The sequence below is a fragment of the Triturus cristatus genome, chromosome 10, assembly GCF_964204655.1.
Source record: "Triturus cristatus chromosome 10, aTriCri1.1, whole genome shotgun sequence".
NCBI classification, from domain to species: domain Eukaryota; kingdom Metazoa; phylum Chordata; class Amphibia; order Caudata; family Salamandridae; genus Triturus; species Triturus cristatus.
Genome location: NC_140593.1, coordinates 554,184,514 through 554,758,801, shown reverse-complemented (window position 1 = coordinate 554,758,801; position 574,288 = coordinate 554,184,514). Strand labels below are relative to the sequence as shown.

At 47.0% G+C, this 574,288-nt stretch overlaps 2 protein-coding genes across 2 annotated transcripts; both read right to left on the bottom strand.

The window, feature by feature from the left end:
- Nucleotides 1–96,641: 96,641 nt before the first annotated feature.
- LOC146789712 (tetratricopeptide repeat protein 21B-like) lies at nt 96,642–556,185 on the bottom strand. Its single transcript, XM_085631181.1, has 24 exons — nt 555,914–556,185; nt 453,979–454,077; nt 451,167–451,359; nt 434,719–434,816; nt 416,043–416,243; nt 415,763–415,892; nt 392,030–392,187; nt 383,270–383,485; nt 383,154–383,188; nt 382,336–382,500; nt 353,090–353,162; nt 352,845–352,955; nt 345,779–345,917; nt 345,229–345,287; nt 320,346–320,534; nt 309,603–309,713; nt 301,501–301,582; nt 280,308–280,458; nt 266,966–267,127; nt 237,651–237,846; nt 221,276–221,500; nt 185,353–185,473; nt 101,643–101,710; nt 96,642–97,335 (listed from the first exon to the last, which is right to left on the bottom strand). The coding sequence occupies exons 2-24, from the start codon at nt 454,033–454,035 to the stop codon at nt 97,258–97,260; spliced, it is 3,018 nt and encodes a 1,005-aa protein (XP_085487307.1). The 5' UTR covers nt 454,036–454,077; nt 555,914–556,185; the 3' UTR covers nt 96,642–97,257.
- On the bottom strand, nt 224,100–228,997 carry LOC146789713 (zinc finger MYM-type protein 1-like). Its single transcript, XM_085630055.1, has 2 exons — nt 226,844–228,997; nt 224,100–224,717 (listed from the first exon to the last, which is right to left on the bottom strand). The coding sequence occupies exon 1, from the start codon at nt 228,995–228,997 to the stop codon at nt 227,597–227,599; it is 1,401 nt and encodes a 466-aa protein (XP_085486181.1). The 3' UTR covers nt 224,100–224,717; nt 226,844–227,596.
- Nucleotides 556,186–574,288: the final 18,103 nt, after the last annotated feature.

The window sequence follows — 574,288 nt, the reverse complement described above, 5'->3', positions numbered from 1 at the left end:
GCCTGTATTGCAAATACATTAGGTAACACTGTAGGAAGCTGTGTTAGGGGCGTTGGCATTCGATATGGAGGAATGAAGTATGCAGGAGTTGGAACAGTATATTGTGAGTCAGTGTTTTGCTTCGGGGGTTTCAGCAAGAACATTCATACAAAGCGGAACATGGCCAAAAAAGCGTCCTATGGTGAATGTACCTGATTTACTGAAAAATCTTTGGGATTACGAGGGGTGTGTGCCATGGCCTGTAAGTCAAGTACTGCTAGTGGGCCTCTACCGCAAACGTTGCCACCCGCCGGGGTACCCCCTTTTGGTGGGTCTGCTCACACAGTTGGTAAATTGCCATGTTGGGCCAAAATCTTCATTTCTTTACATATAAGTTACCTCTACGCTAGGCTACACGATTCCACATTGGGCGACATTACTTGCGTAGTGAGTTATGCTTAGCATATTAAGCACTTTTCTTTACATGGTTGTGAGGTCAGGCCCACTAGGCACTGGCCTCAGGTGAGGGTCATTTAAGTATAATCTCAACATGTATGACGTCAAAAACATTACATTGCAAGGCTGTTTGTCATTCCGTCAAGGGTATCCGTGTGTGCGATGGTGGTACATAGGAAGTAGGGGTCTGGGTGAAGAAGCCCTAGGCACCATGTGCAGGGGAAGTGAGCTGTAGGAGGGTGTTATGTCCGCTTATACACGTAGGCGCTGGATTCCGCTGTCTGCTCAGTGTCTATACACCCTCATGCGCATACATGTAGGCACAATGATGTATTGTATCGCACGGTATCTCGGCACCCATGTGCCTGTGCACTTGTACCTTGAATGGCTGTGTGGCATCACACGGTACCGTCGCTCCCCTGGTGCGTGTACAATGCGGCATTATATGCCTGGGGTTTGTCATGTTGTACCTATGCACCATTGTGCCTGTGCACTTACACAGTGAGATGTATGTGTGGGGTCGCACATTATTGACGTCCTTGGGCCTGTAAAATAGGCAGGTTATTCCTGGGTTGTGTTGTGCAGGACCAACTCCCTGGGGCTGGTTCACATTTGGGGTATTTGGGGGCCTATGTTGTTAGACCCACGCAGTATCAATGCATCCGTCGGCCGGCAGATTATGGGGCCTGGTGGTGTCACACCTAGAGACAGGTGTAGTATCGGCAGTATCAACGCACCCCTTGGCGTACAAATGATGGGTCCGGTGAGCGTCAAAACAGTACCTATACACTTTAAAGCCTGGGGTGTGTGGGAAAAAGGGGTACAGTCTCACGAAGCAACGCTGACTTGAGAATCGTTTTGGGCATCTGAAAACATAAGGCACTAATCATTGATCTTTGATTTTCATTTATGTATGACTGGATCCACGCCTGGTGCCTGGGAAGTGCGACATACCGCAATGGCTAAAAGAAGGGGACAATCAAGGGGACCGGTGGATCCGGAACGTGAGTGGCAAGCGACGGCATCAAGTGGGATGGGTGATCAACCCAAGCGGTGCTAGCATGAGGCAGCGCTCTCTATGCATTATAGTTGAAGTGTATAGTTGTCACCCATTTGTTGTTGCCATTTGTGGTAAGTCGGCAGTATGTTGCCTTGCAGGTGTATACCTTGCCAGCTGCCCATGCATTATAGATTATAGTTGAAGGGTATAGTTGGCACCCATTTGTTGCCATTTGTGTTATGGTAGCAGTACGCTGCCTTACGGGTGTATTCCTTGACCTCTTGTCCGGAACACAGGTATTAAGGGCAGAAGCGACACATCAATTCCCGTGTCATGGAATGGTTAGCTGCCATTACGGCGCCTGTGCACGCAGGCGCCTTCGGGGCGGACATTCCGCAGTGTTAGTGTTGGGATGCTCCGTGTAGGAGGATAGGCGGACACAGAGCCTACCCCAGAACATAGCGGTCGGGTGCAGGTGGTCCACGGTTTACAGGATGTGCTTAAGGGTGAAGCGTGGGACCTGTGGGGCACTCCTTGGGTAGCCTTCCAATAGCATAGTTTCACCGCCAATGAGTAGCATTGTCTGGGGGCGATGTGATTACCCGCAGCACCGCGAGGAAATGAAGTCAGGCCGGGTAGGGGCTCCAAAACGGTATGTTAAGTCCCTATGAGTAAGCCAGCCCTAGCATTATTATCCTGCACCTGGGGTGTGACCGGGTACAAAACAATTCCTAAACACCCCTGCTCATTAAAATTGGTTTTGGCCATTAAGGTGCCTGTGCTTGCAGGTGCCATCACAGCGGTCACTGTGCGTTGTTGGGATGCTCCGTAGTAGGGGCAGCAGCCAACACAGAACCTATCCTAGAACATATTGGTTCGGTTTCGGTGGTTTGAGTACCATGGTATGCTTATGGGAGATTTTGGGGAGCCTGTGGGGCACTACTTGGTTAGTATTCTAAGGGTATAGTTACATCGGCGATGAGTAGCAGGTCTGTGAGTGGCCAGTTAACTCAGATGGTTAGAGCGTGGTGCTCATAACGCCAAGGGCACGGGTTGAAACGTGTTACATCGCGATGCGATCAATCGAGACCATTTAGTGGCTCCAAGACGGTATGTCAGGGACGGCGTTGTACGGCTCCGCGATGACGTCTACTCCGGTCAAGACGTTAGTGGAGCCATATAAGTCCCATACGGCGCGCAGATGTCTGTTTCTTCTTTTCCGCTCTGTAACACAGATCTGGAGAAACTGTTCCTAGGGTCGATTTTTCTTTTTTCTTTTTCCTTTTTTGACACTGTCGGTGGAACAGTGTGCCTTTGTTTAATGTCTACAGGTTTCAAACCTTGTCGGTCTTGTAGCATACCATTTTTCTGTGGTATCTGAAAGAAACAGTTAGTTATAGAGTCCTTACCTTAGAATTACCCCAAGGCATCAGACTAGATCCGGATAGTTTGTCAGCAGTACCCCTGCGTGTTGGAAGGTGGCGTCAGTCGAGTCAGTCGTCGGCGTCGTGGTCCTTGGGATGACGTCGCGGTAGCTACATAGACGCCACCCTTGCACGCTGCTGTCAGTTCTTTCTTTTTCCTCGCCAGCAAGTGCAGATCCGGAGAGAGCGATACCCCCAGTCACTTTTTGACCTAGTGTTTTGCGACTTTTGTCGACTGAGTTCTTGAGTCTTCAACCGACTCCTGGTGCACCAGGGATGCCCAGTTTCAAGGCATGCGGTTCCTGTACCTGACTGATGTCGGTGACGGATCCGCACCACATGAGCCTCTTCTGCCTGGAGTGCGACCATGACCCCAAATCGTGCTCCGACAGTCGAACCATGGCCCCGAAGTCCTTGCAGGAGCGGTCCCTAAAGCTCCTCGAGGCCCGGCAGTCTGCTTCGCATCGCGCAAGGTCCCAGTCACATGGGAGGTCTAGGGACCGATCACAGAGTCATCATCACTCCTCTTCTAAGTCTTCGCACTCTGGGTCAGGTAAGTCGAAGCATAAGAAGTTGAAGCATTGTCGCTCTTCGACTTCCGCTCGTCCATCGGCCGATGCGACGCAGGGTGCGGGTGGTGCCCATCCCGGGCTCCGCATGCGGAGCCTTCAGGGTCGACTCTGGCCTTCCCTCCCAGCCCGGGACAGGGAGCGACCCCTGCCCAGCTTCCTCAATTTTACAAAGCGCTGCACGCCATCTTTGGGCAGCCAGACTCCGCCGATGCGCCTTCCGGCCCTGCGAACTCAATTGGGTGCCCTAGGCCTTCGACGCCGGCGGCTCCAGCCTTGGCACTGCAGGGCCCCCTTTGATCCAGGCCTGAATCCGGATTGACGCAGGTAGATCTCGTGACCCCTCCACTGGCGCAAACTCCACCAGCACCATGTTCGCAGCCGATGCTGGTGTCGGCCCCGGCTTCCAACCTGACATAGACACGGAGCCGGACCGGAGTCGGCCGCATCCGGTGCCGATGAGTACTTTTGTCCCTGTGTTCCACCCTGGCCGTTTTCAGCCAGTTTGGCAGCCAGAGGGAGGGCGAGGAAGACTGGGAGGGGTCTGGGGATCGTGTGACAGACCAGTTGGAGTACGATCCAGACTGGAGAGAGGAACTGGGGGATGCCAGTGGTCTGGATACCTCCCCAGGCCTAGGCATGTTGTCTCCTTCTACTGTCATACGCAGTGGTGTTGTGTAGGGCAGTCAGGACTAACCACCTGACAATATCCTTCAACCGGCAGCGAGCTCTTCAAAGCCCCTGCTGCCGTTTAATGAAGCCCTCAAGGAACTCCTTTTGGGCACGTGGTCCAGGTCCAACACAGGGGCTCCTGTGGACAGAATGATTGCCCAACGCCACCGCCCGGCCCCGTGCGACCCCACTTTCCTCTCCGAAGACCCCACCCCTGAGAGCTTGGTGGTTCAAGCCTTTACTTCTGAAGGGGCCTTCCCTACCACACCACCGGAAAGGGAATCCAAAAAGCTGACCCACCTTGGGAAGAAAATGTTTTCTTCTGCCAGCTTGAGACTGCGGTCGGTAAACACTGCGTGTCTGTTGGGCCGTTAAACCCACTCTGTGTGGGATACGGTGGCTCAGGTGCTGCCTCAGTGCCTGGGCAAGGCCCGGGCCATACCCTCGCCAGCAGTTGCCAAGGGGAGAGACGCAGCAAAGTTTACTGTCCTCTGTGGGCTGGATACCACCGATGCACGGGGCAGAACGATTTCAACATCAGTAGCCCTTCGAAGTTACGCCTGGTTGCGTTCGACTGGTTTTTCTGGGAATGCCCTTTCCACCCTTATGGACATGCCCTTTGATGGTCGCTGCCTGTTCGGCGACAAGGCAGACAACGCGCTGGAACGCTTTAAGGGCTCTCGGGCTACGGCCAGGTTCTTGGGCCTCTCCACTACCCGCCCTGCGCAGTCTGCCTTTCGCCCCTTTCGTGGCTACGGAAGGGGTGCCCCACTATTTCCCACCCAAAGCCACAGGCATTTTGACCAGAGAACTGGAGGCGTAAACGACTATCGCAAGAGATTCAATCCTTTACTGTGAGGGATGTTATGACCCACAAGCTTAATTCCAGATGTCTGCGCATGCACTGTTGGCCGCACAGTCTTTCCGTTCATAGAGCTCGTTTGAGCCCAATTTCTTCAACTACACAGCCTGAATCACTAAGCTGTGATTTTAAGTGCTCTTACCAAGTCCTGATGAAGACCCCAATCTAAGGATCTAATCACCTTGAACACACAAAGGGGGTTGAAACGTTAACTATCACCATTACCATACAAGCCCCGATGACTGTAATTTATCAACAGTGTCCCTAAGTGCTATGTATATCTATTAGAACAATTGACCTTTAACAGGACGGATAGGTCTTGCTATATGAATCTGATGTATATATGTCACTATACCTCTCCTTTGTCCTTTACCTTTACCCACTCACTAAGAACCCAACACTCCTACCCATCCTTCCCTTACACTAGAGCACTTTTGATTACGTGTGTATCTATGATGCTAGAGCAACTTGATTGCCTAAGCAAATGTGTTTAATGCTTTAAAAAAAAAATGCATGAAATGCATAGTATGCTTAATTGAAGTTGTGAATGTCATTTATTCCTTTTCTAAAGGTGTTGCTCCTGTGACCATTTGTTTACTATACTGCAAAGCCACAGGCCGGTGCAAGCTGTTCAGCCCCAGCACGGCCGGGGACGTTGGGACCACCGGCGTGGTTCTGGGAGCCAGCAAGCGGGCCAGTCCACCACAGCCCCCTCTGCAGCATCTTCCAAACCTTCCTAGTCTGACCTTTCAAGGCCAGCAAACGCCAGTGGGTGACAGGATCCGCCATCACCTCCCCCACTGGCGCACCATGACGTCGGACAGGTGGGTTTTGCAAATAGTCCGATGGGGCTACTCCCTCCCCTTCAAGACTACCCCTCCCTCCATGCCACCTCAGTATCCTCGCATGTCGGGGGATCACCTGGCCCTTCTCCAACAGGAAGTTTCGGCACTCTTGGCCAAGGGTGCCATAGAGCACGTTCCTGCCCCAGAAGTAGGTTGTGGTTGCTATTCCCACGACTTTCTGGTTCCTAAGAAGGACAAAGGCCTGCGTCCTATCTTGGATCTCAGGAACGTCAACCGCTTCCTCCGGAAGGAGAAGTTCAAGATGTTGACGCTCGCTCAGGTCTTGCCTGCCCTAGACACTGGAGACTGGATGGTAGCGTTAGACTTGCAGGACCCTTACTTTCACATCCCCGCCTTCCGGCCCACTGGCGTTACCTGCAGTTCACGGTAGGCCACGAGCAGTTTGTTTACCATGCTCCCCTTTGGCCTTCCGAGCACCCCTCGGGTGTTTACGAAAGTGGCGGTGGTCGCAGCTCATCTGCGCAGATCAGGGGTTCCAGTCTTCCCCTATCTCGACGACTGGCTGTTGAAGGAGGGCTCGCACCAGGCTGTCGTCTCCCACCTCCAGACTACGGCAGACCTCCTGCATTCGCTGGGGTTCTCCAACGTGCCGAAGTCACACCTGACCCCCTCTCAGAAGCTCCTCTTCATCGGAGCGGTTCTGGACACGACGCAGTTTCGAGTTTATCCTCCCGAACAGCGAGTCTGGGATATTCGGGCTATGATTGCGATCTTTCAGCCTCTATCCCAGGTTTCGGTCAGGATGACCCTGAGGCTGCTTGGCCTCATGGCCTCCTGCATCCTGCTGGTCAATCATGCCAGGTGGCATATGCTGGCTCTGCAGTAGGACCTGAAGTTCCAGTGGGCACAGCATCAGGGGTATCTATCCGAATGCGTCCAGATCTCGGAGGGCACTGCACAACAATTGCAGTGGTGGCTCACGAACCAGCGTTGGCTCAACGGCAGATCCCTCTCCGTTCCCCAACCAGACCACACAGTGATGACAGACGCATCCCTTCTGGGATAGGTCAGCCACATGGGAGAGGCAGCGATCAGAGGCCTCTGGTCTCTGGCGGAGTCCGAGCTCCACATGGAGCTTCGGGCGATCCGTCTTGCACTCAAAGCCTTCCTTCCCTCGGTCCGGGGGAAGAGTTGTTCACGGACAACACCACCGCCATGTGGTACTGCAACAAACAAGGCAGGGTTGTGGATCATATGTCAGGAGGCCCTCTGCCTCTGGACATGGATGAAACATCAGGGCATATCCCTGGTGGTTCCACACCTGGCAGGTTCACTGAACGCCAGGGCCGACGAACTCAGCCGCCGGTGCATTATGGATCACAAATGGTGTCTTCACTCTGAGGTGGTGCAAGGTCTCTTTCAGCAGTGGGGAGAGCCTTTGTTAGATTTATTTGCCACCGAAGAGAACGCGCAATGTTAGCAGTTCTGCGCGTAAGAATTTCCAAGTCGGCACTCGCTGGGCAATGCTTTTCGTCGCGAGTGGAGTTGCAGTCTTCTATACGCCTTTCCGCCTACACCACTTCTGCCCAGAGTGCTGAAGAAGATCAAGCGCGACCGGGCCAAAGTCATTCTTGTGGCTCCGGATTGAGCACGAAGAGTCTGGTGTCCCGAGCTGCTCAACATGGCCACCAATCCTCCGATCAGACTGCCTCTTCGGGAGGATCTTCTGTTGCAGCAGTAGGGGACGGTCCTCCATCCGAACCTGTCCAGCCTCCCCCTCCTTGCGTGGAGATTGAACGGAAGCAGTTGACGTCGTTTGACCTGCCTCCCGAAGTCTGTGATGTTATCTTGGCAGCCAGGCGTCCCTCCACTAAAATGGTATACGCCTGCAGATGGAATACATTTGTGGCATGGTGCACAGCAAAGGCTGTGGACCCCTTTCTGCCTCTTTCTGAGGTTCTCTTGTTTATCCTTTTTTTAGCCCAGCAGGGCTCTGCTCTGGGCACTCTTAAGGGCTACCTCTCGGCCATTTCAGCCATTCTCAGGCTCCCTGATCAGATCCGGAGAGAGCAGTACCCCCAGTCAATTTTTTACTGAGTTTTTAGCGCCTTTTGTCGACTTTGTTTTTGAGTCTTCAACCGACTCCTGGTGCACGAGGGATGCCCGGTTTCAAGGCATGCGTGTCCTGGACCCGACTGATGTCGGTGACGGATCCGCACCGCATGTGCCTCTTCTGCCTGGAGTGCGACCATGACCCCAAGGTGTGCTCCAACTGTCGAACCATGGCCCCGAAGTCTTTGCGGGAGCGGTCCCAAAAGCTCATCAAGGCCCGGTAGTCGGCTCCGCGTCGCGCAAGGTCCCAGACGCGTGGAAGGTCGAGGGACCGATCGCGGAGTCGCCATCACTCCACTTCTAAGTCTTCGCACTCTGGGTCAGGTAAGTCGAAGCATAAGAAGTTGAAGTATCGTCGCTCTTCGACTTCCCCTCGTCCATCGGTCGATGCAACACAGGGTGCCCATCCCGGGCTCCACGTGCGGAGCCTTCAGGGTCGACTCTGGCCTTCTCTTCCTGCCCGGGACAGGAAGCGACCCCTGCCCAGCTTCCTCAATTTTACGAAGCGATGCGCGCCATCTTTGGGCAGCCCAACTCCGCTAGCGCGCCTTCTGACCCCGCGGACTCGACTAGGGGCCCTAGGCCTTCGATGCCCGTGGCTCCAGCCTTGGCACCGCAGGGCCCCTTTGGATCCAGGCCTGGTGCAGGTAGATCTCGTGACACCTCCACTGTCGCAGACTCCACCAGCACCATGTCCGCAGCCGATGCTGGCTGGACCCACAGCCGGCGTCTACCCCGGCTTCCAACCAGACGTGGACACTGAGCCGGACCGGCATCGGCCGATGCTGGATCTGACGCCCATGAGTACTTTTGTCCCTATGTTCCACCCTGGCCATTTTCAGCCAGTTTGGCAGCCAGAGGAGGGTGAGGATGACTGGGAGAGGTCTGGGGACCCTTTGACAGACCAGTTGGAGTATGATCCGGACTGGAGAGAGGAACTGGGGGATGCCAGTGGTCTGGATACCTCCTCAGACCTAGGCATGCTGTCTCCTCTTACCGTGGCTACGGAGGAGGGAGCGTCGTACATAGTGGTGTTGTGTAGGGCGGCCGAGGCTCTCCACCTCGAGCTACCTACGGTGGCAGTCAGGACTAACCTCCTGACAGAGGTCCTTCAACCGGTAGCGAGCTCTTCGGAGCCCCTGCTGTCGTTTTAAAGAAGCCTTCACAGACATCCTTTTGGGCACGTGGTCCAGGCCCAACACAGGGGCTCCTGTGGACAGGATGATTGCCCGACACCACCGCCTGGCCCAGTGCGACCACACTTTGCTCTCCCAAGACCCCACCCCTGAGAGCTTGGTGGTTCAAGCCTCTACTTCTAAAGGTGCTTCCCTTCCGCACCACCGGAAAGGGAACCCGAAAGGCTGGCCCACCTTGGGAAGAAAATGTTTTCTTCCGCCAGCTTGGGGCTGCGGTCGGTAAACACTGCATGTCTGTTGGGCCGTTACACCCACTCTGTGTGGGATACGGTGGCGCAGGTGCTGCCTCAGTGCCCGGACAAGTCCCGGGCCATACTCTCCCGTGCAGTTGCGAGGGGAGAGACGCAGCAAAGTTTACTATCCGCTGTGGGCTGGATACGGCCGACGCACTTGGCAGGACGATTAAAACGGACGCGGAGTAGACAGACGCCACCTTCTGACGTGCAGCGGTACTTCTGATGAAAAACGTTCCGATCCAGTCTGATGGCTTGGGGTAATTCGAAGGTGAGGAATCTATAACTAACCTATGTTTCTTACAGATATATCATTACCGAAGGTAAGTAACTTGTTTGTTTTAGGCGAGCACCACGATGCCGAGGATTGTGGCTTCTGCCAGGAACTAAAGCTGATGTTGTTAAAGGAGCAGCGTTTGAAGTTGATGGCGGTGTGTGTGTGTTTCAATGCCTCAGAGGCTTTCGAGCCTCGGTCTTCATCTCGGTAAGAGCATTTGCGGGGTCGATCTAGGAGCCAAAGCTGTTCTGGAGGGCGTCATTCTCGGGGGAAGTCAAAAGGTAAGCGGGTGTGAAGTTGTTGCATTCTCTGACTTCACTGCATGGAGACTCCTTCTCCCATGGCTCCTCCTGTTCGACGGTTGAGGAGGCCGTATGCGACTCTGCACCGCCTCTCCTCGTGTTTCCGGGAGTTGGGGCATCGATGGCTCAGATGAGGTAATATTCTAGTTCCTTGCACCTCATCTTTGGTCCCCTATCTCCCTCTGGAGTTCCCGTAGGCCCCAAGGAGGTGGGTGGGGCACTATCTGAGGGTTTGCCCTTGGTGACGGTTAAGCCGTTGAAGTCGAGGGGTCAGCGCTGGTTGAAGTAGGCTACCGACGCTTTGGCACAGGTCCGCATTCCTTCGGGATCATGACCTATTATGACTGACTTCCATCAGCTGACTCCGACACTGACCGCGGTGTCGACGAAGTTGCTTCTCCTTCGTGTAGGCGTCGTACGATGTCTGATATACAAAGTCGACTATTCAGATTGAGGGGACTATGCAAGTTTTGATTCCTTCTCAGGAAGAGGTTTTGTAAAGACAGCATGTGTCGATTGAGACAGGGCCCTTTCAGTCCATTTCTGACATTAATGTGCTTCAGATGGAGGAGAGCTGATTTTCTGCTCTGGGAGAGGCTAGTGACCTGGATTTATCACCAGCATCAGGGTTGCTTTTTCTCCCCCCTGGCCTTGCTACGGAGGCAAGTTCCTCCTTTGTAGATATGCTAAGAAAAGTGACTAGTTTTAAACTTGTCACTCCTGTGGTGCAAAGGTCCACAGACCCTTTGATTGAGGTCCTTATTCAGGGATATACCGGGGTAGAACCTGTTCTTCAGTTTGGGGAGGCCCTTGTTCATATTTTATTAGGTACTTGGACCAAGCTGGAGTCGGGAGTCTCAGTGGATGGAGATATTGCACGTACCCACCTGCGTTCACCTGGGGACCCAGGTTGTCTTCGTAGACACCCTTCTACCTGTAGCTTGGTGACTAAAGTTGCGACTACTTCACGGGATGTAGATTCTGTTCCTAAAACTCCAGTGGGTTAGGAGTCATAAGCATGTGGTAAACACATCTTTGCTTCGGCAAGCTCTGCCTTAAGATCCATAAATACATCTTGTGTGCTGGGGTGATATTCCCATGCTTTATGGGATTCACTACAGAATGTGTTGCCATCTCTTCTGGGTAACCTCAGCTCAGAGATTGGTGATTTCATTAAAGATGGTCAGCAGGCTGCTAGGCTTACCATAAGGTGTGGTATGGACTCTATGGTCTCTGTGGGTCGCGCTATGGCATCGGCAGTGGCATTAAGGAGTCAGTCTTGCTTGGTAACTTTGGGTGGCCATCTTTTTAGGAGTCGAGCTGAAGCAGCATTAAGACGCTTCTGTGACAGACGGAGGTCTTCAGAATCAGTGCTTTTCATTGTTTGTTACTGGGTAACTTGTCTTTATACTTGAGATGCAGCCCATTGCTTTATAAGTGAGTAAGCTTTGTTAGGGCATTTTACATGTCCATTGTTGATTTGACCACTTGGTGTCCTGCAAGAGCAGATGTTCTATTTTCAGTATCATTTTTTTGCTTGTTTAGGATTGGTTTAGATGATCGAGGGAGGTTTCCCTTTGTCCCTTGCTCTCTGAGGATGAGCTTTGTGCCCAAGAGGTTATTGTCAAGAGACGTGCCTTCTTGTATGTAAGATTTTCTGAAGCAAGCTTTTTTGAAGCAGTTCAGTATTCTAAAATGTGTATGGCTTCGACCTTTTGTTGTCTCCCATAGGGACATGTTGGTATGCCAGTGGTAAGTCTGGTACATAGACAATTAAGGTTTTGGACGGTCAAAAAAAAAAAGTTTGGTACATAGGGATGTTCTGGTCTTTACTCGTTAGAGTAATCAGCGCAGTATGTCCTCACTACTCGTGTGGTGTGCATTTTTAGGTCTCGCCTGGCGTTAGCAGCGCACAGCGCTGTCTCACCATGCGAGGGCTTATTGTAATCAATTCAACATGTGCACGCGTATGAAGGGACAAAGATGCCATCTTTGTCCCTCCGTACGCGTGCACATGTAAAAAGCCCTCGCATGGCGAGAGCAGCGCTGTGCGCTGCTAACGCCGTTGGGCTGTCAACATGCGCGCACGCGCATGTGGACAGCCCGCCGCCATCTTTGTTTTACCTGAGAGAGAGGGGGCTTGGTAGTTCACGCTGCTCCTTCAGCGAAGCAGCTTCCTCCATCTTTGTTTTACCTGCGAGAGAGGGGGCGGCGCTCTCCTGTCCTGGGCGCACTCTGATTTTCTTTGCCAGGCGTAGGGAAGACACGGTCATTAGAAGGTACCGGGCGCTTCCCTATTTTAGCAGTTGATTCTGGATTTGTGTTTTTCTACATTTCCATCTCCTTGTTCTCTTCTCTCGTCATCTAGGAACACCACATCACTAGGCCTCTCATTGTGTATGTTTACAACGTCCATTAGCAACAGAGTAGGCAGAGTTATTGGGTTATTTTGTGGCAGACTGATTCCTGAAGTACCGTGAGAAAAAAAATCAGAGGGGTAACAAGTGAACACAGACAGGCTTGAATATCCCAAAGACGTTATGCTGCATAACCAGTAAATAAAAAATGACGCTGGGCGGTGTATGAGTCAGTCCACGAGACAGCCGTCGCCGTTGCTGAATTGTCGGCATATGTTCAACTGCTGCTGTGGAGAGTTCAGTAAATATGTGTCTGGCGGTAAGAGGGTCTACATGCCTCGCTGGCTGAGATTAAATTGGCTTTTGTCCGAGTCAGTAACGAAATTTCCAACTGGCTGAGGGTAAGTGTCTGTCTGCGTGCCTCACTTTGTGGAAACAATTGTCTGGGAGAGGGAAGGAATTAATAACCTTTAAGGGGAGATTGAGAAAGCGCAGCCTCTCTTGGAGACGAGACAGCGAGTTGGTGGGGTCCAGTAAAATCTATCATGGCCTTTGGTGGGTGACCGAAGCATTAGTCAGTGTGTGTGAGACGTCAGTTTAAAGAAAACAAACCAGCGTGTCTCATTGGTTGAGGGGGAGCTATTTCCGGTTGGGTAAGACTGAGATTAAATTGGTAGGTAAAACCCAGTGAATTTGCATGTCATTGCATAGATTGCCCATTGCATTGAGCGAGCTCAAGAAGCAATATATAAAGACAATTACAACCTAGCTGAGCTGGAGTTGTTTTCAGTGCATAGGTATGGTGTCACTTCTGGGTTAAAAGTTGGGGCGCCAGGCTGCAAGTCTGAATGTATGGAAGAGGCTGAATATCTTCCTATTCAAGTGTGACAGAGGGTTTCAGGTTGCTGAGGGAACGTCAAAGGACGTCCGCTCCTATAAACCCTGAGCAATGGAGCAAGAGCTGGGCAGTGCAGAGAGGCCACCATTGGCCCTTTATTCATAAAGTCACAGTTCAAATGAAGACAGCACGAGCTGGCATCTGAGCCATCGCAGGGGGCCTTGTGAGGCATTGCCACCTTTGGAGGATGAAGCAGTCAGCACAGGGTTCATGGCATGCAGGCGCTTTTGGGAACGGCTAGTCATGTGTATGGACCAGTGCTTCCATTGCACGTGACCTGGGAAGTGCTGTGGCTCCAGAGCGCTTGGTTTCTTGCCTTGAGCATTCCTTGCCCCGGCAGTGCCTGGTCACCCATCCATCAGTGCCTGTCATATCTAGAGCATACAGGAGGTGCAGTGGTGGCATGCCCCTGCTCTCTCTCAGGGGCTCAAAGGTACAATCCTGTCTCAATGGCCTCAGCTACCATTCATCCAGCAGGTGCAGTTGCCCAGGGCTCATGGGTACCAGGAGCCCACCAGTGCAACCCAATTACAGCTGGCCTGTATTATCCATCACTGAGTTGGTGGCGGTAGTTTTCTTGCTTGCATTAGAATTAAGGTTACCAGATGACCCCACTGTTACCAAGGACACAGTGCACAACACATGTGATTTAGTTTAACAACATATTGCATTCGGGGATTTGTAGTCCCGGTTCGCTTCTTTTTATCTAGTTCAACTAAATGAATGAGGTATTTGTATAGTGAGACAGCTGCCCTAACAAGCAGTAAAAATGCAATCAGTCTTGGCTTTGATTAAGTTAAAGCCATTTGCTTTGCTAATGGTATTGTATAGCAAAGCAAATGGCTTTAACTTAATGAAAGGCGAGACCTATTGCATTTTTAATGCTTGTTATTATAGTGCTGATGGATTCAGGGCCTGCGCTTTGTATTCTTTTGAATACATATTCTTGTTCACCTTACATTAAAGTCCTCTTGGACTATGTGTTTTATGGTGCAGGTTGTTTTCTCCTCCTGAATGGACTGCATATCTACATTTATATTATGTGTGCTTCACTTTTTGGAGAATTGTGTGAGTAAACTCAGTTTATGGTGTATTCCTTGGAAGACTCGAGTTAGTTGCATTCTCATCTGTGGAGGGGATAGGTGATTAATTTTTTCATTCTTAGAACACAATGAGGTGAACTCAGCATCTTATGCTGTGTAATAGGTAGTGTTGGAAACAATCTGATGAAGACTTCTAGCTGCAGTTTCCTTACCTGTTTTCGGTAATACAATTTATGTTTGGAGTTTTTTAGGCTTTATAGGAAGTTCTTCTTGTTGTTCTCCCACAATGCTTTTTTCATCTGTCTGAAGGATATATATTACCAGTCTTTTTAGGTATACATCTATATCTGTGTTTTGAAAGTCTTTGGGAAATTATGGCTGTGACTTCTTGAGGTGGTCTTGTGATCAAATTGTTTCGTATGAACAGTGTTGTTGCATTCGCTTGTTGCTAACAATGACTCAGTTTATATATTATTTCCTTTCAATGTTTTGTTTTTTCCTTATTTAATATTTTGATACTGCACTGATAGACGCGTTTTCTTCTTTCTCTTGCCTTGGTATTTTGAGTGTGCCCACGGCTCAGTCATGTTCAGACTTACGGGCCATGACAAAGGGCATGCAGGCGCAGGCTTTGTAGATACCTGCCGTCCTGCTGTAAATGTGGGCCAGTGATGCCCTGTGTTGTCAGACCACTTGAACTCTATTGTGACACAAATGTATATATATTATGCATATGTCCAGGTGATACACCTTTGTGGCAAAACCTTTTTACAACGGGCATAATTGATGAACATCAATATTAAATTCAAACCTCTCGTCACAGCTAGAGGGTTGAGGCCGGACCAGTCCGCACCTATCAATGTAAGTAATGTATGGGAAATAAGTACTGGTGCAAGGAACCAAGGAGTACACCCTTCTCTACTCCATATTTTGAAGAAACCTCCAAATCAACAAAAAATTCAAAGCGGTTCAGGACACAATGATCAACAAAAGGCACAAAGTGGTACAACACACAATGATAGTATAAGTAGAGTTCACGTGGAGGACAGTCTTTGTGCTTTAAGAAGATGCTAAAGACCTGGCTCTTCTCACAGCCACGCTAGGTCTTCCATCTCCGCCCCAGGTCTTCTATGGTTCTTCTAGCGCCGGGACACCTCCTCGCGAGGTAGCTGTTCGCGCTTTATAAAATCCAGTATTATTATTATTATTATCCAAGAACTTCCAAGTCAATATATTTTTTTTCCCTAAAAAGTTCTTTATTAGGCTTTTCCTCAATCAAATAAAATCCAGTAGCTGAAGCGTTTCGGCCCAAGGGGGACTTCTTCAGGGCTCCACAATGTAAAAAGGTTTGTCAGAGTCCCAAGCTTTCTCTTGGTATGGTTTACATCCTGAGATCACACATTTTGTATAGTGTGTATATCTATTAGCACAGCTTGGTAACCAGAGGTCCGTCAATGTGTCTGCTTCAAAGACTTAATAAAGAACGTTTTTGAAAAAAGAAAAATATTGAAATGGAAGTTCTTGGATGTGCACATAAAGACTGTCCTCCCCGTGAACTCTACTTATATTATAGTTGTGTTTTTAACCACTTTGTGCATTGTTTTTTTTTTTTCTTTTCATAGTGCATGATAATTATTTATTGAGTCTCCGAGGCAACATTAGTAAGGCTTTCCAGGTAACTGCATGACATTGTGCACAAAGCTGCAATTGGTATTTTGTGTTTCCATGTGTAATCTTTGTGCTGCATCCATAAATAGGCAGACACCACATGGCCAGTATGTCCTGCTTAAGAAATTAACTATCTTAAACTTTCTGGTGAGTTCCTTTCAATTCCATGCAGGAATCAAGTCAGTTTCACTGAGGACAAAACTTATATTGATTCAAAAGAAGAACCAGTCCTGAAAGAGGTCATCAGCATCATGACAGCCATGAACGAACAACACCACTCTGAGAGAGGATAAGGATTCTTCCCCTGTAGTTCAAGACACCGTAATACTTTGTGCCTTTTGTTGATCATTGTGTGCTGAACCGCTTTGTGTTCTTTATTAAATTCAAACCTATTAGTGTAATTTTATTCTCTTTACAGTGCATTATGTAATCTTGGAGTGGTCATTTTGTTCTAACAAAATTCTCTATACCATGGAGGTATTATTCTTCATCTTTCTTTTGGTGTTCTTTCATCTTGGTGTAATGGAATGTGTTCTGAGTCCTCCTTTTGGTTTTTATCAGGACAGTTCTTTCTGATATTTCTTTAAGAAGAATGCGGATTACATGACTTTTGTCTTGCACTCTGCTCTTTTGGTCAACGAGTTCTCTTTTCCTGTGGGGGGATGAGGAGAATGTCTGTTAACTGACAGGTGGTTCTTTTTTTCCTGTTTCCTTCAAGGGCCGATTCTCTCAGGCCTGTAGTGGTGTAGGTTTTTTTTTGTTTAATATATGCTCTGCGACAGTGATTATGGATTCTATTAACAGCCAAGCTCTTGTTCTGCTATTCCTACGTACATTTGGTCGGTTATTAGTTCTGACCATCTGGTTCTCCTTAAGAACTTTTGTAGGATTAGTTCGTAGACTATGGTGTATAGCTATGGTATTTAATTCCAAAGTTAAGGAATCTGCAGCTAGATGTCTCTATCAGATTTAAAAGTTACTTACCTTCGTTAAAGTATTTCCTGGTAGAGACCCAGTCTACCCGCAGATTCAGTAACTCCCTACCCATCCTCCTCACTCCGCGAATAGCCTATGAGGTAAGGGCTCTACCTTTTTTCAGTACTGGTTTTATGTTCCAGTGATCACTATGTCAGCCTATGTTAGGACTAAACAGACTGCTTAGGCTGGCCACATTGGTTTTGTTTAAGTGTGGCCATACCATCCATTTCCAAATGTGTGTGGTCGGTAGAGTGGGGGGTGTTTTCTCTTTCACACTGGATTGCACACCAGTGGGTAGCATGGATTTATTTGTTCTTTCTTTGAAAGTCCTTGTTTGGTATCGTCACATCTTGTTATGGCACTATCAATATGTCACATAATGGTGTGATTCAACAAGCAGTTTGGTGTTGTCTTTATAGGTTTAGTTTGCTGTTACCATGCCATTCATTACCATTGATGAATGGTCTATGGAGTGTAAGGTTTTCTTCCTTCACATGATGGTAATTCAACAGGGTGCAGGGTTTCAAGTAGCCCTGTACTTTATTGATTCTTTTGGGGTTTTCTTTAAAATACATGTCTGGTATTAAGATACCATTTGATGTTTCTTCTTTATAAATGTTTCAAATTGTTTTTTATCTTTTTGGCACACTGTTTCTGCAAGCATTTTCTATAGTGCCTCTGCGTTCTGGCGCGGAGAGTTTCACAGAAGAAACTGATGTCTGTGCTCCAGAGAGGAATTATATGGCTCCACTGACATCATGCCCGGAGTCGACGTTATTGCAGAGCCCTACATCGCTGTCTCCGGTGCGCAGAGGTTCTACTGAAAAATGTCCGGATCCACACTAGCACCTGGGGAGAATTCAAAAGTTAATGAATCTGCGGCTAGACTGTGTCTCTACCAGATGTTATGTTACTGAAGGCAAGTAACTTTTACATCAAGGGTACTTACCTCTAGGATTGAAAGAAAGTACAGGCCTTCACCTTCTGACATTATACATCAGAGGACACCCAACTGCAGACTCCTTAGTTATTACTACACCTCGTAAAAGAGCAGCATCCCAAACCACCGAGGAAGCTCCACCTCCTGATAAGGAGAGTAAGCTCATTGACGCAGCAGCGAAAAGGGTTGCAACTGGTCATGCAGACACTGGAGAGTTGCCAATTCAGTCAGCCTTCCATCGCGTTATACTAGAGATACATGGGATGAGATGGAAGAACTGTTGTAACATCTCCCAGAGCAATATAAGAACAAGCATTGGCATAGCCAATAGGTCTCGCTTTTGGGACCTTATAAGTATTTAGTTATGCAGCACAATATCTTTGGTGCAACAGCATCAACTGTTGCATGGCTGAACACTTATAAGGTCCCAAAGGCGAGACCTATTGGCTATGCCAATGCTTGGATGCAAGGCGGAGGGGAGAAGGGTGCAAGGGGTAGAAGGGTGGAGGGGGAGAGGGTGCAAGGGGGAGGGCGAGAAAGGTGCAAGGGGGAGGGCGAGAAAGGTGCAAGGCAGAGGGGAGAAGGGTGCAAGGGGGAGAAGGGTGCAAGGCGGAGGGGGAGAAGGGTGCAACGGAGAGGGGTAGAGGGGTGCAAGGCAGAGAAGGGTGCAAGGCAAAGGGGGATATGGGTTGAAGGTGGAGAAGGGTGCAAGGCGGAGGGGGAGAAGGGTGCGAGGCAGAGGGGGAGAAGGGTACAAGGCAGAGGGGGAGAAGGGTGCAAGGTGGAAGGGGAGAAGAGTGCAAGGCAGAGCATGAGGATCGTCTAGCATCACCAGGCCTGTCATCAGTTTTTACGGACCCCTATACAAACAACTACTGCTTAGGCCTGATGTGTATGAAAAGAAAATCCCTTTTTAACAAATAAGTATGGCGCATTCCTACCAAGCGGAATCTGTCCATGTTGCCTGTTCACCTTGCCAAGACCAGCATTACCAGGTTACCAATGACAGCAACAACAATACCACCAACAGTCTGGAAAAGGATATTATAGAGGTGGATTCAAATCAAGAAGTTAAAGGTAGAGGAACGTCCACAAAGGGAGCATTAACCACAAAACAGTGTCTCACCAATCATTCCCCCTGATCGCACATCACCTGTCAGGAGAAGGCTACTACAATTCCACCAGCTGTAGCCGGAAGTCAAATCAAACCAATGTGTGTTAGACATCCTCAGGCAGGGATATGGTCCAGAGCTCAAACCTCAACCACCAAATATCTCACCAGGAAAACACACCCTCAATTCTCATCATCTACACCTGCTAAAGGAAGAGGTTAAAGTGTTATTACAAAAAAGAGCCTTAGAACCGGACTCATTCAAACATCAAGGGAAATGAGTATACTCCCTATACTTCTTAATACCCAAAAAGGATGGGACACTTCGCTCCATACTGGACTTACGCCTACTCAATCAACACATCCTGTCTGAATACTTTCACAATGATGATACTGCAGGATGTGATACCATTTCTGCAGGAAGGCGACTTTGTGACAGCATTAGATCTGAAGGATGCATATTTTCATGTACCAATCCATCCGGCACATTGCCGTTACCTCCGGTTTGTGAAAATGTACATCATTATCTGGTCAAAGTACTACCATCCGGTGTAATACCTCATGGTTGTTCATCAAATGTCTAGCTGTACAGCAAGTCTAAGAAGGGAAAACATCCATGTCTTACCATACCTGGACGATTGGCTGATCAAGAGTTCCAGCAAACAAAAATGTCTACAGGACACCCAAACCACTATTGACCTCTTACTCAAATTGGGATTTAGAACAAATGCAACAAAATCCTATTTATTCCTACTCCAAATACCACCTTACCTTGGAGCCATACTTTGTTCGATCACAGCAAAATTTTACCCCAATCCGCAAAGGGTTCTCAGTCTCCAGAACCAACTGGCTCTTTTTCAGCCACATCGTTGCCTATTAGTCAAAATGGTGTTGCGACTTCTAGGTATGATGGCTTCATGCATAGCGATAATTCTCCATGCAGGACTACATATGAGACCCCTACAGGAGTGCTAAGCACCACAATGGTCGGACCCAATTCCGCTAGTGTCAATTACCACGGATGCGCCACTCATGGGTTGGGGTGCTCATATGGAGGACATTACAGTACAGGGCCACTAGTCTGCACAACAACAGACATTTCACATCATTGTTCTAGAACTACTAGCCATACAAAGCATTTCTACCCAACATAACAGGGAAGAATGTTCTTCTACGCGCATACAATATGACTGCGATGTACTAGATCCAGACACAGGGAGGGACCCATTCCTTACAGCTATATCAACTAGCACAACTCATATGGAAATGGACAATCGGGCATGAGATCCACCTCCTGTCACAATACTTACCAGGAGTGGACAACCCGCTAGCAGACCTACTAAGCAGGACGGAGCAACAAGTCCATGATTGGGAAGTCCACACTCCAGTCCTACAAAAAATACTTCCAACGGTGGGGGACTCCAACAATAGATTTTTGCCACTGCAGAAAATGCAAAGTGATAGTCTTGCATTCAGGTGCCCATTTCCACAGACCAAATGCAATGGTCTATGGGTAAACTAATCGGGGATATTTTCATACGCTTTTCCACCTCGCCCACTCATTCCTCATCTGCTCGGGAAACTGAGACAAACATCCCTAAAAATGATACTCATAGCACCAACGTGAACACGCCAACCATGGTACACAGCACTAGTGCAATGAATGAATGAATAAATGTATTGGTTTCAATTAATAAAAATTGTTACAAAACAGTTACATGTTCACACTAAAATTATCCCATTATTAATTACCACATTTCATTACAATCAGTGCATTTCAATATGCGACTAAAAGGAGTTCATAAGACCACCCTTAAAACAAAGGTTTGTGTTCTGGCGTGAAGTCACGTTTATTCAGTGTTCGGGAATATGCGCATGGCATCCCGTTAATAGGATTTGAAGCTGCCGTGCAAATTTGGCTAGCCTTGCCAATTCAATGGCGTTTAGAATTTGAAACAGAAGTTCCATTGCCTGTTTGCAAGAATGGTTGCCATATTTTTAAAACGGGAGATCTGAAAGAGACGGTTAGTTATAGATTCCTTACCTTAGAATAGATTCCTTACCTTAGAATTACCCCTAGGTGTCAGACTGGATCCGAAGAATTTTTTCTTAGCAGTACCCCCCTGCGTGTCGGTAGGTGGTGTCTGTTGACTCTGTGTCCGGCGTCGTGTTTGTCGGGATGACGTCTAGGTGTCTATTTAGACGCCGCCTCTGATTGCTGACATCAGGTCTTTCTTTTTCCGCGCCAGTCTAGTGCAGATCCGGAGAGAGCTTGCCCTTTATTCACTTTTTAACTAGCCTTTTTCGACCTTTTGTCCACGTCTTTTTTGATTCTTCGACTCCTGGTGCACAAGAGATGTCCCATCGCCGAACCAGATTCAAGCCTTGTAACTCTTGTCCCAAGCTGATGTCCATTACGGATCCGCACCTCGTGTGCCTCTGGTGCCTGGAGCACAACCACGACCTGAAGTTGTCCTCAGACTGTTGGGCCATGAACCCAAAGTCTTTGCAGGAACAGTCCTGAAAGCTTTTGGAGGCCCCGCAGTTGGCTCGAGGTCCCGGGTGAGAGGAAGGTCTCCAGACCTGTCGCGGAGCCACCATCATCACTCGTCTTCGTATTCGGGTAAGTCGAACCACAAGAAAAAGGTGAAGAAGCACCATCGCTCTTCGCCCTGTCCGTCAGCCTACGCGACGCGGGACCCCAGAAAATTGTTGCTCTCCAGCGGAGCCTGCTTCTAGGATGACTCCGCGCTTCCCTCCCTTTCCGGGAACAGGAGTGTCACCTGCCCAGCTTCGTGCCTTTTACTAAGCGCTTCATAGCATCTTTGAGGGCCCCCGAGGATCCAGACCCTGGACCAGATCGGCGCCGGTCGACCTCACAGTACCTTCCCCGGTGCCAATTCCAATGACTATGCCCCCAACGTCGGTTGTGTCCCCGACCGGCGTCGACCCCCAGTCTTGCCCCCGACTTGGACACGACGGCGGACAAACGTCGCTCGACGTTGGTACCGGCGCAGGAGGGTACTTTTGTACCCCTGTTTGTTCTGGGTGTTCCTTTTCGCCCTGAGTGGCGACCAGAGGAGGGTGAGGAGGACTGGGAGGGGTCTCTGGTTTGGATACCTCCCCAGGCCTTGGCATGCTTTCTCCCCTACTGTGGCTACGGAGGAGGGAGCTTCCTATACAGTGGTGTTGCTTAGGGCAGCTGAGGCCTTGAACTTCCTACGGTGGCAGTCGGGACTAACCTGACGGAGGGGCTTCAACCGGCAGCAACCTCTTTGGAGCCCCTTCTGCCTTTTAATGAGGCCCTCACCAACGTCCTTCTGGCCACTTGGTCCAAGCCCAGCACAGAGGCTCCTGTGGACAAGATGATTGCTCGACGCCACCGCCAGGCCCCGGGTGACCCACTTTTCCTCTCCCAACACCAGTGAGCTTGGTGGTCCAAGCCTCGTCCTCTAACGGCACATTCCCTACTGCTCCCCCAGATAGGGAATCCAAGAAACTGGGCCATCTTGGGGAGATGTTTTCTTCCACCAGCTTAGCGCTGCGGTCGGTGAACACTGCATGCCTCTTGGGCTGTTATACCCATGTGTGTGGGATACGGTTGCGCAGGTGCTGCCACAGTGCCTGGAGGAGGCCAAGGCCGTTCTCACCCGCGCAGTGGCAGAGGGTAGAGACGCAGCTAAGTTCACCATCCGATTTGAGCTGGATACCGCCCACTTGCTGGGCAGAACTGTTTCCACGTCAGTAGCCTTGAGGAGCCACACCTGGTTGAGGCGGTCTGGTTTCTCTGGGGATGTACAATCCACCCTATTGGACATGTCCTTTGATGGGCGTTGCCTTTTTGGTGGCAAGGCGTACTCAGCAGTCGAGCGCTTCAGGGATTCTAGGGCTACGCCAAGGTCCTTGGGCCTCACATCCACTTCTCGCCCCACGCAGTCTGCCTGTCGCCCCTTTCGTGACTACGGAGGGGTGCCCCGCCACATTCAACACCGTCCAGCCACTGGCCTACACAAGCTCACCAGCCTCTGTGTGGCCACGGACGTGGGACCTAGCAATGCCGGTCTGGGTCAGCGGGTGGACCAGTCCACCCATAACCCCCCTGCAGCCTACAAGCCCTCCTAGTCCGATCTTTCAGAGCCATCAGAGGCCAGTGGGCGGCAGGATTCGCCATCACCTCCCCCACTCGCAAACCATCATGTTGGACAGGTGGGTTTTTCAGATAGTCCAAAGGGGCTACTCCCTCTCCTTCAAGACTATTCCTCCCTCCATGCCACTGTCCTTCCATTGCATGTTGGAGGATCTCTTGGCCCTTCTCCGCCAGGAAGTTGCACCTGTCTTAGCCAAGGGAGCTATCAAATGGGTCCCTGTGCCAGAAGTAGGTTGTGGTTGCTACTCCCACTACTTTCTGGTGCCCCAGAAGGACAAAGGCCTGCGTCCTTAGACCTCAGGGCCCTCAACCGCTTCCTCCGGAAGGAGAAGTTCAAGATGCTCACGTTGGCTCAGGTCCTGTCTGCCCTCGACCCCGGAGATTGGATGGTAGCATTGGACTTGCAGGACACATACTTCCATATCCCATTCCTGCCAGCCTACAGGCTAGTAGCCTATGGTTCACGGTAGGCTACTAGCATTTTCAGTTTACCTGCTCCCCTTTGGCCTTACCAGCGCCCCTCGGGTGTTCACGAAAGTGATGGTGGTGGTTGTGAGAAGTTGGCCTGATGTATGATGTCACTAGTTCTAGTGTACACCTTATATCAGTCCAAATACCCTTATGGTGATTGGTTGTAAAGTCAACCTTATAGACCAGCTATCCTAGTGGTAGCATGGACAAGAGCAGTCTTAGGCTAAACTCTGAATGGCATGTGAAGCCAGCTGTGATACCATATATAATCCCTTGAATACCAAATGAAAGGACACCACAACAGATATATATATAAAATAAAGTGTATTTATTCTAAACAAACCCTCAGCACTCTTTATGAGTTTAGAGGTAAGTACAACACAGTCTTATTAATGCATACAGTAAGTCACACAGGTAAGTAATACAGTTAGGCCCTAGGGGCCACGCAAACCATATACTAAAGAAGTGGTATAAGAACCACTGTCACGGAATTAGAATAGGCCTAGGCCTAGGGAATCGCTGGGGCTACACTACACTAGCGTTAGTTAGGAAGTGGGAGGCCCACGGGATTCGTGTGCAGAGTGGAAACACTCACGCGTAATGCGTAAAAGTCAATAGCAATGTTACAGTTTAGAAATAGATAGATTTAGGACACTTCCGGAGTAGCTAGGAAGTTGAGACTTGAAAACTAGACACTAGGATAGTCACTATCCTGATGAGCACCGGAGTACCCAAGTTACCTAGCCCACAGGCTGCGGGTGCATAGGGGTGAAGATGCGTCGTTTTCGTCGTCGACTCCTATGGATGCCTGAAGAAAGATGCTGACAGGCAGTCAGGAGAGAGTGTCCGGTGGATCCCAAGCCTGGGATCAAGAAGAGAAGAAACCTGCAAGCAGAAGGGACAGAGTCAAGGTCACTAGCCAGTGACCACGTGGAACCAGGAAGGAACCAGGCGATGTCGTGAAGAGTTGCAGGTGAAGGTGAAGCTTGTCGCTGCAGCCAGGAGGACCAGGAGGCGTCGAGGACGACCAGGACCAGGAGGCGAGCTGTCCCACAAAGGCTCTTGCTGTCGGCGGCGTCGAAGTTGGACTAGGACTCACCAAGCCTTGGCAAGCGGAACCCACGAAGAACAAGGGACTTGCTTCTGGTGCAGACCAGGAAGGTCTGGGGTGCTCCTTCTTTGCAGAGAAGCGGGAGCCAGTCTGGAGGAGCCAAACCAGCGCAGAAGATTTCAGGGAGCGTCGTCACAAAGGCCACTAGCCAGCGGGCAAGCAACCGGACAGACGCGGCAAGCAGGAAAATGCTGAAGGGCCCCACGCAGGACTCGTGGAGTGTGGGGGGCTGGTCTTCGGTGCAGATGGTGCTTGGGGTTGGGGCTTCTCAATCCCCGGTGCACAACTTCGAGGGTACCTCAGAAGCTGCGCTGTAAGTTACTAGCCACTTTTCCCAGGTAGCCGGTCCCACGTCGCTCGTCGCCTCCACGGATCTCAGCTCTGCTGCAGATGTGGATGAGGGTCGGGGAAGTCTGGAAATCAAGGCTCTGGTCGGGCTCTGCAATCGGTTCCTCGTCGAACGTTTCACAAAGCAAAGGGTAGTCGCTTGATGGTGCCTGTTTGCACAGGGTAGCCACTCCTTGGCTACAAGGGAGATTCTTCAGTCTTCTTCTTTCGTCGAATGTCGAAGGTCCAGAGTTTCTGTTCAGTTTTGCAGGTTCAGGATAATCTAAAGTCTTGAGGCCCAACTCCCACTCTTATACTAATCTGGGGGGCTGGGATACCTGCTAGGTCACGCCTTATGGGTGGGACCTGGGAGGGGGTGGTTACACCCACTTCCCTTTGTCCAGTTTCGCGCCAGAGCTGGGGCTGGAGTGCCCCCGCGCCGGTTTGAACTGGACTATGCAAGGAACACCTTGTGTGCCCCAGGCATGTCTCATTCCTTTCAGCCCACCCTGCCCCAATACACTAAAGGCTGTCTGGGGAGGTGCTAGCACCTCCCCAAGCAGGAAACCTATTGTCCAGGCCTCCCTGGCTGGGATCACTCCCAGCAGCAGGAGGTCAGACTTGTGTCTGTGGCAGCAGCATCCATTTTGTGATGCTGAGGCTTTGGTTAGAGATAAACAGCAAAGTAGGATTTTAACATGTCTCTCCCTCTAGAAGGGAGGGATAGTATCCTCATCCCCAGAAATGGGATGGGGGTATTATTCCAAAGTGTTAGACACCTTACACGACATGTTTTGATAAAGCCAAACCATAGTTACCATAACCGTTTAAGATTATAAGGCACTTTAAGAGCATATGGTAGGCTATATCATAGAACAGCTATGAGGACATGGTTCCGAAAGCTGCAGACAGGCTCAGCTCATGCTAGAGCACCATCTCACATGTTACCAAGCACTCTGCCTCCAGGATTGTTAAGGCCTGCCATAGGAGTGACTGATAGGTACACATGTGTCTATATATAAGGGCAGATATAGGCATACTATATCTAAGCAAGGGGTGATTACACGACCTTGCCCCAGCTGAGTGATCAGCCAGTTGTGTCTGATTGGAAGGCCAGACCAGGGGTGGCATAATACATGCTGCAGCCCCTGGGAGGCCTAGGGTACACCTATGCCCTGGGTACCTAGGGTACACTGTACAGGGTCCAATAAGGTGATCCTTACCAATTGATTATGTACCTAGGGTACATTGAGTCCATTTTACAGAGAGAGCAGACAGCCTGAGACCCTGAATGGCAGGATCTCAGGCCAACTAAGTCGAAAAACCAGCTAGACACTAGGCAAAAAGTTGGGGGTAACCATAGTCAGATATCCACCTTCCTACAGTGGTTGCAGCTCATCTGTGCAGATCAGGGGTTCCAGTCTTCCCCTATCTCAATGACTGGCTTTTAAAGGCGGGATCGCCCTGGGCTGTCGTCTCCCACCTCCAGACTATGGTGGACCTCCTGCACTCGCTGGGGTTCACTATCAACGTGCCTAAGTCACACCTGACCCCCTCTCAGTAGCTCCTTTTCAGCGGAGCAGTTCTGGATACAGCGCAGGTTCAGGCTTATCCTCCACAGCAGCGAGTTTGGGATATTTGGGCTATGACACTGATGTTTCAGCCTCTATCCCAGATTTCAGTGAGAATGACCCTGAGGCTGCTGGGCCTCATGGCCTCCTGTATCCTGCTGGGGGATCATGCCAGATGGCATATGCCGGCTCTGCAGTAGGACCTGACGTTCCACTGGGCGCAGCATCAGGGCAATCTTTCCGACTATGTCCAGATCTCGGGGTGGGGGAGGGGAGAAGGGACTGAAAGTCAAATGCAGTGGTGGCTAACAAACTAGGATTGGGTCAGAGGCAGATCCCTCTCCCTTCCCCAACCAGACCTCACAGTGGTGACAGAGGCGTCACTCCTGGGATGGGGCGGTCATCTGGGAGAGGCGGAGATCAGAGGACTTGGGTCTCCGGTGGAGTCCGGGCTCCATATCAACCTGATGGAGCACTGGGCGATTCGTCTGGCACTGAAGGCATTCCTTCCCTCTCTCAAACGAAAGGTGGTGCAGGTGTTCAGACAACACAACCGCCATGTGGTACTGCAACAAACAAGGTGGGATGAGGTCATGGACGCTATGTCATGAGGCTGTTCGTCTCTGTGCATGCCTGGAACATCAGGGCATGTCCCTGGTGGTTCAACACCTGGCAGGTTCTCTGAACGCCAGGGCGGACAAACTCTGCCATCGGTTCATGATGGATCCCGAATGGCGTCTTCACTCGGAGGTGGTGGAAAGTCTCTTTCAGCAGTCGGGAGAGCCTTGGTTAGATCTGTTTGCCACCGAAGAGAACGTGCAATGTCAGCAATTCTGCGGGTTGGAATTTTCAAGGCGGCACTCACTCGGCAACGCTTTTCGTTGCGAGTGAAACTGGGGCCTCCTGTACGCCTTTCCACCTGTACCACTTCTACTCAGAGTGCTGAAGATCAAGCGTGACCGGGCCCAAGTCATTCTTGTGGCTCCGGACTGGGCACGACGAGTTTGGTACCGCGAGCTCAAAATGCCGTGGTGGGGCTTGAACCTGGTCTTAACCGATCTTATGTGCGCTCCCTTCGAGCCTCTTCAGAACTGTCCTCTTAGGCTCCTCACGCTAAGAAACGCTTACCTGGTTGCCATCACCTCTGCATGCAGGGTGAGTGAGCTTCAGGCTTTGTCTTCAAAACCTCCTTTTCTGGCTGTCCATCTAGACAAAGTAGTCCTTCGCACAAGGCCCTCTTTTCTTCCCAAAGTGGTTACCTCTTTCCATATAGGACAGACCATCACTTTGTCCACATTCTCCCCGCTTCCGCACCCTTCCAAGGAGGAGGAAAGACTCCACCATCTGGACCTCAAACGTGCGCGGTCTTTCTACCTCGACCGCACAAAAGATTTCTGGGTGGACGATCAACTCTTTGTTGGATATGTGGGGGCCAAGAAAGGTCAGGCTGTACAAAAACGCACCATCTCTCGATGGGTTGTCCTATGCATTAAAATCTTCTACTCCTTGGTGAAGGAACCTCTAGTGGGACTGTGTGCCCACTCCATCGGGGCAATGGCAGCAACTACTGCCTTGAGGCGTGGAGTTCCGCTCCTTGTTATCTGTCGGGCGGCTACGTGGGCCTCTGCACACGTTCACCAAACATTACTGCCTGGACAGCCAAGTCCGGAGAGACGGCTACCTTGGCCGCTCTGTTCTCCATGACTTTCTGGTGTGAACTGGGTTTGCAGACCCACCTCCGGGGCTGGCATTGCTGGGGTATCTATTCTTAGGTAAGGAATCTATAACTAAGAGTCTCTTTCAGATAAACAAGTTAATTACCTACGGTAACGAAGTATCTGTAAGAGACATGTTATTTAAAGATTCCTTACCGCCCTACCTATCCTCCCCGTTCTGCAAACTGACTTCTAGGGATAGGGACTACCTTCCAAGGCCCTGGTTATATGCACCAGTGATCAGTTTCTTGCATGACTCTGCGCTTCTGGCGTGGAAAGTCATGTCAAAACGGATGTCAGTACACAGGGGCGGTATCTAGACACCGCTACGTCATCCCGGCGAACATGACGACGGACATGGAGTCCACCGACACCACCTACTGATGCGCAAGGGTACTGCTAAGAAAAAATTCTCTGGATCTATTATGATGCCTAGGGGTAATTTTAAGGTAAGGAATCTATTCTAAGGTAAGGAATCTATAACTAACATATGTCTCCTACAGATACATCGTTACCGAAGGTAAGTAACTTGTGCTTTTAGTAAAGTGCAGCGTGCTTTCATCATACTAAGACAGATGCAAAGGAAGCAAGCCAGAGATTAGTAGTTTAATTTATACATTCTGCCGATAATGACTGTCCCCAGGGCTTTCCAGTGGTTGTTTATATCTTTTATTGGGAGCGACATAAGCCAAATTATTAAAATTTGCTTTAAAATGTGTTTGTTTAGCCTGCTATATAAGTACGGCTGGCATGTTTTGTTCCTGTAGGAATTAACTAATACCTGAATATTACTTTCAGAACTTTCAATGAGTTGCGTGTCTTCATGCCTGGATAAATGACTGACTTGATCCCTCTGCACTTTATTTAGTATCCCAGGTTGATGGACAAAAGTGCTCCAGTTTGTCATACCTAGGTGTATTTTACTGCAGGCGATCCACAGGTACACTGACCTGGGGTTATTCTCTTCTATAAAAATTTCCTTCTAGGCTTCCTTCATTGTATTTAGGGCCGCTGCACAGATTCTGCGGTAGTATTGCATAATAGAAGGCCAGTTTTGATATGTTTGTTTAGTCTGAACTCCAGTCTTATCCATGCGTTCCGAGTGTGGTGGGGGATTTGAAAGACCCTTTTGAAAGCCTGACAATGTGCGGGTTCCAAAGTTTTTACCAGAGCCCCTGGAAAGGCCAGTTGACCATATGCAATTGAAGGGAGTTGCTTGCCTTTTAGCATTTTTTGTATTGCCGTGGTAGATGGACTACATTTTTGCATTTAATTTACACATGGTGTAGGTCTGCGCCGTGGCCTTTGTTTCTATGGTGGCAATATGCTGGTTGGGCCTACCCTTGCTAGTAACACACGTGCCCATATAGTTGTACTTGGGAGCGGTGCTGATTTTCAGGTTGCACCAACCTCCAGTATCGCTTAAGTTTATTGGCAAAGGCTCCAAAATAACCACCTTTGTTATATTGGCATTGGCCACTAACTCGTTAGCGGTGTACTTGCTTTGCGCATCTAGGGCTTTCTGCAGTCCCATACGTTTGTGGTCTATAAGGACCATGTCATCTGCCTACTGCATTAAAAACAGAGACCGCCTGATTGTTGGAATAAACAAGTTGGCCGCTGTTAAAAAACTGCCTAGATCCGCAGGGTACAGGTTAAAAAGTAGAGGTGCTAGCACACAACCTTGCTTGAGCCCCTGGTCCGTGAACACCTTTTTTGTTGCGGTGCTTGAGTTTTACCCGTACTCAGGTTTTTGTGTAAAGGGCAATAATGGCATTCAGCAACATATTCAGGATCCACCGGTTTTGTAACTTTGCCCGTAGTAAATTCCTATTAACATAGTCAAATGTTGCAGTATAATCCACGAAACAGGCAAAAAGTGGGCGTTGTCTTTCATATGCAGCTTGATCAATGAGATAGGCTAGGGCTATCACATTTGCCAGTGTTTTATGCACTGGCCCTGAAGCCTGCCTGAAATGCTGGGAGTATGTCCTCATCCCTGACCCAGTTTTGTAGTTCCTGTAAAAGGCGTGTGTATAATCCTTGCCTCAATATTCAGAAGCGCTATCCTACTGTTATTTATAGGGTCTGATGTATCGCCTTTTTATGGATTGGTTGTAATAGAGATCTTCTCCAGCTTTCTCGGATGGTGGCATTGGGCATGCAATAAACGAATAACGGGGTGAGTAAAGATGCCCAGAAATCGTAGTCCTCTTTAAATAACTGGCCAGGTAGCTTGTTCGGACCCACTGCTCCGTTGCCCCTGATGTTCTTTTAATATTGTGATCACGCGCTTATGCGCATCCAAGACTTTATATGCACCATTGCTTGCTGTTCCCTTTGTTCCAGTTTTTGGACCCGAGATGTTGTCCTGGGCAGTTATTTCTGAGCTTCTACTGTTCGATTTGCAGTATAGTGAGTTCATATGCTTGATCCATGTGAGGCTTGGACTCCGTTTCGACTGTCATGACCGTGCCCGTTTTAAAAGACTGTGTGCGTATATCCATTGAGATTCTTGTTGTAGTTTCTTTAAGTTCCAAATGTTTTTCTTGTGCATTTTGTGGGTTAGGAACCACTTGCGTTGGACTGCTCACCACCCAACCCCCTCCCCCCCCCCTTCCAGTTGCTTGTAGCGACGTTTTGCCTGACTTTTGCTTTAAGTTATTGTTGTACAATTTGTTTGACCTTGCTGGTCCCGACATTATACCTTGTTCAACTTCCACGTTGGTTGCAGTTGCCAAGGCTTGTTGGTGCTCCTGCCAGACACCGACCCCTCAACTCTCGACATCCAATGTGGGACAGCTCGTGTACAGCTCCTGGTCTTCCACAGCGTCACCTGGTCCACACAGCTACAGTTTCAAGGTCACCCTCAGTTCGCCTGCAACACTACATCGGTGGGCATTTGCCTTCCGTGCTCCTTGGTTACTCCTGAGTGGCATAGACTCTGTCCCCTCTGCTTGCAAGTTCTTCCTTTGGTTTCCACCTGACACTTTCACCTTGTCCAGCAGTGGATTCCTGAAGTCCTCCATTGGGGTAGACAGCAGTTTCCGACGCCACTCCACACCTATGCATCCGGCTTCCCTGGTGCAGGTATTCTGGTTCCTAAGTTACCCCACAGGTGGGTGGCTCTCCAGCCTTCTGTCTTCCACTGGGTTTCTTCTGGGTCCACTGGGAAGGGCCCAATTGCAACCGCGACCTACCTATTGACTTGCATTGATCCCGCGTTTGTGTTCCCACTTTGCACACAGCCTCCGTGGGGCTCCTGGTTACTTACCTTGGGTGGTTCCTTCGGTCCCCGGCACACCTGCGTCTTCTGGGTATAGTCTTGACTTGAGTCGTCATTCACATACCACTATTTTAGTATATGGTTTGGTCTTTCCCTGGTGACCACTGTGTATTTCGTGCTACTTAGCTGTTTCTATTGCAAAGTATTGTGTGCATTGTGATATCTCCGGCTAGGAGATATCTGTATGTGTTAGTGAGTGTCTTATAATAAATGCATATATTTATAAATACACTGTGTGGTTCTTTTTCACTTAATCTATTCCTACAAGATTGTTTTGATAAAACATGCTGCTTTACACTCCTTCTGGACTAAGCCTGAAGGCTGCTCTCCACAGCTACATCTTAGAGAGCTTTCTAAGGTTGTCCAAGACCACTGAAATCACCATAGAGATTGTATGGATTGGTGCAAGGTGCCCACTTACATAAGTGTACACCATATATCAAGCCAGATTCTCTCTAGGGGTTTGTGTTCAAGATGGCTCATGGGGGCTGCCACCTAGACCTTGAAGCGATTCATTGTTTTTTCACCTTTGATGTTAGAGTTAACTTGTGGGGAGGCCAGGTCCAATGATATTTCAATAAACTGTAGTTCTTCATGTGCCTGCTCAGCTTCCTGATGTAATCCTGGATATGCCTCCTGCTTATCTGTGTTCTTTCGGGGCAGGGTTGAATTGGCTTGCATCTGGCCCTTCGTTAAAATTTGCCACAAAGTAGGGACTGGAGTAAAGTACTTGGTAATTGTCGCAACATAAGGGGATGGGAGAGTGGTAGGTGTTTACTCACTGCGGGCATAAGAGGCTTTGATGGATCCTTGTGATGGGTGGACATAGCTCATGGTTTCCCCTTTTTCCTCATGTTTCTTTTTTGTCAGTGTTTGCCTCTGTTGTGTTCCTACTTGTTTATGCTTTTTATTGCGTTTCTTGTCTTGTAACTTGACCGGTAATCTGTTATTCAATTTCCAGCTGTGGAAAAGACCCTTGCTTTTTTTTTATGCCCCAAAATGTTTTGCTCCATGTTCTTTCTGTACTTTATCCTTCCGGGGTGAAGTTGATATCATTTGTGTCATTGGCATACTGGTTCCTGTGTAGTGCCACGTGGCTTTGTTCTTGTGGAGGGATGCAGGATGGGTTGTCGGCAGCAGAGGCAGGGAGCTCACCCAGGCCACAAGCCGCACCCAGGCCTAGCTGGGACGCCTCCGTCATCTTGGGCTCACCCTGGTCAATGCCCATACTGCAGTGTCTAACCCTGCACCTACCTTGCTGAGGCCCCTATCCACCCAGAGTTCTGCCAAGAATCTGACCAGGCTCTAATGGGTTTTGTTTGTGCTTTTCCCTGCTCGGATATTGACCCCACGTGAGTTGGGGATGACAATCTTACTCCTTTGATATTAAGACTCTTCCTTGCTTGATCCAGTTCGTACGAAGAATGGCCCGCCCTGCATTCAGTCACTTGTTCCTCGGGCTTGGGTGGCCCGTGTGCCAGCACACAACACTTTTGTGTGACAATACTTGAACTGCAGTTCCCTGCACTGCACTTCCCTGTCGAGACTTGGCTATCAAGAGGGAAGGAGAAGAGCATGGGGACAGCCCCCCCTCCCCCCGTGGTGCATGCCACTCGGATGCGCAATCAGCAGTTGCCCCTTCAGGGACCTTACCGGAGGTCACGATCCTCCCTTCCCCTTCTAATCTGGGCGGAACCAGGAACTGGTCAGTGGTCCAAGCCAGTGGTCAGGGGCCGTGCCTGCCCTTCTTGCGCTCTATGGCCCCTCCTGGTCTGGCTTTGGTTCGCCGCCTCCCCCCCCTGTGGATGCTTCCCACTGGTCGTGGCTCCACTCTCCATGCCACGCCGTAGCGAGAGATGGTGCGGCGGACTGTGCTCTCCGACTCGCTCACTCCGGTTTCTCTTCACCTCACTCAGTACCTTTCATGTAAATACCAGTTGCTCCCTCGCCTTAATCCCTTTAACGGAAAGGCCTCTGCGCCAGGTGCGGCTTGGGCCAAGCGTGAACAGGTTCTGGACACACTACTGGAGCTGTCCCTAGTACATCATGAGAAGCTTCCCACCATTCCAAATCTTCCTCATTTATTTCGAATTTGATAAAACGTGATAAAAAGCCTGTCAAAAAGCACCAAAGGGGTAGCTCTTCCAGGATCCGCGCTTAACTGGCGCAGAAATAAAAGAACCTCGCGCGGAGCTGGATGGAGGCACCGTATTGGTAAGGAATCTAAGTTTCTATCAGAGAAGGAGCTACCAAAGGTAAGTACCTAGTCCATCTGATAGAGACATGATCTAGCCGCAGATACCTTACCGACCCACCCTTCCTCCCCTGCACTGGGGATTCGTTTTTAGTGTCAGGGTTGTTCCCCCTTCAGGACCCTAGTTATTTTTTTTAACACACTATGGTCAGTTACTTCATGGCTCCGTGCTTCTGGCGTGGAAAGTACAGATGTCACTGTGCCAAGGTGGCGCCATTATAGACCATGCGGATGTCATGACTATTGCGAACAAGGAGCCGATGATGTCAGGCAGTCAACCGTTGCCACCTATCGCACGCTGGGATACTGCTATCAAAAATCTTCCGGAACCAGCCTGTGAGTTCTGAGGTAAGGAATCTGCGACTAGATTATGTCTCTACCAGATAAGGTATTACCAAAGGTAAGTAACTTGTCCATCGATGCATATCTGCAGAACAGAAGACGACAATCTCTTTTTCGCATACCAGTGATAAAAGCATTCATGAAGGGACTCGTAAGAGTAATTCCACCAAGAATACCTCTTGTGCCGTCATGATATTTATACCTTGTATTAACATGATTAATGTCTACACCCTTTGAATCAGTGCATAAATGTAAAATTCAGTTTCTAAAATGGAAAGTGGTTTTGCTGGTTGAAATTACGTAGCTAAGAAGAGTAAGCGAAATACATGCACTAACTATTGAGGAACATTATTTCCAATTATTCCAAGACAAAGTTAGACTACGCACAAACCCAAGATTTCTGCCAAAGTGATATCCCCATTCCACTTAAATCAAACAGACTTACTGGTTTACTTCCCAAAACCAGCAACAGTTGCAGAAAGAGTGTTACGTACAGTAGATGTTAAAGAAGCCCATATGTACTATGAGGAAAGAACAAACTGATTTAGAAAATCACAACTCTTTGTAGCTTTTTCAAATCCAAGGAATGGTAACCCCATCTCAAAGGCAGGAATTGCTAGATGGATTGTAAATTGTATACAGATTTGCTACATTAAAGCAAAACAAACACTACCCACAACGCCAAGGCCTCATTCCACAAGGAAAAAGGGAACATCAATAGCCTTCTTGGGAAATATCTCGCTAACAGACATTTGTAAAGCGGCAACATGGACACACCCACACACTTTTACCAAACCCTATTGTGTTCATATACAAGCTAGACAGCAAGCTCTAGTGAGACAGTTCTACGTGCATTATTTCAAGCAAATACACCATCTGATTCCTAAAGCCACTGCAAGAGGAGTACTGCTTTACAGTTGATGCATAGCGTGTATCTGCAGCCAACATTTGCTATGAATGGAGTATGTTACTTACCCTGTAAGCATTAAACCGTAGCTTTTAATGCTGCAGATTCACATGCACCTTACTGCCTCCCCGGCAGGTATTAGATGGTGGGACATACCCACAACCACTTTAACACGTTCAACTGCAAATGCTAACTTAGCAGATTATATCCTCAATTCCCGTGTGGCAGGGAAAATCCTTTACAGTCTAACGAAGAAGCCGTTGAGCATGCATATTGCCTCGAGGAGGTGATACGACGCACAATGTCGACCATAAAAGACTTTCTTGAGAAAAACAAATTGCAGAGTCCTGGCCCAACTCTAGATGGCAGGAGTGTGCATAGCATGTGACTCTGCACCGCTACACTCTATGAATAGATGCTTACAGGGTAAGACACATACTCCTGATGCATGATGACCTACAAAGTTTTTGACTGAAGCTGCTGGTTTTTCGATCAGAGTGTACTGAGGCCTATTAAGCAGATCCCAGTGCCAGTGTTCTTATCTCTTACAAAATGTATGTTGATTTGGCTAACCCTGGTTGGCATACGCTGACTCAGATATAAGTACCTGTTTTTATGGTAGCCAGGGCATGTGAGACAGTGTCCGTCCAGGGCTGCAGCACTGATTCTATGTCAGGACCGGAGGCGAGGATTATGCTTTTATCTTCCTTCGCTTTATTTTTTGATAGCAGCCAGATTTTCAAAACATATGCAACAAAACTACCATTCCCATGAAGCTCTGGGAATGAGAAAAACATCAACAAACTCCCATCAAGATCCAGTCAGGTCCACATAATTCACAATATAGTATTTCAACTGTGTGCCTTCTTCCTCTTTCTTCACAGCTCGCAGGCGTAAGATAAGTGCCTCCTAATTGCCTGCTTGTTTTCTGTGATCTTCATTGTCCTATCTAGAGTTTATAATTGAGCATTGCATTGCTTTTATGCTACGTTGCTTGTTAATGCCTGCTTACTTTCTGTTTGTTTTCCTTGATCACGGGAACGCTCTGCTCTCCTTCGCGATTGGATTTATTGGTGCGGCTCTGAAGTGCTGTGGGGACTGCCCACTGCGAGAGGGCACGCGTGCTCCAGCCCAGCGCCGTCGCACAGCTCGGTTTCCCCTCACAGCGGGAACATAGCCACGTGCCTGAGCCGTGAAGCCTACGCCTGGAGAGTGATGCCCCCACAGCTTGTCTGTACAGCCCGATTGGGCTTTAATTGCAATAGTTTTGTTGATGCCCTTGCAGGATTCTGTAAAATCATTTCCCTGACGCCCCAGGGGTCTGTACCACTGTCAGGCACTGACACCACCCAGGATGACACGCTGCCAGGCGGCCCCGCTCCCAACATTATCTCCTGCACCAGAGGTTTTGTGTCCTCTGCCTTTGACCCATTTGAAGTGCGGCACCACACACCCATATTTTTTGGGCTGTAACCCCACATTGTAAGTAGTTACCTGCTAGCCTGAGTTCCCTGCAGGTTTCTGTGAGCGATTGTTCTATAATCACTCTAGCAGCGTTGTGTCCCTACCTTAATGTTTTTGCACCCACGCCTAGTCTGCCTTTTGCTCCAGGGTTACTACCTTTTGCACCAGCTTCTGCGCAGTGCCCCTTATGGTGGGCATGGTGAAGCTGGGAGACGTGGATCAAGGGGAAGTAGACCCCTTAGGAATGCTCCTCTGGGATGATGATTTTTACGATGTAGTTGATCAATCAATTTGCAGAGCAGTGTCTGAGGCTATGTCCCCATTAGAAGATCGCCTCTCACAAAAGATTGCACGCGAATGTGCAAAAATTGCAGGGTTGCTTCAGACCCTCCCGGCGAACTTTGCTGGCTAAACGCCGCCGGGAGGCCGGTGTAGATTATGACGCATTTGACAGGCTAAAGCAAGCATTTTTGGCACAATCCACTGCCCCCACCCCGGCGAACTGGGACCCAGCTGGTCTATTTACAGAACCCTGGCCCCAGACCCCCAGGGTGACGACCCCCAAGGAAACTCCGATGAGGAACCGGGTCCATCTAGACCATGGCTCCCCTGTTCCCTGCCCCTCCCTCCCCAAACCAGAGTAGTACTGACCCTACTTCGGACATGCTTGACCCAGATGAGACCCTTCACCCGCGTTCTTCCAAATGGGCCCCTTCGGAAAAGGTAGTAAGTTATGTAGCAGGCCGCATTCGCAAGCTGCTGGAGAAGGAATTTTGCAGTTACCGTCCCATCCTTCTCTCGAGGGCAAGGTGGGCCTCACCCCAAGCTGGATCCTCGAATGTCCACCTTCCTCCAAAAGTTCATGAAGGATCCAAAAAAAGAGGATAGATAGGTCCTGGCGGGCATGCCAGGACAAACTCGTGGATGTCCTTGGTTCATTAACAAAAATTCTTGACATGAGGATGTTTTGTCTGGTTGGGTGCAACACGCCGTCATATTTTTATGTAATGCAAACTGCGCCCTATCAACTCAGGGTTGCCCCTCTTTGTTAAGCAAGGTTGACCACAAGCTGGGGGAACTGGCCGGCTCCGAGGCAAAGGCGTTTGCTGAGGGGGTCTCTTAGGGGAGCCCTTTATCAAAGAGCTGGGCAAATTTGTAAATACTTTCACCTCACTGGACCAAACCCAGTCCTCCAGTAAGAGAGTTTTTCATGCCCGAGTTTTCCAAGGGGCTGGACGAGGCAGGGGCCTCTCGTCCAGCAATGCTCAAGCACACAATACCTCTAAAGGGCAAGGCCTCCGGCTAGGCCAATATCGAGACCAAGGCTGCTTCGCCAATTTCTACCCGAGAAGACTTTAAGAAGCAGGGGTGGCAGAGGAGCCTCGACAACCAATTCTTCCGTTGAGTGTTCTCCCTTCTTCCTTGCTAAGAGTAGAGGGCCTGCTGGTAAATTTCACCCAGGCTTGAGAGTCCATTACAGGGGACGCATGGGTGCTTCAAACGATCAGGAGGTTCCACATAGAGTTCCACAGCTCTCCCAGACAGGATTCCCGTCCTCGTTCCATTCAGTTTTCAGGCTTCCAGGCAGGGTTGGTGGATGCAGAGGTTGCAGCCCTCCTCTCCAAAGGGGCTGTTGCTGTAGCAACTCCTCACATGTGGGGTTTTATCAGCAATATCTTTCTAGTCCTCAAGATGGATTGGGGCCAGAGACTGGTCATCAACCTCTGGGATTTCAACAAGTGGCTGGTATATCACCACTTCAAAATAGGAGGGATCTCCCTCCCTGCTGTAACTACTCTCCTAAGGTCCTTTGAAGACGCCGCGGGACACCGGAATAATCTTGCTAAATCTCATGCCCTTAATCTTACTCTTAAGACCTCAGAAGTCTGGGAATTACAAGATCTGATTCCGGTACAGTGGACTGAGGTATCGATTTGGTACTTTGGCCTACACTTGACCCCCACACTCTCGACATGGACCTCATCCAATTGGCCTAGATCTAGGAAATATAATCAAACAACAAGAGAGTGAGGGTAAAAAAAAACACACTCTTCGTCCCCCTAAAGTAATATTACTAAACAACAAAAGAGTATGAACAACTAACTTTACAAAGGGGAAGGGGAATTACCGAAAAAAGCACACAGTGTTTTAAAACACTTTGTGTGCTTTTTTCGGTAATTCCCCTTCCCCTTTGTAAAGTTAGTTGTTCATACTCTTTTGTTGTTTAGTACTAGATCTAGGAAAGCCATCCGTGAGGAACTACATAGATGGACGGGCCTTCCTCTTGCATGGTTAGGTCGCATCAATACTATTAAAATGTCTCTTCTTCCTAAAATCTTATATCTTTTTCAAACCCTTCCCACTCCTATACCACAGTCTGATATTCTTGCCCTACAGCGTGCCCCCCACCTTCTGGAATACTATTGGGCCTGTCACCTCCGTTATATATATCGGAGTGGGAGGTTGGCGAGAGCGAGAAACATTGGTTCCACCTGGACCGAGCGGTCTACTTTCGACCTTTGGGGGACTTGGCATGGCTACCACGAGGGGCCTGCCCCCACAGCACCTACATAGCCACCCCTACGTGAAAAGTACTAGAGGTCTGGGATAAGTTGGCGATATCCCGAGGCCTAACAACATTTCCCTCCCCTAACCCCATGTTCCCTCCTGCTCTGCAAACCCAGGTGTTTAGTGCATCAACCGAGGGGGAGTGCCGGGTTATCCATGACCTCTTTCAGGGCAATGACTTCCTTACGTTTGAACAATGTAGGCAAACTTTTCATCTCACTGAGGGGACACAAATGCAATATTATCAGCTACGTTATTGGCTTACACCCAGGGAGCCACCAGACGGCTTTCCACCTTTGAATCCTTGGTTCGCAAATTTGAGGGTTCGAAAGGTCTGATCTCTAATACATACACCGTTTTTCAACATTCTCAGCGACCCATACCACATGGATACCAGACGCGATGGGCTGTAGACTTGGAAGAGTATATACCTCCAGAGGGGTGGGCTTGACTGTGGCAGGATATCCCAAGGGTATACTGGAGCATGCCCCAACGCAAGTCAGCATATAAATTAATGACGCAGTGGTATTACACCCCAACCCGCTTGCTCCAGATGTTCCCAAACTCCCCCCGACCTGTTGGAGGTGCCAGAGTGATAGAGGCGACTTAATTCACATTTGGTGGTCCTGCCTGAGTCTCACGATGTTTTGGAAGGAGGTCCTCAGTCATATCAAAGAGGTGGCGAGCTTCCCTATTCCTTTCTCGCTGCTAGTCACGCTCTTTAGCATCAAACCCCCAACTCTAACTGCTATGACAGACACGGATTGGCACTTGATTCTCCACTCACTAGGAGCTGCTCGACAGTCAATAGCTTTATTTTGGGAAAAAGCCACACACCCCCTCCCCCATAGCCACCTGGTTTCTTTGATTGTGGAATGTTTTAGCCCTTGAATTACTTACAGCACGCATCAACCACGCCGGTGCAAGATTTGACCGCATTTGGTAGCCACTTGTACACTATTTCCCCATGTCTAGGCACTCCCACTGGTTCCCCCCAGATTACTGGCCTTAGTTGTTTGAAGACTCCCTTGAACCATTCTTTAGGGGTTAGAAACTGGGCTCCCCCAGAACAGCCCACCTAAATCAGAAGGCCTGCCCTCTTGCCCCCTGATGACCCTTTAGCTCCCAATTTGGGGTCTGAATTCTCCCAGCGCATCCTCCTTTTTCTCTCCCCTTTCCTGAAGGAATTTCTCTCTCGTTTTTTCTTTTGTATCATTTTTTTATATAATTGCCGACAGGTCTCTGTTGCTTTCTTAGTCTAAAGGGCTCTCTTGGACAGCGAGAAGAACTTGTATATCATGAGGTCATGCATAACACGGCCCCAAAGATTTCATCGATGTGTCCATGATAACACATTGGGCATTCGGAGTACGGGGAGCCTCTTGTTTTATAGTTTTATCCCTTTACTGTCCCCTGGAAGTGGGTATATTGTTAGGATAGTTGGGGATGGGGCTTAAGCATGTACGGTTCTCCTCCACTATGGCATACTTTACAATAGAAATTTTGGTGATATCCTGCATGGGTTCAACTAAGCTCTGTATGATCTTATTATGTTGTTTCACCACGTATATAGAATGTGGACTTATTAGATGTTCTTCTTACAGGGACATGTGTCCTCAATTTGTTTGAACTTTTGCTTCTGTTCTTTATTCAATAAACCGAATTTACAAAAAAAAGTAATTTAAATAATTGTATATTCTTCAAGCTACCTCTAATGTATTATACAAGGTATTCAAAATCCAAAAGTTAAAATTCAGTGCAGGTTCTCAGCGAAAATATTTATTTACAAAACATGTTGTGTTTTTGAGTGATTGTTATAAAGCACATATTTCAATTAAAGGAAAAGTAATCCAGGGGAAAAAAAAATAGGAGGGATCCATCTCCTTCGTCTTTTGTCCGGAGGACTGGCTGGTCTACCTCGACCTCAAGGATGTGTATCTGGCGATCCCAATATTCCCACCACACAGGCATTTTCTGCATTTCCTTTGGCAGCACCAAAACTTTCAGTTTACCACTCTAACCTTTTGGACTCTCCTCCGCCCCTTGGTGCTTCACCAAGGTCCTCAAACCAGTCATGGAGCACCTCTGGGCACAGGGAATCAGTCTTATCGTTTTGTAAGGCACTAATTTAACGCTAGATACTGAAGTAACTCAGTCGTGCTTTTCTCAGAGACCCCTACTCATAAATACTCCATAAGACGTCTGGAGTGGGTAGGGATAATATCCGCCATGGCTGAGTAGGATGAAAATCCCATGTATTAGCTGCTTGGTTTGTTCAACGTTGAAGGATACAGTGTTCCAAAATATTGTGCACCTTATCTTTGTTCCCTTGAAACTTGTTCTACATTTTTTATTAAACAAAAATGTCTGATACAGAGACCAAGTCGTAGCAGCTCTCAATACTACAGGTTTAAATTAAACCGATGAGGGTGTCATAAACATCCATCCAAATTTTAGGAGAGCCATCACTCTAAAACATGGCCTAACACCAAGAGGTGGTAGAGCAGTTTTTGTGATAGAGGCACATGAATCTTTTCAGACAGAGGTATTCTATTCATGGATTACATTCCCAGAATCAAATCCAGTAACAAAAATGTTTCACTTCTTCAAAGAAGATGAACCACCTGAGGAATACATTCCTTCGAGGATGTTGAAATTCGACTCACATACCAGGAGCATCAGCTCTGGTTTAAAGGCACCCTAAAACATTACAATCACATCACCAGGCTTGATCCACTAGATAGACCAGAAGCAACATGGCCGATTCTAGCTGGCTACATACCTCATCATGACATTGAGGCAATGTCAGATAAGGAATTACTTAATCAAATACAAGAATTAATAGAATTACACAGTTAAACCACAACTGTCTGAGGGTCCTGAAAAAGATTCTATTAAACACAATCCTACATCTTCTAAAAAGAAGTGGGAAAACAAAAAACAACATTCAAAAGAGAAACGTTCTCAATCCCGAGGTAGGTCTCCTCAAAAGGAGCACTCTGACAGGAAGTATAACCTCAGGAATAGGGATAATTTGAAAAAAACTGACCGGTATCAAGATACTGATACACGTTCCTCTCGTACCTTTCAGACCTCTTCACAGACATCCAAAAGAAGAGGACGGTCAGATCACAAAGAAGAACGCGTTAAGTCCAGAGACGATCAACACGTTCAGAAAAACAAACCAAAACCTCAATTGAACAAGAAAAAGGTAGCCGGTCTGAAGATCAGACATGCCGAAAATCCTGAGTACGCAACTCAAGAACGGAGAATGGGCTCAGACAATGCTGGAGTAACAATAGCTCGCTAGAACCTGAAGGAACTTCTGGAGACAGTGGACTTGAATGAGTACATAACAGTTGAAACTGTAGACCTCAGGGTTAGTTCTCCACAAAAGTTATATGAGATAACACTCCGGATGGAGGGAGACATACCAAGAAAAGTGAAAGCACTCTTTTGGGAAAAACATTCAAGGGGTTATGACATACTTCTAGCAGAAAAAGACTGGCCACCAGAATTTGTCAGGGAGTGCCCACATGGCGAAGACATCATTATGCCAGCCTTCTCCAACCATGTTCCTATACTTTTAAAATATACTTATGCCAGGAAATGGGCAGTAGCCCAGGCCCCAGCATTATACAAAAATCATGTAGGATGAGATGAGGACTCACCTCACCATAGAATCCAATTAAAATGTCAACCTACTGCACAAAGGCAGTACCCGATTAAGCAAGAAGCTAAAAAACAGGTCAGGTTGATCTTAGATCAACTTGAATACCAAGGGTTGATTGAAACATGCACCTCATCGATGAACAATCCTTTGTTTCCTGTCTCCAAACCAGACAACACATATCGTCTAGTTTTGGATTACAGACACTTGAACACTTGTTCTAAAACTTTTACAGTACAAAATGCACACAGTACAGCACTAATGAATAACATTGTGCGTAAAAACTATAAAACCACATTGATATTTCAAATGGTTTCTTTTGTCAAAATATAGCACCGGAAAGTAGGTACTTGACAACTTTCTCAATAATGGGAACCCAGCATCACTTCTGTCGACTCCCACAAGGGTTCAAGAACAGCCCAGGGTTATTCTCAGCAAGAGTAACAGAGTTACTACAAATTTATGATGACGAGGCATTGTCATATGTCGATGATATCTATCTGACAGACGATGACCTGGATAGGCACTTGAACAGGGTGAACATCATTATACTGGGCTTCGCCTCTGAGGGCTATAAATTCAACTTTAAGAAATCAAGAATTGCCCATCTCAATGTCCTTTTCCTAGGATATGAACTTTCAAGTGAAGGCAAAAGCCTGGCAGCGAACTTTTTAGAAAAGTGTGCGCTGCTCCAACCTCCGAAAACGCTGAAAAACTTAGTCAATTCTGGGTTTCCTGAATTTTGGAAGAACTTACATTTCTAAATTATGCAGAAAGGGTTAAACCTCTCTGCAAACTAATCAAACCTGATTTCAAAATCAAAGATTGGACACAGGAACACACAGAAATCCTGCGTTCACTTCAAGCTGACATGTTAGCAACAAATCACTTATAAACACGCAATTTAGTGATCCAAATAATTTCGGGTCAATGCGGATTCACCTATTTAACTTTTAACGAAGGTGAAAAAGTACCAATTGCATACAAATCACATTTGTATACACAAGCGGAAATGCGCTTCACTTCAACAGAAAAAATTCTGACAGCAGTTCAAACCGCTGTAGCAAAAGACAGAGCCCTAGCTCAGGGGAAACGCAATATTGTCGTAACTCCAGTACCAGCCTTAGAGGCAGTTACAAAAGCGAGCATTCCAAAAGCTTTACATCCAAGATGGATACAATGGGTTAATTCTATTGCTGCAACAGATGTTGAATATGTATTTGATCCTTATTTAAAAACACAAGCATTCCTGCAATACGAACACGAATGTCCTCTGCCTATTGAGATTCTCCCTCGTGACCAGTATGAATTCATAATTTATACTGACGGATCAGCATAACCCGCTAGGGAAAGTAAGCAAGCTCACAGTGCAGCCTGCACGATCGTTAAAGGTCATATGCGCAATGGTAAATTCCGACCGATGGTCACTAAAACACAATCTCTACGAGATTGTACAGCTCAGCGAGCTGAAATGCAAGCATTCAAATTGGCACTTGAAAATACGGATCGCAAATTCCCCACATTAATAGTGTGCGATTCTTTTACTGTGTTCAATCATACAATGAATATTTACAGAACTGGCTTCAAAATGGTTTCAAAGATGCAAAAGGTGGCACAATCAAGTATAAAACGCTTTGGGAACAAGTAGTTCAGTTGTGAAACGGACTACAAAACACTCATGTGATACACACGCTGAGTCATCAATGTGATGGCGTTCACGTTGCAGGGAATTCATTGGCTGACGAAGCCGCAAAACGGGGCTGTGCAAACGGCTTCCGTAGCTGCGATCACTCGTTCAAAAACGAAAATAGACAGTGAGATATTGTTGGCTGTCAATGCTTCAAGCCAAGGCAATGGTGCAGCGTTACCTAAAAGGTTTCCACTCAAATACTCGTATATAATTGATGTGAACAACGTTCCGTTTGCTCGAATCCCTGGAGTTGGGGATAGGGTCATTCCAAACTTGGAACGTAAATTAGGACTAATCCTAGCAGCACATGAAGGGATAACCTCTGCCCATGCAGGTGTTTCTCCCACAGTATCATTATTAAAACGGAGATATTGGTGGCCCGGCATTAGAAGACAGACAAAAAACTATGTTTTGGAATGTGAAATATACCAGAAGATGAAAGTCTCTACAGTGAAACTTCCTGCGCAGACACCCCTGTTAATTTCAGATAAACCATTAGCTTGTGTTTACCTGGATTACTGCGGTCCCTTGCAAAGGGATGGTAACTATAAATATATCATGGTCGCAGTGGATTCGTGCTCAAGGTTCCTATGGATGTCGCCTCAGCGCTCGGCTGACGCTCAAACTGTTATAAAAGATTTGCTAGTCTTTATCAGCACATACACAATTGGCACACTACATTCTGACCAGGGCCCTGCGTTTAGCTCTCGGGCTTACGAAGAAGCCATGGCCAGTTTGGGCGTTGCATTGCGGTACTCCTCTCCATTCCATCCTGAGGAAAATTCGGTTGTGGAAAGGAAAAACCGGGACATAAAGCGGTCTATAACAGCTAGGATATTAGGTTTGGGTGATGGGTGGGTTAAACATCTTTATGGGGTCCAACGCTCATTAAACAATTTGCCAAGACATTCTCTAGGGGGTCACTCCATATGAGGTCCTATTTGGGACAAGAATGTGGGTTCCTGATCTCGAATGTAAAGGCACAGTTGTGGAAAATAAGCCATTTGTTATCGAAGATCGTTTGGCTGTTTTAGAGGACTTATATGAACTAAGATAGAAACAAAGCAACGTGTTCCTGAAGCCAAACACCACTGGGGATAATCCAGCCATCCCAGCAAGGCCTGTCTGGATCCCAAAGCTCGGGGGATCTACACAGAGAGAAGATCGCAGACTAGAAGGAATTTGGGCCTTCTTACAGACAACCAGTACTTGTCCTAGCAATCCACAGATCAAGAACTGTACTTCTGCCGCCCCTTGCTGGTAAAAAGGAGAAAAGATTTGTGTCCATCGACCTCATCAAACCACACTATGTGGCCGAAACTAAGCAGTAGGTCATGTGGACTCCGACCAAGTAGCAGACGCACTCCTCTAGCTACTATCCAAGAGGTTCAAACTGAAAGACTCATCACCATTGAGAATCCAACAGTAAGAAATGAAGGACTAAGCAACAATGCTATGGAACTTGTTCCCCTTGAAACCCAAATAACAGTTCGTCCTGAAACACCGGTCTACACCAACGTTGCAAGTGATCCACTGGTTCCAGCGATTTCAAAGAATCCTGATGCAATTTCAACCATTGACAGAACTGCTTCTGGCTATTTAATTAACTTTGATACATTTTCGGAGGATCCCAGCGAGCCTGAAACGACGCCAGCGAAAAGAACTTTCAAAGAACAAGCAACACCTAGAAATGTATTTATGTATAACCAAAGGGAACATTGTCCTACACCACCAAGGGGTAGCTCAAAAACTTTTGAAATTAAGTTTCCATATTTTTCAGGGTACAATATATCCAATCCAGAAACGTTTTCCTTTAAAAATGTGAACAAAACAGGAACAAAAAATATGTTAACTAATACGAAATAGATTACAGGGTTACGACTTTTGGAAAAAGACAATTGACACAAAATCTGTCTGGGGTACAAAAGATTGGCAAGTGCAAGGGATAGAAGCTTTGTTTAGAGCCTGCACCATCCCACAGCAGATAATGTTTTTGAATGACACTGTCCAACAAATGTCTTGCCTTGGGTTAGCCAAGATCAAAGACATGAACAAACTGTCCATACCTACACCTGCAAGTAATAGCACTACACAGAGGCTAGTCGACGTACATACTAACTTACAAGACAACAGATCAGATTCCGAATGGAAAAAACTGGTTGCTCTGGCCCACAGACACAAACATATCAAGAAAGATTCCTGAACAAAAGACAAGGTTTAACAATCAATAGGCCAGACCCATGCTATGTTCAAAGACAGCATCTAGGGGTAGTAACAACGTACAGTGTAGGAAAATGATGCCTTGATTGGCTACAGACATCTACACTAGAGGATGTGAAACAACACTTATCTTTACTTAAAGAAGATGCAGACCTTAGGGAATGCTTGCTAGGTCCAAGAAAACCATGTCAAAACGTTTCGTATATGCCGGCATCTATGCTGCTTATAATGAAATATGGAAGGTTACCCAAGCAGACGCTGCAGAAATAATACGAGAAATTGATTGTATTAATTTAGAGAAATCTCTCGCTATGGTCGACAATGGGTTAACGACTCTGCCATCCAGGATATATTCATTGGGCAACATTGTATCCTCTACTATAGACATTGTGGAACAAGATTTGGTCCTGCTGCGTCAAGGCCAGTCTCAATTAAGTTCTATTCTGTCATTAGGCTGGACGCTACAAAACTTGCGTGCAGGCTATGTGCCTTGGCGTTTCATCAACACGTCTTCTCTGTTTTCTGATTACAATCTCACTGACAAACAGATCGAGCTGGCACAAACGGGAGCGAAGTATACAATGCTGAGCATTGAAAAACTGGAAAAATTGCCATTTACGGTAGCGGAAAAACCAGCTACAGAATGGATCATACATGGAAAAATAACTCTGCCTGTTACAACTTTCCATTTTCAGTATTGCCTTAAACACATGCCAGTAGGCAAATATGAAAGGTTGGGTTAAGAATACATCAGGACTTCCTGGGATTTACCTTACACACACAGATGTTTGAGTGGGGGGCGTGAAGTGTTTATTATGTTATGTTATTTAAATTTATTGAGCGCACAGATACTCGGGAGTGTCCTGGCGCTAACAACAGAAAAAAGGCAACCATCCCACGAAATTCATCAAAACAGCAAGGTCTTCAGGGATTTCCTGAACAAGAGAGGATCACGAATGGCCCTCAAAGACAGGGGAAGAGCGTTCCAGGCAAGGCAAGCTCTACGGGCGAAGGAATTGCCCCCCAAGCGGGCCCGCTCAAATTTAGGGGTCTGCATAAGCAGCAGTGAGGAAGACCTCAGCTGTCTCCTAGGGATGTAAAAGGAGAATCTGACCTGAAGATATTTGGGGCCAAGACCATAAAGGGCTTTTTGTACAATTGACAGCATTTTAAATTTAAGACGAGACTGAACGGGGAGCCAGTGAAGTGCCCGCAGTTGGTCCCGGGCACTTTGCCGGGAGGGCAGTCCGCCCAGAAGTCTAGCTGCTGAATTCTGGACCACCTGTAATTTCGATACAAGGTAACCAGGGCTCCCTACCAGGAGGGCATTGGCATAGTCTAAACGGGATAAAAGCAAAGCGCGCACCACCGTTTCTCTAGCCCTGTCTGGGAGCAAGGGGAGAAACTTCCTAAGACTCCGCAAAAGCCCAAAGCATGTGCCGGTAAGTTTTCTTATATGCAAGGCAAAGTTCAAGTTATCATCAAACCAAATACCGAGGTTTTATTAGCGATACATACTGTGAAAATGCACTAAGCGGTTCACTCATATGTCGGGATATTAGTTTACACGGGGCTTGTAGCGGTTCCACTGCAAATTTATCCTGCCACCTGCAAGGTACACCAGCCGCTGTAATTAATCCAACGTTTAGACAACTTTCAAATGGGAGTTACCTCATGTTGAATGATCAGAGCTGTTGTGGCATGTTGCCAGGTATCCCATATCCAGTAACGGTTACTTCCAGGGTCACTTGCTGTATGCAAGTCTTGTTCCCCCAAATAGACAGTCAGGGAGTCGCCTTTATGGCCTTCACTGAACATCTCTTCTATACGAATTGATACTTTAAGCAGAATAAAAGCCATTCTTTTACAACAAACCGTGCCTTTGACCTCGACCAAAGAAACCTATGATCTACAAGTCGCAAGGACTTCGGCTGCGATACAGGCTCTGTTAAGGACAAATTGCCCTACACATTTCACAGAAATGTTGGGACGTATCTTACACATGATTGATACGAGCGGTATTGTGCATGTATTTAAGACCGTATGTTCAGGACTGTTAACACCTGTTCAAGCAGTCCTCGGAATCATTCCAAACTTCATGCACTCGGTGTTTGGTGGTCTGCCACTATTTCTAGCACTCGTTGCAGGAATCCTGTTTTTATTCCTTCTGCTACGCTATGGCAAGCCAATCCACCAGCGTCACTCCCAGCACCTTGGAGAGTGCTCTCCTGGAAAGGAAGTGTCGTTAGCGCATAATACAGCTATTAGGTTTACCTCGTCTATGAGAACTAAATACCACATGGTTTCTGTCGTTCAGACCAATCTGGCAAGATTGCATTTTACCTGTTCTACGCTGCCTGCTTTGTGGTGAAGAATGTGTGCTAGACATCTGTCTTACAATCCCATCAGTCGTGCCAACGGATATCGATACTCTGCTGGACCCGATAATGGCCCATGCTCTCTGTTGTCCCCAGAAGCTACCAATCCTGATGACGGAATTCATTGAGATCTCACAGATGCAACATGCTACTGCTGAGGTACGAGATGGATCAACAGGCCCACAGGTATCAACGAACAGTGCTACTGACGATGCATCACATCTATGTGCAATTAGTCTTCTAAACGAGGTAATCGACCTATCACCGACAACAATACACAACTTTTTGTCTACACGATTAGAAGATTTCATGTTTTCCCCAGCATCTTCAAATAACTTGATTTGTCTCACAATGTACCATATAATCTATGAATTTGGCCTTCATTTTTTCAAAACAAAAAGACTAAATTTGGAACTTTCCTAAGATTGCACTTTTGTGAATATTGACTATTTTCTTTTATGGCTAAAAGCTCTGCTTACAGTAGAACTATTCATAGAGAACAGACTTTTTTGAAACACTTCCAGGGACACATTGTCACCTTTTTCCACATTTATGTAATCATGACGTGAAATGGCTCCGGAATGTTTTTTTCCTTTCTGTAAAACTGGTCCATTTCATTACATATGTGTAGGCTTTCCTGTTTTCAGTTTCTATTTTTGGGAAATTCTGGTGGTGTTTTTTCAGTGTTTTCCAGTGATTTCAATACCTCAAAAAAACAGTGCTTTTCAGTGGTTACTCCTTTTCGTGCCACAAAAAACAACTGAAACAGTGTTTTACCGGTTTTTATGGAACGCTTTGCTTTTATTATTGCTTTTGCCATTTTTCTTCAGAAAATGTATACTGCTCTACATTTCAGAAGCTTAATACATTCATGAAATACTTTCCATTGTCCTTTGATTCTGCAGCTCAGATTTAACAAGCATTTGCAATGCAATAGGTCTCGCATTTATGCGAGTTTAAGCTATTCGCATTGTAAATGACAAAGCCTTTTATTTATGTTTTAAAAACGAAAACAAAAATACAAGGCATTGTAATTTGCAATGTCAATAGCTCAAACTCGTGTAAATGTGACACCTATTGCATTACAAATGCAGTTTGAGAATAGGCTTCTCTGTGTTGAGTGCAGATAGTTTTCAACTAATTCCCTGCCAAATAGGCAGTCAAAGCAGATTGGCTGGGAGAGCAGGAATTTGTGCAAACCTTTTGGTACCAGAAGTCAATCTAGCTACAAGCAGGCCGCAAACCTCCGCAGCTGGGAGGACAGATGGGGACTAGCAGACATCTGGAGAACTCGCCATCCTCTCACGAAACTATACTCCTTTCATTCGATCCCACACGATTTGAGGGTCCGCCTCGATAGATTCCTCTGCTCAGCGTCGCTCCTACCCTTAGTACAAGAGTCGGACTACCTAGGCAGGATAGTGTCGGATCATGATGCACATACAGCGGTTCTCCGGTGGGGACCCCCTCACCCCCCAATCCCCACGTGGAGGATGCCCCGGGAATGCCTCACAGACCCGGTCTTCCACCAAAATCTTGAAGACTATATGCAGGGCCACTTTAGACAGAACGACGGCACAGCATCCACGCGATCCACTGAATGGGACGCATTTAAGGTGAGCGCTAGAGGCCACTGCATTCAGCAAGTAATCGGGGTCAGGAAAGTATTGGACAGGACATTGCAGGGGGCGGAGACCCAGCTCGCGGAGCTCTCCAAGAGGGCAGATCAGGGGGACACCACTGCGGCGCAACTAGCGGCGGCCAAATCTTCCCACGCAACAGCGCTGCGAGACCTGCGCAAATATAACTTTCGGGCATACGCGACGCGAACACACAAAGAGGGTAACAGGGCAGGATCTCTTCTGGCCTGGATAGCCAGACAGGACGCAGCACCACGCCCAATCACAGAACTCCGGGCTCCGGACGGGCAACTCAAAAGTTCACAGACGGATATCCTACATATCTTCCGCGAGTACTACGCGGCCCTGTACCGGTCCCCGCGTGTTAGACCCTTGGGAGACCTTATCGGTTTCCTAGGCGGATCATCCCTGCCCACGATCCCCCCCGCGGTCGGGAAGGACCTAGACAAAAAACTCGCACCGACGGACGTAAAACAAGCGATTAGAGCCCTAGCGCGCGGGAAGGCTCCCGGCACGGATGGCTTCCCGATTGAATACTACCACACGTTCGTGACACCGCTGGTGCCACGACTGGTCTCCATATACGAAGAGGCAGTAGCCCGCAAAATACTCCCGGAATCGATGCGAACGTCGATAGTGGTGACCTTCTTGAAGCCGCACAGAGATCCCGAGCTCCCGGCTTCCTACCGACCGATAACGCTCCTGAACACGGACTGCAAGATCCTAGGGAAGGTCTTGGCTGACCGCTATAGTCAAATACTCCCCACACTGGTGCATACGGACCAGTGCGGATTCGTTCCCCGGCGTAACACCTCACACAATTTGCGCCGCCTTTTTCACATCCAGGATCAGGCGAAAGAACGATATCCACGGGCGGCATGTCTGGTCCTGGATCTGGAGAAGGCGTTTGACACCCTACTGTGGCCCTACCTATTCGAGGTCCTGAGGCACGTGGGCGTCGGGCCTACGCTGCTGGCCTACACTCAGCTGCTCTACGAGGGCCTCACCTCCAGAGTGCGACTCGGCAGACTGGTATCGGCGCCATTCGCGGTGACTCGTGGGACCAGGCAGGGATGCCCTCTCTCCCCTCTCCTCTTCGCCCTGGCGATGGAACCCCTGGCCGTAAGGCTACGGCGGGAGGGAGAGGCGTGGGGGATACCCATAGCGGACGTCACTCACTGTGTGTCATTATACGCAGACGACCTACTGATATACGTCCGCGATATATCAGCCGACCTCATGCCAATCTGGACGACACTACAGGAATACGAGGAAATATCGGGACTCAAAGTCAACTGGGAAAAATCATCCATTTTCCCTTTGGGTGCCCACGCGGAACCCCTGGAAATTACGCTGGGCGATCGGAGGCTGGGATGGGATGGGACGGCCCACAGATACCTGGGGGTACGCCTATACCACTACCCCAGAGACCTCTTCGAGGGAAACCACCGAGGGGCACTGACGAGCCTGCGTTCAGCGGTGGGGTTTTGGAAGACGCTACCACTAGCACCTATAGGGCGAGTTGCTCTAGCAAAAATGATCATGGTCCCCAGAATGCTCTACTACTTTGCAAACCTCCCAGTCATCCCGCCACGTTCTTTCTTTCGGGAACTCGACACGCTGTTGGCAGCCCTGATATGGGGAGGCGGCCGACACAGAGTAGCGCTGCGCACACTGTACCTCCCCACGACGGCCGGAGGCCTGGGAGCGCCGTCCTTTGAGTCGTACTTCCTCGCGGCGCAGCTCCAGTGGCTGTCCCACTGGACGGCGGAACGACACGTAGGGGAGATGATCACGGAGGGAGGCAGATTGCCTCTGCCGACGATCCGCAGATTGCTCATGCCGGGATCTAAACCGACGCGCACGCACCCGCTTCAGGTTGCTATAGCGCGCAAATGCATGATGAGGATCCACCGTATGTCAAAGGACCAGCCACTTTATTCCCCTCTACTCCCCCTTGTGGGATTCCCCCAACGGGACGGATACCACACCGCGAGAGCCCTCCAAGTGTGGACGGACCATGGGATCACAGAGGTGGAAGCGCTGTTCCAAGAGGGACAACTGAGGACGTACGCGCAACTGATGGAGTGGTATGACCTCCCCCAGGGGCAATTCCTGAAACATAGACAATTGCTGGAAAGTGGCGGCCGCTTCTGGCACCCGCAAGACAGGGAACCCCCGACGCATCCGGTGTTACACACAGTGCTGCGTATGGGAGCAGGCAGCCACCTCATCAACTGGCTTTATAAAGCGATTCGGGAGCTAACAGACGTGTCCCTGGACAAACTCCGGGAAACGTGGGAAGACGACGCAGGCAGAGTATTTAACGATGCAGAATGGCATAAGGCCCTAGAGTCCCCAAAAAAGGTGTCCAGGAACGCGCGATTCTAAAATATTCAATTCAATATCCTACACCGGGCATACCTCACCCCAGACAAACTCCACCGGTTTTACCCCGATACGCGCTTCGAATGTCCCCGCTGCCGTCAAGTGAATGCCGATTTCAAACATATGTTTTGGGCCTGTCCTTCCATACAACGGTTTTGGGGAGGAGTACACCGAGCCGTTCGGGCTACGACTGACATACAGACCGCCTCCACCTGGGAGGAATGTGCGCTGGGAATAACCCCAAGAAGAAAGTCCGCGAAGACACAAAGGAAGTTTATCTCCTTGGCCATTCTCCTCGCGAAGAGGAACATAGCAATACATTGGAGGGCCCCAGAGGGACCATCCGGTCCGGCATGGGTGGGAGCGGTGCTTAAATGGGGAGCAGCAGAGGAGGAGCTGCTACGAGAAGAGGAGGCGAAGGGAGCCCGCAAACGCCCGATTTCCATGGAGTGGGCGCAACTCCTCATCCTTTTTAAGCAAACATGCGCGACGGGGGAAGCCCCGGACATGACACAACCCATCCCCCAGGACTCGCAGGCCTCCCCCGACCGCCACGGATCGGCGGGGGACGCAGGCAACCCATAAGACAAGCGGCCTACCTTGACACGCGAGTGGCCACGGACCCAGCCCCCCCCTACATGGCGAACAGAGAGCCCGCCCCCCCCCTCGCCTGATAACGAACCCCAGAGCACACCGCACATGAGTACCACCAGTCCATACACGATCTACCACGGCACCTTCTCGCTTGCCGATCCCGCACCCCTTCTCCCCCTGCAACCCTTCACACACTACCTCCGTAGGCGGCAATAACCCCAGTTGGCGGTTTACACGCCGAGGTCCTAGTTATATGACATGATAGGGACTCAAAGACGGAAGGGACCACTGCATTGACCTAGCTAGGGAGGTAGGGTTGACCCTGCGCGAGACGACAGTTGCAGGCACTACCAGGAGGATACGCAGGGGAGTCAGATAAGACCGACCTATGGGGGGCAGACCCTTTGAGCCATCTCAGAAGATCTCAACAATCAATGGACTGCAGCATCCACACACAATAAATTACGAAAAGGTCCATGAAGTTCCGGCAGAATAATTCACGCTTCTACCAGAGAATGTTTCTTGTGATGCAATGTAACGTATGCAAAACCCTAATAAAAACATGTCAATTAAAAAAAAAAAAAAAGTTAACTCAGCATATGCCTCTTTGGCAAGGCACATGGCTCTGGGAGGTCAGTGGGTTGCAGGGATTTAGAGCGTGGGACCTTATAATGATCTCCCAGCTCGGGTATGTGTGGGCGAGCGGCCACATGCGCTCCTTCCAAGACCTTCGGTCCAGATACTCCCTACACCCAACTCAATTTTACAAATATCTGCAACTGCGACATGCCCTCCATGTACACATATCGGAAGATACAACGATCCCAGAGTACAGTGCATCCGAAGCACAGACTCTGTTGGGCGACCTGGGAAAGGGGAATATTTACCGAACACCGGTTAATAACACCCCAACCTCACTGGACCGGCTTCGAGGCCAATGGGAGGAGTGGGTGGGTCCACTGGATGAGGCGGACTGGCGAGATGCTCTCATGGCACCCAAGACAATTACTGCAACACCTAAGCTCCGCTTGATCCAACTATACTATTTACATGCCGCCTATTTAACCCCAGAATGACTTCATCAGGCAGGCTTTTACCAGACTGCTTCCTGCACACGGTGCGGCCAAGACCCGGCTGATTTTTTCTATATGGTATGGGCATGTCCCCTTTTGGCAAGGTTCTGATGAGACATCGAGAAAGCTCACAGAAATCCTGGGGTGGGAAGTCCCCCATGACCCACGGCACTCACTCCTCGGGATTACGGATGGGCTGGATGGGTCTAGGAACGAGAAGCTATTTTTCAACACAGCTATGGTCGTGGCCAAGCGAGGCATAGCCGCTTCTTGGAAGCTTCTAGCTCTGCCTTGCTCTGGTAGGTGGCGGAAGGGGGTGGACTGGTATGCGACACAAGATAAGCCTATGTACGAAGCACGGGGTTGTCCAAGGAAGTACCATAGGGTGTGGGGCCCACAGTTTCCCACCGCACACTCGCAGCCAGACTTCACGACGCGGGGATACAAGGAACTGCCCTCATCTGGATCCAATCCTCTCTCGCCGGCAGAACCCAGAGGATCAGACTCCCTCCCTTCATCTCCAAACCCACCGATATCAACTGCGGTGTACCCCAGGGTTCCTCACTCAGCCCCACAATCTTCAACATCTACATGGCCCCCCTCGCCGCCATCGTAGGACAACATGGGCTCAGTATTGTATCCTATACCGATGACACCCAGCCCATCCTCTCACTCACGAAGAAACCCAAAGACACCAGACTGTTTCCAGGAAGGAATGAAGAACATGGCAGCCTGGATGAAAGACAGCTGTCTGAAGCTCAACTCAGAGAAGACCAAGGTCCTCATCCTCAGACCCTGCACGTCCACCTGGGACAACACCTGATGGCCCTCCGCCCTCGGGAATCTACTCACCCCTACTGACCACACACGAAACCTCTGCATCCTCGACTCCTCCCTCTCCATGAATCACCAGATCAACACTGTCGCTTCCACCAGTCGCTTCCACCAGTTTCAACTGCCTGCGCATCCTCCGCAAGACCCTCATATGGATCCCACCCGACTGCAGAAAGACCGTCACCCGTGCACTCAACTAGCAGATTGGACTACGGCAACGCCTTGTATGCCGGAATTAACAGAACTCTACTACAGACTCCAGACGATCCAGAATGCTGCCGCCAGACTCATCCTCGGGACTCCGCACCACGAACACATGACCCAACACCTGCAAGACCTCCACTGGCTCCCCATCGAGAACAGGGTCACCTTCAAACACCTCACCCACGCCTACAAATCCATCAACAACATAAGACCAAAGTACCTCAACGAGAAAGTTTTCTTCCACGTACCCAAAAGGAACCTCCGCACCGCAGACCTCGTGCTGGCTGAGGTCCCCCGCATCCGCAGAACAAGAACAGGCGGGAGAGCCTTCTACATCGCAGCCAAAACCTGGAACGAGCTCCCCATGCACATCAGACGCTCCCCAACCCTGCTAACCTTCAGGAAGGACCTCAAGACCTGGCTCTTCGACTGAACCGAAACTGTGACTGATCCGGAGCTGCTTCCCCCCACCCATAGCGCCTTGAGACCTTCACGGGTGAGTAGTGCGCTTTACCAACCCTTGATTGATTGGGGCAAATGGCTGGGTACCATGGAGTAGTCAAAATTGTGTGCACATTGTTTATATCCAACTGAATCTTATGGGGTCGAGCGTTCTGGGATTGTTCATTTATTCGACTGGGAATTGTTATCCTCTGTCCACTGCTGATTTGCTGGCGTTTTACTGTCAACAACAAAATTGTTAAAAAAAAAAAAAAAAGAAATATTGCAAAACATACAAATAATGTTGGCATAGTGCTGGTGAGACGAGCTAAAGGTAAAGATGTTTTTGGCTACATTAATTGTAATAAATCTGTTTTATTGAGAACAGTGTGACAACCTCTGATGTTCATTGGGATTCTTTAAGGATATCTGAAAGTACACTCACTGCTTTCATCTGGGTACAGACACTGCCTTTTTGCCTCTCTTTTATTCAGATTCTTTTTTCCATTCAAGTTTTCAGTCCGTAAAGTAGTTGTTCAGCTACTATCAATGTTTTTGGGGGTTTTCTACCCTGGGTGAAGGTACTGCAGCCGTCAAATTCCACTACCAACTTATTCCCATTAATGAAACATTCCAACCGCATCCTTAAAATTCCATGTAGTAGAAGGAATGCCACCCAAGTATCCCTGAAGCTGGTCAATGGACTACCCTGAGGTTTACCTGGGAAGTGAGAGAATAAGCATATAAGAACATGCATTGGAAAAGCCAATAGGTCTCACCTATTCAGGAGCATTTGGCTTTGGTAATGTCTTTTAGCCATGTTATATAGATCAGTGTAGCTGCTGTTTAGCAGGGCTAAATGCTAGTAGACTGGAGTAGATTGGAATGAGAGAGTTAGGTAGATTAGCGGGGTAAATAAAGTGGGGTAGATTATGGTTGGGTGAAGTGGTGTATATTGGAGTGGGGAAGAGTGGGGTCGATTGGGGGAGAGGGATAGATTAGAGTGATGTGGGGTAGGCTCTCTGGAATGCACTACCCCCAACCCCAAATCAGGAACATCCAGAACCAACTATCTTTCAGGAAGACTCTAAGGACCTGGCTTTTTTCCTGTTAAGATTGTTCTCTTGGGTTCTTCTTGGGCCATTGCTGCAGCTAGTTTTTCTTCTGGACTTGCACTGGGAAGCCCATTCTTTGGGGCATTTATGCACTGTATGAATTTAACATAACATTTAACATATTTTAATACAAACCTGGCTAACGGAACATCACATCCTAGAGGACTGCCAGGCAGGGTTCAGGGTTGGGATTTAAACCATGGACCAGGTGTTCAGCTTCAGTGCGCTATGCTGGAAATACGTAGCTCTGAAGCAAGCCCATCATTATGTTGCCTTCATTGATTTGAGGGCAGCATGTGATCTGGTTTCCAGGGAGAACCTTTGGCCGGCCCTGGAGGCATATGGTATTTCACAAAATATTCTCAGAATTTTAAAAATTCAACATTTACACTCATATGCTCAGGTCAGGTGGAATGAGGGGAGCCGGGGGAGGAGACCTTACATCCAAGAGAAGTATCAAGCGTGGGGTGAGGCAAGGTTGTGTGCTTGCTTCAACACTTTGGTTTGTATATAAAATGGTGCAGTACAGTGGCTGGCAAATTGCCTGCCCGATGCACCAAAACTAGCAGGCAAGAGTCACCCCATTGTAATGTCTGCAGAGGATGCGTTGTGAATATCCCGTACATCTCGTGGACTACAGTTGTTGATTGACCACTTCATCCTTTTGCCGCTCAAGGTGTCTTGAGATACACTTGGTAAAAACAAAATGTATGGCCCTAAACATCCATCATTCTTTTAGGGGTAAAATAGAGATCGAGGGGGTTCCACTGGAGCAGGTAAAGTCTTTTGATTATTTAGGAGTAAGACTATCAGATAACATGGCTTGGGTATAGCAAATAAGAAAAAGCAAACTATTTTACTTCAGAGAGCCATGGCCATAGGGAAGAAATGTAAGGCCACCTCTAGCGGAGCTGTAACCCCAGTGCTGGAAGTGTACAGGGCTACGGCTGTGTCGGGGGCAACCTATGGTGCTGAGCTTCGGGGATATACAGATAACTGACCTCACTCTTGTGGAAAATAGATGTATTAGGTTTCTTTTTTACCTTCCCATACGTACTCCCCTTACCCCACTTCGTTTTGATCTAGGTTTAGGAAGGATTGATCATATGATCACCCTAAAACCCTTAATGTATTGACTCCGTATTTAGAACACCCCGGAACTGAGAACATATAGGGAAGGCCTGGCGGAGATTATTAGGTTAGACAAGGAACTCCGTCTCCCCTGGTTAAAAAAGATAAAGTCTTTCTAGCAGGATCGAGTGACCGTATCGAATGCTGCTGAAAGGCCGAGGAGCACTAGTATGGCCGATAAACCTCCAGACACTACTCCGAACAGTGCAGTTTCAGTGCTGTACCCTGTGTGGAAGCCAGATTGCGAATCATGTAGCAGCTCATTGGCTTCCACAAAGTTAGCTAGTTGAAGATGGGCCAGTTTCTCTAGTTTTTTGGCTGGAGCCAATAGTTGGGATATAGGCTGGAAGTTGCTGGGTACTTCCGCGTCGGCATTGGCCTTCAGGATAGGTAATAGGTAGGCATGTTTCCATGCAGAAGGGAAGATCCCAGACCTAAGTGAGATGTTCCAGATGTGATAAAGGACCGGGTTAAGCCAGTTGGCTACTAGCCCAAACTGCAGAGATGGGCAAGGGTGCCCAGGCGACCCAGATTTGCATTTCCGCAGTTCAGCCAGAGAAACCTCCGAGGGAATCCTGGAAAAGGAAGATCAAACTAGCTGGTTCTTGGGGGCTGTGGATGTCACCTGAACCTCTAGGATCCGGAGCCAGGGGGAACAAGGCAAAGATCTGCATAATTTTTTCTTTGAAGAAATTTGAGAGGCTGCTGCACAGGTCCTGAGGCTGTCAGGCTTCGTGCTCTAGTACTGTGGGATTAGGGAAAGATTTCACTATCCTGAAAACTTCCCTAGATGAACTTTTTGCACTGGCGATGCGATCAGCCAGGAAATCCCTTCTTTTGGAGAAATTTGTGGTCTTCTTTTAAGACATTTTTAGATAGGTGTTTGGCATCTTGTGAGTAGCACTTTCTCCATTCACGTTCCAATCTGTACTCTTGTTTTTTTTGCATCTGATTTCCTCTGTGAACCAAGGGGCAGATGGTGTAGCTCTAGAGAAGCTAACGGATCTCAGAGGGGCAAGTTTATCAAGCGCAGCCGTCAACCAAGTATTCAGACTCGCAGTGTCGTGGTCGGCATTGCCCATGAGGAGAGGTCTCGAGTCATCCAGTGTAGAACCTAGGGCCTCAGGTGTGGCCCTGTGCCAGTTCCTTTTGACTACCTTGGGTCAGGTAGGTACCCTTGGTGTGGTCTTCATGGGGAACCAGAAAGGGACAAGGCAGTGGTGCGACCAGATAATATGTATGGGCTTGTCGACCCTCATCTCCTGCATATTCGTGCAGATGAGGTCAAGCATGTGTCCGGCTTTATGGGTAGGAGAAGAGACCAGTTGGACAAAGATTAAAGCCAGCAAGGGTCAATATGAAATTTGCACTATGGGTGCAATGGGGGTCGTCTACATGGAGGTTGAGTTCACCTAGGACTGTAAAATTTGTGTACCGGGTGGATGCTCGAGTGATCTGGTCTGCCAGAATCGTCGTGGCACTATGACAGCAATCCGGTGGCCTGTATAGCAGAAGCCCCAAGAAGGAGAAGGTGGGGGATAGTTTAATACAGGAATGCTACCAATTTGATCAAGGTTGAGGGTGGAAGTCTCCCATGTGTCTATATACACAATAGCCACCCTGCCCCAGTGTCTTTAGCCCCCCTATTGGAGCAGACTATGCGACATCCCAGAGGAATTGCCAGGGGAACCGAAAGGTTCATGTATTCCCTTAGCGGAGTCTGTGAGAAACATATCATCCCATTTGTTATCTTCGAGGGATTGGTTAGCTCTCAAGTGCGTGCTTGAGTAAGGATCTACAGTTGATTAGGCAGGTTTTCATTTTGCTGGGACTGGAATTCTGAGGTGCGACGCGACCAACCTCAGAGTCCTGATTGGAAAATTCGAAGTTAAGGGTGAAATTGCATGCTGGGCAGCAATAGGTCTTGCGTATCCCCCCCCCCCAGAGTGGCACGAGGAGGGTCAGCACATTTATTAGGCCTAAGTGCCAGCAACTCATTTCTCCCCATCTTACCATTTTGCTGCTATTGATTTGGGCAGCATGGCTGGCGCTGGTTGCGATCCGGGCACGGACGGGCTTGCCTTTGGCATCCGCGTAGCCGTGGTGATTAAATAGCAGCCAGACGAGAGAACTGGTCTGCTAATCTGGGGAAAATGGTGGCAGAATGTCACCGCAGGAGCGAGAAAAATTGCGCTCAAGCAGGACTTCACCACGCCGGTCAATGGCCGTTCAAGTACTCCGCTCCGGGGGAGCGGCGAGACCACGTTGAGCAGGGGATCAGAAAGGATATTAAAATCCCCTTTGGGGCAGTGTGAATCATAAGTTTAAAATCAAGCAAAAACATACAAATGAGCAGTAAAAATATTAAATTAAAACTCCTTTAAAACCAGCAAATATAAAAAATAAGGTTAAAGAGAGGGGCTGTGCACCCTGCAACATGCAGCAGTGCACAGCGCAGCAAAGACAGAAGATTCTGGAGCAGGAGAAACGCTTACGAAGCCACTGGCGGGCACGGGCAACAGTACGGGCTTCTAACACTGAAGTCCGCATCAGTCTATAAAAGTCCATAGCCTCATTTGGGTGCGAAATATGCAGCAGTTGGGGTTTAGAATACTTGGTTTGCAGCATTGGTGCAGAACCTACTGTATATACATAGATATTTCTGCAACATATTCCCTGAAAACAAAAAAGCGGAATAAGCAAGGCTCAGTTCACAATTGTTTTCCTAACTCTTTATACCTACCATACAGTTTCAAGGTTTTTTTCCCTTGCTATTAAAGGCTGTGACCCAGCCATCTGTGCCACGTCATTGATTTCATGGACCTCTTAGTTAACTCATCTCAGTTAACTTCCTTTATTCACCTGCTCTCATTTACCTAAAAACAGGCTCCAACAGTTCAGTTTACGGCCAACTATTTACTTTCACTCCATTCAGTTTCATTTATAATACCCATTGTTTGTAAGCAGCATTTATGTTCTTGGATCACTAAACATTTATTACTAATGTGAACTAAGCCTTTCTCATTCCCTTTATGATATATTTTACCTCTCACCAAAGTCTCTGCTACATCTCTAGTGTCTGTTTGCAGACTTGTTTCCAAATACTCTAGTGCCTGGCGACAATGTAGCAACAATCAGAGGGGTACTTCCGGACAGAGTTCTACCTCCTCAAATGGATGCACCCTCCTCAAATGGGTCACGTTCTTACAGCGCCTTAAACCGACCCAGAGCCTGCTTCATAAACCTGTCCTGCCAAGAAGTGCAAGGTCAATGGAGATGGTCTTTTCAGGCTCAGAAGAGGTTCGAGCATCTGCTTTAAACTAACTTCTCGTCCAGAAAACAGGCAGACCTTGGAGATGGTTCCTTCTTTGAAACCCACAGTTTAAGATGTTTTTGCCACGCGCTCCTCCCCTGTAGGCTAACATAATATTGAATAGGAATGCATCCTTAATGAAGATTAATTTTGTACAGATCAACAAAGTTGCGACTCAATCAATCAATCAATAGTTCTTTATTCGGATGTTAAAAACACCATAAAAGCACATGTACACAATACAGGATCTTTTTAAAAAGTAATTAAATCAATCAAGTAAGAACATTTGATGAGAATAAAAACAGTCGTATCACCTAACAGGTACACAACTTCTTGACGGACGCAGTTTAAACCTGACCTTTGGTTGATCTTAGTCAGTGCTACTTTGATGAAATTCAGAATACAGCACAAAGTCAGTGGGTCAGCTGCCCTTTGTAGAAACAATAATGCTGAGTTTGCCTGAGTCAAATTAGCCCTTTTCAGGATATCAATTAAAAAACTTCGCCTGGGTATGGAATAATAAGAACAAAAGAATACAAAATGAAGGGTGTCCTACGGAGACAGATTGTCGCAGCCGCAGGCACCCTTCTGCTCAATCGGTACAATGTAACCTTGTGGGTCCGCCAATAAATAAGGTAAAAGATTGAGCCTAAAACGGGATATTAAAAATCTATCCTGTGCATTATGCATTAAACAGAGATAGGGTTCCATTCCCACAGTGGTCTTGATGTGACTGTGCAAGTTCACTGATCTTATAGTCCCTTCTTCCAACATTCTAGTTGTATTTCTTTGGGCCATGAACAAGCTTTTTACCATTGGTTTATCCTGGGCTCTAATCACTGATGGGTTGGTAAAAAATTCTATGTGACCCAACTTCTCTAAGGTAGCCATAACATATTTAAACCAGGGTATCTTCATACATTTCTCTCTTCCTAGACAATCGCTCAGTATTAGTCTACTTAACTTGGCTTCTGTGTTTAACCAAATATTGAGCCACGCCAGGATCGGTCTAAGCTTAACCGTGTCTTCAATGTATGGCCTCCCTAGCTCTCTATGAGCGATGATGGCTGGGGTACTCTGAGGGATTTTTAGTATGGACCGGAATATTTTATTTTCCTCCCGCTGTAGTTGTGTTATATTTACAAAACCCCATACTTCAGCTCCATACAGAACTTTAGAACAGCTGATGGAATTATACAAATGCAATACTTGTTCTGGGGACCATCTACCTAGTCTACGCCCATAACTGATCACTGCACCATTTGAGGATATTAATTTCCTGCATCTCTCTTCTACCAGGGATGTGAATTTTAATCTCTCATGAAACAATATCCCTAGGTAGGAGAAGAGTTGCACTCTTTCCAGTGTGTGAGACCCGATTCTATGTGTAAACGTGGGCCGTGATTTTTTCCCTGCCATCATCACGAATGATTTACCCAAGTTTACAGAGAGATCTAGGGTTCCCATGAACTTCACAAAGCCATCAATTAGAGTCTGTAAGCTTTTCGGGGTACAGGCTAACAGTACGGCGTCGTCAGCATATAGTAAAACTGGGATTTGACGCGTACCAATTCTCGGGCAATCAGTATTTAAAGCAATCAGGGTCTGCTCTAAGTTGTTAATGTAAAGGGAAAATAATAAAGGGCGCAAGGATGCACCTTGTCTTACCCCACTAGAGCACACAAAAGCTTCAGTGAGGCCCCCTTCATTATTATAGCGTACCCTGGCTGTAGTATCTCTATGTAACTCCCTGAGAATGGTAATCCGTCCCTGGTCAATACCAAGTTAGGTCATCATTAGCCACAATTTCTCCCTATTTACATGATCAAAGGCAGCCGTCAAGTCCATGAATCCTAAATAAATGGATTCGTTACTTGTTATGGTGTACTTGGCGACTAGCATGTATAAATTAAGACATTGATCACTAGTTGACCTCCCAGATCTAAATCCGTATTGGATGTCCGAGACGATATTATTGTCCTCGGTCCATTCAATTAGTCTGTTAAGGATTACCCTTCCCAGGATCTTAGCAGAGACGTCGATCAGAGAAATGGGCCGGTAGCACTGGGGGTTATCCCTATTACCCTTCTTAAAAATAGTGATAATGGTGGCAGTTGACCATGATCGCGGCAGGCCAAACATGATTGCTACATTTATTACCCTGGTCATTAAAGGGGCCCACAACTCCACGTTGCTAATAAACAGGTCAGGGGGGACCCCATCGGGGCCTGGTGCCTTATTTGATTCTGCGAGGTGACATCTTCCTCGATGACAGTGATCGTCTTCTCGTGATTGTACAAACTCTTAAAGTGTGCGACCCACTGCTCCGGGAGGATATTTGCACTGATTTCTGGTGTATGGCTATCGTGAAAGCAGGGTTTATTAATTATACTTCAAAATTTTGAGAGATCCCTACTTTCAGCCGCTTCCCTTAGGTCAGCCCACACTTTCCCCTGTAGGACTAATTTCCTTCTTTTGGTTACAGCCTTGTATTTTGCTCTACACTGGGTAACCCTATCTATGTTCCTGGGCTTCTGTTTTAAACAGCTTTTTAGCTCTCTGAGGGCCCGAGAGCAATCACTATCGAACCATTTAGGCTTTTTACAGATCGTGTTGTCAAAAGCTTATCAACCAAGCTGGTGATCTTCCCAAATGCGCTCAATAGAGGTCCCTCAGTTGCTAAATCAAGGCATTCTTCAATTGATTGTTTCCCTTGCTCGATCAGGTCTCTATAGAATGCTACACCCTCAATCTTGGCCCACCTGGGCCGCCTTCCTTGGTCTGTCGCCCTCTCAAAGACCCCGTCCACTATGCCTATCCTGACTGATGCCTGCAATTTCATTATTAAAGGGTTGTGATCACTGAATGGATTCCACTCTATTCCAACCACTATAATCAGGCGCTTAAGGGATCTAGAGACCAAAAAATAGTCGATGATTGACGAGCACCCTCTACCTTTAAAGGTCGGGGGAAGAGAGCCGTCACTTTCCATAGCCATCATGTCCATAGTATGTTCCATGTTATGACTAATCAGGAGTTTACTCAGTTCTCTGCCTGCTGTTGTATGGGCAAAATGAGGCCCCTTATCCGAAGGACAGCGCGACCAGTCTGAGCTTGTTGGAAGCAAGAAGGAGCATAGGTGGGTATTTAAATCACCCATAATTATGTAGTGTGGATACATTGCTCCATTTACATGTGAGTGGTCCTTACTCAATAAGGCGTCTAATGTTCCCACAATATCATCTTCCTCATTGACTTCACCCGGATTATACATGTTGAATAATATCAGGCCAAGTCCCTGCCCCTCAAACCTTACGGCCTGTACATTACGAGATGGGCTTGGTATATTTATCCACTTGCCTTTTACCCTTAAGTCCACGTATATGGATAAACCCCCCATAGCTCTGCCAAAGCTTGGTTTTAGGGCTGGGATAAACAAACATTTAAAGCCCTGTATGTGAAAGGGGCTATTTTCAGTTACCCAGGTTTCCTGGAGGCCTATTACCTCAAATTTGGTGATGTATTCTCTCCACTCCTGATTATGGAACTTGCTTGCCAGGCCAGCCGTGTTCCAGGAGATGACGTTTAAACCACCCTCTAGCTTCCTTGCCTGGTCCATTTTTTGGAAAGTGGCTTGTATCCTATCTGAACCTCCTGTCGCCCTTAACTCCTCTCTTATACCCTCCAGACCCTGAGGTATCCCGCCTTCATCTAACTCCCTTTCCACTCTGTTGGTGCGTGACATGTCGCCACTGGGAGCAATTAACTGATCAGCTGACTCAGCCTCTCTAGTTTCTGGAGGCAATACTAGCTGATCTAAGTTGTTCGTTTGGCATTTACCTACTAAGGGGGCAACCTGTGCAATGGTCAGTTCGTCTGCCTTATCTCCCGGATTATTGACCTTCCCGTCCTTGCATTGGTGTAACATTGTCCACGCGGAATGGGTTAGTCAATCATTATCCTCTAGGGACATGAGGGGGGTGAACCTATTTTCCCACCTAGCCAGGTTGGCTTCCCGCAGCCTCAGCCTCTCCCTGGCATCCCTGTATTTCGTGAGGGTTTATACGGGTTAACTCCCATTGACCGCCCTCATGATGTCTTCCCGTATGTGGGGCATTTTGGCGGGGATAGAAGTAGTCCAAGGGTAACGGTTTTATAATCCTACTGTGTACCACTGTATCCTCTCTGAGAATGTGTTTAACTACACTGCTGTCCCTGAAATTAATTATGCAGTTTCCTGGGATGTCTTTATACCTGTTTCCAAGCCAATTCACCCTTCTCACTAGAAGAATCTCTCCGTCTTTCCCATGTGGCAAGGGTTTATGACAGCCCAACCAGTGAATAACCTTGTTTTTTAATTCCTGATGGGACTCCTTTGATCATCTTTAAGTTCTGGAGCCCCTGCCAGAATAACAACTAGTGGACATGCCTCTGGCGGTAAATTTAGCGTTGGAAGGGAAACTGTAACAGCTGGCCTGGGTACACTCGTTGATTGTTGAGTGACATGATTCGTTTGAGCTGTACTTAGGGGGTTTGGATAGTTCCTTAATGTCACGTTTGAAGCTTGCCCTGGCACTTCCTTTTGCTGAACCTTCCCCTTTGAGTTTATAAGCTTGGTCTGCAGCATTATATGGGTCTCACGTGCTAGAGTCTGCGTAACTTGTGCTTGGTTCACCTCTAAGTTACTGAATTGTCCCTCATTCACAGAGGCACAATTGAGGCCACTTGCGCTAGGGGTAGGGACTGTGTCTGAAGCTGACTTATGTACCCTCTCCCTACTTTTTATTTCATTAATTATCTTGTCCAATCTACTGGCAAGTGGTTTGATCTGGTTAACTATAAAGGTTTCCAATTGAGATTGGAGATCTGCCACTATTTGAGACAGCCAAAGTGGTGGGATTGAGTATTGTTTAGGCTCATCTTCCCTCCCTGTCCCTATTTTGGTTTTAGTTGTAAGCGGGGCATTACAGCTTTTTAATTTTTTCGGCCTGCCTTTCGTTGGGCCGGCTTTGCGTTTCCTGCTTGCCTCTGGTGGTATGCCCATGGTGTGGACCCCCCTGTCCCTCTCCGAATTCTGCTGGGCACATGGGAGATCCAAAACACCCCTCTCTAAGGTTAGGAGAGGGGGAGAATCCAATTTATCGCTAACTATCACTTGGGTGGGGGTCGATGTATCTAGTAGTGGTGTGAGGGATAATCGTCTCTCCGTGCGTTCAATTTCGCTAGAAACCACCCCTATGGCTTTTTGCAACATTCGGTCAATTGCCGTCGGATGAATCTGTGTTGGCAATAAACCCTCTTCCGTGGGGGGCGGTTTTAGCTGAGTGGGTTGCCTCAATTTTAATTTAGTTGAGCGGGTTCTTGCTGTACCTGCCATGCTGCCGCTGTCTTATGCTTAGACCACCAGGCAATCAGCTGGTACACCCACCGCTTACTCAGCAGTATTCCCTACCACTTGCCTGCACCGCCCATAGAGGCCTTCTACACCCCTAATAGTCACCGACTCCTTTACTTAGTATCTGTGACCCTTCCAGGGCACTCCCACAGTGCACGAAAAACAGTTAAGGCCTCAGGGGCTAAATGCGTCCGTGGTATCAGTCCAGCCACCTTGCCACTGGATCACACTGCAACCACGTTGACCCAGGTAAGCAGTATTAAGTCTCCAATCTGGGGTACTCACAGCTGGGTCTGTTCTGCCACCACAGTACTTACAGTTCGCAGCTTACTCACAGTGAGATGAACAGGCTTTGGTTATTATTCTTCCCAATCACGTAGTCAATGTTAGGGGGGGCGGCCCAGCCCTGCCTCTTCCTGGCGATGACGGGCAAGGACGGGCAAGGACGGGCAAGGACGGGCAAGGACGGGCAAGGACGGACCCGCCCTTGGCCCGGGCTTCGCCCGGGCGCTGCCCACACGCGTCCCGCGCTGCGGGAGGCGTGCAGCGAAGATGTAGGCAGGTGACGCCTGCCACTGACGTCACCTGCTGCGCCGCTCCGGGGGACCTGGGAGGTGTAGTTTTTAGCCGAGCCGTTGCCCTCACGGCAGACCTGGAGGTCTGTTAGCAGGTAAGTGTCCCTGCGTTCATAGCCCAGCTGGTAGCTGCCGTTGCCCTCATGGCGTCGGGGAGAAAGCCAGACTCGCGCCCCCTTCAACTGCGTCCCGCGCTGCGGGAGGCGTGCAGCGAAGATGTAGGCAGGTGACGCCTGCCACTGACGTCACCTGCTGCGCCGCTCCAGGGGACCTGGGAGGTGTAGTTTTTAGCCGAGCCGTTGCCCTCACGGCGGACCTGGAGGTCTGTTAGCAGGTAAGTGTCCCTGCGTTCGGGGAGAAAGCCAGACTCGCGCCCCCTTCAACTGCGTCCCATTAAACTTGATGTGGCGTGAATGGTTATGTCTTCATGGTGTTACCTACTTCGATCAGATATCCAGACCTGCTATCCAATATAAAATATTCAATCTATTCATCTACTAAGGAATAGTTGGGCAACGGCAGCCAAAGTAACCATATCACTCATTGACAAAATGTCCACCTTCTCTAAACAGTACTTTACAAAAAGTCACAAGCTTTTAAAGTCTAAACAGATGTAAAAAAAAAAAAAAAAGAACTCGTTACTTACCTGTACACTATGGTTCTCCAGTATTATCTTTCATAGATTCACATGCTTGTATCTTCCCCGTCATGGGGGAGTCTCACGGTAACAGAACGACCATAGCAGTACTAGAAAAAACTGCATAGAAAAATCCCATAGGGAATCACATTAGGTAACCAAACCTCATTATTTGGTCCAAAACTCAGCCAATTAGCTGCTAGCCCTGACATCATACTCCCCAGCAGAGCCATCATACCTCAGGTTTCCAGCCCCAAGTGAGAGACAAGGATATATCTATAGATAAAAAGGTTCTACCTGCGAAACGGGGAGGTGGGCGGGCAGCATGTGAATCTATGAAAGATAATACTGGAGAACCATAGTGTACAGGTAAGCAACTAGTTTTTTCTCCAGTATTAAATCTTAAATAGATTCACATGCTTGTATTAGAATAGCGAGCAGTACTTGTACCAAACTGCGTTTCCAGGATAGAACCCCATATTCTCTGTGGGCTCTGCTCCTATTTCTAGAATATTAACAATCTTATAAGTATACTAATGCCAAGACAGTACTCAAGACATGCAAAAAAATAAATAGTTATACATATTGCTAATATATCTATGTCTACCAGAACATATAAATATCTTGAGAAATACCTTATTGAAATAGATGGCATAGAACTGCTTGTCCCACTGCTGCATCCTTTTTCCATTCTGCGTCTAGACGATAGTGTCTAGTGAAGCTGTGCGCATTTTTCCATGTCGCTGCCCTGCAAATGTCTGGCAAAGACACTCCTGCAAACAGAGCCGTGGAAGTTGCAATCTTTCTCGTAGAATGCACGTGCACCTTGGGTTGTAGAGGTTTTCCAACTTTGACATGACACAAGGAAATGGCCGAAGTTAGCCACCTCGAAATACTAGATCGGGACAGCGCCAAACCTTTTCTGGGACCAGAAAAAGCCACAAAAAGTTGGTTTATTTTCCTGAAAGATTTCGTTTTATCAATGTAGAATTTTAAACACCGTTTAATGTCTAAAGAGTGTAGGGCTCTCTCCGCAGATGACGAAAGATCTTTAAAGAATGTAGGTAACACTACAGGCTCATTCAGATGAAAGTTGGATGGGACCATAGGAATGAACTTTGGATTAGTTCTAAGGATAACTCCATCCAGTCGGAATTGGAGAAAAGGTTCTGCATTTGAGAAGGCTTGAATTTCGCTGACACTTCTTGCTGACGTGAGAGCTAATAGTAAAGCTGTTTTCCATGAAATGAACTGTAAATCCGCTTTATGTACTGGTTCAAACAGTGGTTTCATGAGCTGCGTAAGAACCGTATTAAGCTGCCAAGAGACTATTGGGCGTTGCACCGGGGGAACACTCTGAAGAGCCCTTTGAGAAATTCTTTTATCACTCTTTGTGACCAAAGAGATGGATGGTTAGGAACTCATCTTGAGATAGTGGCCAAATGCACTTTTATAGACGTATGTGAAAGTCCTGATTTAGCCAAATGTAAAAGATACGGAAGAATTTGTTCTGAGTAGGCGTTAAAAGGATGTAGATTTTTAGATGCGCACCATTGACAAAATCTCTTCCATTTTGTTGTATATGTTTTATTCGTAGAGATTGCCCGAGATCGTGAAAGAATCTCGGCATTCCTGAGAAATATCGAAAGATTGGAATTCATGTTCGTGAGGTTCCATACTGACAAGTTCCGCGATTTCAAATTTGGATGGAGAATTTGACCTTCGTTCATAGTGATCAGATCCTGCACTAATGGAAACTGTATCCTGGGTGCCACTGATAATTTGAGAAGTTCGGAGAACCAAGCTTGTCTCGGCCATGCCGGGGCTATAAGAATCAAATGGCACAGTTCCGATTTCATCATCCGCAACACTTTCGATATCCGAGGAAAAGGAGGGAATGCATACGCGAACATCCCTGTCCAGCGCATTTGTAGTGCATTGCCCCACGATCCCTTTTGCGGAAACCTGCTTGCAAAGTATTTGCATTTTGAGTTGTGGTGGTTCGCGAACAGATCCAGCGATGGGGTGCCCCATAGATGAAATACTCAGAGAAGTTGGCTTTGGTCCAATTCCCACTCGTGAGAAACACTGGACGATCTGCTCAGAACATCTTCTCGTGTTGTTCACTCCTGGAACGTGCTGGACCTGAAGTGATATGTTGTGAAGCAGTAACCACCTCCAAATCTCCTGTGCTTGTTTCAACAGGAGTTTTGACTTTGTACCCCCTTGTTTTAATAGGTAAAACATCGTTGTTGGGCTGTCTGTTTTGACAAGTACTGTTGAATCGTAAATTCTGGGGAGAAACGCCTGTAATCCCAAGAAGACCACTTTTAGCTCTAGCAGGTTGATGTGAAGCTGAGCTTCGCGGTTTGACCAGTGACCCTGTATTTCGAGGTCCTGGAGATGCGCTCCCAAACCTTGTAGCGATGTATCTGTCATCATAACATAACTGTGATGCTGAGGTTCAAAAAGTAGACCTTCTGTCAAATGTTCCCTGATCTTCCACCATGACAGGGCCTTTTGGATCTGAGGAGTGATAACAATCCGATCTTCGAAGGATCCTTGAGATTGAATCCATTGTTTGTCTAGGAGCTCTTGAAGAGGCCTCATGTGTAGTCTGCAATTGGGAAGTAAGGGGATACAAGATGACATCATCCCCAATAGGATTTGTAGATTCTCACTGAAACGCACTTTATTTGTAGATGCGACGCCAGGCTTATGATTTTTTGAGTACGCTCTTCTGAATGATAAGCTTTTGCTTCCTTTGTGCGAAGCATGGCTCCCAGAAATTTAAGGGCCTGAGATGGCATGAGGTGCGACTTTTCTAGATTGATCCTTAGACACAGACGACTGAAGAGATCCATGCTACATTGCAGAGAGCGCTGGGTTTCCTGGAACAAAGTACCCTTTATTAGCCAATTGTCTAGATATGGGAACATTTGGTGATCTTGAAGTCTCAGGTGTGCTGCTACTGGCGCCATACATTTCGTAAAGACCCGTGGCACAGACTTCAGGCCGAATGGCAAGACTTTGAACTGGTAATGGCGCCACGCCACCATGAAACGTAGAAACTTTGTGATTTAAATGAATCGGGATGTGAAAATAAGCATCTAAAAGGTCCAGGGATGCCATGTAATCTACCTTGCAGAGAAGTAGGAATATTTCTTGCAGGGATAACATTCGAAAAGATATCTTTTTGATGAATTTGTTCAAACCTCTCAGGTCCATTACCTGCCTCCATTTCGAGGCGTCTTTTCTTTCTCAAAAAGAAATGCGAATAAAAGCCTTTTCCTCGTTGAAGACGCGGAACCTCTTCTATTGCTTCTTTTTGTAAAAGGGATATAATTTCCGCCTTGAGAGCTGATAGGTGTTCTTGCTTCCTGTGAATAGGAGGATGATTTGGAGGCTTCTGTATGAATTCCAGGGTATGGCCTTGTTGTATAACGTCCAGTACCCATCTGTCTTATCGACAGCCAAGCCTGATGAGAGAGAAAGGTAATGATCCTTGACGTCTGAGCATGTGGCGGGTGCTTTGACGGAGTCACTGTCTATTAGATTGTTGCGATTTACCTCTTGCAGAAGACTACCCTCTGCTGCTGATACGGGATGTTAGAGGATCGAAATTGTTGGTTACTTGAAAATGGACGATACCCCTGCTGACTGTATGGCTGGTATTTGTTGGACTGGTACGAAGATCTTTGATTATATTGTCCGATCTTGCGAAAGGACTGGAACCTGCCCTGCTGAAGAGATCCCAACGCTCGCGCAGTGTCTGTGTCAGCTTTGATACTTTGGAGGGCATCATCTATATGTTTTCCAAAGAGATTTTCTCAGTCGAACAGCATGTCAACTATTTTTGCTTGGACTTCCGGTCTAAAAGATGTGGCTTTAAGCCATCCTTGCCTTCGGAGGGCCACTGCACCAGCCATTTGCCTGAATGCTACAGAAGACGTATCCATTGCAATAACTAGGGATTCAGATGCCGCCCTAGCCATCTTGTAAAATGGCGGCCGCTTCTTCCTTCTTATCCTCTGGTAAATGGGCAAACAAAGGTGTTATATCTGACCACATCTGCCTATTATATCTACTGATAAGAGCTCAAGCATTTGCAGCTTTAATGGAGGCTGCTGCCATTACAGCAATACACTTTCCCGCACCATCCATTAGTCTTCCTTCCTTATCAGGAGGGGCTGCAGAAGTGGAAACTGGGTTTTTCGATTGTCTTTGAGCGGCTTGCATCACTACAGACTCTGATGTCCAATTAAACAAGCTGGAGAGGATTCTGGGGCTCGATATTTTTTCTCTATTCTGGGTACCGAGACAGCAACCAAAGCCAGATTCTTCATTATTTTCAATCCCTCGTCCCAAATGTGATCAATAATTGGAATCGATCTAATGGATTTTCTTGATTCCTCTTTAAAATCTTAGAGAAAACACTCAGCTTCTTGTACCGGAAGTGGGAGTTCAAATCTCCTTGAGGCTTTTTCCATATTGTCATGGAATCCTCCAATATCTTGTGGAGGAGAGTTTGCCGGCGACGGTGATGGAGACGGCGTAGTAGGTAGAATGTACTGATCCCATTCTATCCCAGCTGGATTGTCCTGAAGAAGTTCCCCTTCTTCTGGTTGTTCTGCATCACTCCCCTCTAAATCATCCCGGATTGTAACAATTGGAGGAGATTGAACCTTTTGAGATGACAAAATGGGAGGAGGTTGAGTTAGTTGAATTTGAGTAGGACCAGATGAAGACTTCGAGGCTTGGACGTTAGCTTCAGGAAAACGTCGTTAATAGTCGTTGATCATGAGACATAAGTCAGTCACTAGAGAAATTGGCATTAAGATAGATTCTTCTCTCACATCAGGCTGTGCTTCTTCCTCATCCTCATAATCATATGATTGCTAAAAAGACTCATATCTTTTTGACTTATGCACTGGACGATCTTGGAATGAGAATACCTCCTGAACCTCCTGATATTCTTCATCATCCGTTTCCTGACTCTTTATCGGAAGTTGGAAAGGACTATATGCCACTCTTGATGACTTCATCCTCTGACTGCAATTCTAGAAATTTTTGTCCAGCCTGTAAAATCTGAAGATTACTTCATAGTCGACGAGCCCGTCGACGGTGGAATAGACTTCAATGATATCTTTGTCTTTGCTTTTGGAGATTTAAAAGACGTAGCCAACGGAGCTCCCATCGACGGAGTTCTCGTCGACGAGGAAATACGCATTATCGTTGATGGGTTGGTCGTCGACGAGGTCATAGTCGACGGAGTCGTCCTCAAGGTTGCTGGCGAAGGAGTCGTCGACGAGGTAGTCACCGGTCTTCCCGTCGACGGGGTCGTCAACGAACCTTTCGACGACTATATTTAAGTAGTCTACGTCGACACAGCTATCGTCGAGATTGTAGTAGTCGACGGAGTAGTCGTCGACGGAGCTGTCGACGTTTTCATGGAAATCAGTGCCGGCGACGCCCCAGTCTTCGTAGACGGAGCTGAAGACACCCCTCTTGACTGAGGATTTTTTCAGAGGAGTGTGAGGAAGAGAAGACTAAGAAGCCTCTTTGTCTTTGGTTTTCTGCTTTACGTTCTACTTTTTCCTCAGAAGCAGAAGATTTCCTCTTTTTAGAAGACTGAGGATTAACTTCCTCTTCAGAATCAGATTCTGAAGTGACTTTTTTTGAAGCCACAACAGTAAACGTGCCTCCCTGTCTGAGTTTTTGCCGAAAAGGTTCTGCAGTGTTTGAAGTCTTTAGGCACATGTTTAGGATGAAGACAGTACAAAGCGTCCTTGTGGGGATCTTCAGAATACAGTCTAGGTTTCCACAGGATCTGCAGGGCCTGAAGAGACTCTTTTTAGAGCTTTCAGCCATAGTAGGTAAAATATAAAAACAGTACCTCAAATCCAGAAGAAAAAACTTTCAGTTGAAAAGGTCAAAAGTTCACTCAGGAACAAAACTGAGCAAGGCTCAGGGAGACTCCTCACACGAAGGCGGTTGGAAATCTGAGGTTATGATGGCTCTGCTGGGGAGTGTGATGTCAAGGCTAGCAGCTGATTGGCTGAGTTTTGGACCAAATAATGATGAGGTTTGGTTACCAAATATTGTGATTCCCTATTGGATTTTTCTATGTAGTTTTTTCTAGTACTGCTATGGTCATTCTGTTACCGTGAGACTCCCACCATGACGACGGGGAAGATACGAGCATGTGAATCTATGAAATATTCAATACTGGAGAATGAATCCGCCCCTTTTCCAACAAATGTGTTTTGTACCAATTACACATCCAATAAAGCAAGTACAGCTGTGAGCAGGATCAAAAGGCTGACCTGCTTTCACTCATAGGCTGTGGATTTGTCATGTTTCTCCCCATTAAGTTGCATGCCCACTGAAAATAAAGACTGTTCTTTCCAAAACACATATCCATGGCTTTTGAAGGCATTTTCCTCCCTCTTTCTCCTACAGCTCCTGAATTTCTGTTAACATTTCAAAATGCAGTGCATACATCAAATATCTTCTTACCACCATAGAGTTGACCTAGAAAATGTAGATGCCTGTGGTGTTTAACTTCTGACCCTGCACCCCTGAGACTCCATAGGATAGTTGCATGTTTTTGTTGATCTGTACTAATCTTTTGCACATGCAGAGAGTGGACAAGGGCCAACATGTGGCAAGTTTTGCGGGTGGATGACATGTGGATTGTCTTCATGTCCAGACACTTGTATTAAGGAACGCCATCAATACCTGGCCTTTGCTCGAAGTATTCTTACAAATTGAAGACTGGTGGGCCCGTCACTGAAATTTGTTAGCAGTCCACTGTAGTATCTGGCGAACACACATTGCCAAAAAGCTGCAGCTGAGTCCAATGAATCCGCAAGGTATTTTTTTCTCCCATGTGAAGCTAATAATTTGAAATTCTGAATAGTGATCAAGTGGTAGTTAAAAACTAGTTACCCATTTTGGAATACCGAATCAAGTGATTAGTTCAATTATCCAGAGGAGAGGGATTGATTTAGTCCACCAATCTTTTAGCATGACTACTAGTCTATTGCATGCTTCTCATTACTGCTGTGCCGAATTCAAGTCCATCTGCATGCATCCATACCCTAAATGCATCCAGCATCCATCTACGCTGCCCATTTCTCAATCCAGTTATTCTTTTATGGCAAATCTGGTTTAATCCTCATTACAGTTACCAGCTTTTGAACATGGTAATTAGGTTTTAGAGCAAAGACCTACCAGATTTTTATCTAAACTGGACATACGACAACTAATCAATTCTCTATGCACTGCGCTCTCGGCAGTTGCCCATAGACATTAAATGTCTGATCTATTAAATCATACTAGTTTTAACTGCGACTGGTGACAGTTTATTGATCAGTTTGTATGAAACCGAAATGCAGATTAAGACAAAAAGGTTGCACAAAGCAAGCGGCCCCCCCGCTCTTACTTTTGACACGTGGGACAGTGGCTAGATAAAGGTCGGCTACCTAACACTAAATGACCTCCACCAAGCCAAAGCATCATGCGCCCTCAGACACAAAAGACATTATCACAACTATAAGTTTCCCTAACTCAGCTTGATTAATCTTCCGACTATCAATTTTAAGTGTGTTTTGGCATTGCAACCTTTTGTCTTCGTGTGCATTTTGGTTTCTGAAAATACACATTTTTTCTATTAAATACCACTTTTAATCTTGGGCAAAAAACCAAAGGAAACCTTTTGTAAAAAAACTATTTTTGCCATGAAAATATCAGTTTTCCGTTTTAAGAAACTGTACCCAAACAGCTTGTAACCATCAAGTGCTCACATGTCCAAATGTCTCACATGGACAGATTCTGCCTCAAATGAACGGGTATTACAGTCATAGGCCATGATTTTTCACCATAACATCAAGGGTGCCTGTAATATGCCAATAATGTCCACCATTGTGTCAAGATTGGACACCATAATGGCAAGGATGCCCATGATATATCAGTCATGGCATGAGTGGCTGAAAGTATGCAAATCATGATCTTAATAGGTCAATGATGGTTTCCAGTATGCCACAACTAGACCAAGAATGCCTCACATATTTAAGGATTACATTAGTTTGCCACTGGCACCGTTATTCCATGAACAGAAAACTGCGACAGATTAACCCCTTATGATGGGGAGTAGCATATAATTGTGATGGCCCTTGGCAACAGTCATAGCTTCCAGGGAGCAAACTTCTTTGGGCTGATTCACAAAGGTGACTTACACTTTTGAATCAGTTTATTTCTTTTAGTATTCACAAACTAAAATGTAATAGTAACTTTATCACCGGTCCTTTCTAAGCGCAAAGTGTTCAGTCCCGCCTGTGGGGCCTCTGCAGTTGGAAATTTGCTGTTAACTGATAGAGCATACCAAAAACAATACCTTACATACCACTAAGTTTACTTTTGAGAATCCGGACCCCCCAGCATGCAGGGACACAGTGTCAAACAGACACATATGCGTGCACACAGACAGACGAATGGACAGGACATTTTTACCCGTTTCACCTCATGATCCATAACTTTCTCCTCGGCTCTTGGGCTGAATATGCAGCCAACTAAAGCATTTTGACAATGGCTCCTGTAGTGCCACACTTCAGTGGGTCAGCAATAGTTACTGCTCACGCTATTGCTGGCATTCATATTTCATGGTTCATTGTTCACACAATGCCACTGATCGAACAGGGCCTAAAATATGGCCATCTCCATGTAACTTAGCTAGATGGAGAGGGGAGCCGGATGTTCATGTGGTGGAATCATAGGCAGGCACAGTATGTTTTTTTCATGAGTCCCTGCCATTGATTTGGCTGGCTGTCACACTACAGGTCTTGAGAAAAGCAGTGCTGCCTCCTTTAATATGCACAGACTCTCCAAATGAGATACTAGCCTTGGCTTCACCTCCGAGAGCTACTTTGAGGGGGTGCCTGTGAGCTATCAGTAGCTTATGAGCTACTCATTGGAGACCCGTGGCTTAAAGATTGTTTGGAATTGTAGACTCCGCAGCTATCTCCACTGTGGTACCTTCAAGCTAGTGAGAAGTTAGTCGGGACTATAGCTGGTTCATGGTTTTGCAACCTAAAACATTCCACCAAGAGGTTTTTGTACATTTTTGAATTCAGATGTTGCAAGGACCACAGACTGGAAGGAGAACCAAGAACCTCATACTGCTACCACAGGGCATTTGCCAATGAGGACTGCAGCAATGCCAAATCTCTCTCAATGTACAAGAGATTGCGTCCTGCAATCAAGTCAATGTCCTTCTTTAGTAGTGGTTCAAAGTTAAGACTGCCCATTTTTCATTTCTGAATTCCAGCTACATTTCAAGTCAGACTTTTTGTAATGCAGCCTGGCTGGATAACATACAAAGTGGGCATGACATTTTGGCTGGCCAGAGACGGTCGGCCAAAATGTCATCCGCACTTAAGTGCCTCCCACTTCTCCCCTAGGCTCTAAACAACCCAGCCCCGCCCCACAAATCAATTGAGCCAGTACGCTTAAATAAAATAACTAAATTATTTTATGTTTCCTTTTTTAATTGCTCCGTGGGGAGACACTCTTCTGCCTTAGAGGGGGAGGTGCCCCTGATATATCCCTCAAAAAAATTTATTTGATCGCATATAGTTGGGTCAAGGTGGTTTCAGTCTGGTATGGTGATGTGTAAGCTGGATTCACTCTGAATTTTGTCATGCCCTCACCGACAACACACTCCTCTCCGCCTTAAAACTTGATTAGTTGAAAACGATTGTGTTTGAAGTACCCCAAACAATCTGCACTCCTCTCCCTTTCCACTGACCCTTAGGCCCCCCTCGTGTCCTTCTCACCACATTTTAACAAGATCCGCCAACGTGTAGGGAAATCTGAAGCTTGCATTCCTGGCTTACGGACCACGCTACACCCCTGTAAACTAACTCTTGCCTATAGCGTAAGGCAGTCTCGTAAATCCAAATATCACAAACCTCTTTCCACTCCAAGATATTGTCTTTCCTAGGAAAACCCAGCCTTCTGTAACACCCTACTTAAAACAACCAGGTCAGGAAATTGAATGAAGGCCAACAAGTGAACGGATGAAATTGCATTCTAGCATTATTTGTTGTTATCCATGCAATGACTGTGGCAAGGCATGCTCTAGTTTAGGGAATATCAGCACCAACCAAGAGTGAAAATTCTAATTTCCAGATAAGACACTTGAATGTTAACTGGTTGCACTTCACATGATTATCATTGTGCAAGGTATTGTTACATACACCTGTGGTGGAATTTCGTTGCATTTTGATGCATCTTTGACAAAACAATGAATCTTAAAACTTTAACAAATGACTCCACAAATGTTTTAGTGTCAACTTCACTCATGTTTATTGAGCAGAGTATTAAAGTGTCTCAAGCAGTTTGTAAACAATTTCATAAAATTAGCTTACACAGCCATCCCAGTGACTCTAAAATTACAAATGTTTTCGCACCAGTCCCGCAAGTAATTATCAAAAATATTTTTTTAACCAAGTTAATAAAATGCTACGTGGTGCACCTTCATAATCTTGTACCTCAAATGTGCACCGTTAATTTAAAAACTGCACAATTAAAAAACATTCAGATGAACCCATAGCAAACAATTTTCACCTCACATTTAATAGTCGATGTATTTAAATCATTTGTTAATCCAAAGATGAGGCTTTCAATTAACTTCAGCCTTCAAAAAATGTTTTTAAACTCCTAGCTGGAACTGAAAAAATACAGTAAGATTCAAACAAAGCAATGCTCCATATCGGCTCTTCAGATTGTTAATTTTCATTTTTTCTTTTTTTTTTTTACTTTATCCAAATTGTGATAGTAATTTGACCTTTAGGCATACATAATATACACAATTACAAGGAACAATGACCAAGATAACGAGCAATTATTCGAAAGGAAGATGAAGTGGATAGGAGCTGTTCAGTTCAAAAGTCACATTAACATTAAACAGAGTTTGAAGTGCAACTCAGCAGAGCCTTCACATAACGTAGAAAGTGTAACTGTTGATAAAGCCACATAAACTCCTTATTTTATGTAGTATAATGCTGCGTTTTTATTAGCAGTGAGGTGTTAAATCTCCAAATTACTTTCCAGCATAATCAAAATGACTCCACATTTTATGCGTATCAACTTGCACTGCTAACCAAACGGCTGTTTTAAAAAATGACCAATCAGTGTGCAACTGGGGTGGTAGTTTACGTCTCATATGGTCAAACGTGTTGCACAAGCTGGCAGAAAAACCCTCAGTGCGTTCCCTTACCTGACCACCAAAAGGCTGGAAGGGCATACGCGCATTACCATCTGGTCGACAATTCTAAAAACTAACACTAGTGTTTCAAGAATCTGTAACCTGCTCCCAAAGAAAAAGTAAAAAAAAAAAAACAAAAAAAACACCAAGTTACTCATTTGTTTTGTTTCTAAAAAATGTGGCATGTGTAGTCAAACACGGTGCAACTGTTTGCTAATCTTGCTTCGTCTCTTCTGCCTGCAGATTTGAATCTTCAATTGGCCGTACATCATCTGCTAAAGAAAGATCAGTCTGGTTTAGTACTCCATCTTGAGCAGTGTTATCCACTTCAAAATCTGGTTTGGAATCTGTGATGTTCAGATGAGTTAAAGGAAGCGTTGTGTTTGGAACTGGATAAGGGGACTCTTCGGGAAGAGTAGACGTGGAGTGATCTGAAAAACATACATAGACCAAACAAATTTAGCAGATTTAAAGAAAGTTAGTCATGGTCGCACCTTCGTAAGCTGCCACAATTTTGCGTATAAACTGAAAGTATTTGAAGAAGCACAATATTAAATGGGCTATCGATGTCTCAACCCAGCTCTCACCCCAGACTGAGAAATAAACATTCTATAAGGGATAAAGCACCCCCTGCTGTATATTAGGATATTGCAAGTCACAGAGGAATCCCATAACCGTATAGAGGAACGGCCCAAAGGCAGAGTGCCTTTATAAGGTTCGGGAACTCAAAGGTCACTAGAAATATCCTTATGTGCCCCAGAGTGTTCTTTATCCCATATAAACACAATCACCTTTCCTACAAACCACTTAAAACCTTGGTGCATGGATCGTTCAAATGAAAGCTCATGTTTGCAAACATGAATACAAATCAAACCTCTAGTGCAAAATTAAACCCATCAAAAACCAGTGAGATTTGTTGCAAATAGATTAGAAACAGTTCAATACAAGTCAGGTGAAAATATAAAAGCTGCAGTAAGCTCTGAATGTCTAGAAACACGCACAAGGATTCTAGCTTTAACCTTTCTATAATTATCTATGGAGTACAAAAAACAAACATGTTCTCTCTGCTGGTCACTGAAACAGGGCAAAAGAAAGAAAAGCAAGGCTTCCTTTTCCTTGCTTTGAACAGCTGCTTCAATTATGCTCCGAGACCTGACCTGCCTTTCACCTCTGCTGCTGGCTCTGGCAGCAGGCATGGTGATGTCTCAACTCGAGTGAAAACATTTATTGTTGAGTTCTGACACTTCTCTGTGATCTGGGACTGGGTGCGTCACAAGTAGCTGATTATAAAGAAATTAGACAAGGTGTTTATACATGGATTACAGAACCCCATGTATTACAGAATCTTTGTTAGAGATGCAGGACTGAGCAAGTAACGTTTTATTCTTCTACACTTGATGGCCCTTTAACCCATGACGTGGACACATTCATAAGCATGATGTATAGTTTACGAGGGAAAAAAAAGGTTTTGCTGCAAGCAGGATGCAGCTGTACTGATCAGTCTGGGGCAAGATCATTGGGAGTTTGTCAATTCCTTTGCTATACTTCAAAGACGTGCACTTTGTATCCAGGATTCACACAAAAGTGGCGGCTTGTGAATTTAGAAAGGGATTGACTGAGCAAGATAGCGAAGAGAACGAGCTACATTTCTTCATGTGGGTTCGGGATCAGGTGGTTCTCCACTCCCACAAAAGGAGTCAACTGGAGCATTTTACATCACATTTCATACATTGACCTAAACATCTAGATGGAGGGTGAGCGACTGCAAGTATGACCCAGATGCCTGGCTCAGCTCGATATCTTTGACCCTCGATACCCAAAACAAAGTGAGCTTTCATATGGCTTCTGCTTGCCACCCACACTCTAACCTCATGTGTCAAGAATGACAGGCAAATTTATTAACCTATGATGTATAACAGGAGTAAGAGATACCCATCTAGGGGCTGAATTGCACAATGTGAAACTAGAAAACCTGGGATCAATCTCAGCTTTCCAGCTTGAACACGTTCTGTGCTCCTATCAAAATATATTTCAGTGAGCCACCTTATTTCATTATCACATATGAGAGCCTTTAAATACATACATTCAGGACATGCACTGTACAAAAATCTCATGTTTGATTTCATAGACTATAATGTTGCTTCATGTATAACAAGAATGCAAGCTACCTCTAGGTACACAGGGTGTATACTACCACAGGGCGGCGTATGTTTCTAAATACATGTTTAAAAATACTGCAGACGTTGTGTCCTACTGGCTACAGGTGCCAACTATGCAATATGGAGAAGCAGTTTTGTATCCTGACAATTCTCTCTGCTGAACAATTGGAACATTATACAAGTCTTTGGTAAAGTGCCCTTATGTCCTTGGGCAAAGTTATTTTAATGTAAAACTGCCAAAAATGAAATGTGAATATTGACTCACCTATGCTCTAATCATCCTCCAAGAATTGAGAGCAAAACATTACACATTTGACTAAATTGACTAAATTGCAGTGTGAAACTAGAAAATCTGGCATCAATCTTGGCTTCCTGCTTGACCGAATTGTGTGATCCTAGGCAAATAATTTCAATGAGCCACCGTTTTGTTCATTATTATACATAAGAGCACCTCCAAACTCATGAGTTCATGGTGTGTGTGCTGTACAAAAATAGGTCTTATTTTAAGAGTCTATAAATCTGTTCCATGCATAATAAGCATCCAGCCCACATACAAGTTACGGTCTGGTCTTAGTTCACTTACAACGTTATTACATTGGGGCAAATAATGAACAAGTTACTTACCTTTGTTAATGATATATGTAAGACATTAGTTGTAGATTCCTTACCTTAGAATTACCCACAGGCGTCAGACTAGATCCGGAGAAATCTTTTCATAGCAGTACCCTTGCGCGTCTTTAGGTAGCATCGGTCGACCCCCCATTCGTAGTCTGCATCATGGTCGCCGGAATGACATCGCGGTATCTACTTAGATGCCGCCCTAGCGCGCTGACATCAGTTCTTTACAAGACATTCCACGCCAGAAGCGCAGAGCCATGCAAGACATGGTACACAAAACTAGGGCCTTGAAAGGAAGTCCTTAATCCAAGAAGTCAATTTGCAGAACAGGGAGGATGGGTGGGGCGGTAAGTAATCTTTAACTAATATAGGTCTCTTACAGATATATTGTTACTGGAGGCAAGTAACTTGTTCATCTGAAAGAACATTAGTTATATAGATTCCTTACCTTAGAATAGATACCCCAGTAATACCAACCCAGGAGGTGGGTCTGCGAACTAAGTTCACACCAGGAAGACCTGGAGAACAGAACGGCCAAAAAAGCAGTCTCTCCGGACTTGAGATTTCAGACAGTAATGTTTGGTAAACATGTGCAGGGATGCCCACTTGGCTGCCTGGCAGATGTCATGAAGAGGGACTCCACGTCCCAAAGCAGTAGTGGCTGCTGTCGCCCTGGTGGAATGGGCACGCAGTCCTGCCGGAGGCTCCTTCTTTGCCAAAGAGTAACAACGTTTTATGCAAAGAACGACCCACCGAGAGATGGTTAATTTTTTCATGGCTCGACCTTTCTTGGCACCCACATAGCCAACAAAGAGTTGGTCATCTACCCGGAATTGTCTTGTGCGATCTAGATCGAAAGATAGTGCACGTTTTGGATCCAGACAGTGGATCCTCTTCCTCTTTTGAAGGATGTGGTGGCAGAAAGAAAGTGGGCAAAGTGATTGTTTGACCAATGTGGAAAGAAGTAACCACTTTGGAAAGAAAAGAAGGTCTGGTTTTTAAGATTATCTTGTCCGGATGCACAGCAAGAAAAGGAGGGCAGAGCCTGAAGCTCACTCACCCTGCGAGCAGAGGTGATCACCACTAGCAAGGCAGTCTTTAAAGTGAAGTCTGAGAGGACAGTTATGTAATGGCTCAAAAGGAGGGCACATAAAATATGTTAGAACCAAGTTCAAGTCCCACTGAGGCATTACGAAAGGAATAGGAGGAAAGAGGCGTAATGCCCTTAAGAAACCTATTTAAAATAGGGGACTTGAAAAGAGAAGGTTGATCAGGCAGCCGAAGAAAGGCTGAGATGGCTGAGAGATAGCCCCTTTAGCCCAAAGCTCTGCTGGGCCAATTAAAGGAGGAATAAAAGAACCTCAGAAAGAGAGGATCCACAGCCTTTGCTGTGCACCATGCCACAAACTTGTTCCATCTACAGGCGTATACTGTCTTAGGGGAGGGATGCCTGGCTGCCAAGATAACATTGCAGACTTCAGGAGGAAGGGCAAAGGCTGTCAACTGTCGCCGCTCAATCTCCACGCAAGGAGGTGGGGGCTCAACAGGTTCGGGTGGAGGACCGTCCCCTGCTGCTGAGACAGAAGATCCTCCCGAAGAGGCAGTCGGATCGATGGCCAGTTCTAACAGCTCGGGATACTAGACTCTTCGTGCCCAATCTGGAGCGAGAAGGATGACTTTGGCCGGTCGCGCTTGATCTTCAGCACTCTGGGCAGAAGTGGTATAGGCAGAAAGGCGTATAGAAGACTGCAACGCCACTCGCGATGAAAAGCGCCGCCTAGCGAGTGCCGCCTTAGAAATTCCAACGTGCAGAACTGCTGACATTGCACGTTCTCTTTGGTGGCAAATAGATATAACCAAGGCTCTCCCCACTGCTGAAAGAGACCTTGCACGACCTCCAAGTGAAGACGCCATTTGTGATCCATCATGCACCTGCGGCTGAGTTAGTCCGTCCTGACGTTCAGTGAACCTGCCAAGTGTTGAACCACCAGGGAAATTCGCTGATGTTCCAGCCATGTCCAGAGGCTAAGAGCCTCTTGACATAGGGTCCACGACCCCACTCAGCCCAGTGTGTTGCAGTACCACATAGCAGTGGTGTGGTCTGAACACCTGCACTACTCTTCCCCAGACAGAGGGAAGGAATGCCTTCAGTGCAAGACAAATCGCCTGGAGCTCCAGAAGGTTAATGTGGAGCCCGGACTCCGCGGGAGACCAGAGGCCTCTGATCTCTGCCTCTTCCATGTGGCCGCCCCATCCCAGAAGGGATGAGTGTCTCACCACCTTGAACTCTGGTTGGGGAAGGGAGAGGGACCTGCTGTTGACCCAACCCTGGTTCGTGAGTCACCACTGCAAGTGGTGTGCAGAGCGCTCTGAGATCTGGACGCAGTCTGAAAGATTCCCCTGATGCTGTGCCCACTGGAACTTCAGGCCCCACTGCAGAGCCCGCATATGCCACCTGGCATGATCCACCAGCAGGATGCAGGAGGCCATGAGGCCCAGCAGCCTCAGGTTCATTCTGACAAACCTGGGATAGAGACATAAAGATCTTAATCATAGCCTGAATATCCCAGACTCTGTGCTCGGGAGGATATGCCTGAAACTGCGTCGTATCCAGAACCGCTCCGATGAAGAGGAGCTTCTGAGAGGGACTCCGGTGTGACTTCGCCACGTTGATAGAGAACCCCAGAGAATGCAGGAGGTCCACCATAGTCTGGAGGTGGGAGACGACAGCCGGGGGCGAGCCCACCTTCAACAGCCAGTCGTTGAGATCGGAGAAGACTGGAACACCTGACCTGCACGCATGAGCTGCAACCACCATCAGTTTCGTGAACACCCATGGGGTGCTGGTAAGGCCAAAGGGGAGCATGGTGAACTGAAAGTGCTTGTGGCCTACCATGAACCATAGGTAATGACGATGGGTCGGCAGGACAGGGATGGAGAAATAAGCGTCCTTCATGTCCAATGCTACCATCCAGTCTCCAAGGTCGAGGGCAGACAGGACATTTTGAACTTCTCCTTCCGGAGGAAGCGATTGACGTTCCTGAGATCCAAGATAGGATGCAGGCCCTTGTCCTTCTTGGGCACCAGAAAGTAGTGGGAACAACCATGGCCTACTTCTGGAACAGGAACTCGCTCGATGGCTCCCTTGGCCAAGAGCTATAACTTCCTGTTGAAGGACCAAGTGATCCTCCGGCATGCAATGGAATTGAGGTGGCATGGATGGAGGGGTAGTCTCAAAGGGGAGGGAGTAGCCCTTTCGGACTATCTGCAAAACCCACCTGTTTAACGTAATGTCCTGCCAGTGGGGGGGGGGGGGGGGGGGGGGAGGTGATGTTGGCCCTGGAGGGTTGAACTAGGAGGGTTTGGAGGCTGCTGCAGAGGGCATTGGTGGACTGGGCCGCCCACTGGTCCTCTGACCCATGATGCTGGGTCCACGTCACCAGCTGCGCAGCGGCTGAACAGTTTGAGCAGGCCTGTGGCTCTGGGCAGAACGTGGTGGGGCACCCTTCCGTACCCACGAAAGGGGCAAAAAGCAGACTGCATAGGGCAGGTGGAAGCGAGGCCTAAGGATCTGGCCGTAGCCCCAGAATTCTTAAAGCGCTCGAGGCGTTGTCAGCTTTGTCGACAAACAAGCGACGGTCATCAAAGGGCATGTCCAAAAGAGTCAATTGGACATACCCAGAAAATCCACTGGACCTCAGCAAGGCGTAGCGTCCCAGGGCTACCGTCGTGGAAATCGTTCTGCCCAGCGATTGAATGGTGAACTTGGCTACATCTCAACCCTCTGCAACGGCATGAGAGTGTGGCATGGGCCTCCTCCGGGCACTGTGGCAGCACCTGGGCAACCATATCCCACACGGAGTGGGTGTAACGGCCCAACAGACATGCGGTGTTCGCCGACCGCAGTCCCAAGCCGGCGAAAGAAAACATCTTCTCAAGATGATTCAGCTTTTTTGTTTCCCTATCTGGGGGGGACCGGTAAGGAATCCACCCTTGGAAGTAGAAGCTTGGACCATCAAGTAGGGTGTTGGGAGAGGAAAATGGGGTTGCCCGAGGCGGTGGCAATCATGCTATCCACAGGAGCCCCTGTGCTGTGCCTGGACCAGGTGCCCAGAAGGATGTCTGAGGGCCTCATTGAACAGCAGCAGGGGCTCCGAAGAGGCTGCTGCTGGTTGAAGCACCTCAGTCAGGAGGTTAGTCCTAACTGCGACCGTAGGAAGCTCAAGGTTTAAGGCCTCAGCCGCCCAACGCAACACCATTACCTAAGATGCCCCTTCCTCCGTAGCCACGGTAGGGGGAGAAAGCATGCCAAGGTCTGGTGAGGGGTCCAGACCACTGGCATCGCACAGCTCTACTCTCCAGTCTGGTTCTTCCAACTGCCCTGCAAGAGGGTAAACAGACACCTTCCAGTCCTCAGCCTCACCTGGTTGCTACTCAGGGCGATGGAGAACACCAGGGTAGAACAGGGGTACAAAAGTAACCATCGGCAACATCGGTCCGGCTCAGTGTCCACATCGAGGTGGAGGCCGGGGTCGCTGCCGGCTGGGGATACAACTGGCATCGTAGTTGGCGGAGGGGTCGACATCGGGAGTGGCGCCGGGGGAGGTGTCGTAAGGTCGACTGGCACCGATCCTGATCCAGGCCTAGATCTTTGGGGGCCATTTGGGCCAGAGCCAGCTGGTTTGAAGGCCTAGGGCCCCCAACCGAATACGCGGGGCCCAAAGGCGCGCCGGCAGAATCGGGCTGCCCAAAAATGGAGTGGAGAGCTTCGTAAAAACTACGAAGTTGGGCAGGGTTCGCTCCGTGTCCCGGAAAGGGAAGAAGCTCAGAGCCGACCCAGCAGGCTCCGCAGACGGAGCCACAGGACGAGCACCATCCGCATCCTGTGTCGTGTCGGCCAACGGATGGGGAGAATGTGAAGAGCGACGATGCTTCTTCGCTTTCATCTTGTGCTTCGACTTACCCGAAGACTAAGACTTCGATGACTAGTGGTGATGGCAGCTACACGACCAGTCCCGCGACCTCCCTCTTGACCGGGACCTCGAGCGGAGTGGATTGCCGAGCCTCGAGAAGCTTTCGGGACCGCTCCCGCAAAGACTTCGGTTCATGGCCCAGCCGTCAGGGCACAACTTTGGGTCGTGGTCGTGCTCCAGGCACCAAAGGCACACAAGGTGGGGGTCCATGACCGACATCAGTTTGCGACAGGAGTCACAAGCCTTGAAGCCAGTCTGATGTGGCATTCTTAGTGCACTAGGAGTTAACATGACAAAAAAGACGTCAACTAAAGTCGAAAAATGTCAGTCAGAAAGTGACTGAGGTACTGCTCTCTCCGGATCTGGGCTGGCTGACGCGGAAAAAGAAAACTGACCACAGCGTGCGAGGGCGACGTCTAATTAGATACCGTGACGTCATCCCGGCGACCACGACACCGACTAAACGCGGAGTTGACCGATGCCAACTAATAACGCGCAGGGGTACTGCTACGAAAAATGTTCTCCGGATACAATCTGACGCCTGGGGGCAATTCTATGGTAAGGAATCTATAACTAATGGTCTCCTTCAGATGTTTTAATTTGTGTTTAAAAGCTGACTTTTTAGAATTACTTTTCAGTGCTGGGATATAATCTGATATGTTAAAGAATCTCTTGGTTTCATGATTTGCAAGCCAGAGTGATAGCGTTTAAAAAAAAAAAAAAAAAAAAAAAAAGATCATGTTAAATACTTTTACTGCTCATATCATCTCTCCCTTTTTTGATGGCTCGCCCACCTCAGTTTGCTACTCTTTTGCCGATAAAATTCTAAACAATCTACCTGCCTCTTAGAGGACCCATGTTACCTCGTAGAAACTACCAGTAAAGTGTGAGGTACAGCGTGCACCCCTGTCATTTCTTACAGAATTCATGCAGAGGAAGATGGAAAGAAACCCACAACTAGCCTCAAGAGTTCATGCAGTGGGGCAGTAAGCAACTCTAATTACTATCTCCATATTAAACATTTGTGGGCTGCTTTTAATTCACAGATCATCCCTGCTCCATGCCACTTAGGGCCAGATGACAAGTTGGGCAGTTAGTTCTGTCCCGTGGTTAAAACCCGACAAATAATGTACAACATGGAATCTTTATTTTTCAGAGGTGATAAATTATGCCTTAGCTTGTAATCAGGCCCTTAGAGAATACATGCAGGGAGCAGGAAGCCAAGCTTTGTTGTGCTGCTCTTAACACTTCTTACACCGGAGCCCGAGGGGGCAGGAAGTTTCTCTTCAGCTGCCCTATTCCTCACTTCATACAGTGCAGCTTCATGGAGCAGTAAAAAAAAAAAAAAAACACTTTCTGGTGCTGTTAATACCGCAAGGTGCACCTTCAGGGGCATTAAGCATACCATGAGCTGCCCTGCTTGCCAATTATTACTGGATCTAGCCTAACCTGCAGTGGCGGCTCCTCCGCTATGGCAGAGGAGCATTGCCCCACTGCTTTCAAGCAATGCAGGAAACAAAAACATAAAATGATTTGTTATTATCATTTTATGTTTGTGCTGTTTGTGGGCGGGACTGCTCTGCACTCTGAGCAGGGCTGGAGAGGAGGGGTTTGCCCACTCCTATGTGCGCAATGACTGTTTGGGCGGCCAGAGTCGTGCGCACTTTCCCCGTTCTCCATGCAGGCTGCATTACAGCCTGCATGGAGAACATGCCCACCCCTCCAGACCCTGGCTGAGTGCTGTGTCACAGCGCTCAGACCAATCAACGCTGCAGTGCAGCATTGTGATTGGCTTAGGGGAGGGAGTCTGGCTGCCTGCTTCCTGTTCCTGAAGTCGGAGGGAGGAGAGCAGGAGCAGAGACGTGGGACCCGGCGGCAAGGTAAGACTTTTTTATTCTGCTCACTCCCTCCAGCAATTGCAGCCTCGTCCCGCGTGACCTTCACTCTGCAAGCCATGTCAGCAGCCACTGCTAGCCTGCCAGCATGGAGCTGCCGCCGATGGTCTTACAATGGTGAGGGAGGCCGCGAGGCTTTACGGGCACATGCTGGCACATAACCTTATGCCCAATCAAACTCAGACAAGCTTCTGAAGGGACCTAAGGGCGCATGACAGACAAGCCCCAAATTACTATTATCGGACATGCTGAATTGCCCAACGATAGTACAGCATGTCGGGAATGTATTGAGTCTGTGTAAAGACTGGCTGTAAGCCCACACCTGGCATGCACAATACAGTCCAGTGACACCCTCTTCTTGCACTATGTGATCTTGTAGCTTTTACGTGTAAACTATCAGAGCATTGCTGTCATGTAACAGTTCTAATATGTAATAAGTAAGATACAGTAGGGCTTGGTGGCTAGTGAGCAGATGATACAGAAGACGGATGCCATTTTTAAAACTGTTTCGACAACTAAAACCTCTTGGTGGGCTTGACTGTACACTCAAAACTTTTGGGTAAACTTGGTGTTGACCAGGTAGCAGCTTTATTCAGGTCTCCCATGGGAATGTTCCCTAAGAACACCATAGTAGACACCTTCTTTAGAGTGGAATATGCTTGTGGCATTATATGTACTACAAGTTTATTTTTTGCATTGCATGTTTGTAAACGTGTATTGATTCTGAGGATTCATCCTTTAGGAGATAGGATTACCTGTATGAAGTTTTGCAAATGTAGCAGTACCTTCAGCATACATGCAGATCTATATCGGTCAATTTAGTACATCAGTGCTCTCTTGACAAGTGTCTCCAAAGCCCTTTCAGCCAGTCTATGGGCGGAGGAAGAAAACTGGCAAATCAACTGCCTAACTTCTATGAAAAGGAGACAACTTTATGAAGACATTTTTTTCTAAAACTACTCTAACTTTATGTACCTCAATAAAAGGTTCCCCCACCATTGGGGCTTGCAACTCAGATTCTCCGGAGTCAAGTTAACGCAACAAGAGGGGCTACCTTCGAGGACAAGAATCACACTTCACAACAATGTAGTGGCTACAGATGAAAAGCAACTAGAGCTGTTCAGATTATGTTCCAGACATATGTTGTAGGAATACTTGGTTGAATCACTTAAGGTGCTCCATAAAGGCCATAACCACCTGAATTTTAAAGGGAGACATTCTGCTTTGCTGTGGGCTTCTACTGCAAATAAGCGTAAGTGAATGGTAGTTTGTCACTCTGAGTTATGTAGATGTAAAAATAGCAGATGCTGCCCTGTAGCAATGGATTATTGGGGGGGCGGATGGAGAGGAGGAGGTGGGGGTCTATTTGTATACTCAAGCAGAAATGGAAAAATCTCTTCCACTTTGCTGTATAGTGCGCACACAGTGGAATTACACAACTCATGCAGAATTTGAATACACTTCTCAGGAAGTTTGGGGTAACCCAACTCTAAGACCTTGCTCGTCACAGCTAGATTTAGCAGCAGGAGGTTGGATGTAAGAACTGGCCTTGATGCTGAGCTGAAGCTTCTTGTGAGGGTTTACCGACATTTCCAGCAGCATAGAGTATTCGTTATGTCTTGCGCCCAAGTCTGTGCTGTCAGAAATGAGTGAACTGGATATTGGCCTCATTTTTCCTTATGTATATGCTATCTCTAGTATTTGGTCGGCATGTTTCGAGGTATCCCCTAAACCTCTTCCTCAGGACCACATGGGGAACAGCCCCATGCGTACCACTCCGTGATAAAAAAAAAAACAAGTCTCTAATATGGAATACGCTAAGAAAAACACAAATGCACACCTAATGTGTGAGCCTCAAATTAAAATACATACGGTTTAAATGACTCGTAGTATCTATTCAGGGAGATAAAGCAACATGGGCATTAGTATACACTGCCTGCCCACCTCTCACGTGGGCAGGTCCATATCATATGCAGTTCCAAGATCAATGCGCTCCTCTATAATTGGTGTCAGTGCCCTTACAAATTAAAACTTTAATTAGTGCTTGTATCCAATGTGAATCTATAAACCACATCAGACAGCTCTGTTGTGAGAAAGCATGGTTAAACATTAAAAACATTTGTAGAAAGGAAAAGAAACTCGTGAAGAAACATCACAAGACTAACATACAAATATGCTGCTCATAATTCTAAGAACATACTTCTGTTTTGGCAATACTGTGCTTCACAGATTGCCAGGGTGGAGGGGCTTGTAGTAACCCTAGAGGAATGTGTATAAGGCATTAGAGTCACGCACTGAAAAAGGAAAATTCTGATTAGTTATTTCCCATAGTGTGAGCAGAAAAAATGAAAAACTAGCGTTTCTCAGGGATCCTGGGTTCCTAAAAGGGAAAAAGGGCCTTGCTTTCTTCAACACTCTTCCGTCAATGACACCTACTCATACTCTGGCCGACCGCATATTGGCATGTCTATCGCTAGATGCTGCTTAAGTACTGGCAGGAGAAGCCCAGTCATGCTCCTGTGCGAGCAAAAATTGGACCGCGGTTGTTGAGGAAAATGGCCGCCCATTCTTGGAACAATGTGCCCACTATTTTGGATCATTTTTTAGTATTGACAAAAGAAAACCCTTTCATGGTTGTATACAAGTGAAGACTGGACCGCGGGTCTGAGGAAAAATGGCCGCCCAGCCTTGGAAACAAATCGAGGACAGTCTTGGATCAATTATTTCTAGTGACGATGATCGTCACGTAAAGTTTTAACTGGGTTTATAAAACCATTGAAAATAACATGGGGTGTAAAGTGAGTTTAGAAAAAATTAGTTTTCATGGAGTCACAAAAGCAATTTAATTTTTACATATAGATATATATATCTTAGCCAGGGCGTGTTAAGGCAGTTGCCACAATTAGGAAAAGACTGCTTTTTTCATGATGAAGTCAGAGTGTCATATTGGAAGGAAGACCACTCCCAATTTTTTTCAAATGGGGTGGAGTTATAACATCATTACGGTGTCTTTTGAGCAGAAAAAAACTATAGTCATTACTTGGCAGTGAAAACATGGGACTCAAAACGTGGCTGTGTTACTGCTATAGACAGGTCGTTGTGTGTTGGCATGTTCATCGCGCCATTACTGTAGAGTTGTATAAGCAAAAAGGGGTCTTACGTAGGGGTCTGTGCATGGCACCTTTGTTTGGAGAGGTGATGTGAGCACCAGCCGGTCTTCACAGCCGTGATTCCAGTTGTTTTGTTAAAAACAAATTATCCCAGGATGGTATTGTGGTTATTTTTGTCTGTATCTCCTATGTGCCCATGATGTGCTTCACCTTGTGAACGGCCCCCATAGGATATTATCATTGAGGCCTGTCGTATCTGTGTGCAATTTGAACACCCATCTTTGTTCCTTTTCCAGTAGTTTTTGTTCCAAACTGTCACAGTATGTTATATGTTCCAACACCACCCGTCGCATGTCATTAGGGGTGTGTTTCTTTTCGTTGAAGTGGGCTGTCATCCTAGTGCTTGCCCTGTGGCATCTGATGTTGCTATGGTGCTCACATATTTCTGTGCTGACTTTCCTAGTCGTCATGCCTACATAGTGTAGGTTGCAACAGCATGTAGTCAAGTAGATCACCCCTGAGCTATTACTTCCTTAAGTCCCAAGTTGTTCCTGTTTTAAAGGTCCTGTATTAAAGGTCACCTATTTCGTAGTTGATGTTAGGTGGCAGACACTACAGTTGCCACATGTGTGATGGCCTGTGGGCAACGTGCTGAGTAGCTGTTGGTTATTTTATAGTTGGGGTTTTTGGCGAGTGTTTACTAGGATGTCTCTGAGTTTCTTCCCCCTCCTGTGTCAGAACATGGGTAGTGGAATGTCCAATTTTCCGCTGTTGAGGATGCATCAGTAATTTTTTACTATTTTAGAGACTTTGTCTGATGTTATATTAAATGTAGTAATACAAATTGGTCTTTTGTTCTTTCCTCTATCCTCTTTTTCATATGTCTCAAGGAGTGCATCCCTGTGATTGTTGGCTGCTCTTTTCTTAGCTTTGCTAATGGTCTTAGCAGGGTATTTTCTCCTCCAGAGTTTTTCCGATAGGTCTTTTGCCTTTGTTTCATAATCCTTTATTCCTGAACAGTTCCTTCTGAGCCGGAGAAACTGGGCGAATGGAAGGTTTTCTTTCAGGTGTGGAGGATGAAAACTGTCAAAGTAGTAGATAGTTCTTGGCTGTGGGTTTAAAGTGAATCGTCTTGAGAACTCATTCTGCTGCGTAGATGTTGAGGCCTAGGAACACCAATTCTGTTCTGCTCATGGTGTCGGTGAATTTTAGAAAAGGGTCCTGTTGATTGAGCCATTCCAGGAAAACATTAGCTTCAGATTGGTCACCTTTCCATATCATAAGCACATCGTCAATGTACCTCTTCCATTCCAGTATTTTTTATCTGTGTGGGTTGTTGTCTGACAAAATCTTTTGTTCTTCTAAGTGATGCACATACAATCCTGCCACACTTGGAGCAAAGGTACTCCCCATGCTGGTCCCATGCTGTTGTTGGAACAGGATGTCCTCAAAACGGAAAAAATTCTCAGTCAGTGCCCATTTGCAACAGTCAAGGACTAGATGATGTGGTGTGCGGTAGGGCCATTCTGCTCCATATAAGGTCTCTTCTTGGATGTCCAAGGTTTCTTTTTGTGATAAGTTTGTGTAAAGGCACATCCAAATCAATGAGGTCGTTCTGTGTAGGGTTAAAGTTAAGGTCCTTAAGTAGGCAAAGTACTGCTTTTGTATCCTTCAGATACGTGTTTTTTTTGTATCAGAGGATGGAGAAATGCATCTGGATAGTGTAGAAATAGGGCACGATTGTTTGGGTAGTGATCATAAGTTCACCTTCTTTCTTAGTGACCCAATCGTGTGTTAGTGCTTCTTCAATCATGCTGGTAATCCCAATTCGTAATCGTTCTGTGGGGTCTTCTTTGAAGCGCTTGTAATTTCTTTCATCTGATAGGAGTCTGTGGCATTCTTTTCAGTATCCCTCAGTGCTTTGTAGGACGATACCTCCGCCTTTATCTGCTGGTTTTATTGTACTATCACAGTTGTTGGCCAGTTCATTGATGGCTTCTTGTTCTTTCTTTGTGGTGTTATGGAATGTTTTTAGCTTCTTGAATCAATTTCTCTCACTTCTTTTAGAACCGCCTTCTCAAAGGCAAATAGTTCTACCGGTAGCGTGACTTGTGGCGGTGTGAAAGTGGATTTAGGATATAAGCTAGTGTCTCCTCTTTGATTATCCATAGTTGTTTTGTTTCCAAAAAATACCTGTAGCTTTATTTTTCTTATGAACTCATTAAGCTCACAGCTGAGTAGGAACTTATCTAGAGTTGGTGTAGGTACAAAACCTAATCCTTTTTCTAGGACCGTTAGTTGTGTCCTTGATAGGGTATTTCCTGATAAGTTTACCACTAGACTGGATTGTTGCTGGTTATCGGATAGTTCGGTGGACCCATGCTTGCATGCAATGGGGTGTCATCCACAGAAACACGTTGATGAAGCCGCCATCAACACCATAGTTAGGTGGAGCGGACGACGTCAAGGCGTCCTTGAAGTCATAGTCGACGCATATGTAGACATCATTGGCATCTATGAGGCAGTAAAAATGTATGCCTTGCTGTCAAATGGATTGAGGTGCATTTAGGTAGAGTGAACTCCAGGAAAACAACCAGAGCTGTAGGCACCGACAGCGAAGTTCATGAGGAGAGGTATTTGCATTTCTCCTGTGAACTATCCTTCTGTGACCCGAAAAGAGTCTAAGAAGGACCTTAAAGCGCATCTGGAGTACCGTACTCCTTTGCTGTCCTCATTTGACATGTATTCGGTTAGACACCATAGGAATATCCTTCTCTCTTACCTTACAAGGGTGGATACAATAAATAAATCCATAAGTGGAGTATCTGAAAGAAAAACCATTAACTCAACCACAGTCACAGGGTCTAGAGTGCCCCCCCCCCTTTTTATTTTTTTAAACTGCTTCTGTGGTAATAATAAAGATGAAATGTAAGAAATATGAGTTGGTATAGCTGAGCAGAGCTCAGGAGACTCCCTGCATACGACGTGCAGTAAAAAATCTGAGGGATCCAGCCTCTGTTGGACGTGTTCTAAGAGAGTGCTGTCACCCGATTGGTTATAGTTCAAGTTTGGTCCATTTTTTTTTTAAAAGAACAAAGATAGGCTATTAAAATGTCTTTGCATTACCATTATAGCCTTGTATAATATTAGATACTGCTTTACTATAGTACCTTGGGACTCCCACCTCAACGAAGGGGAATGATCAAGCATGTGAATCTATGAAAGATCCAATACTAGATGAACATTGTTCAGCTCTTACATTCCATCGATGATCCAATTTCTATTACACTGCACCTCAATGAGCTAGGGGTGCAGGTGGACACCTGCAAAATCTACTTTGCTCTTATAGGGGCTCTGGACTAGGGCTAGTGAGTCCTTCACAGCCAATGAGAGCATTAAGAGGCATCGGATGCATTTAAATCCTCTGGTACTATGTCCTGTCAACTCTATGGACCATGATTTGCTACTCACCAGGATGATGCACAACGCTTTCAAATCAATGGCATTATGCAACTTAAGACTACTTTAATGGAAGGCAGCCTTTTAGTGCCCGTAAAATCAGTGAGGTGCATAAGAGAGCTTAAAGCCCTTTGTGTCTTAGAGCCCTTTACAATGTTTTACAGTGTCATTCTTCAAGTTCATCCTTCCTTCTTCTCTAAAATGTTGTCAGATTGTGACCTAGATTGGAATTTGGTTATTCCCACTTTCTTCCCACCGCACAAGCCTCTTTGCTGAGGAGTCTAAGCATAACTAGACTTATCTAGATTAAACCAGGCATATGTGTTTGCCAGACCTGCTTTTTGTGAACCTTGAGGGTAATAGTGCTGGCACAGTATGTCCTAAGGCCACCATGTCTAACTGGATAACATCATGCATCACCCATCCTTGTTCCTGCTTGTACACAGCCCCAAGGAATTATTTTCCTTAATGACTGAAAAATTCAGAATAAATGGCAGGCATTAGTCTCCGCATCAAATTTTATAAGCTAGATTTTGTCAATGATACTAACCTATTTCTTACCTATAATCTTACTCCCACATGGAGAAGTATGTTAGTGCATGAGGCTTCTTAATAATTATTTGATCAGCAGAGTCAAATAGATTCTCACTGGGTCACTGGAAATTGATCAAAATGGGATAGGTGATTCTATCGCAAAGAAACAGGGATTGTAAATGACTCTCCAACACTTAATTCAAATAATATCATAAATCGTGCCTTGAAAATGTATTTTTATATGTGACATCGGTTGCATGAATTACACAAACATAACTGATTCAAATTATAGATATATTTATTATAACAATATAAAAATATAACTTTGTACAATATATGAAAGGCATTAGAATTCATAAATAGCACTATGAACACTATCCAGATAGTTATAAGATTGCTACAGAATAACTCTTCCGGTATAGACGAATAGTTCATTTTCTAATATGATGTTCAGATGTGCTTTGACCATTTATATTGTTCATTAAATAGTTCCCTTTGATAAAAAAAAAAAGGTCTGTCCAATGGGTCTAAAATTATATTGTGAATATTTCAGCATTTTGGCACTACAATATAATTTTTTCATAGTAATATTAGATTAGATGAAACCTTTATTATATCTTTGGCAATTTTATTATGCTTTCAATGTATCAATTAAACAACCACAGTCGAAATAGGTGGAGTCTTCACAATGGGAAAGATTTGAGCAGATATGTAAAATTGGTGGGGTGAACAGAGAATTGTAACTTTTAGCATATTGGCTAATTCAAGGGCCACAAGATGCAAACATCTTTGGAGTATTACCCATAGTTTTTGTCACCATTGAAAACTGAATAGACATTATGAAACCAAAAATCTCATTCAACTGGCAACTTTAAGCAAATTGGATACTTTTATTCTTAAGGTTTAAGAGCTGCTTGAGCCTTTTCCAGAATTTCTTCTCGAATCCTCGGGTAACTGGGATGAGTTTTAAGAACCTGAAAGCAAGAACAACAGTCTGTAAGGTGAGTGCATTTCCAAACATAATAGACAAACCAGTAGAGCACTGGAATCAGGGGAGCAACACTGAAGATAGTGGAGAGGCATGGAGCCAATAATTAATCTTTATAGCCTGACAGTGGGCAATCCCAGCCATTAAAGACCCAAACTGAACGCAAGGGCCTTTAACAAGGGAGCGGGCTTTTGATGGACAGGATATCTCAGCTACGGCAGGCTATAAAGCTATCAGAAATAGAACAAAGGAAGGTGCCAATGCTGCACTACACTTTCAGACCAATTTAAACAAATGAATTGACTTAAACAAATCCATTTTGTCCATTTTATGGTTGATTTTAATCAAAAATATTTTATGCAATTTTTCTTATTATTTTGCACGGTTGTATTTAGAATGGTTCAGTAATATACACAAAAATTCAAAAGAAACACATACAAAAATACATTTCAAATATTTACATTACATAAACACGTAAGATGTCCACACAACTAGCATACCTCAAGCAATCAGACAATAGACAACATTCAATTGGCAATTTACATTTATATACAAAAAGCAAAACATCAAATGAGTAACACTTGTACTGTTTGAAAAACCTATTTTAAAGAGTTTTTTATGTTGAAGGCGAAGACAAGTCAGAGATAGGTCTACGCGTTTCGAATCCCTTCACCGGGGATTCTCGTCAGGACCAAAACTTTCTACACTTTACGGTAGCACACCCACGAGTTCAAAAGAATGGTGGTTAGCCTTCGAAAGAACGCATCTATAAGCGGCAGAATAGGTGGTTGTCTGGGGTCTCTCATATAAACGTCCGTGGTTCCTCACTCGGCCTGAGCGAAAACGGCTGGTTCTGTCTTGGGGCAGTCAACTTTTGAAAGATCTTCAAACCCTGCTGTTAGACCTGTCAGCCCTTTGGCAGTTCCCTCCTCATTTTATTATTTTTTTTATGTCCCTTTTCACCTTCTCATTTTTTTGTCTACTAAACTTTTTGGGTGTGGACGTAGAGGCTCTGGGCGCCCCATTCTCACTAATTGAGGGTGAGGAGCAAGGTGTCTCACTAAAATGGAAGAGGGGATTTAGTGTTGTCACAAAATGGTGGATTAAACTGTCACCCTAGGACCTGGGCCATAGACTATCATGAGGGGTTCCGGAACCTTCTGGACCACTCTGGTCAGTCAGGGCCCAGGTTATAAATAGGGGTGAGGTAGGTCGGCCATTTTAGGTTGATAGGTGGGCTGTGAGGTAGACAGGAGTAAGGCATCTGAGTGGGGAGGTGGCTGCGCTAGAGAGGGAAATTGATAGTTCTGAGGTTCTGCGATCCTTCCCTCCTCAGCCGATACCACCCTCGACCTTTTGACCTGTCCCTGTCCCCGGCCACTGTCTGAGGTCACCTTTACCCAGGACGCTCCTACTTAATCAGGACCTCTGAAGAGAGTCAGGGAAGCGAGACCCCCTCCTGGACTATCACTCCTACATCCTGGTAGACCCCTGGGATACTGGACTCCAGAACTGTCGACTGATCATCCTCCTGACAGAGAGGAAGGAGACTTGGCTGTAGTCCCCAGGAGTTGGCTTATCAATGTGACCGCCTCGGTGTGCAGATCGCCTGTTTAACTTTAACCCCCCCCCCCGTCTGGAACCTTAGTTGGGAACACTCACTGCCGCGGACCCGGATCTAGAAGCGTCCCTGAAGTCTCTTGGGGCCTTGTGGGGAGATCTGGGGCTCTAGTGTGCCAGTTGCCGGTCAGCGACGCAGCCGGGGGTGTGAGGAGGCTGCGCTGAGGAAACGGGGGCTGTGTCGAGCTCTGAAGCGGCCTGACTAGTGTCACGTGACGGGGGTGGATTTTGGAGCGCCGCCCCCGCCGCTCCTGGGTGAGTGAGGAAGCCGCGCCCCCCGAGAGCCGCGCTGCTCCTGGCGGCGTCGGGTGCGCCTCTAATCGAAGCGGAGGCTCGAAGTACTGGTGTCGGGGGTGTGAGGACAACGAAGAGCTGAGGATGACCTCCCCCCGGCGTTGAACTCCTCCAGAGACCGTTACTGAGGTGAGGCCGACGGACTGGGAGGGGAAGCGCTGTGGAGCGGGGCCTCCACTCACTTGGGAGCCTGCAAGTCGCAAAGATCCCGGGGAGGCGGGCGGAAGAAAAAGGTCCCTGGTTTCGCCCTCCCCGAGGAGAACCCCCTTGAATGTCAAGATTCAGTAGAAATTAGCCAGAAACTCGGCCCCTGTCTCCGTGAAGCACCCCGTGAGGAGGAAGCCAGGCATAGTGTAAGCTGGGCCTCCTGGGGGTAAACTTTCAACAAGAGGACAAGAACTGACAGCCTGCATAAGACTATCCCTGGTACATCAGAGTATAGAGCGTAGTGCATCCAACTGTTTCCGAGCGCATTGTGGGATGTGAGAATAGCGCTGGGGGTGCCCTTATCGTGTATACCCTGGAGGAAACTTGCTAGAGTAACAATCTGGTCCCAAAGACCTTGTAGGATCTTGAAATAGCTGTAATGTACTCATCTGCCTTGAAGATTGTACAGAATATATAACCATTCGATTGCCAGTGGGATGTACATGTTATACGTGGTACTGTAATGGGGGCTGGAATTTAAGGCGCTGGGTTACATTATCCTGTGTTGATGAATTATCTGCCAATCTGATGTTGACTAGTATTACCATTTAGAACATAATGCAATGTTGTGAAACTGGAATGTAGAGGATAAAAACCAAATTGATTCATTTGGAAAGGGAAGATAAACTTTTCTACCTTTTTTCTAAAAAAGTACAGTGTAGTGTCCTTTCTTTTGGGTGGTGCTGCGCAAGATTGTGAGCTGAGTAGGATGCAAGCATGAAAGGCCAAGTGGAGATGTTAGCCTGTTGACCTGGGCCAAGCTACCCCTAGGACATAGGTCCAACAAGGATGCAGATCTGAGGAGGCTCCATCTTGCAGTTCTGTAGAGTTCGTTGCACTCGTCATGGTCGGCCGGGGCTGCCTGCGGGGCACTTAATTAACTAATGCAGTTAAGTGTAGAAAGTTTTAGTCCTGACGAGAATCCCCGGTGAAGGGATTCGAAACGCGTAGACCTATCTCTGACTTGTCTTCGCCTTCAACATAAAAAACTCTTTAAAATAGGTTTTTCAAACAGTACAAGTGTTACTCATTTGATGTTTTGCTTTTTGTATATAAATGTAAATTGCCAATTGAATGTTGTCTATTGTCTGATTGCTTGAGGTATGCTAGTTGTGTGGACATCTTACGTGTTTATGTAATGTAAATATTTGAAATGTATTTTTGTATGTGTTTCTTTTGAATTTTTGTGTATATTACTGAACCATTCTAAATACAACCGTGCAAAATAATAAGAAAAATTGCATAAAATATTTTTGATTAAAATCAACCATAAAATGGACAAAATGGATTTGTTTAAGTCAATTCATTTGTTTAAATTGGTCTGAAAGTGTAGTGCAGCATTGGCACCTTCCTTTGTTCTATTTTTGATTACTTTGACTTGGCCTTGCTGCTTTTTGAGTCAAAACCCAAGCTTGTCATAAAGCTATCAGAGCATTCTGCTCCATCAGGACAGAATATTCTAATTAGTAAAACAAAGGCCTCATGGAGCCTGAAGGGGTCAAAATCCTCTCGGGCTCCATGAGGCTTTTGTTCTCAGCTGTCGCTGTGAATGTTCTACAGCTAACAGCCACGCGCAGGGCCTATGCTGTTAGCTTTTGAACATTCACAGTAAGAGTACTTAAAAAGGGGCTGAAATCAGCCCCTGGTGCTCCCCAGCTTGGCTGAAGTGCTTTTTGCATTTCAGACAAGCAAAGGAGACACAGGAGCTGAGCAGCATTTCCCCAACCTCCTTCTGATGCTCAAGTGACTCTGAGCTAGGGAGGGGGAAGGCTCCGGTGTGCCCTGCAGCACAGCCTCTGCCTTTTGCTTTCCCCTGCCCACTCCATGTATTTTGGAGAGGCAGGGAAAGAAAAAGGCAGAGGCGGTCTATTAGAGCTTTGAAATGTTGTGAGGCAGGAATATACCAGTTCCTATAGGCCGCTGTTGCTCCGTTATCTTCAATGGAGCACTCAACATTCCATTGTTCTAATTGGTAACATACGTCTTCTCCAACATTTCAATGTTTGTCATTCTGTCTCTCCCTATTTAATTCATAACAGTAGATGAAATGTTTTAATAGCCATGTACCCCTCATGCCTGAAGCTTTATCAATATTTAAAGGTCTGCACTCGGTTTATAGACCCCTGCCTGTGGCTCAGGCCTTTAACTCGGGAAATAAAAAGCAAGACTTACCTTGTGACAAACGTCTATTGCATTCAGATATTTCTTCCCCTTCAAATAATTGAATGCCAGTTTAAAACCTAGAAAATTAAGGTGGAACAAGAGTAAAAATAAAATATATAATATTTACCAACCCACCTGAACACAATCCAACGTTAACATGTTTCTCGTTCGAGTGTAATCATTGTAACAAAACTACACAAGTCTACTTAGAGAGTAAGCTTGAGTGCAAAAGTTGCAAGAGCTCACAAGAATGGCTATCAGGCAGATGCTCTATGAAAAACCACAGTTTTATTGTAAGGCTGCACGGATGACATGGCCGAGTGCTCCCCTTGTTGATAAAGAATGTGGTTGTTGCTTGTGTTGATCAACACTGAAAAGGAAGGAAAGAAATATTGTGGAGCTAGAAAAACTACCTTAACTCCAGCATGTTGATATGTATGAGGGATTTTAAAAAAGGATTATAAGTTGCAATCTTGGAAAGTCCCATGGCTGTACTCAAATCATACTCCGAGGGCTCAGTAGTGACCATCGGCTGATGGCTGGAGGAAATTAAATGACTCCTTGAGACCACTATTGAAGGCCATACAGGAGATCCTGGAAAACTGTCAACAATGGAAAATTAACCATGCCCTGCTCAAACGACTGGAAGAAAATCATCTGTGAGTGAGAAACTTCTTTCAATACTAGGTAGGTCAAGTTGGAAGAGTATAACTACTAATCCAATGTTATAGTAGGCGACAGGATGATCCTGTCGATCCTGAACACGCCCATAGAGTGCCCTTTTTCAAATCTAATAACATGTCCACCCCAGGGACACCGATTTTCCAACCTTTGTGCTACGAGCATACAGAACCTATCCTATCACATATGAAGAAGACCAGGTCACTTCTCTGCCAAGGCGCAAAGATCAACATTTCCCAGGACTACGCCAGAGATACAGTTATCAGGAGAAAAGGGTTTTTAGACCTCAAATGAACACTGCTGTACAGAGCAATCCAACACTCTCATTGATCCAGCCAAATTTAAGATGGTTTACCATGAAAGAGCCATGTGTTCTTTAACCCAGTGATTTGTGAGTGTTCTTAGACAACGCTATAGAGTCTCACATGGAAGACTCTGAGTGGTCCTGGTTGATGACAATACTCACTCCACACCTCAGATTCACAGATCACTGCTGAGGAAGTATTGTCGCCGGAGGGAGTAACAGTCGACTGAGGGCCCTATGGGTGGAGGTTGGATTATACTACCTGTGTTCTTACATACAAGTTAGCCCCCCAACAAGGCATTGGTCAGCGGTGTGAAGATCTGTAACCGCAGGGGATATTGCGCTTACCGTTGATATAATTGTATACATGATACCCCTCTTATACCAGATTTATGCCTTTGAGTACAAATGTATTTGTGTGCTGTTGTGATTGGATATATTGAACTACCTGTCTATGCCACAATCGCGTTTTTGAGTTGTCTGCATTTGGGTTTATGCTGAAAACAATAAAAAACAAATATACACTCACTCCACATTTGGTCAGCCCACCTAAACGATATCCTTTACAATCTATCACGATGCTTTATAAAACCAAGTACTGTTCTAGTGTTCATATTGCTTGTAACATTTTGATTGTTTTGCTTTTCAGATGTAACCTTATACCACATGCTCCCACATATTATTCATTTTCCATGATTGATCCACACATGATACACACATGATCTATATACCATAATCTCTACCTACCCTGCATCACTGCACCATGTTCATATAGCCATATACACAATACACGCACTCTACTTTTCTCCCCAGTATGTCTTCTCCTAACATGACATATTACCACTGATGTGTGTAACTATCTTCCACATGGTCTCTGCCTATGCAGGCTATGTGACTTTGACCTGTCTCATGCTTCACTCATCACCTCCTACGACATGTTCTACTATTATGATCATAGGTCCTGCACTCCATGGTAAGTCCCACATTCCCCTGATGTGTTTTCCAATGATCCGTCATACGGTCTTGCACGGAACCAGACACATGACACATCAGGTATCATATATATTCTAGCCTTGTGTGACCTCTCAAAATGGACCTTCGCTCATTGTTCCCTGTCTAGTAAGCAGCTGTCCTGCCCACAAACTATTTGAGCGCCTGGGTCATGACCCCCTCACCTTCCCATTCATAATATGCTAGGCACAAAGTTTCCCATCATAAAGTTCTATTACCTATGCAATGCCCCACTACAGCTACAGTGTTTATCCATGACACTTTATCACACTTCAAGCTACATCCATCTGCTCGCATACAGCAAGTCCATATTATAACGTCCCTTAACACCTCACAATGTCTCCACACACTTGTTACTGTTTATGTGCATGTATATGCTCATGTATTATTATCCTGGTTATTGATGTTGACAATGATTGTAATACCGTGCATTAAGCCATGTGTTTTACTCGCTAGCATTTATTGCCGGTCAGGGTCCTACTGGTTATATACTGTTTACACCTTGTTGCTCCACATGCGTTGTTGCGGGCTCGTGCCCTCCTTTTTGCGCTTATTGGTTATATCTTATTGCTTATATCCTGCAGCTGACATCCACTGCCCCACACTCTACACTTCGCCTTTTCAGACTTTTTTCCCAGTTGGAGAACGATTGCTCTCCCCATGACACCCTGACTCAAACACCACTATGCTTAAAGTGATTTCACCTAAAGCCAAAGGACTCAACCACCCGGTAAAGCACAGAAAGATTTATGATACTGCCACTCTATAAAAGGCAGTTTTGTTTTCTTGCAGGAGACCAAAATTACACATACAGCTGCACTTTCCTTCCGTACGTGTTAGGTATTAGACATTGCTTGCTTGCCCGCTATCACCCAAAAAACTGAGTTCTTACACTGATCTCCAAAATTTCAGAGCTCTCAATTATTTCATCGGAACCAGATAACAATGGTAGATGGTTAATTACACAACTACAAAACCCCACCACAGAAATCTATGCAGTGAAAGTATACGGCCCCAACATAGACAACCCTAAATTCTGGGATGCACTTTCTGCCAAACTTGCTCTTTCCCCGGATGCAAGGATTATACTTGGAGGCGATTTCAACCTTCTATTGGACCCTCTCTTTTAGATACAGAATCCCTACATCTCATAAAGCGCTTCACGCCCTATGTTCGGCTCACAAACTGGCTGATGTCTGGAGACTCCACAACCCCACTGGCTGCGAATTTACCTTTTTCTCACCTCCTTATAACACTTTCTTCAGAATCAACCACCTCATGGTGATTCCACTCTCCTTCCACAAGCCGCCTCTACCTCTATACAACTGATCCTTATTTCGGATCATGCAGCCATCTCATTGCAACTCCAGCTCCTTCCCCCTCCCCGAAATCAAAGTCCTGGCGTATGAATTTAGAGATCCTGGAGGACTCATATGCGGTGAAGGAACTCCACGATGAACTATCCCAATTTGTTCAGATAAATTATAACTCTATCCTCTATGGGACTCCCTGACATGCTATTGTAGAAGTAAAATAACAGGTTGAGTATCGTGGGAAAACAGACATAAAATCATCCCTAGACCTATTGTCCTCAAAAATTAAATCGAAAGAACTGAGTTACCGGCAAAATAATGACCCAGCTACATTAAGACAACTTAAATGTGAATTTAAATCCATAGTCAGTAAACGCATGCATCACTGGGTCCATACACAAAAAGGCAAAAAGTTGTGCTACCTTAAAAAGGCTGGCAAGTCCCTGGTGGCCTATCTGTAGTTTAAGTGTAACTCTAATCTCATCCAAAAGATCAAAGATGGACACTACAAACTTCAACTGAAATGATACAAAAAGTCAACATTTCTACACCAAATTATACACTCCTTCGACAAACAGGCCTTTTAACGATTGCTCAAACTTCCTGAAGTCCTTACAAATCAAGCAAATCTCCAACTCTGATAGAATCTCGCTTGCCAATCCAATCACAAGTGAGGAGATCATTCACGCGATAAAAAGTATTCCAGGGGGGAGGAGCCAAGATGGCGACCGGGACGGCAGCGTAGACTCCCGGCTCCGTGAACCTCCGCATCCCGCACGGATATCCTGCATGAGATCCTCAGCCTGCGCTACGCGCTCGTATTTGTGAATGAGAGTGGCAACCGACCGTGTGCCTCCGAAGTTTCTGGCGGCGGTACCGCCGGAGAAATGTGCCTTTGAAATTTGCGGCCCGTGCAGCCCTGGAGCCGGGACCTCGAGTGGGCGCCTTGGCCGGGTGGCAGTTCAACAACAGCGGCCTGTGGTGACTGGGTGGAGTCGGACCACCGGAGCGGTGCATACCTCGGCCTACATTTCGCCGTGGTCGTTCCTACCGCTAAGCGTAGCGGACCGAGTGCATGCCCGGGGTGGCAATTCTGAGATTCTCCGGTGATTGCCCCTGCCTTTGACGGTGAGCTGCCCGGACGCTGCCCGTAACTCGCCCTGATTCTTGCGGGCTGCTCCCGGATTTTCGCGGGCGCTGGTCCGTGGTGGGGACGACTGTTGCCCGTGACCACACAACGGATAATTTTTGCCTGCCCCCGGAACCCTGTTTCCAGCGACGTGGACCTTGAGGCGCTTGTCCCTGGGTCCCGGTCCCTATACGGGTCGGGCCTACCCGGCGGCCATCTTGGTATGATGAAGCCTACCATCCTGTCCACCGGGTCACAGTAGGATTGGGAGTGTGTGACTTTTGGGAGTGTGGCGGAGCGATCGCAGAGAGCTGTGCTGGGGTACGGCGACCTCCTCGAGGCTCTCGGTGCCCTTCATTCCACCTTGGTTCATGGCATCGGGGTCTTGGGGAGTAAGCTCGATGGTGTGGCATCAGCGTCGGGACAGTTGCGGCCTGCCTGTCCTCAGGTACACAGGGACTTCCCACACTGCACACAGGAGGATAATGTCGCGGCCACCCCTGAGATTAGTGAACAACTGGAAACTCCGGACAGTATGCTTCCGTGTGATCGGCTGGCTGTGGGTCTGATCTGTTCCGGAGGTATTGGACCTGAGTGGGAGGTGGTGGCCTCGTCCCGTGCACGGCCTCCGGCGACCCAGGGAAAATTCAAGCAACAGTTGTCTACTTTGGCTGATTCCTCCTTCCTGGACCTTGTGTGCAGTGCAGATCCTGGGGCAACACTGGGAAAGACGTCCCTCCATGATGCGGACTGTGTTGGTACTCAGAGACTTCCACCCCACCTGTGTGCGTCGCTTCCCGGTCGTTTTTGGACACTCCTTTACCTTGTAACATTGGACATGGCGCTGGGTCGAGGGGTATGCATGGGCAGATTTGCAAAGAGTGGTCAAGGATAAGGCTGATCCTTCAGGGGTGGTCATCTAGTAGACGGGCGGGCTCAGGGGTTGCGTGCTCTCATGGCATAGCTATTAGTATAATTGGTGCATAATGCTCCCCATCTTTCTTTGACATGGTCGATTTTGTGCTGCTTACTGTTTGCCTTGGGGAAAACTTACCGTGCGGGAGGGAGAAGCCGGGGGCATGTTTTGAAGGCCCTCCTCCAGTTTATTAATACTCTCTCTACCCCCCCATCTGGTGGGGTTCTTTTCTTACTCCCTTTTCTCTGTTCTTCTATATTTCGGGTCTGGTTCCAGGGCGACAGGCACACTGCTGGGGGGGGGGGGGCGTACTCATCTGCAGAGGTGCAGGGTGGGGGGTTGGGGAAGGGGATTCTTTAGTCTTTACCCTTTTTTTCCATGGCCTCCTTTTTCTTCTCTGATTCTTCTTTGTTTTTCTTTTCTGGGATCAGCGTGGTACAACTCCTTGGTTGTGAATCACTGCTTTTTCATGTGTGCCACAATTTCCGGGGTGTTTTCTGGGCTTTAGGGCATGGGACTGCAGGCGCAACTGGTCATGATACTTCTCTACATCCTGCACTTCCTGTTTTAGCGCCATTGACTCGATAGATTGCCGTTTATTGTTTACGTTTGTTATTCTGCCTGCCATTTTTCGCTGCTGGGAAATTGTTTGGCACCTGATCCTTTCATCTTTCCCTATTATAAAATGAAAGCCTTCTTAATCCTGGTGTCCTACTTGCGCCATTCACTGGCCGAGAATATATTAGCACGGAGATTCTGCTCCCCGAGGTTCTGCCTGTGTCAACATTGGATCTCTGTTGCTTTGACTGCTTAGCGGCCGGCCCCGGGGGGTTGTAGGCCCATACTTGTTATTGGTTGAAATGCTAATAAAGGTTTTTCAAAAAAAAAAAAAAAAAAAAAAAAAAGTATTCCATCTGGTAAGGCACCGGACTGATTCTAGATCACATTTTTTAAAACCATTCTCCCGCTCCAATATCACCACATTAGAATTGACTCTCTCTCACTGTGCTACTGCTGGCTCAGAATCAGGACCCGCGTCCAAAGCCACCATAGTGGTGTTCCCAAAGATGGTAAGGACCAATCTGACCCCAACGATTTTAAGCCTATTTTCCTCATCAATATGGAAGCTAAAATCTATGCAAAAATTCTTGCAAACCGTCTCACCGCCCTGATTCTCAAACTAGTCCACCCTACTCAATCTGGTTTTATCAAAGGACGCCTAGTTAGTGACAACATCCATCTCTTCTTGCATATTACTGAAAAAGCCTCCAACCCGCTTTCCCCACCAGTGGCGTCCACAGCCCTGGACGTGGAGAAGGTTTTCGACAAGGTGTCCTGGCCATACCTCAAAGCTGTTCTTTCGAGACATGCTTTAAGAAAAGAATTCACAACAATGTATAAAGCGGGTTAGCCCTGTTAATCCAACCGCATCTGGGCAAACAAGCATACATAAATACAAGTAATGCGTTGGAACCAATCTATCCTAAACAATAAATAGATGGACAACATCAATTATTCCTTCGAAACAAGGTTCACTCTCTGGATTAATCATATCAATCAATATCATTGACAGAAGGCAGTTTTAGAAAAAAACTTTTTATGTATCTATATGCAAAGAAATAAAGACACTTTTTATGTTCAACTATACATGCGAATATAACATTGTTTTAAGCAAACTAAAGGAAATTAAATCCCCAAAAAATTAAATTAAAAAACTCAATCAAAAAAACAAGGAATATATCCTCTATTCCCTATTCCCCTATTAGTGAATATGGATGCTCTCACTTTTTAATAAGAGCATTCCATTGTCTCAGATAGCCCTACTACACAGTACTATGAGGAAAAAACAAGATTCTCAGAACAATTTTCTTAGTACTTTTTTAAAATTATTTTATAAACACTTTTGATTTGTCAAGGGCTTCTTCAATTCATAAAGTCGACGAGTTTCAGCCCAACTTGCTTTGGGCCTCATCAGGACTAGGGTGTATAAGGATATCTTTCGATAAAGACATCAGTCTCATTGAATAGTCCCGGCTCATCAATATAGTAAAGTCTGGAATGAATATCCGCCGGATAAACGGAGATGTCTCAAGAGTTCAGTTCGTAGTGTTGCAAGTGCAACGTATTATTCGCGTCACATAATTCGTCTCGCAGGGTTTAACTTCCTTAATCCTTTATTCATGCATTCATTCAGTGTGCTGTGCACGCGTTCTCATCCGACTCTCAACTTAATTCCAAGTTTGTGGTAAATGTCACGAAAATGTCGAAGAAAAGAATTCATCACAATGACTATGGCCCTATACTCCAACCCTTCAGCAATAATAGAATCAATGGAACCCCGTCCCAGCCCTTTATGCTACAACAGAGAACCCGTCAAGAATGCCACCTACCCTGCTACTGTTCTTACTTACCATTGACCTTTTGCTCCTGATGCTAAATGAATTGCCAGACATCCCAGGCGTCTCCTTTAACAACATCCGATACAAAACAGCTACATATACAGACAACATCTTGATATTTACAGAATCTCCGGATCTCGCGATTACTGCAATCCTATCGTGTATTGATCGTTTTTCTAACTCGTCAGGTTACTCCCTGAATAGAGACAGCACTGAAATCCTTTAGCTGAATATCCACTGCCATCCCTCAATGGCAGTGAAATCTACTATCAAATATATTGGGATATGGTTTTGTAAAGACCTCGCCGAATCCATTTCCGTCAATTAGAATAAAACCCTGAATAAAATAAAAGACCTACTATTAACGTGGTCAACGAAGAGCATATCCTGGTGGGGTAGATACAAAACCATCAAAATTATGGTTTCATCCTTGATTAACTTCTTATTAAATATGTTACCGACTCAACTCTACGCCAGACTTTTTTCTTAAAATTGACAAAGCTGTTTCACACTTCCTGTGGGAGTATAGAAGACCCAGAATTAGTCTTAAAAAACTGAGGACAACCACAAAAGTGGGTGATTGAGATTTCCCTAATTGGATATCCTACCAAACTGCCTACCTGGCATCCCAGGGTTTACAGTGGTTTGAAACTGACCCGGTAACAAAAAAAACCTATATGGATCGACATGGAGTCTTCTATCTGCCACCCCTTTCCACACTGACTATGTCACAACATCCTTATACCCAGTCCCGTACCATCTTGAAAGACACTGTGTACACCACACTTTCCTTAGATGCAACACTGGAAACCAATATTTGTAAAGCAAACTTGATATCACTACGGCACAATAAGAAAATACATATTCCTAACTCCCTTACCATCGGACCGATCTGGGCAACTAAAGGGATTGCAACGAAACCAGACCTCTACGATAAAGCTGATCTGATCTCCTTTAACTCCCTACAACAAATACAATCTCTCAAACATGGACTTCCATGACTTCCTTCATATTAAGGCCAAAATATGTAAGCTTGGTCCCTTTCATAGCTCACCCATACAACAGAAACTTCGACTGATACTATCAAGTGATCATGCTGCTTCATAATTCTACAAAATCCTTACCACCTCTAAAACCCCACGCCATCCACCTTTAACACAGAAATGGGCTTAAGTGGGTTTACACCTACTTCAGCACAAACTGATTCCTTCTCTAACCCAGACCAAATGTTTTGCAGCACACTTCATGTACTGGACTCAAGGATGCCAACACTTGCTGGGCATGCAACTCATTCCCAGGCGACGAGTAACACATGTTCTTCTCTTGTCCTTTCCTGCAATCCTACTGGGAAGATGTTTCCCTACAGCTACAAAAAAAATTCAAATCGACCAATTCAATTCAATTTATCTTTATTCGGATAAAGTAATAATCCATAAAAGTACAACATCACTATTGATACCTATAGCATACAATATTCTCTCGAACAAGAAAAATTATTAAAATAAGCATGTGTTAAATTTGTAAAATCCATATCATAGGCCTATATATAGCTTAAAAGTCCAATTTAAAATAAGAGTGGGTTTGACCGATTGTTCATACAGTGGTCAACAATCTTACATGTGGAAAAACACAAAAATTTAAACTTTAGAGCACTGTGCAAAATAAGCAATTTGTAAACATCAGACTGTGTAAATAACAAGTTGGTCATAAGTTACAAACTGTTCGGTACTAGAAAAGCCCTGTATGTGCAAATATTAATAAATTGTAAATGGTCAGTAATGTGTCTTAAGTAGACCATGAGAGTGACCTCGACATTGCTATACAGAGAGTTGGCAGACATCTAGACATAATCATAATGCAGATAAGCAATTTGTGGCAACCAGCTTTAAACAAAATAGACATGTCTTGGCTATCCATGATCAAACGAGTTTTGCAGATTATGGCGTTTTTTCAGGGGGTGAGCATAGAAGCTCGAGATTTAACGGCTGCTAGTAAAAAAGAGCTAACACGATAAATCATATTCTCGCTACCCAGTTGCAATATTTCTTCATATGCAGAATTGTGACTGGTCGTCCCATTTGCCTTAAAACGGGGGATTAGATATTGTTTAGTGTACCTTACATAAAATCTACAGGAGAACAAAAAATGTGGTAAGGTTTGTTTACAGCCATCACCGCATGGGCAAACCGTCTCCTCCAGATTTTTATTAAAACCAATCGGGAAGCAGAGCAGATATTTTACGCTATTGTCCCTAAGACGGAAGAGCAGACACCTGTTCCATCTCCCAATGTTTTTTCTTAGGTACTCCTGTGATTGTGAATGGTTGGAACCTACTGTCCTCGGGATGGACATATATCTAATAATGAATGGCTTACTGCACTGAGCCTTTAGTCTGTCAATACGATATAGATCATATAATGCATCCCTTGCTGATTTTAAGATTATATTCTCAGCAGCAGAGGGAAGAAAAAAAGTATGTTCTAGGTGTATACTGGCTAAGCTTTTATGTACAGCATTGAGTGAGGGTATGAATTTACCCCTATCGCATCTCTGGCAGTCTGTTATAATTTGTTGGGTTAAAATGGCTGCAGGGTTGCGCCATATCTTTAGCCAGAATAAGGCGGGACGAGATTTAATAAAGTCTTCTACATAATGTAGATTCAATTCTTTGTGGCATAGGAAGGTGGGTGATGAAATTTGTGCCCTAAGTAACCTTCTGCAAAATCTGTTTTCTTCCATTTGTATCCCGCTGCAGTCCACGAACCCCCAAACTTCAGAGCCGTAGGTCGCTGTAGGCAGACACTGAGTTCTGTAGATCTGCAGTAATGGGGTCACTACATCTGCCTTTTTAGGTTGTCGCAGGCTGATTATGGAATTAATTGCCATACCTAGTTTGTTTCTGCCTCTAGCTACATGCGATTTCCATGAGCCCGTGTCAGAAAAAACTAGGCCTAGATAAGGAAAAGTGCTCGTGCTTTTTAAGAGATCAGTTCCGATCCTTATGTTCTTTATACAATATTTTTTGGGTCCACATGACATGATAAAAGATTTATTAAAATTGGTGCGTAATCCCAACTCTCCCATAAAAGATACAAAACCAGAGATTAAAATACGTAATGTTTTAGGTGTGCGACCCATAAGGACCGCATCGTCTGCGTATAAAAGTGAAGGGTACAGTTGACCGTTGATTTTTGGTACGTCACTGGTTAATTCGATCAGGGAATTGTTCAATTCATTGATATAAAGGATAAAAAGCAGGGGGGCCAAGACACACCCTTGTCTGACCCCTCTGCCAATTAAAATATCCCTGGAGACCTCCCCTTCATTGTTAATCCTTACTCGTGCTTTCAGGTCTCTGTGCAAATATGCCAAAAAGTGTACAAGTGCATCATCCAACCCATAATTTAAAAGAATCTCCCATAGGCGTGAACGGTTGACAAAATCGAACGCTGAAGTTAAGTCCATAAAACCCAAATATAAGGGTACTTTTTTTGCTACTGTATATTTCCCCACTATAAGATTTAGATTTAAACACTGTTCGACAGTACCAACGTGGCTCCTGAAGCCCAATTGGCATCAGTTTAAAATTTGTTCCTCTTCTGCCCAATTCCTGATTTTATTAAAAACAACCCGGCCCAAGATCTTCAGGGTGTTATCTATCAAGGATATTGGGCGATAACAGCAAGAGTTGGATCTATCCCCTTTCTTAAAAATGGGTACGATTATGCTTGTGGACCAAGTTTCTGGGATGGGAGTATTAGTCAAATTATTAAAAACATTACATAAGAGAGGGGACCAAAGATCGGGTTCAGATTTAATGAGATCGATTGACAAACCATCTGGGCCTGGGGCTTTATTCCCTGCACTTTCGTGTATGGCATCTTCGACTTCAGACAGTAGTATGGTTAAATTGGAGGGTGAGGGGAGACTGTCAATGCTTGCTGTATCAGCTAAATACATTTTTGAGAAATGCTCCTCCCATACGTTGCTCAGTATATTACAGCTTATGGGAGTGATATTTGATCCTATGGATCTAAAAGCTTTCACCTCTCTCCAAAACCCCGTTACGTCTTTGAGAGCTGCAGCGCAGGCAAGGGAATCCCACCGTTCTTTTAACACCGCCTCTGCGCGTATTTTAGTTGCATTCTTATAGCGCTCTCTCAAAAGCTTAACTAATGCCGTATCCCTAGGTTCAGCTTTTAATGCGTCACGTAGGGCCCTATTTGCCCTAGAACAAGTGCCATCAAACCATCTAGGGTTCTTGCCCTGGGTCGTGACTGGTTTCGAGATTTCTAGTTTTATTCGGGCGCACAACATAGTAAAAGCCTGGATAATATCGATTCCTGGGCAAGTGCTAGACAGACACGTCTCTATAAGTGGACGGTGAGATTTTATGATACGAGCCAATAAAGCATTGTTATCTATCCCTCTCCATATCACTTTCAGCTTGTCAGTGGATGCTGTCAAATCTTTTGCCCCTATTTCTTTACGTTTCCTAAATTTATTTAAAAATCTAATAGTAGTGAGAGTTGGGTTATGATCGCTGTAACTAGTACCTAGAACTTCGGCCTTCACTAAAAAAATTTCGAGAGAAGCTGAAATGAAAATATAATCAATAGTAGATGAACAGCCACGGCCTATATAAGTAGGCAGTGGGGGGTTGTCTGGGTCATGACCGACTTTTACCATTACATCAACTAGGTCGTGGCTGGATAAATAATTATGCAGTTCATCGCCTCTGCTACAGGGAATTTTCCCAGCATTACTCATAGCAGATGTATCCATGCTATTATATAAGTGGGCGTTAAAGTCTCCCCCCAGACAAATACCGTCTAGTTTTCCATATTTTTCTTCGTGCACTAAATTATCAATGAATTCAAATAGCCTAATAAAATTTTTGTTGGGCAATGATGTAAAATGGTTATTATAGAAGTTTATTAGACAAACCGCGATTCCGTGCGTATAAATCAAAGCCTGGACATTGTCGTTATTAGTCTCTATGGGTTTAATGCTATTGCCTTCAATAATTTTTATCCAAATGGATAAACCCCCGCTTGGTCTACCAAAATCAGGGGTGGGTGCGATTTTATTGTGGCATGCAAATCCCTCAAGTAATAGACCGCTAGTGCACCAGGTTTCTTGGAACATCAAAATATCAAAGCGACTGACCATATTAATCCATTCATTTGAGGCCAGTTTAGCTTTTAGGCCTGCGATGTTCCAACTAAGTATATTCAGGTTTTGTTAATGGGGTTTTAAAGCAGTAGTCACGGGCAGATTGACTAATGCTAATTCTACCTGCCGTGATCCCTGGAGGTTATCAATAGGGCTACATTCAATTATGTCAGAATTGTCGTATGGGGGGCTCGATTGTGATGTTTCGATAGCGGTGGAACTATACATTGGTCAATCCTGGTTCTCCAGATCAAATAAGGTACTAAACCTATTGCATAGCTGGGGTGCCAGGGTGATGTTATTGTATGACCTTGCTCGAGGTCTATAAAAGAAGCCCAATGGTACGAGGATAATATTTGTAGGACTAGTGAACGGATCGAATGGGGCATTCAGCAGCCATTTTGCCAGTGAGGGAAACCTTAAGGATACGACTATGCAGTCGCCCATAATGTGTTTGGTAGAAGGTCCCACCCAGGCCACCCTGCGGACCATTAGAATGTCGTTTGCGATTTCCCACCCAACACCCTTATGTTTACATAGCCAGTCCATACATTTGTTTTTGAGCTCATCCCAGGACTCTGATTGTGTCTAAGGGGGGGTACGCCAGCTAGTGTTATTACGTAAGGACAGGCTTCTGGGGGCAACTGAAGAATGGCTTCCATGCATTTATTAACCTGAGGAGTTGCGATGGATCTATTGGTTGTCTCAGAGGCTTGTTTTGCAGGACCTAACGTAGATGTTACAGTTGGTGCTACGGGGGGGGTTACCAAGTTACCAGAAATATTATTAATAGTGTGTGCCTTTTGTGGTGGCAGTGTACTAGGCACAAAACTGTGTATGGGGTTGGTTGGTGATGGATTAGAATTAACCCCCCTAATGCATTCTTTACACGCGCTAGTTGGTCCAAACGGAACACTATTACTAATACCCTCTGTAATTCTTTTATGGAGGGCATCCAGATCTTTTAATAGCTTTTCGCCTCTAATATTTTCTATAGTCATGGACCCTTTTCTCTTTTTTTCCTCGTTTTTTATAATGCTTTCCAGTCTATCAAGTCTTTTGAAGATGACATTAAACTGGTTTACCATTAGATCCTTCAGTCGATTGAAAGTGGAGTCCACTATAGTATCGATTAGGTTTCCATTCGGGCTTCCGTGTAAACCATCCCTTGGTGCAGGCTCTGTTTGTGTGGGGGAGGAAATACGAGCCATTTCCGCTATTGTGGGGTCAGGAGTGCTGATTGCTGGATGCACAATACAGTCAATAGGTGCCCTACCAGGGTCGTCAGCACCTCGTGACCACATACTCATTGGCGTTGGTTGAAGTTTGTTACAAGGGGGCTGTTTCCTCTTGCTTCTAGTAGATTTACCAGGACCCCTCTTCCTTTTCTCCCCCACAGTCTTTTCTGGTGTTATAACAGAGTTTTTGTTACTTGCAGCATCAGGGCTTTGCTGGGAGTCAGGGATGGTAATTACAGCATCGGTGGACGTAAGAGCCTCAAGAGTGGTTTCAAGGTGTGCTGGCTTATTGATTATTACAGTAGGGAACAATGGAAATAGGGTCACAGTCCCGTTTTCACGTGGGCCCTCTGACGGTGGCTGCTGTGAGGGTATATAGCCCATGGACAGTCTTCTCTCAGTGTTTTCGATTTCTTTATTGACCCTATTTACAGCGCCCTCCAACATGTTCTCAAATGAGGAGGTGAGCGTGCTGAAGCTTCCAAATGCGGGGGCAGTGGGGGCGGTGATAGGTATGGAACTCACGCATTTACTCATTGTGTGCTAGATGACCACTTACCGGCGCTCGCCGCTTAGAGGGGGGCCCCAGCCCAGCCACGGACGGCCACAGACGGCCCGCCCTTTGCCCGGGCTTAGCCCGGCGCCGTCCGCGCGCGTCCCGCGACGCGGAGGGAGCCTCTCAAATTTTAGCGCCTCCGGGCGCGATGGTAGGCGGTACCAGGAAGTGCCGCCAAGGACTCTGGGGGCTGTAGTCCCCCCCAACAGCGGCCAGCGAAGGTAATGGCGGCGGGGGAGACCACAGCGTCACCGTCCCAGGAGAGATGCCAGGAGTTGAGCAAAGCGTCAGGTAAGTTCAGCAGGTTCAGCAAAATGGCCCCGCTCCACCGAGGGAGCCTCTCAAATTTAAGCGCCTCCGGGCGCACTGGTAGGCGGGACCAGGAAGTGCCGCCAAGGACTCTGGGGGCTGTAGTCCCCCCCCCCCACAGCGGCCAGCGAAGGTAATGGTGGCGGGGAAGACCACAGCGTCACCGTCCCAGGAGAGATGCCAGGAGTTGAGCAGAGCGTCAGGTAAGTTCAGCAGGTTCAGCAAAATGCCCCCGCTCCACCGAGGGAGGCGCTCAAATTTAAGCGCCTCCGGGCGCGCTGGTAGGCGGGACCAGGAAGTGCCGCCAAGGACTCTGGGGGCTGTAGTCCCCCCCCACAGCGGCCAGTGAAGGTAATGGCGGCGGGGGAGACCACAGCGTCACCGTCCCAGGAGCGATGCCAGGAGTTGAGCAGAGCGTGAGGTAAGTTCAGCAGGTTCAGCAAAATGCCCCCGCTACACCGAGGGAGCCTCTCAAATTTAAGCGCCTCCGGGCGCGCTGGTAGGCGGGACCAGGAAGTGCCGCCAAGGACTCTGGGGGCTGTAGTCCCCCCCCCCCCACAGCGGCCAGCGAAGGTAATGGCGGCGGGGGAGACCCCAGCGTCACCGTCCCAGGAGAGATGCCAGGAGTTGAGCAGAGCGTCAGGTAAGTTCAGCAGGTTCAGCAAAATGCCCCATTTCCTTATCCTTCCCATTACTAGGACCTCATCTGGCCAATACCCCAATTGATCTCTCTGACATAGATCTTCCCCTCCTTGATCTTTTACTCACCATTGGTATCAAAGTAATACTGATTGATTGGAAATCTATTAACAACGTATCTTATCATATCTGGTGGGCCCGAGTTACCCATCTAAGAAGCACACATATAACCCAATCTAGTAACAAAGGCTGGCCTGTAATCTCCCAATGTATTTAGGAAACGCTTGATCTCTTTATTCACAACACTCCCCCACCCCTAAAGGGAAATCTGCATCTCACCCCCTGGCCACAGGTTCTCCCTGAAACACCACAACTTAGGTTTTAACTCCTCTCCTACTGACTCACATGACTCCACCTCTCCCCCCTTCTGTATCCTCTCCCCCCTTCCCCCTAAGATATAGTACTGAACACAATCGTACAGATTTGTACAATATGCATATATTTCTGCTTGCATTTCCCAAGACTCATCATATTTCCTACAGCTACATACCTCTCCTATACATCAAAGCTCTATCCCTACACTAAAATCTGAGTATGATTTATAGTTAATGGTGTTCTAAGAATCCTGTCAATAACAAACGCAAGCATCACATGGATGTACATATCTTGAAATTAATTATTTTATTTAACCTTTTCTTCTCCCTTATTGTTTCCTTCTGTATTGTTTTTTATTCATTAAAATGACAAAAATATCTTTAACTAAAAAATGAATAAAAAGATAGGACAACTACTCTCTTTTTGGGTCCAGACGGAGTCTCTTCTCCTCTTTGGAGGGATGAGGCAGAGCAAAGAATGTAGGCAGGGTACAGCTCTGGCCTACACGGAAGGGAGTGACAACCTTCGGAAAGAATCAAGCCTCGAGAAGATCAAGGCTTGCACCAAAAGCTTCCTGGCAGAGAATGGCAAAAGTGGAAGAACCTTCCTAATCATTTTTAGAATGCCATAGCAGGTGCCTGCCACCCTGCGCACCTGTTCCTTAAAGTTCAGGCTGTCGTCCAGCCACACCCCGAGACTTTTTATTTGAGTTTTGGGGGTAGGCATCACCCCTAAACATTTAGGCCAAAGGGTGAGGAGCTCGGACTCCACTGGAGACCAGACCCTTCTGATCTTCAACTCTCCCAGATGGCCACCCCAGCCGATGAGTGACATCTCTCACTACTGTTATATCTGGTTGGGGAAGGGAGAGGGGGTTGCCACTGACCCAATCGACCCCCTACCCTTTCAAAAGGAATCCCAACAACTGGAAGGGGAATTAAGGGGGGCTTGGCTTGACAGGTAACACAGGAGTTACAGAACTCCTTTACTTTCTGGGACACGTTGGGCCAGTAGAAGTGTGTAACCAACTTACTCGAAGTTTTAGACTGGGCAAGTTGCCCAGCTAGGGGATGTCATGGGCCAAAGTGAGTAGAAACTCTGTCCATCTACCACTCTCTTAGGGGCACCAGGTTCAGCTTGCTGTCTCAGGCTTTTAAGCATGGGACAGGTTTTTGGTTCCTGGCATAGATCTTCCCTAGAGGGTCCCCCTGGACCTAGAAGCTCTGCCGTCTAAGGCCCAAGTTCCTGAGATTCAGTTCCCTCTAGTGCTGACTGGTCTTCTCCCCGGGGAGAGGGGACCTGAGCTCGGGTCTGTATGGAAGTTGGTTTCCCAGCCTTCCTGCCTTTTCTCTTGGAGGTTTTGTGGACCATAATTCCAGGCTCCAAGACCTCATTTCCACCCTGGGCTTTGCGCTGTTTAAAGGATATCAGTTTTTCAGTCATCACGGTGACAGTTGCACCTGTATCTCTCATGGTTTCTACCTCAATCGCATTGAGTGCTTCTGTCTCTATTTCTTCAGGTTACTGGGCTGGACAGCTACGGTAGCCATATCCACCCCACCCTCAGACTAAAATAGCTTCAGTGTGCAGTCTGCCTTGGGCAGGGCACACTAGGGGTCCCATCTGTAGTCAGGCAAACCTGAAGATTTCTTGTTGATGTCCCACCCCTTTCCCCAGGAAGGGAGAAGTAAGCCCTTTCTTTTGGTCACACTCACCCTGGGCTTTTCTGGACACCCTTGTTTTGACCCAATGGTCAGTCTTCTTCCATAACTCCTGAGGAGAGACTAACCCTAAGTCCACCAGGTACCGATGTAATTTCTTAGATGTACAATTACTCAACAGGTGCAACTTCATCAGCAAATTATAGAGCTCATCATAACCTTCACATTACTGCCCTTCAACCAGCCACTTAGTGTATTGACTGAATAGTCAACAAAGTCTATTCATGATGGACTCAAAGTTTTGTGAATCTCCCTGAACTTAACCCAGTACTGTTCAGTTCTGAGACCAATGCCTTCAATTAGGGTAACCTTCATGAGGTCATAGGACTCAGCTTCTTCCTCATCAAGCGTCAGGAGTCTATCCATGCACTTTTCTGAGAATCACTCCCACAGTACAGCTCTAGTGTCTCTGGTGTAACGGTCTCATTTGACAAGCCCTCTAAAAGTCTGTAAACCATTTTGAAATGTCATCACCATCAACATATTTAGGGATAATCCCTTCGGGGATTTTGGGATCAAACGTTTCCTCCTCCCTATTTATTTTGTTGCTGCAAACACTCAAGGATGCGAGACCCATCTCAGCCTTTCTTTTTCCAAAGCCAGGATTTTGGCTTCAAAGGCTACTCTCTTGGCTAGTCTAGAAAGATATACAGCTTCCTCGTCTATTTCATCTATTTCTCAGTCACATGAGTTGTCTGGCCTATCCACAGAAGGAGAAAGCACTCAAGGTACAGGGATAGGATAGAGGTTTTGGTCCTCATCCTCTCTGGTTAAGTTAGAGGGGCTGCCCCCTTGGGGACTGACTACAGTCTCATTTTCACTGTCATTCTCCTCTTCAGATGTGACAGGACCTTTTATCAACTGGGCTGCATCAAAATCTGCAAGGGCCTCCTGGAAGCTCGCCTTGGTAGGACTTGAGCCAGTAGCAATGTTAATGGCTTTACAGAGGCTCTTTAACTGCTGCATACTAAGCTTCAGATAAGGGGTCAGGCTGAGTTCCTGCACTTTATCCTCTGGGCCAACAATGTTTAGTACAGTTGGGACCTTTTCAGAAAATTGTGCAACATATTCTAAAATAATTTTAAAGACCTAACTAACTAGCCCTCTTTAACTTTCTAATGCAGTAGGACAGAGGACTTCACACAATGCACTAACAGTTGCAATTAGAAAATTTTGCAAAAATCAAAAAATAAACAAATTTACAAAATATTTTGAACTAGTGTCAATTGTGGATTTCTTAGTGGAATCACCATTGACCAAGTGGTATCAGCAAATACAAGTCTTGTATCCCATCGCTGAACCACCTAATGTAGGAAGCTGGCTTTTTATGTACTGATGCCTATGAAAGGGCACACCAAGCAAAAAGTCCAGACGACCCTTATTTCGTTTACAGGGCTTAGTTACATAATCCCTATGCTCTATTAAAGGTATTGTGGTCGAGCAGCTTAGCCTTATCAGAGGGGAGTGTGAAGCATCTGTTGTACATACAAGTCAATAAATGGTTCACACACTCATTAAGAAATCCGAGACCAATTTATAAAAATAAAGTATATATTTTTATAGGAATTTAGACACCAAGAGATTTAGAATAACTTTACTACATTCGGAGATATAGATTTTAGAAGAAAAATAGGAAAATGGTTTCAATAACCATTTTAAGGCACGCGTCTCGAACTCTACAATGCTAACCTATGGGAGGAAAAACTCATGTAGCAAAACGGTACTTGCAGTCCGAGTTCAGAGGTGCCTTTTGAGACTTATGTGCTAAGGGGCCAAGGTCCAAAGTATCACCCTCAGTTTCACTTTACCTGTCCTAGTGTTTGGGTGCAGAGGTGCTGGTCGGGATGGTAGCCTTGAACGCTACACCGGTAAAGTCAATGGGACTTAGAACAAAGGTTGCAATGGGGGAATTGGGGACAAGTCTGGCTGAATCCCAAAGGGGAGGTCAGGTCCTGGGGACCCCTATACCAAAGGGATGCAAACAGAAGTTGTGAACCCAGGCTGAGGGGTGGGGGGGGGGGGGGTCAGGTACAGAGGTGCTTGGCCGGCTGGCAACTTGCAAATGAGTCTCCCACCATTGTCGGTATGGAGGGGAAAAACAAGACCGCAGGGCCACTCTGGTCTTGGGTCTTGTTGGTCCTAAAGTCCCTCAACAAACAGGAGTATTTCCAAAGAGGTGGTGTCCACGCTGGACGAAGAACATGCCTTGGCTAGTGCCAGTGCCCCTGGTACTCGAGGTATTGTTGCAGGTGGGCTCCTGGATGGTCTAGTGTCTCGAAACTCGGCAGGGAGCTGGGGATGACCTGCCAGAGCCACAAAAACCTCCTCATGAAGTGTTGCTCCCTCGGGGAGATCATGGACCTGCAACACAGTGAACTGGGCAGATGCAGTCAGTCCCTGCTGATGCAGTAGTATGGCTCCTCCACCCCAAGGGAGATGATAGCTGGTTGTCAAAGTGCTGGGCAGTCCTCCAAGCTTTGGGAAAGATGCACAGATGCAGGACAAGTTGGCTTTTTGCAGTTTTTTAGGAGCAAGCAGCAAGGCAGGGTTTGGTGACAGTTTCGTTGCAGGTCCTTGGTTCTCACTGTATCATCTCTTTGTCCTTCTGTTCCCAGAAAGTCAACTCTGTGTCGGGTGACCCCTAAATACTCAATATAGGGTCATTTAGGGTACTATAAGGTAAGCTACCTATGACTAGGGTGACTACACCCCCTTTAGGACCACTTCCTGCTGGGAGTGGGCATAACCCTGACCCAGAAGTCTATATTTTCACCAAAAACAAGATGGTGAAAACCTTCTCTGGCTGTTCACTTCAGGCAGCCCACCTTTCAGGTGTGATTAGCTGTGAGTGAAACACGCTTCCTGAATATCTAAATTCCCGCCCGCTTTGGCTTCCAAATGGGCTCCAGGGCATGGGTGGCATTCCCCAGGTCTGGGGGGAAGCCGAAGTTGCATGTCAAAAGCGTCAGAGGCTTTGAAGCCTCTTGATTTGATATGCTAAATTGCTAGCCATCTTGCTTGAGGAGGTGAGAGCACCTTCTGCCGAGCAGGTATTGTTCCTGGCCTCAAAGAGCAGCTCTCCTTTGCGGGGGCCAGAAATCCATCTATGGTGGCAGGCTGGAAGATTCCAGTCAGCCAGCACACCAAATGACTAGTAGGGCTATAGGGGGCACCTCCAACGTGCCCACCGGGTGCATGTCCTAATAAATCTGATACTGGCATGAGTACAGATTTAGTATGGCGAGGTGTTTGATACCAAACACCATTACTTTCAGTGAAGCCATCATGTAGCTGGGCAACTCATAATGAACAGTGTCCAGTACAAGTTCTTAAAATGCCTTCCTGAACACTTAATTACTAGTAATGGATCTAGGCATCACAGGGGCACATCTGCTCATGCCAGAGGAAGGAGAGATCATTATATATCATAATAAGGGAGTGACTAGAGCCCTGCCGGGAGCTCCTCCAGACGGAAGAGGGTTCTGCGACCTTGAATTTAGGGCTTCTGGTAAGTTTTACAGTAAGACGTTTAACTATAGGGGTGCATATAGGGATAAAATAAATAGGATAGGGAAACTGCTCTATTCAGTGGCTACTACACAGGATAAGACCAGCACATCACCACCAACCTCCCCAGAACATTCCTCGACCTGGAAAGAACCCTCCTGAAGGATAATGCCCTGCTGGAAGAAAGAAGATACTAGACTCCTGATTTCTGCCTTTCACCCTTGGATTAAAAGAACAAGTTACTTACCTTCAGTAATGCCTTATCTGGTAGAGACTCTCTCTAGCCTTAGACTCCTTACCTTAGAAGTATCCCCAGAAGTCAGACTGGACCAGGAAAGTTTTCAGCAGTACCCCTGCATGCCGGTAAGTGGTGCTGTTCGGTTATGCGTTGACCGTACCAAAAGTGACATACACTGGACCTATATAGACGCCACCTTGGCGCAATGAACTCAGCACATGTTCTTGACTTTCCACGCTAGGAGCATGTACCCAAAATGAAGACTGTACACTGGTGTGAGTTTCAAGGGAAACCCTCTTCCTTTAATCAGGTCGCAGAGCAGAGAGGATGGGAGGGTCTGTAAGGAATCTGTGGCTAGACACAGTCTCTACCAGATAAGGCATTACCAAAGGTAAATAACTTGTTCATCTGATAGAGACTCCTAGCCGCAGATTCGTTACCTTAGACTATATAACCAAGCAATACCTCACTGGGGGCGGGTCTGTGAACCAACTTAGGACTAGAAAGTTCTGCAGGATCGAATGGGCAAAATGCCCGTCCCAACGGACCTGCCTGTTCCCGGAAGTAGTGCTTTGTGTAAGTGTGCAATGAAGCCCACATTGAAACCTGACAGATGTCCAGGACTGGAACTCCCCGAGCTAATGAAATGGTCGCAGCTTTTGCTCTGGTAGAATGATTGCACAAACCGTCAGGTGCTTGCTTTTTGGCCAACCTGTAGCAGTTCTTTATGCAGAGCACAATCCATCAGGAGATGGTTCATTTCTGCAGTGACTTCCCTTTCGTGGCCTTGATGTACCCTACGAAGAGTTGGTTATCCATCTGGAATTCTTCTGTAAGGTGTAAGAAATTGGGTTGTTAGTTGACTGGGGTGTGAGCCCTGTTCAAGCAGGAAAGACAATCCTTGTCATGTTGAGCCACAACATGACAGGGATGAACCCTCTGGTAGCTTGGCACACAGTAGCCAGGCTTAACTTAGAGGCAATGTGTATGTGTAAAGTATTTGTGCAACACTTCAAACAGTAATAAAGTGAAAAACACCACACAAAAACGATCCCACGCCAAGTTACAAAGATAGAGTTGTTTCTAATAAATAAAACAAAACCAAAATGACAAAAATCCAATCAGTAGAACCTGAAATATGCAATTTTATAGATGTTGTTAAAATAATGCCAAAAAAGCTCAAAGCACAATGTAGTAGCACTTTACTAGGGACTTATAAGTTAATTAAATATACCAATTGGGTATAAGCAATGGTTACCATGTTCAGAGGGGAAGACACAAGCAGTTCAGCACTGGTTAGCAGTGGTAAAGTGCACAGAGGCCAACAAAATGAATTTAGCAAAAACTAGGAAGAGGAGGAGGACAAAGTCTACAGATGACCAAGTTCAAAATGCAGTCAAGGTTAGAACGAAAATGCTCTTTTTGGATCCAGATGGCAGAGTAGCTCCTCATCCTTGAAAGGGTGAAATGGGGTTAAAAAAAAAAAAGGTAGGCAGGGTGATCGTCTGGCCTACGTGGAAAGGGGTGATTACCTTTGAGAGGAAGGAGACAAGTGTCAGGAGAACCAGTTTTTCAGGATAAAAAGTAGTGTAAGGCGGGTGTACCGAGAGGGCCTGCAACTTGCTGACCCTCCTGGTTGATGTAATGGCCACCAGAAGGGAGGTCTTGGTGGTTAATAACCAAAGATGACAGTTGTGCAACGGCTCAAAAGGGGCACACATCAGGAATATGAGGACCAGGTTCAAGTCCCACTGGGGCATGAAGAATGGCCTAGGGAGAAATGTGTGTTGCAAACATTTGAGAAATCTCATCACAACGTGCAACTTAAATAAGGAAGGCCGGTCCAGCAACCACAAAAGCAGAATTGGCTAAAAGATAGCCCTTAACTGCAGCAGTTAGGGGATCAATGCCTTTTGATGCACACCATGCCATGCAATTAGTCCGGATGGCAGGCATATACCAATTTGGGGGGGGGGGGGGGGACCACACCTGGCTGGCAGAATACCATCAGAGACTTCAGGAGGAAGGTCGAAGGATGTCACCTGTCTCTCCATGCCCAATCCGGAGCCACAAAAATGACTTGGGCCCGTTTGTTCCTGATCTCCTTGAGAACTCTGGGCAGGAGTGATATTGGTCAAAAGGTATACAGGATGTCGCAGCTCCACTCAAGACAAGAAGCGTCTCCGAGTCAGAGCCGCCTTGGAAAGTCCAGCATGCAGAACTGCTGACATTGAATTTCCTCTGCAATGGCGAATAGATCCAACCAGGGCTCTCCACACTCTTGGAAGAGGGGGCTTGCACCACCAACAGATGGAAACTACATTCATGATCCACTAGGCATTGACAGCTGCATTCGTACGCTCTGGTGTCCAGAGAGCCTGCCAGTTGTTGCACTACCAGGTAAATGCCCTGGAGTTCTACCCATGTCCAGACATGCAGCACCTCAAGGCAAAGGGTCCACAACCACATCACCCTCTGCTTGTTGCAGTACCATATGACGGTGGTGTTGTCCGTAAACACCTGCACTAACCTTCCCTTGATGGAGAGTTGAAATGCCTTCAATGCCAAACAAATGTCCCGGAGCCCCAACAAGTTCATGCGGAATCCAGAATCTGCCAGAGACCAGAGTCCTCCGATCTCCACCTCCCCTAGATGGCTGTGCCAGTCCAAGAGTGACGCATCTGTCCATACACTCAATTCTGGCTGGGGAATGAAGAGGGGTCTGCCGCTGACCTAATCATGGTTTGTCAGCTACCACCTCATGCCTTTTGCAGTTCCCTCCATGAGCTGGTCCATGTCAGAGAGATTCCCCTGATGCTGCTCCCAGTGGAACGTAGTCTCACTACAGAGCCCGCATATGTTAATAGGCATGTGTTACCAGCAGGATGCAGGAAGCTTTGAGGCCCAGCAGCCTCATAGTTTGTCTCACCAAAATCCAGGGTGGAGGCTAAAACATCGATATCATAGCCTGAACATCCTCGCCTCTTCATTCGGGAGGAGAAGCCAGAAAATGTACCAAGTCCAGAACAGCTCTGATGAAAGGGAGCGTATGAGAGAGAATCAGGTGCGAGTTCAGCACATCGATAGTGAACCCCAGTGAGTGCAAGGGGTTCACCATAGTCTGGAGGTTGGAGACTACTGCCTGGAGCGAACCTGCCTTTAACAAGCAATTATCGAGTCAGGGGAAGACTGGAACCCCAGACCTCCACAGGTGTGCTGCAACTAACGCCATCACCTAGGTGAACATACAAGGGGTGCTGGTAAGGAAGAAGTGAAGAATGGCAAACAAAGTGCTCGTAGGCCACCATGAACAGCAGGTAACGTCTGTGGGTGGGCAGGACGGGGATGTGAAAATATGCATCCTGGAAATCCAATGCTACATTCAGTCTCGGGGATCTAGGGCATAGAAAACTTGAGCAAGTGTGAGCATTTTGAATTTCTCCTGCTTGAGGAAGAGATTTAGAAGGCGCAGGTCTAGTATAGGACGAAGGCCTCCGGCCTACTTGGGCAACAGAAAGTAGAGAGAATAGCAACCAAAATCTACTTCTGATTTCAGCACCCTCCCTATAGCTCTCTTCGCCTAGGGAGCCAACGCTACCTGGCAGAGTAAGGAAAGATGGTCCTCCAACTGGTCGTAAGTGGATGGCATGGGTAGAGGGCAGCCACACTGGGGACAGAGTAGCCCCTTTGTACAATCTATAGTACCCAACGGTCTGATGTTAAGTTCCAGTGGGGCAGGTGATGGCATATCCTGCCCCCCCCCCCCCCCCCACCCATTGGATGTCCATGATGGTCGGGGGGCAAACTAAAGGGGCTGGAAGGCTGTGGCTGCCTGGGGAGTAGTGGACTGGCACGACCTCTGGCTACCTGTCCTATGTGGTCTGTGGGAACCACATCCTGAGTCAGAAAAAGTAGAGAAGCTTGTTGGCCATGGTGGCTGGTAGGGCACTGATGCAGTTGGAAACCAACACCATGGCCACAAAAGGGATGATAGGCAAACTGGAGGTGGCATGGGGCCATAAAGAGGCCCGAGGCCCAAGGGCCCGGCCCTAGCCCTGGAATCCTTAAAGCGCTTCAGAACTGAGTCGGTCTTCTCTCGAAGAGCCCGAAGCCATCAGAGGGCATGTCCATAGGCGATGCTTGGACATCCTCAGAGAAGCCAGTAGTCCCAAGCCAGGTGTGGTGCCAAATGGCCACCGGTGAAGAAATTGCTCAGCTCAGTGAGTCGATCGTGTACAGACTAACGAATGATGAACTTTGCAGGGTCTCTCCTGTCTGCAATAACCTGGGAGAGTATGGCTCAGGCCTCCAAGACCATCAATTGTTCTTTTTGCATTTGTCACCCCAAATGGGACGGGTATGCCCAGACGTGGGTCCATGCTCTCCATGCCACTCGAGTCAAGCTATCCTGGCCTGATCCGAAACCGGTCCTAGTATGCTCGTTTCCAGTCCAGGGAAGACCTGGCCTCGCAGATCGGGCTGGACTGTTGCCATTGGGCACAGGGTCAAGACTGATTTGCATATGGCTGGCTTCAAACTGGAATGGCATGGGTGAGCATAAATATGATGGACTCAGGCCTAGATCTCTGTACTGGGGCAAATGTAGGACATTATTCTGCATTCAGTTCATTCTGTTTATCAATTGCTCTTTTTGCATTCCTCCAAGACCATTGGTAGCACTTGCACAACCAAGTCCAGAGTGTGGGAGTAACGACCCAAGAGGCATGTAGTGTTCACCGATCACAGTGTTAGGCTAGCGGAAGAGAACATTTTCTACCAAAGTTATCCAGCCTCTTGGACTCCTTATCCAGTAAAGTGGATGGGAACGTGCCAGGGTTAAATATGGAAGTGGAGACCTGGACCACCAAGCTCTCTGCAATGGGGTGCTGGGTGAGGAAACTGGGGTCACCTGGAGTAGGGTGGTAGTGGCTGGTAATCATCCTGTACACAGAAGCCACTGTGCAGGGATTGGACTAGGCACCAAGGAGGATATTGTGAGGGCTTTATTAAAGAGGAGCAAGAGTTTGGAGAGGACAGTCCCTGGTGAAGCACCTCCATCAAGACGTTAATCTTGACCACCACTATGGGCAGCTAAATGTCCATGATCTTAGCTGCCCTACGCACCATCTTAGCGAAAGAGGCCCCCTCCTCCGTAGCCACAGTCGGAGGGGAGACCGAGCCAGTGTCAGGTGGGGTGTCTAACTCATTGGAATCCACCAAATCCTCACACCAGGTGTCCTCACTATCATCCAATGGGTGGCGATGTTCATCAGGGTTTCCATACCCCTGCAATTCATCCCCTGTACCAGGCCAGTCAAAGATAAAATGTCCTGACTCGGACCTAGAAGGCACTGCTCAGGAATTGGTGTCATGTGATAGCAGTCCTGCTCTGTGTCGAAGTAAAAGACGATGGGGATGGCATCGTCGATAGGCATCAGCACGGAGCGCAAAAGTAGATCTGTCTCACTGGCAGTGCCACTCCAGATCCAACAACGGTTCAATGGGGCCCAACTGGTGCCGAGGGCATACCTGCAGGTGGGAAACAAGTAAAGGCGCCTGCCGAACCCAGGGGGCCCAAAAGCTCTCCACAGGGGTTGGGACACCCAAAAATGTGGTACATGGCCTCAGACTAATGTATTGGTCAGGAGTCACACCGGGAAAAGTGGGGAAGCGTGGAGCGGACTCTGGTTGGGGCTTCGCAGAAGCGCGGGGCATGGAGTGCTTCCTTGTTTCCTCCGACGATTTGGACAGATACAGAGAAGTCAAAGATCTCTTTGACTCCTTGTATTTCTTTTGCGATTTACCCGACAACGACTTTGACCGGGACGACGACCACCAGCAAGCAGTCCCGAGACCTTCCACAAAATTGGGATCTTGATCGTCGCGGGTCACCCGAAGTCAGGTGGCCAGGAACTTAAGGGAGCATTCCCTCAGCACCTTCAGGTGTATGGCACAGCAATCATCGTAGGACTTTGAATCATTTTCTTTCTCGAGGCATCACAGACGGACCAAGTGGGGGTCTGTCCCAGAAATTGGTCTGTGACTGGCGCCACATGGTTTGAAATCCGCTGGTTACTTGGGGGACATCCCTGTCACACCAGGAGAAAGGATTTTTCTCAAAAAGTAGTTGACGAAATGCTGAAAAAAACCAGTCAAATAGTGAGTGAAGGGTAGACCTTCACAAATCTGCGCTATTTGGTGCAGAAAGGAAAGAACTGATGTCGGATTGGCTGAGGTGGCACCTATATAGGTATCGCGTATGTCACTTTTGGTGCGGACGACATTGATGCTGGGCAGAACAATGCCACCTACCAGAGAGCCGGGGTACTGCTTCAAAATTTCCAGATACAGTCTGATGCCTGGGGATAATTCAAAGGTAAGACGTCTATCAAATCTGCTCTCCAAAGGCCATATTGATGACCTTCTGCTTGCTTGCTCCAAGGACTCAAAAAGCAGGACTCTTGACTCCAAGAAGGATCGGCTGACCACAGATTACTGGATCCTGCAGGTGAGAGACCAAGTGCACAAAAGCCTCTCATGAGTGTCAAGTCATTTAGATATAAACCAACCAAAAACCTGATTCGACATCAGTCTGGAATAAGTGATTTGATTGATTTGAATATTTATAAAGCGCGCGATTGCCCATGGGCGTCTTGGCGCTAGGAAGATGCAGAGGACGGAGAGCTGCTGAATCTATGTAACTAGCCAACGTTGAATAACCAAGTTTTTATCTCTTTCCTGAATAAAAGCAAAGATGGGCTGTTCTTGATTGCTATTGGAAGCATATTCCATGCCCTAGCTGCGTGCAATAGAAAGCTTCTTCTTCCCCACCTGACCTGTTTGTATTTTGCACCTGTATAAGTTTTGATTGGCTGGATCTCAAGGTTCTGGAAGGCTCATACAGTTTGACGGTTTTTAAAAAACTGCGAACCCATCCCATGCAAGGCATTGTAGGCCAGACACAATGCCTTAAACTTTATTCTTTTTCCTATTGGAAGCCAGTGGAGGGATTTTAATGTGTGTGTAATAGGTTCAGACCTGGGAATGTCCAGTACCAGCCTGGCTGCTGCGTTTTGGAGTTGTTGCAGTTTAGCCAGATGCTGGACCTGTAACCCTGCATATAGAGCGTTCCCGTAGTCCAGCCTTGATAAGGCCAGGGTTGTTACAACTGTTTTACAGGAATCATGGGGAATGAACGGCAGGAGTTTCCTTATTTTCAGGATGAACCAGATGTTGGATGCTAATTTGTTTGACTGGGCATCGTAGGATAGTTTATTGTCTAGAAGGACTCCCAGATTTTTTACCTTATTGACTGGGGATGGGCAATTACCTAAACTATCTGGCCACCAATCCCGGGACCAGATTTCCATGTCTGTCCCCAATAGCATGACTTCGCTTTTATCTCCATTTAGCTTTAGGCAATTGCTTTGCATCCATAGGTTAACCTGTTCCATGCATATTTTAAAGCTATCTGCTGTTGCTTTGGCGTTGTTAGCGATTGACACCACGATTTAGGTGTCGTCAGCATAAGAGACAGGTAGGAAGCCACAGTTCCTTATTATTGCCACGAGAAGTGCCACGTACAAGTTGAATAGAGTGGGACTTAGCGAGGACCCCTTGAGTACACCACACGGCGAGTTAAATGGTTTTGATTTAGCCCCTCCCAGCTCCACTGTAAACGTTCTGTCAGACAGCTAAGAGGCCAGCAGTGTTCGGGATGACGCATGGACTCCTGATTCTGTAAGTCGGGTCAGGAGCGTATCATGGTTTACCGTGTCAAAGGCCGCCAAAAGATCCAAAAGGATCAAGGCGGCCCTTCCTCCGGCATCCAGTACGCTCCTGAGCTCTTCAGTTGCCATGAGTAGGGCAGTCTCTGTTCCATGTCCCTCTCGGAAACCAAATTGCGAGTGGTCTAGGGCGTTTGTCTCCAAGAGAAATTGAGACAGCTGTATATTCAATAATTTCTCCAGTACTTTAGCGGTGAACGGGATTCTCGCAATGGGCCGGTAATTACAGGGTTCCTGTGGGTCTAAGCTTGGTTTCTTAAGCAATGGCAGCACTGAGGCTGTTTTCCATGCCTCTGGGAAGTGGCCGGAACTGATTATTCCTGTAAATAGCAAACCTAATTGCTCACTCAATAGTTCAGGAAATAAGTGCATCACCTTTGGTGGACAAGGGTCCGTTAGACCCCCGGATTTAGTTAATCTAGCCACCTGAAGAATCTGCTCTACTGATGGTGGCCGGAAGTGAAACAGAGGGTTCTCATTGGGTGGACGTATTTCCTCATTAGGTTCTATGATGAACCGTATGGGCAGAGGTTTGGCTGTCATCTTAAAGGAATCATATACTGCGATAACTATCTACAAAAAATTGGCCCAAGATGTTGCAGAATTCGGAGCTTAATACTGTCTGTTCGGTGCTATCTATTTTCGTTAGTTTTTTTTATTGTGGAGAAGAGTTCTTTGCTAGAATTCTGTGCCTCCTTTATTTTTCATGTGAAGTATTTGCTTTTTTCTTCTAATATTTATTTTTTGTAGATGACCAGGGAGGTTTTATAATCATCTTTCAACCGATGATCATAGTTGATCCTCCATCTCTTTTCAAGCTTTCTGCATTTTTGCTTTTGTGCCTTAAGTGAGTCCGAATACCATATTTGGGAAGGGGTTTTTCTCCTAGAGGTATCTTTTTTCTGAGGGACTGCTATTTTAATGGCTGAATTTATCCAGCTCGAAATTTGATTTGCGGCTAAATTACTGTCTTGTTCTAATTCAGGAATTGACTGTGCGAGATGCTCCTTTAAGATGTGGGAGTCAGTCTTTGACCAGTTGAAGTACGTGGCGCGCCTAGGAGGTGGTGCAGGTATAGCTGCTTCCCTTTCCACATTTATAACGAATGTTATTGCCTTGTGGTCTGACCAGGGCACCGGTAGGATTTAAATTATCTCAAGGTCATTGTTGGAGGTAAAGATCCCATCAAGTGTGTGCCCTGCCTTGTGCGTGTTATGCCTGACAATCTGATCCATGGCTAAATTGGACAGTGTGTCTATCAATGTCATTGTGTTAGTATCAGAGCATTTTTCTAGGTGCATGTTGAAATCGCCCAGAACGGTAAAGTCGGAGTTCTTCACGCTTGATTCCAAAAAAGGGCTCAGTAATTGTAGCAGTGGCGTTTTGGCCCTAGGCAGTCTGTAGATCAGGAGGCCTTTGAACGTATAATTGTTAGTAATGTTTATCTGGAAGAGTAGGGTCTCACAATCTGGGTTGCTGCCCTGTTCTGGGCCCTTAGCCTTCAGTTCATTTCTGTAAATGATAGCAAGCCCCCCCCCCCCCCGTTTCCCATTTATATCCGCCCTGATTATTGAGTATCCTTCCGGAATAGCTAGTGCAAGGTCAATGGAAGAGGCATCGTCAGCCCACGTCTCGGTAATAAAGATGAGGTTGAGGTCTTGGGTTTCTATCAGTTCTGCCATTTCTGAGTTGTGTTTGACTAGTGACTGAGAGTTGATTAACCCAGCCTTGATGGTCTTGTTGTTAGACCGGACCGGGTGAGTCTGAAGAGCTTTCATCCTTCTGCTCTGTGTGAAACTGAAGGATAGCTGATATGTAGGGCAAGTGCCTTGTTATCTCAATTTCAAGGTCAAGCAAAGAACAGTCAAAATAATGTATTCTGAATTGTCATACTTTTACCTTGTATGCTTAAAGGAGAGCATCCTAGACTAGCATTTCGTGCTAATTGATAAAATCTAACATTTTCAAGTTGACAATGGAAATTCCATCTCAGATAAGATACAGTACATAAGGACTGTCGTTTGACTGCCTGCGAGGAAAGGTCCTTTGCCCCAGGTTATCGTGAGCAAGTTACTGCCGGTCCAGAAGATGATCCTCAGCCTGCGAGAAACGTTACAGCCGTATTGCGCTTTCTACTGAAAACAGACACTGAACCCGGGAGGAGTTGAGGCTGATGCTGAGCGTGTTAACCCTTCGCAGGGAATACGGCCTCCACGAAACCTGATAATTATACTGTTCTGCTATAAACAATGTATGCAGTGTGCCTATTATCCCTAGGAAACTCTAGTTGCAAGTTATTCTACTTTCCATTCTCTTCCAGCATAGAGCATAGATGTAGGTTTTAGGGTGTTAGGCTTTTAGATGGCATTTTAACCATCTTAGAAATGTCTATGTTGTTCTTGTTGTTAGCAACATGCATTTGAGCTTTGTTAATCCTATTCTGAGGTTATTTTAGATATGCTGATCAACAGGGTGCGCCAGTTGAAATAAATGTGCTTTTTTGTTAAAGTGTCTTTTTCTTAGGGGGTGGGGTGGGGGTGTGTGTGCGCGTGTGCGTGTGTGTGTGTGAGAGAGCGAGAGAGAGAGCGAGAGAGAGAGCGAGAGAGAGAGCGAGAGAGAGAGCGAGAGAGAGAGCGAGAGAGAGAGCGAGAGAGAGAGCGAGAGAGAGCGAGAGAGAGCGAGAGAGAGCGACAGAGAGCGAGAGAGAGCGACAGAGAGCGACAGAGAGCGACAGAGAGCGACAGAGAGCGACAGAGAGCGACAGAGAGAGACAGAAAGAGAGAGAGAGAGAGAGAGAGAGACAGAGAGAGACAGAGAGAGACAGAGAGAGACAGAAAAAGGCTTTTCTGATCCCCCACAGTGTCCCTGGATCTCTATTTAGGGACTGTTAGTAACACATAAGCATTGACACAAATTCAACTATGTATTGAGTGGCGTTCGGAGGGCTACAAAAATCAGTCTTTCACATTCAAGCCTTGGCGTATTGAACTAAGTTCACTCGTGTCACTGTGGGTTAGAAAGCAAACCTTGTAGCTCTTATACAGAGACACAGTTTACGCAACAAGAGGAACACAACATGGTGCTGAGGTGTGCCCATGAAGGTTGCACTCAAGCTACTCAAAATGATCAGGCTCGTACTGCTCAGGGCATTTTAGCATGCTGAAAATTGATTCAGTAGGACATCTTGTTGAAAGCATCCAACATTGTGGAACCTTGCCTAGCTACAGCTTCCAGCCTTGCCCTGCTGGAGAAATGAAATTATTTGTAGGAAATTAGGATCTGCTTCTTACGGTTACCCCCACTTTTTGCTTGATGTTATACTGTTTTGACTAGTCTGAGTGGGATCCTGCTAATCAGGACCCCAGTATGTCTGCTTTCTCCTTAAAATGTATTGACATGTACTTAGGTACACTCCAGACTGGATACTGGGGTACCCTTATAAGTCCCTAGTATATGGTCCACAGGTACCCAGGGCAAAGATACACCAGAGGCCTCTCATGGGCTGAAGCCTGTATTATGCCACCCATGAGAGGCCATGTAAAATGGAAGTACAGGCCTGCCATTGCAGCCTCTGTAAGATGGTGCATGCACGACTTACGATAGATATATGTTTACTATATCTATAGGTCACTACACTTAAAACCTATAGGTCACCCCTATAGCCGGCCTTGACCATCCTGAAGGCAGGGTGCTGGGTTTTACTTGAGAGGGTGCCCCTGCATGAACAGAGCCCCTCTGCAGCCTTCGGAGACCATTCTCCCTGGTTGTCTGTGACACAGTCAGACATGTAGGTAGAGGTATATTATATGTATCAACAAAAGAGAAAAGGGGGGGGGGGGGACAGGAGCCAAGTGTGGTCCAATGTCTGTGCTCCTAACGTGAAAGTCTAATCAAAACAATGGGGACACTGTTCTGGAAGAGGGGTGCAACGTGTAACCCACTCACTCAGAGGAAGGAAAGAGACAGAAACATGAGGTGAAGAGTATCCTAGGTAATTAGGAACCACTAGTGAGAGGTAAGAACAAGTCTTGCCTCTTGTTGCCCTCACACCCCCCGAAGGATGTCATGCTTCATCATCGGGTGTTTGCTTCTTGTCGGGCAGGCTCTGCAATGCCCCACAGGTCCCCCGAAGGGTAACTTTAACGGAGCTCTTTTTAGAGAACTGCTGTCAGATGCATGCGGTGTGTCTTATGTGGAGGGTGATAAAGTGTGTGCAACGTAAGCTGAAACGGTCTAAGGGTTACCAGAAAAATATTTAATGCGACGGTACCCTTGGTAGAGTAAAAAACCCGTAGGTTAAGTGTTACCCCAATAGTCTCAATATACCCAGGTAACTGCAAGGTTAAAAGGTCAACATGTTTCGCGCCTATGTGGTCTCAAGGATCCATGGCGCTTCTTCAGGACCGAAACAAAGTGAGGTGATGTGCACGTGAGAAGTGAAAGGGTTAATACCCTTTGAGGGTGTCAGGGCGAGCCAAAGAACTGTGTAACCTACAGCATGGCTGCACACTCAAAAGTTGTGACCGCTTCCTGAACACCACCTAGGAAAGAGTGGGCAGACAACAAATAGGACATGCGTCAAACATGTGAGGCATGCCCCAACAGAAAACAGCAGAGCTGTGCAAGTCACATAAAAAGATAAAAACACGAGACAGGTAGGGTTGAAGTGTTACCCTTTGTGCAGTGACCACAGCGCAGTGTCTCAAACTCGGGCTCCAGGCAGGCCAGGCATATGCAGTGCCAGAAAGCATGGCCGCTACGTGTGTGGCCCCGCCTGTGCCCCAGAAGCCACCTGCCCTGGGCATTGCAACAATTTGAGAAGGGGCCCAGCATTGTAGGCTAATACCTGCATGTGGCAGGTCAGGTGTGTGGTAGAGAAAGAGGAACACACATCTGTGCCATGTGGACGGGCATCGGAAGGTATTGAACACTCTGAGCCGTAATGGTCTGCCACACAAGTGCAACTGTAATTACCAGAAATGACATCGCCCCGAAACTAATGTCGGCACATAACAAAACTCCCAACGAGAGCTAGCGATTGTGAACTGGTGCCCTTGCCTATAAATAAGGGGAGAGTTGCTCCATAGGCTAGGGAGCTAAGGATGCCCGCACCTTACCAGGCTAAAACGAAATATGGGACACAGACATAAGTGGGGAAATATGATACATATTCACAGTGCAGAGAACTTATTGCTCGATTTCCGTAGGCCACATCACAGCGTTCTTACTTACAGTTTACTCGGGTGCCGGATCAATCGCACCTACCCAGTCCATACGCCTGCCTGCAGTCAATGGCCATGGCGGGGACTGCCTGATATAGAGTTGGTAATTGGTGCTCAGGAGGTGCCCTCTTCTGGAAAGCCCAGTCATGCCGCTGGGTATTGCGCATGTGTAGCGAGGCAAAAGCATGCGCCCATGAGGAACCTTCTCACCAGGAACCTGCGCATAGCATGCTGAGAGAGACCTGGACAGCATGACGATAGTTGACGCCGGAGGTGCGCGTGTGTTTGTCTGGATGCAGTTTTAAAATTCAGTGTGCGGCAGGTGGAAGCCAGTCCTCAATGGCACTCATACCCGTACAGATCATATGGGTGCGGGAGGGGGGTAAGTACATGTGATATTATCACATTCAGTGGGACTATAATAAAATAGAGTATGGAGCCAGCTCCCTGGTCACGTTAAGATTTACAGATACATGAAGGCACGGCGGAACTGCCCATCAAGGGACAGGCATCCACTAGAGCTCTCTTGGACAGGTTAGAGAAGAGATAAAAGGAAAAGTGTGTCATGGCTACAAGATATGGTTAGTCCCATGTCCCAAGGCACAAAAGTACGGAGCCCAAGAACCACATGCACATGGGTAGAGGGCGTACCTGATGTGGTGCGGTAACCCCAATTAGGACGTGCCCTCAGAGAGGGGATAGGGGAGGCCGTGATGGTGTGGTCCTGCCCTACATGACACTATGCTAACGTCTCCTCTGTCCTCAGTGTAGATCGTGTATGTTAGGCGGCCCAAGGTACTGCGAACTTGGGCGTTATTTTCATAGTTCCACCCAGGGGACCTCATCGTTAAGACCTCGTTAGTGTGTGCGGAGACGGTGTACCCATCCATGTTGGCTGAGTAGAAGGGAGTCACTGCTCCAGCTGGTTTGCCTCCAAAACCATCCACTAAATGTCATCACAAGTGTGGCCTTTCTCAATATAGTGGTTTGTCACTCTTGTGGCCGTCCGGCCACGTCTGATAGTGCTATTATGTTCACTAATCCGTACTTTGATCGCTCGAGTCATCATCCCCACGTACCTCAATGAACAAGGACAGGTGACCAGGTAGACAGTTCTTAGTATTACAGTTGGTGTGTGCCTGCTGTTGCCAAGTGAAGTCGTCAAGGTGCAGGGTTTTGGTGTGTCTGGTAGAGAAACATGCACTGCATGTGCCACATGGGTAGTGGCCGGACACTGGTGGTAGGTTCCATAGAGTCGCGTCCTTTGGTTTCCTTTTTGCACGTGGTCTGGTGTTGACCAGCTGATAACGGAGATTAGTGGTTCGTCTGAACGCGAAACGTGTTTGATCAAGGTTGAGGGAACCGGTATTAAGGATACTCCAATTAGGTCTAATGATGTTTTTGATTCTGTTAGACATAGGGGTGAAGGTCGTGATGCAGGTGATCACCTCACTGGATCGTTTCTAGTTTGTTTCAAGAAGTGCCTGCCGGTCGATGTTCCTAGCACGTTTCCTGGCCTTGCGGACCACCTCCATGGGGTAGTCCCTGTCATGTAGATTCCTGGCAAGTGAGCTGGCTTGGGTGTCATATTCCTTGATGCTGCTGCAGTTTTGTCATATCCTCAGAAACTGGCTGTACGGCAGGTTTTCCCTCAGGGCCTTAGGGTGGTGGCTCTTAAAGCTGAGGAGGCTATTACGATTGGTCGCCTTCTTGTAGGTCTTAGTGTGGAGGTGTCCGTTCTCCATGGTGATGAGCAAGGTCCAGAGATGGAATTGCCTTATCACTAGCTGTCTTAGTGAAGCGAAAGTGAGGGTTGAGGTTATTTATCCACTCATGAAACTTAACGCTGGTCTCCTCATCTCCTTTCCAGAGGATGAGGACATCGTCGATATACCTCTTCCAGGTTATGAGGTTATCTTTGAACGGGTTATTATCCGTAAAGATGTTGGTGGCCTCAAAGTATGCCATGTACAAACCCGCCAGACTCGGCACGAAGGTGCTCCCCATGCTGGTGCCCTGTACTTGGGTGATAGATGGTGGTTTTGTACATAAAGTTATTTTTGAGTGTGATGGTGATGATGTCAGTGATAAACTCACCCGGCATGTTGGTCGGGAGGTCAGCTTCATGTAGTAATTTACCCACCACCTCAATGGTGGCATCCTGAGGAATGTTGGTAGAGAGCTTCTACGTCAAGCGTGAGGAGAAGATTGATTGTCTCAGTGTTCTCATCATTGATTTCCTGTATCAAGTTTAGGACATCACGTGTGTCCTTGAGATATGCCGGTGTCGACTGGACTAGTAGGCTCAGGAAGTGGTCGCTGAACTGGCTCAGTGGTTCAAGTAAAGAGTCTATGCCGGATACAATCGGGCGGCCAGGAGGAGGGACGGTGCCCTTGTGAATCTTAGGCAGAAGATAAAAATACAGCATCCTGGGGTTCCCATTTACCAGGAAAGCCGCAACCTGGGGGGGGGGGGGGGGGGGGGGATCCACCCCTCAGTAGCTGCCTCATTTACCATAATCCGGATCTGTGATAGTAGTCGGTCCGTAGGGTCTGCCTCCAGTTTGTGGTAGTCCTTGTTGCTGCTTAGTTGCCGGTAGTACTCAGATTATTGTCCTCGATGTTAGGGATGACAGTCGAACCCCCTTTGTCCGCGGGTTTGATGAGGATTGTCTCATCATCTTTAAGCGAGTTGATCGCGTGGCGTAGTTTCTTAGGCATGTTGTCATAGGTCGGTTTCCCTCTTAAGCGATTCGCCTCCTTCAGTACAGCTTATCAAAGGTAAGGACCTCGCTAGGGACCATCCCCGTCGTGGGAGTGAATTTGGAGGGGGTTCTGAGGCCCGAATCTTGGTGCTTCGGTATTGGATTGTCGCTAAAGAAGGACTTCAGTCTTATCTTGCGGAACAATTGGTGAAGTTCTTCATTCATCCTGAAATTATCCTCTTTGGGTGTGGGTACAAATCCAAGAAATGATGAGTCACACGCATTATTTGCTTACACACACCTTTATATTACTGAGCGTATAGGTCGTTTCATCTTCGCTTGTTTTAACTACAGATTTTTCTATTTTTATTATCACATGACTTGAGACGCTTCTTCGCCCATGAATCGAAAGGTTGGAAAATTACTAATTTTGTAATCTTCATAGTCTCTTGGCTTGCTTTTCATTCACAATCTAATGTTTTTCACATTTATTTACAATAATAGCTCTCACACTCTTTCCCATACAATTTGCTAGTCTAATTTCTATGAATGGCACAGTTTCACTATGTACTCGTTCGCTGCTCACAGGTCAGGTGATCCCTGACATCATTATATGGCACCATACTTTTCACGGCGTTTGAATCTCGCCGGACTCACATTCGGGACTGCACCTGTTTGAATCCATTGAAAAAGCCTCTTTTCGGTAAGCTGCTTTCAGAAACGTATTTTCCTGCAGCATTGTTGCCTTATAGTAGCCTCTACGGACTCGAGTTACTTTCTTTATTAATTTATTCACCGTTTTTCCAGATTGTTAATACGCATTCACTTGGGACCAGGTTTCCAAGTTCGACATTTTCAAGTATGAGTTCCTATACTTTGTTAGCATAAACAGTGTCCCACATCGAGCTCACTCGTTTATACTGTATTTTACTTCACCCAATTATAGATTTATCTTTGATTCAACTAGTAAACTACGTTATATACCCGGTAAGCATTCTTCAGCTCATCGTGCACTTTTCCTTCACTTACTTCACCACTCCGAGTTCAACCGTATTTTTCACCATCACTATATGTTATTGATAAAATCCGAACGGCGTGTTTTTTTATTTTTAAGGCTTGCCAAATTTTTACAACTTTATCTTTATTTTTATCGTGGCGAACACAGCATGCAATATATTCTCGACTATTCACTATCAATTTGGGCACTTTGCACATTTTATTCAGTGATTTAACTGAGATTAGTTCCTGTGCTGTAACTGATTGTATAATTTCTCAAATACTGCAGAAATTTAGCCCCTGATGAAGGGCTACGGGCCGAAATGCATTGGGTAACAGGATGATTCACCATGGTTATTGAATAAGAATTATCTTCTGATGATTTTGTAGAAAGAAACAAAACATGTAATTCAATTAAAGAAGAAAGCAAATAAAATTTTATTGGATATAACTAAAGACTAACATTGGTCATCAACATCCATTACATTTAAAGTACTGCATTTTTATGCGAATAGGGGACGCTCATCTATTGTGGAGGATAGCGCTATTTTGATACAAATCCAAGACCCATCTCCAAGACCGTGATCTCATCGGTGCCGAGTTGTCCCTTATATAGGTTGACAATCAAGGTCTTGGGTGCGTCATGCTCCTCGTCGTTCTTCGTTGTGCCTCTGTGTCCTGCCATTGTACCTGTATCTGCCCTCTTCCTTTTCCTCTGCCTCGCCCCCTGCCTCTGATCTGAAAAGGAGGAGGCGGGATTTGGAAAAAAGGTGGTTGGAATCCCTGTTGTGGCCCAGGGAAGGCCGGGTACCACATGGGTCCTTGTAAGGGGTAGGGTTGGTGGGGGGTACCCATACATGAGTGTCATGGAGGGGGTGGAAAGAGTCCTTGTTTGTTTGGATTTCTTCCCCAGCTGCTGTTGCTGGAGTTGCTGTGTGAAGAGCATCTAGAGCTAGCTGAGGTCGATGAGCCATCATCGGACAAGGCATCGTTATCGGATGGAAGGAAGTCCTCCTTTCTATAAGGGTATATCTTCTCACTGTCAATTTCTTAATATCCTTCTGCAACTTGGTGATCTTTTGTTCCAGAAGGTAGTCCTGGGGGTCGGACATCTCCGCATTAATTTCAGCCAGGCGAGTTTTAAAGGTGGATATGTGGATGGCTGTCTTCTGGCCCTTCTCCACAATATTGATTTTAATAATCAAAGCCTCCGAAAGACGCTTGACCGAGCCAATAATCAGGATGAGCCAGTCGCGGGTGCATTTCCACGCGATCTGGCTCCATTCCCATCTAAAGACTAGGTCGTCTAGGAAGATCCTCAGTGCTGTACGTATTATCAGGCCATTGGGCGAAGCATTTGCCCTCAGGTACTCAGTCATGACAGAGCCATGAAGTGCAATCTTAACCTGTAGTTTTTTCAAAGAGGCTAGTGAGTTCCAGTCACCTTGCAGACTGGCGCCTGCCATGTTACCCTCACTGTTCAGTAATGAGGGGGTTCTAAGGATCTCAGCCTCGACGTCCTCGCCGACGACGAGCCCCAAGTTCTCACCCATAGTAGAGGTCCAGTTGTGGTCCAGTGTCCGTGCTCCCAACACGAAAGTCTAATCAAAACAAAGGGGACACAGTTACGGAAGAGGGGTGCAACGTGTCACCCACTCACTCAGAGGAAGGAAAGAGACAGAAACAGAAGGTGAAGGTCATCCTAGGTAATCAGGAACCACTAGTGAGAGCGAAGAACAAGTCTTGACTCTTGTTGCCCTCACACACCCCGAAGGATGTCATGCTTCATCATCGGGTGTTTGCTCCTCGTTGGGCCGGCGCTGCAATGCCCCACAAGTCCCCCGAAGGGTCACTTAAGAGGAAATCTTTTTAGAGAACTGCCGTCAGATGCATGCGGGTGTGTGGGGTGGGTCCTATGTGGAGGGTGATAAAGTACGCGCAACGTAAGCTAAAACTGTCTAAGGGTTACCAGAAAAATATTTAATGTGATGGTACTCTTTGGCAGAGTAAAAAACCTGTAGGTTATGTGTTACCCCAATAGGCTCAATGTGCCCCGGTAATTGCAAGGTTAAAAGGTCGATATGTTTCACGCCTATGTCATCTCAAGGATACATGGCGCTTCCTCGGGACCGAAACAAACAAAGTGAGAATGTGCATGTGAGAAGTGAAAGGGTTAATACCCTCTTAGGGTGTCAGGGTGGGCCAAAGAACTGTGTACCCTACAGTATGGCTGCACACTCAAAAGTTGTGACCGCTTCCTTAACACCACCTGGGAAAGAGAGGACAGACAACAAATAGGACATGCGTCAAACATGTGAGGAATGCCCCAACAGAAAACAGCAGAGCTGCGCAAGTCACATAAAAAGATAAAAACACAAGACAGGTAGGGTTGAAGTGTTACCCTTAATGCAGTGACCGCAGCGCGGTATCTCAAACTCGGGCTCAAGGCTGGCCAGAAAGCATGGCTGCTACGCGTATGGCCCCGCCTGCGCCCCAGGAGCCACCCGCCCTGGGCGTTGCACCAATTTGAGAAGGGGCGCAGCATTGTGGGCTAATACCTGCATGTGGCAGGTCAGGTGTGCGGTAGAGAAAGAGGAACACCTCTGTGCCATGTCGAGGGGCATCGGAAGTTATTGAACACTGAGCCGTGAAGGTCTCCCTCAGCACGCTATGCGCAGGTTCCTGGTGAGAAGGTTCATCTTGAGCACAAGCGCATTGCTTCTGCCTGCGCAATGCCCAGCAGCATGACTGGGCTGTCCAGAAGAGGGCACCTCCCGAGCACCAATTACCAACACTATATCAGGTGGACCCCGCCATGGCCATTGACTGCAGGCAGGCGTACGAACTGGGTAGGTGCGATTGAGCCGGCACCCGAGTAAACTGTAAGTAAGAACGCTGTGATGTGGCCTACAGAAACTGAGCAATTAGTTCTCGGCACTCTGAATATGTATCAGGTTTCCCCACTTATATCTGTGTCCCATATTGTTTCATTTTAGCTCCTCTGCCTATGGAGCAATTCACCTTATTTAGAGATAAGGTCACAAGTTCACAATCGCTAGTTCTCATTGGGGGTTTGGTTACGTGCCGACATCGGTTTCAGGGTGATGTCATTTCTGGTTATTACAGTTGCACTCATGTGGCAGACCATTACGGCTCAAAGAGAGTGTTCAATACCTTCCGATGCCCCTCCACATGGCACAGAGGTGTGTTCCTCATTCTCTACCTCACACCTGACCTGCTACATGCAGTTATTAGCCCCTTCTTAAATTGGCGCAACCCCCAGGGCGGGTGGCTCCTGGGGCGCTGTCTGGGTCACACACGTAGCGGCCAAGCTTTCTGCAATAAGGGTAACACTTCAACCCTACCTGTCTCGTGTTTTTATCTTTTTCTGTGATTTGCGCAGCTCTGCTGTTTTCTGTTGGGGCATGCTTCACATGTTTGATGCATGTCCTATTTGTTGTCTTTCCTCTCTTTCCTAGGTGGTGTTCAGGAAGCGGTCACAACTTTTGAGTGTGCAGCCATGCTGTAGGGTACACAGTTCTTTGGCCCGCCCCGACACCCTCAGAGGGTATTAACCCTTTCACTTCTCACATGCACATCACCTCACTGTTTGTTTCAGTCCTGAAAAAGAGCCATGTTTCCTTGAGACCACATAGGCGCGAAATATGTCGACCTTTTAACCTTGCAGGTATCTGGGCACATTGAGCCTATTGGGGTACCACACAACCTACGGGTTTTTTACTCTACAAAGGGTACCTTCACAATAAATATTTTTCTGGTATCCCTTAGACCGTTTTAGCTTACGCTGCGTGCACTTTAATACCCTCCACATAGGACCCACCCCACACACCCGCATGCATCTGACGGCAGTTCTCTAAAAAGATCTCCACTAAAGTGACCCTTCGAGGGACCCATGGGGCATTGCAGCGCCGGCCTGATGAGGAGCAAACGCCCGATGATGAAGCATGATATCCTTTGTGGTGTGTGAGGGCAACAAGAGGCAAGACTTGTTTTTCCCTCTCACTAGTGGTTCCTAATTACCTAGGATACCCTTCACCTCATGTTTCTCTGTCCCTTTCCTTCCTCTGAGTGGGTGACACGCTGCACCCCTCTTCCGGAACAGTGTCCCCTTTGTTTTGATTAGACTTTCACGTTAGGAGCACGGACACTGGACCACAACTGGCTCCTGGTCCCCCCCTTTTCTCTTTTGTTGATACATTTGAAGCACGGCGGCTCAGCCGAGGGACCGTACCTTTATCCTTTTGCTTTCTCTTTCCCTCTTTTTCACACGAGACATGACCACCTCTACTATGGGTGAGAACTTAGGGCTCAGCTTCGGCGAAGACGTCGTGGCTGAGATCCTCAGAACCCCCTCATTACTGAACAGTGAGGGTAACATGCAGGCGCCAGTCTGCAAGGCGACTGGAACTCACTAGCCTCTGTGAAAAAACTACAGGTTAAGATTGCACTTCATGGGAGGAGCCAAGATGGCGATCGGGACGGCAGCGTAGGCTCCCGGCTCCGTGAACCTCCACATCCCGCACAGATATCCTGCATGAGATCCTTAGCCTGCGCTATATGCCCGTGTTGGTGGCTGAGAGCGGCAACCGATCGTGTGATTCTGAAGTTTCTGGCGGCGGTACCGCCGGAGAAATGTCCATTTGAAGTTTGCGGCCTGTGCAACCCTGGAACCAGGACCTCGGGTGGACAACATGGCCGGGCGGCAGTTCAACAACAGCGGCCATTGGTGACTGGGTGGAGTCGGAGTACCGGAGCGGTGCGAATATTGGCCTGAATTTCGCTGTGGTCATTCCTACCACTGAGCGTAGCGGAACGAGTGCATGCCCGGGGTGGCAACTCCAGGATTCTCCGGTAATTGCCTGAGCCTTCGCCGGTGAGCTGCCCGGACGCTGCCCGTAACGCGTTCCGATTTCCGCGGGCTGCTCCCGGATTTTCGCGGGCGCTGGTCCGTGGTGGGGATGACTGTTACCTGTGGCCACACACTGGATATATATTTTGTCTGCCCCCGGAACCCTGTTTCCAGTGACATGGAACTTGATGCGCCTGTGCCTGAGTCCCGGTCCCAATCTGGGATGAACCTACCCGGCGGCCATCTTGCTAGGATGGAGTCTATCTTCCTGTACACTGGGTCTCAGCAAGATTGGGAGTGTGTGCCTAAGAGGAGCGTAGCGGAGCGGGCGCCGGGAGATGGGCTGGGGTACGGTGACCTTCTCGAAGCTCTCGGTGCCCTTCATTCCACCCTGGTTCACGGCGCCTCGGTATTGGGGAGAAAGCTTGATAGTGTTGCTTCAGCGTCGGAACAGTTGCGATCTGCCTGTCCCCAGGCACACAGGGACTTGTCACACTTCACACAGGAGGACAGTGTCATGGCCGCCCCTGTGAATAGGGGAAAGCTGGAAACTTCGGACAATGTGCCAACGTGTGATCGGCTGGCTGTGGGTCCGGTCTGTTCCGGAGGTTTTGGATTTGAGCGGGGGGTGGTGGCTTTGTCCCACGCGCAACCTCCGGCGACCCAGGCAATATTCCAGCAACAGTCGCCTGCTCTGGCTGATTCCGCCTTCCTGGACCTTGTGTGCAGTACAGATCCTGGGGCAGTACTGGGAAAGATGGTCCTCCATAATGTTGACTGTGTTGGTGTTCAGAGACGTCCACCCTACATGTGTGTGTCGCTTCCTGGTCTTTTTTGGACGCTCCTCTGCCTTGTAACATTGGACTGGGTCGATGGGTATGCATGGGTGGATTCGCAAAGAGTGGCCAAGGATAAGGCTGATCCTTCAGAGATTGTCATCTAACAGGCGGGCGGGCACAGGGGTTGCGTGCTCTCACGGCATAACTAATAGTGTAACAGGTGCATAATGCTCCCCATTTTTTCTTTGACATGGTCGATTTTGTGTTTGTTTACTGTTTGCTTTGGGGAGGAACATATTGTGCGGGAGGGAGAAGCCGGGGGCATGTTTTGAAGGCCCTCCTCCAGTTTATTAATACTCTCTTTACTCCCCCGTCTGGTGGGGTTTCCTTTCTTACTACATTTTCTCTGTTTCTTCTATATTTCGGGTCTGGTTCCGGGGCGACAGGCACACTGCTGGGGGGGGGGGGGGGCCGTACTCATCTGCAGAGGTGCAGGGTGGGGGGTTGGGGGAGGGGATTCTTTAGTTTTTTACTTTGTTTCTATGGCCTCCTTTTTCTTCTCTTATTCTTCTTTGTCTTCTTTTCTGGGGTCAGCACGGTAGGTCTCCTTTGCTGCCAATCACTGCTTTTTTATGTGTGCCTCAATTTCCGTGGTGATTTCTGGGTCTTAGGGCAGGGGACTGCAGGCGCAAATGGCCATGATATTCCTCCACATCCTGAACCTCCTGTTTTAGCGCCATTGCCTGGATAGATTGCTGTTTATTGTTGGCGTTTACTATTCTGCCTGCCATTTTTGCTGCTGGGAAATTGTTTGGCACCTGATCCTTCTATCCCTTATTATAAAATGAAAACCTTTTGTCTCCTGGTCCCTATTTGGGCTGTTAAGTGGCCAAGAGTATGCTAGCATGGAGAATCTGCTCCCCGAGGTGCTGCCTGTGATCAAAATTTGCTTCTGTTACTCTGACTGCTTAGCGGCCGGCCCCGGGGGTTGTAGGCCCATACTTGTCTTTTGTTGAAATGTCAATAAAGGTTTTTACAAAAAAAAAAAAAAAAAAAAAGATTGCACTTCATGGCTCTGTCATGACTGAGTACCTGAGGGCAAATGCTGCGCCCAAAGGCCTGATAGTAGATACAGCACCAAGGATCTTCCTAGACGACCTTCTCTTTAGATGGGAATGGAGCCAGATCACGTGGAAATGCAGCCGCGACTGGCTCATCCTGATTATTGGCACGGCCAAGCGTCTTTTGGAGGCTTTGATTATTAAAATCAATATGCGGAGAAGGGCCTCAAGACGGCCATCCACATATCCACCTTTAAAACTCGCCTGGCTGAGATTAATGCGGGGATGTCCGACCACCGGGACTACCTTCTGCAACAAAAGATCACCAAGTTGCAGAAGGATATTAAGAAATTAGACAGGGAGAAGATATACCCTTATACAAAGGAGGACTTCCTACCATCCAATAATGATGCCTTGTCTGATGATGGCTCATCGACCTCAGCTAGCTCTGGCCGCTCTTCACACAGCAACTCAAGCAACAGCAGCTGGGGAAGAAATCCAAACAAACAAGGACTCCTTCCACCCCCCCATAGGTACCCCCACCACCTCTACCCCCTACAAGGACCGAATGTGGTACCCGGCCTTCCCTGGGCCACAACAGGGATTCCAACCACCTTTTTTCCAAAACCCGCCTCCTCCTTTTCAGATCAGAGGCAGGGGGCGAGGCAGAGGAAAAAGAAGAGGGCAGAAACCGGTACAATGGCAGGACAGAGGGAGAACGACGAGGAGTATGACGCACCCAAGAAATTGATTGTCAACCTATCTAAGACAACTCAGCACCGATGAGGTCACTGCCTAGGAGATGGGTCTTGGATTTGTACCCACACCCAAAGAGGAAAATTTCAGGATGAATGAAGAACTTCACCAATTTTTCCGCAAGATAAGACTGAAGTCCTTCTTTAGCGACAATCCAACACCGGAGCGCCAATATTCAGGCCTCAGACCCCCCTCCAAATTCACTCCCATGACAGGGATGGTCCCTAGTGAGGTCCTTACCTTTGAAAAAGCTGTACTGAAGGAGGCGAATCACTTAAGCATGTTGTCATAGGTCGGATTCCCTCTTAAGAAACTACGCCACGCGATCAACTCGCTTAAAGATGATGAGACAATCCTCGTCAAACTCGCAGACAAAGGGGGTGCGACCGTCATCCTTAACATCGAGGACTACGAAACGGAATGCTCCTGGCAACTAAGCAGCACAAAGTACTACCACAAACTGGAAACAGACCCAACGGACCGACTATCATACACGGATCCGAATTATGGTAAATGAGTCAGCTACTGAGGGGTGGATCTCACCCCAGGAAGCGGCATTCCTGGTGACTGGGAACCCCAGGATGCCGTATTTTTGTCTTCTGCCCAAGATTCACAAGAGCACCGTCCCTCCTCCTGGCCACCCGATTATTGAATCCAGCATAGGCTCTTTACTTGAACCACTGAGCCACTTCCTGCGCCCAGTGGTCCAGTCGACACCGGCATATCTCAAGGACACACGTGATGTCCTAAACTTGATACAGGAAATCAACAATGAGACAATCCATCTTCTCCTCACGCTTGACGTAGAGAAGCTCTATACCAACATCCTCAGGATGCCACCATTGAGATGGTAGGTAAATTACTACATGAAGCTGACCTCCCGACCAACAAACCGGCTGCGTTTATCACGGACATCACCATCGCACTCAAAAATAACGTTATGTACAAAACCACCATCTATCGCCAAGTACAGGGCACCAGCATGGGGAGCACCTTCGTGCCGAGGCAGACGGGTTTGTACATGGCATACTTTGAGGCCACCAACATCTTCACGAATAATAAACCGTTCAAAGATAACCTCATAACCTGGAGGAGGTATATCGACGATGTCCTCATCCTCTGGAAAGGAGATGAGGAGACCAGCATCAAGTTTCTTGAGTGGATAAGCAACCTCAACCCTCACCTTCACTTCACTAAGACAGCTACTAATAAGGAGATTCTATTCCTGGACCTACTCATCACCTTGGAGAACGGACACCTCCACCATACAAACTACAAGGCGGCGACCGATCGCAATAGCCTCCTCAGCTTTAAGAGCCACCACCCCAAGGCCCTGAGGGAAAACCTGCCGTACGGCCAGTTTCTGAGGATACAACGAAACTGTAGCAGCATCAAGGAATATGACACCCAAGCCAGCTCACTTGCCAAGAATCTACATGACAGGGACTACCCCATGGAGGTGGTCCGCAAGGTCAGGAAACGCGCTAGTAACAACGACCGGCAGGCACTCCTTGAAACAAGGGAGAAAAATTCCAGTGAGGTGATAACCTGCGTCACGACCTTCACCCCTATGTCTAACAGAATCAAAAACATCATTAGACATAATTGAAGAATCCTTAATACCGGTTCCCTCAACCTTGATCAACCACGTTTCGCGTTCAGACAAACCACTAATCTGCGTGATCAGCTGGTCAACACCAGACCACGTGCAAAAAGGAAACCACAGGACACAACTCTATGGAACCTACCACCAGTGTCAGGCCACAACCAATGTGGCATATGCAGTGCATGTTCCTATACCAGACACACCAAAACCCTGCACCTGGACGACTTCACTTGGGAACAGCGGGCACACACCAACTGTAATATTAAGAAGTGTGTCTACGTGGTCACCTGTCCGTGTTCATTGAGGTACATGGGGATGACGACTCGAGTGATCAAAGTACGGATTAGTGAACATAACAGCACAATCAGACGTGGCCGGACGACCACAAGAATGACAAACCACTATATTGAGAAAGGCCACACTTGTGATGACATTCAGTTGATGGTTTGGGAGGCAAACCAGCTGTGAAGCAGTGCCTCCCTTCTACGCCGCGAACAACGATGGGTACACCGTCTCCACACAGACGAACGGGGTCTCAACGATGAGGTCCCCTGGGTAGAACTATGAAAATAACCCCCAGGTCCGCATTACCTTGGGCCACCTAACACATACGATCTGCACTGAGGACAGAGGAGACATTAGCATAGTATCATGGAGGGCGGGACCACACCATCACGGCCTCCCCTATCCCCTCTCTCTGAGGGCACGTCCAAAATTGGGGTTACCTCACCACATCAGGTACGCCCTCTAACCATATGCATGTGGTTCTTGGGCTCCGTACTTAGGTGCCTTGGGACATGGGACTAACCATAACTTGTAGCCATGACGCACCTTTCCTTTTATCTCTTCACTAAAATGTCCAAAAGTGCTCTGGTGGATGCCTGTCCCTTGACAGACAGTTCTGCCGTGCCTTCATGTATCTGTAAACCTTAACGTGACCAGGGAGCTCGCACCATACTTTATTTTATTTTACTATAGTCCCACTGAATGTGATAATATCGTATCTACTGACACCCCCCCCCCCCCGCCCGCACCCATACTATCTGTACAGGTTTGAGAGCCATTGAGGACTGGCTTCCACCTGGCGCACACTGAATTTTAAAACTGCATCCGGAAACACACGCGCGCACCTCTGGCGTCAACTATCGTCATGCCGACCAGGTCTATCTCAGCACGCTATGTGCAGGTTCCTCCTGAGCGCATGCACATTGCTTCTGCCTCGCTACACATGCGTAATACCCAGCGGCATGACTGGGCTTTCCGGAAGAGGGCAACTCCCGAGCACCAATTACCAACACTATATCAGGCGGTCCCCGCCATGGGTATTGACTGCAGGCAGGCATACGGACTGGGTAGGTGCGATTGAGCCGGCACCAGAGTAAACTGTAAGTAAGAACGTTGTGATGTGACCCACGGAAACCAAGCAATAAGTTCTCTGCACTGTGAATATGTAACATGTTTCCCCACTTAAGTCTGTGTCCCATATTGTTTCGTTTTAGCCCGGTATGGTGCAGGCGTCCTGCGCTCTTTAGCCTATGGAGCAACTCTTCCCTTATTTATATGTAAGGGCATCTGTTCACAATCGCTAGCTTTCATTGGGGGCTTTGTTACGTGCAGACATCAGTTTTGGGGCGATGTCATTTCTGGTAATTACAGTTGCACTTGTGTGGCAGACCATTACGGCTCAAAGAGTGTTCAATACCTTCCGATGCTCCTCCACATGGCACAGAGGTGTGTTCCTCTTTCTCTACCACACACCTGACCTGCCACATGCAGGTATTAGCCCACATTGCTGGCCCCTTCTCAAATTGGCGCAACGCCCAGGGCGGGGGGCTCCTGGGGCGCAGGTGGGGCCACACACGTAGCGGCCAAACTTTCTGAAATAAGGGTAACACTTCAACCCTACCTGTCTCGTGTTTTTATCTTTTTCTGTGACCTGCGCAGCTCTGCTGTTTTCTGTTGGGGAATGCCTCACATGTTTAACACATGTCCTATTTATTGTCTGTCCTCTCTTTCCTAGGTGGTGTTCAGGAAGCGGTCACAACTTTTGAGTGTGCAGCCAGACCAGAAGCTCGATTCCTTACCGAGAGCCAAGGTACTATTCCATATTTCTATACACTCCCCAAAATCCACAAGGGCAGACTCCCTCCCCCTGGGCGCCCGATTGTGTCAGGGATTGGCTCCCTCCTGGAACCACTATCACGGTTCTGCGACCATTTCCTCAAGCCCCTGGTCCAACAGTCATCCACGTATCTTCAAGATACTAAGGACCTGCTCAAACTATTGAACAATATTCAATGTTCAGACAACACAATTTTGGTCACACTGGATATTGAGAGTTTATACACCAGTATCCCCCAGGATGAGACCATCCGGGTCCTGGGGGAATCTCTCAATTCCCATCCTTGGGAGTATAGGACATCTAAGAACTTTATTATCCAATGTGCTACTCTGGCCTTAAAAAGGAACTTCTTTGAATATCAGGGACACCTATATCTGCAATCCACGGGTACTTCCATGGGGAGTACCTTTGCTCCCAGTGTAGCGGGATTATATGTGTACGATTTCGAACAGAAGTTCATTCTCCCTGACACCAACCCTCATCTACCCTCCATAGGCCTATGGAGACGCTATATAGATGACGTGCTCCTCATTTGGCACGGCGATACCAACGCCCTTCAAACCTTCTTCCAGTGGGTTAACACCTTGGATCCAAATTTGAGATTCACGTACACTTATGACCCTCATGAAGTCATATTCCTTGATGTTCTGATCACCAAGAAAGATGGATCCCTTCACACCAAGACACACTATAAACCTACCTCCAGAAATAACCTTCTTGAGTTCACGAGCTTCCACCCGCGTGCACTGAGGGAGAATCTACCTTACGGGCAATTCCTCCGTCTCCGGCGGAATTGCACCTCCCTGGTAGATTTCAAGGCTCAATCCAGTGACCTTACTTCCAAAATGACAGCTAGAGGGTGTCCTTGCCCCCTCCTTTCCAGAAGTTATAAACGGGCCAGAAACCAACCCAGAGAAGTCCTTTTGGAGGACTCCGTTAAAGACACCATGTCCATACCACTCACATGCGTCGCCACTTACAGTACCTTGTCCAATGCTATGAAAAAAGTCGTCATGAAACATTGGCGCATTATCAACAGCAATAACCGGAGATGGTAAAAACCTTTGTTCTCCTTCAAACGAGCACAGAGCCTGCGGAGCAGCCTGGTACAGACACGCCCCATCATTCAACCTAACACTGCTCAAAGATCCATTACAGAAGCATGGGGTCTTCCTAAGATTACGGGCCATTTCCCTTGCTCAGATTGCAGTATATGTCACCTGACTGCTCATACTACCAGTCTTAATCTGGAACCAGGCAAGGTCTGGACCCAGAAGGGGCACACCAACTGCAACACGCCTAATGTCATTTACCTCATCACTTGTCCTTGTGGTCTACGCTATGTAGGGATGACCACTAGGAAAGTGAAACTCCGTATTTGCGAACATCGGAGCAACATTAGGTGTAAACGAATCACTACTAAACTTAGTGAACATTTCCTGTCTGCCAACCATACCACTAATGACCTACACTGGACGATAATTGAAGAGATTACAACACGCAGAAACACTCAAAAAATCCTTTTCGAGAAGGAACAAAGATGGGTGTACCGTCTGGGCACCAACCTTGTGGGTCTCAATGATAATATACCCTGGGTCAACATACTGTAAGCATGCACTCATGTTTGCTATACCTATATGGTACCTCTAGCCCACTCAGACCTTTGCACCAATTTGGCCGGACCTCATTTGGTCCCTTCTGTGTGTTTTTACAACTTATCCACCGAGTACATAGTACTTTTATGTACCTACCTGTGTTGGACCCCTCCACCCGACTAGCTAAGCCTTACAATTGGGGGTTCACTTCATTACATGCAGCGTTTCCTGTACACTTGATCTCCCGCATTAGCATTGGCATTTCTCACTGATTGAACCTCTTAACCGATGTTCTACTGCCTCACTGTCTGTTTTCTCTGCATCTAGAGTACATCCACCGATGGAACACGTTCTTAGTGATACCAGCGTGTAAAATGTTCGTTTTCATAGTACCGCATAAAGTTTTCATTGATGAGCTGTCAAAGGATACAGCGGCCGAGCTTCGCTGGTTGACTTGGTCTTTCCATGCATCCTATTGGCTGGGGCTCAGCCAATCTCTGCACAGCCTTGGATGCTTTGCCCTATCTCTGACGGGCTTACTTTTCTTCTCCGACCCATTCAGGTCCCCTTTGTTGCTTATAGGTGCCTCGCCTCATGTCTCTCCACTTCCTGGACCCGGTGGCTTGAGGCATTGCAGGTTCCTAACGGGTGCCGAGCAGCGAGGGCGTAAGTGAACCTCCCGCCCCCTGTCTCCTTATGGTATTGTTTCTAGTTCTTTACAGCCTTTGTGTGTGTTACCTAGCCGCTCGTGGCCGTCTCTTCTTTCTTTTCCCTTCTAGGGTGTGCCATATTGCTCGCACCCTCACCCCGGGATCCCTGAGGCGACGAACGGTCTTGCCTCACAGTAAGAACCTTTCTCCACCCTCTTCCCATTTCTACTTCCCAGGAATGCTACACGGGCCACGTTCATTAATTTCCCGGCCCGCATTTGTTTTTAGACTCTCACGTAATATCGAGACTCCACGTTCTTTTCGGTATACAGTATTAGGCACGCTATTCAGGCGAAGTTATCTTCCCTGACACTAGTACCTGGCTAATTCTAGGTGCACGGACAGCACAACTATTTGCACCTGAGGTACTTATTATTGGCACAGCCCCATCCATGCACTATGCTTGAGCCTGTAGCTGTGGCACTTTATAATGAAATGACTACGCACATTTACGACTCTTTTATGTTTTGTCCTGTGTTTGTTTGTCTCTTTTTTTTATTATAGAGTAAACTCGTTTCTCTCCACCATTATATCATTTGGCGGATTTTTGAACTGTGTTTATATAATTTTTCACACAGCAGCCCACGGTAGGGTGAACCTTAGCGCGTTCACACCACCGGGGCTCTCACACTCCCACTCTGGTCCTGATGAAAGCCTGTCGAACACACATTAAGGCAGAAACATGTTGACCGCCATGGAGTGAACCCGGTCTGTTATTTTTTGACCCTCACTCCTTTTTATTTTTTAATTTTTTCCAATTAGCAAAACTATTAAAATATTTTTTTGACTCAATTGGGAATTTTAAATTCACTGTCACCTCACAAAATCCCGCTCCGCAGTAACCTGGCGTTGCAGCACACTGGGATGGCATTCGGCCATACCCAGTGGAGCCCGATGATGAAGCATGTCACCAACCAGGTTGGTGAGTGAGGGCTTTCATACATAACTTGTATTACCTCCTTAGGTCTGTTTTCCTCCCTATAACATATTGGGCAGGTTCTGACTCTGGAGACCCATGCCTTGTGGATGGTAAGTGCCTTGTTGACATTACACTGACTTCGTTGGTTTGTTACCTTTCCCTTGAGGGGACTAGTCGTGTTATTACCCTTCCTCTTCTGTTGTTGATTTGCCATACTGTAGGGTACACAGTTCTTTGGCCCACTCTGACACCCTCAGAGGGTATTAACCCTTTCACTTCTCACGTGCACATCACCTCACTTTGTTCGTTTCAGTCCGGAAGAAGCGCCATGGATCCTTGAGACCACATAGGCGCGAAACATGTCGACGTTTTCACCTTGCAGTTACCTGGGCACATTGAGCCTATTGGGTTAACAGAACCTACAGGTTTTTTTACTCTGCCAAGGGTACCGTCAAGTTCAATATTTTTCTGGTAACCCTTAGACCGTTTTGGCTTACGTTGCATGCAGTTTATCACCCTCCACATAAGACCCACCCCACACAGCCGCATACATCTGACGGCAGTTCTCTAAAAAGATCTCCGCTAAAGTGACCCTTCGGGGGACCCGTGGGGCATTGCAGCGCCATCCCGACGAGGAGCAAATGCCCGATGATGAAGCAAGACATCCTTCGGGTGAATGAGGGCAACAAGAGAGCAAGACTTGTTCTTCCCTCACTAGTGGTTCCTAATTACCTAGGATACTCTTCACCTCCTGTTTCTCTGTCTTTCCTTCCTCTGAGTGAGTGGGTGGGTGACACCTTGCACCCCTCTTCCGGACCAGTGTCCCCTTTGTTTTGATTAGAGGTGAACTATAACCACAAGGTAAATGCTATCTCGAAAACGGCCAAAACAAAACATGTCGTGTTTGGTATCAAACACTTTGGAATCATGCCTCCACACTTGTAACCGGTGTGGGAGGTATGAAACCACCCCTCAGAAGCAAGCTTCGTGGGTCCCTGGTCTTCCCGGAACCAGCCTTCTCGACCCGGACAGCACAAAATGGATGCTGCCGACCAGAGACATGTCTGCCCTCCTGCTGCTGGGCCTAGCTCGAGCAGAGGAAGGCAGCACAATAGGCATCCTGTCACAGAGAGGTGTGACCACCTCCCAGACAGGATTTAGTGTACTGGAGCTGGGAGGCTGCACTGCCAAAGTGCCTGAAAGTCTACACGAGGGGCACATATGGTGTCACTGTACATAGTTTAGTTCAAACCAGTTCTGGGAGCCGTTGGCTCCTGCTCTGGCGTGAATTTGGACAAAGGACATGGGTGTAACCACCCCCCTGTCCTGACCCTCCCCTGGGAGAGTCCCCTGAATCTGTCCAACCCTCTCCCGTGGGTACAAAAGGGCGTTCCTGGTTGTAGGACCCTAGATTCGACGTGGACAAGATTCTGAAAAAGAAACCACTGGCCTTCAACCGTCTGGAAATACTGGACTTCGCCTGGGCCTCACTTTGTCTCCCTCTCCGTCCAAAGCATGGTCTGTGCCCGTGCACAATACAGGCTCGGTGCAGGACCTGTGGAGCATTAAGGACAACTGAAGTATCTCCCATGGAGTGAAGGAGTCCCTCCCCTGCATTCGCAGGCACCTTAACATAACTGACCGGTCTGCTTATCCTGAGCTACTGCGGACTCCGAAGGCTCTAGCAACACAGGAGGTGGGTTACTACGTTCCTTGAGATCGAGCTAGCCTCTCATCAAGTTTGAGGCCAGTATCCCTCGTGTAGACCGCTCAACCCGAACCCTTGTGCACTGCATACTTTTGCAATTGCATTTGCATGTTGGTGTTCCCCAACCTCATGCATTTGGGCTGTCAATAGCTCGCACTTCTGTGCACATTTCCTACAAAGGACTTTGGCCTCCTCGCACTCTGTGCCTTGCAAGATGCTGCTTTGTGAAACTGCTAGAGGTCCCCTTGTGACTCCTGTGCCTTCAGCCTGTGGGTCCATTTGAGGGACAACACTGCTTTTCTTGGGCTCCCCTGGTTGCTCCAGGCCTGCCCTGACACTCCTTGCTGTGGTGAGTCCTCTGGTCCTTGCTGGGCCAGACCGTACCCATCTTTGATCTCCTTCGTGGGTTGCCGCTGCCAAGGCTTGTTGGTGCTCCCACCGGACACCGACCCCTCGGCACTCGACATCCTTCGTGGGACAACTCGCATTCGGCTCCTGGTCATCCTCAACGTTGGGCATTCGTCTACCAAGCCCAGGTCACTCCTGAGTGACCCAGACTCTGTCCCCACTGCTTTCAGATTCCTTCCATCAAGAATCCACCTGCGGATTCCACCGGACACTTTTCTTCTTTCCAGCAGTAGCATTTCTTTGAAGACTCCCATTGAGAACGATGGCGGTTTCCGACGCCACTTCAAACCTATGCACCCAGCTTCCCTGGAATAGGTAACTCTGGTACTTCTGTATACACGGGTGGGGTGGCTCTCCAACCTTCTATGTTCCAAAGGGTTTCCTCGTAATGCACTGGGAAGGGTCCTTTAACTCAAAGTTCAACCGCGACTCTCCCATTGAACTGCACGTAGCACGCGATTGTGTCCTCATACTGCACCTGTCCTACGTGGGGTCCCTACGTACTCAACTTGGGTGGTTCCTTGGGGTCCCAGCAATTCTACACACTCTAGACTGTCTTGACTCGAGTCGTGGTTCTTATACCACTATTTTAGTATATGATTTGGTCTCCCCCTGGAGCACACTGTGTATTGTTTGAGCAAAAGTATTGTGTGTTTTTTAGCTGCATGAGCAGATACTGTGAGGTATTTAAGGTGTTATAATAATAAATATATATTCTTATAACTACTGTCTGGTTCCCCTTTTATTTAACCAATACAATAAGGTTGCAGTCTGGTAAAACAAGCTGCTTAACATTCCATCATGATTAAACCTGAAGGCTGCTCTCCACAGCTACCACTTGGATGGTTTTCTAAGGTTATATTTGACTTCTTAAATCACCATAAGGGTTGTTTTAACTGGTGCAAGGTGCCCACTTTAACTAGTGGACATCAAATATCAGGCCAAATTCTCACATTGGAGTGCAGCGGTTGGGATTCAAACCTGCATTTTTTTTACCAGATAAATCTTTGTATTGATTAACTGAAAACCACTAAGTACTAGGTACATATAATACTAGCTTAGAATAAGTTAACTCTACTGAACTTAGGGTTGGGTAAGTGAAGGGTCTAGCACACCCTTTCTCCAACCTCAGAGACTTTAATTCCCACTAGGTTAGGTAGGTGCAACATCTCACTACACTTAGTATGTCTTCTAAAGGAGATGCCAGTGGCTCTCTGCACTCTAGATACAGTGAGCTTTCATTCCAAGAATTGAAAGCCCTGTGTGCCTCTAGAAAGCTGAAGACAGGAAGAACTGCAAACACCACCAGACTCAGAGGCCTTCCTGCTAGATGACCTTAGCAAGACCCCTGGGGAAGATGAACAGGAGAAAGTGGGTGGGAAAGGGAATGAGGACAGGTCAGGAGGTGACACCTTCTATGACCTAGACTCAAACCCTGGCCAGGAGGATCAAGATGATTCCCACCTGGACAACTCAGGTCTTCAGGGAGATGGTGAGGAAGGCCAAAATGGCCCTCTCTTCACCCCTCCTGGAAGAGTGCAGAGTTTACCAAGGTGATCTAGATCTCCCTCTGCAGTCACATCACTCAGGACAGTCTGTAGGGACCTCTGTATCTAGCAAGAGGGACCATTCTTTGGACAGGGAGTACCAACTGCTTGAACGTGAGAAAGCTAGATTTAGGCTCGGGCAAGAGCAGTTGAGCCTAGCTCTCCATGCCACTGGAATCAAGCTATACTGGCTGAAGAGGGGAGAAACCCCGAAACTGGTCCTAGGATGCTTGTCTTCGGTCCAGGATGCATATGAATGGGTTCAAACTGGAACGGCATGGTGTGCAAAAAAATGATGGATTTAGGCCCAGATCTCCGTACTGGGGTGAATGTTTGACATTGTTCTGCATTTTGTCCATCAACTGTTGTTTTTGCATTTGTCACCCCAAGTGGGAAGTGTATGGCCAGACGTGGGTCCCGTGCTCTCCATGCCACTGGAATCAAGCTATCCTAGCTGAAGAGGGGTGAAACCACGAATCCGGTCCTAGGATGGTGGTTTCCGGTCCAGGGAGGACCTGGCTTGGCAGTTCGGGCTGGACTGTTGCCATGAGGTACAGGGTCAAGACTGATTTGCATATGGCTGGGTTCAAACTGGAACGGCATGGTGAGCAAAAAAATGATGGATTTAGGCCCAGATCTCTGTACTGGGATGAATGTTTGACATTGTTCTGCATTTTGTCCATCAACTGTTGTTTTTGCCCTAGTCAAGGAAGCACCAGAAGTATAGCGATCTAGAAAAAAGTTGGGACTAGAGTCCTATGGTGGCAGCAACAGTGTCCCTAGAGTTAAAGAACTTTCTTTTGACAATATGAACCTGAGCAAGATTGTCCCTCCCTACCATGTGATGACATCCATAAATGTAAATGAGAGCCTCTAAAGTTCAGAGGGTCCCTCAAGAGCAGTGGGCAGCTATCATGTGGTTCTCCTTTGCTGACAAAGGTAGAGATAAGCTTCTCACTGTTAGAGAAGAGGATGCTGACAACTATTCGGTCCTAAAGAGTGCTCTTGGTGATGGGTTTGGCTTAACCACTGAACAATACAGGATTAAGTTCAGAGACACCCAGAAGGCACTGAATCAAGACTGGGTAGACTTTGTGGATAGTGCTATTAAGGCTCTGCAAGGCTTGTTACTTGGCAGCAAAGTGAATGATTTCAAGGGATTGTACAACTTGATTATGAAGGAGCAGATCCTTAAAAATTGCCAAAATCAGTTGTTGCATCAATACCTGGTTGCCTCTGATCTGACTTCTCCCCACGAATTTGGAAAGAAGGCAGATAAGGGGGTCAGGACCAGGGTGAAGTAGAAAAAACAGAACTCTGGTAGTGACCAGAAGTACCAAGATTCTAAAACTCCAGATAAGGGTGGGGACAAGGGTAAAGATCAAAAGTCTTCATCAGGGCCCCAAAAACTTGCATCGGGGGAGGGGGGGTCACCATCCAACAAAGGAAAAGGCAAGAGAAAACCTTGGTGTTACTTTTGTAAGGTAAAGACCCATTGGCCAAACGATGCTTATTGTCTAAAAGCCAAGGAAAATCCTCCCACCACTGCCCCTAAGGCAACTGCGCCCCCTAGCACAAGTACAGGTGGTGGTACAAGGAACAAGGGATTAGTAGGGTTAACTTTGGGCTCTGAACTGGGTTCTGGCCTAGTCAGAACTCCCCCCAGGCTGTACTAGTCTGTGATGGTGGCATAGATATTGCCTCCTTATTTGTCAGTCCCAGTAACCTGGGTAAATAGACAACAGCCTTTGATTAATGGCAAGGAGGCCATGGCCTATAGGGACACAGGTGCAAGTGTCACTATGGTGACAAAATATCTTGTGGACCCTGATCAGATCATACTTGGTGAGATGTACCATGTGACCAATGCTAACTAAGTCAGGACCGATCATTCTTTGGCAGTTGTTAATTTCAGCTGGGGAGGGGTAACTGGCCCAAAGAAAGTTGTGGTTAGCTCAGAACTTCCAGTGGAATGCTTATTGGGCAATGATTTGGAGACTTCAGCCTGGGCTGAAGTGGAATTGAGGACTCATGCAGCAATGCTGGGCATCTCTGCAGTTGTGTTTGCTGTGACCAGGACACAGGCCAAACTGATGTCCACTGAACAGGCCCTGGATTCAGAAAAAATAGACCAGGTGCCTTCCATGAGTAGGAGCAGGTGGGTTAAGGCTGCTTATTCCCCCCAGGCTAAGAGAGAAGATCAGTCTCTTGAGGGAGATGATCCCAGTCCCTGTGAAGGAATTGTCTCAGATTAACTGGAACCTGATCAGGTTGAGTTCTTGGGGACAGGGTGCCCTTCCAGGGCAGATCTGAGTCAGGAGCAGCACAGCTGCCCCTCTCTTGAACCCCTCAGACAGCAAGCTGCTGCTGAGGCTTCTGGGATTGTCAGTGGGTCCCACAGGATCTATTGGGATGAGGGACTCCTGTACTCAGAGGGTAGAGACCCCAAGCCTGGTACCACCAGGAGGTTGGTCATACCTCTGAAGTTTAGGGGCTTCCTACTCACCTTGGCACATGATATTCCCTTAGTAGGACACCTAGGTCACACTAAGACTTTGGACAGGCTTGTCCCACACTTTCACTGGCCTCACACGTCAGAGGACACCAAGGGGTTTTATCGCTCCTGCACCACCTGTCAAGCCAGTGGCAAGTCAGTTGGTGCCACAAAGGCCCCTCTAATACCACTACCTGTGGTGGGGGTTCCCTTTGAGAGGGTTGAGATTGACATAATTGGTCCCGTGAACCCTCCAACTACATCTGGGCACAGTTATATTCTAGTGGTGGTGGACCATGCCACTATGTATCCAGAGGCTATACCCCTTAGAACCACCACAGCTCCTGTGGTGGCCAGGACCCTCCTGGGAATTTGGGTCTCCCTAAGGAGATCTTAACTGACAGAGATAAAAACTTCATGTCTAGCTACATCACTGCAATGTGATAGGAGTGTGGAGTGAATTACAAATTCACCACTCCATATCACCCACAATGCAAGGGGTGAAAGGTTCATCAAAGCCCTAAATAGCTTGATCATGTGCCTCCCAGAAAAGCTTAGGTGAAAATGGGATATCCTGTTGCCCTGCCTTCTTTGCCTACAGAGAGGTCCCACAAAAGGGGGTTGGCTACAGTCCTTTTGAACTTTTGTTTGGCATCCAGTTAGGGGTCACTTGTGTTTGGTGAAGGAGGGAATAGAGTTACCTCTAAAACCTCCCAAACAAGACGTAGTAGACTATGTACTTGGTCTCCGCTCCAGGATAGCCAAGTACATGAAGGCCAGCAAAAACCCTGAGGCAAGCCAAGAGATGCAAAAAGTTTGGCGTGATCAAAAGGCGGTACTTACTGTGTATCAGCCAGAAAAAGTATGAGTGTTAGAGCCTGTGGCCCCAGAAGCTCTCCAAGACAAGTGGAGTGGACCCCATAGTATTATTGAACAGAAGGGAGAGGTCACCTACTTGGTGGACTTTGGTACTCCCAAGAGCCCCCCAGGGTGCTCCATGTAAACTGGCTCAAACCCTATGTGGACAGGGCAGACATGGGCTTGCTTACGGCTTAGGGATAGGAGGAAGAGAGTGACCCACTCCTGGACCTCCTCTCACAGAAGCCTGATGATGGCTCAGTTGATGGTGTAGCCTTGGCAGGCAGCCTCACTGAGCAACAGCAGATTGAGTGCAGGAAAGTACTCAATACAGGCATATGTTTTCCTAGTCAGACCACTTGCTGTACCCATGAAGTGGACACAGGTGAGAGTTTACTTGTTCAAAATAATATTTACAGGCAGCCTGACCATGTCAGAGATTGCATCACGACTGAGGTCCAAAAGATGCTGGAATTGGGAGTGGTTGAATCCTCAGATAGCCCTTGGGCTAGTCCAGTGGTCCTGGTACCCAAACCTCATACCCAAGGTGGTAAGAGAGAAATTAGGTTTTCATGTGGACTACAGGGGGCTCAATGAAATCGCTAGGACTGATGCTCACCCTATTCCTAGGGGAGATAAACTTATTGATACTTTGGCCTCAGCCACGTGCTTGAGCACATGAGACCTTACTGCTGGATATAGGCAAATCAGATTAGCTGAGGATGCCAAACCAAAAACAGCATTTTCAACCCCTAGTGGGCATTTCCAATTTATTGTGATGCCCTTTGGCTTGAAGAATGCACCTGCCACATTCCAAAGGTTGGTGAACAAAGTCCTTACAGGCCTGGAAGCCTATAGTGCAGCAGATCTTCATGATTTAGCTCCACCTGGGAGGATCACCTGGTCCACCTGAAGAATGTTTTGGAGGCCCTGCAGAAAGCAGGCCTCACTATCGAGGCCACCAAGTGCCAGATAGGGTAGAGTAAGGTTGTATAGCAGGCTACCTGGTGGGTGGAGGTCAGGTTCAACCATTGCAGAACAAAATTCAGACCATCATGGACTGGGTTGCTCCCACTACCCAGACTCCGGTCAGAGCTTTCTTGGGCCTCACCGGGTACTACAGAAGAGTTGTAAAAGGATATGGATCCATAGTGACTCCCTTGAAAGATCTTACCTCAAAGAGAATGCCCAAGAAAGGTCAGTGGACAGTTAGTTGTCAGAAGGCATTTGATGACCTCAAGCAGGCTATGTGCACTGCTCCCATTCGGTCCTGACTATTCCAAACAATTCATTTTCCAAACAGATGCATCTGAGTTGGGGGTAGGGGCTGTGTTGTCACTACTTAATGCAGAGGGTCAGGATCAACCAGTAGCTTTTATCAGCAAAAGGTTGACCCCCAGAGAGAAACGTTGGTCAGCTATTGAGTGGGAAGCCTTTGCTGTGGTTTGGGCTCTGAAGTAGCGGAGGCCATACTGGTTTGGTGCTCATTTCATTGTTCAGACAGAACATAAGCCCCTCTTATGGCTAAAACAGATGAAGGGTGTGAGAAGATGGCCTGGTATTTCATGTCCACTAATTAAAGTGGGCACCTTGCACCAGTTCAAACAACCCTTATGGTGATTTAAGAGGTCAAAGATAACTTTATGAAAGCTATCCAAGTGGTAGCTGTGGAGAGCAGTCTTCAGGCTTAGTCTTGATGGAATGTTAAGCAGCTTTTTTTAACCAGAATGCAACGTTATTGTATTGGTTAAATGAAAGGAGAACCACACAGAAGTTATAAGAATATATATTTACTATTATAACACCTTAAATACCTCACAGTATCTGCTACACGCAGATAAACAAAGCCCACAATACTATAGCACAGAAACAATTTTAAGTAGCACTAATACACAGTGGGCTCCCGGGAGAGACCAAACCATATACTAAAATAGTGGTATAAGAACCACGACTCGAGTCAAGACAATGTCTAGAATGTGTAGAATCGCTGTGACCCCAACAAACCACCCAAGGTGAGTAAGTAGGGACCCCATGGGGGACGGTGCAGTGTGAGAACATGACTGCGTGCTATGTACAATTCAATGGGAGAGTCGCGGTTGCAATTTTAAAGTTAAAGGACCCTTACAAGTGGATTACGAGGAATCCCTTTGGAACATAAAAGGTTGGAGAGCCACCCCAACCGTGGATACTGAAGTACCAGAGCTACCTATCCCAAGGAAGTCAGGTGCATAGGTCTGAAGTGGCTTCGGGAACCGCCGTTGTTCTCAATGGGAGTCTTCAAAGAAATGCCACTGCTGGAAAGAAGAAAAGTGTCCAGTGGAATCTGCGGATGGATTCTTGATGGAAGGAACCTGAAAGCAGAGGGGTCAGTGTCTGGGTCACTCAGGAGTGACCAGGGGTTCGGTAGACGAATGTCCACAGATGTCGGATGCTTCAGGTGCGAAGAAGGAGACCTTGACTCTACATATGCAGGGACCAGGAGACGTCGAGGACGACCAGGAGCCGGATATGAGCTGTCCCACGAAGGATGTCGAGGGCTGAGGGGTCGGTGTCCAGCGTGAGCACCAACAAGCCTTGACAGCGGCAACCCATGAAGAAGGTCAAAGAAAGATACGGTCTCGCCCAGCAAGGACCAGAGGACTCACCACAGCAAGGGGAGTCACAGCAGTCATAGAGCAACCAGGGGAGCCCAAGAAAATCAAGATTGTCCCTTAAATGGGGACACAGGCCGAAGGCACAGGAGTCGCGAGGGGGCTCTAGCCATTTCACCAAACAGCAGCTTGTAGGGCACTGAGTGCGAGGAGGCCGAAGTCCTTGGTAGGAAATGTGATCAGAGGTGAGGGCTATCCACAGCCCGAAGTTGGGGAACACCAACAAGCATATGCAATTGCAAAAGTACGCGGTGCACAGGATTTCGGGTAATGCGGTCCGCACGAGGGATACTGGTCTCAAACTTGGTGAGAGGGCAGCTAGACCTCAAGGAACGTAGGAATCCACGTCCTGTGCTGCTGGAGCCTTCAGAGTACCTAGGAGCTCAGGATTAGCAGACCGCTCAGTTGCATTGCGGTGCCTGCGAATGCAGGGAGCGACTCCTTCACTCCAAGGGAGATACTTCAGTTGTCCTTGAAGCTCCACAGGTCCTGCACGGAGCCTGTATGGTGCACGGGCACAGAATGCTTTGGACGGAGAGGGAGACTAAGTTGGGCCCAGTCGAAGTCCAGAGTGTCCAGACTGTCGAAGGCCAGTGGTTTCTTGTTCAGAATCTTGTCCACATCGAATCTAGGGTCCTACAGCCAGGTAAGCCCTTTTGTACCCACAGGAGAGGGTTGGACAGATTCAGGGGACCCTCCTAGGGGAGGGTCAGGACAGAGGGGTGGTTAAACCCATTTCCTTTGTCCAGTTTCGGACCAGAGCAGGAGCCAACGGCTCCCAGAACTGGTTTGAACTGGACTGTGCACAGGGACACCAAAAGTCCCCTTGTGCAGACTTTCAGGCACTTTGGCAGTGCACCCACCCAGCTCCAATACACTAAATCCGGTCTGGAAGGTGGTCACACCTCCCTGCGACAGACTGCCTATTGTGCTGCCTTCCTCTCGTCGAGCTTGGTTTGGCAGCAGGAGGGCAGAAATGTTTCTCTGGTCGGCAGCATCCATTTTGTGCTGTTCAGGTTGAGAAGGCTGGCACGGGGAAGATCAGGGACCCACAAAGTTTGCTTCCAAGGGGTGGAATCATACCACCCACACTGGTTACTGGTGTGGAGGTATGATTCCAAGGTGTTCGATACCAAACACAAAATGTTTTGTTTCAGCTGTCCGAGATAGCATTTACCGCGAGGTTATAATGCACCTCTTCCTATATGTCTGGCTGTGTCACAGACAACCCGGGAGAATGGTCTCCGAAGGTTGCAGAGAAACTCTGCTCATGCAGGGGCACCCTCATGTAAAACCCAACACTCTGCCTTCAGGATGGATTGTTAAGGTGTGCTATAGGGGTGACTTATAGGTTTGAAGTGTAGTGACCTATAGATATAGTAAACCTATATCTATTGTAAGTGGTGCATGCACCATCTTACACAGGCTGCAATGGCAGGCCTGTAGTTCCATTTTGCATGGACTATCATGGGTGGCATAATACATGCTTTAGCTCATGGGAGGACTCTGGGGTACGTATGGCCTGGGAACATGTGTACCATATACTAGGGACTTATAAGGGTACCCCAATATCCAATCTGGAGTGTACCCAAGTACATGTCATAACATTTTAAGGAGAAAGCAGATTGACTGGGGTCCTGATTAGCAGGATCCCAGTCAGACTAGTCAAAAATAGTGTAACATCAAGCAAAAAGTGTGGGTAACCAGAAGAAGCAGGTCCTAATTTCCTAGACAACCCCCCCACCCACAAACGTAAGTAGAGGAGACTAACCTTGCCCAGTTAAGTCTTCATTTTCTAAGTGGAAATAACTGGAGAGTCCATCTGCATTGGCATGGTTACTCCCAGGTCTATGTTCCACTGTATAGCCCATCCCCTGTAGGGAAATGGACCACCCCAAAAGTTTGGGGTTTTCACCCTTCATCTGCTTTAGCTATAAGAGGGGCTTATGGTCTGTCTGAACAATGAAGTGAGTTCACAACAAGTATGGCCTCAGCTTCTTCAGAGCCAAAACCACAGCAAAGGCTTGCCTCTAAATAGCTGACCAACGTTTCTCTCTGGGGGTCAACATTCTGCTGATACAAGCTACTGGTTGATCCTGACCCTCTGCATTTAGTTGTGACAACACAGCCCCTACCCCCAACTCAGAAGTATCAGTTTGGACAATGAATTGTTTGAAATAGTCAGGACTTTGTAGAATGGGAGCAGTGAATATGCTTGAGGTCAAATGCCTTCTGACAGCTAACTGTCCACTGAACTTTCTTGGGCATTCTTTTTGATGCAAGATCATTCAAGAGAGTCACTATAGACCCATATCTTTTTACAAATCTTCTGTAGTACCCAGTCAGGCCCAAGAAAGCTCTGACCTCAGTCTGGGTAGTGGGAGCAACCAGTGCATGATGGTCTGTATTCTGCTCTGCAATGGCTGAACCTGGCCTCCACCCACAAGATGGCCCAGGTACACAACCTTACTCTGCCCTATCTGGCACTTGGTGGCCTTGATAGTGAGGACTGCCTTCGGTGGAGTCTCCAAAAAAGTATTTAGGTGGACCACGTGATCCTCCCAGGAGGAGCTAAAGACAGGTATATCATCAAGATATGCTGCACTATAGGTTTCCAGGCCTGTAAGTACTTTATTCACAAACCTTTGGAATGTGGCAGGTGCATTCTTCAAGCCAATGGACATCACAATAAATTGATAATGCCCACTAGGGGTTGCAAATGATGTTTTTGGTTTGGCATCCTCAGCTAGTCCGATTTGACAATATCCAGCAGTAAGGTCAAATGTGCTCAAGAAATTGGCTGAGGCCAAAGTGTCAATGAGCTTATCTGCCCTAGGAATAGGATGAGCATCAGTCCTAGTGACTGCATTGAGCTCCCTGTAGTCCACACAAAACCTAATTTCTCTTTTACCACCCTGGGTTGAGGTTTGGGTACCAGGACCACTGGACTAGCCCAAGGGCTTTGAGGGTTCACTCACTCCCAATTCCAGCATCTTTTGGGCCTCCATCCTGATGCAATCTCTGACATGGTCAGGCTGCCTGTACATCTTATTTTTAACAGGCAGACTGTCACCTATGTCCACTTCATGGGTACACCAAGGGGTCTGACTAGGAGTCAAAGAGAACATGTGCCTGTATTGATTGAGGACACTCCTGCAATCAATCTTCTATTGCTCAGTGAGACTGTCTGCCAAGGCTACACCATCAACTGAGCCATCATCAGGGTTCTGTGAGAGGAGGTCAAGGAGTGGGTGACTTCCTCCTGCCCCTCATCAATAGCCATGAGCAAGCCCATGTCTGCCTTGTCCACATAGGGTCTGAGCCGGTTTACATGGAGCACCCTATGGGGGCTCCAGGGAGTTCCAAGGTCCACCACATAGGTAACCTCTCCCTTTTTCTCAAGAATAGTATGGGGTCCGCTCCACTTGTCTTGGAGAGCTGCTGGGGCCACAGGCTCCAACACCCATACTTTCTGTTCTGGCTTATACACAGTAAGTACAGCCTTTTGGTCATACCAAGCTTTTAGCAATTCTTGACTTGCCTCGAGGATTTTGCTGGCCTTCTTTATGTATTCAGGCATCCTGGAGCCGAGTCCAAGTACACAGTCCACTAGGTCTTGCTTGGGAGGTTTGAGAGGTAACTCCCATCCCTCTTTCACCAAACACCAGGGACCACTAACTGGATGCCCAAACAAAAGTTCAAAAGGGCTGTAGCCAACCCCCTTTACTGGGACTTCTCTGTAGACAAAGAAAAGGCAGGGCAACAGGACACCCCCTTTTTGCCTCAGCTTTTCTGGGAGGGCCATGATAATTCCCTTTTTGGTTTTGTTGAACTTTTCAACCAACCCATTACATTGTGGGTGATAGGGTGTGGTGAATTTGTAATTCACTCCACACCCCTTCCACATTGCAGTGATGTAACTAGACATGAAGTTTGTATCTCTGTCAGTTAAAACCTCCTTAGGGAAACACACTCTGGAAAAAATTCCTAGGAGGGCCCTGGCCATCACAGGAGCTGTGGTGGTTCCAAGGGGTATAGCCTCTGCATACCTAGCCTAGTGGCATGGTCCGCCACCACTAGAATGCAAGTGTGCCCAGATGCAGTTGGAGGGTTCATGGGACTAATTACGTTAATCCCAACCCTATCAAAGGGAACCCCCACCACAGGTAGTGGTATTAGGGGGGCCTTTGTGGTACCACCTGCCTTACCACTGGCTTGACAGGTGGTACAGGAGCGACAAAACTCCTTGGTGTCCTCTGATATGTGGGGCCAGTGAAAGTGAGGGATAAGCCTGTCCCAAGTCTTACTGTGGCCAAGGGGACCTGCTCAAGGTGTCAAGGTGAGTAGGAAGCTCCTCATTTTCAGCGGTATGACCAACCTCCTGGTGGCACTAGGCTTGGGGTCTCCACCCTCTGAGTACAGGAGTCCCTCATCCCAATAGATTCTGTGGGACCCACTGACACTCCCAGCAGCAGCTTGCTGTCTGATGAGTTCAAAAGAGAGGCAGGTTTGCTGCTCCTGATTTAGACCTGCCCTGGAAGGGCACCCTGTCTCCAAGAACTCCAACTGATCATTTACCAGTTCATATGAGACAGTTCCTTCGCTGGGAGTGGGATCATCTCCCTCAAGAGACTGATCCTCTCTCTGAGCCTGGGGAGAAGACACAGCCTTAACCCTCCTGCTCCCTCTCTTGGAAGGAACCTGGTCCATTTTTTTCAGAATCCAGGGCCTGTTTAGTGCATATTAGTTTGGCCTGTGACCTGGGCACAGCAAACATTTGCAGAGATGCCCAGCATTGCTGCCCGAGTCCTTAATTCCACTTCAGCCCAGGATGAAGTCTCCAAATCATTGCCCAATAAGCATTCCACTGGAAGGTCTGAGCTCACCACAACTTTCTTTGGACCAGTTAGCTCTCCCCAGCTGAAATTAACAACTGCCGAGGAATGATCAGTCCTAACATTGTTAGCATTGGTCACTTGGTACATCTCACCAAGTATGATCTGATCAGGGTCCACAAGATCTTTTGTCACCATAGTGACACTTTCACCTGTGTCCCTGTATGTCATGGCCTCCTTACCATTAATCAAAGGCTGTTGTCTGTATTTGCCCCGGTTACTGGGATTGACAAATAAGGTGGCAATATCCATGCCACCATCAAAGACTAGTACAGCCTGAGCTGGAGTTCTGACTAGGCCAGAACCCATCTCAGAGCCCAAGGTTAACCCTATTAATCCCTTGTTCCCTGTACCACCACCTGTACTTGTGGTAGGGGACGCAGGTGTCTTAGGGGCAGTGGTGGTAGGAGGATTTTCCTTGGCTTTTGGACAATCAGCATATTTTCTCCAATGGGTCTTTACCATACAAAAGTAACACCAAGGTTTTCTCTTGCCTTATCCTTTGTTGTATTGTGAGCCCCCCCCCCCCCCCCCACCATGCAGGTTTTTGGGGCCCTGCTGAAGACTTTTGATCTTTACCCTTGTACCCACCCTTTAGAGTTTTAGAGTCTTGCTTCTTCTGGTCTCCACCATAGTTCTGTTTTTTCTGCTTCACCCTGGTCCTGACCCACTTATCTGCCTTCATTCCCAATTCTTGGGGAGAAGTCAAATCAGAGGCAACCAGGTATTGATGCAACAACTGATTTTGGCAATTATTAAGGATCTGCTCCTTCATAATCAAATTGTACAATCCCTTGAAATCATTCACTTTGCTGCCCAGTAACAAGCCTTCCAAATCCTTAATAGCACTATCCACAAAGTCTACCCAGTCCTGATTCATTGCCTTCTGGGTGTCTCTGAACTTAATCCTATATTGTTCAGTGGTTAAGCCAAACCCATCAACAAGAGCACTCTTCAGGACCGAATAGTTGTCAGCATCCTCTTCTCTAACAGTGAGAAGCTTATCTCTACCTTTGTCAGCAAAGGAGAACCACAAGATAGCTGCCCACTGCACTTGAGGGATCCTATGAACTTTAGTGGCCCTCTCTAAAGCAGTTATCCATTTATGGATGTCATCCCAACAGGGTAGGGAGGGACAATCTTGCTGAGGTTCCTATTGTCAAAAGAATGTTCTTTATCTCTAGGGACACTATTGCTGCCACCATTGGATTCTAGTCCCAACTTTTTTCTAGCTCCCTGTACTTCTAGGGCTTCCTTGTCTAGGGTCAACTGCGCTTGCCTGAGCCTAAATCTAGGTTTCTCAAATTCAAGCAGTTGTACTCCCTCTCCAAGGAATGGTCCCTCTTGCTAGATACAGAGGTCCCTACAGACCGCCCTTAGTGATGTGACTCTGCAGAGGGAGATATAGATCTCCTCGCTAAACTCTGCACTCTTCCAGGAGGGGTGAAGAGAGGGCCATTATGACCTTCCTCACCATCTTCCTAAAGATCTGAGTTGTCCAAGTGGGAATCATCTTGATCCTCCTGGCCAGGGTTTGAGTATAGGTCATAGAAGGTGTCACCTCCTGATCTGTCCTCATTCCCTGTCCTACCAACCATCTCCTGTTCATCTGACCAACGGGTCTTCCTAAGGTCATCTAGCAGTAAGGCCTCTACAAAGCGGTGGGTGTTGGCAGTTCTTCCTGTCTTCAGCTTTCATGAGACACACAGGGCTTTCAATTCTTGGAATGAAAGCTCACTGTATCTAGAGTTCCGCGAGCCACTGGCATCTCTTTTAGAAGACATACTAAGTGTGGTGACTTGTTGCCCCTAGCGTGAACTCAACTCTCCGAGGCTGGAGAAAGGGTGTGCTAGACCCTGGACTTACCCAACCGTAAGTTTAGTAGAACTTGCTTATTCTCAGCTAGTATTATATGTACCTGGTACTTAGTGGTTTTTTGTTATTTAATACAAAGATTTTTCTGGTAAAACAATGTAGGCTTGAATCCCAACCGCAGCACACCAAAGTGAGGAGTTGGCCTGGTATATGATGTCCACTAATTAAAATGGGCACCTTGCCCCAGTCCAAACCACTCAAAGATAACCTTATAAAAGCTATTCAAGTCGTAGCTGTGGAGAGCAGCCTTCAGGCTTAGTCTTGATGGAATGTTAAGCAGCTTGTTTTACCAGAATGCAACCTTATTGTATTGGTTAAATGAAAGGAGAACCACACAGTAGTTATAAGAATATATATTTATTATAACCCCTTAAATACCTCACAGTATCTGCTACACGCAGATAAGCACAAAGGACAATACTGTAGCACAGAAACAATCATAAGTAGCACTAATACAGAGTGGGCTCCCGGGGGAGATTAAAACATATACTAAAATAGTGGTATAAGAACCACGACTCGAGTCAAGAGAGTGTATAGAGGATGTAGAATTGCTGAGACCCAAAGGAACCACCCAAGGTGAGTAAGTAGGGACCCCACGGAAGACGGGTTCAGTGTGGGAACACGACCGCGTGCTACGTACAATTCAATGGGAGAGTTGCGGTTCAAATTTTAAAGTTAAAGGACCCTTCCCAGTGGATTACGAGGAAACCCTTTGGAACATAGAAGGTTGGAGAGCCACCCCACCCGTGGATACTGAAGTACCAGCGTTAGCTAGCCCAGGGACGCCGGGTGCATAGGTCTGAAGTGGCGTCAGATCTGCCGTCGTTCTCAATGGGAGTCTTCAAAGAAATGCCACTGCTGGAAAGAATGAAGTGTCCGGTAGAATCCGCAGGTGGATTCTTGATGGAAGGAACCTGAAAGCAGAGGGGACAGAGTCTGGGTCACTCAGGAGTGACCAGGGGCTCGGTAGACAAATGCCTACTGATGTCGGATGATTCAGGTGCAAAGAAGGAAACCTTGACTCAACAGCTGCAGGAACCAGGAGACATCGAGGATGACCAGGAGCCGGATACGAGCTGTTCCATGAAGGATGTCGAGTGCTGAAAGGTCGGTGTCCGGCGGGAGCACCAACAAGCCTTGGCAGCGGCAACCCACGTAGACAGTCAAAGAAAGGTACGGTCTGGCCCAGCAACGACCAGAGGGCTCATCACAGCAAGGGGAGTCAGGGCAGGCCTGAAGCAAGCAGGGGAGCCCAAGAAAATCAGGATTGTCCCTCAAATGGACCCACAGGCCGAAGGCAGAGGAGTCGTGAGGGGGCCTCTAGCAGTTTCACCAAACAGCTTGCAGGTCACTGAGTGCGAGGAGGCCAAAGTACTTGGTAGGAAATGTGCACAAAGGTGAGGGCAATCAACAGCCCAATGCACGAAGTTTGGGAACACCAACAAGCATATGCAATTGCAAAAGTACATGGTGCACAGGGTTTCGGGTTATGCAGTCCCCCACAAGGGATACTGGCTCCAAACTTGGTGAGAGGGCAGCTCAATCTCAAGGAATGTAGGAACCCACATCCTGTGTTGCTGGAGCCTTCGGAGTCCGTAGGAGCTCAGGATAAGCAGACCAGTCAGTTATGTTAAGGTGCCTGCGAATGCAGGGGAGGGACTCCTTTACTCCAAGGGAGATACTTCAGTTGTCTTTAAAGCTCGACAGGTTCTGCACAGAGCCTGTATGATGCACGGGCACAGACCATGCTTTTGACAGAGAGGGAGACGAAGTCGGGCCTAGTCAAAGTCTAGGGTGTCCAGACGGTCGAAGGACAGTGGTTTCTTGTTCAGAATCATCTCCACGTCATATCTAGGGTCCTACAGCCAGGTAAGCCCTTTTGTACCCACGGGAGAGGGTTGGACAGATTCAGCGGACCTGCCTAGGGGAGGGTCAGGACAGTGGGGTGGTTACACCCATGTCCTTTTTCCAGTTTCACGCCAGAGCAGGAGCAAACGGCTCCAAGAACTGGTTTGAACTGGACTATGCACAGGGACATCAAATGTGCCCATCGTTACCGTGAGGCTATAATGAACCTCTAGCTATATGCCTGGCTGTGTCACAGACAACCCAGGAGAATGGTCTCCGAAGGCTGCAGAGGGGCTCTACTCATGCAGGGGCACCCTCGCCCAGGTTGTCTGTGACACAGCCAGACATAGGTAGAGGTGCATTATAATCTTGCGGTAACTGCTATCTCGAAAACGGCAGAAACAAAACATGTTGTGTTTTCTATCAAACACCTTGGAATCATACCTCCACACCGGCAAACGGAGTGGGAGGTACGATTCCACCCCTTAGAAGCAAGCTTCATGGGTTCCTGGTCTTCCCGGTACCAGGCTTCTCGACCCGGACAGCACAAAATGGATGCTGCCGACCAGAGAAACATTTCTGCCCTCCTGATGGTGAGCCAAGCTCGAGCAGAGGAAGGCACCACAATAGACATCTTGTCTCAGGGAGGTGTGACAATCTCCCAGACAGGATTTCGTGTATTGGAGTTGGGTAGGTACACTGCCAAAGTGCCTGAAAGTCTGCACGAGGGGCACACTTGGTGTCCCTGTGCATAGTCCTGTACAAACCAGTTCTGGGAGCTGTTGGCGCCTGCTCTGGCACGAAACTGGACAAAGGACATGGCTGTAACCCACCCCCTGTCCTGACCCTCCCCTGTGAGGGTCCCCTGAATCTGTCCAACCCTCTCCTGTGGGTACAAAATGGTTTACCTGACTGTAGGACCCTAGATTCGACGTGAACAAGATTCTGAACAAGAAACCACTGACCTTCGACGATCTGGACACACTGGACTTCGCTGAACTTCGACTGAGCCTGACTTAATCTCCCTCTCTGTCCAAAGCATCGTCTGTGCCCGTGCACCATACAGGCTCCGTGCAGGATCTGTGGAGCATCAAGGACAACTGAAGTATCTCCCTTGGAGTGAAGGAGTCACTCCCCTGTGTTTGCAGGCACCGCAACGCAACTGACCGGTCTGCTGATCCTGAGCTCCTGTGGACTTAGAAGGCTCCAGCAACACAGGAGGTTGGTTCCTATATCCTTGAGGTCAGGCTGCCGTCTCACCAAGTTTGAGGCTAGTATCCCTCTTTGGGACCACATAACCTGAACCCCTGGGCACCATGTACTTTTGCAATTGCATATGCTTGTTGGTGTTCCCAAACGTCGTGCATTAGGCTGTCAATAGTCTCACCTCTGCGCATATTTCCTACAAAGGACTTCAGCCTCCTTTCGCTCTGTGCCCTGCAAGTTGTTGCTTTGTGAAACTGCTGGAGGTCCCCTCGCAACTCCTGTGCCTTCGGCCTGTGGGTCCATTTGAGGGACAACAGTGCTTTTCTTGGGCTGCCCTGCTTGCTCCAGGCCTGCTCTGACTCCCCTTGCTGTGTTGAGTCCTCTGGTCCTTGCTGGGGCAGACCTTACCCATTTTACCTTTCGTGGGTTGCCGCTGCCAAGGCTTGTTGGTGCTCCAGCCGGACACCGACCTTTCAGCACTCAAAATCCTTCGTGGGACAGCTCACATCCGGCTCCTGGTCGTCCTCGACGTCTCCTGGTCCCTGCATTTGTAGAGTCAAGGTCTCCTTCGCATCTGAAGCACCCGACATCGGTGGGCATTCGTCTACCGAGTCCCTGGTCACTCCTGAGTGACCCAGACTCTGTCCCCTCTGCTTTCAGGTTCCTTCCATCATGAATCGCACCTGCGGGTTTCACCGGACACTTTTCTTCTTTCCAGAAAGTTGCATTCTGGTAAAACAAGCTGCTTAACATTCCTTCAAGATTAAGCCTGAACGCTGCTCTCCACAGCTACCACTTGGATAGCTTTCTAAGGTTATCTTTGACCTCTTAAATCACCATAAGGGTTATTTGGACTCTTGCAAGGTGCCCACTTTAACTAGGGGACATCACATACCAGGCCAACTTCTCACATTGGTGTGCAGTGGTTGAGATTCAAGCTTGCATGGTTTTACCAGATACATCTTTGCATTGATTAACTGAAAACCACTAAGTGCTAAGTACATAAAATACTAGCTTAGAATAAGTTCTATTGAACCTAGGGTTGGGTAAGTGAAGGGTCTAGCACACCCTTTGTTTCTCCAACCTCAGAGAGTTTAGTTCCCACTAGGTTAGGTGGGTGCAGCATCTCACCACACTTAGTATGCCTTCTAAAGGAGATGCCAGTGTCTCTCTGCACACTAGATACAGTGAGCTTTCATTCCAAGAATTGAAAGCCCTGTGTGCCTCTAGAAAGCTGAAGACAGGGAGAACTGCAAACACCCACCGCCTCATAGAGGCCTTGCTGCTAGATGACCTTAGGAAGACCCCTGGGTCAGATGAACAGGAGAGAGTGGGTAGGACAGGGAATGAGGACATGTCAGGAGGTGACACCTATGACCTAGACTCAAACCAAGGCCAGGAGGATCAAGATGATTCCCACCTGGACAACTCTGATCTTCAGGGAGATGGTGAGGAATGGCACTCTCTTCACCCCTCCTGGAAGGGTGTAGAGTTTACCAAGGAGATCTAGATCTCCCTCTGCAGAGTCACATCACTCAGGACAGTCTGTAGAGACCTCTGTATCTAGCAAGAGGGACCATTCCTTAGACAGGGAGTACCAACTGAATAAACTTGAGAAAGCTAGATTTAGGCTTCGGCAAGAGCAGTTGACTCTAGACAAGAAAGCCCTAGAAGTCCAGAGAGCTAGAAAAAAGTTGGGACTAGAATTCCATGGTGGCAGCAACAGTATTTCTAGAGTTAAAGAAGATTCTTTTGACAATAGGAACCTGAGCAAGATTGTCCCTCTCTAACATGTTGGGGGATGACATCCATAAATGGATAACTGCTTTAGAGAGGGCCTATAAATTTCAGTGTGTCCCTCAAGAGCAGTGGGCAGCTATCTTGTGGTTCTCCTTTGCTGACAAAGGTAGAGATAAGCTCATAATTGTTAGAGAAGAGGATGCTGACAACTATTCAGTCCTAAAGAGTGCTCTCATTGATGGGGTTGGCTTTACCACTTAACTGTACAGGTTTAAGTTCAGAGATACCCAGAAGGCACAGAATCAGGACTAAGTAGACTTTGTGGATAGTGCTATTAAGGCTCTGGAAGGCTTGTTACTTGGCAGCAAAGTGAATGATTCCAAGGGATTGTACAATGTGATGATGAGGGAGCAGATCTTTAATAATTGCCAAAATCAGTTGTTGCATATATACCTGGCTGACTCTGATCTGACATCTTCCCAAGAATTGGGAAAGAAGGCAGATAAGTGGGTCCAGACCAGGTTGAAGTAGAGAAACCAGAACTCTGGTAGTGACCAGAAGTAGCAAGATTCGAAAACTCCAGATAAGGGTGGGGACAAGGGTAAAGATCAAAAGTCTTCACCAGGGCCCCAAAAACCTGCATCGGGGTGGGGGGGGGGGGGGTCACAATTTAACAAAGGAAAAGGCAAGAGAAAACCTCGGTTTTACCGTTGTAAGGTAAAGACCCATTGCACAAACAATGCTTATAGTCCAAAAGCCAATAAAAATACTTCTACCACCACTGCCCTAAGGCAACTGCACCCCCTAGTACAAGTACAGGTGGTGGTACAGGGAACAAGGGATTCGTGGGGTTAACCTTGGGCTCTGAGCTGGGTTCTGGCCTTGACAGAACACCAGCTCAGGCTGAACTAGTCTGTAATGGTGGCATAGATATTGCCACCTTATTTGTCAGTCCCAGTAACCTGGGCAAATACAGACAACAGCCTTTGATTATTGGTAAGGAGGTCATGGCATACAGGGACACAGGTGCAAGTGTCACTATGGTGACAACAGATCTTGTGGACCCTGTTCAGATCACACTTGGTGAGAAGTACCAAGTGACCAATGCGAACAATGCCAGGACTTTTCATTCCTTGGCAGTTGTTAATTTCAGCTGGGGAGGGTAACTGGCCCAATGAAAGTTGTGGTTAGCTAAGACATTCCAGTTGAATGCTTATTGGGCAAAGATTTGGAAAGTTCAGCCTGGGCTTAAGTGGAATTATGGATTCATGCTGCAAGGCTCGGCATCTCTGCAGATGTGTTTGCTATGACCAGGTCACAGGCCAAACTGATGTCCACTGAATAGGCCCTAGATGCTGAAAAAATGGACCAGGTGCCTTCCAAGAGGAGGAGCAGGAGGGATAAGGCTGTGTCTTCCCCCTAGGCTCAGAGAGAGGATCAGTCTCTTGAGTGAGATGATCCCAGTCCCTGTGAAGGAACTGTCTCAGATGAACTGGAACCTGGTCAGGTTGAGTTCTTGGGGACAAGAAGCCCTTCCAGGGCAGATCTGAGCCAGGAGCAGCACACCTGCCCCTCTCTTGAACCCCTCAGACAGCAAGCTGCTGCTGAGAGTGTCAGTTGGTCTCACAGGATCTATTGGGATGAGGGACTCATGTACGCAGAGGGTAGAGACCCCAAGCGTGGTGCCACCAGGAGGTTGGTCATACCTCCGACGTTTAGGGACTTCCTACTCACCATGGTACATGATATTCCCTTAGTAGGACACCTAGGTTAAAGTAAGACTTGGGACAGGCTTGTCCCACACTTACACTGGCAACACATGTCCGAGGACACCAAGGAGTTTTATCGCTCCTGTATCACCTGTCAAGCCAGTGGCAAGTCAGATGGTGCCACAAATGCCCCCCTAATTCCTCTACCTGTGGTGGGGGTTCCCTTTGAGAGGGTTGGGATTGACATAATTTGTCCCATGACCCCTCCAACTGCATCTGGGCACAGTTATATTCTAGTGGTGGCGGGCCATTAGGTATCCAGAGGGTATACCCCTTAGAACCACCACAGCTCCTGTGGTGGCCAGGGCCCTCCTGGGAGTTTTCTTTTCCAGACTGGGTTTCCCTAAGGAGGTCTTAACTGACAGGATGTACAAACCTCATGTCTAGCTACATCACTGCAATGTGGAAGGAGTGGAGAGTGAATTACAAATTCTCCACACCTATCACCCACAATGCAATGGGTTGGTTGATACGTTTAACAAAACCCTAAAGGGCATCATCATGGGCCTCCCAGAAAAGCTTAGGCGAAAATGGGATGTCCTGTTGCCCTGTCTTCTCTTTGCCTACAGAGAGGTCCAACAAAAGGGGGTTAGCTACAGCCCTTTTGAACTTTGGTTTGGTCATCCAGTTAGGGGTCCCTTGTGTTTGGTGAAGGAGGGATGGGAGTTACCTCTCAAACCTCCCAAGCAAGACATAGTGGACTATGTACTTGGTCTCTGCTCCAAGATGGCTGAGTACCTGAAGAAGGCCAGCAAAAACCTTGAGGCAAGCCAATAATTGCAAAAAGATTGGTATGTCCAAATGGCTGTACTGTCTCTGTATCAGCCGGAACAGAAAGTATGGGTGTTGGAGCCTGTGGTCCCAGCAGCTCTCCGAGAAAAGTGGAGTGGACCCCATACTATTCTTGAGCAAAAGGGAGAGGTCACCTACTTGGTGGACCTTGGAACTCCCTGGAGCCTCAGTAGGGTGATCCATGTAAACAGGCTCAAACCCTATGTGGACAGGGCAGACATGGGCTTGCTCATGGCTACTGATGAGGGACAGGAGGAAGAGAGTGAGCCACTCCCTGACCTCCTTTCACAGAACGCTGATGATGGCTCATTTGATGGTGTAGCCTTGGCAGGCAGTCTCACTGAGCAACAGAAGATTGATTGCAGGAGGGTTCTCAATCAATACAGGCACATGTTCTCTTTGACTCTTAGTCAGTCGACTTGGTGTACCTATGAAGTGGCTACAGGTGACTGTCTGCCTGTTAAAAATAGGATTTACAGGCAGCCTGACCATGTCAGAGATTGCATCAGGACTGAGGTCCAAAAGATGCTGGAATTGGGAGTGATTGAACCCTCAGACCGTCCCGGGGCTAGTCCCGTGGTCCTGGTACTCACCAAGGGTGGTAAAAGAGAAATGAGGTTTTGTGTGGACTACAGGGGACTCTATGCAGTCACTAGGAATGATGCTCATCCTATTTCTAGGGCAGCTGAACTCATTAATACTTTGGCCTCAGCCAAGTTCTTGAGCACATGTGACCTTACTGCTTGATATTTGGAAATCAGACTAGCTGAGGATGCCAAACCAAAAACAGCATTTTCAACCCCTAGTGGGCATTATCAATTTATTGTGGTGAACTTTGGCTTGAAGAATGCACCAGCCACATTCCAAAGGTTGGTGAACGAAGTCTTTACAGGCTTGGAAGTCTATAGTGCAGCATATCTTGATAATATAGCTGTCTTTAGCTCCACCTGGGATTCTCACCTGGTCCACCTGAAGAATGTTTTGGAGGCCCTGCAGAAAGCAGGCCTCACTATCAAGGCCACCAAGTGGCATATAGGGCAGAGTAAGGTTGTATACCTGGGCCACCTCATAGGTGGAAGTCAGGTTCAACCATTGCAGAGGAGAATCCAGACCATCATGGACTGGTTGCTCCCACTACCCAGACTCAGGTCAGAGCTTTCTTGGGCCTGACTGGGTACTACAGAAGATTTATAAAAGGATATGGGTCCATAGTGACTCCCTTGAATGATCATACCTCAAAGAGAATGCCCAAGAAATTTCAGTGGACAGTTAGTTGTCAGAAGTCATTTGATTACCTCAAGCAGGCCATGTGTACTGCTCCCATTCTGCACAGACCTGACTATTCCAAACAATTCATTGTCCAAACAGATGCATCTGAGTTGGGGGTAGGGGGTGTGTTGTCACAACTTAATGCAGAGGGTCAGGATCAACCAGTAGCTTTTATCAGCAGAAGGTTGACCCCCGGAGAGAAACATTGGTGAGCTATTGAGAGGGAAGCCTTTGCTGTGGATTGGGCTCTGAAGAAGCTGAGGCCATACTTGTTTGGCACTCACTTCATTGTTCAGACAGACCATAAGCCCATCTTATGGCTAAAACAGATGAAGGGTGAAAACCCCAAACTTTTGAGGTGGTCCATTTCCCTACAGGGGATAGTGGAACATAGACCTGGGAGTAACCATGCCAATGCAGATGGACTCTCCAGATATTTCCACTAAGATAATTAAGACTCAACTGGGCAAGGTTAGTCTCCTCTCCTTACGTTTGAGGGTGGGGGTTGTGTAGGAAATTAGGACCTGCTTCTTATGGTTACCCCCCACTTTTTGCTTGATGTTACACTCTTTTGACTAGTCTGACTAGGATGCTACTAAACAGGACCCCAGTCTATCTGCTTTACTTAGGTACACTCCAGATTGGATCCTGGGGTACCCTTATAAGTCCCTAGTATATGGTACAGATGTACCTAGGCAATAGGTACCCCAGAGGCCTCCCATGGGCTAAAGCATGTATTATGCCACCCATGAGAGGCCATGCAAAATGGAAATATAGGCCTGCCATTGCAGCCTCTGTAAGATGGTGCATGCACCACTTACAATAGATATAGGTTTACTATATCCATAGGTCACTACACTTAAAACCTATAAGTCACCCCTATAGCAGTCCTTCCCAATCCTGAAGGCGGGGTGCTGGGTTTTACATCAGAGGATGCGCCTGCATGAGCAGGGCACCTCTGCAGCCTTCGTCTAACATTCTCCCAAGTTGTCTGTGACACAGCCAGACATATAGGGAGAGGTGCATTATAACCTCGCGGTAAATACCATCTCAAAAACGGCTGAAACAAAACTGTCCACCTTGGAATTATACTTCCACACCGGTAACTCTGTGTGGGAGGTAAGATTCCACCCCTCAGAAGCAAGCTTCGTGGATCGATAGTCTTCCGGGTACCAGCCTTCTCAACCCGGACAGCACTAAATGGATGCGGTCGACCAGAGACACATTTCTGCCCTCCTGCTGCTTAGCCAAGCTCGAGCAGAGGAAGGCAGCACAATAGGCATCCTGTCACAGGGAGATGTGACCACCTTCCAGACAGGATTTAGTGTATTGGAGCTGGGTGGGTGCACTGCCAAAGTGCCTGAAAGTCTGCACGAGGGGCACATTTGGTGTCCCTGTACATATTCCACTTCAAACCAGTTCTGGGAGCCGTTGGCTCCTGCTCTGGCACGAAACTGGACAAAGAACATGGGTGTAATCACCCCCCTGTCCTGACCCTCCCGTGGGAGGGTCCCCTGAATCTGTTCAACACTCTCCCGTGGGTACAAAAGATCTTACCTGGCTGTAGGACCCAAGATTCGATGTGGATCGTCTGTGCCTGTGCACCATACAGGCTCCATGCAGGACCTGTGGAGCATCAGGGACAACTGAAGTATCTCCCTTGGAGTGAAGGAGTCACTCCCCTGCGTTTGCAGGCACAGTAACGCAACTGACAGGTCTTCTGATCCTGAACTCCTGTGCACTCCGAAGGCTCCAGCAACACATCAGGTGGGAACCTACGTTCCTTGTGGTTGAGCTGCCCTCTCACCAAGTTTGAGGCCAGTATCCCTCGTGGGGACCGCATAACCCGAAACCCTGTGCACCGCGTACTTTTGCAATGGCATATGCTTTTGGTGTTCCCCAACTTCGTGCATTTGGCTGACAATAGCCCTCACGTCTGCGCACATTTCTTACAAAGGACTTCGGCCTCCTCGCACTCTGTGCCCTGCAAGCTGTTGCTTTGTGAAACTGATAGAGTTCCCCTCGCGACTTCTGTGCCTTCGGCCTGTGGGTCCAGTTGAGGGACATCACTGCTTTTCTTGGGCTCCCCTGGTTGCTCCAGGCCTGCTCTGACTCCCCTTGCTGTGGTGAGTCTTCTCATTCTTGTTGGGCCAGACCGTACCCGTCTTTGACCTTCATAGGTTGCTGCTGCCAAGGCTTGTTGGTGCTCCCGGCAGACACCGACCCATCAGCACTCAACATCCTTTGTGCGGCAGCTCCCATCTGGCTCCTGGTCATCCTCAACATCTCCTGGTTCCTGCAGCCGTTGAGTCAAGGTGTCCTTCTTTGCACCTGAAGCACCCGACATCGGTGGGCATTTGTCTACCGAGCCCCTGGTCACTCCGGAGTGACCCAGACACTGTCCCCTCTGCTTTCAGGTTCCTTCCATCAAGACTCCACATGCGGATTCCACCGGACACTTTTCTTCTTTCCAGCAGTGGCATTTCTTTGAAGACTCCCATTGCGAACAACTGTGGTTTCCGATGACACTTCAGACCTAAGCAGCCGGCTTCCCTGGGATAGGTAACTCTGGTACTTCGGTATCCACGGGTGGGGTGGCTCACCAACCTTCTATGTTACAAAGGGTTTCCTTGTAATCCACTGGGAAAGGTCCTTGAACTTAAAAATTGCAACCACGACTCTCTCATTGAATTGCACGTAGCATGCGGTCGTGTCCTCACACTGCACCCGTCCTCCGCGGGGTCCCTATGTACTCACCTTGAGTGGTTCCTTGAGGTCCCAGTGATTTTACACACTCTAGACACTGTCTTGACTCAAGTCGTGGGTCTTATACCACTTTAGCATATTGTTTGGTCTCCCCCTGGAGCTCACTGTGTATTAGTGCCACTTACGATTGTTTCTGTGCTAAAGTATTGTGCACTTTGTGTTTATCTGCATGTAGCAGATACTGTGAGGTATTTAAGGTGTTATAATAATAAATATCTATTCTTATAACTACTGTGTGGTTCTCCTTTCATTTAACTAATACAATAAGGTTGCATTCTGGAAAAACAAGCTGCTTAACAGTCCTTCAAGATTAAGGCTGAAGGCTGCTCCCCACAGCTACAACTTCAATAGCTTTCTAAGGTTATCTTTGATCTCTTAAATCACCATAAGGGTTCTTTGGACTGGTGCAAGGTGCCCACTTTAACTAGTGGACTTCATATACCAGGCCAACTTCTCACATTACTGAAAAAGGTTGAAGGTTAAAGCCCGGCAACAACAAAATCCAGCTTTATCCTGCTTGGAACTTTTGGCACCAAAACCAACGGCCTCATCAGGTGGTGAATGATTACGTATATGACTTTGATGGACCCTTACAGCCATTATCTTGGACCTTTCCCTGCTAAAGGACTTTGACTGCTATGAAAAAAGAAAAAGTCTGAAGGGAAAAACTATGACCGGGACAACCTGCTTGGAATACCAGACCTTCGCTCCATCGCGTTTGGCCTAAAGAACAAGTTACTTACCTTCGGTAACGATATATCTGTAAGAAACAGTTGGATTCCTCACCTTAGAATATCCCCAGGCGTCAGGCTGGATCCGGAAAGATTTTTCGTCAGCAATACCCTTGCGCTTCGGTAGGAGTCGTGTGCGGCTCCGCGTCCGTCGTTGGCGTCGTGATAGCCGGGAGGACTTCGTCGGAGTACTTAGATGCCGCCCTTGCGCGCTGACATCAGTTCTTGCACATAGCTTTCCACGCCAGGAACGTAGAGCCATGCAAGAGACCGACACTGGTGGCAAAAAATTCTAGAGCCCTGAAAGGGATGACCTCAACCCTAGATATCGGTTCACAGAACGGGGAGGATGGGTGGGTCAGTGAGGAATCTAACTAACTAATGTTTCTTACAGATATATCGTTACCGAAGGTAAGTAACTTGTTCATCTGAAAGAAACACGTTAGTTAGATTCCTCACCTTAGAATAGATACCCCAGCAATACCAACCCCGGTGGTGGGTCTGCGAACCAAGATCACACCAGAAAGTCCTGGAGAACAGAACGGCCAAAGAAGCCGTCTCTCTGGACTTGGCTGTCCAGGCAATAGTGTTTGGCAAACGCGTGCAGCGAGGCCCACATTGCTGCCTGACAAATGTCCTGCAAGGGGACTCCCCGGCCCAGGGCAGTGGTCGCCGCTGTGGCCCGAGTGGAATGGGCCCTCAGCCCTACAGGAGGTTCCTTTTTAGCTAAGGAGTAACAGGCCTTAATACACAAAACGACCCACCGAGAGATGGTTCGTTTGTGTACTGCCCGTCCATTCTTAGCGCCCACGTAGCCGACAAAGAGTTGGTCGTCCACCCGGAACTGCTGGGTGCGGTCCAGATAGAAGGACAGCGCCCGTTTTGGGTCCAGATGGTGGAGCCTCTCTTCCTCTTTCGAGGGATGCGAAGGCGGAAAGAAGGTGGGCAGCATAACAGACTGCCCGATGTGAAAGGCAGTCACCACCTTAGGAAGAACGGAAGGACGAGTCCTGAGAACAACTTTATCCGGAAGGACAGAAAGAAAAGGAGGTTTAGAAGAGAGAGCCTGGAGCTCAATCACCCTTCTAGCAGAGGTGATGGCCACCAGGAAAGCAGTCTTAAGTGTCAACAGACGAAGGGGACAATTATGAAGTGGCTCAAAGGGAGCGCACATCAGAAACGTAAAGACCAGATTCAAATCCCACTGAGGCATTACGAAAGGGACAGGAGGAAACATGTGAGTAATGCCCTTAAAGAAGCGAGAAACAAGAGGGGATTTGAAAAGAGAAGGCTGATCAGGAAGCTGTAAGAATGCAGAAATAGCAGAAAGACAACCTTTAAGGGTGCCCAGAGCAGAGCCCTGCCGGGCCATGGAAAGAAGAAAGAGGAGAACCTCAGAAAGAGGGGCGGAAAGGGGATCAACAGCCTTTGCTGTGCACCATGCCACAAATTTGTTCCACCTGCAGGCGTATACCGATTTTGTGGAGGGACGCCTGGCTGCCAGAATAACATTACAGACTTCAGGAGGCAAGTCAAATGGCATCAACTGCCGCCGCTCAATCTCCACGCATGGAGGTGGAGGCTGGACAGGTTCGGGTGGAGGACCTTCCCCTGCTGCTGCGACAGAAGGTCCTCCTGAAGAGGCAGTCGGATCGGGGGATCGAGCGACAGACTGAGTAGCTCGGGATACCAGAATCTTTGTGCCCAATCCGGAGCCACCAAGATGACTTGGACCCGGCCGCGCCTGATCTTCTTCAGCACTCTGGGCAGAAGTGGTATAGGCGGAAAAGCATACAACAGACCGCAGCTCCACTTTTGACAAAAGGCGTCGCCGAGCGAGTGCCGCCTTGGAAATTCCAACGCGCAGAACTGCTGACATTGCGCGTTCTCTTCGGTGGCGAATAGATCTAACCAAGGCTCTCCCCACTGCCGAAAGAGGCCTTGCGCCACATCCGAGTTGAGACGCCATTCGTGAGCCATCATGCACCGGCGGCTGAGTTTGTCTGCTCTGGCGTTCAGAGAGCCCGCCAGATGTTGAACCACCAGGGTGATGCCCTGATGTTCCAGCCATGTCCAGAGACAGAGGGAAGGAATGCTTTCAGTGTGGCCCCCCCATCCCAGGAGGGACGCATCCGTCACTACTACGTGCTCCGGCTGGGGAAGGGAGATACTCCTCGAACTTACCATGCATTTCTCTGGTGAACTGCCTTCTTGTGGCATTCTACTAGGGGCTGAGCAGAGCTTCTCAGACTTGTTTTGAGACCTAACCAGGATGTATTAAGTTGGTAAGGGATCCCCATTTTCAAACCAATAACCCTTTTTCTAACAACACATTCCTAAATTTTGGCCAAAGCTTGTTTTGGTGGTGGAAGAGGTTGCTAAGATGGCGAGTTGTGACAAATCAATATTAAAACGTTTTATTTTTATGATGTATATCTGCCAAAAAATCTCCACCAGCAACATCACTTTGACAAAAGTAAGACTATGTGAATAAAAATAGCAAAATGTGTTTTCATAACTCACCAATTGTTGGGTTTGATTCATTGCTGAATTTCCAAGCCAATTCATAGTTAATGGATGCGTCTTGATAGGATTGCTCTTTTTCCATGATGAAGCCAAGGTATTCATATGCTTTACAACATGACTAAAACAAAACATAAATGAAAGCTTCACAATGTCTGGCATTTCATTACATAGAGAGTACATAATAAATAATATCAGAGAGAACTTTTTGTACTCGACCCCCAGTGTACAAGACTAGCTTGAGTTACAAATAAAGCCATATTCTTCAAAGTTCTTCACATATAATTGGTAGAGCAATTATTGGTCTCCAACCAGGTCTTCTCAGAAAAGAAGAAAAACATACTCACTTGTAGTTACACCTAACTAGCCCTGAGACATCACCAGGAACACAAAATCTCCGACTAGTAATAATGTTAAGAGATAGTTGAGAATATCAGTAAACACTAGCTACATTTCCTGGGGTTTATGTACCTGCACAGAGAAATTGTAATGGCTTCTTAGGAATCTAATACTGAAGAACAAGGTGTACACACGTACTGACACGTTTCAAGCACGCATGCATACAATCACCCTCCTCCTCCCATTGTTTTTGGCGGATACAATATATCCCTAGCAATACATTCCAGAGACCAAGTTGAGGGTTTGTTTTTTTGTGGTCACCCTTTGAAGTAATCATTAAATCATAGGATGTTTGAATAATGTTACAAACTGAGCGTAGTTAGAAATAAAACGTCTGCAATTAGTTTACTGAAAAAAATGTATGTGGGAGAAATACATCTCACCTATAAATTCACCTTTAAACTCACTGACGTCACACACTCAAATATTTACCATTCCCCACTATATTTGCCTTATCTCACCCTCCCTCCACATACCTCGATTTGCCAGATCCATTTCCACCACAATATGCACCACAAACTTTTACATGATTTGTCCTTGCATCACACCAACTCCTGTCAAGCTTGCTTCACCGAAGCAGTGTTAACAAAAATCTCTGTGCACCATCATGATTAAATACATTGTCCAATGCAGTGAAAAATGTATGTTTTATCACCCTCTGACTGGCTACTACCAAAGTCCCAATTGGTGATGTCAGATCTCAGAAAAAAATACTTGCTCGACGAACAAGTTACTTACCTTCGGTAACGATGTATCTGTAAGAAACATTAGTTAGTTAGATTCCTCACCTTAGAGTCCTCAGGCGTCAGGCTGGATCCGGAAAGATTTTTGTAGCAATACCCCTTGCGCGTCGCTAGGCGTAGTCTGCGGCTCTGCGTCCGTCATCGGCGTCGGCGTGCGCCGGAATGATGTCGGAGTACTTAGACGCCGCCTTCGCGCCCTGACGTCAGTTCTTATACATAGCTTTCCGCGCCAGGGACGCTGAGCCATGCAAGAGACCGACACTGGTGCCAAAAAATCTAGGGCCCTGAACGGGAGAACCTTAACCCTAGATGTCGGTTCGCAGAACGGGGAGGCTGGGTGGGTCGGTGAGGAATCTAACTAACTAATGTTTCTTACAGATACATCGTTACCGAAGGTAAGTAACTTGTTCATCTGAAAGAAACACGTCAGTTAGATTCCTCACCTTAGAATAGATACCCCAGCAATACCAACCCCGGAGGTGGGCCTGCGAACCAAGATCACACCAGAAAGTCCCGGAGAACAGAACGGCCAAAGTGGCCATCTCTCCTGACTTGGCTGTCCAGGCAATAGTGCTTGGCGAACGTGTGCAGTGAAGCCCACGTCGCCGCCTGACAGATGTCCTGCAAGGGGACTCCCCGTCCCAGGGCAGTTGTCGCCGCTGTGGCCCGGGTGGAATGGGCTCGCAGCCCAACAGGAGGGACCTTTGTCGCCAAGGAACAGCAGAGTTTAATACACAACACGACCCATCGCGAGATGGTGCGCTTGTGCACAGCTTTACCCTTCTTCGCACCTACAAATCCAACAAAAAGTTGGTCATCCACCCGGAACTGTTTTGTGCGGTCCAAATAAAATGACAGCGCACGTTTTGGGTCCAGACGGTGGAGCCTCTCTTCATCTTTTGAAGTATGCGGAGGCGGAAAGAAGGTGGGCAGCGTGACAGATTGCCCGATGTGAAAGGGAGTCACGACTTTAGGAAGAAAAGAAGGACGCGTCCGGAGGACAACCTTATCCGGATGTACCGAAAGGAAGGGAGGCTTAGCTGACAGAGCCTGGAGCTCACTCACCCGCCTAGCAGAGGTGATAGCCACCAGGAAGGCAGTTTTCATAGTCAGTAGACTAATGGGACAGTTGTGAAGGGGCTCAAAGGGAGCGCACATCAGAAAAGTGATAACAAGGTTCAAGTCCCACTGAGGCATTACGAATGGAACAGGAGGGAACATATGAGTAATGCCCTTGAGAAAACGTGAGACAACAGGGGACTTGAAAAGAGAAGGCTGATCAGGAAGACTTAAGAAAGCAGAGATTGCAGCAAGATAACCCTTCAAGGTGCCCAGAGCAGAGCCCTGCTGGGCCAAAGAAAGAAGAAAGATAAGAACCTCAGAAAGAGGGGCAGAAAGGGGATCCACAGCCTTTGCTGTGCACCATGCCACAAATTTGTTCCACCGGCAGGCGTATACCGTCTTTGTGGAGGGACGCCTGGCTGCCAGAATGACATCACAGACTTCAGGAGGCAAGTCAAATGGCATCAACTGTCACCGCTCAATCTCCACGCATGGAGGTGGAGGCTGGACAGGTTCGGGTGGCGGACCGTCCCCTGCTGCTGCGACAGAAGGTCCTCCTGAAGAGGCAGTCGTAGCGGGGGATCGATGGACATACTGAGTAGCTCGGGATACCAGTACCTTCGTGCCCAATCCGAAGCCACCAAGATGACTTGGGCCCGGTCGCGCCTGATCTTCTTCAGCACTCTGGGCAGAAGTGGTATAGGCGGAAAGGCATACAACAGACCGCAACTCCACTCGCGACGAAAAGCGTCTCCGAGCGAGTGCCACCTTGGAAATTCCAATGCGCAGAACTGCTGACATTGCGCGTTCTCTTCGGTGGCGAATAGATCTAACCAAGTCTCTCCCCACTGCAGAAAGAGACCTTGCACCACGTCCGAGTTTAGACGCCATTCGTGATCCATCATGCACCGGCGGCTGAGTTCGTCTGCTCTGGCGTTCAGAGAGCCCGCCAGATGTTGAACCACCAGGGTGATGCCCTGATGTTCCAGCCATGTCCAGAGGCGCAGAGCCTCCTGACAAAGGGTCCACGACCCCACCCCGCCCTGTTTGTTCCAATACCACATGGCGGTGGTGTTGTCCATGAACACCTGCATGACACTTCCCCGGACAGAGGGAAGGAAGGCTTTTAGTGCAAGTCGGATCGCCCTCCGCTCCAATAGGTTGATATGGAGCCGAGTCTCCGCCGGAGACCAGAGGCCTCTGATCTCCGCCTCTCCCATATGGCCCCGCCATCCCAGGAGGGACGCATCCGTCACTACGACATGCTCCGGTTGGGGTAGGGAGAGGGATCTGCCGCTGACCCAATCGCGATTCGTGAGCCACCACTGCAGCTGGTTCGCAGTGCCCTCCTAGATCAAGACATGGTCGGACAGGTTGCCTCGATGCGGGGCCCACTGTAACTTCAGGTCCCACTGCAGAGCCCGCATCCGCCACCTGGCGTGAGGTACCAACAGGATGCAGGAGGCCATCAGCCCCAGAAGCCGCAGCACCAACCTGACCGAAACCCTGGACAGAGGCCGGAAGATGGAAATCAGGGCCTGAATGTCCCGGACCCGCTGTTCCGGCGGATAGACCCGGAACTGCGCCGAATCGAGAATCGCCCCAATGAAAAGGAGCTTCTGGGAGGGACTCGGGTGCAACATCGGCACATTGATGGAGAACTCCAGCGAGTGCAGGAGGTTGGCCGTAGTCTGGAGGTGGGAGACTACTTGCTGGGGTGAGCCCGCCTTCAACAGCCAGTCGTCTAGATAGGGGAAGACTGGAACCCCTGATCGGCGCAGATGAGCTGCGACCACCGCCATCACTTTCGTGAACACCCGAGGGGCACTGGTGAGGCACGGTGAACTGAAAGTGCTCCTGACCCACCGTGAACCGCAGGTAACGCCGGTGGGCCGGCAGGACGGGGATGTGGAAATAAGCGTCCTGCAAGTCCAACGCTACCATCCAGTCTCCAGGGTCTAGGGCAGCCAGAACCTGAGCTAAAGTGAGCATCCTGAACCGGTCCTTCCGGAGGAAGGTGTTGACGCTCCTGAGGTCCAAGATCGGGCGTAGGCCCCCTTTGCCCTTCTTGGGAAACAGAAAGTAGTGGGAATAACAACCACAACCTACTTCTGGACCAGGAACGCGCTCGACGGCCTCTTTGGCCAAGAGGGCCGAACCTTCCTCTCGTAGAAGATGCAAATGATCCCTCGACATACGGTGGTTCACCGGTGGCATGGCTGGAGGTGTCGTCTCGAAGGGGAGGGAGTAGCCCCTTCGGACGATTTGCAGCACCCACCTGTCCGACGTGATGGAGCGCCAGTGGAGCAGGTGACGGCGAACCCTGCCGCCCACTGGCGTTGAATGGGCCTGAAAGCTCAGACTAGGAAGGCTTTGAGGCGGATGCTGCCGGGGTGGATGTGGACTGACCAGGCACGTTGACCTCCAGTACCGCCTCGGCGGAATCCACATCCGCTACCACGTGCAGGTTGGTTCTGCGGCCGGTGGCTGGGCGGACGTGAGGAGGCGCCCCTTCCTTGGCCACGAAAGGGACGAAAGGCAGGAGTTTCCAGCCGCGGGGCCGAAAGACCCAAGGACTTGGCCATGGCCCGTCAGTCCTTGAACTGAGCCAGCGCACTGTCCGCCTTCTCACCAAAAAGGCGAGTGCCATCAAAGGGCATGTCCATGAGGGAACTCTGTACATCCCCCGAAAATGACGTGGACCTCAGCAAGGCGTGACGCCGAAGCGCCACCATGGTGGAAATCGCCCGACCCAGCGAGTTCGTGGTGTCAAGTCCACAAAGTATGGCGTGCCGTGCTGCATCTCGACCGTCAGCAAGTGCTTGAGTGAGTCATGTCCGGGCCTCCACCGGACACATGGGCAGCACGTCCTCCACCGTATCCCACAGAGAGTGGGAATAACGGTCCAAAAGGCAAGCGGTATTTAAAGACCGCAGCCCCAAACTCAGGGACGAGAACAGTTTCTTGCCAAACTGTTCCAACCTCTTGGATTCCCGATCCGGAGGAGCGGACGGGAAGGAGGATTGGGAGGTGGAGGCCTGGATAACCAGACTCTCGGGGGTGGGGTGTTGGGAGAGGAAACTGGGGTCGCCCGGAGCAGGGCGGTGGCGCCGGGCAACATTCCAGTCCACAGGAGGGACTGTGGAGGGCTTGACCAAGTGCCCTGCAGAACGTCAATGAGGGCCTCATTAAACTGCAGCAGAGGCTCAGTGGAGCTTGCTGTCGGTTGAAGGACCTCTGTGAGGACGTTAGTCCTCACGGCCACAGCAGGCAACTCCAGCCCTAGGGCTTCGGCCGCCTTGCGCAGCACCACTGAAAAGGCTGCACCCTCCTCCGAGGCCACAGTCGGAGGAGAGATGAAACCAGCGTCCGGGGAGGTATCCAGACCGCTGGCATCCTCTGCCCAGTCCTGAGAAAGTTGGGCCTGAGCGGCCATAGGGTCAGACCCCTCCCAGTCGCCCTCGTCATCCGATTCCCGATAAACAGGAGGAATGATCGGAGCCGGGCAGTAGATGAAGCGTTCACCAATCGGCGCCGGTAGCGGCGCCAGGTGGCGCCGCGCCGGCGTCGGGCCCGGACCGGGGCTAAACTGGGGAACGACGTCGTCCGGGGAACCGGTGTCCACGCCGGCGGAGGAGGCGTCGTGAGGTCGACCGGCGCCGACCGAAATCCAGGCCTGGATCCCTCGGGGACCTGCGGCGTCGGGGCCAGACCCGTCGACGGCACTGGGGCCAGAGCCGCCGGCATGCAAGGTCGCCCAGTCGAACCTGCGGGGCCCGAAAGCGCGCCTTCAGGCGTCGACGGCAGAGCCAGGCCCCTCATGGCCGAGAGGAAGGCACTGACCTCCGCCGGAGTTACGTCAGTCCCAGGGACCGGCGGGTATGGGGACGGACGCGGCTCCTGCGGTTCCGACGGAGCCGCGGGGGTGGGACCACCCTGACCCTCAGCCGAGTCGCGTGACCGGCGAGGGGAGTCCTTAGAGCGATGTCATCTCTTGGACTTCTTGGAGTGCTTCGACTTACCCGAAGACCACGACGAGCGATGACGATGGCTGACCACGACGAGCCGAGTGCCGAAGCTCGAGAAGCTTACAGGACGGCTCCCGCCTAGCTTTAGACGTCAAGGCCTGGCAATCGAGGCACGACTCCGCGTCATGGTCGGCCCCCAGGCACTAAAGGCACCGGCGATGGTGATCAGTCACCGACATCAGGCGATGACAGGCGTCACAGGCTTTGAAACCAGGGATCCTACCGGCACCAAAGTCGAGTCGATAGACCAAAAAAGTCAAAAAAGTTAGTCAAAAAATGACTAGGGGTAAGCTCTTCCCGGATCGGCGCTTACTGGGGCGGAAAAAAGAAGAACTGACGTCAGCGCGTGAGGGCGGCGTCTAAGTACTCCGACGACGTCATTCCGGCGCACGACGCAGACAACGCCTAGCGACGCGCAAGGGGTATTGCTACAAAAATCTTTCCGGATCCAGCCTGACGCCTGGGGATATTCTAAGGTGAGGAATCTAACTAACGTGTTTCTTTCAGATTGTAGTTACTATGATACTTGTACTTAACTGGCTATTTGACCGCACCAGGAAACCTAGGAGGATTCCGACCGGAATATCTGGATGTAGTGTCCGCATGTCACAAGTGTTCCTCTAATCTTGTGTGAACGCATGTACCTAGGCCCTGTCTGTTGACAATGATACGTTCTGGACCTAATCCTGAACTGGGAGAAGTGTACCAAGAGCACCCTCATAATGGCAAGAGAATACGGTTTCTGGCGCAGGGTTGGTGCATGGAGCGCAGTGGTAGCAGCGTACCATGGTTGGTGGATTATAGTGACAAGCTTGTGTGGCACATAAATGCACTTACTCATTCATGCAAAGTTCCACAGCTCACAATGAACCCAGAATCCAGAATGGGACATCCTATGCTTGGTATATGTGCACTAAACGTGACAGTGTGCTGTGCATGAGTGATAAAGGCTTCTGGGTTCCATTTTGAAAGCCCACAGCCTAGACCAGAGTACAAGATGGAGGAGTGGTTGCTTTCTCCAAACAGCACATGTATTGATGGCGTCTCCGAGATGGGAGGGGAGCACCAGATGCTATAGTGAGGAAAGAGAAGACAGGCTTTCCTTAGACGTGCCAGGGCCCTTCTTGATACATGGGGCTGTAAGTGACCGACTGCAGCTGCCAGTAGGAAGATGGCTTGAGATAAAGGATGAGGCCTCCAGTATCTGTTAATAGGGAAAGGGGCCTTTTGATGGGGCACAGATTCTTGCCTCTCTAAATGATCCCTGTGAGGAGGGGTTGTAAATAATTGAATGTGGCCTGCTCCCACCTCTTAGTAATTCTATGGTGGCCACTCCACCTGCACAGTTCCTTGCTGGGCAGAGCATCCTTGCAGAAATAGGACAAGCTTGGAAGGTGGCCTGGCCAGGACCCAAACCGGTTTCATGTAAGCAGACCTGGAATGCACACCCGCAGCTGCAAAACCAGTATAAAGATGGAATCTCAAGACCCATCATTGTTCGTTGGTATGGTCTCTTCTACAGAGGAGGGGTATTCACAGAGTACTCAGGGACTACTATGCAGCAAGGGATGGGATTGCACTGACAGCCAACTTCACAAAGGCATGGGAACATGGCCTGGAATCGGATTTGAAAGAGGAATCACTGGACAGTCCTGTGTTCCAAGATAGCCTACCTGTGAGTGAGGGAAGGAAGAGCCAACCCTGGCATCATATCGGTTCGGCAGAGTCTCTCTGAACAAGTGCACCAAAGGACTTGCAGCACTTCCAGGTCAGGCACTATAACCTTCATCATTTATCCCCATTGTATCTACCAGGCTCCTAGAGCAGTGCACGTGTGTGGTAGGCCACACTAAAGCTGGGATAAAGGTCTGCTGGTTGTCCGTGTGCCCTACAAGTGGAATACATGATTGCAGCACCGATGCGTGCCTTGGGGCCACTTTTGAAAGAATTTAGGTCATCGCCTCGAGGTACTGTATGCCAAAGATAGTACCTGGCATTCGTTGTGCCAAAGAACCGTCATCTGCCGGTGTGTAGCCGTCGCCATCAAGAAGCAGCACCAGGTGACTCATCGTTGTGCTGGAGTACGCTGGAACATGAATGAAGTATCCACCGAAGCGCTGGAATGAACTGGGAACTTGAGCCCACTACCTGGAAGAGGGGCCCCATCAGAAGGTTCCACTCCTGCTGTGACCTTCAGAGTGATGTGCTGTGTGGTCAGATGCCACATGGCTCCTGATGAGATTTCCACCGGTGAGATCCTACTGCAGTAAGAGGGAAGAGTGCAGTATCGTGCGGCGACTATGAGCTTGGTGAGAGACTGAATGGGCCTAGACCTGAGAGACTGAGTGCTAAGACTAGATAAAAGGAGGAAGAAGAATGAGCTGCACCTAGCTCGAAACACAGAACCAAAGTGTTAGAGTAGAAGTGGAATGCAAGTTAAGCATCCGGCATTGGGCAGTGGCTCCTGGCAGTGTAAGGGTCGGCTGCCATATGATGGTTTTACTACATTTAAATAAGTCCAGATTACTTTTCACTCGTATTGCCCTTATTTGTAGACCAACACAACACATTGTAGTCAACCTTTCCACAGCAAGGAGCAACTATCCAGGATTCCTAACTTGCATTCCACTTTTCCTTTGTGACATAATCCATTCTGGGAAGAAAAAGAAAACAGGCCATGATAGTTGCCATCCAGTATTCCATATACAGAACTGCCGGTTAATGTTTACAAATTCCTATAGTTTACTGCCACTATCAGCCAACAAACACTATCAAATGTGGCTCTTCCACTTCTGACAGATGACAGGAAGGTGAACTTAAACATTTTGAGCCTAGGACGTTGAGGCCCTAATTCCGAGATTCTTTCAAGCTGTGTTTTCTGAGATGCAAGTCATTGTTCCGGGCATTCTTATGGATGTTGTGGGCATGGACGTTCACATAAGTTTAGGCCAACACTTGGGATCTGGACTCGCTGGGTGCCTGGTATCGTTCTAATCTACTCTTGACCCATTAAATGAGGATTGTGTGGAGTCTTGTCTGTCAGGACACCTATATATTTAATAGAATATTAATACAATGAGGGTTCCTTGGCAGACAGACAGCGTCACTAAGGCCGAGCTGAAAGCTGTATCTGCTCCAGGTGAGGCCATTCATGTACCTATCTAACTTACACTAACCCATCTTATCAAGCCTTGTGTACTCAGTACTATTAAATAGATCATTCAGCAGAAAGATGCACCAGAGTAGCTGCTGTTCAGTTGGGAGGGGGAGGGGGGAAAGGTGTCGGACCTTTGAGGTAAGCACAGGAAATAAACAAGCCACATGAGATTGGGTACTGTGCTAATTATGCGTGCATAGCTTACATCACACCCATCCTCAGATTAATCTAATGCTTTGTTAAAGAGATCAGTTTTCTGTACCTTTCCAAAGCTAAGGTCATTTGGTTAGGCTCTAAGGGCCTTTTAAGCGTGTTACACAACTTTTGGACTTTTATGCTGGGACATTTTCCTCATATTTCATTCATCTTAAATTTTATTTTGGAATGGCTTGCAACTATGCAATTGGGAGATTCTGGTCAGGGCATTGCGAGTGACCAGATTATGCCCTTACAGTGGATCACGGACACTATATTGTAAACAATATCGTTGACAAAAATATTGTGTCAAAACTATTGTTTACCACAATATTGTGATCCTATTCTTATAATGGCAAGTTCAAAAATATCAGAAAAAGCTCCACTGTAGGGGAAGCGTTAGACTTCGAGGGGTCAAATGTACTATTCCCACTCCAACCTGTGCAGCAATAGGGAAAGCGCTGGTCTTTGGAGGGGTGAACTGTACTATTACCAGCCCAAACAACATAACAGAAGGGAAAGAGTAGAACTTCAGAGGGGTTACATTTACTATTCTTACTCCAAACAGGGCAACAGCAGGGAAAACATTAGATTACAGAAGGGTGAAATGTACAATTCCTACTCCAGTCAGCACAACAATAGAGAAAGCGTTGGACTTGAGGGGTATTATTAAAATTTCCATTCCAGTCTGTGCAACAGTAGGGAAAGCATTGGATTTCGTAGGAGTGAAATGTATTATTTACGCTCCAGTCAGCGCAATAGTAGGAAAAGTGTTGGGCCTTGCAGGAGTAAAATATGCTATTTCAATTTTAGTTTCTGCAACAGTAAATAAAGCATTGGATTGCTGAGGGGTAATATTTACTATTCCCACTTCAAACAGCACAACAGTATATTACATAGTCAAAAAAGAATTAAATAATTAAAAATTAACACATTTTAAAAATTACTTAAATTCTCACCCTAGACCCCTACAACTCTAGCAGCCTGCAACTAAAATAGAAGCAAAATGAATAAGTATTCCATAAATTACATAAATAAAATTAATTACTTAACAATTAACAAGTCATTGTTAATCATTTTTTAATTAACTTTCCACCCTATACCACTACAAACATAGCCCACAAAAAACATAACTAAAATAAATCAATAGTACATAATTTACATTAGAAAATATTCATAAAAATTAAAATAAATGTAATAAATAATTCATCATTATTAACTAATTAACTTAATTTCCACCCTATTTCTCAATGAACTCAACAACCCACTACAAAACTATAAATTACAAAAAATTAAATTAAAAATTCTACATTTCTTAAAAATTTCAAGCTATTTTAAAAAAAAACTTTATATAAACAATAGTAAAATGAATATATAATTAAAACATTTTAATAATTCAAAAACAAATTTTTAACCACTATATTATTGAAAACTATATTAAAAATATTGATATTATTGAACAAGTTACTTACCTTCATTAACGATATATCTGTAAGAAAAATTAGTTAGCTATAGATTCCTTACCTTAGAATTACCCCAAGGCGCCAGACTGGATCTGGAAAGTTTTTCGGCAGCAGTACCTCAGCGCGTCGTAAGGTGGCGTCGGTTGGCTCAGCGTTCCTCGTTGGCGTCGTGTCGCCGGGATGAAGTTGCGGTAACTACTTAGACACCGCCCTCGCGTGCGGACGTCAATTCTGTACAAGACTTTCTGCGCCAGAAACACAGAGCCATGCAACACACTAACCACTGGTGCACAGAACTAGGGCCCTGAAAGGATATCCTTAACCCTAGAAATCATTTCGCAGAACGGGGAGGATGGGTGGGGCGGTAAGGAATCTATAACTAACTAATGTTTCTTACAGATATATCGTTACTGAAGGTAAGTAACTTGTTCATCTGAAAGAAAAACGTTATTTATAGATTCCTTACCTTAGAATAGATACCCCAGCAGTACCAACCCCGGAAGTTGGTCTGCGAACCAAGATCACACCAGAAGGTCCTGGGGAACAGAACGGCCAAAGAAGCCGTCTCTCCGGACTTGACTGTCAAGGCAGTAGTGTTTGGTAAATGTGTGCAACGAAGCCCATGTAGCTGCCTGACAGATGTCATTGAGAGGCACTCCCCGCCCCCAATACAGTAGTTGCTGCCGTCGCCCTGGTGGAATGGGCACGCAGCCCCGCTGGAGGCTCCTTCTTTGCCCGAGAACAGCAGGCTTGGATACACAAAACGACCCACCGGGAGATAGTCCACTTGTGTACGGCCCGACCTTTCTTGGCGCCCACGTACCAAACAAAGAGCTGGTCATCCACCCAGAACGTTTGGTGCGATCCAAATAAAAGGAAAGCGAACTTTTGGGTCCAGACGGTGGAGCCTCTCCTCCTCTTTCGGAGGAGGCGGAGGCAGAAAGAGGGTGAGCAAAGTGATGGTCTGCCCGATGTGAAAGGCAGTGACAACCTTGGGCAGGAAGGATGGACACGTCCTGAGAACTGCCTTGTCCAGATGGACAGACAGTAAAGGAGGCTGAGAAGAAAGAGCCTGGAGCTCGCGCACTCTTCTGGCAGATGTGATGGCAACCAGGAATGCAGTCTTAAGCGTTAAAATTCTCAAAGGACAGTTATGAAGCGGCTCAAAGTGAGCGCACATTAAATAAGCTAAAACCCGGTTCAAGTCCCACTGAGGCATAATGAAAGGAATAGGAGTAAAGATATGAGTTATGCCTTTTAAGAAACGATTGAAAACCAGGGACTTGAAAAGAGAAGGCTGAACTCGAAGCCGAAGGAAGGCAGAAATGGCTGAGAGATAGCCTTTGATAGTGCCCAGAGCATAGCCCTGCTGGGCCAAAGAAAAGAGGAACAAGAGAACCTCAGAAAAAGGGGCAGAGAAGGGATCCACAGCCTTTGCTGTGCACCATGCCACAAATTTGTTCACCGACAGGCGTATACCGTCTTAGTGGATGGATGCCTGGCTGCCAAGATAACATCACAGACTATGGGAGGCAGGTCAAAAGACGTCAACTGCCGCTGCTCAATCTCCACGCAAGGAGTTGGAGGCAGGACAGGTTCGGGTGGAGGACCGTCCCCTGCTGCTGCGACAGAAGATCCTCCCAAAGAGGCAGACGGGTCGGAAGATCGATGGCCATGCTGAGCAGCTCGGGCTACCAGACTCTTTTTGCCCAATCAGGAGCCACAAGGATGATTTGGGCCCGGTCACGCATGATCTTCTTCAGCACTGTGGGCAGAAGTGGTACTGCCGGAAAGGCGTACAGCAGACCACAACTCCACTCACGATAAAAAGCATCGCCTAGCGAGTGCCGCCTTGGAAATTCCAATGTGCAGAATTGCTGACATTGCACGTTCTTTTCGGTGGCGAAAAGATCTAACCAAGGCTCTCCCCACTGTCGAAAGAAGTTTGCACCATCTCCGAGTGAAGATGCCATTCATTATCCATCATGCACCTGCGGCTGAGTTAGTCCGCCCTGGCGTTCGGAGAACCTGCCAGGTGTTGAACCACCAGAGACAGGCCTTGATGCTCCAGCCATGTCCAGAGGCGGAGGGCCTCCTGACATAGGGTCCCTGAACCCACCCCGCCCAGTTTGTTGCAGTACCACATGGCGGTGGTGTTATCTGTGAACACCTGTGCTTCTCTTCCCCGGAAAGAGGGAAGGAATGTTTTTAGTGCAAGACGAATCGCCCGAACCTCCAGAAGATTGATGTGCAGCCTGGACTCCGCTGGAGACCAGAGGCCTCTGCTCTCTGCCTCTCCCATGTGGCCACCCCATCCCAGAAGGGATGCGCCTGTCACCACTGTGTGGTCTGGTTGGGGAGGGGATCTGCCGTTGACCCAATCCTGGTTCGTGAGCCACCACTGCAATTGAAGTGCAGTGCCCTCCGAGATCTGGACGCTATACGACAGATTCCCCTGATGCTGCGCCCACTGGAACTTCAGGTCCCACTGCAGAGTCCACATATGCCACCTGGCATGATCTGTTGCGTTTTAGGTGAGGGGAAAAAGATCCACATCCCTTACTCATCATATAATAAGCGTGTATTGTCTTGTACTTTTTCTGGCCCAGAAACAGGGGGAGAAACCCCTATCCCCCTAAAATGAAGTAGGATGAGTTTAGTGTGTCCGGGCAAGAGTTTGGATTTTTATGGTTGATTATGATAAAATATCCAATTGATGCAAGTATATCAAGTGATACTGGTGAGAAGTTTGTGCTTTTATTTGTTTGTCAGAAAAGAACAAGGATGGCACAGCCAACACGTGTTTCGCCCTCTAACCGGCCATCAGGCCTAGGGCTTCTTCAGGGCTGAGCAGGGATAAAATTGCCATAAGAGTTCATAGCACCCAGTCAAGTGGATCATATAGTTAGTATATGAGGGTGTGTTAGGTGGGAATAGAGGAGGAGGGGTGAGGAAGTGAACGAGTTGTTGAAGGAGACCCGTGAAAAGAAAGGAAGGAGGGAAGAGAACAGAGTTACAATATGAGAGAAGGGCAAGGGTTGTTCCCGAAAATTAAGGTGTAGTTGCAAGGAGAAGTATATGTGTGGGTCAATGGAGGATAGATATTATGTGGGGGTCAACATTAGTGATTGGGGTGGTCATGCAAGGAGCGGTTAGGTGGTGTGGAAAGAGGGGGGATGTGATAACGGTATTAGGATCATTTAGATGGTGAGGGAGAGAGATAAATAGAAAGTAGGAAGAGGGTAGGTTGGCATTAGCGGAGGAACATTACATACAATTAAGACATTTGCATGATTGTTTACGTTCAGTCAAATACAAACAGAATGACAAATATGATAGAGGAAGGTGAATAAATTACGAGATGTTTGAGAAACAACAAGTAACGATGGCGCGCGTATGCAAAAAGACATTCAGAGCCAATGGCAATTGACGATGTACATGTTTGTAAAGATTTCATAATTGCAATAATTTTGACAGCGTATGTGTCCAGGACATGAGCGAAACAGAGACCCGTTCGTAACATGCATGTTTGTAACACCATCATGGTGACGAAGGCATTATTTCAATTTACAGATTCAAGCGAACATTCAAGATCACAAACGAGGGGAGAGCATGTCATACAAGAAGCCGGGTAGTCAGGAGAGTTAATAGTTAAGGTACAATTTGTGATGGTAAAGCAATGACACGGTCAAGAGACGTCAAAAACAGGATATGTAAACAAGGATGAACATGATACAGTTAATCACAAGGAATCAACGATACGATTATGGGTTAAATCAGATGCCAGATGGTAGAAAAACAGTATATAATTACAGAATTAATTGGAGTTCAGCGTCAAGGCGGTCCAGTCAGGTATGAAAGGAAGGAAGAGAAGTTTACTTTAGTCACATTATTTAGAGGTGGCGTCAAGAACAGTGAGGCGGTGATAAGGGCGGGCCGCGGGTCGGACGTGTCCTTCGTTTAAGATCAAGGTGATTTGGAAAATGCAGTATCATGCAAGTATTAATTATTAATAATCTTGTGATGTCATTAGAAATAATGGAGGCAGTAGTCATGGGCATTGTGGCAATATTGTGGAGTGTGGCTAGTTCAAGGTGTCAGAAGTGCTCATACGCGCTCGATCAAGGTAAAAGTGTAGGAATCGTACGTGAATGCCAACCGTTGCGTAATATTGGTGTTTTATTTAAAAGTGTGTCGGAATTGTGAGACGTACAGGTGCGCTCGGCGTATTGAGTGAGCAAGGCCATGTGAGGTGCTCAAAAAGATCGAGATTCCCTTACCGGGAGGTCAGGTAATGGGATATCAAAATGATCGTGAGGGTTTGTCAACCCGAAGATTCTAAGAGGGAAATCAAAACAATGAAGAACAAATTGAAATGCGGGTCAAAAAGCCGACGTCAATTGGGACATAACGGGGGTGGTCTAGTAGCTCTTACCTATTGTCTTGGCTAATGCCAGGTGCCGATGGGTTTCTCCGATCGTGGCGCGATGTAAAGCCGGTAGGATTGTGCGCAAATAAAGTGATTGTGTGTAAGGACTTCCGGGTGAACTGGAAGTGACGGTGAACTAACGACTGGCGCCATATTGGAGCGGGGTGTTTTGAGAGGAGCAGTTGACCAATTAGCAAGTAGGACGAGAAGGGCGGTTGCCATTTTGGAATGGGGAAAGGAGTTAGGTAAAGAAAAGCATAACGAATGAACATTTTATGGCTAAAAAGCGCGCTGATGAAAAAAGCAGTAGTATTACATCAATTATTTTATACATGTAGGCTTTCCTGGATGTTCTGTATTATTTAGAACATGTATCTGTTCATAATAAGGTGAAAAGAGATTGAAAGCTGGTAAATGAATATTCGGTTGAGCATGGTAACGTAAAGATAGTATCTCTGAGATTTCAGATGCAATATCTGTCAGTAAGGAATTGCTGCGTATTCTCTGGTAGTGTAGACGGTGCACCTCTTGTGGAGGGTTTTATTTGGATATGCACAGAGGTGAAGTCTTGGGGCTCAGAGGTACAGAAGGACCAATATGGGGGGGAAGGAGAAGCAGTTAGTCATCTCCTAACCATACATGCATTTCCGCATCTTTATTGAGTCCCAAAGTTGTGGTTTTGTAGTTCAGGATGAGTTCACTCTCGCGTCTTCGTAGTTTCAGTTCACGATTTCCCCCTCGCTTGGTTTGGTGTATAATTTCCAATCCAAAGAATTGAAAGTCCTTTTTGTGGGGATGAATGCCATCAAAATGTTCAGTGAGTGGGTGACCGGCAGAATGTTTGTGGATGTTGCGGTAGTGTTCCTGAATCCTGATCCGTAGTGGTCTGATTGTGCTGCCAATGTATGGAAGGTTGCAGGGGCAGATTATCACGTATATACAAAATTTGCTATTACAATCAATCCATTCTTTTATGGCGAATTCCCTTCCTTGTGTTATAGGTACTCTTTTGGTTTTGCTGCAGCTTAGTTTGCAGATGCTGCAATTTTTGCATGTGTGGAATCCTGGAGGTCTGTCTAGGAACGTAGTGACTGTGTTGCGTTTGTCTTCAAATTCCGATTTACAGAGCATGTCCTTTAGGTTTGGTGCACGTCTGAATGTGATTTCCGGGTATGTTTTGAGGTCTTGACTAATGTTAGGTGTTTGTTTTAATAGATGCCAATGTTTTTTGAGGCTTTGCCTGATTTGATGATGGCCAATATTATAGTCAGTAATGAAGCGTAGTGCCGAATCTTTCTTTTTTTCTGCTTTTTATTCAGTGTTTTTCCTGAACATCTGTTTCCTCTCCACTTTGGCCACTGAGGTCAGTGTATTCTGCAGCATTGAGTGGTCATATCCTCGTTGTGTGAGTCTAGATACAACTTCCTCGCCTTTTGTTTTAAAGACATCGTCCTCACTGCAATTTCTGCGTGTTCTCAGCAGTTCTCCTTTAGGAATGTTCCTTATGTTATGTCGTGGGTGGAAGCTGTCAGCGCGTAGAATGGAATTGGCCGCTGTTTCCTTCCGATATAGTTTGCTTTGTAGGGTGTTGTCTTTGACATAGAGTGTTACATCAAGAAAGTTGATCTCTTTTTTAGAGAAGGTATGAGTTGTTTTAATTCCCCAGGGGTTTTTGTCTAGTAGTTTCAGGAACCTTTGAGCGATGTTTCATCTCCTTGCCAGATGCATAGGATGTCATCTATGTACCGTCGCCACATTACGATATGGCTCCCATGGCCGTACCGCGTGTTTGTCGGTATATCTTTCCATTGAAGCTAAAGACATTGTTATTTAGGCAGAAGTTCAGCATTTCCAGGGTCATTTTGTTACTTTCAAGTAGGTTTGCCGATTGTGTCCATAGTGAGGATTGTACTGCATTCAGTCCGTCTTTATGTTGGATAGATGTGTACAGGCTTACGATGTCTATGCAGACCAATATGAAGTCTGGTTCCCAGGTGATGTCTTGAAGTTTGTCCAGGATGTCTTTTGTATCCTGGATGAAGGATGGTGTTTCCTTCATCAGTCCTTGTAGTTTCCTATCAACATATTCACCTAGTCTGGAGCATGGTGAATTTATACCTGCTATGATAGGTCTTCCTGGTGGGGGGTGAATTCCCTTGTGAATCTTAGGGAGGAGGTATAAGGTGGGCATAGTAGGGTACGGAATATATAGGAAAGATTTTTCCGATTGTGATATGAGTCCTGATGTGTACCATTTGTCCAGCATAGTGCTGATTGATGTGAGTATGTCTTTTGTTGGATCTTTGGTGAGTTGTTCATAGCAGGATTTGTCGGCAAGTTGTTGGTTCGCCTCTTGGATGTAGTCATCAATATGTAGTGTAACCGGGTTTCCACCTTTGTCTGCCTCCTTGATAATTAGGTCTTTTCTTTCTTTAAGGTTTGTAATGGCCTTCCTCTCTTCTTGTGTTATGTTTTGTGGGAGGTATTTAGATTTTTTTCGGTATTTGGTGTACTCATGTTCCAGATCATGTGTGACTGCTAGATGGAAAGCATCAATGCTATTACCTGCGGGTAATTGCGGTAGGAAGGTAGACTTTTTAGTGAGTCTACTGTGCATCTGAAATCTCAGAGATACTATCTTTACGTTACCATGCTCAACCGAATATTCATTTACCAGCTTTCAATCTCTTTTCACCTTATTATGAACAGATACATGTTCTAAATAATACAGAACATCCAGGAAAGCCTACATGTATAAAATAATTGATGTAATACTACTGCTTTTTTCATCAGCGCGCTTTTTAGCCATAAAATGTTCATTCGTTATGCTTTTCTTTACCTAACTCCTTTCCCCATTCCAAAATGGCAACCGCCCTTCTCGTCCTACTTGCTAATTGGTCAACTGCTCCTCTCCAAACACCCCGCTCCAATATGGCGCCAGTCGTTAGTTCACCGTCACTTCCAGTTCACCCGGAAGTCCTTACACACGATCACTTTATTTGCGCACAATCCTACCGGCTTTACATCGCGCCACGATCGGAGAAACCCATCGGCACCTGGCATTAGCCAAGACAATAGGTAAGAGCTACTAGACCACCCCCGTTATGTCCCAATTGACGTCGGCTTTTTGACCCGCATTTCAATTTGTTCTTCATTGTTTTGATTTCCCTCTTAGAATCTTCGGGTTGACAAACCCTCACGATCATTTTGATATCCCATTACCTGACCTCCCGGTAAGGGAATCTCGATCTTTTTGAGCACCTCACATGGCCTTGCTCACTCAATACGCCGAGCGCACCTGTACGTCTCACAATTCCGACACACTTTTAAATAAAACACCAATATTACGCAACGGTTGGCATTCACGTACGATTCCTACACTTTTACCTTGATCGAGCGCGTATGAGCACTTCTGACACCTTGAACTAGCCACACTCCACAATATTGCCACAATGCCCATGACTACTGCCTCCATTATTTCTAATGACATCACAAGATTATTAATAATTAATACTTGCATGATACTGCATTTTCCAAATCACCTTGATCTTAAACGAAGGACACGTCCGACCCGCGGCCCGCCCTTATCACCGCCTCACTGTTCTTGACGCCACCTCTAAATAATGTGACTAAAGTAAACTTCTCTTCCTTCCTTTCATACCTGACCGGACCGCCTTGACGCTGAACTCCAATTAATTCTGTAATTATATACTGTTTTTCTACCATCTGGCATCTGATTTAACCCATAATCGTATCGTTGATTCCTTGTGATTAACTGTATCATGTTCATCCTTGTTTACATATCTTGTTTTTGACGTCTCTTGACCGTGTCATTTCTTTACCATCACGAATTGTACCTTAACTATTAACTCTCCTGACTACCCGGCTTCTTGTATGACATGCTCTCCCCTCGTTTGTGATCTTGAATGTTCGCTTGAATCTGTAAATTGAAATAATGCCTTCGTCACCATGATGGTGTTACAAACATGCATGTTACGAACGGGTCTCTGTCCCGCTCCTGTCCTGGACACATACGCTGTCAAAATTATTGCAATTATGAAATCTTTACAAACATGTACATCGTCAATTGCCATTGGCTCTGAATGTCTTTTTGCATACGCGCGCCATCGTTACTTGTTGTTTCTCAAACATCTCGTAATTTATTCACCTTCCTCTATCATATTTGTCATTCTGTTTGTATTTGACTGAACGTAAACAATCATGCAAATGTCTTAATTGTATGTAATGTTCCTCCGCTAATGCCAACCTACCCTCTTCCTACTTTCTATTTATCTCTCTCCCTCACCATCTAAATGATCCTAATACCGTTATCACATCCCCCCTCTTTCCACACCACCTAACCGCTCCTTGCATGACCACCCCAATCACTAATGTTGACCCCCACATAATATCTATCCTCCATTGACCCACACATATACTTCTCCTTGCAACTACACCTTAATTTTCGGGAACAACCCTTGCCCTTCTCTCATATTGTAACTCTGTTCTCTTCCCTCCTTCCTTTCTTTTCACGGGTCTCCTTCAACAACTTGTTCACTTCCTCACCCCTCCTCCTCTATTCCCACCTAACACACCCTCATATACTAACTATATGATCCACTTGACTGGGTGCTATGAACTCTTATGGCAATTTTATCCCTGCTCAGCCCTGAAGAAGCCCTAGGCCTGATGGCCGGTTACAGGGCGAAACACGTGTTGGCTGTGCCATCCTTGTTCTTTTCTGACAAACAAATAAAAGCACAAACTTCTCACCAGTATCACTTGATATACTTGCATCAATTGGATATTTTATCATAATCAACCATAAAAATCCAAACTCTTGCCCGGACACACTAAACTCACCTGGCATGATCGACCAGCAGGATGCAGGAGGCCATGAGGCCCAGCAGCCTCAGGGTCATCCTGACCGAAACCTGGGATAGAGGCTGAAATATCGGAATCATAGCCTGAATATCCCGGACTCACTGTTCGGGAAGATAGACCCGAAACCGCGTTGTGTCCAGAACCGCTCCAATGAAGGAGGGGCTTCTGAGAGAGAATCAGGTGCGACTTCGGCACATTGATGGAAAACCCCAGCAAATGCAGGAGGTCGGCTGCAGTCTGGAGGTGGGAGATGACTGCCTTGGGCGAGCCCGCCTTCAACAGCCAGTCATCGAGATAGGGGAAGACTGAAACCCCTGACCTGCGCAGATGAGCTGCGACCACCGCCATCACTTACGTGAACACACAAGGGGTGCTGGTAAGGCCAAAGGGGAGCACGGTAAATTGAAAATGCTCGTGGCCTACCGTGAACCGTAGGTAACACCGGTGGGCCGGCAGGACAGCGATGTGAAAATAAGCTTCCTGCAAGTCCAACGCTACCATCCAGTCTTCCGGGTCGAGGGCAGACCAGACCTGAGCAAGCGTCAACATCTTGAACTTCTCCTTCCGGAGGAAGTGGTTGACGTCCCTGAGATCCAAGATAGGACGCAGGCCCTTGTCCTCCTTGGGAACAATAAAGTAGTGGGAATAACCACCACGACCTACTTCTGGGACAGGAACACGCTCGATGGCTCCCTTGGCAAAGAGAGGCATAACTTACTGCTGGAGAAGGGCCAGATGATCCTCCGACATGCGGTGGTATTGCGGTGGCATGGCTGGAGGGGTAGCCTTGAAGGGGAGGGAGTAGCCCCTTCGGACTATCTGCAAAACCCACCTGTCCGACATGATGGTGGGCCAAAGGGGGAGGTGATGGCGAATCCTGCCACCCATTCGCGTTTGATGGGCCTGAAATGTCGGACTAGGAATGTTTGGAGGCTGCTGCAGAGGAGGGGTTGGTGGACTGGCCAGCCCGCTGGCCCCTGGAACCACGACGGTTGTTCCCACATCCCCAGCTGCGTTGGGGCTGAACAGCCTGCGCCGGCCTGTGGCTGCTGAACAGCCTGTGGCTCTGGACGGGACATAACAGGGCACCCCTTCCGTAGCCCTGAAAGGGGCAAAGGCAGACTGAGCAGGGCGGGTGGTGGAGAGGCCCAAGGACCTGGCTGTAGCCCGAGAGTCCTTAAAGCACTCTAGCTCGTTGTCTGCCTTGTCGCCGAAAGGGTAACGGCCATCAAAGGGCATGTCCATAAGGGTGGAATGGACATCCCCAGAAAAAACAGTCGAACACAACCAGGCATAGCGTCGAAGGGCTACTGACGTGGAAATCGTCTTGCCAAGGGCGTCAGCGGTATCCAGCCCACAGCGGATGGTAAACTTCGCCGCATCTCTCCCCTCGGCAACTGCACGGGAGAGTACGGCCCGGGCCTCCTCAGGGCACTAAGGTAGCACATGCACCATCATATCCCACACAGAGTGGGTGTAACGACCCAACAGACATGCGGTGTTTACCGACCGCAGTGTCAAGTTGGCAGAATAAAACATTTTCTTTCCAAGGGGGTCTAGCTTTTTGGATTCCCCATACGGTGGTGCGGTAGGGAAGGCACCCTTAGAAGTGGAGCCTTGAACCACAAAGCTCTCAGGGGTGGGGTGTTGGGAGAGGAAAGTGAGGTCGCCCGGTGCCGGGCGATCATCCTGTCCATAGGAGCCCCTGTGTTGGGCCTGGACTACGTGCCCAAAAGGATGTCCGTGAGGGCTTTGTTAAGCGGCAGCAGGGACACCGAAGAGCTCGCTGCCGGTTGAAGGACCTCTGTCAGGAGGTTAGTCCTGCCTGCCACCGTAGGTAGCTCGAGGTGGAGAGCCTCGTCCGCCCTACGCAACACCACTGCATATGACGCTCCCTCCTATGTAGCCAAGGTAGGAGGAGACAACATGCCTAGGTCTGGGAGGTATCCAGACCCCTGGCATCCCCCAGTTCCTCTCTTCCGTCCGGATCATACTCCAACTGGTCTGTCAAAGGGTCTCCAGAACCCTCCCAGTCTTCCTCACCCTCCTCTGCCTGCCAATCTGGCTGAAAATGGCCAGGGTGGAACACCGGGACAAAAGTACCCATTGGCGCCGGATCCGGCGTCGGTCCATGCCGGTCCGGCTCTGTGTGCACATTGGGGCGGACCCCCAGCCGGCGTCGGCTGCAGAGATCGTACCGGTGGAATCGGCACCGGTGGTGGTGTAACGAGATCGACCGGCGCCCATCCAGGCCTGGATCCAAGGGGGCCCTGCGGTGCAGAGGCCAAAGCCACCGGTGTCGAAGGCCTAGGGCCCCCAGGCGAGTCCGCGGGGCCAAAGGCGCGCCGGCAGAGTTGGGCTGCCCAAAGATGGCGTGCATTGCTTTGTTAAATTGACTAAGCTGGGCAGGGATCGCTCCCAGTCCCCGGAAGGGTGTGAAGGCCGGAGTCGACCCTGAAGGCTCCGCACACGGAGCCGCGGGAGGGGCACCACCGGCACGGATGAGGGGAAATCGAAGAGCGATGATGCTTCTTCGACTTCTTCTTGTGCTTCGACTTACCGGACCCAGAGTGTGAAGATTTAGAAGAGAAGCCGACTGCCGGGCCATGAGGAGCTTTCGGGATCGCTCCTGCAAAGACTTCAGGGCCATGGTTCGGGTGTCGGAGCACGACTTGGGGTCATGGTAGCGCTCCAGGCAGCAGAGGCACAGGCAGTGCGGATCAGTCACCGACATCAGTCGGTTACAGGAACCGCATGCCTTGAAGTCGGGCATCCCTCGTGCACCAGAAGTCGGTTGAGACTCAAAAACAAAGTTGACAACAGTCGCAAAAAAGTCAGTCAAAAAATGACTGTGGGATACCGCTGTAGGAGAGTAGGGTCTGCTTTCTATGTTCACCCCCACTTTTTGCTTTTGCTTTACTGGTTTTCCACTTAGATGTGGCTGTGGGCCTGCTAATCAGACCCACAGCCCTGCTGTTCTCTCTCTAAATTAATACTATGTACTTTAGGTGCATAACCCAATTGGATAGGATCACCTTATTGGCCCCTGTACAAGTGTACCTTAGGTACCCAGGGCATAGGTGTACACCCTAGGCCTACCAGGGGCTGCAGCATGTATTATGCCACCCCTGGCCTGGCCTTCCATTATGACAACTGGCTGGTCACTCAGCTGGGGCAAGGTCGTGTAATCACCCCTTGCTTAGGTGTAGTATTCCTATACCTACCTTATATATAGACACACGTGTACCTATCAGCCACTCCTATGGCAGGCCTTAACAATCCTGGAGGCAGAGTGCTTGGTAACATGTGAGATAGTGCTCTAGCATGAGCTGAGCCTGTCTGCAGCTTTCAGAACCATGTCCTTATAGCGGTTGTATGATATACCATATACTCTTAACGTACCTTATAATCTTAAACGGTTATGGTAACTATGGTTTGGCTTTATCAAAACATGTCGTGTAAGGTGTCTAACACTTTGGAATAATACCCCCCATCTCATTTCTGGTGAGGAGGATATTATCCCTCCCTTCTAGAGGGAGAAGACATGTTGAAACTTACTTACCCGGTTAAAGTTAACCAGAGCCCCAGCATCACAAAATGGATGCTGCTGCCATGACACAAGTCTGACCTCCTGCTGCTGGGAGTGATCCCGGCAAGGGAGGCTTGGACAATAGGTTTCCTGCCTTGGGAGGTGCGAGCACCACCCCAGACAGGCCTTAGTGTATTGGGGCAGGGAGGGATGAATGAAACGAGACACTGCCTGTTCAGTCCAGTTCAAACCGGTGCTGGGGCACTCCAGCCCACGTCCTGGCGCGAAACTGGACAAAGGGAAGGGGGTGTAACCACCCCCCTCCCAGGTCCCACCCATAAGGCGTGACCTAGCAGGCAACCCAGCCCCCCAGATTAGTATAAGTGTGGTAGCTGGGCCCCAGGAGATTAGATGATCCTGAACAGAAACTTTGGACCTTCGACATTCGACGAAAGAAGAAGACTGAAGAATCTCCCTTGTGGCCAAGGAGTGGTCACCCTGTGCGAACAGGCACCATCAAGAGACTTACACTTTGCTTTGCTGAAGTTCTACGAGGGACCGACTGCAGAGCCTGACCAGAGCCTTGACTTCCAGACTTCTCCGACCCTGATCCACATCCACAGCCGAGCTGAGATCCGTGGAGGCGACGAGAGACGTGGGACCGGCTACCTGGGAAAAGTGGCGAGTATCTTCCAGCGCAGCTTCTGAGGCACCCTCGAGGTTGTACACCGGGGATTGAGAAGCCCCAACCCCAAGCACCATCTGCACCGAAGATCAGCCCCCCACACTCCACGAGTCCTGCGTGGGGCCCTTCTGCATTTTCCTGCTTGCCGCATCTGTCCGGTTGCTTGCTCGTTGGCACTGGCAGATGTATCCATCAGAAGAACAAGTTACTTACCTTCGGTAACGCTTTTTCTGGTGGATACAGTATCTGCCTGTGGATTCCTCACTGACCCACCCGCCTCCCCGTTGTCCACCTTTGTATACCATGAAATAGGTCTTGTTGATATGTTTTTATGCTTTGTTGTGCAATTGTAGGAAATGCTTGTTTATTTAGCATTCTTTTCCTTTGTATGCTATGCATATGTGTTGGTGTATTGTATACTGTGTATGCTTTGAGTCTGTCGTTAGTCCACCTGTTCGCCTCGAAGGCACGGGGAAAAAATGGGTGGAAGTGACGTCATCACGCCGACGTGGGCTTCTTATGGCTCCGGTGACGTCGATCGGAGTCGCGAGCGGAGCCGATGTATTGTGACGTCGCCCACGTCGACGTGGAATGCTGGGGAAGAAAAGTTCTGTGGAATGCTGGCGCAGGGGATATTCACAAGGTGAGGAATCCACTGGCAGATGTATCCATCAGAAGACACACCTTCCATTTTCCACTGCTGGTTTGGCTCCTCCAGACTGGCTCCTGCTCCTCTGTAAAAGAGAAGCACCCCAGACCTTCCTGGTCTGCACCAGAAGCAAGTCCTCCATTCTTCGTGGGTTCCGCTTGCCAAGGCTTGGTGAGTCCTAGTTCGACTTCGTCGCCACCGACAGCACGAGCCTTCGTGGGACAGCTCACCTCCTGGTCGTCCTCGACGTCTCCTGGTACCCGTGGCTGCTGCGACAAGCTTCACCTCTTCACCTGCAATCTCCCGACATCGCCTGGTTCCTTCCTGGTTCCACGTGGTCACTGGCTAGTTACCCAGACTCTGTCCCTTCTGCTTGCAGGTATCCTTCCATCTTGATCCCGGCCTTGGGATCCACCGGACACTCTTCACTGACTGCCTGTCAGCATCTTTCCTTCAGGCATCCATAGGAGTCGACAACGAAACCCGACGCAAGTTCACACCTATGCACCCGCAGCCCGTGGGCTAGGTAACTTGGGTACTCCGGTGCTCATCAGGGTATTGACTATCCTAGTGTCTAGTTCTCAAGTCTCGACTTCCTAGTTACTCCAGAAGTGTCCTAAATCTTAATAATTCTAAACTGTACTATTTCTATCGATTATACGCATTACGCGCGAGTGTTTCCACTCTGCACCTGAATCCCGTGGGCCTCCCACTTCCTAACCTTGGGTAGTATAGTGTGGCCCCAGCGATTCCCTAGGCCTAGGCCTATCCTATTTCCGTGACAGTGGTCCTTATACCACTTACATAGTATATGGTTTGCATGGCCCCTAGGGCCTAACTGTATTACTTACCTGTGTGACTTAATGTATGCTTGAATAAGACTGTGTTGTACTTACCTCGAATCTCATAAAGAGTGCTGAGGGTTTGACTAGAATAAATACACTTTATTTTATATATATATATATCTGTTGTGGTGTCCTTTCATTTGGTATTCAAGGGGTTACAAATGGTATAACAGCTGGCTTCACATGCCATTCAGAGTTTAGCCTAAGACTGCTCTTGTCCATGCTACCACTAGGATAGCTGGTCTATAAGGTTGACTTTACAACCAATCACCATAAGGGTTGTTTGTACTGATACAAGGTGTACACTAGAATTAGTGACATCATATATCAGGCCAACTTCTCACAAACGCTCTCTCCAGATCTGCACTTTCTGGCGCGGAAAAAGAAAGAACTGACTTCAGCACGCGAGGGCAGCGTCTATGTAGCTACCGTGACGTCATTCCGGCAACCACAAAGACTGACACAGAGTCTACCGATGTAACCTTCCAACTAACAAGGGTAGTGCTGACGAAAAACTTTCCGGATCCATGACATCTGGGGGTAATTCTAAGGTAAGGAATCTATAACTAACTTTTTTTCAGATGAAGATAAAATTCAAGCTATGGCCAGGAGTACGCTGAGGAACTAGCTCTGCATCTGCACATAATGTATGAGGAAACCAGGAACGCTGCCACCCGCCTCCCTCCGTTCAGGCAGCCTTAATAGTAACTACCCTAAAGCCCAATCTGTATGCATTGTACAGAACTCTATCCACATAGATAAAATACTGAGCAAACTGCTTGCTCCTAAGACCCTTCCTCTCTTCCCAGATGTCATTAGCCCAGATCAGTTGGGCTTCGTTGCAGGACGTTCCACTGACCACAACCTTCAAACCCTTTTAGCATTGCTCCACACATTAAATCTGCAACTATCAGCGACAGTGGTGTTTCTTGATGCTACGAATGCAGTCGACTCACTAGAGTGTCCCTATCTTTTGCATCGCTCTAACACATACACTTTTGCCATTAATTCCTTCAGTGGATCAGGATGTTGTATGAATTACCTACTGCCAGGTTCCATGTCAATAGTGTGGTTTTCCCACTCTTCACAATTAGTACAGGCACTTGACAGAGATGCCCAGATTACCTGATTCTACATGCCTTTGCCATGAAGCCACTAGTGGCAACATCAGCCGTACGTGGCCTAAATTATACGGCTCAAAGCCTTATGGTATCTATGCACACAGATGATGAGACCATTTATGTGAATGACCCTGTATTAAATCTTGTGCCTATGCTATGTCAATTCCCTACATTTGGTGCTCTTTCTGGAATCACTATTAATGGGTCCAAGTCGTTTATCTTTCATCTGACTGAGACCACGATCCCCACTGGCGTTCCCAATGAAGTGGGCTAACACGACTGTACAATACTTGGGTATCTGGATAAGTGGTGACTTGGGACAAACTCGGCAAGAAAACTATGGTGCAGTTGTTGGGTGCCAGAAGAGTGCATATTCCTGTCTGGTCCATTTTGCCCTTGTCCCTTGCAGGGAGAATAGCCATCAAAAAGATAGTAGTGTTGCCCAAAAGTCTTTATATTTTAATGGAAAATCAGATTCCACTCTTGGAGGTCTTTTCTAAACAAGTCAGATCTATCTTGACTCTCCTGGAGGGGGCTGGTAGCATCAGAGATTATCTTGGGATGTGCTAACCCTACCATTCAAACAGGGAGGACTGTGTGTGTCTGCTATAGAATGGTGTTATTACTGCCTGCAGGCCCAATTTGTGCACTACTGGGTTCATCCCATGCTGTATCTGCCCCAAGCTGCGGCAGAGGTGGATAACGCTGCCTTCATGCTTCTTGGCTATGGCAGTATGTGCAATGCCAATACTCCCCAGGGACACGATTTGACACTGTTAAATGTACAGTGTAGGCATGGACTGGCTTAGTAGTAGTGCCTGTTTGGACTGTCTTTATTTGGCTAGCCTGAGGCTGGCTAACAATCCAATGGTGCCTCACTTATATTAAATTCCTACATCGATTATATTGTACACCTATTGGATTGTACAGGATGGGACTATTGACCGATGCATGCTCTATGCACTGCTGCACAGCTGATGCTTATTTTATGCACTTGGGGGTGTAGCAGAGTTCTACACTTTTGTTTTTGATTGTATAGATAAAGCGATCTGTGATATGGTACCCAAAACACCTCCAGTCGCCCTGCTGGGCTATGTCAGGGACAATCCAGATGACACTCAAACTCACAGCTATGATATGGTTTCTGGACGAGAGAGAATGGCACTGCATTGGAAGTGAAGTGCCTGCCCATGTATATGCTGCTGGTTGAAGGCTATGTCTTCTTGTTAGGAGAAACTGGAAGAGAAGTGAGCACTTATGCCAATTAAATCTGGCTCAAAAGACATCTGGAGCCCCCTTAGAGCCGGTTTATTTTTACAAGCTGAGCAGGAAACATGCAACAGCTGACACTGTGGGAACCATCAAGCAGCGACAAAATGCTATAGACCTAGGCACAATCACAAGGCAAATGGAACCTAACACTGCTGTATAACGTTGACTTTTACTTCTCAGTCATAGGGTCGCACACACTCATATTGCTCAAATATGTGTAAAGAAGTATGCACTGTGGGAACTCTATTGTTTGCTTTATATCTTATGTAAATGTTTCAATAAATAAATAGAAAAAACCCCATGAAGCTGTACATTTCTGAAACGTAGACAATTCTCATTTCAGGAAGGAGGTATTTGTGTAGACGGCTCATGGTTTTACCAAAAACTAATGAAAGTAAGTAGGAAAAAACATACGTGACAATGTTTCCATCTGTAATTTCTTGCACGATGGCCAGTCGACTAAAGTAATATATTGTTATGTTCATCAGGTCCGTCTGGTGGCAATAAAGTAGAGTGTTTGTTGTTTGGCCAAAAACAAGCAACACCCAGATCCCTCACCCAAGCTGCAGATTACATCAGTTATTTCTGTGCACCACCCACGCATCAATTCATAAGGTAAAATCTTATGTATGAAAAATGGGTATTAAGAAATGCTATACATGCTTTTACAATTTGCCCAAATATCAGACTTTTCGAATAGTGGCTACTTGTAGGACTCTGAATCTTGGATTAACTAATGTCATGCGATTCTATGTCAGGACCGGAGGCTCGGATTATACTATACTTTCTCCGCTTTATTCAACAGCAGCCATTCAAAGTATACAAGAAACAACTACAATTCCCATAAAGCCTTGGGAATGTGGGGAAAAAAAGGCAGATAGTCCATCCCAGTCTCCAGCCAATAAACGGGAAGCCACGGTGTTCATAACCCATCTTTTCTATTCACCATGCCTCTTTCTTCGCTGCTCGCAGCCTAGATAAGTGGCTTTTTCTCTCTTGTCGCATGACTGTTTAACGGCATTTAGCATGTTTAATTGTGCTGGTCTTGATTATATACTTGTAAATCGATTATATTGTTCTCACTTTGTGAGTGTCTTAAGTATCCTGCACGGCCGCGGGAATGTTCTCGCTCCTTTGCGGCCGTTTCGCTTTTGTGGTGTGGCTCTGCAGTGCAGTCCTCCCGCGCCTAGGTGGCACCTGAGCGCATCATTCGGTTGCAACGCGCAAACCGAATTCCTGTAAGTCCTGAGGAGTTGGAGCTGCGCGCCGCCGGCCTGAGCCTTTGGCCCCTGGGGAGAGACGCCCTCACAGGGGTCTGTACCGGCCATGAGACCGTGATTTGCCTAGTTATTTCTGGCGAACGCCCTATTCAGGTTCAGTACTGTGATTTGTTTAATACCCCCCAGTGGGAGAAGTCCGTATCACATATTGCAAGCCAGATACCTGCAGCAACACACTCCAAGGAGGGCCCCCCCCTTTTGATTCTGCACCGGGGTGTTTGTAGGTGTCCCGGGGCGTGACCAATGACCATGAGGCTTGCCCCACAAAATATTAGGCTGCCACCCAGCCCCCCTTTTAATTTGCCAGCCCCAGTGCTGTGCTAAACGATAATCAGTGCCCCACAAAAAGCGCTTGGTACCCACGTGGTTTGTCGCCTACCCTGGGCTGTGGGAGGGGTCCAGCTAGCCCATTTAAGTTGGTACCTAGATAATGGAGCCCTATGATGAGGACCAAGGAGAGAAAGACCCCTTGGCTGACTTCCCTTGGGATGATAGGTTTATGAAGCGGCGGATGCTTCAATATATAGGGCAGTGTCAGAGGCAATGACACCCTTAGAGGAACGCCTCTCAGCAAATCGCACAGGTCTGTGCAAAAATGACAGTCCTTGCCCCAGGACGAGGGGTCCCCCAAACGCCCAGTGAGGGTACCCCCTCGGCCCCACTTGACCAAGATGGGGTTCCAGCGAAACGCCCTGGCGAGGCTGGTGTGCATCTTGATGACTTTGCCAGGCTCAAACAGGCCTTCCTGGCCAGCAAAACCCCGGCCCCCTTCTGCCCCTGTAACTCCGACTGAGGAAGACCACAGGGACACAGATGACTAGGGCCCCTACCGACCCTGGTTACCTTCTTCCAACCCTCCCATTCCTGCCCCAGGGGACCAGGGGTTGAGCGCAGATATGTTAGACCCGAGGACATCTTTCACCCGAGGTCTTCCGAATGGGCCCTGGCAGAGAAGGTGGCAATCCATGTGGCGGGCGCATTCGGAAACATTTGGGGAAGGAGGAACGTAACTGTCTTGGAGCATCTTTTTGGGCAAGGGAAAACTGTGCGCTATTAATGGAGCGTCGCCGCTCCCTGATGATTGAGGTCGACCCCAAACTGGGTAATTTAGCAGACTCCGAGGTGGGGCATATTGCGCAAGGGGGACTCTTCAGGGAACCCTTTATAAAGGATTTAGGGAAGTTCGTAAATACATTTACCTCCCTAGACAAAGCAAATACTTCCATGAAGAAAGTTTTCCTGAACCGGGTTTTCCATTGGGCTTGCTGAGTTAGGGGGTGCTTGTCCGGCCGTCCAAATAACCAATATCCTCCCAAGGGGACAAGGCTCCCGCCACGGCCAGTTTCAGGACCAAACTCGCCAATTTCTACCCTACCCTATAATAGCAGAGGAAGAGGTGGCACAGGCGCAGATGCAACCAACGGCTCCGGTGAGTGTTCTCCGTTCTTCCCTTGTAAAAGTAGGGGGCCGGCTGGCAAATTTTTTCACAGCTTGGACTTCCATCACAAACAATGTCTGGGTGGTGCAGACTGTGCAGGGATTTCAAATGGAGTTCTACGATTCCCCCTGGCAGGCCGCCACCCGCGACTGCTTCGCTTTTCGGAAACCGAGAAGAAGTTGGTGGACGAGGAGGTGTGTTCCTTCTTAGCCAAAGGGGCCATATCTCAAGCGACCACGCATCCGCAGAGCTTCATCTGCAACATCTTTTTGGTCAACAAGGCCAATGGAGGCCAGTGGCCGGTTAGCAACCTCTGCGAGTTCAACGAATGGTTAGTCTACCACCACTTCAAAATGGAGGGAATCCACCTCTACCGGGATGTGCTTCGGCCCCGGGACTGGATGTTGCATCTGGACCTCAAGGACGCGTATCTCGCGGTTCCCATTTTTCCTCCTCACCAGCGGTTCCTGCAGTTTCTGTGGAACAACTAAACTTACAAATTCACCACCCTGCCTTTCGGGCTCTCTTCCGCTCCTTGGTGTTTCACGTAGGTTCTCAGGCCGGTCGTGTAACTCCTGCGGACGCAAGGACTCCGGTTAATAGTTTATCTCGACAACATCCTCATCATGGCGCAATGTCCAGACAAGCTTGAGCTCCAGTTACAGATGGCAGTTGCTCTCCTTCAGAGCTTGGGACGCATGGTCAACGAGACCAAGTCCCTCCAGGTTCCTTCCCAAAAGGTGACTTTTCTAGGTTTCTTGATAGACTCTGTCAATGCTACTCTCAGCCTCCCTTCTCGGAAGGTGGCAAAGATCCGACACGAGTTGCGGAGAACCTTGATCAGACAGTGGGTCTCGCTGCGACATCTAGCCCGGGTCGTGGGCCTTCTATCATCTTCGATTCAGGCCATTTTTTCTGGCCCTCTACATTATCAAGCCATACAACGATTGAAAGCCGAGCACTTGCGCAGGGGCCTGTCTTACTCTCAAATGGTAACCCTGTCAGGAGGGGCACGTGCTGATATCGACTGGTGGGTGACCAACATGGAGGCTTGCAACGGTCAGGCAATCTTCGGGTCAGCTCCAGACATCGCTATAAAGTCAGACGGCAGCAGGTCAGGGTGGGGTGGCAGATGTGGCGAATTCTACACCGGAGGATCGTGGTCTCCTCACGAACAGTTACATACGAATAGCCTCAAACTGTTGGTGGGGTCCTTCGCGGTGAGATGCTGGACCAAGAGCTCGGTGCAGGCATGCGTCCTTCTCAAGATGGACAATGTATCTGCAGTACGATACATAAACTACTTGGGTGGGCACTCGCCCCAAGGCCCTCTCCAATTTCGCAATTAGCTTCTGGCAATATTGCCTGGACCATCAGATTTCAGTCACAGCAGAGTACTTGCCGGGCCAAGCCAATCAGGGGGCAGATTTCCAGTCCCACAACTTCCGGGATTCGAGTCTGTGGAAACTCCACTGATGGTGTTTTCTTCTCTTTGGGAGAAGTGAGGTCCATTCACTGTCGACCTCTTTGCATCCAGACTGGAACATCAGACGCCCAAGTTCTTCAGTTCGAAGCCGGATCCCCTGGCGGCTGCCACGGATGCGTTCCTTCAGGACTGGTAACCAGAGACGGGGCTATTCGTTTCCCCTGTTCGCAATGATTACAAGGGCCTTGGCACAGATCAGGCATCAGAGGGTGGAGGTGGTGATGGTCACCCCGCTGTAGAGATCTAAAGTTTGGTTTCCAGTTCTTCTGAAACTTTCTTGGATTTTCCAATCCTTCTCCCCCTCTTTCCAGAGGTTTTGCTCAACCCGAATCATCAGCCTCATCCATTGATCCTGCGAGGGTGGATGTCGCTCAGGGCATGGAGGATTACAGGGGACGATGGTCGCTCCCAGGCCTTTCGGACGCAACTGAGGGACTCTTATCCAGAGCCTTGGCAGACAGCACAGTCAAATGCTACCAATCCCTCCTGGAACCGATGGACCCGTTGGTGTTTACAACAGGGTCTTGATCCGGTGGCAGCAGATGTGATCCACATTCTCAATTTCCTGGCCTCCCTAGTAGAGGAGGGATTGGCCTACAGGTCGATCAATTCCTTTCGCTCGGCGATTTCGGTGGGACACCTCCCAGTGGATGGCGGTCCTATCAGCGAACACTCCTTTGTGTGTTGCCTGTTGGGGGGTGTATGCCTGTCGCCCCTGCCACAACCAAGATACTCGGCGCTATGGGATGTCAACGTGGTCCCCAACCTCTTCCTATCCTTGCAACCCAATCGCTTTTTGTCCAGAAAAGAGCTATCGGCCAAGCTGGCCATGTTACTCTGTTTGATTTCCTGTCGGAGAGTCTCAGACATGCGCGCCCTGGATATTACGGGCGCACTTTCTCACCTTCTGGTATTACCTTTACGATCCGTAGATGGACGAAATGTGGTACCAGGTCAGTTTCCCACCCGGCTTTTCCAGACTTCCCCAAGTTGTGTGTCATGGGTTGTCTCAAGGCGTATGAGTAGATGTCCGCAGAGCTCGGACCTCCGGGGAAACGTCAGATGGGTGATGCAAGAGGCTGGCCTTAAACTGCGCACGTTTGGCACCCATTAGACGCGCGATGCAATGCCTTACGAGACCTTCGCCCTCCGAGCCAGACTGGAGGATATCCTCAATGCAGCGGATTGGTACTCTAACTCAACCTTTAAGAGGTTCTATTTTAAACCCATCCTGAATATGGCTAGTTTGGTGGTAAGTAAGCTTTGAACTAGCATAATCCGAGCTCCAATCCGGACATAGAATAAAAAATGTCCTTGCTATTGTTACGGAAAGTTTCAATTCTATTAAGGACTTTATTAAGGCGAGGATTATCCCACCCAGTGATTCTGGAATGGAATAGTCCCCCCGTAACTAGTAAGTAATTAATTTGTTATTTTCTCAGTGCTGTGTTGAGCATGCTGGTGTTCACTGTCTTTGTCAGTTTGAGATTGAGATAATTGCAAGGTTTTGTTCACAGGATAAACCTAAGCCACGTGCTGGGTGTAATGTGGGCCTGTCGTCGTAGGAGGCAACGCAAATAAACAAGACTCATGAAAAAGAAGAAGTGGCTTTCGCACGTCGAAAGAGGCATGGTGAATAGAGAAGATGGACTAAACACTGTGGCTTCTCTCTCATTGGCTGGAGATTGGGATGGACTTCTGATTGGACTATCTGCCTTTTTTCTTTCCACATTCCCAAGGCTTCATGGGAATTGTAGTTGTTTGTTGTTTACTTTGAATGGCTGCTGTTAAATAAAGCGGAGGAAGTACAGCCTAATCCATGCCTCCGAGTCATTAATAGAATTGAAACTTTCTGTTACGATCGCTAGGAAATGTTTCATTCAGTTTGCAATTTGCAAACTGTTGTTCTATCTTGTACTCGAACATATATTTGGAACCCAAAAATGGAGAAAAAAACCAATTGCTAATAACAAATGTTCTACTATTCTGTGTTACCACGTGTTTCCTGCTAAATATGGTAGCCCACTTGTGTTAGTAGGCCTTTCATGCGCAAAAGGAAAAGACCCAATATGCAACATGGAGACATCAAGATTAATCCTTGGAATTAAAACATTTGAGGATAAGGGTTGTGGCGGTAATTTGGCCTGGGTGGTAAACATCCAGCGTACCCTACCAATCCCAGACATTTCTGACAACTAGACACTCAGGGGAGTCCAGAGTAATGTGTCTTACATGATTCCCAACACTTTTTCTTACCCAGAACGCTCAGCAAATTTCGAGCTTTGGCTAAAATATTAGATTTTCCTCATCTATCTCGGGGAAAGTTCTGGAATCTGTGAGGACTGACAAAAGTCCTGCTATCCATCATTCCTACACTTTTCCCAAAAAGAACGGTAACACACTTGTGTGGGTGGGCTTATCACCCATAGAAGTAAAAGCCCAAAAATGAAGCATAGGTACATTAAGATTTTTTTGTGAAATTTCAAACATTTGGGAGACGTGGTTGCTGTAGTATTTGGTCCCAAAGCCAGTTGGCACTCCTAGGAACCTACCAGCCCAAGACACTTCTGGAAACTAGACATCTGAGGGCTTCAAGATTCTGTGGCTTATGGAATATCACCACATGTTCTTACGCATATTGTTCTCCAAACATCAAACCTTGGATAAAATATATGATTTTCTGCACATTTTTGAGAGGAAATGTTTCAGGAAGTGAAGGGATTGTCAAAAGCCCTGCCACCCAGAATGTCCACACTTTTACTAATAGAATTGGTACACCCCTTACATGAGTAGAACTATCACCCGCAACAAGAAAGGACCCAAATTGCAACATTTTGTCTGAAATAACAGATTTTCCCAACATTTCTGGGATTTTCCAATCCCTCAGAGCTGTTAGGCTAAGGGGGGATTGGAAAATCCTTATTTCAGATGAATCTCTGATATACATATCATGCATTGTGTTGGCACTGAATCAAGAGCAAGAAGTGACAGTGACCCAAGAAGTAAGAAAAGCTCCTCTCAGGCATGTTCTGATCCGATTCATATCGCATACCCCGCTGTCAAGAATGTCGAAGGAGCCACTTTAACAAGAGTAGCAGGAATGATATTGACATTTACTACATAATAAAGACAATTTCACTTTTTTTAGGGGCAGTGTGCTCTGAAGAAAACTTCACAACCAATTCTTGACTTAATCTTTCAGCCTGAAGGCTACTAGTGACAAGTGATTAATTGGGTACTGGATTCATCAACACTAACCTTATTGTACTGTAAGCAACGTTTTAGTAGCTCAGTGGCAATGTCATATTTTGCTGACTTGATGTAGATGTCAGATAACAAAAGCCAGCTCTTCTCCAGGACCTCTGCATCCAACAAGGACCAACTCACTTTGGAAAGCCGCTTCAGTTGATTTCTGGCCCGCGGAGTCTGTTTCAGGAGCATGCAACACTGCGCTACTGCCAAAACAGCATCAACATTTTCTTTCTGGAAAGCATATTGAAATAAGAGTAAGGCAAATAAAAATAGAGAGGACAGGTAGTGGCAATGTTCACAGATCATCAGCTGATTGATGGTGGTCTGCTTATAATCATGCTTATATTATATAGGCACATTGCTAATCACGGTCTGAAATAAGTTAAAGTTGTTGAGTATGCAAACAATACAGAACCTCTTTGTGTGACAAGAGTTGTGTGCTTGTTGACTACTCATTAGGTGTTCAAAGAATTCAAGAACATAAACATTAGGAACGACAACTACCACAAGAACTATGCATTTGCACACACATCACAAGACCATATGTACCCAAGTAGCATAATAAGAGAACACCAACATCAAGGAATTTGTTATTTACTTTCAATAATGATCTTTCTGGTAGGTACTCTATATGCCGATTTCCAAACTGGGAAATCGCCCTGAGGTGCCAGACTGGACCTAGAAACTCTTACTATAGCTCCTCTGTGCCGAAAGGTGTCACTTTGTGGTTCCACTCAACTTTGGATGTGAAATCACACAACCAAATAAGAAGTCGCACTACTAGCTGATAAGTATGTATGTATTGATATTTATATAGTGAAAACCTAGCTAGGATGCAACACAGCTGTAGATCACTGGGGGGGGGGGGGGGGGGATGGAGAAGATCTGCAAGAAAGTGTACTTCAAGTGGCTATAACACAAAGAACAAATTACTTAGCTTTATCTAGCCGCAGATTCCTTACCTTAGAATAATCCCCGGGTGTTAGATTGGATCCAGAATTTGTTTTGGGAGAAGTACACTTGCGCATGGTAGGTGGCATTGTTCACCTCCATGTAGCATCATCATCTGTGCCAGAAATGACGTGCACAGAGCCTATGTAGGCGCCACCCCAGCACGCTGAAGTCTGTTTCTGTTTGTGACTTTCCACACCAGGAGTGGGAAAGGCACAAAGAACACTGACCACTGATGTGAAAAACTAGGGCCATGAAAGGGGAATAGCCTTCACACTAGAAATCTATTCACAGAGCAGGGAAGATGGGTGGGTCGGTAAGGAATCTGCGGCTAGATAGAGTCTCTACAGATAAGGCGTTACTGAAGGTAAGTAATTTGTTCATCTGCTAGAGATTTCTAGCCACAGATTTCTTACCTTAGAATGGATACCAAAGCAATACTTCCCCGGAAGTGGGTCTGCAAAACAATTTCACACTAAAAAGTCCTGCAAGACCGAATGGGCAAAGTGATCATCCCTATGGACCTGACTGTCTAGGCAGTAGTGCTTGAAAAAGGTATGGAGAGATGTCCATGTTACTGCCTGGCAGATGTCTAGGACTGGAACTCTGCATGCTAATTCAGTGGTCACAGCCTTGGCTCTAGTTGAATGAGCAAGCAAACAGTCAGGGGGTTGTTTTTTTGGCATGCACAGCAGATTTTAATACATAGCACGATCCATTGGAAGATGGTCGTTTCTGCACGGCCTCCCATTTCTTGGCCCCGACATACCCCATGAAGAGTTGATGGTACACCCAGAACAGTTTTACGTGATCAAGGTAGAATGACAACAGTCTATTTTTGGGCCCAGCCAGTGGAGTCTCTCCACTTCCTTAAAGAGAGGAGGCAGAGCGTAAAAGATTGGCAAAGTGATAGACTGGCCTATGTGGAACTGGGAAACTACCTTCTTCAAGGAGGACACTCAAATCTGAAGGACCAGTTTCACTGGAAAAAAGGAGATGTAGGGAGGTTGAGAGGACAGTGCCTGTAGCTCACTGACCCTCTGCCAGATGTAATTGCCACCAGAAAGGCCATCTTGGTGGTGAGGAGCCTAAGTGGACAGGAATGAAGCAGCTCAAAGAGTGCATATTAAGAAAGTAGGAACCAAGTTAAGGTCCCATTGAGGCTCAACAAAGGGAGATGGGGGAAACATATGTTGTAGACCATTAAGGAGACTTGAAGAGAGAGGGCTGATCTGACAGACCTGAAAGTGGAGATGGCAGATAAATAGCCCTTCAAAGTGCCCAATGCAGAGCCTTGCTGGGCTAGGGTAAGGATAAACAAAAGAACTTAAGAAAGGAGAGCAGATAATCAGTTTCCCAACATACCATGCCACAAATGGATTCCAATGGATGGCATACACTGTCTTGGTGGAGGGAGGCCGGGCTGCTAAGATAACATTGCAGACCTCAGGTGGAAGTTCAATAGCTGTCAACTGTTGATGCTCAATTTCCATGCATGAAGGCACATCGTTGACCGGTTCAAGTGGAGAACCCTCCCCTGCTGCTGTTACAGAAGATCCTCCAGAAGGACCGATTGCCAGGCTCTACAACTCGGGATCAGGGGCGGTGGGTGAGATTTTAAAGTGGTGGGGCGCAAACGAATTAGCATACAGCACCGTAGCGAGCGAGCGCAGCGAGCGAGCCCGAACCCCAAAAGGGGGGTTTGGGGGGATAACCCCCCCCCCAAGAAAATTTTGAAAAAAAAGAAGAAAAATCGTGCATTTTCAAGCAAATTTGAGAAAGCAGGAAGGTTAATAAAGCAATTGTGAAAGTGCAGTTATTACATTAATAGATGGCATAACATAGGTAGCTGCTTATTCAGTATTACCACAGAGCTTCATACATTCTGTCCTATTATGCTCAGGTGCTGAATTCAGACTATAAGACTCATGGAAATCTCAGCTCTAAGAGTAGAAGAAGTTGCACAGCAGTGTAATGGTTGCCAGGCTCGTTCCGCAGGAGCGTCAGGAACTTGAAGAAAAGTCCACAGTCTTCCCCCTACGGCCTTCCGACTCTATTAGACTCTAGAGTAACGAATGGCACGCAAGGGGAAAACAGGGAAACAAAACAAGGAAAGGCGGGGGAAGAAAAACAGTCTTACAACATACTGAATAAGACTCTAGAGTAACGAATGGCAAGCAAGGGGAAAACAGGGAAACAAAACAAGGAAAGGCGGGGGAAGAAAAACAGTCTTACAATATACTGAATATAAAAGAGGCAGCGCAATGCGCTGTTACCGTGATTCTGGTTGAGCTGAACTTTGTACACACACTTCACATAGGTCCACGCAAGTACCCCAAATATAAATGGTATAAAGCAGTGTTTCCCAAACTGTGGTCACATTCCCAGGGGGGTCCTCAGGCAGTAATTTTAAAAGCACAAAAAAGTTCCTTGTAGAATCAGCAGTTTTCCAGCAACAATAAAAGTGTCAAGATTACGTCGGTGATTAATGTACCTGCTGGAGAGAGATGAGAGTTGTGTCAAGTGGCAGCTTTGACTTATCTAATGTAGCACAGAGGGTTAATATGCCTACTGCAAAGAACGTGTACCATGCATTTTGAAAAACATTTTTTATGTGCCTAGGTTAGTGGGTTACTGCTTTAGTCACAGATTCTTTTGTTACTGTGCAGTTCATAAGTGACAACCGTAATCTAGCACAGTGACCTATAAACTGTCATCAAAGAGCTGCTTGCAAGCTGCATGATACAAGTTAGAAACATATGTTTGTTTCAAGTCTTTCATTATCCTAATCCTGCTAAAAAGGTTTATTTGGGTGGAAATACATTTTTATTGTTAAAGTCAATGCTAACCACTGTTATGTTCTGAATCCTGAGTTTGTGCTTCTCCAGACCAAGCACTCTTTAAAAATGCCTACCAGTATGAATAACATGTGAATCCTACACCCTGTAGTCGCATTTGCCTTGTGTAACATTTTCTATACACTGATTTACACGTATGAATCATTGTCTCCATGGGGCAGATTTGCAAGAAAATTGACTGTGTCGCAAGCCATTTGGCTGCGCCGCACTGAGTCACTTTCGAAGCACAGGGATGCGACATATTTACAACAATATGTTGCATCTCTGTGCTTCCCCCTGTGCTGGCGCACAAACTGCTGCCATACGCCTGCACAGGCACATTTGCACCATGGTGCAAGGATGCCTGTGTCGTGGGGAGATTGTTTATGTGCAGGAAGTAACCCTTCCTGCATGTAAACAATCAGAAATGGTGTTTTTCAACTTCTAAGTGTGCTGCATTAGCACACATAGAACTTGCAAAACGTCATTGTTTTACTGATTGTTTATGTGCAGGAAGGGACACCTTCCTGTACATAAACAATCACCAGAGGTAATATCCTGTTTCTATGCGTGCTGCAGAATGCAACATGCATAGAAAGAGGAGAAATTAATAAATTTCTCCAAGTTGCCCCTCCCTACGCCTCCCCTGGGGTGGCGTAGCATTCAGACACATTTCCAGATTTACGATTCCTCGTAAATCTGGAAATGTGTCTGGTTCCATGGGTTATGCGTGGGAACACCCACAGCAACACTCATGGAACGTCCCTTTCACGTAAAGTGCTGTGTGCAATTGGGCCATATTTACAAGACCAGTAAAAGTCACGCAGGGTTGCTTTTCCTGCCTTGGAAATATGGGGCACTAAAAATAAATGCGTCACTGGTGCATCACTTTTTGTGACGCACCTGTGGCGCAAGGGGCTTGTAAATCAGCCCCTATATGTGTGTGATTTAAGGTGCTCTGACATCCTTCAATGGTATGAGAGATGTTATAAAACAAATTAAATACATGTGACAGAGGGGCTATGGAGAGATGAGAGGCACTGTTGGAGGAGGGGAGAATATGGGAATCATTGAAGAACCCCAACAAAGATTGTCATATCCTGGTGCATAGTAAGGTCATCATTTACTACTCTTTAAAAGCTGATACAATTCAATATATAATGATACATTTGTTGTAGACTGCACCATTGTTTCCTAAATTGTCTTGGGGGGAGAGCCTCCCAAAGCCCCCTTTGTAGTGGTCAGGCGCACTCACTGCACTAGGTGTGCACTGTATGGGGACTGGTCTGAAAACATTTGCCTGGGCTGCTTTGGGTTTCCAGTCTGGCCCTGGCAGGAGTCTCATACTGCGAAATAAAACCAACCATTTAAAAGTTAGTCATGGAGATGCAGCGCTAACCCTCCTGTTTTTTGCTAATTCTTTCGATATAAAATACTAAAATCCTTAGTAATTCGAGTATCCGTTTTGTGTGCACACGTGTGTTTATTGTTTTCGAATTACTGTTTTAATGTTTGAAATTTAAGTCATACAAATTGCTTGGGGGTCCCCGGCTTCCAGTGGTGACTCAATTGGGGTCCTCAGGAGTAAACAGTTTGGGAACCACTGGTATAAAGGTTTTCGCAATTTGCCAAGGGGAAAGGTTTGATAGGCAACACAAGCAACGAATCGTTCACCCTGCGGGAGACAGGTCCGGCCAGTGAACAAAGGTGAGCAAATCTGTGTAGTCTCCAAATAGAACAAACACTACAAAACTTTTAAAAACAGAGATAACAATGCATTTCTTACCTCAATCAGAATTTTTTGTATTCAAACAAGTAGCAGCATTCACTTTTTGTAGATGAAATCCGCACGTCTCTCTTTCAGTGTAGCAAACTTGTCAATTACTTTCATGTTGAAGTCCGGTATCTTTTGGACTAGCTTGCTCTCTACAGATAGCATCGCCAAAGCATTTAGTCTTTCCTCTAGCATGGTGTTCCTGAGGAATGTCTTTATGCGCTTTAAGGCTGAAAAACATCGTTCAGCTTCTACTGTTGTCATTGGAGTCGTAATCACAATTTTTAGTAAAGTCACTGTCTCTGTAAGTGAGTTTTCCATATGCAGTTTATGAATTAAACTCAGCAAAGTCAAGGCGCTTGTGGCCTTCCGGTACACAGGCATTCCGTAGAGTACAGTTAACTCAGTTCTCAGCTGCTCTTTTTTGAGCATAGGATACGCTTCCACAGCCTGATTCAGAGCACGCTCAGGGAAGGATTCATCATATTGTGCAAACTCTTTACCTTGCAATAAAGTCGCACTCACCAAATGTTTTGTGAACGAAAAGCGTTCTTTCGCCTGCACAATTACAATGTCACATATCTCCTTTCCAATTCGAACCAGAGAGGTGATGTTTTGTCTGCGGTTTGCAAAAACAGAATGCTGCGGCAGTTTGCTCTCTAAATCTTCAACCCCATCTCTCACTTTCATAATCTGTTGTACAAATGCAGATGTATTGGCTTTCACAGAGACAGTATCTAGGTCTTTTCTTTGCAACTGATCGTATCACACATCAACAGGAATCATTATGTCATGAAATAAAAACAGTAAGAACTGAAACTCTTTGTCTTGTAGTGTTCTAATAAAGCCATGGGCTTCATTCTGACTTGTGTGATCAAAGTCTGCTCTGGATGCTATGGCGACAAAACATTTCTCAAGGCCCTCCCTCTGTTCAAAGATTAAGTTGACTGTACGAATGTGAAAGTTCCAACGAGTTGAGGATCCCCTTGGTACGCTTTTGTCCACAATCTCATGAAGGGCTTCTGTTCTTTTGGGGGAACGTGTGAAGAATGCTGCTATGCCTCCGATATCCTGAAAGAAGACTCGTGTCTCTCTGATCTTTGATACCGCCTGTTGCATAATAAGATTGAGTTGGTGGGCGTAACAGTGCACAAAATGAGCATTAGGGTACACATCTCGAATTCTCTTCTGAACTCCACTAAGGCTCCCACTCATTACGGATGCACCGTCATAGCTTTGTGCGATAAGCTTTTGTTTTTGAGGCAGGTCCGGGAAAATTAAGTCCAGTTGACACAGTATTGCTTCAGTGATGGTTGCTGCACTAGAGTCACTTAAATGCGTGAAGCCATAAAATCTTTCCACAATGTTTCTGTCACTGTCAAGGTACCGAAACACTAACACGGACTGTGTTTGAGTGGACACATCAGTGGTGTCATCAGCCTGAATAGCCACAAAGTCTGTGTTTCGCAACTCTTGCACAATATGGCTTCTTATAATTTCGAGCATACAGTCAAGGAGTTCATTTTGTATTGTATTAGAGGTGCCCTTAAAGACTGTAGCATGTGCTAAATGTCTTTCCAAATCCTGGTCTATGGTTGACATTAAATCCACTAGGCCTCGGAAGATCCCAGGTTTTGAGGAAGTTTCCGATTCATCATGGCCTCGCAATGCCAGTTCGAAAGCACCACAGAAACGAATGCAATCAATGATCTTGGATAGATTTTGTCTGTTCTTATCCACAGCTTCATTGTGTTTTTGAATGGATTTGCGATACGCATCATTTATCTGCTGCTCAATTGGTGCGTCTTCCCCCAACATTCCCAGTCTTGTCAGGTTTTCCAGATGATTTCTTGTGAGCGCATGCTTCTTTATTTTTTCAGCGATGTGCTTCAGGTCGACCATTCCTTGCCGTGTCCAAGAAAAGTCACCGCCAAACAGCAAGCAGGGGAAGCAGAACAGAGAATTGCGTATAGGGCAGCCTGTAAGCCAATCAGCTTTTGTGTACCAGGCATTTGAGAATGTACGTTTTGACATTTTTCCTCTGTCCTGGGTAGTTTGCTGTAGGTTTATTTCAGGCTGATGAGGTCCCAATTCTTTTAACTTCAGTTTTTGTTCAAGTGGCCGTGACTGGAATGACTTTGTAATCAGCTCTTGTACTGTATTCATGATGGGGTGTCGGGTGTTGCTGGCCTTACCAATATATATATATATATATATATATATATATATATTAAAGAAACCTGTCAATAATCAAAGTACAACGTATAAGGTGCAGTGCAATAATATCAAATTTCAGTATAAATACATTATACATATATATTGTGTGCATTATCCTAATACATCTCAAATGACTGCTAAAAATAGAGCCGTACTGCCTCCTGCCTCTCTGTGCCATAGTGTTGCTGGAGGCACTGAAAGACACTGCTTGAGGGCCTTGAGAGTGACCACATGACATACATGCTCTAACTACGATGTAAAAAAATATATAGCATCAGTTGCCTTACCTTTAACACTGGTGTTTGCTGGGTTGTAGCCGGGGTCGGGTGAGAGAGCAGCAAAGGAGGTTGGGGTCCTCTTGTTGTTTGCTGGAAAATTGCCCCAAAATGCGGTAATGTTTCAGGTTGTCAGGTGCTGAAAATGAAAAGATAACAATTTATTTTTGAAACAGTAGGGTAATGAAACAAAGACTGTGGGGAAAAAACATAACGCTCCAATAAGCATTAATATTAACAATACCCATTACAATTCACAAAACAATAAAGGCAGGCTCGCAACGCACTGGGAAATTCACAGATTTCATTTGAATCAGATTAAATATTCACCAGTGTACATTCAAAAGTTAAAACTTTTATTTAGCTATCCGCATGTTTTTGGATGTCAGCACACGGGGAGGCCGGTTTTGTTACAGTAGCGTAGCTGCAATATCGGCCCCCAGCAACAAAAGAGGCACAAAGCCTTCTGCTAGCACCCCTACCACCCTCATACCCGCCACGCGGCCGGCTGAGCTCTTGACCAGTTTTGGTTCCCAGTCCAGCCCTGGTCCCTGACCATCCCTTTGACACTTATAACATGGGACTCTGCTTTTAAAGGAATTTTCAGACTGGTGGTTGTGCTCCACGAATAAAATGTTAATGACGACTTGAAGATAATTAATATCCAGTATGGGAGGCGGGGCTTTCTTAGTTCAGGCCCCTAACCCAGAAACTTTCACCCGGAGAACCTCCGAATTATTTTCGTCACTTATTCTATTATAAAGATCGACGATGCTGCCCTCGGAGCCTTCCGTACAGGTTCACTCACTTCAGTCGGCTAAATTAAACAAATGGGTTCTGCTTCAGACTGCGCGCGCTGCTGTTCCTGTCCGCAGGGAGTCGGCGCTGCTGTAATTCGTGCACTTTTGAATCCATAATCATATGGAAAATAGGAGCTCTTCTAATTTATGCGCGTGCTTGACAGGACGCTTGTTCGCAGTTCTTCTGGGAGATAACACATTTCCATACCTCGAGTTCTGATCCGGGATGATTATACAAACGAGAGAGACGGTGCGAAGTTTTGAGGCAACTTTTTTTTAAACCAGCTACTCTTCTTCTAAGATGTAGAAATGACGCATTTTAAAGAAACGAGCACGCGATGGTGAAGTGCCTTTTTCAGCAACAAACATAAATAAAGCTGGCTGATTCAGTTCTGATCAAATATGTTTGTACATTTACTGTTAATATGTCATCATGCCCCGAGGTCAATTCCGTTTTATCATTTGATTTTCAAGCGAGGGAGTATATCTGATTACCTGTTACAGATGGCCCCCGCACAGGAGGTGTTTCAGACCTGCTTATATGATTTGCCCTGAATACATACACATACGGATCGGGGCTACTCACAAATAGAGCAGCCCAAGGGGCCATCAACTTACTTCAGTTCACTGAGTTCAGTTATTCATCTGGTCAGTCCGCCCCCCGCCATAAATACTTGTATCTGTAGAAGTGTGCGTTGGGTTTACGATAACTTAATCCCCAAGTCAATAATAACCTATTTAAGGCGTGTCCATGACTTTGGTGGTTGAAATGGCAGATTCCCAGTGAGGTCAATGACCCCACATATACGCGGATCAGTCCTGCTTCAAAGGTGTGTATTGAAATCTCCCGCCCAGACAATAAATATAGGTCTGGGGTAGAGAGAGAGCAAATCCTCACCAATTCTCCCAAACTCATCAACCACTGCTGTAGGTTTAGCAAAGTATTTATTATAGAAGTTTATCAACATTAAATCGGCCTCTTCCGCCCATTGGCCACTAAAATATGAGAATGTGGCGAAGTGTTCAGGAAAGTGTCCTTCTCAAGTGTGAGCTATAAGTGTCAGTAAAGCACCTTTGGATCTACCCGAGCTCGAGGGAGGTGCTGGAGGCAAATACATTCGGAATTCCGCAACTCCCTGTGCCATTCCGAGCTGCCTTTTTTATTATTATGGCCTCCTATATTCCATGAGAGAAGTGAAGTGTCAATTTGAGCCCCCGGGGGCAAATACACCCCTTGATGGTAGCATATATGACGCGGTGCGGGTTATGGATGCCTTGCAGGTAAAAATCTGATCCATGCAGCCCACCCAAATTATTTACATCAATTGGTGCGTTTAAACCTTTGCTCATCAAATTATTGGGTGGATGGACTTGGATAAGTGAAGTAGAAAGTCAGTCACAAGTATCCATGTTCTACAGAGGGGCCAACCTGTAGGTAGAATACTATTGGCTGGCCTAGAAGTAGAAACCAAATGTCTATTTGCAAAATGGCTCAGACTCTGTGTATTCGATCTATACATAGCTGGTGGCTTATAAAACAAGCATTGGCATAGCTAATAGGTCTCGCCTTTGGGACCTTTTAAGTATTTAGCCATGCAACACTTGATGTTGTTGCACCAAGGATATTGTGCTGGATAACTAAACACTTATAAGGTCCCAAAGGCAAAACCTATTGGCTATCCCAATGCTTGTTTTCTTTACTTTTAATTTACTGTATATTTTAAAGTGTGTGCAAATGCATTACAGAGAAAGGAGCAGCTCAGTAGCAAATTAAAGCTCCGGGGCCCTTCGAAAACAAATTATTATATTTTTTTTAAATGGTGAGGGAGACAAACAACGTCGGAGCTAGGGAGAGGTGGGAAGAACATTTAAAAGTCTGTGGAGGACAGAGTGGGGTAGAGCAAAAAATGGACATGCTTGGGGCAACAACACAGAGAGTGCAGGGTGGGGATGTGAGGGGAAAGCAGCACACGGAAAAGGCAACAAGAAAACACATGCACTTCCATGGGGTGATTTAAAAAAACATTTTTTTAAGTTGTTCCCTGAATAGAAACAGTGGAAGGATGCAGCTCATCCAGTCAGAAACACTGTAAAACAGTTATGCTCAAGAGGATGGGCAAACACAAGAAAAGGAATGAAAGCCATTGAGTAAGAAACACGCAAAAGAGGCAAGAAAGTCATACAATCATGAGAAATAAGTCGATTCAAAGCCCTCTGTAAGCATTGGTTTTGTGCACAATAGATCGTTCAAGCGAGACCTAAAAATGTTAAAATAAGAGATGAGGAAGAGCTAAAAGGAGGGAGAAAGAGAAATGATATAGAAAGAGAGAGTGGGAATTTGAGTTAGAAGAGAGTAAAAAGTATAGGGTGCAAGTGAGCGACTAAACATTGGGTGAAGGAGAATGAAAAAAAGGAGGCGAAAGCAGGGTGGAAGAGAGGTTAAGGAAGATGAGCTAGAAAGAAGGAAGGCATGGAGGGGATAAAGAGGAGATGGAAGACATAGTGAGCAAGAGAGATGAAAGGATACAGAAAGATGGAAGAATAAAAATGGGTAAAGAGGGGGAGTGGATTGGGCAACTGAGTGTGGAATCCTTGTTTAAAACACAAATGCGTCAAAAGTCTCCATGTTCTGTATAAATCCCACTTGCACATTTTGGTGCCCCCCAGCGTGATCACAAATTATTTAAGCATTCTAATGATTCAGTGCTTTGAAAATAGCCTCTCTGGTTATGTCAGGGCCCATTTTATGTCAGCATTTGAATTCTTGCAAGGGTCTGACTTTGCTACCTTTCTGTAAATCTACATGAAGCGGCTGGAATTATGTCAGAAGCTATAACTCCAGCAAGCCCGGGAGCGGTGCGTGCGTGCGCCACACGCGTGCTTGTCACAGTAAAAGACAAACACACTGCTGGCACAATTTTTTTGATATTAATTTATCTTTCCTCTTCGGGAATAGCAATACGCAAGGCCAAACACCAATCAAAATATAACCTGGTGTCTTCCTGAAACATTTTGGACTATAGCGTTATTTCAGGCTTGTCCTACCAGTAGCTCTCCAGCTCCTTTTGAGTAGCTTTCCGGGGGGGAAAGCGTACTCTACTAAATCGAAAAAGTGTTTATTCGAGAAAAAAAAATTATTTTCAGAGCTCAAGTCATAAGATTTTTGGAGAAAAATGGTTGGATTTCAAAAATACTTTTAAAGTCAAGTGATAAAACATGTAGCATTGGGGAGACATATTAATAATACTGTTACCTTAGTGCCATAAGCATTTCAGCTACAGCTGTTAAGCACTTCCTATGTAAAAAGATTCCAAATTGACAGACTTTTTAAAGTTATTGCTGGCAACCCTGCCAGTGCCTTATGCACTGAGCTGTCAGTAATGTTGAATAGCGTGGCCACCACCTATATCATCTTGTCTCATGTCGTTGCTATTACAAGGCCAACAACATTAGTAGCTCGGGAAAACTTTTATTGAACATAAGAAGCTCTGGTTACAGAAAAGGTTTGAGACCCCTGCGTTATTTACTATTCTAACTTTAAAAACTAGAAATGCTATCTGTTTGAACGTTTTTCCTCAGTAGCCTGCTGGGCACAGCCCACGTGTACAGCGGTGCAATTTGTGATCCCGGTTTATACCCAAAAGAAGCTTGAATGGCGCACGCACGAGTCATGATCAGGCAGAGCGGGACAGTCGGCCGCCGCCGCAGCGGTGGTTTGGAAAGGTTTCTGCACCTATGAAATCTCACCCACCGCCCCTGCCTATGGCTTCGGCTAGCCCGGCGGCATGAGAGCTGAAAGCTTCGTGTGCTGCCACCCAAGTGTGAGAAGGAAGTTTATTGCTGGACCAAACTAAGCAAGCATTTGCAATGCAACAGGTGTCTCGTTTTCGAAAGCTTGAGCGTTTGGTGTTGAAAATGACAAGTATTTTCCTTTAGTTTGTTGGATGGAGTGGAGTCATATATATTTCCATTGCGCTCTTGACATTTGCATGAACTCGCCGCGCTGGAAAACCAGAAAATGGGAAATAGATTATGAGGGGGGGGGGGGGGGGGGGGGGAGACCAGAGTGATTTGCTGCCTGGGGGGCAAAAGAAAATGTCACAACAAGAGAATGAGATGCTCCTGAAGCTACAACATTTTCAACAGCGGAGAGACAAGCGTAAAACACAGACACGAGAAATAGAGATACATAGATATGTAAAGAAACAAGAAATGTTAAAGACAGAGTGCGAGATGGGGCAACATGGATGGTAACTTAGCAGAGAGAACGAGAGAAAGTGGAGAGAGACGAAGACAGAGGTCAGTGTGTAGGGTGAGAGAGAATAATCTTACCTGTCTATAGGGGAACTAATGAAGGTCCTGCGCACACACACCGTCCCTCACGACCACGAGGCTGGGCTCAGGCAGCGACGCGCACGCACGAGTCAGTCAGTCGAGACAGAGTGAAGTTCAAGTTAGTGAACCCGACCGTTACTTACGTCGTCACGCTCTCGGCATCCAATTGCCCGCCCCTGCGGTGACCGGCCAATCCTGGCGCAGTGGCGCTGCATGCAGCACCAGGATTGGCTTGGAGGGCACAGTGACTCCTCGCCCTGTCGGCCCTTTTGCTGCCAGCGCTGCCGCCAGCAGGTCCTGCACCCCCCCCCCCCCTACTAGCTAATGGGGCCAGCCTGGGTGCGCATGCTCGGGCAAGTTGCTGCCCGGAGCATACATGCGGGGATAAAAACGTATTTTTTTAAACACAGACACCAGCCAGCCCGGCCCGCCCCCCCCCCCCCCCCCTGCACACTCCCGATAAAGTCGGGTGCTGCCCGGCGCAGCGGCGCCGTGTAAAATGGTAAGTAATATTTATTAAAACTTGATTTATTTTAATTGAAATTCTTTAACGCGGGTCCAGGGCTGGTGGGGCTACGCCCCTACGCCCCAATGGACGCACCGCGGCTGCTCGGGATACCAAACTCTCTAAACCTAGTCCGGAGCCACAAGGATGAGTTGAGCCTGGTCGTTCCTGATCTTCTTGATAACTTGGTATGAGTAGTATGAGCGGAAAGGCGTACAAGAGCCCTGAGCTCCACTCAAGACGAAAAGGGTCTCCAAGCGAGAGGCGCCTTGGGAACTCCAGAAAGTAAAACTTAGATTGAAGAGAGGAGAAAGAATGAGGGAGAGATGGAGCGGAGCAGAAATAGAGAAAGAAAAGTGGGGAGCGTAAAGCGGAGCAGGAAGAGAATAAAAAAAGCAAGGAAGGAGAGAACAAAAAGCACAGAGATCAAGTTGAAGAGGACAGGGTGCAAGGAGGAGATAAGAGTGGCATGAAGATAAGATAGCAAATAAAGTGGAATTATAGGTAGAATGATTAGTGCACAAGATGCAGTGGCACCCATGAGTGCAAGGAGTCCCCTGCACCACAGTAATGGTTGTCTTTCAATACCACCCAGAGGTGGGGGGGGGGTCATTAATTTCTAGCTTGAATTAAGGCCCATGGCTTCCTTCCTATGCCACTGATTTTGGTAGTTTGTACACTGCACATGCTTGCTAATTCAGTTGCTGCGTGTCTTCAGTGCACACAGCCTTAGCTGCAGAGTATGAAGCACATTTATTGCTGCACATAGAGGAATATTGCCTCCAAGCCACGTTAGCAGCTGAAGGAGCCCCGTTGATTAGTTCAAGTCCTTTGCCATAAAGAAATTAGAAAAATGCTATTTAGGCCATTTAAACCTAGCACTGGCTATATCTAATGTACATGTCAATATAGCAAAAACGAAGATGCAAAGCGAGGTAGAGATGCTACAGTCCAGTGCTCAATTCGAGCCAGTGGTTTCCGGTGCTCGGCACAGGCACTTAATTGCCAACACCGGCATTTATGACACCTGCCACATGGTGGTGCTGTTTCTGTAATTTATAGAGGAGCAAAAAACAGTTGTTAATGAATTCCATATACATGAAAAACAATTAATACCGACCACCCAAGCCATTCTTATAGCTTTGGGGACCTCGAAAAAACGGAATAGTCACACTTGTAGCAGTGTGATGGTTAGTAGTTGCGGTCATTGGCAATGCTGGCAAAGACAAGGGGTAGTGGGAGATACGGTGGCCTCCTGGCAAGGACACAGGCAATCAAGTTTTTCACACATTAAGCACCGCTACAGCCCAGTGTGCCTTACCAATGAAAACTTCACAGAGGTCAACTGTTCACATTATGAAAGGGACTTTTAACCAGTCCTATTTTCATGGCTCAAACTTGTAGGGACATAGTAGAGGAACCGTGAAACCGGATACCCCGGCATATTTAGCTTTGTTGGCTGAAATATCTTGATTGGTTGACATTCACCCTCATAACATGGGGCTATTTGACAGATATGTCACACCATCTTTATTGAGTCACTTCAATGACAAACTTGGGAGAGCCATTAACTCCCTACATATAAATTAGGGCTTCCTTAGCTGCCTTTTCACTGACAAGCTGTGCTTAGCTCTCCAGCTGCATTCTACTCTAAGTCCTTCAAACACGTTTTTACTGATGTAGAAACCTTGGATGATGGTTCAGTGTCATGTGGGTGTGAGGTACTGAATACATTAAGCCAGCAGTGGCACTGGCATACAGAGGTCATACTTGGGGAAGGGAGTGCACCCGTGACAAAATTCAGGCTCTGGCATACTGGAGGTAATGTGTTGTAATCATCGGATGGTATTTGCCTTTCGAACCCCCCCCCCCCCCCCCACCCCCACCCTCACCCCCTTCCCTTCTCCTCCCCTTGGAATGTTCCCTGTTCCCAACTGTCATCCTCAAATTTCCACTGCAGACTGACAGCTGCTCATCTGACTGGAAATGTGATGGTGCATGTCCTGTTCTAATGAACTCTGACAAATATTGTGTCATGGACTTCACTTCATGACACTAGTCTTTGCATCTGTGTCTACACATCGCATAATAAGTCCTGGCGTACGGGAGGCAATTCTTGGTATTTAGGTCACCTATGGCAAAACAATGGTATATTGGGGTAACTCTTGCTGTTAACTATGGCATATGGAAGGGAGGGCAAACCATAAGAAAATGCTGCCTGTGTCATACTGGAGGTAATTTTTGATCCTTGGGTCATCCATGGTATGAGAAAGCATACATAGCTACATTCTGGCACTGGCATATTGCACATAATTCTTGGCATAATGGGTGGCCCATGCAATATGCATGGGACGAATGACAAGATGCTGACAATGGTGTACTGAAGGTAATTCTTAACATATGGGGGGGGAACCATTTTGAAAAACTGGGGTCATCTTGTTTTAAGCATTGGGCTTAATTGGCACACGATGAAAGCACAGGAATTTTTCATAAACGCCCTCGGACTCTGTAGCAAGTTTAAGTAAAAATGGTGGTTTAAAATGCACTATTAGACGCTATTTTTTCAAACTTTACCCAGTTGGGGGGAGAAACCCCACAAAATCTGCGCTCACTGGAATTCGAGACAAGTATTCGGCCTTACCACTTTCCTAGTCCACCAGCTGCCGCTGGCAGTGACTGACCCCTACCTCAGCTGTGGCTATCTCTGTAAAAGAGTTAAGGGCAGACTCCACAAGAGCTTTGTCCTTGGTGGCCATCATGCAGTAGGTATGGAGCACTTTAAGTTGTTCCTGTCCTTGTGTTGTGCGGGGGTGAAACTCTTTCAGTAACTTCTCAGCTGTGCACAGGCCCAGTTTCTGAGAATCCCTCCGTTCAGGCGAGTCCCTGTTAAAACAATTTTATTGTATTCAGTTAATCACTTATTGTACTCTCTTGTACAGTGCCTTCCTGCCACATCAGTTATTCAAGCACATGAAAATAGAAAGGGAAATTAAGGTGGGGTGGGGGGGGGGGGGGGGGGGAGTTAAATTGTGGAAGGGTCGAAGCAGAAAGGGGGAAAGAGGGAGTAATGATCAAAGCGAATGAGATGGAGTAAGTGTTGAAGTAAAGAACGTTTTGTAAATGAAGTGTCAGCGCCTGGATACTCTCACAGGTGATTAGCCGCGCTCTATAAATCCTATTTGATTGATTGATACCCGGGGTGGCTTCTCCACGTGGGCAGAGGTGCGTCGCCCCAGTGCTTTCTCACAGTGCTAGAAGCAGAAACATAAGATGGTATTTTAAATACCATTTTATGTTTCTGCTTCTCGCACTGCGAGAAAGCAGAAGGCAGGGTTTGGTTGGGCGTTTCTGCTCCAGGCAGGGGAGGAGTGGCTAGCCCACTGCTGTGGGCGCTGGCTGTTTGGTCGGCCCCAGGGTCGACCAAACCAGTCATACACACACTGCTTTTTCGCTCATGCAGCCTGCATAGAGAAAATGGCCTTGCCATAGACGTCTGTGGGGTAGGCGCCCTAGCCAATGACAATGCTGCTATTGCAGCGTTCTGATTGACTTTGGGGAGGAGAGGGAGGCTGCCTGCTTTCTGTAAGGAGCAGAGAGAGGAGACGTGACGCAGGACTTGAGGTAAAGGTAACTTTAATATTCTTTTTTTTTTTAATTACCCTCTCCTCTCGTGCAACGCTTCCCACCCCCCACCCGCGAGCCATGCCGGCAGCAACAGCTTGATAGTGGCTTCCGTTAGTACCGCTGACCTTTAAAGAAACTGTAGATTTTTGGTTGCAGTGTTCCTTCCTACTGCAGTTGGTGGGCAATGTTGTTCCTATTGCAACAAGGATATTTTATGGAAGCCGCCAACAAAGTTAACTACAGACTGTCAGATGGTTAGTGGCAGGACTGGGAAGCCTAACTAGTATGCAAATGAACTCCTGTGTAGCAGGGAGCTGCTCCTGTCCCCCTGGCTTAAGGTACTCGGACTGCAAGTGCTGGCAGGGATCAGAAAGGCCTCACCTGGGGTCTTTCAAGCTTTGTGAAAAATGATGTACGAGACAGGGCATCCTTTGGAGCAAGGCCAGCGCTGGGCATGGGCAGTGTGGACAACTGCCCAGGGCCTCACACTCAGCCCATCAGCATGGGGCCCTGCATCGGTGGTGTCCTTTTGTTTCCCGGCCAATCCAACTGAAAGAAAGGTGTCTCCTTGCAATTAGGGTTCATGGGTGGGTCCCTCTCCCCCCAACTCCCCCCCACGCGCGCCTCTCACAGATGTCGGGAGGCCTAGGAGAGGGAGACACTTCCTCTTGTCCAGCATTTTAGCTCTCCCACAGTTTTAACTTTCAGCTCTCAAGCAATTCACACCTTCAGCCCGATATGAGCTGTAAAAGTGGTGCTTGTAGGAGGCTAGTAGGAGAAGCTGCGGCCCAGGAGGAGTCTGCACAAAGCAGCTTCCTGAGCTGTGTCACTTATCTCAATTATAGGGGCTACGCACATTCCCTTTTGGCTCAGGGACCCACAACTCCTAGAACCGGCCCTGCTTTGGAGCATGACGGGTACGTGACATGATAAAACTGGAGGAAAACATTGTCGTAATGATCGTATCCAGTCTTTGATATTTAGTCAGAGGCCTGGCCTGACATGAGCTTTCTTATGAGGAACTACATTGTGTGGCAGGTTATGCATGTTAGATAGAGTCCTCGGCGGTAGCTTTCTACCCAAGGTGCGGACGCTAACAGCCACAAGAGACCCCTTTTGTGCAAGCATTTGATTTGCAGTTTGAAAGCGCCTGCAGCTTTAACATGCAGCTTCGCCAGGAATGGCAGAGACACGATGGTCATGATGTTCTTTATACTTTTCAGACCTTGTTTTAACCTGTAATAGGTTTGGCGAGTCATCCTCCTCCAAGACGGTGGATTCAACGTTAGTTCAGTTCCAGACATCACCAGTACTCATGTCATGTTTTCTAAGCAGAACTAACATGCTAGTTGGAAAATGAGGAACCCTGGGAACCAGCCAGTTTTTATCTGGTTATAAATCTTGTTACTCCTGCAGTAAAGTGGTGTTACAGTGACTGCAGGTTATTTGAAGGTCCTCCATGAACCATGGTAAGATAAAACCAGGATATTTTTTATTTGTATGCAAAAACACGGATGTAGCAATGTTTGTTTTAAAATGCGTCTCTCTTACAAAGACCATTTTATTCTTTTCGCCTATTGTTCTGCTGCAAGATTATGTCAAAACCACCAGCATACCAGACCTCAAGTCAAGTCAAAGATCTTTATTCGGATATAAAAAAAAACATCCATAAAAGTACATATAGTCATAACAGTCGTCCAATAAAAACAATAAGATAACATTTAAAAGCTAATAAAAAACGGCTTAGTTAATCTTATAATGTAAGCATTTCATAGAATACAGATATCATGACAGTAACAACAATTTTACAATAAATGTGCAATATGATTTAGACTGAAATAAGCAACAATTAAAACAATGCGCAGCTAATTAGCTATGACATGTGCAAAGAAGCAACCACTATTGCAAATATTCAATGTGCAAACTATGCAAAAATGATGCAAACTTATCAGACCGTGTTCATTGTTGCTCGAGATCGAACGGAGAGTTGAAGGAAACAACTGACTCTGAGGATTACATCATCAGAGCTTAGCATCAATAAATCCCTAAATGCTAGGTTAAAATCCATCAGAGCGTTCTTTCTAAAATACAGAATTAGGTAGTGTTTGGTGTATTTTACGTAAAAAACACACAAAAAAACGTAAAATGTAACAGGCTTTGTTTGCCACCTAGGTTACTGGGACAGCTTAAGTTTTCCAAATTTTTGTTAAAGCCTAAAGGGAAGCAAAGTAAATTTTTAATGCTCCCATCCCTGAACCGAAACAACAAACTCCTATTCCATTTGCCCAGTTTTTTTCGCAGGTAACCCTGGGGCATGTTGTAGGGCCTACCACATGGTTCCAGAAGGGGCTGTACCTTATAATTGCCGGCTTTACATGCTCGGTCTTTTCCCTATCTTTGCGGTACAGGTCATACAACGCCCTTTTTACTAAATTCTTATGCGTGCAATCAATAGTTTGGGGTGATAAAAATAAGTGCCCCTTCTCCACGCTTACTAAGCTTTTCTCGACTGCCCTGAGTCAGGGTATATAATTAGCCCGCTCGCATTTTAAGCAATCAGAGATAATGTCACGGGTCAAAGAGGCAGCAGGGTTCCGCCATATTTTCAGCCAAAACAGGGCGGGTCTAGATCTTATAAAGACCTCTATAAAGGGGAGATTCAATTCCCTGTGGCAGACGTAAGATGGGGCTGAGATGACCCCCCCCAAAACCTTCCTACAAAATCTATTCTCTTCGATCTGTATATTAGTGCAGTTCGAATATCCCCACACCTCTGCACCAAAGCTTCCTGTCGGTAAGCATTGAGTTTTGTAAATTTGTAACAATGGTGAAATAACCTCAGCATGTTTGGGTTGGCGGAGGGTAATTATGGAGTTGATAGCTTTGCCCAATTTGTTCCTCCCCCAGGCAACATGAGGCTGCCAGGATCCAGAATCGGAGAACAACAGGCCCAAATAGGGAAAAGTGCAGGTGCTTTTTAAAACATTGTTCCCTGATATGATATGACGGATTCTATGTTTCTTTGGGCCACAGGACATTATATAGGATTTATTAAAATTAGTACATAAGCCAAGGTCGGCCATATATGAAACGAAACCTGATATTAAAGTACGCAGTGCATTGGGTGTGCGGCCCATAAGGACCGCATCAACCGCATAAAGGAGTACGGGGAGTGGTTTACCATTAATGTGCGGGACATCGCTGGTTAAATTACACAAAGAATTGCTTAATTCATTTATGTACAAAATAAAAAGCAGGGGGGCCAAGACGCATCCCTGTCTGACCCCCCTGCCAACTAAAATGTCACCAGAGACTTCACCATCATTATTTATTCGAACGCGGGCTTTCAGGTCACTGTGTAGGTGGGCCAAAAAATAAACCAGAGATTCGTCTAAACCATAATTCAACAGAACTAACCATAAGCGGGAAAGATTAACAATATCAAAAGCAGAACTTAAATCCATAAACCCTAAATACAATGGCGATTTTTTTGCTATGGTGTATTTGGCCAATAATAAGTTTAAATTTAGGCATTGCTCCACGGTCCCTACGTTACTTCTAAAGCCTAGCTGGCACGGGTGTAAGATCATATTTTCCTCTGCCCAGATTCTGATCTTGTTAAAGATAACCCTACCTAGAATCTTCAGGGTGTTATCTATTAAAGATATTGGTCGATAACAGCCGGGGTCGAGTCTATTGCCTTTTTTTAAAATTGGCACGATGATGCTATTGGACCAGGTTCTTGGGAGTGGGGTATGAGATAAGTTATTAAAGATGTTACACAGTAAAGGTGACCAAAAGTCAGGCTCTGATTTTATTTGGTCGATGGATAGTCCATCGGGTCCAGGTGCTTTGTTCCCCGCACTTTGTGAAATGGCATCTTCCACCTCCATTATAGAAATATTCAGTGCCGTAAAAGGCTGAGAGGTTTCCATGGAAGGGTGCGGTGCAGCATAGATATTTGAAAAATGGTCCACCCACACGTCCCCTGCTATAGTGCAATTTATGGGGGTGATATTAGATCCAATTGATCTCAAGTTCTTAACCTCGCTCCAGAACCCGGCGGCATCTCTCAGTGCTGCTGTGCGCACAAGAGATTCCCAGTGGTCTTTTAGTAGCTCTTCAAATCTTATTTTTACAGTGCGCTTATAATTTGACCTCAGTCTCCTCACCAGAGACTGGTCCCGTGGTTCAACTGTAAGGGCAGCCCTTAGTTCCCGGTTTGCTTTGGAACATGAGGTGTCAAACCACCTTGGATTTTTATTAATATTGGCTGGGGCTGGTTTAGAGATCTCCTTTTTTATGGCCTTACACAACCCTGTAAAGGCCTCAACAATGCCATGTCCAGAACTATCGGTAGATAAACAGACACTAATAAAGGGTACATCTTAATGGTGCGAGCTAGAACCCCCTTATTGTCTATCCCCTTCCAGACCACCCTAAGTTTGTCTGTTGATGCTGCTAAGTTTTTTGCCCCAATTTCTCTACGATTCCCCTGTTTTTTGATGGATTTAAAACTGGTTAAGATTGGGTAGTGGTCACTGTATATGGTACTAACGACCACGGCCTCTAGTAAAAGGTCCACGAGCAGGGTAGATATAAATACATAGTCTATTGTTGTTGAACTCACACGCCCGACATAGGTGGCCACAGGTCCTTTATTCACGGCGGTGTTTGCCTTCTCCATAACATTGACTAAATCCTGTGTGGCTAGGTGATTGAGCAATTCTTCACCTCTTTTACAAGGAGGGGTTCTAAGATAGATATGTGCATTAAAATCGCCTCCTAAACAAATACCATCAAGTTTACCATACTTTTGACCATCTACAATTTCATCAATTAAATCAAACAATCTTATGAAATTTGTATTGGGATGAGTTGTAAAATCATTGTTATGAAAATTAATTAAGCATAACTTTATCCTGCTAGTATAAATCAAAGCCTGGAAATTCATATCGTTAGTTTGCAAGGATTCAATTTTATCTCCTGCCCTGATCTTAACCCAAATAGATAGTCCGCCGCTAGGTCGATCCATATCCGGGATGGGTACAATTTGGTTGTAACGGCTATAACCCTCGTAAAGCAAAGAACTAGTGCACCAAGTTTCTTGGAACATTAAAATATCAAAATTAATAACCCAGTCTGTCCAGTCCCTAATTTTCATTTTCGCGTTGAGACCGGCAATGTTCCAGCTCAGGATTGTCAAATTAACGGACAGTATAGGGGTGGCGGTGGTATGGGCGGTTATTTTAAGATGGAATGGCGACGCTGGCGCTCTAATGCCATTAGACACCATTGTAGTGGAGCAAGTTGACGATTCACCCACGGGACCAGTTCTATTCAAGTGATCGCTAACTGCTATATCTGGGAGAATAGCTGGTGGTCAGTCCAAGGTGCCCAGCTCAGATAATACACTGAATCTATTATGCAATGGATAGGGTGGTGGAGCTGGGCTAAATAGTCTCTGAGGGGGCCTATAGAAGTAACCCAATGGCAATGGAGTTACAACAGTTGAAGGGCTAGGATAAATGTTGTTACTACTAAGAATAAATTTAACTGTAGTGGGGTGTCTGAAATTAATTACAATACAGTCTCCTGTGATGTTCTTAAATAAGGGACCACCCCAACTTACCCGGCGGACTGACAAGATTTCACTCGAGATGTTAGGACCTACCCCTTTATGTTTGGTCAACCAGTCAATGCACTTGTTATTCAACTGGACCCAGGACTCACCTTGTCCCTCCTTAAGCGGTGGTACGCCCGCTAAGATTAAAACATATGGGCAGGCATCAGGGGGCAAATGAAGGGCCGGATGTTTTGTGGGCCTAGTAGCAGCAGCTTGGCCCTTGTCTGAGCCAACATTAGTGGGTGCCCCCGGCTTCGTGATGACCAAGGTGGGTCCGCCCTTTGATGTACCAGCGACCACACTAGTGGGGCAAGGCAGTTCGGCTGCTACAACCGGAGTGTGCTGCGATGTCATGGCAAATTGGGTTTTCCCTACAGGGTCACCCCTGGGTGCGATGTTAGATGTTGGTGTACTACTGGTGGTGTTAGGCCTGCCACCCAAAAAGCCCTTGCTGACAGCTTCCACATCTTTCAATAGGCAATCTCCCCTCATTAGGTCAAGGCTAATCACTCCTTTCCTTTTAGCGTCTTCCTTTTTTACCAGGTTTTCCAATCTATCTAATCTTTTAAAAATGATATTAAACTGTTTGATCATTTGACTTTCCATTTGTTTAAATATTGTGTCAACTATAGTCTCAATAAAATTCCCATTTAGCTTTTTTTGAGTAACACTTTCAGTTACAGGTTCAGTCTGTGTGCAGGCAGAGTTATGTCCTTCTTTAGGGGGAGTTGTGACTGGGAGCCCCTCAACGAGTTGCAGAGACTCATTAATATCGCTGCCACCCCCTTGCGGTTGTTGCTTCCCTCTAGTCCACATACTCTGGGGGGTCGGTTGGCTCTTGTTACGAGAGGGTTGTTTCCTCTTATTAACTATTAGTTTCGAAGGGCCTCTTTTCCTTTTCTCTCCAACAATCTTGTTGCTCGGGGTCAGGGGAGGGATAGCAGCATGTGCAACAGGGTAAGGCTGTGAGTCAATAATAATAGTAGGACTACTACCCCCAGGTAGCATTACCATCGGATTGACCGATGGATTGGGTTTCATAACTGTGACCACAGGGGAAAGCGGCAAAACGTTATTTGGGCTCGTTTGCTGGGGTTCTGAGTGTAAACTTCTACGGTCCATTGACATTCTCCTCTCAGTATTGGCAATTTCATTAGTAACCATATTGAAAGCAGTTTCCAACATACTTTCAAATGAAGGCGGGAGAACAGAAGGTCCCTCAGATGCCTGTAAGGTAGTACTTGTGTTTCGTTTCCCCATTATGAATATTTCAGGGCTCCCCTTGCTGGCAACTTAGAGGGGTGGCCCGCCCAACCAATGTTGACCTCTGAGGGCCTCAGAGGGCCCGCCCTTTGCCCGGGCGTAGCCCGGCGCAGTCCCGCGCGCGGACCCGCGAGGCGGTGGCTCTGCTGGAATTTGAATGCCTCCTGGCGCGATATTGCGGGAGGTGGCTTCCGGTTCCGCCGCTGAGGGTGCTGGTAAACGTAGTCCCCCTCCACATAGCGGCCGCATTTGAATGGCAGCGGTGGGAGGGAGACAGGCAGTGACCGCAGAACTGTGCCCAGGATAAGATGCAGGTAAGGTTTGGCCTCAGAACAGAGTTTGCCTTCTGGGAAAAGACCTGAATATTTAGTTACAGGGGCGCACTAGGTTAGTACCCAGCGTGGCTGCTCTTCTACTAATCACCTTATTGCCCCCTGCCTTTTGGAAAGCAACAGACCTGTTTAATTGAGGGTCCTTTTGCGAGCTAGAATGTGTCTTTATTGCCTCCAACTGCTCAAGTTTTGAAGGGCTCCAGTGGCAGCGTGTGGGTTTAAGGGACGCCCTTGTGTTTCTCGTCAGATGACAAGTTGGGAGCACCGCTCTCAAGTTACCCAGTCCTGAGTGTGATGGAGCCTCGCCGTCCGGGTCCTCTCCCAGCGTATTTAATCACAGGCACTCCTTGGTATATAAATGCTTGTGTATAAAATTCCATAAAGAACATAAAACTGTCTCCTAAAATCAAGGACACAAAACTAAATTGAAAGAAATAGAATATCTGTCCTCCTTGCTCGTAACAGGACGATCCATGGAAATCTGAAATTGTCAGCAATGAGCTGTAATCGCTGTAGTTGTCTAGTTGTTATCCCACTCCACTGCCCCATTGCACGGAAGAGCACCTTTACTTTGCAACACTCTCTGGCCAGGCGTGGCCAGAGAGCATAAATAAACGGGCGGAGGTCGCACGGGACTTCCGGCCCATACTAGGCTACCAGTGTGAGTGTCTGTGATTTGTGTCTTCGTAGCACCAGGCCGCAAATCAGGCGTTGCCACAACAAGAACACTACACTGGCGACGAGGATGGGCACTGTGGCCATCGCGTGCTGCCTATCGTCGTGTGCCACCGACCGACTCCGTCATCTGGGCGCTGTCGTCCAAGCGGAGGGCTGCTGGAGTCCCGCTACATCCGGTAGTGCAGCCGCATGCTTGCGGTGAAGAAGGCCAGCCGTGTCTGACCTCTGCGGCGCTGCCCTGAGTGTCACCAGCTGCAGATCAAGGGCAGCCCAGATCAAGAGCAGCCCGCTGGTGTCCCCGGAGCGCCTACCGCTCTGCCTCAACATCGCACGTGTGCGCGCACCGGCTTGCCCGACAGCCTGAGTCTCATGATCGGCATTGAGAAGCGCTTGCCACCTGCTGTCTGATAAAGGTACTGCGTGCAGCTCATTATTCAATCCTACTGTGACTGGGCAACTGTAGCCTGCAGCATTTGGCCTTGAACTCTTTGCCCAACCATCCCTGGAAAAAAAACTTTAAAAAAAAAAAACTTTACCAGCTTGCATGGAAGAGACTGCATCCTGGGCAACCACAGAGGCAGGCATTCATTTGATCATACTCCCAGGCCTGTGAGGGGGTCACCATCCTAATCTGCTGCAGTTTTCCAGCGCGATCCCAGTTTATGTGAAGGAGGGGCCCAGAGGAAGCCTGTTCAACCCCACACGCCTCACCTAGCGTTACAGGAGCAGCGGTCAACCCCAGTGGAAGGTCCTGTTGCGCCCACACTACCGAGGCATCACCATGTCAGGTCCCGCGGTGGCAGCCGTGCCCACGGCCCAACAAAATGCGCCTCCTGCACAGCCAATCGCGCAGCCGACGTCGCAACACGCGCAAATCACAGCGCTGCCTCTGTTCAGCGAGCTCATTGATTCGGCGACAGCATCTCAGAGGTGGAAAATTTGGATTGGAAGGCTCAACAACTACTTTACCGCCACTCGTGAGACAAATGTCTCGGTGAAAAGATCGCTGCTGCTTCCTTTTGGTGGGGAGGAAATATACAAACTGTTTGCACACCTTCCAGACACCGCCACTCCCACTGACTACGATATAGCTGTCAGGACGTTAAATGCCCATTTTGACCCACAACTTAACCCGGATTACGAGCGTTTCAAACTCCGTGAAGCACGTCAGAGAGAGGGCGAGACCATGGCCGCTTTTCACGCTCGGCTGCGAGAATTGGCCAGTACATGCACAGACGACGACCAGAACAAGGAAGTATGAGCCCAAGCGATCCAAGGGTGCCACAACAAACATCTTCGGACCCTTATACTGCGACAACCAGGAATCACCCTGGAAGACATCCTTATCCTAGCAAGGTCGCACAAACTGTCTGATGCCAGGGCTACCGTGATGGACGCCGCGCTTGCCCAGCAAGCAGAAAAGCCAGTAACAAAGACTGAACGAGCAGATGCAATACGAACCCCAGTCAGAGGCACCTGAGGACGATGGGTGAACAGAAACCCACGTGGGTCATGTTGTGGCTACTGCGGTAACGGAGAACATCCACCCGAAGAATGCCCTGCTCAAGGTCAGACGTGCTCTAAATGCGGTATCCCCAATCACTATGCAAGCGTCTGTAGAGGAGGAGCCCGAAGCAGAGGAGCTCGAGGAAGACGTCCACCGTCGATGTCAGTACGACAACTGTCACTCGAGGAAGCGGACAAGCCTAAAGGGGCGAGAATCCCAGCTAGTCGGAGGCAATACCTAGAGGACTCGTCCACAGAAGATGAAGCAGAAGCTTACATGATATCCTTTGCAAGTGACCTGAAGAGAAGATGGAGGCCCCAACCGACGAGCGCCATAAAAATTGCAGGAACACCAGTAACGGCTCTAATTGACACAGGGGCGCCTGTAAATGTGATGGGTTGCCAGCAGTATAAACAGCTAAAGCCGAGACCGACATTAATCCCATCGAACGTAAAAATGACGTATGGAAGTCAGAAGCCACTACCCCTTAAAGGGAAGATGATGGTGCAAGTCAAGTCAGACACTCACGAGGTCACCACGACGTTCCACGTCATAGACCAAGAAGCAGACATCTTAGTGAGCAGTCACACAGCAGAAGATCTGGGGCTAGTGAAATTTGCCAACGCGGTCAAGACCCTACAGGTGGACGATATACTCGAGCTATTCCCACAGCTCTTCAAAGGCCTCGGATGTATGCAACGAGACCCCGTGAAGATGCACATTGACAAAGCAGTAAAGCCAATTGCCCTGCGACACTGTCGTATACCTTTTCATCTCAGGACACTCGTCGAGCAAGAACTGCGAAATCTAGAGCAGCAGGGAGTGATCGAAAAGGTCACGGGGCAGACGCCATGGGTGTCGCCCATGGTCATAGCCGAGAAACCGAAACAGCCAGGGAAGATACGTCTCTGCATTGACATGCGCATGCCAAATAAAGCGGGAGAGACACCTTACCCCAACGGTTGACGACATACTGGCGGATTTAAACAGATCCCGCTGGTTTTCTAAACTCGAACTCAATGCAAGATACCACCAGCTGAAACTGGCGGAGGAAAGTAGGTACATTACGACCTTCTTGACTCACCTGGGCTACGCCGCTATAAAAGATTACATTTTGGCATGACTTCGGCAGCAGAAATCTTTCAAAATGCCATCAGGGTTTCAGGGAGTCAACGTCAGTGACAATATACTTATTCACCTAGCAACACTCGAAGATCACCATCGTCAGCTTAGAGCCACTCTGCAACGTTTAGTGGACCATGGTGTAACGCTCCACCGGGACAAATGCCAATTCTTCCAAAGGTCCATTGAATTCTTTGGCTACGTGTTCAGCAAAGATGGAGTACAGGTAGACCCCAGGAAGTCGCAAGCCATTCAGCAAGCACAAGCACCTAAGACAGCATCAGAAGTTTGGAGATTTCTGGGCATGGCCACATACTGTGGACGGTTCATACCAAACCTAGCCACAGTAGCTGAACCGTTGACAGCCCTCACCAAGAAGGACGCAGGGTGGGAATGGGGGAGAGAAGAGGAAGAAGCATTCCAAAAAGTCAAGTCGACCCTGTTGAGCAAAATCACCATGGCCTACTTTAACACGGCACGACGCACGGAAGTAGTAGTGGACGCCAGCCCCGTGGGGCTAGGGGCCCTCCTTGCTCAAGAAGTGGAGCCAGGGAATTGGGTTCCGTTGGCCTTCACAAGCAAAGCGCTAACACCAACCGAAGCTCGTTACTCCCAAATTGAACAAGAGGCACTAGCCGTCAAGGGGGCCTGTAACCATTTTCATATTCTTTCAAAGTTGTAACAGACCACCAATCACTACTTCCGCTATTCAGAGGCACCGTTCCACATCCCCTGCCCAGGATCGAAAGATGGGCAATACAACTACAACACTACCAAATGGACATAGAGTACAGACCTGGAGCCAAGAAGCCTGTGGACTTACTGTCTTGGCACCCGTTAGACGGGTTCCCGGGGGATACCCGACAAGACCAACGCACCGAAGAATATGTTTGCATGCTGTCTCAATGGGCCTGTCCACAAGCTCTCACGGTAGAGGAAATAAAGACGGAAACAGACAACGATGCAGTCCTTCAAAAGGTACTCTCAGCCATACGCAGAGGATCCTGGGAAGGTTTCCTCCAGGGTATCGCTGGATGGAACGAACCAGACCGTATCCAGCTGGGGAAGATGTGGTGAGTCCACGACGAACTAAGCACAGCTGACAGCGGCGTTGTGTTACGGGGGTCCCGGATCGTCATCCCTGTAGGTCTCCAGGAACGAGCAACAGTCCTAGCACACGAGGGCCATCAAGGTACCATGAGAATGAAGTCACGAATGTGAGAAAAAGTGTGGTTCTGAGGCTGAGAAGCAGCGGTAGACACCATTGTGAGAAATTGCCGGGCCTGCCAGCTTACCAGCAACCTGGAAGTACCAGCCCCATTGATAACGGAAGATCCAGCGCCAGCCCCGTGGTCATGGGTGAGCCTAGATTTCGGGAGCTTTCCAGACGGAAGGGTCACCGCTGTCCCAGTCGACAGCTACACGAAGTATCCTATTGCAGAGGTCATACCGTCCACATCTTTCAACCATCTACAGCCAGTCCTCGAAAAAGCGTTCGCTCCTTTCGGCCTGCCTCAGGTTGTAAAGACTGATAATGGAACTCTGTTCCAAAGGGGGAGGGGGGGGGGGGGGAGTTTAAAGAACTGCTAAAACACCTGGGAATCAAACATCACCGCATCACCCCACAATGGCCTCAGGCCAATGGCGAACGGTTTATGCTGACACTAAATAAAATTCTTCGTATTATCAATAGCTGAGCAATCTGACCCTGAAATGGTGCTTCACAGATTTTTTAGGGAATATTGCAGTACCCCACACTGCACTACACAAAGGTCACCGTGGGCCCTAATGTTAGCCGGTCCTCGGAGATAAACCATCCCAGTGGCTGATAACTGGGCACCTGAGCCATATAACCCTGTCGAGACACAAATTCGACGGAGAGCCAACAACGACAAAGCTAGCAGCCGGAGAAGAGCACGACCAAGAGTTCTAGCACCTGGATGCACCGTCCTAGTGCGTCACCGCTGCAGCGGGAGGAAATTCCACACAGCATATGAGCCTGGGCTGTGGACAGTACTAAAGATCAACGGGACAGCCATTACTGCCAAGAAAGGAGGAGAGACCATCACCCGGAACATTTCTTGGTTTAAAGGAGTACAGCCGGACGATGCTGATCTGGAATACCCCGGTGAACCAGAGGATTAAGGCACGGTGAGGGGCAGCACGTCCCCACGACCTGACAACACCCAATGCCCAGTTCCCGGAACTGTCACAACAGAGGATGACGAACACCACAATACCATAGGAACACCACCGGCAGCCAGCCCGGTGAGAAGTCAGCGAAGTACACAATGCCGGTACAGCCTAAGGTCCAACCCTAGGCCGAACCAGAGACTGGCAGACTTTGCATTTTGATTCATTGTTAAAACCGTTGTGAACACTGATTTGGGATGGAATGGGATGAGTCTAGTTGTTATCCCACTCCACTGCCCTATTGCCTGGAAGAGCACCCTTACTTTGCAACACTCTCTGGCCAGGCGTGGCCAGAGAGCATAAATAAACGGGCGGAGGTCGCACGGGACTTCCGGCCCATACTAGGCTACCAGTGTGAGTGTCTGTGATTTGTGTCTTCGTACCACCAGGCCGCAAATCAGGCGTTGCCACAACAAGATCGCCACAAGCGCCACCATCTCAAAACAAGTTCCAGCGTCACGTGAGTGCTGCGTGGGGCGGAATCCTTTGTCAAAGTGAAAGCGGCACGGTGCGCTGCTAATACAAAGAAGCAGCCACATTTGATTTGGAAGCTACCGATGTGGCGCAGCTTATTTACAGAGCTGCCAACCTTGTGCCTGGGGAACAGGTTTGAGTCTGTCAGCACTACAAAAATAATCCCATTCTAAATAAATAAAATTAAACTCCTACGAAAATAAATTGAAACTGGGGAATCTGGAACAAATGGTGCAGACCAATTCAAAGTAAACAAGCAAATGCCAAGTCTGTTTAACTGGAAGCAGCGGCCATTGCTGAAGTCCCAGGAGTCCTGTGTACATTAATTAAGTAAATATTTCTCCGACCTGCTAATGAAAGCTCCCAAGTTAGGACACATGTAAAAGGGCAAGTCCTCATGGTAGGTAACAGCAGAAGACTGGGAGGTACTTAGGAGGGACTAATACGCTTATTAACAAATCCAAAGCCAACATTTACAAAGGAAAATGATGCAAGTCAATGAAAAATATGGGCGGAGCTTCAATGCCATACCTGAATACAGCATGTCTTGCAGCGATGGCGAAGTGAGCTTAAGATCGATGATGGATTCAACCCAGATCTGTGACTGGGGTTAAGTGTCTGAAAAGTTTCAGCGCTCCGTCCATCATCTCCTTGTGTTTTCTTTGTTTGCCCTAAGTTGGCAGAGTATGCCCAGACATGGGTCCCTGGCCCACTTTGCCACTGGATTCAAGATAGCCTGGCTGATATGGGGTATTACTCCGAAACCAGTCATAGGATGCTTGCTGGACTGTTCCCATGAAGCACAAGGTCAAGACTGATTTGCATATGGCTGGTTCTGAACTGGGGTGGCGAAGTGAGCTAAAGAACGATGATGGATTCAACCCAGATCTGTGACTGGGGTTAAGTGTCTGAAAAGTTTCAGCGCTCCGTCCATCATCTCCTTGTGTTTGCCCTTTTCTTGAGATGTAAATGTTCCGATTTTAGCACCAAGTCTATGACTTGGAAAGTTCTCCATACTTGGTAATAACCTAATATTACACAAACGTTTCTGTAAAAAGTGAAAATATTCATAACATAGATGTTTACAGCTAGGCAGCATGTACAAGCCGGATGCTTTAATGACTCACCTAAGCATTATTGTGCAGGAGAGGGAAAGGTGCGATATCCTTGTTTAGGAATATAGGATAAAGTAGAGAAGACATACATTCTTATGGGAGACAAAAGGAGTGAATAAGAAAAAGGGAAAATCAACGCCGCAAGCTGTGCTTGATCTTTGCTTTAGCACCTCTTGCGCACACCTCGCCACCCATCAACCCCACCTTCTCCACGCAAAAAAAGCCACAATTGTAAGCCTAGTATATCTCTGTATTGCGGAAATACAGCACCCTCCTGAAAAGGCATTATTTTTCTTTTCTAATATTTTACTTTCCTCCACTGGAAAAAAAAAATTCCCCGGGAGAAACCCTTTCCCCAATTCCCCACAAAGTCTGGGTCTGTCTGTTCTCTTGCCCACTCTGGTATCTGCTATCTTTGACAGGAGTACATCTCTGACCATTTCCACGGTGGGGAAAGTTCAGAGAGCAGTTTCTGAATGGTCACAAACTCACGGTTGTGACCATGCTCCAATTTTTTAAGCTAACCATGCTATTTTGAAACAAAAACATTTCAACACAAAAAAAAACAGCTTCATGGTCATCGTCTAAAAACCCTCTGGGTTTGTCCAGTTTTGGTTATGGATATAAACAGAACTACAATGCGCTGAAAGTAAAACTAACACAAAGCAGCCTGGCATTTGGGTGTAGGACAAGTAGTAACCATTACCATCGCTGGCAAATTCACAGGTGTTTAGTTATACCATAACCAAAATATTTGTTCCTAATATTTGCATTGATGCTTATTTAGGTACACAAATGCAAAACATACAGTAGTCATAGGGCTTTTCTCACAGGAAAAAAACTGTTGCAACACAGGTTTGATGGTATTTCGGGGGTAAACGGCGTTTACTTAGCATGCGTTACTTCGCATGCCATTACTACGCGGACGTTAGTACGCACGTGTTTTTAGTTTGCATATCTTTCCTAAGCAAGTCGGAACAGCGACTTGCGTTGGGGGGGGGGGAAGGTGTTGGATTTAAAATCCAACACCTTCCCTAGTGTCCGCATAGACTGGAGTTGGAATAGTAAATTATACTATTCCAACATCCAGCACCCCCTAATGCAATTCGTTGTTCCGAACTAACGACCGCGTAGTAATGGCATGCGTACTAAACACATGCGAAGTAACGTCATATATTCGTTAGATATTTATCGGGTGCAAGAAACATCTCATATTACGAATTAAGTCCTTCGCAATGGAGAATGACATACAGCCTTCAGTGCTTAGTGCACTGAAATTTGTATAACTGAGTGTTTTCCCCCATTTTGACTTACCAATATGAAACTGCGAAAAATGACAGGGTAATTACCAGGTCCGACAAACTCCACACAACTCATAATTTTCACCACTTCACCACCCTCGTAGGGTGTAAATAATGCTAAACTCATAGTGTGCACCCTTACTCTGATGAGTGGTCTACTGTCTGACATCTGTAAAGTTTGGTGAACAGTACTTATAAAAAAAGAAATGCTACAGAATATGAATATTTACCAGATGCAATAATAAGTATTGTTAAAATTAGGGAATGAAAGGAGGATGCAGTACTTTGCTGCTTAGACTGCTACATACTCCTGGCTACAGCAATCGCAGCAGCAGATAAATTCACTAATTAAAGATGACTGCTATTTAAGCAGCAATTCTGGCATCCATGTTCCTAGAGATGACCAATGAAACCAGCAACAGACCTAACTTGAAGAGGAAGGAAGAGAAAGGCCAATTTACAGAGGCCGATATCGGTTTTCATCCTGCTTGAAAGGATCTGTGAGGTTGTTAGCAATCTCTATAAAGTTTTACAATTATTTAACGTTTATATATTTAAGATCTCCAGGCACCTATAATTGCTTCTTCATTATCAGCTTTGAAAAGGTTTTCGTTCTCTGGATTTGAGAGCTAGAAATGGTCTGTTGAACCAAGTATTGGAAATCATTTCAATCCATTTAACAAGGCGTTCGGCATACACCGGGTTGTATGAATTTGCTTACACTATTTTATTGCTGAATGTCCTGTAACCATAGGAAATCAAAGGTTAAATCTTAATTTGTTACAACCATTCTGAATAGGCGAACTTAGAGACAGAGTAAAAAGACAGACAGTGAGGCTGCCTGCAAGACCTACTGCTTACCAAATATGTAGAGCCGGCTTTAGGTCGGCCCTGTCAGTCACATGCGTCAGCGGTAAGACATTGTCAATCACATTGTACATCAGGTAAGGTGAGTATTTCTCTCTCATCTCTTTCTACTGCCAGTTTAGTATATCTTTCCATCACCAATACATTCACCACAAGGCACCACAACCAACAATACAACGACCAATACTACCACCACCACCGTCTCAACAACCAATACTAATATGATCACCAATACCACCACCAATACCGTCAGCACATCAATTACCAAGTTCTACAATAACAATACGGTTACCAATACAACCACATAAACCACCATCAATACCACACCGCCAGAAGCACTACCAAGCATTAATGTGCTATTGCATGAAAGAACAAGTTACTTAACTTCGGTAACAATAGATCTGTAAGAAACATTAGTTAGTTATAGATTCCTTACCTTAGAATTAGCCTCAGGCGTCTAACTGGATCCGGAACGTTTTTGTCAGCAGTACCTCTGAGCGTCGGAAGGTAGCGTCGGTCGGCTCCACGTTAGTCGTTGACGTCGTGGTCGCCAAAATGACTTTGCAGTAGGTACTTAGATGCCGCCCTCACGCGCTAACTTCAGTTCTGTACACTACTTTCTGAGCCAGAAACGCAGAGCCATGCACGACACCGATCACTGGTGCACAAAACTAGGGCCCTGAAAGGATATCCTTAATGCTAGAAATCAGTTCGCAGAATCGGGAGGATGGGCGGGAAGGAATCTATAACTAACTAATGTTTCTTACAGATATATCGTTACCGAAGGCAAGTAACTTGTTCATCTGAAAGAAACACGTTAGTTATAGATACCTTACCTTAGAATAGATGCCCCAGCAATACCAACCCCGGTGGAGGGTCTGGAGAACAGTACGGCCAAAGAAGCAGTCACTCCGGACTTGGCTGTCCAGACAGTAGTGTTTTGTAAACGTGTGCAGTGATGCCCACGTAGCTGCCTGACAGATGTCATGTAGAAGAACTCCCCTTCCCAAGGCAGTAGTGGATGCCGTCGACCCTGGTTGAATGGGCGCGTAGCCCCACTGAAGGCTCCTTTTTAGCCAGAGAATAGCATGCTTTAATACACAAATCGACCCATCTAGAAATGGTGCGCTTGTGTACGGCCCGACCTTCCTTGGCACCCATGTAACCAACAAAGAGTTGGTTATCCACCCGGAAAGGTTTTGTGCGATCCAGATAGAAAGAAACCATACGTTTTGGGTCCAGACGGTGGAGCTTCTTTTCCTCTTTCGAAGGATGCGGAGGCTGAAAGAAGGTGAGCAAAGTGATGATCTGCCCGATGTGAAAGGCAGTGACAACCTTAGGAAGGAAGGAAGGATGGATGGGTCCTGTGAACCACCTTGTCCGGATGGACAGACATGAAAGGGGGTTTGGAGGAAAGAGCCTGGAGCTCGCTCGCTCACTCACCCTTCTGGCAGAAGTGATGGCCACCAAGAATGCAGTCTTAAGAGTTAAGAGTCTAAAAGGACAGTTGAAAAGCAGCTCAAAGTGAGCGCACATTAAATAGGTTAAAACAAGATTCAAGTCCCACTGAGGCATAATGAAGGGAATAGGAGGAAAGAGATGAGTTATGCCTTTAAAGAATCAATTAACAACCGGGGACTTGAAAAGAGAAGGCTGATCGGAAAGCCGAAGGAAGGCAGAGATGGCCAAAAGATAGCCTTTGATAGTGCCCAGAGCGGAGCCCTGCTGGGCTAAAGAAATAAGTAACAAGAGAACTTCAGAAAGAGGGGCAGAAAGGGGATCCACAGCCTTTGCTGTGCACCATACCACAAACTTGTTCCACCAGCAGGCATATACCGTCTTAGTGGAGGGACGCCTGCCTGGCAAGATTACATTGCAAACTTCGGGAGGCAGGTCAAAAGACGTCAACTGCCGCTGCTCAATCTCCATGCATGGAGGTGGAGGCTGGACAGGTTTGTGTGGAGGACCATCCCCTGCTGCTGCGACAGAAGATCCTCCTGAAGAGGCAGTCTGATCAGAGGATCGATGGCAATGTTGAGCAGCTCAGGATACAAGACTCTTCGTGCCCAATCCGGAGCCACAAGAATGATTTGGGCCCGATCGCGCCTGATCTGCTTCAGACCTCTGGGCAGAAGTGGTATTGGCGGAAAGACGTACAACAGACCACAACTCCAATCGCGACGAAAAGCGTCGCCTAGAGTGCGCCTCCTTGGAAATTCCAACGCACAGAATTGCTGATATTGTGCATTCTCTTCGGTGGCGAATAGATCTAACCAAGGCCCTCCCCACTGTTGAGAGACCTTGCACCACCTCCGAGTGAAGACGCCATTTGCGATCCATAATGCACCTGTGGCTGAGTTCGTCCGCCCTGGCGTACAGGGAACCTGCCAGGTGTTGAACCACCAGGGATATGCACTGATGTTCCAGCCATGTCCAGAGGCAGAGGGCCTCCTGCACAGGGTCCACGACCCCACCCACCCAGTTTGATGCAGTACCACATGGTGGTGGTGTTGTCCGTGAACACCTGCACTACTCTTCCCCGGACAGAGGGAAGGAATGCCTTGACTGCAAGATGAATCTCCCGAAGCTCCAGAAGGTTGATGTGGAGCCTGGACTCCGCCGGAGACCAGAGGCCTCTGCTCTCCGCCTCTCCCATGTGGCCGCAGCATCCCAGAAGGGACACGTCTGTCACCACCGTGGGGTCTGGTTGGGGAAGGGAGAGGGATCTGCCGTTGACCCAATCCTGGTTCATGAGCCACCACTGCAACTGTCGAGCAGTGCCCTCCAAGATCTGGATGCAATCAGACAGATTCCCCTGATGCTGCACCCACTGAAGCTTCAGGTCCCACTGCAGAGCCAGCATATGCCACCTGGCATGATCGACCAGCAGGATGCAGGAGGCCATGAGGCCCAGCAGCCTAAGGGTCATTCAGACCGAAACCCAGGATAGAGGCTGAAAGATCGGAATCACAGCCCGAGTATCCCAGACTCGCTGCTCAGGAGGATAAACCCGAAACTGCGTCCTGTCCAGAACCGCTCCGATGAAGAGAAGCATCTGAGAGGGCATCAGATGTGACTTTGGCACATTGATGGAGAACCCCAGCGAATGGAGGTCGGCCGTAGTCTGGAGGTGGGAGACTACTGCCTGGGGCGAGCCCGACTTCAACAGCCAGTCGTCGAGATAGGGGGAAGACTGGAATCCCTGATCCGCGCATATTAACTGCGACCACCGCCATCACTTTCGTGAAAACCCAAGGGGCGTTGGTAAGGCCAAAGGGGAACACGGTAAACTCAAAATGCTCGTGGCCTACCGTGAACCGCAGGTAACGCCAGTGGGCCGGCAGGACGGGGATGTGAAAATAAGCGCGAGCATCAACATCTTGAACTTCTCCTTCCGAGATCCAAGATTGGACACAGGCCCTTGTCCTTCTTAGGTACCAGAAAGTAGTGGGAATAGCAACCATGACCTACTTCTTCGGCAGGAACGCGATCGATGGCTCCCTTGGCCGAGAGAGCCAAAACTTCCTGTTGGAGTAGTGTCAGGTGATCCTCCAACAAGCGGTGGTATTGAGGTGGCATAGCTGGAGGGGTAGCCTCGAATGGAAGGGAGTAGCCCCTTCGGACTATTTGCAAAACCTACCTGTCCGACGGAATGGTGCGCCAGTGGTGGGGGTGATGGCAAATCCTGCCGCCCACTGGCGTTTGATGGGCCTGAAAGGTCGGACTAGGAGGGTTTGGAGGCTACTGCAGAGGGGGGGTTGGTGAACTGGCCCACCCGCTGGCCCCCTGAACCACAGCGTTGGTTCCCACGTCCCCGGCTGCGCGAAGGTTGGAAAACTTGCTGCGGCCTGTGGCTCTGTGCGGGATGCAACCGTATCCCACACAGACTGGGAATAACAGCCCAATAGGGGGAACAACCTTTACAACACAACTTTTACAACGCACTACCATTACAACAAAACTGTTACAACGCGAGTGCATTGACAACGCAGGACATTACAACGCAAGTCTTTACATCGACTTGCACTAGATGGCGTGCTAACATTAAAAATAGTGTAGTTTACTATCCCAACACCTTCCCTACTGTTACGTGGACTGGAGTTGGAATAGTAAATTACACTTTTTTAATGTTAGCACGCCATCTAGTGCAAGTCGATGTAAAGACTTGCGTTGTAATGTCCTGCGTTGTCAATGCACTCGCGTTGTAAAACTTTCGCTGTAACAGCATGCGTTGTAACAGCATGCGTTGTAACGTCATACATCCCCCAATAGACATGCTGTGTTTACCGACCGTAGTCCCAAGCTGGCGGAAAAGGATATGTTCTTCCCAAGATGGTCCAGCTTCTTGGATTCCCTTTCTGGTGGAGCTGTAGGGAATGCGCTCTTGGAAGTGGAGGCTTGGACCACCAAGCTCTCCGGGGTGAGGTGTTGGGAGAGGAAAGTGGGGTCGCCCGGAGCAGGGCGGTGGCGTTGCGCAATCATCCTATCCATGGGAGCCCCAGTGTTGGGCCTGGACCACGTGCCCAAAAGGACTTTGGGAAGAGCCTCATTAAACAGCAGCAGGGGCTCCAAAGAGCTCGCTGCTGGCTGAGGCACCTCAGGAGGTTAGTCCTGACCGCCACCATTGAAAGCTCGAGGTCCTCTGCCGCTCTCAGCAACACCACTGCGTACAACGCTCCCTCCTCCGTAGCCACGGTAGGAGGAGACAACATGCCAAGGTCAGGAGATGTGTCAAGACCACTGACATCCCCCAGTTCCTCTCCCCAGTCCTGCTCAGGTTGCCAATCTGGCCAAAAAGGGACCCCAGGAGTGAACAGGGGCACAAAAACGCCTTTCGGCGCCAGATCCGGCGTTGGATGACGCCGGTCCGGCTCCGGGCCCACTTCGGGATGGAGGCCGGGGTCGACGCCGGCCGGGGACATGACCTGCATCAGTTGCAGTGCCGGAGGAAGCGGCGCCGATGGAGGTGTAATGAGGTCAACCGGCATGGATCCAAGGCTTGCGGTGCTGTGGCCGGAGCAGACAGCAGAGAAGGCCCAGGCCCCCCCCCCCAACCAAGTCCGCAGGGACCGAATGCACACCGGCGGATTTGGGTCGCACAAAGATGGCATGCATTGCTTTGTAGAACGTACGAAGTTGGGCGGGAGTCGCACCGGGTCCTGGAAAGGGAGGGAAGCCCGCATCCCTCGTTGCGTCAGCCGACCGATAGGGAGAAGTCAAAGAGCGACTATGCTTCTTCGACTTTTTTGTGCTTCGACTAACCCGATCCGAGTGCGAAGACTTCAAAGACTTGGATGAGTGGTGATGGACCGTGACCAGTCACTCAACCTCCCCCGCGACTGGGACCTCAAACACTGCAGAGCCGACCGCCGGCGCTCAAGCAGCTTTCGTGACTGCTCCTGCAAAGTCTTTGGCGCCATCAACCGGCAGTTGGAGCACGACTTGGGGTCGTGGTCACGCTCCAGGCAAAAGAGGCACACGCAGTGCGGATCCGTAACCGACATCAGTCGAGGACAGGATCCGCAGGCCTTGAAAGCAAGCATCCCTCGTGCACCAGGAGTCGTAGACTCAAATAAAAAAAATAAAAAATAAAAAAAAAAGACGTCGACAATAGTCGTATAAAAGTCAGTCAAAAAGTGACTGGAGGTACCTCTCTCTCTGGATCTGCGCTGGCTGGCGCGGAAAAACATCAGCACGCAAGGGCAGCGTTTAAGTAGCTACTGCGACGTCATCCCAGTGACCACGACGCCAACGACGAACGTGGAGCCGACCAATGCCACCTTCTGACACGCAGAGGTACAGCTGACGAAAAAGCTTTCTGGATCCAGTCTGACACCTGGGGGTAATTCTAAGGTAAGGCATCTATAACTAACGTGTTTCTTTCACATATTCATTTCTACATGTCTCTAAATTATCACATTAAGCCCAGGCCTTTTGCCTTTGCCAATGGTTGTTCCGACATGCAGCACATACTCATGCAAAATAAATAAACCAACGTGAAACATCCTCCTCATTCTGTGAACTATACTTTACCCGAGAAAAGGCACCCAAAACTATTTAAATGGATGGTGCCTTTTTTCAATTGAAAACACCACACACTTTAGATATTTAGATTCAACACATTCAAATCACAGGCAAAACCTTATATTTAGAGCAGTAGGCTCAACTAAAAATACAAAAAATTCAAATGACAGACAATTTTAAGAATGTTGCATATTTTATAATTGTTTATATGCTGAATTTGTAATGTTTTCATAAACTGCACAAATAACTATAATTGAGTTGAACATCCCTTAAATATTACAAATTGAACAGCTACCCCCTGTGCATTTGATTCACAAACCTGGAAGGAGGAATGACTATTGAGTGACAAAGAAAGGCATCTGAAAATTACAACATGTCCCCATTATCCAACCTAATATATTTAGAGAAACTCACACCAAAACCTTGCTGTCACTCCAAGCACGAGTGTTTCTGCACATGTTTTAAGTTGATAGCCAAGAATACCTATTTGAACAGCTATGTTCAACCACATTTTTTCATCTGAAGAGAGACTTGAAATAAACATCGTTTCCTGTACAGGTCGATGGCAAAGTTCGCACTGAACAGGATGGACCAAATTCAAAAGTTAAATGCGCACTTACTATAAAATTAGGTGCAATTCCGAATGCATTTACAAAGACAATATCCTAATCTGATTTATAATTCACGATTGGTAGAACTTTGGCCTCACAAGATGAATTTGCAAATTCGGAAATTCTGCCCTAAATTGAATTATCTGCATTCACAAATATAGATTTGTTAGCGATCTAGAAGGTCTACCTGAACACTAAAAAACTTGTAAGTTTGAGTATTCACATACTCTTTGCAAATAGAATCCCAGTCTGGAAAAGTTTGCAAATTTACTTCTGTGTAGGGCAGGATTAATAGTAGGAGCAGGAAGGAAACCTCTCCAAAATAAATTAACTTAATGGGGGTCGAGGGCAAGAAGTTACTTCATCACGAAAATGTCGTTGCACATAGAGAAACAAGAATACATTTAGAAGTTCTAACACACATTTGTTTCACATTAATGCATGCAGAATTTTAGACCAGGTTGAAATTCTGCATGCATAAACGTTACAGATGCAAGTACTTTGAAAACTTCTACTATCGTAGTTTTGTAAAACACAAAAGTTGATCTCCCTTAGGATTAAAAGTTGCAAGGATAAACTCCTGACTTTTCCATCTTGCCCTTTTAGGTCTAGCATTCGAGACCTCCTGTATATACTTTAATATATACGTTTATACATTTTGTGGGCTCTGGAGATCAGCCCTAGGACTTGTCTGTTTCCTCTTATGGACTTTTTTCTGTTCAACTGCCTCTATTTAACTGTCTTGATAGAAAATGACCAGTAGAGGTCAGTAAAATACCAGAATTGATTTCTGCTGAAGGACCTTCTTTTTAGGTCTCGCCTACGCAGCACACATGCGCTGCTTAGGAAGAGACATTTAGAAATCGATTCCCTTTTTCTGCCAAAAACGTGCACGCTTTGCATTGCTTTCAATTGCACGTTTGGCGATTCCCTTGCGAGAGCCAGCTTTGAAACCATCTGTTTGTAATTAACAGATGGTTCCTGCTCGCTCTCGCAAGGGAAACAGGCGCAGGACCCCTCCTCTCTCCCCTCATCCTCTTTTTTTTTTTTTTACTTTCAGCGCGAGGCGCGCACACTTGTTTTTTTTACACTATCACCCGAAGCACATTTTGGAGTAATCATCCTTTGATCACCAGTCAGTACAGACAACGTAATCAAGAGTTTTGGCTACAAGGCAAAGCGTGTGAGTTTTCCTAAAGGTTCATCATGTGAACATGTCTGTAGAACGGACCCCAGTCTTGCATTACAAAGATTCTTAAGAAGCTTGCAGTTCGGCTGTTCAGGATTGATAACCTCCTTTCCAAAAGGACCAGTGGTGCGGATGTGCACAGTCAACTGTGACTTTGCGTGTCTAACAATAAATAGGCGGATGTGTCATTAAAATGTGAAAGCGCAGGAGTTTTATGTCGAGGGGTATCCACTGCATTGACCCCTTTCAGGGGCTAGAAGTGACAGCAGGCGTATTTCTACATGGCTGAGCCAGCGGCTTTCTTTCTCCAGCTGTACCTGCCTTTTTAAGATGCATTTCCTGTTCTGTGGCGCCGAGGAGGCCATTTGTGGAGATACACGGTCAGCCATCCAGACAGTCCTGTTTGCATTAGTATACTAAACTCTGAAACCGAAGGAATGAACTAGACGCTGTTACAGGAAGAAAACTCCATTGCGCACCGAAATTTTTTTTTATTTCATTCAATTTCTCTCCAGAGAGGCTAGTGGCAGCGTCTGACGTCACAGCCTCACATGCTTTAACTGTGGGATATTGCACTTGGACAGGGCTTTGAGTGGGCCTGGTCTTGCCGGTGCTCAACACCGGCAGTTCTTAAAAGCAGGTGCCGAGACGGGTCCCCATCGGGCTCTCCCTTTTTGCCCTCACCATGAAAAAAATAGATCTTAAATCAGCCGTGCCACCCTTCACTGCCTTTTAATGTAACTTCAAAGAGACTTGTTATAGTTCTTTCACAGTGCCACCATTTCAGAACTGAAGCATTTTCAGTATGATATTCTACGAAGGAATGGTTGTTGCTTATTTATCTTATGCAACTAACCGCCAATGACAAAGCAAATAGTACTGGCTTGTTGTAAGTGTAATGTTTGCTGAATTATATATCTGGATTTAACGACAGAAGTAACAAAATACCAGTGGGGTGGCACACTAAGCGAAGCATAGATTTTCAGCTTACCTGCATTTAACCCACGCTCTTAATTACATCGGCCACACCCCTTTGAAAGACCCTCGAGTTTTTTTTTTAATCCCACTTAAAGCCCTGCATTTGGATAATATAGGGCTGCTTCTAACCTCAATACAAGATTATGCAGAACGAATGTATGGCTTAAAACATAAGCAATCTTTTTATGCAATGTCGTTAGGGATGCATCAATACGGATAAAAAACCCACTTTGTTAAAGTGGTGTCAAAGATTTTTTTTTCCTTTGGAACACAAACAGTGGGTGTGCCTTCACTCAAGGAATTAATTTTCAGAAGGGGACGTATGTGATAAAATAGAATTACTTTCTTAATGTTTTCAGTTTATTTTACCAACTTGCCCTACTGAGCTTGACTACGGAAGTCTAACCTACTGGCTGTGAACTGTCAATTATTCTAAAGACGAGATCTTTTACGTTCTTTTCAGAAAATGAAAGAATACTTGGAAAAGCGGTGTGCTCTGGCATGCATAAGAGTTCTAGGTAGATCACTGTTCAGGCTACCACGCAAAGTGTACCCCATCCCTACCAATATGGCTTCTTAGCAGGTAGATGGAGCATTGATACCAGAATTCCACCGGCACCAAATTGTTGCTAATGCCACTACCAACTTTAGGGTTGTTTTGAGGTCTCCGAGTGAACCTCGGACCTTAGTCAATCAATCAAGATATTTATAGAGCACGCTACTCACCCGTTAGGGTCTCAAGGCGCTGGGAGGGGGGGGGGGGTGCCGCTACTGCTCGAAGAGCCAGGTCTTGAGGTGCTTCCTGAAGCTGAGATGGTCCTGTGTCAGTCGAAGGTGGGAGGAGAGGGAGTTCCAGGTCTTTGCTGCCAGGTAGGAGAAGGATCTTCCTCCGGAGGTGGCTCTGCGGATCCGTGGGACGATGGCGAGGGCGTGGCTGGTGGAGCGGAGCGGAGCTGGCGGGTGGGGGTGTAGAACGTGAGACGGCTGTTGAGGTATTTCGGTCCCATGTTGTGGAGGGCTTTGTGTGCGTGGGTGAGCAGTCTGAACGTGATCCTCTTGTTGACGGGGAGCCAGTGGAGATTTCTTAGGTGCGTTGAGATGAGGCTGCGGCGAGGGATATTGAGGATGAGTCGCGCAGAGGTGTTTTGTATGCGCTGGAGACGGTTTTTGAGTTTGGTTGTTGTCCCAGCGTAGAGGGCGTTCCCGTAGTCCAGTCGGCTGGTGACGAAGGCCTGGGTGACTGTTCTTCTGGTTTCGGTGGGGATCCTGGTTTAGTGTGATGGATTGCAACGTTTGAGAAATAGTGTGTACACCTTTAAAAATGTGGGTAATGAGAAACCTTTCCTTCGTATCAAGGTGCTGCCTTTGATTGTTTTTACTGCAAAGACCTTCTTATATGTTGATATGACGTCTCAATGTTTACACAAGCTGTAGATTTGAAACTGGCTTCCAACTATTCTCCATTCAGCAAGATTTTCTGTTTTTCTTGACCTACAACTAGACCCTATGTTTCCAGCAGGGTGTAATATCTGACTCTCGTAAAAATGTAATCTTTTGTGTTAACCACGGTGGTGAAGATAAAACAATCAGAGAAAGTCTGTGTTCTCATTTTGTTATTTGACTGTGTGCACGATTGATTGATTGTGTGCAGAAACTTCAAACCGCTTACTCGAGGAGGTGGAGAAAACAATTCCAAATGTTAAATCTTTTATCTGCACGTGCATTTGCACACTCCTCTCCCAGCATGGCATGCTTATTTTGTTTGTAATGGCTGATAAAATATTCAGCAGAACAAGAGGCAGTGGAACAAATTTCAATACTGTGAAAGAGTAGCTATTTTATTTGGTAGTGGCCTTCTCTCATTTGTGGACAAAGGCAATTAAAAAGTACTCCTTCAAGAAAGCATTTTCAAGTAGTCATTAGCGTACACTTCTGAAGTTATGCCGAACTACTCTGCTAAATCTAATGGCTTGTTTTGTCACTCGTTGGGTCATAGCGCCACACTTTAAACAAGCATTGGCACAGCCAATAGGTCTCCCTTTGGGACCTTATAAGTGTTTAGCCATGCAACAGTTGATGTTGTTGCACCAAGGATAACAAAACACTTATAAGATCCCAAAGGCGAGACCTATTGGCTATGCCAATGCTTGTTTTTATTTTTATGGCAACTACCTCTATTTAACTTTGATAGAAAACGACCAGCAGACGTCAGTAAAATACCAGAATGACTTTAGCATTCCCAAGATTCCAGTCCACAGAAATTGTCTTCCACGAGCACCCGTAGACAATATTTTTTCAAATCTTGTATTTTCAGTGATATGACCACGAAGGCCCTGATTTTATATCATAAACAGAGCTTTGGAGTATACCATTTTTACCGCTGAAAGGCAATATTTCTCTCCATGTGTTCCCAAACCTAGTGTGTCACACAGTTTGGTGCTTACTTTCCCTCCATGGTAAAGAACAGTAGATGTTTCAGCACCCAGGCTAATGTGCTGCATGCTAAATACATATAAGGTCCCAAAGGCGAGAACGATTGCATTGCAAATGCTTGTTTCACTCGGGTCCAGTGATGGTAAATGTTAACCAGTTACAGAAGCCATGAATGGACAAATACAATTTTGCTGTGAATCACTGTAAAGTTATCTATTGAGAAAATCCCTGTTGATGTTGGATGGAAGGCAGAATTCAGCGTGGGTAGTGTGTGAGGGTGAGGCAGACCTAAGAGGGGAGAAAGGTGGTTGGGATGGCAACTGGAGTTTTTGTCCAAGTTCTCTCAAGTGGAAGCAAGCAGAAAGGCATAAATGGCAAGACAACTTTATACAAGACAATGGAATTGTCACTGGAATCAATAATTTGATTCCATATGGCCCAGAGCAATGAGCTGTCCAAAATTAGAAAATGTATTACCTAACTTGGAAACAGAACTTTAATTGCATAGTAATAGTGCTTTAAAAAAATTAATAGAGAATGTACTATTAGAAAGTTCATCGTTCTTTGCCAATGATTATGTGAATACATTACAGCAAGAATAAACAAAAATTCAATTTTTAAAGTATATCAAAACCATAATTCTTAATGGTGAGAGCAAAATTTACCTTTTGTTTTCATCGAGTTCTTCAAACACTTCACCGCCCACAATTTCATTGTCTGGGTTGAGGCAGATCTGAACCATATTGTAAATGGCACGTTCCCCCCAGTCACTGTCTTTTCGTGCCTTGTTGAAAAATTTTAGTGCCTCGTTGGGTTCACCCTTGAACCTGTGGAAGAAATAAAAGAGTAGCAAGAAATAATAAGAAAAAATAATTTGAAGGGAACGAAGGAGTCTACAGAAATATGGATACAGAAATACTGTGGGAAATAGGAAGGGGCACATTTGTTTTGGAATTTGAACTTCAACACATGATTTTTCAATTACAATGTATTTTCATCAAACTAAAGCCTGTACTGACTTGAACCCGTTGTAGCCCACTGACACCAACTGCCTGATTATGGATGTGCCCTAGGGGCACAAAAGTCATTTGCGCCTGCTTATTGTACACTCCGGGTACTTTTAAATTACAGCATAAACTTGTATGGCCGCATCTGTAATATGGATGGAGAGGGTACACATCATGCATCTCCACAATGCCAAGTGTTACTTATTTGCATGGAATGCAGTGTGTGAGAAAGTCATCCTTTTTGCCCCGATCTCCCCTATGTTTTTGCTTGCTACCCGTGGTAACGGACTGACTGCGCCCTGGGCCTTGCTTACCAGGCCCAAGGCCATTGCTGTGATTAAAAGGATATGCTAATTAGGTGTAATAATAATTGGTGCCGACAGCCTAGCTGTAAGTCCCTAGTATATAATAGGGCATGTAGGTTTAGAGGTCCAGTAGACTTAATGCACTTAAGTGTGCTTTACTGTGGTGCCTGCTGTGATCTTAAAGCCTTTATCTTAAATTTATATGCAAATTCGATTTTGGATTTACAGGTACTTCCAAAGTATCAAACTACCTTATGTTTACATATAAGTCACCACTAAGGTCTCCCCTAGAATCCTTTGTGAATAAAAAAAAAAAACTGGAAGTGTATGTTATACGTAGACCTAATTGTAAAGGAGTACATTTCCAACTGCTTTTGATATATTTTTTATGTAGAAGGAAGAACTGTCAGAATGCGTAAAGCCATGGTTTATGCTCCTGCTAATGAGTTTTTCTGGCATTTTCCGAATTTATGCTTAGTGTTAATGTAGTGACATATTGAGAGCTTGTAGTTTTAACCTGCTCTGGATTCAATCCTGGATACAAGTGCAACGGTAAGAGTCAGACATTCTTCAGCTATGAATGTAGTAAACAACATGATAAAAATTTGTCTTATAACTCTGTGGAGAGCACAACTGTACAGAATGTTCATACCCATTCTCTTAAGTCACACATGGTTCTGTCACTAAATAAGTGTTCTCATTTGTAAAAAAAAAATCCTTCAAACTGAGGTTAATGCATGAACATGTATTATTTGTCTAACAGATTGTGTCTAAATCCTTATTGACTTACTCCTTGAAAATGCATGAAGAGAAACTGAAAGGGTCATCTTAGCTGAAGAGGATATTGAGGCGACACCTGGTAAAGTATTAACATCCTCCCACTAAGGGTAACCTTAAGAGGGTGACCAACGTAAAATATAAAATTATTGGAGTTTAGTGGCAGGGCAGAATTTGCTATGATAAAACTACATCATAACGTTCTCTTCTTGTTTTGGAGACTGGGAGGTGGATCATTGTTTTGGCAGAGCCTCATAATTAACTTTATCTTCTCCTTGTCCAGAAAGGGTCTCATCATAAATGCAACAAAGAGGCATTGTTAGAGTAAGGTCATTTGTTTAATCTCTGCCGGTTCTTGAGTTTTCTGAAGATTCTCCAGAATACCTACTCAGCTATGTGATTTTTTTTTCTTTTTACTGAGACTTTAACTTGGTCCTTACAATTTTCATGTTTGGGGTGATGCATTCTGGTCCTCCAGTAGCCTTCACCTATGAAGCCTGTGCCATTTTTGGGCACCACCACTACATACAAATACCATATTGACACAGCATTACGTGCATGTCACAAGTCAACATTTGTTGATTTGGCCCTTGGGTCACTTCTGGGGTCGTGGGTTCAAGCCACACAGGTCCAGTCTTCCTTCAGGCATCTCAGACAGCAAGGCAGTCCTTCATCTGATGCCTCACAGTACCAGGAGTGTTCTGAGGAGAGGTCTGTGGGATCCACATTGATACCCATTCTAATCAATTCCACTAACCCCACTGGGTTTGTTGCCAGCCTGACTAGTGAGACAAAGCGGCAGCAGGCCTAGGTGTGAGGTTCATATGCCAGTGACAAGTAAGGCATTCTTTGAAGTTTAGGAAGGGACTGGGCACAGACCCATGGCCATCCCATCAAGGGAGGAGTCCCCATCCCTGCTCCCAGGACCTTTTGTCCACTGTCTCGAAGCAATGCACATTTCACCACTGGGGAGTCATCAGTGGTCAGATGACAGGTGGACACAGAGGAAAGCCTTTTGACTTGGGAAGGAAAATGACAACATCCTAAATGTGTCAGTTCTAAAATAATATAAAGTCCAACGTTACCATTAAGTTAGATTTTAAATTCCTCTTAAAATGAGTCCTTGAGCCATTTTTTTTAGCTACACCCAAATGAATTTAGCACTTGTAAGGAAATGTCCCTTTTTGTATGGTCACCCTCAGGTTTTTCAACAGATTCTGCTGGTTTTTCGACTGAGAATGCACTAGGACCTGCTAACCAGAGCTCAGTGCCCTGACCGTTAACCCCTTTGGTGCATGCGTCGGCCAATGGCGGCCCACCTTTAAACCGCCAGTAAAAAGCACAGGAGATTTTTTTTTTTTTTTCCCGGGGGAGACACTGAAGGCATTCCTGGTCTCCCCCCGCACCCCCTACCACCCATCTGTGACGTCAGCATGCCGCGATGGGGTTGTGCATAAACCAACCTTGCTATCCTACTGGTCTACTCGCACGGTTTGGTCAACCCCCATCTTCGCACCATACCTGGGCACAGACAATTCCGCTGCATTGCCTCGGGACCATCCAGACCATGACAGGTTGTTCAAAATTCAGCCTGTCGTGGAACATTTGTCTGCCAGGTTTCCAGAGGTTTATACTCCAGGAAAGAATATAGCCATTGATGAGTCCTTGATCTTGTATAAAGGGTGGCTGCTGTTTAGGCAGTACATTCCGAGCAAACGCGCTCGCTATGGCATCAAGCTGTACATGCTGTGTGAGAGCTCGACTGGCTATGTGTACAGCTTGGGTGTGTATACAGGGAAGGACAACTCTTAACCCTGTAGGTTGCCCTCCCTCGCTTGCGGTCACAGGAAAGATCGTATGGGAGCTTGTCCAGCCACCACTTCGCAAAGGTTATAACCTTTATGTGGACAATTTCTGTACAGGAGTAGAGCTGTTCAGTGAGCTCTACAAAGCTGGCACCGTGGTTTGCGGTACAATTTGTTGTCGCCGCAAAGGATTCCCGCAGGAGCTTGTTTGCAAGAAGCTCCAGAAATCCCAGAGCACTGCGTTGCGTTCCAACGAACTGCTCGCAGTCAAGTTCTCAGATAGGCATGAGGTGTATGTGCTCACTACAATTCATACTGAGAGCACTTCCCCTGTCATGGTTTGGGGTCAGATGGCCAAAGTCCACAAGCCCACCTGTATACTTGATTACAACAAGTACATGGGCGGGGTGGACAAGAACGACCAGGTTCTTCAGCCATACAATGCGAGTCGTAAAACTCGCACTTGGTATAAGAAACTGTTTACGCACCTGATCCAGATGGCAACATACAATGCGCATGTTATTTATCGTGAGACCACCACAGGAAGACTAATGGCTTTCCTTGACTTTGTTGTCTGTGATTGAAAGTCTCACTGCTACAGAAGCAGCAGCTTCCACTTCATGTGTTCTGGAAGACATGGCAAGGCTGCAGGACCGACACTTTGCTGATCAAATTCCTGCAACACCCAAAAAGGAGCGACCATGTCGTCGTTGTAAAGTGTGCTCGATGCAGGGAAAGGGGCAGGAGACTCGTGTTTACTGTCCCCAGTGCCCAAGTAAGCCTGCCTTCTGTTTTCCTACTTGCTTTATGTTGTATCACACTAAAACAAAATACTAGGAAATTGAATGAGGTGGAGCTGCCGATAGGTAAACCTTTCAATTGGTGGGAATGGATACCTACTGTCTGTGGGCAACTCCTTCACTACGCAAGCAGCTGCAGAATATTTCTTCCTCTACTTCAGGAAATCATAGACTTCAACAACTTTATCTGCTTTGAGAACGTGGCAGTTGTGCTGTTCGACAATTGATAAGTGTATTATAGTCTCCACGCTGCACATACTGGTGGACAGAACATATGCCACATTGTCATGGAGTACCCATGTTTCACATTCAACCGTTCTTCATGGTTTATGGTGTTAGCTTTAGAAAACTTTTGAAAATTTCCAGCATGTTTGCCTTAGTTTCAAAGATAGATATGCTTGCTCAGCTCGAGGAATGACTTTGCGGCATACTTTGGCACCACCAACTTGCATCCAAAAACTGCAAGGAGTTGGATTTAGCACAGTGAGAGCATTGATAACATGTGACAGTAATGTTTACTCATGCTTCAAGTAACTAGAGATGGAAGGCATTAGTATAGGGTCTCTTGACAATTACAAAAATGCTTGTTGCCGGTCCAGGGAAGACATGGCTTGGCAGTTCGGGCTGGACTGTTCCCATGAGGCACAGGGTCAGACTGATTTGCATATGGACTTGTCTGAACTGGGGTGGCGGAGTGAGCTAAAGAATGATGATGGATTAAATCCAGATCAGTTGACTGGGGGTGAGTGCTTGCAATGTTCAACACTCCGTCCATCATCCCCTTTGGTTTTGCTCTCTTGACAATTAGACAGAATTAGTTAGGACTCTGATGAGGACAGACATGAAAACGGGTTAGAACAGCTTATGGTAGGTGCGCTCTCCAAGGAATATTGCAAAGGTACAAGGCAGATAGTAAAGGAAGTATAGATACACGTCATGACTTCATCTTCACCCATGGATTCAAATCCATTGCTGCCACACTCGCACTGAATTTACTATAGTACTAAAGGGTCAATGCTGCTTGCCATGTTCATCCTCCGTTAGAACTTAGTAGATGGTCAGTTTGCTGTATGATGAGTGCATTACAGTCACTGTACATAACGGTGAATTGGACATATGCTACGTTGTCATGGGCTACCCGTGTTTCACATTCATCCGTTCTTTATAGTTTATGATGTTATCTTTTGAAACCTTACAGCATGTTTGCCTTAGTTTCAAAGGTAGATATGCTCGCTTAGTTTGAGATATGGCCTACAAGGATACTCGGACACCCCCCAACTTGCATTCACAAACGGGAAGGAGATGGATTTAGCATAGTGAGTGCGCTAAAGGCCCATGAAAGACATGTCTTTTTGAGCCTCATGTGGCTGTCTTGGAAGCCATTAGTAAAGGCTCACTCTGCATGCGTTCGGTAACGTTCAGGAAGAAGGAGGGGGAGACTTGACAGGTGGTAAAATGTAGTCAAACATTATGTCTTGTGGCATATGAATGTGATGGGCCCTTGCATGGCGTCGGTATGTTTGTGTGAGTGCAAGTGATTTGGTTGTTTGAGCGCGTGGCTGGTGGTATGGAAGTCTTGTGTGTGGTGTGTGAATGGCGTGTGAAGGGACCATAAAGCGGTTGGTGCCGTGAAGTGGCTTCATGGCTCACCTTCAGAAGCTTGGCTTCAATATTTATATACTTTGATAAGTATTTGTGCTCTGAAGCCAGCGTTTATGGAGGTGCTAAAACCAACCAGTGTAAGTGGTGGATTAGTTTACCAAATTAGTGTTAGATTGAGATTTGTGGCGGTGTAATGGCCATTTAGAAATCATTATTTTCTCAATATGGGTAGCATGGAACTTTGTGCCCTAGCTCAGCTGTCACCTAGGCAAACCTTCACATTTTTGAGTAGTAGACAAAGGGGGGAAGTACAAGGGTGAATGACTCGTGTGGCTCTCACAGTTTTTTTTTTACCCAACATGCCCTGAAAAGCACATGAGTGAGACACCATTTTTAATCGGGAGACCTAGGGGAATGCTGGGTGGTAGGAAATTTGTGTCAGCCCGGTGATGCCACAACTGTCCAGCACAAAAATGTGTGGAAAAAGTGATTTTTTCAGTTAAATTTGAGGTTTGCAGGGTATTCTGGGTAAGAAATCGAGGGGGATCCATGCAAGCCATACCTCCCTGGAATTCCCCGGGTATCTAGTTTTCAGAAATGTGTGGGTTTGGTAGGTTTCCCTAGCTGGCCGCCGGGCACAGGGCCAAATACCCAGGTGACCCCCCTTGCAAAACCAGGTTGTATTTTGATAGGCAATTTTGATGTCGCCTCAATGTGTTTTGGGACCTTGCCTGTCGAGGTACTTGGGCCTCCCACACAAGTGAGGTACCATTTGTTTCGGAAGACTTTGGGGAACGCGGGGTGGGTGGAATTTTGTTGATCCACACAGATTCCAGAACTATCCACCACAGAAATGTGAGGAAAATGTGTTTTTTTGGACTAATTTTTAGGTTTGCAAGGAATTCTGGGTAACAGAACCTGGTGAGAGCCAGTCAAGTCACCCCATCCTGGATTCCCCTGGGTGTCTAGTTTTCAAAAATGTATAGGTTTGATAGGTTTCCCTAGGTGCCGGCAGAGGTATGGTTCAAAATCTACAGCTAGGCACTTTACAAAAAAAGATGTCAGTTTTCACCGTTAAAATGAAGTGTGTCCACGTTGCCTTTTGAGCCATTTCCTGTTGCGGGCACTAGGCCTACCCACACAAGTGAGGTACCATTTTTATCGGGAGACTTTGGGTACCACAGAATTGTAGAGCAACTGTTATCATTGACTTTCGATGCATTTCTGCCTTCCAAATGAAAGACAATGTATAAAAAAGAAGTCATTTTGAAAAATGACCTATATGCTAGTATGGTACTCCCAATTTCGGAAATGTGCAAATATCTACGGTTTCTAAACTCTATAATTTGTTCCCATTTCAGAAATACATAGGTGTCTTTCATACCGATTATTCCATGTATACATTTTCCCAGAATAATTGCAATATACTCGGTACATAATAAAAAACGACTGCAAGACGCTGCTCAGTTATTGGCTCTGGGTTCGTTGGGTTCTTGGTGAACCTACAAGTCCTATATATCCCCACAACCAGAAAGGTCCATCGGATGTAACGGTATATTGCTTTCAAATAGCTGTCGTAATTATAAGTTACACGTGAAAACGTTGACACAAATGTCTTTTTTTCAACTAATTTTCAATTTTTCCTATATTCAACGGTTAGTTTCAATAAAGAAACCTTGAAGGATCTACACAAATGATCCCTTGATGAATTTAGAATTTTGTCTACTTTTCTAAAATGTATAGCTTTCCAGGATCCATTATTGCTTTCATACCCATTTCTACCATTTACTGGAAAGAGTTTGAAAGCACAATAATTAGCAAAAATAGGCTATGTCACAGAAAAATGACAAAACTGTAACAAATTTTTGTTTTCTGACAAAAGTGTTTGTCCCTGAAAATTGTGAAGATGGTGATTTCAGCACCACAACCCCACAACGCTTTCATCTGTAGCCTTTTTTTAATCATTTTTCAAAAATAAAAACATTCCTGTATTTTGGCTAATTTCTGGGAACCCTCCAGGAGAATCCACAAACCCTGGGTACCTTTAGAATCCCCATGATGTTGGGAGAAAAGGACGCAAATTTGGTGTGGATACATTATGTGGTCAAAAAGTTAAAGACCTAAGCGCAAACTACCCCAAGTAGCTAAAAAAGGACTCGGCACTGGGGGCGGTGGGGGAGGAAGGCCCAGCAGTTAAGGGGTTAAGTGTATGTCGAATTGGCTAAATTGAATTGGAAATGGCTAACTTACCTGTAAGTTCCTAGTAAATGGTACTCTGGTACCCAGGGCATGTAAGTTAAAGGAGCACTCTAGGGCTTGCAGCCACCCTGGAAATCCCGCAAGTAAAGCAAGTCCCCCAGTCCGCCACTGAAGACTGGTAAAGCAGTCGTGCACGACAAGCCCGACTTTTGCCATTTGAAGCAATTGCAAAGCGAGCACTTCCCCAGGACAGGTGTGTAAGTCACCTCTTTGACAGGCCTACCGAGCCCTAAAGGCAGGGTGCAGCATATGCCACATGCAGGACATGTACTTTACATGTCCTGGTAGTTAAACACGCAAATCCCCAGTTTTACTGGGGCAAGACTTGGTTGTCCAATTGGCAGGTACAGGATTACATGCTGACCCCTAAGCTATGCTAACTCCTGAATGGTGAGACCAACGTGAGCACTCCAAGGTATCAAACAACTTGTTACATTAAGCCCAACTTGTAGCTCAGGTCGAAATAAATGTAACTTGTTGCAGTGTGCAGCTTTAGCAAAGCTGCAACTTTGTTGCCTTTATAAAGCCTATGCATTCCATGAGCACATGGAGCCTGCTCCATGAGACAACTTTCTGCCCTCCTGGAGAGACGTGCCAACAACTCTCAGGAAGGAGAACAATGAGAGATTGCAGGCCAGGGAGGTATCTCCTCCCTCCTGCAGGAAGCCACTTACGTGTTAGCCACAAAAGGCAGGCTTCAAAGAGCAGATATGGGAACCCAGAGGGAGGGCTGTCCCATTTTTGAGGTACACAGGCTGGCAAGAGGAGCAAAGAGGGGAAACCAGTTGCAAAACCAGTTTCCCCAGGGCTTGTAACCCTGAGGTAACCACACCCGTGGGTGGGCTAGTGAGGTCCGTACGCACAGAGAGGGGTCTCGCTATCTTGGGAGCGGACAGAATGGCTCATCCTGGGATAGCCAGATGCCACACTCCACAGGAATTGGCCACCAGGTGGAAGAGAACCTGGTAGCCCATTGGCTACCAACTGTATCCTGTCCTGAGGGCCCTTTCCGAGCATAAAGAGGGCATCTCTGGTACACAGACCTCAGATCCCAACCAACTTGGAAGATGACCGAAGAAGGACTGCTGTACTGCGTGAGGGGCCAGTGAAGAGTGGCTGCACAGACTAGGACTGCACCTGGTGATTAGAGAAGAGAGGGACTGCGTCTGCTGTGTCCTGCTCAGGGAGAAGCAGTCTCTAGAGCCCAGTCAAACCAAGAGAACCCAAAGTGCCAGATGACTGGGACGCCGATCCAGAAACCTTGAACCCCTCATCACCTTCGTGTACTAGGAATCTCTGCAGGAAGACCACTATTGATCATGACGCATCCACAGAATCCTGAGAGGATCTTCAGCATCCTTCATCCTTTGCATCAGGCCACTCTATAGGAAGCAATCGCAATGTGGATAAAGTGCCTGCAACTGTTGAAAGACTGCAAATGAAACAAATGATGGACGAAATGCTGAACAAAGCAAACATTCACCCCCAGTCACAAAGATCTGGGTTGTGTTTAATCCATCGTTTTTTTGGATCACCAGGCCACCCCAGTTTGGACCAAGCATATACAAACCAGTCTTGAGCCTGCTCCAATGGGAACAGTCCAGCTTGAACTGCCAAGCCAGGCACTCCCTGGACCGGAAACAAGCATCCTGTGACCGGTATCGGGGCATCACCCCTCATCAGCCAGGCTAGCTTTCATCCAGTGGCGCAGTGAGCATGGGACCCACATCTGGGCAGACCCTTCCCACTTAGGGCGACAAAAGCAAATGAAACCAATGATGGATGGAATACTGAACAATGCAAACATTCACCCCCAGTCACAAAGATCTGGTTTAATCCGTTGTTTTTTTGCTCACCACGCCACCCCAGTTTGGACCCAGCCATGTGCAAATCAGTCTTCACCCTGCTCCAACGGATACATTCCAGGCTGGACTGCATAGCCAGGCCCTCCCTCGACCGGAACCAAGCATCCTGGGCTGATTTTGGGGCATCACTCCTCATCAGCCTGGCTAGCTTTAATCCAGAGGCACAGTTTGCATGGGACCCATATCTGGGCATACCCTTCCCACTTAGTGCGACAAAGGCAAGTGAAACTCCCATGGCTAGGTTCAAATTGGAATGGCAGGGGAGCAAAAAAAAAATTGGATTTAGGCCCAGATCTCTGTACTGGGGTGAATGTATGACATTGTTCCGCATTCTGTCCATCAATTTTTTTTTGCATTTGCCACCCAAAGTGGGACGGGTATGCCCAGACCTGGGTCCTGTGCTCTCCATGCCACTGGAGTCAAGCTATCCTGGCTGATGAGGGGTGAAACCCCTAAACCGGTCCTAGGATGTTTGTTTCCAGTCCAGGGAGGACCTGGCATGGCAGTTCGGGCTGGACTGTTCCCATGGAGCACAGGGTTAAGACTTATTTGCATACGATGAGTTGCGCACCATGTACTGCAAAACCTGTGCCACAGGTCTCTCCTGCTATGTCAATTTGAAAATGATGTTGAGCTGAGGACTGTATTATGTTCAATAAAAATATGTTAAAAAAATAAAAATAAAAGACTGATTTGCATAAGGCTGGGTTCAAACTAGAATAGCACGGGGAGCAAAAAAACAATGGATTTGGGTCCAGATCTCCATACTAGGGTGAATGTATGACATTGTTCTGCATTCTATCAATTGTTCTTTCTGTATTTGTCACCCCCTAGTGAGACGGGTATGCCCAGACGTGGGTCCCATGATCTCCATGCCACTGGAGTCAAGCTATCCTGGCTGATGAGGGTTGAAACACTGAAACTGGTCCTATGATGCTTGTTTCCAGTCCAGGAAGGACCTGGCCTGGCAGTTCAGGCAGGACTGTTCCCATTGGGTGACGTTCAAGACTGATTTGCATATGGCTGGGTTCATTTTGGAATGGCATGGGAAGCTAAAAAACGATGGATTTAGGCCCAGATCTCTGCACTGGGTTGAATGTATGACCCTGTTCTGCATTCTATTCATCAATTGTTCTTTCTGTATTTGTCACTCCGAGTGAGACGGGTATGCCTAGACGTGGGTCCCATGATCTCCATGCCTATGGGGTCAAGCTATTCTGGCTGATGAGGGGTGAAACCCTGAAACCGGTCCTAGGATGCTTGTTTCCAGTCCAGGGAGGACCTGGCCTGGCAGTTCGGGCTGGACTGTCCCCATTAGGCGCAGAGTCAAGACTGATTTGCATATGGCTGAGTACAAACTGGAATGGCCTGGGGAGCAATAAAATAATGGATTTAGGTCCAGATCTCTGTACTGGGGTGAATGTATGACATTGTTTTGCATTCTGTCCATCAATTGTTCTTTTTACTGATGGACTGCTTAATCTCTGGGAATTTAACTGCTCTTGAGGATCCTTGACGGGACCCCTGACTAGCGCCCTGCCGGAGTTGGTCACCCTAAGTACTTCTAACTGACCTCAATGGCACTTAAATGCTTAACACGTATTCCTCTGTGTAAGCCTTGCTGCTCAGTGCCACAACTACCCAGGATTGAGTTGAGGGTTTGACAGATGAAAACCAAGGGTCCTAAAAGGTTTGGTAAGTATTACACGGTGAGGATTCACTACCACATCATGTAATACACCCAATTTCCTTAAAGCACTTATTAAATGTAATAGTGTAGACCAGGGTTAACCTATGGGAAAGACAGCCTTGCCACCGTGAAAAAACACTCTGTATGCTTTTCATTGCCAAGACATGTAAAAATAAAATCAATACATGTCCTGCTTTTTGAAATACTATGCACCCTGCACTATGGTCATTAAGGACATACCTTAGGGGTAACTTACAAATCTTAAAAATAAAGGTTTAGGCCTGGCAAAGGGTTTTGTTTGCTAGATGGAAATGGAAGTTTAAACCTGCCAAACCAGGCTGCAGGGACAGGCCTGGAGACATGTTTTATAGTGCCACTTTAATTGGTGGCACAATGAGTTCTGTAGCCTTCTAGAAGGATTTCATTATAGGCCCTAGTTACCTGTAGTATCATATACTATGGACATATAGGTGAATTAAGTGTGCTGATTAGGTTTATGCCAATTTTAATATGTTTGGAAGGGAGAGCACAAGCACTTTACCACTGGTTGGCAGAGGTAAAGTGCACACAGTTCCATGATCAACAAGCCAACAGAAAGCAAAAATCTGGGGCGCCCATGCTGGAAGGGAACATTTCCAATAAAGAAACTTGCTTCTTTATACGGTGCTTTTTGAGGTCTTTTGCGGGATCTTTTAGGAAATCCTTCCCCGACAGGGTACTTATGGGAAGGAGAACCTGAGTCCATGAGCATATTCCTTGAAGACCGACCTTAGTCACAACAGTTTGGCCTCTTATTCTTTGATGGCCATCAGGTGCATAAATAATCAGAACAGAGAGCCTGATTTAGATATCGGCAGACGGGTTACTCCATCACAACAGGGATGGATATCCCGTTCATCGGTACCTAAATCCCATATCATCAGATTTTGATTTTGGCCGACGAGATATCTGTCCTTTGTTGTGACGGATTGACCCATCTACAAATATCTAAATCAGGCCCAGAGTCTAGACACCATAAACACATGTCCATTAAGTATTTGTTTTTGTGGCACCTATGGCAGAGGGTGATTCACAAGATCTTAGGGTGAGGTAATAGAACTAAATGTGAAAAGCACTGGAATTCTGACTAGGAATCACAGAGAAGAGCTAAGGACGCACATTGATGAGGCGTGGGAAAACAGGAGCTAGTGCCTTACATTTTCAGTTGTCATATCCTGGGTGGCAGAGCTGTAGTTGGAGTCTTTTGGTGCCACATGTCAGTGCTGGAGAATTATTGAACGGGAAAATGTTTATGAGGTGAGGATCCTGCGGGAAGAATTATCCATCAGGAAAGACTATTATGACTGATTGACAATCCAGTAAAGTGAAGGGCAAGTTGGAAGATTCATGCACATATTTTTGGCTGAGTATTTTGCAGCTCCATCATTACAACTACACAAGCCAGACAACTGATGGCCAAATGCAAAGGTTCTGTATTCGAATGATTCCCCATCCAAAGTAATGTTCTGCACTGCACAAATTTCAAATGCATTCAGCACAGTCACATAAAATGTGTCGCTACAGCATAAGTAAATGTAGAGTCTCAGCTCATGGTGCGAAGTATTTTGCTTTGCAGTTTTCACAAAATTAATCCTTCTAAAAGGGAATTTTAGTTTTAGACAATCTGTTTCTTACACTTTATACCCTGCCAAATTCAAATTCACAAATGAAATTTCAGACCGACACAGGAATTAGGGGACATCAATACTACATCATCTTGTTCATGATGTCACAAAACACATTACATTTTTCAGTTAACTTCTTAAAGGATTTTCAATTTAAACATATTTCATTATTACATTTCTCTAACAATTGCAAATATAATTACGTTTCAAGGATATTATCTGAAGAAATTTACCAGCAGCAAAGGCCTTCGCAGTAGTTAAAACCTGGCTCCATCGGAATTCGGGACGATTTGGCTAATGCAAAGTCAAAAAAGGTTGGGGCTTCGTCAAGTTTTCCACTTCTTCTCAGCAGATCAATTAGCTTGCTCAGTACTATGAAGTTGTCTATAAAAACAATATATTAGATTACAGCACAGACGCTAAGGTCAGATAGCACACTACAAAAAACTTGACCATTCAGAAGTTACAGAAGATAGCATATGATCATTATGCACACTTGTAAATGAGAGCGTTATCCTCAAGAAAGGTAGTACAAATTCTGGTTAGGAATCTGATATGTTATCATAGCAATAGCAAAATTTATTAGGAAAGTTGATTCCATCAGCACCTATTTAAACGTCTTGCATTAACCACATAAAAGAGGAAAACATCTCAGAAAAAATGCTCAATTCCTGGCAATCTCCCAGCCTCATTCTCCACAGCCAGTTGTTCGCTATCAGCTTTCTCCTTCATTATCACAAAATTGTTTCTTCTGAATTACACAAGCTTTAGGTATCCCTCTCAGCATCATTCCTATCACATTCGTGGGGCCAGCGAAGATTATCAAGTTTTCCTTTACTTGCTTTAGTCACATCTCATTCGAGATTGTTTTAATGAAATTGTAACATTGTAGCTACCTGCAATTTGAGCGCTTGCTTATGTATAACTGTAGGAAGGTAGGACCTTTCTGCATGGTTACCCCCACTTCTTGCATGGTGTTGCTATATTTTTCTGATTAGTCTGACTGGGATCCTGCTAATCAGGACCCCAGTCTCTGTGCTTCTTCCCTAGACATGGTGAGTACTTGGGTACACCCCAGATTGCCTGCTTATGTACCCTTGTAAGTCCCTAGCATATGGTACTAAGGTACCCAGGTCATAAGTACACCAGGAGTCCCCCATGGGCTGAAGCATGTATTATGCCAGCCATGGGAGACCACTCAAATTGTGACTACAGACCTGCTATTGCAGCCAGTGTACGCTAGTGCTAGCACCACTTACGACAGATATAAGATTCCTTATATCTGAAGTCACTGCACTTAAAACCTATAAGTCAACCCTACGACAGGCCTTTCAATCCTGAAGGCAGAGTGCTCGGGTATAAGTGTGAGGGTGCCCCTGCATAAGCAGGACACCCCTACAATCCACAGAGTCCTTTCTCCCGAGTTGGAAGTGCATCAGCCATTACAATATAAAGAGCGGCCATGCGTCATTATGCGATTGCTAACTCTAAACTGGCTGTAACGAACCCCATCATGTTTGTTATCAAACATTTTGGAATCGTACCCCAACACGATTTCATGCACTGTACAGCTCCTCCAGGAGGCCCTCAGTGCTCCCGGTACCAGTTTTCTAGACATGGACAGCAAACTATGGCTGCTGCCGACCAGAGAAACGATTCTGCCCTCCTGCTGCTCAGCCAAGCTCGACCAGGGGAACGCAGGACAATAGGTTCCCTGTCACGGAAAGGTGTGACCACCTCCCAGGTCGGACTTAGTATATTGGCACAGGGTGGGGGCGCTTGCCAGCACCACTAGACTGCATTGAAGGGCACATTTGGTGCCCTCCTTGCATACTCCTTTTGAAACCAGTTCAGGGGGCCGTTGGCTCCTGCTCTGGCACAAAACTGGACAAAGGACATGGGAGTATCCTCCACACTGTCCAGCCCCTCATGTGGGAGGGTCCCCTGAATTGTCCCAACCCTTTCCTTGGGGTACATAAGGGCTTACCTGTAGATAGTTACTCAGATTTGTCATGGGACAAGATTCAGATCTGAAACCACTTAATCTTCAACCGTCTGGGCACTTTGGACTTCGCTTTGGGAACAGAGACTGCACCTGGGAAGATTCCTGCTGCCCCTAGTCTCGTCGTCCTGCCAGTCTTCTGCATCATCTGTGCCTGTGCTCCATAAAGGTTATTCTACAGGCCTGTGAACATCCAAGTACCCTGAAGGAATCTCCCTTGAAGTGAAGGAGTCACTTCTCTACATCTGAAGACACTGCAACGAAGCTGACCGATCTGCTGTTCCTCAGCTTATACGGACTTCCGAAATGTTCAGCAACACAAGTGGTGGTTCTGCAACTCCCTCAAGGCCTGCACGGTCTTCACAGCAAGTTTGAAGGCAGTATCCCTCGTAGGAACAGCTGGAGCAGTACCCCTGTGCACAGCATCGACTGGCCGTTGCCAAGGCTTGTTGACTCTTCACCAGAGATCTTCGGGCTCCAAGATGCTCCAGCCTCAAGCATCTCCTGCAACCAAGATCTTTGCCTGCACTGCATCCTCCGCACCGTGGGCCTTCATCCTTTGGTGAGCTGCTCAAGGTCCTCGTGCGACTCCTGTGCCTTCCGTCCGTGGGTCCTCTTAAGGGTCTTCTTTGGCTCCAGTGGGTTCCCCTGCTTGCTCGGGCCTGCTCTGACTTACCTGCTTGTGGTGAGTCACTTGGACCTTGATGGTCCCGACACTGCACCTTCTTCGAATACTATGTTGGTTGTCGTTGACAAGGGTGGTTGGTGCCCCTGTCGAGCACTGACCCACTGGCTCTTGACATCCGACGTGGCACAGCTCGTGAATAGCTCCTGGTCTTCCACAGCGTCGCCTGGTCCACACAGCTGCAACTTCAAGGGCACTATCAACTCACCTGCAGTTCCGACATCGGTGGGCATTTGTCTTCCGTGCCTCTTGGCCACTCCTGAGTGGCAGAGTCTGTCCCCTCTGCTTGCAGGTACGCTCATCTTGAATCCACCTTTGGGTTCCACCGGACTTTTTCACCTTCTTTGCCAGTGTCATCTTCACTGAAGTCCTCCATTCTGTTCTACAGCGGTTTCCGACGTCATTTCACACCTATGAGCCGGGCTTCCCTGGTGTAGGTATCCTGGTTCCTGGGGTATCCACGGGTGGGGTGACTCTCTAACCTTCCATCTTCCGCTGGGTTTCTTCAGGGTCCTCTGGGAAGGGTCCATCTTTAAAACTGCAACCCCGACTCACCCATTGTCTTGTATTGAGCATACAGTCGTGTTCCCATGCTGCACACAGCCTTCGTGGGGTTCCTGGGTACTTACCTTGGGTGGTTCCTTGGGTCCCCAGCTCTTCAACATCTTCTGGGTCCAGTCTCGACTTAAGTCGTGGTTCACATTCCACTATTTTAGTATATGGTTTGGTCTCCCCCTGGAGACCACTGTGTATTTGTGCTACTTACGTGTTCTATTATACAAGTATTGTGTGCATTGTGGTTATAAATCCAGGTAGGAGTGTTAGTGAGTGTTTATAATAAATACATACGTTTAAAACTACACTGTGTGGTTCTTTTTCACTTAACCTACAACATTAGATTAATTTCTGGTAAAACAAGCTGCTTCACACTCCTGCTGGGCTAAGCCTGAAGGCTGCTCTCCACAGCTACCACTTAGAGAGCTTTCTAAGTTTGTCTAAGAACATTAAAACCACCATAAGGGCGGTCTGTGTTGATTTGTGCATGGTGTTACACTTACATAAGTGAGCACTATATACTAAGCCAGCCTCCTACAATGGCTTATTGTTGTTTAGTTGACATATGATAATGAAATTTAAGACGCAACTGAAATGGTTATTTTTTTTAAAGAAAACATCACTAGTAAGACAGCCACATTAGTGAAAAAAAAATGCAATTAATTTTTTTAATTTCAAGCATATGAAGGCCACATTTAGGTGACTTCAGGTTTCCTTTTTTTCTATTTAGATTTATGACACAAGATTGCAATAAAATATAATAACAAAAATAACCATTGTAGCAGTTTGCCAAGGCCAGACGTATTCTCTTTGGCAACACGATTTAGAATTTAAGCAACTCAAAGTTATCCCCATCCACAGGATTGCTTTTTTTCACTGCACTCAGATTTTTCTGGTTAGGTTCTTTCTGACTTATGGTAGGTTAAAATTATAAACTGCCACATAAAAGGCCTAAACTGGTATGGGGAAAAAAACAACAAAGAGTCTTTCGGACTTTAAGGAATTTAAAGACTAATATGATATTGCAAGAGACGCAAGTCGCCAACGGAGATCTAACATGGCTATTGGCAGGATGGAAAAATTTATTATTACGATTAAAAAAAGTGAAACCAGAGTACTCTCAAACTGCAATCACTGGAACCGGTGGCTCCTGGTCACCAAAGTTAGTGAAAGGTGTAGAGAGTGGCCCAAATCAGCAATCAAATAAAAGACAGCTTATACTTGTCAGGGTCAAAGCTGCTAGCCTAGATAGTTATTGTCCTACGATGACTTTAGCGATGAGCTTATAAAACCATAATAGAGGGAGGGGATTTGTATATCATGCTTGAGCATCAGGTGGACAAACAAATAGGAAGAGAATCCGCATTATGCGCTAAATGGGAAATATGCATGAAGAAAATTTGTCGAGAGAGTCTGCTGTATTGGATATTTAGCAATTGCAACATCAAGGTCTTCGGTAATATACTTACCATGGCCATTTTTCTGAAACAGACCCTTTTTTAGTTAGTATAGCATAGATGTGAGTAATCAGGAATAAAGACAATGGGTTGTTGTCTGACTGTGCTAAGGTGTAACAAACAGTAAGTAAAGTAAGTAAAACATTTATAGAGCGGACGAATGCCGAGGTGTATTGGCGCTGAATGTAACAAGTAACATGTACGGTTTTGGGGAGGACAATGCTTCATTTCCCTATGAGGGGAATAGCCATGTCTCAAGCATTTTCCTAAACAGGGGTCTAATAGGTTGTAGCCTAGTGGTGACCGGAAGTTCATTCCAGAGCTTAGCCGCCCGATAGGAAAGACTTCAACCCCCCACCCCTCAACCACACAATGCTTTATGCACCAAGCATAGAGCCTTGAATTTGATGCGCTGCTTAACAGGAAGCCAATGAAGCTCCCGAATGCTGTTGGAAATAGGATGATATTTGGGAATGTTGAGCAGCACTCACGCTGCGGCACTCTGTAAAGATTGAAGTTTTACTAATTGGCATTTGTCAATGCCCAAGAAAAGCGCATTGAGGTAGTCAATTCTTGAAAGAATTAATATAACTACTACTGTTTTCCTGAGACCCAGGGTAATAATAGAAAGTTTTGCACAGGGTCTTTAGTAAAAAAAGAAGCAGGAGGATGTCAAAAGATTGATCTGACCTGCACAGTTTAGTTGGTCATCGAACATGAAATCTACGTTCCTAGCTTTTACCGACTGGTCAGGACAGTGACCTGCTTCTACTGGCCACCATAATTGGTTCCAGATGGGTGGCCCTTTTCCAAACTCCATGACCTCAGCTTTATCTGCATTCGATTTGGCATTTAGCGAGTTCCCGACAGGCTTGTGGGGGTTATTTTCCCCTTTTGAGGGATTAAACGAGGGGGCAGATGAAAAAGTGGCTCTAGTGACTGCGTCTAATAAATGATTGTCCCTTTTGGGAGGACTGAGAGCGGGTGTGATAGTGAGAGTGCTTGTAGTCTCCCTGATCGTTAATGAATATATGTCATTACTACGCATTCCGTTGCAACGCATGCCTTTACCACGCATGCGTTACAACTGAATGTTTTTTCTACGCTTTGCCTTTACCTCGATTTTACCTTTACCCAGCTTTTCCTTTTTGGGGGGGGAGAGACCCCCCCCAAACCCCCTTTCTTGTTTTTTTTGCCTTTTTCGCAGGTCTCCGCCGACACTGAAAACGGACTGACGCATTTTTTCGGATTAGGAAGACGTTGTTCCGTGATTACGTTGCTTGCGTGGTAAAGATGGCCGTTGAAGCATTACGCGTTGTGAAGACGTTTACGAGGTAAGTGTACCGTTGTAAACATAATGCGTAGAAAATGCTTCGTGGTAAAGGCTGTTTCCCATCGTTAATGAAAAGTTGCAGGAATTGCACTGAAATGGGAGGTAGTCCCTTTTCCCAACCCAAGTAGGGGAGTTACAGCACTTACCATTATTGTAGGCCAGCAGCTGTTCCCTAGTGTAATCTGGCAGGGAAAACTGGCAGGCGTCCTGGCGGATGGCCCATTCCGGCAATGACCGGCACAGACTGCCTTGCCTTTAGCGTGACGGGGGCACCCCAGCTGCGCCGTCGCACCAGCATGCTTTTTATTCCCTGCGTGCTTAAACAACTACCACGCCGACCTTGTAGAGGGCGGCCCGCTCTTACATACAGGCACAACTCACAGATTTATCACAAAAAAGCAGCACCCCCATGAGGTGGTCGTTCAAAAGAAAGTTTTGAACAATAACGGATGCCTATAATTTCTCAAAACTGAAGAACGTATATTGTGACCCTGTAAATAAGAGGTCTGCAAACATTTTGGTGGGACAAGATGTGTTAAAGCCATAATGAGAGGACATTTTGCAAGGTACATCTTAGTGGACGTGAAGGACAGGTGAACCATGAAAGAAGATCAAATCTCAGAAATTAAGAGCCTCAAAAAAGAGCTGCTAGAGGATTTACACTGTAGTCGAGGGGCGGAGTGCAAGCAAAGTCTTCCCATGACAAGAGAATTAAAGCTCGAATAGATTTATTGGGCAAGAGTCCCAAGTACACCACACAGAATTATAGTAGAGAACCACAATAACAAAACTGGTAAATCTGTGGCACTACTAAACTGCACAGTTAACACAAGTAATCAAATCGGGCGAGTAAAAGATTCAAAAGGAAATTTTGCGTTTAAAACAACAAACTTAAAAATGAAAGGCTTTTAGAGATTGTCACAGAGCTCACGTTGAGATCAAGAAAAGAGGGGTGTGGGTCACGGAGGAGCCTGCCTAGAGAAGATTGAATTTAAAACCCTTAAGGGCTGCATCAGTTAATGTCTGGCCAGGAAGACAACTAGTTCGAAGGCGATTAAGGGAGCTATAGTATCTCGAAAGGATGGAAGAGTGAGTGAATGAGATGGTCAGGAAATGATACTTTAAAAAAACTTGGAAACAAAAGCACCTAAATTGTATACGCTGCTTAAAGACAGTGAGGGTGGTACAGGCCAATCCACCCGACAATAAAATATATGCTGTAAAAGACTAACGAAACTAGTCCCCCAGGTTTATTATGAGGAGCAGCATGGGTTTATTCAGTCCCGGAAGAACATGATCATGTGACTGACCTTCCAATAGAACTTTGTATAGTTCTTAGAGAGTGTGAGCCACAATCTTTAACAACCGTTGATGCCTAAAAGTTCTGTTCTTTGGGAATTGTATTTTGGAGAAAATTACTTTTTCGGATAAACTGGATAGGAATATCAAAACTCTATTTAAGAGTCAACAAATAACCGATTATCTATCAGGAAATATTTAAAACAGATGCGGGAAGACGATAGGGCTGAGTCATGTCCAGTTCGAAGTGCATATTCAGCCCTCTCCAAGTTAATTAACGTTTGCGGGTTGATGGGGAAATCTGAGCTGAAGGGCCGGTTGCCAAAGCATTTATGGCCTTTTTGAAATTTGCAACGATTTGCACGAGTATGCCTGAGTAGTCAAAACAGTCGCAGGATTACTCCTAGAAAAGCTTAATGAATTTTCGTTTACGCATATCTGAATGCATTTCTGCATGTATAAATACACACAGTGTACATTTATGCACGTGAAGAACAAGTTACTTACCTTCGGTAACGCTTTTTCTGGTGGATACAGAATCTGCCTGTGGATTCCTCACCTTGTGAATATCCCCTGCGCCAGCATTCCACTGAACTTTTCTTCCCCAGCACTCCACGTCGACGTGGGCGACGTCATAATGCCTCGGCTCCGCTCGCGACTCCGTTCAACGTCACCGGAGCCATAAGAAGCCCACGTCGGCGTGATGACGTCAGTTCCACCCATTTTTTCCCCGTGCCTTCGAGGCGAACAGGTGGACTAACGACAGACTCAAAGTATACACAGTATACAATAAACCATAACATCTATATAATATTCAAAGGAAAGGAATGCAAAGAAAAACAAGCATTTCCTACAACTGTACTATACAGTATACTATACAGCAAAAACACATATCTACAAGACCTTTTTCATGGCATATGAAGGTGGACAACGGGGAGGCGGGTGGGCCAGTGAGGAATCCACAGGCAGATACTGTATCCACCAGAAAAAGCGTTACCGAAGGTAAGTGACTTGTTCTTCTGATGGATACATCTGCCAGTGGATTCCTCACCTTGTGAATAGATTCCCACAGCAGTCCCCACTCCCGGAGGAGGGTGTCCACCTTCCTATACCAGAAAGTCTTGCAGGACAGAGCGCGCGAAGTGGCCCTCCCTCCTCATCTCAGATTCCAAGCAATAATGCTTTGCGAAAGTATGGAGGGAGGCCCAAGTCGCGGCTTTACAAATATCTGCCACAGGAACACCCCGGGCCAGAGCAGATGTTGAAGACTTAGCTCTAGTAGAGTGAGCACGAATACCCTCAGGAGGAGTCTTACCAGCCAGGGCGTAGCAGATCTTGATAGCCAGTATTATCCATCTCGACAGCGTGTGCTTGTGCACCGCTTTACCCTTAGAACGACCAACGTATCCAATAAAGAGCTGGTCGTCAAGGCGAAAATCCTTGGTTCTGGCCAAATAAAAGCTTACAGCTCTCTTTGGGTCCAGGCGATGGAGTCTTTCCTCCTCTTTGGAAGGATGAGGAGGTGGGTAAAAAACAGGGAGAGTAATGGACTGCCCCAAATGAAACGGAGTGACAACTTTAGGCAGGAAAGCAGCCCTGGTCCTGAGAACCATCCTTTCAGCATGTAAGGTAAGAAAAGGAGGTTTGGAACTAAGAGCTTGAAGCTCACTCACCCTCCTTGCCGAGGTTATGGCCACAAGAAAAACCACCTTAAAGGACAACAGCCTCAAAGGACAACTATGTAGAGGCTCAAATGGGGACCCCATTAGAAAGTTTAAACAAGATTAAGGTCCCACTGAGGCATTACAAATGGAGTGGGAGGAAACATGTTTGTAAGGCCCTTGATGAACCTCAGAACAACCGGAGATTTAAATAGTGAAGGTTGATCCGGAAGGCACAGAAATGCCGATAAGGCCGAAAGGTAGCCCTTGACCGTGGCCACAGCAAAGCCCTGCTGAGCCAAGGAAAGAGCAAACTGGAGCACATTGGAAAGATGGGCCTTTAAAGGGTCAATGGATCTCTCTCCACACCATTTTACAAATTTTGACCACCTGTAGGAGTAAATGGACTTGGTGGAGTGTCGCCTGGCCGATAAAATAACGTCCACCACATCAGGTGGGAGAGAGAAGGAACTCAGGTTGCCCCGTTCAATCTCCAGGCATGAAGGTGTAAGCTCTGGAGGTGGGGGTGTAGAACCTGCCCCTCCGACTGCGAGAGGAGGTCTGCCCTCAGAGGGAGACGGAGCGGAGGGCATGAGGAGAGGTGGAGAAGGTCTGTGTACCACACCCTTCTTGGCCAATCCGGGGCGACCAATATGACTTGGGCCCGGTCTTGGCGAATCTTCCTCAGAACCCGAGGAATCAAGGGTATGGGAAGAAACGCGTAAAGGAGTTGCGAGCCCCCAACTCAACTGAAACGCGTCCCCCAACGCCCCCTGCATCGGATACTGGAGACTGCAGAATGACGGGAAGTGCGCGTTCTCGAAAGTGGCAAACCGATCCACCCGAGGAGTTCCCCACGTCCGAAAGACGTGACGAACTACCTCCGGATGGAGCCTCCACTCGTGGTCGGCGGAGAACTGCCGACTGAGACTGTCCGCACGCACGTTCAGCACCCCGGCCAGATGATTTGCCATCAGACAGGACCATAGACGTAAAGCCTCTCTGCAAAGACAAAGAGACCCCACTCCTCCCTGCTTGTTGACATACCACATCGCGGTCGTGTTGTCTGTCAGGACTTGAATCGACTGACCGCGAAGGGAAGGGAGGAAGGCCTTGAGCACCAAACGAATCTCCCGCCATTCCAGAAGGTTGATGTGAAGCAACCTTTCCTCTGGAGACCAAAGTCCTTTGATCTCCGGGTCCCCCAGATGCGCACCCCACCCTAAGGTGGATGCATCCGTTATCACTGTGGCCACCGATGGAGTTAGATGGAAGGGCTTTCCTTGAGACAGATTGCCCTCCACGCTCCACCAAGACAGATCCGCTGCAGCTTCTCTGGAGATCTTGATCGACTCCCCGAGATCCCAGTTGTGCTGATACCACTGCTTGCGGAGGCACCACTGGAGCGCCCTCATGTGCCAGCGTGCATGGTTGACCAACAGAATGCAGGAAGCGAACAGACCGAGCAGGCGAAGGACCTTCAGAACTGGAACAACCGCTCCATTGTGGAATAAAGGGACCATCTCCTGAATGTCGAGAATCCTTTGAGGAGGAGGGAATGCTCGACACACAGTAGTGTCCAGTACCGCCCCTATGAACAGGTTGCGTTGAGAGGGCACCAGGTGAGATTTGGGCACGTTGATCGAAAAACCCAAGTCGAATAACAGCTGAGATGTTACCTGCAGATGACGCTGCACCATCTCTGGGGACTCTGCCTTCAGAAGCCAGTCGTCCAGGTAGGGGAAAACCGGAATCCCCGACCTCCTGAGATGAGCAGCCACCACTGCCATCACCTTCGTGAAGACTCGAGGTGCGGTAGTAAGACCAAACGGGAGGACCACAAACTGGTAGTGTTGCGACCCAACCGTAAAACGGAGATACTTCCTGTGCGACTTCAGGATTGGGACATGAAAGTACGCGTCCTGCAAGTCGAGCGACACCATCCAGTCTCCTTGCTGCAACGCTTGAAGAACCTGCGCAAGGGTCAGCATCTTGAATTTCTCCTGTTTCAGGTAAAAGTTCAAGATTCTGAGGTCCAGGATTGGACGCAATCTGCCGTCCTTTTTGGGAATCAGGAAATACCGGGAGTAGCATCCCTGACCCCCTTTCCTGCTCCGGAACCACCTCTATTGCACCTTTCTGAAGCAAGGCTAGACCCTCTTTCTGTAGGAAAAGCAGATGGTCTTCCGAGCAATAACCTTGGCAAGGAGGGTAAGGGGGAGGAAACTCCCGAAAGGGAAGAGCGTACCCAGTCTCTACGAGGTTCAAAACCCAAAGGTCTGTTGTAATAGATTTCCAACCCCGTAGAAAGTAGGACACCCGACCCCCCACAGGTCTTACATGATCCGGGATGGGGGATCTAGGGCTGCTTCCCTGAAGCTTCATTGGGAGCAGAAGAGGAGGAGGAAGAAGAGGGGTTACGCCCAGAACCTCTCCGACCCCTTTGTCTCCCTCTATAGGACTTATAGAGGGGATTCTGCTACTGTTGTTGCTGCTGCTGTTGGGGCTGCCGGTAAGAGCGAAATGACGATCTTCCAAAACCCCCCTCAATTTTCAAAAAGACGAACCCCTAGCAGGAGCCTGCAGCCCCAAGGATTTTGCAGTCAACCTGCTGTCCTTAAATCGCTGAAGGGCAGAGTCTGCCTTTTCCCCAAACAGCTTCTGTCCGTCGAATGGCAGATCAACCAGCGTAGCTTGCACATCAGCTGAGAACCCAGAGGCACGGAGCCAAGCCTGCCTCCTTGCGGCAACAGACGATCCCATGATCCTTGCCACAGAGTCCGCAGTATCCAACCCAGATTGGATAACTTGTCTGGCAGCTGCCTGAGTGTCCGCCACAACCTCCAAAAAGGACGACTTATCCCCCTCAGGCAACTTAGGGGCCAAAGACTTAATGGAGTCCATTAGCGCATGTACATAACGCCCCAACAGGCATGTAGCATTAGTTGATTTTAACGCCATACTTCCAGTGGAAAAGGTCTTTTTGGCTGCCTGATCAACCTTTTTAGATTCCCTGTCAGCTGGAGACTGAGGGAAGGGACCCGAAGCATGCTTGGAACATGAAGCCTGCACAACCAAGCTGTCTGGAGAAGGATGAGTTGACAAAAAGTCAGGATCCCCTGGTGCAACCTTGTACCTTCTTGCCACCTGCCTACACACCGCCGGAGATGAAAGGGGTTTCTTCCACATCTCCAAGACCGGCTCCAAGATGGCCTCATTGAAAGGCAACAAAGGCTCTGATGTTGACGATGGAGAATGCAACACCTCTGTAAGCAAGTTGGATTTGTACTCCACAGAAGGCAGCTGCAAATCCAAAAGTTCTGCCGCCTTTTTGATCACTACATGATAGGGAGCCAATTCCTGAGGTGGAGAAGACCTGGCAGATACATGCTCCCACTCTGGGGTTGTATCCAAACCACTAGCTTCATCAATGCCTTCAAATTCATCTGAGGAAGAGTCAACCGCACCTTCTTCCACATCTGTCCGATATCTCCTTTCCTCCAACACCCTCTGGGCCTCCCTCCTCGACCGGATCCGGATCCGGGGAGCCGGCATAGACGACGTCGTACGCGGCGTCGGAGGAGCCAAAGGTACCGGAGTCGGCGGCGCCATTGGTGGAGTCGGCGACGCCGGACGCGGCGCCGATGGAGTCGGCCTCGGCGTCGAGGAAGGCTCCGAAGTCCGCTGGTCCTTCCGAGGTCGAATCGGATCCCCAGACGGCGCCGGAAACTGCCAAGATGGCGCCATCGGCATAAAGGGCATAAAAGGGGCCTGAGCATACTGCTGCGGCACCCCTAGTGTAAATGCCATCGGACCCACGGGACCAGTTGGTGCTCCGGATGGGTAGGCCGCCCTATTAAAAATGCCATACATAGCATTTAAGAAATTGGTTGAATCTGTACCTGGAGCCGGGAACTGAGGAAAAGGAACAGGCCCTGTATCCCCTTGTGGAGTCACCGGCGTCGGCTCCGCAGTATCTTCAACCGGAGCCTCAGACTCTTCAGGCACCGGAACAGACTCTTCCTGCTCCTGTTCATGCATGGAAGCATCCTACTCCCCTCGAACCGGAGTCGATTCCTTAGACGGATCCGATGACCGCGTCGGGGACTGAGCCGGAGTCTACTTCTTCGAAGGAGAACACCTCGGTGACTTCAAAGGTGAAGGAGAAGGAGACAAGCATTTGCTCCGGCGTCGAAGGGGCGAAGCCGACCTCGACCTCGACTTCCTGGACCTCGAGGACCGACGTCGAGAAGAATGTTTCCTCTTCTTGTGGTGCTTCTTCGACCTCGAAGACTTCGAAGTCGATGACCCCCTCTTCGACTTCTCCTTTTTCCTCCCTCTCTTCTCCTCACCGATCCTCTTCATGAAGAGCTTGGTCTTCCTCTCCTTGAGTGCTTTCGGGTTCATGCTTCTAAAGCATCCGCACTCCTCCATATCATGTTCCGAAGAGAGGCACCATAAACAGTTCTGGTGTGGATCCGTCATCGACATCAGACCTCCACATTCCCTACAGGGCTTAAATCCCGACTTTCTAGTCGAAGACATACTCGAATTAACAAATTAACACGGCTAAACTACAAAGTAGCCAACGAGCACTGGAAAAAAAAAGTTGCGCGTCGAAGGCGCGGAAAAAAGGGAACGGATGTCATCACGCCGACGTGGGCTTCTTATGGCTCCGGTGACGTCGAACGGAGTCGCGAGCGGAGCCGAGGCATTATGACGTCGCCCACGTCGACGTGGAGTGCTGGGGAAGAAAAGTTCCGTGGAATGCTGGCGCAGGGGATATTCACAAGGTGAGGAATCCACTGGCAGATGTATCCATCAGAAAATGTTTTACAGTGCAATTGTACTTAACTTTTTTTCTCTTCACCGAAAATAGTTTGTCATGCTCCAAGGCAAGATTAACAGATCAAAAGGCAAACAAATGATTGACGAATGCGAAACAAATCAAACATTCACCCCCAGTCAAGAGATCTGGGTTACATCCAAAATTCTTTTGCTCACCATGCCATTCCAGTTTAGGCCCAGCCATATGTAAATCGATCTTGACCCTGCTCCTCAAGGGAGCAGTCAAGCCTGAACTGTCAAGCCAGGTCCTCTCTCTGGACCAGAAACTAGCATCCTGGGACCAGTTTCGGGGTATCACCCCTCATCAGCCAGGCAAGCATGAATCCAGCGTCACAGTGAGCCCGGGACCCACGTCTGGGCAGTTCCAGTGCACTTAGGGCGAGAAAGAAAATGACAAAAATGATGGATGGAATGCGGAACAAACCAAATGGTCATCCCCAGTCAAAAAATCTTGGTTAAATCCATAGTTCTTTTGCTCACCATGCCACCCCAGTTTAGACCCAGCCATATGCAAATCAGTCTCGACCCTGCTCCTCATGGGAACATTCCAGTCCGAACTGCCAAGCCAGGTCTTACCTGGACCAGAAAAAAGCATCCTGGGACCGGTTTCAGTGTATTACGATTAATTTTAACCCAAATCTGTGACTGGAGGTGAATGTTTGATTTGCTCAGCATTCCATCCATCATCTGTTGGGGTTGAGTAAGAGATATTGCGCCCACTTCAATTTTGCTTTTTTGTAATATGTAAAACTGAACTATGAGAATGGTTTGCAAATGATGTAATATTTATGCACTATTGGATCTAATATTATAACACTTCGTTAAATTGCTGGTGTGTACTGGTTTCAGTTTTAAAATTTTTGTCGGAAATGTGGTATACACTATCTATGTCAACTTTGCAGAAGTAGCTATGGGGATGGGGAAGTCGAATACATAAACTGGCACACACATACATACTCGCACACCCATTTACATGCAGTCTCACTCACACCCATACATTCATAAGTGCACGTACATACACCCACCATTCACAAGCACACACACACCATTCACAGATCGCACGCACTAAGACACATTCATACATGCACACACCTACACACAAAAAAAAAAACACAGAGGCCGGCGGGAAAACTTAGTGGTTCTTGGAGGACTGGGATTGTTGCCTCCACTTTGTTATGGGTCAGCCAACAAGGGAAGGTGACAGTCCCTTACTAGTCACAGAGTGGAATGGGGTCAGTGAGACTGCTGATCCTACCCCACTCCGTGATGAGGCGTCAATGATGGACAGTCAGCCCTGGGCACTTCAGGTCCTAAAAAATAAGCACCAAGGTCTGAGTCTATTTGTGACACACCCCTCTCGTCATAATGGGGATGACCTCTACGCGCTTTGCCGGGCTGAGGAGGTCACGCCCACAGGGCTGTGAAATCTTCAGTCCTGAAAAGTTCAGCTCAGGCGCCTGCACATTTAGGGCATGTACTGTGCCTAGTTATCTGACCTGAACATCTGAAGAGTGTCTATCAGGCTGACCTTTGCTCCGCTGGCTCCTCCACGCATATAGACGGGCTGTGCCTGGCAGACGAGTTTGACAATTTATTAACCCAAAAGCATTGTCTTTTCATCAAGAGGACCATACTGTAACTGGCAGGGTGTACACCTACATTCCAAACTTCACTCTGGAGTGCAGCATAAAACAGACGACCTTAACTGTAGACCACTGTCCTGCTTGACCAGATGGCACAATGTTATACGAAGGCCTCAGAAACTGAATACCAGGCCCCCTAAGAGCGCAGAGAGGATTGCTGTTTATTCCACTAATGCTGGCAGTGGCACCCATAATCTTTTCAATGATGTCAAAGGTGAGGCGATCAAAGCAAAATCAAAGGAAATGATGGACGGAGTGTTAAACATTGCAAGCACTCACCCCCAGTCAACTGATCTGGGTTTGATCCATCACCGTTCTTTAGCCCACTCTGCCACCCCAGTTCAGACATGGCCATATGCAAATCAGTCTGACCCTGTGCCTCATGGGAACAGTCCAGGTGAGGCGATGCATTGGGGACATTTCCGTTCCAAGATGGCCACTCATTTAGGACCTGTTGCCGCATTAGACTTTGGTAGTTGTTATGAGAACCATAAATGTCTCAGCAAGTGCAACGTTGCAGAGTTGTATACCAGAATGACATGACGTCTGCAGCTTCAGTAGATGCTTGTGGCTCTGTTCCTAATGGTGTGTCACACAGGGTCTGCAGACAGTGCACAAAAGCCCACATGGGCAGTGACAGCACAGCCGGATTTGGACCACGGTGTAAACATCTTCCCCATTAGTTGTGATCACAGAGATGGACTCGTTTGTTTTTCCAAATTCTACAGTAAACAGGCAGAACTTCATACGCTCTGACAAACTGTTCCAAATATGAATGTTGTGTGGGCTGATTCAAATATGATTTTCTTTAAAAAAGCACTAACGGAGTAGGGCTGACCTATTATTCATATCCCCATATGTTATTATGCATCGATTTCGGAAGATATGATTGCCAAATAAAGCTCCCTCTGCAAGACCTAAAACAAAATGAAACCAGTGCACTGAACTTTAACGGAAAATAATAGGCGCTCTGCCCAATAGCAGTGCATTAGAGGAACCGATTTGCCCTGGCAGCACAATACGAGCACTGGGCACTAAAGAGCAGTAGGAGCACTGGCCGCAAACTGGAAGCTATGGACACCAATAGCACACACAAGGAGCTATGATACAGGAGTGTGAGAAGTTGGCCTGGCATATGCTGATCACTAGTTATAGTGGCCACCTTGCACCAGTCCAATTCGACTCTAATGGTAGATAGGTTTAAGACAACCTTTTAAAGAAAGCTATCCTAGTGGTAGCTGTGGAGAGCAGCCTTCAGGCTAAGTCTCAGAGGAATGTAAAGCAGCTTGTTTTACCTTATAATCTCTTGAATTACCAAATGAAAGGGCACCACACAGGTGTATATATATCAAATATATATGTATTTATTTCTAGACACACTTGACTAATCTCTTTGAGATTCGAAGCCAGATAAACATTCAAAATTCAACGTTTCTCAATAAATTAAGCACAAATATGGCTGGAGCCCTAGGGGCGTACAAGACCATATACTAAAAAATGGTATAAGAATGTCGACTTGCAAAATGACAAGGCCTAGGGCATCACTGGGGCTTCACTACTGCAGTGTTAGCAGGTAAGTAACAGGCCCACGGGAGACGCGTGCAGTGTGTGAACACAGCCGCGGGTTCCCTATTGATTATAATGGAGCAAGTCGCGGTTTGATTTTTAAAGTTTTAGGGTACTTCGAGGAAGTCTACAAGAAAGCCACTTAAAAGGTAAGTAATTCGAGGGCCAGCACACTAGGGCACCGGAGTGCACGAGTTACTTCACCAAGGGAAGCCGGGTGCATAGGTGTCTTTTGGTGTCGGGTCGCGTCGCTGTTTTCTATGGAGACCAAAGAAGACTTGCTGCTTGCGTCGACTGAAGAAGTGTCCGGTGGAATCCAAGGGTGAATTCAAGTTGCAGATGACCTGAAAATTGAAGGGACAGTGTTCAAAGTCACTTGCCAGTGACCGGTGGCCAGGAAGATGGATGACCACAAATGTCGGGTGATTTCAGGTCGCCGATGGTGTTTTGACTCTTCACTCACGAGGTCCAGGAGAGTTCGACGATGACCAGCAGCTGGATTCGGAGTGTCCCACGACGTCTGCAGCTGACTGCGGTGTCGGCAACCGGATTGGAGCCAACAAGCCTTGGCAACTGCAAGTCTCGTGTAGAGTGAAGAAAGTCGATGGTGCAGACCAGCAAGGTCTGAGGGACTCACCCAGTGAGGGTAAGTGAGGGCAGGCCTGGAGCAACCAGGGGAGCCCTTTGAGTTGATAAAGTCTTCGGGGGATCCACAAGCCAACGGGCAAGCGATCGCGAAGACGCCTCTTCAGGAAATGATTCACAGGAGCCCACGGTCACTCGGGACGGGGTAGGCCTCTGATTTTCACTGCAAAACCTGCTGGAGGCTTGGGCCACAGATGGTCCAATGCACAAGTTCGTAGAACGTCGTGAAGGGGTTGCACTTGACAATAGTGCACGGTCCCCGGGTATTGCTGTTCCTTGTCACTCGTGGGGTCCACTCGCCACAGCTCTGCTGGGGACTCACAATGGCTGTCGAGAAGTCAGGAAATCCACTTCCTGGGCTGCAGGGACTTCGAACTCCGGCGGGAGCGGGAAAGTTTGCGACCGTTTATTAAGGTTTTTGGTGCCTGCCAAGCAGGGGAGTCACTCCTTGACTCCAAGGGAGATTATTCTGTCTTCCAAAGGTAGTGGAACATCGAAGGGCCAGGATTCTTCTTTGTAGAGCGTCGTCCAGGGTTATCTGTTTTGCAATGGCAAAGTTTGCTATCTTATACTGAAGATAGGGGAGGGACTAGCTCTATGACCACTCCTCTAGGAGGGTGAGGGGAGGGGGTAGTTACACCCACTTCCCTTTGTCCAGTTTTGCGCCAGAGCAGGGGCAGGTAGCCCCTGAACCGGTTTGAGCTGGCATATGCACAGAGGAGCCTACTGCTCCCCCAGTGCAGGACTTCAAAGCACTCTAGGAGTGCACCCACCCAGCCCCAATACACTAAATCCTGTCTGGAAGGTGGTGACACCTCCCTGTGACAGGAGGTCTTTTGTTGGGCTTCCTCCACTGCGAGTTTCAGTCAGCAGAAGGAGGGCAGCCCAGTGTCTGTGCTGGTGGCATCCATTTTTTGATGTCAGGGCTCTTTCAGATTTCTGTCGTTTTACATGTCGTCTCCTCTAGAAGGGTGGGATCATGCTCCCACATCATGGACTGATGTGGGGGTATGATTCCAAATTGTTTGACACCAAACACAACATGTTTTGATGCAGTCATTCCAAAGTTCAGCATTTTAATGCACTTAAGAGTATATGGTTTAACCGCATCCACAAACAGCCATAGAGAATAGACTCTGGTAGCTGCAGAGGGGCCCTGCTCATGCAGAGGCATCCCCTCACATTGTAAACCAAGCACCCTGCCCTCAGGGTTGATAGGGCCTGCCATAGGGGTGGCTGATAGGTTTATATGTGTGTGTATGGTGAGATATAGAAACCTATACCTCAGTGAGGAGTGCGAACACTACCTCACACAGGCTGCAGTAGCAGGCCTGTGGTGTCAGATTGAGTCTGCTTCCCAGGGGCGGCATAATGCATGCTGCAGCCCCTGGTAGGCCTGTGAAGTGCCTATGCCCTAGGTACCTAAAGTACCATATACTAGGGGCTCATAAGGTACCACAGTATCCAATCACTAGTGCATCTAATATGCACACCAAGTCGTTTAGAGAGAACAGAGAGACTGGGGCCCTGATTAGCATGGACACAGCCAGACTATAGCCAGAAACCAGTGTATACATCAGAAAAAAAGTGGGGGCAACATAAGTGCAGATCCTACTCTCCTACAAGGAGCTATTATCCCATTTAGAACTCTAGGCACTGGATGCAATGGTCACAAGGGCAGTTACATGGAAACACCGGGCACTTGAAGCTCAATGTATAATGCTTGGACACGTGAAGCAGCAACTGATTATTGTGAGATGACCCGTAACTCTATACGCCAGAAGAAAACTTGCAGAAAACACTAAGATCTGGGCTAAGGGTCACAATTGACAACCATGGGCACTAGGCGCCCCTTTTTGTAGAGACACCATTGGAAGTGCTGTGTAGCAAGGCAGGTGCACCATTCTTGACAACAAGAACGAGATGTTGCAAAATGTTTACAAGCTACAGCGAGAACAATGGGGAAAGAATGATGCAAAACTATACATTATAAGAAATAAAGACATTTTGCACATGTATTACAAGCTCCGTTGAAATTTACGGGAGCAGAGTGATGCAAATGTTTGCAGGCCACTGTGAGAACTTGGGGGCATACTTTTGCAAATAAGTACAAGATCCATTGGGTGGAAAGAATGTTGCAAGTTGTCACCATTACAATGAAAACAATGGTGCAGAATGTTAGAAATTAATACAAACCCATTGAGTGGATTGGAGCAGAATGCTGCAAATTATTACAACACCAATTTAAAACAGGAACCGAATTTTGTGAATAAAAAACATTTCTAGAAGAAAATGGAGGGGTAGAATGTTTAAAAATGTTTCTCAGACCCATTGATCTCAATCAAACCAAATTTTGCAAATGCATAGAAGTCCTGGGTTGAACAATTAAAAGTTCCAATTAGAGCGATGGGGCAGGATGTTTGAAATATTGTATGCTCCATCGAGAACGTTATAGATAATGTTGCAGCAAAGGACAACATGAAACGTCATTAGTGTGAAATTCTATATTGGAGACTTTGTCAAAGCAAACAATTAACAATATTTTCTTGTGCAGAACTCTGGAGTAACTCTAAACTGAGTTCACATATATTGCCTCCACAATCTGTCTACGTTTCCTGATTTATTCTGCAACGTTATCCGGTGCATACTCAAGCAAGCTGTACAAAAGGGGGTGGTGATGGACGGAGCATCAGAACCAATCAAACACTCACACCCAGTCCACAGATCTGGGTTTGATCCATCACCGTTCTTTAGCCCACTCTGCCAACGCATGTTCAGACATGGCCATATGCAAATCAGTCTGACCCTGTGCCTCATGGGAACAGTCCAGCCCGAACTGCCAAGCCATGCCTTCCCTGGACCGGAAACAAGCTTTCTAGGACCGTTTTCTGGCATTTCAGCCGTCTTCACCCAGGCTTGCTTGAATCCAGTGGCAAAGTGAGCAAGGGACTCACGTCTGAGCATACCCTGACAACTTATGGCGAACAAAGCGGTACAAAAGGGGGTGGTGATGGACGGAGCATCACAACCAATCAAACACTCACACCCAGTCCACAGATCTGGGTTTGATCCATCACCGTTCTTTAGCCCACTCTGCCACCCCAGTTCAGATATGGCCATATGCAAAGCAAGCTGGCACATATTTTGTAGGAAGTCAGATAGTATCCCCATTCATATGTAGTCTTGGTACGAATCATCATTTTGTAAAACCTCCCTTGCAATGCTTGTAAAATTACTTAACTTGTCACAAATGCCAGTGTCATTATGCATAAAACAGAATCGATTTTGCATATATTCTAATATTCTATTTCATTAAAGTCCAAGAGTAAAAACAGCTAATATTTTGACTTTTCATTGGTTTACATTTGATTTGAGCAAGGTCTACGGACAGACAGGTGTACTGGGTTCAGAGTGTAGGCACAAGCACTGGGGTGCAGTCACTTATTTAGGTAGTTGTTTCAAAGTGTCTCTTGTGACTGACACCTCTGGCTTGCTTGCAGGCTAGTAAACAAGCAAAACACCTTATGTCATGGCTGACTGTTCCAACAGAGTGCTGCAGTCTGTAAAATGTGCTGACACTTCCAGCAAGCAATGGTTAAAGGGGCTGACCCATTGCCCCTCTCTGTGTATTATAATGATGACTTTATTTCAAAAGCTCTGACGAGTTACCCAGTTTATTACAAATGTCCAACTTTAGGAAAAGTGGGATTACAAACAGAAACTGAAAGGTACCTGGTGCCTTTTGCAATATTTGTTGGTAAAGCTGTATGGCATTTTCATATTCCTGTTTCCGAAACATAATATCTGCAATCATCTAAAAGAAAATAGACATTTTCATAAAGTTGAATATTATTAATTTAACTGTTATTAATCACCTTTCTTCCTCTAATAGGACATGCCTTGGCAACTTGGTACGACGATAACATTTTTAATTTACTGCGTATGCCAAGAAATTAAAATGAAGTGCACCCTAAATGTGATGGCCATGCAATCGGATTAAACAGTTTGAATTCAAAATGAAAATTAACCATCACATGTCATTTTAATGGAACATGAATGTTATTTAAGAGAAGACAGGTGTATTTAAAAGAGGGCTGTCCCAAAGACCCTTTATTTATATACATATAAAAGCATGCATGTTTTAAAAAATGTATGACAGTTTTAATATATGAGGCTGTAAGACATTTTAAGCGGTCCCTAGAATAGACCTAAAAAGAAAATCAATAAAAATGTACTGAACAAAAAAAAAAAAAAAAGGAGGTTCTTGAATATAATGGAAAGGCTTCTCATCTTTATGGGCTAGATGTATGAACAATACTAATAGTGATTACCATATAGCGATGTTTTGCAAATCGCTATTCAGTAATTGCTACCACTAATGTACAAAGGGGCTATTTAGCCCCCTTTTCTTACATAGCGATTCATAGTGGGTCGCAAATAGACCTACCTCATGAATATTAATGAGGTAGGTCAAAATTTGTGACCCACTATGATTCGCTGCCATCACAGCGATGGTGGCCTGCTGAGCTCAGCAGACCACCATGTCTGTGACTGCTTTTAAATAAACCAAGTTTAAAAAAAACACAGACTATTTTCCTTAAAGGAAAACGGGATGTGTTGAAAAATACAAAAATGAAACGTTTAAGTTTTATTTTTTAAGAGTAGGCATTGGTACCTTGGACCGCTGCCTACTCAAAAAAAAATTCCTCCATTCTTTAAGGGAAAGGCATCCCTTGGGGACCCCTTCCAATTTGCGAATGGATTACTACCAACTTTGAGTTGGCAGTAAATTGCAAAGGTTTTGTGACCGCTTTCGGTCGCAAAACATTCATACCAATGCGAATTGGTATTTGGAAGGTATGCCCTAAACATGCCCCTTCCAAATACCGATTCGCAAAACCAAACTACAATTCGGTAACAGGTTACCGAATTGCAATTAGGACATTGTACATTTGAAAATGCGTTCTTGCATTCACAAATGGCCCGATTCTGCAAATTAGGCCGTTTGTGACCACAAAAAGGCTTCTTACATCTAGCCCTCAGTTCGAGTAATAAGAGATGGCCTGTGAGCTTTCTGTAATTGCTCACTTAATGAAAATCACTTCAGTATCCTGTGCCAGTTTTTTTGTACTTAAGGACCCTGGCTGGGAGGAGATGAGAGGTCAGAGCGCCTATAGCACAGCTGGATGTCTCAGTTTATAAGTCAACTAAGAGATTAAACGAGATAAGAAAAAAATCAATGTAAGATCCCGAGCCCTGACTGAAAATGTAAATTATTTTTCACATAAGTGTACCAAATGCATGTAGAACGAGAGACAGCAGAAGTTACTGTCTCTCGTTCACAGTCATTCTTTTGTTATTCATATACATGAAAATGTGTACATCACGTCAGTGTGTTTGAACACACCATGTGCATAGAAGGCTATGATGTGTTCTCACGTTACAAAAATACCACCACGTGTCCAGTAGATATACCTCCCGTTCATTTCCAACAAACTTTAAAATAGTGTGAATTTAGGCGTTTTTTAATACAGAATAGAATACAATTGAAAATAAAATCCAACAAAGTATACAGATCGCTTGTCAGACCTAATACCCCCACAGGCAGTCTTGCTCTAGCCTTATTAGGTAAGTTTGTGTACATTTTTATGTGAATTTTATATCACAGGTGTTGTCATTTTCTGGCAGCCGCGAGAGCTAGTAGACACCCGCTTACATAGAGTTGGCTTTTTTGGTCCATTGCTTTCAACCATTGGCTTTCTTTGACTAGCCTTTTCAGCCATCGACTTGAGAATTTCTCAATCACATCTTGCCTCAGCCCCATGAACTAATCATATTTCACCTAAGGCTATTGGCTGTTTAGATGCATCCTTCCACCATCTCTTTAGGGATTGTATTGAAATGTAAGAGTGACTACTTTACAACTATGGCCCTCCCTATCCGCTCATGATGGCTCCCTCTCATGTGTATCAATCTAATGTGCTAACGCTAAGTGTTAGCAAAATAAAGCCATGACTATTATCTTTCCAATACTTGTTATTTGTTAATAAGAACACAGTAATACCTAAACTACCTGACAAAGGACGAACTGTCTCAGGTTCTCCTTTTTGATGGTAAAATGTCAATGCTATTTTCTATGTAGGAGTCCTTGGTAACTGATTTTGGGAAAGGGAAAAAATAAAGTTACTAAACACAAAATATCCACAGGTGTAATAGGCGAAAATAGCATCAAAAAGGGCAACACACAACAAAGACACCTAATCACTGATGGAGTCCTTTAGTTAGGACGAAATCCCATCACCCACTGAGGTGGCATGCTTAATCATGTGTGATTTCTCCTCCTAGCGGAGACATCTAGCTTGGCCAAGGGCTACAACCCCCCTCACTCTGAGGGAGGAGCTCAGGGATGTTTTTGATTGCTACTCTTACAAAGGATGTACTAAAATCATCCAGATGTGAAACACTAGAATAGTTAGGTGATTGGCGCAGTGCAAAGAAACTTAACCAAGTGATGTATGTGATGCTAAAACAAACTACTAGGGGCGAAAAAACGTTATTGGTTCACTCCTACTGTCAAGATTAAAAACAGTGCATGTGCAGTATAAAAATATTAACTGCGTATGTCCAATAAATAGGTCTACATGTTTCGGCCAGTATGACCCCTGTGGTGTCGTGGCCTTCCTCAGGACCTAGATGTCAAATGCTACTGTGTTCCAAAAAGTGATACAATGAAAAATTAATAAAGATAATACTTTTAGGTGTAATATAGAACAGATACAACCTACAACACCAGTAGTCTCACTTTTGGTGAATAACTATATACTGGTGGTAATCCGTTGATTACGAGTAAGAGGCCTCACCTCACCTGGTAACAGCTCAGGACGGGAGGCACCACTCTATCCGTTGATACCCCGGACGATTAAAGAGCTGTGACTGGAGGTAGCAGTAGCATTTGACATATAGGTCCTGAGAAAGGCCACACCACCACTGGGGTCATACCGGCTGTTAGACCTGGCACCATTGACGTGGGTCTCCCTTCCATTTTCTGCTATTGCCTCCTGTTTTTTTGGTACATGTTTTGCTGGTCTAGATGCTTTGGGCACTGTGCCACTGCTGTTCAGTGCAATTGCTGCCCTGTTGACTTGGTAAGTGCATCCACTTGCCAGTCCCTAAACCTTCCCTTTTCTGCATGTTAGCCACCCCTAAGGTAGGCCAAGGGCAGGGTGCATTGTATGTAAAAGGTAGGACATGCCCTGGTGTGTGTGGCATGTCCTGATAGTGAATTACAGCCATTTTCATTTTTCACTATTGCAAGGCTACCTGTCCCCATAGGCCAGAATGGGTAGTTTGATTATAACACCTTATAATCATAACTGACCCAGGGAACATGGCAGAAAAACTAATTTAGTATGCCTGAACTCAAAATGATAAAATACATATTTTAGAGAAGTTGGTTTTAACATTCTGTGTTTGAGAATACCACTTTTAGAAAGTAGGTTTTTTTCTTGCCTAACCATCCAAGCCCGCCTCTGCTAGGTTGTGTATTCCATGTCTGGTTTGGGAGTGACAGGGGCGGGGGTGCTCCAGGAGACAGGGTGAGTCAGCACAAGGCTGAATAGACCTATCTGCATGAGGAGTGGTGGGAGGAGTAGCACCTGGGCCTGAATAGGGCTGTGCTTGCCTTCCACAATGCTGGCTCCATCTGCTGGGGTGCGTCTGATGACCCTGTCCCACACTGACAAAGGAAGAAGTTGTGCACTGGCAGAATGCTCCCAGAACTGGTTTGGACTAGGTACTCTGCCTTCAGAGACAATGGATTTGTGGATATAAAAAGGGGGACCCAGATCCCAGAACTTTAGATCACTTCTGGGAATCAAGATGAACCTTTACTGAGGAGAAGAACCAGGAAGCTGAAGGAGGAGACTGCCCCTGTGCTGTGTGTTTGGCCTGCAGTGGTTGCTTCATTGCCAAAGAAAGGAGAAGAGGACTGAGTGTGCTTTTCATCATCTTGTAGAAGATCTCCAAGGGCTTGATCTTTGAGCTTGCCTCCTGCCTAAAGTCTCAGGGATACAAGACTTCACCACCAGCTCCCCCTGAATTCCCTTACTGGGAATTGAAGTGCCTGCTGTTGTGCTGGGCCTTCTGAGGGACTGCGTGTTGCTGGGAGCTGGAAGCGCGACTCGAAGCTTGTCGCCGCCTCAGTAGTTGCCGTCGCAACGCCGAGTATGCGTGCTGCCGCTGTCACCATCGCATCACCAAAGCACGTCGCATCACCGGAGAAGCGCGCCGCCGCCGCAGAGGTCGCCATCGCATCACCGGAGAAGCACGTCGCAGGGCGTGTCGCAGCTCAGAAGATCACCGAATCGCCGCACGGCCGTCGGGTGTGCACGCATCGCATCTACGTTGTCGCATCGTAACCAAGGCGCCATCTTGTCGCATTGTACCGGAGAGCAGTAAGAAACCGACGCATCACCTCCCCACACAGTAAGGATGTGAGCATAAACTCCCCTGCGCAGCAGTAAGGAACTGATGCATCACCTTCCCTGCGACCCTTTTGTTTGTTTTGCATTACGCATCCAAGGTACTTTGAAGTAAAGTGTTGCATTTGCAATCTAAAGTGAACTGAGCTATTTCCTACCATTTTAAAGTCTATTTTTGATTACAGTATTGTAGATTTTTGTCGTTTGGTCTTGTGTTAAGTCTAGTAAAGATTACTTATTCTTCTAAACTGGTGTGGTGTCCATTTGTAGTGTTTTCACTGTATTACCGTATGTGTTCAGAAATGCTTTACACACTGCCTCTGAGATAAGCCTGCCTGTTCGTGCCAAGCTACCAAGGGGGTGAGCAGGGGTTATTTTAGGAGTGCAGCCCCTTACCCTGACTAGACTCAAGGGTCCCTATTTGGACAAAGGTGCAAACCATAGCCAACTAGAGACCCCCAAATCTAACACTGGCCGAAATATGTAGACCTGTTTTATTGGACATACGCAGTTAATATTTTTATACTGCACATGCACTGTTTTTAATCCCGACACTAGGAGTGAACCAATAAAGTTTTTTCGCCCCTAGTAGTTAGTTTTAGCATCACACACAACTTGTTTAAGTTTATTTGCACTGCGCCCATCACCTAACTATTCTAGTGTTTCACATCTGGAGGAATTCAGTACATCCTTTGTAAGAATAGCAATCAAAAACATCCCTGAGCTCCTACCTCACAATGAGAGGGTTGTAACCCTTGGCGGCGCTAGGTGTCTCCGCTAAGAGGAGAAATCCCAGATGATGAAGCATGCCACCTTGGTGGGTGATGGGATTTCGTCCTAACTAAAGGACTCCTTCATTAGTGATTAGGTGTCTTCGCTTGTGTCCCCCTTTTTGGTGCTATTTTAGCCCATTGGACCCGTGTTTATTTTGTGTTTAGTAGCAGGTTTGTTTGGGGAATCTATCCGCGCTGGTCTTAAAACTTCCCGTGGACCCTCCACTCCCAGTTTGTTTTTCTCCAAAAAAAGAAAGAGCGTCAGGGGAGATAAAGAGAAGGAGGACGAATTTTTGACGAACGAAAGTGCAGTAGGATGTAAGCCCCACACACTTCGCCTTTGGACAATAACTGTAAATAATTGTAATACACTTTTGCCAATTTGCAAACCACAGAAACAGCCAGTGTGATAGCTCAGTGGGTCAATATTCTTCCTTTGAAAAACTGTAAGAATCTTTAAGGCTAAAATGTAGCCGACATCAACACAGCTCTTCATACTTTTAAAGGTTGATACAATAAGTACCACGAAAGTGGGTAATAACACTAATTAAAGACAGTACTACTTAACAGTAGATAGTAGTAACAAGGGAATTATAAATTACAATTATGGCGTCTGTGAGCTGATTACAGATTTCAGTTAGTCTAGCTAGATTTAGGAATTTGTCAAGCATAAGCTTCTATTCCACGTGCAGTACTGAGCCACGCAGTGAGTTTCATAGGCTAAGTCCTTTATGACGTTATGAAGGCTTCTTACTAGGGGTGTGCAATTCACGTAATTTGCTTTAATGTAATTATGCGAAATTTCGGGCAAATTACATGGAAACTCGTGGAATGATGCATTATGCAAATCCGTTTTTTAGCTCTAGATTTTAGCATGAAATGTATCCTTGCATCTTTTTAGATTAGAGAACACTTTTGAGCAACAAAAGCGAACACAATAGCAACTTGTGTTCTGGTTGTTTGCATTGTTCCTGCTGTCCTGTGCTTTAGCTTTGCTGCAAACGGCAGCGTAATTACATGTTGTGGCAAAGTTTCAGGAATTTGGTGTAAGGCAATACCCCCAAAATTAAACGAATTATGCCAGCCTCATTTAAATTTCGCCCAGGCCTCGTTCTTAGCCAGGCCACACAGCTTTGAGGTCAATAGATAGTTCTTTTGTGCTTCTTGTTCAGGACAAAGGTAGAAAGTTAGGGGATGGATTATACAGATTTCCCCTGTCCCAGGCAATTAGGCACTGATGATATTTTGCTCCATTACCTACACCAGCGGTTCTTAACCTTTTGACTTCTGTGGACCCCAACTTAATCATTACTGGAACCGGGCAGCCCCACTGAATCAGTTCAATTCAAATAACTTTATTCGGTCTAGTTAGACCATAAAAGTATAAAAGCAATCACAAGACTTGTATAAAACATCAGTATACAGTGCTCTAATAATAAATAATCATTTAAAAAAATCATGCAGACAAATAAGGTCCATAAAACATCACATAAAAATTGGTGGTCCTCTGCTTTATGGCACGTTCAAGTTATACAGCAGCAAGAATACAGATCTTAAAGGTGGGCAAAGTTTGCAGATAAGTGAAAGCCGATCTACAGTAGCAAATGTTTGCCTCCACAAGAAAGGGCAATAAATAACGTTCCCTCAACAGCATATAAAATTTACATTAAATATAAAGTAGTTTGTTGTGATTGATCAACACAGGGAGACGGAGGTAAAAAAATGCAAAAACAAGCATTCAACAAACAAGATACAAAAGATTCAATATTTTATTTAATTCATAAACAAATCTTTAATAAAAATCTAAATATTAATGGGAAGGTTGAAGCTTTTCTAAATTCAATTGAGGCCACTCATGAGCCATAATATTTCCTGTTTGATGCACTTGCACTGCTCCCATGACACAATCTGAGGATATTGACTTAAGTTTTAGTCTCCAATTTCAAACTCCTTAATACTTAGAAAGTTTAACATTTTCCAATTCTATATGTTGCTTCTTTATTTATATACACTTTATTAATTTATTATCTACTTTCCTAAGCAGTCACGGACCCCCAGGGTTCACCGGAACACTGACCGACACCAACTGAAAGGTGCAAAATTGACACGTGCACTAGCAAATGCAAAACGTTAGTTTGTACTAGCTAGTCAGCACAAGCTTTTTTGCACTGCGGACCTGGTGAAAATAACTACAAAATTGTAATGGCACAAGAGTGCTTGACACCTGTAAATTTTATTAAAGAAAATGCACGTTTCACGTATTTGCACACACCAAGTGCCCATGACTGCTTGGCCGCTGTCCTGGACTGACCAAACAGTCATGCGCACTTTGCATTTCCACACCAGGCTGCATTACACAGCCTGGTGGAGAACATGCCCAGACCCCTAGTCCCCGTTTGAGCGCTGATCCACAGCGCTGAGACCAATCACAACGCTGCAATGCAGCATTGTGATTGGCTTTGGGGAGCCTGTGTGCTTCCGGAATCTTCAGGAACGAAGGCAGAGAGAGGGAGGCGGCCGCGGCACAAGGGGGTACATTTTTTTGTTTGTTTTTTTAAATATTTTGACTTGCACATCTTACCATTGAAGCATCATCTTTGCTTTGGTCATACTGAAGGAGAACTGTACATTGTTCATTACAAGACTCCATGTCTTCCCGTATCAAGTACAGCCGTGCTAACTCCAGCATCACCTAATAAGACACAATTAACCAATTCTAATTAACTTGCAATATAATCAGTCATGTTCTAATGTTAATTTTTAAAAACGTTCAATTGTGATCCCTTTCTACGAAGTGTTTTTGCTACAGTTGAAAAGCCCAAAGCGTGTCATTAAGTTCAGAGGGTTATGTAAGTTACTGGTTGATAATTCAGCACCTTGAGACTCTTCACTTGAATACTAGCCAGGAATCATTGTGGATATGACATCGGCTTTTTATCACATATTTAATATCGCACAGAATTCTAGACTAATGCAGGAAGTCTTCAGCCCCAATAGCCTCAGATGTTCCCTTGCTGTATGATGTGCTGATGCTGTGAACTTCACAACCGTGTTCAATGTATTCAACCACCTGTCATGTAGAGCAAAAACATTTAAATGAAAGGTATCCAGAACTGCACCTAAGAACTAGTGGCGTAGCTAGACCTTTTGTCACCCGTGACAGTCGAGCTTTTGCTGCCCCACGACGACTACAGGTGAGGTGGGGGGTCTGGCGATGGTCCCTGGGTGGGTTGGGGCGTGACACCACTGCCCCAAAGCTCATGCCGCCCGGGCAGACACCCCCTTCCCCCTCCCCTTGCTATGCCACCACTAAGAACGGGAGGACGTGAGGTGGAACCAAACACAACACTTTCACATTCAGTCTGAAACCCAAGAAGCACAAAAGAAGGATTGTATTTCGTAAAGTTTCCTTGAGTGGAGGACGTGACATTGCCCTAAGGAGAGAGTCATTCACATGCAGAAAGAGAAAATACTCCAGATGGTGGAGATGAGACACCACTACTGTCATCACTCTGGTAAAAACTCTAGGAGCTGACTTCAGACCAAAATGCAGAGCTGCAAATTGATAATGATCATTCCTCGATACTAAAGTAATGTTTGAACAGTTGGTAGATGGGAATGTGGAAGTAAGCATCTGTGAGTCTAGAGACACTAGCCACTTCTGCTCCTGCAGTGCTTGTAATGACTGCTGAATTATTAGAATCTTGAATTTCTCTGATTTGAAGAAGAGATTTCAAACTTAAATGAAGTTGTCCCCTTTTCTTGGGTAACAGAAGATACTTTGATTAACCCTTACACTCTTTCAACAAGGGTGCCAGCTCTATGTCAACCCTTGCCAAAAGAGAAATAACCTTCATAACCTTACAGTATCACCCACCCCCCCTAATACTAAGCATACCCTATCCTATGCAATCATCTCTCCAAACATCTTCTTCGAGACACATTTGCTGCACCATGATTCTATATCTGTTCAGCAATAGAACCACAGCATGTCTTCAGAACCTCCAGACAACACTCTTCAAAATATTGTTGTGTAGTTCCTGTAAAACCTATATAGGATCTTCAAGTTTAGACAACATACACTGCGGGTATGTTGGCCTGTATAACAGCTAGCTCACAGTGCCACTAGAAACTCCTCTTACCAAGGAGAGAATAGTTCTTGGCAACTATGGAACATGACAACCCTGATCCCTCAGGACCATGGAAACAGTGCAATACTTTTCGCTCAGTCAATCGTGCTCACTTTGTCTCAGAGAGATACTCAGGATAAAAGATAGATGTTTTTCAAAAAACATTTATTGAACATTCGTCATTCTACTCTACCATCTTGCTAGAACCATGAATACAGTTAAGTATATAAAATACATGATAATAAAATACGTACTCCTATGATGCTTCCCTAACTAGATGTCCCTAAGTGTACCTAGCATGTATGTAGGTGTTAAGCCAAGAATCCCTCTAGGATAAAGTCAACAGCTTTACCTGAAGTGAGACACTGTGGGACCCAGTCTTGGTCTCGAGTTGGACACCTCGCAAGGGATGCTAGACCACTGCGAGCTGGAGTATCTTCATGCAGGAAGAAACAAGTTACTTACCTGTAACTATAGTTCTCCAGTATTGGAAGCTTTCATAAATTCACATGCTTGAATCATTACTCGTCATCATGATGGGAGTCCCCGGTATTTAAAAATAGTAGTAGTAAATGCAAACGTGGGTAACCATAGGCATGCTGGTGGAAAAACGAAATATAGCGCAGAGGTGGGGATCCAGACAGACCCCTACCCTCCCCCAATGGTGCGGAGACATGGATACCGTCATGATTGCGGAAAAGGCGGTGTATATCCACAGAGGGTGCCCCAAGAAATGGACACAGATGTGGGGGAAATGGAACAGTTATCGAGGGGATATATGCGAGCCCCCTAGGGAGAACTCAGATTCAGAACTCAGTGAATAGGCCGGTTGAGGGAATATCTGGGAAACGAGTGGGCAATGATGAAGTCCTGGATATAGCACTGACTCGGAGAACCGAGATAATGTATTCGCACATTATTGTAATGCTGTATTTGATGTGGAAAGTAACTGCAGCTACTTGTGAAATGATTCATAATGTAAGTAATGTCACAGATTGTTCTAAATGGTATGGAAAGACCAATAAAAAGTTTTACAACAAAAAATAGTAGTAGTAGACTAAGTAGAAGTAATAGTACACTGATAGGTATGGACTAGAAAGGCCTAGGCCTCTCAGTTATTTAACCTATCATGGTCATTATTAAAATAGAAGCAAAGTTCTGCTTCAACCAATCAGCATCCAGTCACCCACTAGAACTCTCCAGAGAGAAGGTCAGCACCTCAGATTTTCGAGCACAAGTGCCAACCCAATTATGCCATGGGGAAGAGGGTGAGTCGCATGTGAATCTATGAAAGCTTCCAATACTCGAGAACTATAGTTACATGTAAGTAACTTGTTTCTTACTCCAGTATTGGAACTTTCATAGATTCACATACTTGAATCAGAATAGCAAGCAGTTGGCAGCATATTTACCATAGACTTTAGAGCTTAACCAAAACATATATATCAGTAAGACTTTCAAGTATTCATCAAATATTATACTAGATGATAATAATAGACCTCATTAATACAAAACTCCCGTAAACTGCAGCATGGTAAACTGTAAAACATGTGGAAATGTGATACAGAAGAAGAGGTAAGAGGGTAGACAGGGGTGGCTCACCTTAATGGAACATGAGACGAAGTACTGCTTGACCATCTGCTGTGTCATTTAGTATTGCTCAGTCCAGGCAGTAGTGTTGGGTGAATAAGTGTCTATTCTTCCACGTTACAGCCCTGTAAATGTCTGGAAGCGATACTCCGGCAAATAAAGCTGCAGACATCGACACCGCCCTTGTGGAATGGGTTTGGACTCTTGCGGATAGAGGTCTTCCTGCTTTGTGATGACAACATTTTATGGCACTCGCAATCCATCTAGATATACTATGTTTGGAGAGCGGAAAACCTTTCCTTGTTGCACTGTATGCAACAAACAATTGAGATGTCATGCAGAAAGGTTCCGTGGTATGTAGATAAAATTTCCAGCAAGGCCTGACATCCAGTGACTGCAGAGCCCTCTCTGCCAATGTCGTTGGATTTGGGAAGAAAGTTTTAAGTACCACCAGTTCGTTCAGGTGGAAATCAGAGGGAACCTTGGGAATGAACTTCGGATTTGTGCATAGCAGAACTCCATCCGTTTTAAATTGCAAAAAGGGTTCCTCTATTACAAAGCCTGAATCTCACTGACCCTTCTAGCAGATGTCAAGGCAAGGAGCAGAGCCAATTTCCAAGACCAGAACTTTATATCTGCTGGATGAATTGGTTTGAACAGGGGTTTCATTAACTGCGAGAGGACAGTGTTCAATTGCCATGTTGGAGGTGAAGGTCTTACCGGAGGAAACATTCGAAACAGTCCTTTGAGAAATTCTCTTATAACTCTACAGGACCAAAGAGGTGGAGAAGAAGGTGATCTTCTATATTGGGAAATGGCCGCTAAATTAACCTTTATCGAACTATGAGCCAAGCCCAATCTTGCGAGCAGTAAGAGGTAAGGTAAGATTTGTTAAGGAGAAGATGACAGTGGGTTTATGTTCTCTTGATGACACCAGATGCAGAAACGCCTCCATTTGAGGTGGTAAGTCTTGTTGGTACTATCCGCCCGCGCCCTGGCTAGTACATCTCTGCACTCACTAGAAATGTTCAGGTGTTGGAATTCATTGTATTCAGGAGGCATGCAGACAAATGCAAGCTCTTAAGATCTGGGTGAAGTATCTGGCCCTGGTTCATGGTCTGAAGATTGGGAAATACTGGTAGTCGACGGTGTGGGACCTGCAATAGAAGAAGCAGTTCTGTGCACCACTGTTGGCATGGCCACGCCGGAGCGAGGAGTATCAACTTGCATGGTACGGTTCTTATCTGCATCAGAACTCTTGGGAGAAGATGAATGGGAGGAAAGGCATAGGCAAAGATGTTGGACCATGCAATTGAAAAGGCATTCCCCCCCATGACCCCTGTTGGGGATGCCAACTTCATAGTACCCGCATTTGCGGTTCTGGCGAGTTGCAAACCGGTCCAATTCCGGCTTGTCCCAGATCCAAAATATGTCCTATAGCGTTTGATAGTGAATCGGCTATTCGGACACAATGTTGTCAACCTGTTTGGAGTGTCAGCAATCGTGTTCTGACGTCCCAGAACATGCTCTGCCTACAAGCGGATTCCTTGAGCTATGGCCCATTCCCATAAAACCGGAGCCTCTCTGGAGAGATGGAATGACTTTGTGCCGCCTTGCTTGTTGACGTAGTGCATCGTAGTGGTATTGTCCGTCCAGACTAAGATAAGTTGCGAATTCTGGAATGAAATGCCTGTAAAGCTAGATGCACCGCTTTCAGTTCTAGCACGTTTATGTGGGATTGAGTTTGAGTTTGATTCCACTTACAACTTACTTGGAGTTCCTCGAGGTAAGCTCCCCATTCCTCTAAGGACGCATCCGTCGTAACCACTAGTGGAGCAGCTACTCGTTGCAAGAGAAACCCCACTGACAGATGGTTCTTGTCTATTCGCCACCCTAGGGCTTTTACCAGGCGTGGAGTTGCGCGGACGATGTCGAAGGATCCTCTTGATTGGACTCACTGCTTGTCCAGCCCTTCTTGAATTGGGAGCATCTTGAGACGGCAGAAAATAACTAGTGGTATGCACGACAACATCATTCCCAAAAGGGATTTGTAAAGTCAGACCGAAGGAGACTTTTCTTTTGATGGAATTTGCCAAATTGAGAAGATGCTGTTTATGCTCTTCCGCAGGACTTGCCTTTAAGGAGACTGTGTCTAAATGAGCTCCTAGGAAGACAATTTTTTAAAACTGAATTTGATTGGATTTTTGTAGATTGTAGATTGATCGTAAGACCCAATCTCTTGAAAAGAGTAGTGCAGACTTTTGTGGATTTTATTGCTGCTGCTTCGGACGGAGCTTTGATCAGCCAGTCGTCCAGAGATGGAAAGACTTGATGTTGCTGTTGTCTGAGAAATGCTACGACTGGAGCCAAGCACTTGGTAAAAATCCTGGGAGCCGACTTCAGGCCAAAGGGAAGGACTCTGAATTGGTAGTGGCATCCAGCTACCACAAATCTCAGGTATTTTGTGTGTTTTGGATAAATAGGAATGTGGAAGTAGGCATCCTGGAGGTCTAAGGTTGTCATAAAATCTCATTGATGTAGGAGCTTCAGCACCTCTTGCAATGTTATCATTCGGAACAATTGTTTCCTTAAGTACAGATTTAGGTTTCGGAGGTCCAAACTCGGTCTCCACTGCTTTCACTTCTTTCTGACCATGAACAAACGGGAATAGAAACCAGTGCCCCTGCTGGATAATGGGACCTTTTCTATTGCTCCTTTCTGAAGCATGTTTCTGACCTCCTTCTGAAGTGCTTTGAGATGCCTGTGGGCGGAGATTTGAGGAGGGGTTGTAGGTGGTTTCTGGTAAACTCTAGAGTGTGTCTGAATTGTACTAGGCAAAGGATCCACTGGTCCGTAGTAATGGACTGCCATTGATGGAGGCAGTGGGAGATATTGCCTCCTAGGCGGGTAGGATGAGTTGGACATAAACGTGAAGGAAGGAGAGATGGAGCCAGAGCCTGTGGTTTATCATTGTCGACGGCCAGCATCCTTGCCAGCTCATTGTGTTTTCCCTCTATTTGGTAAGATGTAGGATGATTGGGGCGGCTGCCTCTGCTGGTACTGAGGCCGGTATGACTGAGGTGTCGAAGAGTATGTTGGGTGGCAGTATTGCTGATACCCCCTCTGTAGGAAGGCTGTCCTCTTCCCCTAGAACCTCGAAAAGGAACTTTTCTGAATTGCAGCGTCCTCAATGACTTGGCAGTATCTATGTCTGCCTTGATGGTTTTGAGGGCCTCTTCCACATGGCTACCGAAAAGAGCTTCCCCATCATATGGGAGATCCAATATCTTATTTTGAACCTCTGGACGAAATGAGGTGGCTTTGAGCCATCCCTGTCTGCGCAATACTGCAGCTCCAGCCAGTTGCGTTAATCCTGTCAGTGACATCCACAGCTGAATCAATTATCTCATTGGATGCCCTCTCTTCTTCGTGCAGAATCTTTTTTGCTTCTTCCTACAAATCTTCTGGCAGCCGGTCGATATATGAGGCAATGTCTGACCACATTTGGCGATCGTAGCGCCCTAGAATCGCCAGGGAATTTGCAGCCTTAACTGTTAGCGCAGACATCGCAGAGAACTATTTGCCAATGGAATCCAGACGTCTGCCTTCTCTGTCCGGGGGTGCAGATAAATGCGCCGCAGGATTTTTGGAGCATAGTTGAGCAGCCTGCATTACCACAGAGTCTGGCTTTGGATGACCTGTGAGGCACGCTGGGGCATCATCTGTGGTCTTATATTTCTTATCCAGACGTGGCAGTACCACTGGTACTGAGGCTGGGTTCTTCATGATCCTAATACCTTCATCCCAAATATAATCTATAATGGGAATAGTTCTAACTGTCTTTGGAAAAGGCTCTTTAAAATCGTATAAAAAGCAGTCAGCTTATTTGGATGGCATAGGTATAGCAAATTGTTTCGCTGCACGCTCCAACAAGTTGCGAAATACCCCAATATCCTCAAGTGGGGAATCTACTGGAGGGGGTGTTGGTGAGGCAGGCGATGACATTCTGTAATCGTCCAATTCCGAGGCCATGTCATGCAATTCCCCCTCCTCACCTGAAGAGGCTGGTTCATGGAGAGGAACAACTTGTAGAGTACTAGGGACCCATAATACAGCAGGAGTATTTAGTCGTAAAGGTGAAGCCACCAGAGATGGCAGGTGTCTACTGGCTGGCCCTGGGCGGTGGCAAGTGTGCCTGTAATCTTGTAGCATGAACTGTAAATCAGATAACAATGCAGAGGGCATTGTAACCATTTCATCATGAGACTGTTGGTGTCTCCACCCCCCCCCCCTCCTTCTCCCTCCCTTCCCCCCCACCGGCCACTCGGCTACTCTCTTGGATGCCATTTGGCTCCCTTCCTCCCTCCCCCCCCCCCGCCCAGGGACACACTAGATCAACATTACCTTGATTGAACCTTAAGGGCCTGTCCCGGTGACACAAGTTGGAATAAAGCGGCTAAGTTGGTGGTTACCAGTTAGTAGGGAGGGAAGAGTTGCAGGTGGGATGGCGAGGGTGGGTGTTGGGGTAAGAAAATGAAGATATGCTGAGATATGAGATGTGCTGCTCTGAACAAATTGTGGTTACAATGATGTCATGGACTATTAGCTTACGTATTAAATACTTCTACTTAACAGTGCAATGTCACGAAAGCACTCAATAAGATGTACACACAATCTGAATGCTCACATGTAACCATAAATATATCTTATATCATGATGTGTATTGCAAACTTCTAATAAAATGGTGCTATAAAAATACAAAAATAAACGAGACTGTTGGTGTACTTGTGCAGGCTGTAAAAAACAGGCTTAATCATAGTATTGTTGATCATCATCCTCATCATCATATGGCTGACACTTAACGTGTAACTCCAATGGACTACAAGCGTCCCCAAATGGACCAATATCTTGTTCGGAATCTTCATCATGCCCTTCCAGTAGATGAGTTGGCAATAAAGACGTAATCCTACTGGGCGAAGTGTGCTCTGGTGTAATTTCCACTTCCTGTGTCTTTTACGGTGATTTTTTCTTCATAGACCATTATCGTCGACTACTGCGTCGATGAGTGTCTTCAGTTCCAAAGATTTTGCCTCAGTTGTCGACGGTGACGTCGTCGACGGTCGTGACTTTGACGACAGTTGCGGTTTCGTTAACGCTAGATATCTAGTCAATGCTGGCCAGCGATTGCCTCTTCGTCGACGGTTTCTTCAACGACGATATCTTAGACGGTGGCATGCTTGACAACCAAGACTGTCTCGTCTACTGCTGTAGTTTCGTCAACGCCTCCGTCGACGACGACTTCGTCGACTGTACCTTACTCGACGAAGACTCATAGAAGATGCTTCTCCTTGGGTATCAGAAGATTTGGCGACGAAATTGGACCCTGTGTCGACGATATCAAGGATGTCGTCGACAAAGAGAGCCATAGAACAAGTTATCGACGTGCCTGCAGAGCAGCCTCTCATCGACGAAATGGTTGACATACCCTCCTTCACAAGAGAACTGACTGATGGCTTGTCAGAAGAGGTTTTTTTCCATGTTAATTTTAGATGACCTGGGGGTGTATCCGGCTCAGAAACAGTCTTAGGAAGTTGCTCTTTTTTGTGAGAGCCCTTACTGCGCTCAGAGAAAGATTTGTTAGAGGACTTCTTGGCGCATTTCCTGGCAGTGACCGTATCCGACTGTGAAGGATCCCTGGCTCTGTTTGAAGAGATTTTTGAAGCTTTAGAAGTTTTAGAAGAGGTTGACTGCTCACTTTCTGAATCTGATACAGGATCAGACCTAGTTTTCAATTTTTGAAGCCAAATTAAAAGACGTCCTCAGTCCCTCTGGGTTTTATTTGAGAATGTACGACACATTTTGCAGTCTGTAGCCTTATGAGAAGGGTACAAACAAATGCAGTCTTTATGAGGGTCCTCTACATAAAGACTCTTCTTCAAACAAGTGGCACATTCTCTAAAGAGAGCCTACCTAATCTTATCAGCCATAGTTCAGTCCCAACAAATAAGTAAATCCACTCTAATATCAATATAATGAGGTTAAAGTACTTTCCTGACAGGAAATCCTGAAAATGTCCTTAAGAAGAGAAAACTGAGCAGAGCTCAGAGGAGACCCCCTTAGCACAATGTGCAGTAGGAAATCTGAGGTGCTGACCTTCTCTCTGGAGGGTTCTAGAGGGTGGCTGGATGCTGATTGGTTGAGGCAGAACTTTGGTTCTTTTTTAATAATGACCATGATAGGTTAATAACCTTAGAGACCTAGGCCTTTCTAGTCTATACCCATCAGTGTACTATTACTTCTACTAAGTCTATTACTACTATTTTTAAATATCGGGGGCTCCGATGACGACGGGGAATGATTCAAGCATGTGAATCTATGAAAGTTCCAATACTGGAGTAACGTCAGCGTCTTGTGTCAGTGTGTCGGCAGGGAAGTCCTGCACTCCTCTGACTATCTTAGCAAGATGTGATGTTTATATATCCAAAGGTATTCCCAGGGGTTCTACCTTGCTGGTCCACTAGAAAACAAGTTTCTTTTTCTAACGTGCATGCTCCTGCACGCCACCGATGGCGAAGTAACAGCACTTTGAGCGACAGTTATGGTAAAGGTCAGTACAGATGCAATGATACGAGGAGATGTAGATTTCTCTGGAAAATCCCACAATTTGAAATATTCAGAGGCTTCATGTAAGAGAACAACCAGTAATGGTCTGGTGCCTGAATCTGCAAAAGCACTCTTGGCTAAGTACCAAATCTGCCTCTCTGATAGCATTTTCATTGTCAAGACAAGCAAGTTCATGGTGCTACCTGCCATTAGCTTACAAATGTACCTTTCGATGTGTGTCTGGTACTGCATGCAATTCAACAGTATTAAGCACCACAGTCGTCCGGTTTTATTCTAGGCATCATAAAGAGATCAAATTTGTGGTTACATCTGCACTCTAAAATCCCACATAGAAGCCCCAACATTAATGCAGACAAGTACTATTGGACATGACTCTGTAAAATCCTAAAAAGCTCATTAGAAATGGAGGCAACAGTCCTAGACATGAGAGACACCTCAACCTCGAACCAAGTAGAATGGTTGAAAGTAGTTACCAAGAGGGAGCCGTCAGCAGAGAAATCTACTCACCTTTTAAAACTCAATGAAGCCCAAGAACCTCCTACTGGTGTGAGTAATGCAACCAAGGTAGACAACCCTTAGACAAAATAATAACATTGTGGTATCCACACAAGGCAGAGAAAAAGTGTATTGGTAGGGGAAACCATAAAGCATGTCAGTGGTATGAGGGCTGTAGAATAGCTGTGAATGTTTCAAGCTGCCAAACTGTGTACACTCTTAAACCTGCTTCTGTTGCTACAGGCATTCCAACAGAGTAATAGGAGATGGTAAGATGTAGAAGACCTCCTGATTTCATAGAGCTTTACACATTACAACCCCTATTAATATGTGTTCAGTAGGAATGTTAGGATTTGGACCTTAGCAACATTTTACAACATGATGATCTTAAACCTTTGCTTGTGCTGAGAAGCAGTGAACAGTGATATTAAACCTTATATAGTTCTATGCTCATAGAAGCAGAGCAGATTTAGTTATGTACTCACCTTGCTGTCTGACTCCGAGTAGAACAGTGCATCTTTGTAGTATTTTATGGCTTTCTCAAAGTCTTTCTGGTCCAAGTACTGCTCAGCAAGCTGAACGCAGATAACAGACGCCTGCTGCTTCTGGGATGGGACCATCTCTGGCTGTTCAACATGGACACGTTTTAGGATCCTGGACTGGATATCAAATGCCTACGGGAATACAAAAAAGTGTCCAATCAGTAGAGAAAAAATAACTAAGTGCCAGATTCTACAAGAAAGCCCCCTTTACCAAGAATCTATAAGAAGGAGGCTTCTAACGAGATTCATTGTATTTAAAGAGATCTTTTCAGTTGAAGAAACAGATGCATATACAAAGAATTTGAACGTTTAAAAATATAATGTGGTATACTCCGAGACATTTTAGTCAATGGTAAAATGAAAAGTGACGAAGTCCAAGCGCAAATGCCAATATACATTTACAAATAAAAATAAAAATACATTGAAATTGTGCAATATGTGGGAGAACCAGACACAAATGGGGGGAGGTGGGGACCGCCAGTCTTGGGCAAGGAGGAAAGGTAGAGTGCAGAAGCAATAGGGAAGGAAGATGCATCTATAGAGGCCTCTGATACAAAACACTGATGCTTCAGGAACTGGCAGCTTCAAATTTCCAGTTTTTGTTTACTAAAAATCATATAAAATGTTCTATATAGGGCTTGCTACTGCAGATTTGCTGTAGCAAAGTAACACACAAAAGAAACTTTTACTCAACTCCTATATTGAGTGAATAACTAAATGAGATGCCTTTCAGAGGCTTAATATTGATTCCATTTCACAGCTCTTTCAGTTTTGTATTGCATCGGTGTTTACGTATCGCATCCCATATTCCTTGAGAGGCCTACAAGTGTTTGACTGTCGAGTAAGTAGCTACTCCTTATGTATAGTTTATACAGAGCAGTGTGACCTTACCCAGGTCATGGAAACACTTGAATGCTTATTGGTTTCTAAGATATAGCACACACAGGGGCACCAGGAATGTTTGTTCTCACCATTTCATATTGTTAGCCTTGTCAGCTCAACAGCTGGCCTGCATAATGAGACTCAGGTGCTGGGACTTTGGAACTGAATGTATGAGAATTCCACACCTTATAATATGTAGGTTGCGTGTTGATTTACATGACTGACTCTATAGCGGCCTTCCCTACAGTTTTGGAATTAGATGAAGACTTCAGAATGATATGGGGAGAGAATGGTGCCTAATAGCTAGAGTGGTCGACCTCGAAGCTGGGGAACTGGGTTTGATCCTCAGCAGGGACGTTCAACATCCCAGGATTCTACTGGTGTAGCCGGGGGGTGGCACAAGTTTTGGGGGCGGCAGGCGCCCCCTGCTCTTACCTGCTGTGCCAGGGAGATAATCGGCAGCCTCCCCCCCCCCCCCCCCCCTTCAATGTGGCCAAAACTGGGACTGCCTCCGGCGGCCAAAGGGCTAGCTACGCCACTACATGATTCTGGGCATATTACTTATCCCCCGTGCCTAACAAAATGAAGGTGTCCGACTGTAACGCAACTGGTGCTAATGTAAAGCACTCCGATACCCGAGTTCGTGCTATATAAAACTACCCCCTCCAAAACAAAATTACATACAAGGACAAAAGATTAACTTGCAAAAATCGGAACTCTACCCGCAGCCTAGCATCAGGTTACAACAATGGCTTGCTATCCCTTTAAAGTATCCAGGGACCCACTTTAAAATCTAGAAATCTCGGATTAGTTGATCTGCAGAGGAAACTTTCCAGAAATGTGTTAATAAAGCGACAGGGCAGTACACTACACGCTGCTGTGGAGTCTTTTCAAAATGTTTTTGTTTTCTAGATTATTGTACATTTTTCAAGTTCTGCTCCTGCAATACATAAGAGCTTTTATCGCACAAATGGTTCTATGAAAAGAGTATTTCACACATATTTCTTACATTTACAGAAGGGGAAGCAGAAGGTAGACTCTTTGAATCCTATTACAGTGCAGCAGTGCTCCAATGCGTATTAGAACATTGAAATGTTGAGCGCTCCATTGAAGACAATGGAATGCTCCGGGCTTCTAATGGCTGTTAGAATCCCGGAGGGCAACATTACCATGTTATTTTCATTTCACAGCTGTTGCTGTGAAAAAAGGCCTCTCATAGCCCATGGGGATTTAAACTCCTTCGGGCTCTGAGAGACCTTTCTTTTTACAAATCAAGCATTGTGTCCGCTAGCGACGGAATGTTCTAATAGCCTTAGAGCCCTTGGTATCGTGCTCTACCGGCCAATAAAAGTCCGCTCCCTTGTGAAGCTCGAGTAGGACTTTAATGTATGGTAGAGCCTGCTACGTCGGACTCTAAGGCTAAAGATGACTTGTTGAAGGGTCACATATGGCGAGATGTGTTCCCCAAATATGAAGGTCGGAATCTCGATGGTACCAAATATCGTGCACACAAATTCAAAGGACAAAATACTGAAGGGTAAGTCTAAATTTTCTCTACCTAGCTTCACATATATGTACCTTGACAATATATATCTTAAATGTGCATATATTTGGAGTTCAGAATAGTTAATCTATACTTCCTCAATATGTACTTACCTATCAATGTTTTGTCCCTTGATATGCTGTCTATGATATTAATGTACTGCATTATTCCGAGCCTCGAAATTCTATAGTACAATCACATGGTGGGGGTAGCCTGAAAGGTAACACCTTATAATCGGTTCTGGTGGTGTCTGCAAATAAACAGCTGTGGTATGCCAGAACCTGTGGCCCTGATACAATAGCTAAGAAAAGCTCCAACTCCAGCAAGTGTAAAGAAAAAATATATATTGCTGAATTTCTGATAAGTGAAACCTATTCCTTTTCTGAATAGAACTGTGGCCTATAGTGTGGAGAAACAGAAGGTGTTGTACTGGAAACTGTACGACAACTGTATCTTGAAGAGAGGGTCAAAACCTTTGCGGCATACACAACTAGAAATGGTGTTCGGCCATGGCTGTCCTTAACCTTTCCATGTTGGTCTGGTCACATAAATCATTTAAATACATAAATGGAAGCAGTAATACACGAACGCTCGCAGAATCTGTAACTCACTGCCTCAATTTTACGTGATGATCATTCCCTCAAATCTGAAAGAGACAGTTATAGATTCCTTACCTTAGACTTACCCCCAGGCGTCAGACTGGATCCGGAGAATTTGTCAGCAGTACCCCTGCGCGTCGAAAGGTGGTGTGAGTCGGCTCTGCGTTAGTCGTTGGCGTCGTAGTGGCCGGGATGACGTCGGAGTAGCTACTTAGATTCCGTCCTCGCTCGCTTACGTCAGTTCTTTCTTTTTCCGCGCCAGCCAGCGCAGATCCGGAGAAAGCGGTACCTCCAGTCACTTTTTGACTAACAAGTTACTTACCTTTGGTAATGATATATCTGCAAAATACATAGATTAGTTATAGATTCCTTACCTTAGAATTACCCCCAGGTGTCAGACTGGATCTGGAGAATTTTTCATCAGCAGTCCCCTGCACGTCGAAAGGTGGCATCCGTCTGCTCCGCGTTAGTCGTTGGCGTTGTGGTCACTGGGATGATGTCGCAGTACCTACTCCGACGCCGCTCTTACGCGCTGAGGTCCGTTCCTTTACACGACATTCCACGCCAGAAGCACAGAGCCATGCAAGACACTGACCACTGGTGCACAAAGCTAGGGCCCTGAAAAGGATTCCCTGACCCTAGAAGTCAGTTCACAGAGCTGGGAGGATGGGTGGGTCGTTAAGGAATCTATAACTAATCTATGTCTCTTCAAGATATATCGTTACCGAAGGTAAGTAACTTATTCATCTGAAAGAGACAATTAGTTATAGATTCCTCTCCTTAGAAAGATACCCCAGCAATACCAACCCCGGAGGTGGGTCTGCGACCCAGTTCACACCAGAAAGTCCTGGAGAACAGACCGGCCAAAGAAGCAGTCTCCCAGGACTTGACTGTCCAGGCAATAGCGTTTTGTGAACGTGTGCAGAGATACCCATGCAGCTGCATGACAGATGTCATTGATTCCCCGTCCCAAAGCATTGGTCGCTGCCGTCGCCCTGGTGGAATGGGCAGGCAGTCCCACTGGAGGCTCCTTCTTTGCCAAAGAGTAGCAAGCTTTGATGCACAAAACAACCCACCTAGAGATGGTCCGTTTGTGCACGGCCCAACCTTTTTTGGCGCCCATGGAGCCAACAAAGAGATGGTCATCCACCCTGAATTGCTTGGTGCGATCCAAATAAAATGAAAGCGCACGTTTTGGATCCAGACTGTGGAGCCTTTCTTCCTCCTTAGAAGGATGCGGAAAGAAGGTGGGCAGAGTGATAGTTTGACCAATGTGGAAAGAAGTAACAACCTTGGGAATAAATGAAGGTCTGCTTCTCAGGACGGCCTTATCCCGATGAACAGCCAGAAAAGGAGGCTTTGAATAAGAGCTTGTAGCTCACTCACCCTGCAAGCAGAGGTGATGGCAACTAGAAAAGCAGTCTTTAGAGTAAGAAGTCTGAGGAGAGTTATGAAGTGGCTCAAAGGGAGCATACATTTGATATGTAAGAACCAAGTTCAAGTCCCACAGGGGCATTACGAAGGGAACAGGAGGGAAAAAATGAGTAAGGCCCTTAAGGAAGTGATTTACAACAGGGGACTTGAAAAGAGAAGGCTGATCAGGAAGCCTAAGGAAGGCTGAAATGGCTGAGAGGTAGCCCTTTAGAGTGCCCAGAGAAGAGCCCTGGTGGGCCCTTCAGAAGCTCTCCCCGGTGAGGGGAACTGGGGCTGCGAGCAGCGTACACAGCATATCGTGGTGTTTTACTCGTCATTGTGTTTTTCTATTGAGCATTTGGAACGCTTTTAAAATTGATTACTTTGTACTACATTGATCCGCTTTTTCTGGGGGGCTTCAAAAAGTTAAGGGGAATTATTTTAGGGAGGCACTCTGACACCTTGACACTTGCAGCAGGCTTTGACCGCCCACATTTGGCACAACCGCTTTTACCGACTCTCGGCGGCGGTGGGCGCCATCTTGAGTCAGGCGGGGACAGCGCTCTAGTCGCGCCGTCCTCCCGCCCTTTTCTCTTTCTATAACATGTGCATGCCGGCCAGACGGCGCAGCGGGCTGGCGCAGCGGGCGCGCCGGACTGCGCGGGCGCAGGGCATGCTGCCCAACTAGCCCCTAAAATCAGGTACGACAGCCGAAATTTACTCGCCCTACGTCCTAAAACAGTCAATCACTGCGCTGATTGCCCCCCTATTGATCCCCTCTCCAGCCCCTTCTTATGTTCACATTGCAAATGGGTACCCCCCCTCTTAACCTCGGAAGTACTTGACTCCCCTTCCCCTTTAAAGACTAATCCCACTTACTTTAAGGGAGGTCTCATTAATGCTAGATCCCTAGCCTGTCACAGCCAAGACATACTTGATTTAATAACAGGACATGATTTAGATGCTCTTCTTATTACCGAAACTTGGCTCAATGACTCGTCAAATCCCGACCTGGCTACTGCCCTTCCCCCTAATTTCACAATTTTTAGACGGGACAGACCACTTGGGCGTGGCGGTGGGGTAGCTTTAGCTATTAAAAAAACCTTCCCCTGCCATATATTTGATCTAGGCCACCTCAAAGAAAGTGAGGGCATAGGCTTCTCAATTAAAATTAATGCAGCGACCTCCTTTTCAGGGGGACTCATATACCGCCCCCCTGGGAATGCCACCCCTTTTCTTGAGTCACTAGATGAGGTCTTGGGAGCACTTACACTGCACTATCCCAATTTTACCTTATTAGGAGATATGAATTTGCATTTAGAGTCTTGTATAGACCCCCATGCCATTTCTTTCCAACATTCATTAAATATCTTTGGATTGTCCCAACTTGTCACTGCGGCCACTCATATCGTGGGTCATACCCTTGACGGTATTTGCTCTAATCTTACAACTCTGACCACGTCCCTCCCGATACCTCAAATTTGGACTGACCATTCTTTCATTCCTTTTAATATCAAGACACAAGCCCCCACCTTGCCTAACAAGAAACGCCCCCCCCCTCCTTTATAGTGAACTGGAGGAAAGTGTCGGAACATATTAAATTGGCCTCTCAACCCCCACCTAAACCCCCCGATACTAACTGGAGACGTAACTGCCGACTCCCATAATTTCCATGCTTGGATTGACCAAATTGTTTTGGAGAATTCCGCACCCAAAAATCAACATGGGAATCAACATAAAAGAAAACCTAACGCACCTTGGTTTACCCAGGCCCTATCCGATAGCCATCTTCTCTGTCGTAGACTAGAAAGAAAATGGAGAAAAACGTACGATGAGGCTGCAAGGGCGCTTTATGTCCAACAAAGGAAATCATACCACTCTAACATAAAAAAGGCAAAAAAGGAATATTTCACGAAAGCCATAAATGATGCCCATCAAAAACAAAAAACTATCTTCACTATAGTTAAGTCCTTCACCCATCCCAAAACTCTTGCGCCGGAAATTCCTCCATCGGCAACCTTGTGCAATCAAATCGCTGACTTTTTCGTAGAGAAAATTGTTAATATTCAGAAAGACTTCCCTCCTTCCTTGACCACCTCTTGCAAGGTTACAGACAACCACGGTCTGCTCTCTAGTTTCAAACCTGTTTCCATTCAACAAACACGTAAGGCAATTTTGGCATGTAAATCAGGAGCCCCCCACTGACTCCTGTCCACCTAGCATCCTGCACCATTTGATTGATACAGTGAATCCCTATATTAACACCATCATAAATGAATCTCTCGACTCCGGGATGGTGCCCAATGACTGGAAGAAGGCTATTGTGAAGCCTCTGATGAAGAAGCCAAACAAATCCCCCACTGATCTTACCAATATGCGCCCCATCTCATTACTACCTGTCCTTGGTAAAATCACGGAACAGCTGGTATATGAAGAGTTGAAAACCTTTGTAGAGACTGGTAACATCCTGCATCCGCAGCAGTCGGGATTTCGATCTGGTCACTCCACAGAAACAGCTCTGATCGAACTAGCTGATTCTATCAAGTTCCTGCAGGATGAGGGCAGGCAGGCCATCCTCATCCTGCTTGACCTAACAGCAGCGTTCGACACTATCTCGCATGTCATCCTGATCAACAGACTGCGAGAGATCGGCGTGACAGACACAGCTTTGGCATGGGTTAAATCTTTCCTATCTAATAGGTCCCAAACTGTGTCCTTGGGTCCCTATCTATCCAGCGAGAAACCCATAACATCAGGAGTGCCCCAGGGGTCCATATTAAGTCCCCTCTTTTTTAATATCTATATGGCCCCCCTCCTCGCTGTGATAGAATCCCATGGGATCCTCGTCACGTCATACGCTGACGACACACAACTTGTCGTTACGATCGTCAAAAAGTGTACGAGCGCAGATCTGCGTTTCCAAAATTGTCTTTCCGATGTCTTCCAGTGGCTTAACAACAATCATCTAAGATGCAATAGTGCCAAGACCGAAATCATACTGCTGAGCAAAGATATATCCTTCTGCCCGAAGGACTGGTGGCCCACAGGATCTGAGGCTCCACCTAGCGCTGTACATTCAGCGCGGAACCTGGGCGTGCAATTAGATTCATTCCTCTCTTTCGATGACCACGTCAGGATCACTGCTGGCCGCTGTTTTGGACTCATTAAGTCTTTGAAAAAATTCTTTGACTTCCTCCCCATTGCAGCCCGAAAATCAGTCGCGGTAGCTCTAATACTCTCCCGACTTGATTATTGTAATGGTTTAATGGCGGGAGTAAAAAAGTCCACCCTTAAAAAGCTGCAGAGCACACAACATGCAGCCGCCAGATTGGTGTTGGGACTTCCTAGAAGGTCATCAGCTTCAACGGCGTTGAACACTCTCCATTGGCTACCGTTACACAAAAGGATTCTTTTTAAACTTCTCCTTACTGTTTTTAAAACTATGAAAAACTCAGGGCCCCATTACTTTGCAAAGCGCTTCATACGCTACAACCCTTCGCGAGATCTGAGATCATCTGGTACAAATCTTATTACCATTCCAAGATTCAAATACAAAACCAGGGGTGGGAGGACCTTCACCGTCCTGGCAGCTAGGGCATGGAACAATCTACCTGTCAATCTTAGATTCACCGACAAGGAGAGCACCTTTAGAAAACTCCTAAAGACCTGGGTTTACCAACAATCAGATACCTCTGTATTGGCAGCTATCTAGCTTTAGTCTCCTCACCACGTACCATCTCTTATGTACCCGCTGCTTGCTAACTTAGCGCCAAGATGCTCCTTCCGGAGCGTATGTCTGCGCTCTACAAATACCCAAAAATATCAAATATCAAATATCAAAGAAGGGAGGAACAAGAGAACCTCAGAAAGAGGGGCAGAAAGGGGATCCACAGCCTTTGTTGTGCACCATGCCACAAATTTGTTCCATCTGCAGGCGTATACCGTCTCAGTGGAGGGACGCCTAGCTGCCAAGAGATCACCACAGACTTCGGGAGGTAGGTCAAATGAGGTCAACTGCCGCAGCTCAATCTCCACGAAAGAAGGGGGAGGCTGGACAGGTTCGGGTGGAGGATAGTCCCCTGCTGCCGCGACAGAAGATCCTCCTGAAGAGGCAGTCTGATTGGAGGGTCGATGGCCATGTGTAGCAGCTCAGATACCAGACTCTTCGTGCCCAATCCGGAGCCACAAGGATGACATGAGCCCGGTCGCGCTTGATCTTCTTCAGCACTCTGGGTAGAAGTGGTATAGGTGGAAAGGCGTATAGAAGACCGCAACACCACTTGCGACAAAAAGCGTCGCCTTGTGAGTGCCGCCTTGGAAATTCCAACTCACTGAATTGCTGACATTGCACGTTCTCTTCGGTGGCGAATAGATCTAACCAAGGCTCTCCCCACTGTCGAAAGAGACCTTACACCACCTCCGAGGGAAGTTGCAAATACGTGATCCATCGTGCACCTGCAGCTGAGTTTGTCCGCCCTGGTGTTAAGTGAACATGCCAGGTGTTGAACCACCAGGGATATGCCCTGATGTTCCAGCCATGTCCAGAGATGGAGGGCCTCTTGACATAGGGTCCATGACCCCAACCCGCCCTGTTTGTTGCAGTACCACATGGCGGTGGTGTTGTCCATGAACACCTGCACTACTCTTCCCCGGAAAAAGGGAAGGAGTGCCTTGAGTGAAAGACTAATTGCCCCGAGCTCCAGCAGGTTGATGTAGAGCTCAGACTCCGCCGGAGAACAGAGGCCTCTGATCTCTGCCTCTCCCATGTGGCTGCCCCACCCTAGAAGTGATGCATTTGTCACCACCGTGTACTCCGGTTGGGGAAGAGAGAAGGATCTGCAGTTGACACAATCCCGGTACACTAGCCACCACTGTAATTGGTGTGCAGTGCCCTCTGAGATCTGGACGCTATCGGACAGGTTCCCCTGATGTTGTCCTCACTGGAACTTCTGGTCCCACTGCAGAGCCCGCATATACCATCTGGCATGGTCCACCAGCAGGATGCAGGAGGCCATCAGGCCTAGTAGCCTGAGGGTCACCCTGACCAAAACCCGGGATAGAGACTGAAAGATCGGAATCATAGCCCGAATATCCCGGACTCGCTGTTCGGGGAGGGTGGCTGGAATAGACCCGAAGCTGCATTGTCTCCAGAACCGCTCCGATGGAGAGGAGCTTCTGAGAGAGAGTCAGGTGTGACTTCGGCATGCTGATTGAGAGCCCCAGCGAATGCAGGAGGTCGGCCGTAGTCTGGAGGTGGGAGACGACAGTCTGGGGCCAGCTCGCCTTCAACAGCCAGTCGTTGAGATAGGGGAATACTGGAACCCCTGATCTGCGCGGATGAGCTGCGACCACCGCCATCAGTTTTGTGAACATCAGAGGGGCTCTTGTAAGGCCAAAGTGTGGCACGGTAAACTGAAAATGCTCCTGGCCTACCATGAACCGCAGGTAACGCTGGTGGGCCGACAGGACGGGGATGTGAAAATAGAGGTCCTGCAAGTCCAACGCTACCATCCAGTCTCCAGGGTTGAGGGCAGACAGGACCTGAGCAAGCGTCAACATTTTGAACTTCTTCCGGAGGAAGCGGTTGAAGTTCCTGAGATTCAAGATATGACGCAGGCCTTTGCCCCTCTTGGGCACCAGAAAGTAGTGGGAATAGCAACCACGTCCTACTTCTGGGGCAGGAATGCGCTCAATGGCTCCCTTGACCAAGAGTGCAGAAACTTCCTGTTGGAGAAGGGCCGGATGATCCTCCGACATGCAATGGTACAGAGGTGGCATGGATGGAGGGGTAGTCTCGTAGGGGAGGGAGTAGCCCCTTCGGACTATTTGCAAAACCCACCAGTCAGACGTGATGTTGCGCCAGTAGAGGAGGTGATGGAAAATCCGGAGGCCCACTGGCTTTTGGTGGCCCTGAAAGATCGGACCAGGAGGGTTTGGACGATGCTGCAGAGGGGACTGTGGGGGACTGGCCCATCCGTTGGCCCCCAGAACCTAGACTGTGGTTCCCTCATCTCTGGCAGCACAGGGACTAAACAGCTTGTGCTGGACTGTGGCTCTGGGCGGGACGTGGCAGGGCACCCCTTCCGTAGCCACGAAAGTGGCGAAAGGCAGAATGCACAGGGCGGGTGGTGGAGAGGCCCAAGGTCCTCGCTGTAACCCTGAGAGTCCTTAAAGCACTCCAGCGCATTGTCTGCCTTGTCGCCGAATAGGCGACGGCCATCAAAGGGCATGTCCATAAGGGTGGATTGGACATCCCCTGAAAAACCAGTCGACTTCAACCAGGCGTAGCGTTGAAGGGCTACCGATGTGGAAATTGTCATGCCTAGTGAGTCAGCGGTATCCAGCCCACAGCGGATGGTAAACTTCACTGTCTCTCCCGTCGGCAACTGCACGGGAGAGTACGGGCCAGGCCTCCTCAGGGCACAGGGGCAGCACTTGCGCCACCGTATCCCACACGGAGTGGGTGTAACAGCCCAACAAACATGCAGGGTTTACCAACCGCAGTCCCAAGCTGGAGGAAAAAAACATCTTCCCAGGATAGGCCAGCTTTTTGGATTCAGGTGGTACGTTAGGGAATGCGCCTTCGGAGGTGGAGGCTTGGACCACCAAGCTCTCAGGGGTGGGGTGTTGGGAGAGGAAAGTGGGGTCACCCGGAGGCGGGCGGTGGCATCGGGCAATCATCCGATCCACAGCAGCCCCTGTGTTGGGCCTGGACCAGGTGCCCAAAAGGATGTCAGTGAGGGCTTCATTAAACGGTAGCAGGGGCTCGGAGAAGATTTAATGAAGCCCTCACTGACATCTTTTTGGGCACCAACACAGGGGCTCCTGTGGATAGGATGATTGCCCGACGCCACTGCCCGGCCGACCCCACTTTCCTCTCCCAGCACCCCACCCCTGAGAGCTTGGTGGTCCAAGTCTCAACATCCAAAAGGTGCATTCCCGAACGCACCACATGATGGGAAATCCAAAGAGCTGGACCACCTTGGGAAGATGATGTTTTCTTCCTCTAACTTGGGACTGCGATCAGTGAACACCACATGTCTGTTGGGCCGTTACACCCACTCTGTGTGGGATACGGTGGCGCATGTGCTGCCCCAGTCCCCGGAGGAGGCCCGGGCCGTGCTCTTCCGTGCAGTCGCCGAGGGAAAAGACGCAGCCAAGTTTACCATCCGATGTGGGCTGGTCACCGTAGACTCGCTAGGCAGGACGATTTCAACGTCGGTAGCTCTTCAACGCTACACCTGGCTATGGTCGACTGGCTTTTCCAGGGATGTCCAAGCTACCCTTATGAAAATGTCCTTTGATGGCTGTCGCCTGTTCGGCGACAAAGCACTGGAATGCTTCAAGGACTGCCGCCAAGTCCCTGGGCCTCTCCACCACCCAACCTGCGCAGTCTGTTTTTCGCCACTTTCGTGGCTACGGAAGGGGTGCCTGCTACGTTCCACCCAGAGCCACAGGCCGGCACAATCTGTTCAGCCTCAGTGCAGCCAGGGACGTGGAACCCGCCGTCATAGGTCTGGGGGCCAGCAAGCAGGCCAGTCCCCCACAGTCCCCTCTGCGGCAGCCTCCAAACCCTCCTAGTCCGACCTTTCAGGGCCACCAGTGGGCGGCAGGATTCGCCATCACCTACCCCACTGGCGCACCATAACGTCAGACAGATGGGTTTTGCGAATAGTCCGAAGGGGCTACTCCCTCCCCTTCGAGGCTCCCCCCCCCCACCAGCCATGCCACCTCAGTACCATCGAATGTCGGAGGATCATCTGACCCTTCTCCAACAGGAAGTTACGGCTGTCTTGGCCAAGGGAGCCATCGAGCGTGTTCCTGCCCCAGAAGTAGGTCGTGGTTGCTATTCCCACTACTTTCTGGTGCCCGAGAAGTACAAAGGCCAGCATCCTATCTTGGATTTCAGGAACGTCAAACGCTTCCTCTGGAAGGAGAAGTTCAAAATGGTGACGCTAGCTCAGGTCCTTTCTACCCTCAATCCTAGAGACTGGATGGTAGCGTTGGACTTGCAGGATGCTTATTTTCACATCCCCCTCCTGCCGGCCCACCGGTGCTACCTGTGGTTCATGGTAAGCCACGAGCACTTTCAGTTTACCATGCTCCCCTCTGGCTTTACCAGTGCCCCTCGGGTGTTCACGAAAGTGATGGCAGTGGTCATAGCTCATCCGCACAGAATAGGGGTTCCAGTCTTCCCCCTATCTCAAAGACTGGCTGTTGAAGGGGGGCTCCCACCTCTAGACTACGGCCGACCTCCTGCATTTGCTGGGGTTTTCTATCAATGTGCCGAAGTCACAACTGACTCCCTCTCAGAAGCTCCTCGTCATCGGAGCAGTTCTGGACACAATGCAGTATCAGGTTTATCCTCCTGAGCAGCGAGTCCAGGATGTTTAGGCTATGATACCAATCTTTCAGCCTCTATTCCGGGTTTCGGTCAGGGTGACCCTGCAGCTGCTGGGTCTGATGGCCTCCTGCATCCTGCTGGTGGATCATGCCAGATGGCATATGCAGGCTGTGCAGTGGGACCTGAAGTTCCAGTGGGCACAGCATCAGGGGAATCTGTCCGATTGCATCCAGATCTCGGAGGGCACTGCACGCCAATTGCATGGTGGCTAGTGAACCGGGATTGGGTCAACGGCAGATCCCTCTCCCTTCCCCAACCGGAGTACAAGGTGGTGACAGATGCATCACTTCTAGGGTGGGGCGGCCACATGAGAGAGGCGGAGATCAGAGGCCTCTTGTCTCCAGCAGAGTCTGAGCTCCACATCAACCTGCTGGAGCTCCGGGTGATTAGTCTTTCACTCAAGGCATTCCTTCCCTCTGTCCGGGGAAGAGTAGTGAAGGTGTTCACGGACAACACCACCGCCATGTGGTACTGCAACAAACAGGGCGGGGTGGGGTCGTGGACCCTATGTCAAGAGGCCCTCCGTCTCTGGACATGGCTAGAACATCAGGGCATATCCCTGGTGGCTCAACACCTGGCAGGTTCCCTGAACGCCAGGGCGGATGAACTCAGCCGCAGGTGCACGATGGATCACGAATGGAGTCTTCACTCGGAGGTGGCGCAAGGACTATTTCGGCAGTGGGAAGAGCCTTGGTTAGATCTATTCACCACCAACGAGAATGCGCAATGTCAGCAATTCTGCACGTTGGAATTTCCAAGGCGGCACTCGCTAGCGGACGCTTTTTGTCGGGATTGGAGTAGCCGCCTTCTCTCCGCCTTTCCCTCTATACCACTTCTGCCCAGAGTGCTGAAGAAGATCAAGCACGACCGGGCCCAAGTCATCCTTGTGGCTCTGGATTGGCCACGAAGAGTCTGGTATCCCGAGCTGTTACACATGGCCATCGATCCTCTGATCCGACTGCCTCTTCGGGAGGATCTTCTGTCGCAGCAGCAGGGAACGGTCCTTCAACGAAACCTGTCCAGTCTCCACCTCCTTGCATAGAGATTGAGCGGCAACAGTTGACCGCTTTTGACCTTCCTCCTGAAGTCTGTGATACTATTTTGGCAGCCAGGCATCCCACCACTAAGACGGTATACGCCTGCAGATGGAACAAATTTGTGGCATGGTGCACAGCAAAGGCTGTGCCCCTCTTTCTGAGGTTCTCTTGTTCCTCCTGCCTTTGTCCCAGCAGGGCTCTCCTCTGGGCAGTCTTATGGGCTACCTCTCAGCCATTTCAGTCTTTCTTAGGCTTACTGATCAGCCTTCTCTTTTTCAAGTCCCCTGTTGTAAGTCGCTTTCTTAAGGGCATTACTTATCTTTTTCCTCCTGTTCCCCTCCTAGTGCCTCAGTGGGACTTGAACTTGGTTCTTACTTACCTTATGTGCGCTCCCTTTGAGCTGCTTCATAACTGTTCTCTCAGACTTCTTACTCTAAAGACTGCTTTTCTGGTTGCCATCACCTCTGCTCGCAGGGTGAGTGAGCTACAAGCTCTTTGTTCAAAGCCTCCTTTTCTGGCTTTTCATCCAGACAAAGTCATCCTGAGAACCAGACCTTCCTTTCCTCCCAAGGTGGTTACTTCGTTCCAAGGTGGTTACTTCTTTCCACATTGGTCAAACCATCACTTTGCCCACCTTCTTTACGCCTCCGCATCCTTCTGAGGTGGAAGAGAGGCTCCACCGTCTGGATCCAAAACGTACGCATTCATTTTATTTGGATCACACCAAGCAAATCCGGGTGGATGACCAGCTCTGTTGGCTACGTGGGTGCCAAAAAAGGTCAGGCAGTGTACAAAAGGACCATCTCTAGGTAGGTTGTTTTGTGCATCAAAGCTTACTACTCTTTGGCATAGAAGGAGCCTCCATTTGAACTGCATGGACATTCCACCAGGGTGACGGCAGCGACCACTGTTTTGGGATGGGGAGTCCCCCTTAATGACCTCTGTTAGGCAGCTACGTGGGCATCTCTGCACACGTTGACAAAACACTACTGCCTGAACAGTCCGGTCCGGAGAAACGGCTTCTGTTCTCCAGGACTTTCTAGTGTGAACTTGGTTTGCAGACCTACCTCTGGGGTTGGTATTGCGGAGGTATCTATTCTAAGGTAAGGAATCTATAACTAATTGTCTCTTTCAGATGAACAAGTTAATTACCTTCAGTAATGATATATCTGTAAGAGACAGATTAGTTATATATTCCTTACCGCCCCAACCTTCCTCCCCGCTCTGCTTCTAGGGTCATGGAATCCTGGTCAGTGTCTTGCATGGCTCTGTGCTTCTGGCTTGGAATGTCGTGTAAAAGAACAGACGTCAGCACGCGAGGGCGGCGTCTAAGTGGCTACCACGAGGTCATCCCGGCGACCAATATGCCAACCACCAATGCGGAGCCGACCAACACCACCTTTCGACGCGCTGAGGCACTGCAGACAAAAAATTCTCTGGATCGAGTCGAACGCCTGGGGTAATTCTAAGGTAAGGAATCTATAACTAATCTAGGTCTCTTACAGATATATTGTTACCGAAGGTAAGTAACTTGTTCTTCAAGAAGAAACTTATTCACTTCAATAAATTCATAAACCCTCTCTCTTAAACCATCCGACTGGTCTGTTTTACTCCCACCCCATAGTCAAAAAAAGAAAAAAAAAAAAAAAGGAGAGTCACTGCCTTGGGGAAAAAACTGCGCATTTACTCTGGTCGAGGGACCAGTTGCGGAGCCACCACCACCAGTCCTCTTCCAAGTCTTTGTACTCCTCAGGTAAGTCGAATCAAAAGAAGAAGTCGAAGAAGCATTGTTGCTCTTCGACTTCTCCCCGTCCGTCGGCTGACGCGACGAGGGATGCGGGTGGTGCCCCTCCAGCGGCTCCATGTGAGGAGCCCGCTGGGTCAACTTCGAGTTTCCCTCCCTTCCCAGAACCCGGAGCGACCCCTGCCCAACTTCAGAGTTACTACGAAGTGATGCATGCCATCTTTGGGCAGCCCGACTCTGCCGGTGCACCTTCGGGCGCCGCGGACTGGGCTGGGGGCCCTGGGCCTTCAACACCGGTGGCTTTGGCCCCGGTACCGCAGGGTCCCCTTGGATCCAGGCCTGGATCCAGATCGACACCGGTCGAACTTGTAACACCTCCGGCGGCACTGACTCCGGCACCGCAGCAGATGCCGGTTGTGTCCCCAGCCGGCGTCATCCCTGGCCTCCACCCTCAGGTGGACACGGAGCCAGACTGGCGTCGACCGACGCTGAATCCAGCACCGACGGCTACTTTTGTACCCCTGTTCCATCCTGGTATTCCTTTTAGGCCAGATTGGCAAACAGAGGAGGGGGAGGAGGACTGGGAGGGGTCTGGAGACCCTTTGACTAACCATTTGCAATGTGAACCGGACTGGAGAGAGGAGCTGGGGGAAGCCAGTGGTCTGGATACCTTACTAGACCTTGGCATGTTGTCTCCTCCTACCGTGGCTATGGAGGAGGGAGCGTCTTACGCTGTGGTGTTGCGTAGGACGGCCGAGGCTCTCAACCTCGAGCTACCTAAGGTGGCAGTCAGGACCAACCTCCTGATTAACAAGTTACTTACCTTCGGTAATTATATGTCTGTAAGAAACATAGGTTAGTTATAGATTCCTTACCTTAGAATTACCCCCAGGCGTCAGACTGGATCCGTAAAGTTTTTTGTCAGCAGTACCCCTGTGCATCGAAAGGTAGGGTCGGTACGCTCCGTGTTCGTCGTCGGAGTTGTGGTCACCGGGCTGACGTCACGGTAGCTACATAGATGCCGCCCTCGCGCGCTGACGTCAGTTCTGTACACGACTTCCCACGCCAGAAGTGCAGAGCCATGGAAGACACTGACCACTGGTGCACAAAGCTAGGGCCCTGAAAGGAAGTCTTAACCCTAGAAGTCAGTTTGCAGAACGTGGAGGATGGGTGCTAAGGAATCTATAACCTATGTTTCTTACAGATATATCGTTACCGAAGGTAAGTAACTTGTTCATCTGAAAGAAACAGTTAGTTATAGATTCCTTACCTTAGAATAGATACCGCAGCAATACCAACCCCGGGGGTGGGTCTGCAAATAAAGTTCACATCCGGAAGTCCTCGAGAACAGAACGGCCAAAGAAGCGGTCTCTCCGGACTTGGCTGTCCAGGCAGTAGTGTCTTGTGAATGTGTGCAGAGATGCCCACGTAGCTGCCTGACAGATGTCATTAAGGCGGACTCCACGTCACAAAGCAGTGGTAGCAGCCGTCGCCCTGGTGGCATGGGCGTGCAACCCCACTCAAGGCTTCTTTGCCAAGGAATAGCAAGCTTTGATGCACATAACAACCCATCTGGAAATGGTCCGTTTGTGCGCGGCCTGACCTTTTCTGGCGCACACGTAGCCAAAGAGCTGGTCATCCACCCGGAATTGTTCTGTGCGATACAAGTAAAAGGAAAGCGCATGATTGGATCCAGACAGTACAGCCTCTTCTTTGGAAGGATGCGGAGGTGGAAAGAAGGTAGGCAAAGTGAAGGTCTGTCCAATATGGAAAGGAGTAACCACTTTGGGAAGGAAGGACGGACAAGTTCGAAGGACAAACTTGTCCGGATAAACAGTCAGAAAAGGAGGCTTAGAAGAAAGTGCTTGGAGCTCACTCACCCTGTGCGCATAGGTGATGGCCACCAGAAAAGCAGTTTTCAAGGTCAGAAGCCTGAGAGGACAGTTATGCAGTGGCTCAAAGGGAGCACACATTAGATATGTAAGAACCAAGTTCAAGTCCCACAGGGGTATTACAAAGGAACAGGAGGAAAAGGATGAGTAATGTCCTTAAGGAAGCGATTTACAACAGGGGAATTGAAAAGAGAAAGCTGATCAGGAAGCCTAAGGAAGGCAGAAATGGCTGAGAGGTAGCCCTTTAGAGTGCCCAGAGCAGAGCCTGCTCGGCCAAAGAAAGGAGCAACAAGAGAACCTCAGAGAAAGGGGCAGAAAGGGGCTCCACAGTCTTTGCTGTGCACCATGCCACAAATTTCTTCCATCTGCAGGCATATTCCGTGTTAGTGGAGGGACGCCTGGCTGCCGAGATAACACTACAGACTTCGGAAGGCAGGTCAAACTACGTCAACTGCCGCCGCTCAATCTCCATGCCAGAAGGTGGAGGCTGGACAGGTTCGGGTGGAGGACCGTCTCCTGCTGCTGCGACAGAAGATCCTCCCGAAGAGGCAGCCTGATTGGAGGATCGATGGCCATGTGTATCAGCTCGGGATACCACACTCTTTGTGCCCAATCCGGAGCCACAAGAATGACATGTGCCCGGTTGCGCTTGATCTTCTTCAACACTCTGGGCAGAAGTGGTATAGGCGGAAAGATGAATAGAAGACTGCAAATCCACTTGCGACGAAAAGCGTTGCCTAATTAGTGCCACCTTGGAAATTCCAACGCGCAGAATTGTTGACATTGCACGTTTTCTTCGGTGGCGAATAGATCTAACCAAGGCTCTCCTCACTGTCGAAAGAGACCTTGCACCACCTCCGAGTGAAGACGCCATTCGTGATCCATCATGCACCTGCGGCTGAGTTTGTCCGCCCTGGCGTACAGGGAATCTGCCAGGTGTTGACCCACCAACAAATTGCCCTGATGTCCAGAGGCGGAGGGCCTCCTGACATAGGGTCTACGACCCCACCCGCCTTGCTTGTTGCAGTACCACATGGCGGGTGTGTTGTCTGTCAACACCTGCACTACTCTTCCCCGGACAGAGGGAAGAAATGCTTTGAGTGCAAGACGAATCGCCCAAAGATCCAGAAGGATGATGTGGAGCCCAGACTTTGCCGGAGACCAGAGGCACCTGATCTCCGCCTCCCCCATGTAGCCACCCTATCACAGAAGTGATGCATCGGTCACCACGGTAAACTCTGGTTGGGGAAGGGAGAGGGATCTGCCGTCGACCCAATCCTGATTTGTGAGCCATCACTGCAATTGGTGTGCAGTGCCATACAAGATCTGGACGCAATCGGACAGGTTTCCCTGATGTTGTGCCCACTGGAACTTCAGGTCCCATTGCAGAGCCCGCATATACCATCTGGCATGGTCCACCAGCAGGATGCAGGAGGCCATCAGGCCTAGAAGCCTGAGGGTCAGCCTGACCGAAACCCGGGATAGAGGCTGAAAGATCGGAATCATAGCCCGAATATCCCGGACTCACTGTTCGGGGGGGTATAGACTCGAAACTGCGCTGTGTCCAGAACCACTGCGAAGGAGAGGAGCTTCTGAGAGGGAGTCAGGTGTGACTTCGGCACGCTGATGGAGAACAGCAGTGACTGCAGGAGGTCGGCCGTAGTCTGAAGGTGGGAGACTACAGTCTGGAGCCAGCCCGTCTTCAACAGCCAGTCGTTGACATAGGGGAAAACTGGAACCCCTGATCCGCGCAGATGAGTTGCGACCACTGCCATCAGTTTCATGAACACGCAAGGGGCGATGGTAAGGCCAAAGAGGAGCACGGTAAACTGAAAAGGCTCGCGGCCTACCGTGAACCGCAGGTAACGCCGGCAGGACGAGGATGTGAAAATAGGGGTCCTGCAAGTCCAACGCTACCATCCAGTCTCCAGGGTCGAGGGCAGACAGGACCTGACTGATCTTCAACTTTTTGAACTTCTCCTTCCGGCGAAAGCAGTTGAGGTTCCTGAGATCCAAGGTAGGACACAGGCCTTTGTCCTTCTTGGGCACCAGAAAGTAGTGGGAACAGCAACAACGTCCAACTTCTGGGACAGGAACACGCTCAATGGCTCCCTTGGCCAAGAGTGTCGAAACTTCCTGTTGGATAAGGGCCAGCTGATCCTCCGACATGCGACCATGCGGTTTCAGGGCCACCAATGGCGAGTGGGCGGCAGGATTCGCCATCACCTCCCCAACTGGCGCACCATCACGTCAGACAGGTGAGTTTTGCAAATAGTCCGAAGGGGCTACTCCCTCCCCTTCGAAGCTACCCCCCCCCAGCCATGCCACCTCAGTAATATCGAATGTCGGAGGATCATCTGGCCCTTCTCCAACAGGAAGTTACGGCTCTCTTGGCCAAGGGAGCCATTGAGCGTGTTCCTGCCCCAGAAGTAGGTTGTGGTTGATTTTTTCACTACTTTCTGGTGCACAAGAAGTACAAAGGCCTGCATCCTATCTTGGATCTCAGGAACATCAGACGCTTGATGGTGATGCTAGCTCAGGTCCTTTCTGCTCTCGACCCTAGAGACTGGATGGTAGCATTGGACTTGCAGGATGCTTATTTTCACATCTCCGCGCTGCCGGCCCACTGGTGTTACCTGCGGTTCACAGTAGGCCACGAGCATGTTCAGTTTACCGTGCTCCCATTTGGCCTTACCAGCGCCCCTGGGGTGTTCACGAAAGTGATGGCGGTGGTCACAGCTCATCTGCGCAGATCAGGGGTTCCAGTCTTCTCCCTATGTCGACTGGCTGTTGAAGGGAGGCTCGCCCCAGGCTGTCGTCTCCCACCTCTAGACTATGGCCGACCTCCTGCATTTGCTGGGGTTTTCTATCAATGTGCCGAAGTCACAACTGACTCCCTCTCAGAAGTTCCCTCTTCATCGAAGCGGTTCTGGACACAACACAGTTTCAGGTCTATCCTCCTGAGCAGCGAGTCCGGGATATTCGGGCTACGATTCCAATCATTCAGACTCTACCCTGGGATTCGGTCAGGGAGACCCTGCAGCTGCTGGGTCCGATGGCCTCCTGTATCCTGCTGGTGGATCATGCCAGATGGCATATGCAGGCTCTGCAGTGGGACCTGAATTTCCAGTGGGCACAGCATCAGGGGAATCTGTCTCATTGCATCCAGATCTCGGAGAACACTGCGAGCCAATTGCAGTGCTGGCTAGCGTACCGGGATTATGTGAACTGCAGATCCCTCTTTCTTCCCCAACCGGAGTACACGGTGGTGACAGATGCCTCACTTCTAGAGTGGGGTGGCCACATGGCAGAGGCGGAGATCAGAGGCCTCTGTTCTCCTGCGGAGTCTGAGCTCTACATCAACCTGCTGGAGCTCGGGCGATTCGTCTTTCACTCAAGGCATTCCTTCCCTTTGTCCGGGGAAGAGTAGTGCAGGTGTTCATGGACAACACCACCGCCATGTGGTACTGCAACAAACAGGGTGGGGGTGGGGTCATGGACCCTATGTCAAGAGGCCCTCCATCTCTGGACATGGCTGGAACATCAGGGCATATCCCTGGTGGTTCAACACCTGGTAGGTTCACTGAACACCAGGGTGGACAAACTCAGCCGCAGGTGCATGATGGATCACAAATTGGCGTCTTCACTCAGATGTGGCGCAAGGACTCTTTCAGCATTGAGGAGAGCCTTGATTAGATCTATTCGCCACCGAAGAGAACGCGCAATGTCATCAATTCTGCACGTTGGAATTTCCAAGGCGGCACTCGCGAGCCAACGCTTTCGTCACGAGTAGAGTAGCGGTCTTCAATCTGCCTTTCGTCTGTATCACTTCTGCCCAGAGTGCTTAAGAAGATCAAGCACGACCGGCCCTATGTCATCCTTGTGGCTCCGGATTGGGCACGAAGAGTCTGGTATCCCGAGCTGTTACACATGGCCATCGATCCTCCGATCCAACTGCCTCTTCGGGAGGATCTTCTGTTGCAGCAGCAGGGGACGGTCCTCCACCCGAACCTGTCCAGTCTCCACCTCCTTGCATGGAGATTGAGTGCCAACAGTTGACATCTTTTGACCTTCCTCCCGAAGTCTGTGATGTTATTTTGGCAGCCAGGCATCTCTCCATTAAGATGGTATACGCCTCCAGATGGAACAAATGTGTGGCATGGTGCACAGCAAAGGCTGTGGATCCCCTTTCTGCCCCTCTTTCTGAGGTTCTGTTGTTCCTCCTGTCTTTGGCACAGCAGGGCTCTCCTATGGGCACTCTGAAGGGCTACCTCTCAGCCATTTCAGCCTTCTTAGGCTTCCTGATCAGCCTTCTCTTTTCAAGTCCCCTGTTGTAAGTCGCTTTCTTAAGGGCATTACTCATCTTTTTCCTCCTGTTCCCTTCATAATGCCTCAGTGGGACTTGAACCTGGTACTTACTTACCTTATGTGCGCTCCCTTTGAGCCGCTTCATAACTGTCCTCTCAGACTTCTTACTCTAAAGACTGCTTTTCTGGTTGCCATCACCTCTGCTTGCAGGGTGAGTGAGCTACAAGCTCTTTCTTCAACGTCTCTTCTTCTCTGGCTTTTCATCCGGACAAGGTTGTTCTGAGAACCAGACCTTCCTTTCTTCCCCAGGTGGTTACTTCTTTCCACATTGGTCAAACCATCACTTAGCCCACCTTCTTTCCGCCTCCTTCTGAGGAGGAAGAGAGACTCCACCATCTGGAACCAAAACATGCGCTTTCATTTTATTTGGATCACAACAAGCAATTCCGGGTGGATGACCAGCTCTTTGTTGGCTACATGGGCGCCCAAAAAGGTTGGGCCGTGCACAAAAGGACCATCTTTAGGTAAGTCTTTTTGTGCATCAAAGCTTGGTATTCTTTGGCAAAGAAGGAACCTTCAGTGGGACTGCGCACCCATTCCACCAGGGCGACGGCAGCAACCACTGCTTTGGGACGGGGAGTCCCCCTCAATGACATCTGTCAGGCAGCTACGGGGGCATCTCTGCACATGTTCACAAAACACTACTGCCTGGACCGTCCTGTCCGGAGAGACATCTTCTTTGGCCGTTCTGTTCTCCAGGACTTTCTGGTGTGAACTTGCTTCGCAAACCTACCTCCGGGTTTGGTATTGCTGGGGTATCTATTCTAACGTAAGGAATCTATAACTAATTGTCTCTTTCAGATGAACAAGTTACTTACCTTCAGTAATGATAGATCTGTAAGGAACAGATTAGTTATAGATTCCTTACCGCCCCACCCATCCTCCCCGCTCTGCAAACTGACTTCTAGGGTCAGGGAATCCTTTTCTGGGCCCTAGCTTTGTGCACCAGTGGTCAGTGTCTTACATGGCTCTGCGCTTCTGGTGCGGAATGTCATGTAAAAGAACGGATGAGATCGCAAGGGCAGCGTCTAAGTGGCTACCACGACGTCATCCCGGCAACCACGATGGCAACGACGAACGCGGAGCCGACCGATGCCACCTTTCGATGCGCTGAGGTACTGCGGATGAAAAATTTGCCGGATAGAGTCTGACGCCTGGGGATAACTCTAAGGTAAGGAATCTATAACTAATCTATGTCTCTTACAGATATATTGTTACCGAAGGTAAGTAACTTGTTCTTCAGGAAGAAAATTATTCACTTCAATAAATACATAAGCCCTCTCCCTTAAACCATCTGACTGGTCTGTTTTACTCCCACCCCACACTCTAAAAAAGAATTTACAATTTTATTTTTTTAAAAGAGCATCACTGCCTTGGGGAGAAAACTATGTCGGGTCTGGTGGCTCAGTGGACTAAAGCAGCCACTGCAGGGGCCTGTGTTCGACCTCATGATCACAGGTTCAAATCCCGGTGGGTCCACTCAGTCTTTCATCCATCTGAGGTCGATAAAATGAGTACCATTGAGTTGGGCAACAATAAACATCTGTTATTCAGCGCTAGGACACCTGCGGGTAATCGTGCACTTTACAAATACACATGTTATGTTTACTCTCCCCACCTTCTTAACACCCTGCCAGAGCTACCTCAAGATGTTATTGTCCGTCTCTACTACTGTCCATCGTAAATTTATTTTATATATTGTTACTATGTATTTTTTACTCCACATGCAATTCGTGCAAATGCTGCAGCATAAAGCGCTTTATATATATCTATATATCAACATATACTACTGTCTTTCGCATACTTTTTAGATACTGTCACTATGTATTTATATTTACGCCATATGAAACTAGTGAAATTGCTGCTGTTGCCAACTTTGTAAAGCACTCAAATACCTTCGGGTCAAGTTCAAGCTATACCAACCTCGATAAATAAATAAATAAATATAAATACACTTCTAGTTCTAATCTAATACAAAACAACATATATTTACATTTGATCAACTACAATCAATCAGCAGTTAGGAGAGACTTTTTGGGGAATTCACTGTAAGGACAATATCAATGTAGTTTCTTTGATATTTTGTTCTCTATTATAGAGCAGAACATTTAATTAAGATACAATTTCAAGAGCAACAGTTAAGTTTGGAAAGGTATAGTTATAGACAGGATGGTAAATAAGACAACAACTATAAAGACTGAACAATTTCCATATAAAAGTTTCTAAAGCAGGTTGCCTTAGCATCAATTCCTGACTTAATCAATTGCAGACAGCATTTTGCTTCACCAAAACAAAACCTTGGAGAATATGGGTGCACCTATGCCCAATGAAGCAACTAAAGGAGCCACAGCCCAAACACTTAGTGCTGATGTAGGCACGTTTGCTTGAATCAACTATTAAAAAACGTGAAATCTAGGAATTTATAAATTGTATAACTAAGAGACTGATGGAGCCGTCTCTGGTGCAAGAACAAGATTGAAAGAGCTTCCTTCTCCAAGTAGAACACAGCCACACCAGTAATTCTCTCTCACACAGGTCCTCATGCAAGGTTTTATGACTGCCGTCAGAAGAAACAGACAAAGGACAAGTATTAAGAGGTACTTGTATTGAGGTGCAGGAATACCATATGCTCAGTATCCCCGTGCTCAAATCTGCAGATTACAGTTGCCCCTAGAATGGGGAATAACACGCAGACGTGGGAATTTTGGGTACGGATCTTCATATTTTCCCTCATTCCAACAGGCCCAAATCTGCACATAAAAAAAGACCTGATGGTAGCAGGTGGTAAACCGGTATGAGCTATTTTAGGGCCATTGTAGGAAGGGTGAAGTGGGGGGGGGGAAGAGTAGAGCAGGTGATTGGAGTGGGAGGTGAGGGGACAGCGTTTACAGCGGTCTTCAAGCTGCCTTCGGCTGATGTGTGTGTGTGTGTGTGAGGGGGTTGCCTGCAGCCTGTGCATCTCCACTCTACAGTCCAGAGTTTGTGGACCCAGTAATGCCAGGCCTGGGGACATTGAGAATGAAAAAACAGCTGACAGTGGTATCCCTCGAAGATACTTCTCCAGATCACTTGTAATGTGAGGGGGGGGGGAAGAGTTAGAAGGAACAACACAGACAAGACAACGGGGGAGATAAATAAATAGAGGGAGTTGAGAGAATGAAAGTGAGTGAGAGAAAGAACATGAAAGTATACTGGTATTACTGAGTCTGGCGGTATCCACCTCAACAGCCACGAATATAACTCGTTTCAGGACCCTCTTGGCATCTCCTAACTGGTTTCTTCTTCCTCTCCACATGCCGGGTCTCTCTGGTGTATGGTGGCCTACCTTTGGCAAAGTAGTGCTAATTGTAAATGAGGATTGGCCATTCATCTAGCCAGCTACCCAATAAGCAGATAGGGGCTGTAAATAGCCCTTAAAGTTTTTTGTCCTTTTTATGATCAGTTTCATTCATGATTATACTAAACAAGACAGAAATAAACATGAAAAATCTCACCCGGATCATGTTCCAAAGCTGATTTCAGAACTTTTTCTGCCTTAAGATACTGCTTGAGCTTAATGAGGAGTTCAGCGAGATCGTAGGAAAGGAAATCCTGTCCACTGATCTTCTCGGCTGCTTCATAGTAGTTTATTGCCTAAAAAACACTACAATAAGTCACCACCTGGTATGCAGATAATGGAGCCTACAAGATCATGCAGACTTTTTTCATTGTCTATGAAAGTCACACATTTACCCCTAGGAAAGCTGGTAAACTGAGCCATGGGTCTCAGAGTTCCTAACTAACCAAGGAATGGAATTAAAAAGCGAATTACATTGTATTTTATGGATTTTGGGTCAGGCCATACATTTTTCACAGACATGGCACGTATGCTCAGGCAAGTTAAATAGTGTAACTGACCGCCACACTTGCCCATGCTGGAGCCAGAGTCACATGACATGAAAGTTAGGGACTTTTGCTTTCCTTTTCAATTCAAAGTTATGGTTAACAAAAGCAATATTTAACATGGACATTTCTTTATTACCTGTGAATGGTTCAACCGTTAGACATTGATTTTTACACACATTTTAGCTTTTCCATTTTCACACACAACAGCGTTTTAACCCAAACTACTGAATCTAAACCTCCAGTGTCTAGGTATAATTCTGTTTGAGATGTGTCAAGAATGCTTAACTATCTGGAAGGTTTGGGGACAATTCTGGTCTAGAATTGAAGATTGACTGAAAAGTTGACTATTTTGTTGTTATGTTTTCTCTCATTTAGTAGAGTTTCAGCTGTTAGAGCATTAGATGTTTGGGGAAGAATTTTTAATCCAGAGGGGGGTTTGTTTTTATTTTAGCAAAAGAACAAAGTCAAATTCAGAAACTACATTATATCCATATTTTGATGAAGATTTGTGTGTGGTGCATTGTATGCAAGAGAATGAAAAGAGGATTTCTGGACTTCGTTCCCTTTCTGACCACCAGTTGTTAATATCTTTTATGCACCCATATAAGGCAGTATCACCTCCTACTCTTGCTCGTTGGGTGAAAGAGATAATGAGGAGTGTAGGGGTGGGTGCAAGTTTGTTTGGTGTACAGTCTGAGGAGTGCTTCTGCTTCAAAAGCTTTTATTCTGGGGGGGTGCTTTGCAAGACATTTTGAGGTGTGCGGATTGGTCTAATGATGCAATTATTCTGAAATTTTATTTTAAACCGGTTGTGAATGCAGCTTCTTGTTTAGCAGAGAAGCTTTAAACTTGAAATAATGGGGCGTGGCCAAGATGGCGGATGGGAGAGATGCACTTTCGGCTCTCCCCACTCCCTGCCGCTAGGCCCCATTGCCAAAATCACCTCTAGCAATTGATTTGCCTCCCCAGCCACGACATGGCGCTCCCAGAAGATACTGGGGGTGCCTGGACAACCATAACAGCCCACCAGACCCTGGAGGAAATATTGCGGAGACCAGACACGGTCTACCTGCGGCGGTGCATACCCCTTCTCCTGATTGTCACCACGGTGCCAGTTATTTGGTACCGCATTACAGCAAGCTGAGTTGCCCTCCCATGCTGGTCCGCCCTTCCATAAGGAGGTCCACTGCTGCTGGGCCCCGCCCTCTGGCTCTGTGACCTCTCACTGTTGATCCAACCCAAGGGGTGGTCTCCGACTGCAGGGTGAAGCCTTTCTCTACCTACCACCATGGCCTCGGGAAAAGGCAAGAGGGGCAGGAACGTCAGGGACATGCTCGTTAAAAAGCTGTTGAGGGCCAAGGTGGGCGATGCAGTGGTAAGGGGCGCATGGAAGAGCTCACAGACTCTACGCACACCGAGGTGGCCATCACCCGCCCCTACCTAGAGACGCTGTTTGCCTCTCTACGAGAATACCTTCTGTCTATAAAAACTGAACTGGCAGGAGAATTTAGACCTGCATCCACGATTTCTCACTGAAGGAGCAAATTCTGCAACATGCCAGAGAGGCGCACCCCATCTAGTTCCAAGGTCAGTCTCCGGTTCTGTACCAAGATCTGGCGGAGTCCATATACAAAAGATCAGGGCCTTCCGACCCTTCACGTTGTGCCTCCGGGAGAAGGGGGTGCTCTACTTATGGGGCATCCCTTTAGGATTGTCTTTCGCCTGGTGGGAAAACTGCACCAGATCCAATCCTTCGACGAGGCGAGCCGTCTCCTTGATATGAAGGACCTACTGCCTGTGCGATCCCGGGGGGGCGGGGGCGGCATAGCCCTGGGAGCGCGGAGCCCTCGGTCCACAGTGGCAGTCTGTCTTCCCTGGCTGGGCTTCGATCGGATCCAGAGATCAGTGCTAGAGAGGGACAAGCTGTCTTTGTTACACTTGCCGGAGATCCAGCTGGGACAACGACATGATGCAAGACACCTACACATCACCTCATTCTCATTGCTTTTTCCCTATTTTGCATCAGTAGGGGGCTGGGTGGGGAGCGGGGAATAGGGCTACTACTAACCCCCTTTCTACTTAATACCCTAAGGAGATCTACACCCTGAACAGTGACTCTTGCACTAAGGACACATTGTTAATGTTTTATTGGGCCACTTCGCTTCTTTGTTTGGAGTTTATTTTGTGACCTATTTGATGCAGATGGCCCCCTTCCCTTTGAGGCCTTACGCATGAACTTTGCGCTCCCAGTATCACTACATGCAGATCCGCTATTGGGTAATGCACCGCTCTGTTCGCACGGGAGGCAAGCGGCAACGTACTGCCGTCTGCCGGTGGCTCCTGGCCAAGACGTCTGACAAACGCATGGTCTCAGAACTGTACCGACTAATAGGCTCTGACTACAGAGACGCCTAAGCTTAAGAGCCAGCTTCGATGGGAGACAGATAGGTAGGGATCTAACGTTAAAAGGTGGGATGACATTAACTACCGGGCAGGTCACATGGCCCACAATATGGTTAGCATCTAAACCGCCACCAAAATCATTATCTATTGGTACTACATACTCCACCGATTACACAGCTATAACCCATCCAAATCACCAGAGTGCTGGCGCCAGTGCGGGCAAACCGCCACGTTGCTGCACATTCTATGGGATTGCCAGAAAATACAGTAATACTGGGAGCCGGTACTCGCAGATATAGATACACTTTGACACGGAACTGCAGATTTCCAGCATGCATTGTATTAGGACTCCCCAACACTCTCACTTCCCCCTTAGGTTGAAGCAAGGCAGACAGATTGGCCTGGCCCTGGGTGCGGCCTTAAGGAATATCCTATCCCACTGGGGCTCAGAGCTGCTACCCACAAACTTAGGATGGCTGCACCGGTTACGGCATACACTAGGGATGGAACAAATCTCGCTCTCCTTGTCCAACCAAAGTGCTTCCTTCTCTGAAATATGAAGGCCATTACTAACCTTGCTGACATCGGAATTCAGGGAACTTGTCCAAAATATCTACAGCTCTTGAGACTGGCTGAGGCCCGGGGCCCCTCGTAGCCTCCACATAGAGAGTACGAATTGGGACAACTGAGGGCATAAGCTACGTTAAGATCTTCCCTCTTACTTTTCCTTCCTTTAATTGTTCCCTTCTTTTGTAGTCACCAAGGATGGAGAAGGGGGTGTTGATTGTGGACAACCTACAGCCTACACGGCCCTGACAGTAGGGCCTTACTTGTCGATATATCATTGCTTGTTGTCCTTTTTTTCAGTTGATGACAAATCAATAGAGAGATTTAAACCATAAAATTGCAATAATGTTAGCCTCCGGTGTTGCCATAAAATGTATATTTTCCCCAGTTTTGATTGTCAGAAAATCTGGATATTAAAGACAAGGAGACTAATGCTATCTTTCCCTTGTACCCAACCCAGTTTTGATGTTTGTTGTTTTTTTTTTTATCTCGTAGCTTGTGCGCAACAGTAAAGGAAGATGGAAGGAAACCTTGAGAAACGCATAAAGTCTTTTCGTACAATAGGAGTTATTTGGACTTTCGTGAGAAATAAATCTAGTACATTTTATAAGTGATGTTTTTATGTTATGTTGGCAGTTCACTAAAAAAAAGCAAGAGGGATGTGGATTCTGGCCTTTAGTTGGGTTTGGAATTTTAATACAATAATGTATTCTTTAAAGGGCTGCTGTGCGTGGTGCAATTAAAGGAGATTGAAATAATATTAGCCTCCGTGTCTTTAATTTAAAAAAAAAGGCTTTCTAACCATCAAAGCTGGGGAAAATCTTAATTTCCCCTATATGATGTACATGTGTTGTATTTCTAATTATGTTATTTTTGTACAAGACATTTTAAATATCAAAAACATGTCTTATTATGTTTAAAAGAAAGAATTAAAGGCACATATTTTATTTTAAATTTCATTGGTATATGGTTTTGTGAGTTGGGTATGTCTGAGCAGTGCGAGTATTGAGCTAAGGGTACTCAGTGGAATTTAATGTTTTCTGAATGCTGTAGCTTCATATACGTTACAAAGAACCCAGAAACAGCTGCAGCCACTGGTAACACAACATCCTGTGCACAATCACCTGAAATAGTGCCTAATCGATAAATGTTGAGACCGATTCATAAAACTATTTGTGCACTTTAGAAAAACTTGGGGTTGCATTAGCGGCACTTATTTAGATGTATTTCATCATATTGGGGAGCGTGAAGTAGATCTTAAGGCCTAAGTTTGTTGGTCAGAGAAAAAAGGGTTTGTCAAAAAACGACAATGTGATACACAAGTGGATACAAGATAATAAATTCTGATGTGCAGAAAAACATGCAGCGATGGTGGCATATAGGTTACTTATGATCAGAACGTGATGGAAAACTGTGCATTCACGCCTGGCAAGTGGGGTTAGAAAAACAACATGCGGCACTGGATTTGAATACACTGTATTAAAATATTTAAATACAATGTCAGCGCACTAAAATTGGGATAGCTTGGTAAGGGAGGTCTTTGTTCATTGAGGATAAAAGAGAAGAAAATAGTGGTTTCAGGTTAGGGTCATGGTCAAGAACATTAAACTGGAAATATCGCGTGGCTATGCTGCAAAGGGGCATGTAAATGCTATGAAGATATACTGTTTTATACGCTAATAACATCAGAGACTGTATGACTAACTGAATCTAGTTAGGCTTTGTTATTGAAAATAATATTAATTTTTTTTAAACGAAAAATATAATCAAGCTTTAGATGTTTGAGCTTATGTTTATAAACTCTGATGCAAGGGGATGTCTCATGTAAATGGCTGAAGGTTTCTGAGCATAAAAAAGCAAATGGCTGAGGAAGGCTGACACTAAAGTCCCATAAAGTATAAAATTCAATGTTTGCCATGAATGGAGCATCCACAAATTACAACAAACCTAAAAATTGATAGTTTTCCTTGATGATCAATTTCAATTGATTTTATTTTTCATTATCAAGCATTGCATGGTTGGTACACAATGAAAAATTATTGCAATCTATGGTTCCGTTACAGGCTCTGAGTGTTGCCTGCTTTTAGACAAACTTAAAAAACTATACATCTTTGTGGCCAAAACAGTCTGGGGAACTTAAAAGCCCTAGACACAAAAAGCCACAAGACCCTGTCGCAAATTTTTCTTTTCCTCCACTTTTTATTCCATATTTTCTGAGTTCAATGATAAGTTTGGAAAAATCTTGCCCAATCTAAAAGAAAAAATTACCCCAAGTTGAATCCAACATGAGTGGATAAATGTTTTCCCTCTTACACAGTATTAGAAAGCTGGGATAACGTCATTCAGCACAGCAACATTTTTATTGATGCGGATTTTAGGGTGCAAAAAAAAGATGGATTTAGGTCCAGATCTCTGTACTGGGGTGAATGTTTGACATCGTACAGCATTCTGTCCATCAATTTTTCTATTTGAATTTGTCACTCCGAGTAGAACGGGTATGCCCAGACGTGGGTCCTGTGCTCTCCATGCCACTGGAGTCAAGCTAATCTGGCTGATGAGGGGTGATGCCCTGAAACCGGTCCCAGGATGCTTATTTCCAGTCCAGGGTGGACCTGGCCTGGCAGATCGGGCTGGACTGTTCCCATGGGGAACAGGGTCAAGACTGATTTGCATATAGCTGGGTCTTTGGTGGAATGGCATATGGAGCAAAGAAATTATGGATTTAGGCCCATATCTCTGTACTGGGGTAAATGTTTGATATTGTGCAGCATGCTGCCCATCAATTGCTCTTTTTGCATTTGCCACCCAGAGTACGACGGGTATGCCCAGACGTGGGTCCCGTGCTTTCCATCCCACTGGAGTCAAGCTAGCCTGGCTAATGAGGAGTGATGCCCTGAAACCGGTCCCAGGATGCTTATTTCCAGTCCAGGGTGGACCTGGCCTGGCAGTTCGGGCTGGACTGTTCCCATGGGGAACAGGGTCAAGACTGATTTGCATATAGCTGGGTCTGAACTGGAATGGCATGAGGAGCAAAAGACGATGGGTTTTGGCCCAGATCTTAGTACTGGGGTGAATGTTTGACATTGTGCAGCATTCTGTCCATCAGTTGTTCATTTTGTTTTTAAGGGAAAAACATACTTTTTGCACAACAGTCTTTTGGCATTTTTCCTCCGATCAGGTTAAATCTTTACAAATCACAACATGTGTGGGGAAAAATACATGTATTTAGCTTGGGAATCCTTCATTTAAAAAACTGTTATGAAGGCATAAATTGAAACTGTCCCACCAAGAGGGGGGGGAACACCCTTAGCGCTTAAAGGGTTAATAAACATCAGAGGGAAGCATATGAGTCGCACCCACTTCACAGTTTACACATAACACAGCTGCTGATGGGTGTCTATTGTTTTCAAATGGTATAAATGTATTGCTTCAATTGTTCCTCAGAGGTAAGGTGGCTGGACATTGCATAATACAATGCTCTATTCTCATCCAAATGTGTCTGAATAACAGCAATAATAACTGTGTGTGATCCTAAAATAAAAATATGGCTGCCGTGTCCCTAAAATGTATGATAAAAGAAAACACTTCTGCTATAGGCCAGTCAGTAAACACCTGGAACACATCTCAACAACATGCAGATGAAGCCCCTGAATGTCAACCCCATATATTGCCATCATCAATTGTGAAATGGTTTCTGTTCCAGACCTTCTTGTACTGATGAGTCTTGACTAGGGCTTGCCCGATTCTGCTGGCCAGCGCTGCATCGGTTGGATTCCTCCTATGGGCTTGGTCATACACCTCCAAAGCTTTCTCTGGCTAAGAAAGAAAGAGAAGAAAGACCTATCAGCAACGGACATTTTTCGAGCTCAGCAAGCATTATTCGCTTCTCTCTTAATGGGATAGCATTGATGTTATCAGTTTTTAGAGTTCCATCAAAAACATATACATACCTCTTGAATTTTCATATATGCATCTCCCAACAGAAGGCTGGTCTGAGGGCCGGCCAAATGCTCGCAAAGCTCTCTGCAAAAACAACCAAATGGAAGGTTAGAATACGTTTCAATAAAAAGCATTATTGCTTCTACAGATTCATTATGAAAAGCAACCAAGACCATTAGAGAAGGAGATCTCAGAAGAGGAGGTGGGAAAAGCGATCGGCCATTTAAAGTAAGGGAAAGCGGCGGGTCCAGATGGCCTACCCGGAGAATTATATCGCGTGATAAGTCCCGTTATTACCCCAATATTGTCAAGTCTCTTTAATGCCATTCTTTTAAGAGGGGAGAACTCCCCTGAATCATGGAAGGACGCCACGATTGTTCTCATTCCAAAGCCAGGGAAAAAGCTATCAGAATGTGGGTTGTATAGGCCGATTTCTCTTCTAAACAACGAATACAAAATTTTCACATCTATTTTGGCACTAAGATTGGGGGAGGTAATCGGATCTATAATTCACCAAGATCAAAGGGGTTTTATAAGGGGACGCCAGTTGGCTGATCATACTCGTGAGTTGGTTGGGGCAATTGACATTGCAACAACCTTTTCTCTTCCATTCGCCACCCTGACCCTAGACGCCACAAAAGCCTTTGATAGGGTCAATTGGCCCTATCTGGTGGAGGTTATGAGAAGATTTGGGCTGGGGGAGGTTTTTTGTCGGGTAGTCGAGATATTGTAGAGGGCTCCTACAGCTAGATTATTAGTCAATGGCACTTTAACAGACCCGATAAAAATTACCAGAGGCACTAGACAGGGCTGCCCGTTATCCCCGCTCTTATTTAACCTTTATATAGAGCCGTTTGCCCATATTCTGAGAAAGGAAGTGGATATTCCTTCATTTGTATATGGTGAATGGGAGAAGCGAATAGCGTTTTATGCGGACGATATTTTGGTGTATACTTCAGATCCGCAGAGAGCTTTTCCGACGGTAATTAAAAAGGCAGGAGAATTTGGGCAAATCTCCGGTTATGACATTAATGCCAATAAAACAGAGATTAAGTGTTGGAACGTTCCACATCCACAGTTCACAGTTGTATCATCAATGAGATACCTGGGAATACATATCACTCATGATTTAGGTAGCTTGGCACAGTTTAATTTAGATCGGGTAGCAACGGATAGTAGGAAACTTTTGAGATCTTGGACATTCTTACCACTCTCGATTTTTGGGAGAGTAAACTTAGTCAAAATGTCTATTCTCCCAAAATTCACTTTTATTTTTAACTCAATCCCCCTGTCCTTCGATCGGAGAAAAGTGGAAAAAAGTCAGCGAGAAATAAATTAGTTTATCTGGAATTTTAAATCAGTAAGGCTGACTTGGAAGAAGTTGAGAAGGAGGAGGGAAAAGGGAGGTCTGGCTTTGCCAGACCTGTTATATTACGCATGGGCATTTCAGCTAACTTATTCGAGGATGCTTCTAAAAATTTCCGTAACATCTTTGGGGAGTATGTTCAGGGCTATGCTAGGGGGAATGGACATCCCATTGGATGGTTTTTTATTTAAGTTTGGAGACATGAAATATTGCAAAAAAGTCAGACTAAAGACCTTGCAATCTGCCTTAATAAATTGGGTTCAGATAAGAAAAAATGTCAGGTTACACTATTATTCTAATTTTGCGCCGGTTTGGGACTCTCCCGGCCTTCCACCCTGTATGCAGGACAGCCTTGCAACCCCGTTAAGGGACGCTGGGATTTTAAGATGGGGAGAGATACTGGTGGATGGAAGGGTACAAGACTGGGAGGTTCTGAGGGACAGGGTGGGCACGGCTTTCTCTAGATTTAAGTGTATACAGTTGGATGGCTGGGCACGGGCGGAAAATAGGAAAGGTCCTCAAGTGGGGAGTTACAGCCAGTTTGAACAACAACTGGTAGAAAAGCAAGAAGGGGGCAAAGAAGTGGCAATCTGGTATTGGGGTATGGTAGAGGAGAGGGATGGAGACTTTGTCTTGCCAGAAGAGCTATGGGGGAAGGAGTTGATCCCCCAGTGTGAGGACTTATGGATAAGATAATTTTCTTTTCTTTATAAAATTGTGAAACCAGTCTGGCTAAGACGTAATAACTTGTTTACCCTCCACCGGGCCTACCTTTCACCCCCGAGGCTCTCCAAGTTTCTCCCTGGGAAGAAATGCAACAAGTGTAATTTGGTGGCAGCCTCAGACATACATATGTTTATGGAATGCCCGGCCATCAGGCTGTTTTGGGAGGAAGTAATGGCCACTTTGGCTTAAATTTTAAGCTTATCATTGGAAATTACTCTTCCGCTAATAATTTTTGGTCTGGAAGAAAATATATCTGGACAGGCAAAGTCTTTCCTTTTTTACTCTATCATCCTGGCAAGACGAAAAATATGTAAATTTTGGGTGGATGCCAAAGCCCCATCTCACGCAGCGTGGCTGATATCAATGTATGGAAACCGCTAAGACTGATCTGGCTAGATCATGCTCCAAACAAAAGGTGTCCTTTTGGCAATTGCTAATAAACTGGAGAGAGGATACCGTGTTTTTTTTTCCCGGGTCCGATGAATATGCCAACTAGGCTCCAGTAGATCCTGGGAAGTGGCCTCCCCCGTACGTTTTTTTCTCCTGGGTCGACTAACATTGATTGGTGCTTCTCCGTTCCTTGCCCAAAGAGGTAGTCTCCCGCCTAACATACATATTCTGCCCGGAAAAAGATATGGAGGATAGATCGACACAACATTTTATGGCAGATAATTGGTGCTTGGCTTCTCTTCGGCGAGTGGAGGTAATGGCAAATGAGGACAAAAAAAAAAAAAAAGAAAATACAAAAAAAAAAAAAAAAAAAAGAAAAAAGAAGAAAAGCAACCAAGACCAATAACTAAAATGAATTTCATTTCAAAAAGGTTAAATCAATAATGGTAGGCCTACTTAAAGAGCTAAATATTTTCATACTAAGTATATCTGGCGCACGTTCAAAGTTGTGGCATCATTTCATCCTCTGACTCACTTCCAGAAATGACTGGAAAACATAGAACTTAAAAATAAATAACTGTATACATTTTTTCAGTAGGGCCTGTCAGATCGACATGAAGCTTTTGAAAATAGCCCGAAGTAGAGTTACCGCTCCCAAAACAAGGGGGAAAATGACGTACTTGTAAATCGGGATAGTTGGAGCTTTCATCACAGGGGCTGAATGTCACTGGCACGATCACAGGATTTCACCTAAAGTGTCAGTCAGGAGAGTAAGGAATTCAGGAAATTCTATGTCTAGGTAGGATTGAGGACAACAGTAGCACTGATAATTTTTCTTTTTCAAATAATGAATAATATGCCAACAACATGCAATAGAATATTTTTATTATGTCAAAAAAGGAGAGGTGGGGGACCAGGAGCTTGATAATGGTCCAGTGCCTATGCTCCGAAAAATCGATGAGGTACTCACAAAAGGAGGCACTGTTCCCTAGTGAACCTGGTCAAAGAGCGACCAGGATCCACATACGAATAAGAGGGATAGGGGAGTTAGGTCAGGGATTAGGTACTCAGGATGGCGGGGGAGACACAATATTGTCTCTTGTTGCCCTCACACACCTCGAAGGATGTCATGCTTCATCATCGGGTGTTTGCTCCTCGTCGGGCCGGCGGTGCAATGCCCTACGGGTCCCCCGAAGGGTCTCTTTGGCGGAGATCTTTTAGAGAACTGCCGATGGGTGCATGCGGGTATGTGGAAGGGGAGTACCAGAGTAATCAGTGCAAGGTAGTGTGTGCAAAGTGAGTTAAAAATACCTAAGGGTTACCGAAAACAAGAGGGTGGTTTAATAAAAAGGTACCCTTGGTACATTAAAAGACCCGTAGGTTGATAGTTATCTGTCGAGACGTTATGTGTCTGGATAACTTACAGAATGGTTGACATGTTTCACGCCTTGGGTGGTCAAAGTGATCCTTGGCGTTTCATCAGGACCAGGGGTGATAGTGAAGTGAAGTAAGTGCACAGACTAAGTATAGCGAGTAGGGTGGAATTAACCCTCTCGCTGGTAAAATAAGGGGGGTTATATCTCCTGCACAAGTTGTGTGTGGGAAAGGAGTAAGTTATGCCCCCTTTGAAACTGACCTAGAACACAGAAAAACAAGGAAAGAGGAAATGGGGAGAAAAAACATGTTAAGAAACGTACATGCTCTTACGGAAGGCACATGAGGAGCGTCACTGTCTCCATATCTAGAACATGTTGCCGAAAAAACAGACAATAAGAACACTATGGAGGCATAAGAAGGCTCGATTCTGGTATCGCAAGTTAGCGTGGATAGCGTACCGCGTCGGCTGCGTGTGGATGTGTGGAGGGAGGTGGGGGCCCTGAAACCCAAGCCGGGAAGGCTTGGTAACAAAAGCAACCCAGACCCGCTCCATGTTACCCCATTGCAGACACGACACAGGACTGCTATCACGTTTGTGTTTGCGTTAAACTCCAGACACCAGATGAGAGAATGCACACAGAAGAGCCAACCGAGGCATAGGAAGTGCGCGCTTACCTAGCAGAGGAGTGAGGGTTACTCCATGAGTCTAGCGGCGTAGGGTGCCCACACCTTCTAGGGCTGTGGGCGAGTGGTCCCGGGTTCCAAATAGACAGAGCCCGAGGAGGGGAGAGAGCAAGGTATATGTGCGGGAAAGCATTAGTCGTTGCGTGAACACAAAAACATTCGCATTGTCGAGACTTACTTCGGGCGGTGTGGCGGGTAGTAGTCCTGGAGAATACTCACGGGTTGCTCAGGTGACGGCACTGGAAACCTGCCCGATCCAGACGCCTGCTCGTAGGTAGGCTGAGAGATCAAACTAGTTGTATTTAAAGGGGCAGAACCCATGGGAGTGGGGAGGTGCCTGTTTCCGGTGAAGCGCGAGGTGCTGCGTCCCTAGGAGAATAGTCGCCCATGCGTCTAGTGTGACACGAGACCGTGCTTACTCGCGCATGCGTAGGAGGTAGCATGCTGGGCCTGTGCATGTATGAGGAAAAAGTGTTCTACGAGGATCACGTAGAGACTAGGCGGTCTCAAAAGCATCTTGTGAATACTGTGCTCATCCTTCATAAATACATGCAATGCGTAGATATCTGAAGGAGGTTAGGCATGGTGTATAATTAGAGGTAGTGAAGCTCTCGGTGTTGTGGCTATAAGCATGTAACGCAGGAGTATGACCTGCCTAACTCGACTATAGAGTGAGGCTGTTTGTGGTGGTACAAGGAGAAAGGGTAACACGGCCACCTCTGATCTGCTCAAGACGGGATCTCAAGTGGTGTATAGGTGTGAAAATTACACAGATTCATTCTTCCTAGAGTGGAGTGTTGCCACCCGGTAAGGATAGACACAAAAAGGCGAACCCTATACAGGGTGGATGTTCCCACGGTCAGCCCTACAGTTCTGACCAAGGGATGTCGTCGTTCAGGCCATGTGTATCAGTATGTAGGCGATGGACCCAGCGTTGTTCTTGTCTGAAGAGGGAATCGCTGGTCCAGTTGGGGTTTGCTTCCAGAATGGTCCATTGGATGGTTTCACAGGGGTGGCTCTTCTCCAGGAAGTGATTGGTCAATTTTGTGGCTGAGCGTGCTCGTCTGATCGTACTCTTATGCTCGCTGATCCTTTTCTTGATTGCTCTGGTTGTCATCCCCACATAGTACAGGGTACAGGGGCATGAAATAAGATATACGCAATTCGTGGTGTTACAGTTAGTATGCTTGCCTTGTTCCCAGTTAATATTGCCCAATTGTAGTACTTTGGTATGTTGGGTAGAGGCACACGCACCACATGTGCCGCATGGATAGTGGCCTCTGACAGCTGGAAGGTTCCAGAGGATGTTTTCTCTTGTTACCTGTGTGGGTTGTGGTCTTGTATTGACAAGTTGGTCCCTCAGGTTCTCAGTCCTTCTGAAGGCAAACCTGGGCGTTGGAATATTCAGGGTATCGCTGTTCAGAATTCGCCAATTGCGATTGATGATTTTTTTAAGTTGATTAGAAAGCGGGGTAAAGGTTGTTACACACGTAATCAGATTATTAGTTTTTGGCTCCCTTGTTTCCAGGAGGCCTTCACGGGTGTTATTCCTAGCCCGTTTCTTAGCCTGCTTGATCACCTGTTGAGGGTAGTGTCTCTCTGTCAGATTATCTGCCAAGTTATTGGCTTGCAGTTCAAAGTCCTGTATTTTGCTGCAGTTGCATCTGATTCTTAAGAACTGCCCGTAAGGTAGATTTTCCCTCAGGGCTTTGGGGTGATGGCTCTTGAAGCTAAGGAGGCTGTTGCAATCAGTGCTTTTCTTGTAAGTGCTGGTGTGTAGTACTCCATTCTCGAGGTAAATGGATAGGTCCAGGAAGGCGATCCTCTCCTTGCTGGTCGTCATCATGAAGCGAAGATGAGGGTCTTGATTGTTAAGCCATTCGAAAAAATCCCTCGTCAAGGTTACGGGACCCCTCCACAGGATCAGGATGTCATCGATGTAGCGTTTCCAGGTTACAAGATGTTGATGGAAGGGGTTAGTATCCGCAAAGATGTGAGTAGCTTCAAAGTGGGACATGTACAAGCCTGCCAGGCTCGGCGCAAAGGTGCTACCCATACTGGTACCTTGTACCTGGTGGTATATGGTGGTTTTGTACATGAAAACGTTATTTGTGAGTGCCAATGCGATAAGTGCTGAGATGAAGGTTGCCGGAGTTTGTGTGGGGAGCTCAGACTCTTGTAGGAGGTTGCTAATCACCTCGATGGTAGCACCTTGTGGTATGTTGGTATACAGTGCTTCTACATCGAGTGTGAGAAGTAAGTCGATGTCCTCGGTGTTCTCCTCGTTGATGGTCTGGATGAGGTTGAGGACATCATGGGTATCCTTGAAGTATGCAGGTGTGGTTTGGACCAAAGGACGTAGAAAGAAATCACAGAATTGGCTGAGGGGCTCCAGCAAAGAGCCGATCCCTGAGAGGATGGGGCAACCTGGACAGGGGGAGACCCCTTTGTGGATCTTAGGAAGGCGGTAGAAATAGGGCATCTTAGGTGTCAGATTCACCAAGAATGGTGCTTCTTTGGGTGTGATCCATCCTTCTGTGGATGCCTCATTGACCAAAATGCGAATCTGTCCCAGTAACGTCACGGTAGGGTCGGTCTCCAAGATTTCATAGTACTCCGTGTTGCTCAATTGGCGACAGCATTCCTGATCGTAGTCCTGTGCATTGAGGTTTACCGTAGCACCCCCTTTGTCCGCTGGTTTGATTACAATGGTGTCGTCATTTTTGAGGGATGTCACCGCGTTTCGTAGTTTCTTCGAAAGGTTGTTTAAAGAACTGGGAGATTTCAGAAGATTGACTTCCTTCAGGACTGCCTTTTCAAAGGTAAGGACCTCATGCGGGACTATCCCAGTAGTGGGGGTAAATCTCGAGGGGGGTCTCAGCCCTGTGTCGTCCTGTGTTGGTGTTTCAGTATCCTTGAAAAACGCCCTCAGTCTCACTTTGCGAAAAAGTTGATGAAGTTCTTCATTGATCCTGAAGTTGTCCTCTTTAGGGGTAGGGACGAAACCCAGTCCTAGTTCAAGAGCTGCAGTCTCGTCAGGGTTGAGCGGTCTAGAAGATAAGTTGACGATCAATTTTTTTGGTGTGCCATGCTCCTGGTTGTTCTCTGCTGGTTTGCCCGGTCTTGCCATTGGACTTGTTTGTTCCCTCTTCTTCTTCCTCTGCCTCTGCCCCTGCCTCTGTTCTGAAAAGGAGGTGGAGGGGTTTGGAAGAAGGGTTGCTGATACCCCGGTTGGGGTAGACTGTAGGGGGGGTACCACATCGGCACTGGTTGTGGAAACGGTTGGGCTTGGAACCCGTAGAATGGTGGCATCCCAGGCGGTGGTAACAGACCTTGTTGGTTGGAGCGGCGGCCCCAGCTCTGATTACTTGAGTTGCTGCCGGAGGATCGGCCCGATTGGTTGGATGTAGATGAACCATCATCGGAGATTGTGTCATTTTCCGTGGGTTGGAAATCTTCTTTAGTGTACGGGTAGATTTTTTCCCTGTCAAATCTTTTGAGATCCTTTTGTAATTTGGTTATCTTCTGGTTAAGGAGACAGTCTCGATGGTCGGAGATTTCAGAATTAATTTCTGCCAAGCGGGTCTTGTATGCCGATAGACTAATGCCTGTTATTAGGCCATTCTCTGCTATATTGATTTTGATAATAAGAACCTCAGACAGGCGTTTCGCGGTGCTGATGATCAAGACGATCCAGTCGCGAGTGCATTTCCATGCTATTTGGCTCCATTCCCGCCTGAAGATAAGATCTTCCAAAAAAATTCTCGGTGCCGCACGTACCAACAGTCCATTGGGTGCTGTGTTGGCTCTAAGGTATTCGGTCATGACAGATCCATGGAGGGCAATTTTGACTTGTAACTTTTAAAGAGATGTTAGTGAGTTCCAGTCTCCCTGTGCACTCGTACAGGCTGTGTTACCATCACCATCAAGTAGTGACGGGGTTCTGAGGATCTTTGCCACTATATCCTCGCCAAAACTAAGGCCTAGATTGTCCCCCATAGTGGATAGTGACATGTCTTAGGGAAGAGGGGGAGTGTAAATGTGAAAGGCAAAAGGAAAAAAGGAAAAAGGTGAAAAGAGAAAAAGGGAAGAGAGGGTCCCTTGGCTGAGCCGCCGTGCTTACTACTATGTCAAAAAAGGAGAAGGGGGGGACCAGGAGCTTGATAATGGTCCAGTGCCTATGCTCTGAAAAATCGATGAGGTACTCACAAAAGGAGGCACTGTTCCCTAGTGAACCTGGTCAAAGAGCTACCAGGATCCACATACTAATAAGAGGGATAGGGGAGTTAGGTCAGGGATTAGGTACTCAGGATGGCGGGGGAGACACAATATTGTCTCTTGTTGCCCTCACATACCCCGAAGGATGTCATGCTTCATCATCGGGCGTTTGCTCCTCGTCGGGCCAGCGGTGCAATGCCCTACGGGTCCCCCGAAGGGTCTCTTTGGTGGAGATCTTTTAGAGTCCTCACACACATCCTTCGGGGTGTGTGAGGGAAACAAGAGACAATATTGTGTCTCCCGCGCCATCCTGAGTACCTAATCCCTGACCTAACTCCCCTATCCCTCTTATTCGTATGTGGATCCTGGTCGCTCTTTGACCAGGTTCACTAGGGAACAGTGCCTCCTTTTGTGAGTACCTCATCGATTTTTCAGAGCATAGGCACTGGACCATTATCAAGCTCCTGGTCCCCCCCCTCTCCTTTTTTGACATAGTAGTAAGCACGACGGCTCAGCCGAGGGACCCTCTCTTCCCTTTTTCTCTTTCCACCTTTCCTTTTTTCCTTTTGCCTTTCACATTTACCCTCCCCCCCCCTTCCCTAAGACAGGTCACTATCCACTATGGGGGACAACCTAGGCCTTAGTTTTGGCGAGGATATAGTGGCAGAGATCCTCAGAACCCCGTCACTACTTGATGGTGATGGTAACACAGCCTGTACGAGTGCACAGGGAGACTGGAACTCACTAACATCTCTTAAAAAGTTACAAGTCAAAATTGCCCTCCATGGATCTGTCATGACCGAATACCTTAGAGCCAACACAGCACCCAATGGACTGCTGGTACGTACGGCACCAAGAATTTTTTTGGAAGATCTTATCTTCAGGCGGGAATGGAGCCAAATAGCATGGAAATGCACTCGCGACTGTATCGTCTTGATCATCAGCACCGCGAAACGCCTGTCTGAGGTTCTTATTATCAAAATCAATATAGCAGAGAATGGCCTAATAACAGGCATTAGTCTATCGGCATACAAGACCCGCTTGGCAGAAATTAATTCTGAAATCTACGACCATTGAGACTATCTCCTTAACCAGAAGATAACCAAATTACAAAAGGATCTCAAAAGATTTGACAGGGAAAAAATCTACCCGTACACTAAAGAAGATTTCCAATCCACGGAAAATGACACAATCTCCGATGATGGTTCATCTACATCCAACCAATCGGGCCGATCCTCCGGCAGCAACTCAAGTAATCAGAGCTGGGGCCGCCGCTCCAACCAACAAGGTCTGTTACCACCGCCTGGGATGCCACCATTCTACGGGTTCCAAGCCCAACCGTTTCCACAACCAGGGCCGATGTGGTACCCCCCCTACAGTCTACCCCAACCGGGGTATCAGCAACCCTTCTTCCAAACCCCTCCACCTCCTTTTCAGAACAGAGGCAGGGGCAGAGGCAGAGGTAGAAGAAGAGGGAACAAACAAGTCCAATGGCAAGACCGGGCAAACCAGCAGAGAACAACCAGGAGCATGGCACACCAAAAAAATTGATCGTCAACTTATCTTCTAGACCGCTCAACCCTGACGAGACTGCAGCTCTGGAACTAGGACTGGGTTTCGTCCCTACCCCTAAAGAGGACAACTTCAGAATCAATGAAGAACTTCATCAACTTTTTCGCAAAGTGAGACTGAGGGCTTTTTTCAAGGATACTGAAACACCAACACAGGACGACACGGGGCTGAGACCCCCCTCGAGATTTACCCCCACTACTGGGATGGTCCCGCATGAGGTCCTTACCTTTGAAAAGGCAGTCCTGAAGGAAGTCAATCTTCTGAAATCTCCCAGTCCTTTTAACAACCTTTCGAAGAAACTACGAAACGCGGTGACATCCCTCAAAAATGACGACACCATTGTAATCAAACCAGCGGACAAAGGGGGTGCTACGGTAATCCTCAGTGCACAGGACTACGATCAGGAATGCTGTCGAAAATTGAGCAACACGGAGTACTATGAAATCTTGGAGACCGACCCTACCGTGACGTTACTGGGACAGATTCGCATTTTGGTCAATGAGGCATCCACGGAAGGATGGATCACACCCAAAGAAGTGGCATTCTTGGTGAATCTGACACCTAAGATGCCCTATTTCTACCTCCTTCCTAAGATCCACAAAGGGGTTTCCCCCTGTCCAGGTCGCCCCATCGTCTCAGGGATCGGCTCTTTGCTGGAGCCCCTCAGCCAATTCTGTGATTTCTTTCTACGTTATTTGGTCCAAGCCACACCTGCATACCTCAAGGATACCCGTGATGTCCTCAACCTCATCCAGACCATCAACGAGGAGAACACCGAGGACATCGACTTACTTCTCACACTCGATGTAGAAGCACTGTATACCAACATACCACAAGGTGCTACCATCGAGGTGATTAGCAACCTCCTACAAGAGTCTGTGCTCCCCACACAAACTCCGGCAACCTTCATCTCAGCACTTATCGCATTGGCACTCACAAATAACTTTTTCATGTACAAAACCACCATATACCACCAGGTACAAGGTACCAGTATGGGCAGCACCTTTGCGCCGAGCCTGGCAGGCTTGTACATGTCCCACTTTGAAGCTACTCACATCTTTGCGGATACTAACCCCTTCCATCAACATCTTGTAACCTGGAAACGCTACATCGATGACATCCTGATCCTGTGGAGGGGTCCCGTAACCTTGACGAGGGATTTTTTCGAATGGATTAACAATCAAGACCCTCATCTTCGCTTCATGATGACGACCAGCGAGGTGAGGATCGCCTTCCTGGACCTATCCATTAACCTCGAGAATGGAGTACTACACACCAGCACTTACAAGAAAAGCACGGATTGTAACAGCCTCCTTAGCTTCAAGAGCCATCACCCCAAAGCCCTGAGGGAAAATCTGCCTTACGGGCAGTTCTTAAGAATCAGACGCAACTGCAGCAAAATACAGGACTTTGAACTGCAAGCCAATAACTTGGCAGAGAATCTGACAGAGAGACACTACCCTCAACAGGTGATCAAGCAGGCTAAGAAACGGGCTAGGAATAACACCCGTGAAGGCCTCCTGGAAACAAGGGAGCCAAAAACTAATAATCTGATTACGTGTGTAACAACCTTTACCCCGCTTTCTAATCAACTTTAAAAAATCATCAATCGCAATTGGCGAATTCTGAACAGCGATACCCTGAATATTCCAACGCCCAGGTTTGCCTTCAGAAGGACTGAGAACCTGAGGGACCAACTTGTCAATACAAGACCACGACCCACACAGGTAACAAGAGAAAACACCCTCTGGAACCTTCCGGCTGTCAGAGGCCACTATCCATGCGGCACATGTGGTGCGTGTGCCTCTACCCAACATACCAAAATACTACAATTGGGCAATATTAAATGGGAACAACGCAAGCATACTAACTGTAACACCACGAATTGCGTATATCTTATTTCATGCCCCTGTACCCTGTACTATGTGGGGATGACAACCAGAGCAATCAAGAAAAGGATCAGCGAGCATAAGAGTACGATCAGACGAGCACGCTCAGCCACAAAATTGACCAATCACTTCCTGGAGAAGAGCCACCCCTGTGAAACCATCCAATGGACCATTCTGGAAGCAAACCCCAACTGGACCAGCGATTCCCTCTTCAGACAAGAACAACGCTGGGTCCATCGCCTACATACTGATACACATGGCCTGAACGACGACATCCCTTGGTCAGAACTGTAGGGCTGACCGTGGGAACATCCACCCTGTATAGGGTCCGCCTTTTTGTGTCTATCCTTACCGGGTGGCAACACTCCACTCTAGGAAGAATGAATCTGTGTAATTTTCACACCTACACACCACTTGAGATCCAGTCTTGAGCAGATCAGAGGTGGCCGTGTTACCCTTTCTCCTTGTACCACCACAACCAGCCTCACTGTATAGTCGAGTTAGGCAGGTCATACTCCTGCGTTACATGCTTATAGCCACAACACCGAGAGCTTCACTACCTCTAATTATACACCATGCCTAACCTCCTTCAGATATCTACGCATTGCATGTATTTATGAAGGATGATCACAGTATTCACAAGATGCTTTTGAGACCGCCTAGTCTCTACGTGATCCTCGTAGAACACTTTTTCCTCACGCATGCGCAGGCCCAGCATGCTACCTCCTACGCATGCGCGAGTAAGCATGGTCTTGTGTCACACTACACGCATGGGCGACTCGTCTCCTAGGGACGCAGCACCTCGCGCTTCACCGGAAACAGGCACCTCCCCACTCCCACGGGTTCTGCCCCCTTAAATACAACTAGTTTGATCTCTCAGCCTACCTACGAGCAGGCGTCTGGATCGGGCAGGTTTCCAGTGCCGTCACCTGAGCAACCCGTGAGTATTCTCCAGGACTACTACCCGCCACACCGCCCGAAGTAAGTCTCGACGATGCGAATGTTTTTGTGCTCACGCAACGACTAATGCTTTCCCGCACATATACCTTGCTCTCTCCCCTCCTCGGGCTCTGTCTATTTGGAACCAGGGACCACTCGCCTACATCCTCGGGCTCTGTCTATTTGGAACCAGGGACCACTCGCCTACAGCCCTAGAAGGTTGGGGCACCCTACGCCGCTAGACTCGTGGAGTAACCCTCACTCCTCTGCTAAGTAAGCGCGCACTTCCCATGCCTCGGTTAGCTCTTCTGTGTGCATTCTCTCATCTGGTGTCTGGAGTTTAACGCAAACACAAACGTGATAGCAGTCCTGTGTCGTGTCTGCGATGGGGTAACATGGAGCGGGTCTGGGTTTCTTTTGTTACCAAGCCTTCCCGGCTTGGGTTTCAGGGCCCCCACCTCCCTCCACACATCCACACACAGCCGACGCGGTACGCTATCCACGCTAACTTGCGATACCAGAATCGAGCCTTCTTTTGCCTCCATAGTGTTCTTATTGTCTGTTTTTTCGGCAACATGTTCTAGATATGGAGACAGTGACACTCCTCATGTGCCTTCCGTAAGAGCATGTACGTTTCTTAACTCATGTTTTTTCTCCCCATTTCCTCTTTCCGTGTTTTTCTGTGTTCTAGGTCAGTTTCAAAGGGGGCATAACTTACTCCTTTCCCACACACAACTTGTGCAGGAGATATAACCCCCCTTATTTTACCAGCGAGAGGGCTAATACCACCCTACTCGCTATACTTAGTCTGTGCACTTACTTCACTATCACCCCTGGTCCTGATGAAACGCCAAGGATCACTTTGACCACCCAAGGCGTGAAACATGTCGACCATTCTGTAAGTTATCCAGACACATAACGTTTCGACAGATAACTATCAACCTACGGGTCTTTTAATGTACCAAGGGTACCTTTTTATTAAACCACCCTCTTGTTTTCGGTAATCCTTAGGTATTTTTAACTCACTTTGCACACACTACCTTGCACTGATTACTCTGGTACTCCCCTTCCACATACCCGCATGCACCCATCGGCAGTTCTCTAAAAGATCTCCGCCAAAGAGACCCTTCGGGGGATCCGTAGGGCATTGCACCGCCGGCCCGACGAGGAGCAAACGCCCGATGATGAAGCATGACATCCTTCGGGGTGTGTGAGGGCAACAAGAGACAATATTGTGTCTCCCCCGCCATCCTGAGTACCTAATCCCTGACCTAACTCCCCTATCCCTCTTATTCGTATGTGGATCCTGGTCGCTCTTTGACCAGGTTCACTAGGGAACATAGAATATTTTTATACATTAATCATTTTTTAAATTGCATCTCAGTTCAAGTACTTTTTTTGTATGATGGACACTTGAGTTCATGACTCTTTAGGATTCAGGATTCCTTTGTGTTTGGTTTCTTCAATCACATGGATGAAGTTACAAGGAAGTTCGTAAACAAACTATTGTTTCTCAAGACTTGTGCCCAAGGGTGCCAATTGTTTTACGTTTTTAACTGCTACAAGGCTGCTTTTTATAGCAATGCTATTTTAGGTGTATTGCCGTTATAAAGAGATAGAAGCAACCATAAAGTGACAGAAACCTGGAAATATTTCATTTATAATTAACTATTTGTGTCATTTGATTGAATTATATACTAGTTGATGAGTGGTGAAATGACTCACAGATGCCACAGTAAAAAAAAAAAATGAATCAATATCTAAACCTTCACGGATGACCTCTGCACAATCCTCAGTGTCACAGTTGTCTCCAACTAAATCCTGTGGCTTACATCTCAGTATACTTTACAATTCTTGAGTCCTTCATTTAATATAGACTCATGGGCCAAACCAGCTGTGAGAATGTGTGTGTATTATATGGTATGGTTATGCAACCTTGTTGAAATCGGCCCTTCTGGCAGGTTCACCCCTGAAACTTTTTGCTTTTTATTGTGACCTGGTGTTAGTGATTTTTGGCTTCTGCACACCTTACCACTGTGTCCCAGGGTAAAGTGCGTGCGTGTAGTGAGGTTGGCCTGCCCTCCCATAGGAATGCATGGGGGAATGTATGTGTCCCTGGTAGTTCCTGAAGCGTGGGGAGTGCAGGTGCGAGTTTGGTATGTGCGGACTCGTGTGATGAAATGCTGCGCGATGATGTGTGCGGCGTCAATGTACCTAGTGTGGAAGTGCCACTTCTAGAAGTTGGCATTTCTGTGTGCAGTGTGAGATAAGTGCCTTGTCTGGCGATTGGCTGGCTGAGGTCATGTGATGGGATAGGGAATCCCCAGAGTCAGGAGGAGTCACCCAGTGGTGAATGGGGAGATCAGCAGCCAGATGGGTGGGAGGAGTACACCTGGGACCTGAATAGGGCTGGGCTTTCCCCACACAATACTGGCTCCGCCCCCTGTGGTGCGACTGATGACCCTGGCCTGTCCTGTGAAAGGAAGGAGAGGAGCTGAGCAAAACAAAGTGCTCAAGTGCTCCTGAACCAGTTGTAACTGGTTCTGCCCTAAACCCTGTGCTGTGTCACAAAAGGTAACCTGTGTATACAAAGGGGCTGTGACCCAGTGTTCTCTGCTGATCCAAACGGGGGGGCCTGCTGCTGCTGCTGGGCGCCAGGAGAGACCGCCACTGGGGACTGCCTCCCTGCCTGGAGGGCCCTGTGACCTGGGCCCTGGGCCCAGCCCTTGCCCCCCTGCCCTCCTTGAAGACTTTGTTCCTGGGCCTTGCCTGGGTGGAGCGCTGTGTCTTCCCTGGCCGAGAAGCGCTTTAGATTGATTTGCTGAAGAGCGCCTTCGTGATGACCAGCAGCGCTGAGATGCAATAATTTATGAGGGAACCCCGACGTAGGGATTCCCCCGCTTTGCCCGTGGTTTATAGCGGGTGCCCACCCCGCATTGTGGTGCTCGTTGGCGGGTGCCCACACCGCTTATTTAATTATTTAAATAGCGGGTGGCCACCCCGCGTTGCGGTGCTCGGTGGCGGGTGCCCACCCCGCTTATCTCCGCCTATTTTAGCTTTCAGACGAAGGCGGGAGCCCACCCCGCGCTTTTGGGAAAGCAGAGGAAAAATCACTGCTGCAGCCCGATCTGGGCTTCGCCAGGAAGTCTGGCACCCTCTGGGGGCGGGCCGTGGGACGGAAGTCGTGCCTGGATGCAGGAAGCAGGCGGGAGCCTACCCCTCGCTCCTGCGTATGCCCTGGGAGACACCAGAGTGGTGGATCTCCACGGGGCTCCCGTGCGGTCGAGGGAAGCCCCGCGCCAAGAAGAGAAACGCCGCCGAAAGGAAGTTCCAGCGGAAGCCAGGCGGGAGCCTACCCCGCGCTCCAGCGACCCAGAAGTGCTGCCGGCAAAGGAGAGAGCCCCGCCGCCACCGGAGACGTCGGAGCAGCGCGTGGAGTGTCCCAGTGAGTGTGGGGCAGACCAGGTGCATGTTGAGTGCCCCCAAGGCACAGTGGTGGCGGTGCCGGTGTCCTTCAGCGGCCCCGCAGGAGAGCAGGCCGCTGCAACTTCAGGCAACAATTGTTGTTCAGAGCCCCCGAAAGAGGCTCCAACGTATGGGGCATTATTGATTTAGAGCCCAGAGAGGATCCAACGTTAAAGGGGGCATTATTGATTTAGAGCCCAGAGAGGCTCAAACGTTAAAGGGGGCATTATTGATTTAGAGCCCAGAGAGGCTCCAACGTTAAAAGGGGGCATTATTGATTTAGAGCCCAGAGAGGCTCCAACGTTAAAGGGGGCATTATTGATTTAGAGCCCAGAGAGGCTCCAACCTTTTGGGGGCATTATTCTTTAAGAGCCCAGAGAGGCTCCAGCGCGTGGCATACAACTTCCCAGAGCCTAGGTGGCTCCCGTGCTACATATTTGTTTTAAAAGGCACAGTGGTGCCCAGGCTAATTTTTCCAGCTGCCCAGCACTTAGTGGGCAGCTGCAACGTTTAGGTGGTGCCCTGCGCACTGCGTGTTGCTGCATTCGCAGCTAGCCCTGACTGCTGGACAAAGGGCGTTTGAGCCCCTGAGAGGCCAGGTTGGCCTAGGGGACAGGTCTAAGTGATCTGTGCGCGATTTGTCATTATTGCCTAATGGGATTTATGCAATGCTTTGTGTATCCCTCTAGATGTATTTTTATACCTAGGAGGTTGTATTACCTAGTATAGTGATACTAGTGAGTTCATGGTTCCCTGCGTAATATTATCCTAAGGTGGTTAGGGTTGCGTAGGTGGTACTTACCTGTTACCAGTGGTTACTGGTTGCGAACTACATTTTCTAATTGGTGCTACAGTGATTATATGTGCTATGTTCTAAAGTGTTGTTCCTACAAAGTGCTAGTTCTAAAAGTGCTTATTCCTGACAGTGGTCCATGAGGCCCTGTCCCATGTAGATAATTCCCCTGTAAATTCTGCCCGTGCCAGTGGCACATTGTAAAGTGTGTATTTATTATCTAATGTGTTTGGTATAATACAAAGGCTATTTTTATATATAACCTTGTGTGGAGTTTCTTTTGTGGTGGACCTTGGGTGTTGTTGCTGGGTGCGTGCGCAAACGCTTTACACATTGCCTCCGGGATAAGCCTGACTGCTCGTGCCAAGCTACCAAGGGGGTGAGCAGGGGTTATCTTTGGCGTGTAACTTCCTTGCCCTGACTAGAGTGGTGGTTTCTGCCTGGCTTTGGCGCAAGCCCTAGCCAACCAGAAATCCCATTTCTAACAAACCTTACCTTGTAATACACTCACAAAAACTCTTGGGTCCAGTCAGGCTTGTTAGTAAAGCTTTAGCTCAACTCTAGTTAGCTGTGGCTTTCAGCAGCAAGGCTTAAACAAAGCAACTAGTGTAAAGCATTTAGAAGCACCAAAAAACAAAATAAGAAAGTCACAGCACGGAAGAAATTATACACAAATTTATCAAAATAGATAATATTTTCATGAATTTTTTGAGCTCAAGATGAGCAAAATCCACCGGAGGGTCCAGGAGTGTTAGGAATTGAGTTTCTGCTTGGAAGAGTTATGCACCCGGTCCAAGCAAGAACCACAATCCTAGTCAGGGTAAGTCAGATACACATCCTAAATTAATCTGTGCTTACCCCCGGTAGCTTGGCACAGAGCAGTCAGGCTACACTTAAGAGGCAATGTGTAAAGCATTTGTGCAAAACTTAATACATAAAAAACAGGTACAACACCACGCAAAAATAATCCACAAGAGGTTAGAAAAATAGAGCTTAAATTAATGAACAAAGCAAGACCAAAACGACAAAAATCCAAATAGTAGAACCTAAATTATGAATTTTTAAATAATATCTTGATATATAGTGCTTACAGTCATAAAGCACCAACCGGGGCTATCTTGTCGCACTGGACCAGGTCCAATCCAAAAAATGAAGACAACCACGATGGAGCACAGGTCTGATACGGGAGCCATGCAGGCCCTGCTGAAAACAGTACCTTCACGGAGTAAGTGTCAACCTTGAGGAGCAGCTGTAAGGAGCGATCAGAGGCGATGCGTCAACATTGATCCGAAGGATTGTAGGTGATGCGTTGGTTCCGAGTCGCGCAGTTTGGGGATGCGTTCAACCCCTTGGTGATGCATCGTCGTCAAGCCACACTTTCGGCGTTGTGGTGTCTTCGGAGCAACAATGCATTGTCGTAGAAGAGAATGTGCCGGTTCCGACCAACGCAAAGTCAGCACTGTGTAGATCTTGACGAAACAGCCAGAAAACCCACCTCCAATGGCCCAGTACTGGATTGGCACCACTTAGCAGGGCAGGACTCACAGTTGCCGGAGTTCAGAGGCTGTAGCAGGGTTAAAGGAAGTCTTGGATGTCCCTGAAACTTCAGAACAGGAGGTAAGCCCTTGGAGTCACTTGGTTCTGGGGATGTAGAGATTCAGGTCCAGTCCTTCTAACCACCAAGCAAGGAGGGCAGCAGGGAAAGCACAGCAAAGCAGGAGTCCAGCAGAGTGACAGTCCTTTTAGCAGCACAGCAGTCTTTCTTCTTGACAGTGTCCTCCGGTCCAGAAGTGTACTGAGTTGGTGGTGTCGGGGGTCCAGTACTTTTAACCAGTTGGGCTTTTTAAAGTGCACTAGGTGCCTGCCCTGGCTACAGACTCCCTAAAGGGGGTATGCAGCTCTTTGTGTGGGGACAGGCACAGCCTTATTCAGGTGTAAGAGGCAGCTCTTCCCTACCATCCTGCCCAGGATGACCCATCAGGATGTGAATGGCCCATCAGGATGTGAATGGCCCATCAGGATGTGAATGGCCCATCATGCATACCTCAGTTTCCTTTGTGTGTGACTGTCTAGAGGGACTGCACAAAGCCCAGCTGTCACTCACCCGAGACATATTCAGAGACAGGCAAAGGCATAGAAAGGTCAAAGTAAGAAAATGTCAACTTTCTAAAAGTGCCATTTTCAGACTTACAATTGTGAGTCCAGCGAAACCAAACCTGAAATATATATCTTGTCCCAGATGGAAATGACACTTATAAGATGTAATATGGTAATCCCAATGTTAACCTATAGGAGAGAGAGGTCTTACGGTTGCAAACAACAAATGTAATTTTTCTTCACTACCAGGATATTTAAAACTTAAACATTCATGTCCAACTTTTTAAATACACTGCACCCTGCCCTTGGGGGTGTTCTGGGCCTACCTTAGGGGTAACTTATATGTATTAAAAAGGAAGGTTTGGGCCTGGCAAGAGGGTTAACGTGCCAGGTCGACATGGCAGTTTAAACTGCAGACACAGGCTCTGCAATGGCAGGCCTGAGACATGTATACAGGGCTACTTAAGTGGGTCGTACAATCAGTGGTGCAGGCCTACTACTACTAGCATTTAATTTACAGGCCCTGGGTACAAGTAGTGCACTTTACTAGGGACCTATAAGTAAATCAAATATACCAACTGTGGATATGCCAATGTTACCATGTTTTAGGGAAAAAGTGCCTGCACTTTAGTGCTGGTCAGCAGTGGTGAAGTACCCGGAATCCTAAAGCCAGCAAAAATGAAGTCAGCAAAACAAGATGTCAGAAAGCAAAAGGTCAGTGGAAACCACGCCAAAGAAGCCAGGTCTAACATGAAGATATAGATTTTTTAAAGAAAACATAAATCTCAGTTCTTTTAGTCACAACTGCAAATAAGCATTCGTAACAGTAAAGCTTGGAAAGAGTTGTGTTTGGCCACTCCGGTCTGACTAGGGCAACCAAGTCTGGCAGGGAGATGGTCGGGGGGGGGGGGCATGAAGGAGTATTTGGACAGTTAAATGCCACCAAAGGGTTCTCCAGTCCAGTTCTGGGCTTTACACCACAACCACCATAGACTGCAATGGAGTAGTCCTGATGCTGGGGATGCAGGAGATGGAGGATGCTCAAGGATGCTCTGGGTGATGTGAAGTCGACAGGGGGTGTCCTTGGGGTTACTCCTCAGTTCAAGGGTCAGGTGGGACAATTTTGACCAAAGAGGATGGGGTCCCTTCAAGTCCTCTTTGAACCAGTAGAAGTCCAGCTGCTCCTGAGCTAATGGTCTCCGGTCACAGAGGGTCCAGCAGTATCCTCTGGTGGAGGCTACTGTCCCTCTAGGGTGACAAATCTGGACTCATACAACACTCCTAGGTCTGGCATACTTGGGTGCAACTTTTGGCAGTTGAGGATCGGTCTCTTGGGGCACCCAGCGGAGGTCAGCGATGATTCACCAAAAGTATCTACTGACTTGCCAAGCTAGGCTACTTCAGCTGTGATAGCCTTGGGGCTGATTTCAGGGAGTCAGACCGGCTGACCTCTGAATCACTTCTTTGGCCTTGGGCTTGTGAGTGACTTTTCCACAAGCCAGCAGACACAGTCCTCTCTTCACTAGCCAAAGGTACAGCAGGTGCAGCCCAGCAGATGGTGCAGCCTCTCTTTGTCAGGTCCCAGGCATGGAAGTCTTTGTTTGGTCGTTTCTCCAGTTACATAGTGATCTGAGGTTTAGGGTGCCTGGGGTGCCATATTTATGCACAGAAAGTGCCCCTGAGGATGAGGCGGTCACTAGCCAATATGCTACCAGGATACCTTCTGCTTTTGACTACTTTGGCTATATGTGGTGTCCATCAATCCCAGATTGCACTATTCTGCCCACTCCCAAGACATCTGAACCCTTCCTTGGATGTTAGGAGATTGTTAGCCCACCCTAGATGTGTGGTTACCTGGGGGCTACACTTCCACTGGAAAATGGTTTGAGAACTGGTCTCCCCTCTCTGTTACTGCTGCCAGCCTATCTACCTGTACAAAGGGGCAAACGCCAATACCCTGAGTGGCTTCCTGTGAGGGGGAGGTAACACAGGCTACCATTGTTCCTAACCCTAGGAGTTGTTCGCACTACTCCCCAGGAGGACAGAAAGCTGCCTGGTGGCCAGCAACTGTGTTAGGCCACTGGACAACCTTGGCTACCAAAGTGGCAACTGTCTAAAAACGGTTTTTCTTACAAGTGACATAAAAGTTGACTTGGGCATCAAGTTGGTCTCAATGCCACGAATAATTTGATACCTTGAAGCACCCATTTCAGTAGTCCCATTCAGGAGTTAGCCAGGCTGAGGGGGGCTTCCAGTAACTCTGAGTTAGCCAATGGGGCTACTAACTTTTCCACAGGAAAAACGACTATTTGGAAGAGGTGCTGTCAGGACAGATTAAAAGCATATGTCCTACTTCATAATATATATAGCTTCCTGACGTAGGGCTCCATTGGCCTTCCTTAGGGGAGACTTACATATATTGTTAGGGGAAGTGGGGGCTTTGACATTGGTTTATATGGTCGAACTGGCAGTTTAAAAATGCTCTTCCAGGCTGCAGTGGTAGACTGGGAGCCATTTGGCACTTGGTCATACACATGGCGCAATCAGTGCTGCAGCCCTGGGGGGACACTGTCTTACATGTCCTGGTGCCCTTGGTGCATAAGAAACCATCCTCAATAAGGGGACATCATTTGTGCCCACTTACAACAGCACAGAACTAGAAAATAAAGTGGCATTTTTCAAATTTATGAGGGTACTCCGATTACGGAACTATTTTACAAATATAGTGCCTGTTAACTCTACCAAAGAAAAATCGTAAGGCATTCAATTTAAGCCGAAAAGTACTTTAATGGCTCCAGTGTCCCACAAAACCAAGGACACGTTTGAAACATTAGTCAAAAAAGACTAAGAAAATCAACTACACTAAATTGAGGAAAATAAAAAATCTTAGTAGACCAGAATACAGCACATTATCCATATTGGCCAATAACTCCACAGTAATTTTTCAAAAAGCAGACAAAGGAGGTGGGCTGATCATGATCATCAAGGGGCGGAGCCAGGATCCAACATGGCTGCTCGGAGCTTCTTCTCCGTTGAAGCCCCACTTAAACATTATCTCCTGACATCAGATGGTCTGGAGCGTCTGCCGCTGTGGCCGCCATTCCAACCGGACGCTGCAAGGCCACGATATCGGCAGAGATCTTGCCCGGCGTTATAGCCTCAAGATGGCACCTGGAAAGGAACGGACCCGCTTTGAGAATGAATTGGAGCGGATGCATGGGAACCGATGCCTAATTGGCGGCGTTACCGGGGGCTCCACTGCCTGCTTCCCCGATGGACACCCGCAGCTATATTTTGATCAGTTACTCAGTGAGTTCGGCACTGTTCATTTGACCTGCCCACATCTTCTTCCTGACTTGTGGCGATCCTCCATTTGCCCGAGTCAGCTTGTGTGATAAACATCCCTCGGCCGCAGCGGGCGCGCCGGATATTTTGCCCGGAGTGGCTCCTGTTGCTGAAGATTGAGGTGAGCGGACCCCCCCTCGCCCCCTGCGTGAGTCAAAATGGCGGCTCCCACTGCGCTGCCCACCGTAATGGGCGATGTGTCCCTACTCGCTTTCTGGGTCTACGCTACGACTGGAGCGCCTAGAGTCTCCGGGGGAGCTCTTGTGTCCTGTTTAGAACTAATGGGAGTCTGACCTTTCCCTCCCCACAAAGCTGTATTGTACTCTGCACTCTCTCGGTTAGGAAAAGGGTCCCAGGATGCATGACCCCAACATAGCTGACAATGATGACTTCTACCTCCTTGCTTATCTTTTTTTACTTTCTCAACCCCTCCAGGACTATGCCTGACTTCTTTCGGTCCATGGCTCCCCCGCCCCCCGGCTCTAATGTGACAATCCCTGTTTAAACATGACCTCTTTCCTGACAGTGGAGTCCGAGCATTATGTCCGACGCCCGGTGGAGCTGCTCTGTTCAGCTAATGAGGAGATTGGACTGGGCTCATCCCCTGACCATCCCCTGACCGTCACCTGCCCAGCCGGACCTTGGGCACAGTTTCTCCCCTTCTCCCTGTCTCCCCCTCAGCGTATTTCTGCCGTTCTACTTTTGCCTAGTCACCTTTCTTTCCACCTGTCTGACCGATACCCATTGGAGTTTCCTCGAGAGCTATAGGGGAGACCGTCCTTCGACTACCTCCTTGGCCATCACCGACCCATTCGGTATTTGGGCTGACCTTACCTCTCTCTCTAATTCCGTCTTCCCCCTCGTCCTCTCCCTTCTCACTCCCCTTCTCCCTCTGCCCTCTCTACTGTCTCACCTTCGCTCACGTTAATGTGTGTCATTTATTTGATGTAAACCTTTAATCGTTATTATTGTTGTAACTTTGCTGACATTATGTAAACCGCTCTGATACCTACGGGTCTACCCAGCGCTATATAAAACTGTTTAAATAAATAAAATAAAATGATGGATAGGAGCTTTTATGAGCAGAAAGTGTATGAACATGTGAATGATAGATGCATTTACACTCTTCTTGAGACGGATCCTACATCAGGTATCGCCGCTGTACTTGACGAAATACGTGGAAAGCATGAACTGGTTTGACACCACTACTAAGCAATATCTCACTAATCAGTTCCCGAGACGCCCAAAACTGTACATGCTGCCTAAGGTATATAATAGCCTTGTGGATCCACCATTCAGGCCAATCGTTTCGGGTTGCGAGTCCTTATTTGAAGGTCCAGGACGATGCATAGATGCCCAGCTTCAACCAATAGTACAAAGTTGGTTTACATATATTTTGAAGACACAACAGACTTCCTACGGAGACTTGCATCCATTGCTGATCCGGTATCCGAAGATTGGCTTTTATGCACAATAGATGTGGTATCTCTTTATAACTCAATACCACACAAGCGCCTCGAGGCAGTAGAATGGGCTCTACCAAGGCAACAGGATTTTGACACCTCCAAAAGCTTTGTGATAGATATACTTGAATTTTGTTTACTACACAGTTACCTTGAAGGGAACAAAGAATATTTTTTACAACTATACGGATCAATGGGATTTCCCGGTGCACCGGCTTACGCGAACACGTTTATGGCTAAATTTGAGCACAATCATATTCTGACAAATCCAATCTGTCAAGAGGGACTAGTATTCCTCCGGAGATTCATTGAGGACATATTTTTGATCTGGAAAAATTCAGACGAAACACTGATTGAAAATATTGGGATATTAAATTAAAGGATCCCAGAATATAATTTACATACACAATTCAGAAAAGTGAACAAGCGTTTTTAGACGTGTGGATCAAACTTAAATACAATCAAATCGTCACACTGCTGTTTAAAAAGCCCACGGAGAAGAATAATTTATTGTAGTTCGGAAGTTTTCATCCACAATCACTTATCAAAAACTTACCAGTATCCAATTTCTTAGAACTCGTAGAATATCATCTGAAATTAACACATGCAAGGAGACCCTGGAAACACAAAAAATGAATTACATGGCCAGAGGATATTCAGAAGAATTACTGGACAAACACATTGACCGGGCCTTAGTTTCCCGTAGAGAAGATCTTCTACAGAAGAAACCCAAAATGACATCCAATAGGGTAGCCTTTGTGTCTAAGTACTCTACAGCTTCAAGATGGATTAAAAAGAGTATCTGCAAGCGTTGGGAATTACTGGAATCAGAATCAGACTTCAACGATTTGTTTCATGATAAGCCACTATTTGCATATACGAGAGCACGGAATATAAAAGATCTTTTATCTTCTAAAAAAAAAGAACAAGATCACCAGCGGTCAAGGCAGGAACAAAAAAATGTTGGAACTGCATCCACTGCAACAATGCCATACCTGGAGAAATACTATTGCATCCAAGAACTGGAGAACGCATTACATTAACTCAAATGACAGATTGCAATTCCCAAAATGTTGTTTACTTAATAAAATATCCTTGTGGAAAACAGAGGAAAATTAAAATGGGTTTGACGGAGCACAAAAGTAAAATTAGAAATAAAAATATCAACTCCAGCCTTGCCGTACATTGGAAACAGAATCGCCATACCATTGGGCAATTGAAGTTCCATATTATAGAACAAGTGCCTATTCGCCAAGACCGATAATTCAAAAAAACTCCTGCAGCGTGAGGCATTCTGGATAAAAAGGTTGAATACCTTAATACCTTATGGGCTCAATGACAGATTTGAAATGGCCTGCTTTCTTTAATCAAGGATTCAGTGGAGTGACACGAGCAGACGGAGAATTTAAAAACATCACTTACATTCCCCACGCAGACACAAGATTTTTGATAAGTAACATGGTTTCATCTATGAAAGTTCATGTGACAGAATTAGATTCTTTTTTTAAAGAAAACATGTTTAGATATCTTTTTATTGAAATGTAAACATTGACAGTCGGCCAAGCAATATACACTTACATGGGATCGATTCAGACAGCGAACACATTTCAACATCATAGGCAGCTGGGACACTCATCGGGTACACAGATGGGTTTCAAGGAGACAGATGTTCATCCTCCAAGGGGACCACAGGATCCGCACATATATCTCCCCGGTACACATTCCACTTTGACCATACAGAGAACCACTTCCCCATGTCACATACACCATTTTCTCCCTGAACATACACCAATCTAAGTTCTTTTTCCAGGTATCCAGGGTCGGCGGCATCCCCACCACCCACATTTGGACTACATCACGTTTGGCCACCATCGCACCCAGAGTAGCCCAGAGCCTCTCCACACCGCTCAAATTGGTGGGCTCCCAAACATTAAGGTGACATATTTTCACCTCCGGGCGTATGTCTTTCTGTAACACTCTCCGCATGACCTCGTGCAACCCCCGCCAATCCTCCTGGATCTGCTCACACTCCCATAGTATGTGTAGGAAAGTGCCCATCTGACCACAGCGCCTTCTGCAATCTCCCCCCTCCCTATATGAACCAGCTGGGGCCCAGTGACATACGTTCTATGCAATATTGTGAGCTGGACCAGGTGTAGCCAAGCGGAAATCGCCACCTCACGGGGGGGGGGGGGGGGAGGCCACCGCCTCTCGCCACTCCTCGTCAAGTTCGAGGCCATCCCCCACCCAACACTCATGCAGTCGTTCACGGGGATCAGGGGTATTATTAATCCATTTTTTATAAGTTAACGAAATTGCTATCTGCGGGAGGTACCCATTAAGTAATCTGTCTTCTAACGGTGAAGACTCAGTAGGGGAAGAGCCCTTCTGTAGGGCTGTTACAAGAGCATGACAGATCTGCAGATAATGGAAAAACTGAGTCGGAGAGTTCGTATTGCTGTTGTAGAGTATCGAATGCAATCATATCACCTTTCACCCAGAGGTCACCTATCAGGGAGATACCAATGAGATACCATTTGTCAAATCCCTTTGAGGAACGCAGGTTGCCCAGTTGTTCAGAGTCCCACAAGGGAGTTGCCAGTGTGAGCTTCCTGTCCCAACCTAAGCTTTTAGTAGCTGCATGCCAAACCTGGACCGAGTGTTTGGTTGGACCAGTTAAAGGGAGTTTCCTGAGGTTCGAAAAAGGGCTCTGTTGTAGTCACAATTAGATTCTTAATGTGTAAATAGCTATTAAGGACAGTCCAAAATGTCAGACAGTGATATGAGTAACTTAAACATTGTTGCAAGAAGTTTCATGTAATCTCAGATGCATAAAAAACATTTATGTAAATGACTATGGTGAGAGTTACATCATGTTTAAAGCTCAGTACCCATATATTTATTCACATCACCTGTTTTCTGAGCAATGGCACATCTTTTGAGCACGTTTGGAGTACCCACATACTAATCAACATCTAATGTATTCTAGGTAATAGTACCCTCTCTTCAGCTATCTGTACCTTTCATTAAGCATTACACAATTTTAAGATGGTGCCAGTTTAGCGGTTAAGGATCGTAAAATACCTGGTTCATTTTCCAAAACAAATGGTCTTAAATAGGGGTATATAGGTAGGAGAGTATAATCTTATAAATCGTCCTACTTTATGGTGGTCCTCACTGTATTGATGTTCGGGTTGAACGGATTCGGGTGATTAGACGGTACACGGATGATGTTAGTTTGTTGTTTAGGAATGGCGCTTGTGATTGTTGAGAGTACTCTCGCGAGATTCAATGATCGTGTTAAATCATGATGGCCGTGAGTCGGAAGACGCGTTTAGCCAGTAAGCGGGAGACTCGGATCACAGTGGTTAAGGACGAGAAGGTAATACGTTTTGAAGGAGCATTGTGAGTACGGATGAGGTTTGGGTTCGTTATGCTCTTGGAGTAATGGTGGTTATTTTATCCTAACAGCGTTCAGAAATGGTGACTATTGAAGGTACTAATATTATTAACAGAAAGGATTCCGTATTACCACGAGGTATGCGACAGCATAGTCGTTTCAGAGAGTGAAATTGGATCGTTGTATTTAGGAGTATAAAGATAGATGACTTGAATGTTATTGCAGCATCAACACGATCTCAATTGTTACAATGTTCGTCTTTGGTACCACAACCGAGATGACACAAGCGGTCTGTTAAGCATCCTAGAGGTTTACTATTACGTGGTGAACATAACAGCTGACTCCGCGCCTCACAAGGTTGTCTTGAGGTAGGCGGGTATATTTCACGAATATGTGTTTTTTACCAACAAGTGAAAACATCACTAGATACAATGTTAAGTTTATATGTTTATAGGTAGATTGGAAGGCTGTTCCGCCTATCCGTTCTTTCTTCTTTCATGGATGTAAGTGTTTATTCAAGCAGCGAGTCATAAAAGGGGTAGCACTCTGGTGTCAATGCAACTTAATAAAAGTCAACTGGTTTTCTACACTATGAGGTGACACGCTCCTTCTAAACTGAAGTTGCACAAAATAGAATGATGTTTCTTCATATTAATTTGCACATCATCTGATGAGTTTTCTTTTCACCCAACAGGTTTTTCCCTGATGAAGGGACAGTTGGTCCCGCAATGCATTGGGCGCTGTTCTACTAAAGTTGTATACAGCATCAATTGATTGTATTAATGCATGTAAAACAACATATATGTTGTAGTATAAATGTTTGATATTTAGAACTACTATGTTTTGGAATGTTTAGAAAAGTAAACATGTCCTGGTTAAAAAATTGGTTTACACAGTTTATCTTTAAGTATAGCAAACACAGCAGTGCATGCTAGTGTCCAAGTTACCTCCGAGACTTGGCCACCCTATCTGTATCAGTCATATGCTAGGCAGGCATATCACTAAGGTAGCACGCCGAACGATTGAAACTCAATATTAAGATTATTGGAATAATATAATTGAGTGCACAATCTCCAACAATTTTGAATTTCCTGGTGCCCTTGGTACCATATATTCGGGACTTATACGTCAGCCTACCCCAATTGGGGGAAGCCAATTTAACATGTAAGGGGTAAGGGGTTAGAACACTGGCACTGAGGTCTGGTTAGCAGACCTCAGTGCAATCTCCGCATCGAAAAAAAACAGCAGCATCAGTCCAAAACTGTGGGGGTGATCATACAAAAAGAGGCATTTCCTTACACCAGGTATCATGGAGTATGCATTGTTTTAAACCTCCGATGGTCTACATGAGTGAAAAGGGTTGGGTTACAGCTTACGTCTAGTTTCTATTGGTAGAGAATTTCACTTTAGATGCAATATGTGTAAATAGCATTCTGGTGTATGCGTTCTCGCCGCTGTGCACAAAGCTGAACATAAGAGGAAGTGGTCAACAAGAAGAGGCATTGTAGTAAACAAATACAAGAGATATGTTACCGATAGCAGGCAATGTAGAGCTTCTTATCCTTTCGCGTTCCAAGGTAAATCTGTGCCATTTTTTCTTTAACATCGATGAAATATGGCTGGCTTGAAGTGATATTTCTCAACATTCCCAAGGCGGGCTCCACTTCTCCTTTACTTAGTGCCAAATCATATCCACTGCTATACCCATGAAAAAGAAAAAAAGAACAGATTCACTTACAATGAGCAAATTGTCTGAAAGCAGAGATCTTTATAAACCATACTTTGAACTGAGGTCTTCCATTGGCAGAAGATCAGCAACTAGAAGCTGTTTAAGTCTGCAGTTAAAGTTTCTTTTTTTTACACTCACTCTTTCATTGCCTCACAAACGGTTCAAAACATTATATCCATGCATTAAAAGTCAGAAATCTACTCTTAGTGTTAATTGTGCACTTTAAACTGGTATCAGAATGTTATGGTAATTGACAAAGAATTGCACGAGTGCACCTGGAAAACTACAAAAGATGTACAGTACTCAAGGCTGTAACACAGAGTGCAAAAATTCACTAGTAAATGGTGCGAAATATTAACAAATCAATGTATTTTTTTCTTTTGTTTCCTCTCAAGCAGGAAAAATAGTTTACCCTACATAGTTAATGCTTGCATATCCAGAATGGGAAACTAAACAATGTTTGTGAATATCTACAAGCTATCAAGTGTGTGGGTAGTCACTGCAACCTCCAGGGCCGCCAATCCCACATTAACCACTTATCACAGTATTTACAAAGGAGTAAAATCATCTAGCAATTTTTCTACATTCAAAAGTATAATTTCAGGAATAAATTATAATTTACCCTTGCAAGTTGTTAAGCAGATGCGTATTGTAAACCTTTAAAAGTGAAGAGCAAAATGATGACCACAGAATCCACAATTTCCATCATTAAAATCTAGTTCATGCAATGTTCCTTACCTGCTCACCATTTAGGCGAAGAACCTCTGCAAGTTCCAGATAAATGGACACACGTTCACTGATGCTTATGCTACTCCCTTTTCCCTTCTTACTTTCTCCCTTTCTCATTTCAGGAAGATTCATGATAATTTTGAGTGTTTTAATAGCTTCTGGCAGATCTCCTGTCATTTTCAGTGCCCGAGCCTTGATGAGATGATACAGTGGATAGTCTCGAACCTGGAAAATGAAATGCATTTATGTATATTATACAAGTAGATGCACAGTGAGCTGGTTTTCCAGGCTTTTCTAAACAGGAGTATGTACCTAGTGGGATGATGGACAATGGCAAAACCATTTAGGGGCCTATTACGAGACTGACTCGTGGGAGCGCAGCGGTCTCCCAACCGCCACATTCCGATTTATGCGGTTGGACAGCCATTTTCCTGCCACAGCCGCCAGGGAACCACCATTCCATGGCGGTGTTGTGGCAGTCAAGAGGCCACAATATGCCGCGGACCCGCCAAGCATAATACGAGTTTCCTCTCCGCCGGCGGTGTCACGGAGGTACCTACTCTATGAACACTGGCAGAGAAAAAACAAAAGGGTGCACAAGGGGGGGCACATGTGCCCTCCTATGTACATGCACACCAGTTCCTGGACGGCATGGACTTTACAGCCCATGTCATGCAGGAACTGTTTTTGGCGTTCCCATTGCGGTGGCCATTTTCTGAGGCATAACTGTGCAAATGCTAAAAAACAGCCCGCCAGACAGGAGGAATCTCCTAATCTGGCGGGCGGCTTGAGCACAGCTTTGGCGGTGCAGCAGCGGGGCGGACCCGGTGCCACACTGCCAAAGTTGTAATCAGGTCCCTTGTGTTGAGTTGCAATGACTGTAAATTCATAGCACCCACTTTAGGTTTTACAATCAGAAGATTGAAGTATTAAACAAGCCTCCAAAGAGCAGAGGTCATATGCAGGTGAGTGAACCTTTCATTTCTCTACATGCAAAGGGTGAACATTGCATGGATGTTCTTGGTGAACGTGCATAGCTTTCTGCATTCAGTTCTTTACGAATCCCAAATCTGTTATGCATGAAGATTCCTTGAATTGGAATTTCCTACAGGTCAAGGTGCGAGTCAAATATTACGCATCAAAGAGTATATTCCAGAAGATAGCAGGTAGGAGCAATCATCAATCTACTGGACCCATTGTTTCACTGCAGGCATCAGATAATAATTCAAACAATGCTTCTCCATCCATACTCTTCTATCTTTGCCCAGTGTGATGGAAGTAGTTGTAATCCTAGTTCTTCAGCATTAGTATTTGCGCTGATTTCTTAAAATGTAGAATATCTATTGTGCTTCTGCAAGATCCCAGAGCTCAAGTCAATTTTACTTTTTAATGTTTTTCAGTTGAAACATATAGCAAGAAAATATGCGAAAAAGGCACCATCTAGTGTTTTCCCTTTTTAACTAATTATCCAAAGTATAGGACACAATGTACATCTGGCTGAAAACTCCACTCTACAAAACAGTGCATTTCACATTAGGAGATAAACCCTGGTCAATTAAGAATCTTGGAGTCAGCACTATCTCATTATGCCCAGCAGGGTGACAGTTGGGTTGTTCGTTTTTGCAACAAAAAGAATATACGTATGCATAGAAACCAGTTAAAAATCTTTGGTCCTAAAAGCAGTAAAGTGGGTTGGGCTTTTATGAATTTAGAGAGAACAGCTATGGCTGTTAACTGGGATTATAAGAAAATAACATTTCTTTCTTCACCATGGAATTCTTTCAGGTCTTGAGAAAAGATAAAACAGAATGGTAAAATAACCCAACCTAGAACTTGCAACCAGGGCCACAGAATTTAACAAATAGGTAAATAAGGTACGAAGAGAAGTCTGGCCCACTAAAGTATCCATCCGGAGTAAGACAATAATTGGTAGTCGTACAAATGTGAGGAATAGGAACATTTATTATCAGAGATGCAGTAACAGCCATACCTTTGAGAAATACGCCCTAGACTTCCATCATAAGGGCCTATTAGCTTGTGAATTACAGGTAAGATGCAAGAAACTATCCACCAAGCTATAATCTGTTCAGAGGAGGCAGGACCTGCTCCTCACTGCATTATAATTAACAAGGAGCTTTTTGACAGTGTGTATATCTTTAGGCTTGCCCAAATAATAACTTATGCCCACTTCACGTTGAGGCTATGTAAAGAACTCTATCCCAGTGATGATGTATTAGAGGAAAAATAAGGCAAGGACATTTTCAGAATAACGTGAAAATTACAAATCTCTTTTTGGACAAAAGAATGGTGAGTTTGTAAGGATAGTTTTTAAGATAGAACACAGTGTATGGTTCATCGGTGCACAGGGTGCTTGGACAAAATATCAAGAAAATATAGTGTGCACAAAATATCGTGTCAAGAATATCCAGTACAAAATTATTGTGAAGGTAAGTTTCTATGGGAAAGAAAAGTTTTACTTCACTTAACTCCACATTTACGTATACATATCTTCAAGGTAAGTAGATGTGGAGTTAAGAATAATAAATCTGAACTTACCAATTTGCACTCGCCTGCTTGATATTTCGGTTCTCCATATCTTTAATGTGATTTTCTGTCCACACTAATATTTTGCAATCGATATTCTATCAAACATCCTATGCACAGAGCTTAAAGTTCACTCATCCACGTGGATGATGTAAAAGCCACTAAAAAAGCAACCTTCCACAAAAGGTTCTGTTAATCAGTGCTGGAGCAGAGTTTTCTTTCAGAAAATTCATGGGCTTTTGAAGCTCTGGCATGTCTATGCGTATTATTAATTTATTAATAATTAACAATTAATTATTTGTCTTGTGCAAGTATGTTTTACTAATCAACCTGTTTGTTCTAACACAAGAGAAAGTTACATGAGGGTTAGCTTATATGTGCTGTTTCTGTATTTACAATAACGTGCAAGTTTTCATGTTTAAATGTTGCTGTGTGCTGTTTATTTTTGAGCACAAAACGCTGTCTGAATTAATGCTTTTTATGTCGCAAAAGCTAGATAAATACATACACATAAGGGTATTAGTGGGGTTTACACTGTTTAATCATTATGCTGTAGTAACGTTTATTTTATCTCTTTAGTTAAAGATGGTCTATTGTGGCCTATGAAGGCCTTAAACGAGCTGAGAATATTTGAAGCCTGTCTGTGGTGTGGCATTTTCTGTGATGTGGCAAGGGAGACCCCTGCTGGAAAAAGGTCGAAGACAACTGACCGTGGTCCTTGTTGTATTTTTCCATGAGGACATCAGCAGCTTGGAGGATCTCCAAAAGAAATGGAATGTCCTTGGTGGACAAAGGAGCTTCAGAAATGAACAATGTACTGTGGCCCGGTTGCCGAGGGAAGTTAGACAAGTTGGATACTTTATTAGTTTCTGTTTCTTGGTTCCTGTTCCGTAGTTCACGTCTTGTGACTTTTCCTGAGCGGAGATTTCCAGATGTAGCAATGTTACATTCCTTCCTTCTCGTTCTGCTCAGTGATACAGTTTAACTTGCCAATTTTATGTGTGTTTCTATTGTATTTTTCATTATAAGAATTGTTAGCTTAGGGAGGGTTTTTGCCACTTGCCATTTTACCTTCGCTGCGTGAACTTGCGTTGCTGAGGATCGATGCTGAGGGACTCCGTCTTGAGAGACTTTACCGAGAGACTGGTCCTGACCCGTTCTGACACTTAGTTAGAATAGGTAACTATGAGAACTGATTTATTCTGATTGATTTACTTTGATTAATTTTAGATAAAGCAATATAACTTTAAAACATGGTGTTGAATATTCTTTCTTGTCAATTATTGTGTACATTTTTGATCATTATTGTATAAATTGTATGGAGTATATTTAAGGACAATCACTATAATTAGGTCCTATCGTCCTCGATATAGATGCAGGGAGTTAGGTGTTTACTTCCCACAGGTTTATTACCAGTAGAGTATTGAGCGTGTGTTAGTGAAATGGGCCCTAGCGTATGATGGATGTATGTGCGTGCAACTGTGCAATTACTCTATCTGTGATAGTGGGCATATTTTGGATACCCTGATCTCTATCATCAGCATTGTGCATGGGCTCACGCAGAGTTTCGATCACTTTAGAGAACACACATTGAATGGCCAGGGAGGAGAAGGTATTTTAACAGGAGAAGCACTGTCCTAAGACCCTACAGGAAATCCTGAATCAGTGGAATACTGAAAACAGCCTGAGAATAATAATAAAGGTAAGCAGCGACAGTAGCCAAATGCACTCTAATAGAAGATTTCTACAAACCAGATTTTGCCAAATAAAGCTGATAAGGTGGTACTTTCTCCTCCTGGCAAGTTCGCGGTTCTGCATGCTTGATGTTGCACTATAAGCAGAACCTGTTCCTTTTGAATGCATATGAAGAACTCATAAAAGGATGTTTTGCCTCTCTCAGAATGTTCATGCAGTTATCAGGTACATTGCTAAGTCTTACCTCGGTGATCACCTTGAAAAGAACTGGGATTGGTGGAAAAGTGTACAGAATCCTTGGGACCAACCAATCAAAATTGCATTCCCCAGGGATGACGGCCCAAGAAACCCGGAGGCATAATTGGGGAATAAAACCGGTCCATTTCTGGATCAGGTGTAAGCCTCTGAAGTAGCTGTGGTCTGTAGATTAAACTTTCTTGCAGCTTTCTCTGAGAGTTCATGGAACGTCCATTGAGCTCTCAAATAGAGCTGTGAGAAGGTGTAACCTTTGGATCAAAGCACAAGAGTTCTAACCCTCAATAATCTTTTAAACAATCAAAACAAAACCACAAGCTTGTCCTATGGTTCCAATTGTTCTTGCAACCAGATCATGGAAAGGAGAGATCCTAGACGTAACATATTTCAAAAATTACTGTTCCCACTCTAGTGAGTGCAACTGCAACAAATGATGGACGGAATGCTCAATGATTCATACATTCTCCCCAAGTCAAGAGATCTGGGTTAAATCCATCGTTCTTTTGCCCACTACGCCACCCCAGTTTGGCCCAAGCCATATGCAAATCAGTCTAGACCCTGTGCCTCATGGCAACAGTCCAGACCGAACTGCCAAGCCAGGTCCTCCCTGGACCGGAAACAAGGTTGGCTTATGAGGGCTGAAAGTCCGAAACCGGTCCTAGGATGCCTGGCCAGGCAGTTCGGGCTGGACTGTTCCCATTGGGCGCAGGGTCAAGACTGATATGCATATGGCTGGGTCCAAACTGGAATGGCATGGTGAACAAAAAAACGATGGATTTAGGCCCAGATCCCTGCACTGGGGTGAATATAGGACATTGTTGTGCATTCTGTCCATCTATTGTTCTTTTTGCATTTGTCACTCCAGTGAGTGCAACAGTAGAGAAAGTATTGGATAGCAGAGAGGTAACATTTACTATTCCCACTCCAGTGAGTGCAACAGTCCGGAAAGTGTTGGATAGCGGAGGGGTAAAAATTACTATTCCCACTCCAATGAGTGCAACAGTAGGGAAAGTGCTGGATAGCGGAGGGATAACATTTACTATTCCCACTCCAGTGAGTGCAACAGTAGGGAAAGTGCTGTATGGCAGAGGGGTAAAAATTACTATTCCCACTCCGGTGAGTGCAACAGTAAGGAAAGTGTTGGATAGCAGAGAACCAAAAATTTATATCATTTAAACAATAAAAAAAAGGATCTTAAAAATAAAGAATGTTTAAAAAAAATAGATTAAATATATTAAATATTAAATATAATAATTACATATAAAAAAGAGGTACAACTATTTGAAATAAATGAATAAATACCTTTATAAACAATATTTAAAAGAAGCAAATATTAAACAAAAACATTTTTAAAAACAAATGTATTTTCTTTATTTCCTACCCTATAACTTACACAATTAATAATTTTAAAAATTAATAAAAATTATTATTACAGATTCATTGAATATGCATTCTTTAACACTATAATATGCACTACACACACGTAAAATTAATTACCCAATTACCATAATTAATTACTAATTTAAAATAACTAATTAATTCATCAATTAAAAATAAATTACTTCCCAACCTTCCCACCTGTAAACACCCCAATACAGACGTAAAATTAATTTCCCAATTACCATAATGAATTACTAATTATTTAATTTAAAATACTTAATTATTAATTCAGCAGTTAAAAATAAATTACTTCCCATCCTTCCCACCATTTTCACCTATAAATTCCACAACACATACCTAAAATAATTACACAATTAACAAATAATTGCCAATTAATTACAATTAACAAGTAATTATTACATAATTAATAAAAAAATGATTTACATAGTTAACACTAACATCTCAATTCAACAATTAATACAAATATTATATAAATTTACTATAATTAAATTACTTCCCACCCTATACCCCTATAAACCCACAACCTGTAACGGTACTAAAACCGCAAAATTCAAATAGAAAAAAATAACTACTAAAAATAATCAATACATTTTAAATAATTACATCACTTCCCACCCTATTCCCCTATAAACCCACAAACCGCTGTGGAACTAAAAATGCAAAATTCTAACTTTTTTCTTAATGACTACTACATTTTTAACACATATAATAAAAATACAAACAATTATTATACAAAAAAATACATGCATCACGTATAAAATATATACTAAAATACATAACATTAATAAAAAAAAATCAATATCTTTAACATCTATATTTTTGAAAACGATATTAAACACTTAGACATTTTTTACATCGATATTACTTACCCGAGTCGATATTCTTGACCCACAATTATTTTTGTCACGCTATTTGTGCAAGTCGATATTTTTGGGTCGATATTCTGTCTCTGCACCACTCCAGGGTAAAGGTGAGGGATACCATCAATCAGAAGATGATCCATCCAAGTCTGAATCCTCAGGCGATGACATGTGCCAACTTTCTTTTCTTGGATTGGGAGATTCAGATGGGGAAAAGCATAATATCTACTTGTGCCAGAACTCTTCACTGCTCTATACCTCTTGCAGTAACACCTAGATGGAGACGCATCACTGGACTCAGAGCTTTTCACTCAGAGAGCACATACTTTCCTGGGAAGACTGGAGGATACATTATTCAGTTTAAGGATGAAATGGGACTTCCAAAGATGAATGAGAAGAATCTTCTAGTGATCCCTTGGTGCAGGAGGATGAGTCTGAGCATCATCTAAAGAGAAAGAGACCTGGCCCATTCTGGGTTGTAGGCAACATGCTGTGTATTTTCCCGTTACCCAGAGATATCCTAGTTCACACTCCGACGACAGTTTATTTCTATGCACCTGACTATGGCAGTTGGCCTATACGGGGTTATATGTACCTTGCTGTGTGATTCACTTGCTCCTTTCTATATTAATAATAAAAAATATGTAATCCTACAGAGAAAGACTGCTACCTCTTCAAAATCACGAGGAAATGGAGCAGATGGGATGATTCCCTTCCAGGTCTTAAGATCTGAAGGCGATCCAATTTTTGACAAATAGGAAACATTCTGGATGATGAGGACTGCCAATAATGACATCACTTCAACGTCAACAGGAGCCTTGACTTTGACCCTTGGGTGTCTGAACATTTCTCAGAAGGCACCAGCATAGTGCCCGAAGCCACAGAGAGGTCAAACATCACCAGGAAAATCAGGGAAAAAAAACACTTTCTTCAGAAAAAAAAGTGTAAAGAGAAAGAAAACCTCCTTAAACATCGATTAAACCCAAACGCTTCCACAAAACAATTGCTGTTAACTGCCAAAGCATCTTTAAATAAAGCAGGCTTGTGTCCAGGATCTTCCCCACAGAGAGGGGAAAATAACTGTCTAAATGCTGGACATGATGGTATGGTGCACTCTTCCAAGATTTTAAAAACAGGTTTTAATTCCTAATGTCTGTATGCTTTGCATTGAGGCACATTTTCCCGATTTCCCTTTTTGCCTAAATACACTGTTTTCAAGTTTGGTGTTTTCAGCAAAATGAACCATTTTCTCCTATTTATTGGCTATTTGGTGAAAAAGGAAACAGCAATTGATGTCATTCTGGCATGTTCTCGGTTTAGGTTGTTTAAGTGGAAAATGCATAAATAAATAAGTTGCGTTCTAGGCTATAGAACAAGTTCATGAATATTCAGAAATCTTGTGTAAGCGTCTACCTATTATGAATATGCCCACAAATCCCAAGGTAAAGAACTTTGTTATGTGGCCAGCGATTCATAAGCATAAAATGATTTAATTTTTTACTTTTTACAAAAAATCCTTTTTTTTTCAAATAACTTAAGCTAAACTGGGCTTTCAGGAACACGCTTCCATAGTTCCTAGTGCCATTCCCCAAATATCAAGCAATAAGGAGCCTTGCAGCTAAAGTGCCCTGGGGATGTAATGTTGCCTTTACTCATTCATTGCACCCAGGCATTACTTCTGTATTACAGAAGGGGACACAAACACTTGTGCTGCCAATCCTGTGACACCCATTGTGCAGGTGCACATATTGCACCTACATTGCAACAATGTGGCATCCCCTTATTTGAATGGGGGAATGATACCATGCATATAACCCATTTGCCCCTCTGCCTGCAGTGTAATACCTACACGGGCACAGGGTAAACAAGCACAACTTTAATTGCTCAGTCACAAAATACCAGAAAAATTAACCATTTATAAATCACAGTTATTTTAAGACTGACAATCTATGTTGTGTCTTTTCCTTTAGTACACTTAAAAGTTTAGATTTCTAAGACACACCGCAGCGCCTACCTTAAAATTGTGGCTAACTCCTGTTTCCAAAGAGAGTGAACACTCAGAGAAGTTGGCTTGAGACAGGTAGATCTGGGCCATCAGAAGATGTGCATCAGCAGATGTTGAATCCAGTTCCAAACAACGTTGCAATGTTCCTTGCGAACCTTCTAAATCACCTGCAAATATAAGGGACGATTCTGGTTACACATTTAATTTTTAATCTGGAGCAAGATGATCTACTTTTCTTTTCTTGGTACTATTCCTTCGGGCAGATGTCTAGTGAAATCATATAAATACATACACACACAAATATAGAATTGATCTAGAGCTTCATTCACAATGAAGACATAACTGCTTATCTATAGAGTGGCTTGTTAGGTCTTAAAGAAGGATATTTCTGTATCTGGGACCGTTTGGACCCTGACAGTGCTCATGAAGATGTTTGTCGTATTATCTTGCATATACTATTAGGAATGAGCATCAATCTATGTGCTTGAGGGCATCAGATGTTGGGAAAAATAGATCAGTGTTAGAAGAGAAGAATAGTTATAACAGAAAAAATGAGAACTTTTCTATTTGATAGAGTAGGCTATGAGTATATAAGCAGTCCAGTTCTTTTGTGTTATACAATCTCCAGTTTCAATCTGTTCAAGGTATTACTGTTAGAAGTGCTCTCAACTCCCATCTTCGGGTGGTGATTTCTTTACAATGTTCAAATGTATTCAATTGCATTTGGATACAAGTTCTTGTATCTACCATACCTACTGTGATGGGACCACCCATAAAGCCAAGCACTTTTTAGGTTTGGTCTCAACGTCACAGCACAGTAGTGAATTATAACATGACGTGTATTTGTAAAGCGCACGTTCATCTAGAGGTCTCTTGGCGCTGAATAACAGATGTTCATTGTTACCCAACTCAATGGTACTTATTTTATCGACCTCAGATGGATGAAAGGCTGAGTGGACCCGCCGGGATTTGAACCTGTGACCATGAGGTCGAACACAGGCCCCTGCAATGGACGAATTAGTCCACTGAGCCACCAGACCCGAATTAAGCAGACAACTATTGTGGGTGAAAAGAAAAATTGTCATTTAATGTAACACCCCATCCTTTCACATATTTGGGCACTTCCCTCTACACTTGCCCTCCACTCCGTCTTGATTGCCTTATCCACTCGTCCCATACTCCTGCTTGCTGTGTGTGTGTAGCACACAACCCATCCAGGTTGGCATCCTGGTGCTGTATGGACAGAGAACGTGTTGGGGCTAGGTGAAGAGCCAGGCCTCCAGTTTCTTGTAGAATTCAAGAACTGAGAAGGCAGCTCTGATGTGCAGGGGCAGGTCGTTCCAAGCTTTAGGGGCAAGAGAGAAGGCATGAACGCTGGATCCGGTTCTGGATTATGCAGGGTGTGTGCAAGTAGGAGTCTGGCAGAGCGGAGGTGTCCGGTTGGTTTGTGGAAGTCTACGTGGTTGCTGATCTCCTACTCTCTCAGGGTTCTTGAGGTACTCCTCCTCCCCACCTCCTCTGGGGAGTGCAGATCAGGAGCTGCATAAGCCCAAGAGCATAGTTAAGAGGCAGGGCTGCCGAAGTAGCAGTCGGATTAGTTAAGAGATGAGTAAAAAAAGGATCTTTGTGTGCACTCAAGTTCATCTGTGCCCGTCTGTGTGTCTGGGTGTGTGCATGATCAAGAGTGTATTTCTGCAGGAGGAGCCTAGCGCCTGACCAAGATGGCCGCGTGAGCTTTGAGCTCCCGGGACCCACGCGCCCTCCGTCGATTATCCTGTCTTAAATCCTGTTTTATATGCACGGCATCTTGCAGATGACTCATTGCTGAGGCGATTGATGCTGCCCGGGATCGGATCGCCCACCGGGAACCGGAGTTGTGCACGGCGGAAGATTGAGGCCTATCTCCGAGGGATGCCAGGGGCTGGCGTTGGCAGGATGCCCGGCCTCTAATTGAACAACAGCGGCCTGGCGAGGTGTGAACTGGCGGACGGAGAACGCCGTACTTTCACTTTCACTTTCTCGCCCTTTGTTTGCCTTGGCCCGGGAGTGCCTTCTGATGCTTTACTATCCTCTGGACGCATTGCGCCCTACTCTGACTGGTTATTGCAGATCTGGCTTCTCCTGATCCCTCTGACTGAGAGAGGGTCGTCTCTTTGCACCGGATTGCTCGGTGCCAGACATGTCGGGTAAAGCAGAGGTGGATAGGCTGAAACCCAAGGCTACCAGGCGGGGAGCCTATACCCAATCCAATAATATGGATCGCTATGCCCAGCAGAAGGGATCGCCTGGCGGATCGGGCCAGTCGCTGGATGTACAGAAGGCTTCCTCATCCCCGACCTCGGAGCTCTCGTTGCAGGATGTCATGGGTGCGCTCGAGGGGATGCAGGCCTCGATTGGGAGACAGTTTGATGCCCTGGCGCATAAAGTGGATACTATCTTGGTGGATGTCAACCTGATCCGCGCGGATTTGGGCAAAACTAATGAGCGGGTTAAATCCCTTGATCTCAAGACCACAGGCCTCGCTGATGATGTCTCGGAACTTCAGACCGAAGTTCGTAAGCTGCGGGCCGAGAACGACCTCTCCGCCCGCCGGCTGGAGGACTTTGAGGGCCGGGCCAGGCACAACAACGTGCGCATTATTGGGGTCCCGGAATCCTCGGATGAGATCTCCGCAGATCTGCTCGTGGAGGACTTGGTGCTTAACCATCTGAAGCCTAAGGGCCATGGAAAGTTTTTTGCAGTCGAGCGGGATCACAGAGTTCCTGGCGGGAGGCCCAGGGCGGGAGCCCCTCCGAGACAGATTGTCGCCCGGCTCTTTCACTTCCGAGATCGGGACGCTATCCTGCAAGCATCGCGGGCGACGGGCCCGGTCCCTTTTCAGAACGCATCAGTGAGTTTCTATCCGGACTTCACCCAGCTGGTGCAAAAGCAAAGGCAGAGTTTCCTGGGGGTGAAGAGACGTCTTCGGGAGAGGGACCTGAAGTATGCTATGCTTTTCCCTGCCAAATTACGTGTGGTGTATGAGGACCGGACTTTCTTCTTTGAGTCGCCTGCTATGGCCGGAGACTGGTTGGACGCTCTGCCCCGACGACGGACTGGCGGGGATGCTGCCACAGACGTGGAGGGTGACCGGGATGGGCAGGGTTGATGCCTTTGGAGCCGGACTGACTTGCTTTGGTTCCGGACACTGACTTGAGCTGATTGCAGTAATACGGAGGGTTGCGGGAGGAAGATGGGAGCTCTTTCCTCCCTCAGGGTACTTTTTGTAGTTTTGTGTTATGGTGGGGCGACAGGCACACTGCAAGTTGGGGGGGCTTTGTAAGCTGCAGCAGGGGTGCAGGGTGGGGGGGGAGGGGGGGGGGGGGGAGTGTTGGGATTTTGGGGTTGTTGTTGGGGGGTTTGTTTTTGCAAGGCGTAGTAATGGTTGTCAGGGTTGTTCAATGGTGGCTCTTCGGGTGTGGGGTGGGCCTCTTTGTGTGTGGGGATGGGGGGTAGGGGCTTAAATATTATTAGCTGGAATGTTAATGGCTTGGGAGATCGTATTAAGCGGGGGATAGTCTTGCAGTTCTTGAAACGGTCTTTGCCGGATGTGGCCCTACTGCAGGAGACACACCTTATAGGTAATACTTGTTCTGCTCTTAATAGAAAAGGTTACAAATTCATCACTCACTCGGGATTCTCCTCAGGCTCCAGGGGTGTGGGCATCCTTGTTAGAGCTTCACTCCCTTTCGAGGTGGACTCCACCATTGTTGATGATAGGGGGAGGTTTGTGGCGGTGACGGGGAGGTGGGAGGGAAGAACGTTGGTTTTGGTTTCGGTTTATGTCCCTCCTGCCCTGCAGGCCTCCACGTTTGCAGATCTGGGTAGGGCCTTGCTGGACCTCCCGGAGGGTATGCTAATGGTGGGGGGAGACTTTAATGCTGTCGGCTCTGGGTTGCTGGATAGGTACCCGCCCAGGGACACCGGGGGGGCTCAGACGTGGCTTCCAGACTTTATAGATACACTCGGCTTGGTAGACTGCTGGAGGCTCCGGCACCCCACACAGAGCCAATATACCTTCCACTCCGGGGCGCATGGTAGTCTCTCTCGGATTACCTGCTCACTCTGGCTGCGCACGCCTCATTGGTATCTGAGGCTAGGCATATGGCGCGGGGCATATCTGATCATTCGCCAGTGTGGGTCCGGCTGGATGTCGGCCGCGAGGGAGGGGGCAGGGTTGCTCCTATTAACCCCTGGTACTTTCGTGATCCCAAGATGCGCAGTGCGCTGTTGAAGACAGTTGATCACTATTTTAAGGACAATCAGGGTTCCGTTGATTCGGCTGTGTCGTTGTGGGAAGCATTTAAGACCGTGTTGAGAGGGGAGGCCCTCTCCTTGGTAGTGGCCGCCAAGCGACGGAGAGATGGCGAGGTTATACAGGTTGAGGATGAGATCGCGGCTTTAGAGGTGGCCCTGGAGGGGGAGGTTACAGCGGCCTCACTGCATAATCTGAGCTTGAAGCAAGCGGAATATAGGGACCTGGTGGCGAATGCCGCCAAGACCCTCAGTAGGGAACAGCAGGGTCGCTTGTACGATGTTGGCGATAAGGCCGGGAAACTCCTAGCGTGGCTGGACAAAAAAGAACGTGTTAATAGAGTGGTGCCGGAGCTGACGAGAGAGGGGGGAGAGGTGGTTGTTGATCCCGAGGGTATAGTACAGTGTTTTTCGGATTATTTCCGTATGGTTTACGCCTCGGTTTCGGATAGGCCAACTGAGGATTCGCGTGACCTCCTGCGTGACATCGCTCTGCCCTGCCTTTCTGACGTAGATAGAGATGACCTCGATGGAGATATAACGGTTGATGAGGTGGCGGGTGCTATCCGCGCGCTGATCTCGGGCAAGGCCTCAGGCCCAAATGGTTTGCCGATTGACTTGTATAAGCTGTTCCCGGATAGGGTTGCCCCTCACCTGCGCGCCATGTTCGTGGAGGCGCGGGGGAGTGGGTCCCTTCCGTTGGACCAGCGACTGGCGACGATTGTTGTGATACATAAGGATGGTAAGCCCCGGGACAAGTGTGCCTCCTATCGGCCAATATCACTCCTTAATGCTGAGCCGAAAATTCTGGCTAAAATTCTGGCGGGCCGCTTGGTCAGGGTGCTGGGAGACTTGATCCACCCGGATCAATCGGGTTTTATCCCGCACCGTAACACTGCGTTAAACCTTAGGCGTCTTCATGGAGTGATTGCCAGGGCGAGCACGCTGCGAGAACCAGCTATTGTGGCGTCTCTTGATGCCACGATGGCTTTTGATACGGTGGAATGGGCATATCTGTGGGCTGTGCTTGCCAAGTTCGGCTTTGGCCCTGGTTTTGTGAGCTGGGTGAGGTTGCTTTATGAGGGTCCCCTTGCGAGTGTTGTGGTAAACGGGCGGGCGTCGACTCCGTTCCAGCTTGGGAGGGGCACCCGGCAGGGTTGCCCCCTGTCGCCTTTGTTGTTCGCCCTCGCCCTCGAGCCGCTGGCGGCGTGGATACGCTGGCACCCGGATATAAGTGGACTTAGATGGTCGCCCGATCAAGAGGACCGTATTTCGCTCTATGCCGATGACATCCTGTTATATCTCGCCTCGCCCAAGAACTCGCTTATAGTGGTTTGTGACGTTCTGACATCCTTTGGTAAGAACTCGGGTCTCGTCATCAATTGGAGTAAATCATATCTGTATGTTCTGAGCGGCGATGTTCCACCTGTCCCGCGAACTTGTTCGATCCAGATCCCCCAGCAGGGCTTCGTGTACCTGGGGATTTTTATCTCCACTGACTCCACTTTGCGGTATGAGAAGAACCTGCTCCCTCCCCTGGCGCGTTTGCGGCGGGATGTTGCGGGCTGGCGGAGGATGCCGCTCTCCCTCCTCGGGCGCGCCGCCTTGTTCAAAATGATGTCTCTTCCCCGGTTCCTCTACGCCTTGCAGAATACTCTTGATTGGGTACTGGCCAGTTACTTTCGGGAGGTCGAAAGCCTCCAACGATCATTGTTGTGGGATGGGCGGCCGCGCATAGCGATTGCTAAGTTGACGCTTCCGTGGTACGACAGGGGTATTGCGCTTCCGGACATTCAACGCTATTACTGGGCCACCCAGTTGAGCGCGATTAATCATGGATTCTATGGTCCGGCTCTAAGCCCCGGCTACGCCATGGACCGATGGTTGTTGCGCGGCGGTAATTATCACAGAGCGTTGTACTCGCGGTCGCTGGACTCGTCCCTCACAGGGCCCACTGGGGTGGCGGTGCGGGTGTGGAAGTTGGCGACTGACTCGCTGGGCTGGAAGGATAGGCTCACCCTTGCTACCCCGTTGTTTGACTCTGAAAAATTGGGGAAGCTTTGGCATACGAAAGGTTTTGAGAAATGGGACTTGATCGGTATCTCCAGGGTTGGAGATTTGCTGATTAAGGGGAGGGTGAAGTCCTTTGAAGAGCTGCAGAAGGAGTATGAGTTGGGGAAATCCGAGTTTTTCCGCTATGTTCAGGTGCGTCATGCCCTGTGGTCAGTCCTCGTAGAAGGAGAGAAGGTGCCTGAGTCCTCTCCATTGGAGGACCGGATCCTCGATGGCCATATGCCAGAGAGTACGGTCTCTCTTATCTATAAGAAATTGATTAATGTTCGGGCGGACCTGCTATTGGGGCTGCGGGACCAATGGACTAGGGACGGACTTGAGCTGGACGACGAGGACTGGCAGTCTGCGGTTTCCTCTCCTAAGGAGGTCGCGATCCCGTCGCGTCTGCGGCTGGTGCAGCTCAAAATACTCCACAGAGTCTATGTTACGGGGCCAAGGTTGGTTCATATGGGATTTTCTGAGGAGGGCTTATGTAGGAGGGGCTGTGGTATGGTGGGTACCTTCCTGCATATCATTTGGGAATGTGGCGTCATCATGGAATTTTGGAGGAGAGTCCATGCGGTAATGGGGGAGGTGACGGGCATTGTTATGCAGCCGGAGGCGCGGTGTTGTCTCCTGAATGTTTGGGGGCCTACTGATCACGATGAGGCACAGACCCAGTGGGTGACACTGGGTAAACATGGTGGCTAAGCGAGACATAGCGCGCCTGTGGGGCTCCGCGGGACCCCCTACGTTGGCTGCGTGGAAGGAAAACATGGACTGGAGTATGCTCAGGGAAAAGACGGTATATTGCGCTAGAGGGCACCCTCGGAAGTGGTATGCCATTTGGGGGCGGTGGAACCAATATAGGGGGGGGATATGTCTTGCCCCTGATCTGGATCCCCCCCGAGGAGCAGCTCTCTCCTTAGCATTCTTTCCAGCTCTGTACATATATTTGATTGTTAATTGACTTCTTGGGTCTCTGCTTTTCCCCTTTTCCCTCTTATCACAGCACTGTGACTGATAGACGAGGGGGGTCCGGTCTCCCCTGAGGGGCAATCACCAGTTGTACTCAGTGTTTTTCGCCTTGCTTGGGTTTGGTGTGCGTTTGTGTTTATTTAAAATAGAACCTTTTTGCTTCTCCTTTTATGCACTGTGGACGCTTCTTTGTACTGCCCTCTTGAAGCTGCCGAACCTCCGGGTTGTCGGCTGAATAGCTGTGTCCCTGTTTTTTGATGAATAAAGGTTTAAAAAAAAAAAAAAAAAAGAGTGCATTTCTGCTTGTTTGTGTGCATGCATGAATGTCTGTGTGCGGAGGTGAGGAGCAACTATTTTGACCAGTGCCCCAGCTGTGAAATGGTGGACCAGATACAATGGTGGTTATCCCTTCCAACACGCTGACCTGGGATACGACCAGCTGCCAACGTTTCAAAAGTGGTGTTTATGGTTATTCATGGCTGGAAATACAAAGCTAGCATTTCACAAACTGCTCTCTCAGGCCCAAACTGCAATAACTTTGCAGGTCATTGTCAAACTGAAATAGATAACAGTAAAGCTTTTATAAGGGCACTGAAAAAATGTTGTATGAAGGTGGACAACCAACCAACCAATTGCGCAAGTTGGATCTTGACCAATATCACACTTTGATAAAGAAGAGCAATAGAACAGGCTCAGTAGCATATGTTCTCACAGGATTGCTACACAAAGAACTGAAGCTGAAGTCAGCAGACCATATTTAAGATATTATCAACACCTCTCCGAACAAAGGTACTATTCCCGAAATTTTTAAAAAGGCACAAATCGTACCACTATTGGAAAAAGTCCCACTATACAAAGGCTGTGTGGAGTATTATAGGCCAAACTTCGAGAAGGTGCAATCTTTGAACACATTTCATTATCTGTCAAAGCTCAAAATGTATTTCATGCGACGCAAGCTGTGTGTCGTACTGGCTAAAGAGATGAAACTGTAGGAACAGCATCCTTAGACGAGATTTGATGTTGTACCCACCAAGACATCCCAGCCGCCTGATCCTTTTGAATATGTCGGCCACATTTGGTAGGTGTTAGACCTGTCAGCCCTTTGGCAGTTCCCTCCTCAGTTTATTATTTTTGTCCCTTGTCCCCTTCTCATTTTTTCTGTCTATCAAATTTTTTTTAGGTGCTAATGTAGAGGTTCTGGGCGCTTCTCCCTCACTACCTGAGGGAGAGGCGCAAGGTGCTCCTCTGAGGAAAACTAGGGAAGGGAGGTGAGATTCTAAAATGGTGGCACCAACTGTCACCTCAGCACCTGGACCATGACTGCCATGGGGGTTTCCGGAACTTTCTGGGCCCTTCTGGCAGGTCAGGCCCAAGGTGATAAATAGACAGGTGAGCGGCCATTTTAGAAGAGAGCTGAGTGGCCGGTTAGCCAGGAGTAAGGCACCTGAGTGGGGAGGTGGCTGCACTGGGTAGGGATTGACAGGTCTCAGGGTCTGCACAGTTCTCCCCGCCAGTGACATCACCCCCAACCTCTTGACCAGTCCCTGTGGCCACCAGTGACTTGGGGGCACGCGTTCCAGGGAGGCCCTAGGGAGAGTGAACCCCTGACCTCTTGGTTCACAGAGAGGGCCATTGCTGTAGGCTTACAGCCCTGTTATTGTCCGGAATTCCAGGATTGGCCTGGAGGTAGCCACTCTCTTCGATAAGCGAGAAGAGGTGGATGAGCTTGAGTCCCGAGAGCTTAGCTGACCTCCGCCCCCGTTCCTGTGAGGGGACCGGCATCCGTCAATTCACCACCTTCTTCCCCCCCCCCCCCCCTCCAGGAGACCCGTCCTGAAATACGGACCGCCACCCTTCCCCCCAGTTCGAGAGAGTACCTGGGGTCTTTCAGCAGGAGTCGCTGCGGCCGGAAGGCCAGGAGTGAGGAATTGGCCCGGGTGTGTGGAGCGGGTGAGCAGCGCATCTGGCGGCCTGAGGAGACCCATCTCCAGTAAGTGCGGGAGGGGAAGGCGGTGAGGCCGAGGTCCTCATCACGTGCGAGGGGCCTAGCGCCGCCCCGCAGTTGCCGGACGGAAGCAGAGGCCGCGCCCCCGTTAGACGCACTGATCCTGGCGTCGTGGGAGCGCCTCCTGGCAGTAGCGAAGGAGAGGCTGTCGCTCGTGAGGGGTGAGAGCTACGTCGTGTTCTCTTGTGGGAGGAGGCTGGAGGGTGTGCGCAGGCCCCAGCCCCCCTCTTTATTGAGTAGGGATTCCTTCTGCTTATTCAGCCTGCAAGCTTCGTTCCACAAAGTGAAGGGAACGCGCCTCCCAACAGCGGTGGACCATCCACGAGGAGGACCTCAAGAGTGACAGTAAGCGGGGCCCTTGCCGAGGGGAAGCCAGGGGCCCGTAGTAAATACAAGCATCTCGTCCCAATCAAGTTGAGGAGGGGGGATAACGGGGCGAGCCTTGCCAGGGAGGAAGCAAAGGGGGACTGCCATTTGGGGATAGTTTAGCTTAGTACTAGGGGATCCTAGAACCTGCCTGTCTGTAACAAAGTGGGCTGCTAGCAGTTTAGTGAGCCCAGCTGACAGGGGAGCCTCGTTTGGACCGGCGGGGATGAAATGAATTGCAAGTGTTCTTCAGAGCGCAAATCGTGAGGAGGTTGACAATCCCTCCAGAGCCCAGGCGCCGGGGTGGGGTTACCTAGAGGGTCTATAGATCTGCTGAGCTAAAATACCCCGAAGGGACAGTTATCCTGAAATGTAATGACATGGTTTATCGTGAAAAATGAGGAAATATGTTATCCTGAAATGTAATGACATGGTTTATCGTGAGACATGATGAAATATGTTATCCTGAAATGTAATGACATGGTTTATCGTGAGACCTGATGGAATGTGTTATCCTGAAAAGTAATGACATTGTCTATCTTGAAATATGAGGAAACGTGTTACCCTGAAGTGTAATGACATGGGTTATCTTGAATGGAGGGAGGCGTTCACCCTATGATGTGATGAAATGTTTCATTCTAAAAGTTTAAATTAAAAATCCAAGTTCGCAAAGGAAAGATAAAGATCTGGTAAAACTTAAACTTGACTGGTGTAGTGTTCTTTTTGAGTGGTGCTGCGCTGGATTGGAGCTAGGTAGGATGCAAGTATGATAGGCCAAGTAGAGATGTAAGCCTGTTGACCGTGAGCCAAGCTACCCCTAGGACATAGGTCCAACAGTAGGGAAGACAATCAGGTCCTAATAAACCTTTTAGAAGAGTTAGGTATTAAGGAAACCACTTTAACCTGGATTGAAAGATTCTTTAAGAACAAATCAACAATGGTAGACTTAAATTCCTGCTGATCAGAGCTGAGGTTATTGACTTGGAGTACCACTGGGTTCTATTCTGTCCACTGCTTTTTAATACATACGTTGCCCCTTTTGGAGGACTGAATATCTTCATATGGGTTATCGGTTTTAATGTACACAGACGATACCCAAATTAGTTTCAAAATTGACGAGGATCTTACAACCAGTGCAGATAACCTCCATAACTGCCTCCAAATAGTTGAGGGTGGATGTTTTGGAACCAACACAAACCTAATGGAGCAAGACACAGATGTTTGCTCGTTTCGAAGCGTCCCTAATACGGACACTTCCTTTTTGGCCAGAATCGATAGGAGAAAAACTCACCTTGCTTCAAAAGGTAAAAACTCCAGGTAACCGGTTTTGTTACATTTGTAATAACTGGTTTTGCACTGAAAAGGAGGGTAACACATTTTATAATTTCCAAGATGATCATGTTTCAGCATGCGCACATAGTGCCACCAGAACAGTCCCAATCTTTTTACAATATTGCAATAACTATTAAGTACACAATAAAATACCCTAAACCAGTTAACTTGACAAACGTAGTCACTTTCATGCTGTTATTGTCCATCTAGTTATCAAGTTTGATGAGCAACTTACTATGATTCACCAAGTACATGAGGTGGCAAGAAGTTGTACATACCAGGTACGCATCCTGAAAAACAGCCTATGTACTTTCATAGTGCCACAGATAATTCAAATTGTGAATGCGTTTATATAATCAAGAGTTGATTACTGTAAACCCATTTATCTTGGCCTTCCTGCCAAAACGCAACGGAACTACAGCTTGTGCAAAATGCAACAGCAAGACTAATTTTCAAGTGTGATTTTATCTCATCTTGATTAGTCAAATTCTATTGGCTGACAATTAAGCAAACTTATTTTTAAGTCACTTTCCTAAGTCCATACATTTTTCAATAACAGCTTTCAAAACCCTTTGTTAAGGAATCCCATGATGTATAAACCAAACCATAACCTTAGATCTGAAAAAGCATTTTTGACTCATGCACCCAGATTTCATTGTACCACTATGGGCGGTAACACGTTTAAAGCTGCAGCATCCAAGCTGTGAAACAGCCTACCAATAAATTTACAAGATGAATCTCCCCTTACAGTATTTAGGAAACATATGAAAACATGGCTATTTCCAACATTTAATTTGTTGTTTTATACCTTTCCCCGTTCAATTACTATTATTTCCCACATGTCGGTGAGTGTCTAGATAACTTAGGGTGACTGTCATGCTACATAAATACAAAAAATACAAAATAAAATGCTGGCCCAGGCAACATGGTGGAAGTCTCTGCTAACATGAAGGCCTGGCCCACTGGTGGTTATCCCTGGTAAAATGCTGGCCCTGCCACAGTGATGGTAATCTCTTACAACATGCTGATCCCTGACTCAATGATGGTAATCCCTGGCAACATGCTCACTGGGTGGGTCTGTGTAATTCTGAATCAGTGCACAGCTGTTATTCACGGCAATCTGGTAGCCCTCACACAATGGCTGTATTCCCTGCAACATGCCGGCACTGCCATAATGTTGATATTCACTAAAAACAGGCAGGCACTGGCACAATTTTGGAAATTCCTGGCAACATTTTGGTCCTGGAACAATGGTGACAATCCCTCCAACATTCTGACTTTGGCACAATTGTAGTAATTTCTGGTAAAATGTTGGCCATGAAACAATGATGATACTCCCTGGCAACATGCTGGGCTGGCAAATTGATGATAATCCATGTCAATACATCGTATGGCACAGGTGGTAATCCCCGACATCATGCTCCCAGTGACACATTTGTGGCAATTCCTTTTTTAACTGCTGCCTTTTGGACAATGATGGTAATCTCGCATCATGGTGGCCCTGGCACAGTGATGGTAACCCCTGAGAACATGCTGGCCCTCGGACAACGGTGGTAATTCCTGGTAAAGTATGAGCCATGGCGCGGTGGTTGTAATGCCTGGAAACATGCATACCCTGGACAACAGTGTTATTCCTAGAAAAATGCAGGTCGACACAACAATGGTAATCTTAGGAAACATGCTCGACCTGGCATGAAATGGGCAATACCTGGCAACATGCTGGCCCTAGCACAGCGGTTGTAATGTCTAGTAAAAGGCTGGACATCATTTAGTGGTGATTATCTCTGGCACATTGGTGGCAATTCCTGGCAGCATCCTGGCCCTAGCAAACACAAGATGATGATGGACGGAGGGCTGAAACTTTTCAGACACTCACCCCCCTCACAGATCTGGGTTGAAACCATCATTGTTCCTTAGGTCACTTCGCCACCCCAGTTCAGACCCAGCCATATGCAAATCAGTCTTGAACATGTTCCTCCTGGGAACAGTCGAACCCGAAATGCCAAGCCAGGTCTTCCCTGCACTGGAAACAAGCATCCTGGGACCGGTTTCTGGGTAACACTCCTCATCAACCAGGTTAGCTTGAATTCAGTGGCAAAGTGAGCAAGGGACCCATGTCTGGGTATACCATGCCAACGTAGGGAGAACAAAGCAAACACAAGGAGATGATGGACGGAGCGCTGAAACCTTTCAGAAATTCACCCCCCATCACGGATCTGGGTTGAATCCATCTTCATTCTGCAGCTCACTTCGCCACCATGTAAATCAGTCTTGACGCTATGCCTCATGGGAACAGTCCATCCGGAACAGCCAAGCCAGGTCTTTCCTGGACCGGAAACAAGCATCCTGGGACCGGTGTCTGGGTAACACCCCTCATCCTGGTCCTGGCACAATGGTGGTAATCTCTTCTAACATGTTACTCATGGCATAATTGCAACATTTCCCAGTAAAATCTTGGCAACATGATGGCCCTGACAGAGTGGTAGTAGTTTCTAGTAAAATACAAGCCCTGGCACAACGGTGATAACCCCTGGAAACATACTGGTCCTGGCACAATGGTGGTCATCCTCAGCAATATGCTAGCACCTAGCACAATGGTGGCAATCCTTGGCAAAATGCTTAATGTAGTAAAACTATGTTAATTTCTTTGAAAATGCTGACCCTGACACAGTGGTGGCAATCACTGCAACATAGTGCTCTAGTACAATGAAGGTAATATTGGCAACACACTGTCATATTGGTGGTAATTCATGGGAAAATAATGGGCCAGACACAATGGTGCCATTCACTGGCAACAAGGTAGTCATGGCATACTGATAGTGAAACCTGGAAACATGCTGGTCCTGGCATTATGAAGGTACTTTCTGTGAACATGTAAACCCTGGCACAGTGGTGGAAATTCTTGGTAAAATGCTGGTCATGGCACAAAGATGGTGATCTCTGGCAACATGGTAGCCATGGCACAATGATGGAAATAACCTGCAACATGCTGACGCTGGCAAAATGGTAGTAATTTCGGGAAATACACAGGCCTTGGCACACTGGTAATGTCTGGTAAAGTTCTGCTTCTGGCACAATGGTGGTAATCCTAGGCAACATGATGGCCCTGGAAAATAATGGTAATCCCTAGCAACATAATAAACATGGTACAGTGATCGCAATTTCTAGCAACACTCTGGCTCTAGCATAATGGGTGTAATTCTTGGAAAAATGTTGGTCCTGCCACTATGGTGGTAAATTCTGGCAATATGCTGGCCCTGGTACAATGGTGGAAATTTCCGGTAAAATAACAGCCCTTGCACTATGGTGGTAGTCTCCGATAACATGATGAGCCTGCTGTAATACCTGGAAACATGCTGGCCCCGTCACATTGCTGTCAATTTCTGGCAGCATGCAGACCGTGGCACAATGGTTGCAATCCATGGCATTCTGTTGACCATGGCACAATGAAGGTAAGACCTGGCCACATGCTCACTCTAGTACAATGGTAGTAACGTCTGGCAACACAGTGGCCCTGGCACAATGGTGATAATCTCTGGTAACATACGGGCTCTGACACAAAGGCCATAACCTGTAGGAACAATCTGGCCCTGGCACAATAGTGGTCAATCCAGGCACACGCTGGCCCAGGGAAATTGGTGGTAATTTCTGGCAACATGGTGGGCCTGGCACAATGGTGGTAATCTATGGCATCATGTTCCCCATTGCCCAACAGTGGGAATCTGTGGTATACTGTGGGCCCATATTGAAAAGTGGTGCCAAGGGCATATGTAAATCAATTTGAATGTATTAAATTTCAGACAGGCGCCAAGAAAATCTAGTAAAAGTGAACATATGTAACAGGTAGGTGGGAGAAGTTGGCCTGGTATATGCGGTCCACTAATTAAAGTGGGCACCCTGTACCAGTCCAAATAACCCTTATGTTGATTTAAGAGGCCAAAGATAACCTTAGAAAGCTATCCAAGTGGTAGCTGTGGAGAGCAGCCTTCCGGCTTATCCTTGAAGGAATGTTAGGCAGCTTGTTTTGCCAGAATACAACATGTTAGTATTGATTAAATGAAAAGAGAACCACTCAGTAGTTATAAGAATTATGTATTTATTAATATAACACACTAAAAGTACGACACAGCATCTTCCACAAGAAGATACTCACAAAGCACACAATACTGTAGCACAGAAACAATAGTAAATAGCACTAACACACAGTGGGCTCCAGGGGGAGACCAAATCATATACTAAAATAGTGGTATAAGAACCACGACTCGAGTCAAGACCAGAGGATGTAGAATCTCTGGGACCCCAAGGAACCACCCAAGGTGAGTAAGTAGGGACCCCATGGAGGACGTGGGCAGAGTGGAAACACGACCGCATGCACCATAGAATTCTATCGCAGAGTCGTGGTTGCAGTTTTAAAGTATAAGGACCCTTCTAAGTGGACTTCGAAGAAACCCTGTGGAAGTTAGGAGGTTGGAGAGCCACCCCACCTGTGGAAACTGTAGTACCAGAGTTACCTTTCCCAGGGGAACTGGTTGCAAGGTCTGTGGCGTCAGAAACCACCGTCGATCTCTATGGAGGACTCCAAAGAAGAGCCACTGCTGGGAAGAAGAAAAGTGTTTGTCAGAATCCAAAGGTGGATTCTTGATGAAGCGTACCTGAAAGCAGAGGGGACAGAGTCTGGGTCACTCAGAAGTGACCAGGGAATCGGTAGACGACTGCCCACCGATGTCAGGTGCTTCAATTGTGTTGAGGGGGTTCTCGACTATGCAGCCGCCGGGACCAGGAGACGTCAAGGACGACCAAGAGCTGGATATGAGCTGTCCCACTTAGGATGTTGAGTGCTGTAGGGTCGGTGTCCGTTGGGAGCACCAACAAGCCTTGGCAGCGGCAACCCACGAAGGTCAAGAAAGGTTACGATTCTGACAAGCAAGGTCCAGGAGACTCACCAAACAAAGGGGAGTCAGGGTAAGCCTGGAGCAACCAAGGAAGCCCAAGAAGAGCAGTGTTGACCCTCAAGAGGACCCACAACAGGCCGAAGACAAAGGAGTCGCAAGGGGACCTCGGGCAGTTTCACAAAGCAGCAGCCCACAGAGCACTCAGTGCGAGGAGGCCGGAGTTCTTTGTGAGAAATGGTGCCAGAGGTTGGGGCTACTCTGAGCCGAGTGCACTTGTTTTGGGGATGCCAAAAAGCATATGTATTTGCAAAAGTAAGCGGTGCACAGGGGTATGGGTATTGCAGCCCCCACAAGGAATTCTGACTTCAAAGTCAGTAAGAAGGCAGCTCGGACCTCGAGGGACTTGGAAACCCACCTCCTGTGTTGCTGGAGCCTTCGGAGTTCGAAGGAGGTCTGGAGCAGCAGACCGGTCAATCGTGATGTGGTGCCCGTGGTTGCAGGGGAGTGACTCCTATAGTCCAAGGGAGATACCTTAAGTTGTCCTTGATGCTCCACAGGTCCTGCATGGAGCCTGTATGGTGCACAGACAATGCTTTGGACGGAGTGGGAGACGAAGTCGGGCCCAAACGAAGTCCAGAGTGTCCAGACGGTCTAGTTCAATGGTTTCTAGTTCAGAATCTTGTCCACATCGAATCTAGGGTTCGACAGCCAGGTAAGCCCTTTTGTACCCACTGGAGAGAGTTGGACAGATTCAGGGGACCCTTCCAAGGGAGGGTCTGGACAGTGGGAGGTTACTCCCACGTCCTTGGTCCAGTTTTGCGCCAGAGCAGGAGCCAACGGTTACCAGGACTGGTTTGAACTGGACTATGCACAGGGAAACCAAAGGTGCCCCTCATGCAGACATTTGGTCGCTGGCAAGCACACCCACCCAGGCCTAATACATTAAATCCTGTCTGGGAGGTGGTCACACCTCCCTGTGACAGGATGCCTATTGTTCTGCCTTCCCCTGCTCGAGCTTGGTTCAGCAGCAGGATGGCAGAAATGTGTCTCTGGTCTGCAGCAACCCTTTTGGGCTGCCGGGCACTAAAAGGCTGGGACCGGGAAAACCAGGGACCTCACAAAGCTTGTTTGAGGGGTGGAATCATACCTCCCACACCGGTTACCGGTCTGGGGTATGATTCGGTGGAATCACATCTCCCGCACCGGTTACCGATAGGGTTACTTTCAGCCGTTTTAGAGTAGGTCATCACGCGGTGGCGTAATGCCACTCTATTTGTCGTAAATGGCTGCAGCACTAAAAACCCGGAAGAATGGACTCCGTAGCCTGCAGGATTGTCCTGCTCATGCAGTGGGCACCCTCTCACTTGGAACCAAGCACCCTGCCTTCAGAATTGTCAAGGCCTGCTATAGGGGTGACTTGTAGGTTTAGTGACCCTTAGATATCGTAAGCCTATATCTTAAGTAAGTGGTGAATGCACCAACTTACACAGGCTGCAATGGCAGGCCTGTACTTCCATTTCACATGGCCTCTCATGGGTGGCATAATACATGCTTCAGCCCATGAGAGGCCACAGGGGTACCGATGCCCTGGGTACATGGGTACCATATACTAGGGACTGACAAGGGTACCCTAGTATCCAATCTTGAGTGTACCCTAGTACCCAACATAAAAGTCTAGGGAGAAAGCAGATAGACTGGGGTCCTGATTAGCAGTTTTCCAGTCAGACTAGTCAAAAAAAAGTATAATATTAAGCAAAAAGTGGGGGTTACCATAAGAAACAGACCCTACTTTTACAGTATGTTAGTGTACATGCTTAGGCATCCTCTCCAAAACCAGGTATAAATAGCTTCACCATTGCCCAGTTTTTTTCCCCAAAGTTATATGTAGCACTAACTTGACCCGAAGGTATCAGAGTGCTTTACATTAGCACCTGTTGCATTACACAAGGACACATTCATTTTTTGTTAGGCACGGGGAGATCGAGTGAATTTCCCATAATCACAGGATGTTGAGCGTCCCTGCCGAGACTCTAACCCTATCTCCCAGCATAGAGTTCGACTGCCCTAGCCGTAAGGCCACATCCTCTGCATTTATAAATGGGATGCCTTTCTGACAATTTCCAGCGCTGTTTGAGGACAGGACTCGGACTTCCAGTGTCTGCTTCGCTACAAGGAGGGGGAGCAGGAGTATGCCCTCAGCTGACCCGCGCTGGACATCGTAAAGGTGCTGCTCATCTCCCACAGTTGGGAGACACCTTTCTGACAATTTCCAACGCGGTTTTCCGACAGGACTCCGACTTCCATTGTCCGCTTTGCTTGTGGACCGTAATACTCCTATTCCCTTCATTAAGATAATCTGTCCACTGTTGGTGCCTGTTGGGTCCGGTAGGGTACTCCAGGATTTAAGCATCTCCACAATGGGAAAAACCAGGGGGGGCGGCAGAACCCACATCTAAAGATCCATTGAATATGGTGAGCACCATGGACGCTTTACCGCAGCGAGCCGTTGGGGTCCTGGGTAAGAAGATCGAATTGGCCACCAGGCGATTGTCCCATTCACCCATTTCCCACCCCCCATAAGGGTTTTTTCCCATCCTCACAAGAAGGATCTCCAGTACTGGCATAGGCACTACGTGTTGGGCTGATGGACATGACAAGATCGGGCTGGGGTCATCCGTCTTTCCACGCCAATCGCCTCCTCGTAGGATAGTGCCCAGTTAACAATACCTAGGGTACGTACTGGTGTGAGCACTGGAGTGGGGAAGAGAGTAGGGGGTGCAAAGAGGAAATGTTCTTCAATGGGGGGCCTTGCTAAACGTAGAAAGAGTAATGGCCCACAGTTAAACAGCAGTGCCCCAAGCAGGTCCCAACACAGATACTATCTTGTTCGACAAGTTCAAAATAGCCCAGTCGTCAGCGCTGGATACCAAATTAGACACTATCCTACTTCGATTCTCCACGTTGGAAACAACTTATCCATACTGACTGATTCATTGCGAAGGGACAGCACTCCACCTCTTATAAGCCCCCTTCTCCAAGGCCCACGGACAATAGTTCCGGTGGTAATGGAACGGGGCTTGGCATTAGAGCATAGACTGTCAGGCAGCAGTCAAGTCAAGTTGTGGCTAAAGCCCCCCCCTGATATGATCCTACCACCCGTGAACAGTAATGAACTTTACGCCCAAAAAGTCAATTGTAGGGGGGAGGGTCTCTGGAATCCAGAGTTTCTTCAGTCTCATCAAGCCCAGGGTCCCAAAGTGGGAGGAGTCAACAGCTTTTCTGATGAATGGCAGGAAGGCACGTTCCAAGAGGAATTCAACAACCCTCCCCCTAACCTGTGTTCCTTCTACCAGAGTCTACCCCGCTTGTCGTGATCTTAGCCAACGTGCCCAGTCTTGATCCAGGGACCATGGAAGATTTTGTTCAACTGAAGAATAAGGTGGTGCACTGGCTGAATTCGAACATTGCCTCAGGGCAGAGGATGGTAAGCCAAATCATTATGGTGTGCAGGACAACTTTGGTGGGCAGTGCCAAGAGAGCCTGGGCGGGGGGCTGTGTTATCATTAATTTTAATAACTTTTACGGCAAACCACATTTTAAGCACATTCGCACAAACTAACTACAGGTGTTGGAACTCGGCAATTGTAGCACTCCCGCTGGGCTACTTTTATAGGTCCAGAAGTCACCACCCCGGGTATCCACAGGGGCGGCTTCAAGATGTGGGCTACAGGAGTAATTTTGAGGTGACAACAGGAGTAAGCTTAGCAAACGGGTTCACTCCCTTGAGCTCACTGGAAGGTTGTAATTGACAGTGTGTTGACTCACAGCACCCTGACGCACCTCCACCTCAGGGGAAGGTACGACCCTTGGACCAAGGACTTAATGAGTTTGAAGAGTGTAAGTTTATCTCCTGGAACATCGCAGGGTTTGCGAGTAAGATAGAGGATCCTGAATGGTTACTCCTTGTTCAACGCATTGACGTGATCTGCCGCCGTAAAACATGGGCTGTAGAGAACAGTTTCCATCTGGAAGGCTATAAAACCTTCTTCGTACCAGCTACCCCCTGCATGGGGGGGGGGGGTGAAAGCCATGGGCTGCAGGCGAAATGCTGGTTTGCATATGGAACACACCCCTCAGGGCACCGCACTTAATGCTATCGTGCATGAATTCGATCTAACATCGCCATGAACAAGCTGCCTCTGGGAATAACTGATATTGCTCCCACTTTTATCTGGAGAGGGTGTGAGACAATCATTGACTTCATCTTTGGTCCTACTCCTTTTAATTTCTTGATTACGGAATTCTCAGTTATGGCACGTGTACACACCGACCACAATCCTGTTTGTGTTTCAACAGGATGGCCTTGAGTAAATAAACACATTAAGGAGGCTTCAGGAGTTCCTTTAAAAGCAGTGGAAGGGGGGAAGAGACTAAAGTGGGGGCAAATCGTCCCGGAGCAGCTCCAAGAGTCTCTTAACTCAGTCCAACTGAGAATTTGCCACCTGTCTAGATAGCAAGGCCACTCCGTCGGACATCATGGATGCATTTGGAAGCATGTCCAGTGCTATAGGTAAGTTATTACGGGGACCCGGTAGGCATTTTATGCAGCTAGGACTGAGATGAATTGACTGAGTGCTCCCATCCATCTAGGAAACTGAAACAGGTCTTGGGAGTGACGCCTCAAGACCAGGTAGCTGTTAAAAGCCTCCGGAGAGCCTACGAGGCTGCCCCAGCAAAACGCAAATCTGTCCTGAAGTAGGAAGTCTGGTCAGATCTAGAGGAGGCTAGCACCTTAAGCAATAGTTCAAAGTTCTGGGGCATCATCAATAGTCCCTTTCTAGCAGAAGACAGCGGCAACCTACTGGATACCCATATCCCAGAGGATGATTCGGTATCCCATTTTGAGGGCATCTTCCAGTCTGATACTTTAACAGAAGGGCAGGAAAGGGTGGAAGGCAAATCGGAGGTTGTTTTCACAGCACAAGAGGCAACGGCCGGCATCATGGGACGGTCTAAAAATAAAGCCCCGGGTCCGATGGGATCCCCCCACCCCTCCAGACCCCTACATCGCGCTTGTGGAAAACTGGGTGCCTGTACTTACAGCTGTCATCAATTCATCGGTCCAGGCCAGCCGCCCGGACTCCTGGGCCTTATCGACCATTCTCCATGTCTTTAAATGGGTGATTGGGATAGCACTCTTTGCTACAGGTCCATCTCCCTTTTGGATTCTGTGGTGAAGGAGGCGAGTCATATGGTACTGGACAGACTTGTATCATGGGCAGATGAAAACAACATTTTAGCCGAGGTACAATATGGTTTACGCCCAGGTCGTTCCACAGTGGAACAATGTTTAAACCTGTACATGGTTTTGAATAAGCACATTGTGGCTCGCACCGGCTCTATCCACATAGCCTTTATAGATCTGTTCTCAGCGTTCGATTGTGTAAATAGATCGAAGCTTTGGCAGTTGATGTCCTGTATTGGCATTAACAGGGATATCGTTTTGTTTCTAAGGGATCTTCAGAGAGATTCAAAAGCAGCTGTCTGTTATCCAAAAGATTACGAGGTGATCCACAATTTTGATATCAAGCGATGCATACTGGCCCCCTTCTTCTTTAATCTGCACATTAACTCCCTGGAGAAGGTCCTTTTGGATGCAAAAGCCAATTGCCCCCAGGTGGGTAAGCGCAGCCTGCCGGTCCTCCTATATGCACATGATGCGGTCCTCATGGCGAGGACAGCCAGGAGTTTACAACTCCTGTTAAACTCTGTTTATTTTATGGAGAACCTGGACCTGATGGTTAATCAAATTATTTGTTATGCAGGTAGGACCTCGTATAGCCAAGCAGTCTACCTTTAATATAGGGAACTAGTCAATCCCCAAGACAAAATTATTTTCTTACCTGGGAGTAGTGTTTGACGATGCACTGAGTTGGGCCCATTTGATAACTCGCAAGAAAGGGGACCTGGTCAGAGCGACCGCAGCAGTTTTTAACTTTGCTTCCAGAGTGGGGGGAAACCGATAGGGGCCCTTTTGAAGATTTACAGAGCGAAATGTATTGCAAAGGCCAGTTATGAGAGCGAGATATGGGGTCACACTGGGTTGGAGGCTTTGCGAATTGAAGCAAATATTTTCCGAAGACGGGTTCTCTCAGTACCACAAAGCATCCCGTCCTATGCTGCGCACAAAGAGCTGGGGATGGCTTTTCTCTCAGACAAATTGGCTTTCTGCCCACTAGCATTGTGGTTAAAGATTTTGGCCAAGCAAGAAAATGCTCTTAGCAAGGACATTTTAAAGGACTGTCTTTCCCTTGTCCATGTCACTCTCATCCGATGGCTCCAGTATGTAGGAGTAGGCCTCCTTAGTCTAGGAAGGGCAGATCTATTCAATAACCCCAAAGGCATATGCAAGAGGGACTTTACCTGGGCTAAAGAGTGTTTTCTTAGATGGCGCTGTTGTGACAGAGAGGAAACAGCTGTGCAAGCCCAGCGTGCGTAGGCATATCGCACTAAAAACCATACTAACTATTGAACCATAACTCTTAGGGCTCAGAAGCATCCACGATCACTTCCTACTGACTAGATTTCAGCTTGATCTTTTTCACTATCTCATGGCCCAACCATGTGGTGTTCATAGAGGGCAGTGCCTCATGCCCTGTGGCTGCGACAGCCAGTATCCTCAGGACATGATGCACTTTTTAAATGTTTTGCAGTTTTTAGGAGGTTCCCAGAAAGTATTTTATTATTCCCATTTTTTTTTTTTAAAAAAAGGCTTGTTTTAAAAGGTTGATACCTGCTTTTATCTTTTTACAACTTCCCTCAAACAACACCGTTTTGTACACACTTAGTTTTTTAAGGGCCGCCGTTACGCTTCGGTCAAACGCTGACTAACCTTGCCATCAGGATTTATGCTTCTTATTCTGTAAATAGATCACATTGGATGTACTGGATCAAGATTTTGAACTGTGAAGTTTTTATTGATGTTTGTATGACTTTTATGGTTTTATTTGAAAAACTGGATAAAGATTGATGAAATGCTTGTTTTAAATATATTACTTCATAAAATATAAATTAACAAGCAAACACAATAGCAGTTCAGGTATCCCAAACCTATTTCAATCCACAGCCTCCAGTAAGCCCTTTCTAATATTTGTAATGGTTCTTTACCAGCTGTCCTCAAGGAAAGAGATTGTTCAGCCGTTTTAATTAATTAATTTTAAATATCGTTGGAACTTATACTGCTCACAGTGCAAACCAATTCAAGTTTAAACCTGGCACAACAAAAAGCAGAGGAGATTAGAGACAAAAGAGAACTGCATGAAGAGATCCGTCTTAATATTCTTCCAGGAAAACAGAAGGGTAGAAAGAAGTATAAAGGGACAGGGGGGTTGGTTCCAAAGCACATAGTCCAGAACAGCAAAGCATCCATCAAAAAGTTCCACCCTTCTAGAAACAGAGGTAAAAAGGAAAATATTCTCAATAGGGCAGAGTTCTTTTAAGGGAACTGAAGACTATTTTTTGTATGGGTGAAATGAGGAGTGTTTCCAAATATCCACTTAAGGATATGCAGAGACCACTGAAATGGTTTCTACTGAGCACCGGACGCAGAGTGAGGCTTTGCTGCTATTGACCTGAGAAAAGTATTAGGATCTTAAATCATGGCGAGGATCCCACAATGCAAAACTACTTAGACATCCAACTCTGTGGCCTTAGGAGGACGCTAGGCAAAATCACAATAACTATCATGTCTTACTAATTTATGTTATAATGTGCTTACTCAGAATATACAGGGAGACACGAAAAAAGATCTTTAAATGTACCTACCCGACATATATTTGGCTTCTGCCATGAAAAATAGAGGTTCCATCATAGCAGGAGCTACAGTCACCACTGGATTTAAGATAGCAATCGCCTGTTTCAGCAGTGGAGACACAGGTTGGCCAGGAGACTTAGGCTGCCAAAAATATATATATAAAATCAGCTTTTGAACTACACGTGTGAACTGATAAAGAATATTGCTCATTTCTCAAACAAAAATGATACAGTGGCAGATACCTCTTAATTTAACCTCAGGGAAAAATAAGAATTTTAAAATATTTCCCACCTGTTTGGGGCAAAAGACCAGGTATTCTTTCACAACGTCAACGAGGAAGCTGGGGTTAAGCTTTTCAAAGTACTCCACACTCAGAGGAATTCCACGAAGGGATGCAAAATGAAGTTCGACAGGATCTTTGAGAAGAGCAATGACAACTTTCTCATCCTTCTCTTTTTTCGTGGCTAGTACAGCCTCAATGTAAGACAGATCCTAAAAATGTTAAAAAAGAAACCTCAGTGAACCAAATTGTGAGGTGCTAAACTGAACACAGGAAAGCGCTATATTTTACCTCATGTAATGTGGACTGTTTATTTAATGTCATGTGATAGGATCGTCGAATCAAAGGCAACAGATTTGTTACAATATACGATGAATATTATATATACATATACACACAAACACTCAATATGGCAACAGATTAATAAAAAAATATTTCCAAGAAAAATAAAAAGTAAAAATATAAAAATATATATATATATATATATATATCTCCATATATATCCATATATATATATATCCATCCCAAAACATTGGTCCTCCAGGTTGGGACCCAACAGCTACGGTGCGCGGACGGGTGAGGAGCCCGTATCAATTCAGCCACTCCTCCACATTGCGATTTACAATAATTTTACATTTCCTTTTATGGAGAAACAGTGTGGCTAAACCCCTTTGGTGTGAAGGACAGTCGCCATCTTCTATGTCTTTGTAGAACCTTTTTAACTGTGTATTTATTCTATGTATTTTTAAATGGATATTGTGGACGATTTTGTAGTGTGTGATGGCTCGCTTTACTTTTATGGTTTTTAATTCAAAGACTGAATACAGTTTATACTGATTGATTGATGGTTGTACCTCAGCAATCCATTAAGGAGTATGTTCAATTATGCCCATTATGACTTACTATGCTCTAAGATGGCCTATGCTATCACTCTAGACTATGCTCATGATAGCCTGTAACCCGCCATTTATTTTTATGCAAACATGCGTTTTTTATTTCTTTGTATCAACACATGGTAAATCAACCTGTGACCAAGGAGTGCAAGGCACCAAAACCCATTGGGTTCTTGGTGGTGAGGTGTAGCTACGGTTGCGGTGCGGGCACCACCACACCAGCGGACCAACCACCATTTTACAAGTTGGGTGGTCAGACAGCCATGGGACCGCCGGTGTTGCGGTTGTCTTGAGGCCGCAATATGCTTGGTGGTGCCACTGCGCACCGCCAAGCATATTTAGGAGCTTCCTCTCTGCCACGGTTTTCATGGCGGTGAGCCTGCCATGAAAAGTGTGGCAGAGATGAAACAAAGGGGACCTTAAAGGACCCACTGTTGCCTCGGGCCATGGGGTGCATGCAGGGGGACACGTTGTGCCCCCCTGTGTGCATGCACCCTAGTTCCTGCACAGCATGGACTGCAGAATCCATGCCGTACAGGAACTGCCTTTGACGCTCCCATTGTGGTGCTCTTTTTCAGAGACACCACTGTGGGACTACCAAAGAAACGCCTGCCAGACACGAGAAAACTCATAATCTGGCAGGCGGTGCCCACATGGCTTTGGCGATGTGGGTGAAGGGCAGCAGTGTGGCGGCCCTGCTCTCACACCACCAAAGTCGTAATCGGGCCCAGAGTGTGTAGTGTTTTCGTCTCTGTGCCATGGGCTATGTCTTAGGATTCTTAATCATTGTGACATCAGGACTGATTGATGTTATGGTCTTGCACATTCTTGCCTATTTTTACAGGTGAATTTAGATGAGTGGGTACATTTTGGTGGCAACCCGCATGGGGAATCGGAACCCCAACCTCTATGTAAGTTTGGATTATATGCAACACCGACCATTTATAACAATTTAAAGTCTGCATAAGGGTGTTGTGCACGCAGTATCCTTGATTGGCACTACTTGAGTGCATTAAGTTTGGAAATCACTAGTCTGCAGGGGTGACTAAGTGGCACCCGGTGGTTGACTGGTGCATCAGCAAACGCTGGATAATCATTTCGATATCAATGACTTGCTAAAGTACAGTTTTGAAATGGTTGGGTAATTGGAGCATGCTGATGGGAGACAGCAATTGCAAGGCCAATAAAGGGAAGCTTGCCTTGGTTGTCTAGGAGAATGACACAAACAAACAATGGCTAACTATTGTGTTGTTTGATGATTCCGAATAGCACGATTGCAGTATGATGGGGAAATTAGTGCATGTTGATGTGAGGTACGAATCACTAAGTCGTGACTGGGCTGTCTGCCTTGAATTGGTCAGGCACACATTACTAGTGTGCCAATTAGGTTGTGCACATTAAGGTAAGATAGATTGTGCATGGGAAAGTTCACAGACAATGTTAATTTGAAATCTTGCCTCTATTGCAGAGTTTTGAATATTCTGATAGCGACTATTGGAGTGCCAAAACACACAAATAGCCTCTCGGGTCTGAGCAACCTTGAACCATAGGCATGGACAGGAAAAATATTGTGATTAAACTGTGTCTAAAATGATAGTGCCCTAATAAGGAAAGGAATCCCTTTTAAGGTTGAATGCCCTCACTCACCAAAAGGTGACATGCTTCATCATTTGGGCTTTCTCCTCTCAGTGGGAAAACCTAGTCCCACTGAGGGCTACAACCATCGCACTGAGAGGTGGGAGCTCAGGGATGTTTTACAATTGTATGGAGAATAAGGATGCTAAAATCCCAAAGAAAAGCACTTTAGTGATGTGAGGGCGCAGCGCAAAAGAATTTAGAAGATAGGTGAATGTGATCTAAAACTGGCTAGTGCTAGTGAAAAACAATTTTTATTAGCTCATTAGCCCTGCCAGAGATAAAAAAAACAGTGCAAAGCAGTAACTATTGAAAACTGCTTGATGACAAAAGGTCAACATATTTCAGCCAATAATCATCTCAAAAGTATGTGTGGCTTTCGTCAGGACCAAAAACAAAGCTGCTGCTAAGTGTAAAAAACGTGCACAAAAGTTGGACAAAAGGAACCAAACCAGTTTATGCTCTTGCGGATACAATCTCGCTGGAACTTGTCCAATCTGTGGGACGAGTAAGCCCACCTCAACCTGGTTACAACTCAGGAAAGGGAGCCTCCGGTTACAATTTCTGTACTGCGACGGAGTACCGACGGAGAGAGCGGGGCTCCCTTTCCTGAGTTGTAACCAGGTTGAGGTGGGCTTACTTGTCCCACAGATTGGACAAGTTCCAGCGAGATTGTATCCGCAAGAGCATAAACTGGTTTGGTCCCTTTTTTCCAACTTTTGTGCACGTTTTTCACACTTAGCAGCAGCTTTGTTTTTGGTCCTGACGAAAGCCACACATACTTTTGAGATGATTATTGGCTGAAACATGTTGACCTTTTGTCATCAAGCAGTTTTCAATAGTTACTGCTTTGCACTGTTTTTTATCTCTGGCAGGGCTAATGAGCTAATAAAAATTGTTTTTCACTAGCACTAGCCAGTTTTAGATCACATTCACCTATCTTCTAAATTCTTTTGCGCTGCGCCCTCACATCACTAAAGTGCTTTTCTTTGGGATTTTAGCATCCTTATTCTCCATACAATTGTAAAACATCCCTGAGCTCCCACCTCTCAGTGCGATGGTTGTAGCCCTCAGTGGGACTAGGTTTTCCCACTGAGAGGAGAAAGCCCAAATGATGAAGCATGTCACCTTTTGGTGAGTGAGGGCATTCAACCTTAAAAGGGATTCCTTTCCTTATTAGGGCACTATCATTTTAGACACAGTTTAATCACAATATTTTTCCCGTCCATGCCTATGGTTCAAGGTTGCTCAGACCCAAGAGGCTATTTGTGTGTTTTGTGACTATTAATTGGGGAAAAACGTCTTGCAGGTCTCTAAACTCATTCCCTTGGACCCCCCTTTTCTCTTTTTGTGTGTTACCGACTATTGGAGTGCCTCAGTGCTCACACCGAGTGTTGTGTACATTCATTTGTTGGTTAAATTGTGTTGGATGCTGTACAACAATTGTACATGGACTGAGTCAAATTTCTTTTACACAATAGGTGCATCAGTCAGATGATAAAGGCCCTGTTGAGACCCAACATGGGTCAAAATGTCAACACCTCCTCCCTTGGTTGTTTAGCATTTGATATTGCGAGGAGATATTGTAAACACACAAATGCAATCCTTGCTCTTAATTGCTTTGAATTATCTTGCAACCCTGCGCTTTGTACAGTGTTCCTTTTGTATGTTTTTGTCTAAATGTATATATATTGTTTGAGCACTGCGTTGCTTCCACCACTATTACTCTGTAGATATTGAACCGTGTTCCTACAAAGCAAATTAAGTAATGGTGGAAACAAAGAAAAATCACCTCTACTCTTTTTTGGGTATTATTTGATAAGAGATTAAGGATTGAATTAATTTGTGTACCTTCAAAATATATGAGAGGTTCTGTGAAAAGGGAGTACCACAGGACAATTGTTGCTTTCTATTCATGGACATTTAGGGGTCGCCAGGGGTCGCAGTTGCGACCCCTAGCTTGCCCTTTGCTGCGCTTGGCACTGCCAATGCGACCCCTAGCCTCAGAGGTGGCAAAATCAGTGCCAAGAGCAAAATGGTGACTCGCATTATCAGAGTCAGGCTCTAAACTTGTTTTCTGCTCATTTTTATTACTTTAATATTGAATAATCGTTTATTATTCACTATTAGTGTAATAAAGTGGAGCAAGAAGATCTGGACCTTCAATGGCATCTAAGGTAAGAAAAATGAAATGGCTTTAAATGTATGTTGTGTGCATGCATGTGGGTGAGTGAGTTTGTGTGAGAGCGTGTATGTGTGAGCATGTATGTGAGATCGTGGGTGGGTATCAAAATGAGAGCGCAAGCATAAGTCAGATTAAGAGCGAGTGTGAATGAATGATTCAAAGTGAGAGTGAGTGCAAGAGACTAGGTGAAAATGAAAGAGTGCAATTGAGTGCTAGTGAGAGAATAAGTGTGAGTAAGTGCATGCAAGTGACACGGTGTTATGCTTGCAAATCCAATGTTGGACCTAGCATGCTTCTTGGCATATAGAAGCACCCTTGGCAAAAAGTTGGCACTTGGATACTGAGTCAATACTTGGATATGGGATACCCTCAGCAAAATGCTAGTGCCGGCACACAGCAGGTAATTTTTGGCATGGGGCACCTATGAAAAATAGGCAGGGCTGGCCTACTGGATGAATCCACTGCATAGGTAGACCGTGTGGCAATTTGCTGATGGCAAATTGGAGGAACTTCTTGACATGTGGGAAAACTGTGGCAATGTCATGGGGGCATCCATGGTAAAATGTGGTCAACAACATATTAGACATAACCTTTGACATAAGGCACATCCATAGTGTAAGAGAAGCATTATTAGGAAGATCCTGGCACTGTGATGTTTGGGAAAAATGATCCACCATAAAAAAGGCTGGTCCTTGCAATGGAAGTAATTTTTTAGGTAAGTGGGTACCCATAGGATATTTTAAAAACATAATTGGCTGAACTCATGGGGACTGTTAGGTTTCATTAGCTATGCACACCATGAAAGGGCTTGAATATATAGTGAGTACCTTTACAGAGCCTACGGCTGTTTAGCAAATTTATGTGACAATTGTGCATTAAAATCCACTAGTAAAGCACATATTTTTCAAACTTTTCCCAAGGGAGAGATACCCCCACCCCTCTGTTCTCCCCTAAAAGAATATAGAATATATTTATTGTGGAATTATTACATAACTTCAGAAATGTTAATTATTGAAATGTCATCAGGATTAGGGTAGTGTGACATCACTTCGTGGGATGATTCAGAGACAAAGGTCATATGATGTAATTTCGAGTGACATCATTTAGGTCAACGGGTATATAATGTCACTTCCGCTACCCCGGGGATTTTGGTGAATCGACAACCATGATTCTATTATTGATTTTACTTGAAAAAGATACAGCCTCATTCAGCATATTTATATGCACTTCCACAACACAATGAATTGAAAAATCCCCTCTTCAATTAATACAGCTGCAGACAATTTCAAGCAAAATGTGACAGTGCAAAACACAGCTAAACAATGCCAATAAAACATCTCAATAAACCTCAGGTGGGGCCAAACAGGACCATGACGAAGAGTAAAAGATAATTATGCGTAATACTTCAGATATAAAATAGTTTTAAAATAACAGTGCAAAAATGCAATATTTTAAGTTTATAATACAAAACCTTCCACAACCCAAGTCCCAATCCTATACTTAATACGGTTTTCACCTACTTATTAGCAATAAAATGGCAGTGCAAAGTGTAATATAATAATTCAAAATGGCAAACATTTAATCAGCTGAGAGTTGGTTTTTGTAGACCCAACTGCCCCAAATATTGCGATATATAATTTGTTGTACGAACATGGTACCTGAATTTCAGCTTACTAATCGTCCCCATTTTAGTCTTCCATTGTAAAAAAAAAAAAGGGGGGGCTAGTGGGTGACTTTCAGTATTGGGCAATTAAAGAACGAGCTATCGCCATAGAGCTAAAAATAGAAACTATGTAATTCAAACCCACTAGTGTAGCCAGAGCTGTATGGATCAAAACCAACACTGCAGTTATAGATGTAGGGAAAAATTGCATTCTATTAAAAGGAAATCGGTCACAGAAATCTTCAGGCGGCAGACGGTCCCTTGGGTGATACCTACACCAAGAGAGGGAGGTGGACTGTAACAGTGAGAAAAGAAAATAACGGACGAGAGCCTGTTCTCGATAATTTTTGGACAACAGGTCAAGAGGATCACGAGTGAAGGTATTGGGGGCTAGGTTTCTAGTCAAGTTTTTTTAAGTTGTGTTGCTTTACCCATGCCCAGTGAGTAATACTGGTCTCAGAAAGAACTTCTTGACCAAGGAATAGTTTGTGTCACCAACAAGGTTACATCCTTGTATACCACCCTAGGATCCAGATGGCCATATGTAGGACTTCCAGTGGTCCACTTGGTGTTTGAGGCAGATAAATTAGATCAATACACAATAAAGTGTGTAGGCCTTCTTTAACTTTCTTTTTAATTGGTGTATTGTTTTTTCCCATCCTTTCTATGCTTCCATCACAATTGGCAACATTGTTTAACTTCTGTAATGCACAGTTCGAGAGATTACATCTTAGTCTAATAGGCAGTAAGCCTTAGCTCCATGACATGCAGCTTGTCATGGGCTTTCATTGTAACGCAATCAAAAGCCTCTCAGCCCTTGTCAGGGCGGAGAGATCTTTGTCTTTCTTCAGGCGGAGGATGTCCATAGCTGGAAAAACTGCTCCACAGGGACCAAGTCTCTTACTTGTATTCCTGTTGTGTCCCTGGGTCCAGACTGGCTTCACCGTTGCATTTTATTCATATATACAAAGTCTCTAGGTCGTCCCTGTTGCTGCTTTGCAGCCATTCAAGTAATCACTGGGAGCCACCGGATGTCGGAAAACCTCTCTAAGCAAAATAGAAAGGGAGCTGTGAAAAGGCAGCAGTCTATGCGTTTGAAGCAGGTGTGCCATCTGTACTGCACATATCAATTCACTGAGTCTCAGTAATAGTCACCTCCTGCCCTGAACCCACCAACAGCCTTGTACCATTAGTCCTCAAGGGGAAGGGCGAGAAGGAGCGTGTCTCTCGAGTCTACCACAACCTTCACTCCCACAGCCCAGAGTTTCCCCTCGCCACCCAGCAGCTGAACCAAAGTGCCTGCTGCAGCTCTTTCATGCTCTCCTCTCAAAGGAGTAGGGATCACACACTGCATCTGTGGTAAAAGGTTGTCACTGTCTTGCCCCTGAACATCAGGAAAGGGGCAGTCACATCTCAGGATATGCATAGACCCACACGAACCAAGGCCCCCTGACACTCTGCTGCTGCACAAGCGACTCGAGCAACAAGCATTGGCATAGCCAATAGGTCTCGCCTTTGGGCCCTTATAAGTGTTTAGCCATGCAACAGTTGTTGTTGCACCAAGGATATTGTACTGCATAACCAAATACTTATAAGGTCCCAAAAGCGAGACGTATTGGCTATGCCAATGCTTGTTCATGATTACTACTTGCTTAAGTTGCTTAAATATGTTTCCCCGAGATATGCATAACTTAAAATATGAACTTTAACAATTGTGCTAACTTTTCCAATAGGAAATGTGCAGTATTCATACAGTATGTTACGCTGAATGTGCACGATGTAAAAAGTAAACTAAATATGCATCGATTTATAGCTATCGCTCATCCATTAATCAAAAAGAGTTAAACAGGCTAGAGCACGTTTGGAAGGCAGGTTTGGCGAAGTAAATGAACAGTACCAAAGTACAGCCTACACGAAGAACGGGTCTAATTTTCTTTCAGAGCAAGTAAGGGCAGAATCCCTACACAAAGTATCCTAGTGCATGACATTTATTAGCAATTCCAATCACGTCTAAGTAGAACTGGGAAGTCCGGGTAGGGCATGGTCTTCTGAAGATGTAGCAGTCACGTCTACTCTTCTGTCACCTGAAACAACAGACAGCTATTGTTTATAAACTATGTTTTCTCTTGTATCAGAACATTTCGGAACTAGCGAATGCCGCACTAGAAATGCACGAGCTTCAAAATAACAGTTTATGATTCTTACTGTCTCGAACGTTTGTAAATTATGATTATTGCTTTAAAAAAAATTATATATAAGCGCCAACTTGTTACAAAGTGTTAAATTACAGAACAATGGTTAGTAGGCCTGAAAAACCCTCAGGTCCGTATTAAATATAGACCACAACGATGCGCGTTAAAGCTGCATCTGGCAACGAGATAAATATAAAAGTTAATAAAAAGGTTTAAAAAAATGACAGCCCGCATATTGAGTCGTCAGGTGTACACTTTTTTCATCGCTGAGCTTTGTTTGTTTTAGCCCGCAAGAATGTATTAACAAGCAAGAGGAAAGACAGATGGTACTGAAGGCTGGCGGTTCGCGCATAAACACAACATGCATGCTCGCATGAACGCAAGCTTGTCGCCAGCCAGCAGCACTTTGAAAACTCACCTACTAAAGTCTCTCTGAGTAGCGCATGTGCACTGACTCAGCGAGACCTAAAAAGTGAGGAGCGCAGAGCCCCAAACTCAATGCTAGGGCAGTCGAGGAAGTAGAAAGGCTGAAGGCGCATACAGATTTGAGAGACACTGCTATCATAGAGTCTGTGTAGCCTGGTCACCACCAGCCATTCCACTTAAAAAAAAAAAAAAAAATTTTAACTTTGAGCTAAGATGATCTTACAAAGTTTATGGAATGTCAAACCACTCGGTCATGTCAAATGTGCCAAGAAACAGTAATCTTTCAAGTACAGAATTTCATTATGATTTTCTAGATTATTTCTACTCTGAATTGCAGAAGCAAAATGACAGAGGCAACACCTATTGCCTGGATACTCCCTTTGAGTAGGTTTTTCTGTGCCCTCTTGACATTTGATGTGGTCTGTCTTCCTAGTCGACTGTGTAGGGTCTAGGGATAAAAAGGGTGACTCCAAAGTAGCGCTATATTGAATGGTCCCAAAAATAATGAAACACACGGCCAGTAGTACAAGAACGCCCCAGACGGGTAGCTATAAATAAGAAAGAGATTGTGTTGCCTTCCGGTATAGTTCTTTTATGAAACATTTTACAGACATCTTTCTGTATGCGGAAAAGAACTTTGATGCTGCTGACGCTGAAGATCACCGTTCCATTATACAAAAGGGACAGGGCCAGATTGGCCTACAGGACAATCAGGGTGCGCCTGATGGGCTGGTCTGGAAGGTCGGCGTGTAGGCCGGTTTAGTGGCTATAGGAGGGCCGGTTTTATGGACCCTGTTTTAACTGTGGATTTCCCTTATACTAAAAGAAATATTGCCTGCAGCAAACTTAAATCCATGTGGTCAGCCATTCCTTGCAAAACATTTATACCGCGTGTCTTTACAAGTTCAAATCTGTCCCAGTCTGAAAACATGGGGAACGGTTTTACTTCTCTATGGGGGCCACTTTTATTTTGGTGCCCGGGCCTATGGTCGGTCCGAGTCTAACCTTGGAAAGGGAGCAGTCAGAACGAACAGCGCACCACGCAGCCTTAACAACTACTTTATTTGGCAGCGTACACTATAAGATGTAAGAAAATAAACTACAACAGAAACCAAACAAGCTAATAGTCCAAATAATAAAAACAACAAGGTTATCAACTAGCTTTTACATCGAGTTACATCTGAAGTTTCTGGGCACTGTAAACAAGTGTTACTATTACCATATTTATCAGCCGGGCACTAGTCGGGGTACATGCGGGTACACAGCATCCAACCACTCTTTTCACATGGTTAACGCCGTCCCCCCTGCCAGGAAGTTGGACCCCACAGAAATATGCTGAACGTGTCCCGGTGTAATTTTCAGACACCAGGACACATTCAGCAGCGCCTGCACGTTGTCTGCTTTCGATTCCCAGCAGCAATGTGCAGGCAGCAAGGGAGCTTTTTTTCACCTCCAGTTGTGCCAAAGTTAAGCGGCCAATAAGACTCCTTTTGTTTGAATTTCCTGGCTGAAGGCGGCCTGGAAAATCACACTTATATGTAAATACCACAGAGGGGAAACAAAGGCACACAGCTTGTTATCTCTTCACAGGTACAAGAGAGGCAGCTTTTGCCTTTGTTCAGTCCCTGTATACAAGAGATGCATGCTGTGAGAAGTTGGCCTGATGTATGATGTCACTAGTTCTAGTGTACACCTTATATCAGTCCAAACAACCCTTATGGTGATTGGTTGTAAAGTCAACCTTATAGACCAGCTATCCTAGTGGTAGCATGGACAAGAGCAGTCTTAGGCTAAACTCTGAATGGCATGTGAAGCCAGCTGTGATACCATATATAATCCCTTGAATACCAAATGAAAGGACACCACAACAGATATATATAAAATAAAGTGTATTTATTCTAGTCAAACCCTCAGCACTCTTTATGAGATTAGAGGTAAGTACAACACAGTCTTATTTAAGCATACATTAAGTCACACAGGTAAGTAATACAGTTAGGCCCTAGGGGCCACGCAAACCATATACTAAGTAAGTGGTATAAGGACCACTGTCACGGAAATAGGATAGGCCTAGGCCTAGGGAATCGCTGGGGCTACACTGTACTAGCAATAGTTAGGAAGTGGGAGGCCCACGGGATTCAGGTGCAGAGTGGAAACACTCACGCGTAATGCGTAAAAGTCGAGAGAAATAGTAGTTGTTAGCAATTAACAGTTTAAGGACACTTCTGAAGCAGCTAGAGAGTCGAGACTCGGAAACTAGACCCTAGGATAGTCACTACCCTTGTGAGCACCGAAGTACCCAAGTTACCTAGCCCACGGGCTGCGGGTGCATAGGTGCGAACTTGGTTTCGTCGTGGACTTCTATGGATGCCTGAAGGAAGTTGCTGACAGGCAGTCAGTGAAGAGTGTCCGGTGGATCCCAAGGCTGGGATCAAGAAGAGAAGAGACCTGCAAGCAGAAGGGACAGAGTCAAGGTCACTAGCCAGTGACCACGTGGAACCAGGAAGGAACCAGGCGATGTCGTGAAGATTGCAGGTGAAGGTGAAGCTTGTCGCTGCAGCCACGAGGACCAGGGAACGTCGAGGACGACCAGGACCAGGAGGCGAGCTGTCCCACGAAGGCTCTTGCTGTCGGCGGCATCGAAGTTGGACTAGGACTCACCAAGCCTTGGCAAGCGGAACCCACGAAGAACCGAGGACTTGCTTCTGGTGCAGACCAGGAAGGTCTGGGGTGCTTCTCTTTTGCAAGGAAGCGGGAGCCAGTCTGGAGGAGCCAAACCAGCAGTGAAGATTTCTGGATGCGTCGTCACAAAGGCCACTAGCCAACGGGCAAGCAACCGGACAGGCGCGGCAAGCAGGAAAATGCAGAAGGGCCCCACGCAGGACACGCTGATCTTCGGTGCAGATGGTGCTTGGGGTTGGGGCTTCTCAATCCCCGGTGCACAACTTCGAGGGTGCCTCAGAAGCTGCACTAGAAGATACTCGCCACTTTTCCCAGGTAGCCGGTCCCACGTCTCTCGTCGCCTCCACGGATCTCAGCTCGGTTGTGGATGTGGATCAGGGTCGGAGAAGTCTGGAAGTCAAGGCTCTGGTCGGGCTCTGCAGTCGGTCCCTCGTAGAACTTTAGCAAAGCAAAGGGTAGTCTCTTGATGGTGCCTGTTTGCACAGGGTAGCCACTCCTTGGCCACAAGGGAGATTCTTCAGTCTTCTTCTTTCGTTGAATGTCGAAGGTCCAGAGTTTCTGTTCAAGTTGCAGGTTCAGGATAATCTAATCTCCTGGGGCCCCAGCTACCACTCTTATCCAAATCTGGGGGGCTGGGTTACCTGCTAGGTCACGCCTTATGGGTGGGACCTGGGAGGGGGGTGGTTACACCCCCTTCCCTTTGTCCAGTTTCGCGCCAGGACTGGGGCTGGAGAGCCCCAGCACCGGTTTGAACTGGACTATGCACGGGACACCTTGTGTGCCCCAGGCATGTCTCATTCTTTTCATCCCTCCCTGCCCCAATACACTAAGGCCTGTCTGGGGTGGTGCTCGCACCTCCCAAGGCAGGAAACCTATTGTCCAAGCCTCCCTTGCCGGGATCACTCCCAGCAGCAGGAGGTCAGACTCGTGTCTGTGGCAGCAGCATCCATTTTGTGATGCTGGGGCTCTGGTTAACTTTAACCGGGTAAGTAGGTTACAACATGTCTTCTCCCTCTAGAAGGGAGGGATAGTATCCTCATCCCCAGAAATGGGATGGGGGTATTATTCCAAAGTGTTAGACACCTTACACGACATGTTTTGATAAAGCCAAACCATAGTTACCATAACCGTTTAAGATTATAAGGCACTTTAAGAGTATATGGTAGGCTGTATCATAGAACAGCTATAAGGACATGGTTCCGAAAGCTGCAGACAGGCTCAGCTCATGCTAGAGCACCATCTCACATGTTACCAAGCACTCTGCCTCCCGGATTGTTAAGGCCTGCCATAGGAGTGGCTGATAGGTACACGTGTCTATATGTAAGTTAGGTATAGGAATACTACACCTAAGCAAGGGGTGATTACACAACCTTGCCCCAGCTGAGTGATCAGCCAGTTGTGTCATAATGGAAGGCCAGGCCAGGGGTGGCATAATACATGCTGCAGCCCCTGGTAGGCCTAGGGTACACCTATGCCCTGGGTACCTAAGGTACACTGTACAGGGGCCAATAAGGTGACCCTATCCAAATGGGTTATGCACCTAAAGTACATAGTATCAATTTAGAGAGAGAACAGCAGTGCTGTGGGTCTGATTAGCAGGCCCACAGCCACATCTAAGTCGAAAACCAGTAAAGCAAAAGCAACAAGTGGGGGTGAACATAGAAAGCAGACCCTACTCTCCTACACATGCACTATAAGAATGTCAGGTGTGTAGGTCTGTACCTGTATTTACACAAATAAGAATTTCAGTAGCACTATTTAATTTCTTTTATAGCGCTACCCAACCCAAATGCATGGTGTCAGAGCTCTATACACATACTACATTGACAAATCATGTACACGTGTAAATCAATGTACAAGGCGAGTTACTTGAGACAGGGTTACAAGGTGTAGGAGTCATATGTCCTTCAATGCTCACTGGGCTATATTACAAGGATTACAATTTATGAACAGCAGGATCTCTGTGTTGAAAGCAGTCACACACTTACCCATCTAGAGAAAATAAAAATATGTCATCTGCATGTTACGTGATGTGATTTGCAGGAGACGCATTAACCCGCTATGCTACTTTTATTTAAATCTGGGACTTCACAAAACACAGATCTCTCCAACCAATGCTTTAACCTCCAGAGTTCTCACCATTATTACTATTTCCTGATATTTACACGGCACCTTTACAGCAGATGCCTTAACCCATAAAATATTTTAAAATGCAGACTTTGCAACCAATTAAGCAGAACAGGTCTGCTGCCATGCTTCGCCTTGTTGCCAATTTCTTTGTGGCAGGGTTTAAAACAAGCATTGACATAGCCAATAGGTCTCGCCTTTGGGACCTTTTAATTGTTTAGCCAGAGCTATTGACTTTGCCAATTGACGTACCCACAGTCTTGAAGTCTGCGACATAGGTCCATTGGCTGGTCCTTCCCACTGCAAATCGGACACAGGAGTGAAGGCATCCGGTGGGTCACCTCAATGGCACTGCCCACGTGACCTGGCTGGGCTCCACCAATAAGTCAGTAAATTTGTCTTCTATGAAATAGGTTTGAGAAGATTACCATCTCGAGCCATCCTGTTGCTAGTGCTCATTTAAGAGTGGACATAGAGAAAGGCTTAGAACGTTGTACCCGGTGGCAACAGCACGCAAAGTATGGGGATATGAGAATCTTCAGGTACCACATGACGTACACTTTTCAAATACACCCTTTTAGGGATGCAAAGCTGTCCTTAATGACCCATGCGACTGACCGGTGTCAGTCAAGTAGTTAGGATGAACTGCCGGTCAATGCAACGGCTGACAACTCAACTTCAAAACAAACCCAAAAAAACAAGTTATAATCCTGGCTTCCCCAGTTGCACAGGTTTGCTCCCTGGCAAGTTTCCTTTTGCTAAGATTACTTTATCCTCTAGGACTGGGTGTGCTTGGAAACAGGCTAAACGCTATATAGAAACATGGATTGATGCATCTACAAAGCACGTTTTTCTCGCTCATTAAATAAAGCAGTTTTAGTTTCAAATTAAATAATTATGTGGCTTACAAGACACAGCCTCAGAGCAGAGATATATGCAGCTATCGAACGTTCCAGGCGTATACAACAGGGATAAGTTGCTTGCGGTTTTCGGATGTGTGCATACACAAGTGATAATGAAGTTTTCCTACCAGTTCCGGACGGGTGTGTGCATACGCAATTGACAGTGACGTTTTCCTATGGGTTCAGGACAGGTGTGTGCATACACAAATGACAATTAAGATTTCGTATGGTTTCAGGTGTCTCCGGCAGTCTCCTTCCCGCGTCTCCTTCACAGGAGGCCAGCATCCCCCCGCTAGCAGCAGGGCCATGCCCCCCTTCTCCTCCTGCACTTGCGCCCCGGTGGTCGTTCTGTGCTTCTGTGCGCTGCCGCAGGTGTGGGGGCACAGTTTGTAGCTGGCACGCTGCTGCAAGGGACAGTCCTGTGGCCGCTGGGTCGGGTTACAGCTGAGGCTTCCTGGTGAAGCCGGCGGTGGGAGGCACTCTGGGGCCAGCCTCCCTCCCTGAGCAAGGACCAGAGGTTGAGGGAGGTGGACAACAACGGTCATGCCACAGGCAAATGCCAACCGGTTACCTAACTCATTCCGACCTACAGCGTGTTTGTTCATGTGTGTCCTCAGTGTTTTAAGTAAATATCTGTGAGTAACTTGCAGGTCACGAGTGCGAATCCCAACAGAGCCACCGTGGCTCCTCACTCACCCGCGGCCGTGGGTCTGAATATCATTGTTGGGGTGACAGCAGCGGCGTTTATTTGCAGCACTACGCATGGGCATAGAAAGTGTGGGGGACATGGGGGTTTATCCCCCCCTCCCAGATTTTGGAGTGGAGGGGACACGGGGGCAAAAACAACGCGCACTTCCACTGTTCGCAGAGCCATTGGAGCTTATAACAAGCATGTGCAAAGCAATAGGACTCGCATTTAAGCAAGATCTGTTGCATTGCAAACGGGAGTGCGGATGGGCAAGAAGGCACGAACACCGGGTGTGCAGGGGGGCGGAGAAGGCACGAATGTGGGGGGGGGCATGGGAAGAAAATATTGCTCACAATGTAAATAAAACATACTGTAAAACACTCGAAGTAAAGGGGCCAGTAGCCATGGAAAGATACAAATGACGACATGGCAGTCATAAGGAGGGACTAACAAGCCTATAACCAATCAGAAGGCAGCATTCAGGAACTAATCCAATGAAAAAGATGGGCGGAGCTTCCACTCCATACTGAATACTGCATGCCTCGCAAAGCGAGCAGTGCATGCGCGCTGCCACTATAGGCTCGACCCAAAAATAAATATATTAGTCGAGGCCCAGATTTTGCGTCGTGGTTGAGACACTTTTTTGGCACACCCTGGACGCCAAATCTCATAATGTGCTGAAATGTAATCATTATTTACCTGATAAACATGTATGAGGTCTTAATATCTGATGTCACTTCTTGTGAGGTCACTTCCTGTGATGTCACGAGTCATGCTTTCACTTGCATACTGCCTAACCTGGTTAGTCCCCTCAATTCTTTTTTTTAGGATTTGGGCCCTGTTTATCAGGACTTAATTCATGAAACCGGAAAGATGGAAGGCTACGTCAACCTTCAAACTCAGCTCACTGCATATTTAATTGGCAAGGGTTGAACTCATCGAGCCGTTGGGACAAAGATTTCTCCCTTCCGTTCCAGAAAAAAAAACTTTTCAAAAGGTGGAGAGGTACATTCAGTACTGAAGAGGCAGTACCGGAAGTTGAAACTGCAAGAATGGGATTTTCCTCAAAGTCGCTCCCTTATTAAGGACCTTATTTAGTGTTTGGCGGAGAGGGTACTCCGTCACAAACGCAACAAAGCACCCTGCTCACCAAACCCCTGGTCCGCCCGCCTCATTTAGAGATGGGCAAAACCTAACCATTCTGACGGTCTGAACATCTACTGGCTCTGTCGTCAGAATATTTCCTTCAAAAGAATACTTCCTTCCACGGCCCAAAAGAGAAGGGATCGTCGGAGGAAGGACATTATGTTGTCTATCCTATTTAAGGTGAATGTGTTAACGTACATTTTTCGAACCAATCATCGGCTGTTTTTTTGGGCGGTGAGGGAAAGAAACATATAATGGTCACCACACCCTGGGAGAAAACTCCCATTCTAAAAAACAAAAAATTTCAAACATTTAGGCACGCCGTCAAATGCACTGGAGGGCCTCCAACAAACTTTTAGTACATTGAAAGACACCACCAGGGCACACGCTGGGGGTACACGCGGGTACAGGGGGTCCACCAACTATTTTCATACGGTGAACACCGTCCACTATTTTCATAGGGTGAACACCGTCCACCCTGCAAGAAGGCCCCACTGAAATATGCTGAACTTGTCCCGGTGTATTTTTCAGGCAACTGGACACATTCAGCAGCACGCCGGCCCCTTGCCTGCTTTCTTTCAGAGCAGCAACATGCAGGCGGTGAGGGGGCTATCGTATTTCAGACTTAAGCTGGGCCCATAACAAAGGCCGAATTTAAGCGAAGGGAGGGGGAACAAAGGCACACAGCTTACCGCTTCACAAATACTTAAGAGAGACATGCTTTACACTTTGTATAATCCCTGGATGTAAGAGCAATGCATGCACTATAAGAATGTCAAATGTACATTTTAAATACCATTATTTTATTTTTTATCGGCACTAATCATCCCAATGCAGGGAGTCGGAGCGCTTTATATTACACATGCACATTATACATAGACAATAAATAGTATAAATGTGTAAATCATGTGTTCCATAAGACAGTTAGGGTTACAAGGCAAGGAGTCACATGTCCTTTATAGCTCGCTGTGCTATATTAGAAGGATTAGAAGGATTACAGTATATGAACAGCAAGGAACAAAATGATCTCTGTGCTAAAAACAGTAATCCACTTACCTAGCTACATAAAACACGAATCTGTCATCTTCTGTTAGATGATGTGCTTTGCAGGAGACACATTAACCCAGAATGCTACTTTGATTCAAAACTGGAACTAGAGAAAACAAAGATCTCTCCAGCAAATGTGTTTCCCCAAAAAAATTACCTTACCATTACTATTGTTCCTTGGGATTTACTGGGCACACAAAGATCTCTGCAGCAGGTGCTTTAACCCCTTAAGTTATTTACATATGCAGACTTTGCAACCAATTAAAAAGAATATATTTACTGCCACATTTCTTCTTTTGTCAATTTCTTTGTGGCAGAGCTTTTACCAAATAAATGTGAAAGTTGAGGCCCAAATTTTGCGTTAGGGGATGTGTCACTTTGACACAACCCTGACGCAAGCTCATTTGGTAAATCTCGTAATGGACTCAAATGTACTCAAGTTAGACCTGTGACACATTTGTGAGATGTTAAGATCTGATGTCACTCCTTGTGATGTCCCTTCCTGTGAGGTCATGGGTTTTGATGCACTTCCTGTGATGCAGCGCCATGATGTTGCACTGTGATGTCATGCGCCACATGTCATTTGCATACTGCCTAACTTGGTTAGTCCCCCCACTTTTTTTTTTAGGACTTGTGCCCTGGAAACCACCATTGCTTAGGGCCTTATTCACGGACTTGATACACTGACATACACGTGGTGGATGTCCCGTTTGTGGTATAACAAGTGCATTAAAGTCACATGGCACTTATAATACGCCGGATGAGATAACCCTCACGTTTTGAGAGAGTATCCAGGCTGCCAAACTCTAAACAATGTCCTAAGTCTTGTTGATATATGGTAGCATGCTTTATTTCATTTTATTAACACCCTGAGGTCAAAATAAAACATACAGGCCCGATTGCTTCTAGGCCTAGGTGGCTCGCGCTACAAAATACTCTAAAACCAGTTCAGCTTTCACTGTATCAAGAATCCCTTAATATACGGTGGTGGGTCTGAGAGCTGCCAAAAGGGTAATTGGTCAATAAAGCTGCCCATAAAGGTCACAGAAGTTGAAAAGCAAAGTCTAGCACGTTGGCAGCACTGTATCCACACCTGTGGCTGACCTTAGATTTTCCAATAGACTGCTGAACTTCACGAAGGAATTCCAACTGCTGTTCGGCTTCGTCCAGCTGCCCCTCTAGGATCTGGCACCAGATGATACCTATAATAGAATGGGAGCCGATAAGAGTGGATGAAATGTAAACAGAAAATGTAGATAGCGTGCATCTATAGGCAGCACAACGTTAAACTATTTAAACACAGTTTGTTCGTATGAAATTACAAGTTGAAGTTACCAGTAGTTCGAGTCTGGCCAAGAAAGAGAATGAGAGCGAGAGAGAGAGAGAAAGAGAGCGAGAGAGCAAGACAGCGAAAGAGAGAGAACGAGAGAGAGAGAGACAGACAGAGAAAGCGAGAGAGAGAAAGAGAGAAGAGAGAAAGAGAGCGCGAGAGAGAGAATGTGTATGCGTGTTGTAGTGTGGTCATGCGCGTGCACGCACGGGGTCTACACAGCCCCTCGTCTGCCGTTCAGCTTAGCCTTTGCCTTTAACATTACGCCATATTGAATTATAACACTCAAAATTAGCGTTCATTAAACTGTCTGCGAGTTCAAAGTGATTTCGGCTAATTCGTGTGCTTCAAAGCAAAAGGCACGTCTAAGACCAATGTTTAAAGTGCGCCAGTGACTGGCGCTTGTGCAAACTTTTGAGACCGAGGTATATTTCGTATCATCAGACTCTGCCACAGAGAGAAAAGGGAGAAAGAACGGGGGCGAGAAAGATGAGACCAAAAAGCTGCAAAGGGAGAAAGCAGGAAATAAAAAGAACCTGCAAGAGCGAAATAGAGAGTGAGGAAGTCTGTCTAGGGTCGGGGAAGAAAGAAGCACTTAGTAGAAACAAGCCGACGCAGCCGGCGGGGGGCTCCAAACAACTTTATGCTGCTGCATACGTTTATTTGTATATCACAAATTATGGAGTGGCTTAGACAACTGTTAAAGGAATACAAAGGCTGAAAATCTGGCCCGCTGACTGGTGCTAGTAGAGATTCGCCAGCGATCAGTGTGACAAGACCCTCCCTAGTAAAAGGCGAGAAGAGAGTTATGGTGACCCCAGCTAGACTTTATTAACGTACGATTACTTAAAAGCGTTCCAGTATAAAACACATAAGCAACGCCCCCCTCCTGTCTGCTCTCCCCCAAATAGCTTCCTGGCATTCAAAGCAAAAATGCACCATGCCTGCATGGGCTCTGTTGACTTGTGTCCTTTTAAGAATTAAAATGAATTACAATGTGGGATCAACTCCGTTTCACACCAATTTTCGATTAGTCCTGTAAGGATCAATGGTTATATAAAATCCATTAGGGTCATTCCCTCCGTAATATCGGTGGTCAAAAAGTACTTGATGTGCCCCCTACTGCTCCCCACACTCGCTTTGTGATCCGATTGTCCATACTGAGAGCCCCTGGGTTGAGTGACAGCCGTCGGGGCTCGGGCTCCAGCTGGTTTAATTACCGAGTGATTGGGACCCTGGAATCTGCAACCTGTTGCTGGGGATCAAGTGAATTTCTTCTGAAGACTATTGCACCATTTTATGAATATTTAGCCAGTTAGACCAACATCTTACATTTTATTTGATTAAACCACAGAACAGTAATGCTTCATATCCAGTAAAACAAACCTATATGCGGTTGGTTAAATGAAACAATTCTTGGCTTTTCACGAACAATACAAAGAGTAAACACAGATTACTTGCTTTAGTAAGACAGCAAATTAAATAATATAGAAAGTTAAATGCCTCAGTGACAACAATGGATCAAAGCAAAATCAGTACCAGATTTCAAACTAATACCAGCGAACCTTCATATACAACCACTCATTCCACAAACTGTAATAATGATGACAAACTGTCAAGTAGTCATGTATTTAGAGGTAGACAACCACTGTACTGCATGCCGTATACTGCATGACAAAAACACTGCACTACATCATAATGTAAGTCTAGGTAAAGGAATGTGGATGCAAGAAATAACTATATACTCATGTTGATGATATAGGGGTTGGTGATGCAATTATATTGTAGATTGGTGTTATAATGACAGAAAATTCATGGGTGTAGTTAAACAGTAGCTTTATTGGTCAGCAACCAGAGCGTGAGCGTGGTCCTTCTTTGCCAGTTAGTAGAACCAACATGCTTTGGAATTCCCTCTTTCAATCCACAACAAAGATAGGACATAGGTGCTTAAGAAGCTATCACTAAACACAGAATAGCACGTTTCAAAGGTATAAAATATCTCATTCCCTCCACTATACAAATTACATATTCTTGCAAATATACAGGAGGTGTTTGGAACCGCTGTTTGCGTCTCTGATAAACATCACTCTTCCATTTATCTCCACCTACTACACTCATTGAGGTTCTGAGCCTCCACTGTCCCACCCGCATTTGATCTACCCTACCCAAAACGTCATCATTCTTCCATCATTATAAAACTGCTACAACATTTCTCCTCACCTTTTTCCATCCCTTAATTCTTTCCATAAAAAACTACTCTCCTCTGGTTAATTGCACTCCTTTCATCCGAACCACAGAAATCTCATGGCTTTTTTTTTTTTTTTTTTACTTTAAATGGACCACGAGGTTTAGTTAAGCCATTCCTGGGTTGCCCAGATTTGTTTAAACAATCTTCAGGCACTAAATCACTTTCATTTTCAGCCCTCTCTCATTGCAAATTCTCATCACTCCTAATCAATTCTTTCTTCCAGACTGGATGTAGGCCTTCTACCCCTCATGAAGGCGAAAGTTGGCTCAATCGTAACTCCATTCTTAGTGGTGTAGTACAAACCTTTCCTAGCTGCCAAGTTATACTTTGCAGGCATCTTTAGGACCAGGAACAATCAATTAAGGATGTCATGAGCATTCAAACAGTTCCCTTGGCTGTGATCGCGTAATCAGGTAAAGGAGAGTGCATCGTATGTATCCCAAGAAACCAAACCTCACACAAGAAGATAGTTGGCTAGATTATCCTTGAAAAGAAGTAATGTAACTATGGGTCCTATTACTTAAACTAGTCAACTGCACAAGACCTCAATGATAATAGACTGCCAATCTGGTGAAAGTGCACTACTGCATATGACACCCCTATGGTTTAGTAAAAAAAAAAAAAGGGGCACTGTCACAAGATGCATTTCCTTAGGGGATGTAACTAAATATATAGGTGCCTTGTAGATATGTTTTGTCAGGCTACCTGTAGGAGAGGTCAAGAAAGGCAAATCTATACTTACCTATGTGTGCTTACCTTAACAATATTGTAATAATGTGATTGGTAGGAATTTATTTTTTATAGCACAAATTTTAAAATAGCTGAATGACATCAGAGCCCTGTACAGGGTCGAAATCAAAGATAAAGTTAACAAGGGATTACAGGAGTAGCTGGATTCTGAGAGCTTCAAAGAGGTTTGTCTTCAGCTATCTCCTATATTCAACCAGGTTGGAGTAGTTCTGGGGTTTAGTGAAAAGAGTTGGTATCCAGTCCTCTTGGTTTTCTTGGCTATGTGTTTCTTGAGGGTGAGGTTGGTCTCTAGGGTGAATAACATCTGTGTTGCTCCTGTTCTTAAAGCCCCTTAGGTTAGGCAGGTAGTTACTGCAGAAATGGGGTAAATGCTGCTGGCCAGTTGAACATTCAAGCTTGATAATTGTCTTCATTACCATAGTCGCAAAACCAACTGAATTGGGCTTACTATTAGGGCTTTATCATGAGTGTTAGACCTGTCAGCCTCTGGGTTGTCTTCCCCCCCCAAACTTTTTGCCTCACCTATATTTTTGATGGACTTCTTTTTGTTGACCTTAGGACTCTGTGCACTTTACCACTGCTAACCAGTGCTAAAATACGTGCACTCACTTCCCTTAAACATGGTTAAATTGGCTTCTACCCAATTGACATATTTAATTTACTTGCAAGAACCTTGTAGAGTGGGGGCGCTAGGTGGCGCCGGACCAAGATGGCTGCGCTTATGTGAGGCTCTGGCTGCCTGACCCGAAGATGCTTTAATTATTTGCTGAAGGACCCCTCGCCCACAGTCGCACCACCCGTGAAAATGAGCCCAGCGGGACGCTGAAGACTCGCTACAAGTTTGAAGCCACTACGCGATTTCACCCTGAAGTTATCCGGCTTGGTTGCGGCCCGGGGGAGCGACGCCCGCTTCTGCTGGAAGTGCCCGGCAGCCGCTAGCGTTACGCTAGCGTCGGTGCGGCCATGCGGTGCTGGGCCTGAGACCGCATTGTATACACCGCGGCTCCTCCGAACGGACCGCTCGAAAGAAGAGAGCAGCGCGGGCTATTCGCGACCTGCAACCTGACGCTGGCGGACCACCAGGGCACGAGTGCTGCTGCAGTTCCCCTATAAGAAGCTGCGGTGATTGCTGGGCCTGGCGCGAGGGCCCGGAGCCTGCAGCCCCGCGGGTGAGGTACCTGGGGGGCCACGCTGCGTGGCCGGGACCGGACCCTGGGCATTGAGGAATCGCTGGAGCGGCGCGGGACGGATCGCCCCCGTCGCCGAGGGGGAGCTGCTGACGCTGGTAAACACGGGGCTGAGACTGGGCGGGCCGGCTGCGGAGCGGGTGCTTGCCTTGCCGCCTCGATGCGGGGCCTGTGAAAAGTGACGCATCGACTGGGCCCCGCTTCGGCAGCTGAGGTGGGGCACATGCGACAGACACGAGGCGCTAACTGGCCTGCATATTGGATGGGCTCTACCTGAGAGGCGGCATACGATATCACATAGAGGACTGAGGTGCCGCTTGGTGTGGGGAAATCCCAACAACTAAACAAAGCAGAGACGGGGAATAAACTCAAGAGGGAGAATCCCATTTACAGAAAAGAGCATATAAACTGAATGGCGGAGAGTGCAGATAGTGCCGGGAACGGAGCACTGCTGCGCCTGGGGAGGCGCGTCACTGCTGTGAAGGCTGTGGGGGCGCCCTGGCGTACAGGTATTTGTGAGGCTAGCATCATGGGGAAAGCGGAAGCACGCCAATCAAGACTGCCTTTCGAGCAGAAAAAAGAAAAAGGCGACTACGCGCTCCACTACTGAAGATGCGGGCGAACCCGCCCCGATGCGGACGAATCCTCCGGAAGCCTCCCCTAGTGAGGAACTAAAGACCATGCTCATTGCAATGCAGCAGAGTTTGAATGCCCTCTCAGGGAAAATGGACACCATGAACACCCGGCTCGACTTCTTGGTGTTGAAAGTGGACCAACATGAAGAACAGCTTAAGGAGGCGGAGAAGAGGACCTCTGACACGGAGGACAACACCAATATCATGGCCAAGCAAATGTCACATATGGACAAGCTGCTGAAGGTGATAGCGGCCAAAAACGAGGATCTTGAAGCATGTAGCCGAAGAAATAAAATTTGCCTGATAGGAATTCCGGAGACCACAGCCACAGGGCGAATGGAGGACTATGTGGAACGGCTACTTACCTCCACACTGGGGGCGGACTCCTTCTCAGCGCATCTGATAGTCGAGCGAGCGCACAGATCGTTGGGCCCACGGCCTCTGGCTGGAGCACCACCAAGACCCATAGTGGCAAGACTGCTTAACTATCGAGACCGCGATGTAGCTTTGCGGAGAGCACGAGACCTTCCGGAGCTGCAATACGAAGGAAATCCGTTCTCCATTTACCCGGATTTTACTCTGGCTGTCCAGGAAGCGAGACGGAAATATGACCAGGTGAAGCAGAAACTGCGCAAGGCAAATGTCGAGTACGCCCTGTTATATCCAGCCAAACTGCGGATACGCCATCGAGACCGCACGATCATTTGCACCAACCCGCAGCAGGCGGAGGAGTTCCTCAGGTCACTACGACGATCCTCCCCAGCACATGACGGCAATGCCGTGCGCCCAGGATCCCAATCACCCGTGGAAGACGACTGAATGTTGAGCACCGTAACAGTTGATGGCTAAGTCAAGAACCACTGTGTATGGATTGCGCACTATTGTGGCGATGAGGGAGAAGAAATCCTGGAAATACTCTGGGACAGGGACGACAATTAGCGGTCTGGATGGTGGAGGTCGCATATACTGAGCCACGCAGGAGCTACCAGAAACGAAGTTGTCCTGGGGCTGCACAGTCACTGTCAGATGAGTACCTGGGCCCGGGGCGGAACTGTTTTGTTAAATCATTGACTGGGGTAGTATCCTACACAGAGAGGCTCATGATGTTCCGATTTACATAGGTCTGACCGGAATGTTCAAATAGATTGGGCTCGAAGGGGGTCTTTCGAATAAGGGTCGGGCACCCTCTACCCTGACCCTCCTCCACCCCAGCTCCACTGGGGAGGGCTCAGGGAGTTCCGCTGACCGGTGGGACACGAGGTATTAAGAGGCACACCAGTGCTCCACTAAGGGAGGTCCCCAATACCTTCAGATAGATAGCTTGGAAAGGCTCTGAAACTAGACTGTTTTTTTCTTGCTTGATGTTATTGTTTTGCTACTGGTTTGTGTTATTGCTGGGGGGAGCGGGGGGGAGGGTTCTGGGATGCCGGCACATTTGGGGTGCTGATGTGGGAGGGTAGAGTGGGAGGGACAGTTACGGGAGAGCCTCATGGGAAAACGGGAGTTGGTCACTATGATTAGATTCCGATGCGCTTTTGGAACTTTACAGCTCTGCACAACGACAGTAGAAATTGCATTACACTACACGCCACAGGGGGACATTGCATCTTGCGCCACGCTTGCACGAACATTCACCCCTGACACTGGTTTACGAACATGGAAGGGACACGACAGGACACGGTGAAATTCCTGTCATGGAATGTAAGGGGGCTGCGAGATCCCAGGAAGAAGAGACAAATCCTCTCTTACCTGGACCGACATGACATTAGCATAGCGGCACTACAGGAGACACACACTGACCCTAGATGCCCCCCGACCTTTGGCAGCAGATGGGCTTCCAGTAGGCTATTTTCAGCTTACTCCACATATGCGCGAGGCACGGCCATTCTGGTCAAGAGAGGGACCCCTTTTAGATGTGGAGGGGTGCGAAGTGACGGAGGGGGCAGATTCTGCATGATGTGGGGCACCCTCGGTGCACATTCGGTGGTTATCATTAGCTATTATGGTCCCAACATCGATAGCCCTGACACTTTGAATGCACTGTGGGGACAGATACTGGACATAGGGGCCACTCATGTTCTAAGGGCGGGAGACTTTAATACGGTCTGCGACCCTGTCAAGGATCGGTCTTCACACTTGCCTCATCACTACACGCGCAGCCAGGGAACATTAAAGGGATTGCTGGGAGACGGCGGCTTAGTTGATCTGTGGAGATACAGACATTCAGAGAGATGGGAGGGGACCTTTCACTCTTCAAATACACGCGTCCTGGTCGAGGCTGGATTATTGGCTTGGGTCTCGGGGGATCTGCCCTTGGGTGCGTGCTGTTGATCACCTAGCTCGTACACTGTCCAACCATACCCCGGTGTGTCTCACTCTGGACATGCCCAACTTGAACGCCAGCCCCAGGTGCTGGAGACTTGCCCCTGAGGCGCTGCTCAATGAGGTATTCAAGACAGAACTAGGAGAGGCTATAGCTGAATTCTTCGAGCGGAATAGGGGATCAGTCGAGCAGGTGGGGACAATGTGAGTGGCGTTTAAAGTGACCATACGGGAGATTTGTATGTCCAAAAGCTTTGGGGTACTGAGGGACATCCACCGACAGCTCCGACGGCTGGAGGGAGAACTTAAAGACCTGGAGGTGGATGCCTGGTGGACCAGTGCTGGGGAAGGAAGGGCTAAGATGAGGGAGCTACTGACCGAATACACGGATACGGCAGAAAGAGAGGTGAAGTTTATAGGGAAATATGCCCAGGCACGACGTTATGGGGAGGGAGGCAGACCTGGGAAGGCCTTAGCTCGGGATATCAGACTGTCCCGGTATGCTAACTATATACTTGAGGTGGAGGACGAAGAGGGTACTTGCCAAAAGGACAGTGCCCGGATACTGCAGACCTTTACGCGGAGCTTTACAGCTCTAAAGGGACCAACGCAGCAGACTTCCCACGCTTTTTTGGGGACATCACACTGGGGTTTCTGGAAGACAATCAGAGAGAGTTTTTATGTGCGCCATTTTCGAGTGATGAATTGAGAGAGGCGGTCCTTCAGTTGCGGTCCGGGAAGGCGGCGGGGCCGGACGGGCTTCCGAGCGACTTCTATAAACTATACCTGGATCAGCTCGCCCCCATTCTGCAGGAGGTGTACGCAGAGGCACTGGAGACGCAGGCACTGCCGCCTACAATGAGAGAGGCCCTTTTTATGTCCATCCTGAAGCCAGGGAAACCGGCTAACAAGTGTGACTCATACCGGCCCTTGTCCCTCATCAACGTGGAAAGTAAAATCCTCACAAAAATGATAGCTAATCGACTGAACCTCCTGATGGACAAGTTAATTTTACCAGATCAGGCGGGCTTTATTCCCACTTCCCACAATCTCCGCACCCTCTTTTCGATTATCCAACAGGTGGCCCCGCAGTTGCCGCTGGCGGCAATTTTTTTGGATGCCACCAAGGCGTTCGACTCGGTAGAATGGGAATATTTACACGCAGTACTTTGTTGCATGGGGTTCCCGGTAGGATTTTCTGCTTGGATTAAATTGATCTATAATGCTCCGGTGGCCCGTGTGCAAATTAATGGCCACACGTCTAAGGCAATACTGACTCGGGGCACTAGGCAAGGGTGCCCGCTGTCGCCACTATTTGCCCTGGCGATGGAGCCGCTAGCGGCTAAGGTGCGCCAATACCATCAGGAGAAGGCTCTAAGATGCCTGCTGCGTTCCATCCTGATTTCGCTGTACGCGGACGATGTCACCCTATATGTTAAGGACCCAATGCACAACCTCAATCCGCTCCTGCGGGAATTCGTGCAATTTGGGGGACTCTCTGGAATACAGATTAACTGGTCGAAATCTCAAATCCTTCCTCTTACTCCAGCTGTTACCCCCTTTGTGGTTGACTTCCCATTGGAGTGGTGCGACACTACCGTTCGATACTTAGGTGTGAATGTCACCATATATCGGGAGGAGCTGATCCACGACAATTATGGGCGTGCTATCGACACGCTACGCGACACAATAACAAGGTGGATAGCCATGCCACTATCCATTGCTGACCGGATTTCTCTGGTCAAGATGATAGTGCTACCTAAGTTTCTTTACTACTTCCTGAACATGCCACATCACCCGGGCCACCCCTTCTTCTATACCTTGAGGACAGAACATTTGCGCCTTGTGTGGGGCGGTAAGCAGCCACGGATTTAGTGGGAGATGCTGGCCAGTCCATACGTGGTGGGAGGGCTTGAGGTGCCCAACTTTGAATTATACTATATGTGCGCGCAGGCGCACTATGCGCATTACTGGTTTAATGGCCCGAAATATACAGCTCATTTGGCCATGGAGCATTGGCTGGCTGACCCCGTCCCGATAGAGGGGGCACTCTTGCAACAGACATCACAGCGCGAACGGGTCCCCACAACTGTAGACTGCACAGTGCGTGCATGGAAGTGGATTGCACACAAAATGCAAGCCCCAATGATTTACTCCCCCCGGTTGCCGCGGACGTTTCATCCCCAACTGACCCTCCTGCAGAAGGGTATCTTCAAAATATTAAAACGACAACGGGGAATCCATACATGGGGAGATATATATAAAAACGGGAAATTTGCTACACTACAGCAGTTGTGTGCCGATCCTCCACCAAATGGTATGGAAACATTCCTTTATGCCGGTCTGCGAGAGGGAATACGGGCCTGTACCCCGGAATATCATCAGGAACCGCCGGTGCTCCCCCAGGTGCACGCACTGCTGGGGGCGAAAACTGCGTCTCACTTGGTGTCCATCCTATATAGGTCTATATACGTAGAATTTGGCACATCGCAGAGCGCTGCCCGAGCTAAATGGTCGCATGAACTGGGACAGGAAATCTCGGATCGGGAGTGGCTCTATTGCTGCATGCAGACAGAGAAGGTGTTTGCTAGCAGCAGGTTGCGTATCACGCACTTCAAATACTTGCAAAGATACTATTACACACCCGCTCGCCTGTACCGGTTTGGGCTGCGAGAGAACGCCAGATGCGACAGATGTCGAGCTGATGGCGCTGATATGCTGCATCTGGCCTGGAGCTGCCCGGCCCTTCAGGAATATTGGGAACAGATATTTGATGCAGTTGGGAAAATGTTGGATACTCCGCTACCGCCGTCTCCGTTGCCATACTGGGCTATACGGAACGGCTCCCTGTGATACATAGGAAATTCGCCTCTGTTTGCTTCCTTCTTGCCAAGTGGAGGGTGGCCTGTAAATGGGGCAGAGGGAGGGCACCTAAGTTCAAGGACTGGCTAAAAACAATGATATTTTGGCAGGTTCAGCTTGCCCTGTACTCTGACCTCCTTCCGTCGGCTTCCCGACCCGAGACATATGGGGCCCCCTGAAGAATTACTTATTGCTGACCCCACTGGTGCCTGGTGCAGCTGCCCCTTCCTCCCCACCCAGATAGATGACTAGGCTACACGCAGCGGAGGTGAGAATGACCTTGGGAGTACCTGGGGTGCGGACTGCTGATGGTATGCAAACAGCAGCTTCCGACACCTCGCGGTAGTCGGGCACCTGTGGAGACTGGTTGGGAACTGTGGTATTCGGGGGAGGCTACACAGCCTACTGGGTGTGCTGGTGTGCTTGATGTGGTGGCATGAGAGGTTGGTCATGATGTTGAGACATCCACTGCAGTGCTCACGCCCTCAAGACTGTTTTCTGTTGCTCCGGGCGCTCTCTGAAACGATACGCTATTTTAATTTTTTGAACCACTCTCACCGTGAGGCTAGTTGGTTGTGTTCTTAGTTTGTTGTTATTTAAGGCTATTAGGGTTTGTGATCCCTTGTTCCATTAAACAGCAAAACCCACATATATTTTGACGCGACCAGCCCTTTTGGGTTGTTGGCGATACGCTGTGTAGACCTCTGCCTCTTCCTTAATATAGCACGCTGCCGGCCAAGAGTGGTTGTAGGCATTATGCTGTGTACGGACATCATATGCTAAATAAAGGTTTTGAAAAACTAAAAAAAAAAAAAAAGTCCCTTGTAGAGTGGTATACTATATACCCAGGGCCTCTAAATTAAATGCTACCAGTGGACCTGAAAAAAGAACAATTGATGGACAGAATGCTGAACAATATCAAACATTCTCCTCCGTACAGAGATCTAGACCTAAATCCATCGTTTTATTGCTCCCCATGCCATTCCAGAACCTGCAGCACTTATTGTGCCACCCACTTAAAACACCTCCCAGGCCTGCCACTGCAGCCTGAATGTGGTTCTAAACTGACAAGTCGATTTGGCATTATAATCTCCTTGCCATGTCTTTAACTCCCCTTTTATTTCGCATAGTAATAGCCAAAGATTCAATTAAAAAAAGCAAATATAAAGGGGGTTGGGGGGGGGCAGGGGGGGGGGGCAGTGGACACCCTTGTTTGGTCCCCCGTTTGACACCGATTTGTCCTGCCTCTGAGGTGTTAATTATATTGGCTTCGGCGTTAAGGTACATTCTCTGAATCAACCCCATGATATTCGTCCCCCTTTACCTACCATGGGGAAACTAAAATGATGTGCGGATGATGATATGCTCATAATCAAAGATGATAAGGGGGTCCAACCAAAAGTCTGAGGTTTTTGAGCAATTTGAATTGCTCGGCGGGTATACAAATAACAAACAGAAAAAAGCCCTAGGTTTTACACTAATATTTTGTCCTGTCTAAATTTGAAACCAAAAAGGTATCTGGGGGTTTATTTTTCGTCACAAATCTGATTTGTATGATTTAAAGGTTGTCCCGCTTCTGCTGAAAGTACAGGAATTACTGCAACAGTGGAACTCACTCCCGTTAACTATCATGGGGAGGGTCTCACTGATCAAGATGTCCGTTCTCCCGTTATTTCATCTTTTATTTTCGTCAACTTCATGTGTTTTAACAGCACCTTTCTTTGCCAAATTAGAGTCCATGTATGCATCTTTTCTTTGGGGAAAGACCCCCCCCCCTCTCCGAATTGCACTTACCACTTTATATGAGGAGCTGGAGAATGGAGAGTTAACTCTCCCTAATCTCAGGGTTTATTATTTTGTATACTTTGCACAATATATCTCTAGAATTAATTTGTAATCACATACAGGACTATTCACAAAATATTTTATGAATTTAATTTGCAAAGAGCACCAGATACGCTGTCCATTAAAAATGTAAAAAAACCAACTAAATTAGTGCGCTATAAGTGTATTAAGAAGTTCTTTCATAAATGTCAGGACTTTTATAGAAGATATACAATCCCGGTAATCAATTCTAAAACTCTGTTATCCAAACTCACTTCAGTATTTGGGATTGGAGATTCGACTGAAATTATTCATAAATGGGCTAAGGCCGGTTTTCGGATAATCTCAGATTTTATAAGGATCAATAGGTGGCTAAACATTTCTGAAATGTATGATTTAATCCCATATGACTTCTTACTGCTCAGGTCATATAATATCCTTATCAAGTTCTTTAGTAATCTGGATCTGATACAGATTAATGGATGTAAAAATCTGGCATACGTACTATTTGAAGGAATCAGTTAGGAGACCCAGGGAGTGGAAACAACTTTTAGCCCCTAATAAGGGTCTAGATCTTGTGGAGAAAGCAATAACAAAACGGGAAAAACACAAAAATTTGGCTGTTACAGCAAGTATGGGGTCTGAATTAAATAAACTTAATTTTAGTACTTTAAGGGGGGCTAGCAGGCGCAGGATGCTATTTTTTAGCAAATGGCTTCTATGTAGAAACCCACATTTTTCTAAGGTCTATCCCAGCCAATCCGGTCGCTTTTTAAATCATCCGACAGCCAATTGGACGTATATTATATCACAGTGCCCCTTAATTCAGGGTTTCTGGGATGATAGTTTGCCATTTAGAGGCTGAATGTTTAATCACAATAGACCCTAACCACTGGCTAAAAGTCCTTGGCTATGACCCTACTCTACATCTTTCCGATAAGTTGGTTAAACTAATATATATCGCAATGGCGGTTGCCAGGTCACTCCTGCTTCAGAGATGGAGATCAAACCTGGTACCAACAAAATGCAAGGGGGTTCGGAAAATGAGACAAGATAGAAATAGTGAGCACTTGTATGCATTGTGAATTGGGGGGGTTTAAAAAGTTTGAGAAAGTCTAGAAAGCCAATTTTGATTACATTTTAATTAAGAGCTTGCATTTTAAATGCACTCCTAACATGCTGAAATTTTACTTGATGTTGCATGTGTTGACATATCTGTACTTTGTTTTGCACTTTATTGCACTATAGACACTTTAGCTTCTTTTTTTATAAGCAGTCGAAGTTGTCATAACATGACTAAATAATATTTACGGCACATATGTTGATATTTCTGCATAGTTTAATGTACCTAAGGCACTATAGATACCGTAGCTCGTTTTAAATCAGGCAGGCAATGTTGTATCTGATCTTGATTACATCAATACACTATTAGCAGCCTAATTTCAAAACTTTACCCGGAATTATATTTCAATGCATTATGGGCATTTTAGTGATCTTTTAAATTATGTTGTATCTGGTCTCTATCGATTTTTTTAGCCCGCGATCACTCTGGATTTTATTCTATGTTACTCTTCTGTAGCTGACTTTTTATGCTGTATTGAAAGGCTCTATTACTAAATATTCACATTGCATTATATGGACGAATTTGCAAAATCTTGATGGATCTCAATTAAAAAAATAAACTAAAAAAGCTCCTCTTTTATTACATATAGGTGCTCACCCTGAAGGTTGGCCCTAGGTAACCCCGAGGGCTGGGTCCTCTGGAATTAAAAGGTTCAACATGCACTTTTAAGTTTTACAAGTACTGGCAGTGAAAAACTCCTAAAATCATTGATCACTACTGTGAGGCCTACCCTTCCCATAGGACAACATAGGGAATTTCGTTATTACGTTTAATAAGCTGTAATTTCCAATTGACTGTTGTAAAACAAGCTATTCAGTTGTAAATGGGGCTGTGCACAGCCCCATTTACAACTGAATAGCTTGTTTTACCTTCACACAAAGAGCCTAACGACCAGAAAGAGTTTAACAACCCCACATTGTTACTGCAGCCAGCTTGGAGCCACTGGAGGCAGGAAATTCCATACACTTCAAAGCCACTGTATAAAGGTTTCTCACACCCTACAAATCCTGGGTACCAAGGTACAAAAAGGGGACATCAGAAACCAACTCTTCAGTACACGCCCAGATCTCTGGATACTCGCTCCATCACGGTCGGCCTGGAAGTATGACTTTTACCTGGTCCAGCGAGACCAGATATCCTGAGATGGTGCTTTTTGGCACTATTTTTGTTAAAATATTTAAAAATACATAACTTCTGTTCTACTGATTGGATTTTTGTCACTTTGGTCTTGTTTTATTTATTACATTTTAATCTACATTTCGAATTTGATGATCCTGTTTGTGTGGTGTTTTTCACTTTATTACTGTTTGAAGTGTTGCAGCAGCAACTTTACACATTCCATCTAAATTAAGCCGGACTGCTCTGTGCCAGCATATCAGAGCGTTGAGCACAGGTTTATTTATGGTTGTCTTGTGCCTCACCCGGACAAGCATTCTGGTTGCTGCTTGATCAGGGCTCACACCCCAATCAACCAACAGCCCAGCATCTCACAAGGAGTAACACAGTTTATCTTACAAGTCAAATCTGCACCCTGAAGGTACCTATACTGGTAACTCCACTTGCCAGAGTTTTACTGGGTGATAAATGGGAATGTGAGGGTCCCTTTAGAAATGAGGAATTAAGGGGTAATCAGTAGTTTTGGGTCTGATTCACTCCGCAATTCCTCATTTTCCAGTGGAGTTTCACACAGATTTCAGCTTCATTCAGCAGATCAAATAACTAGGTGAACCAAAATAGATCAGTGGTTTTCTTGTGGATCTCATATTCCTCAAGTTCTTAACAGACGTCTCTTGAGAAAGTACGGAAGGGCTGCTGAACATTGGAGAAGCCTTGTCCACAGAATAGATCTGGTGATGACTTCCCCAAAGACTAGAAACATTCTGAATGGTATCAAGCCTTGGAGCAGAAGGTGTGCAGACTTCCAGGAGGTTGATGGAATAGATGAGGTCATTGATGGGTACCACTCCATTAATAATCACTCGGGTGGCATTTGTTGCCAATCAAGCGCATAAGGCACAAAAAGCCAGCTACCCACTAGAGAGATTTGCTGTGATGGCTGGAAAGGGAATTATAACTGACCCTGTGACTGAATTAAAAGTTCAAAATACAAGGATCAAACGTTTGGGTGCGGGGAAAGCGAAATATGAAGAGGCTCAAATGGCAAATGATACATACCAAGAGGACTCAGTGTTATGTGTACAGAATTCTTTTTGCATAGAGTTTTGACAGGTATGTACAGCAAAACTGTCAACCATGTGGCCAACCACCCATTGGCATTTCTAGTCAAAGTGTATCTAACAATACAAATGTCTATGCTGGCTATGAGAGCCGTGGGCAACTGGTGGTTCTTTCGCAGGAGAAACAAAGTTCACTATGACCCTCAAGCCTCATGATATGAACTTATAGAAAAATATATTGCCTCAGACTTCCTTCTCTTGTAAGCTAGATGGCAGGGAAAAAGTCGCCAGGGCCACAAAAGCACAACTGAAGCGAATTGATAAAAACGAAAAATACTTTTTTATTCTATCTCTTCATTGGAGTTACAGTTCCCACGCTGTGAACTCTAAACTTTTAAGATGCAGCTCATCTTGCAAACTGCATGCTGGATTGATGTTGAAACCATGGATACATCAAGAGTAAAACAGAGAAGCCAGTGGTTCCCAACTAAGAAAACTACAAAAGACAAAATGTGTTAGAAAGGAAAAAATCCAAATTTAAGTAATTTAAACTTTGGCAGGTCTCTCAATATTAAGTGTACTACACACTTCTAAAGGGTAAAATTAACTGAACCTCAAGAAGGTCTCCGACAAAACTCAAGATATTTGACTGGAAAAATGCTGCTATTCAGGGTGCTGAAGGAACAGCTGTAATGCTGTCCATAGTGATGACATTCAGTAGTATTGTCAAAAAGGTATGAAAACGGTAGAAGTGAGAGGGGAGTATGCATAACAGTCAAGGAGAATAAAACTGAAAAGAAAGACACCAGATCCGCTTTCTCCGATGACAATAACTCATTTTTGAAAATTTAAGTTATGAAAATTTGGAAGGGATCATGTTGGATTACGGATACTGTGTAAATAAAAATTGTTTTGGGGGGGGGGGGTAATGTTTATAAGGGTACTTTTCACCAAAGATGTGGCGGTACACAGTGTTTCAACTCTGCTCTCCCAAGCATTAATTGTGGATCATTGGATTACTGGGGATCCACAACTGTGAGACATCTATTACAATGTATTTGACTCTTCCAGCTTAAATTGTACTCAAATTGTACCTGTGAGTGCAGCTACACAGCTCCCATCTAGCTTCATGGCTGTCGAATACCAAACCGAGGCTTCCTTCACTTTCCCCTGAAGAGTCTTCTGATACGCTAGCTCCGTTGCTATTGCCGCATCCTCTGGAGCCATTTTAAACGCCCTTTCTGTGAAAGCATAGAGCTGATGCAGGATAGGCTGATTTTTTCCACACTGGAAGTAACAAAAGGGACAGTGTTCAATTACTGAAGGACTGGGTTTTTCTAAGACCCAGCGGTGCCAGGGAACAACACCTGAAACCTTCGTGGGTTACCTGTTCTGGCGTACCAAACACAGAGACACGGGACACTTCCAGCGGCGTCAGAGACCAGCGTTTATTTTACTGCAGGGATACAGAGGTCACAAGAAGTACACAGCGTGTAGGTTCTCGGAGACTGCTTCAATTTGCAAAAGTGGATCGCTCCTTTTATACACGTTTTTCCCATAGCCCAATATAGTGAACAAAGATTACAACTCAGTTCCCACAATAAACTTCAAAAAGGGTCGCGTTCATGTTTCAAGAGGCCGGAACATGATTACCACAGTATTGCCAGTTCCCAACTGTAAAAGCATATAAAACACATTCCATCCTGATCGTAAACCCATTAGGAGAAGGGACAAAAACAGATGCAAAGGGAGAACAAGGATGCACAACAGGTTAAAGAAGAGTGTTAGGAGTAATAAAGGAAACTTGATAACGGGATCAGAGATACCGTGTCTAATGTATGCATGGCTGAAACAATAGACCGGCACGGCAAGATGAACCTCGAGCGGGGCCATCTGCCTTCGTCGTGTCGTTTCCCTCATCATAAAAGTCATACTCAAGGGAACACGTGTCTCTCGCGTAAGCTTGAGAGTCCCAGGGTCACGAAGCGGACAAAAGTCCGTTCGCTGGCTACTCGAGGGCAAGAAACAAAATGGATGCCGTATCTAAAATGGAACCCGAGGGTTCAGATGAATAAACCCAAAAATAAGACGAACCATACGTGGTTGCGTAGCGAAACTGCGTACACCCACTATACTCGTCATTTGCGGTTCGTAGATACCCAACTCATCCATATTCGTCACCACTCAAAAGTGTCGTTCCGTCCCACACGGAACCTCATTACTAAGTACAGTAATGTATACACCAGCCTTGGAAAGGTATATTTCAGAGGGCTGAAATGTATACAGAACACCGCCATTGTGAATGTTCACATAAATTAGGACGAAAATTAAGTAATGTGCTGCCATCACATAGTCTCTGATGTTTATATACTTGCTCAAAACTGCATGTGTATCTTAAAACTACCAGCAATCAAATCATTGACAAACCAGGGAAAAATTGAAATGTGAGGTTATCCCCTATACAACAAACAACTTCGAATCTACTGTTGCAAGTAGGGAGAATAATAGGTTTGCCACACGAAAAGTACAATTTGGTGTCGCAAAACGAGCATGAAAACCAATTGGCGGCCTTGCACAAAGCCTAAAGTCATCTGGTTAAATCGTATTTTAGGTTGCTCGCCTCATGGTAGCAGTTTGCACTTCAAAGATTAGATTCACACAACAGACCATATGTTTCAATACTATAGATGTCTCCTGTGGAGGATAACAAGGCCTAGAGACTCAAGATTAATTAATGATATGCCCATAAGGCGTGAGAAGGCCTGCGAGTAGAGCATAAGTAAACACTCTAAATTGCCTATCATTTTTCCCAGTTAATATATTTCTATCCCCTCGATTATGAGCCGCCGCTGTGAATACAAGATTTTGAAGTCTGAAAGTAATATGTATGTGTTCTACAAATGTTTGCCACGGAAAGATTACACTGATAATCCCATTATTTTTATTTATGTTTATTTTTATTTGTATAGCGCCAATCACCAAAGGTCTCTAAGTTTTTATATAGCGCAACCTCGGCCCAACAGTATTGGAGCGCTTCTCACATGAGCATCAGTTACATTACACAAGGACACATTCATTTTTTTTGGGTTGGAACAGGGTGCTTAAATGATTTGCCCAGAATCACAGGAAGTTGCGCCCATGCCAAGACTCAGACCTGGCTTCCCAGTTCCAAAGTCGGCAGCTCTTGCCCTTACACCGCATCCACCCCTTATTGTAGGTATGTCGCAAATATAGAGGTTGGTACATAAATCCTTTGGTGCTTTGCTCACACAGTCTCCTGAAGCATCAGCAACATGGCTCTCAACAACTTGATAATATCTTCATATAAGGGTTGCCGAGTCATTGGAGAAGGGACTGCACATAGCACCCTTGACAATATATTTTGTACTTTCCAGCTTAAGCACAGAGCTCGAGAATATATCTCCACAGTCTAATTGGTTATGTGTTACAAAATTATTACAAAACCGTTCTTAAACAAATAAACAAGCGAATCCCATTCCATACATTGGCAGCTGAAGGAATAAGGTTTTCCCAATCAAAATATTTTAGGTATCAGATACCCTGGCGGCAAAGTACCTGGGTTAATTTCCAACCAGTCATTACTTCACCAGTCCAAAACACCACGATCGAATATTTTCAAAAATGTAAACCTCCTTGCTCAGGTTCCCGAGCAGACACATTATTATAGATCTATTATGTCAAATGTTGTCAATGTTTTCCCTGATAAGAATAAAAGGGTTAATCACTTAACATGGAAAAATCACAGCCATTTCTGTATCCTATTAGTTATAAGATGGATAAATACATTTGATTTGATCTCTGAATCCACCTATATTTTATAGGTTAATGACACAAGAAACAACTATGTATATGAAATCAGACAACTGCATAATTTAAAAAACTTACCAGTCTACTGACTACTTTAATTTTTTCAAGTTGTAGTTCTGGATTTCGAGGCTCCATGGTTTCTAGAGCATTAATAAGGTTTGTGATATACTCCAGTGCCTATAAAAGTAAAATATGCAATGAATTAGAGAAATGCAGAGCTTGGTACCTATTACGAATTCTTGATTGGTCCATCCAGCCAATACAATTCAGATTGTTAATTGCACAATGAAGCTGCAATAGAGAATGCCACCCTGTTGAAGGCGAGCATCTAGCCCAGGAGTTTTGTGCCTTATGAGGCCGTGTACAAATCTAATGTCCATATTTCACTCCCTATCCAAACATGCCATTATCTCTGTTAAGCGTGTGCACACCATGACCGAAAAGGCTGCCAGGAGCCAAAGACCATAGTGGCTTTCCTGCAGAAAGGACACATGAAATCCATCCTCCTTTACAAATTGCCCCAGATTTGAGATCTTCTTTGGGGTGCAAGGGTCTTCAGAAATGTTAGTTAAGGGGGGGACAGAAGAAGGTACCAAAGGACCCAAGTGATCAACGCATCAGACCAAAGTATTACAATGCAGGCGAGGACCCAAAAACGAGTACAGCAGCAACACATCTTTTACCACCAAACACTCAGACAGCCTTCAAGTGGGTTTGGACCCATAGTGACTAACATCAGGCATACTGAGGTCAGATGTTTAATCAATTGCATACCAGACATCTTTCCAGAGGTTTTCTCACATAGAAGCCAGCAGCAGGAATCCTGGTTGATTGTTTAGTATCCAAGAGAACAAAGTTCAGTTTCCTGAACATTTAGTCCATTTGGCGCCATACAGGGCATTCTATAACTGTGTAATATACTGTAAACCACCAGGCAAGGTCCAGAGTACCAGCCCCATCGCTTAGAGTATTGATGTCACAAAGACCAGGGTATCACTTTGAGAACAGAGTATTAGTAGACAATTAGATCTATCAGGATGGTCTGGTGCTAGTAAGCTGGTAAGGGCCCACAGAAGGTGAAACCAGCTACAATGAGCTTTTGAGATGGTAAGATGAGGAAGAAAAGGGAGCGGGAACACAGAGATACATAGATTAGAGTCTTGGACTTCACAGGGTAATGCCAACTATTTCAGAACGGAAAGCAAACAGAGCAAATATTTGCCAGAATTAAATGAGGGTCAATGCTACTGAGGGAAGGTTGTGTGAGGGCTCTGATAAGATCGGAGTGAAGAGACTAATATAGTAGAGGTTCCTACAGATAAAGCATCTAAGGAGGGCAAGTTGAGGACAACGTATTTGAGAAGGGTCAGCTGAAAGGAGAAGGACAAAGTGCTGCGAATAAACTATATGGAAAAAGGAAAATTGGCCAGAGAACATAAAATGGCCCGGTTAGTGGCATGATGAAATGAAGGAATGTAGATCAGTTAGAAGCAGAGAGAAGGAAGGGGAAGCATGATGAAAAGAAGAAAGGGGGCAGATGAGAAAAGTAGTAATGTGGAATGAAACTGGTTAAAAAGCGAGATGGAAAGCAAGATGAAGGAGAAGACTGGTGGTGTTCAACTGAAAAAACATTGGAAAGAGTGACAGAAAGAAAGGATGACCTGGACATATACATGTAACACGTTACTCTAATCCTAAAACTAGTGCTTGCATCACTAACTAACGTTTAATTTATTTTAAGTTAATTAAAACAATCAACCTAATAAACGGATTTTGAAAAATAATCCTATATCTAATTATAACCCCAAAAACCTAACTATTTCTCCCAAATTATTTCAAAAAACGGTTGAACAATGATGCCCTTACCCTTGTGCTAACCATATCAATAACCCTAGACAACATTGCCTACTTTATTATAATAAACATCAATATATTTGAGTAAATTCAATTAAGTATTTTATTTTGCTGAACTAAAAAAATACTGTTAAATATTTAGTTAGTTTAACCCTTTTATACTTGGATGAAATAATGGTGCACTATGCACTGGCAAAAGAGATAATGGCATTTAAGGGCAATTTTGTTGAGGTACTGATCAGATGGAAACGAATGGTATGCCTTATAGAAACTACGATTCATAGTATGCAGGATAAACATCTTTGATAGAGAAACTTCATTGGCTGCCCCTCAGCTATATACTGGAAAGAGCAGTAGTCGCTCTTAATCACAGTAGGTGCTTCAGGAGGCTTTCTAAAGGTGCAAAGCATGGCTTACAGGAATAAGACAATTATTTAGTGACTTTAATGGTGAATCCAAGCAGGGTGGTAAGAGGCCCTCAAACTCAGTGTTACAAATATTCACCGGTTTAGGATTTATTTTGCAGTATGGCCAGGCAAATACATTGTGTTAGAGTGGTCTAAATGGTGGGACAATAGCCATGTTGGTTCTCACGTTAGTTTCCTGAACGCTTGTAGCAATTACAATTTGGTGGGTAGATATTGACCAACAAGTGAATTTTTAAAGAGTTGAGCAAACACTCAACTAAATGCCTTACAATAAGAGAGTGGCTCAGATCATTGGTCCCGAAAAGTTAAAGCTCAAACATCTATTTCAATGCACACTTTGGGGAAAAATATAGCTAGGAGATGGCTCATGCCCTACCTTCTTTAAAGATGGATACACTTGGGGCTCTGGCCCCAGAAGGAGATAGCAGATATCCTCCTCCTGCACAATCTGTGGCATTTTCTGTATCTCCAATCCTAGGGTTTACGGGTCAGATCATAAAAAGGGAGTTCATATTCATTGTATTTTTTGAAAAAGGTCTTCCCAATTCAGGTAATAGCTCAAATGGGTTACTTTGCCTTTCAAAACACCCTTAAGCACATTAATCTATCCCTAATAAAAACACTAGACTAAATTCATCATATGGTAAGGGCAATAACTTAAACTCACCGCAGCTAATTCTACAGGGGAAAAGAAAGCATAAATTACTGATCAAATGCCTACTTACATCTAAAGTTGGGTTCCGAAATTGCGTGCTACTTGCCGCAAAGTGCTTCAATGCCTCTTCCGGTTTAGTAAGCGCTACTTAAATACAATTTACAATATTGTAAAATTACCTACCTTACCAAGGAGGTCCGGCATCAAGTTGATCCGTTGCAGAATCCAACCAAGGTCTCCATGTCCTGATACTACCAACATCTCTCAATGAGTGATGAACGGATAAGGCAGATGCAAGTAAATTAAAACCTACATGAGAGAGGAAACCTCGTTGCCTATAGAATGCTTAGTGGACACACTGTGCAAGAATGCACAATTTTGTTTTACTGTCCAGAGCTGTAGGCATGGACTTGTATGTTGGACCTTTTCTGGGCTATGAGAGGGAAGGAGCTGGCAGTGACTTTGAGAAATGAAGAGGCTGATAAAGGGATAGTGAAGACTAGCTACATGATGGAGGAAGAAAGGATGGAGCTTATAAAACTGAAATCCAAAACAGACATGAAAAGAAGGAGTGCATGGTATAGTACCTTTGCCTGGTGGGTGCAATTAAGACACAACCAAACCCCAAAACCACCATCAGGGAGGCTTGATGTTGTATAATGATAAATCTAAGTTTAACAGTGTGATAAAAGTAGCACCAGGCAAGTGCAGGCTGGGGCACAGACAATACGAGTAATTTTTTTCAGACTGGTGCAGGTAAAAAAATTGTAGGTGCATGAAGGAAAATAAACTGAGAATAGTGTAATGGAAAATCAATCTTTTAAACATATTTGCATCTGGTAAAAAAAAACTTCTCTAGTGAACCAAATCAGTGCTGACTTTTGTGGGGGTGTTGCTTTAACTTAAATGGTTGCAGCTAGGGGCACTATTTTTTTTCTGCTTTACGTTTGGATTTGGGGTGGTAAGAATACTGTCTCCCAGAAATTACTTGGGCCCAGATAGGAGGAGGTGCTCTGCCAGATAGTGCAGCAGAGGCCCACATCTCACTGCACAGCCATGTTTAGCAACAGCTTTGTCTCTAGATGCAAGTGATCTGGTTATCACTTATTGGTGACCTAATATTAAAATCAGAGGGATTCCTCGCCTTTCAGCCTGGTGACTGCAAAGTTGGGTGAGGAACGTGTACACATTTTTATTCATTGTTCTCATTCGTGAACTGAGAGTGTCTGTTTGACGAGTGCAAGTTGTTGGATTGTTGAGTCATACATGTGCAGTAACTGATCAACTCATAACTCAGGACCCACAAATTTTAAGAAGGAAACTGCAAGCTCATCAGTGGGGGTGTCCTGCTAAAAGACTTTTGTTTTAATAACATGAAAGAATACAACAAGTCTTAGCAGCCCCTAAAAACACTTTTCAATATAATCATATGTTTCTGTGAGGGGGCTGGTCAAAGAAGGCTGAGTTCCTGTGGACTCTGCAAAGGTTTTCCAGCACCAATTCAAGTGGAGTGAAGGGCTCCAACCTGGTGAATGTGGCTGGTAAGCTTGATCTGGCATCCTCTCAACCTGCATCTCCAGTCTACTCAGCACCATGTGGCCTGTAATTCAACACCAGAAGCTACAGGAATACAACACAGCTCCAGCACCAAAAGGTGGAGAATGCAGAAAGGTAAATTCGAACCTAGTGAAAAACAATTCTGCGACATTACCGCAGTATAGTGAAGCACCTATGGAGGAATCAGGAGCTGCAAGGGTCTATGCCACGGCAAGCAGGTGATCAATGCAAATATCAGGAGCTAGAATTCCTGCAACAAAACACCTGAGAGTTTCAGGAAGTAGCGTGCATTTTTTTCTGTGCACTTACCATTGCAGCGTTCTTCCCTCCCCCTGTCAACACTGTCAATGGGGTATTAGTATGTTCTACCTTTCCTTGTAGGGCCCTTCAGACATTGGGGGTCACTGGACAACAGTCAGTGGGGAGGGTTACAGGTATGGCAAATTTCTCAAAATAGCAACATCTTGCAATGTATTAGTCTGAACTCAAACCTTCCCTTAGTGGCCACATCAACCATGGTGAAGTCATTTAAGTATCCTAGTAGTGCCCTAGTAAAAGAGAAAAACAGTATAATGTATTGTCAAAGTTGCAGTTTTTGAAGACTTTCCACAGCCCCCACATAGGACTAACATAGTCCAAGAGCAATGGCAGACAATTTACACTGCCCTGGCACCTCTGGACAGCCTCTATCTAATACACTTGTACACTGGTTGCCATCCCAGGACCGAAATGATCAGGAGCTTGGCATCATGGATGATGTGCGGATGATAGAAACACAAGTAAAGTGTTTGGAGAAGATGGGGCTGGCACAGGAACTACTGAGGCAAAAGGAAGGACTCCCTAAAAAAAGCAACTTTTAATACAGGTATACTGCTGTTAACTGGGTTATTGCCCTATTGCGTAGAGCATTTCTTTTAACTTTTTAAATCCTCACACTGCACCTTTACACTTTACCTTAAATTACTGTAAATTCTTCAGTCTCACTGACTGCCTTGACGTTTATTCCCCCACGACCTGCGGTGCCAGTATCTAAGACCAGGCCCCGCCCTTAGCAAGGTCGGCGTGCTAGTTATTAAAGCACAAGGGGGATAAAACCAGCATGCTGATGCGACCACACAGCAGACGCGTGCAGTGGGCGCGCCAGAGGCAAGCTAGTCTGCGCCAGTCAGTGCCCGGAATGCACCATGGGGTAGTGCGCCAGGACCCCTGCACCTTTTTTCCGCCAGCCATACTCTAGGGTTCAGTTACTGGCATAAAATAAGGGTAAGTGCTGCAACACTACTACATGAGTCGGGGAAAGGGATTTTCTTTCATATCAGTGCACTTCTTGCAACTTTACATTCGCGGTCAATAACTCTCCCTCTAGTACCTTTGGGCTCAGCCCTCCTATCAGGGATAATACCTCACCAGACTTATTTACTGAAGCCTCCAGAGTCACCTCTATCTCCTCTTCCACACAACCCCTTCGAAGGGAAGAACAAGCTACTTACCTTCGGTAACGCTTTTTCTGGTGGATACAGTATCGGCCTGTGGATTCCTCACCTTGTGAATATCCCCTGCGCCAGCAACATTCAGAAACTTTTGTAGCAGTCCACGCCGATGAGGTCGAAGACTACGTCACAGAGACACGGCTCCGCTCGCGACTCCGCTGACGTCACCGGATCCATAAGAAGACCTCATTGGCATGATGAAGTTAGTTCCGCCCTTTTTTCCGTGCCTTCGAGGCACACGGATGGACTGACAGCAATATATACACAGTATACACAGTACATAATATACAAAGACACAACACACAGTGTGGAGAATAAATAGGATGGCAAAAGAAATAACACACTGCCTTTAACAGTAACACATTTTGAAACACCATCATTAGAATTGTAGGTATACAAGGGTGGACAACGGGGAGACGGTGGGTCAGTGAGGAATCCACAGGCAGATACTGTATCCACCAGAAAAAGTGTTACTGAAGGTAAGTAACTTGTTCTTCTGATGGCTACATCTGCCAGTGGATTCCTCACCTTGTGAAAAGATTCCCACAGCAGTCTCACTCCCGGAGGAGGGTGTCCACCCTTCTATACCAGAAAGTCCTGAAGGACGAACGAGCAAAGTGTCCGTCCCTCCTCACCTCAGAATCCAAGCAGTAATGCTTCGCGAAAGTGTGGAGGGAGGGCCAAGTTGCCGCCTTACAAATGTCCTCCACAGGAACACCTCTAGACAAGGGAGACGTAGAAGACTTAGCCCTAGTAGAATGAGCCCTTAAACCCTCTGGAGGTTCCTTACCGGCCAAAGAGTAACATATCTTGATGCACAAGACAATCCATCTGGAAAGGGTGCGCTTGTGCACCGCTCTGCTGTTCCTGCAGCCAACAAAGCCCATGAAGAGCTGGTCGTCCACTCGAAAGTCTTTAGTCCTATCAAGGTAGAAGCTCACCGCCCTCTTAGGGTCTAAGCGGTGAAGCCTCTCCTCCTCCTTGGAAGGGGGAGGGGGAGGATAGAAGGTAGGGAGGGTAATGGACTGCCCCAGAGGGAAAGGAGTAACCACCTTATTCAGAAAAGCAGCCCTGGTCCGGAGTACCATTCTTTCAGCATGAATGGTCAAGAACGGGAGATTGAACTCAGAGCTTGAAGCTCACTTACCCTCCTTGCCGAGGTGATCGCAATGAGAAAAAACATTTTGAAAGACAACAGTCTCAAGGGACACTTGTGTAAGGGCTCGAAGGGAGAACCCATCAAGTAAGTTAAGATAAGATTTAAATCCCATTGAGGTACAACAAAAGGAGTAGGCGGAAACTTGTTTGTAAGGCCCTTCAGAAATCGTAAAACAATAGGTGATTTGAACAATGACGGCTGATCCGGCAAGCAAAGGAAAGCCGACAAGGCCGAAAGATATCCCTTCATAGTGGCTACAGCAAAACCTTGCTGAGCAAGAAAACGAGCAAACTGAATGATGTTGGATAAACGAGCCTTCAAAGGGTCAATAGATTTCTCTCCGCACCAAATAACAAATTTAGACCACCTATAGGAATGGATAGATTTGGTGGAATGACGTCTGGCAGACAAAATTACATCTACCACATCTGGCGGGAGAGAAAATGAATTCAGGTTGCCCTGTTCAATCTCCAAGCATGAAGGTGTAAGCTCTGGAGGTGGGGGTTTAGAACCTGCCCCTCCATCTGAGAGAAGAGGTCTGCCATGAGAGGGAGAGGGAGCGGAGGGCACGAGGAGAGGTGGAGAAGACCTGTATACAACACCCTTCTTGGCCAATCCGGGGCGATCAATATGACTTGGGCCCGGCCTTGGCGTATCTTCCTCAGAACCCGAGGAATCAAGGGTATGGGAGGAAATGCGTAAAGAAGATGCGAGTCCCATCTCAACTGAAACGCGTCCCCCAAAGCTCCCTGCAACGGATACTGGAGACTGCAGAATGACGGGCAGTGAGCGTTCTCGTGAGTGGCAAACAGGTCCACCCGAGGAGTTCCCCACGTCTGAAAGACGTGACGAACCACCTCCGGATGGAGCCTCCACTCGTGGTCGACGGAGAACTGCCGACTGAGACTGTCTGCACGCACGTTCAGAACTCCGGCCAGATGATTTGCCATCAGACAAATCTGATGGTCCTGAGCCCAGGATCAGAGACGCAGAGCCTCTCTGCAGATACAAAGCGACCCCACTCCTCCCTGCTTGTTGACATACCACATCGCGGTAGTGTTGACCGTCATGGCTTGAATCGACTGACCACGAAGGGAGGGGAGGAAGGCCTTGAGCGCCAAACGTATCGCCCGCAATTCCAGAAGGTTGATGTGAAGCAACCTTTCCTCCAGAGACCAAAGATCCTTGATCTCCAGATCCCCCAGATGCGCACCCCACCCTAAAGTGGATGCATCCGTTATCACTGTGGCCACCGATGTAGGTAGATGAAAGGGCTTTCCTTGAGACAGGTTGCCCTCCACACTCCAAGACAGATCCGCTGCAGCTTCTTTGGAGATCCTCACAGACTCCGAGATCTCCCTTGTGCTGATACCACTGCCTGCGGAGGCACCACTGGAGTGCCCTCATGTGCCAGCGTGCATGGTTGACCAACAGAATGCAGGAGGCGAACAGACCGAGCAGACGAAGGACCTTCAGGACCGGAACGACAGCTCCATTGTAAAACAAGGGAATAATTTCCTGAATGTCGAGAATCCTTTGCGGAGGTGGGAATGCTCGACACACAGTAGTGTCCAGTACCGCCCCTATGAACAGGTTACGCTGAGAGGGCACCAGGTGAGATTTGGGCATGTTTATCGAGAAACCCAACTTGTGCAACAGCGGAGTTGTATCCTGCAGATGATGAAGCACCCTCTCTGGCGACTCTGCTTTGATCAGCCAGTCATCCAGATAGGGGGAAAACTGGAATCCCCGACCTTCTGAGATGGGCTGTCACCACTGCCATCACCTTGGTGAAGACTCGAGGCGCAGTAGTAAGACCAAACGGAAGGACCGCAAACTGATAATGTTGGGACCCTACCGTAAACCGGAGATACTTCCTGTGCGGCTTTAGGATAGGGATATGGAAATGCGCATCCTGAAAGTCTATCGACACCATCCAGTCCTCCTGATGCAGCGCTTTAAGAACCTGTGCAAGGGTGAGCATCTTGAACTTCTCTTGCTTTAGAAAAAGATTCAAGATCCTGAGGTCCAGGATTGGACGCAGCCTGCCATCCTTCTTTGGAATCAGGAAATACCGGGAGTAGCATCCCTGACCCCTTTCCTGCTCCGGAACCACCTCTATCGCACCTTTTTTTAGCAACGTTAGGACTTCCTCCTGGAGAAGAAGAAGATGGTCCTTTAAGCAAGCACCTTGGCAAGGAGGGTAATTTTGAGGAAATTCCTGAAAGGGAAGGACGTACCCATTTTCTACAAGATCTAGAACCCAAAGGTCTGTAGTAACCGATTACCAATCTTGTAGAAAATGGGTAAGCCGGCTCCCCACAGGACCAGCATGATCCAGAATGGTGGGAAGAAGAACAACAAGAACAAGAACAACAACAAGAACAACAACAAGAACAACAACAAGAACAACAACAAGAACAACAACAAGAACAACAACAAGAACAACAACAAGAACAAGAAGAAGAGCTGTCGACCTCGAGCACGACCTCTGACTCTGTAGCTCTTATACAGAGTGTTCTGCTTCTGTTGCTGCTGAGGCTGCCTGCAAGTACGAAAGGATGACCTTCCAAAGCCCCTGTACCTCCTGAACAACCCCTAGGTTGAGTTTGCAGACCCAGAGACTTGGCCGTGGCTTTGCTCTCTTTAAATCTTTCGAGTGCAGCATCTGCTTTCTTACCAAAAAGACCAGAGCCGTCAAAAGGCAAGTCCAGGAGCGTTGCCTGCACATCAGGGGAGAACTCGGATGACTTGAGCCACGGACTCCTTGTGGCAACAGAAGAGCCCATAATCCTTGCGACAGAATCAGTGGTATCCAAGCCGCTTTGGATTACCGGACGTGCAGCCGCCTGGGTGTCCGACAGTACCTCATTAAAGTTCAGTCTATCTTCCTCTGACAGTTTTGGGGTCAGTTGTTTTGCTGAATCCATAAGAGCATGGATATATCGGCCCAAAAGACAGGTGGCATTTGTCGAATTTAAAGCCATACTGGCAGAAGAGAAGACCTTCTTGGCTGATTAGTCTAATTTCTTTGTATCCCTGTCACTCGGGACTTGGGGAAAAGCTCCTGAAGATCTTTTGGAACAGGCAGCCTGAACCACCAGACTCTCCGGAGAAGGATGGGAGGTCAGAAAGTCTGGGTCACCTGGAGCCGCCCTACATCTCCTTGCAACAACCTTAGAGACCGCAGGAGCACAGAAGGGCTTACGCCATACTTCGATTACCGGTTCAATAATGGCGTCATTGAAAGAAAGCAAGGGCTCCAATACAGAGGAGGGAGAGTGTAGAACCTCTGTAAGGATGTTTGGTTTAAACTCTGCATATGGTAACTGTAGATCCAGAAGCTCTGCCACATTTTTAATAACGGAGTGATAGGGAGCCACATCCTTTGAAGGAGCATCAGCAGGAGGAGTAATCTCCCATTCAGGTGACAAGTCCAGGCCACTAGCTTCCCTCAATTCCTCAAAGAGATCGTCTGATTCCATCAGCTCACCTTCTTCCACTTCTTCCATCTGGTACCTCTGTTCCTCCAGTACCCTTTGAGCCTCCCTCCTGGATCTGATTCTCCCAGCAGGAGTCAGCGGCGCCGTAACCGAATTAGACGGCGCAGAAGCCAGCGTCGAGCGCGGATCCAAAGGAGCATCCGGCGTCGAACGAGGCCGAGCCGGCGCCGGTGAAGATGGAAGCGGCGTCGATGTCCTCGGTACCGGTAAATGACAAGACGGCGTCGCCGGAAAAAATGGCATGAAGGGAGCCGGAGGGTAAGCTTGAGGAACTCCCAAGCTGAAAGCCATAGGACCCATGGAACCCGAAGGCGCACCAGAGGGGTACAAGGCTCTGGAAAAGACCCCATACATCGCATTCAAGTAATGCGTTGGATCTTGACCTGGGCCTAGAAACGAAGGATATGGCTCAGGCATCACCGGACTCGGGCCGATCGGAGCCGACGGTGGAATCTGCGGAGTCGAAGACTCGTCCAGAGCTGGAAGATCTTCAATTGGAACCGGAGACGAAGCCGGCGCCTGAGATGGAGCCGGAGCTGGAGAATGTTCCGGAGAAGCAGCAGGCGATGTCAGGCCAACAGGAGAATCAGGAACAGAAACAGGGAAAGGAGATACAAAGTCCTTACGACGTCGAGAAGGTGAGGTCGATCTCGGAGCCGCATCCCTGTCCGAGCGATGTCGAGATCCATGCCTCTTCTTTTTCTTATGTTTCTTGGACTTGGAAGCATGCCCCGACGTCGACTTCGACCTCGATCTTGATCTTCTCCGACCTCTCTTCTCCTTTTTCATCCTGGCGATGAATAATTTGGCCTCCCTCTCCTTCACAGCCTTTGTGCTCATTTTACGACAGCAAGAACATCCTTCAACATCGTGGTCCGATGAAAGGCACCATAAACAGTCCTCATGCGGATCCGTTATCGACATGTGCTTACCGCACTCCATGCAAGGCTTAAACCCGGACTTCTTTGTCAACATCTTCAGCTGCAGACAAGAAGAAAGAGAGAGAGATACCAGCAGAAAACAAAGTATCCAACTAAAGCTACAGAGAGAGTCCCGAAAACCGTTAGCGTCGACGGCGCGGAAAAAAGGGAACTGACGTCATCACGTCGACTAGGTCTTCTTATGGATCCGGTGACGTCAGCGGAGTCGCGAGCCGAGCCGTGTCTCTGTGACTCCACCTCATCGGCGTGGACAGCTTCAAAAGTTTCCGAATGTTGCTGGTGCAGGGGATATGCACAAGGTGAGGAATCCACTGGCAGATGTATCCATCAGAAAAATTATTACTATGAACCGGTTGGGAGGTCGCTAAATGCCATTTTGCTTAACACTAGATTAATGATAGTACGAATACGAGTTTGAACGTATGTTGCAGACGTTAAACCTGGATATGATTTTCCTAACGGAAACCTGGGCAAATGATACGACCGAAGCAGACTGGGTTATATATTTACTACTAGGATATATATTGGCCAATGTAGACAGGAAAGGGCAAAAGGGGCGTGGCTTAGCAATCATTTATCAGTCTATCTTTAAAGCCACCTTTGAGGCTACTCGGCTGCCAGGTGCAGAAGCTACAACCTTTAACATTAAAATTTCTAACACCTTATCCTTCCCCGGTCTACTTCTAGATCGGGCCAGAGTCAAAATCTGTTCACTCAAGGTATACAGACCTTCATGGAATCCGGTCTGGATTCCCTGACACTTACGATACTGGGGGATTTTAATTTTTATCTAGAATGTGATAAGAATGGAGACACCTCCACTCTATTAGACAGTTTGGCAGGCTTTGGTCTCACATAATTAGTTCACAGCCAACAAATAAGGCCCATCATATTCTTGATGGTAAGTTCACCAACAATTCTAATATTATAGTGGACAAAGTAATACCCCTAACATGGACAGACCACAAAACTATTCTCTTCAAACTCACCCATTTGGAGGGTTATATGTCGCAGTCTAAGAGCTTACCCCCTGTCAAATTCAGACCATAGCATAAAATCAATAAAGAGAATTTAGCAGAGATGGTTGACAAAAGTCCACCCTTGTTAGAGCCAGACGACAACAAGGACGCCAATAACTGTGATGGCTCGATTAGATCAGCTATGGATCGGTTGGCCCTAGAAAGAAAAAGCAAACAACGGAGAAATAAAGCTCCAGCCCCCTGGTATAACTCAGATCTTAAACTTATAAAATCTAAGTGTGGACGCTTAGAGCGGACGTGGAAGGCGGACTACAGAGAGCAGGGCAAACTTACACTAGCTGAATACTAGGAAGCCATTAACAACTCTAAAATGAAATACTTTACAGGCAAAATCGAGAGAGCTTTTTAAGACTGTCCAACTTTGTCCAAACTGAATCAGGAGAATCAATTTGTACCAGATCAAGCTCTCTGCGATAAGGAGGCCAATTTCTTGCAGACCAAAGTGCAAACGGTCTACGACGAACTTGCAGGACAGGTCCCTGCTTCTATTACAGCACTTTTACAATCAACTTTGGATACCATTGCCTGCCAATTGACCAGTTTCACACCCTTATCAGTGGAAAAAGTAAATGATGTGCTACTATCCTCAAAATCTGGGTCACCGACAGACCCTTGTCCCCCGCTATAATACATCTGGCTTCAGATAAGATTAGTATTCAACTAGCCCCACTTTTGAACAATGAAGTCGGGTCAGGAATCTTTCCGTCCTCTCGGAAGAAAGCCTGTATTAGACCGATCCCTTCCGAGGTGAAAACCTATCGGCCTATATCCTGCCTACCATTTGTGGTCAAAATTCTAGAAAAATCAATTAACCAAGATCTAACTGGAAATCCTGGTGCCAATGACCTTCTGGAATCCACCCAACATGGCTTCAGACCACGGCACTCCACCGAGTCAACTCCGATCATGGCCACAGAGGAAATACGCAGACAGCTGGATAGGGGAGGACGTGCCGTTTTGGTCCTACTTGACCTATCAGCCGCATTTGATACTGTTAACCATCTGGTAATAATGCAGCAGTTGAAGGCAATAGGAATCAAAGTGGCGGTCCCAACCCTTCTTACCTTGTTCCTCAAAGCGAGGGAACAGAGGGTGTGTTAGAACCATTTTAAATCTGAGAGGTTCTCCCACCCCTGCGGAGTTCCCCAAGGCACAGCACTGTTGCCAACTTTATTCAACATCTATGTTATACCTCTGGCCAAGCTGACTAGGGCTCATGGTTTCTGCCTGGTATCGTATGCCGGCGATACTCCGATTGTCATCTCTATTTCTTCGTGTGTGGACACTATGGCCAGGAGATTCTACAGCTACCTGAAGCACATTATGGGGTGGATGCATCAGGATTACCTCCAATCAAGCACAGGCATAATGGAGGTAATGTAGTTTGGGAATGGGCCACGATCTAGAATCAAACCTGGTTGCCGGCAGAAGCAGGCTACTGCCCGATCCACACGGTATAAGCCAGGAACTTAGGTTTCCTGTTTGATGACCAACTAAACTCTGCAGGACAGCTCAATCTCTTGACATCTTGCTTTTTCCTACTAAAAACCTTGCGCAAAATCTTGCCGTTTATTCCCCTTGACCTCAGAAAATCTGTTGTAGTCTCACTAATTCTCCCACGAATCGACTACTGCAATGCACATTTCTTGGTGATACACAAACGGCAACTGTCAAAACTTCAATCCCTCCAAAATGTTGCAGCACAAATGCTACTTGATATTTCTAAATACCACCATATTGCGAGCAGCATTAGGGAACTGCATTGGCTCCCAGTCAAGCAGCGCATTGAGTTCATTAGACCTACAGAAACTGTTTCACTGACACTCACCACGGCGTAATCTTAGATCTGCCAATAAAGGTCTAGTCCAGGTCCCCAGAATACAAAAGGCTAGATGGGTAGGTAGAAGCCTTTCCTATCAAGCATCTAAGCTCTGGAATGAATTATCGGTCATCATTAGGCTACAATTTTCTAGACCCCTGTTTAGGAAAATGCTTAGTATCTGGCTATTCCCCTTACAGGAATGAAGCTTTCACCTGATCGTTCACTTGTTTCCTCGCCACTCCCAGCACCAAGACGCCTTGGCATTTGTGGGCTTTATAAGCTATTTACCTTCTTACTTACTAAGAGTGATGAGTGCGACAAGGGCAAACAATTGCTTCAGACAGTGTCTCTGAAACCCTTGACAACTGCACAACCCCACAAAGTGGAGATGGGAATGCATTAGGGGGCAGTAACAAAGGAGAAACACCTCCAAGCTACACTGTGCCAAGCCCATAGCATTCTGGGGGTCCTGCAATGTAACCAAAATAGGGTACCAACATAGGTCAAGTCAATAAAGAAAAATCTAGGAAAACAAATCACCATGCTCTGAGTGAATGACCCAAAGACAAACTATTTGGGACAGAGTTGTAGAAGACAAGCCCTCATTTAGGAGCGCCTAAACATCCTGGCATGGATTATCACGGGTCACATTCACAATGGGAGCAATAGGGGGAACAAGGAGTCAGCCAGCTCCCACTCAATTATAAACAATATTGGGTCTGACCCCAGAGAGCAGTGAATCACACTTTTTTTCAGAATTTAGAAAAATGTGTGAAAAGGCTAGAAAGCACCTCACGTGCGCAAACCCCCTGGGCTGCTGGATGGTACTCGCCAGTATGCCCTTGTTATCGTCATCGGTCACTTTCTAGCCACAACAAAAAAGTAAATAAAGCAAGAGAGGTGTGTGAGAGAATTCTGTAGAGGTGGAAAGTCAAACAACAACATAAATAAGTGTGTGACAGACGACACTGAAATTCTGTAGCTCTCTGTGTTTGCTCAACCCCAACCGTGCAAAGAGAATACGGTTCTCAAGTTAAAAATGAGGTATCGCTCACATACAGCACGTCCTTTATTAATTGTTGTGAGCGTCCTCAGTTTAAAAAGCAGGCATGTCACTGGCCACTTTTAACTGCAAAAGGCCAACATGTTTCGTCGCCATACACTCTTGGCAACTTCATCAAGGCTGTTGGGGAATCAATCTTCACCCCAGTCCATTATCCACACCCAGTCTGTGGTTATTGACTAAAATATAAAGTGGAAGGAACATATCAATCATGAACAAACTCTATATACAATGGGAGTGAAACGCCCCTTTATCCCCACCTTACATTTACCTAATAGCTGCTTATGTCCATCGTACCAGCAACGACTATCATTAAAAGAACATGCGACAACTGGTCGCGTTCCACCATGCAGACCGCAAGTGTCAATCCCCGTCTGAAATTTACATACAACATAACTTATTCAAAGGGGGTTCATTTACCATTGCAAAGTCACATTACATATATCCTCTCCTTCTCCTATTGCTCAGTGCCCATTAATGCTCACAGGTCCCTAACCGGTTTCCAACTTGACACTACCGGCTTACTCTCCTGTCAGTTTCAAAGATTGACTTCGTTATTGCAGCGTTATTTTGGCGGCTCCTGACAATTATCGCGCTCCAGTATTTTTCAAATGCCCATTGGTGCTCATGAGTCCCGGATCGGTCTCCAATTTAAAATCACCGACTTGCTATGCTGTCAGTTTCAGATACTGACTTAGCATTTGCAGCGTTTGCTGGGCAGTTCCTGCTAGTTATCACGCTGCCAGTAAATAGCCAACACTACAGAACCCCTAAGACTGCCGCCCTAATAAAGCATTCAAAACCAGCGCTTCTACCTTCTGTACCCTCACGGAACCCCGTTACCGCGCTACGGAGTTTACTCTGCATTCCCTCTTCCAGCACGGACGCCCGATCGTGGCGCTGCTATAGTCTTGATGGTGCCCGGCGTCACGTGCTGCATAATCGTGACCAGCCAACCCCTGTGAATGCGGCGGCCATCATGGAACGGAGCACTTTCATATCTCTATTGCTCCTCTCCCCATTTCAACCAGCTTCAGACCCTTCCCCCCCCCCCCCCCCCCCCCCCAAGTCTTGCTGATAATGTTACAATTGAGAATTCACATACAGTGTATAGAAACCCACTATATTCATCAATAATAAAGGCTTCCAAAAGGAACTATACAACAACCGTTCTGTCAAGGGTGTTTTTTCAAATGAGAATTTTTCAACAGCTTTTTAGAGAGGGAGCAATATCTCGACCTAGATGGTATGCCTGGTTTGACTGTATACAAAACATAGGGTAATGACTGCCTTAAAGATGCCACACAAGGTCAGAGACCTATTCGATTCCATTCAATGGAATAGTTTGAACCATGCCAATACACACTCGGTAAAAATCCATTTTGCCTCTTTCCTAGCCAGGATATCATCTATATTGTATTTCTCTCCCACAACACGTTCCGACACTGTCCATCTCAGATCCCTGAGATGATGTTTAGATTCACAGAAATGGTGGACAAGGCGTGTGGTTAACTTTCCTGACTTCAGGGTGCTCAAATGCTCTTGTATGCGCACTTTAACTTGCTGAGTTGTAAGGCCTATGTAATGCAACCCACAAACACACGTAATCCTATAGATAATGTGTGGTGTTGCAATTACTAAACTTGTTGAGGTACCATGTTTTCCCACTAACAAGTTGGATACTTTGTTGCTACAGTAAGCCCACAAACCGAACATCCCCCTCAACGGTACTGACCTGTAGGTAAGTTTGATTCTCTCTTTTCTTGTCCAGAGCGTGTATGAACTAATTTATCCTTCAAATTCAGAGCCCTCCTGAAGGCAAATCTAGAAGGTGGCATTTTCTTCCCCCCAGTATCCAACAAGGACCAATGCTTCCGTACCACCTGTCTAATTTGAGTAGTCAGGGGATCAAAGGTTGTAACTACCGGTAAACACTGGTCTTTTTGTTAGTCCACTCTTTCTAATAACGCTTCACGGTGTGTATTCAGGGCACGCTTATGGGCCCTTTTGATCACATTATTAGGGTACCCTCTGTTTTTCAAGTTCACGACTAGGTCATCAGATTGCTCTATGAATGATCCACTCGAGGAGCAGTTCCTCCGGTATCTCAAAAATTGCCCCACTGGCAAATTATCACGGAGGGCTCTGGGATGAAAAGACCGGTAATGTAACAGAATTCCGGTCAGTGGGTTTCTGGTACACAGTTGTCACCAGTCCATTGTTTTCAGCTGCGATGTCAACATCCAAATGTACAGCAGTATCTTTGCTTATACTCTTACTTAAATTCCAAGAGCCTGTCCTCTGATCCAGTCCATATACAGAGGACATCGTCTATGAACCTCCTCCAGAGAGTAATATTCTCCCTCAAGGGGTTCGAGACGTGGTGTACCACTATCTCCTCGAACTGGCCCACATAAATGCAGGCCAGACTCGGCGCGAACGTGGCACCCATTGAAGTTCCTGACACTTGGAGATATATCTTATCTGATCCTTGTATGCAAAGAAATTTCTAGTTGGAGCAAGCTCTATGCATTGTAATACGAAAGTTTGAGGTACATCGTAGAACCATTCCAGTGCCCCAAGCGCACGCGCTGCTGCCACCAGCGTGGCATCCTGGGGGATACTGGTGTATAAAGACTCAATGTCTATTGTAACCAGCAATTGTCTAGATGGATTGTATTCCATCGCCTTCAGGATATTCAATACATCGGTGGTATCCTGCACAAATGATGGTTGGGTGATCACAGATTCCCTGAGAAAGAAGTCCGCAAATTGGTACAAGAGCTCCAATATTGATTGAATCCCCGATACGATTGGGCAGCCTGGTGGAGGGCGCTGGGCTTTATATATCTTCGGCTGAATATAAAAGGCCGGCATTCTAGGTCTCACATTAACAAGAAAGTCTGCCTCCTTACGGGTTATCTATTTCTTTTCCTAGCGTCCGCCACCAGGGTCCCAATACTTTCTTGGAGTTGAGGTGTGGGATCACGTGCCAGTGATTGGTAGTTGGTAGAAGCCTCAAGAAGCCTCAAGACTGCTTTTTCATAATCCTGTGTATTTAGGACCACCACCGCACCGTCTTTGTTGGCTTGTTTTATTATCGGTTTGTTATCCTGCAGTGACTTGACCGCCAACCAGTCAGTTCTATTCATATTTCATGGATGAATTCTTTCGTGCATCTCTTCCAATGCCTCAATGTCCTGAAAGACACGTTGCTCGAACACAGAAACCTCTGGGCCAACAGCTGAATTAGGGGGGCAAAAGCATGACGGGCAATTTAAATTGGTGGAAAATATTGACGGTACTTGAACCTCTTGATTTTCAAAGAGCTTTCTAAACTTAATCCTTCTCATCAGTTAAAACAACTCGACTTTACATTTAAAGGGGTCATGCTTGGGTGTAGGGACAAACCCCAATCCTTTGTTCACTACTTTAGATTCCTCAGATAGTGGATAGTCAGAAAGATTCACTACAATGTCCCCAGTCTGCGTTAGGGCAGTATGCCCTTTGCCTTGTCCATTGTTCACAAGGTTGACTGCTGTGGTATTTATAAAGCGCGATGGCTACCCTGAGGCCTCCCAGCGCTACGGACAACACAGCCAGAATCAGTAGGATGCAAATCAGTGCCAGTTTTTATAGAGCCAAGTTTTTAAAAGCCTTCGGAAGACAAGCAGATTGGATTCCTGTTGAAGAGAAATAGGGAGAGTATTCCAAAGGATTGATGCGTTATACGTGAAGGACCGTGCACCACTTCTAGCTCTCTTTATTCTGGGTGGAATAGAGAGTAAGGCGGAGGTGGAACCCTTCTCTGTTGGTAAGGAGTGATTAAAGATTGAATAATCGGAGGGCCAGTCTTCCAGAAAGCTTTCTGGGCAAGACACATGGCTTTAAACTGAATCCTCTCTTTGATCGGCAGCCACTGTAATGTCTTAATGGCAGGTTTTGCCGACTGCCACCGTGGGATCTGTAAAAGGAGGCGAGCAGCGCAGTTTTGTACAATCTGGAGCCTATTGATGGTTGAATGCGGGGCACCCAGATAAAGAGCATTGCCATAATCGAGGCAAGAAAGAATAAGCGCCTGGACCATGATCCTTCTGGCTTGCAAAGGGAGGAGAGGAAGGACCTTTCGAAGCATTCTAAGTATGCCAAAGCAAGAGGCAGAAAGTTTTACCGCTTGATGGCTAAAAGTGAGAGCGGTCCATCCATATTCCCAGACTCCTAATTTGCTCTTTAGAAGCTGGTATGGGCCCAAGGCAGTTGGGCCACAGCAAAGCGGAGTCAAATACGCGGGCATTGCCCAAAAGCATAAGCTCCGCTGTGTCCCCATTAAGCTTAAGGCATGAGTTGTCCATCCATCTGGATATCTCTTCTAGGCAACAACCTAGAGTGCTGGGTGATTTAACGCCACCACTGAGTGTCATCTGCGTAGGTGACCATTTTTATGCCAAATGGATGGACAACATCCGCCAGTGGCCTCATGTAGACATTAAACAATGTGGAGCTCAGGGAAGAGCCCTGAGGAACTCCACAGTCCAACTTCATCTGGCTGGAAACTGTCTCTCCTTCAAAGACCCTAAATGATCGTTGTATCAAAAAAGATTGCAACCAGTGGAGAGCTATACCGGACACTCCCAGATCTCTTAGTCTGCAAATCAAGATGTTATGGTTTACAGTATCGAAGGCGGCACGGAGATCAAGGAGGATGATGGCAGCATTACCCCCTTGATCCAGGATCCTCCTCGCCTTTATACACCAGTATCCCCCAGGATGCCACGCTGGTGGCAGCAGCGCGTGCTCTTGGGGCACTGGAATGGTTCTTCGTTGTACCTCAAACTTTTGTATTACAATGATAGCGCTTGCTCTAACTAGAAATGCATTTGCGTACAAGGACCAGATACATCTCCAAGTGTCAGGAACTTCAATGGGTGCCACGTTCGCGCAGAGTCTGGCCTGCATTTATGTGGGCCAGTTCAAGGAGAACGTGGTACACCACTTCTCGAACCCCTTCAGGGAGAATATTATTCTCTGCAGGAGGTTCATAGATGATGTCCTCTGTATATGGACTGAATCAGAGGACAAGCTCTTGGAATCTCTTTCTTGGCTCAATGCACAAGATGAGTGCATGCGGTTCACTTGGAGTATAAGCAAAGATACTGCTGTATATTTGGATGTTGACATCGCAGTTGAAAACAATGGACTGGTGACAAGTGTGCACCAGAAACCCACTGACCGGAACTCTGTTACACTACCGGTCTTTTTCATCCCAGAGCCCTCTATGATAATTTGGCAGTGGGGCAATTTTGAGATACCGGTGGAACTGCTCCTCGACTATCATTCATGGAGCAATCTGATGACATAGTCGTGAAATTGAAAAACAGAGGGTACCCTAATAATGTGATCAAAAGGGCCCGTAAGCGTGCCCTGAATACACCCCGTGATGTGTTATTATAAAGAGTGGACTAACAAAGAGTCCAGTGTATACCAGTAGTTACAACCTTTGATTCCCCGACTACTCAAATTAGACAGATGATACGGAAACATTGGTCCTTGTTGGATACTGGGGGGAAGAAAATGCCACCTCCTAGATTTGCCTTCAGAAGGGCTCCGAATTTGAAGGATAAATTAGTCCATACATGCCCTGGACAAAAAAAGAGAATAAAACTTACCCACAGGTCATTACTGTTGTGGGTGGATGTTCAGTATGTGGGCTTACTGAAGCAACAAAAAGTGTCCAACTTGTTAGTGGGAAAACATGGTACCTCAACAGGTTTAGTAATTGCAACACCACACATTATCTATAGGATTACGTGTGTTTGTGGGTTGCATTACATAGGCGTTACAACTCGGAAAGTTAAAGCGCACATACAAAAGTATTTGAGCACCCTGAAGTCAGGAAAGTTAACCACACGCCTTGTCCAACATTTCTGTGAATCTAAACATGATCTCAGGGCTCTGAGATGGACAGTGTTGAAACGTGTTGTGGGAGAGAAATAAAACATAGATGATATCCTGGCTGGGAAAGAGGCAAAATGGATTTTTACCGAGCAAGTGGATTGGCATCGATCAAACGAATCCATTGAATGGAGCAGAATAGGTCTCTGACCTTGTGTGGCATCTTTAAGGCAGTCATTACCCTATGTTTTGTATTCAGTCAAACCGGGCATACCATCTAGGTCGAGATGTTGCTCCCTTTCTTAAAAGCTGTTGAAAAATTCTCATTTGAAAAAATTCCCTTGTCAAAACGGTTGTTGAATAGTTCCTTTTGGAAGCCTTTATCATTGATGAATATAGTGGGTTTCTATACACTGTATGTGAATTCTGGATTGTATTATCAGCAAGACTTGGGGAAAAAGGGTCTGAAGCTGGTTGAAATGGGTAGAGGAGCAATAGAGATATGGAAGTGCTCCACTCCTAGATGGCCGCCGAGTTCACAAGGGTTGGCTGGTCCTGATTATGCAGCACGTGACGCCGGGCGCCATTAAAACTATAGCAGCGCCACGATCGAGCGTTCGTGCTGGAAGAGAGAATGCAGAGTAAACTCTGCAGCGTGGTAAGGGGGTTCCGTGAGGGTATAGGAGGGAGAGCGCTGGTTTTGAATGCTTTATGAGAGCGGCAGTCTTAGGAGTTCTGAAGTGTTAGCTATTTACTTGCAGCGTGATAACTATCAGGAACTGCCCACAGAACGCTGCAAATGCTAAGTCAGTATCTGAAACTGACAGCATAGCAAGTCGGTGATTTTAAATTGGAGACAGATCAGGGACTCATGAGTACCAATGGGCATTTGAACAATACTGGAGCGCGATAACTGTCAGGAGCCGCCAAAATAACGCGGCAAAAACAAAGTCAATCTTTGAAACTGACAGGAGAGTAAGCCGGTAGTGTCAAGTTGGAAACCGGTTAGGGACCTGTGAGCATTAATGGGCACTGCGCAATAGGAGAAGGAGAGGATATATGTAATGTGACTATGCGATGGTAAATGAACCCCCTTTGAATAAGTTATGTTGTATGTGAATTTCTTAAAAATCCAAAACAGGCGTAAGATATTGCTTACATAGCAGTTAGTTGGCTACTGTATTCCATGGACTTACTTCCTCACATTTCCATATTGATCGATGGGGGTTAGTTAGCCTTTACTTGCATTATAAATAAAGGGTGAATAATTTTGTTTAACATTTTACCTTCATCATATATAAAAGCATGTGCTGAGGATGAGGCATTGGAGAGAGGTGGTTTAGTAATATATAGCTGCGTGAGACCTGCACTGAATTCCATCTTCTTCAATTGTCTGAACTGTTTTATCTTAAGTTAGTTAATCATGTATTCTCCGGAGTTCCAACATACAGTTCATTTTGGGGTGTGCATAAGTCAATTAATTATATGTGAGCATCTGGCAGTAAAAAACTTGTTCAAGAACATGTGCAAGAAGCAGTAATTTGCATTTTTGATAATGTATTGATACTGGAGAATACTTTATGTGCTGTAAGGTAGCAGACAGGAAAATGTAGAGCTTCAAACCGTATGGCGTTTTCAGGCTCCATTCTATTTTTTTTCTACAAATCACAATCTGTACTATGAAACGTAGCCAAGAGACACTTGATAAGAAGGAATAATTATATCGTTTTAGAAAAACGATTAGCATAATGTGACTTTCCTCTAAAACCTTTTAGAGGATTCTCGATAATTAAACAATGAGAAAGCGAACAGATAATCGATCTTGGTTGTAAAACAACTATGCATCACTGTCCTGCTGGGACTTTTATATTTATGCCACACTTACACTGTTTAAGGTTACAACATGCTACTGGCTAAGGAGCCTTCAAATCATGCCAGTAGCTGAAATTGATTTAGCTTTTGGTGTTCACATCCTCAGGGATCCATGGGTAGTTCTTCTGGGCCTGCAACACCCAGGTGGTAAACCTCATAGATCCGGACTGAAATCAGATCAGTCGCTGCCAGTGCAGCGATACAGGCATTCCTAGCACACTGGTGGAAACACGCATCCCGGTGCCTGAGATTGGCCGTTTATGCTAGGATATCCTAACCATGGAAAAGATTAACGGTCTCTATAGAGCACAGATTTAAGGCATTCGATCTAGACTGGGCCCCTCTAATCCATATTCTCTCCTGAGTGTGTAGAGAACTAACATGTCCTAAATTCTTGAAGGATTTGTGCCTCAAGCCAGTAGCTGGCACATAGCTGAAGCCTGGTCAACCCCTGCGGATTAGTATCCCCTGCAAGTTACACTACCATTCACTGAGCTTAGTTGCCGTGTCCCCACTATCGCCTTTTGGGCTAACATAGCAGTCCTGGTGGCTTTTGGGGGGGAGTGAGGAGTTTTGTATTGTGGCACTATTTATTCATTGTTAAGTTACTACAAACTTACATTTTGCAATGCTCCTCGCTAACAGGAGGTTTGTAGGCAATAGTATGTGTATCATGGAAAAGAATAAAATATCATTAAAACCATAATCATGTCAGGCTTCCACCAGGTTTACTTTTAATTTGATTAGATTAACTAAACAGGCTTCTCCAACGAGTAGCTTGTAAGCTAGTGGTAGCTCTCCAGCAACCTGTAAGTAGCTCCTGTGTGCATCCCAGCCTACTAAATAACACATTTTTTGCTTGGTGAATTAATGAAATTTCTGGTGACAAAATGTGCGTATATTGATAACACGTAGGCTGATAGAGGAATATAGTTGAATTTCCCAAATATATTAAAAGTTGATATTTGGGTGCCAAATCATGCGGCCTTGAAGAGACAGATTACTAATATTATTATTACCTTGGTACGATTGGTAACTTTTACCCACATAGAGGCATTCTACATTGACAAGTTTTTTTTCTGGGCAACCGTGCCTAATGCAGTGAGGTGGTCACTGCAGGTAACCTTGCATATGGTGAACACTAATGTAATCTTGTATGATGTGCCCACTTTTACATCAACAATAATATTAGTAGCTTGGGCTGATTTCCTTTGAACATAGGTAGCTCTCATTACAGAAAAGGTTGGAGACCCCCGGACTAACATGTTGTGAGAATCATGGTCAAACATTTCTGGCTGGGATGGATTGCCATTCTCTTTCTTCCCCCACTCCACCGGATTAGGGAAAAACAACTGCGATGTTATTTGCTGTAGGTTTCTAAGGAAACATTTCCCATTAAAAATTGAAATTAAAAAGGGTTTTGTTGGACTTGGCCCTTCTGGCAGGTTCACCCCTGAACTTTTTGCCTTAAGCTCTGACATATTGGTAGTGATTTGTGGCCTCTGCGCACTTTAGCAATGTGGCCCAGTGTAAAGTGCGTGCGCTCTCTGAGTGCATGTGGTGAGATAGGCCTGCCCTCCCATAGGAATGCATGGGGGATATGTGTGTCCATGGTAGTTCCTGATGTGAGAGGAGTGCAGGGTCAAGTTTAGTATGTGCGAACTCCTAAGAATAAATGCTGCACAATGATGTGCGTGGATTTATTATAACTATAGGAGAAGTGCCACTTCTAGAAGTTGGCATGTCTGTGTGCTGTATGATGTGAATTGCCTGTCTGGCTTGTGATTGACAGGAGCTGAGAGGGCTGGGGAATTCCAGGAGCCAGGGTGAGTCTGCCCGGTGGTGAATGGAGAGATCTGCATGTAGATGGGAGGGAGGAGTTGCACCTGGGACCTGAATAGGGCTGGGCCTTCCCTCCACAATGCTGGCTCCACCCTCTATGGTGCGTCTGATGTCCCTGGCCTGTCCTGTGAATATAAGAGAGGAGAGGAGCTGAGCAAAACAAAGAGCTCAAGTGCTCCTGAACCAGTTGTATCTGGTTCTCCCCTTGCCCTACAGTTGTAAAACAAAGGATTTGCTGATATAAATAGAGGGGCTGTGACCCCATGAAAATGTTCTTGTTCTGGACTTGAATCTACCAGGGGCGTGCTGCTGCTGGGGCATAGGGGAAGACTTGCCTCCCTGGGCCCTGCCCTGACCCTGGATGCCTGGAGGACTTTCCCTTGCTGGGAGCTGTTGTGCTCCATCCCTGATGCCCAGGACTTCTTGGACCTTTTGTTTTTAGCGTTGCCTTTCCTTTGCCAAGGCTTGATGGAGCCTGTGCTCTCCTGAGGAGGAGCGCTTGCTATTGCTGGTGATTTGCCCAGCTGAGGGGAGAGCCTGAGGGCTGAGCAGCGCTGAGCTGCAGCCCCTGTGGGAGGGAACCCCTACCTTGGGGATGCCCCCGTGATGCCAGCCTTGCGGATGCCCACCCTGCTTATTTTTATTATAGTGCGCAGGTGCCCACCCTGCGTCTTCGCTGGCCTTCCCTTTTGATTAGTACGCGACTTCGCTTTATTTAGCAGGTGCCCACCCCGCATTGAGTATTTTTAATGTGAGTGCCCACCCCGCGTTGTGTGCCTTAGCGGGAGCCCACCCCGCATTTTACTGATGAGAATCACTGCCGCTGCCCGAGCCGCACATTGAATTCCTTCAGGGTCGCTGCCCAGCGCGACCCGGAAGGCAGGGACTCCGTGGGCGGGGCTTCCGGGAAGGGAAGCCCCGTGAGAGAAGAGCCCAGCGGGGACTGGAAGGCTGGCGCGACTCGAAGCGGAGCTCTCATGAGGAGAGAGAGCCCCGCGTGGAAGGCGCCGCTCCAGAGTCCCCGGAGACTGAGTCCTGCCTCCGCCCCCCAGCCGGTGAGTTGTGCGAGTGAGTCCGGGTGGGGAGAGGCAGAGTCAGAGCGGCCCCATCTGGCAGCGGGCCGCTCCAACGACATGGCCAAATGTTCCTAGAGCCTAGATGGCTCCAACCACGGGCAAAGCTATTTTGACGGCCCCGTGTCCGCATACCTTGTCCCCAGCTGCCCCGATGCCAAGAGGGCAGCTGCCACAGTTGGCCAGGATTATTTAGAGGGCCCAGAGGAGACCATGCTTTTCACCGTGTAGGGGCACAGTGGTGCCCACGTTTTTGGCTGATCTCAGCTGCCCTGCGAGAGCGCAGGCAGCTGCAACGTTTTCTGTGCAAGTATTGGATTTAGGAGTCCCTGAGAGGTGCAGGAGCGGCACAGTGGTGCCAGGCCTCATTGGATTCCCAGCTGCCCAGCAAGTAGTGGGCAGCTGCACCATGTAGGTCTTTCTTTTTAGGGGACAGGTTTTGAATGCAGGAGTGAGACGCCCTCCTTCGCCGCCATCTTTTTCTTCCCAGCTGCGCAGCACTTAGTGCCAGCTGCTACGTTTAGGCCTGCGCAAAGAGCGCACCCCTGACTTTCGCTGCCTTTGCAACGCGCCTTGACTCTGGGGACCTAGGGCATTTGAGCCCCTTTTGAGATGGCCAGTTGGCCAGGGGGACTAGAAGGTAAATAGGGCACCAGGCCCTAATGTGATCTATGTGCTAAAAATATTATGGTGCTAGGAAATGCAATTCATGGAGTATGTTTTACGCACCCTGTGTTATGCCTCTAAATGGGGTCTTTCATGATTATGAGGTTGTTTTGCAGATCAGGGTTTATGCTAGTGAGATTATGTTCCACTGTGTAATTTATGCCCCTAATGTAGTTATACTTAGGAGGTTAGGGTCTAATGCTTTTAGACGTGAGAGAATTGTATAATGTGGTTATACTGATGAGGTTGGCGTACGATGCGTTTGGCGCCTAATGTGATACTGTGTATAAGGTAGTTTATGTTACAGGCTGATGTTAAGTGCAGTGATTACCAGTAGTACTGGTTGTGTTCTATGTTTATGCTAAATTCTACATTTACTAAGTTCCCTTTGTGGCAGTACTGACAGTGGTCCAGTGGGCCCGGTCAGGTGTAAATAATCCATTGTAAATATGACCTAGTGCCAGGTGGCACCATGTATAATATGTGTTCCCTATTCTAATGTGTTATGATAATACAAAGGCTATTTTTATATATAGCAAAAACCAAAGGAAATGATGGACGGAGTGTTGAACATTGCAAGCACTCACCCCCAGTCAACTGATCTGGGTTTAATCCATCACCGTTATTTAGCCCACTCTGCCACCCCAGTTCAGACATGGCCATATGCAAATCAGTCTGACCCTGTGCCTCATGGGAACAGTGCAGGGAAGACATGGCTTGGTAGTTTGGGCTGGACTGTTCCCATGAGGCACAGGGTCAGACTGATTTGCATATAGCCATGTCTGAACTGGGGTGGCAGAGTGGGCTAAAGAACGGTGATGGATTAAACCCAGATCAGTTGACTGGGGGTGAGTGCTTGCAATGTTTAACACTCCGTCCATCATTTCCTTTGGTTTTTGCTTTATTTTTATATATAACCTGGTGTGGAGTTTCCTTTGTGGTGGGCCTGGGATGTTGTTGCTGTGTGCATGCGCAAATGCTTTACACATTGCCTCCGGGATAAGCCTGACTGCTCCTGCCAAGCTACCAAGGGGGTGAGCAGGGGTTATCTTTGGCGTGTAACTCCCTTGCCCTGACTAGAATGGTGGTTTCTGCCTGGCTTTGGCGCACGCCTTAGCCAACCAGAAATCCCATTTCTAACAGATTTCATGAGAAATTATTTGGGGGCAGAATGCCCAATTATAGTATTTTATGTGAGAAGTAGATAAAGAGCCAGATGGACTATTGGAACTTTTTGTGGAAGTTACAGAGTTTGACTTACGGACATGAATTTAACATAAGTAATGTTAAAATCGAACATTACTATAACAAACTCGAGGGTAACATGCAGAATTTGAAAATGCCAGCAGTTTTAGAAATGAATATGTAAACATTGTACTTGAATACATATGCTCTGCCCACAGCACCAAACATTGCCCCCTTCCAGCCATGCTCATGCTGTACTTCAAGTATATGATCTCTAACTGTTGCCAGTTTGCACAGTAGTACAGGACCCTGATTTCAGTGAGGGGCTGCAGAATGGATTGTAAATTTAATCTGAACTTGGTCAGCGTTCAGAGCAGCTGCAGGCAGTCACATGCTTGCAAGATTCCGCGTAGGCAGCACAGTTGGGGATCTTGTGTACTAATGGTGAACTGAGTGCACACATTGGGTGTGAGAGCTATTGAAAGGGGCAACTAATTGTTGCAACAAGTACCTGACCCTGTAAGGAGGCGGGGATTTAGGCAATGTGCGTTTGCATCACATGTGAAGCACGATACCTGGTAGACCCGACTAAGTTGCAAGCAGTTAAACAAGAAAACAAATAACATCCCTGTTTGTGATTTTTCTTTGAATTCTGGCACTTGTAGTGCTGAGTTAATAATAAAGATAGAAAAACTAAAAGTGCTTTATGTCGTCAAAGAACCACACGTTGAGCAGAAGTATCGCCCCCGGTCAAGGCCGCTAATTAATTGAGTCTTTGAATTTATCGACATCTTTAAACACGTTGCATTAAACCTTAAATCCATGTCATAAAAGCCATACATTGTAGCTCGACCTACCTTCCCTAGCTCCCTTTCTCAATTTTCACACTTTATGCTTTTCTTTATTTTCAAACTAGTGAGAGGTTAGATAAGTATCATTGAGTTGGGGCACCATAAACACCTGTTATTGAGTGCCAAGGAGCCCCAAGGGGTGAACATGCTCTTTACAAATACACATGTTATGTTAGTTTATGTTTTGTTATGTTACATGTGTGTACGGCAGGAAAGAGGAATTTTTTAGAAATTATGGCGCATAGCAGTACAACAGTATTAAAGTTATTGTTTTCCCCTGTTGACGGTCCTCTGAAACAACATGTTCCATTGAAAGATAACTAGCAGAGATAGTGTGACAGTGCCAGGTGTTGTGTTATACAACTATGTCCAAGTTGTGTTCTGTATATTTTGTGCTCTAGTATCTCCTGAATTAGAATGTCAGTCATAGGAAGGGATTGGAAGTCCTGGCTGGTGGTTATGCTGTGTGCCACAGGAGGCTTGAAGAAAGAATGCGTTTACCAGTTAACTTAACTCATGTACTGTGATGGAACATAATACATTTGGCAACGAGTACTCAAGCCTGTGACCCGTGCAGGAAAATCATCCCATCTACAAAACGGAGACTTGTTTGTATCATATTTGATGACACCGCTCTACTGATTTAGGAGCCCTGAGACGCCCAAGGAATACTTCTGGGATTGGCTGCCGAATGTTCCACAATTTATGATTGGCAACTGCAGTACATTGAAGAAGGAGCATGGAAGCACTGGGACTTGTGCTTCAATTTTAAAATGCATCATAAGATTGGCTGCCAAACTGAATGATGTCCAGTCACCTAGCAGCCATTTTGCATTGTGATATGCTATGAAATGAGTATCAAATTAGTTGTGTAAGTGGTACAGAGCTGAGATACGTCCTTGTCCTCACAAGTGAAACGTTGGACAGCTTTTCTAAGGAAGCTATAAGAACCATATGAACAAAGTATTTGACGAGAACACAACCTTTAACATTGTCGTAGTTTAATCTTATTGACTTTATTAATACATTCTAGCATGTCTGCATTTAATTTACACTCTCCACAACACTTTATGGTTACGGAAGGAGAATCTTCAATGAAATGGTATGAGTGGAAAGAATATTTTATCAATTATCTGTCTACTTTTGGAGATTTAGAGTTTGTCAGAAAGGAAAAAAAATCAGATTAAACTGTTTAGGTCCAGGAGGACTAAAAGGTTTAGAACAGAGAAAAAAAAAAAACGAGATCAGGCGAGGAGGGCAATGTTTTTTCCTATGCCAGTAAAGATCTTGATGTATATTTTTCTCCAACAGTTTATGTAGCTATTGCCCGTTATAACTTTTTTCCCCACAGGAAACCAAGTATCAATGAGAAATACGTTTTTGCATTAAAGGTAGCTCTGTCGTGTAGATTTGGGAATCTACACGATGAATTGATTAGAAATCAAATGACAATGCTTTACAATTATTCTGGTATACAAGACAGGCTGTGGGTTAATGGGGATTCAAATTTAAAGGAACTGATATCCATATTCAGGGAGGAAGAGCAAACATCCAGGTGTGAAAAAGTGATGTTAAGTAATTTTGATGGGAAAGATTTTGTAGAAAAAGTCAACATGAGGGGACACAAATCTTCAAATGAGAATAAAGAAGATAGTAGAAAGAAAGATTAGACAGTAACTAGCGTAAAATGGATAACTTGAATATAAATTATATAAATGTGGAAGTTTGGACCACCTAGCATGTGAGAAGAAAAACCCTGCCGTTAATCAAATATGTTTGAAATGTGATTTGAAGGGTCATTTTGCAAGAGTTCGTCAGTAATAATTTGAATTGGGACAATGAGATTAAATAAAACTTTGTGGGCATACAGAATCACACCTTGTGGTGCCACTGGGTATAGCCCTTTCACCTTAATGAGAGGTAGCCCATCTAAAGAGAGGTAGCCAGGGCTGGACTGGCCGTAGCGGGCACCGGGCATTTCCCTGGTGGGCCGCCAGGTTGGGGGCCGGTTTTGGGCCCCTGGGGGGGGGGCATTTTTGCTACCGGGGGCCAGCAATATCGGCCCCCTGTAACAAACTAGGCCAAGATCAGCTCTATCAAACAACGCAGCCGCACACACCCCTACCCCCCCAGGGGGGCCGGCCGAGCAGTTCCCAGTTCGGCCCTGGAGGTAGCGCATCTTAATGAGAGATATCCCAACTACGGAGGGCCAAAAACTATTAGAACATTCCACCCCATGATGGCAGAAAGTTTTAAATTAGAAAAACAAAGGCTTCTCGGATTCAGAGGGGGTTGAAATCCCCTTTGGCTTTGAAAGCTTTGTTTACAGCTCTTGCTGTGAATGTTCTGCAGTTAACAGCCGTACGCATTGCTACGCTGTCTGCTGTTGAACATTCAAAGCAAGAGCTGTGAAAGGGCCCTGAAGTTAGCCCCTGGATCTCCCTGGGCTTGGCTAAACTTCTTTTTATAGTTTAGCCAAGCCAGGGAGACCCAGAGCTGAGCAGCATTCGCCCCTCCCTGCATCTGAAGGCCTAGTGACACTGAGCTATAAGAGAGAAGGGTGAAGGTTCCATGTGTGCTACTACACGGCCTCTGCCTTTCACTTTCCTCGGACTAGTTATATATTTTGGAGATGCAGGGGAATTACTGTTGTAGCGTCACTGGGCCCTTTCTGATCACTGACTTTTCTGTCTTCTTACTCGCCTTAGTCCTCATTCACTTGGTCATCCGATGGATCTTGCTTAGTGCAGAGAGTGGTCGGATATAGGGGAGCCAACTCCAGTTATCCAATGAGGGTCAAGAATTGGATAACTGACCTACAAACTAGTAATTAGATTCATGTATATAACTCTAAGAACTAAGCTATACAAGTAAAGTATTTCACTGCTAGACCAAATCTCCTGAAGAAATTCAGTCGAACCAAGATCATACAAACCAATAATTCACTTAGAGCTATGTAGAATAATAACTACATATCTACTGTCCAGAGATCTATTAGTATTCCCTTCAATCATTAATAACCCAATTGGAATGCACAACCAATTGTTTGAGACAAATCATGGACAGAAACAGGATTTAGTTAAAGTTAGATTTTATCATAATTATTAAATGAGTAACTACATCAATATTAGGCATTTAAGACCCAAGAAAACAAGATAGTCAAATCAAAATGTTGAGTTTGCCATTTATTACCAAGCTCTGAGAAAGTTCAGGAAGGAACATGAACCACGACAGTTGAAAAGTACTCTCCCATTTGAGGGAAAGAAGTCAGAGAATAGCACAAACAGCGTATGCGTCAGTTGAAAGGAAAGTTAGAGTCCGCAAGGAAGTTCCAAAAAGCTCTGCCCAACAGGTGAAGAGTAAGTCCAAGGAATATCCATCCCTCTCTCCATCACATCAACCTATCATATAATCCTCAAATTCTGGGGTGACTCCTCCTCGGTTACCTCATCTCGTCGGAACACTCAGTCCACTGGTCAGTTTGTATAGGGTGATTTTTATGCAGCATAAAGTAGACACATTATAGCAAAATGTGGGGATCATCATGTAAGTTGTCGAACCATCCAGTATGTATAGCTTTCAAACAATAGTCCTTTTGCAAAAAGCATTTGAGGGAGATCAAGAGGGTAGTTTCTCATGGTAAATGTTGTCAAAGAAACAAAATTGTTGCAAGCATTCCTCGTATGCGAATGGCAACTCTCCCTATGAGACATAGTTTCTCTTCACATTGCAAGTTTATGAAGCCTTTCCACAAGAACAGAATCAAGCAAAGTAAGAAAAATGCAGGCCTTAAGGGAATTCGGTTAATGAAATTCAGAATATAAAATAAGGGAAATCTACATTTCATTTATAACCTTGGATACCTTATATTTGTCTTTCAACTTATTGCACGAATAAAGCATTTTAGTTTCGTAACTTCATATTAAAAGTACCAAAATTAAGTCAAAACAAATTAATAAAGTTTCTGGCGATTCTTTTTAGTATATGTATGAAGCCTATTCCCTAAAACTTACAAAACATTTGGTTTTAATATAAACGTGCAGCACCCGTTTCTCCTTTTCCACTTGGTGCACAATTTCACATGTGCAGAAACGGAGTTTAGAATGAGACTCCTAAATAGCACACAAAATGTCACCTTAATTACTTTAGTATTCATTAATGCTTCATGCACATTATTATTACAAAGGTGTAATTAGTTAAATCTTAGACCATGTGGATTCGTTACTTAAACTCTTCCATTACGTTTTGGAAAGATACACCAATATTAGTAAATAGAGTACAGCCTATGTTATTCAAATGACTATTTTTCATCTAATTTACTCGTCTGCATGTTTTTACGGTGCAGTAACTAAGTCTTCAAGATTGCTTTCTCATATTTCTTCAGCGTATAGTTAGCATAATTAGGGTATGTTTTATCATTTTTCTCTCAAATGTGTCATAACCAGTTTTATGTGTCCGTTAAAAGTTCAGCAGCGTATCTGCTTTATCACAGGGGAAAGAGAAAGGAAGAGACTGTGTGTTAGGATATTGAAATGCTGAGAGCAGCGGACCTCGAACAGTACATATAGGCTGCTGCTGCTCCATGGTCTTCAATGGGGCTACCAATATTCCATTCTAATAAAGAATGAATCAATCAGTCAACTTAACTCAAGCATACTACCATCGTCCTGGGAGGTGCAGCTTGCTACACCTGTGATGATCCCCGAGACAGTCAGGGTAGTTGTCATGGTTAGGGGAGCAGCACCTCTAACTAGAGTGCCCCTCAACTCAAAGGTTGTCATGCCTTGGTGTCTATATAGTCACTGCCAACTGAGCCCAATCTCAACACAGAGGGTGATGTTACAATTGGGAGCTGCAGCCCTCATGTTGTTGAATCAACCAGGGCCAGGTGTAGGCTGTACCAATGATAACCATCACCTCTGTTCCATCCAAGGCCAGAGTTCTCCGACTATCTGGGGCATGTAACTTTTGAAGACCTCAATTTGTGCTGGGCAGTGCTGATTTAGCCAGTGCTGTGAATAGAAATATAGAAGTGCAGGTACTCACTAATGAGAATTGCAAGTATCTCTTCCAATAAATGTTTTGCAGCATTGCTAAGTGCAGGCACTCTACCTTTTAAACTGAAGAAGTGCAGGTTATAAGTACCGGACAGTACCTGCCCTTTTAGGGCACTGGATTTAGTAGAGTTATTCATGAAATATGCTGAAGTAGGAGAGTTATTATATATGTATGACATTGTATAATAGTACTGTGATGCACAAACTAGCACTATTTAGCGTGGTCTGCGATTTAAGAAACTTGGAATGGCTGTCTCCTCTAGACTATTACCCAGACGCATAATGGAAGGTGTTCCATTCCCCCCCCCCTTTCTCTTCATGCTCCACCTACTTACCTTGTTCCTTTGCCCTCTTCTTTTATGATATTGCCTTTTGTGGTATTGTGGCCCAGGGCCTAGGAATAAACGGGGACACTACACGTGTTCTCTTGTTGTGGCCAGTCCAATGCTTGCCACGCCCAGCACTCCGGGCCCTTTATTCTTTTCATCACGTGCCTCCTCTGTGTGGACGTCGGGCACGTCCACGGAGTGCACGCACAAAGGGGGAAACTCCTTTCCCTATTGCCAGGGACCCCCGTGACAGTGGTCGGGTCCACTTGGCAAGCACTAAATTCCTCCTTTACCCACAAATGCAAAAACTAAACAAACGTAAGGCGTAGCGACAAAACATCTTTAAAGTCTCAAACTCAGTCTCTGCAGGTTTCCTGAACAAACAAAAAGAACAGTCTTACTTGGTCTTGGCAGAGGTGCAGCTCACTTCCGCATCGGGAGTTGACAGCGGGCCACAAAGTCTCGGTACCTCTGGGATGGCTGCGGACATGGGCGTAGGTGGTACCTGCTCTGGCTGCGCCCTTCTGGAGGGATTGGAAACATGTCCTCCGAACAGTCCGTACCCGCCGTGCTGGGGCGGCTCTGTGTCCCTTGCGACTCCCGGTCTCCTTGGGCTGCTGTGGTCGAGGCGTTCTCTGCGTTTTCAGTTCTGCGTGGAGTCTCTCCTTCTGCCGCTGTCTCATCTTCAGTGGCCTCACGGGGACCCGGGGGTGCCGCTGGCCGGTAGCCTTCTGGCTCGGGAAACTCTTCCTCTCCTTCATCTGGGACTTTCTTAAAGAATGTTTACCACAAAAAGCTGCTCCTAGTGTGTTAACCCAAACGAGTTACGAGAACGTCGTGAGTGTGGGCATCTCACAAAAAGTTACAGACTGGTCTCACACCACCTGGTGTCATGCTTCATCATTGACCAGTCCTCGCCCTCTAAAACCTTAGTTTGATAGAGGGCGGGCATACACTTGACGACAAGGATGCACTTCTAAATGATTAAGTGGGGGCCCGTGATATTGTGAGTGGATTTAAAAATCATTATAGTAATCAGGAGTGTTTTTTTTAATGTGACTGGTAACTATATGATATTAAAAATATATGTGACTGTGAATGGGGTAATTAGTGTCCCCTAACCGTCTCGTGAGTGGTCAACATGTTTCTGCTGTGTCGGCCCAGATGAGTCCAAGGCATTCATCAGGACCTAGTGATATCAGGGGGGCTCCATTCTTACCAACCGGTGGTAAGATACTACCACTGCGTGGGTGTGGCGAAGGCCACCCTCCACTTCCTAGATGGCTTCCAACGGTGAAGCCTGAAAAAAGAGAAGAATGTTGGAGAAATCATAGTTACTTCGAACAGGTCGGGTCAACAATACCTGTAAAGGAAAAGAGAACCATGCATGCATTGGTTTCTATAGGTGATTGATAATTGTGCGTGACTTCGTGACACTATTTGTGTACACATGTGTGAGAATTCAAGAGGTGGTAGCAGCTGAGGCTGCCACCAGTCTTACCCTAATTCTATGGACTACTTGTGCCATGGGGGGAGGGGGAGGAAAGAAATCCTGTTTTTGTCCGCTCTGCAAAAGAAAGCATAAAAAACCATAGTTCCCATCAAACACAGTGGTGGAGCAAGATCTCCAAACATTCTGAACAACATCCACCCAAGCACCCTTGCGAGTAAGTGAAAACTCGCATGTCTCTCAGTTCATTCGCACTCTTACTGTGACAAGTATTGGATTGCTCCTGAGTCCTATGCGTCCGCTCCCGGTCCTCCCGAATGTAGAAATGAGAGGGAGCGGCCGCCGTCTTTTATAGTGTAGCTGGGTCACTTAGTATATGTAATCAGCGTTACTGAGGGAACAATGTTGTCAGGTGTGCATTCCCCAGTGTCCCGAGCGTTTAAAAAAATGGTTTGCCTGGACCCAATGTGGCGGAAGTGGGCGTATCTATGACAGTAGTACGCGAGGAAAGGGAGCCTAATCGATATAAGGCTGGGGGCGATCCACGCGGTTGCGTGGTTGGCTAGAATGCTAATAGGGGCGTTAACCAGTTGTGAGGCAGACGCCGCAAAGGTAAACAACGGGGCTTGCGCTACGCCTGGGCGCGTCAGTGTGTGCTTCGTTGGTATGGTGATGCCGCACGCGCCGAGAAAAAGAAACGTGGAAGGCAATCTGCCTATTATGTATAAAGAGAGGAAGCGTGCCATTGGTATCAACCCATGAGGGGAGTGCGAGGAAGCGCGCTGCTGACATAATGATGCGTATTAAGTCAAACTAGTCCCAATTGAGGCTCGCTCCTAAAGGCGATTTGAAAACATGCATGAGCGCGTGTGAGCGTATGCTGGTATCCAAGTTCTATTGTTTGTGAGCTGGTATTGAATACTAAGGAAATAAACATTAGTTGTAATGGAAGCACCGGCCTTGTGGTGTAGATGCATGCATGATATAGCTGTGTGCCATGCAGTGTTTTTGCACGAGGGGGGAGGGGGGGGGGTTGTACATCTGAGTAAGGCCTGCCATGAAAACATTCAATGGGTCAATGTGGGCAGTAAACAGATATACTGGGAGGGTATGTTTATATATACCTCTGGTTCAATAGAGATTACTGAAGGTGTGTGAACTAGACTAGGTTGCGAGCATGTGGTGTCGGTGTCTTATTGCGTGTGCTCGATATATGCTGAGCATGCTTTTCATGTAAATGTAGATATTGAGTGGATTATGAACTGGAGACAACAGGTGCCATACTAGTGAGAAATTATCGCGTTAGCTGCAGCCATGGGATGTCATCATTGAGGCCCCTCTCGTGGGATCGTAAGCGGTAGACCCATCGTTGCTCCCTCACATGCAGGGCTCAGGTTAGGTCGAATTTGCTTTTCTTCATGACCGAGGATGGTCCAGCTTAGATCCGTGTCATTATGGTTTTTTTCCAAAAAATGCCGTGTCAACCTTGTATTTGTTTTTTTACACCTGATCGTACTTCGGTGTTCGTTAATGCGGGTTTTTATCTTCCTTGTTGTCATTCCCACATATTGATGGTTGCAGGGGCATGTTATCAGGTACACAACATTTTCTGTGTTGCAGTTACTGAATGTTCGGAGCTGCCATGGTTTGCCTGTGCCTATGTCCACTTCTTTAGTGTTTTTTGTGAGATTGCATGAGTTGCACCCGCCACAGGAGTAATGGCCCACTGCTCGCGGCTGATCCCAGAGTCTTAGTTGGTTGGCACTCTCTTTGGTAGTCATCTGGGCGTGTACTAGTTCGTCCCGTAAGCTTTTCTTGCGTTTGAAAGCAAACAAAGGGGTTTCCCATTGTTTGCCGGCACTGTTCAGTATATGCCATCTTTTTCTGATAATTTTTTGGACTAAGTTGGATGCTGGCGTGAACGTGGTAACACACACTGGTCTTCCTGTGTTTTCTTTCTCTACATTTTCCAAAAGTGCTTCTCTTGAGTTGTTTTTTGCTCTTTTCTTCGCCTTTCTCACCATTTTCCTGGGATAATGGCATTCAATGAGTTTTTTCTCAAGGTGTTCTGCCTGTTCTTCATAGGTATCTTTGTCAGAGCAATTTCTCCTCACTCGGAGGAACTGACCGACCGGTAGGTTTTGTTTGAGGGCTTTTGGGTGGTAACTCTCGTATAGGAGTAAACTGTTCCTATCCGTAGGTTTATTGTGTACCTTGGTTGTTATCCCCTCATTGGTGAATGTGATGTCCAAGTCCAGGAAGACTGCGTGGTTCTTATTGATGGTATGTGTGAACTTGAGGTGTCTGTCTTGAGAATTGACCCAATGGACAAAGGCTGTTGCGTCCTCTTCTGTTCCATTCCATACTATGAGTACGTAGTCTATGTACCGTTTCCAGATTCTGAGATGTCTCAGAAATGGGTTGGCTGGATTGTGGATGAAATCATCCTCAAATTGCTGGACGTATAGACATGCCATACTGGGGGCAAAAGTGCTCCCCATCGAAGTACCTGTTATTTGATGGTAAATAACTTGTTCGTATTGGAAAAAGTTCTCTGTAAGGGCCAATTCAGCACATTCCATCACGAAGTGTTGAGGAGTGATAAAATCCCATTCTCTTCGTAGAATGAGGTTTTCCACAACTTCCAATGTTCGTCGTTGAGGTATGCTCGTGTACAGAGCTTCAATGTCCATCGTTATGAGCCAGTCGCTGGTTGTATCCACCTCCAGGTCTCTTAGGAGGCAGAGGACATCTTTCGTGTCCCTCAGATAAGATTGTGTCTCTTTTACAATGGGCCGTAGGAACCAGTCGCAAAATTGTGACAATGGTTCCAAAACTGACCCAATGCCTGACACGATTGGCCTACCCGGTGGGGGCATCCGGTCTTTGTGGATCTTTGAGAGAATGTAAAATCTTGGCATCCTTGTTTTCTTCGTTGATGAGAAAACCAGCCTCTTGTCTCGTGATCCAGTCATTGCTGAGTGCTTCCTCCACTATGTTTTTTATTTTGATCAAGAGTGGGCCAGTGGGGTCCGTTTGATGTATGGCATAGCTGTTTGTGTCGGCTAACAGTCGTAGGCACTCATCCCGGTACATGGTTAGGTGCATGAGGACAGTGACGCCCCCTTTGTCCGCAGGTTTTATGACGAGGTCATGGTTGTTTTTAAGTGCTTGTAGGGCAGTTCGCTCCTTCCCGGTGAGGTTATTAAACCCTTTTATGTTATGGAAGTTGATATCCTCTATATCCCCTGAGTACAGCCTGTTCGAAGGAGAGTGTTTGGCATGAGATACTTTGATTTGGAGGTTGGAAGGATGACATTTTGCGTAAACCAGTTGATTTTTTATTATTGTCCTCATTAACTTCTGTGGTGTCTCCAAAGTAATCACGAAGTTCAAGTTTCCGAAAAATCTGAGCCAGTTCTGTGTTGAGAACAAAGGGGTCATTTTTGGGTGTGGGGACGAAGCCCAGGCCTTTGGAGAGGATGGTTTCTTCGTCGCATGTGAGTCTATGTCTGCTGATGTTGACAATGTTTGTTATTCTCTGCTTGTCGAGGGCATCTCCGTTCTCCCTCTGCTCCTGGTGGTCACTCCTTGGGGGGGTTGTTGGTCCTCCCACTGTACCCTTGTGTTTCTTCTTTTTTGTCTGCCTCTCCCTCTGCCTCTGCCCTGGAATAAAAAAAGAAGGTGGGCCTGAATGGTATCCGAAGCCTGGTGGAAAATAAGGCTGTTGCCAGTAGCCAAAGGGAGGAGGTTGTGGTTGTGGTGCTTGCATCAGAGGTTGATACCCGGATTGTTTCCCATAGTGTGGTCCTGAGCTCTCATCACTGCTGGAGTCACTCCTCTCCCAAACTGAAGGTCCAGTTCTGGGGGTGGGTCTAAACTGTTGTCTTCTCCCTGGCTGCTGTGGTACTTGTTTGTTGTAATGCTCATCAGTGACATATGGATAAACAATCTCTTTGCTAAACTTCTGTACATCTTTCTTTAGTTTTGTCAGCTTAGATTGTGTCAGATATTCTTTGTATTCTGAATGGTCTTTATTGATTTCATCCAATTTCTTCTTGAAGATCGAGAGTTGTACTGTTGTTTTCAGTTTACACTCGCTCTGCTGGATCTCCACTAGGAGAGCATCAGCTAGCTGTCTGGCAGTATTGATAATAAGGATCAGCCAGTCTTTTGTGCATTTCCACGCAATGCTAGACCAGTTAATCCTGAACTCTGTTATTGAGGAACAATCTTGGCTCATTGGTAACGATGAGTCCTCTGGGGGCCGTGTTCTTCCGGAGGTATTCCGTCATAAAAGCCCCGTGGAGGGCTGTACGGATTTGCTCTTTTTTCTTCGTGGATAGTGCTTCCCACTCGTCTGAGTTTTGTACCGTTTGTGTGACTATGGTTTCGGCTAGTAGAGATGGTGTGTTTAAAATCTCTGCTAGAATTTCCTCCCCGAACGAAAGTTCGGTGTCCATATTGAATGATAGGGTAATGGGATCGTGACACTTAGTCAGACCTTAAATTTATTCTTCTTATTTGCAAGGCGAGACTTAATTTTGTCTGTCCCTTCGTTCTGTTTGCAGCAATCTGTGTAACAAAATGAGTCCCTTATACTGGGAAAGGTACCCCTTGGTTTGTTCCCACAGCCATCAGCTGTACGTAAATCTAATCACAAGAGAACTCCACTGCATGTGTGGAGAAGGGAAGAGGCATGGGGTTCTAGGAGCTAGCAGCCTCCAATACTAAACGTTTACCACAAAAAGCTGCTCCTAGTGTGATAACCCAAACGAGTTACGAGAACGTCGCGAGTGTGGGCATCTCACAAAAAGTTACAGACTGTCCGTAACTTTTTGTGAGATGCCCACAACGTACAGCTGATGGCTGTGGGAACAAACCAAGGGGTACCTTTCCCAGTATAAGGGACTCGTTTTGTTACACAGATTGCTGCAAACAGAACGAAGGGACAGACAAAATTAAGTCTCGCCTTGCAAATAAGAAGAATAAATTTAAGGTCTGACTAAGTGTCACGATCCCATTACCCTATCATTCAATATGGACACCGAACTTTCGTTCGGGGAGGAAATTCTAGCAGAGATTTTAAACACACCATCTCTACTAGCCGAAACCATAGTCACACAAACGGTACAAAACTCAGACAAGTGGGAAGCACTATCCACGAAGAAAAAAGAGCAAATCCGTACAGCCCTCCACGGGGCTTTTATGACGGAATACCTCCGGAAGAACACGGCCCCCAGAGGACTCATCGTTACCAATGAGCCAAGATTGTTCCTCAATAATAAAGAGTTCAGGATTAACTGGTCTAGCATTGAGTGGAAATGCACAAAAGACTGGCTGATCCTTATTATCAATACTGCCAGACAGCTAGCTGATGCTCTCCTAGTGGAGATCCAGCAGAGCGAGTGTAAACTGAAAACAACAGTACAACTCTCGATCTTCAAGAAGAAATTGGATGAAATCAATAAAGACCATTCAGAATACAAAAAATATCTGACACAATCTAAGCTGACAAAACTAAAGAAAGATGTACAGAAGTTTAGCAAAGAGATTGTTTATCCATATGTCACTGATGAGCATTACAACAAACAAGTACCACAGCAGCCAGGGAGAAGACAACGGTTTAGACCCACCCCCAGAACTGGACCTTCAGTTCGGGAGAGGAGTGACTCCAGCAGTGACGAGAGCTCAGGACCACACTATGGGAAACAATCCGGTTATCAACCTCTGATGCAAGCACCACAACCACAACCCCCTCCCTTTGGCTACTGGCAACAGCCTTATTTTCCACCAGGCTTCGGATACCATTCAGGCCCACCTTCTTTTTTATTCCAGGGCAGAGGGAGAGGCAGACGAAAAAGAAGAAACACAAGGGTACAGTGGGAGGACCAACAACCCCCCCAAGGAGTGACCACCAGGAGCAGAGGGAGAACGAAGATGCCCTCGACAAGCAGAGAATAACAAACTTTGTCAACATCAGCAGACATAGACTCGCATGCGACGAAGAAACCATCCTCTCCAAAGGCCTGGGCTTCGTCCCCACACCCAAAAATGACCCCTTTGTTCTCAACACAGAACTGGCTCAGTTTTTTCGGAAACTTAAACTTCGTGATTACTTTGGAGACACCACAGAAGTTAATGAGGAAAATAATAAAAAATCAACTGGTTTACGCAAAAAGTCATCCTTCCAACCTCCAAATCAAAGTATCTCATGCCAAACACTCGCCTTCGAACAGGCTGTACTCGGGGATATAGAGGATATCAACTTCCATAACATAAAAGGGTTTAATAACCTCACCGGGAAGGAGCGAACGGCCCTACAAGCACTTAAAAACAACCATGACCTCGTCATAAAACCTGCGGACAAAGGGGGCGCCACTGTCCTCATGGACCTAACCATGTACCGGGATGAGTGCCTACGACTGTTAGCCGACACAAACAGCTATGCCATACATCAAACGGACCCCACTGGCCCACTCATGATCAAAATAAAAAACATAGTGGAGGAAGCACTCAGCAATGACTGGATCACGAGACAAGAGGCTGGTTCTCATCAACGAAGAACCAAGGATGCCAAGATTTTACATTCTCCCAAAGATCCACAAAGACCGGATGCCCCCACCGGGTAGTCCAATCGTGTCAGGCATTGGGTCAGTTTTGGAACCATTGTCAATTTTGCGACTGGTTCCTACGGCCCATTGTAAAAGAGACACAATCTTATCTGAGGGACACGAAAGATGTCCTCTGCCTCCTAAGAGACCTGGAGGTGGATACAACCAGCGACTGGCTCATAACGATGGACATTGAAGCTCTGTACACGAGCATACCACAACGACGAACATTGGAAGTTGTGGAAAACATCATTCTACGAAGAGAATGGGATTTTATCACTCCTCAACACTTCGTGATGGAATGTGCTGAATTGGCCCTTACAGAGAACTTTTTCCAATACGAACAAGTTATTTACCATCAAATAACAGGTACTTCGATGGGGAGCACTTTTGCCCCCAGTATGGCATGTCTATACGTCCAGCAATTTGAGGATGATTTCATCCACAATCCAGCCAACCCATTTCTGAGACATCTCAGAATCTGGAAACGGTGCATAGACGACGTACTCATAGTATGGAATGGAACAGAAGAGGACGCAACAGCCTTTGTCCATTGGGTCAATTCTCAAGACAGACACCTCAAGTTCACACATACCATCAATAAGAACCACGCAGTCTTCCTGGACTTGGACATCACATTCACCAATGAGGGGATAACAACCAAGGTACACAATAAACCTACGGATAGGAACAGTTTACTCCTATACGAGAGTTACCACCCAAAAGCCCTCAAACAAAACCTACTGGTCGGTCAGTTCCTCCGAGTGAGGAGAAATTGCTCTGACAAAGATACCTATGAAGAACAGGCAGAACACCTTGAGAAAAAACTCATCGAATGCCATTATTCCAGGAAAATGGTGAGAAAGGCGAAGAAAAGAGCAAAAAACAACTCAAGAGAAGCACTTTTGGAAAATGTAGAGAAAGAAAACGCAGGAAGACCAGTGTGTGTTACCACGTTCACGCCAGCATCCAACTTAGTCCAAAAAATTATCAGAAAAAGATGGCATATACTGAACAGTGCCGGCAAACAATGGGAAACCCCTTTGTTTGCTTTCAAACGCAACAAAAGCTTACGGGACGAACTAGTACACGCCCAGATGACTACCAAAGAGAGTGCCAACCAACTAAGAATCTGGGATCAGCCGCGAGCAGTGGGCCATTTCTCCTGTGGCAGGTGCAACTCATGCAATCTCACGAAATACACTAAAGAAGTGGACATAGGCACAGGCAAACCATGGCAGCTCCGAACATTCAGTAATTGCAACACAGAAAATGTTGTGTACCTGATAACATGCCCCTGCAACCTTCAATATGTGGGAATGACAACAAGGAAGATAAAAACCCGCATTAACGAACACCGAAGTACGATCAGGTGTAAAAAAAACAAATACAAGGTTGACACGGCATTTTTTGGAAAAAAAACAATGACACGGATCTAAGCTGGACCATCCTCGAGGTCATGAAGAAAAGCAAATTCGACCTAACCAGAGCCCTGCATGTGAGGGAGCAACGATGGGTCTACCGCTTACGATCCCACGAGAGGGGCCTCAATGATGACATCCCATGGCTGCAGCTAACGCGATGATAATTTCTCACTAGTATGGCACCTGTTGTCTCCAGTTCATAATCCACTCAATATCTACATTTACATGAAAAGCATGCTCAGCATATATATATAGAGCACACGCAATAAGACACCGACATCACATGCTCGCAACCTAGTCTAGTTCACACACCTTCAGTAATCTCTATTGAACCAGAGGTATATATAAACATACCCTCCCAGTATATCTGTTTACTGCACACATTGACCCATTGAATGTTTTCATGGCAGGCCTTACTCAGATGGCCAACCCCCCCACCCCTCCCACCCCTCGTGCAAAAACACTGCATGGCACACAGCTATATCATGCATGCATCTACACCACAAGGCCGGTGCTTCCATTACAACTAATGTTTATTTCCTTAGTATTCAATACCAGCTCACATACAATAGAACTTGGATACCAGCATACGCTCACACGCGCTCATGCATGTTTTCAAATCGCCTTTAGGAGCGAGCCTCAATTGGCACTCGTTTGACTTAATACGCATCATTATGTCAGCAGCGCGCTTCCTCGCACTCCCCTCATGGGTTGATACCAATGGCACGCTTCCTCTCTTTATACACAATAGGCAGATTGCCTCCCACGTTTCTTTTTCTCGGCGCGTGCGGCGTCACCATACCAACGAAGCACACACTGACGCGCCCAGGCGTAGTGCAAGCCCCGTTGTTTACCTTTGCGGCGTCTGCCTCACAACTGGTTAACGCCCCTATTAGCATTCTAGCCAACCACGCGACCGTGTGGATCGCCCCCAGCCTTATATCGATTAGGCTCCCTTTCCTCGCGTACTACTGTCATAGACACGCCCACTTCCGCCACATTGGGTCCAGGCAAACCATTTTTTTAAACACTCGGGACACTGGGGAATGCACACCTGACAACATTCTTCCCTCAGTAACGCTGATTACATATACTAAGTGACCCAGCTACACTATAAAAGACGGCGGCCGCTCCCTCTCATTTCTACATTCGGGAGGACCGGGAGCGGACGCAAAGGACTCAGGAGCAATCCAATACTTGTCACAGTAAGAGTGCGAATGAACTGAGAGACATGCGAGTTTTCACTTACTCGCAAGGTTGCTTGGGTGGATGGTGTTCAGAATGTTTGGAGATCTTGCTCCACCACTGTGTTTGATGGGAACTATGGTTTTTTATGCTTTCTTTTGCAGAGCGGACAAAAACAGGATTTCTTTCCTCCCCCTCCCCCCATGGGACAAGTAGTCCATAGAATTAGGGTAAGACTGGTGGCAGCTTCAGCTGCTACCACCTCTTGAATTCACACATGTGTACACAAATATAGAGTGTCACGAAGTCACGCACAATTATCAATCACCTATAGAAACCAATGCATGCATTGTTCTCTTTTCCTTTACAGGTATTGTTGACCCGACATGTTCGAAGTAACTATGATTTCTCCAACATTCTTCTCTTTTTTCAGGCTTCACCGTTGGAAGCCATCTAGGAAGTGGAGGGTGGCCTTCGCCACACCCACGCAGTGGTAGTATCTTACCACCGGTTGGTAAGAACGGAGCCCCCCTGATATCACTAGGTCCTGATGAATGCCTTGGACCCATTTGGGCCGACACGGCAGAAACATGTTGACCACTCACGAGACGGTTAGGGGACACTAATTACCCCATTCACCGTCACATATATTTTTAATATCATATAGTTATCAGTCACATTAAAAAAAACACTCCTGATTACTATAATTATTTTTAAATCCACTCACAATATCACGGGCCCCCACTTAGTCATTTAGAAGTGCATCCTTGTCGTCAAGTGTATGCCCGCCCTCGATCAAACTAAGGTTTTAGAGGGCGAGGACTGGTCAATGATGAAGCATGACACCAGGTGGTGTGTGAGACCAGTCCGTAACTTTTTGTGTTCGCCCACGCTCATGACGTTCTCGTAACTCGTTTGGGTTATCACACCAGGAGCACCTTTTTGTGGTAAACATTTACTATTGGAGGCTGCTAGCTCCTAGAACCCCATGCCTCTTGTTCCCTTCTCCACACATGCAGTGGAGTTCTCTTGTGATTAGACTTTCTTAAAGAATGACACATTTCTTGTGACCTCTTCTCCATTCCTGACTGCCGTGATCAGTGTTCCATTGATCGTCATGACCGTCCAGGGGTCTAGCTCGAAGGGCAGGCGGAACTCTCCCCCTGGGTGGCGGTCTTTCACAAGCACTCGGTCCCCAACTTGGATGGGGCTGTCGGCAACTCTCCTCTTATGGGATGCTTCGCGGTTAGTTTTTGTCCTGTGTTCCATAGACCGGTTAGGCGGGGTCGGTGCGGACGCCCACCTGGGATGGTGTGGGATAGTGTCGGTGACTGTTCTGCCAAAACAGAGGCGGCTTCGAGGGACCCCCGTGGTGCAGTGGGGCGTCAACCTGTACTCGCGTAGAAATTGATAGAGGGCTAACTCTATGCCCTAGCCGTCCGCCAGTGCGATCTGAATGGTCTTGTTTAGGGTTCTCATTAGTCTCTCGACTTCCCCGTTAGCTTGAGGCCACCTCGGGGTGATGCGTCGGTGCTTGATACGGTGGGACTGCAGGTACTCTGCTAGCTCGGCGCCATTGAACGGGGGACCACTGTCCGTGCGCAGCTCCCCAATGAGGCCGTGGGTGGCGATTATCTTTTCCAGCTTGGGAACTACCTCAGATGCGGCTGTCGAGGACAGGAATTCCACTTCGGGGTATCGCGAGAAGTCGTCCACCACCACCAGCATGTACTTTCCCCTGAGGAGACTGACGAAATCTGCACTGGCTCGCACCCATGGAGACGTTGGTCCTTCCTCGGTGATTATTGGCGCGGGAGGGTTGGGTAGGCTGGTCGCTAAACACACTGGACATCGCTAGACGATTGCTTCCACCATTTTGTCGAGGCCAGGGAACCAGAGCTTGCTCCGAAGGCGGTTCTTTGACTTTACGATGCCTTGGTGCGCGCCATGCGCCAGGAGGGCTGCCTGTTGGGTGAGGCAGTCAGGTAGCACCAGACGGGGCCCTCTCAGGAGGGATCCTTCCGGAGATACGGACAGTTAGTTCCGGACTTGATGGAGTGCCTTAAGCGTCGCTTGGGCACCGTGTGTGCGGAACGACGATGGGCTTTAGAGTGGTTTCCAGTTGCCTGACGTGACGGCTTGGATGGCGATCTGTAGGCAGTCGTTAAGCACCCCCAATGATTTGGGGTGTGTCCCCCAGGCACTGGTTGATGTCGCACAAGCGGTTTTTAACTTCTAGAGTGAAAAAAAGTTCATCACAAATGGAGGTTTTCTTAAGCTGAAATTTTACTGTTTTCTATTGCATCATAGAAAATCAAATAACTGTTTTAGTCCGTAGACGGCAATATCTCCATTGCAGTTTGCGGTTACATGGTCATTCCCAATGCATTTCGGCAGGATCTGCCTTAGTCAGGGGAAATCTATAAACAATCATACGCATCATGAGTATACTATACGAGGATATAGATTGCCTTAGTTAACCAACGGTGAAACGTGAGTGGGTTGGTGAATATGTGTTCTGTGACAGTGACTGAATAAATACATGAAAAAATATGTGGGTTGGTGTCTGTGTAAAAACAATAGTAACGAAGGTATACGTGGCGTGTGACTGACTAGTAAGTTATAATCGGGCGTGTCTCATATTACTGAAGAGTGGAACGTGCCGGTAAACAATCATAATTTAATGGTGGGAAGTGCCGGGTTCGTGCTGTTAACAATAACTAGTGTGAATGGTTTAAAAGAAGCGTGGTTAGATAAATTCCACATGCCGCTACTACCCGAGATGATATACGCTTACCGAATGTGTGGAGTTCTGGCGCGCGGGCTCACTGGCGTGGTAGTGTTCGAGTCTCATGCAGAGATTTAGATAGCGGGTAGTTACGTGTGGGTAATCACGTGATACGGGTTCAAATGCGTTAAAAAGTGAAAAAAAGACTACGCCGAAATTAGTGAATAGGTGTGTGGAAAAAAGATCAAAGGTGTGCTAAGGTAATTGAAGATGTGAAATTCAAAACATGGTTAGTAAAATAAAAAATAAAAAATGAGAAAGAGTTGGTGTGATCAGACTGAAAAAAACGTGACAGAGCATGGAAACAATATAAATGGGTGTTAGAATTGTGTTTCAAAATGGGCTAGGAAACCTTGCCCATTTGTTAGCAAAATTGAAGAGTAGATGAGAAGGCGAAAAAACAGTTGTATTTCAAAAGGGCTAGGGAGCCTGTCCGTTAGTTAACAGGGTTGAAGAGTGATGATAGAATGGATTGAATTAAACGAGGGGAGAAGGCAAAGGATGAAAGGGTGAAAAATAGTTACAACATTTTTGAACAGAACATGAGTGATGGTATAAGGATATCATGGAAGTTCAGATGAAACGATACGGGTGGTCAGTCCTTCTCTCGAGGACCGGTGATGTTATAGGTAACACGCAAATTCTATGCGATCATTCATTCCGTTGGGCTTCATGGAATTCAGCAAATAAATCCAATGGTTTTCCCGTTGCAGTAGGAATTTGTGGTTGTCTCTCCCTTCTTTTTTCTCAATGGTTTCCAAAATGCAGAATCTCAATTGGCTGACTGAATGCATTGCTTCTGCGAAATGTTGGGCAACTGATGACTTTGATTGTTTGGTTCTAAGGTTTGACTTGTGTTCATTTATTCTGACTTTGATTTTTCGTTCGGTTTGTCCAACATAAACAATGCCGCAAGGGCATTTGAGGATGTATACGACGTTGGAAGTGTCACAAGTGGCTGCTGTTCTGACTTTGATTTTATGCCCTTTCAGGGGATGTGTTATGTATGAACCTTTGATGACATTGTGACAGTTATTGCAGTTTAAGCATGGGATTTTACCTTTGAATGTTTGCTGGACCTTTGGTTGCGTTTGTTGCAAAATTTCCCCAATGTTTTTGCTCCTGGTGAAAGCAAAGATCGGTGTTTCATCGAATATATGGTTGAAGTCCTGTTCCAATGTGAGAAGTTGCCAATGTTTGCGAATGATCCGTTTGTATGAAGTGCTCAAGGTAGAGTACTTGGATACTACAGTGATTTGGTTTGTCGTGTTTTTAGTTTGAGGCTTCAAAAGATCATTACGGGTCTTAGTTGATGATCGTTCCAGTGCTTGATGCAGTACGTGATCAGGGTATCCACGAGATCTAAATCTGTTCATTAAGGTATCCATTTGTGTATTGGATCTGATGGGGTTGGAAACAATTCTTTTAATCCTGAGCATTTGTGAATATGGAAGATGTTGTTTGAGGGGTAACGGGTGAAAGCTGTGATAATGAAGAGTGTTGTTTCTGTCCGTAGTTTTCCTATATAAATCTGTTTCAAAACCGGTGGAAGATCGAGTGATGTTAACATCCAGGAACGTGATAGAATGAAGATTGATGTTAAAAGTGAACTGTACACGTTGGTCAATTAGATTAAGTTGTTTCAGTTGATTTTCAAGGATGTCAATGGGGCCATTCCATACGATGAAGATATCATCTATGAATTTCAAGCAGAGTTTTAAGTGGTCCGTCCATATTTTGGTACAAGGGATGTTGTCTTCTTCGAACCGATTCATAAAGATATTGGCGTACGCCGGGGCAGCACAATTTCCCATGGAAGTGCCCGTTAATTGCTGAAACCACTCGTTGTTATGTTGGAAATAGCTATGTAGAAGAGTGAATTGCATCAGTTCCATGAGAAAAAGTTGTAGGTCTTGTGGATAGTTGGTTTGTAGTAGTGCATGTTCGATGGCTTCCAAACCGGATGAATGAGGGATGGATGTGTATAGGGAATTGACATCCACTGTACATAGGATGATGTTGTCTTCTTCAGTGATTGTTGTTTCATGTAGTTTGATTAAGAAATCGGTTGTGTCCTTAATGAAAGATCTCATGTTGTAGACGCTGGGTTGTAGATGACGGTCGAGATATTTACCCACTGGTTCATGTATGCTCCCTCGTGTTGTAACAATTGGTCGGCATGGTGGTTTGGTTGGGTGTTTATGGATTTTTGGTACCAAAAATATGGTTGGACTTTTAGGATTTGGTTGTGTGAGGTATTTCTTAACCTTCTCGTTGATGGTACCCATTTCAAAAGCGTTTTGGATCAAAAGATGTAGAATTCCCATATATGATGTTGTGGGGTTGAATGCCAATTTCATGTAAGTGTTCGTATCCTGTAAGTGAATCATAATTTGAGATTTATAGTAGTGAGTATTGAGGATAACCAGAGCTCCTCCTTTGTCAGCCTTGGTGCAGATGATGTCTGGATTTTGTGCAATGGCTTTAATGATACCCAATTCTTTGTTGGTGAGGTTCTGAGACTTAGGTACCTTTCTAGGATTAAGCTTCGCTATATATTTTTTCACTACCGATTCAAACAGGTCGAGGCTCTTATGGCTTATGGGTGCCATATAGGTGCTTTTGACTTGTAAACCCATAAGGGGATCTTGTTCTTGTGTCTCAATGGGCTTTAGAATGTGGGAAAAAAAATGACGCAATCTGAGCTTTCTCATTAACTTGAAAAAACTAATGTCTAATTCAAGTGTGTTGCTGCCGGAAGTTGGTACGAAGGACGTGCCTTTTTGTAAAATTCTGAGTTGGATGTCACTGAAATGATGGTCAGAAATGTTGATGACTAGGTTCTCTGTTGATTCGCTCGTTTCTGTCGGTCCTTCTTGGCCGAGGTTGTGCGAGTTTGAGGTGGATCCTTCTCTTTTTCTTTGTCTTTGGTTTTTTCTGTTACTCCTCCTGGGTCGTCTTGGTCTGTGTGGCCTGCTTCTAAAAAAGAAGAAGGTGAAGGAATTGTTTCTTCGGCAGTTACGAAGGTGGAAGTGGCAGTTGACGTTGAAGGTAGGTCAGTTGGGACCGTAGTTTCAGATGTGTTATCTCTAGGTGTGAATCTTCTCGGTTGTTGAGTGCGGTCACTATCTGACGAAGTATCAGTGTTGGCTGAGTACGGTTTGTTTTGTCGACGTTTTGCGTATATTTCAGCCCATGAGTATACTTCTCCCATCTTGTAATCCATTGTATCCCTACGGAATTTGCGGATTTTGCGTTCGTTCACTTCCGCTGTGTGTTTGGCTAGTTGAGTGTTGATGTCCTCTAGTATGTTGGTGAGCTCCTCCGGTGTTAATGACTTTTGTAGTTCGTTTTTGATGTCATTAATATCCTTGGTGAGTTCTTCTAGGATAGATGACAATTCTTCGATGATCAAAAGGATAAGGTCTAACGAACATTTGTTCAGAATTGCGAACCACTTGTCTTTGAATTTGTTGGTTCTTGCAGAGCGAGGGTTTCAGTGGCACTCTAAGGCCCCTGGGAATTCTTTGCGCCTTGTGGTACTTGATCATGGTACTTGCGTGTAAGCGCTGGTTGATCTCTTTTTTGGAAAGGTAAAGAAGTTGGCGGATGTTCTGTTCTTTGGTGTTGTGACTGGAGTATGTTGTTGAATCCTCGTGTATGAGAGCGTAGATTCTGGCGGCTTCGTCGTGTCCGAAAGTGAATGTTTCAGCTCTTGTATCCGTAAGGTGTGAAATTTCATCGAATTGCATGGTGGCTTTGATAGTGTGCTGCGTACTGGAGGTCGGACTGAATTATACGAAAGAAGAGGGTAGTACGCGCACTACCTGGGGCTATCCAAAGTTTTTAAAGTTGTACCGTGCTCACGGGGTACCACTCTCCGAGAGGGAGTGTAAATATAAACGTTAAGAAGCACCCCCAATGATTTGGGGTGTGTCCCCCAGGCACTGGTTGAGGTCGCACAAGCGGTTTTTAACTTCTAGAGTGCTGAATTCCATGAAGCCCAACGGAATGAATGATCGCATAGAATTTGCGTGTTACCTATAACATCACCGGTCATCGAGAGAAGGACTGACCACCCGTATCGTTTCATCTGAACTTCCATGATATCCTTATACCATCACTCATGTTCTGTTCAAAAATGTTGTAACTATTTTTCACCCTTTCATCCTTTGCCTTCTCCCCTCGTTTAATTCAATCCATTCTATCATCACTCTTCAACCCTGTTAACTAACGGACAGGCTCCCTAGCCCTTTTGAAATACAACTGTTTTTTCACCTTCTCATCTACTCTTCAATTTTGCTAACAAATGGGCAAGGTTTCCTAGCCCATTTTGAAACACAATTCTAACACCCATTTATATGGTTTCCATGCTCTGTCACGTTTTTTTCAGTCTGATCACACCAACTCTCATTTTTTTGTTTTATTTTACTAACCATGTTTTGTATTTCACATCTTCAATTACCTTAGCACACCTTTGATCTTTTTTCCACACACCTATTCACTAATTTCGGCGTAGTCTTTTTTCACTTTTTAACGCATTTGAACCCGTATCACGTGATTACCCGCACGTAACTACCCGCTATCTAAATCTCTGCATGAGACTCTAACACTACCACACCAGTGAGCCCGCGCGCCAGAACTCCACACATTCGGTAAGCGTATATCATCTCAGGTAGTAGCGGCATGTGGAATTTATCTAACCACGCTTCTTTTAAACCATTCACACTCGTTATTGTTAACAGCACAAACCCGGCACTTCCCACCATTAAATTATGATTGTTTACCGGCACGTTCCACTCTTCAGTAATATGAGACACGCCCGATTATAACTTACTAGTCAGTCACACGCCACGTATACCTTCGTTACTATTGTTTTTACACGGACACCAACCCACATATTTTTTCATGTATTTATTCAGTCACTGTCACAGAACACATATTCACCAACCCACTCACGTTTCACCGTTGGTTAACTAAGGCACTCTATATCCTCGTATAGTATACTCATGATGCGTATGATTGTTTATAGATTTCCCCTGACGAAGGCAGATCCTGCCGAAATGCATTGGGAATGACCATGTAACCGCAAACTGCAATGGAGATATTGCCGTCTACGGACTAAAACAGTTATTTGATTTTCTATGATGCAATAGAAAAACAGTAAAACTTCAGCTTAAGAAAACCTCAATTTGTGATGAACTTTTTTTCACTCTAGAAGTTAAAAACCGCTTGTGCGACCTCAACCAGTGCCTGGGGGACACACCCCAAATCATTGGGGGTGCTTCTTAACGTTTATATTTACACTCCCTCTCGGAGAGTGATACCCCGTGAGCACGGTACAACTTTAAAAACTTTGGATAGCCCCAGGTAGTGCGCGTACTACCCTCTTCTTTCGATCTGTAGGCAGTCGTCATCTTTGGTGGCTCGCGCCACTTCCTCCAAAGAGATCGGTAGCGGCCGTGACCTTTCCATGATCATCCTGACATACTCCTCCGTGGCCGCGGCTTCTGAAGCTTCAGAGTCCGTGGCAGGACGTGCATGCCTCGACAAAAAGTCAGCCGGGTTCCGGGTGCCCGGCCGATACTCCACCGTGAGCTGGAATTCCTGGAGTTGGAGCACCCATTTTTCGATCCGAGGAGGACGTGTGGAGGAACCTTGGAACAGCGGGATTAGAGGTTTGTGATCTGTGTTGACCAAAAAAGGGTGTCCTTACAGGTAAATGTGGAAGTGCCGGCACCCCCACAGGATGGCGATGGCCTCTCGTTCAATCTGCGAGTACCGCTGTTCCGTTGGTGTGAGGGTTCTGCGCGCATATGCGATGGGGGCCCATTCTCCGCATGCTTGCTGTTGGGTTAGCACGGCCCCCAGGCCTGTCGGGCTGGCATCCACCACAAGTTGTGATTTGTTTCGGGGATCGAAGTAGGCCAAGGTTGAGTCAGCTGAGAGTGCTGCTTTGGTCCTTTGGAATGCCTCTTGCTGTGCCGGACCACACTCCCAGGTGGCAGCCGCTTTTGTGAGGTCTCGGAGGGGGCCGGTGAGGTCAGACAGATCCTTGATGAACCTCCCGCAGTAGGTGACCATCCCGAGGAAGCTGCGGACTGCTGTCACCGACGTGGGGGCGCGGGGCCGCGTGAATATCCTTGACCTTGTCTGGGTCCAGGCCGATTCCTTGGTCCGAAGACCTGTAGCCAAATAAACTGATGTCCTTGCGTAGGAAGTCGCATTTTTCTCGGTGGAGGGTCAACCCTTGCTCTTGAAGCCGGGTGAACACTGCCTGGAGGCGTTGGATGTGCTCGTCCAAGGTTGGTGCGTGGACCAAAATGTCATCACTGACATTTAGAACTCCCTCGAGCCCTTGTAATATGTTCTGGATGATATTTTGAAACACCTCCGCCGCACTTGATATTCCAAAATTGAGCCGGGTGTAACGCCAGAGGCCCGCATTCGTGGAGAAAGAGGTAATCGGGCGCGAATCAGGGTGTAGAGGAATCTGGTGGTATCCAGACCTCAGGTCCATCTTTGAGAACCACTTTGAGCCAGACAGCTCTCCGACTATTTCGTCTATGGTTGGCGTCAGGTGGCGCTCGCGCTTGATAGCGAGGTTGGGGATGCGCATGTCCACGCAGATTCGCACGGCATCCGGCTGTTTTGGCTTCTTGGCCACCACGATGGGTGACACCCATGGGGTGGGCCCGCTTACCCTCTCAATGATTCCAGCTCGCTCGAGTACCCTCAGCTCTGCTTCAACTTTGGGTCGTAGGTGGAACACAATGCGTCGGTGACAGAGGGCTACCGGGGCGACCGACTTGTCTATGTGGAGGTGGATGGCGGGTCCCTTCAAACAGCCGATCCCTTCGAATAGAGATGTGTGTTTTAGAACCAGATGGTCGAGGCTGCGGGCTTGGACTGTGAGCGCGAAATGGATCAGCCCGAGGTCTTGGGCTGTTCGGCAACCAAGCAAGAATCCCGATCCCTCTTGCGACACATAGAACTTGGTTTGCAGGCGAGTGGTGTCGTGGGACAGATCCGTCCGGAACACCCCGCACAGGCGGAGTGGGCGACTGGTGCTGTAGGCGTATACTTGTACCCTCGTGGGATGGAGTGCTGGGGCATTTGCTAGCGTCCGGTACACGCTGGCAGCCATCAGGTTGATTGATGCGCCTGTGTCGATCAAGGCCGCCACTGCTTGGTCTCGCACGTTGACCGTGCACATGGGTTCTGCGGATGGTGTAGCTGCCAGAGTGTGAAGCACTCTCACGACATGGACGGAGGCCACGTCCGCTTCATCATCATCCATGTCGCTGCTGGTGGCTGTACTGGGTAGTGGCTCTACCGGTTTTACCCTCCTGGGTGGGCCACTCTGTTTCTTCTTGGGTGCCGACAGACATACACTTGCGAAGTGGTTGGCTTTCCCACACGCGCCGCATACTTTGCCTTGTGCCGGGCACGCACCTCTGTGGGGTGTCGTGCCTCCACACCACACGCAGGCGTGGCCGGGGGGGGGGCTTGCGCCAGTCTTGGGTTTCTCCGCCAGGGTTGCTTCGTGTGGTTCTCGGCGGCGTCGGTCTTGAGGGTGCACACTGGCTCTCTCTTGATTGCGACCACCACCTTTGGCTCCATGTGCGCGGCTCTGGCCTTAGACAACTCTTTTGACCGCCCAAGTACGAGGATGTCGCGCATGGGCATGTTGTCCGCTTCCAACACTCTCTCTTGCAACTTAGAAGACACACAGCCCTGGATGAATCGGGCGCGGATTTCGTTGTCCACGTCGGGGAGGGTGCACGTGCTGGCTAGCTTCTTTAACCTTGCATAAAATACATCTACTGACTCCTCCGGGAGTTGGCGGAGTAGGAATCTCTCATAGTCGGCGCAAGTGAAAGGTTCAAAGTATGCTGTGATGGCGTCACGCAGCGTGGCATATGTCCTGGGCGGGCCAGCCTCGGTTACGTCCTTCGATATGTCGTGGATCGCTTTTCCTCCCAAGTGTAGAAGCATGGCACGCTGCCGCTCGGCTGCGATTTCTGCCGCCACACAGTAGCTCTCGAGCCGTTCCACCCAATTCTTCCACCGTGCAGTTTGCGACAGGGAGGTGCCGGTGACCGCAAAGGGCTCCAAAGGGGGTACGTTGGCCATGGCCGTTGGGGATGGGCGCAGCAGCATGGGTGGGCTCACCTTCACCCTTCCGGGGGCGGTGCACTAGTCCTCCAGGCGTCGAGCACTGTTCCCTAGGGCCGCCTCAGTGTCCAGGGGCGTCCAGGGAAGCAAGAGGGGCGACCCGGGGCCTCAGAGAGGTTGAATTTGCATCTCACGCGAGATGCGTGATTAACGGCAGGTCCGGACCTCGCGTTGCACGCGAGATGCGTGAGAGATGGCAGGTGGGTCGCGCTGTTCCGCGGGTGCAGGCTCCGTGGGCCCATAAGCTTCCCGGGTAGGAAGGAGGCAGTCGCTGGGGGTCCAGGGGGGGCTGCAGTGGGCCTGGCCAGGCAGGGGGTGTGTGCAGCACGTCCGGGCAAGAAGTAGGCAGCCTGGAGACGGCTGAGGCCACACAGGGGCTGGTGCACGGCCTCCGGAGGAGGGGAATCAATCGGCTCCTTGGGCAAGAGCATGAGGCGGCAGTGCACGCGATGGGGTGGCTAGACCACCTCGTCGCCAGTGTGGTATTGTGGCCCAGGGCCTAGAAATAAACGGGGACACCACCCATGTTCTCTTCTTGTGACCAGTCCAATGCTGGCCACGCCCAGTACTCCGGGCCCTTTATTCTTTTCATCACGTGCCTCCTGTGTGGACATCGGGCACGTCCACGAAGTGCACGCACAAAGGGGGAAACTCCTTTCCCTATTGCCAGGGACCCCCGTGACAGTGGTTGGGTCCACTTGGCAAACACTACACCTTTATGTGCTTAGAGTGGTTCAAAGGCTTTTGCATGCGAGTTTGACAATCGAGTAGTTCCCTGGGATCCAGCCCTGATAGATGGATGTTTTAACTGTAAACGTGCACTGGAATAAATCACATTTTCCTCATTTAATTCCTTGGACCATTTTCGTCCTAAAAAAAAGGCTTAGGTGACTCCCACAGAGTCCTGATAAGGAACTAAGTGCTAACGTAACTCAAATAAGACGCCAGGAATAAGCACAATTCTGCTGCTCAGAAAACCTTTAGAAGCCCTCATCTTCCCATGCACCCACCTGAAATTAAGAGCAAAACCCAATTTTAGGGGGCGTGGCTGCAGCATGGCTGACTAGCCACATTTGCCGACGCTACGATCGCCCGACATAGATCCTGTCATAAATCCGGTCTTCCAGCCACGAACACCGCGCTAACACCCAAGCAGAGTGGGTCTTAAACCTCAACCCTGCAGAGGAAGCCGCCTTCGTAGCTGCTGCGACATAATTTGGGGCAGAAACGCGATTAATACAAAGATGGGTCTCGGCTGCCAAGATGGCCGACCAGACCCGATAACTGTGCAGCACTAATCTGGGGCTCCTCATAATAAACAACAGGAGGGCTGCCCATATGCCGTACAGAGACTGCTGCAGTGCCTGCCCATTGGTGAAGACCCAATTCTGGTGACCGGCGGAGAAGCGGGCAACGTCCAAGTAGAGTACTGCTGACCCCACGGTGCTGAAGCAGACGTCTCCCCTATTTGCGGGGACATGGAGGTACCGGTGCTGCGGAGAGGGGGGGGCCCCCTTCCCTTTCCTCCTCGACCTGCTGCGGCGTGAGGTGCCGCACCGTGATCCTGGTGAGGCGCGAGCCGTGGACGGGCCAGTTTTGGTGGCTCTACATGAACTCAGGCCCCAGACCGGGCCGCGGTGAGAGCTGGGAACGAGCTGCGGGCATGCCCGGAGGTGGTGTTCGGTTGCCGGTAGGAGAGGCCGGTGGGGGCACAACGTTGACACTGATGTGGCCATCTACCTACCTATAGAAGATGCGGGGCAGTTTGCTTGATGCGTGGCGAGTGTGGGCTTCCCTTTCCTCCCCCCTCGGCCCACTGAAGAGAGGTGCCCCGCCAAGGTCCTGAGGAGCTGTGCGCTGTGGACGGACCCGTTTGAGTGTAGCGGTCCTCCCTGTGCTCAGCTGCACGGCCGGCCTGCTTTGGAAGACGGGCTGCAGATACACCTGGGGGCAGAGTGCAGCCACTAGCTGGACTGGCCAGAGAAGTTGCAAAACGGCAGCGTGTGCCAGCGAGCCAGAGGGCGAGTGGCGCCAGACGCGAGAGATGGCTTGGTAGCAACCCGCATCACTGGATTCCCCCCTCCCCCAGTCCCTAGACACACCATGGGGCTGGCAGACTGAAGGGGCATGCCCAACGGCACATAAGGGAGGTAGAAACCCCTGTGGCAGTGAATCAATGGAGAAGCCATGCAGTAACTTGCTAGGTCGGATGCGTTGTTCCCAGACCGGTCGCCTATAGATCCCCTAGGGTGAATGGGCCAGCCATAAGCACACATAACTGGTCTCTTTCCCTTCAACTGGAAGATTATTCTGGGGCCCCACCACGCCAGACAACAAGAGCTGAGATATTGCTGGTATGCGGACGAGACTGGGCTTCCATTACTGGCTGGTCCTGCGAGGTCACACAGGCCGGAATATCTGAAGGGAAACGTAGAAGGGGCCCAGAGGAAGCACCACTGGGGACTAGGTAAGTGGTGCAGCCTATAGAGAGGTCCCTGCAGACGGAAGAGCAACACACACTAGGAGGTGCACTCTAGGCTGACCTTGCTGAGAGACACGTTTATGCAACGTATTAAAGGAAGAGGATGTATGCTAGCAGCCTCACAGTTAATATCATGCGCATGGGTGTGTGATAAGCCTACCTCTCATACACTGCTTAACAGAATAGCTTCCCCGAAATGAGCTTGTGATCCTCCCACTGGTACCTTCGGTCTCTAGACGTGCGGACGGTGGTAATCAACTGCTACACCTGACAACGGCCAAAGATAAAGAACCCAATTCGCAAAAGCAGGGGAGAATGGACAAGTACACTAAGGTGCTTCCCGCGCCCACAGAATCAGAGGGGGAGAATGCCAGTGCACCAGATAATGCAGCCATCTTTCAGGCAATCCATGCCTCGATAGAGGCCATTGAAGGCAAAATGGCCGAGATACGAACGGAGGTGTCTCTTCACCAAGACGTACGTAACATCGCGGACTGTGTCACACAAACGGAGGCTCGCATATCAGCTGTGGAAGACACGACAAATCCAAGGGAGACATCAAGGAGCTCCATGCTGACATGAGAGGTGATGTGGAAGGTCAATGATGCGGAGAACAGGGCTCGGAGAAATAATACCTCCTTTATTGGAATACCAGGAGGACAGGAGAACACTGATCCAACTGCCTTTCTGATGACATGGTTGAGAGAAGCCTTGCCAGGTGCTAAGTTTTCCACCGGTTTGCTCATTGAACGAGTGCACTGGATGCCGGCTATGAGACGCCGCGCCCCCTGATCGCGCGATTCCTGAACTATCGAGATGTAATCCTAAGAGAATTGAGGAAAGTGGGAGAACTCAAATTGGCCAACACTAGAATCATGATCTTCCCAGATTACTCTAGGGAGGTGCAGAAGATGAGGTCCTCGACTCAGTAAAAGGTAAACTCCCGGCCCTGCGCCTCCAATATATGCTTCTCTTCCTGGCCAAGCTCAAGGTCATCTTCCAAGACTGGACCCAGTTTTTCAAACACCTGAAGACACCTAGGTGTGGATTGAGGAACGCCTGAGGCCTAGACCAGACATAGGTAGCAATGCGATTCGTTCTGGGGACTCGCAATCGCGATGGGAGCCCAGACCACAGAGAGCAAGACCGAGGAGGCGTATTATTGTGAGAAAACCGAAGTGCCCGGGGACCACGCAGCCTCCATATCGGCGGAGAGGGGGACCCGGGCCACCAACAGAGACTCAACCCAAGGGGACAGTACTCATGCTGATCACTCCGATCAAGAATCCCTGCAGGAAACTGACAGCGACCACCCCGGGCTTATGGCCATTCACAATGTGGAAGGATATGGGGACACAGCCCCGGAAACGGCACCCGAACGTCATCTGCAATTAAACAAAAACAGCAAAGAAATGTGAACCAAGGGCATGATGGAAGAGCATGCCGGCAATACAGCAACTGCAAGGAGGCCCCCCCCCCTCCTTGACTTGTTTGCACCAGGGAGAGACTGTGACCTACTCTCCTGGATTAGGATAATATACTTTGTTGTTTTGGTCTTTCTTTGGGGATAAAGGGGTGGGGAAGGGAGGGCTCGACTGACTCCTTGGTGGACACATACACCTGTTGTCATGTTGACAATTGAAGGGTTAGACGTAGTGTGCAAGAGGATGTGAGGTGAGGGAGTTTGGAGTTTTTCGATTTAAAGTGTTTTCGTTATTAGTTACAGAAGGATGTCTTAAAATACAGGATAGGGGTTGGCAGGCTAGGGAACACTATTAAAAAAGAGAGGGACCCTTGGTGAGCCCAAAGGACTAGGGTTCAACAAGAACTTTCAACTGAAGCGTCCTCCGGGAATAATCTTTTTTAGGTCTCTACCTTCCACTTTTCATATCAATCACACACTCACAAGTATAATCATGCCCAACACATCCAAACTCTAAGGTCCACTGAATATTGGCACAAAAATTTGTAGTAAATGTAATAACAATTGAGTTTATTAAAAAAGTGTTTTCAAAACATTATAGTAAAAATCATTTCATTATGCAAATCAAAAACAAATATAAAAACGTTATGATCCATTTAATAGGTGAACTAATAGATCCCAATTAAAAAACATATAAAGAACAATCAGACATATATGCAAAAAACCTGTGTGTTTTCACAAGAGATTTCAATAGACAATCACCTTTGTCATGAATGGCCACAGTCAAAAAAAGAGCACAATTCTGACACATACACGTTGTTGCCTTACACATTATATGCATCTAAGGTGGTATTCAGACAAGTAGATTTGTGGCTACTATCAATAGCGGCGACGCGTTTGGAAGGTATATTTCGCATGGAACCTTCTTTTTCAAGACTAATGTTCTTACTCTCGTTCTTTAAAATTTGAGGCGATTTAATCAAGTCTGTCCTACACTCATGCGGACACTCCAACAATACTTATGCGGTAGTAATGTAAAAGTGAACGCACATCAACAATATTTTTATAATCAGACTGGGTAGACAATAGTATTTTTAATTTAATAATTTTCAAAGAACAAAAGCAACCATTTTTTTGGTGGCACTCAGGATAAAAATGCACCTTACTACCTAGATGCCAAACTACACGGATCCTGCACTGCATTCACCATGATAAACAATATTATATACAAATATCCCTCCACTCAAAAGTAGCAACTATTAATCATATTGGTATGTAACCGAAAAAGAAACCATTGGATATTATCACAGTATCACTGGCAACCAAACAGATATGGATTCGTACAAAATGCGTGCAAATAATTTTTTTAATTTAGAAAAGCATTGTACGAAAAAACATCACAATTCTAAAACAAGACCAAGAAAAAACCAATGTCCCCTAAATGAGTATGACTGAGACGGTTCATAAAAAAATAATTGTAGTTTCAAGGTCTTGATCCAAATGAGCAACAGCCGACACGTGTTTCGTCACGTCTTGTGACTTCCTCAGGGCTCTTTCAGATTTGAAGGTTTCTATGTTAATTCAGGCAATTGATTTCTGATATTTCTTCAACGGTAGGCAAGTGTTTCCAAAGTCAGGTTTCTATGGAAACGTCCACCCATTTCTTAAAGTTCAGATTATGAGGGAACTGCCAGCACAGCTAGTTCGCGAAGTGTATCTCAAAGAATGTTGTTATATCGTAAGTTGTAAGTGTTCCCACCGCACGTTAGGCCCAAAAGATCTAACTAATCTATACGCATTTATACGCAGCCCGATTGACGACTGACTAGAATAGCATAGATGACTATCTCAAAGCAATAGATATGCCCATCTTGCAAACTGAGGATATGGCGGCCTTAGAAGCGGAGATCACTTTAGAAGTCTATGCTGCCATTGCCAAACAGAAGTTGGGTAAAACTCCAGGGCCAAACGGACTGCCAGGATAATTCTACAAACAAAACAAGAATATATTAGCTTCATGTCTATTAAACACGTTTTTAGCGGCAAAGAATGAGGGAGCACTCCCTCCAGACCTCTGCTAGGCCACAGTAGAGGTCATACCGAAACTGGGCAAGACCCCAGAAAATTGTGGCTCCTACCACCCAATTTAGCTCCTTATTGTCGAAACCAAGATTTTGGCTTCCATACTCGCCACATGACTATTGATGGCCATTACGTCCTTGGTGCACAAAGACCAGTCGGGCTTTATGCCCAAGCGTGCCACACATCTTAACCTCTGTAGGTTGGCAACCTGGCAAGACACGGCCAAAGGGAGTGAGGTTCCCCATCTGTTTCGATCACTGGACGCAGAAAAGGCATTCAATACGGTACATTGGCCTTTTAGGAGACGAGTCCTCGTAAAATTGGGCTTTGGGCACAACGTCCGGACATGGGTTGATATTTTATACACAAATCCCAGGGCTAGAGTAAGAGTAAATGGCGTTAAATAATCAGTTTTTCCCATCCAGCGGGGGACCAGACATGGCTGCCCCCCTTGCTCTTTGCGCTTGTTCTGGAACCTCTAGCATACCCGATTAGAACACACCCAGACTTAACACGGTTCCAGGACTCCAAGGGACGTCTATTGGATGAACAAATCTAACTCTACGCAGACGACATCCTATGTATATAACTAACCCTGATAAGACACTCCGATCATTTTTCATGTTATGTCATGTATGGGATTTATAAAGCGCTGGAATCACCCCCATAGGGGCATCTGCGCGCTGCCAGAAAGAGAAGGTACAGGACGAGCACAAATCAGTCCCGGAATAGTTCAGTCTTCAGGAGTTTCCTGAAATGAAGCAGACTGGGGCACCTGCTCAGGACCTCCAGCAGAGTGTTCCAATATTTCGGGGCAAGGTATGCAACAGTTCTGCCACCTGTTTGTAATTGCCTGTAGCGGGGGTCCACAAGCAGCCCTTTACCTTCGGATCTAAGCAGTCTGTTTGGGCAGTAAACTTTGAACAGTTCTGCCAAATAGCTAGGACTTCTACCATAAGGCGCTTTAAGGGCGAGGCAACAAAGTTTAAATTCAATTCTCTGGCGGATAGGAAGCCAGTGAAGATGTTTTAGCTGTGGCCTAGAGGAGGTACGAGACGGCATTCTGAGAGCCAAGCATGCGGCACCATTCTGGACTATCTGTAGTCTGCTCAGAAGAGATTCCTTTGCTGATGCTAGCAGAACGTAGCAGTAGTCAAGATGACCAATGACCAGTGCCTGGATCAAAGTTCTTTGGGCAGAGGAGGGCAGCCATGGAACACTGTGCAGAAGCCTCAGGGTGTGGTAGCAGGTCCCTGAGGTGGTCATGACTTGATCCCTCATAGATAACGAGACATCCAAACAGACGCCAAGATTTTTTGCAGCAGGTGAAGGGATAGGGGCGGGGCCCAAGGTAGCCGGCCACCAATCAGGGGACCAGGTTGTTTGGGCCGAGCTAAACAGCAGGATTGCTGTCTTGTCCGCATTTAACTGGAGGAAGTTATCGGTCATCCAGGCTGATATGGCTAGCATGTCTTTAGCAAAACAGTGTTTAATTAGCTCTGAATCCTTATCAAAGAATAGGGAGTAAAACTGTACTCCCTGAAAATCTTGGCATGGGGGGGGGGCCACATAAACATTAAACAAGGTAGGGCTCAAACAAGAGCCCCGAGGCACCCCCTTGGTAAGCTTCAAGGTTTGGAGTAAAAGGGGCCTAAATTGATCATCTGGGTACGCCGAAATAGAAAGCTAGTAAGCCATTTGAGTGACTATCCCTACCCTCCAGACTCTCTCAGTTGATAAATCAATTTTTGATGACAGTATCGAAGGTTGCGGTCAGATCTAATAAAATCAACAGCACAGCCTTGTTGTTGTCCAACGCCACACATATATATATATATATATATATATATATATATAAATAAATAAATAAATAAAGTGATACCAATGACGGTAGTCTCGGTAGAGTGATTGGGTCTAAACCCAGACTGGGAAGGGTCGAGGGTGCCTTGAGATTCAAGATAACCCATCAACTGAGTGTTGACATACCCTTCCACCATTTTGGCTCATTAGTGGCAGAAGCGAGATCGGGGCGATAGTTGGCAATCACTTCAGAGGGTAACTGAGCTTTCTTCTTGATTGGTAGCACTTGAGTGGCCTTCCAATCAAGTGGAAGTACACCTTCATGCAGAGAAGTATTAAGAATGTCACAGATAGAGGGTGCCAAAAGAGGAGCGAATAGGGCAAATACATGTGCAGTCATAATGTCTAGTGGGGGATCCAGATTTCGCTGCTCTTAGCATGGCTTCAGCTTGAGGTGTCTGTATCACGTTAAAATGCTGAAGGCCTTCATCATTACTTCGTAAGGTAGGGGGTCCTGAGTTGGAAAGATCCCCGGGATGGGGGCCCGGAGGAAATCTATTGTAAATTAGGTTTATTTTTTCATCGAAATAATTGGCTATGCGGTCACATAGACCCTGAGAAGGAAGCATCTGCTGGGTACAGGCTATGGGATTGTTGAAAGTGTTGACAATTTTATAGAGTTATTTTGTTGAATTACCTGCCTGATTGAGTTTTAATATAATATTGGCTTTTCGTGCCTTTTTAAAATTCTTGTGAGAGGAAGTGAGAGCTTTTTGATAGTTAAGTTTCTCCACTTCCGAATGGGTTTTGCGCAAAATTTTCTCCAAGTGTTTGCATTTAGATTTATCATTGCATAAGTCCGGGGTATACCAATCTGCCCATTTTTTAGGAGTGTTAGTTTGTTGCAGTTTCAGGGGGGCAAGATCATCTATCACTGAAGTAATGGCCTCATTGAAAACCCTAAGCTTGACAGTATTTATGTGTTCATTGAAAATAGGCGGCACAAACGTTTTGCTAAAGGAGTCAGACGTGACTATTCCATTGCCTTCGGAGATTTTTTTTTTGTGAGTCCGAAGGAATTGGATTTCTAAAACCGCTTTTAACCTGAAACTAAATCCAAAAATTATCTGACCACGTCACTGGACAAGGGGAAATCAGAAGATACGAGAGGAGAATTAGTGAAAATGATGTTCAGGGTATGCCCTGCTGAATGAGTAGGGCCCATATCGATCTTCGCAAAGCCCAAAGAGGCCATATCGGCTAGAAAATTAGCAGCCTCTGTAGTCACACTATCTTCAATATGAATATTAAAATCCCCTAGTAGTAGAAAGTGTTTGGAAGTGATAGTGTGAAGGGCAATTTTCTCCATCAGTTTTAAATTAAAATCTTTAAGTGGCCCTGGAGGGCGATATAAAAGGGCGCCCTTAAGACTGTCCGGGGGGGGGGTCAAGACAATTTTAAATATACAGATCTCTATATCATTATCAGAGGTGGAGTCAATGACTGAGACCTTCAGCACCTTTTTGTAAATTATGGCAATGCCACTTAACCCTTTTCTTTCTCGGTCTAATCTAAGAATCCAATATTTGTCAGGAAGGGCAAGGGCAATATCTGGTAATGAGGTGGGTTTCAGCCAGGTCTCCATTAGGAAGCCCAAGTCTGGAGAATCAGAGTTAGGCAGATCCCAGGTAAAGAGTGCACATTCGCTAAAAAAGAAACTCTCAAAAGAAGAGTCAGGTTTGTGGTGGTCGGTCTCATTTGCCTGTGAGGGGACACACCCACCACTGCTAGTGTATCAGAGCTAGTATTGCCACCCCCCGCGACTTGGGAGAGACACACAATGTCACAGCTGTGGAAATGGCAGTGTAAACAGGCAAAAAGGTCCTTCAAGATTGGCAAAACTAGGGAACAACAATATACCCATTAGGGGGCCGCATTGACATGCAGTCCGTACTGGTGCGCCTCCCCATCGCTGAGGAGGGCTTCAAATATTTAGGACTCTTTGTTTCCGAAACCATGACGAACTGCCTCACCCATAATAGTCAGCGCGTTCTAGCAGACTTCCGAGGCGACGTGACTAGGTGGCGGCGTCTCCCCCTCCCCTTACATAAAATAGAGCTGCTATGTTCAAAATGATCACACTACCAAAGCTATTACACATTATCTAAAATACGTATTGTAGAATAGCGGAGGTAATCTTTAGGGTAATAAATAATGAATTGCGAACTTTGCTATGGGACGGGGGCCACCCCCGAGTGGCGCTGCAAACGTTGCAACTCAGCCAGTATAAAGGAATCGCGCTACCGGATGTCCGAGCATACTGTAGAGTGGCACACCTCGTAGTTATCAACTAATGGGGGCACGCCCCCAGGATCACCCCATATACACCCTGGAGAGCCTCCAATTTCAAAATCACTCACCTCCACTACATATACAGGGGTCACGGGGTGAGAAGTCTGCTGCCAGCAACGCAGAGGGTGATTGAGGCATGGAGGGAAGCCGAACGCGTAATGAAATGGGAAAAAAGACTAACTAGGTCCACACCCCTGTGGGAAGGTAAACAGCTGCCTGAACTGGCAAAATTACTGGGGTTTAAGGATGGGACGCGATTGGGATCACCACTCTGGGGGACATAACACGACAGGGCACCCCTTTACAATTTGTGGATCTACAAACGGAATACAGCTTGATGGATAAGCAGTATTCTAAATATATTCTGCCACGCTTAGCAGACGCAAAAACCTGACATTTTGGATCTCCCGGAATATGCCCCATTAGAAGGCCGGCTACTACAGGAAGAGATACCGGAGAAAGCAGTCTCCTGGACATAAAAAACCCTAATAAATAATATGCCAGATAATTTAATAACACTTCGAAGCAAGTGGGAGGACCTCGTAGGCACATTGGAGGACATAGATTGGGAGACGGCCCTAATGCCCCCTGGGGAGGTGGCGATTAAGCTTAGGCTACAACTGGTCCAGTTTAAAATCTTACATAGGGTATATCATGACAGGGATAAACTACATACGAAGGGTAGCGCGGAGACGCCAGAGTGTCTGCGTTGTATAACAGAACGTGGATCCTTCGTCCACTCTTTATGGGCCAGCAAATAAATAGCTACGGGACACAGATAGTTTCTGCACTAAGTAACATACTGCATGCAAAAATCCCGATGGACCCCAAGTATGTTCTGTTAGGCATCCACATAGATGTTGACATTCCTAGATACAACTTCTGCTTAGTAATCTAGGCCTCGTAGTGGCAAAACGTGATATGCCAAATACTGGGGGAAGACCAGAACTTCCCACCCTGAAAGAGTGGCAGACTGGCATGGACATGGGTGCCGAAAAGACAGTATATAAAGCGAGAGGTGCCCGAGAAAGTTTAGGAAAATCTGGCAGCCATGGCTGAGCTACTACAATATAGAGATGGAAGAAGAGGAGATCGGAATACTGGAAGGCACATAAAATGGTGCGTAGGCGAAGGGTTCGTTACTGTAGGCCCACACCTAGCTGAGCGACTCGAGGGATATCTAACACAAGGGGAGTGAGGCACCATAGGGGCCATGAAGAAAAACCATAATGCCGTAAACACTGTATCCTCACTAATTGTAAATCTTGTCATTTGTAACCAATGGACACTGATTGAGAAGTACCCGCTGAATTGTTTGATCTGCTAATCAAAAAAAAAAAACAATTTTAAAAATAAAAAACATTACGTGTCACAATACATATGTATAGACAATGAATAATTATTTTTGAAGAATGCTGGGAATTAATTAGACCTTGTAGTAATGGTTTATGTTTTTGTGTGATCCAACCCGGCTTGCCACAGTGTAACACCATCGATTCATCAGCTCTTAGATCATGATGTCTATGGTGCTATGTTTGAAGGCTACTGGGTTCCTTATGCTTTTTATTTATTAGTGTCTGTAGAGTGTTCAAGACCAGGTAAGTTTAACTGATATTCTGCATTTCCCAGAAGAAGTTCTCATCTTTGCACAATTCTTAGAAGTGCCACCGAGCTGAAAGAGCATCAGAATCCAGGTGGAGGTTCATTACATCCCAACAGCATAGCAAACCATGGCAGAAAGAAATGTGCATTATCATTAAGCATAGAATAGAACTTATTGTAATACATATCCCAGTAGGATAGGCTGCTACCACTTCAGAAGAATTGGTATTCATCAGGAGTTTTTTTAAAGAAACCTGGCCTTTAATATACTGCACTAGCTTTCTTCTGCAACACCTCATTGCTTTAAAATATGTTGCCTTCACAGTTTCAGGACTACCAAAACTTCTCTGGGTTTGTATGGCTTTGTAGTCAGTTCCACTGTAGTGGGAGTGTTAAGACTCAGAGCTGTGAAGGAAGCAGTTTGAATTAGGAATAACTATACTCTGAAACAATGATATAAAAGACCTATAATGGTGGTCCCGGCACACTTTATTGTAACTTGTGCATGTGTTGTCATAAACCGACTATGCATTGCATTGCATTCTTCTTCTAACATGGAATGCTGGCTTGGCTGCTTGTCTTAAGCTACAAAGTCCTCTCCAATTAAAATATTACCTCTCTTGAGAAGTGCAGGTACTCTCCCTCTCAAAATAAAAAAGTGCCCAATGTTTAGCGTGTGTTAACTTGTTCCACCTGATATTCGTCGGGCTGGACTTGGGAACCAAAAGCAGCACTGGCAATAATGCTCACACCTGCCCCGCTCTCTTCCACTCCTCGCCCGATCTTGCTCTTTCCATCCATCAGTTTTCTCTATTTTTCTCCCTCCCTAATCTCTCCTCCTTTCTCCCTCTCCCTCTTGAAACCCCCTGTGCCTGTTGAAAATAATCTTTTGGTGCTGGGGAAGATCACAGAGGCAGCAACAGTAGCCTTGGGGTTTCAAAACTGGTCTCCAGAGACTCAGCGGGGCAATGCCAAATGGAATAAAAGGCTTGGGGCTTTGTCTTCTGCGATGTTCACTCTCCTTAGTCTGACTTTTGGGTGCTTGAAGTGGGGGCACCTTAGTGATGGTACACCCAATTGCTGTGACAGCAACAGACTTTCAGGTTAAAAAAAAGAAATGTTCCTAGTTATATCCTTCTCAGTGACTTTCATTACTCCTTTCTAGTACACCCTCCTCCGAGGTCAAAAGTTACCTGTAGTTCAGCAAAAGTTGTCAGAGCATGGGAGCTCCAGATCCTGAGATTGCACTTCAGTCATGCTTCATGCTATCGATATTCCTGTGTTTCCCACCATTGTATTATCCATCTCCTTGCTTTTCTGAGAATGAGAATTGCCACCTTGCATATGAGGAATCTTTGTTTGTTGGCCATTGAGCTAGCAAATATCCGCTGGTCATCAATTTTTATTTAGCCTAGGAAACCCTTTACACCAGTAATCTTACTATTCCTGTCTCCTGAGTAAATGTACGTTCAAAAGATATAATAGGGAGGAAATGATAATAGTAATAAACAATACATTCCAGTTTTTGTTCAAAGAACCACAGACTCAGTAGGAGTTTTAAAGGTTTATCTGAATTAATACTTTGAGAGTCAAATCAAATACACGTAAACACATCAAGATTCTCCATCAGGAAAGACAGTTCAATTAGTTTATAATTCAATTCACATTAATTAAATTGCATATGATGACAGTACCCGAAGAGAGAAAGTACAGAGAACAAATACGAAGCACAACCCACAAAACTATATTTACCTAGATTGGTGCGAGGACCTAGGCATCGGAGTATCAAAGATTCAGGACAGGTTCAGACCAGGGAAGGTGACCTCTTCTAGTGCAACGCCAGCGTTACACCCCTCTCTGGGGCTACTCTCTCCGGCTTCGCGCTCTTCCGGACCCCTTCCTACATGTGTCTCTTCGGTTGTTCTGCGATCTTTCCCTAGTGTAGGATTCTTCAATCAGATTGCAGCAAAATCGGGCATCTCAGCATAGCATCGGCATCTCGTGGGTCAAGTCTGTCTAACTATCTAGAACGTACCTCTGTTATACCAATTCAAATGTATGGTCCACCCCTAAATGTTTCAATTCCATGTACACCCGCAATTTGATTGGGCCAAGCAGTGGGGTGAGGACATCACACCATACTAAGAGCAATAACTTTCTTTAGTTTGATTGTCTAGCTTCCCGCCCCTTAATTTTAATACCCACAGGCTTTATTCCCACAAGCATTTCATATGTAGATCGATAAATCTGTACTACAATGTTTCATCTTCTTCCTCTCGTAGGGTCAGAAGTTGTTCTTCTCATGTACTTGCTAGGCTTAGGGTTTGGCAGCCAGTCAATGATCTCATTGGTCTCAGGACAAGCAGATGTCGTGCATGAGTAGTTGCCACAAGGAAACAGACGTGGTCACCCTCCAAGGCCCAAATATGAGCTATTAATAAAGTCAGAGAAGAACATGTTAGAATACAAAATTAAATGAATTCACTGAATACCACTTACTTCTACTCTAACCCCTTTTACTTAATAAATCGTTTGCATTAACGGTTTAGTTAAACCTGCATAGGTTAGTTTCAGCACAGCATGTGCATTAGTGCGAGGGTTTCGAGCAGCCATATTAAAAGCTATTGCACAGCTGCAAAGATTCCCCCCCCCCCCCCCCCAAGCGACAAAAACGCCATACCACATAGATGTGGTAGACGCATGCGCAGAAGAGTTCCCGTGTTTTTGCAGCCATTTTTAGGACACCCGGGATATTCATTAGTAAAGCACATAGAAAAGATTCCCCTAGATACGATATGTAAAATGTGGTGCAAAATTTGTACTTACAGATAGGTTGGTTATTATGTTACAGGTTATTAGAGAGGATTGCATATGAGCAAGTTTCTTTTTTATACGAAACCTTGCGCCATCACAGTCATAGGAGGACCACCTTTGGATCCACTCTACAGTGGCCTGGTATGCTCTTTTGAATTGATCGACAGCTATTGTGATCAGCGTTTGCACCACATGAGCAACTCTCAGGGTCTTCTTCAGTGGCGGCTCCTCCGTTAAGGCGGAGGAGCGCCACCCCACTGCTGCAAAGCAGTGAAAGAAAGAACAAATAAAATGATAACTCCAGGTTATCATCATTGTATTGGTTCTTGCTGTGCAGCTTTGCAAGGCGGGCAGGGCTGTTCTGCTCTCAGAGCGGGGGTGGGGGGGGGGGGGGGGGGGGGGTAGTGGTTTGCCCACTCCAAGTGCGCAATGACTGTTTGGCCGGTCAAACAGTCATTGCGCACTCCACATGTTCTCCATGCAGGCATCATTACTGCCTGCGTGGAGAACATGCCCAGGCCCCCATTCCCTGGATGAGCGCCGATCCATGGCACTCAGACCAGTCACAACGCGGCATTGCAGTTTTGTGATTGGCTTGGGGGGAGGTGGGGGGGGGGGGGGGGGGGAGCCAGGGCTGCTTCCTGTTCTGTCCCCAGAGAGACAGACGACATAGGAGAGAAGAGAGCGGCGAGGAGGCATTTAAAAAGTTTTTACATCCCCCACCCCTCCGCCCTTATCCTGCCTCTCCATCCGCGAACAGTGCCGGCCGCTACTGGTCTGCTTGAGGGTGCGCCCATGTAACGCTCCACCTTTCTGTTGAGTTCCGGTCAGACTGGCGAGTTGTATGAAATTACAATGTATGCTTTTACCACGCATGCCTTTATCACACATTTTTTACAATGCTTGCCTCTACCTGTTACGGCCACACGTTGCGCACCCACGAGCGTTGGGAGAAACGCTGACATTTGCGCGATTTGTGCCACCCTCCTCTCGTACCTGCACGCAGGAGAGAAGCTTTGCCAATGGTGGGGGTCATGTGCAGAGCCGGTTAAGACATGAGGTTCACCGCCGCGGTCCACGAAAGGAAACCAGAACTTGCATCATCATCCAGAAGCGAATAAAAGACGCTTCCGGGTTCAGAATGGCACAGATTATTCAGATTAAACCTTGGATTTTGGCAGATCACGCTGTGGAAGATCAGCACTTTCTTCTGGTGCTGTACGGCTGGGGGCTCCTCCAGAGTGGAGAATTTCTATTATTGTTCTTGATTCTGCCGTGCTGGATGGCACCATGATTTTCTAAAGGCTGCAGTTGGAATTCTTATGGTTTGGTCGCATAACTTTAGAGGGATCGTGGTAACGTGTTAACATTCTACCGTCTCACAAAGCTGCATTAGTAGGAGTCTTCTGGTTTATTAGAACCTTATTGAAGAGTGGATTACAAATTCTTCCTTCCAACTATGAAAACATTTAATTTAGAGACTTCACTCAATCATGATATTTTATTTTGAGTGTATTACGACTTGGAACCCGATTGTCGGATAGAAGCAATCCATGTTTTTTTATTTTTACAAAACTTCTAACAACTGATGGTTGTATCTATATCCTGATATACCTTGTTCACAATTCTTCCACTGTCCTGGAGTGAGAAGTGATACAATACTGCAGGCTATTCCCTAGTAATATTAGTTATTTGTTACAACATATATTCTACCAACAACCCATGAATAGAAAAGGAATGAACATTCCATTGTGAGTCCCATAGTGGTACAGGACACCATTTATTTTCTTTACAGGTAATAAGTGAGAGGATATCATTACTTCAGGCTGTGACATAAGTTAGAAATGGCTCATGGTGTTACTTTTCTTCGCAGGTCTCATTCCCTGCAATTCCCTTCCTTTCCTTCCCTCACCATAATCTTCTTTGCTATTATAATATTCGGAATTGAGGCTATCAAGGGGTGGACCCACTTAAGCCACAAATCGATCCATGACATTACCACTCATATGTCTTTACCATGCAGTCAAGTATAAAGATAAGTGAAATAAGTGAAATAAATTAATGTGTGTGTATATAGTGCAACTTGTTGCGGGACAGATATATATATATATATATATATATATATGTATATATGTATATATGTATATATTTAGATTACAAATATATATATTCATCTTTAAATGCATATGAATATATACATATATGTCCCACAACAATTTGCTATACATGTCACGTATCTAATTTATACTTACCTGCATGGTAAAGGCATATGCGTGGAAAAGGCAGGTATATATTACATCCAATACCTCATCACTGCATAAACAAGGAAGTCGATGCTTCTGGAGAGTTGTAGGTTGTAGTTTATTGGGTTAAAGTGCTCCTGCTACCCGGACACGTTAAGGCAGTCATGCTCCTAGTTTACGTGTGACATAATAAACATTCAAAACAGACTGCCCACTGTTCTACATTGTTATCCACTTCAGATATTACCGGTAGATTTAAAAGATCATTGCTCATACAATGACGAGTCACAGTTATTTCAATTCGGACAGTGTAGGGTGTTTCATTATCTTGTAGCGATCAATTAATTAATAGTCAAATTCCTGATATTAAATTTTTGGATATAATTTCCATGACTCAAAAAGATTTCCGTTTCATTATGAGAGGATCTAGGTCATCAATATGTTATTCTCAGGATACAAATAGTTGAACCCTGTGTCAGAACGCCCTGATTATACCATTGTAATATAGCCCAAGTGTGCAAAATCTCATTGCACCCTTACATATCAATGCATTGTGACAGTTTCTCATCTAATAAAGTTTAAGTGGACAATGAATCCACTTATCTGACTTTTTCCTTAATAAAGTCTTAACAATTAATTATTATCACTATGATCACTCATATTGCAGTCTGTCATAAATACAGAGTTCCTTCACCTGTCTGCGACCTAAAAGTGCTATATGCCGTGCTAAATTCTGATTTGCCTCTTCTATATAGGAGAGAGTCATGTGGTACTCATAATTATGCATGCAAATCTTCTTCCATATTTAATCCACCTAGGGCTTTTGTGTTCAGCTCTATAATGTATCTGGACTCAAGTTGCCTCAATGCCTTTTCTCGGTCTCCTCCAAGGATGCTCACAGCTATTGCATCCACTACAAAATAAGCTAAACGCCACACTTCACTTTTGTGGTGTTCAAAATGTCGAGCTACAGGATATGTTCTGTCTCTGTTCTTCATAGCTCGTAAGTGCTGGAGGATTCTCTTATGCACTGGAAGCACAGCGCCTCCAACATACATTAATCCACAAGGGGACTGAAGGGTACAGACTGCATAGTCTGTCTTACAATTGTAGATGGCTTTAAAAAGCCTCATGGATTTTTCAAAAATGGGGATTTGTACTCTTTGGTGTTCTTGCCATGCTGGGATGGTTTGCACCTGCCACACTTTCAGGAGCCTGTTCTTTGACTTAGCCAGGTTGTCTTGAATAACTTGTTATTTTCAGGACTACTTTTCACCAACTCTTCCTTCATTGGTTTGGCTCTCCTGAAAGTAACCTGTGGTCTATGTGATCAACTTCACCCAATACTGGGTCATTCTTTATTAGATGCCAGTATTTCTGAATTATAGCCCTAACTGCACCTCCTGTCTCTTGAAGGCTGTGATCAATCAGAAATGAGGATCAATTCTCATGCGCTTCTTCATTTGTTTGTCTTAGAGAGGAGTTGCTCTCTAGGTGTTGATCTCGCTCCGATGGTCGCTTGCTCAATACAACTACGTGATTAACCTCTTGCCTGACCTCTTTGGTTAAGTCATCTAATGCTTTGTTCTCTTCATTGATCTTGCTACAGTTGCACCCGACATGCAGGCTCTGTCCATAAGGGTAACTCATGTTTAAGTTCTGAGGATCAACAAGTAAGTATACAGTGTCACTTTAAAATGTGCTAAGAATAGCAACGACTATCCATAAAATACCTGTACCTAATGCAGTTGGTCCCAATTACTAATTAGTACACTACACAGAGGCTGTGGGAAAGCTTTTTGAGGACGTAATGTCAACAAGACAGTAAGCTTTAACTTTTTTAGCACATGCTTGTTAACTGGAGCTGTAGCTGAAAGGCAACACTCAAGGCGATTGCCATTTACATGAGTTCGAGACTACAGTGAAGGGAAAAAAAAAAAAACATTTTAGTGTTTTTAACAGACTGTTTTTGAGGAGTACAATTCATTTAGTTTGCATATTTCTGCATGCATTGGGGTTCTCTTTTATTTTTCACAGGATTTATAAGTACGTTTTCAGTACAACCGAGGCCCTGAACTATTGCTATGTGAAAGTATACAGTGTCACTCTATATGTGACAAGAAGAGCAACGGCTATTCAAAAATACAGTGACCAATAGAGAGTTTCCCAGTTCCCAATTAGTCCACTATATAGACACATTAGGAAATCATTCTTGTGGGAAAGCTGGTAACTGTTGCATCCCGTGCTCATAGTGCCAATATCGGCAACACTCCTCAGTTCTCATACAGCAATATATATAAATAAACCACACAACACCTTGTTAGTGGAGAAAATTGCTGCAGGTTTATTTGCATAACAAATATGCCAACATGGTGGGTTATCTTACAGGCAATCCAAGGGCAGGCCAACCCCTATGCCGGCTGTCCGCCTGATGAGCCAAATTACACCGAGGCCGTAGCCAATCGGTGGTTACCAATTTTGGGAGGGGCCACCCCTCCCATCAGTGGACCGCCAGGCCACACCCTTACTCACGCCCCCCAAAAGGTGGGCGTAGCGTTTCAGGCAGCCCCTGGTTGCTCAGACCCACAACCACCCGTAGGACTAACGGGGCGCCATTGTTCTTCCAGGGGACAACGCTAAGACATCCCTGGGTATCCTTGGCTTAGCACCCTTGTTGTGCTGCTGCATATAGTACCCTTCTGTACCTTGCAGATTCTGGACCGCCCTGTAACTCCTCCAGCAACACAAAACAATAAGTTAGATTCTTCCCCTCCGCCTACCACCCTTTGGTCGTCCGCAGGGTAAGCGGTAGGGCGGTAACATCGAGACGGGCAGCGGTCAAGAGGCTGCACAGTGGGCGGGGGAAGGCATTTGTACCCTTGTACCCCCCCACGGCCAGAAGTGACCAGGCCAGCTGACCCCCTGGTCCCTAGCCCAGGGAGCCTAGTCTGCAGACTCCTGTGCCTTCCTGTGGCACTAAGGCGGTCGCCCTGTTGGAGGGACCACTACGTGGCCCCCCCGGGTAGCCTTGGCAGGAAGAAGTCCTCGGAGACAGCCAAGTGGGGAATAACAATTCATTATTCCGTGGTTGGTTGGGATTGGTACATGGAGGCTGGAGGTCTCAGTCCCTTCGCTTCTCCTCCCTCCACTGCATGGGTGTGTGTGGGGGTGTGTGTGTCCTGTTCATCCTGCCCTGCCGACCGGAAAACGTGTCCAGAGCAGTGAACAGTACAGGTGAGGTCCTAGTGCCCTGCCACATTCCGCCACTGTGATATCTCCCCCCTTCGTCAACAAACAAACATTCCCCAGTGCAAAGAGTGAGAGGGAAGGGAGGGAGAGAAAAAGAGTGAGTTTAGTAGTCAATCGCCAAGAAGTCCAAGTCCTGCAACTACACATCCTATTTCTTCAGTCGGTTGGGCTTCCGAATTACTCGCAATGGGCAGGAGCTCTCTCGAGTCAGGTGTCGCCGGCCCAGGCTTAGGTTCCGCTTCCTCATCACGAAATGATCCATCATTATTGCAAAGAGTAGATTCATCTGCTCAATGGGTGGCGCCGTTTTGAAACAGTTTTTGGGTGTCCTTGCTCCCCTTCTCTTCCTCACCTTCCGACATCACATCAGGAACTCTTTGAAGTGAGAGCTATTCTTGGTGATGGAATAGGGCCCTGCCGGTGCTGTGATTATTTTCTCTTTGAAGTTCATTATCATCAGTGGCCGACTTAAAAACAAACTGTCCGACTTCCGTGTTTGACGTTGATGCACGAAGACCAGGTCTCTGGGCTGGAGTCTGGAGGTGGTAGCATGACGTGTGTCTGCCTGCCTTTTCACCTTCTCCTTGGCTTCCTGGTCACGTACGACTATGGCACTATGTTCCGGCAGGGCTGTATCTTTCAGCTGTGGCAGGTGGGTTCTGTGTTTTCTTCTCAGTAGCAGTTACGACGGGCATCTCCCCGTGGAGCTGTGTGGGGTGTTGCGAAGTCCTGAAGTACTTGGCACAAGGCTTGTCCAATTGTAATTTGCGTCAGCATAGCTCTTTGGACTGCTTTCTTTATGGTTACCATGAACTGCTCTGCCATGCCATGGCTTGTGGCCATAGTGATGTTATTTTCTGATGAAGTATTCCTAGGTAAGCCATAACTCTGAAATTCTTCTCCTGAGAAGAGGATGGGGGGCACCTTAGGTTGCGAATATCTCATTCAGGACGGGTAGAGTGGCTATGGCTGAGGTGGAAGACACTTAATGTACTAGAGGGAAATTACAGTATTCATTAATGACAAGTAGCTATCCACCAGTGTTCAGTGTCCCGAAAAAGACTGCTGCCAGTGTGGACCACACAGCATCAAAGAGGTCAGACATGCGTCGTCGCTCTGGCTTGGACGACCTCCCCGAGATCTGACAGAGATGACAGGTCACGATCATCTCCTTCACCAGGTGGTGAAGACCTGGTTACCATACCTTTTTTCTCAGTATTTTTCTGGTTGCCACCACTCATGTGGCTCTTATGTCTGTCGGTGCAGAGTCTGCGATAGGACTATTCGGGTGTCTCAAAAAAAGTATCCTTTGCTCTGTTTCAGACAGTTCTTCCTGCATGTGTTTGAATGCAAGTATTTCCTGTTTATTGACCATTTTACTGACCTGGCTGTTATTGTTCATGTGTCTCCACCTCTGTTGCCTCAATGCTTTTCACCGCTTTCAGCGTGACATCTTTAATTGTTTCCTGTATCAGTTCCTCCACTGTAATCTGAGTTGGAGTATTTTGCCGCAACATAAAATGTATCTATTCTTCAGCCATGGAAGGAGTCTCTTTTGCATTTGGCACAGGGTGTCTTGGCATAATCGGCAAGGTTGTGTTCCTTTCCTGGTTTGAGAACAATTTTAAAGTCATAGTCCATCAAACATATTGCCCACTTCTCAATGTGTGGTGGAATTTTTGCATTTGGGTTACCATATATTGTAACTAATTGCTTGGTGGTCTGTCACAATTGTGAATGGCTTCCCATATATTAACATGCAATAGGGCTCACAAGCCCACACAATAGCTAGGCTCTCTTCCTCTTCCACTTGCGTTAGGTTTGTTATGTTATGTTATTTTCATTTATACAGCGCACAGCTACTCGGAAGTGTCCCGGCGCTATAGACCGCTGGGGAACCCGTCCTGGCTATCCCTGTGAGATGGTCCCTTTCTGGGTATCTCCAAGGTGAAACCAGGCATCCCCGGCGTCTGTGGGGGGCCGTTGTAGAGATGAGGCAAGCTTAATGCCCAGAGTTGCCGAGTGTGTTCCTGGTTAGAGTAGGTACCGAGGCGAGAATTATCGAGTCCGTTTTGACCCTGGTCCACGACCCTGCCGCGTCGGGAATTGAACCCTGGTCCCTGGCCGATTCTCTGCTTACGGATCTGCCACCTCTAACCAGTGAGCCACACCTCTCCTTGCGTAGGCAACAATGCACCTCAGGAGTCGCGACCAGGCTTGTGTTGTGCTATATAGGCCCCTAGCCACACTGGGCTAGCATCCACTGCGAGTTCAGTGCACAGGGAAGCATTGAAGTAAGCAAGGGTATACCACAGCTGTGACAGCATATCTGAGGTCTGCAAATGCCTTTTCACACTCGGGGATCCAGATGAATGGTTGACCTTGTTTCGCGAAGTGGGGTGCTCACCATGGCAAAATCTTGGATGTAACAAGCACAGTAGCTTGCTAGCCCTAGGAATGACTTCATGCATATAACCCCACAAACCACCATTAAGCAGTCACTCTCACCAATCAATACACTCACACAAGCAACACACTCGCACACAGATAACAATCCTAGGGAAACTTCCGTTCCTTCATAAGACATACACGGATGGTAATTCTGTGGTTTGATTCAATCTTAGAAATGTCCACTAATGTTCGGTCAACGTACGTTTCGGTGGATAAACATTACAACCACCTTCATCAGGACCACACTTGGTAAGTAGTAATTCAAAAAAAGGGGGTGGGGGGGGGGTTCTCTGTGGAATAATACAAAATAAGGTTGTTTTCCAAATGTTTAGTACTAGAAGGGACTACCCAGGGCTAACAAAGACAAAAAAATAGTATTGATTTAGAGGAATGGAATCCTTTGGTGCAAAACCATAACAAGTGCTCTCAACTGAAATCCAAAAAGTGGTAACCGAGTTGTGAATTTATAACTATATTCACCATGAGAGACCCTTCAGAGTGCTTCAAAGTGCAGCTCCATGTCACATATCTTGATATGGAGTAGACCCATAAGTGTGAAGGAAAAGACAGAGAAATCAAAATAAGAGGAAAACCAAAGATAAAATAAAAAAAGAAAGAGGAAAGAAAAAGAAGGGAGAAAGAAAAAAGAAGAGAATAAACAGATGAAAAGGAGGACCCAATGTTCTTCATCTGGCACCTTATTATAAGAAGATGAAAATCTTCAAATACATAGGTACAAATCGGTGGGTCGCAGGCGATGGAAATCACACTGTGCCAAGTGCTTTATGAGTTTTGTAATACTTAGTGATACAACTGTATCCAGCTCTGTAAGGAAACATTAATGGAGTGAGCTTTCTAGGCTTCAATTCACTATACCTGGCAGCATGTAGTAATTGTCTAGACCTGTTGTAATCTTACCATCATGCTGTACAAAGAAATGCTCCTCCGTCTGAATGAATAACGTCCAGGGCCAATCTAATTAAAGAGGCAGTGCCGCAATATGGCAACATATTGTTTCTGTGGGGAACACGGTACAAGATTTTATGAGCCACTATAAAAGTGGCCCCTAGGTCTTTACTGCGTATGGTTACTTTCATAGGCTTATAATGTCATTTGCGCACAAGTGCCTCATAGAATATACAACAAAATGATTAGAAGTAATTTCCCATAACTACAAGTCCTAGATTTACATTAATATACTCTTGCAGTACGAACCACCATAGTACCGGAAAAGGCTACCGTAGCGTGCTAAATGAGCGATAGCCCATTGCTTAAAAAACGATACGGCTATGGAGGTTTGAACTGGTACACTCCGTATCATCAACCAATGAAAACGATAGCACACAGTGAAGTGAGCAACAGCCTGATGTCTGGACCCATATGTAGCTAATATGATTGCGGTGGTACCCTCCGCTACGCAAAGTAAAGTTTTAAAACAGACCCATTTTGAAGTGAGTTCTAGCAGTCTAGTTTGGGAAGAGAAGAGAGACCAAGTATGGCTCGACAACCTCATATGTAGCAGAGGGGCAGTTGATAAGTCTGCATAAAATAGCCAACAAAGATGTGGCCATAATATACTAATGACCCGCCCGTATTTAGACAATAAGAAACACTCCCCGTTTCCACCTTGCACTCACTGTGAATCTTCCTGTGGTTCGCGGATCGCACGACTGCTCCCGACATACTCCAACACGAACAAGTTTGTTTGTGGCGGCCGCCTGTTTATAATACGCTGGCATGGATTTGAAAGCGCGTCAGGTGATGCGGGAGAGGGTTGTGTCTTCAGACACTGGCCCTGACATCAGTGTTTTCTGGGAACGCCCACAGCATCTGAAATGTCAACGCCATGTTGGAATGGAGTCTTTGCTTAACTCGTATGTGGTGTTACATCGATTAGTGTTACATAAACCTATCCTCCCTACATTTCCCAAATATAAGCAAGGAAAATAGCCACAAAACCTATCATGAACTTATCGCACTATGGAAGGAGGTCAATTTGCGACTCTTCCTACTGATTTTTTTGGCTAGATCATCCCGATTAGTGTACTGTGAGCGCCATCTTAGAAGGGTTTAAATATACACAAAACACTATAGCCAATCTCTAATCTACACCTGTGCGTCTCCCCCACCATCAGTGGCACATCAGACTGGAACATCATGTGTGCCCTAACCATACTCAGGAAAACACTGAAGAGTACAAGGTCTGTTTATAATAATGACACGAGTACTTATTGCAGACTGATCTTGATGTCATCATGTGTGACAATGGTCCCCCACATGTCACAGGAGGTGGCTCTCTATCCTTTAGGACGCTATGGTTACCTGCTGTTCTAGCGCCGGGACACCCCTGCTTGGCGTAGCTGTCGCGCTTTATAAGCTTAGGTATTATTATTATTATTATGTACCTCGTGTAGAGGCCATCTTAGAATATCTACAGTTAGGAGAGCCTCTCAATTGAGTCTATTATATGTTACACATCAATTCTACTCTGTAAGTAAAAAGTTGGTGCTTCATTTATAAGGAGTAAATTAAGGACCTTTCTGTACTGTGTACAAGGTAAAAATCCAAATGAGTCTCCCTTTCTCTGCCGACTTTATCCATACGAATTCCTGACTTTATTTTGACTTGTTCCAGGATAAGCCATTTCAACCCATCTCCAGTATGTTTGAGATCAAGGCAGTGTCTGACCAAGGGTGCCTGCAATTTCTGAGTTCTAATCGCCAATTTGTGTTCTGAGAAACGGGGGCGAAACTCTCTCCCTGTTTCTCCTATACAACCGGAGCCACAAGGGCAAAGACTGAGGTAGGCAATGTTGGAACTTCTGCAGTTTGTCATCTCTCTCAACTGTCCTGTCTTTCCCCAATAGTCCCATTGCTGTGTAGTAATAGCGGAATCAAAGGCATGAAAATTGCTGCAACTATGATTTCCTTTGATTGGCAGGAGACCATCAATCACTGTTTGTTGTTTGCCCCTCTGGGGTGGCAATCTGCTGTGCACTAGTTTATCTTTGAGGTTAGGGTTCCTCCTACAGGCCACAGTAGGTTTCTGTAGCGGTCCATCTTCTGTGTTAATATTAAGGATCTTCCAGTTTGTCAAGGATTTGTTTTATTTTGCAGTTGATATTAGAGTGGCTGACGACACATACTAGTTTTTCTTGTTGTTTGGTTTGTCCGGAGATAAGCGCATCCCTATTGTAATATTTCGCTCGCTCAAAAGCTGGTCTTACTAGGCGTTTAGGGTAGCTTCTAACTAGTATTTGTTTTTGCAATAGTTCTACATGTTCCAAATACTCCTGGATATTGGTACAGTTATGCCATGTCGTTAAGAACTCTAAAAACGGTTTTCAGTACAGACTCACGAGGGTGCATCCTTCACCTGTAATCCATATATCAAGGAACTCCACTTTCGAGTATTTAGCCATGAATTTGAGGTTCTCAACACTAAGATTAAGCCATGTGATGAAGTTCAAAAGTTTAGTTGCCTCGCCTGTCCAGACAAAAAAATATCCATGAACCTCTGCCAACACTCTATATTTTCATAGAATTTTGCTACTTCATTAACCCCTTCAGCGTGGCGCGGATTACCGCGCCGTGCTGAAGGTTCGTTGCGTGGGCGGGGCCGTGACGGAGCGGTTCTGTCATGTGCACAGCGCGACTGACGCGCATGACGGAACTGCTCCGTCACATACATCGAAGGGGTTAAAGATGTGCTTGTGTTCATATTCTCCCATGAAGATGTTAGCTACACTGGGGACACATGAGGCCCCCATACTGGTACCCTTAATCTGTTGATATAAAGTGTCATCTAATTCAAAATAGTTGTTATGTAGGACAAGATCTAGGCATTCTAAAATAAATGAGTCCCGTCTATCCCCAGGAACTCTAGCCAGAAAAGATGCCCCAGATTCAATGGCTAGATCCTGGGCAATGTTGGTATATAATGCCTCTATGTATGGGGTGACCAGAAACTGAAGCTCTTTGTTAATGGCATATGTTCTATTTTGGCTATCATGTGCCTAGTGTCTCCAATGTAGGATGCGTACTGTGTTGTAAGTGGACATAAAAAGGCATCCACATATTTAGAAAGTGGCTCTGTGCTCGAATTAATGGATGAATCGATTGGTCGCAATGGGGGGGATCATGGATGTCTATGTGTTTTAGGAACTCTGTATGTTGCAGGAATAATAGCATCTGTTCTGTTGAGGAAATCCCACTCTTTCTTACAGATGTGTCCCTCCATCAGGGCTCTAGATGTAGCAGTTTCTATCCGTGCCTTCAGTTGTTCTAGGACTACTCTGTTTACTCTTTTGTAGTGTTCTGGAACTTCTAGCATGCATGTAATTTTGGCCATGTAGATCTCGGTATCCATGAGCACTATGCCTCCGGCTTTATCGCACAGCTTGATCGTGATATTAGCATTATTCTGTCTGTAGTTGTCTTTGTGCATCCATTTCTTGAGTGGTCAAGTTGGGTGGAACCGTTGGAACATACTTGGTAATACCTTGAAGCTCTCCGATTACTGATTTTTCGAAAATGGCCACCTACGGGCCACCATTTCTAGAGTTGGCGCAAATTTAGAAGGAGGCCTGCACCCAGAAAGGTGTGTCTCTTGTTCTAACGGTGCGTTTTGCTCGAAGAAGTTTTTAAATCTCACGTTACGGAAAAGTGCAAGGACGTCTTGGTTTAGTTTGCATAAATTATTCCGAGTACTCGGAACAAAAGACAGGCCTTTGCTGAGGAGGGTGCTTTCCTCCTCTGCGAGGTCATATCTGGACAAATTAAAAACTAGGATGGTATCTGTATTGCCATAACATACTTCCTTCATGTTCTCCAATACTGCTGATTTTTTGTACTCCTATATGGTTGCAGATGTTGTGGCTCCATCTGCTGGTAATAGTTCCTCTCCCGTCTCTGGTATCTGTTGCAGACCCTGGCACGGCCCCTCTGCAAAAAAGGGTACTGTGCTTGGTGACAGTACTGATCTCCTTGTTGGCCTCTTTGATTTCTAGGGTTAAAATGGTAGCTCCGTCACTAGCTCCTGGACAGTCACAGTCAGAGTCAGATGAGTATTTGTCTTAGAATGTGAGCATTTTATGCTTTTTGGCATAGGATTGATTGTTTCGTCCTCCCTCACGCTGTCCATCTTGGTAGAAGTTGCTACCCAAGCATGGATACGCTTTATCTTGTGTGAACCATCATATCTTTTTTTAGCTTGTCCGTTTTTAGGTCTTGTGCCTAGCGTTGCACTGCGCAGCAGTGCTCACGCAGCAAGAGTCCTTTTGTCCGGGGTTCAGAAATTAACCCTGGAATCGTACACGCTTGTGCGTGTGTTTTTTGTTTTGTCTTCCATTATTGGGCTTTTAGTGGCTGTATTTTTTAGACAGAGCACACAATAGGCCAAAGGCAGGTGCATCGCTCCGCCCACGGCCTGTTGGTGTCTGTTACGCGCACTAAAACCTATCTGGTTTCAATTATCGTGCCCAATAACGTGTGCAATAATTGAAAGCATATGGCTGTCTGTGGCGCACGCACCATTGGTGGCTGTCTCCGCTTCCAAAAGCGATTGCTTTCGGTTTCGCGATCGCTTTACTTGTGGCTTTGCTTTCAGTTTTGCGATCACTTTACTTGTGGCTTTGCGGCTGCAATACAGTTTGTTGCTTAATTGGGAGGAATGCATGGCTAATCTTTACGTGGTTACAAGGTAAAAAAAAAAAAAAATGAAAAATGTGCAGCAAATATTTACGCGGTTACAAGGTAAACAATGCGTGCCTAATAATTGCACTATACTTCTCTTTTTCTAATGTCGCGTCAGGCTTACTGAAATAATTGACTATCTGCTTAGCTACAAAACAAGGACTCGTTGGGGCGAAGTCATACTTTCTGACTGGACTGAAAACGTGTGATTTTGGATAGAGTTCTTTCGCTTTCCGTTACCAGATTCCCTTAAGTTGTGTGTGGTTGTGTTGTGTGTGTGTGTGTGGCGTGGAGTGGGTGTGTGGCGTGGAGTGGGTTTGGGTGGTTGAGTGGGTGGGTGTGGGTGGTTGAGTGGGTGGGTGTGGGTGGTTCAGTGGGTGTGGTTGTGGGTGGGTGTGTGGTTGTGTGTGTGGTTGTGTGTGTGGTTGTGTGTGTGGTTGTGTGTGTGGTTGTGTGTGTGGTTGTGTGTGTGTGTGGTTGTGTGGGTGTGTGTGGTTGTGTGGTTGTGTGGTTGTGTGGTTGTGTGGTTGTGTGGTTGTGTGGTTGTGTGGTTGTGTGGGTGTGTGGGTGTGTGGGTGTGTGGGTGTGTGGGTGTGTGGGTGTGTGGGTGTGTGGGTGTGTGGGTGTGTGGGTGTGTGGGTGTGTGGGTGTGTGGGTGTGTGGGTGTGTGTGGTTGTGGAAACGGCTCCTCCCTCTCTCATTCTATGGGAGCGCGATGTTCCCCAGCCGGGGTGGTGCCTCTAGGCCTGGGTTGTGCTGGGGCCGGGCAGCCATCGTAGGTGCAGGAAGTGGGCACGCGGGCCAGGTGGTGCTGGGAAGATGGAGGGCACGGACAAGAAGTCCGGGTCGGGTGTGTGTGGGTCCTGGTGGGCAGGACCGGCTAGGCCGTGTACTGAGGGACTGAATGAGGTGTACGGGTCAGGGGGTGTGGCCAAGGGTCAGGAATGGCCATGCCACGAGGCCGGGTCTAACACGCGTCCCCCCCAGCTGAAAGCCGGAGAGAACTACCCATCCTCTTGGGGGTTCTCTTCGCTGAGGCGGAAGAACCGGGAGAGGCCGTCAGCGTTGGCGTGGTCAGTACCAGGGCGGTGCTCTACGGTGAAGTCCATCCCCTGGAGGGAGATTGACCACCGCAATAGTTTGGGGTTTTCCCCTCGCATCTGCATGAGCCATCGCAGGGGGCGATGGTCGGTTTGGACTTTGAAATGGGTGCCGAACAGATAGGGTCGGAGTTTCTTGAAGGCCCAGACTACGGCGAACGCCTCGCGCTCAATGGTGCTCCATTTCTGTTCTCTGGGTAACAGCTTTCGGCTGAGGAAGGCTACGGGCTGGTCTAAGCCTTGGTCATTCACCTGTGACAGGACTGCCCCAATGCCATGCTCGGAGGCATCAGTTTGTACCACAAACTCCTTGGAGTAGTCGGGGGCCTGGAGCATGGGGGCAGTACACATGGCCGCTTTCAGGGCATCGAATGCCTCCTGGCAGGCAGAGGTCCACTGCACTTTCTTGGACCGTTTCTTGGACGTGAGTTCCGTGAGGGGACCGACAAGGCTGCCGTACCCCCGGATGAATCTCCGGTAGTAGCCGGTGAGGCCCAGAAAGGCTCGGACCTCCGTTTGGGTCGTGGGTGGTTCCCAGGCTAGGATGGCGTCAATCTTAGGCTGTAGAGGGGCGACCTGCCCGCTTCCCACTTGGTGCCCTAGGTAGACCACCGAACCTTGCCCAATTTGACATTTGCTGGCTTTTACTGTGAGGCCTGCCTGGCGCAGGGCCGTTAGCACCCTCCTGAGGTGCTCACTCCATTCGGAACTGAAAACCGCGATATCGTCCAGATATGCGGCGCTAAACTTCTCCAGCCCGGCCAGGACTCTATTTACCAGCCGCTGGAAGGTGGCCGGGGCATTTTTCATCCCGAAGGGCATCACGCGAAAGCGATAGTGCCCATCCGGGGTGGAGTAGGCGGACCGCTCCTTGGCTCCTTCTGTGAGCGCAATTTGCCAGTACCCGCAGGTTAGATCGAATGTGCTGAGAAAATGAGCCGACCCGAGACGGTCAATGAGCTCGTCTGCTCGGGGAATGGGGTGAACGTCGGCTCGGGTGACTTCATTGAGTCCCCGGTAGTCCACACAGAATCGGAGTTCTGGGGCGACACCGGGGGCCGCTGCTTTCGGGACCAGTACCACAGGGCTGGCCCAGGGGCTGTCGGAGGGTTCGATCATCCCCAAGGTCAACATCTTCGAGATCTCGGCCTGAATGCAGGACCGGACTCGATCAGGGACTCGGTAGGCTCGTTGCTTCACCAGCGGGCTGTCTCCGGTGTCCACGTCATGGACACACCAGTCGGTGACCTTGGGGACGAGAGAGAATAAGTCGGGGAACTGCCCTAAGAGCTGGCGGCAGTCCTCGCGTTGCTAAGACGTGAGGGATGGAGAGAGGTTCACTTCCTTCCACGGAGCCATCCTTCTCCTGGGTACACAGGAGGTCAGGGAGGGGGTCTGACTCTTCCTCGGCCCCGTCATCGGTGGCCAGCAGCAGACCCAGCTCCGCCCGCATGAAGTGGGGTTTGAGGCGGTTCACGTGAAGGACCCGAAGGGGGTCCCGAGGGGACTGGACGTCCACCAAGTACGTGACCGGGCTCTTTCGCTCGACGACTTTGAGGGGCTCGGTCCATTTATCCTGGAGGGTGTAAGGTTTCACGGGAGCCATGACCCATACCTTCTGGCCCGGCTGGAACTCGACCAGAGTGGCATTCTGGTCATACCAGCGCTTCATTTCCTCCTGGCTCTCCTCCAGGTTGGCCTCGCCCAGTTCTCGAAATTTCCTCGTCTGGTTTCAGAGGGTCAGAACGTATCGGAACACATATCGGGGGGGGGGGCCCTCGGGGCGCCGCCTCCCATCCTTCCTTGACCAGGCTGAGGGGCCCCCGGACGGGGTGCCCGTAGAGTAACTCAAAGGGGCTGAACCCCAAGGACTTCTGGGGAACTTCCCGGTAGGCGAACAAGAGGCAGGGGAGCAGGACGTCCCACTTACGCCAGAGGGGCTCTTCTAGGCCCGCGATCATTCCCTTCAGAGTCCGGTTAAACCGCTCTACTAGGCCATTTCCTTGGGGGTGGTACGGTGTGGTTAACTTTTAGGACACTCCACATTGTTGCCACAGGGACGTCATGTATTTAGAGATAAAGTTCGTCCCGCGATCGCTTACGACCTCGCGGGGAAAACCCACACGGGAAAAGATCCCCATCAGCGCCCGGCCTACCACGGGGGCGGTAATGGTGCGCAGGGAAATGGCCTCCGGGTATCGGGTGGCATGGTCCACTAGGACGAGGATGAAGCGGTGACCTTGTGAGGTTGGGGGGGTCCAGTGGCCCCACGATGTCGATCCTGACCCGCTCGAACGGGGTATTGACGACCGGGAAGGGTTGGAGAGGAGTCTTGCGCTTTCCTCCACTTTTTCCACTAGCCTGGCACGTGGGACAGGACTTGCAGTGGTTTTCTACATCTGCTTTCATTTTAGGCCAGTAAAAGTGAGTCACTAGGCGGCTGTAGGTTTTGTCTTGGCCCAAGTGGCCTGCGAGGGGGACATCGTGAGCCAAGCCCAGGAGGAAGTCTCGGAAGCGTAGGGGTACCACCAGCACCCGGGCTGATCCTAGCTCCACCGCCTTCTGCTCGCTGTACAAAAGGTCATTTTCCCAATATAGCCGGTGTGTTCCAGATTGGTTGCCCGCGGCTTGGGCCTCGGCTTGCTGCCGGGGTCCGACCAGGGAAGGACAGGTGGCTTGCTCCTGGCAGAACTCCTCTCGGGAGGGGCCTCCCTCGTGGCGCCACTGGGCCAACTCGGGCAGATCGCCTAGCTCTGCGATCTGTGCGGGGGTCGGACGGTAGGGGTTCGTTGCTGGTGACCGATTCTCCACGTGGGGAGATGTGGGGGACCTCGGCTGGGACAATTCTGTCCTCGTTGGTAGGTGCGGCCTCGGCTTCCCGACAGGGGGGGGGGGGGGGGACTGTCGGGCCGCCATAGATCGGGTGGTGGCGCACACCCACTCGGGGAGACCCATCATCCCTAGGTGGGCCTTGCGCTCGACTTGCTTCCAGGGAGAACTTTCTAGGTCGTTCCCCAGGAGACAGTCGACCGGCTGGGAGGTTCTCACTGCTTTCAATTTTCCGACCACTCCGCCCAATTCAAAAGGCACCAGGGCTACCTTACAGAGACTCAGTGTTGTCGGCTGTAATTACAGGGCAAAATAGGTTGGGGAGGATCTGGTCTTCGTGGACTAAGTGGCTGAGGACACCGGTGATGCTCGCCCCGGTGTCACGAAGGGCCTCTACCTGTTGGCCATTGATCGTCACTAGCTGCCCATATTTCTTCGTGTTGGAGGGCAGGAGGCTCCCAGGTACCATTTCTCTGTCTCCTAATGATACTAAGGCCAGGGCAGCGGGTTCCCATTCTACGGTCTCCTCCATCTCCTCCCCTAGGGCTACATTGGCTATCTGTCTGGCGGGGGGGGCTGTAGTGGGGACGCACGGGGCCATGGGGCATTCGGGGTCATTGGCGTAATGGCCGGGCTTCTGGCAACGGAAACAAGTGATGGTCACCCGGTGCCCCCGTCTCACGGGTGGACCGGATACAGCTGGTGGGGGTGCCGGGAAGTGGGGAGGTTGGCTTTTTGGGGGACTGGACTGGGGTTCCCTCTGCCCTCCCTGGTTCCCCCCCTCTCTAGCGGGGTGGTCCCTGACTGGCTCTGGGGTATTCTCCTACAGGGCCCCGGGAGACCCGGGTGTTGGTCCAACGATCCGCCTCGACAGCCAGCTTCCTCGGATCCGTCAGCTTGCTGTCGAGTAGATGCTGGCGTAGCTCCACAAAGCAGTTCGCCGCCAGGTGTTCCCATAACATGAGGTCTGTCAGTTCGTCCAGGGTGGTTACTTTGCTGCCCTTAATCCACCCGTCTAATGCACGGCTGAAAAAGTTCACATACTCCACCCACGTGGTGCCGGGGATCTTCTTGCAGTCCCGGAACCGCTGGCGGTACATCTCCGGGGTGAGGCCGTACCTCGTGAGGAGGGCCTCCTTTATGTGGCTGGAGGAGGTCTGCATGGAGGATGGTAGGTCGAGCAGGGTGTCTCTCCCTTCGCTCAAAAATCGGCCCCACAACCCGGCCCCCCAATCTTTCTGCGGGACTCGGTGGGAGGTCATGTCGACCTCATAGGCCTTGAACCACTGTTGGATGTCATCGTTCTTGTAATATTCCTTGACCACATCTTTGGGGATGTGGACCTTCTGTTCCACCTGTGGTGGCACCCCCCGGTTCTCTGGGGGTCGAGTTTCTTCGCTCCTTGCCTTGAGCTCGATTTCTTTCAAGCTTCGTTCGTGCTCCAGTTGAAGTCTTCGTCCTCTCGTTGGAGTTTCTTCTCTTCCAGTTCACCTTGTGCTCGCATCTGTTCCACTGCTAGCTTCTTCTCAGCTAATTTCAACTCGCCCTCAATTTTCAGTTTGGCCAGTTCGAGTTTGTGATTACGGCTTCTCTCTCTGTCTGCGAGTTCTTCCGGGGATAGACCCCCGTCTGGTACGAAGCTTCGTACCTGGTTGCTGCTGCTTTCTCTTGGGGAGAGTCCAGCTTCGTCATGGAGCTCCACTGCTCCTTCTGGGCGGGGGGCTCCGGATTCCACCCAAGCTTTCAGTGCCTTCTGCATATCTTCTTTGGCTTTGACACCAGTGGTAGCAATTTTTAGTTCTTTGCAGAATTGCTTCAGTTCTTTGTGCGTATACTCTTCCAGTTGCTCCGCCTGGAACACAGCACTCGCGTTGGTTTCTGTGAGGCTCATGGCGTTTTCTTCTGCCGTTTTTGCCGGTGGAGCGTCCACTGCTTATAGTACGATCTCTAGATGATGGGCCCGAATCCCGTCGCTTGCCACCAATGTTAGAAGGTGACCCCAGAGGAGTCAGGGAGGTTACCTGAACACCCTGAGACCTACCCTCGGGGTATCATAGCCGGGCACTGGCGGGAGACTCCTCAGGGGGAAGAGTCTCGTATCTAGGATCGCACACACAGCCCCACACGACAAAGGGACACCACACGGTAGGTTCTTGGTTACAGATCTTTATCTATTCAGCTTCGTCAGATCTTTATGATCACCAAGGTAGCTATGTCCAAATTGAGCACGGGCTCAGAGAGTCTCGGTAGGGAAGGGTGTAGCGGGACAGTCTTTGGGGATCCGGATAGATGCAGGGGCGTACCCAGCGCACAACTCACAATCCGAGCCGGGGGACACGCCGGACCAGGAGTCTTCAGGGGCCGCGAGTCACTCAGCGGGCTCAAGCACAAGTTCGGAGGTCTTACGATCTTCAGGGGAGCCGCGAGTCACTCAGTAGGGCTCAAGCACAAGTTCGGAGGTCTTACGATCTTCAGGGGAGCCGCGAGTCACTCAGCAGGGCTCAGAGGTTCCAAGGTTGCAAGGGAGCCCCGACCACGTCAGCAGGGCTCTCGTCGTCCAGAGTCGAATCTGCCGGATAGCCCCAGAGCACCCCTTGATATAGGTCAGCTCCTCTTTGATGTGCGGGGTGCGTGTAGGCAGGGGCCTTAGCGCCTGGGGGCCGCTCGTTGGAGTTTCCTGCCATGTTGTCCTTTGATCCTTTCAGGGCCGGGTCGGGAGGAGTCCCAGACACCCAGCGTGGAGCCAGCACTCGGGGAGGCCAGAGGGCCGATCGAAACCCATCTCCCGAGGGGAGGCCAGAGGTGTGATGGAAATGGCTCCTCCCTCTCTCATTCTATGGGAGCGCGATGTTCCCCAGCCGGGGTGGCGCCTCTAGGCCTGGGTTGTGCTGGGGCCGGGCGGCCATCGTAGGTGCAGGAAGTGGGCACGCGGGCCCGGTGGTGCTGGGAAGATGGAGGGCACAGACAGGAAGTCCGGGTCGGGTGTGTGTGGGTCCTGGTGGGCAGGACCGGCTAGGCCGTGTACTGAGGGACTGAATGAGGTGTACGGGTCAGGGGGTGTGGCCAGGGGTCAGGGATGGCCATGCCACGAGGCCGGGTCTAACAATCGCACCTCTGGCCTCCCCTCGGGAGATGGGTTTCGATCGGCCCTCCGGCCTCCCTGAGGGCTGGCTCCACCCCTGCTGGGTGTCTGGGACTCCTCCCGACCCAGCCCTGAAAGGATCAAAGGACAACATGGCAGGAAACTCCAACGAGCGGCCCCCAGGCGCTAAGACCCCTGCCTACACAGACCCCGGACATCAAAGAGGAGTTGACCTATAACAAGGGGTGCTCTGGGACTATCTGGCAGATTCGACTCTGGACGACGAGAGCCCTGCTGACGTGGTCGCGGCTCCCTTGCAACGTCTGAGCCCTGCTGAGTGACTCGCGGCTCCCCTGAAGATCGTAAGACCTCCGAACTTGTGCTTGAGCCCTGCTGAGTGACTCGCGGCTCCCCTGAAGATCGTAAAACCTCCGAACTTGTGCTTGAGCCCTGCTGAGTGACTCGCGGCTCCTAACGACTCCCTCGGTCCGGCTGGACCGCAGCGTATCCCCCAGCTCGAGGATTGTGAGCTGTGCGTTGGGTACGCCCCTGCATTGATCCGGATCCCCAAAGACTGTCCCGCTTTCCCCTGTCCCTACCGAGACTCTCTGAGCCCATGCTCTATTTGTACATCTCCACCTTGGTGATCATTAAGATCCGACGAAGTTGAGTATATAAAAGATCTGTTCCCAAGAACCTACCGTGTGGTGTCTCTTTGTCGTGTGGTGCCGTGTGTGCGATCCTAGATACGAAACTCTTCCCCCGAGGAGTCTCCCGCCAGTGCCTGGCTACGTTACCCCGAGGGTAGGTCTCAGGGTCTTCAGGTAACCTCCCTGTCTCCCCTGGGGTCGCCTTCTAACATTGGTGGCAAGCGACGGGATTCGGGCCCATCATCTAGAGATCGTACCGTAAGCAGCTGACACACTACCGGCAAAGACGGCAGAAGAAAACGCCATGAGTCTCACAGAAACCAACGCGAGTGCTGTGTTCCAGGCGGAACAACTGGAAGAGTACACGCACAAAGAACTGAAGCAATTCTGCAAAGAACTAAAAATCGCTACCACTGGTCTCAACACCAAAGAAGATATGCAGAAGGCACTGAAAGCTTGGGTGAAATCCGGAGCCCCCCGCCCAGAAGGAGCGGTGGAGCTCCACGACGAAGCTGGACTCCCCCCCCCGAGAGAAAGCAGCAGCAACCAGGTACAAAGCTTCGTACCAGACGGGGTCTATCCCTGGAAGAACTCGCAGACAGAGAGAGAAGTCGTAATCACGAACTCGAACTGGCCAAACTGAAAATTGAGGGCGAGTTGAAATTAGCTGAGAAGAAGCTAGCAGTGGAACAGATGCGAGTACAAGGTGAACTGGAAGAGAAGAAACTCCAACGAGAGCACGAAGGACGAAGACTTCAACTGGAGCACGAACGCAGCTTGAAAGAAAATCGAGCTCAAGGCAAGGAGCGAAGAAGCTCGACCCCCGGAGAACCAGGGGGCGCCACCACCGGCGGAACAGAACGTCCACATCCCCAAAGATGTGGTCAATGAATATTACAAAAACGATGACATCCAACAACGGCCTACGAGGTCGCCATGACCTCCCACCGAGTCCCGCAGAAAGATTGGGGGGCCGGGTTGTGGGGCCGATTTTTGAGCGAGGGGAGAGACACCCTGCTCGACCTACCATCCTCCATGCAGACCTCCTACAGTCACATGAAGGAGGCCCTCCTCACAAGGTACGGCCTCACCCCGGAGATGTTCTGCCAGCGGTTCCGGGACTGCAAGAAGATCCCCGGCACCACGTGGGTGGAGTATGTGAACTTTTTCAGCCGTGCATTCGACGGGTGGATTAAGGGCAGCAAAGTAACCACCCTGGACGAACTAACCGACCTTATGTTATGGGAACACCTGGCGGCGAACTGCTTTGTGGAGCTACGTCAGCATCTGCTCGACAGCAAGCTCACGGATCCGAGGAAGCTGGCTGTCGAGGCGGATCGCTGGACCAACACCCGGGTCTCCCGGGCCCTGTAGGAGAATACCCCCGAGCCAGTCAGGGACCACCCCGCCAGAGAGGGGGGGGGGGGGGGAAAACCAGGGAGGGCAGAGGGAATCCCAGTCTAGTCCTCCGAAAAGCCAACCTCTGCCCTTCCCGGCACCCCCACCAGCTGTATCCGGTCCCCCCGTGAGACGGGGGCACCGGGTGACCATCACTTGTTTCCGTTGCCAGAAGCCCGGGCATTACGCCAATGACCCCAAATGCCCCATGGCCCTGCGCGTCCCCACTACAGCCCCCCCAGCCAGACAGATAGCCAATGTAGCCCTAGGGGAGGAGATTGAGGAGACCGTAGAATGGGAACCCGCCGCCATGGCCTTGGCATCATTAGGAGACAGAGAAATGGTCCCTGGGAGCCTCCTGCCCTCCAACACGAAGAAATACGGGCAGCTAGTGACGATCAATGGCCAACAGGTAGAGGCCCTTCGTGACACCGGGGCGAGCATCACCGGTGTCCTCAGCCACTTAGTCCACGAAGACAAGATCCTCCCCAATATATTTTGCCCTGTAATTGCAGCTGACAACACTGAGAGTCTCTGTAAGGTAGCCCTGGTGCCTTTTGAATGGGGCGGAGTGGTCGGTAAATTGAAAGTAGCAGTGCGAACCTCCCAGCCGGTCGACTGTCTCCTGGGGAACGACCTGGAAAGTTCCCCCTGGCAGCAAGTCGAGCGCAAGGCCCACCTAGGGATGATGGGTCTCCCCGAGTGGGTGTGCGCCACCACCCGATCTATGGCGGCTCAACTGTCCCCCCTTGGGGAAGTCGAGGACGCACCTGCCAACGAGGACAGGATTGTCCCAGCCGAAGTCCCCCACGTCTCCCCACTTGGAGAATCTGTCGCCAGCGACGAACCCCTACCGTCCGACCCCGCACAGATCGCAGAGTTAGGCGATCTGCCCGAGTTGGCCCAGTGGCGCCACGAGGGGTGCCCCTCCCGAGAGGAGTTCTGCCAGGAGCAAGCTACCTGTCCCTCCCTGGTCGGACCCCGGCAGCAAGCAGAGGCCCAAGCCGCGGGCGACCAATCTGGAACACACCGGCTATATTGGGAAAATGACCTTTTGTACAGCGAGCAGAAGTCAGTGGAGCTAGGATCATCCCGGGTGCTGGTGGTACCCCTACGCTTCCGAGACTTCCTCCTGGGCTTGGCCCACGATGTCCCCCTCGCAGGCCACTTGGGCCAAGACAAAACCTACAGTCGCCTAGTGACTCACTTTTACTGGCCTAAAATGAAAGCAGATGTAGAAACCCACTGCAAGTCCTGTCCCACGTGCCAGGCTAGTGGGAAAAGTGGAGGAAAGCGCAAGGCTCCCCTCCAACCCTTCCCTGTCGTCCATACCCCGTTCGAACGGGTCGGGATCGACATCGTGGGGCCCCTGGACCCCCCCAACCTCACAAGGTCACCGCTTCATCCTCGTCCTAGTGGACCATGCCACCCGATACCCGGAGGCCATTCCCCTACGCACCATCACCGCCCCCGTGGTGGGCCGGGCGTTGATGGGGATCTTTTCCAGTGTGGGTTTTCCCCGCGAGGTCGTGAGCGATCGCGGGACAAACTTTATCTCCAAATACATGACGTCCCTGTGGCAACAACGTGGAGTGTCCTATAAGTTCACCACACCGTACCACCCCCAAGGAAATGGCCTAGTAGAGTGGTTTAACCGGACTCTGAAGGGGATGATCGCGGGCCTGGAAGAGCCCCTCCGGCGCAAGTGGGACGTCCTGCTCCCCTGCCTTTTGTTCGCCTACCGGGAAGTTCCCCAGGAATCCTTGGGGTTCAGCCCCTTTGAGTTACTCTACGGGCACCCCGTCCGGGGGCCCCTCAGCCTGGTCAAGGAAGGGTGGGAGGCGGCGCCCTGAGGCCCCCCCCCCCCCCCAAAGATGTGTTCCGATACGTTCTGACCCTCCGAAACCAGACTAGGAAGTTTCGAGAAATGGCAGAGGCCAACCTGGAGGCGAGCCAGGAAGAAATGAAGCGCTGGTACGACCAGAATGCCACTTTGGTCGAGTTCCAGCCGGGCCAGCAGGTATGGGTCATGGCCCCCGTGAAACCTTGCGCCCTCCAGGATAAATGGACCGGGCCCTTCAAAGTCGTTGAGCGGAAGAGCCAGGTCACGTACTTGGTGGACGTCCAGTCACCTCGGGACCCCCTTCGGGTCCTGCACGTGCACCGCCTCAAGCCCCACTTCGTGCGGACGGAGCTGAGTCTCCTGCTGGCCACCGATGACGGGGCCGAGGAGGAGTCGGATCCCCTCCCTGACCTCCTGTGTACCAAGGAGAAGGATGGCTCCGTGGAAGGAGTGATCCTCTCTCCATCCCTCACTTCCCAGCAACGCGAGGACTGCCGCCAGCTCTTAGGGCAGTTCCCCGACTTATTCTCTCTCGTCCCCAAAGTCACCGACTGGTGTGTCCATGACGTGGACACCGGAGACAGCCCGCCGGTGAAGCAACGAGCCTACCGAGTCCCTGATCGAGTCCGGTCCTGCATTCAGGCCGAGGTCTCGAAGATGTTGACCTTGGGGGTGATCGAACCCTCAGACAGCCCCGTGGTACTGGTCCCGAAAGCAGCGGCCCCCGGTGTCGCCCCAGAACTCCGATTCTGTGTGGACTACCGGGGACTCAATGAAGTCACCCGAGCCGACGCTCACCCCATTCCCCGAGCAGACGAGCTCATTGACCGTCTCGGGTCGGCTCATTTTCTCAGCACATTCGATCTAACCTGCGGGTACTGGCAAATTGCGCTCACAGAAGGAGCCAAGGAGCGGTCCGCCTTCTCCACCCCGGATGGGCACTATCGCTTTCGCGTGATGCCCTTCGGGATAAAAAATGCCCCGGCCACCTTCCAGCGACTGGTAAATAGAGTCCTGGCCGGGCTAGAAAAGTTCAGCGCCGCATATCTAGACGATATTGCGGTTTTCAGTTCCGAATGGAGTGAGCACCTCCAGCACCTCCGGAAGGTGCTAACGGCCCTGCGCCAGGCAGGCCTCACAGTAAGAGCCAGCAAGTGTCAGATTGGGCAAGGTTCGGTGGTCTACCTAGGGCACCGAGTCGGAAGCGGGCAGGTCGCCCCTCTGCAGCCTAAGATCGACGCCATCCTAGCCTGGGAACCACCCACTATCCAAACGGAGGTCCGAGCCTTTCTGGGCCTCACCGGCTACTACCGGAGATTCATCCGGGGGTACGGCAGCCTCGTCGGTCCCCTCACGGAACTCACGTCCAAGAAACAGCCCAAGAAAGTGCAGTGGACCTCTGCCTGCCAGGAGGCGTTCGATGCCCTGAAAGCGGCCATTTGTACTGCCCCCGTGCTCCAGGCCCCCGACTACTCCAAGGAGTTTGTGGTACAAACTGATGCCTCCGAACATGGCATTGGGGCAGTCCTGTCACAGGTGTATGACCAAGGCCTAGACCAGCCCATAGCCTTCCTCAGCCAAAGGCTGTTACCCAGAGAACAGAAATGGAGCACCATTGAGCGCGAGGCGTTCGCCGTAGTCTGGGCCCTCAAGAAATTACGACCCTATCTGTTCGGCACCCACTTCGAAGTCCAAACCGACCATCGCCCCCTGCGATGGCTCATGCAGATGCGAGGGGAAAACCCCAAACTATTGCGGTGGTCAATCTCCCTCCAGGGGATGGATTTCACCGTAGAGCACCGCGCTGGTACTGACCACGCCAACGCTGACGGCCTCTCCCGGTTCTTCCGCCTCAGCGAAGAGAACCCCCAAGAGGATGGGTAGTTCTCTCTGGCTTTCAGCTGGGGGGGGGGGGGGGGGGGACGACGCGTGTTAGACCCGGCCTTGTGTCATGGCCATCCCTGACCCCTAGCCACACCTCCTGACCCGTACACCTCATTCAGTCCCTCAGTACACGGCCTAGCCGGTCCTGCCCGCCAGGACCCACACACACCCGATACAGACTTCCCTGTCCGTGCCCTCCATCTTCCCAGCACCACAGGGCCCGCGTGTCCACTTCATGCACCTACGATGGCCGCCCGGCCCCAGCACAACCCAGGCCTAGAGGCGCCGCCCCGGCTGGGGAACCTCGCGCTCCCATGGAGTCAGAGAGGGAGGAGCAGTTTCCATCGCACCTCTGGCCTCCCCTCGGGAGATGGGTTTCGATCGGCCCTCCGGCCTCCCTGAGGGCTGGCTCCACACCTGCTGGGTGTCTGGGACTCCTCCCGACCCGGCCCTGAAAGGATCAAAGTATAACATGGCAGGAAACTCCAACGAGCGGCCCCCAGGCGCTAAGACCCCTGCCTACACTGACCCCGGACATCAAAGAGGAGTTGACCTATAACAAGGGGTGCTCTGGGACTATCTGGCAGATTCGACTCTGGACGACGAGAGCCCTGCTGATGTGGTCGCGGCTCCCTTGCAACGTCTGAGCCCTGTTGAGTGACTCGCGGCTCCCCTGAAGATTGTAAGACCTCCGAACTGGTGCTTGAGCCCTGCTGAGTGACTCGCGGCTCCCCTGAAGATCGTAAGACCTCCGAACTTGTGCTTGAGCCCTGCTGAGTGACTCGCGGCTCCTAAGGACTCCCTCGGTCCGGCTGGACCGCAGCGTATCCCCCAGCTCGAGGATTGTGAGCTGTGCGTTGGGTACACCCCTGCATTGATCCGGATCCCCAAAGACTGTCCTGCTTTCCCCTGTCCCTACCGAGACTCTCTGAGCCCGTGCTCTATTTGTACATCTCCACCTTGGTGATCATAAAGATCCGACGAAGTTCAGTAGATAAAAGATCTGTTCCCAAGAACCTACCGTGTGGTGTCTCTTTGTCGTGTGGTGCCGTGTGTGCGATCCTAGATACGAGACTCTTCCCCTGATGAGTCTCCCGCCAGTGCCCGGCTACGTTACCCCGAGGGTAGGTCTCAGGGTGTTCAGGTAACCTCCCTGTCTCCCCTGGGGTCCCCTTCTAACAGTTTCCCTAGGTGCTGGCAGAGCTAGGGTTCAAAATTCACAGTTAGGCACTTTGCTAAAAAGGGACAGTTTTCACTGTAAAAATGGAATAGCACTCGTTACAACGCATGCCATTACAACACAAGTCGTTACAACAACGCATTGTTACATCGCAAGCCATTGCAATGCAAGTCGTTATAATGACTTGCTGTGGGAGCGCGCTGGAGTTTGGAATAGTATCATTTACTATTCCAACTCCATTGTGTGCAACAGTAGGGAAGGTGTTGGATTGAAAATCCAACACCTTCTGCCCCCTACAGCAAGTCGTAACGACTTGTGTTGTAATGGCTTGCGTTGTAAACAATAAGTTGTAAACGTTGATCCACCGTAAAAATGTTTTGAGTCCACATTGCGTTTTGGCCTGTTTCCTGTTGCAGGCACTACGCCTACCCACACAAGTGAGGTGCCATTTTTATCGGGAGACTTTGGGAAATGCGGGGTTAGTGGAATTTTGTGGATCCGCGCAGATTCCAAAACTTTCTATTACAGAAAGGAGGAAAAAAATTTTTTTTTTTTAAAGAAGGTTTGCAAGGGATTCTGGGTAACAGAACCTGGTGAGAGCCACACAAGTCACCCCATCCTGAATTCCCCAGGATGTCTAGATTTCAAAAATGTATAGGTTTGCTAGGTTTCCCTAGGTGCTAGCAGAGCTAGGCACTTTGCAAACAAAAGGTCAGTTTTCACTGTAAAAATCAGGTGTTCACACGTTGCGTTTTTGGACGTTTCCTGCCGCGGACACTAGACCTACCCACACAAGTGAGGTAGCGTTTTTAATCGGGAGACTTGGGAGAAGGGGGGGGGGGGGGGACACACAATAGTAGAACAAGTGTTATTACCAATTGACTTTCTTTGCATTTCTGCCTTCCAAATTGTGAGACAATTTGTAAAAAGAGATGTCATTTTCAAAAATGACTTCTAATTCTCATGCTTGTATCGGTAGTCACAATTTTGGAGATGTGCAAAAAAACACTGCTTCTAAACTCCCTATTTTGTTCCCATTTCAGAAATATATTGGTGTCCTTGGTGTCTATTTTTCACTCTTTATATTTTACCAAAAGAATTGCTATATACCCGGTACACAAAGAAAAAACCATTGCAAGACGCAGCTCAGTTATTGGCTCTCGGTTCCGCAGGTTCTTCGTGAACCTACAAGTCTTGTATATCCCCACAACCTGAAGGGCCCTACAGCTGTAACGGTATATTGCTTAAAAAAAAAAAAAAAAATTGTCATACTTAGAAGTACAGGTGAAAACGTTTGCACAACTCAATTTAAATCTTTTCTATTTTCAACCATTAATTTCTATAGGAAAACCTTTTAGGAGCTACACAATGACCCCTTGCAGAATTCAGAATTGTGTCTAGTTTTCAGAAATGTATAGCTTTCTGGGATCCATTATTGGTTTCACCTTTTTCTACCACTAACTGGAAGGAGGTTGAAAGTGCAAAAAATGACGAAACTGTATAGAAAATGTCAGTTTTCTGATAAAAGTCTGCATGTCCCTGAAAGCTGAGAAGATGGTGATTTCAGCACCACCAACCCTTTTATTTGCAGGGAACAAACCAGATGCTTTCTTCTGCCTCAAATTTTTCCAATTTTTTTTTTTTTTTTTACAAAACACCCCAAAATGTGCTAGATTTTTACTAATGTCTGGGTCCACAAACCCTGGGTACCCTTAGAATCCTCTTGCTTTTGGGGAAAAAATGACATACATTTGATGTGGATACTTTGTGGACAAAATGTTACAGGGGCCTAAGCGCAAACTACCCCAAATAGCCAGAAAAAGGGGCGGGGGGGGGGGTGTAAGGCCTAGCAGCGAAGGGGTTAAATAACGCTGGTTTCCTATTCCGTTTTTGTGTAAAAACGGTGGCTCCTCACGGCATCACTCCATAGTACTCGGATGCACAGCTGCTTGCCAGCGTGTGCCTTACAAGACGGCAGCATCACACCCCAGCGCCAAGTTGCAAGCGGCCTCCTCTCTGCTCCTCGGCGTACACACCGAGTGCCAACATAGTATTATGGCCAAAAATGCACAGAGCGAAGACTTTCACAAAAGCTGTTTTTGCTAGAACCCGGTGTGTTGGTCAATGGGGGTCCAATTATTTGTTTCATAGTTTTGCTGAGCACGCCTTAACATTGTGTTGACGGGCTTCTGCACTTTGGTGAGTCACATTTGACGAAGTGTGTACTCAACCACACTAGAACCAGCACTCAGAATTTCATACTAGGAAAAATGTTCATAAACAGGTGAAGCACCATCTCTATAATGCCAGTAATCTATCTCAGAGAGTGAGATCCATGCGCACATATCAAGGGTTAACAGGCAGATGCAAGATTGACGCCCATAATAACAGGGACGAGTCAGCCTTTAAACGTGTAAAATTAGTTATTTTCAGTTTGAATAAAATGGCACGGTTGTATGCAGGGCTTTAAGTGGGCCGGGTCTCACCGGGTCTGAGCACTGGCAGTTTTTTTTATGGGGAACTCGAAAGGGGTCTCTATCGGGCTGCGTTTTGTGCGCTGGCACAGGCGCTCTGTGTGTTTTTTTTTCCGGACTGTGGGCACATAGATGTGAGCGTTGTAGTGGAAGGGAAATCCTTTAAAGAGTCGTTTTCTCTCTGGATTTCCCTTCTCTTTTTGAATCTCAGGAGCATCAACATTGTGGTGTCACCACCAGGGCTTTATGTGGAATTATGTTCAATATTATATACAAGCCATAGTTGCTGCTTATTTATCATATGCAACTAGCAACCATTGACAAAGCCAATAGTCCTGACTTGTAGTGATGGGACTTGTATCATATCTGGACGCAACGACAGGAACAGCAAAACACAAGTCGGGCGGCACACTGTGCTAAACAAGGATTTTTAGCTTAGGTGTTTGTAAGCCACGCCCTTAATTACATTGACTACGCCCCTTTGAGAGGACCCCGCCCACTGAAAGCCCTGGTTGTTTGGAATTTAAGTATTGGATACAGCTACCTGTGCGCGATCAGCATGTCATGCACTCAAATTCCTACAGGACACACGCAGCCTTTCATCTTTGTATATATATTTTGTCGTAGTTATTAAACACAGCATATAGAAACAAATTAATACGTCAAGTACTAAAAAAATATTAATTTGGTAGTATCACCTGTTAACCATATATTACAAGGCAACTGAGTGAACTGACTAAGTTATTTTCTAATAAATGCACGGGCTTCAACTTTACACATTTGCTGTCTTTATGTTCTACCCCACTCTTTGTTTCGCGAAAATAGGTATATACGCCTTTTTAATTCACGCTACAGGCCCTTAATTTGATACTTCACACGTAGGACCTCTGTAGATATTTAATTAATAAATAAATAAAAAAATCACACAACACTTCTATTGCACTCTTTCTAAACAGGAGCCACAGGGACGTTCGTCACTGCGATAGGAAAAGATGGACTGGATTAAAGGCTTTTTAGCTTAATATATCAGTCAAGAGAGCGAAGGTTTACAGACCTGGCTCCAGGTGAAACGCTACCAATACCATAGCGCTCTTTACATCCAACACTCATTAAATCGATAAATCATCGGGGTAATCTAACGGAATCAAGCGTGAACTACAACTCCCACAATGCACCCATAAGTTAAATGAAAGTGCACTTCTCAGCCATCAAGGGATTGGGGGAAATGCGCAAACGCAGCAACTGTGCCATCCAGCCTGAGGAGCAGCCAGGGGCATAACAGGGGGGGGGGGGGGCCTTCAACTTTCGATATGCCCCTGGGAGCAGCGTGAACCAGCAGTAGGCCTTGCTCGAGTATGTCAATGCAATTTAAAAATAATACGCTATTATAGTCTGTCCAGTTCCTTTTCGTTGTCATAGAGACTAGCGCTATGAAGAGAAGGTCGTGCCTAAACATTTTCTTACCAGTTATGCGGCCACTGGCGAAGGAGGCAGAACCATCCCGGTTTATGTCCCCGGTGTCCTGTGATGGGGGCCCGTGGGGGAACTGCTTAGAAAAGCCCCTGCCTAGAAGCTCCGTTCAGCGGCAGCACCCGTAGCAGACGGCCCAGGCCTCCTCCTCTGAGATGGGCTCGCCGATACGCATTGGCAAGTTTCAAAACGGGGCCCTTTTCCGTCATCTTGCCACGGGACAGGGCATCGGCTCCCGCGCTGCCTGTTTCTCCGACTCCTCCCGGAAGCCCGTGTCCCTCTCTTGCTCTTGGGTTAACACAGGTGCATGCAATCCTGTCAATTGGGAGCGAGGCTGGTGCTCATCAGTAATGACCATGAGTGACTGACCGGCCTCTCCCGGACCCCTCCACTTCACCAAAGGTGGCGCAGGTCATGACTGGGTTTTCTGAGGAAAGATCCCAGGTGTATCTCATTTTCCCTTTCTGTTGACTCTGTTTCAATAGAAGGCGACCGTTTAAAGAATAAAATCCATGATAAAGAATAATACTGGAAGTTGCATTAGGCAAGGGGGTTTATTACGTGGTTCACATCGGGGGCGCTACTCACAAATAGCAGGGTTGGACTGGGATTAAAAATCGGCCCGGGCACGCTAAAACAAGCATTTACAATGCAACGGTCTCGGCATTGTTAAAGTTAGAGCTATTGGCATTGCTCATGACAATGCCGTTTCTTTAAATGTTTTAAAAACAAAAACATAAACAAAAATAATGTCATGAGCAATGCCAATAGCTCTAACTTTACCAATGCCGAGACCATTGCATTGTAAATGCTTGTTTAGTTATATGCCTGCTGATGCTTGACACGCAGTTGCTTCTTCGAATGACTGGCGCAGCCGCTGCGCAGTACGCTGGGGCGGGCAAAAAGTCGGAATCTTGATCTGCATTGGTCAGGCCGACCCGGGAAAAAACCCTAAAACTTGACGATTCAACGTCAAGGAGGGACGACGCCCGGGGCCACGCTAATAATTAATTAAGCAAGACTACAGCAGTTAATTGGTTGCGGCCGTAGTGCACCCGGGATAATTTAATTGCTGCCTGTGTTAGAATGTTAGTTAATTATGCTGAGCGGAGGCAGGGACGTCACATCACCTCAACAGCCGTTTCTGGTGGTCTGTATGCAGAGAGAGACCGTTAACTCACACTACAGAGCATACGTCATGATTGCATGAAATGTACTTTGTAGACCCGGCCCTAAGAAATTAGTGCCGGTGCTAAGCACCGGCACAAATTAAGCACTGGCTTTACATGAGCACCAGGTGCGTTATAATACACCGCTCCCTTATGCATATGCATTGTACACCTGAATGTGGTGTTAGTGTCCCTTAATGCACAAGCCACGTGAGGCTGTGTGTTCTATTACAAAGTCCCTAGTGCATGTATTCACTGGGGTAGCATGTGATGCTACACTGCTTCCGGGTGCATGTACACACACTGCAAGTCTGCGCGGGATATGACACTGCCCCCTGGTGAAACTGTACTGCCAGCATGTTTGTGGTGTTAGACTGGCCTCAGGTGCATACACACTGAGGGTGCATGGACACTGTGAGGCTGCGTGTTGGTGATATTTCACTGCCTCTGGTGCACGTAGCCTGTGAGACAGCACGTGACACTACACTGTCCTTTGACACATTTACATACATTTTTGGAACGTGCACGTGATATTTCACTGTCCTTTAGTGCTGTTACCTGGGAGGCAGCTTGAGATACTACACTATGCTTTGGTGCGTGAAGTGCGACGCCCCGTCTGAAATGATACTGTCCTCTGGGGCGTAGACACTGTGAGGGAGCATGTAGTGTTACACTGTCCCTAGTGCACGTGCTCTGCGAGGCTGCTTGTGATACTACACTGTGCGTTGGTGCGTGAAGTGTGAGGCCACGTCTGAAATGATACTGTCCTCTGGAGCGTGTACACTGTGAGGGAGCATGTAGTGTTACATTGTCCCTAGTGCACGTGCTCTGCGAGGCTGCTTGTGATACTACACTGTGCGTTGGTGCGTGAAGTGTGAGGCCACGTCTGAAATGATACTGTCCTATGGAGCGTGTACACTGCGAGGGAGCATGTAGTGTTACACTGTCCCTAGTGCACGTGCTCTGCGAGGCTGGTTGTGATACTACACTGTGCGTTAAGTGTGAGGCCCCGTCTGAAATTATACTGTCCTCTGGAGCGTGTACACTGTGAGGGAGCATGTAGTGTTACACTGTCCCTAGTGCACGTGCTCTGCGAGGCTGCTTGTGTTACTACACTGTGCTTTGGTGCGTGAAGTGTGAGGCCCCGTCTGAAATTATACTGTCCTCTGGAGCGTGCATGTAGCACTGTCCCTAGTGCACGTGCTCTGCGAGGCTGCTTGTGATACTAAGCCCCACCCCCCGCGTGCACTTCAAAGGCGATGGTTCATGTACCTCTAATGAGTCTACATCCTAACGCTGCATGAGATGCGACACTACCGCCCACACGCAGACAGGGCAGTCTGCGACCGACCAGGAAGGATGGACCCCTTTGCTGACGTCATTCTACCAAGTAGCTCGGGTTCTACATCGCCCATCACATCTCCTTCAATCACGGATTGACAATATACCACAGACAGCCTAGTAACAACTGCCCCTCATCATGCATTGTATAGACCAGAGCTAGGGCAAACGCAATGGATGCCCTGCTACGAGGTCAGGACACTTACCAGGGAAGGGCGTCTCTACTAACAAAGAAGCGTGATGATTAAAAAAAAGACAAAGGAAAGCGTTAGGCGTGGAAGGAAGGGGTCAGGAGGGCCGATTTAGAGTGAAGAGTGAGTGCCGTCTTGGCTTTCGCTCATTGTCACTCACCTGTGAGTGCGGGGGCTCTGTGTGGTGGTCATGTCGACAGCCGTCTCTTTCTCTCCAGTGGCAAACTCTCCGGGCGGTCGCGATCACCTATTCACGTGCTCTCTGGTCGGTTCCCTTCTCTCGCCGCAGACGGTTCTGGTCACTGCAGGCTGCTAACTACAGACTTCCTTGGCCAGTGTTCACACTAGTGTTTCCAGGTCACTGCAGACAGCGGGTCACTGCTCTCACTGTAGGATGCGATGCTCTTGTCTCGCTCAAAGCTCCCAGCTGCAGCCTCAGTCTCTGCTCGCTCAGTCCGCTGCTATGATTTTATACCTTCCCCGGCTGTCACGTGACGCTTGAACAAAAGTTGCTGATAGCTGCCTTTGAGTTTGAGATTGCTCCAGAGCCGAGTGTTCACATGGGGGTGAGGGGAGGGGAGTGGGGTCAGACTGACACAGCACGGAAAACAGGAAGCACGCGCCGAACTCCCGGAAACGGGGAGAGGGAGGGGGGGGTTTAGGGCCTCAGAGTCAGGACAGAGAGCGAGTGAGTAAGACTGAGACCCGAGTCCGAATTTAGGGAGAATAAGGAAGCGTTTGACTGACAGAAAAGAAAATGAACAAGTCCTACACAAGGCGATCAGGTGAGGGAGCAACGCCGGGACACCACCGCCTTTCTCCGAGGCAGAGAAGATATGCCTCGGAGAAACGCAGCCTCGTTTTCGGATTGGGGGGGCGTGTTTTGCTGTTGTCTCCTCCCTGAGACTTCTCGCAAAAAACACACCCCCCGATCCGAAAAGGACGGGGCAGGATCGGAGTGACGGGACCTATTCTCCAATGGCTGGCCAGCATTTACTAGGCCAGCCAATGGAGAACAGGAGAGAAGAGGGGCGGGAGCAAGCCCCTCTTCTAAAAGTCACTCAAAGTCATTAAATCTCGCGAGCGAGACTGCGCAAGCGCAGCCTTCGCTAGCCGAGACCTAAAAAGGGGCCCATATTGCCTTTCCACAAAACACCACTTCCGTAAAGTTTTATAAAAAGGGTGGGTGGGGGGGGGGGAGGGGTCTCTTACAGAGGCATGTTTTCTTAACTTTACTTAGATTAAAACAATGCACGTATTAGTTCACACTCGCAGGGCCGGCTTTAGTGCTGGTGGCGCCCTGTGCGACAATGTTTGTTGGCGCCCCCCCCCCCCCCAATGACCACCTCCACCACGGATTCTCTCACTAGCACCCTTTAACAGTGACCGAGTCTCCATAACCACACTCTCTCAGAGGCATTGAATTAGTTATATAGCGCCACTCATACCAGTGTAGGGTGTCCAAGCACTTTGCATCACACACACATTACACAGAGACAATCAATCATACGTGTGTAAATCAGTGTATAGGAAATGTTACATAAGCCAAAGGACTAAAAGTGTAGGAGTCACATGTCATCCATACTGGTAGGCAGTATAGTTTAAGAGTGCTTGGTGTGGAGAAGCACAAACTCAGAGTCGAAAAAGAAACAGCTTAGTTGGGAGTTTTCTTTAAAAATAAGAATCGATTTCAAGCCAAATTAACCCCTTTTGCAACATTAATCAATGCTCTAATAATGTATACTTTGCAGTGTGTATGCAGTTCTAGGATGAAAGTTAATAGCTCACTATTCTATATTAGGACTTTAAGTTATAAATTGCGAGTAACAAAAGGATGTCTCTTTTGAAAGCAGTAACCTGCTGATCTGTTTACATCATACGTACTCTGTAATCTACTTGGTACACGTTCTTTGCAGCAGGCATATTAACCCTCTGCACTAACTTCACCTAAAAGTCAAAACCTCAACTACACAAAATGCTGATCTCTCTCCAGGAAGTTAATTAATCACACCAGTTATCTTGACATTTATGTGAGGCCTGGTAATTGCCGGTGGAAAGAAACGCTGCAGCAGGTGCTTCAAAAGCATAATAAACTTCCAAACACGGCGCCCCCCAGGAAGCCAGCACCCGGTGCGGTGGCACCGGTCGCACCGCCCTAAAGCCGGCCCTGCACACTGGTGAAACACACCTGAAAACAAGTAAGGCCATTTCTGCTCAGGCCCCCTGCCCCCGCTCCATGTGAATGCATACATTAGTGGGCGGGCCCAGCTAGAGAAAGGGAGTGACACCTCTGCCCTTTCATAAAAGGGAGGTAATGGACGCACATCTGCCTCCAGAAAGGCCACTCAGGCACCCACTGGGACGCTGGGGGCATCCGAACGGAGACACCACCCAAATCTGCCCCCCAGGCTGCCCAAAAAAGCAGCCCATAGCTGTAACTCGGATATCGCCCCTCGGCCATAGTGCCAGTATCGGCCACACTCACCAGCCCTCACGCAGCAACATGCAGGTAACATAAATAATCCATCAAGACCCCTTTTGGTGGAAAAAATTGCTGCAGATTTATTGGCAAATATGCCAACATGGTGGGCTATCTTACAGGCGATCCAAAGGCAAGCCGCCCCTCGCGGCCTGCCACCTGATGGGCCAACTTGCATCGTGGCCTTAGCCAATTGGTGCTTAGCGGTTGTGGTGAGGGGATAGCCCCTCCCACTTCCGGTGAACCGTCGGTCCACCTCCTTACTCACACACCCCCTACGAGGGGCGGAGCGTTTAAGTGACCCCCGGTTGTACAGGTTTCCAACCGCCCGTAGGACAGACGGGGCGCCGTCGCACCTCAAGGTCCACCGCAAAGACTTCCTGGGGATATTAGGCCTCAGCACCCCTTGTGCTTCTGAAGAGGGTACCCCTGAGTACATTTCCGCCTCTGGATCGCCCTGTAACTCCGCCTGCAACACAAATAAAAAAGATTAGAAAATCCTTCCCCCCCACCCTGAGTACGCCGGGTAAGCGGTAGGGAGGGAAACGGCATCAGGGTGAGGGACAAAGAGGCCGCCAGGTGGGCGGGAGAGGAACCTATACCTCTCCCCTTCCCCCACCTCGGCCGCAAGTGACGAGCGTGACCCGAAGGGGGCTCCGGACACTAGGTTATTCAGTGTGCCATCCTGTGGCACTAAAGGGGTCGCCATCTTATGAGGGTCCCCTGCGGGGACGTCATCGGTCAGCCCACATAGTGCCAATATCGGCCACACTCACCAGCCCTCATGCAGCAACATACAGGTAACATAAATACTCGGACAAGACACCTTTTTGGTGAAAAAAATTGCTGCAGGTTTATTAGCATACCAAATATGCCAACATGGTGGGTTATCTTACCGGCGATCCAAAGGCAAGCCGCTCCTCGTGGCCTACCACCTGATGGGCCAACTTGTATTGTGGCCCTAGCCAATCGGTGCTTAGCGGTTGTGGTGAGGGGATAGCCCCTCCCACTTCCGGTGAACCATAGGTCCACCTCCTTACTCACGTCCCCCCCTACGAGGGGAGGAGCGTTCAAGCGACCCCCGGTTGTACAGGTTTCCAACCGCCCGTAGGACAGACGGGGCACTGTCGCACCTCAGGGTCCACCGCAAAGACTTCCTGGGGATATTAGGCCTCAGCACCCTTTGTGCTCCTGAAGAGGGTACCCCTGAGTACCTTTCCGTCTCTGGGTCACCCTGTAACTCCGCCACAGCCCTGGGTGTGGCGTCCGTCGCAGCCAGGGCCCCCCACCAAGGCCGGCATTCCTACTTACATCCTGCTATTTCAAGGGCCTCTCCCCTATCCAGCAAGAACAGGTCCATGCTTATACTGGACAGATGTACCCCATCGTCCTCAAAGCACCCTGTGAATTTGGCGTGTAGCACCCATGTCTAATGAAGCCAAATCCCCTCTGCTTAGTGATTTTACGCATACCGCAGATAAACCTCTTGTGCGCAGGCTCCATCGCCTCCCCCGACCGAGCTCCATGCCCCGGGAGCCAGGGACTGAATTCAGACCACTAAAGTTCACCTCTCCCCAACTGATTGCTAATAGGCACCTTGTGGTCTTATTCTAGGGTGCATTACTTCACCACATTGACCAGTCAATTTCATAGTTCTTTTCGATTGATCCCTGGTGAACATAGTAATGGTGTCACAACAGGTTTGAGGGAATAAGTGTATGGTGCCCGTTATTAGACACTGCACCCTTTTGTGAAGTGACAACTTACGCAGCCTACTCTGCTTGCTGAACCTTCGACTGGTCACAGATGCCCGGTCCCTGCTATCCACCTGTGACCCTTGATACTTACACCAGTAATGGTGTCGGACTACCAGATTCTATGTCACATGTTTCGCTGTAGTCCCTTTGGTGGATCCGCTGGGGCCCTTCTGTATCCCTGCAAATGCTGTGTCACGCACTACGGCCCGTTAATGCCCTTGCCCGTCCCTCAAAGACACCTGACAGCCTGATGCCCCCCGCAGCTATGGTGAAGGGTTTTGGGCCCAGCACACCCAGTCTGTGTTTCTAACATTTATCTTCCTAGAGGCGCCAGTTAGTGTGAGTGGCTATCCCTGTCCTGGCAAGGCATGTCAAAGGCCATTCCCCCCTTTTGGTGACTATCCTGCCATGGGATATGTGACATAAGCACGGGTGTCCTCGTGTACCTGCCGTGTAAGAGGGTGAACAACATGAACGAATACTTGCTCCTTCTTGAGCAGTGGGAACGGCAAAACAATCCTTCTTAATCATGGTAGCCAAATATGCTCTGACCCCATGTTCCCCTCAGCTTATTGCACCGCAACCCACAAGTTAGCTGGCAGCTTCCGCAAATGCCTGGCTCCCTGGCTATAGGGGAGGTCTTTTTGTCTGTCCTGGATGGTCCCGAGGATCCATCTCTTGGTGCATGCTTGCAACCCTTAACATTATCACATTAGTTGGGCAAGCCCACTGCCTGGCCGCAAGCTTAGCTAACGTTGCCAACGTTGGCGTTATGCCGTCTATGGTGTTTAGCTTCCCTTTGCTCCAGGGTAGAGCAGCCCTGTCTGGCGGTGTGTGTACTGAAGGAGATGTGTCCTGGAAGTACCATTGATATGAGTTCAAATGTCACTACTTCGCAATACTTGGTGTGTTTAAAAAAATTAATAACAGGTCCAACCTATCACTCGGGCATTCCTCGCTTACTTAGGCATGTTGGATTGACGGAATTCCGTGAAATATGTAAGCTATCTCCCTAGGCATACCCTTCATTTAACACAGGTTTTTCCTCTTTAGGCATGTCACTAGTTGTCTCCATCATGCGTTTAAGGCCAGTTTGATTTCTGCTTAGGCAACATCCCTTCTAACACACTGTGTTGAATAACTACTCATGTTTATCTCTTTTACAAGTCGTCCAAGTTAGCCTCGCACTCGTTGGACCCAAGGAAGCTTTTAACTAGCACCCTATACGAATGTATATACATGTTGCGCAACTAGGGGAACTATTACTTCCTCACTACGTACTTCCCGGCATGTAAATACTGCAAAAGGTATCCCTGCTTTAGTACCTGAATAACCACTAAATAAATACTGTCTAGGTAAAAGCTTACCAGTGCACCTAGCCAAGGGACCTCCACTGCGTGTCAACCCCTGTTGTTGAGTTTTCGACTGTTGATTTTGCCTGCCCACATCCTGACCCTTCAAGTAAAACCAGCCAACCAATCGTCTACATGGCCATTAACGTGCCAACATGTGTCCAATGAGATTAAACCAGTTAGAGGCTTTATTGTCTCAGCCAGAGCTGAATGGTCTTAGTGGGGTCAGACTGGAGGAGGTATGTGTGGCTAATGCAGGCCCAAAATCTGTGCAAATTGATAATGCATCACCATAGTGCCAATGGGCCTGAGTATAAGAAACTGGCGATGCTGTGATACAACTTATGTAAATGTCTCAGCTTGGGCCAGAATGTAGGCGGTATATGTGTGGCTTATTCAGGCCCATCTAATCTGCAGGGCTACCCAGCTTGCTCAGGCAATGTGCTGAATATTGCCTGGTATTTAGCCGCTATGTCATTGGCTCCCTATATTTACTACAAAAGGAGCACTACACCTACAACAAGCCCATCAGTTGGCTTAGTCAATGCTTCTTAGGTGCATAAGATAAATAAGCCACAATTATAGCTTTCTTGCATAGCCAATCGAGAGGTAGTCGCCCCCATACATGGCTGCCAAGGTTTTCAACTGCTATGTGTGACATTTCCATCATTTCAGTGCATAAAGAGTGACATTTAAAAGAATATGAATGACACTTTCATGCTAGAAATCAAACAATGAAGATGAGGGAGACATACCGATATCAGTAATTACACCCATTTGACCAACAAGAAACATTAAGAAGACCAAGGTTTAAGGCTGCTTTTGTGAGGTATTTCCTAGCTTGGAGTGTGCATGTGTGAGACAGTAACATATATATGATACTTTAGGAGTCAAAGTGCCTCGTATGGTATGAGACTGACGTAGCTCAAATGGAGCAGAGTATCACAAGTATACACAGTCAGTCTGAACAGCCTGGCACAGTAAGTACAGGAGATGGGCGCATGCAAACTACAAGCCTTGCGCAATGTACACACCTTGCGCTGAGGGGGGAACCGGCTTGTGCCGGCTTCGCCTCATACTGAGCACGCCACTCACTGGCCCATGGTGCCATCATCAAGCTGCACCACAAAGGCCCCCCATGCAGCAGCTGCACCTAGAGAGAGAGCAGTGCCCTCCCCTATCCGGGGACGGGAGGCCCAAATCTGCCCCTCTCGAGCACAGGACACCAACCAGGCAAACAACCCCAATATGGCTTTGGTGTAGTAGTATACTGAAAATGCAACGATTCTGGACAGGTGGCGCATGTGCTTGCGAAGAACACAGTCCCTTATCAAATTGGCGCCAACCAAGTACAAGTCTCTTTTTATTCTTCTCAACCTGTGAGAGCAAAACTAACACCAACGGTCGCACTACAGACACACAGCGCTCCGGTTACCGAGCCCAGTATGCCTCCCTGCAAAGCTTCACCAAGCGCCGCTTGGGCCATGTGTTCCACCCTTACAACATCACTAAAAGGTTTCTTTTAGATCTAAACAGAACCCCCTATATGCTAGCTGGTAGAGTCACCTATTATTTTCATTACTATTAGTGAGCTGCTGCTGTGTTACCGTATTGCAAACACGTCACCATCCCCGAATATTGTATGGAAACACATTTAGAAATTTGAAGAGTATGCCCGTGCACTGTCACTAACTCTTCCCAAAGTGGGCATGAAAGAGCGGGGCTGTATCAAGATCAAATCTGTTCCAAACAGGGGCCCCCAAATAAGTTTCTACCAAGGGCAACTGGTAATACTACCGCATGTTCATCAACGCATCTAGGCTCTCCTAAACCAGCGGTTCGCCCACTGAGGTGCACCAGAGTTTTACAAACTTGCCTCCCCTAATAGCTCTGCAGTCTTTCTTCATGCAGGAGGCAAATGGCAAACTTCATAAGGCTCAACAGTGTGCTGTATGTGAAGTTAAAATGGAGGTCTAAAGCAGCCCTTCCATATCCTTATGGTGCTTAGCTTGATGAGCCGCCGGCCGGTATTTGCTGCATTTGTCATTGCCTCCAGATATATCCTCCAAATACTACACTACGCCTACAACTAGCAATTATTTTTCTTGGCTTTGTCAATGCTTGTTAGCTGCATAAGATTCACAAGCCACCATTATGGCTTTGTTGCATTGCAGATTGAAAAATCTTCAATTCTACATGGTGAGACTGTTGCATTTATGTTTAACATTATATCCAATGACTTAATTCAAATCAAAAGCAAGTTCTACAGCAATTGAGGGCATTACCACTAAACCGCACGCCAAATAAACAGAAATCAACAGTGCCGCCCTGAGAAGCCGATAAATGTATGTAAAACCCCATCTGTACCAGCTAAACCAATAGAAGCGGATTAAAACAGGGACACTGCAGTGACCATCAGGTGTCCTGCCTAGCCCTCCATAATTCCGCAACAGCCAGCTCGGTCACATGCACGCGTGCCGTGGGCCCAAACTGGAAAGCAATGGCCATTTTGAAGCCGGACTGGTGATGTACAATCCTTACGCGGGCAGTGAAGCAGACCGCCTTCTAGCCAGCTCCTGCTAAGAGCCCCCTCTTTGCCTAGGAGACCCTGAAGCACAGACCTTCCTTACAACACTAAGGTCTTGGAGCGCTGGCCGTTACTGCACAACAGGAAAGTGCGTATCACTGCGGCTTTGTTGCCAGGGGTGAAACTGTTAACCGCCCCTCCTCCTGCAGTCTTCAATATACTAAAGCAAGGCCAGTAACGGTTGTGTGTATGGAGATGTTTGTTCAACCTACTGGTTGGCAATGAGTTGGACAGACACTCCTTTCACCCAGGGGCTTGTGACAGCTTGCGTTCGACGGCCAATGACCCGCACGTGCGGGAAGTATGACTATAGTGACACCAACAATAGCACAATGAGGTGGACATGACCATTGTCAAAGCACGAGTCCCAGCCAAGCAAACTGCCTGAGGTCATGTGATTTGTCGATGTGCCCTTAATTTGTCGCAGGACCCTCTGACCTGAAAACGCCATGAGAGAATGGATAACCGGAGCAGGCTGGAAATGAGCAAAAGGGGCCTGGGCGACGCAACAGTAACTTAATTATGCATGTTCGTTTCTGTAGCGCGAAAAGGCCCCCGAACACGGGCACCAAGCTCATTACGAAAGATAAACCGTTTTAAACAATGAGCCCACATCTTTGCTGACACTAAAATATGTCAAAATTCCCCCAAGACGGGTGCTGATCCAAGCAGATTAAACCTCTCTCCTCACCTGTGAGGATTGCACAGCTAATCTAATCACGCTGTGCTGCCCAGAGAACACGGTTGACAATCTCAGCAATGGCACCCTGCACATTTATGAAACGCACACCACATCAAATTAATCTGGGATTGGCAGCAAGATGACAGACATAACATGAACACCATATATTATGGCTGATCAAACATTCAACACTGACCGTAGAACAACAGACCCCCCTACTTGTTACTTCACCCTGTCACAGCGGTTATTCGTACTTCGCTCTTAGCAGTGCTGCCTGGCGGCCAGGACACCCCCTGTTGATACACCGCCAGCATCTGCTTGAGCAAGGATAAACTTCTTGGCCTGCACCGCTTACGAAACCATTAGCATTATGGCGAAAGAAGGCATACTGCGACGTGCGGGTCAGGGAACACCAGGAACGAAAGGTGACCCCTAACAGCTATCCACCCCTGTCTCACACCATGACAAATGTCGCGCAGCAGCACGACCTAACGGCGTCAGGGAAGCGGGGTTGCTTTCCACAACCACCCTCCTAGCCTCAGTGATTACCGTCAATTGTTGGCAACCTCTGTGGAATATGGCTCGATCCTTGAGGCTCTCACTTGGGCTTGTGTTAAAACTTATCAGCTGACATCTTAGCATGGTATAGCGTGTCGCATAATAGTTATAAGTCTACTGCAAATATATCCATCAATTTCTTTCCCTATAACATTAGACCTAAGACAGTGACCAGAAGTGGTACCTTTATGGTCAAGTGACAAAAACTTTAAACATATCTGTGCTTTTACCCTTCCCTCAGTGGATGGTGCCTAATCCTTTCAGCAAAACAGTTCATTTTCCAACAATGATCCTCCCCTGTCCAAGAGTGATGTATGCATGGTGCACGTTACTGTCTGTTGGAGGGGCCCCATTCAATGGAATTCATTGATATAAATGTTTAATTTATGGCTTCCGTACAATATGTCCCAGACGTACAGAAATGAGGGCGAATAAGGAAACTGTTCCCCAACCGCCATGTCGTGGTTCGGGATTCAGTCATCACAGATTTAGACAAAACCATATTTACATTCACAAACGCAGAGGGGGTTGCCTAAAATAGAAAGCACTGCTCGAAGAAGTGGCAGGACTGGCAACAACTGCTGCAATTGGATACTCCGAGTTATTCACAGTAGATAATCACAGCAGTCCTCCGGAATGGGTTCCGACACTATGACTAGCCAGAGCCCCGCAGGCATTCTCCATATAGGTGTTGCATCATAGCAGAACCACCCGTCGTGACCAGACGTCAGCCCTGGGAATGCCTGATATGGAAACCGCAGAACAGTTTGCGAAACCGAGTCTAGTAACAGTAAAACATTGACTTCACTGTACGAGCGCGTGGTAGAATCATGTTGGTTGTTGCAGCGCCCGCATCGTGCTCAAATGTGACCGGACTACCCAGAGGGAGCGCGGAAGCTAGCGGAGGCATTGCACCCGTCCCCACCGTGTGCATTTGCAAGGGGGCACCGGATAATGTACTCCGGAACGGCAGGGGTTGAGGGAGACTCAGCCTTTACCAGGGGAGAGAATAGAAAAAACGGAACCGACCCGCGCTCCCAAATAGGTCCCGCGGGCCGAGGATTGCCACGCGTTGGCCCCGATGGCGGACCCTGTGGCCACTGGGCAGAGCGTGTACAAAGTCATTCACTCTGCTTCGCCATCTTTGCCCTCGCACTGGTGCGCTCCCCGCTGCCCCTCCCCGACGGCCCCAGAGATCCAACATCAATCGTGGGCTGCAGGGCATTTCCATTAGAAAGCAGGCCGAAAACGCTGATGTGCAATGGGACCCAGACCAACCCCTCGTGGTCCCATCCGAGCCGGCCTGGCCCAGTATGGGCGAGCCCTGTCGCCACCGGGCAGAGCGGGAACAAAACCACCTGAGCAGAGAAACTGCCGCAGGCCCGTGCGGGCCAAGGTCCGTCGCGGGGAGCCCCAGGTCAACCTGGGCCCAGCACTTACTGTCTTTCAAACCCGTCCCTAAACAGGCCCCAGGGCAAACCCGCTGATGGATTCCCCTCGCCTGCTCGCTCGGCCTGTTCGACGTCGTAACGTGGGGGCCCTACCTGAAGGCCCACTCCCTCGCAGCCCCCACATGGGGTGGCCGCGCTGGGGAAGAAAGACCCCCGCACTCCAGGCCATGACCTCGGCCACTGCCGGGCCGACCTGCATGGCTACTGCCTCCAATCAACACCCCTCCGGCCCCGGCACCCGTCCCACTCCCTAGCCCCGAGCCCCACCGGTACCGACTAAAGCGGACCTCCTGGGGGCCGGGCTGGGAGCAAGTAATTGGGACATGGTCCCTTCCGGGCCTGGCCCGCATGTTGGGACCCAAACAGGGGGGAGTAATTGGCTAACCTGTGATCTCCAGCAGCAGTCCCCAGCAGGACCTCAACGTCGTCAGGTTGAGGGATAAAGAGGCCGCCAGGTGGGCGGAGAAGGAACTTATACCTCTCCCCTTCCCCCACCTCGGCCAGAAGTGACGAGCGTGACCCCGAAGGGGTCTCCGGACACTAGGCTGTCCATTGTGCCATCCTGTGGCACTAAAGGGGCCGTCCTCTTATGAGGGTCCCCTACAGGGACAACGTCGGTCAGCCCACATTGACGGAGTGCCCGCCTTACCAATCTGACCCTGACAATTAGTTACCCCCATTCATAAACTCATTTAGTACTGACTCTTCGAAAACACTTCCTCATTTTATTTTTGTTTCCTGCTGATGGCAAGTGCTCCAGAAAACCAGACCAGCATTCTGGGAGGCAAGTGGTGATGCCAAAAGCCTCCACAGGAATACTTAGTAGAAGATGCAGGTGGCCGCAGTGGCGGCTGGTGAAATTTGAGGGTGGTATGGCAGAAAGAACCAAGATATATTGCTTTGTGAGGGAAAGTTCTTCCATAGGCGTTCAAGGAGTTTAGAATTGAGGCTTCACATATAATATGCTCAGCATTATTCATTTTAGGAACAGCTAACCTGTTAAACGTTTTAGTAAAGATATAAGAGCTGATAAAGGAAATTTCCAAGTCCAGGATAAGTGACCTCTGCCAAAGAGATGTGGCCAAAGGAGAGTTTCACTCAGCATTGCCCCATCCAGTATTGCCCATTCTCCACTGGCTCATTCGATCTACTTCCAGAAACCTTCACCACCTACTGATCCACTATTTCCCTCCCATCGCCGATCCCTTGTTCCCAATCAATAAATCCCAAATGTACCACAAACGAGCCACCGAAGACCCATAACCAATCCCAAATCCTGTTTACATTCTTCCTCAAGGTTACACAACTTATTCCATGCTGTACATTGAATAGAAACACAGCGCAATGCTGCATGCCATCACTTCACAATTATCGGTAGAAGCACAGAGGATTTCTTTCCATTTTAATTACTTTAACCAACAGTAGAACCATTTCAGAAGGTGGCGCTATTTACTGAAATGCCTACAGTGTAGTATCAGTTTTCAAATACACATATGCATGAGAAATAAGTACTTACCAAATGTAGAATGAGTTATATGCTGCCACTTCTCCCTCGGGTTTGCTTATTCAAAACAGTCCAGCATTTTTCATTTGTAAAAACGGTAGTGATGTATTTCTGCCTGAACCTTAATTGTAAAGCACGAGTTCCAGCATGTTAAATAGAGTGTATATTACGGAGGCCTTTACGCAGTTTAAAAATCACTGGCATCCAACAGCTGTGCCAAAATACACCCACCGTTTAGCTATGTTCCTGGGAATCGAACCAGTGACCTACAGCTTACACTTGGGTAAAAAATCGTAAGGGGTTAGAAGTGATGCGGTATGCGATGGCGCCTCTGCGTATAAACGTTAGTATCAAGTCAAGTCAAGTCATACGGTGCTACAGATAGGGGGAAAACCCTAAACCCCCTAAAACGACCGAAGTCTGACAGCAGGTAATACAAATGATCTGTGCACGCGTATATAATAACAACAGTATGTGTTACTGTATATAGATCAAACAAATGAAGCAGTGGTCACATGGTATTTTCCTTCTTTATGGATTTATTCGGTGATCAGATGCCCAGCCAACACGTGTTTCGTCAGGGTATGAACCCACGACTTCTTCAAGGCTAATGGACACAAGTCAAATTGCGATTCTCACTGCCGGTTGTAATTCTGTCCCGGCTGAAATGGGGGTGAGTCAATCCCAGGAAGCACAACAAGTTAAATGAGGTAAGTACCAGCAACCAAAGCTGCAAATAACGAGTAGGATGAAGGCGAGTACGCTACAGGTCGACAAAGTAAAGCGCCAGAATCGGAAGTCACCATGTGACCACTGCTTCATTTGTTTGATCTATATACAGTAACGCATACTGTTGTTATTATATACGCACGCACAGATCATTTGCATTACCAGCTTACACTTGGGTACCAGTAGCAGCTGGTGCACAGACCACGGAGCTATATGAATCAGCGCTGGGAAAATGCATGGACCCTGGAGGTTTACAGCAAACACCTAGTTCCAGATGGAAAGTGTAGCCTGCTTTTGGGTCTGTGTATAATCCCATTTCTGTTGGTTAATGAGTGATCTGTTTAAGGCCACAAAGGCAGGGCTTTAAGTGGGCTGGGTCTCACTGGGTCTGAGCACCCGCAGTTTTTTAAAGAGGGCCTCAAACTTTTTTAAAGAGGGCCTCGAAATAGGGCTCTGTTTTGTGCCCTGGCACCGGGAATGCGTTTTTTTGCGAACTGCAGTGACAGCAGGCACATTGATGCACGCTGCTCACTCTGCTCACCTCTCACTAGTGGAGAAGTTACGGCATGACGTCATGCCAGGTGAGTGCTGTAGGGGAAGGGAAATCCTTTAAAGAGTCATTTTCTCTCTGGATTTCCCTTCTCTTTTTGAAATGCAGGAGCAGCAACATTGTCGTGGTGTCACCAGGGCTTTAAGTAGAAGCTTTTTGAATATTATATACAAGCCTTAGTTGCTGACTTGTTGTAGGTATGATGTTAGTTGTTGTATCATATGTCTGGATTCAAAGACGAAAACAGCAAAATACAAGCCGGGAGGCACACTATGCTAACCACAGATTTTTAGCTTACGTGTTTTAAGCCACACCCTTAATTACATTGGCCACTTAAAGCCACACTTATGATGCTATCAGTGAGATGAAGAGGCTCACGCGACCTCCGCCGACCTGACTCTCCGGGACCAGGGCCGGACTGGCCGTGGCGGGCACCGGGCGTTTCCCCGGTAGGCCACCAGGGTGGGGGATGGTTTTGGGCCGCTGGGGGGCCGTTTTTGTTACCGGGGGTCGGCAACATCGGCCCCCTGCAACAAAATCGTCCGAAACCGGCCCTCGCAAACAGCTCGGCTGCACCCCCCACCTCAGTCCTCAGGGCGGGCCAGCCAAGCAGTTTGCCAGGGCCGGTTTCGGTTTCCAGTCCGGCCCTGTCCGGGACTATGCTATTTGCTATCACCCAGGGCAGGTCTCCCTAATGGGCAACCACGGGGCCAGGCAGAGCCAGCAGGCATGTCCTGGCAGAGTGCCAATGGAAACCGCAACACTGATCTCCAAGGGTCACTAAAGGCCTGGCACAGGACGGCAGATTCTTCCTTCTTACCGAAAACAAGTAGTGAAGATATGCGAAAGTGCAGTAGTCTATTCCAAAGTGTTGGATGCAGGTGATAAACCCCTTCTTATCTGTTCGCAGGATACCTACACAAGCACATTTTGGCTTTGGGGAATTAAAGTTATTTTTCCAGGACCACATCGTTATTTCAAACAGATAAACTTGGATTTGTGCTTGCGGGATGCAACTTAATAAACACTAGACCACCAATCCTAACATTGAAGACAGACTTCTCTAAAATGCATAATTTTCTATGACGATTGACGTTAAAACCCTTACATCATCACGCAGGGCTTCAGTCTGCATCGCCCTGTGGGAAAGGAGAATTTCATGGGATGCAGGCTACATCACTGCTGGGGCTAGCTTATTATGAAAATGATGGGAAGCAAAGAGGTAAGCCCTGCGTGAGAGACTCCCGTACTTGACATGTATTGAAATTACCATAATTTCTCTGGTGCTGTTCAGGCTCCTAGCAAGTATAAAGCATCATAGCACTTACGAAATGCGTAAGTGCAAGGTTAATGGAAATATTTTTAAATGCCTGGAAATAGAGTGGGCGCCGCACCTGCTCCCTAGTGCAGAAACCGCCACTGCAGGTGGGTGTTCCTTGTTACTGAAGTGAGCAAGCAGGGACCATGGACTTGCTTTGCTTTGTTGCGATCATGCAGCTGCTGTACAGTTTGCGGACCTTCCCGACACTGTAGCTGGCCCGCGATGCCGCAGCCGGCCTGAACTGTTGTATTTGTTGGTTCACGATGTCGTGATATCCCCGGATGGAGCTATCAACTTCAAGGAACTGTCTTTTGAGTCTATTTTTGCAATATTCATATTTTGAGTACTGTATGTTGGATTCCTATTGTTTTGGTATTGTTTTACATGGATAAATACTGGCTATTTTTCTAAAACTGGTGTGGTGTCCTTTTGTAGTGTATTCACTGTGATACTGTGTGTTATGTGCAAATGCTTTACACATTGCCTATAAGATAAGCCTGACTGCTCGTGTCAAGCTATCAAGGGGGTGGGCAGGGGTTATTTTAGAAGTGCAATCCCCTTACCCTGACTGGTGGCTACTTGGACATGGTGCATACCTCTGCCACAGAGAGGCCCCATTTCTAACAGAACTCACCAGTAAACTCCGCTCTGCAGGCAGCTGGCAGAGTTTAGTTTCAACACTCAGTGACCTCCACCCA

What these genes read in the sequence shown, in the direction of transcription:
- LOC146789713 (XM_085630055.1), bottom strand. Translation starts at nt 228,997, where the DNA reads ATGAATACAGTACAAGAGCTGATTACAAAGTCATTCCAGTCACGGCCA.
- LOC146789712 (XM_085631181.1), bottom strand. Translation starts at nt 454,035, where the DNA reads ATGGAGCCTCGAAATCCAGAACTACAACTTGAAAAAATTAAAGTAGTC. An exon ending in CAGAGATAGCCACAGCTGAG is followed by an intron (nt 221,501 to 237,650) that starts GTAGGGGTCAGT and finishes TATGCTTTCCAG; the next exon opens with AAAGAAAATGTTGATGCTGT. An exon ending in CAATAGACGTTTGTCACAAG is followed by an intron (nt 97,336 to 101,642) that starts GTAAGTCTTGCT and finishes TCTTGCTTTCAG; the next exon opens with GTTCTTAAAACTCATCCCAG.